This window comes from Amphiprion ocellaris, chromosome 5 (assembly GCF_022539595.1).
Source record: "Amphiprion ocellaris isolate individual 3 ecotype Okinawa chromosome 5, ASM2253959v1, whole genome shotgun sequence".
Classification (NCBI taxonomy): domain Eukaryota; kingdom Metazoa; phylum Chordata; class Actinopteri; family Pomacentridae; genus Amphiprion; species Amphiprion ocellaris.
Window position 1 is genome coordinate 21,680,168 of NC_072770.1, and position 576,716 is coordinate 22,256,883.

Here is a 576,716-nt window from a genome sequence, read left to right on the forward strand (position 1 = left end):
AACTGAACCTAATTAGTGACAAACAGCCTCTTTGTGTCGTCTCTCTGCCGCCGTGAAACTCTTAATGTGACTGGCTTCTGATGTGTGTGCCTTCAGGGTGCACAAGGCAGGAAGACCACCAAACACCACCCTTTTGATTAAACATTCCATTATGATCAAAAATTACAGGAACTTGTGTCGTGACTTTCTTTTGATATTTTTTTCCCTTTTCACTTCACAGTCAGTGAGATCTGGGGGACAGTGAAGGAGAGCAGGAGGAAGAGAAATGAGGAAAAGGAGGAGGCTTTGATCTTTCTAGTTGTGCAGGTTTGTCTCACTTTAAACTGCAGTCACACTCTTCTGCTCAGTGTGTGGGCTTGAAATAATATTAGGACAAATGGCTTAAGAAGTATCACAAAGCTACGCTCCTCCATTGTGTCAGAAAATATTTCTACCTCATGCTGCAGCTGTGTGATTAAAGTGAGTTCCTATGAGATCCTCAGATGAGGTGTTTTGGATGAACTTGCAAAATGGCAGCAAGCATTTATGACTCTTCAGGGTGTTTTTATGATATTTTACGACATATCCCAGTATTGGATGGATTTTCGTGGAATTTTGCACAGATATTCAAGATCCCCAGAGGATGAAGCCTAAGAACTCTGGCTAACCTCTGAACTGTGCTCTACTGCCACCAGCAGGCAGACATTTTTGTTATCTATTGAAATGTGGCTTAGTATTACCAATAATTCTGATAGCTACAAAGCTATTGACACGCCCATCATCCCTATCTGTGTTTTTGCTCTATACACAGAATTTATAATGGGAAATTTGCAAGCTGGAAAATCTGAATTTCAAGTTAATTTAAACATGTCTAAAATCGAGAAATTCCTCTCCTTATAGCAACAGAAAAGGAGGAGGGTAAAAACTGAGTATGAGGCTTCACACATAACGCTCAACATTGATTTGATCAGAATAGTGCACACAATGGCCTCCCAAGTACCATTTACATTATGTGTTTCCAATAGCCTCTGTTATTTTCATTTATTCTTAAATGCCTAGTAGCCCAGGGTTCACTTTATACTGAGTGAGCAATTTTTGAGACATATTTGAGTTCTGAGTTGTCTTGAAAGCATCACAAGGTAGTAAATATGGTAAAGGTCATACTTGTTAAACATTAGCATGACAGTCCTTTCATTGTGCACATGTTAGCATAGCATGTGCCAAACTATACCCTCAAAAAGCTGCTGGAATGGCTGTAGACTCCTGTTTCATGACTTATAGTGAGATGCTATAGAGTACAATTGAAAAAGATTCAAGCTTTATGGCAGAGGCTGAATATGAGGAATATTTGAGGTCCAAAATATTTCTCAAATGTTGTGACAAATACTATATATAAGATGTTTTAATGAAATCCTCGAGTTGCCCTTGAATGCTTAGAACATTCTGTATACTTTCAGATATGTGAGAAGAGTTTCATCATCAGTGCAGTCTTGGATCAGCCCGGCTTTTTACATTAGGACAAATGAGACAGTTAGGGGGCCTTCTCAGTGGTTCCAAATCAGCACTCTCACTCTGGGAGCCTTGATACATTCTGGTCCAGACATTTTCCTGGGTACCCATGGGAGACAGTATGTCAAAACGTCTACTTCTAATGACTGCCTACTTTGTCTAGCTCATTTAAAACCGAGGGCCTTATGCCAAGCCTTTGCCTATGCCAGGTTTTAGGTCTCAGTGACAGTAACAGTTTTAGTCATATCTTGGCAGGTATGCTTATGCTGAGGGTTTTCTCTGAGCAGGAAGTTTGGGGTTTGCCTGGTGTTATATTTAACAGAGTCTGTCATCTCAGCTGGGCCCACAGCTGAAATCAGATCTCACATACTGTACCTCTCTGCCTAACAGTGATGGATCACGTTGCCTCTCTACCGCTGAGAACGCACAGAACAAACCCAAAACCCGCAACGCACATTAATGTGTTCATAAATGAAACGTTGCACCTGTGTCTAATGATTCCTATTTTTTTTAGGAGTAAAGTTAAGAATGTTGCCCTGCTGGAGCTGCTTTGCAATGATTTCTCACCGTGTTGAGTTCTTACTGACAAACACAGTGCATTTTGTCGCAGTGTTTTCCACACAAATTACCTGCAGTTTCATCATCTTATCGTAGCTGAAGCTTTTGTCATCGACAGTATCAGAGGCACATACAGTTACTGTGCCTTTTAGCTCTCTGCATCGCTGCATAAAGCTCGGTCCTGTCTTGCCCTTGACAGAGGAGCTTGTCACCCTCACACAGTAATTATACAGGAGCTGACGTCTCCTCTTTCCATTGAATTATTGAGAAGGTGGCGTGGATACAAGATCCCATGTAGAGAGAGACATCACTGTTGTTCACAACCCAGAGGCCTCAGGGTGAAAACCCAAAATGGACACTGTTGTACAGAAGCAGACCACCTGCACATGATACTGTTAAGTCTTTGTCCTGCAGCCAGCTTCAGTCAGGTTTTATCACCGACACACAGCTTTAGTTTGAATCACTACGGAGGCTAAAAACTGAAAGTACACTTGAAAAATGCTTTACTGCACATGAGTGCAAGACTTCCAGTGCAGAGTACCTGCTCATGCAGGATGTGTTTTAAACACTTCTGGCAACTTTAAACTAAAGGACTGAGATGCACCAGATATTCACAATTCCTTCGTGAGTTTGAACACAAACTCCTAAGTTATTCTCCTAAGTTAGTGAGTGTTATCTACTCTTAGACAAGTGATTTAATACAGCAGGTTGTACAACAGAGTCAAAATACCAAAATTACAGTTTTAGAAGTGTATACTTTGTTTCATTTATATCAGTATACACTGATGATTCCTGTATGTGTGTTGAAGACTAAGTAGTTTGGAATTAGAGAGAAATATTACATTGTGTGAACGTAACTGAACATTCATTTAGTCAAATGTGATGGCTTCAAGTTTCATCATGTTAGTTATGCTTTGTAATTTTTGTGAAATGTAATTTATAGAACCTACAAGATTAACATCATTAAAGAGCATTTATCAAGTTACATCAGAAAATTGTCTATCATATTCTATGTTGTCTATTTCACTTTGAAAAAGTCATATATCCCCACACTAACTTACTTTTGTCATTTGATTCTATGAGCTACACAGCAGTTGAAGCTGTCAGTTGGTGGGTGTAAATAATTTGTTGCAACTAATCTTTACATGAGAACTACATCATGTGGTCCAACCGCTTATGATTTATCATGCAGGAAATTCCATTTAGTAAACACTTCTGCTAAATATTTACTAAGTTTTACCTTATGAATAGCTGGTACAACCGCCTCCAGACGCAAAAATTATTTTTAATCTGTGGTGAAACATGACAGCAGCTCGAAAACACACAACATATATGAACTTTGGTGATCTTTCTCTAAAACATGAGATGGAAATATCTGTCCTTTCAAGACAGAAAAGCAAATGTCAGTAGAACAGTGGGACGCTGCTTAGACAAGTGTTATTACACAGGAAATCCTGCCTCGCTTTTCTCAAAGCATAGCCTGTGCAGACTCTGCTCCTGGTGGCATCTACAGTAGATATATATATATATATATTTAATGAAATGCACAGCACCCAGCATGGGCCGCCACAGTCTGCACACACAGCCTCTCTAAATTGCTTTATTGCAGGAGAAGTCGGCACACTTGTTTGCAAAGCTGTCCGATTCACTGCCAGCATTTTTGCATTGTTCTACCTGCAGCATTTGGCTCATGACTGCACAAATGAGAGTCTTTTTGTTTTAATTCTCCAGTGAGCAGCCCAAGGTCATTATACTTCTGTAAAATATGCCATCTCGCCAAGAGTGGATTTTCCCCTCAGGTAACCGACAGTAGCTTGCAGTTAATAAACCTGTGGGATAGAATTAAAAGAATAACTCTGATGTGAATAAACACCCTTGCCAATAAGTGTTCTAAGAAAGACGTTTCAGTACCAGCAGTTTGCACCTTGCTGCTGTTCACAGCTCACCTCTAGACTGCTTCGTTACCATGGCATCCTGGGCATGTGTTGCGATTTTTACTCAAAGACTCTCTGGACAAATCAACATGTGCGGATGCGTTTTACAGTGAGAGACTCGGTGAACTTTGACACAGTGGCTCAAGAGAAAGTGACATTTGAACAAATAAATATGAAACTCCATATGGCTTTTGTGCTATGATCTGTTGCTATATGAACTAAAATGCCTGGAAAAAGTCAATAATTTCTGATGATTTCTCACACGTAGCTGCTCCAGCTTTAAATGACACTTTTTTATGAACACTAAAGCGGGTCACACGATGTCACACTCTATGTTTCTTATGTAATCCACACAAGGGAGCTTATATAATCTGTTCTATGGTTAGACCTTGAGGTTTCTGTAGGATTGTGCTCGAAGGCGTTATGTGGTTCGTTTACTGCAGAATTCTTTGGTATTTCTATTGACACACAAAGACAGATAAGCGCACACGCACGAAAAAACAATTTTTTCCTTTTCTCCTTTTCACTCCAAGCTGTCTCCCATACAGGAACATATTACAGAGAGAAAAGGTGACATGTAGGAGTAGCACAGGATAGCTGGCCTCAGTTCAATGCCTCCATCTCCAGCCCTGACAGAGCAGTAAATGGCCCTCACTCAGAGCTGTCCTGGACTCAGCCAAGCACACCTCAACCCTGGAAAACAACACAATATGCCAGGATGCTAAGGCACACTTGCAATTGCATTTCTCTTCATAGAGGAGATAGAGTGAACAGGAGTTTTTTAAATGCTACAGAATGCAACCTGTCGCTGGTTGGATCAGTCATACAGGATGCAACATGTGAGGCCAACGAAGATAAAAAAAAAAAGAATAAATGACCTAAGGTTAGAGGGCAGATTGTTTCTATACAATATAATTAACTGCCTTTGTGCATGTAACCATAACATTACAGTATGACAATAGCTATGATGTAAATATTTTTTTAATTAATTAATAAAAACATAATAATTTTATGCAGTTTTTCCTTTACATTTTTTCCTGTTTTCAAAATATGCAAAAAATGTCAGTAAAATGTTTACAAATGTGTTGTCATTTCCAAGTGTAACTTTGAATAACCATAAAATGTCAACTTTTTGAAAGAAATTTGAAATTTATCATGACATGAGCATACAATTCCAAATGTATTATAATTTCCCAAATATTTCCATTTCCAGTAAAAAAAATGAAATACAATTAGTTAAAATTAACAGAAAAAAAGTGCTAGTACTTGTGAAATTTTACATAGATTTGTTTACTAATTGCTGTGACAGGTTGCTGTTTTCACCCGCTGTAAGCTGGCTGTTGAGCACAAAAGGAGAGACCTCAACGTTTTCCTCAGGAGTTCATGGAGAGCAAAACAGAGCCAGATGGAGAATGAACGTTGGATGTACTTTGATAAGGCAGCAAGAAACCTGCCTCCAAATAAATCTGAATGTTGAGGTTAAATCGGCAGCATTTACTTTCCTGATCAACAGTGTCGTGTAAAGCTTTCTTCAGTTTATGGGATTCATTTTGAGTCAGTTTAATAAAGCAAAACTTAATATAAAAACAAGAATTTGAGAAAGAATAAAAGTCACCAAAGCAAAAAGTAAAGCTTCTTACTTGAACACAAATTACTTGTAGGCCTGTTGCGTTTTATTTTATAATAGTGTAAACTACTGGCCTTTTACTTTTTGGTAATACATCCTTTTGTTCATAATTCTGTTCCATTTTTACTGTTTAGATTTTTGGCCTTGCTATCAGCTGCCAGTTCTCTCATTTATTGTCACTTTTTTTGACACAAAACTGATCCCATACTCTGCCCCAACTGACCACATTTAGCAAACTCAAATAAAAATAAATATACATTACAAATGTAACAGTGATAAATGTGAGGTAGATGCTGCTTTTGACAATCATGATGCTAGTAATAATAAAAAGAATATGATTGTCTTTTACACTTATATTTTATACTTTATTGATCTTGGAGGAGAAAAATCTCTTTCTGCATGTTGAATTTTGTTGTCTGCTGAGTCAATGCGACACCTTTTTAGCATCAGTTTGATTCTATTTTGTTTTTCCTCAACTTTTTTTCTATTGTGTATTGTCATCTTTGGATCAAAAGTGCTGTGTTTAAATCATGTATATATGAAGAAAGTTGAGTGAGACCCTCTTCTTCAGCTGCCACTAACCCCCTACCTTTGGAAGAACACTGCTGATTATAAAAATTAACAAAAATCAACTCCATATTTCCTTTTGAATTTTATTCTTCTCCACAAGTCTCACCATCTTCTTCCTACCAGAGGCTCCCAATTACAGGGGATTCCCTTTAAGACATTTGACCTGGCACCGAAATGTGTTTCATTTACATGATGAGATGCTTGAGTTCATATCAGCAATGATCCCAAACAGAATTTCAATAAAGAAAACATGCCTTATATCTCTAACTAAGCCGCATCTTTCCCCTCCAAGAGCACACAGAACAGACAATAGTTCCATTCAGAAATTCGGTTTGCTAATGTCTGGTGTTTTTAAGTGCAGAGAAGAAAAATCCCATCAAGAACACATCAATCATTTTCTTCAGAAGGTGTCCAGTGATAGCTGAAAGAAGAAGAATGAAAAGCAGTGGACATGTTTAGAGGTGTGCATAAAGTACAACACAGCTTTCTGCATTTACTAACTATGGAAGAGAAATGACGGGAAAAAATTACTTGTTCATTCCTTCCTCTAGACTGAATGCAACTGCAATGATTGTGACAAGGTGCAAGCTGTGCAATCCCAAATGCTATTAAGCAATGCGGACAGGTAATCAAAACCAAGGAGCTATGCTATGCTCTGTTGTTGTTTCCACTGCAAATCCTCCTCTGTCTTCACACACACACATGAACAAAAGTGCAGAAAGCTCCACTGCTACGGACGTACTTATCTAATGACCTTGTACACATAGTAAAGATATCCCCATTTGACAGAGCTAATTGGTCGACGTGTCAGAGGATGTTTAGCAGCTTAGTAAATCACATCTGCCCATTGATTTCTCCCCACTACACCCCCTCCATCAGACATTGTATTGCTTAATCCAGTCTACAACTCCATTGTTGCGAATCCTCAATGGATTCTCAGGCAGAGGAGGAGGCAAGCAGAGAGAGATAGAGAGAGAGAGACTGAGTGAGAAGGAGGGAGAGGAAGGAGAACAAGTGATTAAGAGGCACTTGGGACGGGGAAGGTAAATCAGGGACTGTGGGTTAGTGTGTGAGAACAACAATCAGACAACAGCGGAGATGCAATCAGAGAGATCGGGATGCAGAACAGAAGGCAGGGTGGAGTTTACAGTCATGCTCCTCCTTTGTGCTGAAGCATATTTAATGGCTGGAGGTTGTCATGAGTTTGCCGTTTGCCTTCACATGCTACTGTGTCGTGCTGCTTGTGCTGTTGCTGAGCTGCTGTGCCAGCCGAAGCATGCGAGGTTGAGGCATGGCATCTGCTCTCAGCTCTAAGCCAGGCTTCCTTCGGGTCAATCAGGAGAGTTTCTCTGTCTTGTCTCTGCAGAGGCTGTTCGGAGGCTTTTAAACCTACTTTCGGGGCTGCAGCACACGCATGCACACAGATACACAAGAGACAAGGCTGAGCTTCCTTTAGACACAGTTCCAGTGCACCTTAAATCCTGCAGAGGATACAACCAGGACATTGTTTTGGGTGATTTGGAGGAGCTGACCCTTAAAGGTGATTTTTGTGTGCTTACATTGTGTAGAAGCAAGCCAGACTCTATGACGCATGCACATATACAGACTCTTTAAGCTGTCAGAGCAGTTGCTATGGAAACAGTGTTTGTCCAGTTATACAAATAAAGCCTTACCTTTTTGGTGACCTTGGCGTGCTGGCCAAATTTTCTAGTCTCCACACTCCAGCCCACCTGCATCATGGTCTATAGTTAGTCAAAAAACACATAAAAGATGTTGTTGTATCATGGAATCAAGTTAGGTACACCAATGCTTTGAGGTATTTTAAAACTGATGCACGCAAACACAGCATAAATTAACTTCAGACGTCAGCTACTTGGGGCAAATACAGTACACATACATGCACACACTGACACAAATCCATATTTTGACATTTAATCCCCACCAATGCTGGTTTCAGAGTCTGTTCTTACATGACGTGACCGTATCCGATACATCGGACCTGTTATTTCACCTCACCACAGGTGGCAAAATCCCTGGAAGGAAAAAAAGCGCTAAACTGCAAAAGAAATCCAGCACATAAAAAAGAGTGTTGTGATTTTTTTTGCACACACTGTCTAAATGTTGTACACTGAAACTGATCTTGCAGCTGAATGACTGTTTACCCCCTCGGCTGAACCGCTGACATGTTCAGCGTCACAGGAATAACTTCAAAGGAAAGCACAATATTTTATATCAAATGGCATATTTTTGTCTATTATACACTAAATGTCGATGCACTAAAATAGACAGAGGCCAAAGGTAGGGAAAGTTGTGTCGATGTACCAAAGCCTCTGAGCATTTGTGGTCTTTGTATGGGAATGTTGTTGTTTTTGTTTTTACTGGATCAGTGGCGAAATGTTTCTGAAATATCACCAGATATCAAATACTCAACCTCTGAAAGCTTGAAAAGTGGTCCTGAAATGTTTAGTGCTTTGCAAAGATTCTTGATAGTTTGAATTCATGACAGTCAAAATCATCTTAAATGACCCAATTTCATGTCAGAAATAAAGCATCACATTCTTTGAAGCTTTCTAAACCACTTGTGCAGCGTAATCCACTTTTCATGTGTCAATTACTGTCCTCGATATGTATCAACAAAGGTGCTGGAAAACTGACAAGAGAACTTTAATCATTTATTTACTCCATATTACTCATTAAAATAGTAATCACATTACTAACTACTCAGCTATATATCTACAGTCTAAGATATTTATTTATAGTCACCAGCCATCTTCTAAAACTGTTATTACTTTTTATTTTCTGTTTTGCTTCCTTGTTTTTCTTCTGTACTTTTATTCAAATAGCTGCAGTCATTGTTATACTTGTATCTGATTCATACAATGGAATTACACTGTGAATCACAGGCTGTTTTAGAAAGTGTTACTCTGAAGTCTTCATGATGACGCCACACATGGTTCACACATGGTTGATATCACATTCCAAGTCTCTGGAGGAGATTCTGAGAGAAGTGAAGTCAGTTTCCCTCGCTGAAATGTGTTTCCTCTCATTTAAATCATTTCTCCATGTATGATTCTTTTAGGGCATGAGCCTTATTTTTTAATTTGTCAGAAAGTTTGGCATAGTATAGTATTGTAGGTTCCCAACGTTAATTGTTAGTTTGGTAAATTTGTGTTTTATATATATATTACCAGCACTGCTCCCAGTAGACGGCACACAGAAAAACTGTCAAATTTCACTTTGGTACAATATCAACACATTCTGTCAGTTATGAATATTTTGTAGTTTAAAACCCCTGTGCAATATCTTCTTTTTATTTTTTTACATATACTAGTTTGAATGCAATGTTGCTACTTTTCTACTGATGTACAGTCTTTGCAATATAGATAATTTGTGCAACATGAATACTCTCTGTATTTTTATTTATTAGAAATCTGTGCTATGCCACTGATATGTGCAATATTTTTATTTCTTTAATGAGTACATATTTATGTTTTGGTTTATTTTCATTTTTGTACTACATTCATTAAATGTTTAAATTATCTTTGCTACTGTAACGCTGCAAATTTCTCAACTGTGGGATTAATACAGTCTTACTTTATTTTATATTGTAAGATGTTAACCTTAATATTTAAGTTAATCAGATAAATTTGTATTGTATATATAAAATTGGAAGGTGTTAACATTAAGTTAATCAGGTAAACTTGCATTATATTTGATACTTTAAGTTCTTACCATAGTATTTAAATTAGTCAGGTAGATTTCTCCTATATATACATATAATAATGCAGAGTTTTAATTATAAAATTTTAGGTTAGTCGGGGAAATTTGTATTATATTTGATACTGTAAATTCTTACCATATATTTAGGTTAGTCAGGTAGATTTCTATGATACCCATACAATGCTATAAGTTTCTAACCTTCATATCTAAAATTTCAGGTAAATTTGCATTACATATATGCAATATAATATCATAGGGTCTTAACCTTAATATTTCAATTAATCTGATTAATTTATATTATACATAACATTGTGCTGTCCTAAACATAATATTTAAACTTGTTAGGTAAATTTGTGATGGTATTCTTAAAGAGCTCTGTCTGTTGATCTAAATGCATCATATAAATAACAGTGACGTGACTTGATCTGACGAAGCCCAAACCTAACTTTATCAAGGTATTTCTGCCTACCTCTGAAACTTAAAATCTAATATTCACTGTTCAGACATCATCTCAGCACAACTAAATAAATAAATAAAACAATAGTGGTAGCTACACATCACCAGCCACTTCACCAAGGTCTGCTTCACTGAATTCACAAAGACCAAACTCTTAACAACGTTTTTTGTCCAAAACCTGCCCCTCAAAATGTCAAAGTAATGGGGTGATGGGAGTTAGTAACTGTGTTATATTTCATACTGCAATCCACCACACTATTTGGTACTAAAATTATTACATCATTGTAATGCATTACTGCTCAGCATTTGCTAAAATATGGCTTCAAACACAGGTTCCATTTGCTGTAGTTTGTAGTTTCACTTGTTTACACTGCCAGGAGCTTTTCATACCTGATGCAGAGATAAAATTACCACAACATTCTCAAGGTGCATAAGGGAAAGGACGTTCGTGTTACCTCAGCTCTGCCACCGGCGTGAACTCTCGATGCTCTGGAGAATAACCGCATGAGGTGTGAGTGTGAATGCTGCTGTATGTGGGGGCGGCAGGGAGAAAGCTAGGAAGACAAACGGTGGACATGCATCTGGGTCATGTGCAGTGTGTGTCAAGGTTAAAGACGCTGCCAATGGAGAGGCTGCCCTCGCAGGTACTCTGCCTAGAAACACAGCGTCCGTGGTTGTTTGTGTGAGTCTGCTGCAGAGCCGCTTAGACAGATTCCCGAGCTGCCTGTCGGTGTGAGAGGCATGAAGTCATGGTGCATCAATCAGCAAACCTGCCGTCTGAGGTGCCAGAACTTCCATTGTACCTGGAGCACTGGAAACAGCTGACACGGCACTTCACCGCCGGTAAAACACTTCTTCATCAACCTCAGAAAAACTCACTTTACAGATGTCATCTAAAAACAAGCCTGGCTCAGTTGCTTACATTGAGTTTACTTAGTGCAGAGATCCCTGCTGCTCCCATTCAGTTGCTCTGTTTTCTTTCTTTTTTCTAATAAAAGTGGAAATAGTTCAGAGCGAGAGGCGAATCATTTGACTCTGCGTGTGTCCTTTGAGATAAGGCACCATGCTCATACCAGAAATTTCTTTCTTTAGAAGAGAGAAAATGAATGAAGAGAAACAAACACTCTCTAAAGTATACAGCACCAAGTAACATGTGTCTAATTTGAGGTCAGAGGACGAAGCGCATAAAATGTTTTGTGCTCACACTTATTTTCTTTGTTAGGCAGATACACACCTGACCTACACAACAGCGCACGCAGCTAAAATGTTGTGGATTTGCTTGCACCCTGTCCTATATGTTCACCGCTACCCCCTGCATCTAGAAAATGATTTTTTTTTGCCTTTGATGACCCTTTCCTTTTGATCTCTGCAATGCATTTTCCTGTACAACAAAAAGCCACAGACATGACTGATAATGCATGCATGCTCAGCTGGCTGCTGGCATATTGCTTTGATCTCCATCAAAACTGAATGAGAGGAACTGATAAAATGTAGGACAACCCTTGTTCTGCTGGGTTAAAAGAGGCTCCAAAAAACAGCTGTATTACTAACACACAAACTCTGTTTAAGATGAAATCAAAGCTCTGCAAAAACCTGATGAAAATGATGTTCTCGATCATCTCCTGACGGTCTGCACTGGCCTCTCTTTGGGATTTGCATCTGCAACCGCAAATTAAAGAAAAAAGAAGAAGCACCTGACACAAGACTGTCGAATGCAGACATATCTTCTAGTACATGCTGCATATAGACTGGATCTAAAGTTCTGTGACAGAGTTGGCCTTTCCATATGGGGCTTCAACACCAAACAGACAAGAACACACACAGCATCTCCCACACTCTCCCTTTGTCTCTCCCTCTTCCTCTCTCTCTCTTTCTGTCTAACAGCGCTGCTAGAACATGCATGTATTATTCATTTAGCAACTAGCTGGATGTGGGGCCTTGTCAAGAAGTGAACCCACCACAGCGCCGAGCAGAGGAAGGCAGAGAGCAGCGGAGGGGGAAGGGAAGGAAGAAGAGAGTGACAGAAAGATGGAGAGAAGTATCATATGACAATCCTGTACAAACAACTGATGCACAAACACAGGATAAACCTCATATATCTTCTTTTAAGGAGTCACTTTTCTTCCCAGCAGGGAGTTGAACCGACGACGTCTCGATGCCTCTCACCAGAACCATGTCTGCGGTACGAGATTGTTGTTGAGGGGAGCCCCCTGGTCTGTCACCAAAGCTGAATCTAGGTGGAATATTTAAACTCTCAGCTGGCAGAGATTGGCTGCCTGTCTCTCCCCACTGGCTTATCCTAAACAGCAATCTGACTGGCATTTTCTCCTCTCTCAGGCTGTCACTCAAGAGACATTTGTGGCTGAAAGAGTCGTAACACTCGGTCAGAATGAGCCATTACTCTGGAGATGGGCTCCCCGAAGCAGAGGGGAGAGGAGGGAAAGTGAAGACAAGGAAGGGGAAAGATGGAGAAGAGTGGGAAAACAGGTAAAGTGTCAGGTGGAGGATGGCGAAGAGGGAAAAGAAACATCAACTACCACATATGGATGGCAGTGATGAAAAACTGAGAGGGAGGAGAGGGGAAAGTTTAAATCAGACTGCACACATGGTCAGGCTAAATAAGGCTCTGAGGATGAATTATGCCGTGAGCTGTCTGGTATGTGGTTGGAGGTCTTGAGAGAGGAAACATTCTGCTAAGTTTAGGGTTTAAGGTTGACAAGGTTCACTTATTCTGTTTATTGCTGTTGAGATGCGTAGGTGTAGTGCATTATTTCTCTTCTCTGATATATTTTTATATACTTGATTATGCTAATTAAAGCTGCCATTATCAATAGTTTCTGATGGGGTCAGTTATATTGATAAACCCACAGAGAATTATCACCAGACTCTACAGCTCAGCTCTCAGTTTGTCTTCAAGATTTTGCTTCAGGGTCACTGCTGTATTCAGTTTCTGTTTTTTTTCCCAGTGAAAAAGCTGTTAAAAGTATGCTACCTGCCTGACACCAAACAGCAGACAGACTAAATCAGTGATTAACTGGTGAAAACAGTGGAGCATTTAGCTGCTAACAACACAGGTAATTCCCGCAGGAGTTCATGGATACCACCTCAGAGCTATAAAGAGTCCAGAGCATGTAGTAATAACAATAACACTACTCTGTAATGTGTAAATAAAATATTAAGCATTTTAGCCATATCAGCTTTATATGGTGATATCAAAGCTGTTCCTCAGGCCTGAAGAGGCTGAAAAAAAAAATCAAACAATACAGCTTTAACTTCATTTTTGCAACTTTGCTATAAGCTAAAAAGCAGAATTCAAATACTTTTTGAAGGGACCATAAGGTTGGAAAATCTCTGACTTTGATGCCTCCCAGTAGCAGTATCAAAAAAAAGACACTGTGCCAGACAATCCCACGGATTAAATTTCAGAGGCGCTGCGTGGTCTGCACACAGGGTGACTTCAGGACGACAGTGCAGATGATTTCAATTGTTTTTCTGATACAGTGCAGTTGGCAATATAGAGACAAAAAACAAACATTAAACAAGAAAAAGCAGCGCTTAAATTGGGAGTTTTCACTTTGAATCAGCCCGGCTCCCCTGATGGACGACATCCAAACAGAAACCCGGCACTGCTGTGAGTAGAAACAGGGGCCCAGAGGGAGGAGCCGACCCCAAACCATGTGGTCCATCCTGACCCATCAGCACAATCACATTATGTTAGATAAATGCCCTGCCTGAGCCAAAATATGTGTGGCTTCTTTATAACAGAAGGCTGCCACATGGACCAGTCCAGAAAAAAACAGTAGCTTGTGAAGCTGAAGATAACAGTATGTGTGCATGTGTGTGTGTGTGTGTGTGTGTGTGTGTGCGTGCGTGTGTGTGTGTATGGCACCAACACATGGTTATTATGCCCCTGAGCAAGGCTGAAGACAGCTGCACAGTTGTGAAGACAGTAGAGAACAGAAAAGGCCCACTGAGCATGATTTCTCTATATCTCATGCTCATAAAATGGGGCCTGGTGGCCTGAGAAATCCTTGAAGCGATTTCATCAATAGACACATTATGTGACACAACAAATTAATAATTTTTAGTGCCTGTTTGGCTCTTTTTTTGAGGCCAGATCATAAAAAGCGAGCATATAATGTCACATTTATCACCGTGCAGCACATAGCAGAAGTGTATGTGCGGTTTCCAGAGCAGTGTGAGGTCTGGGAGGCCTTGCATGAGCATTTGTTGGATGATAAACTGTTGGTAAGTTGAGGTGAGGAGCATTACAAACCCTCCAAAGCCTGTTTAACCTGCTTCTCCCTTCAGAACAAACTGTTTTGCTTTCAACTGTTAATCTTGCCCTGAGAGTAAGTGAGAGTCGTTGGCATGTTGGCAGGTGTCATTACCCAGCAGCCCGCGGGGGCGAGGGATTCACAAACAGGAAGTGATGATATTACACTTCTTCCCCGAGGCTGCGGATTCCTTGTCAGGTCTGCGGGAGCACTCTTATTATCATTACAAAAGCACTCGTTTGTTAGTCAGCTCCAGCTGCCGCGGCTATTACTTTACACGGCGCAGATTAAAACAAGAATCGCCAACAATTTTTCATCACCCTCCTTCTAGTGTAATAACCCATCTCCTGAATAAAAGGGGATTTTATGTATTTAATTCTGTGTTTTTGAGTAGATTTTGGGAAGATTAATATTTTGGATGAAGTGAGGAGAAGCGAGAAATGATTTCCCCTGAGGTGGCGCTCCAGGCTGCAGGAAGGAGTGCTGCTGGTTGATTACCCCAGCTACGGTGCACCGAGTGTGGGGAGGGCGAAGAACGGGAGTCCCCCTTCATGGGCTCCGAGGAAGAGATCCATACTCTGGGAATAAGTTAATCCTATAATGACTTCCGAAGATGGCAGAGTCGGATCGGCTTTCTTAGCTTGGATAAGAAAGAGAAGGTAAGGGAAAAGGGAGTGTGAAGGAGAAGGATAGAGGAGATTGAGAAGGAGGAGGAAGGGCTGGATAACTGCCCTCTACCTGGGGCACTGTAATTATATCTGAGGATGAGATAAATGTCCTTTTAAAAACACTCCATTGCATACACATACACACACATGCACATACGGATCCCAGGTAGTGTATAGATCTTCCAGACCTTGGGCATTTCTCCACAAGTCTCCAACTGTGTGAGTGATTTCTCTAAACTGCACCCTTGGGCCAGTGCATGAGCATAACCCAGCCTGTCAGGAAAGCTGGATGCACATTTGGTTAACTTCCCAGTACAGAAACACACACACACACGCACACACACACACACACACACACGCACACACACAAGCAATCTGGGGAGCGTGGGCCGGCAACGGTGTGAGAGGGAAATGGGTGATAAAATCCTCATTTTCCTTCATTGCCGGGTTGTTTGTCTTCGTCGTGCAGGCGGCTCGCCAGTCATGGAAATGCTGGCCGGCAACTGAGAGCTGAGTCACGTCAGTCCTTCATCGATCATTCGACTGTTTACTGTTACTTTCACTCCCTCTTTCGTTATTTCGTTTCCTCTGCGCTGTCCGGCTACCCCTCGCTCTGCCACTATTTCTCATGTACATGAACTCTGCAGACATGCAGTCTGACCCCGCACCGCTTTGTTTCCGTCTCTCGCCTCCAAACTTTGTCGTTCATTTTGGTAAATATTCATGCTGTGACAGAGGATATTGAAGCAAGTACTTCAGATAAGTTCATGGACTGAACCCAGTGTGCACAACCCAAGACTAACACTTTAAAGTAAGTGTTTTGTCAGCTGAGGAAACAGGTTTTTTTCTCAGTATAAAGGGAGAATTGGCAGCATTTGTCAAAGCGAAAGCAGAGAACATAGGAAATAAACTCCCTCCGAGAAATACAGTAGCAGCATGGACTCAGTGGAGCAAGCAGCATTGAGAACATTAAAAAAGACAGAAGTAACTGTCTCTTGTACCTATTATGTATTTACTACACTCAAAAAACACATTTACTCCATCTGACCATATCTTAATGCTCTTTCCCAAGAAGTTTATCAAGTCGTAGCTCAGTAACTGCAGCCTGTTCAGCTTTGGTTTTCTCCGTATGGTAAAGCATTTATTAAACTAAATTGCTGGACATCTAGATGTTAGAAGTCTGTTTGTTACATGAATTAACTATGAATGTGTTACTGGAACAGCGTACGCACCATGTGACAGTAAACTATCAAACAATCTGCAGGCTTTGGATTGTTGTAACAGATTTCATTCAAATCTGTCTTTTTCTGACATGCTATCTTCTCTCAAAGAGTCTAGTGTGGGTGAAATGCTAGTAGAAACAAGGTTCTCCACACATCTTCCAGCTAATTACAACTGAAACAGTTGTTTCTCAGCTCAAGGACAGCAAATTTCCAGGGTACAAACAGGGGGCTGGAGAACACTGCTTAATTCACAGCCTTTCAGTGTGCAGACAAATATTTTCGACTCTCCTTCGGAGTAAAAGTGGTCAAACACATGAGATAAACAGATGAATTCAGCTGAAACCAGGTGTACAACTGTCACTGAATAAATGTTAAACAGGATTTCAAATAAATCTAAGGAGTTTCTGTAGCCAGTGTCCAAGTGCCACACATCCCTGCACCAGGAACAAAGACCTGTTTTAGTGCGACAGAGAGACAAGTTCACAGTGTGTCAGAACAAACATCTGTCAAAGGTGACAACCAGAGAAAACATAACAAATCAAGCAGTTAATTGTGTCAGAGGTCTAACACCTTGTCAGGAAAAAAACACACCTCTTACAGTTACAGGGATAAAATACACAAACGTACAGTTATGAATATCAGTTAAACTTGACAGCTGAGAGGAAACATGACAAATTTAGTTCTTTGTTATTGCCAAACAGCTCCACAGTGTTTAAAGTGTGGATCCAAAATGTCACTCTGCAGAGCAGTGAGTTTATGATGTCACCACATTATAGAATAGAGCATGTTTTTCCAAACCCCAGAGCTTCAGTGATGCTGCAGAGCTGGTGCTGGTGAGCTTAGAGATAATGTCAGGCAACAGCAGAAACCATGTCTTGTCTGGTCCTAAATCGCATTACTCAGAGTTCTACATCTGATTTTTGTTAAAGGTCCGAGGTCTAGAACACTTAACAATGACAAAATAATATTACAATATAACTTACTTATAACTTTAAAGCAGCAAACATTCAAGCTCAAGAAAGTCAAGAGAGTCAAAATACATTTAAGCCTAATCGGGGAAACACTCTTTGTATTTGCACTTCAGGAGCTGATTAAAGATTCTTAGCTGTAACATCAACACGTGAACTCGGGACTGGAGACACACAACACTTTCATGCAGTTAACGTTGCCATGACAACGGTGTCAACAACAGGGAAATAAGTCACATTAAAATCACCATCTGAGGACGAGATCACCGTGAGTAATAATCAGCTGCACTGTATATCTAACGCCAATAATGATATATTCGTAACGAGGTTGTTTATTCTAAAACAGAAAATGTGTCAGGTTGTAACATACTGTATTCATAGCATGAGGTATGGGTTGGGTCTGGATTGACTTTCCATTAGGTCTGGACGTGGACTATGGTCTGATTTAGGTCTGAAGTGGAAATAGATACTGACAAAGTAATCAAAACACATCAATTTCTAGCTACTTAGTAGATAAGAAGTGAACCCTTATTTATATTGCGCTAATTCACAACATATGTCACCTCATAGCATGTAACATAGTAGGGTTAAGACCTTATGAATTTTAAACAGAGAGCATTGAATCCAACAATCCAAAGCCTCTTTTGGGTTCCCTATGAGGAAGCAGTCGGCAACGGTGGGAAAGAACCCAAAAAAATCGTACAGAACCAGGCTCAAGGAAGGCGGCCATCTGCCTCGACGGGTTGGGGTGAGTTTGGGGATGAGGGTGAGGGGGATAGCAGGAAGGGGTCATTTTCCCATCTATAGTAGTAAATTCACCAACCTACATTGATGGTCCAGACTGAGGGAATCTTCCCAATGGGTTGAGTTTTATAGTTTTCAAGCAAATGTCAGTGACAAAAAACTGCTGATTTTGCTCCTCCTACAGCAAGAAGTCAAATATGCAAATGTCTAACCTGCAAAAAAAACATGATGTCCTGTCATAAAAAAAACAAACAATTTGTAAAACGTTACGGATGCAGAGATTGTAATTGATGACAACGGCGCTGCACGGGGACCGATCTATTTAATGTACGCCGTGTTTCAAACTCACTGTTAGTGCAATCAGGTAACGTAGACCAAAGACAAGGACTGATAGGGCGAAGAGAGGCCCTGTCAACAATTCTGGTTTCATGCTGCTGCTTCAACAAGCTGCTCAGGTGAAGAGCAGAAGGAAAAAAACCTTCCCCTCCCTTCCCCCCCAACACACACACATAGTGAACCCGATACACCTACACTGTAAAACTCCCATCGGAATCGAGCAAATCAGAAGTTCTTGTGAATGTGCAGGTGAGTGTATTTGGCATCCAGCTGCCTGTGTGTGTGTGTGTGTGTGTGTGTGTGTGTGTGTGTGTGTGTGTGTGTGTGTGTGTGTGTGTGTGTGTGTGTGTGTGTGTGTGTGTGTGTGTGTGTGTAGAAGACTGAAGACTCGTACTGTTCTGCTTGTACAGGATGACTCAGCAGCATTCAGCCCCCACGGGAACACAGACTGCCTGTTAGCGCTGGGCTAATAAGATGCCTGCTTGAGCTGATGCATCACCATCCCACCTGAACACTGCAGAGGAAGAGAGGGAGAGAGAGAGAGAAGAAGAAGGAGGAGGAGGGGATGGAAGAGATGCAGATGTAGATATTAGACGGAGCGGTATGGTGTCTTTAATATGAGTGCACCTGTCTCCAAGCACAAGCTGCTTCTCGCACTCACTCTGTCTTCTGAGTGTTTAAGATGAAAAGAAGATATTTTCACAACCGCTCATATACTACACATTACTATACATTATGTGGTTCTAAGTGATTTTACACAAGCGAAGATGTGTGTAGATACCCAGATAAAGACATGCTTTAATATATGGGGATATTAAAGGGAAGATTGTGGGTTTAAATCATCATATCTATCAGCTATTACAATATTTTTTCTCTGACAAACATTTTAGTGAGACTTCTTTCAGAGTTGGAGTGGTCTGACATGCAACAAATCAAACCAGGAACATTGTGGTCGTAGTGTGTGTTGTAATGACTACGGCAGTAAAAACGTAAATGGTATTATTGGACAAAATTGAGGATTACAGTCACTGACAATGCATTTGAATGTTCAGTAACTGTGTTTCTATTGTTCGTATACATCAGTACATGGCAACTAGAGTACAGTTTAGGAATGATTAATTTTGGAGGAAGATTGTGGTTGATTGCAGGATGTCAGGACGCAGGCATTAAAGTCAGACACACTAAATGTTCCTCGACCACAATAGTAGCCACTTCCACGATCTGGGAACAGACTGTATCTGTTAAAACACAACTGCTGCCATTTTCCAAAGTTGTAAAAAAATTGCTTGGCAAATTCACTGAAAGAGCCTGCAGAGAACTACGATGGCTAAAAAGGATGGAGCATTGTTGTGCTTCACTTCTGTGGTAGAGCTGCAGAGTTTTAGCAACATCGAATGCTTAAGGAATCATTGCCGCATTTGTTTATTTGGATCCCCATTCTTTGCTAGTAGGGTAGTAAATATTCTTCCTCATGTCTGTTATGAAGCAAGTTTAACATAACCAGGATATCGACAGAAGAGCAGTCTTGGCCATTCACAAACATGGACAGGTATAGAGTCACATATTTCTCACAAGAACAAATTACAAACCTAAATCAATATGAGGGGTTTAAAACTACAGGACAGACAAACAGCAACACAGCTGCTACAGACAAAGTCAGGAAGGAAGCTGGCAAAAACTGTTTGAACATTTAAGTTAATAGACTTATCAATATCACCGCCCCACCATTAAGGCTCAAGTATGTGTGACTGTAATTACCATTGTGTATCACATCTAATTAAAGTGCTGTTTAGATGTAGCCTATGTTTACAGCTTTAGCCTCATTCTAACCCTGGCAGTGTTAAACAGTTTTTGGAGCAAGCAAAGAACAAATATGAAACATGATTCAAACTGCTGAGAAGGCTTATGGCAAATTTTAAGAGGTCTGATTGGTCTGTAGGTGTTGATCTGTTATCTTGAACGTAACCTGTTAGAACCATCGTCACAGCCCTGAAAATACAGTGTAAAATCTAAATTTGTCTTGCTCATGCTAAATCCTCCTTTGTAGTAGAGGCCTTTGGGATCCACAAATTTAAATACATCAATATATAATGTACATAGACAAATGTTTTTGTTTATTGGACATGGTAGTTCTGTACAAAACTGTTTGCTCTCAGAAGTTCTAGGAGCAGGAACAACTAAATGTTACCTGTCTAGCAGTATGACCATGTCTGCCCCTGATGCAGCCTATAAAATGTCCAGGTGTAACTTTTTAGATTTGGCCAAAGTGCAGATGTAATGAAATAGAACTTTTAGCCAGCAGAGAGGGTCCTGCTTGCCTCCTACGTTCACTCTGCATACACAGTGAAGATCTACACATGCAGCTTTGCTCTGCACAGGCTGACGCCACTGCAAATCCTTTTTGGTCGTGCTTGACCAAACATATTGAGTCATAGTCAAGGCCGTTGTTTACTTTCTCATTTACACTTTTGATGTGACAAAAGCAAAAATGTCATTTTTGTTGGGGTTTTTCTCGTCTCTCTCTGGCGTTGTGATGAGGATGAGAAGACTTTTTGTATTTCAAAATTCTCCCAAGTGTTCCTCATTCATCGCGCCTGAGGTCATTCATTTGGCCTCACAGTTTTGCAGCTGTTACTGACTAAATGTGAGAGTTGCTTTTTTCAAGTGGAAATTTACAAAAATAGCCTAAGGCTTAAGGGGTTGAATACTCTATTTACACCAAGTATTATCATGCAGTCTATATTAGGAAAGATGCTGGAATTTATCTGCTGATAAATTACACGGGACTATGTTCTGAAACAGTGTCGCCACTCAGACGTTCATCTACAGAGAGCAGTGAGAAGTTTATTTCTCAGCTGCATCATGTTATGTCCAGTACACTTGTTGGTCACAATAGTTAAATTTGGGAGTTTTATCCAAGAGGTTTATTCAATTCAATTCAATTTTATTTATATAGCGCCAATTACAGTCAAATTGTCTCGAGACGCTTTACAGAACCCATATGCCTGACCCCCAGAGCAAGCCAAAAGGCGACAGTGGCAAGGAAAACACCCTTTTAACAGGGAAAAAAACCTCGAGCAGAACCCGGCTCTAATGTGGGGGGACCCATCTGCCTGCTGGCCGGGCGGGTTGAGAGGGACAGAAGAGGTAGAAAGGTAGAGATAGAGGGATAGAAGTAGAGGGGTATAGGTAGAGAGGTAGAGATAGAGGGATACAGATAGAGGGGTAGAGATAGAGAGGTGGGGGGGTGGGACACAAGGACCATAAAACACAGCCACACATCTGAAGCATCCAGCATCCAGCTCTGGGACCAGGGACACTCGGAGAAAGGACACAGAAAGAAACAGAGTGAATGTAATGCAATAATGGTATATATAGTAAATACATAGGTAGTTAGAGAAGGGCTCAGTGCATCAAGAGAGGTTCCCCAGCAGCCTAGGCCTATAGCAGCATAACTAGGGGCAAACTAAAGGGACGTCAAGAGGGGAAGTCAGTTGTGCAAATGAAAACACCAGCATACCCCGTCAGGGTCCCCCAGTCAGCCCTAACTATAAGCTTTGTCGAAAAGGAAGGTTTTAAGCCTGGTCTTAAAAATAGAGAGGGTGTCCGCCTCCCGAACCCAAACTGGGAGCTGGTTCCACAGGAGAGGTGCCTGATAACTGAAGGCTCTGCCTCCCATTCTACTTTTAGAGATTCTAGGAACAACAAGTAAGCCTGCAGTTTGAGAGCGAAGAGTTCTGCTAGGATAATATGGTACTATCAGGTCTTTAAGATATGATGGAGATTGGTTGTTAAGAGCTTTATATGTCAGAAGAAGGATTTTGAATTCTATTCTAGATTTAACAGGAAGCCAATGAAGAGAATCCAATATAGGAGAAATATGATCTCTCTTGCTAACTCCCGTCAGTACTCTGGCTGCAGCGTTTTGGATCAGCTGTAGATATTTCAGAGAGCTATTGGGACAACGTGATAATAAGGAATTACAGTAGTCAAGCCTAGAAGTAACAAATGCATGGACTAGTTTTTCTGCATCACTCTGAGACAGGATGTTCCTGATTTTCACAATATTTCTCAGGTGGAAAAAGGAAGTCCTACAGATTTGTTTTATGTGCGAGTTAAAGGACATGTCCTGGTCAAAGATAACGCCGAGGTTCCTCACAGTAGTACTGGAGGCCAATGTAATGTCATCCAGAGTAACTATATGCTTTGAAAGCAATTCTCTAAGATGTTTGGGGCCAAATACAATGACTTCAGTCTTGTCTGAATTTAGTAGTAAGAAATTATAGGTCATCCAGGTCTTTATGTCCTTAAGACAATCTTGCAGTCTAGCTAGCTGATTAGTTTCATTTGGCTTCATAGATAAATACAATTGAGTGTCGTCAGCATAACAATGGAAATTAATACAGTGCTTCCTAATAATGTTGCCTAAGGGAAGCATGTATAGTGTGAACAGTATTGGTCCTAAGACAGAACCCTGAGGAACTCCATGATTAACCCTAGTATGCTCAGAAGAGTCATTGTTGACATGCACAAACTGGAACCTGTCTGATAAGTAGGATTTAAACCAGTCCAGTGCTGTCCCTTTAATGCCAATAGAATGTTCTAGTCGCTGTAATAAAAGTTTGTGGTCGATTGTATCGAATGCTGCACTAAGGTCCAATAAAATAAGTATAGAGACCAGTCCATTATCTGACGCTATGAGAAGGTCATTAGTAACTTTCACCAGAGCTGTTTCTGTGCTATGATGCACTCTGAAGCCTGACTGAAACTCTTCAAACAAGCTATTCCTTTGTAAATGTTCACATAATTGATTTGCAACTGTTCTTTCCAGAATTTTGGAGAGAAATGGGAGGTTGGAAATTGGTCTATAGTTGGCTAAAACATCTGGATCTAGAGTGGGCTTTTTAAGTAAAGGTTTGATTACAGCAACCTTAAAAGCCTGTGGTACATAACCTGTTACTAGAGAGAGATTAATCAGATCTAACATTGAGGAATTAATTAAAGGTAAAGCCTCCTTGAACAGTCTAGTTGGGATAGGATCTAAAAGACATGTTGATGGTTTGGATGTAGAAACTATTGAAATGAGTCCAGAGAGATGTATGGGGGTGAAAAATTCTAAATATCCATCTGGTCTTACAGCCAATTCTAAAGTATCTGTACTCGATGATACATCTGTGACATTTGCAGGAAGGGCCAGATTAATTTTTTCTCTAATCGTAATAATTTTATTTGTAAAGAAGCTCATGAAGTTGTTACTGCTCAAAGCTAAAGGAATACAAGGTTCAACAGAGCTCTGACTCTTTGTCAGCCTGGCTACAGTGCTGAAAAGAAACCTGGGGTTGTTCTTGTTTTCCTCTATTAAAGATGAATAATATGTTGTCCTGGCATTACGAAGAGCTTTTTTATAAATTACTAGACTATTTTTCCAAGCTACATAAACTTCCTCTAAATTAGTGGAATACCACTTCCTTTCCAGCTTTCGGGATGCCTGCTTTAAAGTCCGCAGCTGGGAATTATACCAAGGAGCAGGTCCTCTCTGAGATAGAACTTTCTTTTTTACAGGTGCAACACTATCAAGTGTTGTACGCAGTGAGGCTGCAGCATTATTAACAATATAATCCACTTCTGTGGGGGTAAAATTATAATATTTCCCTTCCATTATATCAGAAAGTGGTGCTGGACTAAATAGAGAGGGTATTATTTCCTTAAATTTAGTCACCGAATTGTGAGACAGACATCTACTGTAATGACATTTATTCTTAACTCCTATACAATCTATTGTTGTAAATTGAAATGTTATCATAAAATGGTCAGAAAGAAGAGGGTTCCGGGGAAATACTGTTAACTGTTTGATTTCTATGCCATAAGTCAGAACGAGGTCAAGGGTATGATTAAAACTATGAGTTGGTTTATTTACATGTTGAGAAAACCCAATTGAGTCTAATATTGAATTAAAAGCAGTCGTAAGGCTGTCACTGTCCACGTCAACATGAATGTTGAAGTCACCCACAATAATGACTTTATCTGAGCTGAGCACTAAATCAGATAAAAAGTCTGAGAATTGAGATAAAAACTCAGAGTAAGGAGCAGGAGGACGATATACAACAACAAATAAAACTGGTTTCTGAGCTTTTAAATCTGGATGAGAGAGACTGAGAGTAAGATTTTCAAATGAACTGTAACTAGGTTTAGGTCTCTGGTTCATTTTTAAGCTAGAGAGGTAAATTGCTGCCACTCCTCCTCCTCTGCCTGTGATTCGAGGAACATGACAGTTAGTATGACTAGTAGGAGTTGATTCATTTAGACTAACATATTCTTCCTGCTGCAACCAGGTTTCAGTCAAACAGAACAAATCAATCTGGTTATCAGTTATCAAATCATTTACTAACAGAGATTTAGACGAGAGAGATCTAATATTTAACAGACCACATTTAATTGTCCTGTTTCTTCGCTCAGTTGAAATAGTGGTATTAATTTTAATTAGATTTTTATGGTTACTATGTCTTTTGTTTATTTTTGATTTGCTTAATTTATTGAATTTTGGTGGTCGGGGGACAGACACAGTCTCAATAAAGCTAACTGAATTACTGGAGGGTGACAGCTGAGAGGAAACTGCAGAGAGGTGTGGAAGACTACAACTCTGCATCCTGGTCTGAACTCTGGGTTGTCATGCTTTAGGAGTTCTAATAAAATCAGCCATATTTCTAGAAATGAGAGCTGCACCAGCCAAAGTGGGATGGATGCCGTCTCTCCTAATCAGACCAGGTTTTCCCCAGAAAGAGCTCCAATTGTCTATAAAGCCAACGTCGTTTGCAGTACACCACGTAGACGACCAGCGGCGAAACGATGCCATACGGCTAAACATGTCATCGCTTGTCAGATCAGGCAGGGGTCCAGAGAAAACTACGGAGTCCGACATGGTTTTGGCAAAGTTACACACCGATGCCACACTAACTTTGGTGACCTCCGATTGGCGTAACCGGGTGTCATTACCGCCGACATGAATAACAATCTTACTGTATTTACGATTATCTTTAGCCAGCAGTTTCAAATTTGCTTCTATGTCGCCCGCTCTGGCTCCTGGGAGGCATTTTACTACGGTCGCTGGTGTCGCTAGCTTCACGTTTCTGACTACGGAGCTGCCAATGATCAGAGTTGGTTTCTCAGCGGGTGTGTCATTGAGTGGGGAAAAACGATTAGAAACGTGAAGCGGTTTGTGGTGTGCCGGGACAGCGGGCTTGAACTTAGGACTACGTTTCCTACGAACTGTCACCCAGCTACCCTGACTTCCCGGCTGCTCGGGAGCTGCTAGGGGACGGCTAGCAGAAGCTACACTAGCAGCTATGCTATTGCGGTCCGCACCGGCTAAGGGAGCCTGGCTAACAGCTAGCGGGGTGTTTTCCATGGTGCGGAGCCGCGCTTCCAATTCAGAGAGCCTCGCCTCCAAAGCTACAAACAGACTGCATTTATTACAGGTATCGTTATCACTAAAGGAGGCAGAGGAGTAACTAAACATGTGACACACTGAGCAGGAAAGAGAAGGAGAGGAAGAGGGAGAAGCCATGCTAACTGCTAAGTGCAAGGCTAGCGGACAGAGATAACAGATTAACTTAGAATTAAGTACTGAGAGGGTGCGTGAAGAAAACGAGTGTATGTTACGATTCAAATATTACCGCTACACACAGATTTAATGAATATCAAATTAGATGGAGTGGATAAGCTACAACAGTCACAGAACACAACACAGCGCTACAACAGGAAGTGACGCAATACGCTCACCGTAACGTCAGACGTCAGCAGATCAGATCAGCCCAAAACAGAGGGAACAGCTCGGAAAACTGCCTTATGTCATGGATTAGGTGACGAAATTCATATCTGTGCCAGTATTGGCCTGAAAAATCTTGTAACCTAGACGACCTGGTAGCAGAGTGGATAGGATACCTGGACTTTTCATCCATGTCATTCCCCTGCTCTGCTTCTCAATATTTCCTGTCTTCATTTGCTATGATCTAATAAAAGGCAAAAATGTAAAAATCTGCATCCAGTGCAAATGCAAGCAGAATGTATTGCAATCAGAATGACTGGCCAGACCACATCTGGCTCAAATCACAGACTTTAGACGAGTGTAAATGCAGTCTGTGTTCCTTTAACAGATTGTATGTAATAATGGACAAAACCCTCTGTAACGTCACCCATAGGATTCATGTTTTAAGGTTCAGTGTGGTGGCTCTGGCCATTCCAATAAAGGCAGTACCTCACTCCTACTACCTCCCTGCTAATTCAAAATTTAGCAAAAAGGTGGAGTGTGAGTGGAGCTGAACCATGCAAACAGCTCTAGGTCATTGCCACTGCTTAGGGACGGTACCAACCTGTCACTCAAAAAGGCCACATCTTTAATTATTCATAATTTTAAGCATTAACACAATTTAAACAAGTGAGTTATATATAAAAATCTTTCTCTGTACAGTTGACATAAATGGATCAAATAGCTATAGAGATCAAAAGGTTTTTTGTACGAGGCTGCAAACATGTTCATATCTGCTGTACAGTTGGCCATTTTAACATGGAGGTCTATGGAGATTGACTCGCTTTTTAGAGCTAGCCTCAAGTGGCTATTTGAGGAACTGCAGTTTTTGGCACTTCTGCGTTGGCTTAATTTTTCAGCTCCTGATGTTGCCGTTGAGTTTCTTTACTATCTGGACAACACATGATGATACGGGGAGCTTTCATGTGTGAATGAGCTCATCTGGACCCTACTCTATCCAGCGAGCAATCCTTTGAGTCTTGTTTTGAGTTGTGAGGAGGAAAGATAGACAGAAGTTTGTGTTTATTTCTATGCTGCCATTTATCGTCAGGATATGAAAAAGAATGCATATACTGATCAGTCATGTACAGCCGGTTTGATGTCGGAACCACCATACTTGGGCGTATGGCTTGCACAAACTGGCAAACTTTCACTGCCACCAGCCAGAGAGAGAGCACATAGCAACCCTTCACTACTGAATATATAGCAAATAAAATTACTTACTGTCCAAACTTTGTTACACTTGACAAAGTAAAAATATGCACTACACAGCAGCATCAGTTGCATACTTGCATATCAAAATCAGGTCACAATACAAGTGGAATCAAGACAGTTTATAAATAAATCTGTAACTACAAATGCTTAGATATGGCATTAACCAAATTCAACAGCGTGCTTATTGTGTGTAAATGGAGTTTTAGTTTTCCCACGTAAATTATTATTTATTAGCACTGAATGTTAGCTTTGAACTTGCAGTAAATCATACCTTGCTGAATTATCCAACATGAACATAATGTTTAGATAGTGGCAGTGAACTCTTGCGGTTAGACACTGAATCAGTCACACATTCTAATTGAAAAGCCTTTTTGAACATTCGGTAAAACTAGTTTAAAGCCCATTTGACCAGCTTAGTTTCTCTGTCCGGCTGGACTCCATCCTCGCACTTTCCAACATGTTCCACGAAGCTGGTGAATAAAGTGTGACTGTAACTGGCCAGATGTGTGAGTGAAAATAAGCCAAAGGTTGAATAACAGAAAAAAAAAAAAACAGAATTTTCACTTAAACATACTTCTGTGCTTACATTCTTGCTCACAGTACATATTCCAGTCATGTGTGGCTCCTACGAAAACACCCCCACACACAAATGGACTGACACACAACCACAAACACCGCTGTTTTCTCGAGCCCATTGGTGATGTCTAACACTTCTTCTGTCTAACTGGACCATGTTTTCTGAATGTTTTCAGGTCAGCTTTGCGTGTATGTGAGCGTGTGTGAACTCACCATGATATGCTGGGTTGTTTGAGGTCAGTTTGAAGATGGCTATTCATAGTGCAGATGTTATCGAGTTATCCAAGCATCTCGTTCAGCAAGGCACAAACCCAAGGAATTTGCTCACACTGGCCTCATTCTCACTGAAAAAAGGGGGAAAAAAACTACAGCAGTAGAGCAATTACACTGTTTTGGACATGATTTTGCAAATTAAAACCTTAGAGGGAAGACAGACACTGATGCAAACAACTTTTTATAACCCTAAAGGAAAAACAGAGGGAATCTGTGTGAATCTGACCTGGACTTTCCCCAGACAGATGCGTAAGAGGCTTGTGACCCAAAGTGAATTTTCCTATTTCAAACACATACCCTGAGGAGACGCTCCACTCACACGTCCAGCACATCCCTCTGAAACACAGGCTTCTTCTTTTGGATTGCAACATTCCAATTTTTCATACAGTGTCAGTAAAAGAAACACAGATGGTGAAAGGGAAAGAAAACGAAGCACAGGACCAAACGAGCAGAAATGTTCTAAGATTTTTTCTTCCTGTTGGTTTTTTCTTATCACTGATGACGTGCCGTGTTCTAGTACTGCTGAAACCTCTACATCTGATGATCCATTTATACTGACAGCATTTTTGATTATTTTTGTACCTTTTTGGCACATATCTGATGTTTTCAAAAAGCGACAACATGGTGTCTAACTTTTCTGTCTTCTCAGAGTGACGAAAACATCCGGCCGCTAACAAAGGTGCAAAAAAACCCACAAAACTCTGTTCTTGGTTCTTTGTGTAACAACAGCTTTAGTTTGTATTTGCCGTATATAAAATCAATGCAATTTTCAACTTATTTTCAGCTTATTAAACAGAATTATAATGTTTGGTATGACTTGAAACCTTTTCTGGTCTATTTGGACAACTGAAAATTTCACAAAAAGGTACTAGTAGCCCACATCAAATGAAACACAAGTTAGCGTTCTGGGCTAAAAAGAGCTACACATTTGTATTTGTGTCATGCCTATAGTCACTTCACAGTAAAATGCCTCCACACTTCTGTTAGACTGACTGCAACTAAAGGACTTTTTCTGCAAAGTAAACATAAAACTTTTCATGTGAGAAGTAGCAATAAAGATGCAGTTCAATATGTAGCCGTTAGACAACAATGATAGATATCTCAGTAAAACTAATGGGCAAAAATCAGTACACTCAAGAAAACCAACAAATATCACAAATAAGGCAATGTCAGCGACTTATGTACAATTGTGCAAAACAGTTGCAAGAACTAATGTCTGCTTAAGGGGCAATGCTTGCTGCTGATGCCAAGGGTTTACTTACTTTTTACCTATTTCAAATTGACTGCCATCCACATTGAAGAATCCTCCTTGTGCAGCGATACAACGCTTCCATCATTTGTGCAGTGTTTTTAGCAACTTTCAGAAGTCCCATTCTGTAAGCAAGTCAAACACCAAATATGATGTGGGAATCTCTTATACTGTGTCAAAATGGCCACTCTTCACCTTGAATTTTGTTGTGGGGAGAAGGAGGAAGATGTTGGGAGCTAAATCTGGTCCGTGGGGTGTGATGATTGTTTTGTTATGGCCAAAAAAACTGTGACTGGCACACAAAGGATTGGAACATTCACATGGTATCTCATCACAGTTGACCCTGGGGGCCAATTCCTGGCGCGAGCATCCCTTTGGTCCACTTCTCTGGTTGCAGAAACAACAGGTTCTTACATTCTGAAGACTGATGTTTCTTCTCTTGGTGGTAGGTGCAGACTCATGACAGTCATTGGATGCACATACATGACTATGATGCGCTTTGTGCATGTGCACCACAAATAGTCTCAAGTTTTTAGTCCACCCTCATACATGATGACAACGTATGAAAAGCTAAGGGAAAACCAAAGGCATCCTGAATGTCCACACTCTTCTTACACCATCAAGTAGTTTTACTTAAGCCATGAACTGCAACCTTATGGTGTCACTAGAAAATACACTGTTCAGAACCATGAATGAGTAAACAAAATTGAATGGAATTTCATTTAATAGTCTTTGGGATATTTCAGTTTGGACCAAAGTGGTGAACTGATACAGAAGTCCACACAACGATACCTAAATGAATTCTTTGTGGATGAAAATGCTACATTTAAAAGTAGGTCGGTGTTGGTTGTTGGGGAAAGTAGCGCTGCAGCAGTGAATAATTCACAACTTACCCGGTCAAATCTTGCTGGACTACTGCAGATATACACCTGGAGTCTCTCACATCACTAGCATCAACTGATTATGTTGCTTGTCTGGTGAAGAAAACAATCTGCAAGAGTAAAACAGGAAGGCTGCGAGGCTGTCTTTGTAGCTGAAGCTATACGCTGTCAGATAAAGGGAGTAAAAATCTCTGTTCGGCTGTGTCGATGAACACCAAAAGGTTAAATATGGTGTGTGTGTGTGTGTGTGTGTGTGTGTGTGTGTGTGTGTGTGTGTGTGAGGAGGAGACTCACATCCACCTCATTAATTATAATATAGGCTGTCAGAGTGAACCTGTCTCCAGGATGGTAAGTGACCAGTTCATGTTGGGACAACTAGGGGCTTGATTCACCCCTCTCTGCAGACACACACACACACACACACACACACACACACACACACACACACACACACACACACACACACACACACACACACACACACACACACACACACACACACACACACACACACACACACACACACACAATGACTATGACCACCTACTTTAAAGCAGGGTGCAGCAGGTCCTGCAGTATTTCCAACTCATGTTGTTGATTTACATCACAGTGGTGACAGTGCATTTTAAGAGAATAGATAATCACAAAACAAAAATGAGTCACAACGATTTCAAAATTCTGCAGCACTTTGAACCACACTGTATCCTTCAGTGACTCACATTTTTCAAACACCAATAAACTTATAACACATTCGTCTACACCCTCCTCCAACCCTTCTGTCCTAGATATTCCCTCTGTAAACCTGGGTTGTCCCTGTTTGTCATGTGTGCGCCTGCCTCAGTGTGTATATATGAGTTTGTGTGTGTCTTAATCATGCTCGGCTGCACCTGTGTGTCGGTCGCTGTGCCTATGTGTTGTCTGCGAATAGCAAGTGACAGTAGGTACCCGACCAGGGCAGGGAGAGCCCTGAACAGGCGGCATGGTGGGGGGAGGTGAGGGAGACAGACAGGGGGGGAGAGAGGGCACCCGAGGGGCTTTCCATGGTGCTGGACAAGACGTGAAGGTCATGTCGCTAAGCATCAGATCAGCTGGGCTGCTGGCCTGGGTGGGGTGCGTTCATGTGCTTCTCAAAGAAAGGTTTCATGAGATGCTCTCGAGGCATCTCAGTCTTTCTTTGTTTGTTCAGTTCAGTTGGGCTGCTTGAGCAAGGATCAAGAAACAAGTTCTCAAGGCTTGCCAACCTGACACATCTCTTTTTATGTGATTAGTGAAATATATCAAAAACACAACTGGAATGCTCATCAGTCTTTAGCACCAATTCATATTTTTCACTCAAATGACTATGTACTCATAGAGACTAACCCACGGAGAAATATTCTACCTGGTCACTCCCAACGTGTCACATACTGCTGCTTTGAACCCTTTGGCCTCACATTTAATTGCACTGGGTATCCTTTAGAGTCACTTTTCAACACATAAGGTAAGCAGATAGACCTATATAATCCACAAATGTCATAAATAGATGCCATGAGGCCATATCCAAATGTTTTCTGCTAATATTGTCACTGTCCCTGTTTTTCAGACAATGAAAAGTTTGCCCTGGAACATAAATTTAATGCTGTGAAAGTAAGCATTTTAACCCAAATCGAGATCTTTTCCGCAACGTGGCAATGATGTCAAACAGCGTCTTATGTGTACCTCTCAGACATCAGCAGCTTTGACCAAACAGCAGCATTTGACACCTTGAGAATGAGCATGAATTGAAATATCACCTGACTCTGCAGGTCCCGGAGCTCTGCAGAGTGTCTTAGTCTTTATTTACTTCAGCGTTTTGGTTTTATGGCTGTAGGTCTAATGCTTTTGTTCACTTTCACTGTTTTCATCAGTGTTGTTTTTGGTCACAACACCAAACGGCACCATGGAGCAAATGTTAGTAACTAGTTGGTAATGTCATGTTTTGCACAACAAGAGCAGGAAGGAGGGTCCAAGCACAGACATGATGAGGCTCAGAGTAACAGTTTTAGTGTTTTTTTAAAGAGCAATTTGGAGCTTACAAGCAGGTTGGCAGAAACAGGAACAGAATCTGCCGACAAGACTAGAACAGCAACAGCGACCAAAAGATGGCAGGTATAAATACACCAGGGCTGACTGGGGAATTGGTTGTCTGACTCACTGGATGAAAGCTGCGGGTGTAAGGCTGCAATTGGCTGCTCACGTCAGCCGGTTTTCTCCTCTCTGTGTGCTATCTGCATGTTACCATTTTCAAAATCCACTTCACCACGTGAAACAACAGCAACAACCTCGAGGCAGGAACACACCACACTACAAATTGAAACTTTTTGATTGGATCGCGCAGTAAGACATGCTTGGTATTTTTTTTTTTTTTTTTTTTGCAGTGGATTTTCCATTTTTATGACAGTTGATCTCCTTACATGCAAATGTTTCACCACAACAATTCTATTCATCGCTATTTTCAAAGCTGATTCCTTTGCAGGGCTCCAACCACAACAACTGTGATTGATTCAAAGAAATACGAACAAGCCACAAGATTTTTTTTTCCTTATATCAGAATGATACTGAGGTGTAGTCAGAGGGAGATGAGGGAAGTGGGCGTGAGAGTCAGGAAGAAAGTATGAAGATGTGAGTCGGGTGGATGGGGTGTGAAAGGATGTGGGGGTTAAAAAGTGGAAACAAAACAAGGCTCACACAGAAGCTGTGACAAGTGAACACACTGCATCTTCAGCAACTCTTAGAGATGGATATTTCACTCTAAAAACAGAGCTGAATGGAGATTGAGCTAGCATAAACATGGCTCCAATGTTAATGTTGAACTACGACATAATTTATCCTGACTCTACTCTGAACATTTGTTTTCATGTCTGTTGAAAGATCAGTATTTCAGCATGACAATCAGGTTGTATCACAATTTAATTTTTACTTCACTAATCCCTGAAAATGAAAAAATAAGGCCAGCAATTTGAAATTTCAGTATGAAACTAAAATACTTGGTTTCGTCTTGCTTAGAAACAGTTTTCATCCCTTTCAAAGCTTCCAAATCCCACGAGATAACCTCAAATAATATTTCTTAGCTCCCGAAAGGGCGATACACTGTTCATCTGACAACAACAAAATTAAGTTAAATCAAGGAAGGGGTGATAAAATCGTATCACACCGACTTGAGAAACATTTCTACTGACTAAACCCGATCATATTGTCTCTACAGAAAGCTCTATTGTGAGTCAGAGAAAAAGAGTGGGATGAAAGGGGGGAAAATCAAAAATGCTCCTGACTGCAGAGCGAAAAGGATCCCTGCTAGATCTGGTTGCTTGATACTTTTCAAAACAGTTCCCTCAAAGTGCAACGAAAACATTTGTGTTTGTGTGTCTGCGTCTGTGGGTGTGTGCGCGAACCTGTCAGTGAATCATCAAGTCTCCTCTCCACCAGTTCAATAAATAACTATTCCCCAAAATGCTCGCTTTACTCACAGGTCAATTTCCCCAGCAGTCTGACAGAGAGGACTCCCCGGGGAGAAGGGAATGAGTCAAGGCACACAGGCTGCTTTCTGATGTACAGAGAGGAGCTGCAGCAGAACCAGTGCCTTATGACTCACTAAGTCACTGAAATGTTTCTCCACCTCACCTCAGACCTGCCTGCTGCCATAACCCTCCATTTGAAATTTGTTTTATCTCCCAAAATGCCCATTTCTGATTGAGGTCGGCTCCTACATAATTTAACTATTACACAGCAGCGCATAAAATTTGATATGTGCATCAGTAATTTGTGCTGCATCTGCAACCACGAGTCACTTCATCAGTTAATCTAATAGCTGAAAAAGGAACTGCGACGAATTCTGATAATGTTATGTAATATTTTGTACTGTTACCACAATACTCATGGTTTTGTTCCACCAGCAGTCCCTTTTACTGTCTGCTGCCATGCCACATATAAGACAAAAAGCAAAGAAAAAACATAATTGGTGTTGCAGAATTAATTTAACAAATTAAAATATTGGGGTTATGACACTATAGATTTATTTATAGTGTCATTTTATCTGAGTAATTAACATATTCTGATTAAAACCCTACCAAAATGATAGAAAATACTACTTTAAATTCCTACAATCCATATCTAGACAACAAGCAAGAAAAATAAACAGTTAGACCCAGAAGTACAACAAACGGGGGGAAAGAAAACAGCGAGGACAAAGTAAAAGCTACAAGAGAGAGAAGACACAGTGTTAGTAACATGCAATAATTAATTAAGAAAAATGGTATTAAAGCTAGAGGATGGAGAGAGATTGTCCATATTGAACTAGTTAGCATATTTCATTAGCTTGTGCTACATTTACTGGCCCAGTAATTCCCTCCATCCTTCTTAACCGTCCCTTTCCTCCCATCCTGTGAACAGCATTGTGTGGATCAGTCTGAGCCACTTTGTTGGTTCCCCATTTACAGTCGGAGTGATTTTTTTTCAGCATATAAAAAGAACAGACAGCCAGCAGACAACTTGACAAAACGTATATTAGATTAGAAAACACACTCCCCCTTTTAATCATTCAATCAAAGAGGATATCAGATATTATATCGGTTATGTTTCCAAAATGATGACCTTGTTTTCTTCCATTGTGTCTACATTTAAGAACCAGGAACCGGCCAATGATTCATTGGTTCCTGATTCATGCAATAAATTTAGACTGCAAATCCAAGTAAAAACCTTCAGGGCGGAAAAATTAACACTCAAGTGCCAAAAACTGCAGTTCCTTGAATGACCACTTGCAATTGGCTCCAAAACTGAGTCAGTCCCAATAGTCCATGGTATTAAAATTTCTACATTTACAGAAGAAATAAACATATTTATAGCCAGCTGTAATAGACAGCCTCGGTCTCTAAAGCTACTTTCCCAAATCTTGACACTTGTTTGGGGGGCTGAATTTTTATGTAAGTCACCCATTTGATCTATTCAGGCTCAAAGTTATGCAAATTTAAGGGTGTTGCTGCTTTGAGTGATAGGTGGGTGTCATCACAGAGGAGTTCATGGCCAAGAGATGTTTGCATGTTCTGCTTCAGCTCCATCTCTGGCTCATTTTTGGATTAGTCAGGAGTTAGGAGGAGTCAGATAATGGCTAAGACCACAGTGAGCTTCAGAATTGCTCTGTTCAGGAACCCTATGGATAACATCCCGGAGGGTTTGACCACCTATATGTGTAAATCTGGCGCTGTAATATGAAGTGCGACAGTTCCAGCTTTTTTTCTTTTTTCTATATCAATGTACTTTGTTTGGAATCCAATAGAATGGATATTCTGAAGACGTCATTCTGAGATGTAAGATTTAAAAAAACTGTCTGATCGATGCAGCTGCTTATCAAAACCAGAAGACATCCAGGGTGAGAGGTTTCCTGATTGTCCTGCGTCATGCGTATATGTTGGTGAGAGAAAGGTCAAAGAGTGAACGAGAATACGTCCTGTGGTGCTGTGTGCCATAATATCTAATAGGTGATGACAGGTGTAGGTTGAAGCAGGCCGGGGGCTGTAAAACAGAGCTGGGTTCATGTGAAGGTGGAGGTTGGGGTCCTAACACTCCCAAGGGGATCAGTTCCTGATCACAACCACGATGTGTTCGCCACAATATGTTCTTATTTCAATTCTGCAAAGAGAAACAGAAAAATAATCTTCAACCAAATCAAAATGGTGATTAATTTGAAAGAAATGCAGTCATTTTATCAATAGTGTTCCATGAAACTCATTCATGAGCAAAAAAGCTTCCAATATGTTCAACATTATAGACTGGGCTCTACAATCTGTAGGCACTATCGATACACAAGCCAACACTTTGCTGGATTAGGTGTGTGTTTTCCATCAGTTCTCCACCAGCTGCCTTTTCTTAACCATCTAAACCTCAGCACAACATGTACCATGGACCACAACATCTCCATCCTACTTGATTTACAGCTGCATGTGGCTGCATCTTTTCTGAGTCCATCCCTGTCAATAGAGACACGACTAGCAGCGCTGTCAGCCAGATCCTGTAAACAACAAAAAAAATGTAAAAAAAAAAAAAAAAAACAACAACAGCTTTGTGGCCTTGTCCAAGCAAAAAATTTCATCTGCCTTTCAGGGCCGGGCAGCGGGGCCGATGTTCGCACATTAGTGTGTGACCTCCACTGGTTGACAATGTGAGATCGAGCCACAGGCTGCAGGGGAAAAGTGTCGCGTTTGAATTCGCACTCTGGAGCCGGCTCTGACACAAAGTCACGCACGCACAGTTGTCGAATCCATACACTTGCAAATGCCCAAACACTCACAAGCACCTGCTTTCAAAGCCCCTAAAAAATCACACGAATGCACGAACACACAAGCGCACACCGACACCGACACACACACACACGAACACACACACACGAACACACACACACACACACACACACACACACACACACACACGAACACACACACACACACACACACACACACACACACACACACACACACACACAGATAATGTGTCTTGATAACATTATGAATGGATGAGTGAGCAGCACCATAGAACAGTGATTACTGGCTGCAGTGTGTGAAAGGAAATAGATTAGTCACTGTCTGAGCTCTCTCCCTTTTAATAACACAACATATAAACACTCCTTCATGCTGTCTGAGTGGAAAAAATAAACCCAAAATTCAATGTTAGGCTCCAAGGAAACTGCTTTTTAATAGAGAGTGCAGCACGAAGTCAAAATAATATGAATTACTGTGATATCTGCTTCATCCTCATGAATGTGTCTGCTTTCGTTTATTAAACAAATGTGAAAAAGATTTTAATAAACACCTACATTAGTCTGAAAATCCCGAAGGCTACTATTATAGTCAACTGTTCCTTTGTGCATCTTTCTCAAAGTGGAGTATGAATGTGTCATAAAAGAGATGAATTTAAAGTGTTTTTTTTAAATGCAGAGAAAGAGACCGAGTTTCCTTGAAAGATGTAAAACGCTTGAAGAGGACAGGGTGAATGGATGGATGAAAAAGATGGACCTTCCTTTGTGGCAGAGCAGCTCTTCTCCATCACAGGTGCATTCTGGGCAAATGGGAGATGATCTCTAGCCTTGAGTTTATGTAACGCTTTTCTTTCTTCAGATAGATGGACACATGGAAAGACAGATAACAAGCTGGAAAATAATAGTACTTGAGCAGCTTCCCTTGATTACAGTCAAATAAAATCCACCATTTCTCAGCTCAAAAATCTATTGTCACACAGTACAATCAGACTCAGTGATTTATTGATGGAAGCAGTTGTAATCCCTAAATGGCTGATGGTGAAGTTGGTAATGAGTTTGACATTATTTTCCCTCGCAGAAGACACAAAGGCACGATGCTGACGAGCATGACGCCTCACCTAATCCTGCACGAGCACTGATGACAAGCCGTCTGACAGCCCACACACACACACACACACACACACACACACACACACACACACACACACACACACACACACACACACGGTGTCAGAGAAACAGCAGTAACAAAGGGTCTTGTTTATTAAAGGAGCTTGTGAAGTGACAAACGAAGCATGAAATGAGTATCTTGCACACGACGCAGACATACCAGGTACTATATGGCGAGAGCATGGAGGCAAAGAGGGGAGCAACCTGTGTCACACTGCGAAAATGCTCACAAACATACAGATAAAAAGAATCAATTTCATGGGCCGTGATAGTAAACAGAATGTAGAGGCATCTGTACAACAGACTGCGTGACCCAGTTTATGTGGGCTGTGGGCTGCTGTGTGCACCATTCAGTCGGTCCTCTGGGTTTTTTAAATGTAGGGACCAGCAGGCAGGCAAAGGAAGGTCCTGCAGACCTGCTGGTGGGGGGTCTGCTTTAGAAAATACCCGGTGGATATGTTGCAAACCCTAAAAATAATATTTTGAATAATTATTTCAATAATAATTTATCTGCTTTGGATTTCTACATTTTCCTCCCACACTGCAAACCACAGATTTTATGAATTTGCTGATGTGTTGGACAAAGGATGTGTCTAACTTCACTGATGAGTCTATTCTTAATGTCAGCTATATTTCCTGGAGGCTTCAAGTTTGCACTTTTGACTGATTCACAACTTATTTTCGATAAGCTAGTCTGTTGAATAAAGTTAAAAATAGGCTCATTTATTAACTTCTACTTTAAAAAGCTCATTTCTTCTTTGTTAGCTTTGTGGTGTTACAGCTGCTGCCACGGTGAATGTGTCAGGACCGCTGTGGGAGCATCTGGAGGAAACAGGCAGAAACCACACTGGTGTGAATCAGGGAGACAGAGGATGTGTGCACATATTTGGAAATAAGGAGAAAAGTGTGAAAGTGAAACTCACTTTCAATGAGATTTCATGTGAAATTAAATTCACCGCACAGTGACACATCTGGGGATATTCACAACTAACCTGTCAATGTGTGAATGATGGAGATCTGCCGGAGTTTTTTTGTGCGCCAACAGCAGAAAAATGCTTCATGGAGGTTTGTAGCCGGGAGGGACAGAAAGTTTTCAGCACTGGCAGAGTTTGATGCTCATTCGAGACTGAATGCATTAACGAGCACGTGTAAATTAGTGATTCAGAAAAGGGCTTTAGATCACACTTTAATAAAGGCTGATGGAGAGGATTTTAATGAAAGCAAGTCAAAATACGACCTAGTGTCCTAATCAGAACCATGACAGCACACTGTAAGAAATGTACATTTTATAACAGTTTTTAATTTAAGTTCTTGACTTAATTTTTGCAACAATTTACTGTTATTTTACAGGTTTTCCCTGTTTTTTTCAATACAGGTGATCACTTGTAGTTTTGCAAAAAAAAGTTTTAAGTTACACATTAACCCTAAAAAAAAACCCAGACAAAACTATAAACAATGTCCACATCAAAAATTTGCATTTTTATAAATGGTAATTCAAATTAGATAAAAAACAAACAAACAAAAAATGCTGTTTAGCTATAATAATAAACTTTATTGAAACAACTATATTTAATTCAGCAAAATATATCGCTATTTTTTCAAAAAGATATTTGCCCTTTGGATGCAAGAAAAATTATGTATTTTTAGGTTTGAAAAATTAACCATCATTTGACTAATTGTCCCTCTTTTGTTAAATTACAGATAACATGTAGTAATTTACATGCTGGGAGAGAAAAAAAACTGTAACTAATGTCCACATCAAAAATGTATATTTTTGCATTTGTTCTTTTGCAATGTGTGACCATAAAAGTATTTTTTCTTTAAGTCTTTCTGAATGCAAATCAGCTAAAAACATTATTATTTTACAGATATTCACTGTCATATTCACAGTTTTTGAACATTGCAGCATTTCACCATTTTTAACATATTCTTCTGGCACCTTTGCTGCCAGGTTATCTTTTTTTGTTTGCTTTTTTTCTTGTTTTTTTTTTTTTTTTTTGCCGTGCAGGCATTTAAAATGTTCTCGAGCATGAAGCTTGGATTCCAACAGTTCCAGGAGTGTGCGCCCTGTGGTTATGTCCTAAAGATGTGAAAAGAGATTCTCCCTCGAAGAATCAAGAGTGTGAGAGTGATTTCTGTGCTGAAAGGAAGCGGGTGTGACACACACACGGACAGACGAGGACTCTGAGTGTAATGCTGCCATCTATAGGTAGGACTCAGCTTCTATCGACGTCTCAGCAGACGACACACAAACTTTCCCCTTCCTCTAATACCTGAGCATGTGTCACAATCACTCTCCTGCTGACACCACAACCCTGTCAGCCGGGCCCCATATGAGTTTAATATGCAGTTACACACAGACACACACATACACACACGGCTCATTAAAACATTACAAAGTCTCCAGTGCAGCTTATCGCCCCCCTCTTCTAACAAAAGTTGACCACACATGACCTCCAGACCGCTGCTGATTGGCATTCAGTTGCCCTGTTGGCACTGGCCAGCTTCTCACCTGGCAGACTCCCTGCCAGGAGGTAAAGCAGCAGAGGGCTTCACTGAGAGGTCCCTCACCCTGTCACTTATCTGCTTCTGCACACGCTCACTTTCTGTTTTCAGGGTGTGTGCGCTCACACCGCATCCACAAACTCATGTGCACTCTCAGACATCACGTCTCATCCGGCTCCGTACATGAAAGTGGCTAAATATTAATTTCCCTTTGCTGTCATAACTAGGCGGGTTTGATGGATACAGCCTACATGCCTATCATCAGAGTTACATTGATCACAGTGTGGCTGATGTACATTATGTGGTAGGCAGAGAAAGCCTTTCTGGAGAGTGACTGATAACTGAAGTGAAGGCATCTAATTGGAAGTTTAAGGTAAAATCACACTGTCAGTGGGAAAGGAAATTGGCTGTGTTTAATTTATGCTCCAGACGATTTCTGGCTGAAGTTACAAGATGAGAGTCGGCACATATAGGATTTTTATTTTTCTATGCGTCTTGTCTCTTTTGGAGTATTAATCATAAACAAGGAGCGGAAAAACAAAGCAGCGGGGTTGAAAGGAAAATTGAAAATGATTTGATGTATTAAAATCAAATATCCTTGTTAGAGCTTTCATACTGTGCCAGACTGCAAAACATAATTTCACTGCTGCAACTTGCAGCGTGGCGTCTGCAATAGATATTCACCATGTAACTCTGCTTTTGTCCAACTGATACAAAGGCTCGTGCCTGTCCCCAGTTAATCAAAGCTTCTGTTGACACAGGAAGTCTATTGGAGGGAAGCGTGATAGAGGGGTTCGGCCTGTGTGTGTGTGTGTGTGTGTGTGTGTGTGTGTGTGTGTGTGTGTGTGTGTGTGTCGAGGGGTGATCCACTTGTACTCACACTGCCTCTATTCTCTTTGTGTGACAGACAAAGCCGATAGCACCCCGTCTGTCTGGAAGATAGGATCATTATACAAACAGCACCCTGCCATTATTGACACTACGTTTGTGCGAGTGCACGGATGACAGAGATAGCATGAAGAAGGAAGAGCGACTGTGTGTTACAAGCACAGAAAGTAGCACAGTTGGCATAACTGTCTGACCAGGAAGCTCTTAAGGTGATGGTATGCTTCAAAAGGAGCACTTGGCCTGCCACTTCTATCACTTTTTGGGAATCTATGTGGAGAGACTGTGCAGAAGGATGCGCTTTTATCCACATTTGCATTATTCATCACAGCTTGACTCTTTCTGTGAGAACAGGCTCCTCATCCAGGGTTCAAGTGAGGTCATTAGCAACCGTTATAAACAGATTATCTTTACATGTGGTTGGATGACACCTAATTTGTTGGGTTTAACCACTGCTCTGAAAAAAGTAACTGCCCATCCATAATATGCCGTGTTTCCTGGACGTTTGTTAAGATATAAACAATCAGTCCTGCTTTTAGGATGGCAGTCATCTTTTAGAGAAGTGTATCACAAAACCTTTTCACCCTCTAACTGGAATTGTTCACTTAATAATGGCGTTGTCTCTCCACTACTTCCATACTCTGGAACTTTACTGAATCACAGGAGTTTTTAAAAGACCTGATTTGCAGCTTAAATCCTAAAAGACATGACACCGCTCATGTTGTCATGCTAGAAGTCTCTAAAACATCCAAACATCTCCATAAGAAACGCTAACTGCACAACTTGCACACATTGGAACAAAATTAAAGAACGTTCATTTGAGCAGCCAGTGATTAAATGTTAATAAGAAAATGGCACATGGGCCCATCAATAATAAATGCGTTAACTATTACAGTCATTCTCCTCCTCTCGTTGATTTTTGGGTTCTTGTAAGATCACGTAAAGGTAAATCTGAAAATCAAAATGACAATCAACAGTGGGCAAAAGGGATAACTAAAGAAAGTTCAAGAATAATATTAAAAAAGAACCAGCAGTCTGTTTTAATACAATTTGGATAAAATTTAATAAGGTATATGTGTTGTCTGCAGTGGATCCACACATGGGTATGTGTTGCTTAATAATTACTCATTAGGCAAGACTGCAAGAATGTGTTTGCTCTCATCGTACCAAGTTTCATATTCAGATATATTTTAAGCAAGACTGCAAGCAAAGTTAATTAGATTTCAACTCAAGGGGTATTTTTCCTGCTAAATTTGAAGACAGTCTGACACAAAGCTGACCTTAAAGGAATGAGGCTGGCAGCATTCTTTGTTTTTCTTACTGTCAACAAAACCCAGAAATAGACCAAAACCAACAATGCATCAGTCCATCTCTGAATACTTTCCAACCTCCCACTGTCAGCTCATTAGCTACTGCTGAAGGCAGAAATCTTGGGCCACACACCACATTTTAAAATGCTAAAAAAAAATTTAAAAAAAAAAATCCTAAAATAGTTGGAAACTAGTTTTTAGCAAATGCTTCCCAAACAGAAGCATGTAGTGTTCTATTTTATTTATTAATATTTTTGAGGGAGGATACTATTTTCAACTGTTAATTTGGTGCATTGATATTTACACCAGCAAGGAAATGTAAATGGGAGTGACTCAAAATAAAATCAGTTGCAATATGCAATGTGACAATAGTAAATGGAGCTGTGCCGTTCTCCTATATGTGTTGTCTTTGATGAAATAAAGATATAAATAAGACATCAGACTCTGGCTATATAGACAAAACTTGTTAGGATTAACTTTCTGCTTTAATCCCTGAAATTGCAAGTTCCCATGTACACAAACCTACTGAACTGAAGGAATTCAGAAGTTCAGGAAGCCACATGTGCATTAAACTTGGCCAATTCTTACAATCTGGCTGAAACTTTGAAAACAAGCGACACATTTATAGCACCTGCATCCCAACATAACCTCAGATGCTCTTAGACCCGCTGCTCCATTCTGGAGGGAAGCTGTAGTGACACTTTCTGCCACAATATCACACCTTGCCAGGAGCTGGTGGCATGATTATCGATGGCGTCAAAATCCTTCCTCTCAGAAAGCTGCTCTCAAATCTCGTGCACAGCTTGGCAATAAAAGAAGCAAAGAAATGTTGAATCCATGTTAGCCCCTGCTGCTGGCGCAAGAGAAGATTCCAGGCCCTAAATACAGAATAATGAGGCATTAAACTCTGGGGCTGAGGAGGGTAATAATAAGATTGAAAGGGGGAGTGGGAGTGTGGAGGGCATGATGGGAAAAGGGACAATAGTTTCCAGAGGAAAGACAGAGTGAGGGAACGTAGGAGAGGGGAGAAGGAAAGATAAGGCTGCTGGCTTATCCTAGTTACTGGGGAAGGATTAAGTGATGTGCCACTTTGGTTTGGTGAATGTGTGTGCACGCAAACACACACAAACAGGCCTGATCAGTCTTTCCTTCCATTCAATCACCCTCCGAGAGAGACACACACACATCCAGGCATGCGCTGAGAGGGGTTAAGGAGCTGTGCTGCCCTCTGAGCCAGTCTTACTGGGCTGTAATGACTTTAGAGGATGTCGGATTCTTTTTATCCACCAGTGTAATATAATAATGCAGAAAGGAGGGAGCTATCTTCTCCAAGCTGTCTCCACTGGCTTCACCAGACTATCTTACCCACTCCCGCTCTTTCCTCCACTGTTAGAACTTCTGCCATCCTCACCTCTCTCTCTTTCTGCCCTCTGCTCCCACATAAATACGTCGTCCTTTATAACCTTGACCTCCTTCCCTTGTTCCCTTTCCTTACGCTTTGTCTTCATTCATGCATTAGATTTGTTCAGCCTTCTGTTTTTCTTTGTGTTCCCTTTCTTCTTTCAGTATCACGTATGAGGTTCCTGAGCTGCTCCACCCTCAGTCACGTGCTGCTTCACTCCAGACACTTGGGTCAGGCCTCCTGCTGCTTCAGGACCCTCTGGTTATCTCCACACTGTCTAAATAGCCATACTGTCCTTTGTATTCTTCCTCGCTGTCTGTGAGTGCTGGATGAAACAGAAAGTGGTTCTCCCCAGGGGCCAACGAGACACAGGATTCTCAGCACAGCCAACATCAAGTATTAACTGACTAGGACTTCTTTTACTACATATAATCAAAAGAAAGCACAACAGCAATTTAAGACTTAAAGTTACTGCATTTCCATGTTTATTTAGTTGTTTCTTCTTAGTCTTACTGTTGAATAAATGGCCAAACATATATCATAAGATGTGACATGCAGTTATATTCAGGAACATATATTGCTTTGTTATTGTTGTTCTTTGTTCTTCCAGGCCACATGCATGAGAATAGGCACTTTGCCCCATCCCACCTCTAGGATAGCTGTTTTTTTTTTGTTCAGGTTTAATAAACAGCATGATGACATAATTGACTCACCACTAAATAATCAATTCAGTTGCCTGGAATTTCATTGGCTGGTCATTATGTTTTGGGTTGGCCTGTAACACCTTATTATTGAGGCATAACAATATAAAGAATTAAGATTTGAAATCTAGTAATTATAATAGTATTACAAGAAATCTGATAGGAAGATTTGGTGTCTGTGTAGTTGGGAGACAAACTGGTCTAGGATATGTTGGTGTGGTGCAGGTTCTGGAGGTGTGGAAAAGCAGCTGGTCTCTACCTGCATCTACATCTTGGCCTTTCACGTCTTCTTCAGAGCTGTAGGTTGAAACTTGCAGCTTCACTGTGAGGACTGGACTTGTGGAGTGATGATCGTAAATACCAAAACACCAAGCACCAAACCACAGGGTGCTCATTAAATCTCAGTTTCTCATTTTGCACACTGACACCTGTTAAATAGACAGAAGATATGACATGAACACGGGGCAGCTTAGGTTTTTTTGTTGTTTTCTTTTAGTAAGTTTGCAGCACTAGATTTTGGTGACGTACATATTTCCAAACTGGCTAACTTATCTGTGACATAATTTCCTTGTGATGAAGCAAATTATAGCAATATTCTGTATAGAAAAAATGGAAATGGTTTATGGGCCTGAAAAGGGAAGCCAATGTGGCAGTGGTCTCCCATAGTCAGACCATTCTGCAGCACTGAATAGTCCGGCTGCAATTCATTATCATTTTGCTAAAGAAAAAAAAAACAAAAACAAAAACAAAAAACAAAACGCTTTGGCTTGTCCGTATTTCTTTAAACTAATCACAACTGGGCGGTAAAAAGCCCTGGATGCAGCAATAGTGTCCCTTCAAAGTCAAAATGGGGAATGTTTAGGTGGACACAGGAGCAATCTCATTAATATGGCTAATTGACTGAAAAAAAACTAGCAAGGCCGCCTTGCTGCACAATCAAACTCCTAGGCAAAACTCTAAATTTTCCGTTTGAAGGTTGTTCTATGCTGTTTCCTGTAGTGAAGGGGATTCTGTAGCTTATGGACAGCAAAAGGCGAGGAGAAAGTCCACTGAAATAAACTCCAGATGCAGGTTTCCACCTGCAGCCTACGTCCAGTAAATCAGACGTATGGTCAATCCATGCTTTCCATATGTGTGTGCAGGCTAATATGCAGATGTGGAGCTTTCTTCGGACTACAGTAGGGCAGCGTCGGTCACCTTCCTCGCATATCAAACACAGAAAAACACACAAGGGAACGACAGCTGCTTACTGGTGAAACAGTAGCACCATGTCAGTGATTATTCCTGAGGTGTGTGAACATAGCTTGGGATTTCTGGAGAAAAGTGGACTTCCTACTGCGTTTGGGCTCCGTTGATGGAAAGCATGGAAAAACAAAATTCCTCCCAAGTCTGCCAGCGACCACTTCAATTACATTTGAAGAACCACTTGTTTTCCTGGCCCATGTACTTGTAGCATACTTGGAGGACCCTTGTGGACTTGGCTGGATGACAAAATTTACACGTACCCTTTCAGAAAGCACAAATTAGAATTAATGCAAAAGTCATTCTTTGCAGTTGCTAGCAGATGACGACTCCTCTGGTTCCAAAAAGAAGGCAGATTGTATAGAAGTCTATGAAAAAATGACCGTACTTCTCAGTTGATTTGTTCCTTATTAAACATTTTTCAAATGAGTTTCTGGCCCAGACCTTTAAATTTAAGTCTCCTTAAATACAGAATGGTGTTCATTTAGTAAATTATGAACATAGATAATAGAATAATAAAGCAGGGTGTCATTTAGAGTTCTCAGTTAGATCCACCTCTTTCACCTCACATTCAAAAGACCAAGACGGTCAAATTCCAAACTCGCCCTGAAACCTGTGGATGATGTCACTGTGGCTACATCCGTCTATTTTATGCTATTAATGACTTTCACACATTAAACACAGTCTTCATTACCATAAATGTGATAAAAACGCCTCTCACTTCCTTCCCATCTTGCTCCCTCCACGCTAAGGTTGCATGCGTCCTACTGCTTCACCGAGCTGCAAATGTTTATGCACATGGTTGTTGTTGGGGATGGGGGGTCCAATTTAATTCACCAGCAGCCAGTTTCAGTTCACATTAACACAGTTTAATAAAAGACTATTCAATTAGCTAAAGGACTCCATGAGAGTGTTGCTGCGTGCAGAAACAGAATGGTGACTGTCATTGATGGAGCCACACGTTCCAATTAGGCTCACTGTCGACTTCTCACATATACAATGCCAAGTTGGCTGAGGGAAGAGAGAAGAAAAGAGAGGAGGGGAAACAGTGAGGGAGAGAGAAAAGTGGAGGGCAAATAACTCCAGCGCTGGGTGAACTCCAGGAAGAAGTAGGTACATGTGTGTGGATGTGTGTGCGAGTGCGAGGGTTTTTATCTCGACTGCATGTGAATTCTAAGCGTCTAACTTTACTTGAATTGATCCCCATTAAGTCTTTACAAAGGGCAGCAGTTTGCCAAGGTCTGACACCGTCTCTCATTTGCTGACACCCCTTCAGCTCTATGAGAAAGAACAGCCGACAAACAGCATTTCAAGAACGGAACAAAGGAGAGTGCAGAGCTGCTAAAACATATATTAGACAATGCAGCTGACTGTCAAACTTGTCTCCAACCCGAACTACAGGATGTCTGAGAGGTTAAAGCTACGGTAACAGCTCAAAGTATTGCTTTACAGACAAACACATGCACTTACGTAGGTGGAAAAAGCAAGACAATTACTGCTCATGCAACTCATCCTACCCAACTGGTTCCAGTAATTGTCAAAGACTGGAAATCAATAGTGGCGCATTGTGAGGCATGAGCAGCCATCTTCTAACCTTGCACCATGCAGCTGTCTACCCCAATCAAAGCTGGCCTGGTTTCCACGGCAACCTCAATCCCACATCCTTCCACAGTTATAGGGCGGGAAAAGAAAAGGCATGGCTCCGAAGGTGTGGGGTTGAAATAGAGCTGGAGGAGAATGAAGGAGTGAAAAATAAATCGAGTCTCTAAGGCAAATCGGTAAAAAAAAAAGAGTTTCAGCGGTGACGTATATTTGATAATGAGACTCATTCAGATGGAACAAACCTCACTTCCTTAAAAAAAAACAAACATCACCCGGCTATCGAGATTGTGTTTATCTCATTTCACTGCCAAACCACATTCAAAACATCTGATAAAACCCATTCTTCCATTTTTTTCACCCTTTGTGCTCTCTTATCCAATATATTGCCAAAATATCCCTGATATTTCTGTAATTCAACCAATTTAATTAAAGGGGGTGGGTTTTCTAATAAAAGCCAAATGGCAGATAGCAGTGCCCAGGCTTTTCAGGAGCTTGTTTAATCAGAGAATTGTTGAATGGGAGAAGGCAATAACAGAGTGAATAGAGGCTGGTATTTGTAAAGAAATGTCAGGGAGAGAGAAGGGATATGAGAGTCACTGGCTGAAACCTCTAATATGGTGCTGACTTTAATATAGGTAATATGCGTTTCATGTCTGTTGGGTTAGAGCTGCCTAATCCCTGGTGACGAAGTGCAGCTGGAGTCGGAGGCTTTCCACTGACTCACAGACAAAACGGGACCGACAGACGTCACACAAACCAGGATCCATTTCTTTATCATTTCGCTGATCGCACCGTTTCACTTTACTAGATTTCTATAACGGAGCACATATCGTATGGATTGGTCAGCGGCACAGCGCCTGTTATGTCACGATCGATGCCATGGTGGCAAATAGGAGTCAAACTGTGATCAATAGATCACTCCTCACAGCTATCATTAACAAAAACACTCCGCTACATTGACCGCAACTATCCAGAAACAAGCATACGGGTACATTATAAGTCTATTAATATTCTGTATATGTCCGCTATGTGGGTCTGTGTGTGTTTGTGTGTGCACGATAACAAGCCTCTGTCATTCTGAGGGTGGCCAACCATGTCCACATATAAGTGGAAATGCATCTTGACTGAGTTCCTCACTTTCACACACACACACACACACACACACACAGGTGCAGGGTAGTGCTGTGAGCTGTAGCTCAGTGTGCTGACCTTCAGGGTTATCTGGAAGGTTCCTCCACACCTTGCTGCTAGCACAAACCCCTGCTGTCACCATGGAAACACAGCTAGCAGGGACAATATGTGCCCTGTCCGGTGTGTTGCGTTCACACAAGCACCTATATATGACGACACGCACGGGTTCAGTATACGAGAAAGAAAAAAAAAAAAGACACACATACATGCACATATTAATAATGCACAATTCACTATTCATCTGTCCTCCACTTCATTTATCCCTCATTTCCTTCACTCTCCTCTTCCTTCTCTCTCTTAATGAAACCATGAGCACGGCACACAATCAAGCCCCTGGGCCTGCACAGCATTGTCAGAAGGGTGCACACGACCCCATTTTCAGTAGTGGAAGCATTATTAGCGTGCCGTGACAAGAGACAGCCATCCGCCACCACGCTACGCACACACACACATAAACACACAAAGACACACAACCCGCAGTCTCATCACCACTGGATCACTGGGATTTATTTCAGCGACGGCAGGGGTGTGCTGGCACAACTTGACAATAAATCAACACATTGTACACTCTAGAGTGACGAGTCAAGATAATACACTCAAAAACCAAGAAGGATGGCGAATGGAAAAGAGGAGGGGGTTATTCAGTGGCTAAATAAATGGATGGATGGATAAGAGAAGGACAGAGAGGGCGAAAAAATGGACGGCTTTGACATGCTCTCTGTTTCTTCACTTCTTCTCCTCTTCTCCACTCACTCCTGCTTTCTGTGGGTTTCTCAGCCGTGATTCGTCAGAGCGCTCTATAACAGGAGACAGATAAGGAAGGGGGAGGGGAGAGAAGAAGAGAAACTGTCAAATTGTAAATTTAAATTACAAGAACCCAAGGGGAAACTCAGAGAAACCAGGATGTACCATGGCTAATCCAGGCACTCATATGTAAACACAGCAGCCAAACAGTGACACTGCACATCGCCACAGAACCAAGAAAGTATGACACCTAAATACCTAAATGTCACCACTGGGAGGCTGAGTATTCCTCCTATTTTCCTGAAACTTTGAAACTTAACTTCGAGCTTTTCTCTGCCAGTTAGAAACTCACTAGTGTGGTATGAGCTTACATAGCTGTCTTTTATGTTCTTGCAGCTTTCTCTGACTGCTGGATATTATCCTCCTAACCTGGAGACAAAGCTCATTTGTCAGGAACTTACTATACATAAAGAAGAATCAAATATAATTTAAAATGGCAAGGTTTCTGACATCGACTGGCACAACAGTTTTAATCATTCAAGCATTCAGTCAACAAACTGGTTCACATCTTTGACTGAAAGAGACGGAAATACGCATGAAACATACACACTGAGGTACACAGAGGAACTATAGTGTATTAAATGTGTTTGTGGTGGCTCTAATAGAAAGGCTCAACTCTGTGTGGAGGCTTTTCAGCTGTAGCTGATGCAATCGTTGAACTACATGGAAAGAAAAACAACCGCTAAGGAACTGGACAAGACACACACATGCAACACTGGCAAAAAATGTCCTTACTTTCTGAAAATATCCTCTCTCCCAAGGTCTAAAACTCAAAGTGTTCCTCACAAAGATGGCCATGCAAGTGCACACACACACATAGTTACACATACATAGACACACGTAGACAGACACTTACACACACTACAGTTCTAATCCAGTGAATCCTAGTAACTGCAGGGAAGGTCTGAAGTGGTTTATTGGTATGATAGACCTACACTTGACATATTTTGGCCACTCTTATAAACTGACCAGAGAGAGGTTTTCTTTTTTTCTTTTTGTGGAATAGCTGTGCAACTGCAACAGACTAAGTAACAATTCTAACAAACATGTCTGCCTGAAAAAATAACCCTTGACTTTTGAGACGAAGCACTTCAGCTGCAGGTACTGCAGAGGCTGCAGTGTGGAGAAGAAAAGCTGAGGGGGTGTGTGTTGGTGTGTATCTGTGTTTTATGCAACGGCTGGAGGAATCAGTATACTACACAATTGAGATTTTTTACAGTTGAAATTTTTTGCACATTTAATGCAGGTATTATATACTTACTTAAATTAGATTTATGACATCAATGGACTGCTGACAATAAATCAGGACTAATTTTAAGATTTCCTTTCACTAAGCTTCATCTCCGACTAGACTATTATCTACATTCTTTGTAGTTCTCACTTTGCTCTGTTCAACATTTTGATGACGTCAGCTTTGCTCTGCTTGTTTGTTCATCTTCGAGTATCTGCTGCATATCAACTGCTTCTGGATGAAAGTATTAATACGATCAATCTGACCTTTGCAAAGAATTTAAAAGTCAAACTGAAGCACTTAAATCACCAAACAGTTGCATTGCAGTCTCTGTGTGACACACGGCTGTTGTCACCAAAGTGAAAACAGAAAACACGCAAAAAAAAATTGCATTCAAATGTGATGAAAGCAGATTGTTCTGATGGCTCAGTAGACACCTTGGATTGGTTTCTTATTGGATTCTTACTTTTAGTACCAGATGGTGAAGTTTATTTCCAAACACACACACAAAAAATCCACATAGAAGCAGAAAAATATTCTCGAGCTACTGCACTCAGTAGTTGCCAAATAAATTAAAGAGCATAAGGTCCCCTTGCACACTATCCCTAATTATTTAAGGATACCTCATTTTGGAACAAAACTGCACAGATTAAAAGGAGATAAAACAATAGCTCCTTTAGAGCATCCTTGCAGATTTTTTTGTATCAAAATACTTCCCAAGTGACTTGGCAGGGTTATAAAATGAGATAAGACTATTAAGTTTTGCCTTTTTATGTCGATGTAGTGTCACACTTCGAGCTGATTATGTTTTAGAAAGCCAGCTGACTATAGGGTACAACTAAACCCCTCTTGTGTCAATACACATAACACAAACACACAGCCTCAGGAGGAGCACAGGGCAACACAGGGTTAGTGAAGCATTAGCTTGTGGTTGCTGGGTGGGCTAGTTGGCATGCTAACTACCTCTGTGCTCGCCTGGCAGGCAGATATGCTGGCGGGCAGGTTAGCTGTTCACTTGCCAAGTGCATCCCAGGGCATCGCAGCCTGTGCCTTTGAATTGGAGATGAGCGGCAAATGTGACAAGGGGATTTAGTTTTACTGTTCCACTCACGTCCTGAGATATAAAGGGGGACAGTGTGTGTCTGCATGAGTGCATGAAAACTCACTGTGCGTGTGACAGTGGTTGTTTATGTCTGCAGGAGTTTAAGCATGTGTTGTGTGTCTATATGTGCGTGTGTGTGTACGTGTGTGTGTGTGTGTATGTGTGTGTGTGTGTGTGTGTGTGTGTGTGTACGTGTGTGTGTGTGCGTGCGTGCGTGTGGGAGTGTGAGGCAACAGGGGTGTTGGTATTGCCACGCTCATACACGGCAGCGCGATGGAACATTATGCCTAATGCATAGTGCATGAAGTAGTTCCTGAATTTCAAACTGACCCCTGGCACCTCCCACAGTACGCACAGTTCAATTTGGTGCCCCAGGTCCAAATTTGGACTGCTGCCATCCACACTTGGATAATTTAAAGACAGGAAAAGCTTCTTATGCACAACACCTTGGACAGGGAGGGCAGCCAAATATTCTAGCTCAAGGTCTGCTCTGAATTTTAGAAATACTCTCAGCTGCCAATTTATTTAGATACACCAAGCAGGAACTAATACTCCAATACAACTGCTCTGCAAGAATCCTACCCTCATGAAAGACAGAATGCTGTTTTATGTATGCATATCTAAGGCTATTGAACAGATTCACTCACTACTATGTCAAATCTAAACCTTAGAAGTTGGTGAGATCAAACCATAATGTGTTATTTTTGCGTTTTCAATATATTTATGAGCTGGAAGAAATTTTTACACTATGTTGGTGCAAAAGTGCAAAGTTGCCAACAAATTTATTTCATTATCACTGGAAAAAGGTCTGGTCAGATTAGATTTATTACACAAAAAAACACTGCCTCACGCGAGACACACAAACATGTTTTCTTCCACCTGCCAGTCTCCATCCAATTAGTGAGCAGTGTGAGCGGTGGGTAGATTGTTGTGTTCGTTGGCTGGGAATCAACTCTGGACGGCTACAGCAGAGAAGCAACAGTGTGCACAAGCTGGGCATGTTCACACTTCTACAGTTATGAGCTAATGGGCGACACACACACACAGCAGACACATGCAAATACAGCTGCAGCAAATGTAAAGAGACACACACATGCAAGCACACAGGCGTCTCGCTCACTTGTCTTTTCTCTGCGAAAAACAAAAATAATAGACAAGTAGAAAATCAATAACTGTCTTCTCTGCTCAGTGCTAACAGCACTCAGTTCTCTGCGGCTCTCTGGAGGGACGGACACAGTTGCCAGGCAGGACTGTCAATCAGACAGTCACCGTGGCTATGACTGCTTTATAAACACACAGTCATTCACTGATTACACAGTCAGCATGACAGCCAGGCAGTCAATTAGTCAGTCGAGGAAGCCTCTTAGTCAGTTAGTCAGCTGGTTGGTTACATGAACAGAACCACTGAAACACGCAAACACTGAGTTTCTGAGGTAGCAGCACAAACACAAGTTGAGATCCTGAAACTGATACGGCAGTTAAAGAGCAACGTTATCATTCATTTGGAGTTGCGTTTAAGGCCACCTGACAAATCTAAGACCAATATTCCCTCTCTTTTAGCTCCATTGTTGGTCTCCACTAACTCCTCAGGGAAATGGCTCTGTAGGTGCAAAGTGCTTCACCATTCTCACCAGCTACATGTTAACTGTGTCAGTCTGTCATTTGGGGCTGGGAAGGTTGTGTACGGTGGCTTATAGAGGGTTTTTTTTCTGAAAGCAGCAAACAATTTTGTTATGACAGCAGTGAGAGTGAACTAAAACAACAAATTTACAGACCAGACAGCTTTACAATGAGCTGAAACTTCATAAAGTTGAGTAGAGCTCCAGATTCAACTGATAATTTTGGTAGCTTCCTCACAATCAGAGACGTCATTAGTCAGCTGTCGGTTAGTTACGTTGAGTTACAAGCAGATGACAACATGTTGTCTGCAAATCATTAGCCATCAAACATGAAGATACAGTTATGAGGCGCCATCAAAAAGTCCAGTCTATTCCTTTCGAGCAAGGTGCTGCCATGGGCGTGTCACAGGTTTTAGTAGCAGCTCTCATGAGTCAAGATTCCACTCAATGTTGAGCGCTCAATATCTGGGCCTGCAAGTCTGCAAGGATCTCCACCAACAGGCTCAGGTGGACCAAACCTTCATATTGAGTATCATCACCGGTGAGAAGAATTCGGGTCTACAGATACGACACAGAGACTAAACAGCCGTCCTCGCAGTGGAGCAGCCTGCAGTCTCCAAGACCTAAGAACCATCAGGTAAGGATTACATCAAGAACACGCTTGTCCTTTTTATCAGCATCTACAGGGTTGTTCACCATGAATTCATCCTCAAGAGTCAGACTGTCAATGGCGGGTTCTACTGTAACTTCGTAGGGTGCCTCTCGGAAAACACTTGGCTCAAACGACCTGAACTGTGTGAAGGAAACTGAGTGTCATCATACCAACGGGGCTGCCCACAGAATGTTGAAAACATGCAAGTTTGTTGGCTGCACCAACACCATCATCTGCCCGACGCACCAGATTTGGCTCTCTGTGTCTTCTTCCTGCTCCCTAAAATGAAAATTACGTTGAAGAGCTCTGACGCAGTGGACGAGATCCAGCATGTGTTGCAGATGGTGGTTGATACAGTGTTCCAAGCATTGCAGTAGCGCTGGTTGCGACGTATAGCTGCACAAGGAGATTCTTCGATGGGGATGGTCACCAAATCTGAATCAGGTACAGTTTCTGCTTCTCATAGGTGCAAACTCAGAACTTATTGATCCCATCTTGCACAAACTAAATGTAGCAGATTCAGTCACCTCTACAATTTAGCAAAAAGTCATGATAGTATGAATATATATAATGCAAAAGTAACAACAATTTTGGACATTTCAAATGGTTTTCATAAAATGCAATATAATTTTATTTTTCAAAAAGTAAGTGGCATGTTAAATACCACTAAAAAAATATTCATATAGTTTTTTGTTTTTTGTTTTTTTGAATATGGAACAAAAAGAATTAATCAATACGTGAAGATAGGAGTCAGGCTTTATTTTTATTGACCATTTACTAAACAAGCCTCAAAAGCCCACAACAGTATAATCATTGTGATATTCTCAGTAAATATAACAGCTGAACAAAGACAATTTATTTTTTGTATTGTGACTCACAATTGCACACAATGACCCTGAAGACAACTTTGCTCAGAGCAAATAATCAGAGCTTCAAGGTCAATTGCTGGGGGCATCCCTACAAGAGTCTTTTCATTAAAAACCATTAAGAAAAGAAACAAGCTCCTTGATAAAAAAAAAAATTAATAAATAAAATATTCAAAATTGGTCACACCAACAATCATTTCACACAGTATTTGAATTTCTGTGACATCTTGATGATGTCTTGTGTCTTCAATGATTTCCTAAATGAGGTAGGAAATGATAACGACAGTTCCATTCACAGAGTAAAAGAACAACCCAGTCTTCATGCACCAACTCTCCTTTGTCACAATTTACCCCCCCTCCTTATCTTAACCCAAATGAAGTAAGACACATGGCAGCTCAGACCTGACTAGAGGGAATCCATCACATGTTGGTGATGGCAGCCAGTGGAGTGTAGCAGCATGGATGAGCTATTTAGCTGGATGCTGATGGAGGGGTATATAGATTGGGGAGAGAGAGATGGCAGGTGGAGGGACATAAGAGAGAACAGCTAATCTTCATGGTGGCCTGTGCCTGCACTAGGTGGCCGCCTTTAGAAGATGGATGTGAAGGAGAGGTAGAATGAAGGGAGGGAAAGAGAGAAATATGTGCACTAGCATGCGTTTATGACCGTACAATGTTCACACACACACACACACACACACATGCACACACACACACACACACCACACACCACACACACACACACAACACACACACAGATGCATGTAAACGCAGCAATCACACAAGAGATAAGATAAGATAAGATAAGATAAAGTTCTTTATTTCTCCCCACTCCAGGGGAAATTTACATTGTTACAGCAGCTTTATTTACAATATATACAAGGGTGGCAAAATTTTTTAACAGAAAAAATAAAAATAAAAATAAAGTTTAAAAGTGCAGAGATGTGCAGTGCAAGAATGTCAGTGCAAAAAAGAGCTGTAATTAACGTGTGGTAGTATTCCATAAAAGGATATTAATACCGGGGATATTACAGTGTATAAAACTGATGGGGTTTGTGTATGTGCACGGTTGCATGTGTGTGAATATCTGTGCAGGAGCAGACTGCTGCTGAATAGAGTGGTTGTGTTATCAGATTAGAGTTAGCAGGCAGGCCAAGGCTCACAGTGGGGCTCACCACCTGCTACTACTGATAGCCATGCACACAAACACACACATTTTTATTATTTCCTTATTTGCGTTTTATTTTACATTCCTAAAACATTGTCTTAGTCCCTTCTCTCTCACTACAGTGACTGACAGAGCTCTGTCCTCTCTCCCCTCTTCCTTTCTTCCCATTTCAACACTCTCTGCCATCCCCACCGACAGAACCTCTCTTCTTTATTCACCCTCTCAACATTCCTTCCATCATCCACTCATTCCTTGTGTATCTCTCTTACAGTTTTCTATTAACCCTTCCTCACTGACAGCCACTCCTAAGCCTCTTTCTACCTAGTTTTCTTCTCTTTCATCAGTCTCCATCCACTCTCCTATTGACGGGCACCTTCCTCTTTCATCTCAGCTACAAAGACCCATCTCTCTTTTTTTTTTTAGCTAGAGATGGCAGAATTTCTTCACTTCCTATCAATCAACTTCTTCACCTGGACAAACTGAATGGGCCTGAATGAGACGTCTTGATTTTTTTGTTGCTGGAATTTGCTGTAGCAGAAAGACGGAAAAATAGGAGAGCAAAACAGTCTGCCATTACTAAAGCCATTCAGTTCTTTTTATGGCCAATGGAGGTCTAAACATTTTGTTAGGACTGAATGTTGTCTGAGAGGTGCTTAAGATGCTGCTGACACTACATTTAGAAATGGACAGCTCCTTGGAAAATAAGTGAATTCGTAGTTAAAAGTGGCTGATGTGGAAAATGTCAACTGAAATGTTTGGAGGAGGAGGGGAACAGCTCTGCAGACAGTAACGCACATACAGAGGGATGCAGCACATAAACACTCACGTGGCATAACTTATGGAGAGAAAAATAATAGAAAAAATAAAAGACAATGCAGCGTGAACACAGCAAGATCCATCTGAAAGCCCACGCACTCCAAACTCCTGGTTATTTTCTATCATGTTCACAGATACACGTATACAGTCAACATTGTTCTCCTTGAAATCCTATTTTCTTGATCCTCTATAAATACAGCTCCATGAGGATCTAAAGTTGAGAAGATGTGATCTCAGACACATTTAATACTTGACTGATATTAAAGACCAACTGAGTAGCCATGTTTCCCTAATCTTTTTTATGAACATTTTGAATAGAAAAAGTTATGGAAATGGAAAAAAAAGAAGAAAAAAAAACACTCACACATACACACACAAAATTGCTACTTTTTTCTTCTTCTTGAAGGTTTTTTAACACTTAGCAAACAACTTGCTTCGTACTGGGCTTCTTTTTCTCTGTTCACTGCATCCATTCAGGATGTAGGTTTTAATGCGATCTTCTTACGGCAATACACAGATGTGTTTCTATTAACTTCTTTGGAGCGAATTAACTGGTGTATTTTGATGTATTCTGGCATTCAATCATTAGCTCATTAGCTCATTAACTCAACAGCAAACCTAACTGGAAAGATTTTTTGATTGATTAAACCAATACATTTCTCTTTTGATTATTTTTTGTTTTTAATCTATAAATGTAGAAAAATAATAAATTAAAATCAATTTTAAAAATTCACTCTGAGTTACAGTAAATATTCCAACACTTTAGTCACCACCTTTTTTTTTCCTGTAACTCCTAAATCAAGCCTTTGAACAAATCCTTAAAGGAGTGAACATCAGTCAAAATATTCACACTTTGACAGTGTGAAATTTTCCAACTCAAACACATGACCTCTAGTGTCCCCTCAGTAAACCATCTCCTACTCAGTCATAACCCATTCTACTGTTACTATGGTATGAACTACATGTTGAAGCCAAATGGAAGCACACATAGCACTGCAAATAGCTTAAGATTATTCTTCTCTCCAAGTCTATTTTCATTAAAACCTTTCTCAGTAATTGCCCACATCAGCTCCAGCTGCAAACACAGTGTCAGAGCAGTGCTGATTTGATCTATTTATATTTCAGTAAGTGATGGTTGACTGGGCTGTAACACATTAAAAGGTATTTCGATTTTTCCATTGCTCTGGCACATCCCCCATGTTTATTTTTTACCTCTTAGAAATGCTGACGCAAAATTCAAATGCTTTTTAAAAGCAATAAAAAGACAGCTTTTGGGATTACCTTAGAAAATAGTCTCCATACACAAAAGCATCTGTTGCGCATAATTTTTTGTTAAAGCAATGCTCCATAAGCCTCAATCAAGGCAGAAACAGAGTGGCACTTCAGCAGGCATCTCAGGGACCAGCACAGACTCACACATCAGAGTAGACAAATACCACTGTCAGGACACCGACGGGTTCAAGTGGGTTAAGTATGTGGGATGCAGTGGAAAGTATGGCGCTCTGATACTGTTAGCCCCTGCTGACGATATTAAATAGTACAGCAATAGCATTAGCATTCTGCACATGGTCGGCACTGGAGACTTGGAGTATTGTGGAGGAGGACGGGCGACACTTACTGTAAGTGCCGGTTTGAAAAACGTTTGCTCTTGAATATGACTTTGAGGACGGCTGTGTTTTGTTTCACTGAGAAGGATGTTGAAAGAGAGAATAGATGATGAAAAGGTAAAAGGTACACTCACAGACTGTCACAGGATTACATTCACACACACAGACACACACATTTGAGCCCATGGATGCCCAGAGTATAAAAACTTCCAATGAAAATGATCTTATACAGTAGTGACAAAATAAGAGATAGTGTCTAATGTCACACCGAAAAGACACAAAACCTATTGAGCGTCATGATAACGTAGGGCCTTGGTGAGCTGACATTTACCCTGAATTCCTCACACATACACACAGATACACACAAGCTACCATATGCATGACAATGGCCCAAGCAGAGACACTGACGGGAGAGGAGACAGGGGAGTGATAGCCAAGAGGAGGTGAAAGGCCATATCTTGAACCAACTGTCTTTAACGGATGGCAGAGGGCAGAATGTGTGAAAAAATGTGTATGTGTGTGCATGCATGAATCATAAAACATAAAAGAACCTCTGAGTGACATATAAGGAAGGCTGTGCCACTGCAGATAGTGAGTTGGGTGGACTTCAAGCAGGAGACGGAAAAAGTGAGATAGATATTCTAGTGATGTTCAGATCAAGACTCTGGCAGAAAAACAGACAGATAAGCAGGCTGCTGTCATTGGCAGATTGATTGACAAACATAGGCAGTCTTCTCGGAGAGGAGCAGATATATGGCAGAGCCTACATGAATGCTCTTGGAATGTCATATGAGTCAGTCCTCACTGTGATGAACTGACAGAAGTACAGAAAATACCACCAAACTATGAGGGAAAGAGTTTAAGCCAGAGACATGGTATTCAATAGGCATCGAGCTGCAAGTACAAAAAGAGACCCAAGAGAAAAAGATAACTATGTTCAAGAAAAGTCTGAACCATAAAGTATCAACTGCAGACTAAGATTAATTTGTCAGAAAAATACAGCATTCTTGCTTTAATCACAGGGAAGAATACATCTGCTTTAGAAAATCCTTACAAGCACAAACAGATAACAAAAGAGCAGAGCTTTTAAGCTGTCGGGAGGTTTTCACCAGGCTAAAAGCTTTGCTGTCTATTGAGTAGTCATGTTATTGTTGTACAAAGCTGAAAAATTATTGCATCCAAAATGTTGTATGCCTTTTCTAGCTATTTTATCTGCTCATGAACAGCCAGTTTATTTTGCTGTTAGTTTAAACAGAAATGACCTCTTTCTGTCTGTTAAGTGCATCTTAAAAGTATGCTGGTGTATTACTGCGGTGGAGGGCAGAAATGGTCTTTTAAAAACTACTAAACTATGAAGAGCATGTATGTCTGCCCAAACTTTCCAAAATACGTCACATTTACTTTGTTAATTTTCATACCGTGTATGAGCAAATGCCTAGTGAATTAAATTACCTACTTGACAAAAAAGATCAAACCTTCTGCTCCACTTCTGGAACAAGCACGCAGGCACCTCATTATTAACAGTCTCAACCGTAACAAAATATTTCCTCTGGGATCTATAGAGCATTATATTTCATAATGAAATATGATCTAGCGTTCTCTCTCAAGACTAAACCTGCAGTGCATACTGCTCCCTGTTGACCCTGAAACCACCTGCAGCAAATACCAAAACTTTTCAGAGTGAAACTCGAGTCCAAGCGCTCTGTTCTGCAAAGCTATGAAGCTGCCAAGCAAATAAGGCAGTGATAACGATAAATATGTATCTTACCTGTACAGATTTTGCTGATTTATGACCCTGAGAAGTAGGAACAAAGTTGGACCATCAGCGATGTTTCACCGCTGACATTGGTGATAAACAGATAAATTAGTGAACTTAAGTAAATTATTATCATTCTAATATTTTATAAAACTGGGATGGACCTGCAGGCTGCACAGTGACTTGGTGGTTAGCACTGTTGCCTTGCATTTAGAAGATCCCCGGTTCGCATCCCAGCCTTGCCCTGGGATCTTTCTGTTTGCAAGTTCTCCCTGTGCATGTGTGGGTTTTCTCCTCGTACTCCGGCTTCCTCCCACCGTCCAAAAACATGCAAAAATATGTGCTTGTTTGTCTCTCTATGTGTGGTCTGTAATAGACTGGCGACCTGTCCAGAGGGTCCTCTGCCTTCACCCTGAGTCAGCTGGGATAGACTCCAGCCTCCCCGTGACCCTAATGAGAATTAAGCAGTGTATAGATAATGGATGGATGGGATGCACCTGTTCCTTTATCTTTATCGTATGCCTCTCTGTTCACAACCCCTCTTCATGTGCACCCTTGGGGAAAACTAGATCAAAACTCTTTTGATTTGACTTTCATTTCCTTATTGCATTCTACTTCACTGACACCATCCGTCTACTCTCATTACGTTATACATGATCCTGCTCAATCCATGCCAGCGGTACTAAAGATACTCTAAAGACGAGATAGTTATATAATATGGATGCAATTAAATTACAGCAGCAAGAAGTTTTAAAGTACCCTTGGAGAAGAACTACAGAAGAATACTAGAATTGCTTGTCAGAGTTCACTTACTTAATTGGAAAAATTGGTGATTTGTTGCCTGTATAAAATATGCAGTACTTATGTCTTGAGAAAGTATCTTTCTAGGAACTTATGTGTTCGACAAACACAGCAGTAGGTCTGAGATGAAGAAAACATACACAGCCAAACTTAGATAAAATGTGAGTGAGCTCCACGGTCAGCAGTGCAGAGCAAATGCACTGGTTAATGTGACAAAGTGTTCAGTGAAAGATGTTTTAATGTGAGAAGCGTGGAGGGAAGGAATGGATCAATAGTGACAGCTGCATAAAAGATCTAAGGATGAGCAGCTAATACACGAGATTGGTGGATAAGAGAGGAATAAAGCAGGAAAGGATATGACATAGGATATTATATTAAATGGAGATAGTTTGCCGCCACTTAAATATGGGATCTTTCACATTTACACATTTATAACCTAAATCTAGAAATATTTATACGTTTTTTAACGTCTGAGATTGGGACAGAGCCCTTCAGAAGTCTTAAAGGTCAATGTGAAAACCAACCATCGTCAAAAGACTGGTGCAGGCCACTCTTAAAAAGAAAGATTTTATCTCTGCTAGATTATCCCCATAAAGAAAGGTTAGACAGAGAAGATGTCAGTGATAAAATGTCCTGGATCAAAATTGTTTTTTCCCAAAGAGCAATAGCTGCCATGTGAAATTTGAAAAAGTCAACAGCTTAGTATCACGCGACTTTAAAGTAGACAGACTCTGGGATTTTTAACATGTGAAGTTAGTTTCAAGAGAGTCAAAATTTTGGCCTGCCCAGAAAGAAGTCTACAAAAATTATTCTTCCATCTACCACAGAGCACAGTAGGTGTTACAATAACAACAATTTGGTAGTTGGTACAAAAACAACTGAAATTGTGCGATTTCTAATACCAAATTCAATACCACAGCAAGTATTTCAACATTAAGTCTTTAATTTGAAACAACTGGGATGAAGCCTTAAAGCAATAAAAGACATTACTGTTTTTTTTTTTTTTTTAAATTGCACTAAGAAAATAAAACAATCATCTCTTTTGTGGTTGCTTTTACATTTCTACTGCAGTGCCCACCTGCTGGATTTATGAAAAAAGGATGCAAATAATAAATAGCCAACATGTAATAAATACATGAGAACATTTTAGCATTGCAAAAAATTATGGACTGTAGACTTCAAGTCTTAAAACAATACTGTTTTATGAAACTCATTCATCCAGTTTTCTTGTGAGGACTGTGGTGAGTTTTTGACAGTAACACTTCAGGATGTGACTGTGACAGCATGGCATAAGTATAAACTAACATTTGAAATTCTCTCACCTTGAATTCTCTAGATGTCTCTGAGACATTTAGATAAGTTTAAGGTGTTTCCTCTGGTTGTTGTACATATGAAACCATTTTCATTCTGACTTTTAGTTGTTTCTACCTGGTCCCTGATCATCGAGTCAAACATGAAATATCTCCACACATGACTATTGAGGTGCATTTTTTTTCTTACCCCCCACAAATCGCAGTGGACGTGTAGCTTCACCTCCACCTACCAACAACATACTGAAAAAAATCATAATCTCCGGTAAACTACCTTTGACAACTGCATTTTGTTTAGTACCTTCAATACCACTGAAAATAAATAAAATAACATTTTCTCATTTCTCTTATCAAAATGGTCCTGAAGTTTTGGTTCTCGTAAGGCCGGACAATATAGCTGAGAATTAAATCACAATAAAACATTGTAGTCTTTTTTTGCCGGAATATAATCAACAAATCATATAAAGACAGTAAGTAAAAGCCGGGCGCACATGAAAACGACTACAGCGATGCTAGCGCATTATGAGAAGGTGAAGGTTCAGAGTGGTTAGCCAGGATTGGATATCGCTGAAAGGAGACCTTGACCCGGCTCCATGCAACTCCCAAAATAAAATCTGTCAGAACTCAGGGAATCACTGCGAGTTGGCACTTTGTTTTTGTTTGTTATGGCTTACATTCAGCGCAATAAAGGAAAAAACTATCTAACAATTGTGTCTATCACTGCTATGACCGTTTTATCACGCAGGCCAAGGTTCTTATGACATTCCAAGGGCACCGTAACATTTGGCTACCATTGTAAAAGAACCTCGATTGCATTTATCAACATCAGTCAAATTCACTTTTTTTCTACCAGGGCAAAAATTCTGATTTTTTTTCTTTAGAAGACTGGAGGTTCTCATCCCCACTACCCACAATACTCTCACCTGCAGAGGGATGAGTATATTGTTGATGTGTTTCATACAAGCGGAAGGTTTCTTTTTCATTCATTTCACCTTTTACTCACTCCTTCTGCCACTTCAGTGTTTTCTCCCACTTTTTTATTCTTTGACTCTCATTCACACTCACTCTGTCAAAGATATGCCTGATTGAATCTGAATGAAACACGTGCTTTAAAGCAGTGAAAAACAGCTTGCCTTTACTCCACCATACTGTCTATTCTTTAAAACACAAACGCTTCCAGTCTGAATTTATATAACACATGCTTACAAAAAAATGGACTCATGTACAAACACATATCACACTGTTTTCCCCAAAGAGCCCCATCCCACTGGCAAATGGTTCTTTTGAACCGGTTTAAAAAGACTGATTGCTTTTATTGTGAGCCTTTGCCTTGCTTTTATCGACATTTTAAACTGCCAAAATCACCAATTGTTGTTTTCTGCCTTTTATCTACTTTGGAGCCCTATCAGTGCATTTTTGTCATGATAACAATGTGCAAATTGCCCCATTCATTATTGTTTTTTGATGGAGAAATTGGGTAAAATAAGCACTTTGTAGATAAGCGTAGCGTCTCACTACTATTTGCAAAAGCATCAGCAGAAAGGAGAATGCATTTCAAAGCGCTGAATGCCTAAACTGATTTTAATTCACTAATAATGGTGTAATCTTCCTATCAGAAAGTTCCAAAACACAGCGCGCTCCTGGTGACTTATAAATCCGCTCAATAAGCATGTCTCATTGATTTAACTTCCCATTTGAAGTGTCAAAGTAACCAACATGTAGATTACAATTCTCTGAAGTGAACTGATTTGATATGGGGATTGAAAGGTTTCTTTGTCTCTAAACTCCTTTGTTCCATTGTCAGTGTCACTGTCAGGCTTCTTCCAGGTCTGTCTAATTCACTGCTATTCTTATGGCTTGCCTTCTTAAAAAAAAAAAAAAAGAGAATACATTTAAAAGAAAATTTTGAAAAATCTTTAAAAGAAAGGGAGGCACTGCATTTTTTTTTGGCCGAGTGTGTAACTCAAAGGGAATATGAAGTGAAGAATAAACTACAGCAGAGGAAAATTAATTGAAAGTAGCATTATGTCATCTGTCACACACATTCACACATATAACCATTCAATACACCCACATAAACGATTTAACATTCAAAAAGATACTCAGGCTGATAAGCTGATGATCTTTATTTTCTCATGCTCCCACACCCACACACAGTATGTAACCCTCTCTTACCTTCTTTGCTTGCTGGACACAGGTCATGTACTGTTTGGCCAGACTGGAGCACTGCAGAGTCTGCTGTGGATTTTCTCTGTAGCACTGAAGCACCTTGGCCTGCAGCTCAGTGCACAAAGATGCCGTCTGCCGGGGCCTAGAAACAGAGGATTGGAAGAAGGCTCAGTCGGTGCGATGGGAATGTCTTCAGATACTGTATTGGCTACCATCACCATGTTGTACATTTCTGCCTCATTTTGTATTTCAAAGGCGCTTCTCTTGTATATCTTGTTCCAGGTGTTACCACCAGTAGGCCTGTATCAGTCATTCTGCATTGACATACATGCTGACAAAAAAAAGCTCAATATTACTCCCTACTGTTCATTTGTTGTCACATGCAGAGATCTGTTTGTTCTCTAACTTTGTGTTTGTCTTTCAAAAATGCATTTCACAAAACAGATTGTTACGACCCAGCTCGCTAAGGGAAAAGGAGGTAACAAATAAACAACCAGATGGTTGCAGTTGAACCCAAGTTGATTGTGATTTTAATGAGAAGTAAGTTTTTGTGACAAACAAAAAGAATATAAACAGGCCAAACAAAAGGAATGATAGGCGGGCGGTGGATGCAATTCAAATGAAAGAAATTAATAATAACAAAAGGTGGACTTCTGACTCATTCACCTTATAAAAGAACTCAAAATGAAAATCCTGCACTCACTAATCAACGATCAAAAGTACAGGTGAGAGTAGCACTCCTAAACCCTATTTCTGAACAGCTACATAAACTGCCAGTTGTGCTGAACAAAACTCCTTGTGCCGAGTCACAAGTGACAAAACTAGTGTCTCATGTGTAACTGACAACTTTCAGATCTGCAATGAACAAGTTACCAGAATTACAAAATTAAGAGGCACAGGGCGACCTCAGCTGCCGATGGCGACAGCCTTCCTGAACTTTTAAACAGGCGCAGGTATGATTTTTGCAGCTTGATAGGAAAGCAGCGCTAGAGTGGTTCAATAAATGTAAGAAGCAGGACGGAGAAGCAGGGAGACACAGCGAAGGATTTTATGGATCTCAACAACAAAATCATTATATATGAATATTTAATGATCTGCCTTCCTATTTTTTAAAACAGAATTTCAGTAGCATGTTCATGATCCCATTTCTTATCAAACAGTTACAAATTTAACCTTTTTAAAAAAAAAAAAAAAAAAACTGGTGCTGTCAAACGATTAAACTTTTTAATCAGATTAATCACATGGTTGCTGTGGATTCATTTTTGATTATTCATGATTACATATCATTCATTTTTAATCTATATTAGTCGCATTTCCTTTTGCGTGAGCAAACAGATTCAAGAAAGAAGGGAATATATATACATTTAACATGTTTATTAAACACGTGCTTCAGTGGAAAAGAAAACTCTTTCTTGCAGAGTGTGCCTATTATTGTAAGCTGGTGGACTGTTCTGTCTTTGGGGGTTTTTTTGTGTTCAAAAAGAGGGCCAACATACTGTTTAGCACAGGGGTATTCAACTAAAATTCAAAGAGGTTCAATCAGAGAAAATGTATTAAAGCAAAGGTCCAGAAAATCTTAATATCTAACTTAAATTAGTGTAATATATGTTGATGTAACCTGGTAGTTTTATTAGTGTCTGCATGTAATCAATAACTGACCATCAAATCAAATAGATTCAGTACGGTTCAAAAACATTTTGACAACATTTATTAATAAATAACTTTCGATATAACTGTACATCTAAAAATAATGACTGAACAACCTGAACCAACTTATATATATCTTTAACCATACCTAAATCTCAAAAAAATTTAAACAGTTGAACACTTTTACATTTTTTTCTGTCTTATATCACTCCCCTTATACCCCTGCTGCTTAATGGGAGAACTGAGCTGCCAGTATTCTGAATTGTGGTCTGAATGGTGTCAGGGTTGTTCTCAAACACATTTGGAGCTCATTGGTGAGTCTGGAACCATATTTAGTTTGGATTATATTCATAGTTGAGAAGCTGGCTTACAGCTGTATGTTGTATAGTCAGCATGTGCAGGGCGACTTTCCTCTCGGTGTCAATTTGTTTATTACTCCGCCAAGGAACTGTGGAGTTATGTGACGATCGGTGTACGTTTGTCTGTGAATCTATCTGTCCGTCTGCAACAGCACTCAAAAACAGACAAATGGATTTGGATGAAATTTTCAGGGAAGGTCAGAAATGACACAAGGACCGCCTCATTAGATTTTGGGACTGATGCGGTTTATAGTCTGGATCCACGGATTTGTTAAGGATTTTGCATTGCGAGATACAGCGGCCGGCACTTCGTCGCCGTAACCATGACAACAAGTGAACGCTGTTTTAGTTCTCTGCATCAATTCACTCGACCCGTTACATATTTCTGTCACGCAATTTGGTATCTGTACTACATAACATACGCATGTATAACATACGCCTGTGTTCACGCAAGGTAATTTAGTATTTATTTAGTTAGTTTGTGGGTTGATCTATATTAAAAGGCCAGATTCTATGTTGCCGTGATTTCTGAATACACAAATTGAGGAATGAACAGTCTTGGCGGAGCATTGCACTCTCTGAGTGCTTTTCTTGTTTATCTTTTTGTCCTTTCTCCTCTCGTCTCTCCCTCACCTGTTTTCTGAACTCAGCTGCGATGTTTAGCCGCTGGAATGAAGAGACCAATTCATTGGCTGAATAGAGCCACATGGGATGGCTGAACTTGTACCTAATTGGTCTATGTGTTTCCTGAGCTGATGAACTAATGCCGTAAACACTGGAAAAGCTGCGCCGGTAAAATAGAAGCCACCCATCAAATTTAAAATACCCGAAATGCGTTGTCAGAGACGCTTCAGGGATTTTGAGTCATTCTGCGCTGCAGATGCATTAATGGCGTTAAAATTTTTAATCTGATTAATTATGGCGCTGAATTAATCCACATTAATGCGCTAATTTTGACAGCCCTAAAAAAAACATGAGGAGAAAAGGAATCTTCAAAGGAAAGTCTAAAACTACCTAGTGCAGTGTGAGCTTCTAGTACTGTGCTGTACTGACATAAATGTAATTGTAAAGTTCTTTTTGGGGTTTCAATAAAATGTTGTTAAAAGAAATGTATTTCCATGTGTGTAGTGATAACGTGTCAGGGATTTTCCTGTCAGAATGGGCCTTTTGAGGGCGTGACTATCTGTGACAGTAAGCATGATAGGTCCAAATGCTGTAAAAGCAATGACTCTTTTTTGCTGCATTTGACAGAAATTTATGCATTTTCCTGTTGTTACCATTTGATAAACAAAACTGTCTTTTGCACTTGAGTAAACAAAACCACAATGTTAAAAAATGGTTGAAAAACAGTTTTTATCTCAAGTTGTTATCATCTTGGTACTGGTGATTTCCCTTTAGTGTGGACTTAAATCTTATTGGAGGGGCAAATAATTCCTTTATGCAGGAAAAACTGCTTTTTATTCACAGACTTCATGGTTAAGATCAAGGATTTAAGTGTAATGTTTGGACAAAGCAATGTAACTCTGTAAAATGTGTCGACTGCTACACAAATATGCAATCTCTACAATACTGTATAAATCTACACTTTCACTCTCTGTCGAAGATTGAAGAAACACAGTTGAAGTGTATGTTCCCTTCTGAGACACTGAATCATAAAAATATAAAATTAACTACCAAATTTCCAAATTCAAAGTACAACCACAGTCATGCAGAGAAGCTACAAGGGAGTAAGTTGTATGTGATTTCTTCAAGTTAGGCTTTGTTGAAACTCCAACAAGAGCAGCAAGAACAGCTTCTGGTTCATGTCAATAAATCTTACGATGAGCAAAATAAAAAAAATAATAATAAAAAAACACTTGAGATTGTGGTTTGATTTAGTTGCAGCTGAAGAAGCTAAGATAGTTTCAAAGGCTTCAAGGTGCAGCCAGTGGAGATGAATTATGCATCAACAAAGCAGCTTATGAGTCAAAGTCAAACTTTCCCTTTTCTTTTTATCTGACTCGCACAGTACAGTACATGTGTAGACAAAAACACACAATCACATCCACACCCCAAAAAAATAAAACACAAACAGGCAGAAACACACATGCAGAAACACACATGCAGGTAGTGAATGCTAATCCTGCAAGAGAGTAATCCTTGAGTGCTCTGTTGCTTGTGGTAATTTACCTGCTGTTGTGACAGAACTCATAACTGGAAGCACTGGGATATGGGTATGTACACACACATGCACACAAAGACACAACTTATCATTCTGAGACGTGCCTCCTGTTGTCTTGGAGGCCGTCGTTGCCAACCTCAACAGGCAACTGGCCGGTATCAGAGGGTTATCAGGTGATCTACTTCATCTGGACCTTCCAGAATATAAAACTAGATCTTGTGTCTCCCTTCCAACAACTGACATACACCGAGAATGATCTCCTATTGGTGCTCACCCACCACATCACACATGACACACATCTATTCACCGCTTGCATTTCTGTGCTGCTTACTTACCTATCCCTTCGTTTTATTTGAGACATTTGCATGGACTCTCTGCTTGTTGCATTATTTTAGACAGAAAGAAGCAAACATAGAATAGAACAGGGCAAAATGGAAAAGCACAGAGGACAGTGGAATAGAACTGAACTGAAACAAATATGAATAGAGCAAAAGAGACTGAAATAAAAAAAATAAAAAATAATACAATACAAGAATATAATAGAATATGACAAAATAATATCACTGTCACAAGTCCATTTAATAGTTATCTTGGGGCTTTCAATCACGTTAAATGGTGTTCATCTAGCAGTTTGGGATGACATGCCAGATATTTAAATATCCAAATCTCATTTATTATGACTTTTATTATGGCTTGAAGCAAAGTTGTTTGTTCAAGTACTTCCAATATTAAGAATAAACTAGAAAACAACACAAGGGAGCAAGACAGAGCTGCACTCCTCTGAGATTCTAAACAGGAAGACATCTAGTAGACATTTATTATCTAATGTTCTTTAACATGCACATCTTGGCAAAACATACAAGAGTTTGTCAGTTGTTGTCACAGCTTTATATTAATGTACAATGAACTTCATGATGGTATCTAATTCTTCAGGCTGCAGAAAAAGAGCAAGAGACGGAAGAAGGAAGAATTGGTGTTAAATTTGATAAGGAGACATAATTCCTCATGTCAAACTAAAATTTAGCATGATGGGACGTGCCTTTTTATTTTAGGAAGCTGACCACTTGACATTTGCATATGCTATCATGCATGTGCAAATAAACAGGCACGTACGCCCACGCACGCACCCACACGGACACGCACACGCACACGCACACACAAACACACACACACACACACACAAAGCTGCTCCAATGCCATCCCAGAAAGCAATTACAGAATCATGCATCCTTCACATATGAATGAGCTCAGTAGTCCCTGCCTTGACAAATACACATAATAAATGTGTGTGTATGGGTGTGTGTGTGTGGGATCTGTGCTTTGCAAATGCACTGCAAGTGTGTGTTTGTGTGCATGAGATAAACCACACGACTGTGGGAGAAATTTCTCTGCACTGGTATGTGTATTGTGCGGTCTCAGCGCGCGTGTGTGTGTGTGTGTGTGTGTGGCTGTGTGTGCAGTGGAGGGTAGAGCGACAGGATTAAATAAATCACTGGCGGAGAGAATATTCATGAAAAGAGAAGTGAATGCAACCTGGGAGAGAAAGACAGAGAATGTGACAGTGATGTATTAAATGACAAATAACCCTTGCAGCTTGCATGGACAAACAGTAGCCCATGGCAACCGTCACAATCTGCATTTTACCCCAGCCACTTCATGTGGTGCCATGCCACTTGGTGCACAGGAAGTTGACTGTTAGCAAAATGTCTGCATGATGTTTGGTCACCTGTCATTCAGTTGAGACACTGATAAAGGTCTATATAATTCACAAGTTGATGTTCATAGAAGTGGGCAAATATAGTACCAACCATGTTAAAGAAAGCTGTGTTGGCTTGAGACATAGTCAAAATACTTAACTGCCTTAAGACAGATGATATAGGATGTGTAGCTAAATGCCAGAGGACTTGTAAGCTCTTGAGAATTTACATTGTCGCACAGCAAATGAAGATGATGCTATTGTCTTAAAATCAGTTGCTAAGAGTTCTATTCACATGATTAAGATTATACGACTGGTTTGTATTTGGCTTTGCACCTTCACAGCTGGTTGGCATTCTGAATTACTCCCTAAGAATAGGAGATAACAACAACAATAGCCTCAAGGTATTAATCCAAACTCAAGAAAAAAAAAACAACTCGTTCTTTTTTCTATTCAACAAGAGAAACTTTCTGATAGCAGGAGTGTTTTAATAATGGAATCTGAAGCAGAAAATTGCCTCTGCTAATCTGCACTAACTGCCTCGTTTGACTGAAATTAAAGGTGAGCTCTTATTAGAAAAACATTAGCCGCCCCAGCTAGTTTGATAGCTAACTTTCACAGGGGGAAAGAAGCAAAACAACACTCCAATTGCTTTCTGCCTGTGACTTTTTGCATAAATATGTGCAGAGTTGAGGGAGAAAGATTAGGCACAAATCGTTAAAGTTTCTCATTATTTTTTGTCTCACCTTGGCAGTGTGTGGTTGTTATGAAGAGAGCTCAAGTTCTGCGCTGCTGCAAAGCATGACATTGGGGAATAAAGCAATAAGAAGAAAAAGAAAAGATCGGAAGGGCGTAGCATTTTATTATTCTCTATGTCTAAGACGGTGTTGTTTGTGTGTGTGTGTGTGTGTGTGTGTGTGTGTGTGTGTGTGTGTGTGTGTGTGTGTGTGTGTGTGTGTGTGTGTGTGTGTGTGTGTGTGTGTGTGTGGTGTGCGAATGGTTATTAATGTGTAATGACAAGGATTTGGGTTCCTTTAAAGTAACCAACCATGGCATTGTACTTTTGGTTTTTAATATGCTGTGTGGAAGGGAAGAGAAGAGAGGATCAAAGATGTCATGGCTGGGGTGAGATCAAAAGGAATGACAGAACATGCATCTAGCATTGTTAGAGGCTTTGTAAAGCTTTTATGAAACTGCCATGAGGATAAAATTCCCAACATTATAGACCAGTTCATAGAAATCTTTACAATCACATAAAATCAGAAGTGCAGATTCTGTACATAATCGCTGTAATGTGTCTGACCTAATTCAGTAGCTGTGATTATTCTGGCAGTCATACTAATCACTTATCCTACCTTTGCTAAGCGGTGCAGTATGATAAAATACTAAGCTTAAATCAAAATGTCACAAAGTTTAAGCTCAACTCCACCGAAACACTTACAAAGTCTCAATCTCAAATGGGAATAACAATCAAGAACAAGTTTAAGTCACAGGGTGAAGATAGATTCTGAACTCTGCCTGTATCTTCATGTGCTGACAGATGAAATGCTGAAGGGAGATGGGAATGTAGGATAAAACTTCGCACTCCGTTAGCTTGGCTGATTGATCCCCACCAACCTCACTTTGTGGGAATACAGACAGAGGGAGATGGGGTTGGGGGGTGTTCGGGGATAAGGACAGTGTTTCATTAAAACAGGAGACATGCCGGAACAAGATAAGAGCCATATGTGCACGTGTGTTTGTGTGTGACATCACAACACTGATAACTTTTCAATCAGGAAAACTTGCGCTTGGACGACTCACTCGAGTTGGGAATGATACTGGGTCGCTATCGCCTTCCATCGCCGGCATTTTTATCAACAGTTTCAATTCCAGTTTTGTGTCATCCCATTTGCCCTTTTCTTTATACAACTTCACTTTTCTTTATGAGAACAGTGTAGCTTCCACTATGTGGTATGATATCTGAGGAAACATTATTTTTGCACAATAAAATACACTTTTAATCTCATGCTTTGCCTCTTCTACAATTCTACAATTTCATTTAGCAGACGTTTTTATCCATACAAACGTACATCTGAGAGCAGAAGGAGGGTACTTTTATACAAAACTGAGTATTATGTCCCTTTGTTCCCTTTTTATCTGTGCCTATTAGCCAATATATCTGCGGATGCACTGATACTAATTTTAGTCACACCAAGTACAGGTATGTACATTTAGGTACTTGCCGATACTAAGTACTGATATGAGCATTTAATAATAGTATTACAGTTCTAACAGTGAGGTGTTATATTGCACACTAGTTCCCAAAGGTGCTCTGAAAATATAACAACTCTCTGCAGAAAATAGCCCTCTTCAGTCCAGTATGCAGCTAAACTGATTATAGACATTAAGCTAACACTGCTAGAGCAAATATATGTGGAGAAACTGAAGATGAAAATATCCTGCAACAGGCAGTTGATGGGTTTTTTCACAAGGTTGTGCAGCTTGGTAGTGCAGTGTCTGTGAGGTGGTGAAGACTGGAAATGTCATACAAAATCCCACATTATCTACAACTGGTCATCAAGAGGAATGTACAAGGTAAGAGTGTATTTTGCACAGACTGTGGGTGGTCTCTGGACATTTTCTCTGCTTCTCCAGTATTTGCTGCAAAATTGGTTGTTTCCGTCTCCCATTGCTCGCATTAGCAAACTTCTTGAACTCTGTGTTTTGTTGGTTCTTCAGATGTTTTATCAACCTGCGTTCACTAAGTTATTTCTCTACCCCGCTCTTGACACTTTAGCAGAGCACAGCTTGCAGTCTGCTTCATTTTTGTTACCCTAAAATATTTCCAAACTGCTGACATTGCACCTCCTCTGCCTACCTGCTCAACTAATGAGAAGTCAACATTATGTTGCCATAAAATAGTATTGGATGGGGCTGTGTAATAGTAGTTTCACAAAGAGGAATCTGACTACCAGAGAACATCTGGTATCAGTGCATCCTTATTTATGTCACTACATAATTTGCTGATGCTGTATGTTCTTGTTAGATGTCCCAATCAAGCTGGACACTGAGATACAATAACCTGATGAACAAAAACAAACAAAAAGAAAAAAAATCCCAAATGTACTTACGATTAGAAAACACAATTTTCTGAGCCTTTCACAGGTCATTGTTCCAATCTATAGAGATTTTTGTCTTGTGATAATTGTGATCTATCATGTGGTAAGAGCCGTGAATCTTCTAGACTGCACCAATTCACAATTAAATACTTCAATGTGGGAAAAGTAAGATGAGTGCATGTCTAGTGTTACACACAAACAGGTGTGACATCTACAACAAACAACAAGACCTTAAAGAACCTGATTAGACTGAATATAATTTTGATGCAACCTGACTTGGGTCCTGAGTTAAGCTTCTAGGACAAATGTGGACCCCTGAAGACCTTTACTTGATAGTTGGAACAATGAATGCTGTTAGATCGATTCGTCAAAACCCTTACTTAACTAAAAAGATCAGTAAATCTGGCCTGTAACCTTGAAGGGTGTGTGTGTGTGTGTGTGTGTGTGTGTGTGTGTGTGTGTTTCTCTACACTTTCAGAGGCAGTCAAAGGGGAAGAGTATGTAGGTGACTGAAGTCTTCTGTGTTCCTGGTAAATCTTTGTAAGTCCACAGTGCAGACAGGTTCCATCTCCAGTAATGACTAGCAGTCCACAGTCTCCCAACAGTAAGCTACCTGTCTGCTTCACTAATTGGACATGCAACCCACATACACACAAAACTAGACATAGCTACCAAATGTCAGCAGTTTTATTTTTTTACTTTATGTTGAATCCTCACACAGACATCCACCTGGGGTTCACTTAAGTCGTGTCTTTGGCAACACTTTGAGGGGAACACTTTTTTTTAAAAAAGAGGATTAATGGATTTTTAGATATTAACGTAAGCTCGGCTGCAATGTTGTTGCGGGTTTCAACAGTGAGGTATTTTTAGGGACTATAGGTAGTCAGATACCCTAAGGCAAGGCTAATGGACGAACTCTTCTAAAATGCCTCATGTCCAGGCAAGTAGAAAATGACACTAGATAACGTTTTAGCACTGACTATGTCTCCACACGAGGGCTAATATTTTAGAGAGTGTGACCCGTGTCCAGTGTTAGAAAAGAGAGGCAATATCCCAGGGCACTTCCATCTTGATGCCCTGCTTTTAACAAAGTACTCACCTCAAATATGAGAGGCAGCTTTTAGCTTAAATGTTTGCACTTAAACTATTTGGGGCCAGTCCTGGAATCAAGGATGGGAAATAGCTCAAATGGAACTACTGTAACTATCAATAAAAAGTAGGAAATGACTAAATGGGAGTTGTACCTGTGATGTCCTTAACTAATCTAGAGTCTTGTTCCTGACTTCAGCCTCCAAAAATGGAGTTAATTTGCTATATGTGTTTTCCTACACTTCTTCCTTCAGCTAGCCATGGTTGCTTTCAACAAAATGTAAACACTAGTGCTGGTAAATAACCTAAAAAGAGATACACAACTTTGTAATTACATGGCCTACTGCTGATGTTTTTGCTTTTTCGAATACTGCCACAGTCATTGTCAATTATTGGTTATTGATGTCCTTGATTATGAATATTCAATACTACTGTTGGCTCTGAAAGGATGTGCATCATGTCATCTTCGAAGCCACTAACTGAGATGCCCTAGCCTGCTGTTTGCAAATATAAATTCACTTCTGTCCTTTATCTGTATGTACTGCATTTCTTTATCCAGCAATTTACTCTAAAGGATCTCCCCACAGTCACAGGAGTAGTAAAGGAGGTCTTAGTCCAGACTCTTGCACTGCCTATTAATTGCTTATTATTTTCATGTCATTTAAGCCTATTAAGTGGCTTGTGGCTGTAATGTGTTGGCATGCATATCTGTCTATGAGCAGACGTTGAGGTCAGGTGCAACAGTAAAAACTGATACAACCAAAACCACACAGAGGAATAAGAAGAAAATACCCAAACAACACGAGTGGGAGTGCAGTTTGTTTTTTTTTACCTGACATTAAGCTCAGTCCATTTCCTTTACTATCTGACATCCACTAAGAACAAGAAGACATAGAGAGTAGCAGTTCCAAGAAAAAGAGTTTGAGGGCAATAAATAAAGGCAGAAAACATTACAGTAATGTGCAGAGGAATTACAAGTGACACTACAAAGTGATTTTAGAATTAGGAAAATGAGACAATGAGTTGGAGATTGAGATACTGAACTGGAGACAGAGGCAGATACAAAGACAGAAGAAAAAGACATATTGTATCTACATAACTTGTACCCCCCACTGCTGCCCCTCTTCCCTTTTCAGCAATGGGTAAATAGAATAATTACTGGGTGGTCAGTGTAGTGTGAAATGACAGCGTGACCACGGCACAATGAAACACTGCCCAAATGCTGACAGAACATGACGAGCGCATGGCTGCCTGAATACAAAATGGGCCTGTATGTGTGGCGGAGATAGAAAGGAGGAAAAAGGAGCGAAACTTTGTGTGAGCACTGAAAAAAATAATAGCAACATATTGTGGCGGGTCTGAATGCTATTTCTTCGGCAAACTTGTGCTGAAGTGATCTTCTAACCTCTTCCATGCAGCTGTGGACAATAGCAAATCTTTGTAAATGTAATCATTTGGGCAAGATTTTGGACTTGAATTGTATGCTGCTGAATTCAATGGACCAGGTGCGTGGAGATGGCTGTATTGTGGATGAGGTCACTGCCCTTCATACAGTACAAAAAAAACAAGCACCTATTTTATTCCTTTTGCTGTTTCCCAGAGTGTACTATACTGTGTGCTTCTATGCTATACTACTGACTTTACAATATAAACAACAACAATAATTAAAAACAAGAAGAAGAAAAAGAAGCATCATCATCATCCTTGAACAAATTGTAAGACTTTGAAGGTATTGAAGGTACAGCAAAACTGTAAACTGACACTGATAGTAACTGTATATTATAACGTATCAGATACAAATTATACTGTAGAGAGGTCTGTGTTACCTTATCAACCTAAGCATCAATCTATTAATGACTTAAGGCACAAATTTACACCACTTTCATTATCCAACAGAAAGGTCTCAAACAAATCAACTACATGGATAACATCTGTGTTTAAAGTACACAGCAAAGTGGAGCAAGAAAACAATAGGATTTTCATCAATCATAATTTTTTTATTTATGTATTGTTATTAAAACTGCAGCTTGGAATTCAATAATAAAACCAGTATTACAGTACATTGTTACTGTTCTGCAGGGAGAAAACTGTCATTTTTTTGTGTGTTTCACGTGGAACTGAAAAGATGTGCATTTAACACCGTTGGCAGCAGGTCTTTGCGATGTTTAATGTCAACTGAAGTTCAGTGAACGTTAAGACATTGGAGTAAGCATAAAAAAGCATGTGTTGATGGAAAAACCAAAAAGTATTTCAATAATCATTGCCCTATGTGTGAAAAAAAGGAAAATCAATGACTTTCTGATTATGTAGCAAAAAAGGGTGAGAAGGGAACATAAATTGGCAAAACTAACACTTTCTGGCAGCACGAGTGTGGCTGTAGGTCAGTGATTATCAAAAGTGTCATCATTTTTGATAACAGATGAGGTCTGAACTCTGCTTCTCACAAAGTTATAGTGTGTCTGTTTTCCTAGGAGCTACCTGGAACGCCAAGTCACTGATAACTTATTGACATGACTACCAAGTTGGTAATAGCAAAGAGACCACTGGAAATATTGAGTTGCATTGCTATGCAAAATACCAAGGAAAGGAAGTTGATGTCAAAATTAGCAAAGCTAAATCACAGGACTTACCGGATGTGAGCCTCAGCTTTAGTAGCTGCCTGGTTGTACTGTTCAGCTGTTTCCTTGTAGTTGTCAAGATTCTGCAGGCAAAGAGACAGAAAGAGAAAGAAATTGTGAGAATCAGTTCAGGGTGATTTTACAGCTCTGCAGAGGTTGTGCTTCACTATATTCTGAGTTTGAAGTGGACTGCTCAGGAGTTAATAAAACTAGACCATAGATAACAAAACATACAAAAACAATACAGACTCTGTGGAAGTCCTCGTATCAAGTCACATGAATTAGAACTTAACAACACGCATATCTACATAATCTTACAACAATTACAGATACTTTTTTAGATTTAATACAAGCTCTAATAAGCCAGCAATGACAAGCAAAATGCATAAAGCACAAATGGAAATGTCACATTCGTTAAATTAGTGACCTTTGAATTTTACAGCCTGCTTACAAATCTGAATGTTGATGGTCTGTTGGTACTCCATAATGTTTTATTTCATGCGAGAAACTGTGGCATTTAAATAGCAATTACAACACAGATGGAGCTTGTGCCTAGAGGGCAAGGTCATATACGGCACACCTTTACCGGAATAATCAGTGGTCACAGTGTTAACTATGTTGCATGGTGGTCTGAGCTGCTCACAATGTGATGTACTGATGAGGCAGGAGCCAAGGGTATAAATTGTTTTAGAAAATGTATGAGGGTGAACATTTTCAACCCCAGTACAAAAAGCATATTTGAAATCAGCAGCTCAGAGACATGAATGATCACCTTACAGGCCTTGTGTCAAAACATATGAAATACAGTTTGTCTAGAATACCCCAAACGCAAAGCAAATCTCTCTCGCCACCCTCTCATACACATTCACAGCGCAGTAATCACCATTTTAAACCAATAACCGCAGCGCTCAAGCTTTTACTTAATTATTCCCTATATTCCCAATAGATGGGGTGATAGGAGAGGAAGATAATTGAAGTGACTGAGTAGAGAAGAGATGGGATCAAACACAAACCTCCCCCACAATCCCTAGCCCTCCACTCCTCCAGTGCCCCCTAGTCATTTTCATATCTCATTATTTCAAGCTGATCTGCAGACATGCTATTTCTGATCTGAATGTCTGGCATTGGAGAAGACTCAAGTAATGTTATAGGCATCTTTTTCTTAATCCTATCTGCAAGTATTCCCTGCAACATAATAATCTGCCCCTCGACCATTATTGCTCTGGTTCTTTAAAGAAAAGACAGTAAAATTGAAGTCATAAGTCTAATGTGAAGGAGGTATTTCAAATTAATGTTTGAAGTATCTATCCGAACAATATTACTTTGATGAAGTGGTCAAGATGAATTGTGGGTAATGCAGGCAGCAGGTTTTGATGAGGAAAAATTTGCATGGACTAAAGAAAGATGATATCTCTGGTTCCGCTGCATCAATATTTATCTTTTTGTCTTCAACTGTCCATTGTAAGTCAAACAATGCTATGGAGTATACAATAGTAAATCGGATGACTATTTTAAATCTGCCCTTATATTTCTTTTTGACTTGTTGTCTTTTCTATGCAGGGAAACTAACAATTTCCACAACACCTCGATAAAAATCTCGACAGAAATGTGGACAGCAATTCAGACATCTATTGGCAATGTACATTAGAACAGAAACTAATAAATGTGTCCAGCTACAGTTTACCTTTCCTGTCTTATCTGAGTTTGTGTTCCGTTTTGGCAGTCACAGTAATTCACGTGTGGAAATGCCAAACATCCCTAGGTGTGAGACTTTATCCCTACCAGTTATGCTTCCTAGCTGTGTTATATTGGATTATCCAGGACAGGACTCAGGATTAGAGTTCTGTTGTCGCCAAGTCTCCCCATTGCCAATGTATGGACTAGGCTTAAATACCACATTTCGACAGGGGGGTAAAAACTGCAGCTCCAGGGATTAGAAGTCAAGTGTACTTCACCTCAGCACCATCTACCTTTGGAACAGAAAGACAGTTCAGCAACTCAGAACCTCTACTCAGATGATTCCTTAATCTACTAATGTCTTTATTTGACAGTTTCAGAAACCAAGCCCTAGATTCATGGACATTAAAGAGACAGCAAGTCTTATTTTTTGTTGGAGGGGAGCTGGTTAATACTTTCACTTGCTTCTTGGGAATATGTGGTGAGAAGTTAGCCACATGTTAGTGATTTAGTCTTTAGCCTCAGGTCAAAGGCTTAGTGGGTAGGCTCAACAGAGGAAAGCTGAGCTAAAACTTGAAAGTCTGTGGTTGCCTGGTGGGACATCCAGTGTTCCAACTAAGATTAAAAAAAAGGCTGCAGAGGGGCTTAAACCCAAGGGTGTCTCTGATTATGCAGGACATAGACAGTAGCGCACCAGCAAGGAGATGGTTTAAAGGTAAAGTGAACTTCTCACTGACATTAAACCTTTTTTCACAGCAGACATTTTGACTTGTACGGTTGGAGAAGCACAGTTGGAATCAATGATACTCAGTTTCATTAAGTGTCCCTGTAAGCCACAACGGTGAAACAGCATGCACAAAAGCAGAACCTCCTCAAGGTGGAATGCTGCCGCCATTAATAGACCAGTGCAATCCCTACTGTGATAAGTCAAAATGTCTGCAGCTGAGATAGTCTATTGGTGTATCCTACAGCTCTGTTTTAAAGCTTTTGGTGGGGTCAGTCAGTGGTTGATAAAGTGCTCAGACTTGGAAGAAGATAAATATCAGGCCAGGCCTACAGAAATCCCAAAACTCATATAATTTAATATCACATGACAGTTATGACAGTAATGCTGCCATTTCTTGACAATACTGCTTTGCAAACACACCATTGCAAATCATGTGCTGTTGAGAGATCCTCACAATTTGGAGCCACTTCTGTATGGCAACAAATTCATGTTTTTAACTGAAGCATGTTTATCTCTTACACAAATGTGCAAGTGTACAGTCAAACAACTCTCTGGTCAAGGAGATTTATGAAATAGTTATGGGAAGAAAATTAAACCTGGTCATGCATGTCTGTGGTCATGCAAATACAACAACAAATTAAGGGGAAAATGAGGAGTATGGAAGTTAGATACTAGTGTTTCGACTAGCAGGTTCATCTTATCAAGATGAAATATATAAGGACTGTTTTTTCTTTACCTGTATCCACAAGTTATTTTGTGCTTACTGACAGAGCAGGCCCCAAGCAACAGCCCGAGCTCAGGTCTCATAACACCAGAGAAGTGGGAGCACTATCACTGGCATACACACTAGAAGCTCTTCCCAGTCATTTCCACCCGTGGGGACAAAAGCCCAATGTGGAGAGACAGAAAGGGGGGATGATAACCCTCAGTGGGGGAAAGTGAGGTTTTGAGGTTGTTGGAAACGCTCATGGAGGGGATTAGTGTGGGCGCATGTGTGCCACGCTTGTGTATAAGCTTGCATACATGCAGGTGTGTGACTAAATCTATGTTTGTAGGTGAATCCCTGTGTTCAGATGATCCTTGTGTGCGCACTTGTCTGAACACCCTCCAGGAGCCGTGGACTGAGATGGGCTGATGTCAGGATTTTGGGGGAGGAGTTGTTTCACGCTCCACGCTTGGACGAAGGCGGATTAATTTTTTTTTTCTGAGGGAGCAGTCAACAAAGGGGGAAGAGGGGATTAAAATAGGTGAATTTTAAACTCAGACTTGTTTACAGAGTCATAGGGTATGTTGCAGGAAGACAGATACACTCCACCTGTACACTGCAGAGAGATTAGGGAGGCATCCAAAAATAAATGAGAGGGAGAGAGGAGAGGATTGGAAGAGGAGAATTAGAGGATGTATGTTTAGGGGGTGTTGCAGTTTTTATGTGTATCTTTGTATGTGTACATGTGCTGTATGTGTGTGTGGAAGAGTGGAAAATTCAAAGTTGTACAGGGTATTTGCCACTCTGTAAAAATTACTTTAGAAATGACAGCATGCACACAAACCTGTTAGAATAACCACATGCACGTGTGCACACCCACACACACACCCACACCCACAACCACCCACACCCACCCACACACACACACACACACACACACACACACACACACACACACACACACACACACACACACACACACACACACACACACACACACACACACACACACACACACACACACACACACACAGATGCACATAGTTTTCACATTTGTGTCAGTAGTGGACTCAAAAGGCATCCACAGCCTTTGGACAAACAAAATAGTCTGTTATCGTCATTCATCCTTTTGGCAAACTGGACACCAGAGTGTGTTTGTCTGTGTTTTCACACAACTAATCGACTATCATCACACAAACATACATACACACTTTTACACACACACTTGCACACACAGTTATTAGCTTATTAGAAAAGGCTGCTGCTAAGCCAAAGTAAAATGTTGATTCAAGGGAAGATCGCACACCAATTACCAGTGGATTCTCCTCCTAATCTGCCTGTTCTTAACTTTGGCTTAAATATTTGGCTCAGATCATCAAGACACCCAAACAGTAGAATTGCATGTGCATGCCTGTCTGCTTGTGCATGTGTTTTGACACTACAAAATTCAATACGGTTGTGTGGAAAAGCTCCAACCTCTGAGATTAACAGCATATAAAACAAGACTGATATTCAAACAGCAGCATTCAATACTTTAAAATCTCTGCTTTGCAGGCTACTAAGAGAATTTAATAGAGATGCTGAAGCAGGCTTTGACAATGTGTCAGTACTAAACTATATATGCTTTCTTAAAGACATGACTGAATCCTAATTTATATCACAAGCAGGACATATAACTGTTTCAGCTTGTGTTTTGTGTTTATGTATAAGACCTGGGTCAGTCACAATTCTACTTTTAAGTGGCCATTTATTTCAGCCCAACTGGAATTTGCAACAGGTATGGGAGAGTGAAAGGAATAAAGATAGGCAGGGAAATGGAGAGGGGGCATGAAAAGAGGGCTGGATGAATGCAGTGCTAGACTGGAAAATGAAGGAAGAGTAGGAAGGAGATGGACGCTGGCTGAGGATAGACGGTCTGTTTAATGCACAGTCCATATAGCCTCTTTATCTCTCCCTCTCAGTCCCCCCTCTTTCTCACTGCCTCATCCAAATGCAGGTCAGCTGCGAGCAAGTGAGGGGTGAAAAAAAAAGATAGAAAAAAGGACTGCGGTAAGCGGAGAAAGATAGAGCATCCTGCACTCTTCTGCCAATCAGTCTCTTCCGTCAAGCATTGCAGCATGTGCTGCTTGCTGCGCAGCGTGCAGAGGCCCTTCCATTTAACTTGGCTATGTAAAAGGTTTTCTCAGAGGCCTAAAGGAGGCGAGTGCCAGGGACTAGATAAGGTCCCCCATTCTGCCTGATGAGCCTGGCCGCAGGGAGGGAGAGATGGAGGGGAGGGGAGTCCCAAAGGGTGTCTACTGAAGACCTGAGGGAGAGCTGTGGGTCTGAGAAAGGAAACGGAGGATAGGCCAGAGCGTATATGTATATGCCTGGTACCTTTCCATTACTTCATTATGTATTCTGTTGTCAGTTAATGTCAGTGTGGGTTTAACAAAGAGAAAATATTTGTGCCCTCTTTCCTCTACATCTTGCCATCTTTGTTCATATTGTTTCAGTGTGCATGTCATCTACGTTATCGAGTTTGTTTCCTTTCTTTATTACATTTGCACTCTACAATTTAACTCTCCTGCTTCTGGTCTTTTCTTCCAGCATGTGCAAATCACTAAGAGCATAAAGCTGATATTTTCCAGTCCTAAAATCATATCCACTGTCAAACATGCTCATCACAAAGTCTTTTAACAAATCTGCCAAGTTTACTGTGTAAAATGCAAGGAAACTTTATCAAACCACTGTGCTTATGGCTTTTACTGCGAGCCCAATATCACCGATGCATTAGCGCTGAGGTTGAGGGAACACAGAACATAATTTCTTAAAAGCACCCACCATGCTGCTTTTATTTTTTTCTATTTTGTGAAGAGACCACAGGGTTGTTGGAAAAAGGACATAGTGATGAGAAAAGCACAGTACATTTTATTAGGCAACTGATTCTGTCTGAGAAATCCTCCCTTGAGTGCTGGTCCATCAACAGCAAGTCGTGACTCTAATCTGTCTGCTGAAACTTTCAATTCATTTCCATTTTGACACCGGTATGTGGGCTTGACATTTCCAAGATAGGGAAGATAGAAAGTATTTCAACAAGATTTTAATCTCCAAGGAGAGTGAGTAATATGTCAGTTTAAGATTTGTTTTGATATTTTTAATGTGTGAAGACATTCTTTAGGTGAAACGGTGAAAGCCTACAAGAGCGTTTTATCTTATTACTGAGGTCTCCTGTTATACATGTCAAAAATTTTAAATCCCAATTTCTTGCTCACTAAACACCCAGAAAAGAATCTCTGTAGAAAGACATGATGAATAAAGACTTGCATTCTTATTGCTTTAAATAAGATCATGTCAGCTCTTCAATAATCTTCAATAAAGGTTGAAAATTTGTAGACCATCAATTATATCAAAAGATTTGCTGATGAACAATTATTGCAGTGCAACTAATGGACTGAATTTAGCTAAACATGCTTTAAGAAAAGGACTTTCAGATGAGTTCTGTCAATTTCCTTATGATATGACATGTTTACAAAATAAGTAAATGGTTCTTACCTTTTTCTCCAGTGTTTCTAATTGCTCTTTATAGAAACTCGATATGCTTGCCAGCTCCTTTTCTTTTCTCTCCAGTTGTTTCGCCTGAGAAAAAGAGAGAGACAACAAAAACATAATTAATAAAAGCATTACATTTGCAAATATTCAAAAAAAAAAGCAGAATATTAACAATAGCTGTTGTATATATTGTTTACACTGACACATGTAAATTCTGTCTGGAAAAAAAGGAGAAGAAGGAAATAAGTTCAGCTACTGAAAAAACAAAATTTAATGCGACAGTTTTAAACAGAGTTATTAAGTGAATGAATCAATGCTAACCATGATTGGCTAAACAACATATTTGCTTCCTTCACTTATGAGCATGCCCACAAGTGAGATAGTAGCTAGCGGTGCGTTGTGAAAAAACAAAGTGCCTTAAGAAGGAAAAACCCCTGTTGTTCATTAACTTGAAAAATGTAGCCCATTAGACAAATCTGAATTCACATCTCACTTATGATATACAGTCAAATAGGACTGAAAGTACCTGTTAACTGTACTGCATGTTCAAACACAAGAGTAACCACTATTTCGGTTCAACTGATTACAGGCCTGACTGTTTAATGGATCTAACAGCCACTATTTTGCTGATTACCGGCATCACTATGTATTATTTTTTGAGATTTCTGATAAAATTAATTAATTTAAAACTGTAGTCACCTCTCTATCTGTAGATTGGTTACACATCACAAGCAATAGTTCGCAGACTTTGAAGGATAGATGGTGAAAAGTTTCTTTGAATTAAACATATGAAAAGCATTAAAAAAAACTATAGCATTTTTGTGTCGGCGTTTGTAGTTATTTTGTATTTTCACACATCAACACGTAACAGTACATGCATACTGTAAATAACATTACATTTGTTATTTTCTAAATGACATTACAAAACAATCATATCAAATCACTACACTTTACTACCTGGATATGACTATTTGTTCCAGTTGCTACCATATTATACTTAGAGGTACTTAATGAATCTACATTTCAGATGATGCTTGTTCTTCCCACTGCAGATACCGAACTGTAACTACTATACAATCATGAAGTAAGTGCACGTCTGAGGTACTGTATCCGCTAATGAACTGCTACCGATGCAAATTACAACATTCAATTTCCACATTTTTACCAAGACAGTTAAGCTACAGGATCAGCACCAGACAAATATTTCCACCAGCAGTGAGCAAACAAAACATAAAAAAGTTTCCTTCAACAACAGCTGCACACAACTGACATTTTGGGAGACCATGGTAAATATGGTTATATCCTCCCCAAGTGTGTGGTTATAGCATACAACTTCAACTTTTTCAAAGCTGTATTTTTTCCAGGAGCATGTGTGTTTTCATCCACCATTCTATGGATACAAGAGGATATCAAAAATATACTATGTTTGGGAATATATGATGATAAAAACGCATCACATCTACACCACATATTGACACACATCAGAACGGTGGTGGGTTCACGTAATGTAACAAAACTTACAAAACTATTCAGGTGGCATGAGACTGGCACAGCGGTGGCAGAGGCTGACATGGCGTCGCTGGCGTTAGGATGAGATGAAAGGCTTTAATAAGCCCGCTGAGCCAAGCTTTGACAGGCAGCAAGTTGGCGGATTGGCTGTAGGAAGACCCATAGTTTGGGCCATGGCGTAGCAGCATGCAAGCAGAGGAAGACAGGAAGCAGATGTCAAAAAGATACACTGTGAAAACAAGTTGCCACTTTAGCTTGAAGTCAGACATGTATATGCACTAGGAGTACAAAAAATAAAGTTTTGCTTTTCAGCAAAGATGTTAAGAAACTTTTGAGATAAAAGCACCTTGTTTAAACAGTAATGAGACTTTACAGTGTTTCAGTATCATTTTAGAATTTCAAAAATAGTATTCCTTTATGGTAAAAATTAAATATGATAACATCATGAACACAGAAAGAAGAAGAGTTATGAAGAACTGTAGCACAGGTGAAAAACAAATGCTAGAAAGCGAGAGTGAGAAGAGATGAGCATGAACCAAAGGAAGCACTGTCAAGGCAGGGGGCATAGCGTAGCTGACTGACCAGCACATGAATGTACAGCCATCCTTCACTGTGCCATGAGCTCAGGAACACTGTAAATTCCTAATTCAACTCATTTTAAATAATCCAATTACAACATTTAAACCTAAAATAATAGTAAATGGAATTGAATTAAAGTGAACAAGGTTACAACTGAAATATTTTCTCCTGAACCAAAAACTCTGACTTATGTGTTTAGCAATAAAAACAAGGTACTTGTAAGTCTTTATATGTAAAGCTGACATCAATTCTATTTTCAGAACACAGTACAATACGATACAGTACAAGAACTTTATTTAGTTTAATTTATGAATTTATTATTTTTAAGTTTATTTATTTATTTTATAACTTTAACTTTTTTTTACTTCCCATATACTGCATTAAGACTGACTGACTAGAACTAAGTGACTACAATTTGAATTTCAGTGATCTGAACTGCACTGTTACATGAAAAAGCTCAGCATTTACATTCATCTGTCAAAAGTTTGATAATATTGTGGAGATTATGCAGTGAATCAAAGAAGAACATCAACAGGTGCACAATCTGCATGGCATATAGCAGAAAATGTGCATCGTCTCAGTAAAGATACTTGTATGGCATGCACAGAATGACTGAACTGTTTCAGGCATTCACACACGTAATCTGTAAAGGTTGACATATGTGTGCCTGCATTTTTAAATGATTATCAATTACTGCTCACAAAGGGCACTCATGAACGCACATTATTTCTAACCAGTATGTGTAATGAGTGAAGCGGTACCACAGCAGTATGAACACGATATGGTGCATGAACACAATGAAACCGGCTGCGGGTGAAACAGCAAAATGCAGAAACAAGGTATGGACTTATGTAGCACTGAAATACACAGTGTGTATTACAAAAAACATATACTAGACACACAAACACACACACACACACACACACACTCATACCCGTGTCATGTTGTAATGTTGACTGATTACAGTAAACAAATTGTGCATTAGTGAGAGTGATATAGATCAGATGGAACAACATCTTCCATGACTGATCTACTGATCGTCTGTGCTCTTTGCTGATATGTTGGATGCAGGCGTGCAGACACACACACACACACACACACACACACACACACACACACACACACACACACACACACACACACACACACATACTTGTATTTCTTTCCCCGTGAGACCCCCTGACCAGGACCCTCCTCATGGGATCCACCCTTTCTGAATGGTCTAGAGACACCATTTTAACTCCTAAATTTTTTAAAAATTCCTGTGAAGTTGAAAATCACTTGAAACTTCAAACACTCTCACAAAAATTTTAGACCTGAAATTTTGTCCCCTCTGGGGTCCAGTCACCTCAGTCAGATTTGTAGCCCCCCATGGGGACTAGTAACTCCACCACCACCACTCAGTCATGTTACGTCTGTTAGCCTCACAGAAGCAGAGAGAAGCAGTTCTTCAGGTCTCCACTGATGGAACCAGAGAGAACAGCATCTCCTGTGACCATTAGAAGGATCATTCTTCTCTGTAAGGAAGTGTTACTGAACAAAAGACAGGCTTCTGAAATCAATCTGCTATGATTTTATTTTGTCCCCCATGTTACTCATAAGTAACCATGGTGATAAGTCAGCCATTTCACAACAACAGCTGAACTGAAAGGTACTTTAACAACACTAGATGGTTTAAGTACTATATATGTCCATACAGAGCTTTACAGTACTGTAACAACATCTCTTCAGTCCTCAACATGTCAACCAAACATGCACAATCAGTGCATACAGAGCTACACAGAACTGTAGAGAGGAGAGAGGACAGACAGTGGAGAGGTGAGACAGTGGAGAGGACAGACAGCAGAAACAGCAGGGAGGAGAGACAGAGAAGAGAGACAGGAGAGGAGAGACAGAGAAGAGAAACAGAGGAGAAGAGAGACAGAGAAAAGAGAGAGAGGAGAGACAGCAGAGAGGAGAGACAGCAGAGTAAAGACAGAGGAGAAGAGACAGCAGAGGAGAGACAGAGGAGGAGACAGCAGAGAGACAGAGGAGAAGAGGAGAGACAGCAGAGAGGAGAGACAGCGGAAAGGACAGACAGCAGAGAGGAGAGACAGCAGAGAGGAGAGAGGACAGACAGCGGAGAGGTGAGACAGCGGAGAGGACAGATAGCAGAGAGGACAGACAGTAGAAAGAGTAGAGAGGAGAGACAGCAGAGAGAAGAGACAGTAGAGAGGAGAGACAGCAGAAAGGAGAGACAGAGAAGAGACAGATGAGAGGAGAGACAACAGAGAGGAGAGACAGAGAAAAGGAGAGACAGCAGAGAGGTGAGACAACAGGGATATCGGAGAAGAGAGACAGCAGAGAGTAAAGACAGAGGAGAAGGAGAGAAAGAGGAGAGAGAGGAGAAGAGGAGAGACGTAGAGAGGAGAGACAGAGGAGAAGAGGAGAGACGGCAGAGAGGAGAGACAGCAGAGAGGAGAGACAGGAGGAGAGAGGGAGAGACAGGAGAAAAAAGGAGAGACAGTAGAGAGGAGAGACAGGAGAAAAAAGGAGAGACAGTAGAGAGGAGAGACAGGAGAAGAGGAGAGAAAGAGGAGAGACAGAGGAGAAGAGGAGAGACAGCAGAGAGGAGAGACAGCAGAGAGGAGAGACAGAGAAGAGAGACAGAGGAGAGGAAAGAACAGAAAGGAGAGAGAGGAGAGACAGCAGAGAGGACAGACAGCGGAGAGGAGAGACAGCGGAGAGGACAGACAGCAGAGAGAAGAGGCAGCAGAGAGGAGAGACAGCAGAGAGGAGAGACAGTGGAGAGGTGAGACAGTGGAGAGGACAGACAGCAGAAACAGCAGGGAGGAGAGACAGAGAAGAGAGACAGGAGAGGAGAGACAGAGAAGAGAAACAGGAGAGGAGAGACAGAAGAGAGAGAGAGGGGAGACAGCAGAGAGGAGAGACAGCAGAGACAGCAGAGAGGACAGAGAGGAGAGAGGATAGACAGTGGAGAGGTGAGACAGCGGAGAGGACAGACAGCAGAGAGGACAGACAGCAGAGAGAGTAGAGAGAAGAGACAGCAGAGACAGCAGAGAGGAGAGACAGTAGAGAGGAGAAACAGCAGAAAGTAGACAAAGAAGAGAGACAGATGAGAGGAGAGACAACAGAGAGGAGAGACAGAGAAAAGGAGAGAGAGCAGAGAGGAGAGACAGAGGAGAAGAGGAGAGACAGCAAAGAGGAGAGACAGCGGAGAGGACAGACAGCAGACAGAAGAGACAGCAGAGAGGAGAGACAGCAGAGAGGAGAGAGGACAGACAGCGGAGAGGACAGATAGCAGAGAGGACAGACAGCAGAGAGGACAGACAGTAGAGAGAGTAGAGAGGAGAGACAGCAGAGAGGAGAGACAGTAGAGAGGAGAGACAGCAGAAAGGAGAGACAGAGAAGAGCCAGATGAGAGGAGAGACAACAGAGAGGAGAGACAGAGAAGAGGAGAGACAGCAGAGAGGTGAGACAACAGGGACAGCGGAGAGGAGAGACAGCAGAGAGTAAAGACAGAGAAGAGACAGCAGAGAGGAGAGACAGGAGGAGACAGCAGTGAGGAGAGACAGAGGAGGAGGAGAGAAAGAGGAGAGAGAGGAGAAGAGGAGAGACCTAGAGCGGAGAGACAGAGGAGAAGAGGAGAGACAGCAGAGAGGAGAGACAGCAGAGAGGAGAGACAGAGGTTTAGAGGAGAGACAGCAAAGAGGAGAGACAGGAGAAGAGGAGAGACAGCAGAGAGGAGAGAGGGAGAGACAGGAGAAAAAAGGAGAGACAGTAGAGAGGAGAGACAGGAGAGAGGAGAGAGGACAGACAGCAGAGAGGAGAGAGGACAGACAGTGGAGAGGAGAGAGGCCAGACAGCGGAGAGGTGAGACAGTGGAGAGGACAGACAGCAGAGAGGACAGACAGCAGAGAGAGTAGAGAGGAGAGACAGCAGAGACAGCAGAGAGGAGAGACAGTAGAGAGGAGAGACAGGAGAGAGGAGAGAGGATAGACAGCAGAGAGGAGAGAGGACAGACAGTGGAGAGGTGAGACAGTGGAGAGGACAAACAGCAGAGAGTAGAGAGGAGAGACAGCAGAGAGGAGAGACAGTAGAGAGGAGAGACAGCAGAAAGTAGAGACAGAGAAGAGAGACAGATGAGAGGAGAGACAACAGAGAGGAGAGACAGAGAAAAGGAGAGACAGCAGAGAGGTGAGACAGCGGAAAGGACAGAGGAGAGACAGCAGAGAGAACAGACCGCAGAGAGGCGAGACAGTAGAGAGGAGAGACGACAGGGACAGTGGAGAGGAGAGACAGAGAAGAGGAGAGACAGCAGAGAGGAGAGACAGAGAAGAGAGACAGATGAGAGGAGAGACAGAGAAGAGGAGAGACAGCAGAGAGAAGAGACAACAGGGACAGCGGAGAGGAGAGACAGCAGAGAGGTGAGACAGCGGAAAGGACAGAGAGGAGAGACAGCAGAGAGAACAGACCGCAGAGAGGCGAGACAGTAGAGAGGAGAGATGACAGGGACAGTGGAGAGGAGAGACAGAGAAGAGGAGAGACAGCAGAGAGGAGAGACAGAGAAGAGAGACAGATGAGAGGAGAGACAGAGAAGAGGAGAGACAGCAGAGAGAAGAGACAACAGGGACAGCGGAGAGGAGAGACAGCAGAGAGGTGAGACAGCGGAAAGGACAGAGAGGAGAGACAGCAGAGAGAACAGACCGCAGAGAGGCGAGACAGTAGAGAGGAGAGACGACAGGGACAGTGGAGAGGAGAGACAGAGAAGAGGAGAGACAGCAGAGAGGAGAGACAGAGAAGAGAGACAGATGAGAGGAGAGACAGAGAAGAGGAGAGACAGCAGAGAGAAGAGACAACAGGGACAGCGGAGAGGAGAGACAGCAGAGAGGTGAGACAGCGGAAAGGACAGAGAGGAGAGACAGCAGAGAGGAGAGACAGCAGAGCGGAGTTGATGTCTGAGTGGATGCTGGTACACACTTCCTGACTTTTGCGGCACCGAGTCAGAGGTAAGGGAGAAACACACACCTATAGCGGGCCCCATGCCGACTATGGGGGATGGGCATGGTCGGCGTGGGGCCCGCTATAGGTGTGTGTTTCTCCCTTACCTCTGACTTGGTGCTGGTACACACCTTTACTGTCTAGTGGTCCCCATGGTGACTATATCATCCTCCACTCAGTAATGACATGGCAAAGCTGTGTTAAGTTGCTGTTAAGGAAAACTTAACATTTCCTGTTGGTATTCCTTCACAATAAAAGTGATCCATCAGGGAACAAGTGGGATACTTCAGTTATGAAGAAAGCAACAGGAAATGTGATGTTTATGACACTAACTTAGCAAAGCTTCATTACTGGTGCTTTACTTACGTTAAAATGGGTCTAGTTATGTAGTTTTTGGCCATTTTCTGTTGTTTAATCTGCAGATCAAGTTAAATATTGCAGGAGATCATAGTGCAGTGGGGATGAGCTGTTAGATGAAGAGATGCATTAAGCAGATTCACACAGAACGTGACCAGTATTTTCAACGCGTCAAACAGGACTTATTAAATGGCCATACATGGAGTGGAAAAACGAACAACTGGCCAAAAAGGCAGTACACAAAGCACCTCATTGTTTAAAACATTGCAAGAGGAAGGATTAATGCAAACATTTTCTGAAAATATGAGTGGAGATATACTTCAGCACAGAAGCTATACTTCTCCAGTTGTGCAAGACAGTCAAAGGTAAAAACCATAGCCATAACTTCAAAGTTAATGTGGCTTTTCATGTCAGTAAATGCATGATGTATGACTTGGTGTGGATGAAATTTATTAACCAGTCAATCTTTTTACCATGTCTGAATGCCCTTCTGCCAGTGGCATTCAGGACTCTCCTTGTTTACATGATATTCATCTTGACTTACAGTGTAAACTGTTAAAGCTGGCCTATTGAAAATATAAACCTCTTGTGGTTCTTCTTCACCACACCATCCACTTTGTTCATAATCCCCCAAATTAACAACAATACACTGCCATTCCCAGAATGATTGTTTCTGTTTGTCTTTTGATTGAAGACCTTGCTAACTATTGTGCAAACTAATTTTCTGGTTGCTTCATTTAAATCTCGCAATCAAATGGAGGTACACCTGTATCACTGCTTATTGTCTCCTTTGGTAAAGGACATGTTCTACTATTTGCCATTTTCAATATTTGTGGTTGGAGAAAGATTCTTACTTCTATAACCTTCATCAATATGCCCAGCTTGTGTGTCCATTTGTATTTTTAATAGACTAGTTGACTGCGTACTTGTTTTTAGTAAGTGTTTGATATGAAAGTGTCATTCCTCCATTAGCGTAACCATTTCAATTCACTTCAATTCAGTTTAATTCATATAGCGCAAATTACAGGTCAAATTGTATCAAGACGCTTTACAGAAACCATATGCCTGAACCCCCAGAGCAGTCCTAATGGGGCAGTGGCAAGAAAAAACTCCCTTTTAACAGGGAAAAAAACCTTGAGCAGAACCCGGCTCTTTATGTGGGGGGACCCATCTGCTGCTGGCCGGACGGGTTGAGGGGGACAGAAGAGGTAGAGGAAGCGAGGTAGAGGGGTAGAGGGAGAGAGGGAGAGGTAGATGTAGAGAGGTAGATGTAGAGAGGTAGAGAGGTAGAGGGGTAGAGGTAGAGAGGGAGAGGTAGAGGTAGAGAGAGAGAGGTAGAGGTGGAGAGGTAGAGGTAGAGGAAGAGAGGCAGAGAGGGAGAGGAAAGGGGAGAAGGGGGGAGGGGAACAAGGAACATATAACATACAGTTGGATACATGTATGAATAGCTAGATGATACATACAAGGTACAAGCTAGCATTGAAATTGATTCATAGTTTACTGTTATGATGTATGACTTTGGCATTAAATATACAACGTATATAGCTGGTAAATAAAATTCAAGCAGTGCATATGTGTGTGAGCATATAATTTCAACTTCCATAACAAACCCACATTTGTGTTTAAGGAGCCTTTTTGAGAGGTCTGTAGTTGGTCATGTACTCTAGCTGTAATCAAGGTTAATTTTTACCAGAGCATTGTATTCAAAATCTGAAATGCTCTTCTTCCTGGTTGTCCTAATTGTCTGACATGCTCATACCCATAACATTATGACCCACACTCCTGTTTGAACAGCTAGGCCCTGTCCTTGTGGAGTTTGCTTCTGCTCAAGCTAAAGTAGCACATCTTGCCATTTCAAATAGATTTCTTCAGTTTGGCTCAGCATCCCAATCTAATGGAGTGAGTAAGATGCAGAGGTCCCACCACTATGTTCCATAATTAGACAATATTTTATAGGAACCAAAGACTTCACACCAGATTTCGGTAAACATTAGCAAAGTTACCATTGCAACCACAGCTGGCAGATGAAGGCTATGCTAGGTTGGTAGCAAAATTCAGAAACAACTCAAAAAATGTTCATGCTTCAGGGTTCCTTGCATAACGCTTACTGCACAGGAAAGGACAGGTAAATGCTACATGCAATTGAGGTTGGTAGCTGACTTGAAGTGAGCCAGAAGACCCTCATGCTAATGGTTAGAAATGTGATGCCCTCAAGTCCCTCCACTGCTGAAACAGCACACTGAAACACTGTTAGTGACTGATATCCTGGCATGGTTAATCAGATGATGATCAGCTGTGATAGAAATGAAGGATGGGACTGAGTCTGAGTCAGTCTGCAAACATATAGGAAATATGTGGGAAACAGGGCATAACTATGGCCTCCAACATCACATCAGACTAAGAAATTGGTCAAAAGGCAACAGAATCATTGCTGTTGTTCAGACAGTTACAAGTGTGACTCAAGCAGAGCCCTGTTAAAGTGGTACAGTTAATGAATCAGTGTAAAAGTTTAAAAATAAGTAAAGGAAAAGGCCAGGATATATCCAATTGCTTTTTTAAATCTCCCAGCTTAGTTTTTTGAGTGATTCACCTTTTCCTTTGACGTACTTTGATATACACTGTAGGTGACTATTGTTGACAGACAAGCAGTGACATTGTACAAATACTGAATACTCAGTCAGGGAGGAGAAGGGCACAGAGGGCAGATTTTCTGTTTACTGCGAATTCAGTTTGTAGATATTGATATTATGTATTCCCAAAGGAGACACAGAGACGGATGCAGGTTTAGAGTTAATTACAAAAACCAAAAACTATAACTGAGGGAAAGCAGAGCTTAGTAGGAGATGGGGCAGTGGGCAAAATCCAGGGAGGAAAACTGGGTCTAATGAAGGTAGCTTCATTACCTATATGGAATTCACATTCAAGATACAATAAGACACAAAACAATGACTGTGTCTTATGGATTTAATGAGTGTGGGTTTGAGGCTGGCATGTGCTGCCATGTGCAGCCATGTGCTGTTTGGTGGCTTCTCCTTGCAACATTGGGTGAAAACCCTGCTGAGGCCTACAAGGCAGAAAGCAACAGTTTGAGTACAAGGATTAATTGATTGGACTTCATTTATAACTGAATGCCTGTAGAAGTGGGTGTGGGGCATTGTTTTGATAATGCATAAATTGAAAAGTGTGACATGACTCACCTGTCTTTTGTCACTGCAGGTGTTCCAGCCAAAGAGTCCCCATGGGCTGGAACATCTTTTTAAAGGTTCCGGGAGGAACCAAGTGTAGGTGAGGAGAGGGTGAGAAGAAATCTCTTCAGGTGATAAAATAAATGTATTGCTTGATGAGGATGTTGGTAGTCGTTTTTCGGAAATGGATATCCAGTTTTAATGTTTGTTATTATAGTTAAAATTAAAGACATTGCGTTTTTGGGAAATTCTTGTGTTTGATTATTTTGGTTAACCCTTATGTTGGTAGGCCTGAGGGGCTGATTAGGGGGATGCCTATAAAAGACTGGCAGTTGAGTGAGAGCGAGGAGAGAGGAAAGGAGCGACACAACACACCAGTTAACCACCTTTGCTATTTGTGTTCTTTTAATGTGAATGTTGGTGAACAAATGCCAGGTTGACCTGCATCTTATCTCGCCTCAAGCCTCCTGTTTTATCCAACTGTAAAACAGTCATCCTAACACTGGGTGTGATGGGGAAGCAGTCTGAGTGAGGATTTACAGAACTGGAGGTAATAGCAGGGCTACAAGCAGAAAGAAACACACGAGGAAAAGAAACTGAACAGATAGCATGAGTGGATTTACAATAAACTGGTGGAGAGCGGAGGGAGAGATTGGTCTTTAAACTGCAGGTGTTGGGAGTGGCAGTTAGTGAGGATGAGCTGCAGGTGTGTCAGGAGCATGTTAGCAGGCACTGTCAGCTGAAGATCAGGCATTAGACAGGACAACAGGCTTAGAAATAGACATCACTCATGTCAACTGATATAGGAACATGAGAGATGTTGGCCATAAACTGACATAAATAGCATTTTTGTGAGACAGTGTTCTGTTGTTGACCTTTAATCTTTCAGACATTTGTGTGTTTTGTCATCATTAACAAATTAATTTGACGTGATCTCATAAAACAAAGCCAAAAACATGTTTTGTTAGGTCACAGTGACCTTGACCTTTGACCATCAAAATCTACTCAGTTCATCCTTGAGTCTATGTCAACATTTATGCCAAATTTGAAAGAATTCTCTCAAGCCTTTCTTGAAATATCTGACTATTAGGAATGAGCCTGACCTTTGACCTTCAGTGTTATACCTTGGATACATGTCATCACTTAATAATTTTATCTCAGTTGGTTTTGTTTAACGCTTTGTCATAATTAATGTGAATTCTTGAGTCATAGACAAAAAACAATTGTTTATGCATCATTTGACCTGTTGACCTTCAAAATCGAATCAGTTAATGTCCAAGTCTAAGTGGATGTTTAAATTCTTGAGTGTGGCATAAATGTGAAGAAATTCCCTCAGGACTTTCTTGAGGTATGACATTCACAGTTTGCCTTTAACTAGTACATTATCATTATATTTGTAAAAAGGATTCATTGCAGTTCTTGTGAGCCAGGTTGCAATCCTCTCTTCCCATGTGAGTGACATGCTCACCCCTCATGTCACCTCAGCCAACAGCCAATAGGATGTTACGGCTATTGGTAGGCGTATACTGACTGTAGTGGAGAGGAGACTGAAGCTGTGGGAGATACAGAGCTGCACAGAATATTCATGGAATGTGTTATACTGTGAGGCAGTGCTCAATAAAGACGTCAAACTACAGTGGCATCTCCTCGTGTTTCTGCACCGAACACATTGCAGTGGAACAGCACAATAAACCATCCTAACATTGGATTAGTGAGAAGATCCTAAAACTCACTATGACAATATTTATATGAAAATATGTATTTATATTTACATATACATACTGCCAATAAAACGAATTGACTGCTATGACAGGATGCTATAGTGATTAAATTGATTCCTGAATTGATTTTAGCAAAGTAATTCAATAACATTCGAGTTTCTAATCACTTGAAAATGCAATAAATCTGTATGAAATATGAATTTTTTTTGTCACACACACTTACACCACACGTCTCCGTTAATGGACCCCACGGATGCAAATATACACACTGCAGTACCCACCAATGACCACTGGGGACGCTGTCCGACACACACTTTGTGTGAAGTCAGACTCCATGGGGTCCATTTTTTTTTTTCAAGAAAATTGCACCAGGCATGTCAGGAGGCCATTTTCTATTGATTGCAATGCTTGTGCCTGTGGGGCCCCGGTTTTGGGCCCCACGGGAAAAATTGGACCCCACGGCGTGAGTGATTTGTCAGGTTGTGGACCCCATCGAGATATAAATACAAACGCACACACACACACACACACACACACACACACACACACACACACACACACACACACACACACACACACACACACACACACACACACACACACACACACACACACTGATTGACATTACATTTATTGTAATCCAATCTAATCTCATCCGAACTTAACTGACACACGCACCCCCGAAACAGCACATCTGCAAATCCCTGTACTGTGCTCACTGCATTTTTTCTTTCTACAGCGGCTGTTTGATGCTTATGGGATGTGTGTGTATGTGTGTCTGTGTGTAAAATCACCTCTGCCAGCAGCACAGATGATGTGTAATTTTCTAGCTGAATACCTCCCAAAGTGTTGGTGTGTGGAATGGTGGTGGCAGCACACTCACAGCCTCGCTTTAATGCACAATGAAAACATGACATTTGAATAGAGAAGAGAGAGAGTGAGAGAGAGAAAGGAAGAGCAAGAAAAAGTTAAAAGAGGAGGCACTAGCAATGGTAGCGTTGCTTACCCAGGCATCCAAATCTGCTGGCTGGGAGAGGGAGAAGGAACAGAGGGTTAGCAAGACAGCAGAGTGTATAAGGAAAGCACACGGTTGGAGGAGATGGTTAGAGAGACAAAGAGGAAGAGCATAAAAGACAAGTATATTATAGAGTACATTATGGAAGGGAAGAGGTGAGGTAAAGACATACATGAGAAAAGGACAGCCGGAGATTATGTGGACAATGAGAGATTATACAGCAAAGAGAAAGACGTAACAGAAGAAGGAATAAGTGAAAAGCAGAACAAGGAGGGAACAAGGTTAGTACAGTTCCTTACAGAGTAATCAAGGTTGCACATGTTAGGCTGAGTACTTGGTAGTTATAGAACGCAATTTGCCAGATGTCTGATGCTGTGTGGGATGTAATTTTAACCTTTAACAGACTCATAATGTATCCAACGCCTCCCAACATGGCTTCTGGAACCAAGCAACTTACTAGTTCGAAATGAAACAACATATGATATTGCATTTGTTATTTTCTCTTAGGTCATCCTAAACCTTTTTTATAAACTAAAGATGTTGTGAATATGAATATGAGTGCATGAATATTTACACCCCCTGCCCTGACCACCCCTATATTCACCACATTTAGTTTATTCAAGTGTCTCGATTCTTGCTCAGAAAACAGAGAAGTGAAGTGGAAAAAGAGTAACTAAGTACCCATACTAAAGTACTGTTCTTAACTATGATTTGGACCTACTTCTACTTTACTTAAGTGTTTCCACTTTTTGCTACTTTATACTTCTACTCTACTGCAATCACTTTACAGGGATTTTACACAATGGATAAAAAGTTCTTGAACTAAAAGTCTGTGTTACAGAGGAAAACAGCGATTTCCACCCTTTTTGGCGTCTGGCCTGAAATTTACCATGCTGTTCCTATATGTGAAACTTTATATAATAAACTAGTTCAACCTGCAAAAGCTACAGCAGAAACATGCTTCTGACACATGGATGTTTCACTATAAATCAACTACATGGCTGCATAATAAGATATCAGTCAGAGTGACCAAGCCAGTACTTTTAGTTCATTTAGATTACTTTAGCTATAATGAAATATTTTACAATGCTGTGATAGTACTTTTAATTCAATTCAGTTCAGCTATACTTACACTACCAGCCAAAAGTTTGGACACATTTTCTCATTCAATGGTTTTTATTTAGTTATTTTATACATTGTAGATTAATACTGAAGACATCAAATCTATAATACATCTGGAACTATGTAGTAAACAAAAAATTGTTAATCTTCAGTATTAATCTACAATGTAGAAAATAACACAAATAAATAAAAAGCATTGAATGAGAAGGTGTGTCCAAACTTTTGACTGGTAGTGTATGTAGCATCAATTCATAACATATGTAATCTTATAACACTTACAATAGTAAGACCTTACAAATTGTTTTAATGAAATGAAAGATCTAAATACTTCTTTCACAACTGATTTTATCCACCATTTTCTGCCTTTACAGAGAAAATTCAAGTAATAAAATGTAAACAAGCCAAAATACAAATGAACATATAACTGAAGTCTGTGGTCTAATAAAGCTGGTGTTGGTTGCTGTATTAATTCATGCAATCACTACTAAAAGTAGTAAAGTTTCAGATGAAACATGACTGAACTAATACCATATGTGATGATACACAACTTCCTGACAGATGGTACTTGCAGGCCACAGACTGTTCCTTTGCATAAGACCTGTAAGTAACTTTGTTTTCCAATCATTAAGTATCCTGAAGTAAAAAATATTGCTTTCATAAAAACTATTTTGGAGTGTAGTTTTAATACAGGTGTACGTGTTTATTTTTAGCTTGCGCCATAATATTTAAATGGCAGCTATCTTATGTGCGTGTGTGTTTATTGCCTGTTTTACGACACCTCTTAAGTAGTCCAGCCAGAACTGAAGACTGGCTGCTTCCTAACTGTGTTTATATGATCATTTATAGACCTGCATATGTATGAGTCCTGACCGCAGCAATAAAATATTATATGACAGCAGCATATGTCAGACTATCAACAAATCAAATAATGTTCACTTTTAAGACAGACATACAGGACACTATATTGTGTCTTGCCTTTCTTACCAAGTGCTCCCAGTCTGGTATTAGACACAGAACAGAAATGGATAGATTAGAACGGTAGGTGGCTCTAATGTTGCCATGCCTCATAAAAACACCATTCAGTTAAATGAGGTGAACTCACAAAGCCAGTTGCTGTAGAAAGAGTGTGTGCGTATGTTGGGTAATCTGTGTAACAGATACAGCCGATGCCATCTGTTTAACCTCCCTACTCTTCAGTGGCTGGCCCTAAACTGAATGTGTCTGAGTGTGACTGTGTTTGTGTATGTGTGGACCCCAACAGAGAGCTCACGGGAGTGTGGAGGTCCCATTTCCATAGATGAAAGACTTTAGAGGAGAGGTGAAGGGGCTTTTTCTAATACAGATGCAGACAAACACACACCCAAGCAGTTTGGTGCAGTCCATGGACCACAGCAGACAATAGCACTTCAGGTACATCCGCTCTGAGCTCCCTGATGACCAGCAGTCAGCAGCCTCAAAGTGAACATTAAGAGTCTGGATCCACTGAGCTAGCAAAAGCACAGCCAGGAAAGTGTTACAATTAAACTAAGGGACAGTCCCAGGATGTTTACCTAGACTAAGCTATTACGTGTAATTTTAATGACTTACTAATCAAGTTCATTGTAACTCCACAAGTAAGGAGACCACCGGATGTTGGTTTGCAGGTGTCTATAAAGTATAAGATATAGTAGTTCAGGTCAACATTTTACCCATATTTCTAAAAAAATGACAGACAGATTAAACTGCAGGTAACCGTAGCAAGAACACTTGTGTTATGTCTAGTCTTTAAGATCGCTATTGAAACTGAATCTGAACCAGAAGAGTTTATGCTTACAATAGCAGTTACCAGCCGACCCACAACAGCCCTCTATTTCCTGCACTCCAAGGTCAAAGGCATATAGGCCCTGGACCTGTTCAATGAATGGTCAAACAGATAAAAATTTCTGTAACTTTCACAAATCTGAATCCAACGTTCACAACGGCTCCCTGCCAAGACCGGACAGCTGTATAAAGGTAAGAAAGGAGGCTCTCTAAATATCTTATTTTATTCTTGGCACAACTATTTCTATGCTTTTTTTCATGTACACAACTAAATGGAACACTATGACTACCTTCCAGGAGACACGGTCTGAAAATGTGTAGCACTTTCATAATTTTGCATTTAATCATACAAAGTGAATTGTGTTCATCAGTGGAGGTGGACTCCCTCCAAACAGAGTTTACATAAATGGCATTATTTCATGAGAAATGCAAACCGATGAATAACCATGAGATTCAATACATGTTATCACAACCAAGATGATCTACAAAGGTAAAAAGGTGTAAATAATTTACCAGGACAGTGAAGTTAATGACAACCACACCAACCTAATGAATATCAATACATTGTAATTATCTATGCTTAGCTGAATCATGTTTGTTGGGTGTACCACGAGGGTCACCAGATGCACCAGCTTGGCAACGCTTCACGGTTGATTTAGACTTGAAGTCTCAACCGTCCAGCAACACAGTGTGTGTGTGCGTCTGTGTCTCTGTGGGAGTAGAAAACAGAAAAACAGAGCCGGCGAATGTGACACTTCACTAAGACTGTGTACATGTGTGTGTGTACGTGCATGCATATGTGTGACAAGATGAGACCTTTTGGTCTCCAACAGCACCTCACATGGTGAGAAACGCTTCCTTGGAAATCAATTATGTAAATACTGAATTATGCAAATGCTGCATTTGAATAAATCTATGTGTTTGGGGAGAAAAGATTTTGGTGTGGGTTTTATACTTGGAGTCGGGAGAGGAGACAGAGAGAGAGAGATGAGGAAAGAGGGCTAAAATGAGGATTAGGCTGGAGAATGTCACTGGAAGACACAGTTTGTGCAGTTAAATTCCTGATTTGGCTTTTTAATTAGGGAGAAAGAAGTGGAGAGAAAGGGAGAAAGACACAAATAGAGGCAGAGAGGAGAAAATAAGAGCTAATTCACCGACAGCTTTCTTCCTGTCATATCTCAGTGGGAATGAGTACGGTAAGCACATTCATCATGTGTGCCAGTAATAAATACCACTGGTACAGCTGAGTGCTTTTACCCCAGCTCATATCTGGTCTACACTGATGCTTGAGTGTTTGTCTGGATTTGCCCTAAAAGGCACAATGAATGATGGACAGCCAAGTGTGTCCACGTACACATATGCATGAAATGACATTCAATAATTCCCACTCTGCGACTGTATCACTTCAATAAAAGTGACAAGTTATGATAATGTACTGAAAATCTTTGTTGTTTTTCAAGCTTTGACAAGCCTGAGCAGTGAGACACTTGATTTAAGTCCATTCCTGCTTTAGATGCAATTCTACACTGTTGCGTCATCTCAAAAGTACAGATTTATGACTCCCTGTCTCTGTTTGTACCCACTTACAGCTGAAGCACACCAGCTCACCTATCACTCTTCTCAAACACTGTAAAGCACAGGATGGCAAGCTGTAGGTTTGGAGAAATTCAGCTACAGAGTTTCAAATATAAAAGTAATTTTGAAGAAAAACAAATACACAAAAAGTCCCACCCTGCAAGTTGACGGGATTGGCTCCTTAAGTTTGTTACATATGAACGCCTGAAATCTGAATCTGTGTTTTCAGACATCTGTAAACTAAACCCTGAAGGTGGAAACGCTCTGACTGCTTATTTTGCTCATTAAGTATCTCTCAGCCTAAAAAAACACCATATGGATATGCTGATGTTAACATGGAAAAAAAACTTGATTTTCACCTGAGGGGGTGTTTAATTACAGTTGATGAAATAGCTGTGAGAAAAACTGTTAACCCCCTATAATTTCCCTTATCGAGAAAGAGTTGCTGATTACAACTTACAGCATATTTATACATTAGTCAACTCTCATTTTTATTCAAATAACCAAAGCATAAGTTGAATATTCAATCTGTAACAACTGGATCAAATTTCAAATTTATGGTCGGTATGTGTATATGTACACAATTGAAACAAATATTTAGAGTTAATTAGATACTTACTTCAGCAGGAGGCGCTACATTACATCACAAATGTCCCAAATAAATCTATGAATCATTTTGAACGCCACAGTGGCATTTTCTGTATTTTTTGGTACATGGGCAGCAATTCAGGATGCAAATAAAGTACATATGACAGTTGTCAGTCTAGCAAATTGTCTTGCATTTGGCAGTCTCCCTGAGTGCTGCTTACAATATTTTACAATATATTACAATACTCAAGTAAGTAAGCTTTCATTATATTTTATATACTTTTTTTTTGCCAACACCACATCAACAAGCGAAAAGATGTTTTTGTAGGTCGTGGCATCCATGGATCAAAAAGGCTTATTAACACATCCACTCTAAATGCACATCCCCTATCAGGAGAACAGGACAACTTTTCCAATACATATGCATGAGTCATCACACTAACACCTGTAGGTGATGTACACACCTGCATGCACCCACAAAAACACACATGAACCGACACACAAGCAGGCACACACAGTACAGTAGGAATACCAAAGGCATGAATTGGTTAATCTGGCTGTTTGCTCATTAAATGTGTGTTTTCGTCACATAGCCGGGGGAGGTTAAATGAATTAACACTTCATCATCAGCCTGCTTTGCCACCACAGACTGTCACAGAGACACATAGCAAAAAAGACACAAAGAGGAAGACAGTGAGAGAGAGGATGGAGAAAGAGAGAGAGAGTCATTTGAATAAGAGAAAGAGGTTTTGTTGGAGAGGAGAATGAGGGATTAGGGAGTAATGAGGGGAAAACAAAAAAATGTAGGATTCCTCTCTCTTTTAAACCACATTTAACCAAAACAGTGATGCTTATTTTCCAAAACACACAACATCCAGAATTTTAAAAAAAAATCAGCGACCATTTGTGAACACACTTCTTTAGAAAATTCTAACTTTCACTGACAAATAAATGTACCTCAGTGGAAAGATTCACTCCATCCATCAGCACTGAATGTAAGATGAAGTAATAAAATATATCCCAAACACAATAAAACTGGGAAACTATCAAAGTAAGCATTAAAACCAATTGTTATATATTTCAAATGCAAAATATCTAGTTTGCAAAAAATAATTTCCTTACATATACGTCATATCTTTGAGACACAATTACACATGATTATAAATGTTGGGAACTTACATTTGTGAAAATCAACTTACACGCAAATCAAATCCAGTGACATAACATCACTGGTTTATTTTGTGACTTTGATAAATGCAACTTGAACAGACTCAAAATTTCCTTAATGGACAAGAAATTTCAAAAGTTCAAAGCACTCATACTTTGATTCTTCAAACATGAGTCATTATGCCCTTCAATGACAATAATCATCTGGGAAATATGATTTTTCCTCTGGATAATAAGTCCTGTCCAGCTGTCACATTACATCACAACTGCTCTCTGATGGGAGAGGTGTTCCACTCTGACACATTGGTCCTTTGAACCGACAGGATTTGTGCGAAGCGCTCTCTCACCGCTCTGCACCGATCAAAATCTCCTCATCCGGTGAGCGCTCTGCTCGTCAGCAATTACCGTTGCTGAAGACGGTGGGGGAGCAGCGAAAGTGTGTGTGCGTCTGTGTGTGAACGAGTGCGAGCGTGCACAAAGGGCTTAGCTGCTTTAACATGCAGAAAAGATGTCAAGTCTGTGATTATGCTCGCTGATAACAAGTGGTTTAGCCATGTGTGAGTGTGTCTGAATCACTGCTGTATTATAGACTCAGTCAGTTTCCATAGAACACAAATGTAGGGTTTATGTGTGTGCAATGTGTACACGTGTGCACCTTCACAGTATGTCACCACACATCAGGCTTGGTACTTTGGTTGAAGGCTGATGTTCATCCACTTAATTTCATCGTATACCTCTCTCACTCTGCCGCCATATCTCAACTTGTTTTTCAATTAATCCTTTTTTTATTGATCCGTCTTCCTCCTCTCTCATACATTCTCATTCCTTTCTCTCTCTCAGTCTTTGGCTAACAAGCAGGGTTGGCGATCTAGCCGGCTGGCAGTCAGAGTCAGACATCTGAATCTATTACTATGCCAGTCTCCAAGACATTTCTCTCTGCCTTCCAGTTCCTAGCCCTTCTTGACCATGTTTCTCTTTCTCTGAGCTCTCTGGCACATCTCTGGCCTAATGCTTCATCATATATTGGTGGCTTCAGTCTTTTTTCACAGGTGGGTCAAGGTAGACAAAGAAAAAGCAGAAATCCATCTGTATACATTACATGTAAAGTGACAGGCTGACTTAAATGTAACTGCTTCCAAAAATGCAGATTTTTACTGTTTATATCTATAACCAAAATACAATCTGCAAAGATGAATATCCACCCTATGAATATCTAACCACCTTTTTCTTGTACTGCAAAAATCCCATTATTATTTCAAGGTAATCTGCTCAACAATGATGTGCCATCACCTGCTGAAAACCAATGGATTTGCAATTATTTTAAATATACATTGACATCTTGGTTCAAGTGAACAAAAAGCCCACCCCCAGATTATTGGAACACAGCTGAACCAACAGAGCTGGTGTTTAAGGGCAAACATTCAAAGGCTCTGAAGAGACTAAAACTGACACAATAATGTAACCACAGGCTAGTTCAGTGATGAGGGATGAAATTGTAGGCTAGCATAATAAAAAAAAAAATCCCATGTTAATAAATGACTCCTTGGAATTTCAACACTGTGTGCAATCATGGAGATAAAGAACATTAACATAACACTCAATTAAAACATAATTGTTAAAGAAATCAATGAGAGTGAGGAAATGTGCTGAAACGAGTACACAGATCCGCTGGAGAGAATTATATTCAGTGATCAGACAAATGTCTTTTAGGCTTAGACAGTAGGGGGGCTGCTAGTTAGCGAGAACATCTTGTAACTGAAAGGCTGCATATTCAGTGGAACACACAACATTTCCACCCTTGTCTGGTGTCATTTCCTCGTGTTTCTACACAGCAGCTGGGTAATAGTGTTAACGTGTGGCATCAACCACTGTGGTCTGACTGTTTGTCATCTCAGGTCAGACTTTAATGAATGTTGGGCTTTTCACCCTGGTTTTCATTGTCATTTTTTTTGGACAGTGTCAAATGCTTCAGTCAGAGTCATCAGTCACACGTGTACATACGCACATGCACGCGTACACGCACACATCACACACAAATACACGAGACAGATAAAAAGATGAGAGACAGCGGTGGAGGAATAAATGCTGGAAGAACATGTTGCCCAGGAGCACGTGTTGCTGTGCAGAGCAGCATCCATCCTGCTTTTAATGGCCAGGTTAACCAAACATGCTCCAACAGTGCCATCTAGTGACCGTTTCAGGGTATGTTTCTTTATTACACTAACAAAACAGCCTTATCTAAATACTACATATATCAACTAGTAACCAAAAATATGCAGCCACTGGTATTGAGAGGTCAAATGTGATATGGTTATAAAGGAACAGAGAGGGTCTAACCATGCAGCGAGTGAAATAAATCACCTCAGCAAATTAAAAGACTTCAATCTTCCAATTTCTCTAAGCACTAAATATCACAGCCAAGCAGTGATATTTAGAATATATGTGACATTAAAGAACTACCTGATTTGCTGTTGAAATGCATACCCAACAATCTGGTGAGAGTGTTAAAGGAAGGAGGAGGTGTGAGAGAACAGGAACATCAGGAGTGACCAAATGGGCGCATCACGTCTTATCACACATTTCAGCTCAAACTGCACAACCAACTAAATTTTCATATCAACATATCATTATTTTTTACAGATGAAGAAGGGATTTCTTTTAGCAGAAATATATCACAGCCTACTGTTCAATCAAATCTAAGCAAAACTGTTTGGGGGCTTTGTGTCATTTGCATTGTGTAAAACTTTGATCACAGGAGAATGTGGCAGACTTGAGGCCAGTGTCAACTTGATTTGCCTGTTACAAAATGTGCAACTTTTAATGTTAAGTTTGTGGGAGTCAAGGAAATGTTCCCCCTGGGTTTGAATAGACTATAAAGAACGAGTATCAAGGCAGTATGACGCATGAGGAGTAACCTATTTTCCACACTGAAATTGACATGAAAATTGCTTCCAGGGTTAATAAACTTCTGGATGGAGAAGACTAGTATTAAAGTGAGGGGAATTAAGGTGACTTGAACGGATTTAGAGACATTTCTAATACAAATAAGCACATAATATTACAACATGTATATTTTAAATAATACAATACAAACATTCAATAAATATTAAACCCTCTCAATGTCAGCTATATGAGAAATTCTTTACAACTGGACAGCTGTTACACAGGTAATTTGTCCTGCTTTTCTGATTTTATTTTCTGATATGTTTATATGCATCGTGTCTTTCCAGTGCTCACTGGTTCCTGCAATATCTTTCATTAAAATGTGTGCACCTGGATTTATTAAATTCTACTAAACAGATCTGAATTAAAATTGTACCCACTGATGTTGTTGCTTATCACTGTTTTTTCATTGGAGACAGCAGATAAAAGACAGATTTTAATATACAGGGCTGCAAACATTCCCCCATGACCCATACACAAGTAGTAAAGTCTATTCTTCTCACCCACCTAGGAGGTTTGTGAAATTCAATAGCTTAAAGCAGATGCTTGTTATTGTCTGCATATGTGTGTGAGTGTGTGCGTGTGTGTGTGAGAGAGAGAGAGATGCTCAGCACTGAATACCTGTGCATACTAATTGCATTTTACTTGTAGCAGGAATGACACCTCTGAGGTGGAGACAACAGGCAGGGGGAAAAACAAATACAGGAGGTGCTAATGAAAGAAAGGAGAGGAGAAGAGACTAGGTGTTAATGTAACTTGTCATCTCTTCCGTGTCTTCACTCAAGGTGCAACTGTGAAATATAGTCTCACAATATGATAGGACGGCACACTGAAAAAAAACTAGTACACACTTCTTAGGAGCACCTTTGTATGTGGGGTGTGAAAGTGGACGTCATGGGGGGGATGACTCAGAAGTAACAGCACAAAAAATAGCCTGTTATACATTTAAAATAACCAGAGATGCAAACTTAGAAATCCCCCCTCTACTTACAAATGTGTTTTTGTGGGAAATCCATATCAAACACATAGTACTATCCAAAAGCAGAGTGTCCTTATATCTACATAAACCATTATTTTCATCAAAATGTGGCGTGAATACATAGGGACATTCTGTTATTATTACTTCACATCAGCCACGGCCATTGTACCAACCCTGATTCCAGCCACATTACTGTAGCTTCTATAAAAACACAATTTCTTCTCCATCAATATTGGCGTGTTAGCACTGAAAACAATCAGTATTCAAAACGAAAGAAATGAGATGTACTTTAAGCTCCTCCCATTGAGATACTTGTCCATGCCTGGCCAATAATTGTGGAATATCAAACAAGTCGGCCTTAACGGCAGGCGTTAATGAGTTACAGCTTAACTTAAATATGCTATATGAATAATTTGGCCTGTGGTTTCCAGGTCGATTGGTTGGTTGAGATGCACTCAGCTGATCAAATTCTCATTGGTCGGACAATCGCTGGTGTTATTTTCACGAGGAAATAAGTGATACATTAAAAGCCTTTCAGGTTTAGTCCATTATTTTTTTTGGCAGCGAGAGGAACAGTCTACCTGTGAAAAATAGGTGTGTTTAACACAGCCAGCATGTTAAAATGTTGAACTTGCCCAACCTCATGGAAACTGCTAGGTGTAACTTTTGAAACAATTAGCTACATTTACTTAACGTTTCCTCCAAGTCAGTTACAAATTAATTGTCATGTAACAGAAGTTGTCAGTGTGGCTGCAGTTTATTACACAGACGGCCAATCAATAAAACGTAAAATACGCATCTTTTTGCATATCACAGCTCCACAACTAACATATCATCTAAAAACAGTATGTTAACTTGTCTACCAGCTAAGTATTCCACAAACTTTTGTGTTTCCCACTTTTCCACTTGAGACTTTGAGTGTAAATATATCAGAATCAGCATATCTCAAAATGTGTGTGTGTGTGTGTGTGTGTGTGTGTGTGTGTGTGTGTGTGTGTGTGTGTGTGTGTGTGTGTATAGAGAGAGATTAAGTGCAGATTTTTGATATATTGAGTGGTTGAAGAGCAGTTACGCTTTCTATCGACAAAGATTTTCTTTGGTTGAGTACAGCCTTGTCAGTCATGATGGATTAGATGGAAGAATATATATATATATATGTGTATATATATATATATATATATATATATGTGTATATATATATATATATATATATATACGTACACATACATATATACATATATATATATATATATATATATATATATATATATATATAATATATATATATATATATATATACACATATATACATATACATATATACATGATAGGCAAAAAAAAACCCAATAACGATATTGACCGATAATGTATTTTTATGCCATTATCGGACATCCCTAATACACATACGCACACACACGCGCACGCATGCGCGCACGCACGCACACACGCACGCACGCACACACACACACACTTTCTACCTGCAAATGTAGTATTGATTGAACTATGAATGAATCTTGTGAGCGGTTATCTCCCCACAACATACACACACTTTCTTCTGATGTACATTGACAGACAGGCAATTTAATGCACAAGTTGCACATGCAACAGCAGATACTGACACAGATATATAAATACAAAAATGAATAGTCCCAGCGGTGGCAGTTGGTGCTGAGGCAGGGGTAAACTGCTAAAGTGAGTGTTTGTGACAGGCAGCCTAAGGCAGTTTGGGGAGCAGCTCAGCTCTTCGACAGGTATTGCCTTCACACCTCCCTCACCCCCTCCTCACCCCAACAGCAACACACTGCCTGCATGCTGGGGAGGCAGGAGTGCACGTGGAGACACAGGCTGGGGGGTGTTTGCTATATATATGTCTGAGTATTGTGATAGTGACTGTATTTCTGTGCCTGTGTCTGTCTTTTCCTCAGAGAAATACTTCAGGCGGTTCCCAAACTACTTAAAGTGGAGCAATTTAAGGTGGAGTAGGGAAAAAGAGGGGGTGGGGAAACTTGTTCTTTGAGCCTCCAGCTTTGTTGCTGCTGGTGGATGCAAGGTCGATGGGAAATGCAAAGAAGAGGGGGAAGCCCACCTGCTAAGCGCACAGATTTGTTACCAGAGAAGCTTTTAAATCAGATTTATGAGTTGTCTGATTCTCCTCAAAAGGTGAAGCTAAACAACAAAAACACGAATATCTTTCTTCCTAATATAAGGAGTTAATTTGGTTAGGTTTCGGTGCTTTTTGTCTTCTAAGTATGCATTACATTTTAGGCAGTGGAGACATCAACTTGGGCAACAATGAATGTGTTAAGACAACTAAGCAGATATAAGTGAGAGTCAGAGGTGCGACTAAAGAAGGTAAAAAGGTGACAAAGAGTTAAAGGTTGGAATGGGGAGGCAAACAGGTGGTCACATAAACACTCAAAGTCATACGCTCTGTGGATTTTTCTCACGCTTTAAAAGCATCTTCATCAATTCTATCACCACCTACAAGCAACAAAAGCCTTCCTTATACTGTTATTTAAATTTACAAATAAAAGTTTTATTTGCACGCGAACCCAACTAAATTCCAAACTTCATTTGATTGCACATACACAAACACACAAGGGCAGGACGATTAGGGGAAAATATGTGATTGTGATTTTTCTGAAAAATGTTGTGATTATAGGTCAAAAACCACTGACACAACAGTTTAAACCCTGGGTCAAACGCAGTGCATTGCAGCCTTTGTCATTCGCTAACTGCATTGTTTCAAATAGAAATCCCAATTTAATTTATGAATTGTTCAGCCTTTGTACACACACACACACACACACACACACACACACACACACACACACACACACACACACACACACACACACACACACACACACACACACACACACACACACACACACACACACACACACACACACACACACACACACACACACACACAAAATATGGCTCAGCACGTATTTTCAATGTACAAAAAACAAACAGAATACACCTTTAGTAGCTCCCCACCTCTGCACACACACAAAAACACGACTGCGCACACACTGACAGCCTGTATTGACTTGTAATGACAGAGAAAGTAGAAAACAAGGCTTTGAGGGGAAAGTGTTCAGTTTCTCATTGCAATGCAACATTATTAAAGGTTTGGAGCCCATATCAGTGTAAGCTAAGCTGGCGGCTTCATTCAGTATTCATTACAGCTGGCAAGCACACCGAAAACACACTACAGGACAAATCAATTGGAGAGGAGAGAGAGAGAAAGACGGGGTAGTAGGAAATCCACAATGTGTAATTATAGCAAACCAAAGCAAGAGAGAAGTTTTAATTAATGATCAGCAATATATCATTACTCATCAATATACAGGTCATTAACAAAAGCAAAGAAACACTCCATCCAGGGTTAGCACACACACTTACACATGCAGCCCTTGAGTGACACTGTCATTTCTTCATTTTTATGACTTTTTAATTGTTTTATTTTCTACTTTATTGATCATACAATTTGGCAATCCAGTGACAAACAAGGGTCCTGGAACGTGGTTCAGGAAATGCAGCCTCCTCTGCTACAAACATTATATTGAAGCTTATGCAGAACTGCCTTACCCCTGCAATCTTTCTAATAGTCACTAGGGGGCGACACCTCTGGATGCAAATAACAAAAAAGGCCTTTTGTACAGAAGTTTATCAGAAAGTGACCCTACATCTCCCTTAATTTGTTTCCACAGTAAAGTTGTACTGTTCTCAAACACTAGCTTCAAGATTTAAAGCAGTATGATGTTCACTTTTTTTAAATTACAGTTTGAGTAACAAAGAGGTGAACATTTTAAGGAGGACTACCTTGCAATTGACACGTGACTACCATATCGTCACGTGTAGGGTCCTCAGTTCTCAGTCAGATCCACCCCAACTCACTTGTTGACAGTGAAATTCAAAATCTGAGGCTTTTAAATGTCGGTTCACAAACCTATGGTGACATGTATGTCCATATTTTACAAACTATGCTCTTCACACTTATCTTTGAGTCCAATTCAAATTGAAATTGTAAACTTAGTTGTACATAAAGTTGTAAAAATCAATGTGCTCTCCTGGTACAGACCGTCAAAGCATCACTCACCAGTATCTTGGCCTTCTCCTGCTCTTCATGGGCCTTTCCCCTCTCCAAGATGAGGGCAGGGTTCAGCTCATCCAGGCCTGTGGCGGCTGCAGCGTCTCTCTCCCTCTGGGCCAGTCTGGCCAACTCCTCCTGCACCAGGGCCTGTTGACGCTCAAAGCTAAAAAGTAGGGCAAGATAAGCGCTGTTAACCTTTGACATTATATTTATCCAGTGAAAGTCTGCTCAATATGCAACTTCTTGTTCACACAGAGAGTTTTCTACCAAGGTCAGACAGATATTGGTTTCTGTAAATCAGTGCTAAAACCTATATTTTGTGGATGAAGCCTCCAGAAATCATATACACTATCTTATGATTTGTTTTCTTCTGCTCCTGGTAGTGGCAGAGTGGAAAGTGGAATTGTGGAAGAATAATTTTGCCCAAAATGATTGAAGGATGAATATGGTCATTTTCACGGGTTAACTGTTTGTCATTAGAGCAATAAGAAGATCTTTCATTAATTAATTGCTTTATGGGAAAAAATTAAACATGAAATGCAGCGTAAAAGCGATCCAGTAACAGTTTACGTAGCTACGTAGTCTCAAAAATACTGCAAAAGTTTATCAGCTACAAAGACATTATCCATTGCCTATCATACTTCTACAACTGTATCTGACACAGCTCATATATTTGGCCTGCCTTTTTAACTTGTAAACTACGTAGATCTATAAGTAAGAACTAACTGCATTACAAACAGTTGGAAAAAATCACAATAATTTAAATATAATGATATACAACAATAGGAAATGGTATTGCAGTCAGAGTGAGTGCGAGCTGTTTGACTTGCCAACATGTAAACCTATAACGGCTCTGGACACTATATGTGCATTCCAACAGCATAGCAACATGCCTGTTATACAGAGTAAATCAGCACAGGCAGTGCTGACAGGTGGCTCAGCATGTGGATGTTCTCCATTAACATTGCACATTAGCACTGAATGTATGCTGTTTTATGTAACTGCCACTTCTACTAACCATAAGTTAAAGGTGACAACAGTTTAAATCCTTGAGAATTTAAGTTATTGTAGATGAAATTTTCTGCAAAATCTGTCATTTATAAAGTTGATGTTAAAATAATGTGTTCACATCTTCTCATTCAGGGAAGTGTTGAATTTTAAGTTAGCCAAGACCAGTGCGCATTAATAAAATATACATGTGAAGTTATAGCAGTTCCCTCACCAAATATGGCAGAATTATAGCTCAAGTTAAATTAAGATGACAAAATCATAGGTACGAGGGTACTTCAAAAAGTTCTCTGCCTCACCCGGAAACAAATGGTTTTACTCCTACTTTGGGGCATAGCTGTATATTTCAGAGCCTTATGTCACTGTCCACAAAAACTCAAATTTTGAAGCCAACAAAGAAAAATGGAAAAGAAAGCTTCAAGCTTGTTGGCTGTTGCTCCAGTACAATACGTTCATTCACACAGCACAGGTGGCAGAAGCAGCCATGCCAGTGATGATGAACTTTCGCCCCATTGCACCTTACTCACCTGCATCATCTGACTTCTGCCTGCTACCTAAATTGAAATTCCTCTTGTGTGGTGGTCATTGAAGCTGCTGGGGAGTATCTAGCGGCTCAAGATGTGACCTTCTTTCACAATACCAAAGCTTAAACATTAAACATTGGTGGACCAAGTGCATTTAAGTAGACAATGTTGAAAAATAACACAACAATCCTTCTACCGTGAGGCTGAGAAGTACACTCGTAGACTGTAAACATGCATGACAAAACAAAGAGGGACAGTGACCTTGGTATTATGATCACCTACTTTTTGCGCATTTCTTCCTGTATTTCTGAAGTGGAGGGTCCTGTTGGTTTTGGACCTGAAAATCAATGAGATAAATACCAATATTATTAACAATTACAAAATGAATCTTATTTGCAGTACATGCTACAGCAAGCATGTACATGAAACAGTACATGCTTGCTGTTGAAGGGTTATGGTCTGACCCAGAGGACTCCCTTTTGGCATTAGTCATAAACAAGTATCTATGGTAAGGTGACTAAAACAGGACCCTCATTCAAATCACTATCTCTAATGCTGAATAAATGATTAAGCAACAGCTACATGTCACTTTTATGACATGCAAATATATAAACAAGCATATATATATAATCAAATAACATACACTCTGTAATGTAATATTCTGATAAACATGTGCATATAAATGAAACAGTACATGCTTGCTGTTGTCCTTCCTATAATGAACAATCTGAAAATGTTACAAAGCAGCAGAATTGATATTTATTGGTATTGAGCTCTCTATGCTCACAGCCTGAGGACATAGTAGCTGACATACTGGGCTTACCAATGGAAAGTTTGTGAGAAAGGAAAGGTCTTTGACTGGGACGTACTTGGTGGTGATTTACGGCTGTCCGATGGAGACGGCGGTGTCTTGGTGCTGTCAGACCCCTGAGAGTCCCTCATCCGCCGGAGCACATCCTCTGAGAGCTGAGACAGAACGTGGGAACAAACACATCATGACTTTGACGTGAAAGCAGGATAGATGTGTGTATTAGTGAGCAGCATATTACAGGCTCACTGGTTAAGGAGTCCATCACACAGTCTACTGAAGTGTCCTTGAACAGGTCACTTACTTGTCCACCAGCTGCAGATCATGTGCTTCTCTGCAGCTGTGCCTGAGCTAACACTAATAGTGTGATAAAGACTGCAGTTATTAGCCTACATGGATCAACAATACATTACTGCTGTGAGATCTGCAGGTTAACAATGAAAAACTGTGTGTCTGCTCTTTAAATATCAAGTGGTATCATGAACGCATAGCATACTGGCTATCGAAATGTCACCAGCATGTAACTTAGAAACTGTGCAAACACACAGTTTGCTAGCGTTTATTAGCATTTCACTGCTAGCATCATAAGAGTAGCCTACAAACTTAAGACAGCTGCTAACGGGGCATAACGGACGGGGGTCTGACACGGGTTCATCTGAGGATATGGGACCTGTTCACACACTTTATTTGGACCTGTCATGCTTTTGGACTGAACCCCTGACAGAATTAAATTACTTATTAGCATCGCTCGCTAAACCTACTCACATAATTCACATCCCATCCCTCAATTTCACGCAGGACGATATATTATTTACCTTCACTCCTTCAATTACTGTGACCTTCTCGTCTTCGTCCAGTCCGAATGACACTTTCCTCGTCGTGCTTCCATTTCCTCCCATGTTGACGAGCTGTCGGTTCCCACACGATTAGAGTCACTAATAAAAGCCCGGTCGACTGTTGTGACAGGGAGACATATATAAGAAAGCGGCTGGAGTCGCCGCCACAGCGACTGCTGGTCAAAATACTCCAATAAAGGTCATTCTGACACCGCAGTATCCTCTAAGCTCATTGGCTGGATGAAATAATTCGGCTCCAATGACTCGTCTTACCTTATCATGGGACGACGGGTTGATGGGAGTTGTAGTTAAACTTTGTCCAACGAATGTAAAGCGTCACTTGTGACGTTTTTAATAACAAAAACAACATTGATAGGAATGACTCCTTAGTATTTAGGATAAACATGAGTTTCTTTGATATGTGAGGATATGTGGACGGGAGACAAATTAAAGGAAATACCTGAAAAAAGTACTGGAAAAATGCACACAGGATCTCTCCATGGTACTATTAAGCAATTGAACTGTTACTTGTATAAAAATGCTGAGGAGGCCTAGTTTTATTCTGATTTTGTCTTAGGTTTGGTAAGAGTAAATAATGTAATTGACTTTTAAAGTGGGTTTGTTGTTGGGGCACAGATAGCAGGAGCTTCAGTGACAACGTCTGCTCAAACTGGTTAGTGTTTCAACAGGAACTATTACTAAAGTGACATCTGCATTCAGACCTGTGGGAAATACAATTAGTAAACAGGCCCAGAATTGTAGTTGACAAGGCACATTTGATGGGGTCTCTCCTAGAATGGCAATGAACCCATCCATAAGGCATGAGAGGTCACTGAATATTTGTATGAGTATGAAAATGATGTGGCGTTTGCAGTCATCAGTTTTCAGCTAAGCTGAACTCCGATGGAGACTGTGGACCAGCATAATAATCCTTCATTATACCCACTTGTACATGCGCTCATGGACAGCTGTGGACACCACAGGCATGTAGCTGTTGCTATTAAACCAACGTTATATTACTGTTCAACTCCTTGAACATTTGACAGAAAACTTTAAAGCTTGGTGCAGCTGTGTCTGTTGATCAATTTTAATCCAATATCACAGGCTACACTGCTTCCAAATGTGTTTTTACCTGCGTTCCTTTCTTTGTCTCATTGATTGTTGCCTCCTCTACATTTAATCTGTTGACTGTACTCTCAGCATCATTGTAAATGAGGCCTTGCTCTCAATGATTCATGATTTAAATAACGGTTAAATGAATGAATCAATGAATTGTCTCTGCTTCCGCAAGTATGCAGCAGTCCATTGGAGTCTGCATGACTGAATTTCATCATTTACCCTCATCCGTGAGAGTCCACAGGGACTGCACACAGCCCAAAATTTGTGTGGGCCATCTATACAGCAGCGACAAGGACGTAGTGTGCATGTATAGAATACCTAGATGCCTTCCTTCTGCACATGTATGAAACAGAGAGCTCCCAGTGGACTCTATGTAAAATAAATTGTAGCAAAAGAACTCTGTGTCCTTGATGTCCACAAGCGAGTGTCACCATCATCAAAAGATAGAAATGATGCAACAAATGTGGGAATATCTGAAGGGAAAATGGTGATCATCTTCCAGTACAGTTAGAAAAACTTTTAGGGTGATTGCCAATTGAAGCTCTTCTGGTGTACACATGTAGGCCAAACATCTGATGAAGACACTTTTTTTTTCTTTTGCCACCTGTCTATATATAGATGAATACTTGCCAATAAATTAAAAAAATAAAACAAGTTAAAGAGTCCACTGTTTATTCTGTAGTTCATGGAATACTCAACATATTGCATTAATATGGACCGAATACTGTACAATCAATGCACTTAAATAAAAAGGCAATTCAACCATCATTTGCAAAATGACTTCACCATCAAATGTGGAATTCCACCGCAATACACTTTGTGAATTAACGCCATGACACAGCAAAATGATTTCCCAGTCTAAATCCAGAGTGATACAACAATGTTCACCAGCACTCAAATTTGAATATAAAATATTTCCAAGTGGGGCAAATGCTATAAATTCATGGAAACACATGACTTCTTCACCATGTGTTGGTGTGCTGTAAATATGTAAAAAAATTATTTCAACCCTAAATTTTCTGCATACAGGTCACTACCACCTATGAATACTGCTAGCTTAAATAGTCATCCATTCATTGTAATTCTAGGGGGAAACTAATACATGATATTTTCTTGGTCGGCATAAACAAATGTGGTATGAACAAGTTGAAATACTTATGTTGTGATGGTATCAAGAGGAACGATAAGTACATAAACATGATGCCCAACATCAATCACCAAAATTAAATTCACTCATCGTTGAGCTTCTCTTGCTCCGAAGAAATCCAAAGTTTAACTACATAATGGAACCTGTATCGATACCACCAGATACTAGAAAACTGTGACAATCCATTTCTGGTCTAATTTTACCACTTTTAACATCATCTGAATACAGGCTAAGCTCACTGAAATATGCCATTATGAAAGCTTGAATTGGAATGTGTGAATAGGTTTTTCCAAAGTTGTTGTTGGAATCACATATAACTTCCTTAACTACTATGATGCTAGCAAATGTGCTTACAGTGGCAGGAATGACTCACCTGGTATAAGGAATTAAAACAAAAGACGACAATAAATAAGAGGGAGAAACGAAATAGAGAGCTTACGGGTGAGATGCGTTTTCAATAGTTAAAGAACTGTTTTTGTCTTAGCTTAACCTAGTAGACACCCTTAGAGATGGTTTTTAACTTTTAATATTAATGCAATGCCTGTATTTACTGATTTCCTTATTATATTGCAGTGACACACATCACGCTAACACTGTTCACTTGTTAACAGCAGAGCACCTATTTCAAAGGACAAAGTACATGTAACAAAATTAAATCCTTGCTGTGTTCAGAGAAGCACAGTCACCAGTATAAACTGATTAGCCAGTTCAGTCACCAATCTAATACAAGGCAGCTAAACACAGAGCCAGTTGAGCTGCTGTCAATATAAGCCTTAAGTAGGAATGTACAGATGCCAAGTTGTCATCAAAACAATATTAGGTTTTGCAGACTCATGTACTTAAAATAGGGTTAAAACATCATCAATCAGGATTGAGCAGTTGATTTTTAATGCTGGAATGACAGAAAATGTGCTGAGACGAGTCATTAAGCCCCCACACCGAAGAGCCTGTGGAACTGAATCAATATCGAGTTTGTCGGGACCACAATAAGGGGCAGGACTCCTAATGTGGAGCTACAGCAGCAGTGCACTCTGGCAGCGGTGTTACAAAAGCAGTTGCTAAACACACAGTCCTCCAGAAATAGGCTAGCAAAGGTCTTCCTGAAGCGTTTGTTTTTACCTTATTTTGGCCTTAAAGACAGACCAAGATTACCATTCCTTGGTGTCCAGCTGCTTTGTTCTGCTTTTCTTTGGCCAACTTCTCTGACCGCCATCCTGCCTAACACACTGCACATGCACAACAATTTAAGTCCAGCCGTACAACCATCTAGCCTCCTCCATTCTCGCGTCATTCTTTCACACATTGATAGGTCTCCAGCGGTCAGCATCAATGCTATTAATGCTGCTGGACCCATAGGGTCCAGAGGCAACATCATCCAGGTAGGCTCCAACCATGCGAGAGCTGCTGGGACCAGAGCCATCGATCTGGGTGGAGGAGTAGTACAAGCCCTGGTCAGTCAGCTCCTTACGGTTCAGGGTTCCAGCGACTGTTGGGGGAAGGTGGACATCACTTTCATCTGGCTCATCCACCTGGGACTTGTAGGAGAACAGGATCTTGGGCTCTGAGCTGCAGAACAGAAAAAAAACAAAGTGATGTAGAAGAAAGAGGCATGGTCAGATGCTTAAAAATATCCCAGTTTCTGCAGTGTTGACCGAATAAAATTTTTATTTGATGTATTGTAACACCATTTTCCGGGTCATATAAACAGAAAACGAGGATAGACCTACAATTACTTATTAGGCAAATGAATATATATCAGATTTTCATCTGTATTTTTCAGCTGTATACCCAGAAACTATTAGTAATACAGTCAATTAACATCACACAGACTAAGATACACATCATATGAAGTTAATTTGTTTATTTTAAGTTTTTGCCAAAATTGACACTTGTCTATACTGAGTTGTAAGTATACTAACTCACGTTCATTTCTACAGCAGCAAAAAATATTCAGGATCTATGTCATTAAAATTCAAGACTCCTTCATACTTTCTGAGGTCTTTCTTGAGAGAACTGATTTCAGTGCTTTCTAAGACTTGTCATGACATACTATTATTCTGTATATTTTGTAAGACTACATACCCAAAGAAGCCTTTGAGGAATGTGACATAAATGAGTGGAGCAAAGGTGGAGAAATACAGGAAGGTGGTGACATCCACACAGCTGGTTCAGAGAGGAGAAAGAGTAAACAGTCTTAGTAACAGCTTCAGGGCATAAGAAGATTATTAGCTGCATAAAAAGCACAACAAGCTGATTTATGCTTCTTGTTTGTGTTACGATGACTGCATCTGTTCGTCTAAATGAAACTGAACTTTACAGGAGCCACAGAAAAGTAAATTACTAGGAAGCTTGAAAATAGCTATCTTGCTCCATATCCTGGGCATTATTCTAAAATGATTGGGAAGCATAAATAGCCACAGTTGCTTTCCAAATATCGTGTTCAACATTTATTTTTCTACCTACAAAAGCAGGTGCCATAAAAACAACAAATACATCTAAATATATCCCAAGCATGCTGCTAAAAATAGAATAATACTGACCAGAGTCCCTCTATGATTCCTGCACACAGCAGAGCACTGCCCAGGCCCTGGACGAGGTTCAGCAAAGACAGGATGGCAGCATACACATAGAAACTCCTCTTAGCTGCACAAAAAAAGCAGAACGAAGAATAATAGACCACTAAGAGCAAATGCTTTCAATTAAATGAAATTAGGTAATGGTCAATGGCCCATTAAATAATGTACCATTGTGAAAATAAAGCAACCAATCATCAAAATTTCATAAAATGTAAGTTTTACAGTTTGGTACTAGTTAGAAATTTTGTTAATTTTTGCAGTCAAAATAAGTAAACAACTCTAAAACAAACATGCACAAAAAAAATCTTCAAACGCTAGTGCACTCTTACATTCCTTTTCATTAAATTAGAAACATTATGTATCTCTCTACTCATTCAGTCTCACAACTTTATTTATTTATTTTTTTTTTTTTACAACTTTATTAACTTGATTGGCCTTAATTAGCTCATAAGGACTTCTCACTTATCATATCAAGTTACCAGCTGTCAAAGACAGGCAAAAGATCCTCCCTATCTAATGCTGACAAGGTAGGTAGGGATTTCTGAAATCAAGACAGTCCAAAATGGATCATAAATCTCACTTGCACATGCCACAGTTGTGATTAAAAAAATGTTCTTTTCTATTTAAGTGTTAGAAACTGTGAACTGAACAGTGCTTTAACATTTGAGGAATTTTTACTGTTACCTGCAGAATATGCATTTACTTCAAAAATCAACAATAGAAGAAATTTAACTGGGAGTGACAACTTTTGTAAAGGTATGTTTTAACTTTTCAAAACAAATCCTGTTCTTTGCTGTTTGCTGCAGTGAAATTTAAAACTTACATGGCAGAGATATCCTCTCTCTCACTGGAGTTTTAGGCAAGATCACAATCAAGGAGTACACCTATTAAAAAGAACCACATAATCAATAAACTGGTAGCGAACGGTTATCAATATAGTCAGATCTGACTAATCTTTTTGCTTATGTTGCTATTGCTGCAGAGCTACATGTTACTGACCAGGAAGAAGAAGCAGGAGCTGGCCAACCAGAAGTGCCGTCCTCCATGACCATAGATGTTGAAGTCCTCAGCGGACAGGTGACTGTCTGGGTACAATATCTCTAGCGTTCCCTGAAGAAATATATTATTTATTTCAACTGCATGGAGAATGATAATATTCCTGCCAAGTAGTGACTCTGTATAACATCCTTTTAACCATATAACCATTTTTAACAATATTTAACATTATCTGCCATTACCTGTGTGATGGAGTATCCCAGAGCCAACACAGCAGTAATAGCCAACACACGCTTTATGCTGGATTTGCTCTCCAGATGGCCTAATTAACAGACAAAAGAGATGACAGTTAATAGAAAAACAGACTCTTCTGTCATGTGAAAAAAAATATCATACTCTTTCACATATGCACTAAATGTGAACTGAAACCAAAAGAGAAAACTAACCAAAAGCCAGTCCCAAGATAACGACACTGAGCTCAATAGCCAGCAAGAAGAACCGGGTGATTTCCCACAGGACCTAAAAAGGCAACAAACATCATGAGAAAACGCAGTGGCAAAGTAGACCAGATGTGTTGTAACACATGTTGACACAGGGCATATGTGCAACTTCACAGCTCAGATCACACTCCAAAGAATTATATAATCTTTTTTTTTCTTCAACAGTGCAGCCATGACAATGTGCTATGGGAACAGTGGGTTCATCACCGTGAACTCCATAGGGATCTGTCTGGAATGTGTGGAATGTCAGCCATGCCTTTCCTTTTAGACATGAAAGTCCTAACTCTAGCCGCAGCTCATATCAGGCCCTCTGGTTATTTTATAAAAGGTATCTGTGGCTGGTAATTCAATATAAGGAAAGCATTTATGCACTTCAAAAAATGCTCCCCTCCTCAAAAACAACCCATCCACCTTTCTCAAATAAAAAAACAAACAAAAAATCTGTATACATTTAAAATCACTTTCACACCAACTGAATGTTCCTACAAAATAAAGAAATAGCTGTTTTCACCTCAAAAGAGACATCACTGCAGTTTACAGTAAACAAGGGTCTTATGATGAGGACAGAATATGTTTCCAATAACACAAAGTGAATAGTCTTTTTTTTCCAAAATACACATAGCTACTCAAAGTAATAATAATGAAGAGTAGGTAAATAATCTGTGAAGGTACGAAAGTTCTTTGGTGCAAATGGTAATGTGGAATATAGTGTGGATACTATAGGACTATATAACTAAAAGATATGTCCACTTTTCATCCCAATAAATAATCATCTAATGTCAATGAGAGGCTGTTCAAAGCACAGATGCTAATTTTTTTGTATAAGTGTGAGGTATACTTCTGTATAATCTAAAGATCTGATCTAAAATGAAAAATGATTTCCTGCTAAATATTGCCCCAGATAATAATAGAATGTTAAGTCGCTTAATTTAATATTACACATTAAACATTAGTAAAACAAATACACCTCTAACACCTGTAACAAACTTTATGTATAAAATTGGAAGCGACAGTAGGCTACACTTCTGGGAAATTTGGTAGTTGTATGGCTACTCAGTGGATGCAGATAAATCAATGTTCCATTAAAAAAGTTTAAAATGTATTAGTTATACTTCATGCAATTCCTTACTTTGTCTATGATGGTGGCAGCACTGGATGCACTGACAGTCATGGACACTATAGCCCTGGTGATTCCAACTGCTGCGACAACAAAAACCTAAAAAAAAAAAACAAAACAAAAAAAACACAACAGTTAGACCAAACAAAACAGTCTATCTCCAGAGTACAAGAGACTATTCCTTTGAGCAGATTTAGACCAAAGTATGACTGATAACAAAACTACATAGTTAACACTAGTGACAAACACCATGGACTCATTTATTGCCATGCCCAACACTGTATAGCTGGAATAACCTTTTCTCTGATTGCTATATTACTACAACAGGAATGATACTCAAGACAGAAATATACACTCAAGTTTGGAAAAAAAAAAAGCTATAAGAACCAGACATTCTGAAAAAAACAGACAATAACACAGAGCAGTAAAAGTGAACATGAAGGGCACAAATGGAAGCATTGTTTGAACAGCTATTTTGGGGATCAATACTGTCGTAAAATCTCTACACACTAAAAGTTTATTTTAAACTGGTTTACAAATTCTATCGTAGGTTACGGGCTGAAATATCTCAAGCAATAGGAGATGTATACTGTATTTTGGTTTTCAGTTTGTGTCCTACCAGCAAGTAAAAGGTGACGAAGATGGGGCTTGAGGTGAGTCGAATCTTTGCCCTTGCTGAAGGCAGCTTCCACATCAGGAATACAAAGAAGGCCACATTAGGCACGAGCAGTAAAATATCCCAGAACCGCACCCTAAGACAGAGATATGAACGTGAATGAATGCAGTGCTTTCTAAAAATAGGCATTTTATCTGCCAATGACAATGCACATTGACCAACATGTATCGGCAGTTTGTTGCAATTTCATTTTGAATCATTTCTGTTTTGTATTTCCAGCATAATCACGCATAGCTTTTACAACAAATGTGTTCTGATAACTGTACAATAGTTTTCAACTATTACCTGGAGTCTCCAATGTCCTCATATAGAACTTGCAGACATTTGTGAGGCTTGGTAATGTTGGCTTCTGTATCAGGTTGCCAAGTTGGGAATGCTGATGTGTTTCCCAACGGTGTAGGTGAAACACTGCCATTGTACGGAGTAAAACTAACCACAGCCGTCACTGTGGCTAGCATGGTGTCGCGACCTGAGGACCAAAAGTCCGTTTAAGTCAGATAACAACTGAAAATCCTACCTAGCAACAGGTGAGGCAAATATGAGCCTATGCATTCTGAAATATTACGGACTGCCTCATAGGGAAATCCTTCAGTTTCACACAAGACATCTCAATGGTAATTTAGAATAATTCACAAGTTTGATAGATCACACTAACACGTGAACTTGTTTTATGGCACGTATCCAGGTGGTTTTCTCCTGACTAGATTATTGCTTGTGTTATATGTACTCTCGGATGTAAGCCGCTTTGGACAAAAGCGTGTGCTAAATGAAATAGTATAACTGTAGTATTGTAGATCAAACTCAGGTCCTAATAGCTCAGCAATACTTAAGATTTAGGACTCTAGGGTGTACTACTATCGAAGCTGTGCCACAGGTTTACAGCTTTCTCCTCTTGGACTAACATTATGTAACAAGACCGGCTGCTATTTCGGCAGTGTAGTGGTGTTGAGTGCCAAACTGTAAAACTCAATTAATCCCGTTAACATTTACTTTCGTCTCCTGAACAGTTGGACAAGAGTCAACTTGCAGTAGCTTGTCTAAACTGAGCATAGTAAACAAATACGACAAGAGCTCAGACTGAAGTCAAGACTGTTGTTGCTGGAGATGGCCAAAGTTGACAACGGACAGCTAATCATAGAGCAGTTTATCTAACATTCCTGCGTGTGATCGATGACAACACTTCCAGTTAGCGTAAAGGGGAATTTTAGCTAACGCTGCTACAGATAGCTTGATAGCTGCCGTCGGAAGCCAGGCTGTTTGTGAATGAAAGTATGCTCCCTATAAATTCGTGTGAAACAAATACAGCAAAAACAGACAATGTCAACAGTAAGTATTGCTTACTAGCTAACATATAGTACCCCTGCTTGAAAGCCGACTGGCTCGCGTTAGCATCCAAACAAGCGTGATACTCGAGCCTGCGTACTGACGCTTCAAGAAGTAAACACTAACATCTTACCGTTTCAGGAGACTCAGATTCAAGCGTACAACTGCTGTAATAATATTTCAGTCAGTGTGACTTCGGCACAAATTAACGTGTTGTCATACACGCCGCAATCGCCCAGTATATTGATCACTCGTACGGGACATGGCTGTGCTGGATACTTTCGTTAACAAATTTCCCGTGAGGTCAGCTGACACTCTCACCGAGCAAGAGGAGCAAATCTCGCGAGATTTTATGGTGTGACGTTAGTGTCTTTTTTTCAGCAGGACTTAACTGGGTGTGTGTTTATTTTAAGATTTGAAATAAAAATTTGGAAATGAAATAGACACCACCGAAAACTTACCTCTCAGAAATGTATAATAATGTGGTTGTGACCAATCCTACAATGACAATATGTTACGCAGCTTGCAACACAAGGCATTTTGTAAGGTGTTTATTTGTCAGATGGAAGATGATAAACATTAGAGAAACATTTCAATATTTACTGCACTTTTCTTTTTAACCTCCTGAACCATAAGAGGCTTGGGGCATTTTCTGCTTTTTCCACTCATTTGTACCTCATTTTTAACTGCAATACAAAGTCCTGCTCCTCTATTTCTGACAACTTGCTCCATTGTTTAACTTATGAACCATGCTACATTTATTGTATTAATAGGTTTTACTTTCCTCTCAGTCTTCCTTGTCATCTCCTCCTCCAGTTCAGCCAAAAAGTGTTTGACTTTTTTTTGTCACGATTGTTGGTCACAGCAGTGTCAGTTATGATTTCTCAGTTTGTTTGTTTTTTAACACAATCAGGTGCAAACCTTTTAGTTTTTGTCAATTTTTGAATGACAATTTTAAATATAAAAAAATATAATTTTGTGTTATTTTTTTTTAACTGTATGTCAAACCTAATATGTTCAGGGACCATTAATGAAAGTCAAAAATCTGATCATTCTTTCTGTTTTAGAGGTTCTGGCTCTAATAAATGGTGTAATTTTGGCCACTTTTCTGATCTGCTGGTGGGTTTTGGGTTTCAGAGGGTTCAATTAGTTGATACTAATACAAAAAAAACCCCACTCCAACCATCATTTTGAACACTATTTGTGCACAGGTCTTCAGACATACTGCAGTGAGTGATTAAGTCAGTTTAGTCTCTATGCCTTCATAGACTTGAGAATCCAACCTAGTTAAACATAAGGTTTTGAGTACAAGGCAAAATTCTTTCATCATACAAATCATTGACATTTTAAATGTGATTATTAGCTCTTTCTCACATGCAGCCATTTCGATAAATTAATTATTTCTGATTATGAATAAATAGTGACACGGGCCTTGGGGTGCCCTGACATCATCCTGTAGGCCAGGTGCACCGGTTCAATCAGGTTAGCCTTAAACGTGTATATATGAGTCTTCCCACTGGTGGCACTGATGTTGTAGAAGCTCAGTCTGTGGGTCTTGAAGCTCAGCCTGATCTCTAGCCTGCGGGACACTGTGGTCTTCTTCAGCGGCACACTGTGACTCTGCTCAAAGGCTGTCAGCAGGTTGTTGAACCACATCAGACACCAGGAGCTCCGGCTGCTTTCCAGAGCGGATGGTAGGCCGATACGCTCAAGCTTCCCCGCGTAGCAAATACCAATGATCCACGGAGAGCCTTCAAGCTCCACCTCCCAGGTATGATCGCCTTCAGAGAAACTCTGGATGCTGAGGACCTGAAAGAAGCTCATGAACCTCTGAGGAGATGTTGGGTAGGGTTGTTTCACAGTGCTGAAAGTCACAGTCTTCAAGTCCTCTGAGAGAATGAGGTTAGGATGGGCTGTTTCTGGGTCAAACGTCACCTCTGAAGGGTTAAAGGTGTTCCGAAGAGAGCGCTGAATCTGTCCAAGTCTTTCCCTCAGCTCAGCATTCATGTTTTCCAGCTTGGGGCAAACTCTTGCAGGACTGACTTTCACTGCAACAAAGTCTTCCTCTTCTCCAACTGGTTTTGCCATTAATTCTTGAACGTGTGGCTGCAGATTTTGAAGCTCGTCTCTAAATGCAGTTTCATCTTCTTCAGTCAGCAAGGACTCAGCCCTCAGCATGGCCTGCCTCAGCTGCCTAGTCAGCTCAGAGGCCTGACTGACTCGACTGAAAACACTGGTCTCACCTGGTCCTAACTCTTCTTCAATCATCTGTGTCACCTGCTCACTGTAGCTCTGTGACAAATCCCTAATCTGCCCCAACAGTTTGGATGCTTTCTCTCTCAGCTGAGCATTAGCCGTTGTCACCTCCAGCTCCCATCCCTTTTCTTTCCTCAGGACACCCTCTGCCATCTCCAACTTGAGGTTCAATTCAGTGACTTGAGATGCCAGTTTAAACTTAGCTTCATCCATTTCCATTTTGCCTTTGCAACTGCCTTTTTCTTCATCCAAAGAAAATGGGTGCTGTGTGGATCCAGACCCAATCTGAAAGCCATCCTGTGCCTTGCATTCTGCACTCTCCTCTTGGCTCTTTTCAGTTGCCGCTAAGCTTTGGGGGTATTTTGCATCTGACTCTGCTGTTGGAGAGCTATCATTACTCTTCACTGTTACATGGCCGACATCAGACAGGCTTGGAGCGGAGAGGATTTTCTCAGCAGTGGCTTTGTAGGTCTCTACGATGCTGCGCATTTTGAAGTTTTTCACAAGGGCTTTGGTTCCCTGGTACTCAGCCTGGCACTCAGGGCAGCTGTGTTGATCAAGGCCTTCTCCCATGGTCTGAAGGCAGCCAAAGCAATAGATGTGACCGCAGGGGAGAGAAACTGGCTCGCAGAATAGTTGCAAGCAGATGGGGCATGTAAGCTCCAAAGCAAGAGCTTCTGGATGATTTGCGTTAAAAAGGCTGGCTTCATTCTCGCTCACAGACATGATGGCAGGAGCTGGAAAACAGAAAACTCAGTAAATCTTCAGAAACACACAACATAGACTTGGGTTAGTTATTTGCCACTGTTTGGAAAAAGAACCATCATGAGTTAATGAATATGTGCACACGAATTGCAGATAATGAAAAGAAATGCTGACTTGAATACTTGAAAGAAAAGTATGTATATTTAATAAATATGAAGAGTGTAGGACATAAGGAGAATTTAAAAAACGAACCTGTAAGAAATAAATACGATTTTGATTAGAGATAATAAATACAGCAGTATTTTTAAAATTTCATGCAATTTATTATTTGTGCTTTCTGAAAGCGGTCTGGTAACAATGGATCTTTTTGTTGTTGGTTTACAAGCACAGTTAAACATAGAGTCTACAAAAATATTGGTCAATGCGTAAAATATCCAAGTATTAGCGAATTTAAACTACTCCCCAATTAATAATAGTGTTCTGGATGGTAGGTGTGCCGTTGTGAAAGATATAAACGTCTTGTGAAATAAGTTTCCTCCATGACTAAATAAAAAAAAGTCAGGAAGTAACAACAACGCGCATGACTAAGCACAACACTAGGCATGTAAATATATGTAAAACTAATAAAATTACCCGCCAATATATACACATGGCTACATCTAGGTTTCAACATGTGAGGGCTACTGTAAATGGAAAGCTGTTATTGCAACATAAGTTGTTTAATAACCATTAATTGTGAAAAGCGATGGTTGGTTCTGCGTCAACGTCAGGGAGTCTCTTCACCTGTTGCCTAAGTTTCGATTTCGAGGAAACAGGAATTTCCATGTTGCCAGAGGTTCGTTTCCTTCAGTTTAATTAACCATATTTTCCTTGTCACACTGATTATCCTTGAGAGCATTTATCTAATCAAATTATTTAATAATAAAGCAAAGCCACATTATTTTTAATACGCAACATTTCTTACCGAGCGCGCAGAATGTTTACGCTTCCTTTTCTACTCTCCAACACAAATTTTCGTAATTTTTTAAAAGGACACAATCCAACTTTAAAGACTCACCTTCTGCTGTCGTTCTGTCTGTGTCGAGTCAAACAGTTCAGGTTGAGAGTCAATAAAACGCACTGACGCACAGATGAGCCAATACGCTTTCCGCCCTCACTACAGCCCAGAGGAGATAATCCATGTGGGGCAACATGTGCCAGTCTGACTATATTTAGGCTCTATTTGCTTACACCAAGTCTGCCCAGCTATTTAAGACAATTCATGTCCCCCAGAACACACCCCCACCCCATTATATTATGATTTTTTTTTACACATATTCTGTTAAGATCACAATTTTCAACTACCTCTTAAATTGCAAAAAATATCTTGTATTCTAAAGAAAAAAATGCACAAATGATCCACAGATCACACAGAACATTATTTCACATGAAAAAAAGGACACACAAAACAGACGAAGTAAGGAATTCATTTATATTTCTTTACATTTGGTTTAAAAAGTAACAGCAAATGTCCTCAGCTTTATTGCATCTCCACACAGCTGTATGATGAGAGGTAATAAATATAACAGTGTCAATATAATACAAAGGCAAAGCTAAAACACATTCGCAGTCTGTTTACACGCCTGGAATAAAAGCCATAGTCAGGCTGATGCACTTCCTCATTCATGTAATGCACAAACATTTTAAAAACTGGTAGTGCCGTACCTAAAAGGAAGACGTGAAACGCGCTCTACAATCATCATTTGCTCAAATTCATCAGTCCTCAAGTATTAAAACAAAAATAATTCTATTGAACTCACCAAACAACTAACTTTGTATTCAGTCATCCCTCAGGACGAAAATTTAGCATTTCCACCCAGAGCTCCAAAGGGTTTTCACTCACCTGAATCAAGTGTGGTTTGAAAACACCTCAGTGCTCGACAGAACCAACGATGCTCAAAACTGATGAGACTCTAAAACAATCCAAACCATTTTAAAAACATTCTAAAACCATGAATGATTTCTTGGCACCATCAACCCCCATTTCACACAACTCCAATCTTAAGTCATTATTTGTTACCAATAACAGAAAATCTCTCTGATCTCCACTGAGTAAAGGATAACAGATTTGTCTTATAGTTGTGTGTTACCTCATTTGTTTCAGTTGGTCACATCATTGCTTCAAACTGTGCTCTCAACATTCTGGCATTTTCAGGCTTTAGACACCACTTGCTACTTAACTAATAAAGTAAAAACAGCATTAAAAATCATATTTCGGATTGACTATTACATAGGTACATACAGTAACTAAACATTAAACAGTCCAAAGGCATATTTGTCCAGTTGTGCCATGTTCACTGTAGGATTTTTACACACAAACAGCAAAATATGGTGTTAACAGTCATAGCCAATATTGCATATTGATTTATACACTTATTTTTAAAATGTAGTGCATAGCATGAGATAATTTGATTCAACTTTTGAGTGCAGTTGCCTTGTTCTAGTTTATTTAGTGGCTCATAAAGAGGCACTGCAGTGCTTGCCTTAATTTGGGTGTATGTGGGTTTGGTGGATGTTTGTCTACAGCAGTGCATCCAGGTCCACTTCTGGCAAAGGCTCCTTCCAGTAGGAGAAACTGCTGTAGTCAGGACAGTCAAGAGCGAAGGATGCCCTGCCTTCAACAGCCAGCACAGGGAAGAAATGCTCCACCAACTCACCCAGGTGGCAGTATCTGGAAAGCATACACAAACACAGAATTGTACAAAAATGACTCAGAATTCCAGTAATATATGTCCAAAAAGTCATTTTTAAAAGATAAAAACTGTCCACAAATGTGCTCAGTATTCTTAAAGCTGTACTTCTGCATTAAGAGTTTTTATTTGTTCAAACTCTAATTATCTGCATACTGTAGGTTTTTGTTCATAGTAAAGTGGAAACTTTGCAGTCTATAGGTTGCTGTCAGCCCTTTCATTGTCACAGCAGTACTTTTTTTTTTTTTTTTACAGCCACCAGGAATCGCCAAACTCAAACATTTTTATACACAAAAGTGATTAAAATGTGGAAAAAAGCAAATATAGACTACCTGTCAAAATTTTGGACACACCTTCTCTTCCAATGCTTTTTAATTTATTTGAATTATTTTCTACATTGTAGATTAATACTGAAGATTAACACTTTTTTGTTTAGAACATAATTCCATGTGTACTCTTTTATAGTTTGATGTCTTCAGTATTAATCTACAATGTAGAAAATAATTAAATAAAAGCCACTGAATGAGAAGATGTGTCCAAACTTTTGACTGGTAGTTTATATTCAGTGTAACGTGCTCTCCTCCCAGAGTTCTGTTGTATACTTACGAGGACTTGTTGCCTTTTGTCTTCTCCTGGATGAGCTCTCCTTTCGGGTTGACAGTAAATATTTTGGTTTCAGATACTCCAACCTGCTTATAGGCATAAGCATCCTGAAAAAGTAAAGGCAACAATATAATACAGTAACAGTGAGCTGCTTCAGTGTTACTTAACCTCTGAAATATAAATGAACGCTAAAAAGACTGTCCATCAGGCTGCTAATATTTTCTTTCTATCCATGAGTGAGTTCCTAAATTTACTTTGACGTTTCTCACATTTCATTTGTATAAGTTGTAGTATATACCAGAATGTGTACAATAAAATGACATGAAGCAGTAATATTATATAAGTCCCTCTCCAGCCATTGATTTAAACACCAAAAACTCATCTCTGTGTATCAAAGTTGTAAATTTAGAAGTTATTTTCTCTACACTGCTGCTTCCTCTATAGGACACATATCTACAGACCATTCCCTGCGCTAAAGCACACCTCACCTACGACCTATGGAGCCATACATGTTTGGTCCAGAAATCAATTATGAAAAAAATGATATGGAAAGTTCCCCGCTGCAGATTTTCCAGTTTGGCTTAATTTGGGTTGTTACTTATGAAACCCAGGAAATCTAATTCCGTGTTTCTGAGACTGTCAATTTCATTCAATTGCAGTTTCATGGTGGATATGGTCTGCCATGGCATTGACTGCTTCTTCTGCTTAAAAACAACAATATGTGAATATATTAACATTTTTGCTTTTTTCCCCTAACTGGCATAATATGATGTCTTGTGATAATGTACAAATCCATGTTATGCCAGAGCTTAATATCACCACCACACATGCAATGTAGCACCTGGAAAACCTTGACTGAAGAAGCACTTGCTACTTAATGCTTTTGCTGTATTAAGCACCAGTCTGCAGCATTTCTTACGTTAGTCCTGTTGCCGAAGGCTGCATAGAAAGGCTGCCTCTGTGGGTTGAACAAGTCTCTGATGTCACTGAGACAGGCCACTTTAAACACCTCCGGCTTCTTCTCAATCACCTCTCTGCAGGTTAGGACAGGTTATGGTCAAAAGAAATATCTGTTCAAATGTTCGTCTGTTTGCATACATTTAAGAATTTAATACAGCTCACAGCAGTAGCTCACTGTTGGTGTTTGTTAGACTTGATGTGGCCACTAGGGGTCAGTGTTACATTATATTTATTTTTAAACTCCAACCACAGTTTCTCTCAAACACACAGTGGCACCGTTTTCATTTTACACAGGTTTATCCTACATTCTTTTACTTCAACTAATTTACATCAAAAGTAAATAGAATGAGTTTAGAAGTTCAATGTGTGTATTTGTTACCTGTGTAGAGCTGAAAAGAGGCTGCTGGGGGCCAGCAGGACAGGGCCTTTAGGGAGGACAGTGCCTTTGTCATTGACCCATTGCAGGTAGTCTTTAGTGATAGCAGCCATACCTATAGCCCGCGCTGAGCAATACAAGAACTTGTATCCATTTCTGCAAGGAAAGGGACAACCATTTTACTTTAAATAAGGGGATTAATGAAAAATGTGGAGCTTTCAAGTTCTTCCTGCAATTGCAATGCATTAAGTTCCTGAACACTTTTAACCTCACTGTCAACAGTGCACACAGTATGTGCTATAGTCTTTTCCTTTGTATTTGTACAATACCAGACATATGAAAACACTGAGAAACAGAAACACATCTGGCAGTGTAGATTAGACAGCTGCAGCCACAATGACATCAGAGTGAAATCATGAGCAGGAATTATTTTATCTGTTAGCTTGCCGTGGGTTGAGGAATGGCTTTGAAACCTCTGACGGAAGAAAAACAACTGGACAGGACAAGTTTCTGTCCTTTTAAAGTGATCATTTTCTATTTAAGTAATTTCACATACTGGTGTATTTTGTGGTAGAGTTTGGCGATGCCTTTGTGTGTCCAGTCTTTTCCAAACTGCGGTAAAATATGACCCAGAGCATCAGACCTGCAGGGGACAGAAAGTCAATACTTATTAAAATAATGTGGAAATATATGAAAAATTATTAGTTTGTATACAAAGCATAATAATAAAAACTGATGTATTCACTGAAATGTCTGTTAATTTGTATACAAAGTTAACCCAGACACCATAATTTTTATGAAACCTGGTTGTTTTTACTTTGTGATGGTGCCGTCGATGTCAGATATGATCACGCGATCGTCCCAGTTCCACAGGTAGATGGCAGCCTCACAGCGACAGGTGCCCTGGTATTGTGTGGTCACACTGAACACAACCTTGTTGGCACCTTCACGAAGGTTTAGATGTTCCTGGTTGTGGCAGAGGACAGTTGAACACATTAAACCACAGACTAGCTGTTGTATGTATGAGTTTGTATTTTAATTGATCTCTTACAATCTGTTCAGAAGTCAGACGCAGTGATTTGCGGTACATCTGGCTGATAGACTGAGCGGCATTAAGGGTTTCTGTTGATAGACCGGAAGGAATGATGGCTTTTCGGCCGAGCCCCGCTGCTTCGTCACTGTCGATGTCATCCAATGTGGCTCTGAAGAAGCAACACGCACAAATTATTACTTTGTGTTTGAGTTATGTCTCTCTGCAATAGTGTAATATTTATTAATGAATATCAGTAACTCAAAAATACAGATTATTGGGTGATTTGTGCATAAAATAAGAAACACTCTACATTCTTATTGTATTCATACCATTTTGTTCATACTGTATCACACTGTATGAATCCATACTGCAAATAATACACTTTTAACTCTCTTCTGCAATTGTCTTAGTACTTGAACACAAATATAATAAAGTTGAATCTAATTTACTCTGGTTCAATCTGAGGTCAAAAGAGAGAGGATATAGGTTCCAAAATGACAACAGGCTATTAAGTACACATTAGAGGATAATTTGAACTTCTGCACATCTAGTGAAATATGGTCTAAATGAGAACGTTTAATCAACATCTTCAAATAATCGGTGTCAGGTGTCATGCCAAGTTTTCTGGAAAATGTATTGACTGATTACTCTGCACATCGTACATAATAACATATGATATTCATACAACAGCATTCTGGTAACAACACTTGAAAAAAATAACAAAATCTGTCTCTTTGTCAGCAAAAATCTAGTAAAAATAATTATTCTGGAGATGATCAGTTCTCGTGTTGCAGTGCCTATGTATGCTTATGCTACACAGGTGCATAGAGGACCATCTAAAAATGATGTGCACCTCTTGAGAAAAATGTAAAACAATTGCAAGTTTAAGTTATAAGAGAGACACAGAGAGTGAAACAACAGTGGTTGGTCTACTAGGGCTACTTCGTGTTTGGTCGTGACTGTTGCCTCAGCTATTGTGTTTACCAATAAGGGATTCTCAGAATTCAAACAAATTCACAAGACTGTATAAAAATATAAATTTGTTCTATTTGATGGAACAAACAGAAGTGGATGAGGCCCATGATGGCATAGGCTAATTTCTAAATGCACAATTCTCTTCCGCTAATGCCTGTGGCTATATCTAATCCCTGCCAGTGAGCTGCAAACAAAAGCCAGCAGTTCTGGCCAAAATTTTGGTTTCCTTAATGGCAATTCCATACATACATTATTAAATAATTTTTCAGAGAATTGCCCATTTATGGTTATTACAACAACCACCTTAAGTTGTTCCACTAATCAGAGTACTCTGAAATATGCATGTTAAAACATTCTAAAGCTGGGGAGCAGCTGTGGACCAGCAAGACTGGCTGAAACAGGTAAAACTGAAACACAGCACGTGAGGTTTGTTAACTTGTGTTACGTCATTTCTTAATGAGGTGACTTACTTAACTGTCGAAGAAACATTTGTCAGTGGCTCCTCCTGCTCTTCCTTTGATTGTTTTTGCTGAAAAACAAGGAGTGAACATTTCTTTTAAAAAAAACATTGAAGTGACCATCAGATAAAGAGTTATGTTTCACCTAATCCTACCATCCTTATACCTCTTATGTCATCCATGAACTGAGTGTAGAACCAACCCTATACAACAAGGCCACACCTTTGAAAGTGACTGTTGTGAGTAAACATTACAGGTCCAAGCATGTAACATTTCTTTTCTTGCTGCTTCACTGAACATAACTGCTAGCCTATGTTCCTTAAGCGCCTACCTGGCTGTCCATGTCTCTCCGTCTCCAGGAGAACCACCAGCGTCCAGACTTTTTGGGCATCTTGTCCTTAACCAGCCGTTCTATGGTACTCTGACACACAAAAAGACAAGGCAACAAATATATAGTTTAGTATAGTATAGTAATATTAAATTATTGTCATCCTATTCATTGGATAAATAAGATCTTATCTGTCTTATACCATTACTTCTTTTTAGACAGGAGCAATATCAGTTACCAATTCTGTGATCTACTTTAAAAACAATGTAATACCTTGGGTAGGTTTTTCTGGAAAGTTGTCATTGACAAGACCATTGGAGCTGCCACGGCCCAGTTGTAATAGCTGTGAAAAATCAAACCAGTTTATGAACAATCAGGGACAAACCTTGTTGAAAATGGCAACATGAATAACTTCAAAGGTGTGATTTGTAATTGTAGAAATACATTCTTAAATAATTATTTTAAAATCCTACTTGGAGTTTATGCAGATGACAAGACTTGGATCCTCAATGATTCCTGGATTGTTGGTAAAATCCTGGTATGTCACAAGGTGCTCCATAAACTTTTCTGAAGTAAGAGAAAACGCTACATCAGGACCTATTTAGCTCAAAATAACACAGAAAACCCAGCACACATTCAGCCACACTTACCTTTGGTGATTTGGCTGGTGTCACCTTCTTGTCCACAAAGGGACATGCTGACATCCATGCTGTAGGAAGTGGAGTCTGACAGATACTCTGTACCACTATCCATTGCCCCGCTGCCCACTGACTGAGGTGACTGGCTTCCTGAGAAGGAGCCCTGCTCTGCCCCTTGCTGAAATGCTCCCTCTGCCTCACTGGAAATACACCAGACAGTCTAAATAACTGAATTTCAACAATTCTCAATAAAAGAAAAGAACAAATAGATACTACAAAATCACTGGCTTATCATTTTGATGTAAAACAATCAGTGGAAACTGTCGGAACTAGTGATGTCATAGGTGTTCAAAAACCACACATCATTTTCTGTGAAGCTTATCCACTGTGGTGGGGCATTTACCTTTTGGGGAAGTAAAGTGCAGCCACCTCAGGGTCCAGTGTGGTCAGATCATCCAAGTAAATGTCTGTCGGTCCTAGATGGTGATTACGTTTACCTGTGACATATTGATAGGTGAATACTGACTTAAAGTACACACACAGGAATTCATTTTAGTCTAAAATGAAGCACATTGATTCAATAATAATAATAATAATAAAAGCTTCACCTTTTTTCTTGTCCTGTTGTTCCACTTTGGAAGACACCTCTGAAGAGTTCGCTGACCCCTCTGCAGACATCACGCTTGCCCCAATGTCTCTCATTTCAGCTTTTGGCGTTTTATTTTCAGTAAGGGAGCCTCTTGCTGATCCATCCGTCACACCGGGTACATTGTCCTCTTCCCCTCCCTCACTGCAAGGATCTACTCCGCTGTCCCCTTCGCTGACTGGAGCACTACTGGTGGAGCCCTGTTGACTTTGCTCAGACAAGGCAGCCTGTTGTTGCAGATTTGACAAATCCGTCCTTTTTGGACTTGTTTGTGGGGCTGTGCAGTCTTTGCTCTCTTTATGTACACCGTTTGGTTTGGTCATACTGACCACACTATCTTTATTTCCAGGGTTGACTGTATCAGTCACAGTACTAACATGCTCAACACTTCCTGTGTTTTCTTTGTTACTATAGGAATCAGCACCATTGCTAACTGAATTAGATATCAAGTCCCTGTTCTCCTCGTTCTCCATTGTGGATTCGAGCGCCGGTGTTGAGTCTAGATTCATTGATGATGCACAAGACTTGAAGAGGTCACTGGGGGTAGAGTGGGCAATATGAGAGTTTTTCTCCTTGGATAAAGGAGGAGTTTGTATGGAGAGGCTTCCTAAATCAAGGGATTGGGTCCTCGGCTGTGGTTTGACCACGGTCACACTGCCCACTCTTCCACAACTGATCACAGGCTCATCGCCCATATCAAAGGAGTCCTGTCTCTCAATGGTGCGAAAATGAGAACTGCCCAAATGAGAGATGACCTGCAGCTCCACTGGTGTCTTCTCTGGTTGACACAGCTGTGAGAGGCAGAGTGAGAGGTTTGAGAGAGAGCATCATCATGAAAGCTCAAATCTACAGTTTTAACACAGCACAGATACACCTTAAAATCATCTCTGAGTGTGAGTGTATGTGTATGTTGCCATACCGTGGGAAAACCTCCCCAGTTCCACTGTATCTGAGGCTCAGATGACTCTTGGGATTTAACCAGAAGCTCAGAGTCGCTCTTAGGAGAAGATGGTCGGCTGTAGAAGACGCTGCTGGGAAAGAGAAAGTCAAATAGAGAGATAAACAGAAAATCATGAATTAATGGAATGACAAAAGACACTGCATCAACAAATATCCTCAAGTATGATTCCAAAGTTCTTGCCGGTGACATTGCTTTAAAAACAAATGAATAAGTCAATGAATTTATGGTAGAGATGAATTTCTCTCACTTTTCTGAAGCTGATGGCTCTCCGTCTGAGTGTGGATGAGTGTCTCTAGTTTGTGTGGTCCCCATCGCTTCACTTGGCTCCTCAGACAGCGAATAATACACCGATTTACTTCAACACACAGATGAGAAAATATTTTTAACTACTGTGTTAACCTCAAACTATTGTTAAAGCTCCAATATTTAATTTTCTAAAAACACTGAACCCCACGACTCCCTGTAACAGATTGCTTATATTGACAACACCATAGAGAAGCAACGTCACAGCCTTATGCAGTTTCCAGCTGCCTTCTGCCTGTTGGTTTGTTCTGACAGGGTCTGACTTGTGCAAAGAATTTAAGGATTGCAGACGTGGAAATTCCATACCACCTTTACCAAGACACGACCAGAAAGTGCACAGCTTTAAATGCATGACTACAACTTTGCATCTAAGAGCATTAAGTGAAAAGGAAAGACAGCAGAGTAGTATGTTTTCTAATTACTCCTGGCCAGTAAAAGCATTATTATGCTAATCTTTTTTTTTTTAAAAATGTGTTGTGAGAGAGAATATAGGGTAATCAATGCAGATGGAATAGACAGATGATGAAAAGAGTTCCAGTATTAACTGGTGATTTCAGCCCCAATAAGACCTTAAATACTGAGACAAAACAGGGTCTTTTTTACAAAAGCATCTTAAGGGTAATCAGTCATAAAATCCATCTCTTACTGAGGTCAAAAGAAATGATCATAGAGTAAGCAATTTCCAATTTGCAGTGTTGTAAATGTGTCTTAAACAGGCCCTTTGCCTAAAAAATTCACAGTCCTTACCTGACTTGCAGTGGTGTGGTAAGCTCCTCTAAAGCTGGACTCTCCAGTTGAGCCTGATCAGTTTCTCTCTCACACTCTCTCTCTCTTTCTCTCTCATCTGATGAAGAGTTGGCATCTTCTCTCAGGTGGTTATCAGAGCGAATGCGTTTGCGACGGCGTTTCTTCCTGCGGGCAATGATAGAGGATCCCTCAGTGGTCTCCTCTAAGTCCTCATGGCCCTCAAGAGGAATTGGGGAGGTGCACAGGTGGGCTGGGACCTGAGACAGAGAAGGATAATATGTATATAGATTATAAAAGTACAGAAGAATTGGAAAAAATATATAATTTTAAGAGTTCAAAGAATTGGCCATTAACGCTCGTCATCTCACCTCCATGTTTTCATTTTGTTCCACAAAAAAAGCTTCTCCATTGTCACCAAGCTTCATGTGTAGGTCAACTGATTCTCCATTTATTTCAATGTCCACCTACAATCACAACATAGAACATATGTGTTAAAGATTTCCCAGGAGAAGACAGACTGCTGTATGCAGCAACAATAAATAATCAAATACAACAAACAAAACACTGACAATTTTCTCCTTGGACCGCAACACTCCAAGCTTGCCAAAACGGACGTGAAAGGGGGAACACTGGAAAGATCCATCAGGCTGTCGCACCACGATGACATCGATTCCTCCTGTGAGAGTGGCGGGGTTAAGGCCACGGTACAGCTCCTTCACCGTCACAAACACCGTCTCTGCCAACTGGCCCACAATATTCATGGTTTGGGACTGGAAACAAAAAGCAGCAAGTGAGAACTGAGGAGGCCAAGCAGCATGATACAGGGTCTACTGTGGTTGAAGTATTACACTTTTGTAGTCAGCAGTTTGACTGCAGTTTCTTAATTCTTTTTTCACAGTTTCAGCAGTACTCTGCAAAACTGATATCCAGTTATCGTTGCAAAAGTCACTGTTGTAGAACCATACCTTCTGAAGGCCATCCAAGTACCCAAACAAAAAAAAGATAGCATTCAAGAAGCCATATTAAGCCTCTACTACATTAGGCATATTTGCACGTGCTTGAGTCCTTGGACTACATAACCAACTACATCGCTCACTGAAGAAAATATTCAAAAATCTCAAGAGTTTCAGGCAAAGGAACTTCAAACATTACTACTCAGCTTTGCTCCAAACAGGGGAGTGTCCCTTAAATAATTGCAAGAGAGGCATTTTCTGTTTTCAGTAAACCATACTGACCTTTGGAATAGGATCTTAAACGTGTCCAGTGGGCTAAAGTTCAACAGCTGAGAGTTAAGACGAGATCTACTGAACACTGATGTAAATGTCTGCCACAGACAAATACACACATTATTTCGGCCAGTCATGGCGTTTATATGAAAAAGTTCACAAGGTGGAGTTTCATCCCAGGTAGACACTGAGCAAACTATGACTTATTTGGCCACAGGTGTCTGCACTTACAGCAAGTGTGAGACCAAAGACATCACAAACAGTGAATTTTGTTGCTATTTTTGGTAAAAGGAAAGCTCAAAGACTATCTCCTATGTGCATCTTTTTTCTCTGCAGCAGGTCAGAACATGTCCAGCAAGTGGCTTCAGTGAGTCAAGAAGTCAAACTTTGCCAGGAGCTACTGCGACTATAACTTTTGACCTAGTTGCTACTGGCATCAGTTTTGCTGAACCGTGAAATTAGCTTCTGTGGGATTTAGAAACAAGCATTTTACCTCAAGTGGCCTTACAAGCCCCAGTCTTATCAAGACAATACTTCTTTAAAGAATAGCCTGTTACCTTGTGATTCTATTTTCTCATTCAAAAAGGAACCTCTGAAGTGAAAAATATGATTCTGCAACAAACTGAAGTCAGAAACCAGAGGCCAGAAGAGCAGCTTTCAACATCATTCTAGGACAGTAGCTAGAAAAAGCTAATAAAATACCCAGTGGTGAATAAATCAATACTGGAGCTCCACAATAAATGTTATTTTTGTGAAGTTTGGAATATTTAGTCTTACATGACACAAAATAATGGGAAAAATTGGTGACAGCGGACAATATGTGTTAGGATCCGGCAAACTCAACTAAGTCTTGACATTTCCAATAATTAATAATAGCCAATAAACTTTTTTTTAGATCATGGATTTAGTTATTGTATTTAACTCAAATTCCTTAGGAAAAAAAACAAACAAAACAAAACAAGGGACATTTCTTGGAACACATACATACACTTGTCTATAATATGCTCAAAGTCTGTACTAGTGGTCTCATGTCTTACCCACAGAGAAGGATGCAGATGTTCCTTCCCAACCAGGCTGTGCTCCCCTGACCTCCCCTCCGCCATACAGCACCACTTTAAAGGTTTGCCCAATTACAGGAACTGTGTCAAGGAACCTTACCACCATGTCCACCTGAGGAACCTGTCAACTCCATTCCTCATAATGCTCCCCTGGCTCTCCAGGCTGAAGCTCCCCCCCAATATCTGTCGGTGGATTTCCGGCTACATTTTGTTAGCTGTGATACATCTAAGACTAAGTTACATCTGACTTTCCACTTGATCAGCGGTCATCAGTGATGACAGCACTCTAGTGTTCTCTGTTCTGAGCTAGCAAACAAAATATAGCAATCTATGAGAGAGTCCTAGTATTTTCACTCACACACTCATGCTTCCTCTATCTCACGCAATTTGACAAGCACACACCACGTTTACACACCCTCCTGTCGCACTGAATTCATACTTCCCCACTTGTGCTGCACATGACAGCCAGACCAGCAGTTTCTAAAAGGCTTGGACAGGCTATTCATACACGCTTGGCATAAAAACGCACACACACAAACTGATCGACCACACCGTTTCTGGGAATGACCACAGCTCTCTGGGCCATCAAAGATGAGGGGACTCTCCAGCAGTCATGCTCTACCAACATTGGAAAATCCTTCATAATCCCTGCCAATTTTGGAGGAACTCAAGCAAATAATTAGCAAATTTGGATGGATATCACTGCCTGGGCAGCCTCTTGAGGAAAACACTACAAAAAGGTAGGCCTAAGTGGAAAACAATGTCTAAAAGGAGATTAGTCATTCGCGTTAATGATCATGTGGCTCATCCAGCAATACAAATGTGAAATGGGTGTGTAGCTCACGGGTTATGGACATGTACCGCAGACGTTACTACTGTCCCATTTATTTATTTATTTTTTAAAATTCTGTATGAATGTATGTATTTAGAGTAATACTTCATTAATACCACCCAATCAGCTGCACTGGGGAAAAAGGAAAGAACAAAATCCTGCAGTAAGAGTAGTAGAGGGATCACACAGGGGAAAGATGAAGGGTTAACAGTGATCTATTATTCATATTGTTTTCAGTTTATTTAGTAAGTTTCTATACTTATCCCTTAGATAAATATTTCTCTACTTCACTGTCTGTAACTCCTCCTTACTGAGGAACTCAAACTTAAAATTATTAATCAAAATCCTAATGTGAAACAATGCAATTAACAAATTGCAAAGGCTGCAGTTCAGAAAATATGCCATGCAACTCGTCTGATCCAGGGTTTGAAGAGTTGCGTCAATGGTCGTACAAATTCATGTTGTAATTTTTGTGTTACATTCATACTTTTGATGGTATTTTGCCATTGCAGTGAACACTAAACTTGATGCAGGACTTTATATTGCAGATCAAATCGCAATATCCATCAGAGTGATCATGATTAGATATGACCTACTGATCCTGGATTAGATCACTCCCATCAGAACAGGACGAAGGTGATCCATCACAACAACTTCGTATTGCAGTGATCCTTCCCTTCAAGGTGGACAAGCAGGCCCAGAACATGCCCCCAGAGTGGAACAGAGTCATTGGATCCCCTAATTGTGGCGATAAAGGGGTTCAGGTTTTCCTTATAGTTTTTCACTCGTGTGTGCACATCACTACCTCAGTGGATAGAGTCAGGCAAGAGTGTGGCAAGAGAGGTTGTGGCTTTTAGTGACCTTTGCCACCGAGGAGACAGCAGTTACCTCACTCTAATGCAGTGGGATTGAGCATATCTGCCCTCGTGTAAAAAAAAAAAAAAAAAAACAAGACAAAAAAAAACCCCAGTGAAATGTCTCTTACGTCAGATTTTCTGATTGCATAATACTTATCTCTCCCCATCACTGACTCAGACAGCAGTGACAAAATCACTCCCCTGGGGTGCAGGAGAGCTCGTGTGGTAAAGGTCTTATCAAAACTGAACAATCTAGACTTTTCTATGGGATTTTTAAAAAGTTAAACACGTTTTAAAGACGGGTGTAAGTGAAACACCCATTTAGACAGATACACCCCGAACTCAAACAACTTCCGCAACGGGTTTGTGTACACTGTTCATCCACTCTCGACACTAAAAACACAAACGGAGAAACACGTTCGTTCCACCGTGAATTCAAAAGCTATAGAACTACACAAAAAGCTATTTTTAACCAAAAGCTACACGTACATTTTAGAAATATCCATAAGAATGACTTTAGTTGTCATGGAATTCGGGGTTGAATCATCTTTACGACAACCTTGTAAAACGATGTGAGTAAGTTACAGCAAGAAAAACAAACTTGACAAACTGATGAAACTCTTCCATCTTTAACTACAGTTTATCTTTAATAATTGTTAAATAAATTACAGACAGTGTACTTTTCTTTGTCTAATGGAGATGACAGAGAGTAGTGCAGCTTACCTTGCGGATCGCTTTTCAGTTTGAGACGAGATCAGCTTCCTAGTATACTGCGCATGAGCATTAACACGTCAGTCAGGCCAGCAGCCAATGAGGAAACAAGAAATTAAAAATGACCCGTCTCCAACTGTAAATAGTAAACAAAGCGTTCAGCGATGCATATGAATATTCTTTCGGATTCTCATTTGTCAGAGTAATAACAAATGAATAGACATTAAATGTGTTTTATTTAGTTGGTGAAATCTGTAGATATTTCATTATTATCTTGGTGGTCTCGGACAAACATTGGTTTTGTCTGTCGATGGGTAAGATGTCTGAGGACAAGAAACTCTTGTTTTGAATATAAAGCTTTTAACCATATCCAGGTAAGCTGTTTTAAAATATTGATCCTGCTAACTGAATTAAGATTACATTAAATACTTCAGAGCAGTAGTACATGGGTACAGGTTTCATTTACTCATGTGGAGGGACAGATTATTTGGAGGATTTGGAGGTCTTGCATTCTCATTAATTTTTAGGCACTAATTTGTGCCATTTCTGCATCAATTTATGGTTGGAATGTCAGACACCAAGTGACAAATCCAAATATAGTAAAATGTAATGCAGTAACCAGCCCAGGCATTTTGTATGATTTTCAAATAATTATTCTTGTGTTGGTCAGCTTTTGTCAATATCATCCCTGCTGCTAAGTCAACACACATGTAGCCTTAGTTAAAAAAAAAAAAAAGAAGTCAGTCTGCTACTTTAATGTTTTTGTTGGGAGAGACAAGTGCTTTTGTTCTCATCATTAAAGGGGACGTATTTCCCGCCTTCCCCTAAAAATCTACACCTTTCAGCAGCATATTATTTGGGCAGTTTCATGCCACTGTCTGCTATATGCCACAAGATGAATGGGTCAATCCAACACTACAGAAAAATGTTTTTGACTCCAGTCCACCTCTGGTGTAATTCTAATTAGATGTTGTTGAGGTGAGGTCAGACTTTCCATCAAGGGAATCCACTAAGCTAACGCCCACAAATCTCCTTAAAAGATTACATCAAAGAAAAATTTATATTTCCCAAAATTTCAGAGATATGATAGTTGTATTCTGATTTCTATGACTGTGATAAGATAAAAACACTTGCTTAATCGTCACATCTTCCTCACAACTTCATATATACAACGAGAAGGAACTATTTCACACCCCTCAAACACATTTTCTGTTCTTTATCTAAAGATCGAATTTCACTATTTCAGAAATGATGACTTGTTTGGCCCAGCAGAGGGCACCACTGCACCGCACAGATCTTCATTAAAAAAGAGATGTCTCATTTCTTTGCCAAAGTATGGACCTTTAAAGCATCCATACTTGAGGGATATGAAACGAAACATTAATTAAACAAGTTAATTCCAATGAACAATACTCTCTTTTTGAATATTTACTCAAATATGAACTTGTTGCATCTCTATATATGATATTCCATATTTTATTATTAGATATTATTTTTGCTCTCTTTCTTTTACTCCCAAAGACATATTCAAAGGATGTGCAGTAATCAGTAATCTGTATTCCAAATTCAGGAAGCTGGGCAGTTGTATTAATTTTATTATGATCACTCCAACTAATTGAAAAAAAAATGAATTATGCTTTTAGATTTAGATCAGACACACTAACCTATTTGGTGCATCAAACCCATATAATGGACAAACCATAGAAAGAGCTTTGGTTTTATTATAAATAAAATAAAATAAAATAATAATAATAAAGATTTCTATTGCAAAAAACTGCAGTATGCACTGCCCAGTTGAGGAGATGAAGATGTTACACATGAATTCTTTTCGTCCAGACAGTATTTAATTTAATGCCTAAGAGAAAAAACAAGAAAAATATTACAGATAAGATTTAGAGCTTTGTTAGAGTAAATAGATGCTATCAAAGTAAATATTTTTCATTGAATTATTGTGTGACAGGTTTTTCCTGTATGCTTCTTTAATAAAACTTGATGGGAAGAAAGTGAACAACCATGAAAGAGATGTTGCCTCCATGACATAATTTTAGATGTTTCTTTTACATTCAGGCCTCAGTGATGGCCAGCCTCACTGCCTATTTAAGGAAGCCCATAGACTGACAACAGCAACACTGCCTTTCAAAACTGCTCTGCATCTGCTCAACTCTCCCTGATGTTTCCACACTCCACCATACAGAGCCTCTAAATGTTTAGGCCCTTTTCTCTAAATAAGGCAGCCTTATCGTAGTTCCTGTCATTTCTGTCTTTTCCCCAAACATCCCGAGCGGCGTCTGTGGCAGTAGCAAGCTGCAGCCTGTGCATTCTTTTGCCTTGTATGGAGAAATGGCCTGGCCTGGGATGTCTTTGTATGGGACAGACTGGTCTCTCCATTGGCCGGGGTAGAAATGGGAGGGACAAACTGGGAGTCTGATTCTTTGGGCAAACTTTTCAGTAGGACTGGCTGCTTCTCTTCCCACTGCTGCGTCGGAACCAGACAAAAGGAGTTTGAAGTACTCCAAAATATTTCTACCTGAAGCCAAGGTGAGAATGAAAGCCGCTTCTAACACTGGATTACACGATTAGAATACACATTTCTTCAAGCTAAAGCATTTATTTGATGTGTTTTAAGTGGATGGGGGGCGTTCATTCTCTGTGGTACAATACTGAACTGTCAGTGCTGAGAGAGAGAGAAGGGAAGGACAGAGTTGTAGAGAGCTTCTGAAGTGGATCTTTGATTAAAGGTGCCAGATGAGCTCTAATAGAGTTGTTCATCTGTTGATCAAGATAAAGAGAAACCTGGACCTGTGAGTGCTTGAGCAGAGCAAATGTACTGTATGCGTGTGTTTACTTCCATGTCATCACTACGGCACATTAAACACAGGAATTTCTGAATGCTGGTGACCCATTTAGACCTGTCTCGCTGACACTCTCTTAAACACACACACACACACACACACACACACACACACACACACACACACACACATACATAGACCTCTGATCCTGTCTTTTTATAGGTGATGAGAGCTTACATTCCTCTTGCTTCTGTTTGGTTTTGGAATACCTGACCGTTGGCCTCTCAGTCGTCACCACAGCAGCAGTGACCTGCATGACCTGCAGTAGGAGTGAGGGATGACAGCCTGACTGTTTGGTGATATCAAAGTGTGTGTTCTTGTTGCATAGAGGAACAGAGGAGCTTTTTCATCCCTCAGTGGATAAAAGGGTCCATAGAGGAGCTGTGGCAACCAGAGAACAAATGCAATTGTCAGTACAAGCCAAGCTGATACACGTCAGCCAAATGCTTACGTCTCTGAGGTCAAAAATAGCTGTTCTCATCCTTTTTGTGAATCATTGTTGATTCATTCTGTAGAGAATGCAGATTTTAGCTGTTGCTTCAGCATCAGACGAAATCAGATTTTTTTTTCTTGCACCCTGAAAGTGTAAATCTGAATTAATCTCACAACCAAAGACTCTTTCAGAACAGACATTTTGGGCTAAACACCAGTTAAACTCTTTCATTACAGAGCCAAACAAGAATGCACAATAACAGATAAGAAAATTCCAGTGTGTCAAATTGGATTATTTACATTGGAGCCACTTAATTTGGGCTCCAACAAATTCTCTTAATGTCACACAATTGTAAGCTGCTGCTAATGGCTGCGTAGAGAAACTGTGGTATATTGTGAGACGACTTTATCATGTAGGCGGGAGAGAGAGAAGCCCTAATCAGATTGAGGAATTCCTCAGTTCCTGAAATCTTAAAGTGGAGCGAGACGCTGTTTTGTTTCCAGCTTCCTCTGTGACTGTAAGAGAGAGAGGGAGAATGGAAAGGCTTTAGGCCAACAGAACACACCTTCCACAGTTCTTCATTTTTCTGGCACATGAAGGCACTGAGGCAGCAAAACAGTAGCCAAATGAAAGGGAAGGTTGAGCCAAAATGTGTCTGTGGTGACAGAAAGAATGAGAGAAACTGTGTTTGTTTCATGTGGCGCAAAGGTACATGAATTCCCTTCCTGTATGTTTTATACTGAGAACCCAAAGTATGTCTTTGAGTAAATGCCTCTGTGGACAGTCTAGCTATTCACTAAGATTAGAATCTTAGACTGAACCCAGACCAGCCTTACTGATTTGCATTAGCAATAAAAATTACATTTATATCATAGTGATACAACTGCATTCATTTGTATAGAACTCAATAGAGGAAGAAATTTTATATTCAGGAAAAAGATAAAAGACCATGAAGATAGTCAAACCTGCCTTCACTAGCTTTTCTGTGAAGCCTTTGTGAATCATACAGGCAACAGCAACAGCAGACACAGAAATTTAGGACTGCTCCAGCCCATTAAATATGATGACAGACACTGTTACACAGACAGTGCCCTTTGAGAAAGAGATTTGGAGAATATAGGACAGCAAAGAGCTATTTTTAAGTCATTGGGGTACATGTTTACATGGCTATTATCGTAGTGTGCAAGCAAATAATTATATATACTTTTCATTTTGTACTGCATTTGAAAAAATCTATGTACTTCTTTCAGTTGTTGTTATATTTTAAAGTTTTATATTACACAGATAAAAAATGCAGATGCTAAGCTGCATTTTATAGCAGTTCTAGTCATTTATTGACAGATACTTGTGAGGAGAAATGTAGAAAAATTAAAAAAAATATATATATTCAGACAGAAGTCTACTTGTGTTTGTCCCTTTGAAAGATTTTTTTTGACTGTCAATGAGAAAATTAAAGACTGGAAACTGATAAGAAAATAAAATTCCAAAAGCACATCGTATTTTAAGGGGTGCAGTCTTGCTACAGTAAATGAACTGTTAGTATCATGCAGTGTTCACATCACCTTAGTGCCTCCTCCTGGGGCATGATGTCATACTTCTGTGTGACTCATCGGCCACATTCACCTGTTCCCTCCTGAACAAACCAGAGTGCCTCTCTGTCCTCTGTCTGCTGTTGCTCTGTGGCCCTCAGGATAAAACACAATCACAGAAGAATGCCTAACTCTAATTCTAATCATAGCCCTAAAACCAAGTCTTTACCCTCAAATTGTCCATTAATGTTGTGAGAACCAGCATCACAAATTGTGACTTGTCCTCACGACAATGGCTCTGACTCAGAATTGGTCCTTACAAAGATAGCAAAGCAAGCCCACACACACACACATGCACACAAATGACAAATCCTTGCAGACCTGAACGTGAGTGACAGGTCTAATTTGGGAAAGATCTGAAGTTAGCTGCGGTGTGCACTGTGGAGACATGTCATTTTCACACCCATCACAGAACCCGACATTTAGGGAGAATGTGATTCTCTCTCTGGAGGAAGTGAGAGAAAAAATTCACCTGCAAGAGGCAAGCAAGAGAGAGAATGAGTGCTGAATGATCGCAGTGCTGCAGCTTTTAACACTGTAAGGCAAAATATAGATCAAATTCCATTCTTCTTTTTGAGATGAATGCTAAAAACAGTATTTGTGTCAAGCTGTGTTAAGAAATAAACACAAAGCAAGCCTTAATCACAGAGAAACTTCAGCACAGTTTAATTTAACATATAAAAATGTGCATAGGTCCACAACCAGCCGCCACCATGTCGAGCAAACGTGCCAAGGGAAAGACCACCAAGAAGCGCCCTCAGAGAGCAACTTCCAATGTCTTCGCCATGTTCGACCAGTCTCAGATCCAGGAGTTCAAGGAGGCGTTCAACATGATTGACCAGAACAGAGATGGGTTCATCGACAAGGAGGATCTCCATGACATGTTGGCCTCTCTGGGTAAACAGCTTTCTTCTCATTTTTGATGGCTAAAAGTGCAGATGTGAGGTTCAAATGCAGAAATGTGTCACCACTTAGAAAGAAGTAAGTTTTAGTTTATTGGACACAAAGAATATCATTCAGAGAAAGATGTTTTATACTATCTTCTGTATTGTTCAGCTTACAGAGCTCCCAGAGCTGCAGTTCTGATGAAGAATCACATTTATATTCGTTTTCTTACAATAGGCTTGGAGAACAAAAAGAAAAGTCTTGCCAACTAATGAAAAAAAGAGTTAGTCATTGAAAAGACATAGGAATTTATTAGGTGTGGAGATACAATAATGCAAAATGCTTCCTTTAACTTTATGAAAGTACAATGCAAAATCCCTGGATTGCCCCTTTTATGAATCTATTAAGATAGAATGCTGCTTTTTTGACAATGTTTGGCTTGAATAGTGTTTTTATGCAGACCCATAGTGAGTCCAAAGTCTCTTTTTACTTCAAAATGAAATTAAACAAGTGTGGTGCGTAAAGGTGCTGTTTATTGGTTGGACTGCATATTCGCTGATATGTTGAACATTGTTTATTGCACAAACAGAAGATGAAGCATATATAGCACTTCCTGTTATTATTCATGTCTCAGGAGAGGGAGATACTCCAAACATAAAATGATGTCATCCTTCCTCAGGTAAGAACCCCTCTGATGAATACCTGGAGGGGATGATGAGTGAGGCACCAGGGCCCATTAACTTCACCATGTTCCTCACCATGTTTGGAGAGAGGCTCAATGGAACAGACCCCGAGGACGTCATCCGCAACGCCTTCGCCTGTTTTGATGAGGAGGGATCTGGTGAGTCACTATGAGCAAAACACACAGATCATCACACAGTCAGTATTTGGATCGTCACCTCTGAGTACTTGTGTCCGAAGGTGTGATCCATGAGGACCATCTGAGGGAGCTGCTGACCACCATGGGCGATCGCTTCACAGACGAAGAAGTGGATGAGCTGTTCCGCGAGGCACCCATCGACAAGAAGGGCAACTTCAACTACGCAGAGTTCACCCGCATCCTCAAACATGGCGCCAAAGACAAGGATGATGAGTAGAGGGAGAAAGCGACTGCCTCTGGCCCCCCGCACACACACTGCACCACAGATCTAACCCCTAGCTCCTATCTTTGTGAACCTTGTAGATTTGAGAGAAAATAAATACGAATTCTTATAGGCATACTGCATCCTAAAGTTTTTTTTATATAAAAGAGCAGAAATGAATAGTTTTCCATTTATGATCTACATGTTTATCAAAGGTTGAGTCTCGGGATTCACAGAAATATTCTACAACACACTACTTTTCAGTTGTTGTCATTAAGTTTTATTCATACCACCTTAAGAGAGGTGTATCACAGTGTCTGCATCTCATGGCTACAAGCCGACTGCGTCTTCATCCACCTTGACTGCAGTTCTTCTGGTATTTGCAAGGAACCTGCACGGACTTTGGAGATGCATTAAGCATCAATGTGTGTGTCTGTGTGTATGCGGGGGCTGTTTGGACTTCCAGATTCAGTGCTACATGTTTACCTCCTCCTGCCAGTTAGCTACCACACCTGCACAAGCACTGCAACATGTCTCCTGCCCTGTAATATTTGTATCATTTTATGATGAAAACGGACAAAGTAATCGAGCAATGTCTGTGTTTTTTGACAATCAAAAGTGGCAAGCATTTTTACCCATGATGAAATGGTAACTAGAATTCGGTAGTCTAAAGTCATGTCTTCCTCCTGTCGAGTGTATTTGCTGAAGGTTCAGGTAAGTCTGTGTTGCTGAAGGAATCCAGTCTTGGAACTGCTCAGGCAAATAAAGTAAGAGTAGGTGTGTGTTTGGAGCGTTCAAAAGTCTTTGTACCATGTCTGCACCAGACCAATGAAATGTCCTTTTCTGTCAAACAAGTGTCTCCCATTTATTTTACATGCTCAAAGCACAATCACTACATTTGGATGCTTTAGCCATTTGTCCTACGAAGCAGTAAACTGAACTTCACATTAGTGCCAAACACCTGAACGCCTGAGGTTTAATGCAATCACCTGGAAAATGGTTCTAAATATTTCCTTTCAGCTACCTTCTAGTGATAACTGAATAGATAAATATTCACTACAACATAGAGATGCCACCATAGTCCAGTATTAATATGATATTAAAAAAAAAGTTAAACATGTTATCAATACACATATGATAAATATAGTAAATAATCCAGCATCAGTGACTATCTGGTGACCCTTTAAACAGTAATGGTTTGGTGACTCTCTAGCTAATTGAGTGAGAGAGAGTGTAAATCATTTACAAGAGACAAAACACACAACAATTTTAACTGAGCATTTTCCCCCATAATATTATATACATATCTTGGTAATACTGTAAATTCTTACTCACTGTACACAAGTACATATTAAAATTTCACTGACATGGGCACAGCTTTGTGTATGCTTTTGAAAAATTAATAAAAAGTAACATGCTTGGGAATAATGTGAACATAATTTGTAGTAGATAAGCACACAAACACAAATATCCCACCAAAACTTTTTCAAAAGTTTTATATACTGAAAGACATAAAAGCTCTGAGCTTTTCAAGGACATATCAGACTCATGCCACAATGAGATGTCATCACTGAAAGCAAAACGAATAATTCAGCAAATGGCACAAGTTTTCAAATTTTAGGCATTTATGTATTACATTTTCTCTCCGTGATTATTGTGGCCACAAGATTTCACAATAGCCATATTGTTGTGAGATCAGTTGAAAATTTAAAAAAATGTTTCAGTCAGCATCATCTTTGATAATTGTGTGCTTTGTCTACTTTTAGTCATTAAACTCAAAAGACAAGTATAGGAAGTGAAGAAACTCGGTAATGACAACTGAAGAAAAGCATACAAAAAGAGCAATTACACTTGATGGATGGATAATGGAGAGACAAACAGATGAAACTGATAAAAGATCCATAAGGCTGAACATCTGTCATTAATATCAGTTGAAACCACCTGCTATGTTGGAGCATGGAGCAGATAATTACTGGTATTGGTAATATTTATATTATCATGTTGGCAAAATATCATTTTAAATATTGCAATGCAGTACATCGCAAAAGCCTTACATTTAACATTATATATGCACAATTGTCCATCAACAGCAATCATGTTATGTTGAAGACATTCAAAAACTCTAATTTGCTTTACAGTAATTGTGCGTGTTTTGATCAGGTTTGATTGGAACTGAGGATACAATCAAATGCTTAGATTCAGAGTCAAGCTCATATATCATAAGGGAAATATCCAAAAGCTCCAACTTGGAAGACAACTGAATCCTGTTCAACTCCTTTACGCATACTAAAGGTGACAGCACAAGTGTTTTCTGGGCCTTCAACACCCTTTGAGGACTGTGTTTACTCCCACAAAACTTTTTTCCCTTTCATAGGCAACAAAGACAGAAGATACAGCATTTATAAAAACTGAACTTTTATTTCTTTGAAATGCTCATACAAAACACACATTAAAGTTTAAGGCATATATTGCACAGACTATTGAGAAGTTTTTATATAAAAAAGGGATGTCATCCCTCAGTCGTAGTTTTAAGGCACAGCAGCCAGTCATACTGCCAACAATCAGTGATGATTCACAACGTGAACTTGGAAAGAAAAAGACTTTTTGAACTCGTTTAGCTGCAACAAAACTACACAGAGATAAAGTCCATGCCAACACATACAAACAAAAGCAAAACTTGACCTTGAAAATATTTACAAGCGTCATCACATTGTCTTCTCTGACTTGAGTGTCAGTTTGCATCTAAAACCTAATATAAATCTTGCCATATAAAACCTCACCCTCGGCCAGTTATTTCCAGTATCACAACCAATAAGGTGTCGTCACAGTGGCACAATGTAGTATGAATAATAAAAATATTACTTTAATACTTAGTATTCTACATATGATCCAAGCCTGACATGACCTGTGTAAAATGAGGTATAAATGCACATCGGTCTACTGAGTACCTGTAACAAAAAATGTCCAAATCCTCTACTGGCATGCACAGAAAACAAATGGCAATGAGGAGGCACAAACAAAACAAAAATCAGAGGAATGTAAGAAGAGTGTTGGTGTTTTCACATCTGCCATAAACAAGAAAAGGAAAGAGTTTTTTTTGGGAATGATTGTGGTGGTTGGTGCTCAGCAGTATTAGGACCCAACATGAGACTCCTTCTGTCTCCTACAACAACTTGCACATGTAAATTATAACCGTTTAAACTAAACACAGCTCAGTGATACTGGTAAACATGAAGATTCATCTAACAGTTCTGCTACAGCATTATTCACATAGGAACCCAACTTTTCCCCATGCACTGCCACTGTTATTAGATATCCAGGTGGCATTCAGACATATATTGTGGTTTCATCCTAACACAGTTTCATGGAAACTAGACCTTTATGAATGATTAAAAAATCTATAGCAACCATTTCTAGACAAAAGTGAAAAGCACACATTAGAGAAAAACAGCTCTTAATGAAAAAAAAAAAGAATGAAAGTTAATGACATCAGCTGGTAAGTTTGCTACATTTGCTTTGCCAAGATGCATCTATCACCGTTTTCTACTATTAAGACATTCAGGTTTTGAAAAACAATGACCAACATCCCAAGGCCAGTGTTATTTTTTCCATGTCTGTGACGTAAATTTCATCATTCGCCCAACTCCATGCATTTACACTATGTTACGAGGTCAGCAATGCACCAGTTTGGCAGTAGTGTGAATGTTCATCTCCTGCATATTTGTGAAACATTTCCTCCAAGTGGACTAGAAAGTAGCAGAATTTAAAACCACTGTGCATCGTTGGTGTTCGCAGCTGTCTGTGTAAGCATCCACAACAGAGTTTAATCCTGGTTTAAGGCTCCAAATTTAAGGGTACTGAATGCCCCATATGAGATAGCATTGTTGGGAGGTGTTTGATATTGACAGATAACCAAGCTACTCATCTCTGTAACAGAATGCGATCATCGCCTCTTCATCCTATATGGGGGCTGAGCGAGGTCACACATAAAATACTTGTTTGTTCAAATGTGATTATAGAATTAATTGGCAAACAAAGAAACACGTGGTACTTAAGAGCACGTATAGAGCAGTTGAGATGACAGTTAATTAGGGCCGATGAATCCCCTTAGCTATAAAGAGACAGAAGGATAGGAGGAGAGCACTAGAGACACACACTGAAGTGTGTCATATAGACAGGATCACTGCAGTATAATCAATATCCTTCTGCTCAGCTCCGCTACATCAAGGGAAAGGGGAGGGAAATGTATCAGAGTAAAGGACAGACTAAATTATGTTAAAAAATTAATCTGAATTGCACAACTATAGAGGATTGAAGTTGTTGCTATACAGATAGAAAAAAAAACTCACGTCCTCCTTTTTGATCCTGGAGGGGAATGGATTACAGGCAGGCTAGCCAATGATATCAATGTCTTTTGTACATTCAATTAAGTTCAGTACTGCTACTGAAGAGGCCAACTTTGCTGGTGCTGATAATTACACCAATTGATATTTTGTACAATCATGGGATATATTCCTCCTCATTCAAAATTGAAATGTGGAAAGGGGTTTGAAAATGGCATCAAAAACTTCATACAAACATTTACTCTGCACCGAGGAATGTTCACTTTGACAAATGGCATCAAAGTGTTGTCAAAGCAACAGCTTCCATTGAAAACACGGTATTCAGCAATGTAAGTTTTCAAAATCTGTTCAAAGCAACATGTCTGTTACTTTATTTTGTCCCAGCTTGCACATCTAATTTGCTGCTGTAAATCCTGCAGGCTCAGGCTTCGTGTTAAAAGGGACTGGTGATGAAGATACACTCTTCTATATACAGTGTTGTCCAGCCTAAACGAGTGCCTGGTCTCACTCCCACCCAGATGTATAAAAACCAGCTGCAGCTCCTAGTTAACAGTTTCACTCACCGAGTGCAGATTGTGTTGAGGGCCCCACACTGTGGTAATGGGGGTCTTAACCACTTGAAGGGTGGGTTGCCTGGTGTCGGCATGGACCATGCTCCAAACACTGGGCACCACAGCTGAATTCCTCTGTGAACCGCTACTAATACTGCTACTACTGCTGCTGCTGCTGGAGCTGCTCATGGAGGAGGGCTGTAGAGGAGGTGTGAGGTGGGAAGTGAGGCCCAGACAGATGGCTGCTGTCGAATGGGCTGAAGCAACAGCTGAAGCCTGAGCAGGGGCAGAAACCGAGGCACTACCTGTGGCTGCAGATGACACTGAGGTTGAAGCAGGCAATGGGCTTGAAACTGTTACTGGGATCAGGGTGGGTTTGTGGAATGGTAGGGGAAGTGGGACTCCTCTAGAAGCTGAGAGAGAGGTGATGGTTGGAGAAGGCGCAGTTGCAACAAGCGCTACAGTAAGGGATGAATCCTGGCTTGCAGCTGGGACAGATATGGAACTTGAGGCTGGCAGTAGGACTGGTGATGGCACCGAGACTGGCCTTGCAGCTGGCACTGATGCACTTGCAGGACATGTCGTGGGCAGTGGAGATGGAACTGAACTTGAGGCTGAAGCTGATGATGGGGATGGGGAGATGGCTGGAGCAGCAGGTGGTTTCTGAGAATTTGGCTGTCCTAAGACTAAGGCAGAAACTGGCACTAAGGTTGGCAGATGGGCTGGGATGAGTTGAGGCTGGTTTGGGCTGGATGCTCTGACAGCGTCCTTCTCCAAGGGGCTCCAGATGACTTTATTCATGGGGAGAGGTGATATCCTCTGGGCTGCGAGCAAGACTGGAGCTGATACTGTGACCGAGGCTGCTGAAGACACAGACACAGGACCCTTAACTGAAGTTACAGCTGGCACTGGAACAGCCATAGCCTTCTCCATCAGACTCTGCACTCTTGAGGGATCCATGACTTGTTGGCTGTCCTCTGGAGGAGGGGTAGGGCCCATGTCACTGCTATAAGCACCACACTGTGCCTTGACTAGTTCAGTCTTTAGCATCTCTGTGGGTTTGTTCTGGCTCTCCTTGAGTCTTTTCAGGTTTTCCTGCTCTGCAGCCCTCTGCAGAGCTGCATCTACCAGGAGCCTCAAGTCACTGAAGTCCTGGCTGGGGAACAGCTCTGGAGGAGTCGGGGGAGGCGTGTTGAAGAGGCCACTGGTGGGGCTAGCTGCTATTGTTGTGCTGGTGAGAGAAGCCTTATGAGCCGCCTGTTCCTCTGCTTCTCTTAGGAGACTTTGTGTATCCAGCTTCATCAGCGCTTGGACTGACCCTTCTTTACCAGGGTAGCCTGCTCCCGTCAGAATAGCTGTCGCTGTGTTCCCAAGAAGACTGAGGTCCAGAGTAGGGCCAGAGCGAATGACAGATGGGCGCAGCTGACATGAGCTGTGAGCAGAGCTTCTCTCTGGAGAGCTGCCTCCACCTCCATTAGACGAGTGCCCTTCATTTCTACCACCAACCTTACGAGAGATGGTGAACTTGGTGGGATCTTTGCCATCCTTGCGAAGAAGGTCAGGGAGCAGGCGGCGACGTGCATTGATGAACCAGTTACATATCTGGAAAAAGAGAAGGAATTCTGGTGTGAACACAACCGATACTGTCTGCTTACATAGATGTTTACTGAAAACTAAAATTAAGTAACAGAAAAAAGTCATAACATAGAACGCCTTGGTTGCTAAATGGTCACAGCACATTCCACAATGACTGCAAAGGACCTGTACTGCATGTCAAACACGCTCCTTCACCCCACATTTCCTGCCTGCCTCTTCCATTTCAATTATCCAATAAAAAGGCAAAACATGTCCAAAAATAATCTCTAAAAAAAAAGGAAACCACTGAAGGTGCTCTGACATTTTCTAAGCCATTTATATTACTATAAGATGCTGCAAAGGTTCATTTTAGACCTGACAACATCAGGCACACTCGATTAGCTGGATGAATAACTCTTGCATCACATTTAAAGATATAAAATAGCCACCTTTCTTCATCTACATCTGCACCGGGGGCCTGACTAACCCCCTCTAGTGGTTCAGCCTCCCACACAAGAGTGAGACAGAGATGAGAGCCCTCAGACAGCTGGCAATAATGAAGGTCTGAGCTCAAATATGCTGAGCCACAGCGAAGCCAGCCAAAGGCATTCCAGTGAACTGACTACATAACAAGAAAGTCTGTTGCTGCCTCATGCTGATTTGTAATGCCTTATCTAATGCAGCCTGTCTGTGCGTGCCTGTGGGGTGAAGGAAAGAGGAAATGTCTACTACTGATGCAACAAAGTGAAAAGGGAAGGCTGGGAAAGTGTTATTCTCTGTTGTGCAATGTGGTGATACCATCTGATTAGTGTTTTGTTTTCACTTGTTCACAAAACTGATTGAAAGGCTAGTGACAGAGCATTAAAATGTTGTATTTGTATGTATAGTCCACCATACAAAATTTTACACATTTATCGTCATTTTAGGCACATTTCTACTTTCGAACAAAACAAAAATCCACCAATTTGCAGAAACAGGATGTACCATAAGTGTCATTTCACCTGGCAAGAACCAAGACGGCGTGAATAAACAAAATGACTTAATAAAAGCTCGTTCCTTACCTGCAGCACAGAGAGGTTGGTCTGGCCCGACAGGCTGAGTTTCTCCTGCTCTGACGGGTAAGCGTTGAAACGGTGTTCGTACAGCCAGCTCCGGAGAATCTGAACCGCCTCTTTGGGCAGGTTACCACGGCGACGGCGTTTCCCAAAGAGCCCTCTTCCTGACAGGTCGAGAGGGGAGCCGTCATCGCTGTCCGACACAGCCGAAGAGTGCTCCTGCTCCGGGCGCCGCTCTTCTTCCAGAGCTGGAAGAAGGAAGAGGAGGCAGGCTGTCAGGCATGTTTTCATGGTTACATATCTGACTCTGCTACTTCCCCAACATATCTGGCATTTGGTATGAGGTGGTGGCAAATTTATGTTGTCTTTTTTGCGTTACCATCTTGCCATGCATGGAGTACACTAAAAGAGTCAATCTCATATTATGGGTTAGACACTCTTCTTTCTGCAGATCCACTTTCAGGCACAAAATGAAATCTAAACTATTTCTCCACAATAGCAGACACTTTGTAAGCAGAGACGGTGGATTTGAAGCGATCCACCACTTTGCAGTGAGCAAGTGCACAAACCTTTCCAGTTACTTTTAACCTCTATTTATTTTTATCACATTTAAAGTGTGGTTTCAGACAAACATATTTAAACAATGGCTGTGCAATTTGAACTTTGTTGTGTGTGTTTTTTTTAAATCCATGGTTGGCCACTGGAGGGAATCTCCCCTCAAAATGGAGCATGCCTGATCCCAGGGGTGGGCCACAGAATGCAGTAAATGTCTTTCTCTGGGGCTGGGTGAAACCTGACCCCCGGGGCAGCGCCTGTCTTCACAAAGGAGATTGTGTGCATATCAACATCACAGTAGCCAGTGGCCCAGGAATCTATTGACCATGCAAAGGAGGCCGTTTTCACCTCATGCTAGTACGACTCAAGACTGCTGGAGCAGTTGACAAAATCTTTTCAAACCCGCATTCCTAGACAACGAGGGATGTGCTTGACCAAATGAGAAATGTGGAGGGGAGGTTAAAAACATACAAATGCAAATTAAACAATCTGTGTATTTTTCCCGAAAGCTTAGATGGGATTCCCTACCACCTAAATTCATTTTGCTACTGCAGGGCTGGACCTTACTGAAAATTAATATTTAAGCATACCATGATATTTATGACACAATCTGTAATTCCAGACCACTCTACAGTCACAATGTAATGACTGTAAAATGGAATAAAATGAGTTTTGCCTCTTGAGAAGAATCTCTTAAGTAAGAATTTGGTTCATTTCATGAGGATCACTTAGATTTTCAATGTAAATGTGCACACATTTGCCACCCCAAAATTCTTTTAAAATCACAGTGTTGACTTAACAACACCCAGCTCAACAACTTGAGGGTTAAAACCTTTAAATCACGCCTAATTTGGTCTGACAAAAACTGGAGTTCTTGCTTGACAGACATTTCAGGTTATCCCTCCAGTGATACCACAGCAAAACTGCATTCCCGCAACTCCACTACCCCGCTGCATTGACATTTAGGATTTGGCATAAAATAGATCTGTCCAATGAGTGAAATTCAATGTGAGATTGATTTAAGCAGATTTTAGTCAAATTGTAGAAAATACCATCAGCAACATCTCTCTGGCTGTCAAACTGACCAGCTCCTTGTTTACAAAATGTCTCCTCTGCCTATATATGTTGGCAAATCTGTAAATATTTATTAGAAAACCTTAATAAAAATAAAGCAACAGTTGGAGTAAAGTTTCAGAGAAATAGTCCACGTAACTTCTCAACTCTCTCAGGCAGCTTCAGAGGTGAAAAATTTGAATCTGGCCGTTAGTTACACCAGACCACGAAGTTACAAATCAAACATCAACTTTCCCAAACCAGCTCTTTTTCTCCGAGCGGAATAACACAGGCAGCGCTAAAAGAGCCACTCAAGCAACGCAGAATTTAACATTTAAATTGACAAACCGAGGAGCTACTCGGTAAATTAGCCATCTGGAGCGCACAAAGGAGGCAGGCAGGAACGCACAGCCTCCCGCATGTCGCTCCGCCAGATGGACACCATGCCTGCCTCCGGAGATAACTAGCTGGCTAGCTGTCCCTCCAAATTTAAACACACGCACACGCTGCATTTGCTCGCAACAAAAAGCCCGCATACCAGGCAGAACCAACAGCGAGGACGGGCAGGACTCGCAGACAGACACTTTGAGGCTGATAAACGTGCAGGGCAGCGATAAAAACACGACCTGAGCGGCGCTCACCTCGTTTGAATGCTTTCATTCTTTGTTGATGGCTCGCCTGAAAACACGCAGCTGTCCAACTTGCTCGCTGTACAAAGCGTGCCCGCGAGCCCAGCGATGGTTGACACAACGGCACTTTCTTCCGAGACGCCGAAGGTGTTGCGCTTTTTTCGCCGACTTAAATAGCTGGTTTTTGAGGTTGTGCCGCACAAAAAGGTTCCCACGTTTCCATCTCACTTCTCGCTCTCAGCCTGGATAAATGTTTTCTGTTTTTTTTTGTCGCTTGTTCCTTTTACCTGCACGCAGCAGCGCCAGCGCTTTGCCAATCTTGACAGTCGCAGCTGAAATGGTCCCGCCTTATCCACGGCTGTCAGCCAATCACAGCTTCGCGTCACGCCTCCTGCGCAGTCGTTCGCCAATCGGGGCGCTGCTTTGGACAGAAGACAGACTCCGTGTCACTGTGACTGACGGGAGAGCCATTTCATTCAAAACATAGCGCAGTCATTGAAACAATGTTATTTTCTCGACACGATTAAAACCCAGCGGTTACATAGACACAAGCCCGTTCAAATATAGCAACGTAGTAATCTTTTTGTCCATTGCGGCCAGTTTATTCCTGTCAGCAGGAGACAGCTCATATCATTGGGAGCCTTTACGTAACGTTGAGCAAAATGTTCTTGTTACATAAATCATAAACGACGAAAGCGTCGACTAGTGACCGTAACGGACTAGTTCGTGAGGTATTGGCCAAAATACTTAGACTGTCATTTTTGCAGTGATTTTTAGACACTGATTTCACAATTTGAATTTGACTCCATGCTTGAGATGCTGGTTTCAACAGAAATGTTTCTTTTAAAAAAAAAGAAAAAAAAGATGCTTTGAATCTTCAAAGTCTCACCCCTCCAAGCAAAATGAGCGGGAGTTCAGATTTGGTTATTTGTATATAGCACAACACAAAACTGTAATTTCCCCACTTGTAACCATTTAAATGCAGTCTTTGATGGCTATTTGTCCCAATTTACCTCCTGTCACTGCTCTGTGGCTCAAAAGCAAAAACTCACTTTCATATCTAGCAGGTTTTTTTGAACAATAAAAAACATATTGAGTGCTAGGATTCTTTTAAAATGGTCACTGAAAGAAAAGTCATTGACAAGCAGCAAACATCCAACAGTACAACAGTAATCAAATACAGCCATGATGAACTTTTTGAGAAAGTATTGTGTGCATTTTATTGAACGTTATGTCTCTGCATTATACATCTGAACAACCTTGAAATAGTATAAATAGGTCTACAGCATTGTAAAAGATGGAGATTTTAGTCGGGTTTAGAGGACGACTTTAAGAAGCACAGGGGGAGAAATGCAAGATTATTAGTTTCATCTTAATATCAAAGAACCCTTTTATTCAGTATTGCACATATAATTTAAATGTTACCAGAGTATAGCGACAAAGAATCTAGGTAAATCTCATTTTATGAACAGCACACCCACTCACAACTTTGTCTCAGACAGCACAACCCTGCTTTAAAAACTAAACCCCACAAAACCCTGAATTACACATAGCCTATAGAGTATTATAATGAACAGACTCTAGTCTTTAAAATATGTGCTTGTTTCATAAAATATTTGTTCTAATATTTGCACTGACACTTTTTGCTACATCATACCTCTTGTGGTAAGAAAATAGCCCCTGCCCCTCACCCCTTACCCAGTTTTATGCCCAGCTGAGTGGAACAAAGCAGAGATGCTAATGAGCTTGTTTTTCTTTTCTTTTCTTTTTTTTTTGCAAGCAGGCCTTCAGAGTACTGTATGGGAGAAGATTCACTGGTGTCCCAGCTGAGGTAAACTCTTTCTCTTGTCCAGAGTACAAATCAAACCTATTTTTCAGTCCAAGAATGCCCCTAAAAGTGGCAAATATACACGATAATCTTCAATGGTAGGTAAACTTTCTACAGAATTTAACCAACTTCTAAAGAAAGAAGTGAAAAACAAAAGGTGCAACCTATCACGTGGTATAATTTTGACCATTACTGTGTTGTAAATTTCTCTTCCTGCTTTTTCAAATTAATGTGTGCTTAAAAATATTTATTTTCAGGAGGCACAAGAAAGAGTATAACTGGATCAAAGGGCCAAAAAACAAATCTGAAATTTAAACTTTACCCAACCACAGACTGCTGTTCAAGCATACACTTTCAGTACGACACTTTAAAAGCTGAAAACCATCAGACCCATATGTATGGGAGCCATTATCACCCCCGAATCAATGGTTTTATGGCAGCACTCCCCCCTACTGTGCAGCTGTGTGGATCGTGGATAACCCTACCCAGGAAATAGACCTAGGTGTGTCCCAACGATATGTGTGTGTATTGGAGGAAACCCTTGTTTGAATGTATGAGACGAGCTTTCTTTTCTGACTCTTGAAGCATGTCACTGACATCTCCTGGCATTTTACACATCCAAAGCATCAGCAGGCTGGGAAAGTGTTGACTTTCAGTTCGTGATGGTTGGATCATAGAACAGCTTCCTCTGTGTTTTTGCTTTCCTTCCCTCAGCACATTTGAGATGCTGCATAGCTTTTGATCGGCATTCAAATCAGGCTTAGACTTATAGTTTTGTGTGAGGAATGTTGACAACACTATTTGAGTCTAAAAAAAATATTTAGGGAAAATAGAGAAAAGAAAACGACATGACATCAAACTGTGTAAAATATTAAAATATTCATAAAGATGGCAATGGAGGCATATGGGGGAGAAATTCAATTCTAGATGTTGATATATATCGACTAAGTGTTTCCAAGAGACGAACAGATATGCTTATTTCAGAAAAACAACTTGTCAGACAACTTTTTCCTGGCAGTCAGAAATTAAATCAAGCCAATGACCCAGTTTGAGTCACACAAAAGGCCTCCAGGTGGTAACTATGCTATCCACCCCAGTCAGATTGAAAGGGGGTATTGACAGCAGCCGGGGGGGAATGGGCTATTGACACCCCTGAGCCATTTTCCTTGCTGAGAGTCGTCCCCAGCAGGCAAACACAACAGGCAAACAATGGCCGGCCATCAAGGGAAAGCTCTCGCCAAGTCAGAGTAAGAATGGTGGTTATTGGGCTTTTCCAATTCAAAGCCTGAGGCTGCACTTTTGGGTCACAGTGGGTGAGAAATTGCAATGCAGCAGCCAAAGCAATGGAGTGACATTGCAACAATTTAACATAACTAATTACGTCAGGAAAGTCTGGGATTGTTTGCTTACCATTTGGAGGAAACCAAATGTGAGTGGAAGACAAACAGCAGTGGTCGATCTGAATTGTTGCCTTTACTGTTGGATATGTGTTTCTTGTGTAAAGTGAGTCTACGTGTACAACCAAGAGGCCTTGCTTCAGACTTCTTTGTTTTGTAAAATGGACTTAGATAAATATGAGCAATTAACACAACGTGACCCCATAATGAAAAGCAGAGCAGGGATGGATGTTCTCCTAGAATGAATGCCTTTTCTTTGTATGCATACAGTATAAACAAACTGATTGAAAATTAACCACTGTTGCCCTCCAGAGGTCAGAAATGAAACTTTTCAAGATGCAAGTTTCTAAGCCACAGGAGGAGGGTCCTGGTTCTGAACTCTCCAAAGCAATTACTCAGTGTTGTTGAGGTGACGGGAAGTTCTGCTTAAGCTTCCGGGCATGTGCACATCAAAATGCTAAATCTGTAATACATATGTTGCTGTGGCTACAGTCCACTTAATCTGTTTTTACAGTCGACTGTTGAGTTCCCTGCTACTGACATTTAAATCCATGAGATGAATTTTAAACTGTCAATTCATCTTTGGCTTATGCAGTCTTCAGTGAGGAAAAAAAAAGCAAGCAGGATTGAATAAATGATGAAAACACAACGACTAAAGTATGTAATGCTTTAATTAGAAAGTTTTGCTTTTAGTAAAAAAGTGCATTTACTTTATGTACTGTTCAGAGGGGGAAACAATGACAGTAACAAAGAACTCAGATCGATTTTGTTGAGTGATGGGAAGCAAAATAAATCAAAACGTTTTAGGAAACATTAACCTGCATACTCAGCCTGCTGCATGACTTTGATAAAAGCCCTAGATTCATTTGAGATGTACGAGTTGAATGCTAAGTGAGGCTAATAAAAGCACTTAAAGAAGTATTAAATAGATGGAACAAAAATCCTGACATATTTGCATGTCTGCAGTCATAGCACAAACATGAAAACCAATAGTTAATGGAAGAGAGAAAATAAAGAAGGAGTTAAGAGATGTTTCCCCAACAAAGAAAATAACATTGTGGTCATTATCATTCCTGAAATTAGAGATCCTCATGCTCGGTCTTGGCTAATATTGGGATGTGCTTTCATTCAAACCTTTAAGAAACTCAACTTACAGATTCTCATCAGCGTTTAAAACATTTGACACAAAACATTCTGAAAGACACACAGAGTTAATTGCTAGGAACTATATAATACCCCTTCAAACCTGACTTTCAGTTTCATCATACCAAAAATATTCAGAGTAATCTGTTCTAAATGGACTTTTATATAAATCAAAGGATGAATAAAGTAAACAAATACAAGGAAGACATACATAGGTGAGCTTGTAGTGTGTGTGATGGCCACAAGGTGGTGTTGTGCAAAGCTACAAGATGGCCAATGATCTGGGAAGAGAGCAGGACGATGGGAGACAGAAAAGCATTAATGCTTGCCTTCTGTCCACTTAATAGATCTTATAGCCAAGATACAATAATGTTTAAACCAGTCTTCATATAGATTCTTTAGGATATAATTGTCATAATAACAATACCTTCATTAACAATTTTTATGATATCAAGAATAGTAACAAGAAGTGACAACGTTCATCAGCTGAGGTTTTCAATGGCAGCCTCAAATGAGGAGTCTCCTGCTTCATAGTCTGTTGGGTCCACAAAAAAAAAAAAAAATCAGTGTTTCAGTTTCATTAAATAGTACTTGATGCCACCAGGACCAGCCTTTAATCATATGAATGTGTCAAAAAAAACCAAACCCCATTCTCTGGGAATCTCTCCTTCCCCCACCTCTATCCGTCTTTACTCAGATTAGCTCATTTGCATTCCAAAAAAAAAATCCTCTCCTTCATCCAGGTGTTTCAGTGACACTTATCTGTCCTTTGATCCGACCCTTACATCCTTGTCCCTCATCGTTTCTCTCAGAGGCGAGTCTGGGCCTCGGGGACATAAATTTCGATGCTGTCTGCGCTCTCTGTGGCGGAGTTCTGGCGAAACGAGGCAGCCTTCTTAGCAGCCAGCAGTCGCTTGCGAGCTTCTTGTCTCTGCTTCTCTGCCGAGGCCGAAGAAGAGGTGGAAGAAGAGTCGGCGCTCTTCTCACGGCCCAGCAACGGTCGTCCTTTACCAGGCTTCTTTGACGCTGGAGGGGCCGCTTTCTCCTCCTCCTGCTGTGTTGGAGTGATGACACATGACAGAGGGGGAGAGAGCAATGTGTGAATGGAGGAAAAAGGAGATAAAAGAGACACCGAACAGTGAGAGAATGTAATAAGAAAACTGTCCTCAGCTGGCTGTATCTGTTCACACAGGTTTGGCAGACAGGACTTTGACAGGACATTATGCCAAAGCTGATCATTTTCATTAAAAGCTTGATTTAGTGATTTCAGATGACAAACACAAAAACACTGAGTATAGACAACAGTTAAAAACAGGTAAACATTGAGAAAAACAGTCATTTGAATGACACTTTTCAAAGACATGAAATGGTAACATGAATTGATGGGCACATTGGTGTAAACTTAAATCACAATATAAGGATCGCAAGACACACAGTCAAGGTATTAATAATGAAAAGCAACACAAAGTAAAAGCATCTAAGCAACGGTTTAAAAGATCCATTAAGCTGAAAACACATGCACAGAAACACATACCACAGACTGGACAAAGGGTTACCAACTACCAATCAACGCAGGACACACAAACGTAGATATTTAAAGAGCAAAAGCAAGACTGCATTCTGTCACATAAGCCAGCGCATCTTCGCCATGCTCCACTGGAACACACACATCAGAAAATGGCACATGCATGCTCAAAGCAGGGCTTTGCACTTGAAGCAGACCAACGACAGCCCTCTTTGAGAGGATTTTTCCCATGCATGCCTAGAGGGATCTCTCTGGCCCCTTTACATTGGACAGGAGGGCCCTGTTAGAGCTCATCCCACGCAGGGACGGGGGTAAAAAATAGTGGGAGGAATGGTGGTGGTGGTGGGAGGAGAGAGGCCGGTTTCGGCGGCTTTCCTACCCCAGCCAGGGCACTGGGCAGCAGGGGTGGGAAGTACCTTCCGCTCAGGGGGCGACTGGGCAGCCGCAGATGGAACGGGCTGCCAGTCATTGGACTTGAGATGGTAGAGCTCATCAAACTTGAGGCTGATGTCCTCGATGGAGAGTTGCAACAGGTCCCAAAAGCCAGCCAGGTCCTGGGCTGTGGGCCGTGGGTTGGCATTCACATTCTGACCAGAGGAGGGACAAGGGGATGAAAATGAAAGAACAGCATATGAGGAGAATGACTGTAGTGAATGTTACTGCAAGGAATGCATTAAATATTTTTATAAAGTCAGCAGCATTGCCAGTTATAAAAGCAGACTTTATTTTCACACCTGAACTAAAGTGATTTCTAAAAGCCTTCACAGGTTGAAGACAGTTTACTCTGCCTTTACTCTATGTTGAGTTTGGTGTAGGTTGTCCTTTATGCACGGCATGTAAATCAACTTGTCAGAAATCATTATCCAAGTATACGTCTGTATCACTTCTTGTTATGGGCTGCCGTGTGTATTTAACCTGTTTTCAAGTGTACGTGCTGTCCTTGAGGGAGGAAGACTTTTAAAGCTCCACAAAATTGCCAATGGCTCTGAAAATTTAGCAATTAAACTGGTGATGGGCCTTAAAGTAGTCGAGACAATGACAGATTTAAAAGGCATATTTTTTAAAATTATCATGGTAATTTAAAAAAAAAAATATGTAAAAGTCAAACTTTACTTAATGATTTTGGTGAGTAAAACTAGGTTAATCTCTAAAAATACTTTAACCTAGATGTGTCCAGATGATATGTGACAATCAGGACAGTGGATGGGATATTTGTGGGTCAGTTGCTGGACATAGTGTAATTTCTTTTCTACATATTTATTATATCACTGCAACCTCGGCAGCTGAGGTTGCTGCATTGTAGTTTCACCTCTGCTGAAGCTGCCATAGGAAGAGAAGGAAAACTCAGGTTAGAAGTACCTGCGATCTGTAGGAGCTCCTGGATGCTTGACTAAAACGTAGACTCATCCTGGATTAGTTTGTTCGAGTGATCTTTTATTAAAAACAATCTGCCACAAAATTGTGTTTCTTGTTTACAGAAACTGTTTGCCTTGGCCTCCCCTGTGGTCACGGTAGGGAGGGTTATTTTAAACAAGTATTCCGATCCAATTACTAACGCCTGTAAAAATATAGTCACTAACCTCATCCCAGCATCACAGTAATGAAGTAATATAATTTGATTACTTTCTGTTATTTTTGGGTTACCTCAATAAGAAATATTTAAATGAAGACAAGAGAAAAGAAATATCAGTAAAACTACTTTTACTTAAGTTAATTTCTCGCATGTGCAAGTGCATGGCAGAGTTTCCAGCTTTTAGCAAACAGTTTGAGTGAGATTCTGAGAAGGTAACAGGAGGGGATTTACTGTGAGGATAATGCGATAAGTTATAGAATTATAGTTATTATTTAATTTTACCCGAAATTTGAACTGACCCTTTAAATAAGCCCACAGAGGAGATGCTGCTGTGTATCTGAAGGGCTAAAGTTCACCTGTGAAGCCCGAGAATACAATAATACCCATCATAATTCATTAACAATAATCAGCCCAAATCTGTTGTCTGTGTAGCTGACAACATCTTCTCATTAGCTTGTTTAGTTATTCAGACACAGTGGCAATTTATCTCACCACAGCAGCTTACAGCATTGACTTTAAAATATATGTTTTCACTGTTACTATGTAAGGCTACCTGCTGCTATTTGGTGGTTACTCTAATAATTAGAGAGGTCACATTCCATATCAGAGGTATCCATACACACATCAATCTCACGATTGCAAACATCCTGCAGTGTACCTGTAAAACTCTGCAACAAAACACTTGACATGACAGAAAAATGATCAACTACAGTCACTTTAACTGCATCTTTTGTGCACTCTGTGATGTTCATGTCCATTGCTGGTGTCGTTTGTTTGAGTTGTCAAAGACTGAAAAGCAGGTGTCTCTTGCCAAAAGCATGACAGTTGGTAATTTTATTTTCACTGTATATTGTTTATAGGCCTTTTTACAAATATATTCTGAAGTTGGAATCTTGCTAATAATCCCATTTTTGTTGTAAAATGTAATAGTAATTTCATTCATCAAGCGTGATGATGATTTTGGTGCATTATCACCTACTTACATATACAATTCTACATATACTAGGGGTTGTCATCTTATAGAAGTGCTGCTTTGTTGAATATTGAGCACTAGAGGGAGCTGTGTAACAGTGTGATTCTTCAGGTATGCTGAACATCACGCCAACAACAATAAAAAAAGATCCCAGCAGGGTTTGGTTATTTTCTGCTACATCGTAACAAATTCTTAAAAATGATGCCTTATCAACACTAAGGTGAAAAAGCCAGGACACTGATCCAGAGGACTACAAGTTTTGACAACAACATAATCATTCCCTCCCTCATTTACTCACCACACCTGCCTTTATGCTAGTTGTATTGGCAAAGCCTGCAAATATTGCCAGAGAGACATAAATTGAATCCTCCTCTGACATCTTTAATTCTGATACACCCTGCAGCTGCTCTAATTGCTGTGATCTGTGTCCAGATATTTTGGAGAAATCACACGTGTGCAATGTTTCTTACGTACAAAGCTACTTGTCATGTGCTGGTAGTTGGCTACAATTTTCTATAATTTTCACTGAAGTAAGTCACCCTAGGGGGAGGGGCTTACTGGCTTATGATAAGTCCCTTGTATTTTGTGCTGGTAGGTCCCCATGACTTATTCTGTGTAGGCCTAATATGCTGTGTATCACAGCTGTTCTCAGATTAGTTAGTTCTCATTTCTGTGAAAGCCTTCATGATCATTAAGGCAAGCAGTTCTTGCAGAGAATGGGATATCCAAAATGCAGCACTGGGTTTGGTTTGGCCATGGTTTTGAGACACCAGCTGTGACTTTTAGTTTCATGTCTGTGCAGGCTGTAGAGTGTCAGAATCACAGAGAGGAGATATACATACCAAGTTTTGTTCACACAGTCCACGGAACTGCTGGAACTTCTGAGACATGAGGAGCTGAGCGCTTCCAACTGCACTGCGGACTTTCCCCAGCACTACAGCGAGAGGGGAACAAAAATCAGCAACACAAACATTATTTTCACAGATGCCTCCTGTTATTCGAGGTAGATATTCCGTAGTGGCACCGTACACATTCACACTACAACCTGCCTGAATCACTGGCAGCAGCAAAGTCTCACTGGGTCAACAGTTAGTGTTCTCTGACTTGTAAATAACCACACAGAGCAAAACCTTAGGTGCTCCTTGCAGTGCATCACCCAAAAGACTCCACAGGGTGGCATGAAGGGGATTACAGTGTATTGGACAATGTGATCCTCTTTAAAGAATCTAAGCTTCTATAGATACTCCAGCCTCCTGTCTGTCACTTGTCTGTTGCTGTATCAAAATTAGGACAAACATCTGTCCTGAAAAAATTGGGACTCCTACCTGATCATTGGATTTTAGAGTTATGGGAATGTGATTATAGAGTGGTGAGACCCGGAACTGGCCTACAGATTTGATTCAGATTGACTTGGCTGACTACTTTACTGTTTAAGGTCACATCCATGACATAAACACACACTATATGTCTCTATATATTGATCAAGCATGCCTGATAAAAACTGAGCATCCAAAGCCTTCATACTGTGTGTACAGTGTGTGTTTGTGTGTGTGCTCACTGCTGAATGCCTCATGATGATGTTAAGGCACTAATCTAATCTGGAGGTTTAATCAGTTCCAGATTAGATTTGTGTAATTCTACAGATTACAGGCCTGCTTGTGTGTAGTAACCCCAGGTATTACTGCCTCATCCCCTCCATGCTGTGTATGTCTGACAGAGTGATTGTAGGGCCTGAGGCAGAGCCCTATAACTGAGCCACGTGCTGAAGTCAGGCACCAGCAGACATCTGAGAGAAGGTTCAAGATATTGGATAGAGGCCTTCAGCAACAGTAAATCTGGATTATTGTGTTCTTTGCAGGCCACATAAATAGTCTGTGGCTCGATTCTTTCTAAATTGCAGTTATGGGCAGCAGTTTTAATTAACTTAATTATGTCTTGTTGGTAATTTTTCCAGAATGGACAGGTCAAACTACTACAACACCCTTGAGCCTCGGCTGCCACAGAGGAGAAGCCAGTCAGAGCCCCACGAAGCAGAACACGGCAAATTTAACAAGTTTGTTCCAGCTGTTAACCCTCCAAACCCCAAAACCCACTAGTGGGTTTAAAAGGCATGCTGTGTAAATGCCAAACTGCCTCACAGAAACTGTTAAGACAGAAGGAATCATCAGATTTTCAAATTTCTGACAGTCCTTGAACTCCTCATCTGTGACTCATTGTTCCATCAGGATGCTCGTGAAATTTCATCAAAACCCTTTATTCTACATGTCTCATTACAAAAACACTCAGGCCTCAAAGGGTTGGTAGAACATGGCACCACACAAATGCTGTAATCTATCAAAACTGAGGCAGGATTTAAAAGCGAGCTGATTTATGTTGTGTTTTATAGCTCTCATCTAGCATTAGTCCCTCGTGACAAATTTTTAAGACCAGTAACCTGAATTTTATTACTGAAATACACACTGGAGTTGTAGTTTCCTTCCTCTCTTCAAAATTTTCTGTACACAAACCTTCGACATTATAAATCAAGAACCCTGACACTGTATGTTGCAATGCAATTGTTAAGAATTTAGACCAATGATTGAGGGCGGCTCAGTATTATTTCAAGTCATAATAGACCAACTCTGACTCATATAACATTTCCTATGGAAAAATTTACGAGGCCTGAAATAGCTTCTCCCACTTCACAACTCTACTGTAACTTGCAACCTCTTCCAGCTGGCAGAGAGACCATTTAACAAAGAGACATGGAGTTCTGTGAGTCTCCTGCCATCCTTACCCTCCTCTGAGAGCTGGTTGTCTTTGGTTTCCTGCTCCATCTGCTGGCACCAGCCTTCCATGCGTCCCGTCTCGGCCTGCAGCAGCTTGAGGAACCAGTGGCCGTCTCTCCGACACAGTGTACCCCCTCCTCCGCTATGGGGGACACTGCTGTTACTCCCATTCCCACTGTCCAGCCAGGGGTCTGGAGGTGGTAGAGACGAGGGGTCCAGGGCTGGATCCAGACTTTCTGAGAAAGAGGAGGAGCTGCTTCGTGTGGTGGAGCGGTTGAGGATCTGTCTGGGCGGAGGAGGTGACGAGGTGTCACCAGTGGGGTCTCCGTTGTCTAAAGAGTCTTGTCCTGGAGGGGAGCTCATGGACTGGCTGGCACTATTCACCATGACTTTCTTCTCAAAGGGTTTGGCATTATTGACATAGGATATGACAGGGATGTCTTGTGTGTCTGAGTCTGTTTCTTGTTTTGAAGCCATGCTACTGGAGCGACTGAGCCTGAAACAAAACAAGGTGACACGGTTACAAATGGGCCTTTTCAGTGGAACAAGAACTTTCAATTTTGGCCACACGCAACATGAAAAAAGAAAACAATAAATTATTCAAGAATCATGTCTCCCTTACTGGAACAAACAGGACGGCTTAATTTCAACACAGAGTCACTGTTGACTGCTGGTCAATACAGATATAAATAAACTGGATGTATCAGTGACTGGGCTTTGTATACATGATGATGGTGCACCCAGACTGGCACCAACTGATCTGTGAGTGCTGGGAGTCAAGCTTCTTGTTTTCACACAGCAAATGGAAGAACAGGGTAAACATGAATGTTATCTGACTGAACATCACTCAGGAACTGCTTACAAGTAGCAGTTCAGCCAGATAATGAAATATTAGGAGTGCATTATCAAAACTGGAGGATGAAAAGAATAGCAGAAGACTGCAAAGGGATGCGGTAAAACATATTTTGGTAATCTTTGAAACAGAACTGACACAGCTGAGAGATAGTCACATGGATCAAATGTGTGTACAGCATCACTAAAAGCTTGGACAGAGTTTCTGTGAGATATGTACACAGAATATCTCTTGTTCAGCTGGTTATGCAGAGGAAATATCTGCCAGGATTCAAAGCAGCAGCTGCTGAGTACAAAACTCAAAACGCAGCATGCGAAACTAAGAAAATACGGGAGGAAGGCGTGAGGTGCCCGAGAACTTCCTGGTATTCAAAACATCACAACACAGAATGTAAACTACACTGCAACAAACAAGAAATGGATCTCAAATACACTATAAGCAGAGACATATTTAAAGTCTCCCTCCAGTCAAAATTGTGTTTGCTTTAGTTTCCGATTCTTTTGTTCAGACATTAGGTGAATGGATAGATGTTAATTACCTTGCTTGACAGTTTCGGCAACCCTCTCGCCTTCCTCAGAAGCATCTCACTGACAGCGTGACGTGTCAGCCGGCAGATTTTGACAGTCGGCATTTGCGGCACACCCAATAGAGGGCGTGCCGCAAATGCCGCGGTCAGTGAGACACTTCTGAGGAAGGCGAGAGTGTTCGCAGAAGCTGTCAAGCAAGGTAATTAACATCTATCCATTCACCTAATGTCTGAACAAAAGAATCAGAAACTAAAGTATCAACAAGAAGACATGATGAACGTTTTTGAGCTAAAATTGTGTTTGGTCAGTGTTGCTTCTTTCTGAGGTTTGATGCTCACTCTACAGAATGATGTATGTTGGGGCAGAATTTGACAGTTTTCAAAAGCATCTGCGAGAAATGGAGTGTGGGACATGAATCTGTGTGTTAACTACTTTATCCTGGATTTATGCACAACTTAAACAAAAAATAAACTGAAGTCTACACTGCATATAACAATGAGACCAAAAAACATACACACTAACTATAATTTAAAACAGAGAATTTTTATGCCTTACAACCTGGAGGGAATCTTTAAATAGTAAATGCTCATGTCAGGAAAGTGCTTCAACATCACAATCACGACACACAAAGACACTGAGATGTTTTCACATCTACAAAGCTCCAGTAAAGGGAAAGAACAGTCAGAGCAGTGTGTGTGGCTATAATATAAATTCCTCACGTTGTTACAAGGACAGGAAGAGGACTTACTGCCACCCGTCCTCCACCTGTACTCCAATTGACTGAAATTTGGTCAGCGGTGGGGTCTCCTCTCGTGGAACTTCCTGAATACAGTCAACCTTACAAGGAATAAACAGTGATACAATAAAAAAAAGTCAGTAGCCTGGTCAAAACTGCATTTGTGAATTGTCTTCCAGACCCTCTAATCAATAGCTGCTAGCTAGCATAGGCACAGTTGTGCAGGGTTTTGAATTTCCAAGAAACAAACCAAAACATCTGCATGAAAATTCTGAAAATATCTCTATAATTTGGGCTGGGTTTTCAATCAAATGTCATGATTAATGCCCACTTGGATAGAGTTCTGTTAATGTGCAGGATCTGGAAAATGGATAAAAACTCTGCTATTTCAGTGGTTGTGGAGGGACCACAAATATGCATTTTTGTCTTCAATACTCCAGCATACATCCAGCTCTAATCACAGCCAGTCAGCTGTAATGACAGAGCAGCGTTCAAAGTAATGACACCTTTAGCTTGCAAGCACACTTTTGGACTTCAGCTTACACACTTTTGGATCATAGACAAAATGATATTTTCCTGGATTCAAGCTCAACAGGCAGGAGGAGTTACACTTCAAACAGCAATGTGACTAATGTGGCATGGCACTGGTTGTTTTACTATGCTTTCATGTGTAGTAACAACACTAGCTGAACTCTACAAACCATGGATAGTGCAACTGTGGTTTAACAGCCTTTGGCCTACCTGTATGCCAATGGAGGACAGTTTCCGCCTGGGTACCGGGGCTACTAGGGGCTCTTCTGCCACTAGATTCAATTTATTTAATCCTGATTTCACAGATTCATGCTGGGCTACTGAGTCACTTGTCTCAGTGGAAGCATTGGCGGTGGCGGGGGCGATAGGCTCTCTCAGGGGTAGCGATGGGAGTGGGGATGATGTGCGGAGGACGGGAAATACCCCGGGCCAGGCTGTTGGCACGGGTACTGTCGAGGCTGTCAGAAGAGTTGCTGTGAGCGTGGCTAGACTGGCTGTTGACTTCTGATCTCCTGTCCTGCTGGTCCAAGTAGTTGTCCTGGGCCGACTCTGTGCTGCTCTGTACTGTCACAGAGATGTAGGGCTTGGAGGTTGTACGGGGTGGCACTGGTGGAGGAGCAGTCTTCTTACAGGTGGTTATGCATGTAGAGACTGAAGAAGGGAAGAGAAGAAAGTACAGAAATGATTAGAAAAGAATACAAATTAGGGATAAACCGATTATGGACCTGGCCGATTGTTGTGGGCGATATTTGGAATTTTTCGATTATTGGTAACATTAAATTGTTGACAGATTATTGATGAATTAAATGCACTACTTCTGATCTGATGCTGCCTCTCCTCTCTGTCTGCTGTCACTCTGTGATCTCAGAAATGCCTCTCAAGCAGAGACTGTAAAAACTGAACAAGAAACAAAAGTCGCTGCCGCAAACCAGGAGATGAGCTTCTCTCACAGTGGCTAAGGCTATGCTAACAGCTAAGTTAGAAGCCAGTCACAGATTAACTTGAAATAGAGTATGAAAAACAGGAAATAATAATGCTTTAAGATATGGACTTTAGCGGACAATAAAAGTGGTAGAAGAGTGAAAGAATTAAGAAAATAGAGAACAGCAAACGTAACTGCAGGAGACAAACTGATCAATCTCAGCCACATAAACAGAAGAGAGCGTCGTAACTCCTCCTTTTTCTATTTTACATATTTAGTTATAGTCACCCTTATTAGTGAAAAGCCTATTCATGAACAACAGGTTCTCTGTTATCACTGCTGGTAAAGCATTACATGCAATGTATATCGGTTCCAAAAATTGGTCATCAGCCTTTCGTGATTACCAATAATCGGCATCAGCCCTGAAAACCCGACATTGATCGGTCCCTATTACAAATGACAGAGTTGTTTCACCACACCTTTGTGTGCCAGTTACATCAGGTGATTCTCTGCACAAAACAGTTGAACCATTGGCAGAAAATATAAAGGAAAACTCCTTAAATACCAGCACCATTCTAAGAACCGACAAACAGGGTTTACTCAGCAAGCCCACAGCCGAACTTTGCAACAGCACAGAAATACACACAGGGACACTGTTGTAGGAAAGCTGGGAACATCAGCAGCATCAGAACAGCCTCTGCTACAGCGGAAAATCAAATCAGGCAGAAACTGAACAACTAACCCTAACCCACACTTCAAAGCCTCGATCATAAGACAGGTGATGAAAACAGTAAAGCAATTTGCCAACCACCTGACTCTCAAGAACAAATATGGTTGAACAGTTAAAGAGGGACATTTATTTGCAGCACTCTCCACTGCCAAACCATATAAGACCTTCAGCTACAAAGGACATTACAGAGAGTTACATTAAACACAGACACAAAGGAGGAACCACTCAGACAAATCCCTCCAGTAAGTCATATGACATCAGAATCAGAATCAGCTTTAATGGCCAAGTACATACACAACATACAAGGAATTTGGTTTCGGCTGTTGGTGTCACCATAGGAATATGGGAAGAGAATAGTAAAAAATAAAAAAACTACAGAAAGAGGAACAGGGAGGAAAAAAATAGTAGTAATAAAATTAAATATAACTCAATATATACATAAATTTACAGTAGTGCAAAAATGATAATTGCGCTTAGCATTATCATAACACATATAAAAGCATGTGTTCTATGCTATTCTCTTCAACAGTGCTTAAAGATTGTTGTTAAAGTGCCCTATGAGATGAAAGCGGAAGAACTTGATACTAATGTCATTTTAATAAGCCACCAAAATATTGGGACAGTAGCAAAACTATCAAAGACCATGGGACAGTCAGGGGTTGATGTAAATTTTTTGCCATCCTCCTGTCTCGATGTCTGTTTTGATGTATCCACTTTTTAAGCTCAAACAAATACAGCCATAACAAAACCATGGCCCCTAAGTCCTAAGCTTAGTCGATGCTGGACTGTTTTTCACTGCTTAGTTTCACGGTCACACGGTAGAATATATGCAAGGTTAAATATCTAAGGCTGATCTCCTTACAGAGGGAACTTTCATGTAGGCTTACATCAAATCCACACAACATGGGCCCATCACGCAATATAAAAAGCAGATTTTATTGCCTAAAACAGGCTCGGTAAAACATCCTCACTCAATTGCACATCCCCTGATTGGTAGACTACAGTAGAGTCACTCGTCTTCTTATCCATCAACAAAAACCACTGTATGATGAGTTCATAGATAGTTTTCCTTACAGTCTTAACTATATTATGATAAACAGAAAGTAATGTGAAATGTCTGTGAAATCTGTGTAGATTCTCAGTCATCCACATCTTGTTGCATTCCTATGTCTCGAAGAGATATTCATGATGTAAACTGTATCAAACAAAATTAAGCTATAAAAAATGTCCAAAGTAGTGTCTCACACTGTAAAGATTTCTTTCACATAAAATGCAAGTAAAAACATTAAAATCAAAGATTTCCAAAAGACTCAAAAGTCCCTATTCTAGAGACTATAGAAATCCCCTCATGCTGTAAACACAGAAAAGGCAAAAAAGGAGTGAGAAGCCGTTTCACTAAATCTTAGAATCTAAACATGGAATTTTACTGTAACATTATGAACCCTGTGGCTGCTATATAATCCCTCAAACAGATGCTTTATTTGACACCAGACTTGGAAAAAAAAAAAAAAAAAAAACAGTGGAAATCTCATGGAAGAAGTACAACCAACCACACAGAGGAGAGTTAGTACAGAGAGAGGCACAGTGTTTTAAAACTGAGCAGAGAGAAATAGATTAGTATGTATAAAAGTAGGCTAAAAGAATTGACAGCTTTACGTATAAAAAGCTGTTGACAGTAACTGGATTTCTACTGAAAGATGTGTTATTAAAATGGCATTAATCCTTTGATTTGTAGATAAACAGTCTGGATTTGCTGCCTTGGACTTTTTGCTTGCAAACACTAGCTTTGGTGCAGACAACACCACCTTCAAAGGGACAGTTAATGCAGCAGCTTTACATCAGCTACGCTTCTGTCAGATGATGTCATATGATTTCAGACTTACATCAGTGCAGCACAACCAGTAACTGATCAAAGATTTTTTCAATAAAATGACATGGCATGTGCCTGAGCATGGTACATAAATACAGAGCTATAATCCTAAGTATGTGACATGAATGTGGATGGACAAATTCAAAATACATTTGAACGGCTCCTGACCTATCAATTGGACATTCCTTTGGCTGTGGTATATGGGTCTGTTTTATTTTTGTGACTACTAAATTCTTTGCCAGTGTAAAAACTTGCAAAGACACAGGAAATAATCCCCAGATATTCACTTTTTTTTTCATGTGATTCAGGCTCTTTGAAATACAGAGATTGTCATAAACAGTCACATGTCCTGAGGCGACATCCTACTAGTTTGAAGGTGAGAAAAGAGGAAACTGCAGGACAGCTACTGATGATCCCTTCAGGTGCTTCATGAAACAAACACATTGTAGCCTTGTGCTGCTGCACTGAATGCTGTGGTCAGAAATCTCAACAAATCATCAAGGATTATGAAAAAGGACTCGCAGCAAACGTGAGCTGCTGTGAAAACACTCCAACAAAAGGGTTGTTGTTTATTGTAATCCGCTTCTTGGCTTTGTGTCTATTGTGCATACAGTCTCACCTGACACAAGATTCATATGACCTCACACATATTTGTCAGATTAAACTCCTGACCTGTGAGTTATTGTCAAACTGCTGTCAGTGTATGATTTTTTTATTTTTAGGTGAAACTGCCACTTCTTTAAAATATGACTGCCCCTTATCTAGTTTTATCTCCCCTACACAGCCATTTCTGTTTCTGACATTGCTTCTGATTCAGCCTAGATATTTTCCATTGGCATTAGTTAAGTAGAATTGTTAAATCACTTAGCGCTGACAGATTCCTTTGTAATCTGGGCAGTGGTCTTTTCCTGAATTGCTCTCTTTAGTAGAATACACATGTTTACCTGGAATGATTGACTCTTTGCAAAAGGTCTGTAAAACACAATATTTTGCAAAAGATGTAAAAAAAACCATCAAGTGCGATTTGTAAGAGCTCGCCCTCATCCCGGCTGTGACACTAAATAGCAAACTGCTCTGATGAACTCAAGGTCACATTCCAGTGAAGCCAGAACACTGATATCATTTGCAAACATCAGAGATGACACCCAAACCACTCCTCAACTGGCCCATCTCCAAACCTGGGCTGTGCCTTTATTCTTACACATGAACAATCACAAAGAAGATAAATAATAAGTTGACAGTACGAACGTCATTACAGATGTATGACGATGCTTAGAAAAGGCTTTCCCAGGGAAAGTGTGATGCATTGATAGTTTTAACACAACCTCAGCTCTGCATTTTAAAGATGAGAACCGCCCACCCTGTCGTCCAGTCAAAAAGGTGTCCCTTACGTTGCCAAGATAATGAACTGATGCATCAATCATAGTTTCTAAAAGCTTAGATGTTGCTATTTTAGAACAGCTCAGGCAACTTGTCACAGAAATTCTGTCAAATATTGGGATTTTAATTAACCTACAGTTGAGCATCCGTCGAAGCTAAACACGCCACTAACCACGGATTAACCAGCATCACTGCCTCAGGAAATCCTGCACAGACAGCTAGTTCCACATTCCCTTTCATGACAGAGATGGATGCTGGGCAGAATGGGGTTATCGCTGCTGTAGCAGCTATGTGATGCACCGGCACCACTCCTCCATCCCAGTCTGCAGGATTACTGTCACAGTGAGTAGGTGTGAGATGACATGACTGTGTGCATGTCTGTGTTTGGACACCTGTCCTGCACGTCTCCAAGTGTCAAATCACGCTGTCGTCACTCTGCACAGAATTTACCCTTAAGTCTTAATGCTGCACAATCTGCTTTACCCGCAAAAAAAGCCTGAAAATCATATCTGACATCTGCCTCTGAGATTAGACAGGAGATAAAGTAGCAGAGCTGGACACAAATAAATAGGCCATGCAAATACAATCAACCAGCTTACTGCAAATATATCAACATGGATAAATATGTTGCCAAGGATAATGTAGTTTGGGGTAATTTGAAAATGGTGAATTAATTGCACAATTTTTCCACCACACAGCACTGAAAAGATCGAATTTTTTTTCCAAACTGGTGGCATCTCTGAGTATCTGTAGACACGACAATGTGGCTGACATACTGTATCCTTAGTGAGTGGATTGTCATGACATTTGGTACATACATGCACGTCCCTCTCAGGTTAATTTGCAAAAACATCTGAGATTCCAAGACATCCATGTGCAGTCATCATTAGATCACTATTTTATACTCTGGTGTACATATAAATATGACTACAACCGTATGCCACTTCCACCAGCCTCAGTTGTAATTTGTGCTAATTAGCAGAAGACAGCCAATTAAAACACCAAAAATAAAATGGTAAAGATGGGAAACTTCATACTTTAACATCAGCATGTTGGCATTGATATATAGATTTTTTTTTAAATTTTGAAGCTTCAATGGTCTTTGTCACCACAAACAAGGTAAGACAAGATGCTGATTTAGATACAGATTACATGCATAGAGTGGTCAAGCCGGTTTTAAACAAGTGCAAGTTAAATCCCCCAGCCTTCATAGGGAGTAATGACCAAACCTGAAAAATTACAGTTGTAACAGGGCATAAACGACAGAACTTCGGCGATTTGTAATGAATGCCTGTTAAAAGTCAGCAGATGCACCCATAGCAGAAACGTCCCACAGACAGATGAAGAGTAAGTGGCACATTCTCTCATCAGACCATTTCCTGTACTTGCTTACTTTACAGAACTCAGCTACACAAACACACGCAGCTGTGCAAGCATAAAAAACAAACCTGAGCACGTACTAGTTTCTGACAATAGTACTGACGCCAACAAAGGCTTTTCTAAATCGGAACACTCATCAGCACCACAGAAAAGAGCGATAAAAACCCGCATGAAGCCAAATGCTGATGCTTTTTAATTGAGCTCAATCTGTGTAAAAGAGCTGCTCAGTAAAAATAATGATTGCTCTTGAGAAAGTCATTTAACAAAAAAAACAACACGATGCTTTGTGGCAAAATGTTCGAGTGGAATCTGGAGTGGGCGCTGAGCGCTGCTGTTTTCATGCCATCTGGACAGTGGTTCTGTTGTCCACTGCGATTCCTGGTTCACACACACATACACATAGTTAGATGGCAAGAAAACAATTAGCTGCGAGAGCGTACAGGAGCTGGAAACAGTTTCCAACAACCCCATGACTGCACTCAAATGACCTCTTATCAGGGAAAGGATCAACTCTTAAAACCTGAGCAGCAATACGATACATACTAACAGATTGTATCTTATCTATATAGTGAACCTGAAAGAGAAAAACATGAAAATAGGGCACCTTAACTAAAGTCAATATTCTACAACCTACACAGTTTTGTCCTCATGGTTAACAGCATTTTTCGGTTTGGCACGGACAGATAATAAACCAGCCACAGTTCCCACAATGGAATCACATATATCTTTAGCTCCTGAACATCAGGTTTTGAACAGTTTGCTTGTTTATAATAGATTTTCTATGTGCATTTGTCCTATTTTGACAGTTTGACACTGTCAGCCACAAAGAGGTCATTGTTTCCTGCCAGTCCAAATATCACATCATCCAATTTGCATGAAAGTAAAATAAGGTCCCTGACATGGCGCCAAACGAACAACAAAACAGACATGGGTGTCAAATATTTGTTCATTTAAATTAATAATGGGATTAAGTACAGAAATACAGAATTGTGCTAATAAACCTTGATCCAACTGGCATCTGAAGTAGCCTATTCAGCCCACTGAGATGGAAAAAAACCAAAGGTAAGTGAAATAGCTGGCAAGTACAAGCAAACCATCTCAAAAGCCGTGGGAAAGATGAAACCGTGCGTGTGACGGTTTCAGGCCAGCTTAAGCTCATTAAACCAGTTACAATAAGAAAACATGAACCTGACTGGTTGAAGTGTTGCTGTGATGTGGTCAGTTGGAGCTGGATGGGATGCAGAAACAATAAAAGACAAAAGGTGGATTGTGACGCTCCATTTACCAGTCGAGTATCGCTTGCCAAGTTGCTGCCTGCCCATCTGTATTGTTTAATCCAATAACGGCCACAAGAAACAGACAACCTTGCCTGCAGCCATCACCGCTCCCCTGTCACCAGAATAATCACGTTACGTGTGTTCATCAAACTGCAGAGCCTCTTTTTTTGTTGATGTTTAATGTGACCTCAAAATGGGATGTAATCCATGTTGCTATACACCAGCCCCCACGTGGGATAAAAGTGGGGCAACTATCAAATAATCCCCTGTGAAGGCCAATAAAGAATCACCTTTAATGAAAGCATGTGATGAATCCATTAAGACAGATATTTAGAAGTTGGGTTAGTTAAGCAGCAGCTCACTTCTCCTGACTCCCATGTTGGAGCATCTCAGCCAGAAGAGCACATAAACAGTGGAAAAAATGATTTTATACTGTTAGTATTGAGCAAATGAATAGTAATACTCAATAATAAGGCCTATAGTGCATCACTGGAAGCATGTATAACGATAAAATAGCGGATGAAACAAAAAATACTAGAGCAAAGCAGCTTAGCTAACGTTTCCCAAGTTTCCAGTGCAACTAAATAAATGATGAGCAGCTATAGTAATATAAACCGCAGAGTTCAATTACTCACCATGTTCTCAGGGGAAAAAACACGCAGAAAAGCGGTGCGCTGGGTTGAGACTTGAACTATTTTAAAGGCAGCTGATACCTGAGTCTACATTCACCGCCTCTGTCACGGATGTGGAGCAGAGAAGCCGGGTCTGGTCGCCTTTTGTCTGGAGACTCTGAGCTCCAGGGAGGCGGGGTGGCAGGTCTGCTGCTGCCTTCAGGAACGCCTCGGAAAATGTAGCGCTACAGTTTACATTATAGCAAGTGTGATTTTGGTAAACATCAAGCTGCTTTTTACAGATAATATGAACAACAAGGCTGTTGTAGCAGAGTTTATTTTTGACATATAGCTCTACTAGTGTTGTAAAAAACACTGTGTGCTCCACTACATACAAGTTGTGACCGTTGTTACTCATTTGCACTGTGTTGAATATTCTGCACTATATCTGACATGCCACTTTATATCATGGTCATGTTTACATTTCACTCAGTTCTGCTTGTCTTACTTCTTAGCTGTACCTTAGTCATAGTTATGCTTCCTTTGTTTGTAGTTTACCCGATTTTTACTTTCTAGTTCTTAATTCTTTGTCATGTACATATTATATCATATTCTTGCATTATTGTAACTATAATTAGATTTTTGTAAGAACAACAACATTTTTGGCACATTTAATATATTTTGTGCTATTATTGAAGTATAATTTTAAAGGCAGGGTAGAGTACTTCTGAGCACTTCTTCCATCAATGGTCAGCACTGATACACAACTTGAAAAACACTGGATTATCTCATATATTTAAGGTACTATAACGTGCAAGTAAAAACATCAAAATGATCATAGAGATAAAATCTTATGGAGATTTTTGTAATGGTGGGATAACATTTATTTTCTCCCACCATGTGCTAACAGCTTGTCTACACTTTCTCTACAAACCAGCTATTACCAGTTGTCAAAATGTCAATTGAATTTATTTAATGTCATTTATGTCATTATTTGATGGGTGCAGTGCTCATTAATTATCAATAAAAATACTGTAATTGAGCAAGGGTTCTTAAAATTTTTATCTGTTGGCCAGCAACCTTAAAAAATAGAATAATAATGACTTATCACAATCAACACATCCAGATGATACACACAGACTAATACCCAAACACACCGCACATTGTACACCTCACGATGGTGCAATACAACGAGTTCAGGTAATTTAAGTGACTGTAGTATATAGGTAGAAATTTCCGACAATCCTGAAGGCAACATTTGCTGAGCGGTCTATTTTAAAGACTCTGGTGAAGCGCGCCACCATGTGGATGACCAGAGGTATTCACAACTGAAACACGCACATGACTACATGCTCTAATTCTGAACACAAGAACAGTCAAATGTCAACAAAAAGCACAAAACTTCTTTACCTGTTTTCACACATATTCACAGTTCCTCTGCTACTGAAAATTCAAGACAGTTTCAAAACAGCAAACAACTGCACTGCTGTGACCTGTGATTATGTCCTGCAATAATCTCGATGACAACCAAAGTTACACAGTAATGTCTACTTAGATTATCATCATGATCCGGTGTCTGTCACACAACAAAACGTCCGCCAGCAGTGACTGCAGACGTGTGTGCATTTCGGGCCAACAGACTTATTTTGCTTTGTCATTATAGTCATTTTTTAAAATCATTTATTGATTTATTTATTTTTTACTATCATTTCTTTTGTCTTTTGTTTGTTTAATCCACAAAGTGGTAAACTCATAGAATCTAGGGGGAAAAGAACTGATTTCAAACTGTTACCTGTGCGTGTGGGTAGGATGCGTGGTCTGTCTGTCCCGAAACGCTGAAGAAAAATTGCAAGTTGTTTCTCCTTTGGGGCTTTGTCCAAGCCTGAGGCTATCAGGTAAGAGCCAAACTGTTCTTTCCATGTCTTCCATTGTGCAGACAGGTCGTCTAGCATGGGCACAAGAGGCTGCATTTGAGCTAAATTTGCTACTGTGTGCACGCTGGGAGGACCAGTGCACCACAAGGAACAAGGCTATGAAAAGCATTCAAAGCAATTTTATGGAATATACAGAGCAAAGCAAGAATTTGACCCATTTGACTGCATCACTCTGGAAAAAGAGTTACAAATTTGAAAGAAATATCAAGATTTAGTGTCCAAAAAATAGATATCTAAAATCACCAAAACAGATGTGTAGTATATGCATGTGTATGCTATTAAAAAAGTACTGAGATCAGTTTGGCAATAAACAACAGTACCTCATGGCGGTTAGAACTCTTCCATCTTCACATATTATATGATTTATGCAGTAAAATACAGCCATTTCCAGCAAATGCATCATTTGTTTTCAGCTGGTGACTCACCAGTGCTGGTGCTGTAGGTGCGAACAGTGGTGTCAGTCGGAGGTGGAGAGCAGCCTGAGTCTATGGACGCTGTGTCGTCGTCTTGGGAACAGCCAGCCTGGATGGCTCTCAGGTAGCTGTGGCTGCGGGATCGGAAGCATGTTGGCATGGGCAGATCTGGCAGCTCTGGGGTGTCCTGAGAATGGGAGCGGGAATCTCTGAACGTAGACTCTGAGCTGCGGTCTTCGTAATGATGACTCCTTTCCAGGTCTCGTAGCTGCAGGGAGGAGAGGATAAGATTGGTACTGATGTAAAGTAGTGTAGTGAAGGAGAACAGTCCTGCCTCTGTAGGGTGATTTTACACACTGTGGCTGCTCCTGGCTCTGGAGGTGACAGCTAAGTGCCCAGCAGAGTCTGTCTCCAAAGGGCAGTCTCCTCCTGAGATACGCAGTTGATGGGATGTAATAAAATGGCACCAAAAGGTTGCAAAGTGAGACAATGTGAGAAGGTACAATTAAGGCTAAGTAGTTCAGAGCACAGAGCTGTGTAACCCAGGAAGCCTGTGCTGCTCCTCCTGCTTCCTCTGTGGATGAGCTCTCATTTAAATGTGAAGTACATATTCATTTTTGACAGTTCTCACATGGCCAATTGTAGAAAACCTGTCAACTTTCAGAAAATGAAAGAAATGCCAAGGCAAGAGATATCACTTCGTTATGTTTTAGAATGTTTTTTAGAGCAACTAGATGCTCATATAAAGCCAGTTTTTTCTGAGACTGCTTTTGGAAAGTAAGAGACAACACTGCATATGTCTGTTGGCTGACAGAAATTACTAAGAGTCAAAAATGTGGTTTCAACAAAGGAATTATAATGCTTTACTGACAATGCAAAAGTTTGGGATATGGACAATTTTTAATTTTCTCTTTTGAACTCGATTCTGTTTTGGAAGGAACAGCTTGAGCTCAACAAATCTGAAGTACAATACATTTGTGTGTCCGCTGTGCAAATTTTACCCCAATTTTTTTATAATGCAGTGACCTGTTAGAGATTGGGTGCAAATCCCCTACTAATAGCCTGCACCGCCTCATTTCATTGAGGAAGATCAGAGCCACTTGGCATGTTGTTCATCATCTCAGTGACCTTGTCAGTGGGAGGCTAATAGCTCTTATGTAAGTAGATGAATTAAGCTTTGAACTATCAGTGTCATTCATTTGGTTTTTAGGTTCACAATGTTGGTACAAAAGTACAGTTGGAAAATAAGGATTTTGTGTTGACAGGAAGCTCGTTTTATAGCAATCATTTGAGCTGTACCTGTGAAAATGCAAATTGTATTATGAAAATGAGCATAGCTCAAGGCAGACAAAGAGGTGTTTGAAATGACCGGTGATTTAGAAGTGGAGTGTTTGCTAGGAGCTATGTGATGTAAAATATGAGTAAGTGCAAATGTAGTCATAACTCATTAGAAAATTGTCTGCTTAGCTAATGAGAGAGAAAGAGATACAGACAGAAATAGAAAATCTGTTTTTTGGCCACATCGCATGCCTTCGCTGTCCATCCTCGAGGCAAACACTGACCTGTCCCATGACATTACGCCTGCCCAAAGTGCTGCAGACCTGGCTGAAGTCATCATCATCCCATGGTGGTAAAGATGAACCTGTACCCCCAATACAGTCCAGGTTGTCCAGGCTGCGATTGTTGGAGAGCTCTCTGAGAGATGGAAGACAGCTGGAAAGGAAAGCAAGACAAATGTAAAGTTAGATAAATGCGAAATGTTAAGGATATGAAATCTAAAGAGGAAAACTGATGAATAGTGATGAAAAAAGTTGATACTAATACAACATGATGGAGAGGAAGTAGTGAAACATGTATTGAGAGAGAATATGAGTTATCAGCAAAACCAGGGATTGAAAGAGAGATAAAAGGAGGACAAGTTTGTTATTCAAGTCATCCTTTTCATTTCCACTTTCATTTATGAGCCATCATGAGTCCAAATCTCATCTCTATTCCAATTTCATCTAATTTTAGCATCAGTCATTACAGCATCTGAGCATGCAAAGCCAGTGATGTCAGGCGAGGCATGTATACAGCTTTCTGCGCCATCATGGTGCCACAACCAAAGAACAGGTTTAGATCTAATCAGTCTACATGTGTTTTACACATTCTTTGCTGGCACACAGTGATAGTAACATGACATTAGTGTCATGCCATGCTCTATGGACACACATGTGCCCTCATTCCTTCATTTGAATAGTGCCACACTCAGCTACTTCTCACCTAAAAGCACTGGGCAGATGGTATTTACAAGCTTAAGGGGGGTGAGCAGTTGTTGTCGGCAGCAGGACATGAATTTAGCATTTGTAGTTTCCACTTTTCAGGCATCTGAGGGGGGCAGTGCAAAGCCATTGATGACAGATCATCCAATCAGAAGTGTTTTGCACCACACCCCTGAGAAGTGGCTTACAGACCTATCACTAACCTGCTCATTGACCTGCCCAGCTGGTGCAGAGAGGACACACTGTGGAGTGGAGACCACAGGGCATCCAGCTCCCCCTGCAACAAGGTGAAATCCAGGGTTCTGCTGCTCACGCCAATCAGGTAGGCGCAGACCGGAAGAGAGTAGGGTTGGATGATCAGGGGTTGGCAGGTGTATTAGCACTAGTCATTCAAGCACGCTTTAGGGAGGAATAAATCCTACATTTCATAAGATAGGATTTCAAAACTGGTGTAAATTGTGGGGTTGTGTGTAGCAGGTAGGCCAGTGTCCATGTTTCTCCAGATGATGCAATGTTTTTGCCTTTTCTCATGTGTCTTTGATCCAACCAGAGACACACCGATCAGCCACAACATCAAAATAAATAGGTGAATAACCTTGATCATCTTGTTACAGTGCAATATTCTGCTGCGAAACCTTTGGTCCTGACATTTCTGTGGATGTTACTTGGACAAGTACCACCAACCTAAACATTGTTTCAGACCGAACAGACTCCCACATGGCACCAGCACTTCCTGATAACAGCAACTGTCCCTAGCAGAACAATACAAAAATCGCTCAGTAACTGTATGAGGAAAACAACCACGAGTTCAAAGAGTCCAGATCCTAATCTGATTGAGCATTAGTGGGATGCAGCTGAAAAAGTCTGATCCATGGAGGCCCCATCCCAGAACCAACAGGACCAAAAGGATCCACTGTCAGCGCCCAGACACCCCCTGAGGTCCTGTGTTCATGCTCCAATGGATCAGAGCAGGTTTGGTGGCACAAGGGGAACCTAAACAATATTAGGCAGGTGGTATTAATGCTGTAGCTGTGTCTGTTATACTCTTTGTAAATGCATATTTATTGCACTGGCACTTCAAAACCTGAGGATAATTTTAATACAAAAGCAAAGGTGCCCTTAACGTCCATCATTATGTGCTACAAGTGACTGCTTCACCCTTTTTCTCTCAGACTGTGGTTTGTAAATGCAACCATCACTCACATGTATAAATGACAGTTAGTGTAGTCTAATTTACGCATGATGACTGTACTACATTCATATATCTGATTGCAATGACCGCTGTCAAACATACAAAAACATATAAATAAATGCAATAGAGAATGCCAAAGCATGGCAGTAGACAATAATTTGAATAATTACAAAATTATGCAGTCATTTCAAATAGAAACTTCTCTTAGACAGCAGATGTAACTGCTGTTGCCACTTCAAAGCTTTGAGCATATCCTTCTGCAAAGTTCTGAAATCTGAATAGACATTAAAATATGACAGTTCTAGCTTAAATTTGATTAACTTTGCCTTGGATACAAATGAAAGAAGGCAAATGTATTTCCTGCCATTTTATGAATAGGCACAGTCCACCAGCAATGCCCTGCTGCGCCCACATTACATATTGTGCAATAACTCTGCTTCAGAAAGCATGTAATTTCAAGATAACTGAGGCGCAATTCCAGTCAGTCAGTCTGATGTGGCTGATTTGTGGCAATATACTGGTTGAGCGCGAACAGAATTCTGTGTCATATTGTGTAAACTACCCTAATGTTGTGTGCATTATCTGAGCTCGACTGATGCTTTGTTGGCAGAGTCAGTAGGTAAATCACAGCTGAGGTACAGTAGTATGGCTGGCATGTGGACGACAACAGGGAGTCTGACACCACTTCTATGCGTGAGTAAGCGCAGCGTGGACTGTGTGTGTGCTTGTGTGTGTCTTCACTTTCCTACACACTGACATGGTGAGGCTGGGCACGACGATTTCCTTCCTTGTATGCACAGAAATGGGCGGCTTATTTTGCTTTCTTTTGATTGTTGAGAGGTTTTGCCAATCAGTATTTATAACTGCATGCTTATGTGAGTCTCTGGGTGTTCTCCCAAAATCAGCATGTTTATTTAGTCACACATTTTAAAGGACTAATCAGTAATTTTTGATCTATGTATGTACACATAAAAGCTACAACCAAGGCTTCTGTAGATAAATATTTTAGATAATTCCCAAGATGATTAGAAATAAAGGCCCATTCTATAGTTGTTCTTATGGACAATGCTGATATAATACAATTGGCTGAACTGACAGCCTGATGTTATACATTTGACTAAAGACCTGCCAATCATTTTACGATTTACAGGAGCATTTTAATCTTTGGACTGTAGGGTTTCTTTGTGTCCCTTACTGTTGAGTTCTAATGTGTAGTGCGTGATAAAAGGCCACTCTTGCTTCTTGCCCTTACTTGCGTGGGGGTAGCTGGTCGCTCAGAGACTGCTGGGTAGCCCTGAGGTAGCTCTGGCGGCGAGCAGCAGTTTTTGGTGAGGGTTTGGGGCTTCCCTCAGAGTCGTCACTGTCTTCCATGTCTCCCATGGCCTTCACATAGCTACCACTCCTCATCCGCCGGCATGGGATTTCATTGGCACCCCCGCTGCGGCCTAATGTGCTGCTCCAATCACCCTACAGGCGCCATTAAGTGGATATAATTAGTCTTTAGTTAGTCTGTTAACAAACCTCTAATGCTATTTTAGTTCCTTGATTGCTAAAGCTATACTTGCATTGATACACAGTAAACACGTGTGAATGTATATAATAATATTGCAGTCGAGTCTACTCACCCTTCTACCAACCTGCAGGTAGTTGCAGGTTAGCTCCTGTTGGCAAGACTTGGACTTGAGCATGGACCTGTCCAGAGTAGCTGAGCCCTTCTGGATCACCTGTCTTGGTTGGCCCATGGTCAATGTAGACCAAGACCCTCCTTTCATATACTCATTATCATTCATCAGCAAACCTCCAGTTCCACCTAGTCCACCACCACCTCCACCGCCAGGCCCAGTAAATGCCTGATATTTCATGTCATTGCTGCTTTTAGAGGAACTGATGGTGTTGTAGCCACTGTGGATGTATCTGTTCGGCGCCCCCTGACTGTCGTGGCCAGTTGGACGTCCCAGAGTCATCATGGCCATGGTGTTATGGTAGCTGCTCAAATCACTGCTGTCCAAATCATCTGAGCTCCAGTATCCTGACATGTTGGAGCGTGGCCGTCGCTTGGCAGTTGCCTCTGATTTTGTACCCCGATCCTTACTTTTGGATCTGCGATTCTGCTTTCCTCCATCCTCAGTGCTAGATGAGCCTCCACCGCTGCCAGTAGAACGTCCATTAACATTTCCTTTCATGTTGTGGCTCTCCAGTGATTGGGACTTTGCAAAGAGCTTCTGCACTGAGTGCAGCATGTAACGAATACGACCAGGACTGTCTGTACGCTGCTTGGCAGCTGCAACAGCAGAGCTTCTGTGAAACTGCAATGTGCTGAAACCGTCACGGCCTCCAGGGAGCTGTTTATCAAACTCCAGCAGACTGGGTGGGGCCTGGTTCTTGGTCATATGATGTGAAATAGTTGCTGAGCCGCTTGTAATCATAGGTGTTCGTGCGCTTAGCCCTGCCATGCCCATACCTGTTCCCATGCCCATGGACATGGAAGTCCCCAAGGTCCCTGTACTTATTCCACCAATGCTGTCCCCAGGAGGAGAGAAGTCAGACTGGTCATAGGAGTTGTAGTGAATCCGGGGAAAGGTGCTGCTGTTGGACAGTTGGTTGTTGAGGGGCAGCATGCAGTCTGGTGGAAGGGAACCTGGAACGGCTGAGGGGTAAAGATGAGGGTCCATGGTGCCATAGTGGTCCATTGTTGGGCTCAGCAGGTAAGGGCTGCGTGGCAGCGTGCTGGTCTTCTGAGGGTAGAGGGCCTCTGAATGGCCTGTGGAAGGGTCACAGGAATCAGACAGATGTCTGTTACGGTTCGTCCCCAAGCCTTTCATGGTGGCGAGGAGGTCCAACCCTCTAGAAGACCTCCAGGCCAAGTAGAGATGACAGATGACCCTGAAGATGATTCCTAGAAAAGAGAGACAAACAAAGCAGGAAGACACAACACAACAGAGAGGGAAGGAAGAGGTTTAGAACTGGGTAATATAGTACTGTACAAAACACACAAACAAAAACATTCAAACCATGCCTATTAGCTTAGCCACACAAACACAGCCAGACTACAAACGGAGTAGCTGTAGGGCAGTCAGGAAAATACTGCGTGGTGAATGAGCCAGCTTTCCACTGCCTCCCACAGTGAACATCTGCGTTAAAATGTTGGAAATGGATGGAAAACAATGTGTGAAACAAAGGCGTGCTGTAGCTAGTGGGTCGGGGCATATATTATGGGTAAGAGAACAATTGCTGACAGTCATTGGTAATTCGAAACACCTACGTATTTATGTGGGGCTTTGCAGCAGTCGGTAAACAAATATCTCTTTTTTTTCTGTCTAATCACATTCAAACAAGGTCAGAGAATATTAATCACTGCACAAACATTTCCATTGATTTGCACCAACGACCATATTAGACTTCAGGAGACTTAACAATCTGGCATTTCCTATAAAACAAACAAACTAAAGATTACAGCTTTAAGAAAGCTTTAAAATGAGGGCTGAGGGCTCTACTTGTGGCCTCTGGCTGCATATCCTACAGGTAAGTTGTCATACACAACAGCCAAATCTCTGGGAGAGCCCCTTCTTTCAGCCTGAAGCATTCTCTCTTATTCCATCTGCCTCAATTTCTCTCTTCCTGCTCTGTTGCTTCTCTCTTCTCTTCCCACCTCCAGTGGGTATCCCTGGCACTAGTGACCAAGCTCCTGTTCTATCTTTGCATGGAGAGCCAAGGATGGCAGGCAGACTGTCATAGTGAAACCAGTAAAGAGGATTTGACCAGTGGGTGGTGGGTGGCAGGAGCTGGCAGCTACACCTCCTTGTCTTCCTAGTCAAGCTGTGCCAATGCTCTGCTTGGCAAGGCAGCAAGGACGGTGCTTCTTGTCATGGAACATGAGAGATGATAATAGGGGATATCATGTAAAGGTAAAACAAAGGTGAAAGCATCTTCCTGTGTTTATGAATCGACAGGTATACTCACATGAGGCTCCTTATCGTGTGTGGATATGTAATAAATACAGAAAAATCTAATTTCTTTTCAGAAAATGTGGAAGTAGCCATTCAAACAGCATAAGTTGGTTTGCTTTTTTTTAACCAGAAAAGGAAAACACTTATCTTTCAAGCAAAAAGAATTTTTTTTCCTCAAATGCTGCGGTTTGTGAAGAGTATATGAATAAATTAAGCATAGCGAGTATCTACAATTTTTGTGATTTCATTTACCATTCCTGCTGAACTAAAAAAACTCTGCTCTTTAGGGCAGATACTATTATCGACAGTCTATTCAAAACTACAGAATGCCAGCCGCTTCCTTATCTCTGTTGGCGTAGTTAAGTGAATTCAGTTGTATGAACAACTGTCCTACTTTGGAATTACAGGTTATCTGAAATCCTACAAATGAATGTTTTCTTTACTGCAGCACTTGGATGTAACCATGAAGATTATTTTCTTTATTACTTGTCTCAGCTATCACAAACTTTTCTTGAACAGACTATTCCTTGAATATTTTGGTAGATCCTTAATATACTTATATTTCTATGAAATTCATGCAGCATATGGGGGTTAGAGTGGAAAAAAGATCTTATTATTAATGCCCCTGCAGAGTTTCAGCTGACATGAAGAAAACTACTCAAGTTGTTAAAAACTCATTCTCCTCTTCCACGCAGTGTTTGTCCAGGGAGAGTCAGCTGGACACGCCAAAAGCAATTTACTGAAAGTTCATGCAGTTGCTTTGCCAGACTGCAGACTGCAGTGTGCTACGGGGTATCTTGGGGTTACGAGGTGGGCTCGATAATAACCACCGCTACCCCACTCTAACTGCAAAATCCCTGAAAAATAAGCTACAAAACAACAGAAACTGCTCCTACTTTACATGTAATGAGTGGATCGGACATCATTCATTTTCCTCACTCATATTTTCCCTGCTGAGGGAGTTTATTTGAACTGTCATCCAGGTAGTCAAAAGCTTTTTAGACTCTTTCAGACCACTATGCCTTGGTTAAAGAAAGGGACCTTTGCCAGAAATCTCTACACTCATTTTTCGAGCGTAACAAACCTGAGGAAAATTAGATGATTGCACATTTCAGTGGACTGCCAGATGGACCATAAGTGATGATACAGCGGCTAATTTAAAAATTACACTTCATTCGCAGGCCAATTTGAACTGATTGTAATTCACTGTTTGAAGCAAAGCACTAGAACATTTTATGTTACCTTACCTTTACATAAAGTATAGACACAGACACATGCATTACTTTTGTACACTTCTCGCAATTAGCACCTTGCAAAAAATCTCCATATAAATTGCAAACTTGCTTTCATTCCTCCATTATTAGCATGCTGCAGACACAGACTCATTTAGCGTTATTAACAGAGCCTCTCTGAGTGCCATCTCTGCTGATAGGGTCAAATCCTCTAAATCCTTTTACACCACATTAGCTAACTGCCTCATATCCCGTCGTGACACGCCACTCAGCCATGCTTAGCATACCATCCTCAATGTGTCAACCAGTACGCCTCAAAATGACAGTGATAGCTGCGGTAAAAATGGAGGCAAGCTCATCTGACTGGCAGAATTCACTGCAGGTCAAAAGTCTTGAGCAGATTAGTAGATAAGTTCACCACAAAACAAGAAAACAAACGAAGGTAGAGGTATGTGATAAATAAGAAATGTGAGTGACCTTTTAACTGTATCAAACGTGACCTATGTGTTGGTATGACTGTCCAGGATCTCAAGCACTCAAATTAAGGATTTGTGTTGGAATACACACTAACTTTGTCTATTAATTGACGTCTTCCATGTGATATTAGTGGTTGATCATTCCACTGCATCTGTATTGAATAAAGCACTAACGAAGAGCTAATTAAGAGGCCCTGCTCGTAAATCCTTAAAGATACAGTCACTGACTCTGCAAAAGTGCCCAAATGTGGCCCCAAATACACACATTTCTTATATTTTGAAACTGAACATGCCTGAGTTTCTGAGGGTCAATTTCTAACCATCCACACTAACCTGGGAGGAAATCTGGAGGATATGATGAAGTGCGTCTTTAATTAACGATTAAAGATTTGGACTACATCTTTGAAGCACTCGTGCAACACACTGTGTGATTAATCTAAGCAATTAAGAGTAAAATAAAGAAATAATACATGTTTCAGGTTACTCCTAGAGTATATGCTTATCTTCTAAAATGTCTTTTGCAATGCAATTATAAAATAACATTTGAGATTTTACTGAAATGTTCAAAAAGGGGTGTTCAGAAGCAAGCCTGTACATTTTCATCTTGCTATCCATTCATGTAGAGTTCAAGCTATTGTTTACTTTGTCAGATACTGGAAAGGTAAAAAGGTCCAGTAAATCCAGCAAACAGGCAGACAGCAGGTCTTGCATTATATTTAGATTCCATAATTGTACTCTCACTGAAAATGGTGGGTAATATGGAGGCTTCCGTTCACCGCAATGACTCAAAATGCCTGCAAATCGTTGCATGTTAACATGATTTTAATGAAGCAAAATCATGCCTGGCAGCTGACATACAATAAATGCATCAACTATGAACACTGACATCAGTATGTATGATACAAGCCTGCAACATCATCAGCGTGATCTATGATAATATAGACGAAGAGGCATTTTGACCCCCAGACATGTGAAATTAAAGAATTTAGGTCAGGCTCCTGCTAGGTGAGTGTGTGCATCTCATTCTGGACTATTTGCACGCCCACAAATGCAGCAGAACGTTAACGTGTGTGTGTTTGTGTGTGTTTCGACACCCTGCTTGGAGCGTCTGGTGGCAGCATCTCCCTGCCTTGTGCACTGGGGAGCTGCCATCTGCTCCTCCAGTGGGAAAAGGGGTGTTTGGCATTGTGTCCAAACTCATGACCTTACTCAATTTCACAGCCACCACGCCAGAGCTACATGCAGTTCACCCTGTTAGCCAGAGGAGGGCGACATACTCATTACCAGCTGGACTCTGTCAAGCTCTGTTACTTTGTGATGTTTTCATACAGCATGTAGAAGTATTCATGGTGACAATTTAATAAGTGAAGTTAGAGTTACATGAATAATTTGTCGGTCACAGATTGCAAAATATGCAATGAAAAGGTCTGTGTAGATGTCAAATTATAATTAAAGGTAACGACCATAACTCTATTTTTTGATGACCTCATATTAGAAAGTTAGCTTAGAATTTTGTTGAGTTGCAGTGGTTCAGGATGTATTCACACATTTCCCCCAAATAGGGAAAAGTATAATTTCATTAATGCAAAAATATTCAATTACATAGACAAGTTTCACATTTTAAATTACCCTGAAGTAAAAATATGTAAGTGAATACTTAAAATAATGAAAGTAAAAACACCTAAGCTACAAAAATTACCCCAGCATTACATTTTTCATTACATCGTTGTGTTTAAGTAGCATTTTACTGCTGTAGCTGGTTATGGTGAAGCTAATTTTAACACTTTACATACATAGTTTGGCATTTAAATCAGCAGTTCCAAACACCAGAAACTGGGACCCCTCCTGAGATAAGTCCGAGTGATGCTGAGGTGAAAAATTAAAAAAAGAAAGAGAAAAAACACAGCCCTGCTTCACAGATTTGTTTTCATTTTGGGGGCTTTTTCATCTTTTTGGGAAATACTGAAGATTGGGTTTTAAATGTCTGCGCATTACACTGGTATTTAAAGGCTAGACAATGTTTTTTTGGTTTTCTTTTACAAAATTCAAAATGGGTTGGAAACCACATGGCCCACTAGTGTGAGATAATACCCAACAACGGTAAAGGTGCATATTACATATCCGCAAATGCCGTCTGCAGTGAGTCTCCGGTTTGATTCCCAGTGGATCAGACCTTTACTGCTTGTCATTGCCCTTCCCTTTTCCCCCCACAGCTCCTGTTTCTCTGCACTGCTCAGCAATACCAAAAAAAGGGAAAAAAGTTAGCACTTATCAATATCTTGTATTTTTAAGGCCTATCAAATGTGTTTTTTAGTGTAAAATCTTAATATGGAATTTAACCACCTACCATTGCTGTCAAATGAATCTAGAGAAGTAAAAACTACAATTCTGCCTCTGAAATACGGACTAGAAGTACAGTAGCGCCATAAATTATGAACATGCAATCAAAGTATGAGGTGTTAAATCAAGTACGCGAGTCAGTGTACTTGACTGCTAAATTACAGAAGGTACAGAGAGAAAACAACTTTTGGATGAAAATAAAAAGATGTTAAGCAGCAACACATTATAAAAACACTAAATCCTGAGATCAAAATGAGTCAAAATTCTAAATAGACAGATAGGGAATGTCCTGTCGAATATCTAATACTTCATCATTGCAGTATTATCAGTATTCAGTCAGTGTTTCCTAGTCATCCATCCCCCTACTGGCTTGTCTGTCAATACCGACAACGAAAAAGTACCACATGCAGACTTTGTCCATTCTTATTATTGTAATATTTTGTCAATTTTCATATTTTCTGGCACAAAATATTTCCACATTCAAACAAGGTCCCTGGTCCGAGACACTGAGAATTGTTATTCCTAGTATTTCCATTCACAAACCTAAGCTTCCTGGAAACATTAAACCTGATTGCTCGACTCTGTACATGTTGTCTCTGTTGTAGTCTGCGAGTGGCCAGATTTTCCGACCAGTTGCCAGTTTCTAGATTGGCAAGTCTGTGGGTGTCCAGATTTAGATGAGAGACCGTGCAAAGGACATCATCCCCTCATCAGAGCAACAATGTACAGAGAGGCAGTTTGTCAGAGCACAGCTCAGTCAGCCAGCCCTGAGCCCATCTGCTCCATAGGCTTACAGCACTGCCCTGGAAGACAGGGGGCAGCTCTGTGTGTCTGTTTGTGCGCCGTGTCTGAAGCCAGAGTGTGTTACATGTAACAAGACAGACGAATGCTTGCAGACTGCTGGTGAGGAGGAAGGGACAGAAGAAAGCGAGGGAAAAGCTGTGGGGAGAAAAGGTGTGGGTTTTGACGACAGTGAAAATGAAAGCAATCTAAAGGGAATGGGGAGGTGTGAAAATGAGTAAATGTGTTGTAAAGTGTGCACCGGGGAGAAGGTGAGCAAATACAGAGAAGAACAGAAAGCAGGGAGTGGGGAGGAAAAATAGCAAGCAAAGGGAAGAAAGAGAAAGGCTGCTGTGAGGAGAGATAGAGGTTCAATTTTTTTATGAAGAAAACTACACAAGTTATAGTAGAGGAGTGTGCCAGCGTAGTGTGTGATGCATGAGTTTATTCCAGAAAAAGGTGTGAGGTTGTAAATGAGTGAGAATATGTGAGGCATATGTGTGCAAGAGATAATAATTGCCAGCTTGAGAGATGTCTTAGTTTTGTTTTAAGGATTTGCAAGTTCAAGTGAAGAGTAATTGAATAATTTGTCAAGGACTTAATGCCTCTGAGTGCTGGGTGTCTGCAAGCAAACATGCACTTATTTGTATGCATGTGTGTCACAATTATTTATGATAAATAGTGCATAAGTGTGTGCATGTACGCGTGTATGCAAAGCAGGCTAACCTTGTCCTAATTACACTCTATCTATTCCATCAGTGTGCTGCTCTGGCCTATTTTCACAGCTATAAATTTACTGCTCTCTCCTCTGTTGTGATAGATGACCCACTCATTTTAACCCATCTCTGAAGACTGTGAGCCAGAAAGGAAGCCAGTGAAAGACAGTGGCACCACTTCACTGCTTATGATGGCGATGATGGAACTTTCCATGTCCTCAAAACTATTTCTGGTTTTTGAAGTTGATACATTAAAGGAACATGATGTGTTGCGGTTACTATGTTTGTTTTTTAGGATCAGGAAAGCCCTAACTTTACAAATGAAGCAAAATGTGCCACCTGGGGATTTCAAGAGTGCTGCAAGTGTTTTACATCTAATAAAGCATCTCCTTGCTTGTTGCTACAGTGTGATTATTTATGAATTTGTACTCCTGATTAGCATAAAACGTTAGCAGTGGTTACAGACCTCCAGGCTGTGCATTAACAAGCATTTGTCACAGAAATAAAAATGACCAAAACACCGTTTATACATTCACCAGTTTGTGATTCTGTCACTGTCTCTGACCTCCAAAAAGCCTGGAGGGAGCAAGTGGAAAGACAAGAGGTCAATAAAATGTCATATTGTTGTATGCCTCAGGTCCACAAATGCACCATTACAACGGAATATGAAAAAAATTGGGCCTTAAACATACAAATTTTCAACTATATCATTTTTCCACTAAACGCCACAATATTTACCAACAGTTTACCCATAATGCATCAGAAATCATTTATGAGCCTGATCAGTGTGTCAGCTTTGAGTTCATGTGTGGAAATAAAGAATTAAAAACATGCACGTGACAGCAGGGACAAATCTATTGTGTTCTGCTGTTTATTTTTTGAGAAGTGTTGATGTTCTGCTGAAGCTGCAGCTCTGTAAACCACAGACGCTGATTTTATTTTTAATATAAATAACAAGAGGAGGTGAAAACATTTAACTGTGAAGCCATATGGTGATAGACATTGGGTCCTTCTTTTGACCTTCACCTCTAATCTGTGCTGCAGCCGTTATCATGGCCATGGTCCAAAATAAAGCATCCACTGGCATTATTTTGAACTCATTGCTGGAACAGCCCACTCATAAGTGTCAAAAACAATTGTGTAAAAACTCCATTAACTAAAACAACTCGTATAGAAATAGTAGCAAATTTAAAACCCACGAACAACTTCATCCATAGTCATTCAATCATGAAATTACATTTCAAAGAAAAGCTCCTGATAAAACATCGGTGGTTGAGTTCGGCTCTAAATACGCTACTGACATGACACAGAAAGAGGAGTGGGTTTGCTATGGGAGGGTGGTTTCATCAGCGTGAACAGAAGCCATGATTACTATGATGAACATGGGCATGGAAATGCTGTGTTCAGACTGTCTTCGAAAGGATGTAAATCCAATGCTAACAAAGTCCTCGAAAAAGCAGCAATCACATGTGGTAGGTTGTTAGCGTCTTAGAATTAGATTTGGATATGTCCAATCTGAACCCACTTTTAAGCTGAGGACATGGCCTTGTACTTCTTCATTTTAGAGTGTACTTTTATATTTAGGAATAGCATAGAGATGGTCGTCTGTTGCTCTGTGTTTCACACAGTGAAGCACATAGAGAGGGTTGTGGGCTGCAGCTGTGGCTTCCATCTCTAGATTCAGGGCAAATTTGAAGAACTAATGCAAACAGACAGAGAGATGTGCATGCACACACACAGACACTAGCATATTTTGATGAATGCACATATATTAAGATATTTGAATGCAAAAACACCATTCAAACTCTCACACAGAGAACCATCCTCCCCACACAGTGAGGCTCCAATTCAAAGGCCAAAAGATCCTGGTATTCTTCTTTATACTGACAGTACTATGAAAACCTTAGCTGGTGTTCGATTTCAAACCATCACATCAAATTAGAGCTGTCAAGTCGGGTTCTAATTATACAGTATGACCGACAACACAGATATTATCAATCAGCATGAAAATCTAAAGCTCTGCTCAGCATTCAGACAATTTTTCATCTTTTTGAGTAAAAGTGGGATTGGCCCCCAGAGTGCAGACACAGTTTAACAAGCAAAAACTACAGAAAGCTTTATAAATGATCTCAGATCATATTCCTAACCTTCATCATAGTGAAGCTCTGTGCTGTCTGTGAGCTGCACATGAGCTATGAGCAGTCAACCACAGCCTGTTATGAACAACTACAGCACAGTGATAAATCCCACCAGGATAAGCTTTAAACCTCACCCACTCAAAATGCCCTTGGCCTGACACACAATAGCCATAGTTCAGTGTAACATATGCAGGCAGCCTTGACCCCCGCAGAGGAAGCAGCGGTGCACAGAGGTTCCTCCCTGTGAAGGGGAAGAGTGAAAAGTCACGCGAGGATGTGAGTGTTCGCCATGTGATTGGAGGAGAGAGGACCAGGGTCTTCTCTGGACGGCAAGTGGGTCAGACCTGCATTCCTGTCTCACAATCCCCATGTAACGTCACAATAATACCCTAATGGCCGTCTGTCAACCTATCAACCCGTCAATGGTGCAGGGATGAGCCATTGTCATGACAACAGTCATAAAGCCAGCCGGACAGGCAGAGATTAGTGTATATATATATATATATATATATATATATATATATATATATATATATATATATATATATATATATATATATGTATATATATATATATATATATATATATATATATATATATATATATATATATATATATATATATATATACATATATATATACATATATATATATACATATACATACACGCGGAGATCTGACATTTAGGAGGAATGAGATGTAGTCCTCACACTGGATACCTGTTGCCTAGGTCACATGGATGTGTTAAAAACCATGTGACTGTGTGCAACATGATTTACTTTAAAAGGCATATATGGCAGAGTTTATTACTGCAACATGAAAATACATTTCTTGCAGAAAAAATCTTCATTTACGCTTCATTAGGAGGAAGCTATGATAATACTGAATACACTCACTGTGTCCAAAGTCACCCACTGCTTCCTATGTAATAAACACTTCCTGAGCATTAAAGTGACATTTCAGACAATCACTAAACATCATCATTTTGCATTCAACTGACAGCCTGCAAACAGCACAACAGCAATTTCCAAACATAAAAAGTGCACTGCATTGACGAATTTCACAGGGCACTATATGGCACATACACACCCAGGAAGCTGACACTCAAATAAAATAGCTGTCAGTAAATAACAGGTACGAGATAATAAACATGGAGTGATAGCTGACACGGCCTGAATAAGTCTTGGGAGGAGTGGAATTTTCCTGTCCAGCACGAAGCAGACAGCATAAACAGACAGACAGCTGGTTATGAAATTATATAGAGAGCTTAGCTGAGATATTTTCTCTATTTGTTCTAAAGAAATATGACTCTTGAGGGTGATAATTGTGCTGTTTGTCTAAAAGATGTGTAAGTTGGCAGTTTTTGACAACAGGTTCTGGCGTAACAGCTCGATTGTGTTATAATATAGCGAGCTTCATGTCTGCAAGTTTGCACTGAAGAGTATTTTTGCTCCCTAGATGCAAACAATACTAAGGAGCCTTGAGTCATGCTAGCAGCTCACTGAGGCTGCAAGTTACTTTGTGGTGCGTTGATGTCAGGATGCTAACATGCTAACTGCTGATGAATAGGTGGTATAACATTACCATGTTCACCATTTTAATTTAGTGTGTTACCATGCTAGCATTTGACCATTAGACTAAGATGAGCCTCATGGGAATGTCATTAGTTTTGCAGATATTTTGTCATGAAATTTTGGTCTGATGATGGCGTTAGATGAGAAATTAAGGAATCACCACAGGGATTATAACTTATTTTGAGGGGGACACAAATCTCTGCAACACATCTCAAATTGCCATTGAGTTTAGTCTTATAAATCTTTTCATCAGCCAGCATGTTGAGTCTAAAAATGTACCTCACAATGTCACAAAGATCATTTTTAGTCTTCAGATGGCATTACTTGAGCTTAGGATCATTTGTAACTCACTCCATGGGGAGCCTTTCTAGCTGTTAAACTTGATTTATAGGATCATGAATTGTAGAGCTTCTTCTTCCTTGCTCATTTTTATCTTCACTGACAGATATATAGTTTAAAACCTCTGTTTACTTTCTTTGTTTGTGTAAACCGTCTACAATGTAGACTCTACATAAACTGGAACATTAAAAATGCAGCCATTTATTGCTTTGTAATTGTGTGCCTCCACCAACCAGTCAGGTTGCAGTTTACATACATGTCTGTCCAGACCTGTGATTTATGCAGCGAATCGGGCTGCACAATATATCAACATGTGCACAATAGTGACATTGCAGGAAGTGTAGGGTGGCAAAATAGGTCAAACATAACACATTACAACTTTTGTGTACTGCTAGAAACAGAACGAAAGTGTTTTTTATTTTCATTTATTGTGATTTTTAAAATAATTTTCATTTTTAGGGTTCTTTTTTAGGGATACACTATGGATTTTTCTTGCTGCACATGTGCACTGTGAAATTAGTGGAGAGCGGGAGTGAAATATTGAAAAGGAGATCTGATTGCAAAAGAAGATGCAACATCTGTTGTATGAAAACATTTCAGCTACAGAGAGAATGCTGTTCACCAAAACCAGCTACCCTGTCGGCAGGGTCCTGTGATTGTTGCCACCACATGAGGCAACATGACTAATTTGTTTGATCATGTAAATCAGCACCACAAAGCTTTGCATGGTGAGTGCAAGGCCAGATCAGAATGTCATCCAAAGCAAATACTATTGTGGATGCTTTTGCCAGTGTTACATCATATCACAAATGTTCCAGATGGTTCACACTCAAAAACATCTTCAAAGTAAAAAGTCATTTCTCTGCTTTTTCTAAAAGCTTTTTTTTGGTTAAATTTTCAATGCAGATAAGTTTCCTTCTAAAATCATGATTCGAGAGGGAGTAATTCTTTCCAGATAGTTATTCAAATCATCTGGTGAAAATTTCTGTATTTTTTCATATTGCAATAGAACTAAATATCACAGTATTGCATCATTCATCCACAGTCCAAAAATATGCAGAGGTTAATTGGTAATTCTAAATTTTCCATGGGAGTGAATGTGAGTGTGATTGTTTGTCTCTGTGTCGCCCTGTGATAGACTGGTGACCTGTCCAGAGTGTCCCCCACCTTCATCCTAAGTCAGCTGGGATAGACTCCAGCCTCCCCGCGACTCTAATGAGGATTAAGTGGGGTATAGATGATGGATGAATCATCCATTTGTTCCAATATCTTGCAGCCTTACAAGTGAAGACTCTGAAATAAACAAGTTCATTGAGAAAAACACAAATCACATTAAAATGTGCCATGACGGTAGGCAATGCTTCAAATATGAATGTTGCTACAAACAAGCTTTCACAAACATCATAGTTTCAAGGTGGGCACCAAAGATTAGTGCCACCAAATCAGAGCAGATTATCACTATCTCCCCTTCTTCACCAAATTACGGTGTTGAATGATGGTCAGAAAAATTATCTTGCTGAACATTATAATGCCACAGTGAAGTTAGCCTTTGACCTTTCAGATATGAAATGAGATCACTTCATTATTTTTGCCCTATTGGATGTTTGCATAAGAATTAATGCATGAATATTTGAGTTAGTTCATCAGTTCATCCTTCAGTCTAACTGAACAGTTGTGCCAAGTTTGAAGGAATTCCCTCAAGGTGTTCCTGAGATACTGCGTTCATAAGAATGGGATGGAGGAGCAGACGGCCATATGGACAACCTGAAAACAAAATGCCTCCAGAGATGTCGGTGCAGAGGTATAAAAACATAAATCCTGTTACTTCGTTTCGGGAAGGTGAAGTTGCTCTATTCATGTGTTAGTACCCATGGAATTGAGGATTTGAAACGCTTCCCTGGGGCTGAGATGTTACTGACTCAATACACAGAAGAAAAATAAAACAGGACAACAGTGTTTAACAAGAGACAGGTGAAAAATGTACTGCATTTTGTTTTCATATATTCTGTCATAACTTGTTTTATTTTCGTTCAGTTACCTACAGGTGTTTTGCAGTAGACAAAGAAAATGAATGAATGTTGTTTTAGGGGATGATTTGCAAATTGGTGGTGTTTTACTACATTATAAGCCTGCTTAATCAACAGTTTCCCATGAGATTTTTCTTCCCTATGTGGTTTGAATATCACCACTGAGGCTCATTACCTTGTTAAACTGCATTAAAGCAGGTAATGTGGATCTCTGCTGATAGGATTTCTGAGTCAGAGAGGATGTTGACCTTGACATAGTAACACAGAGTGACATTAATTAATTCTTTACATGTGCTGTTCACAGTGTGAGTGGGCTGTGTGTTAGTGAGCGAGCTCGTCCTGATATATTAGAACGTATCCATTTAAAAAATGTTTTCTCTGGAGTGACTCATCTAAAAATACACATATCTTGGAGGTAGCAGCACATCTCATCTCAGGGGGATAACAACATTTCATTTTTGCTTTTCAGGTATCACAAACAACAAAAGGCTGAAAAATGGGGTGGACCGTACCACATTTTTAAACCTGTCAGCAGTCAGCAGTAAATGGGACAAAACAGTACAATATTCTTTGGAAGTGATATGCAGTTTAGATTCAATATGTAGCTCAGCAAGCTCATTTTAACACTTACAAAGTGTTGCCACGCTTGCTTCTTACTGTCGTTACGCATAAGAGGCTTTTTAATGACACAGGATGAGCACTTTATGTTGCAAGCGTGCAGAGAAACACGAGTGAAGAGACAAAAGAAGAGCTGCTCATTCTCCTTCTCCTTGTGTGCAGACAGCTACGAGAGTAATGCATCAATCACGCCTGTCCAGAACAACCCTGCTGAGCTTCCTTCATCCTCATTCAGACAGAGCTCAGTTGTGATCACAGTGTTTCAGAACTGTGTACGCATCCTTTCTGCCTTTCCTCTGCAAAGCTATCATCGATCTGATTATCCCCCGGCAAATGCTGCTTGCCTCACTTTGACCTAAAAAGGAAAGTATGAATTAATCCGCCGCTGTGAATGTTGTATGATTAATGTGTCATCAAGCGACGGTGCACAAAAGGTGCCGGTGTCAAATGCAACCTCCCGAGCCAATTCTAACACCTCTAGCATGGCCTATTGTGAGTGTGATGTCTACTACACCCTCTCATCCTCAACCCCAGGGAGACTCCCATCAGGGGTGTTATGGGATGGATTGAGAGGAGACCCGTGATTGGAGCTTCCTGTTATCTCCTAACCGCAGCAACACAGCTGGCAGCACCCGCGTTTCTGCAGAAAAGTGGCAATATGTGCACACGTGTTGCCCTGTATGAGGCTTCAGCTGTATCTATTCATGTGCCCGTGTTTATGAATGTCAAGAACTATATTTGTATGCCACTGCATGTCTATCTGTGTGTACGTGTGATAAAGGGAGTGTGGGTGTAAATATTAGAGAAAAACTACAAAGACTGCATCTCGTATGTGTGTGTGAGTAGGTGTGTTTGCATGGGAATGAAGGACAGTGACAGTGAATATGTGCCACTATTTGAGAGCTTCTCATGGTAAATTGAATCTGGTGCAGCTTATGGGAAAAGTTTCACATTTCCATTCAAATGACAGAGGTGGTGAAGGATACGGGGATAAGACCCACAAGGGTATGGCAACAAATATGACAGAATCTTGCAGGGACAATGCTCAGTGGTCAAAGTATTAAGATCATGTTACCCCTGTTTTCACACTATGATTAATACATATCATTACTGTAGTGGAGTCCAACCAGACCTGGACTAAAAACCTCTATAAAAAGTCATTTCTGTTTTGACACTTCTTTTGGACTCATTGAGTTTTAGAAATGTGTAGAAAAAAACTGCAAGCTGTTTCCCTTTTTTTTTTCAATAATTTTGTAGAAATTAATGTCTGACTATGACAGATTAAATCACTAGAATCAAGACAAACCTACTTGCATTCTAATCCTGCACAGTCAAACTAGTCTCTGACGCTGACACAGTGCTGTGTAGAATGGTCTGGCTGCACCTCATTATCAATCTGCCAGAGCAGGTGACATGCTTGTAGTTTTTTTAAACCAATAACAAGTGTCTTGGTCAAGGCTAAGTGAGGGATGCTGTGACAATGTTCTCTCAAAATAGGGATGGGAAAATATTTAAACCTGCAATCTACATCCATTAACGTCAGCATATAGCTCTAAAGAGTAGGAATCAGGAGTTAGTGGTGACCAAAACAAATCTAGAAAGTGTGAATATTCATTTATTAGCTGGCCGGTAACACAAATCCAAATGATGCTGCTCAGTGTGTTTACAGTCAGTTCAGCTCAGTACAACTGAAAACTGAAAATCTGAAATTTTGTCAGTATTGTTTATCACAGCTGAGTTCACTAATGGCTTCATGGTGCAGAGTTTTTGCTTTTCATTCAATCAGATTACAGCAAGTCGTTTATTTCTGGCAAGGCTTTTAACAAACATGCAGAATAAAGTCATTTTAAGCTTAGATTTGGTTAAGCTTCCCCATGGAACTGCATGTTTAAACGTGATGAGTTCCTTGACTTTTCAAAAGTTGAAACTCCAATGATACTTTCTGTGTTTACTGTTTTTGGCTCAGATATATGGCCTAATTTTTTTAAAAACCTGCTGACAGGTTTGGGGGTTAGGAGGGTCAAGGAAAGAACATTATAAAAAGCTAATATTTTGGTCGTGTATGTTATTTGAACTGAAGTTTACTACAAACCTTAATCTACTTAGAAATGATTAAAAAAAAAAAAATCTGTAACCTTCTACCTCAAATCTCATGCTCACATCTGTAGTGCTTCTCCGAAAGTTGCAGCTTCTTATCTTTGCTGTAAGCAGCACTGGCTGACTACACTAGCTGAGGAACTGCTTCAAAGTTACAGCCCTATTTTCCAGGTGTACAGAGAGTCAGCCTTGCCAGGCTTTAAATGGAAGCACTGACACTTCTGGGAAAACCCACTGCAAAGTCTCACAGCCTCATCCATTATTGATAGTGCCTTAAGCCTTCCCTGTGCTTGAGATGACAACCTAAAACCAGAAGTGGCAAATCCATAGCATATCACAGAGGGTAGGGGTTTGAAATCGGAATTTCACTGGCTTCTCTGGCAGTGAGTCATCCTTTGATGTCCCATCAGTGTGTTTGCAGGGAATAGTAATCAGCTACTAATAAATGACGTCGATGGCAAATCCTGTCCCTGCTGGTTTGCTAACGTTAAAGGTTGGAGGTTCAAGGCCGTGGCTCGGAGCGTGCATCAGTGTTTGTGTACTCAATTATAACTTTCAGTCAGTTTAATTAATTTAAAAGCGACATTACCAGCTGAGTGCTGAGGTCAGCCAAGGGACTTACATTGGCAGTTCATTTCTCAGAAGCCTCGATCTGAGTAGGGGGAGGTTTCCTGGAAGTGATACAAGGAAAACTATGTCAGCGTTTATGCGTGTTATGAACCCACACAGCCACGTCATGCTTTACTTGATAACTGACAAGAAAACAGCAGTTATTTTGCGACAGAAACACAGTGACATGCACATGCAGACTTGCACAGAGCGGAAGATAAGGCTTCACCATGCAGCATTGCAAATCGGGATAAAATAATCTGATTGAGAAGCAGCGCCTTAGGGCAACTTGTATGCAGGCTCATGCCAGCAAAGAAGCAAGAATCTCCACCTTGTCGTCTACTTTCCTCTTGTGTGCCCTACTTTTTTTCTCTTCTTCCTCTCCCACGACTTGGAGGGTAGTACAAAGGCACTGACTCGATTTGGCACATTTCAGTCCCACTTATCTATATTCCAGTTGCTTTTAAAACACCTGCACTGTTACAGAAGGTATGACAATGTTGAATCAGGGTTCTTTTCACATTGTCCACTCACAATTTGTCCTGTGTGATATAAGAGAGTTCAGTACTTGGAAACAAGACTGCTTGCATGCACGAGAGTTCCATTTGACAGGTTTTTTTTCTCTTGTCTGTGTGAAGCATAGCAGAGAAGGAGTTCAAGCTTTTCAGCACCAACTACAAAAGGCTTTGACAAGTGCCATCTAAAATGTGACGGAGACTCTCTGAGGCCATGCATCAAACTGCATCCCAGAACTCTTATTTTGCATTATGGATCCATCTTTCCCTTAAAAATTCAGTTAGAAGATGCCTTTGTTTGTCAGTCCCACATGTATTAAAATATATAGCATGTAGAAAGACACAACCTTGACATTACTATTCAAACGCTGCAGTGTTCAGTATTTAAAACTAAGTTTTGGTCTGTTTAAATACATCTAATTCAAAGAATCACAACTAATGGATATTCTCTTTGATATTTTTAAGCATTCATGTGGTGGAAGTATTTTATGGTGCAAGTACACAAAAAAGAGTGGATTGCGCATAAATAACACAAGAATTCATGGCAAATGAACACAATGTGTCCACTCAAGAATTGTTTTTTGTTGTTGCATGTACATGAGACAGTAAAATAGGCTCGATGTAAAGTGTATTTCTCATTCTACACACATACATCTTTATCAGTTCATTTTGAACAAAAGACAGATTCTGTGCAGATGCACCAGGAGTTTAGTCGTTAGAATCAAAACATAAACACACAAACACTGCTGGCCCATTGTCTTAACCTGTGACAGTGCAGCTACCAGTATATTAAACAAACTTTGATTGTGCTATACGAAGTGATTTACAAGTCTCACTGTTTAATCATTTGAGATCACACTAAGAAAACTCACACCAGACCTTCAGACCCCCTGAACTGTATTTCACCAGAATGGCAAAAAAAATTTGTCAAAAAATAAGTTATAAAAATAATCAGTGAGACTTTTTTCTGATCTGCTTTGGTAATGTTCGGTTGGGAAAATAAAAACACATGGTGACGTTCAGATAAAGTTCAACAGTAATTACTATCTGCTAGGAACAGAGCTCCTCTTGCAAATTCACATTTAACATCTTTCCTTTATGTTTTGTGATACAGATGATTATTTAATTTCAATATTTGTTTCTGAGCCACAACACTCTTTAATCACAGAGACCTTGGCAACTAGATTATTTTCAATTGTTTTCCTCTGTAAGGACAAAATTTAAAAAAAAAAAATGTGTCTTGAAAAATCATGACACATTTTTTAAAGCATGTCCTGTTATTTTATTAACTGTGTCAGTTTGCACAAGTAAACTTTAATTTCTCCAGACGTTCGAATGCCCACTTTTGTAACCTTAAAGTGTTTGCCATTTTCATGGGCAGCAGGGAGTTAGTAGTGGCCTTTAACATCGCCTGCCACTTGTCATACCCAGAAATCCAAGTTACTATTCCAGGTTGCAAAAGGTTACAGAGGACAGCTCAGGCTCGTTTAAAATATTAATACCGAAAAAAAGCTAATTCTGGCCAGATGGACTGAAATGAGGAATTTAAAAACGAAACCAAGAGACAGTGATACCATGAAAATGTGAAGATGTCCCTCTGGTTAGCTGGTTGGTTGGATTAACCGACTGCCCTTCAGCCACATTCAGAGGTGGAGGAGCTACAAAATGTCATGTTCCTAAGCCACACAATTCAGAATGTGCTACAGACACACAGCTCGGCCCTGAACATCCACAACCATTGTAAAATTTATAAAAACAGCTACACCAGTGTGTTTAGCTTTGATTTTTGGGACAGAATCAACAAACACAAAACTCAAAAGTGCTATGACCTTTTGCAATAAAATGTCAAGAAAAATTGCAAAGACACACAAACACACATGCACACACTTCTTAGCAGTGTTAAAGGTCATCTCATATTGGCTGCAGAATGTTTTCCAAAAGAATCTAAATGACTGCTGTCTACAGCAACAGCAATTAGCAATATGGATCACATTGATTTGACAGAAAAAAAAGGGGATTTCAAAGTAAGTAAGACAAAGGAAGTGAATGATTAAGTTGATTCTCCCCCTTTTTCCATGTTCAGTTGAAGCTACATCAGGAAGCCATTAGGGTTCTGCAAGAACAGATACTCACACATGTTTGAGCGACGCTTCAAACAGGAGACAAATGAAAGACACTTTGTGGAGTTTTACAGACTGAATTGTGAATGGGATTCAGGCCAAACCACTCCTGTCTCGCTTCATTGCCCGCTGCACATTTGAAGGCTTAACGTCAAACTTTACTTCATGGCACCGGGTTTGTTAGTGCCGCTGTGAGATAAATTAGAAATGAGATTGGGAAACCGATTGAGGCATCGGGCTGACTGGGCTCTCCATTTTGAGAATGCATTATAAATGTCTGCTCACTGGCTGAGAGGAATCTCACTCATTGATGGAATGCATGGAACTGCACGTACGCATGCACTGCAAGTCCTACAGGAAATTGGACTCAATTGAGAAACGATTGCATGAGATTAGATGTTTCAGATTTTGCAGCTAAAGTGCATTGAAGACTGAAGATCATTTTTTATTTTCTTTACCACAGCAGATGCCTCGCAGCAAAATGTAGTTTAGACTCGGGGAAAACACTTGCTTGTCAAACATTCTTGCACACTGCACGCTGCAGTGAAGTGGTTTGGTCTTGAAAGTCATTATGCTGTGTCTGTCCAAGAATAGTGTGATGTTTGTTGAAGCAGAAGTTCTGTTTAATCTCTCTTACAAGGCAGCAAGACCGTTAAAGATTAAGAAGAAATGTTTCATCGTGATTATAACATTGCATCTCTTCCCATTTATACAGAAGCCACCTGTTTGTTTGTTTTGTTGCAGCAGGAATTTCAGATGAGCCAGCACATTCCTCACTTTTTTTTTCCTGCTGGAAAACCACAAGGAGCAGAAGCTCATGCAGTCAGAGTTAAATGTTGGCAGGAAAGTCAATTCATTTAGCAAAATCTCCATAAACAAACACAAATTGCCATAACTACTATTTCTTTCTAGAATTTTTTTGGTGTCTACAGGCACTGGTCCAAATCAAGTCAAGCTTAGATGGCTGCAGTGTGGAAAAGAACTTCAACACATTACTAATGGAAAAAACACAGAATCAATTTAGTTCAATATTTATATAATGCAGATTCACAACTTATATCATCTCGCAGCGCTTAGCATAGTGAGGTACAAGTTTTGAATTATAAACAGAGAACAGAAAAACCCAACAATCCAAAGTTGCCTTTGGATTTCCTATCAGTGGTGATGGGAAGGAACAAAAAAAAAAAACCCTAGAGCAGGAAGGGGGAAAATCAAAAAAGAAATTCAGACAGAGCCAGGAACCAGGCTCAGGGAGGGCAGGTCATCTGCAGGTCAGGTCATTATTATTATTATATTATTATTATTATTATTATTATTATCTGCTCGACCGGTTTGATTAAGTGCTTTAATACAGAAAAAGTCTGCAGTGATCTGAGACACAACATGTTAATCTACAACCCACATCATACATTTTTGCAAACCTTAACCAAAATGCTTTTGTTTTGTCAACAAAAAACCCACTGTTTTGACCTTTATACATCCAAAAAGTCCACTTCAACCACCTCTGCTGATTTTCATGGTGTTTATGAATGTGGCACATTATTCATCCAAATAAAATGCTGAGTCTAATGCTAATCTGGCCAGTGATTAAACAGTACCTAAATGTTACTGAGAAAACGATGTACTTGCACAGAAATTTAATTTCCTGGAGAAAAGACAGGGTTGTATATTAATGATTCAGGCCCTGAAATGATTTAGAGACAATTGGCGGGAAATGTGAGTTTGTGTTGCGTTTTACCAGTGTGGAGCAGGTACAGGATGGCTGAAACAAAACAGAAATTAACAAACAAAACAAAGTCACATGACTATGCTTAAACAGGATGGATAATTGTGTGGTCTTATTGATTAGACTGATACACTTCTATGCATGCAAGCTACAGATGCAAAAAAAACCATGATTGCAAGCAGAATGGCAGAAGACTCACTGTAAATAGTCGTCTTAATATGATGGAGAAAAATATTTTAGACTTTTGCTTTTGCTGAAAATCTCTGCAGATATTTGATTTAGGACTTATCCTGAGGTCAGTTCCAGATGATTTTACTGTTCAACTGAACATTCTGAAGATCCTGACCAATCATGTAGCCGTGTTGGTAGATTTAAATAACCGATTAAGTTTCTGCTGGTCAAAGATTATAGTTGCATAGCTGCAACTATAATAGCTGCATGTAAGAGATCTGAGATGCTCAAAGTTGTTGTAAGCTGTTTAAACACAACATCAGAACTGACATTTCTTCAAAACTCCAGGTCACTAAATGAGGTCTGTGTAATGTTCTATGTTAAATTATGAACCTTAAGAAGTTTCCTCAGTGAAATTAAACAATGTTTATTTACATATCAGTCTGCATGAATGAAAAAAATGTAAAGAAAAGAAAAAACACACTTTTTTTTGGAGTGGAGAGGTCTGTCTGTATGTGCCTCTGCCTGCTAAAGCCAACAAAATTACTCTGTGTCTGCGATAAGAGATGGTCTGAGAGGGTTTTAACGTCAATGCAATTTCATGCTAAAATGAGCACAAGATTGCACGAGACTGAGCCACCTAATCAGCACACACACACACACACACACACACACACACACACACACACACACACACACACACACACACACACACACACACACACACACACACACACACACACACACACACACACACACACACACACACACACACACACACACACACACACACACACACACACACACACACACACACACAAATACCAAACAGGTGCAAACACACAAAAAATAATGTGCCAAGAAAAGTTGCATAAAAATGAAAAAAGAACCATGCATTTCTGTTCAAAAGTTCAGCGACGCATAAATTGTGCATAAAGAGTTATTCATAAAGTTTGAAAGTCTTTTCACTACACACTTTTTAAATCTTACTGTAACTGCTACTATGATGGCCACCTATCATAGAGTACACAGATAAAGTAATAACACTTCCAAGCAGAGAAGACACATTTTTTGGTGGTTCTACATCAATACTACACCAAGCTGTCACTTGACAAGAAAGTGCTTTGTTCGACCTATTCGCTCAGGACCAGTTAAAATGCAGGAATGTGAGACAAAAAAAATGGAAGTAACCTGCTCTAAATCAAACAATCCATTGCCACAAGTTTTCAACCGTGAAATCCAATTACGAGACGCATAATTAGGCAAACACTATTATTCAAAGGCTCTGACCGCAGCAAGTCAATTGTCCACCTAGTTACATATTTGTTGCAGAAGCTGGTGAAAAGGCCAACAGATATGAGGGTCCTTTAGAAATGTGTTGGGCCATTCCATCAGGAAGAGGAGAACTTATACAGTTTGCAGTGTTCAGTGAGCAGATGGGAAGCAACTTAAGTGTGACTGAAGATGAATCCCACAAGTGAGGCAGTGCGACAACGCTTTTGGAAAGACTCACACACTCATTCCCAAAATCTCTGCATGTTCTAATTATGCTAATGACTCAGTAGCTGGCAGCAGATCTGGCAACTGGATTAAATGTGGTCACTGCAATAATGAAAGATGCGTGTGTGTGTGTGTGTGTGTGTCTATGTGAGGGAGGGACGTGTATGTGTGCATACGCCAACATATGCCAAAATTATCCTCATTTATTAATGTTAATTTGAAAATGATACTTTTGAATCGCTTTGGTCTTGAAATGAATATACTTTTAGTGATAATATCTTGCAGCAGTGTGCCGAGGCAGCTTTTCATACACTTGCCCCCTGATATCTTTTACTTCATGAAAAGCAATAATTTGGAGATTAACACACTGTTTATAGATGTAATCAGAATTTGCTGAAGAATGAGGAGCTGGTGTTTCCTAGAAAGTGAATCTCAGCAAACATTATGTTTCTGTATTTAGCATTTTGTGTCTTTGAGTGAACAGATGCTGCACTGCTGACAGTGATTTGACTGGGATTGTAATTGTTTTCTCTGGATCTTCGATCAGACTGTATTTTGAGCAATGCAGACGAGCTGTGCTCAAATTGTTAAACACACTTTTTGTCTCTTTTATTGCTCGTTACATGCCTGTTTTCATATCACTTTAAATTATGGCCTGCAAGCATAACTCATCCCATTAGCAGTGTTACTCTGTGTCATAGAAATTAACCAGTAGAGTATATATTGATATGTCTGTGGCAATATGAGGGTTATAATATGTGAAATTCAAAAGTAAGGAGGTTACAATAGAAACAATGTGGAATCTGAAAAGATTATACTGTAGGCACAAATTAAATAAAGTTACTGAGCAACAAAACTGCTGTACATGATCGATTTTAACAGGTAGCTATTGTGACTGGAAACAATATGATGTACTGTAGAACAAAGAGTTCCTCACATTTAAGCTCAACATTTTGAAATTTTCACATCTGAAGTTGCATAGAGACAAAACTAAATTATAAACATTGGAAAAATTAAGCCACAAATTACTTGCAAAAGATTAATTTTGCTTCTTTACTTGGATCAAATTAAAGTGTTCTTTCACTTGAACATTTCAGGGCTTCTTCTGGCTCCTAGATCTCAATGAAAGCGCAGAGTTCCATCACTCTGCAGCACATCACAATGTGTTTGAGGACGACCGTCTGTTTTCATATGCGTCCTTTGAACTTCCTCCATGCTCTGAGCAGGGGGATGAAGTACAGAGAGAAAGAGGGAAAGAAAGTGTTGGAAAAACAGCCAGCTCAGGCTGTCCTCAGGGCTAAAAAGTCACGCACAAGAATAAGTTGAAAATAAAGCTCTTTGAGTGAACGCCAAGTTTCTGCTCTTGCCCATCTTTAGAACTTTAATGAGTTTGCAATTTGGTTCCAAAACTTTCAAATAAATCATAAAGTCTACAGGGGATGTAGTATCAGTGCTAGTTAAAGATCAGTTGGTCTTTCCTTTGTTTCATTTCTTAGACCTTGAGCGAACACACAAAGAAAATAAATTATTTGACTTCAGCAGCACCAATATTCATTTCTCTGTACCTTTAAAGAAAATATTTCAATGGCAACAAACTCATACAATTTCAGTTATTAACAAATACCAGAACTCAATGGCAAAAAATAGTAACTGAAGACTCAATTCATGTTTTGGGGGAGCAGCGCTAACCTGATCAACCTGTACTGTCCTTAACCTCCAACCTGACACTCAATAGAATTCTTTTGCTTGTATTTCTGTGTTTTGGAGTTTTGTTTTCATTCCTGAATGCCTGCACATTCACATATTCTTCATTTACTGTTTCATCTGTACCAGAGCTGTGTTAAGTTACTACAGATACTGCAAATCTGTTGCTGCTTCACACTTAAAGTTTTCCTCAGGAAGCTTTAATGTGAAGAAGCTAATGGAAATTCAGCATGTTGATTAAGGAGTTAGCTGAGCTTCATTAGTGGACCAGATAAACAACTTAGCAGCGTAGCTCGACTGGCTGTTTGGCTCAGCTCGGCACAACTAAGCCCCCCACCACAGTAAGAAAAAAAATGTTGACTGTTAACAGTCAACATTTTTTTTTTAACAGTGTTAAGGCATTGAGCACTTGGGCTAGTGGTTTAACTATTTGAGAATGCAGGAAATTCAGAGTTCACAGCTTTTTTAAATACATCAGTAGAGGGTGAGACAGTGTCCAACAGTCTTATGGACCCCACACGATTTGTCTCTGACAAGCTATATTTTTGTTTTTATAATAGAGAAGTTAAGTTCTCGAGGAAACTAGGAAAACTGGTTACTAAAAAAACTGGAAGTAAGGTTTGTGTTGTCCCTAAAATCAAAAGGTTACAGTCGATTAGCCATCCAAAGCAATTAGAGAGACCATTTAATTAGAATAAATAAGTCTTGAAATGTCAGTCCCTTATCCGGCACACTCAGCTTAAGCTTGGCAAAGCTCATTCCCAGTCAATCAATATATCTTTTTCAACTCTTTTTAAGTTTTGTTGTTGCAGTATAGGAAAAGAGAGGAGCATTATGTGGTGTGATAAAAGACAAACTGGTTCTGTTTACTCAACATACACTACACTGCAAACACTCATTGACCAACCAGTCAATATTAGTCAAGGCTGCAGAATTGGACTGCCTGAGCTGTGAGTAACTGTACCTGTTGCACATTAAAGCCCCTAATGTTTTGTATTGTTAAGGTCAATTAACGTCTTTCTTTGTCTGCATGTCTCCCTGACATAAATTCTGTCATCCGTCCGAGTTGCTGAGGGTCTCCGCGGTCGTCTCCGCAGATGTGTGTCTGTAACACAAACCGATTACATGTACTGTGTGCATTGTGCGGCAGGTAAACAAAATGAATACTTGTTTTGAAGAGAGGCTGTGCGAGAACTGTTATCCACACCTTTATAATTTGAAGTTGTAATTGAAGTTATGAACTTTGGAGATACTTTATTTAGACATGTTTCCTATTCATTGGGTCCAAACAGTGAAAAGTTCAGAATTCTCCAGGAATCTGGTGGTATATCTGCCCACTGTGCTACTGCAGTAGCTTATTTCATAGCTCTTGGTTTACCTCATGAAAATCCCTATTTCCCACATGGGAAAACTGTAACTAGCTGCTACATCCTATACAAAGCATAAAATCACAGTCAGACTCTCAGCTCTTCTGTGCTTGACTGTTGGGCAATGCGACATGTCAATGTAGCAGATCGATGTGTACCTTTTTTAGTATGAGTGTGTGTCCTCATTCAAAGTCTGTACTGGTCACACAAATGTAGAAACCATGAATGTGTAAACATTAAATATGGCATACTATATGTCTCGTAATATTCTCCCTTTCACGAATCCTTATACCTTTCAGCTGTGGACAGTCGAGTGGCAGACGGTATAAATGGAGACTGCTGGTAAAATGCAGCCTGACTGTGAAAGCAGCATGCTAGCTCTGCAGGACCTGGCTCAGGAGAGAGATGCACTGCCTTCAGCTAACACACATGCACACACACGCACACACACACACATACACGCACACACACACACAAGCATACTGTACATGTGCAGGGATGTATGGAAAAACTGAAAATAAAATGCACAAAAACAACACACTGACACACATTCACAGTCACACAAAAACACAGAAACATGCATCCTGGGAGATGCGCTTGCACATTATCACACAAATACACAAGGGACAAAAGAGCAGGAACTGAAGGCAGACAACACACATCTCTATCTGCCTGTCCGTCAGGCTCTGGTTCTACAGCTGCAACAAAAAGGGTGAAAACTCAGAGAGAGAGAGAAAATGAGGTTTTGGATCACACAAACATACAGAACAACACACGCATGCCCACAGATGACCAGAGTCTTGGGCTCCATTGACAGATGGATAGATGGAGCACTGAGGGAGAGCCTAGAAATAGTGACCAGGGCTAAAAAGACATTTCTTCAGAGTTTTTCTTTCAGCACTGATTTTTATATTTGCTTCAGAGTGTAGAATAGTAAAGGGATGATTTAGTACCTACTCAGAATTATGCGAATGAAAGCAGCGAGATGAAATTAATGGTAATAAAAGCAACACTTTGTGACAGTAAAATACTGAGAGTCGATCTGTGTGTGTATGTGGGCAGCAAATAAAGCCTGCAGACATAATTTATTATCTTCTCAGATTCTGAAGCTTGTGTGTGTTTTGTGAATGGATTGTGCAGTTTGTGTGTTTGTTTCATAACCGTTTCATCAGAGATTAACTTAAACTGCTGCCAGTGTTTAATGAGGATGTCATCCAGTCTTTTATTGATTCATTATATTAGCAGTGCTCGCTATAGCCTGGATGTTCTGGCGAAATGGGCCAATAGTCTCACACATGAACAAATAGCAGGTTCCAGGCGGAGTCACATGAAGGACAGACATGCCAAGAATCAACAACTGATACTTATTTTTCTGCCAGAAATGTTGCAGGATCCTGAATGTTTAACATTTTTGCATATGGCTGAGGAACAAACCTCAGTGTTCTTTCCAGCAACAGCATTATTATGATGTTGTATTGCGACAGTTATAGATTTCACTCAGGCGCATAATTCAGTGCAACAGTCTCAATGAATGGCATGAGTTGGCACAAACATTTCCATTATTAGTTGGAACAAAACTAAGAAGCTGAACCAAAGAAGTGGGCTGGTTGACCAACATTATCATTCCTAGAGCTCTGCTGTCAGTGTGAGCAATAAAACGGCAGAGGCAGACTGCAAATTAATGTCCACCTGCTCTACTAAAGGTATGTCAATCTGCCCGTTCTGAGCTTATGCAACCTTGTCATTGACTACAGCAGTGTGACAACAGGTTACAGCTCCCAGCCAAGCTCTGAAACAACCAAGACAAATTCATGTCAGTGAAGCAACCAGGGAACAATGTGGCCATTCTGCCTCTCAGCAAGGTTGCTGAATGGCAATGTGGTTAACGGTTGGTGCGCCTCAGGTTAACAAGTGTCCACATCAGACCAACCACTGTAGGCGAATGTGTGGTTTCACCGGTAAAAAGATTATTTCCCATGCGGTGAGGGGAGTATGTAATAAAAACATCACCAGAGAGATGTGCAGTGATTTAGTTCTATTTTCAGCTATATACCAAGGTGTGAATACAATCACATCACTAAAAACAAAGATGCAATATGACGCAGAATATTTTCAATTATGCCAGTAGGTAGCAGCCATTAACCTGCTATTACTGGTATTAAACTCACTGCTGTCTTTATTGCAGGACGAGCCTCAGGAGACACTTTCCAAGCCCCGGTGGGAGACATAGATATATATGTGTAACAGAATAAGCCACATTCAATTACAGCCCCTTGATACCCATAGCATTACCAATGATGCTATTACCGCTGTCTGGAATATGGCCGTAGGTACTGCCAACAACCTGGCTATGGCTCTGACTCTCCATTTAACATCCTGTTTATTGGTTTAGAACAGATGCTGACGACAAAAAGTCGAACTTCATTCCCTCCCTGCCACTGTGATATTGTTAGGCTTGGACATAGTGTCACTGAGCCCTTTGTAAGTCACAGGCCAGCAACTTGAACATTTGAAAAGGGAGAACAGTGTGCAGAGGGTACAGATGAAAGAAGGCTGAGAGGGGAATAAAACCCTAACTGAAACAAATGACGTGACTGTAGCACCTGACCAAGCAGTGCAGATTTGCGAGAAGCAAAAGATAGATCAGTGTCAGTGGGGAATGCTTGCACGAGAGGAGGGAATTGAATTTCACAGAGGCAAACAAGATGGATGGATGCAGACCAAGCCACAGTATCTCCATGCCTCGTGGCTCTGCTGTGAGATACCTCAGAGAGGTCGGTGAAAGGAGAGCCGGCACGTCACATTTAACAGACAACAAGAAGGGAGGACAGGCACGCTGGAAAGTAGGACAAGAACAGGCTGGCCTACTGTAAAAGCCCATGGGATGCTCATAGATAAAGAAAGACCACTCAGACTGACAGCAGAGTGCTGCATTTACTGAGCTGCAACAATAGCCTGTTAAGACAGCTAGACAGCAGGAAGGCAGCATGTGTGATTATAAGCTTTTATTAAAGTTGTTTGTGCTATTTATATTGGCTGCAGCTGTGGATGAGTTACCTGCTATATTACAGGTTCCATCTTAAGTTAAGCATTATTGTAGCTGTAATGGCTACTGAGACCTTTGAGACAGTTTCAGAGAGTCTTAAAATATCTGAAATCAAATCCTGCATATATTCATGACTGTTTCAGAAACCTGACATGTGACACACTGACATGCAATTAATTTAACACCCTCAAGGTTGTTCCAGTTCGAGATCCCCGAAGACAGCATGTGTCAGAATTCTGATTTTATGCTTGTCTGACCTGGAAAAGACCAATATGCAGTCGCAGAAGAACTTTATTGGGTTAAAAAGTCACTTCTCTTCAAAATCCATAATTCAACAAACAATGCAATCCAATTAGATTAATCTCTCCATTTTCACAGAGATAATGCCAAAGAATAAGCAGCTTCAGTAAACCACTTTAAGTGAAGAAAGAGGGACAGAAGGGCACGGAGAGGAATCTAGGCTAAGTACAGAATAGTCTCAATGAGCTTTTCCTCAGAATAAAGGTCTGTAAATGGTCCATGTGTGCCCTGCAATCTGCTTTGTGTTTTGCCTCTCAATAAGGATGAGCATGAAGCAGACATCTGGACATTCTTTGAGCACTGGCACAAACATCTGCTGCAGATCAGCAGCAACAAGGCTGCGTGTGCACCACTGTGCAGGTGTTCCTCCAAGAACACAGAGATTTCTTCAAGCTGGAAATTGGCATAATCACTTCATTTGTGTCAGTTGTTCGTGGTGGGACCAGTAAATGATCCGTAGCTACTATTACTGAGAATTCATCTGTTACACACCAAACCCTAATGCTAAATAAATGCGAAAATTATATTTTGATAACAGAAAGCTGGTAGTGGTGATGTCTTAAAGCTTGTTGAAAGAAACACTGTGATTATAAAAAAAAATGTTTGGAATGCCAAATTGGAGTAAAATGTTGGAAAATAATCAGTAAAACTGCACTGTTTGCACTTAACTATTTAAAGAATTGCTTGATTGGTTTGCCAAATCCAGCAACTGTAAAGTTTTGGTAACATCTTTCACCAATCAATGCAAGACTGGTGGATGTAAAAAGAGAACTGTGCTGCATACAGATGTACAGATGTCCCTGTACTTTGTGTTTAATGACTAATGTAACTCTGAAAACAACACTTTGCCTCTCAATTGATTCACATTACTCGTGGCACATGCATGGTCTGTAATATCACACCTGGTCGTGCAGGTTCGCCTCAGCGTTTCATCTCTGTCATGTTGGAACCAGCTATTCATGCAAGATGTAAGGCCATGAAGAAAAATACAATCAAAAAGAATTTTTACCCTCTTGACACTGAAGCACAATTGTTTCACTTGAGCAGCAGCAGAGCTCGTGTCAAGTTACCTGACTGTAAGTTTCACGGCATTTCAAGCTTAAAAAGTCACTGAACCTGAGAAAGGCTTTGATCTGTGGTTTTGCTGTCTATAACAAAATGGGCAACGCATTCAGTGGCTTTGATGCCACGGAGGAGGTTACGGCTGAAGAACAGAAAAATGTGAAGGCGAGGAAAATGGTGATCAAGACTGAGCTATATAGTAAGCTACATTCCTTTGATGTGGAAAATTCTTTATATTGTTAATATTACATCGCTGCAATGTGACGTTTTTTGGAATTGTTTTTTTTATCATGTTGTTCCCTGAAAAGCATTTTATCATTTTAGTGGTTGTCTGTCAGTTCACTATTTTAATCTAGACTGAAATATCACAAAGTATTGGGTGTATTGTTACAAATTTTCTGCACAAGCAAGCAATCTACCCTAAGGTTGAACTGATTTGGTGATTCTTTAACTTTTCATCCAGCGCCACCATAGACAAACTAAATACTTCTCTACTACTTTGGTTTAGACTAAATACCTGCAAAACTAAGAATAAAATCTGTTTAGTGGTAAATGTTAACATACATGCTTACAAAAAGATGCAGACAGGGTACGTTACACATTCTAAACATGACTATGCTATATCACAAATGTGAACAGGTGTAATACAATGTCACCTAATGGCGACTCACTGTAGTTCTTTAAGCTATATGGATAGCCAAAGATCAAATGAAAACGTCCATCCTTCTATGTACTAAACATTTTTTTGTGCAAACCATCAGATATAAAAATCTGGAATCAGTGAGGTGATATGTTTCATTAGAGACTAATCAGTGCAGTTGCTATGATTTCTGTCAAGTCTCAGACGTCACTGTGATGATTTCTAATTTCAACACTATAAAGCTTCTGATCTCACGGTATGAAACTCCCAAAGCAACACAAAGCTTTGTCCAGCTATTATCACTCTACTCGCAATCCATAGAGTACAGCACAAACTCACTGTAATGCCAGAATTCTGAAATATATACCAGAGAAATGCTGGCTGCTACTTCCTCTGGGGACATAAGGAATAAAGGGCTCATTGCTATTTCATCATACTTAAAGCAACATTCTCTGTTTCTTATCTGATAGTGTGACAGTTCAACGCCAAGGTAAAAGATTCTTTTCTTTCAGCTCATTATGCCTTTCTAACACCTGAACCAAGGCCTAAAAAGTGGAGATAAAGTGTTACATGGATGACCTGCGTCAGCTGGTGCTGGATGGTACATGGAATTTGTGGAGCCTCAGATGTTTGACACAACATTGTGTCATGACATTTGTTACACACAAATGTGAATTCTAAACCTTCTTTTCCAAATAGATTAATTTGATTTTCCTTCACTTGACAACGAGACTTGCAAATAATAGCAAAAGTTAATGTAGTAGCTCATTTTCACCGATCACATTTAACTAAAGAGCAACTGACTGACTGTGCCAAATTTATTTTAATTAGCTATTCATCTCTCAGTGTCTGATAATGAACTTCGCTAATTTCCATTAGAAAAATGTAAAATCTGGTGTTCCAAAATAGTAACTTCTTATTAAAGAGTTTGCATCTCTCCTCCATGCCACTATAAATTGTGTCTTTCACACCATAAGAGCTACAAAACACTTCAAAGTTCTGTTTCCACATTTAGAAAGTGTCTTCTTTTTGGGTAAAGGCATTGTCGTTTCTCACTTCTTATGCCACGCTTGTTCCAGGACACTCTGAATACTGTAGGGCTGTGATTTGTCCAAGTAAAGGTGTGAGATACTGGCCACTCACCAGACCAAAAAAACTAAGTCAAACATTATCATCTCACACAATCAGCCAAGCATATGCTGACTTTTTCTGGAGACAGTTTAATCATTGTTTCTCTAGCTGAGAAACTCTAAGCTGAATGAGAAAGTGCCCCAGATCTGGGTTTCCACATCTGTGACACAGTCCCAGGGGACCCTCAAAACAGCGATGACGCTCTGTGGTGACGCCATCCGCCTTCACATTTCTAGTCATCACCTCTGACACACTTCCTCCTGATCTCTGCACCAGTGTGGAGGGTACTCCCAAACAAAAACACACCACAAAAAATGTTTTATGCTGTTTAATGTTTTCACAGTATACTTTTATCAACTGGAGGTCCATATTCTGCTAAGCTTAACCAATTATCGGCATGACAAGCTAAAGATACTGAAAGGAAGTCATACAATTGAACCAAGCATTAAAAATTAAATCATTTTTCATGTCATTTTTATCTCCATGCACATGCAGGTGTCTGCAGTACATGTATATACATTATATGCATACAGTGAACTGTTATTCAGCTGAGAAATTGTATATATACAAAATCACTAGCTTGAAATACTTGTTTTGGCAAATTATAAGATTTAAAGCTCAACTTATCAAGACCCCTCATTAGAGCTGTATATTGCTAAGCAGTCCTGCTCACCAAAAGGTCCCCCTTAACAAGCAATGTCTTTTACTAAAAGGGAACCACTTCTGTTTGTAGTCCATGAATAAATGATTTACAATCAGCTAAGCCAGAAGCCACTTTAACCTTTTATTCAGCATCACTTCGGCTGCTGCTGCAACAGTTAATGCAGCACATGAACACTGAAGCAGCATGAGGCTGCACAGAAGCCACACACTAAAGTGGAACAGCTCACACCGAGTCCTCGTTCTGCTCTGCCGAGGTTCTATCTTTGTACCGCAGAGACGATTCTGCACATTCTGGACTGAATTGTAAATTGGGACAAATTAGAAAATCAGAGAGCAAGAATCGGCTTATGTACACCGTGGTTTCATATTCCTATTAGACTCTGCTTTCCTAATTACATCCTGGATGGTGTAATGAGGTGGATTTTCACACAAGGGGAGAGGATTTAACAAACACATAAGAGGTCAGTGGTCAGTAGCTGACAGATGAAGTGACAAAAGTTTTGCTTAATTTTAATGTTATGTGTTACTGCAAAACAAAATCAGCAAATGTCCAGTTTGAACCGGCAAAATCACACTAAACCGAGGCACATGAACAACATAGTATGAACACTAAAGTTTTATCATCTTGGCTGTTATTTACATTAAAATGTCTGACAATGCTAAAATCTACAACATCACACTGGACATAACAGCGAAATCTGAGTTAATTATTTTTGATGCATGTTGATAGCTTATACTTAATAGCATCAGCTCACATTAAGAGTGAACAACAGTAAATATGCAAATACTGCAGCAGATCAACAGACACACACTGCAAATATTTAATTTTTGAAGCCACAACCTCAAACAAAATTGATCCTAACAATGGATTAGCATTTTTCACTTAAAAAAAAAAAACAAAAAAAAAACCTTGAGGCAGCTGCAGCCAGTTTTCTAATACAGATTTACCTCCCTGTGAAAAAAAATTATTTCTGTTCCTGAGATTTAAATAAATAGGACTGCTTCTGCTCGAGGCTGTCTTTTAATTTTCCACTTCACATCTTGAGTCAGGTTGTGTAACTATGGCAAACAACCGTGCCGGCCTGTCACAAAATAATCTGGTGTCCGATGTAGAAAAGGATGGATGGGGCAGGACATCTGGTGTTTCTACCTGTGTCCTGTGATTCACAAGTAGCTGAGACATGCTGGACCATATCCTTGTTTTGCTGCAGCAGTTTTTTAAGTGTCAGTTAGTCATCTGCAGGATGTCAAGAGTTGATTCACTGACAGTCAAATGTGTCTCTGGCTGCGCTCTCCTGCTGAAGTTATGGATGCTTTAACTGATTCAAGGAGAAGACAAGACGAGGGTGCATTGGTGTATTTCTCTGACCTTGCCGGCTGATTAATAAGCTGCTAAATCCATCTCCTGGGAGTTTGGCTGAGGCTGAAGATTCACAGGTGAGAAAAATGTAATTAGCTTGGATGGAAGTGGCATTCAAGAGGAAACGGCATGAGGATTGCTTTACTTTTATGTGACTGCTTTACTTTTACTGGAAAAAAATCAAAACTTGATGAGGGCCATTTTTAGCTGAACCACGAGGAGAGCTTTGCCGTCCCACTAGCCGTTGCCGTGGTCCAGGCTTTGTGTCAGAATGAAGCATTTTGACGTGTACTCCTCCACCAAACAGGCAGTGGCTTCAGGCTCGACAGGATCGCTTTCTTTCTTACCGCCCACCGAGACTTAGCGCATCACATTAAAAATGCTAAGCAGAATTGAATATGTCACCCATAACTACGCAGACTCTATTAGTCCTCTTTAATGTAAATCAGAGAGGCATTGGGAGACTCCTTTGAAGAGTGGGAACATTACTGTGTCACTGCCAGAGGCTTTAGAGGTGCTCAGGCATTGGCAAATCCACGGAAATAAAGCTTAGTCATCTTTGACTCCAAGCTATGTGTTTGCTGTTGTGAGATCACTGACTTCCTCTTCTTTCTCTATTTACCGTTTGCATTATCACTCTATCATCTGCTTAATTGCTACTGTATGTGACTTTAACCCTTTCCTTCCCCTGTTGGTGCTGAAAAGGCCTCTTCACTCTGCATGTTGTCTCTGTTTCTCTCTCTATTCGTCCCTCCTCCTCCTCCCTCTTGACTGTCTTTCTGCCTGCGTGGCTGCTGAAAGCTCTTTAAAGATGCCCGGGGGCTTAACTACTTTGACATTATTACATGAGCCTGTCTCACTCAAACCAATCCCAAGCTAATTGAGAAGCTTACGTCTTTGCCACAGCGGCTTTCAGAGGAAGAGGGGAAGCTCATAGGGCATTGACATGAGCAAACACTGACTGCAGATTCAATACACCTGGCTCATTTTTGCATTTCTGCTGTATTTTAAGCTGTTGAGTGGACAGACTTAAAAATAAGAGAGAGAGATTTAATCCGTTACTAGTGTTCATTTCTTCTGAAGAGCCGATCTGGCTTAAAGCTGGGGTGGGTAGAAATCTGGAAAAGGCTGGATTTTGAAAATACAGCCCTCCTCCTACTGCTCTGTCCTCTCAATCCTAAGCTCCTCCCACCAGATAAGCATGGACACGTGCTTCAAATGCACGAGAACAGTCAAATTAAAAGTTAACTCTTATTTGGCTGAGCGAATGTCCTCAGTTTCATGGCATGTGTCCACAGAGGTATTTCTATCTGCAAGGGCAGTGAGAAATATGCCATGCAGTTGCTGAGTCTGTCTTCATTTTAGCTTAGCATTGAGCGAAGGTCAGACCTCACTGATTTGCAAAGACCTCAACTTTATGCAAATGAGGAGCTGGCAACACCAGAGTGCATTGCACGGCTACTTACACTGACACTGAATGTGAAGCATTAAAGTAATGGATCCAGTGGATGCATACCAAAATCGACTGTGCTACCTCATGCTACTCTTTGTTGCTCTTTATACTATCTGACCTGCTCTGGGTGAAGAGACCTGTGATGGGATAAAGTCCCTTGCCTCAAACAAGTTTTTTCTAAAGTCTGAAAATTCAGCCAAGATGAGGTTCAGAAGTCCAGTGTCCTCTTAGATGACTAGAATTACAATATGTTGAAATTTTTGCTGTGACAAAAAAAATGCTGCCTACCCTAGCTTTAAGGATAATCTTAGAATATTCTGCTTGTGCTTTACGTCGTTCTGAAATGAGAATCCAAATCAGCTCATAGAAAAGGTAAATCTTTTGTGGTCAAGTCTGTGGCACAGTTGTACACTGTAGTTGTAACAGTGGTAACGGTTGCTACAGTTTCGCATTATAGCACATGTAGATTTTGATCAGCCATAACACACTGCTACAGATGCATTTTGGTGTTGACAACTGGAGCTTTTACACAGTTTAAAAACTTGTTTTAACCTCTGGCCTTGCAGCAGTTTCCGAGGCAAGTTATGTACCTGTCACATATTTACTCACCATGGGCTCATTTTACACTGCAATATAAAGTCCTGCACCTCTATGGCAACGGCACGACCAAGGCTAAAAGTAGAAAGAAGTCAGACATGTCTTTTGTGCACCCAAACTATAATGCAATAAATCATAAAGCATGTACAACATTTTCCAAGTGTCCACAGATGTTGTCAATACCAGAAACAATGGTGAGTATACACTATACAGATATTTTACTGTACTTTACAGTTTTAATTTGTTTCTATTCTTGTCTACTCTTTGCTCTGTGTATACCCAGCCTGCAGTTCAGCTTAGTTCAGTTGAAAAGTCACATTAATGTTGGTCATTGCTGAGCTGTTTCTTTTAACAGAATCTGACGACTGCAAAAAGAAAATTTTTAGGCGACACTTAAAATGACATGTGAAATGAAAAGATTCGAAGACAATATTGCGATTTAAAGCTTGGATTTGGGTTTGTGACAAAATGTCACGTTACAGATGAATAGTTCAAGGACTGTCAGAAAATTCATAATACTAAATTTCTGTTTTTACACTTTCTGGCTCTGATAAAATCTGTCATTTTATTAATATAAAAAAAATTACAACATGTCTCTCAAATCCATAGGCAGCTGTTAGCTTTTAGAGGGTTCATTTCAAGTCTTTAGGTTTATGTTCTTTGGGTGTAACTGCTTGAATCACGCATTCCCTATACTTGTATACAGTCAGTCAGTATTAATAGTGCAGTGATGTGTCATATTCTTGGTGAACATACATAATTTCACCAGCAACACCTTTCATGTTTTGACATATTCTCAAGGGAGGGTGGCATACAGACATCTGACATACTAAAGATGAAAACATGGAGAAACATGATGAATATAGATACTTTCATAGAAGGAACAAGAGGGTGGTGAATGGTTTGATCAGTCTGAGAATTATCTGAATCATTTGCTACAGTGTGGCCTTAACCCAATGCAAATGATCAGGTTGCCTTTCTACCTACTGATCTGTTGAAACTATCCCTTAAAATCAGAGCTTAAAAATCCACTTATATTGCCTGTCAGCTCCTTTCTGCCCCACTGCACTAGTCCCAAAGGTACATTACTCTATTCATTACACCAGTGCTTTTATCCATTTCATATTTTCGACATTAAGTGAATCAACTCAGCTATCATTCAAAGAGAGCACAGCAGCCTCAGTCACTGCAAAAGTTTTAGGATAGCACACTTTATGGGAAAAAAAAGCATTTCATTTTCCTGGGAGTGTCCATATATGCCAAAGTACACTGGGTTCAGTTGACCTGTCAGCTCGATTTGACTTTGCCCCTCGTTCAGCAGCTTCATGCACTGAAGCAAAATGGGTTTTGGAAGTGGAGGCAATGACACAGCAGAACATAAATGGCAGCAATGGAGGAAAATGAAAGAAGAATGAGGACAGATAGCTCTTTAGTGGCAAGAAAGAAGCATGTAAAGTGGTAGGAAATGTTTTTGTATAAGGCCAACAGCACCACACAACCACCAAGAACATTAAGGTAAACTCTGTGGTGTATTCCAACATCTTCCTTGTTTCTTTCTATTTTTATCTTAGAGGAAGATGGAGTCTCTAAAGCTCCTGCTCAACCTTGATGTGATGACTTTTGCAGAGTTTTTAAAACCCAAGCCTGACTCACATTTCCCAGACTGCTGGTCCTCCTTTCACATTTAATATGACTGCGTGGCTGGGACACAGAATGTGATAGCACCACTTCCTGTGCCAAGTACACAGTGTGTCTCTGGTGGGGGTGACTGTAGGATGCAGGAAACTGTCTCATCCTGGCACCCACGCTGACAAGGTCCATGTTCATCACTAATGATGGTTGCTGAATGAAACACAAAGCTTAACAGCAATTCAAAACAAAGTCCAAGTGAGCTCTCATCCCCTAAATATCTCTGACTGTGGACTGAAAATAGCACAGAGTCCGTGTTATCGTGTCAGCTCTTCTCTTTGTTAACATCATCATATCTGGACATCAGTGCAGTTGAGGATCAGTAAATCAGTGCGTGAATCAGTCAAAACAAAGGTTTGCTGTACAGATTTACACCAAAAGCAGCCATTTTTGAAGCGCATTTTGTCACATCTGTTATTCCTCCTCAGTGTTCTGCCCAGCAGGCAGTGACACTTATAATGAAATGAATAAGACCATGTGGTGCTCAATCTAAACAGGCCTATGACTCACACACTTCCAAGAAGGTAACCGTACTCTTTCTGCACCAAAAACCATTATGTAATTCAAAGGAAATGCATTTTCTTTTCTTGACATTGAGATTTGAAAAAAGTCAAAAGCTTTGCTTTGTCACTCGCCCTCATCCTCGTGTGCTAATTCAGCTTGCTATCATATTTAAGAGGCAAAATCAGGTTAAGCTGCGAAGACAGTCACATTTGTCAACACAGACCTTTCTAATCTCATCATTTTTATTTACAAACATGTCCAACGAAAGCTCTTTTACAAAGCAATTTCTTCGCCATGCTAAAGTAAAGCTATGCACAAACTCCCTCGTTACTGTTGCTAAGCCCATTAAGCCTTCCTGCACATATGACATTTCATATCTTGTTAAGCTTTTTAACAACCGTGTTGGTGATTGAGAGATTACTTTCTTAGGCTTTTTGGTCTTAATTGTATAGAGAGACAGATGAGAGGAGGAGTGACATGCAGCAAATCCATGTCATGGGCTGGAATTTCTAACTCCTAACTGATTTCTAGGTGATGACTGTCAATGTGAAGAACTGTTCCAATCAAGCTGCAATTTAGTTTGTTAGTTGGTCACCAAAGATACCTCCAGCTGACTTTTCAATGCTTATAGCTGACGAGGATCATGTAAAGGTTTCTTAAGTGTGCACATTTTGGTTTCACCCATGATAACATGATAAAAGAGAGTCTAAAGCAAACAATTCCCATACAACAAGCCACAATCCTCACCAGATATAGAAGTAGATAAACAGCTCTTAAATCGCAGTTAGTGGGGTCTCAGTAGTGTTAGTATGAGGTCAAAAAGACAATGAGGACTAACCAATGTGTTTGGCAAATCTATAACTAAATCAGATAGTAAGCTGGTTGGAGGAGTGTAAATTTCCCCAAATGTAGTAGAGCAGGACAGAGACATTTATGTATGTGAGCCAACACACAGAACAGAAAAGAACTTAGCAGTTTGGAAATGTTAGAGAGATGAGAGACAAGAAACAGTAAGTGTGCTAGTTTTGACTTAGGTACATGAGTGTAGCCTCACAAAATAAATGCAATTATTCTTGGAAGTAAAACTGAGTTCCATTATGACTGCAGGTAATAAACTGGTCAGCAGGACACGCTGTTAGTTTAGACCAGACAAAAGATTTGTTTAATCCATACCTGACTGTTTTGCTTCTGCTACAGTTTTTGTTTCAGTTCATTGTATTTTGGTTTCAGAGAGGGTAAAAATAAAACTCCTCCCAACCTTTACACATGCTGTACCTGTTCGTAAGCCTGCTGTGCCACAGTTGCTAACCAATGACTGGCCAGTCACTGCTCTGGGTGAGATTTATCAAATTATCAGTTGTGTTCTTAATTAAACACACTCCAATGAATCTGACATTATGACACTAACTTTGATCTAAACCCAATGTCTGTATCTCCTTTGTGATTTCAACCCTTTTACAAATAATCACACATTGACAGAGAACACTGCTGTACTCACATTTACAGACTGCTGTAATAGTGATGCATTTACACAAACCTAAAGTTCGAACGACTTCAGGAAATATGAACATTGGCCTTTTTAAAAATAAATTACACCATATAATATAGATGTTTAATGAAATCAAAACAACCATTGCTCAGTTAGTAACATTCAATAGTAGGACAAGAAGCAACAACACTGACAAGAAGAGAAAGAGCATTGATTTGTGAGATGCTGAGCCTCTCAGGCTGTAAGACACTGAGTCAGTTTGAGTGCAAGAGTGCATGTGTTTGTGTGTGAATGCTATTTTTGCTGTTCTTTTCCTCAGGGTTAGACACCTGCCTCAGGCAGTTATGGTGCATTCTGCAACATAAGATATGTACATGTCACAGGCTGCAACTGTGCTAACACACAGTAGAGAGATTTACTTTAAAAAAAATGGACTTCATAATATATGTAGCATATTTTATCCATTTCTCTAAAATTTGCATTTGTGTTGTTATTTACTTTCCTTGGTATGTGAGGAAGATAAACAGATGTAGGCATCTTTACAGACATGAGCGACAGCCCCCTCCAACTGCCTGCTCCAGGCTTCAGTCCCGTTTTTTTGCCGGCCAGATGGGATGCTCAACTTACACACAATTCGCAAACACACACAGAAGCAGACACACACACATCCAAACACCAGATGTGCTCTTCCACTCCCTTGCAACAGACCACTGGAGGTCATGGTCAACTGTGGCTCAGAGAGAAAAAAGAAAACAAACAAACAAAAAATGCCACACACATTCGGAATAAAACAACACATATCTCCCTCCCCATCATTCACCACATTATGTTATTATCATTTCCATCCATCCAACCATCTATCCTAGATTTGGAGCAGACAGCAGGTGGTTTAAAACCCTAAGCCAGACACAGTCACGCGTCACAGTTCCGGAAAAGCTCAAGCATGTCATGCTAATGGGTCCACAATGAGTACTGTAGCTTACTGCAGGGGGGACATTATGTTACAACAGAGGTCAATCACAGATGGAGGAGTGAGGTAAAAGGGGGACAGGTAGGAAGAGAAACAGGTGAGGGATTGAGATGATAAGAATACAAAGTGACCCAGTGACCTCTGTTTGGTTCAGCTGCCAGCATCTTTGTACATGTGTGAATCTGCGTGACACCAAGGGAAAAGAGGAGCTCTTAGTGGTCTGAGTGTTTAATAAAGCTTTGCACATGGCTGGACATGTTGACATCCTGTAGTGACGTGTTGATGATGCCAAAGCTCTCACTGCAGCCAGCTGACGTGGCCTTAATCCCATCTCCTCCCACCCCCTCAAGGTCTCTTTACCATTTAAGTGCGTTAGCCTTATTGCAAAAACAGCCTCAGAACAGAAATCGCAACACACAGTAGCACAGTGTTTTTGGCAAAATGCATCTGTTGATTATATTTGCAGAAAAGCTCAGCTGTATTTAGGGTTAATGCAATTCAATCTGGTGCAAAGTAACGTAATGTATTAGCTGTGTACTGTTTGATAAGTCTACATTACCAGCCAGTCATTCTTCATTTAAAAAAGCCCTGCAGAAGTGACATGTTGATAATGCTAAAGTTAGCATTGCATGGCAGCTGTGGTGCCTTGATCTAAATCCTTTATTCCTTCTGGAGGATTAATAGTGCATGGCATCTTAAAAAAGATTTGTGTGGTTAGTCATATTCTCAGACCAGAGGCCTCTTCCATGCTCATCCTTGGGAGAAATGACAGAGAAAAATTGTCATAGCCATGCATTGTCTGACACTAGACTAATGGGAATGCACGAGACACAATGAGGATATTTGTGTGCTGTTATATTAGACACCAAGGCTCCAGAGTGCAAACCCTTGGCCACATTTAGTGACCGATTTGATTTTTTTTCAATGCACTGCCACAGCAGATGGAGCTACTGAACAAACAGAATCAGAGAAACATTTAGGATGTGAACATAGTGACAACATGTTGTTAATATGAAATAACAACTGAAATTCTCATATTTTAAATTCTGTGTACAGATCTGTTTGTCTTTGAGCTGCTTAGATACATTTGAGGTGTTTTCCCTGTTCACTCTACATGTGACACTGTTTGCATTCTGATATTTCGTCGTTTATAACTGATTGCCGATCACTGACTCTAATGGTATATGTCCATCAGATCAATCATTCTCCACTCATGGTCAATGTAAGCTGACTGCAATGCGATGCATTTTAAGAAACTGTGCGTCCTGATGCCCACTCCTAATCTGCATAAAGTTGATGTCTCTGCTATTTCCTGCAAATCAAGAGCTTTCAGCTGCCACTTAACGCTTACAGAAATTTTTGAGAAATTTTCAAGCTAACCATTGAAGCCAGATCCAAAAATCACATGGTTTATTTCTCGCCTCAAATGTGTTTGATATATAAGTGAAAGTTTTCAAATGGGCCACCATGTTGGTCTGGTTTGAAATCCAGAAGTAGACAGCCCGTGAGTTAAGCGTTTGTCCAATCAGGTGCAGCCAATGTTTGTGTGGCTGTAGAAGGACGAAACCTGGACCTGTCAAATCATCTGCCATGACACTGCAGAGTGATACAGCCATTGTTCAACAGTAAAAGCAGCGCAATCCCTCGAGTGTAAAACACCCCAGCAGCTAGTACCACAGCATCCAAGCATCTTTATACACAACTTTTGAGGTGTTTTGTTTCTTAACAAGTTATAGTAGACCTGTTGCTCTATGTTCTCCTGCCAACGCCATTCTATTGAAATCACAATCTCCAATTAGCTTCCTATAACAACTGCAGCACCATTAAAAGTAGTGTCATGTTTTTAGAACTTTGGTATCGACTAGGTCCTGAGGTATCAGTTCTTGTAACATCCCTACTCCATATAAAATGCTCCAGAGGTTTGGAAACACACATTTTAAACTTCCGCAAACATTTTCTGAACACTGAGTTTAATGAGTTTACAGGAAAGTTATTGAAGTAAATCTACAGTTCTTCTGAAAGGGTTTGGTACTGCAACAATGACTGTGACAGATATACAATGCGAAAACAATTTTTAAAAAAACTTTTATTAGATTTCTGAAATGGGTTTGATTGAAAACAGATTTCCAACAAAGACATCTGTTAAGCTGTGCGCCTGTAGTTAGATCTAAGTCCGAGAAGCATTGTCTCTTCATGGCAAGATGTTTTCTCGGATCAATTATTTCTAGTTCCAGTTCCCTCCCACACTTGTCAATCAACATGAACGACAATGAAGGGACAAAACAAAATGAGAAGAAACAAGATAAAATGCATGTGGAATGGAAACATCAAATAAATGTTACAGTCCTGTCCAGTCGTGGTCAGAACAGGAGCGAGAGTCTTACAGATCAACAAAACTAAGCTGCCCAGTATGATCACTTCTTCCTCTGGTCACCAGGCAGCTCCACTGAGGCATTTACAACTGCAGTTATTTGCATATTTACAGTACTGCTGCTTAAGGAGGATGTAGTGTGAAACTGTCAACTTCTCTGTTGTGTAACCAAAGGGCTACTTCCTCACCATCTGATTTTCTACTGCCATAGCTTCATCTTGTGTTCTCCTGGGAGTGCTAATGAGCACTACACCTGCTGACATCTGGAGCCTGCCACTTCACAGTGCTAATTGTTGGTGAGTCCTTATATTCTATTCTTCAGGACCAGAGCATTAATGTTCCATACTACAGTCTCCATCTATCAATTACAGACACAGAACAAAGCCCATTACTTGCACAGTCCCCATCGCCTCATTAAAAAGAAGAAAAATCTGTAAAAAAAAAAAAAAAAGCTGCCTCCTTGAAGGGCTGCGGAGGTGAACAACCTGCTGTTACAGTTTTTTAGGGAGCTGCTGTCCAGCAGAGATGCAGACCTCTGTCATTGTAAATACCTCGCTGAGTTTCCACTCATACAGTTCCAGAGTGCAAAAGAATGTGAAATGATATTCATCGATCTGATGCGTTGCATTTATTTTCTTTCTCAGCATCTAGGTTCTACAGTAATATTGCAATCTGAAACACAGTGGCTATGCATTATTCTATGTTATGCACTTAGGCAACTGGAAATACAGGAAATTAACATATTAATGAAGTGGAAATACCAAGGAAAAGCCTTCATGGCCTCCAGGCTACAATAGACGTTTTCATCATTACTGTCTTCTGCCAGCATAACAATAGCAACAGTGCTCATGTTTATGAACTAGTGGAAATAACAGTACATCCTTACATAGATAAATAATACTCTTAACTGACGGATACTGCTATCCTGGACCTGTGGAAAACACAAAATACCACTTAAAGTATAGCTCAGCAATGAGATCTGCATTATATATTTTATTATAGTAAAAAGAGATAAAATGAATAATGTACTATTTGAAAAGGACACAATTTTCCATAAAGAAACATAAGACTCCTATTAGTGATAAAGATTTTCCAGCAGCAACATTTTTCTATCATTTTGAACTTTGGAAAAAAAATTCTGATCATCTACAGTCTTTATGAACACTGTTAAGGAGTATGGATGGTAATTTAAAAAGAAAAAACCTGGGCAAAACTTAGCTTTTAAGCCCCTTTTTGCTCATTGTTTTAGTTTTGCAGACTGCACATTGACATCTAGTGTACCACTAGTAATTTCAGCCAACAGTCTCCCAACTTTGGTCCAAAGTTACCTGCCTAGTGTCAAAAAGCAGATAAAGGAAACAGTGGGCGAGCGACCAAAAAATATTTTGCAAACTGAAGAGATGGGAGTTGATGTAGGAGTAAACACAAAGAATATTACTTACATTTATTAGACAGTAAAAAAGACAATTAGCACATGTTCACTCGATGAAAGCTAATGTTGCTTTATATCTATTGGATGTTGGAATATATAGCTTTAGCATTAATTTTATAAAGCAATAATGCATTAAGGCTTCGTGCAAGTCATTTTGTTTAGGAGCTTCTCTGCCCTCAAATGACAAAAAAAGAGGAAAAAATAGAAAATGGGAGGCTTGAAATCTATTGCTGTTTCAAAAGTTTGACCATGTATACTGCTACAGAAAGCTCCAACAAGCTAAAAGAAAGCAAAAGTATCACGCAACATTTCTACTGCAGAAAGTCATCTATCAAGTGACCAAATTAGCCCAAAAAGAACTGCTTTCAAGAGACTGTGAATGAAAAAAGAGATTGCTTTATAGTGCACTAGTCTAGGCATTGATCATTGATTTTATAAATTGCAAAATAATGTGTTTCTACCTAAGAGACAACAGGTAATAGTGTTATTCACATAAAAACAACAACAACAATAAAAATAGTACTTTAAGGGCTTTGACATTACGTATATAAATACATCCTCAGCCCAAACAAGATTATTTTTTTCTTCATCAAACAAATCCTGCAATAAATCCTGTGTAAATCATGACCAAAGCAAGCTCCTCTGCAAATGAGGTCTCCTCAGGAGGATAACAAAGAAATTGTTTGATGTGTCTCCGTTTGGTTTTTCCATACGGTCCAATTACAGTTTTAATTGAGGCCAGTCTTGTTAATTAGCAAGCAAGATAAATTAAATTGCTGTAAAAAAGGACACTTAAATGGAGGGTGAGAAAAGGTAGAGAGATGTGTGGTGGAAATTAAAGAACTCAATGTGTCTGGAGGGGTCGAAATTAGAATTGGGCGAGTAAACACAAAAAAAGCAGGTAAATGGTAACATCATGCTTGAATCATCACACATCGCTGCTGTGTGTAGTTTACCTGAGTGCCGGGTTCAGCCGGGGGGTGTGTGTTGTGTCTTTAATGAGAAGTGCCTCCACTGGGTTTGAATGCCAAATCTTTGTGTTCCCAGAGGAGAGGATGTGTTCCGAGTGTGATGTGATAAAACTTCTGGTGAGAGTTTTATGCTGTTTACTATACTGGAGAAAATAAAGGAATAAAAGGGCAGATAGAGGTTGGTGTGTGTCACAGGATCACGACTGGAATATAAAGCCATGAGTGTGGGTGGCAAGACAAACCCAAAGTGTCACAGGATAAAGCACAGATTAAAGGGTGCACAAATAAAACAAAGACAACAAAGCAGTCTTTGGTCAAAAGTGAAACAATTTTAATCAATCACAGGTCTCATTCGCTGATGTAAATCATAATCACAGTGGCACAATCAGTGTTTGTTATCACTGAATATGTCAGAAAGAAAAATAAAGGAGTGAAATTCAGGTCGGTCATCCATTATTTAGTAAAACACCTCATATTGAGTAGTGCTTATTCAATTAAGTGTATAACCTTTATAAATGGCAGCATCTGACAAAAAATGTCACTGTAATTTAGTAGGAACTAAATTAACAAAGTGATAAAAAATACAACAAATAGGCCTAGACTGTGTTGTGCTACTAAGACGGTGCCATTTCTTCTGGAGTGCCAATGTCATTGATAGTAGGAGTAGTGAGCGCGGCGTTGTGAAAGGTTAGCAGTCTCTGCATTATGTTTGTATTCAGCTCAGGCCAGGACGGGACTCAACTTGAATGCTAACGTCTTGTCCCAGAAACCTCAGTGGCAGAAATCGAAGGTCTTGCAGAGTCCATGAGTTGCTTTGGCAGCACACAAGTAACCTTCAGCACATTAGTGCGGGTGGTCAAAATGTCTTGAGTCTGTTGCTTTTTGCAGGATGTGTAAATAAACAAGTGTTTTCTAACCAGTTTGCCATACAAACTGATAATATTTTAATGTCGGAATCCAGCTTCGTCCTGCTTCCAAAAAAATTATTATCACTGGTTTGTCTTGTCAAGCTAAATTGGCCACCACTGCTTTTGTATTTGGTGGTTTAGGCCCAGTGCTATATTTCTATTACCTGGAAGTGCTTTTTCTCTAGTTCTGTGATTCTTTTTGTAATTGTTGTTTAACTGGGACTATTTTATTTACACTGATCAGCTGAAATAAACATTCAACATCTTGCTACAATGCAACACCATGCTCCTAAACCTTGAGTCCTTACAGTCATGTGGATCTTATTACAGTTCACATAAGTATTACTGCAAACCCAGCACCTGGCCCCTCCGATTGCATTGGCCTCCCTCAGCAGGACAATATTCACTGCCACACCACATAATCTGGCTCAAAGAACACGAGTTAAGGCCCAAGGCATTAACCTGGTCTCCAAACTCTCTAAAGTGAGTATTAATGGGATGTGCAGGAACAAGCCCAATCCATGGAGTCAACAACAGAACCCAAAGGATCCGCTGTCAACACTCCAGTGCCAGACACCATAGGAAAACCCCCATGGGTCCCATGTCCATATCCCTACAGACCAGAGCTATTTTTGTGGCACAAGGGGGAAGCCACAGGCAGGTATGACGCATTGTGGCTGATTGGTGTATCGTGGATATAGTTATATTTATGAATATGACAGTAGATTATAATGCTACTACATTGTTTTACCCTGTGTTTATCACATAACACTGTTGCATTCTTTTATTCTTTACAGACACACAGCACACCCTTATGAAAAAACATCAAAACCCATCATGTTTTACCCGAGACTAGTATTAAACCACTTTCAAACATGGCCTCCTTTAGTCTGACAGCATCTAAACGTGTTGGCTTGATGTCTAAATGTTCACTTTGCTCACGTTTTATGACATGATGGCGAGGTTGAATCTCATAAGAGTTACACACCGCTGTCAACACAGCGCAAGTCTGAACTGCATGCAATTGCATTAATGGTCCAGTATACCCAAGATTATGACGTACAGACTTAAAGCCTCACAATATATTCTAATGACGCCATGAGTAACCTTAAGTGACCTATGTCTGAATGACAGAATGCTGTTTATCATACTGCTGAAGCCAGCAATGTTACGTATCTAATGTCTGACAAGGGCTTTGTATGATAGTGATCTTTGACATTAATAATACTAGAATCAAGCAATTTCAGACAAGGTCCCATGTTCTAGACTCCTCCACAACCTCGAGCTGATGTCAAACCAATCAGCTTTTTCAGTGGAACTCCACCTGGCAGCATTTTAATCTGACTACAGTTGAGTTCAGTGAAGTTTATCCTTCCAGCTGGGTGGTTTCAGTGTGTCTGCGACCTAGTCTGACACTGGAAGATAAAAGAGGTCACATTTAAAGCATTACATCTACATGCAATCAGAGTGATTCAACATTTTCCTCTTAGAATAATATTTCACTTTAAATTTAAATTAAAAATTCCTTCTGATTGGTTATGTGAGTTTCCATTGTTGAGAGAAAAAACAAAAAAGCCTATTCCTCTGCTCATAACCACAGTTGAACTTATCTCCTCCCAACGATCCCTATCAAAATGAGCAGCTTATATCTGTTTGAGGTTCACTCTATTAATCTTGTCAAATGGATTCAGAGAGCAACGATACTGCAGACAGACATGAGGCTCAGGACAGACGACCAGATGGCCTTGCAGATTGGAGGGAGAAATACGAAACAGTCACTAGATACAAAGAGAGGAAAGAGAGGGGCAAGTGCTTATTATTATGGGTGAGGGAGAAGGAAGGAGAAAGTGCAGAGTAAGAAGGGAGGAGTGTTTGAAGGAGTGAGATGTCATGGAGGAAGAGAGAGAGGGACAGGAAGCAGGCAGAGAAAATGACAGGATTTGTTTCCTGCGGACGCTGCTTCTCAGATGTTAAGTCGTAGTGCTTTCCTCTAAAACTTACTGTCATCACATGCTGCAAAAGCTCGACTCCCTGTTGAATTATGCATGGTGGAGGTAAGGTGGAGTCGGGCATCAAGACTACAGCAGCAACACATGTATGTGAAAAAAACAGAGGCTTGCAGGATGACCTCAGCACTGTTCCTTTTTGATGAAGTGCTGAGCTCATCTTTTAGGCAAATGTATGTGGGAGGGCAGCTGAATGATTGATGTGACATTAGATGATGCACAGTCCGGGCTGGAATTTCAAAGTAAAATATAATTGGTCCTCCATGCTCCGTAGTGATAAAAATAACAGGCAGAGCAGCCATGTTGTGGGATTATCCATGACAGTCACCAAGTGTGGCAGATAAGATAGAGCTTATAAATAAATTACTGCAGTAAAAAAAAATGACCTTCACACGAGAACTTCATTAGGGCCCTTGAAATTATTTCCATGTGAAATCAGGGAGCAAGAATGTGCTCATGTCATTTGCAGGGTTGGGTGATACACCTGTATGCACAAAGACTTGAAAACACTAATGCACTGATGAGCATGGCGGCATTGATGAAAATTGGTATGGTGCACTACAGCTGCCATAAAATAAGTCCTCCGTGTGGACATCTAAGCATTTTTATGATCTTTTCTCGGCTCCCTTTTCTGCTACAGTAAATTCAACGAGATCATACACAAGAAACACAACTTTTTCACCCCTAAAAAATAAATCGGTACAGGTAAACAAGTCTAACTAAGATATATCTTTCCTCAAATATTATCTGGAAGGAGATCATATATCAGAAACTGAAGCATCCGTCTCTGCTCTGTCACATTAATTAGGTTAGATCATCTGATACTGAAATTTAAGCCCACCAGTAGTTGGTGCTGAGGCTGTTAAAAAAGAATCCACATGTTAATAAAAGGCACATTTACCCCAATATGCAATATGCTAACCCTAACCCTATGCAAGAGAAGAATGCCGGTAGAAAATTGTTTAAGTGTAAGATTTATTTTATCACTCAATGCACTGGCATTTTTTCTTCATTTTTTTAAATTTTATCACTCAATGCACTGCAACCACCATTTATTTCTAAGGTGATAGCTCCGCATTAGGGCTACTAAACTTAAAATGTCATACATTTAAATATGGTACTCAAGAAGTGTATTGAGATCTGACAATATCCTAAAATGAAGGATGCATTGAAATCAAATTGTTTTTTGTCCAAATAAAGTAAAATGAATATAACTGTTTGGATATACGAGTAGATTCATTAATTTACTAATCTGTGTTCCATTAGTTGCTGTACCAGCGGTGTAAAATTGACTTGGCAGGAAGTCTGGACCAAACATAAAAACATATTTATGCATTTTCTGCATCACAAATTGAATGCACTGGTTTGCAGATATAACTAGATTCTCTCAGGTGAGAATCTATATCACTCAAAGAGAAAACCATCAGAAAAAGAACAAGTGAAAGAGCTGTGCTTCTTACAGCTGATTTAATCCCCAAGCTCTGAACAGAACTTTCTCTGGAGCAGGTTTGCTGTGCAGCATAGGTTACCATGGTGATTTAGCAGGTTAAAAGAGAGCCGCCTTTGTGACATTGAACACTGAGGCTCCACATACCTCAGCAATGTATTACTCTTGCTTCATAGTGCATTCCTATGCATCCTTCTTAGCAATGTTCTATAATGTTCACCAAGGCTAAAATAAGCTTGCTATATAGTGTATAACTCAAAGCTGGGTGCTGCTGATTATGTTACTTGGTCACCATCATTACTATTCAGTCTGTTAGAATATCGTGGTCATGCCCTCGTATGTGTTAGCACAATTTGTTTTAAATAAGAATCTACTTGGAAATACATGCATCTGATTGATTCTATTACTTTGGTTTCAACCTTTGTAGCAAAAACCATGAAAATTCAATGGTATTGGTGCCAACTACCAAATTTCTGGTGTCACAACATATTGCAGATACAATCCAGCGTTATCTTTCTTCATCACATCGGTCATCCTTTGGTAGTGAGGGAGCCACACCATCACTACTTGAGGTAATCATAGTATTTTTGGTGTTTCAAACAACATCTCCGTGTACATCATGTTTTGAACTGCTTACCAAAATGGACAAAACTGAGTAAATGTTCGGTTGGAACTGGCCAATAGGTAAAATTACCCAATAAAACAGGCATTAGATGTGGTTTCAGCGAAAGGGCTAAGACACTGTGACGTCAAGAAGTGATTTGGAAAATAGTACAGTTTGTTTTACTGTCAGATGGATGGATGGATAGATAGGTAGATAGAGAGAGGGAGACACAAATGAAAAGGCAGAAGCTTTAAAAGCTTTGGGAGGGATTTGTATCCAATAAGCCATGCAGAGGATTAAACCATGTTAATGCAATGCCTACACAAACTGGACAAAGTACACACACACACACACACACACACACACACACACGGTCGGTAGCATGCGAGCAAAAGGACAGCAATAAGCCAATATCCATATGTTAATATAGTAACACAACACTTATTCTGAGGCAGCTTTAAGACAAACTGTCGTGTGTTTTTTCTACTCATGCATTCAGCCAGTCATAGCCAGATCACTTAAGTATCTGTGTCCTCTAAAGGCTGAAGTCAGCAAACAAATGTGCTGCTGTAAGTTAGTAGTACAAGAAAGAAATGATTTCTACTTTCCTCAGTGAAATTCCACAAATGAATCCAGAGAACGACCTTTACAGTACGATGTTAGTATCTGATGTCTCACTGTAACAGGCGACGCCCAATAACTACTAGAACTAGTGAAGCACTGCATTTTACGGCTAAAATACATTCTGTGCAGTAGTGTCAGCACTTTTGTTCTTTTCACCACAGTAGATTTTGCATTCTAGAAAGAAGTTTTAGAAAAGCTCCTTGCATGAGGAGTCACACTGCAACTTCATTAAAGTCAATCCGTTGCCTCTATGCAAATTAATAGAACAAAGTGTTCTCACGAGAGACTAAATCCCCTGCAGGACTGCAGCCTTGGCTCTCTGAGACACACAGTTTCTTCATCATAAGCTACTGTACATTGTCATCAACATTTCCCCTCCATCTTAACAAGACTGGAAATGTGGTTGGAAATCTTCTGGTAGGATGAAAGCATTTCTGACCATAAGGTAGACCACTAAGTGTTTTTTCCTGGACTCTCAAACCAAAAGTGTAATCATTGTGTCAGCTTGTTTTGACAGATGAGCACACATAATGCATTTGGAACAATTCATCACACAAACAATGCAACACTGCGACACCGAAGAGAGAAAAGTAAATTGATTGGGGACTGAATGAAGGATATGGGATTGTAGCTTTGGGGACAGCGTGCCTCTCTGGAATACTTTTCAAGCTGTAAACAAATTAACCACATGTGCAATAATCCTTATATCAGCATGGAAGCTCCCAGTGGTCACTCGTGTGTGATGGCCTTTTATAACAGAAGAAAAACTGCATTTTTACAGTAAACTCGGATCAATTCAACAGCATAAATATTTGATGCCCTTCGGTTCTGCCCATTCTGTTTTACTCACTGAAATGCTTTACATGAACAGTGCTGGATAAATACTGTTCACTTTATCTATGACAGTCAGGAACCCTATAATTAACATGTGTATTTCAAATGTAATGTTTCATACCTTAACGTTAAACAGTGAATTCAAATATCGTTAATGCAAATCACCAGTTAAACTCAGACATATGACATGCTGTGCATGATTTTATCTCTAATTACCACCTACATAACATATGATGCATGATGATCATCATATGACTCTTTACTTGTAGAAATATGACACTATGTAAACAGCAATTAGCACCACTGGAACATCTGGGTGATTAATTAAGTGAAATATTAGTTGAAATCCTTGGAGGATACTCAAGGGTGAGCGAAGAGGCATTTTAAATGTCAATGAAAAATGAGTGTGGCATGTAAATTCCTGCATCAAAGTGTGTTTGTTAACAAAGCAGAGGCAGATTTTACTGAGGACAAATATAACTCAGTATTTTTTCTGCTACTGTATATTGTTTGTGTGCTTTTAACTCATTATAAAATGCTTTTGAGGTGGAATACGTGGAAGGGATCATTTTAAATTGTAAAAGTATGTCAGCTATTGCAAAAAGTTGTACTATTGGTTGGGATTTGGGCTTCTATTCACAGATATAACATGAGGCATCTATTATCCACAGCTCCCAAGGAAGTAAATGGATATCTAGTCAACAGGGCCAGGGAGTGATTTTCTGTTTCATTAGGGGTTCATGTTCTCTGCAGCCTTTCCATGTATGATTCCTCCCCATAGTGTAGTTTTATTTTAAGTAATATTGATTGAATCAATATTTACAGGGATCAGCATTTGTTCAAACATTTATTAGAGGTGTTTTATTTGGTCTCCAAGACTGCAAGAGCTATGCTTTTAAGCTGTCCACCTTTCCTTTTTTTGGTATGCCCTGATGAATGGGTCACTGTTTTGTAAGTATGTGGAGCGAGAGAAAGAAAATCGCTAATGCAACAGCTGCAGAAAGGATATTGATTTGTTTCTTTGAGTACAAAAACCAAGGAGGTACCATTTATGTAACTGGAAATTTAACAAGGTACACAGTCAGAGATTCCTCCAGCACTTTTTCTTATTGCCTGTTTTTGTACTTTTGAAAGAGAAGAAAATGCAATTTGACTGTTGCCCTACACATTTAAATTTTCTCTGAAAAGCAACAACCATCACAGTCTCTGTAAGAAAAGATGTTAATGCATTCTTAGCCTGCATGTCTCCGTCTCTGAGGCTCTACTGTATGTAAGCAAGAGCAAGCTCCTCCACATGCCTTTCTGCTCTGCAGCATGAGGGCCAGTTTGCCGCTATGGACAGTATCGCAGAAGAGGCTTGTGCTCAGAATGAAATTAATCCAGTGTGAAATCATGAGTCCAGTGTTGTACCTCGGGGAAGCCCTGTGAGAGTGAGGACGCTCACGATGCTGAGCGTTGCAGCTATGTTCCATCAGTGCTTGCTGCTTGCAGGCAACATTGTGCAAGCGTCTGCATGACAAAACATGCCCTTTCATCCATGCAACCCAACACACAACGCTAGCACACTTACTGTACTCGTGTTACATTCAAACTATTTCACATCAAATACACTGACATTTCTATTCTGATCAGTTTTTGGCCTCAGCAAACTCAAGCCTGAAGAGATTTATTAGCCTGTACAAAGGACAACACGTTTTGCCTCCCACTGCTTCATACTTCTTTTTTCTGACAGCCGAGTTCAGTCTAAACGCCTTCAGGATCTATCCTAGTTCAATCTAGACAAGGTCAAGGCGTGCTGTCTTTCTGCTGCTTATGAGCTGATTCTCTTGGTGGTTTACTCGTTTCCATAGATCCAACAGCAGCATCAAGCAAGCCAGCATGACATTAACACTGGCTCTCTATTCCTGGCAGAAGATGTTAAAGAAGGAACGAAATGAAGACAGAAAATCAGTGTCCTGAGGGCTGGAAAAAAAAAAGAAGTACAAATGCACTGTACCTTATTTGAAGAGCTAGTTGTCGAGGTCAGAGAAGAGCAGATGCAGAGAGGAAGAAATCCTGCAAGACAAAGATGAAAAATCAGCTTCTGTAATCAGAACAAACTGTACATTTTTAACGTATATTGCAATGTTCATCCAACACTGAGGTGTTCATACTAAACTGCTGTAAAGGTTAATGCTTGCAAAAGCGCTGTCAGTAGATTTTCACCGCAGCATAGTTCTGACATTCAAAAGATAGACATGGTGGAAATCTTTTGCTAATCTGTTTCATTGTCTTCAAAACTGCTTATTGTCTTGACAACTTTTGCGTTTATTTGCAAAAATCAATTAGCTTTCAGAGATAGGAAAATGCCACATCTCAGGAGATAAAGTGTTTCAATTAAAAACCACAGATTAGATTAGGACAATGCTTCCTGAAGCAGTAAAACTCCAAGAAACCAAATCACAGATCTGCAGAAGCACTTTTCCACTTGCATCATATGACTCCCACATATTATCCACTAACATTATAGAGGCCTAATTTGAAGCCTTCTGAACTTTTAGAATATATTTTAAAACATGCTTCATAACCAAAGGTGACACACAAACAAAGCCTCACTAAGCGAATGTCTCCAACACCAAATACACTGTGATGAAGTGATTACTTTGTCTGAGACAACCATGCAGTGACTTAGAATAGCATTTTTAGGACAAACATCCTACAGAGCCTAATTTTAGAGTGTTATTTCACTCTGTCATTAAGTGTATTAGACTACATCCGCTGCAGTCTGGTGTGGTTTGAAACAGAAGACTCTCTCTAGTGACAAATGTCAGTGCAATACGTGTAGAAATATCAGAGTAATTATTTTATGAGGAGGACGTAGAGAAGGACAGCCTCAGTTGTTTAAGATCTATTACTAGTTTATTGTGTTGTCTTTTTTCTGATGTGATTTTCTGGATTTTCTGGATGGATCACGTTATGTCTGAACAAGTGATAATAGCAGCACAATCTCCAGAACCAGCTACAGAAGGTGAAAAGCTGCACAAACAACTCAAGTGTGATGCAATCGAGCCAATACTAGACAGTACGAAGCACTGAAAAACAAATGAGGTGAAACAGCTGTTTATGAATATTTAAGAACTATCTGAAAATGTAGGGAACTAATTTGGATGTTTCAATATGGCTACTTGTGTTGAAAAGAGAAATGGGTCTTACATAAGTCAAGACACTTGCTCTGAGACAGATCCATACGCTACATATATCTAAAAAAATATTCAAAATCATTGAAAATGTTCTTGCTTCATGCTTTTATAATAGATATCTGCTAAGTGAACAAAATAAATTACAAATAAACCTGAATATCACACTGATATTATTCTGGAAAAACTGAAAATGAAAAATACTTGCATAAGAATTCCTCTCCTTTATTACAGTACACCTAAATCATGACTCATGCAGCCATTAGGTTTCAGAAATGGAAAGAGTGAAGATCACACCTCTGTACTCAAAGGGTTTTAATAAATGCACCTGCAACTCTAAGTTCTTGTTGAGTCAGTGTCACTATAAAACCTACACAAAGAGCGTCCATATAACTGTAAAGTAAGATGTGTTACAGTGACAGAAGATTTTAATGAAAAAGCTGTTGATCATGTGATATTTGAAGAACTAGTCCTGAAGCTCTTTGTACTTAAACTAGAAAAACCACCTCGCATGTCAACCACTCAAGTCGTATAAAACGCTCTCACTTCATGATTACACTGTATTAAATAGTTCTTTGAATTTCTGCATTAATTTTTGAGTCATGGTGACAAACATGTTCTGTTTTTAATTGAAATTTGGTCTTCACACGTCACAGTGACCAAAACTGAGACCTTTGACCACCAAACTCTCCAATTTGAAGACACCCCCTCCAGGCAATCTACACAAATAGTGTTTGCAAGAACAGAATGCACAGATGAACAGATGAACAGATGGACGGCCTAAAAACATAATGCTCCCAGGGTCAGCTCTTCCCAGTGCAGAGGCAAAATAACTTGACTTCTCCAAGTTTTATTACACAATATGTTTGTTTGGACTCAAGTATTGTTTAAAGCTGAGCTTTCGCAATTGCAGTAATTAAAAAATTCAAATTACTGAAATAATTCTTGAAATTAATTTTCCTTGTTTTGTTTTTTTTTTTTTTTTTTTAGATAATAAAAGGTGATAATGACGAAGACTTAATATTGCAGCATTGGAAAAATTTATTTTGATTTCAGTTTGGGAAAGAGGAATATTACAAACGGCTGCTCCGCCGTCAATCACTGTTTTTCTTATCGTCCGTTACATGATGACAATGTGAGATGATATCTGGATGGATATTGGCTGTGTGCCACAGTGACAGCACTGATCAGTGACCTTGGCTGACCTTCACCTTTCCGCTGCTTGATTAAAGAAGCTGCAGCTGTCGAGCTTTTCCAGGCTCTGATGCAAACCAAATGTGCAACCTCATATACTCCGAGCATCGTTTTGGTTTTTTCCATCGGGTTCATCTTTCATTAGCTGCAGGTCATCAGTGTGACCCAAGTGTGCGTGTGTGTGTGTGCGTGTTAGTAAGTTAACTGTGGCAATATGAGCATAGGAGTGAACGAGTTCACATACGCTTATTATTACTGTGAACATTGTTTATATGTAGACTTTCATGCGTCTGTGCTCATGCAAATGTGATTCAGATTTCTTCAATCGATACTATTTCTAATAACAACTCCCTCTTTTTTATATGATGAGGGCTTCGAGGAATCAAACACAACAAACAATCCATTGGGACCCAAAGTGCTGCCTGAAGCAGAACTGACAGCCTGCAGCCATAATCGAAAGTGTCTGTAGCGTTCATTAGACTTTAGCCCTAATGAGCCTCTTTTTCCCAGAGTGATATTACAAACAGAATAAACAAGACTTAGAAGAATGCTTTCAAGGGCCAAGAATTTCTCTGCATCGGTTCTAACAGTTTTTGATGAGCAGATCACTGTATTGCTTATGTCTTGTACTACCAGCATGCAGATGCTGTTAGGATAAACATTTCAACTGAGTGCAAAGAGTGATAACAGCTGGTGGTGCAAACTCACCTCAGTGTAGTAATGGTGCAAATGAGGAGAATTTATTCATCCCCCCCCCCCAAAAAAAAACTAATCAGAAATCCTGGCGCTTATTAATAATGCACTGACAGGATTACTGATTAATTTTGTTGTGCAATGTACAATGACAATAAAAGGACTTGCATTCTATTGTGTTACAATAAAATAAAAGAGCAGCAAAGAGAGATTACGTTACTCCAACCATTTAAAAATCTGGTAATAAATTTGTGTGTTAAGCCAAGTTCTGTGCATTGACTACCTTGTCTCACAATAAAGATTTATAACATTTGAGTTGCACCATTAAAAATGACCCTATTATATTTTATAAAGACTCAAGTAATGTATAAATTGGCCAGACGAAAACATCTGTAGAGCCTCCAAACAAAAGCCATCAACTATGTATTTCTACAGCATCCAAAGATGTAGCGTTATTGCCAATAATAACAATTTTAGAAGTCCAATAGAGTAGTAAACATTTGCTGCAATCAATAACTCTGCCAATATATCGATCCTGAAAAATGCACATATCTTTGCTTTTTGTATTCTGCATTTTGTTTCTATGCCAACCTCTGGTGCTTTTAGGGTCATCTGGGGAGAAAGAACTTTTTTCTAGTGACTGAGCAGCGATTAGTGACGAGTGCAGAACCTCACAGCAGAGTTTTTGCCGCAGGCCTGGTTTCTCTAAGTACAAGCTAAACTCTCCATTGTGGCTCACGCTGTTCTGGTTTCTCAGGTCATGATTTGCAACAACAGTAAGTGCTAACTGGGAGGCCTGAGTATAGCAGGGACTTGACATTAGGCTAGTGCAGTGGTTCTGTTTTTTTCCTGTCAGGCCCCCCTTCGGTGGACAAAAAGCTTCCACGCCCCCCCAATAACTTTGTGTGTGTGTGTATATATATAAACTGTGAATATGCAGGGCTGTGTTATTTTAGCTGATTCCATTTTGTTGTTTTTCACAGTAAAGATCAGGGGTGTCAAACCACATAAAGCCCAATCTGATCTCCAGTGGGCCCCACCAGTAAAATCACAGCATAGTAACCAATAAATAACCACAACTCCAACTTTTCCAATTAGTTTTAGTTAAAAAAAAAGTACATTCTGAAAATGTTCACATTTAATGAACTCTTTTTTTTTTACAAAACATTACGAACCTGAAAATTCTTATGGAAAACGAGTTCAATTTCAACAATAGCCTATTATGCCTCAGTTCATCATTTACACATGCATTGTAGCTGCCAGATAACAGTTTATCTGCAAAAACACAAAACATTCAGTCACAGCTATCTGCAACTGAACAATCTAGTATTTTACTTTATGATCAAAACAACTTGTCAAGGTCTAGAAATTATTTTAAATTTACAGTTTTAAAAATGTACAATTTACAGTTAATGTCGTTGTAATTTTTATCCTTTGTAATGTCGTGCCGCAGGCTGAAATGGACCGTATGGTGGGCCGGTTTTGGCCAGTGGGCCATATGTTTGACATCGCTGGTAAAAATAATCAGAGCAGATGAGCCGAGTACGTGACGTAATCAAGTACGCTGGTGTTCCGACTGCACATTAACGATGTGTTCTCTCGTTCTCAGGAGTCTGTACTTCCGAGTCTGAACGGCCAGCGCATGTAAGTCTATGGGCCAGCGCAATTTCAGTATTGTGTGCTGCGAAAAACAGGCCGCCGTTAAAACAATAGTTCAGCTAATTAGTTCCGTGTAGACGGACCTTTTCCTCCCAGTCGCCCACGGCCCCCTTGACATGCTTCCCACTATTTGAGGAACACTGGGCTGGTGCATTAGCCTAGCTTTGCTGTAACACACTCTGAGCTGTCTGAGGCAGCCACTGTGAGCCAGATCTAAGCGTTTCACCACAAAGCCTCTCTGCTGCTCATCAGCCCCTGGTCTCTGTCATCTCCCATTCATCTCGTCTTTCTCTCTCTGTTAACCCGCCAAAGTTTTGTTCTGCCACTCTGTCTAAATGCTTTCTCATAAACCCTGTGCATCCGTCTCTTTTTATCCGTCTGATTTTCTTTCTGCTTCTATCTTTTTGCTAACATAAAGAGTTGATCACTCACAATCCTGCTTTGATCTGCCTGAAGGAGCTGTTTTGTAAATCAACAATCGACCCCCTCCCCTATTTAAGCCTGTACTTTTTGTGCCAACACTCATATCACAAAAGGCAAAAAGCCAACAGAGACTCCCTCCTGAGAGGCTGATTCAAAAATTCTATTTTTTAAATAAATCAAAAATGATACCACATTCTTGTCTCTCCTTTCGTTCTCTCCTGCAGTATGCAATCTTATACACAACTGCACACATTTTAGTATCAAATATCTGAGCATTGTCACCCTTTTCCATTTCCCAGCAGGGCTCTTTTATAGTCAGGCAGTAGCAGAGGAGTGCAGTTGTGTCCCTGTAGTGCACTTTGGATGTGTAGAGTTTACTCACTGTCCTCTGTAGCCACTGACAGGAGTAAAGCCTCAGCAAAGGTGCTCAAAGGTAACCAGTCGCCGAGAGCAACAATGGCGGGCCATGACCGGGTGAAGCCTGTGATAAAACCCCACAGGCACCCAACGTGACACTTTCTAAAGGTGGATATTTTATCAGCGTCTCTGATTACAGAAGCACTGACAGCCACTCAGCAACCTCCTATTTTCACACACACAGGACGCATTAAGATGATTGGGACGCAGTAACACAGGATGTTTCATATTCCCACTAGGTGACTAATACAAGCCATGTCAGCAAAATGTATTTCTTCCAAACAACAGCACTCACTTTGCTCCGTGCTGACCCAAACTACAGGTCAGGGTTCACTCAGCATTCGCTTGTTCTTTTCTTTCTTCAAATAGCCAATAATTAGCTCTTTCTATTGTGGTCAGATATCTCACTGGTCATTGTTACAGTGTAACTGAAGCTCTGCAGCTCCTGGGGGAATACTGCAAGAGACTCGCTTTAGTTTGGCTTTGCTCTGTGAGTGCTACTTTCTCGTTCTACTTCCTGCTCTACTTCTTGTGCCCTATAAGTTATCGCGCTCTGGCACACTTTACTTCTTTAACCAGTGCATCATCGCTGTCAAATTTTCATGCTGTAAAGACGGTAGCATGCAAAAAGTTATGTTCAGTCATTAAAAATGGTCCTAGCCCACATTTTAAATGACACAAGTAAAGGATTACATAATGAATGGCAGATGTATACAGTAGGGCTGCATAATATTGGAAAATACTCAGATTGCAATGTGTTTCTCCAGTATATGTTGCAATATGAAAAATATTTTTCACCAAATGATGTGAATCACTATGTTTGAAAGAATTAACGAGTCTAAAGTTACTGGAAGGATTTTGTGGGGGAGCGCATAAAAAATAAACAAATAAAAAAGCTGACAAACTGCTTTATACGGATTTTTTTTAGTTTGAACTCAGAAATGCATCCAAAATTGTATTTTGTTTTGCTCTGGAAGGCATTCAGATCTGGTGTTGCACTCATCACACAGACCTTTGTGGTGCTGATATTAACAGTCAAACAAATTAGTGTTTCGGTGGCAATGATTGCAAGACACTACCAATAGAATACCAGTTTTTGGTCAACATTATCATTTTTGTAGTCAAAATATTTCCATACAAGTGATGTATTTTGTTTTTGAAACCAAATCTTCCTTATCAGTGTTTCTCTTCTGTTCCTCACTCACTTTACTGTGCACATGTGGAGACTGCATGGCAACAAATTCTGTCCCTTGTTAAAAAGTAAAGAAAGAAAAAGCTCATTGTCTCCAAGCACCCTCAAAGTAACACTGCTCCTCTTGTAGATTAGTCACGGAAAATGAAAACCGTGCAAGTTCTATTTTTGACTCAAGCTACAAAGAAAGTTGCAGCATAATGCGTGTGAGTTAATTTGCCTCACTTCACATTGCATTTCCTGCGATGTGACAGCTGCACATGCACACATTTCAGTGTCAAAGCTGAAATGATCTATTGTGCAACCCTAGTATGCAGTACAGGATGCAACACCAGTCGCACTTCTTCCGTCTTGACTGAAATGTCTCTACAGCCTTTGCTTGGATTGCTGTGAAATTTGGTGCAGACAGTCATGGCTCCCACCCTACGAGTTCCCTTGCTCTTTCCTCTAAGGACTCCATGAAGACAGCATTTCTGGTTTTGAATGGTGTACATAATTAATTATGGATTGCCAGTGATAAATTGAATAGCAATAACTCATTAGTCCATGATGATTTAACCCTCCTGTTGTCCTCATTTACGGGCACCAAAAAATATTGTTTCCTTGTCTGAAAAAAATCCAAAAATTCAGCAAAAAAATTCCCCAAATTTCTGAAAATTTGCAAAACCTCCAGGAAGAAAATTCCAATAATTCCTTCAAAGTTTCTTTTAAAAGTTTCATTAAAAAAAAAAAAAAATCCCCCAAATTTGGCAAGAAAATCTTTCAATAAATATTTTCAAAAAAATTTGTAAAAATCTTCCAAGAAAATCCTAAAAGTATCTAAAGTGATTACATATATATCAGCAAAACTTGTAATATTTTCTTTAAGAACATTCACATAAAAATTTTTTCGTGAATGCTCTTAAGAAACATTTTTAACATTTTGATTTTTCCACCAAAAAATGTTCAAAGATTTCCCAAAAATGTTGAAAATGTACACATTAGAAGTTTCACTGTTAAAATATATATATTTTTCCACATTTTCAAACTTTAAACTGGGTCAATTTTGACCCGCAGGACAACACGAGGGTTAAGCACCTGCAAAACTAACAACATTATAATCAGACTCACCAGCTAACCAGCAAATCTCAATGGTAAACATTGCACCTGCTGAACATCAGCGTGTTAGCATGATCTCTTTGGAGGTTAGCACTTATCCTAAAGCTCTGCTGTGACCTTAAATATATTGGCATCATGTATTGTACTTTGACCTGTTGTACATGCAGGTGAATAATGGTTAAATCTATATTATACATTTTATGGTGTGGGTGTAGAATATAGAGTAGATATATTTCAGTTCCACTCGTAGGTCAGTAAAAGATCAAGCTTAATTTATGTCCAATGTAAACATTTTATTAGCTAGTTAACTATAACTCACTATGACGATTGCCCTGACATTACTCCCATAAACAACTTCAGCGTATATCGACAGTCATTGTGGGCGTGGAGTCTCTTCTCCTGATACCCCTGGGACCCTACTCACCATGGTAACGACCCCTAATGACCACGTTTGTGACAACAGCTGTAGTCGTAGCAACAGTTGGCCGGTGCAGCTCCTTCACACCAAGACAAAAGGACGAGTGGGTGAGGAGGAAGAGAGGGCAGGAGGCTCCCTGTCATCAGCAGTCAGACGGGGTCTACATCTGGTGAACCTCCTCTAAATTCATCCCTCCATCCTTTTCCACTCATTCGCAGGTTCATCCGTCTCTTAACCACTTTCCCCCCCTTTGCATTCTCATCCGTTCCTGTATGTTAATGCCTCGTTTTCAATGGGTAATTAACTGCTTAATGTTCTCCTCTAACAAATGGATTTTCAGAGTCATAAATACACAGATCGTTACCATCATCGCAATTATTTCTCTCGCTCTGTCTTTTTTTCCCCTAGACTCAGCTCATCACGCGCCACTGACACGGCTGCATTTACATTCCTGACAAATCCCATCCAAAAACAAAGCAGAAACAATATGTTTTCAGCAACTCTGCTCATCTGTCAACCACCCATGCTGGTACCTCCACTGTAATTCATTAAAAAAAGCACACAGTCATTTTCACATCATATGCATTCACTCCTCTCAATGCTTCTTATCCCACACACTGTAATTTATGGTCCCTTATCAGGCTCCAGCTTCAACCTTCCCCCTGCTTTTCTGTCCATCCATCAGCACCTCCCCCTGGGCTCTGAGTGGTCCATGTACCCCCATGAGCGAGAGTGCTGAGAGAGACTGAAATATTGATGTCCCCAGGCGAAGGCCACCTCCAGCACACTCTGCAGGGGGTACAGACCAGGGCCACACTCAGCCACAGTCGGAGTGAGGGAACTTTAGGGAGAGGAAAGCAACAGCAGATGGAGGTGAAAGTGGAGTGAAGCAAATGAAGAGAAAATGATGGAGTGTGTGTGTGTGTGTAAAGTCTGTGTATAAAAACCATGTTATCCCAACTGCCAGCTGGCTTCTTCACGTGCATCTGGTCATTTGCTTCCAGGTGATCTGGAGCTTCATCCAAGAAAGTATGTGTGTGGGGAGTGAATGGACTCCTGAGCTGGACTTTTCCCATGCATCGCCCACGAAACACAGTTTTCAACACAAGTCGGACGTTTGAGCTGTTTGTTTATGCACCCCCCCACCCCCTCCTGTTTTTCTTGTCTGTTGTTTTTCCACCATCTTCCCTCCATCTCACTTGATATCTCGCTCCCCCACAACCAAACCCTTTAATTTCCCCCCTTTCTCATTTTCTGCTCATTAGTCACAGTTCTCTTTGTCTTAAAGATTTCAGCATTTTTCTGTGTTTCCTAAAGATGCCTTCTTCCTCCTTATTTTCTGGGTGACTTTCTCTCTCGAGTGAAGGTGACCTTGCCAAAGAGGCCCATAAGAATTGCCATGGAGACAGCATCCAGCTAGGTGATGCTTAGTGTGAAGGCAGTTTTACAACAGAGCTTATTTTCTCCGGCTCCTGATTCATGGCTGCATCACTCTGGTTTAGATTACTATAATATTGCCTGGCTCCATATTTCTCTCTTTGTCAGGTTCTTTTTTGAATCCAGAGCAAATACAAAAATCTTTTCTGCTAAAATGTAATGAAATAAATCAGATGTTAGGCAATATGCTACACTTTTATTTTTAGAAATTTTTGTTTGTTTGTTTCAGAGGAAATGTAATTCTAATATGCACAACGAAATATAGTATTCCTTATCAACAGGAAGTAATGACTTCTCTGGTCTACGTGCATTTATTTTAAACTTTCTTCTTACATGGTTAATTAAGTATAAAAAGTATTAAATATATATATATACTAACAATTAAGTCACATGGTGGAGTATAACATCTGTTCATTTACAATACACATACAGTAAGTATTAGATATGACCAGAAATAATGCAAGAAACACGTTAAAACTCTTTCATGTCCATGCGGTAAACCCACTCAGATTACTTGCCCCTTTAAACTTTGTTCTTAGTGGTAGAAAAGTGGATTTCAGCCTTCTTAAGCACATGGAGATGCTGTTGCAAACTTAATCAAAAATTGATGAAATGAGAAAAACTGAAAGTGCAAATGCAGCTACAGCTCAGATACTGTAAGATACATATATTTTAAAACCTTCCTTAACCAGAACTTTTAGTGAAAGTTAGGCATAGAGATTCATCACAGATAAACTTTCTAAAAAAACAACATTTCTAACCACCTGTGATGATACAGGGTCAAAGGGTGTACAAGACTACCTACTTCCATATCAACATGAATATCATCCGTCATCCAGCACTGGATGTATAATCTGCACTTTACAATCATTTGTTGACATTAATTCTGTAGAACTGGTGAAGCTTCTCATCTTTGTCTGCACAGATCCGTATTATTTCAGAATTTGTACATGAAACCTACATACAACATTTTCCTGCATTTACTGTACATAAACAGGAGAAAACATTCAGTAGCATGGAGTCATTGGACTTAGGAGAAAAGGAAAACACGGCTTGTTCACTGGTAAATTTTCTGTCTCTGAGTTGTTGTGTATGTGAGATTCATTCATGCCTGCAATGCGTCACTCACAGCCGTAGGCAGACACACTCACAGCTGTCTGTCAAAATTAGGGCCATCCTACTTTCTCTCGGCCTTGATTCTAAATGTGAACATTGATGTGTAATTTTTCAGCATAAATACTTAAGGTGTTATTTGTAACATTTGCATTCAACAGAAACACAGACAGTTTGATATGTGTCAGAGCTGTCGGTGCAGCGAGTCTACAGTAGTGTATGAAGAGCATACATCTGGATGCTGTTTGAACCACCGCACTATATAATTTACCAAGACGGCACCACACTAACTACTCATCACCAGTCAGAGAAGTCAAAGAAAACAGATATATGAAAAAATCCACTGGTCAAAAGTATTTTTCATAAACTCTTTGATTAAAAAGCTGCTCTATCTGCCTCTTGTATTGACTCCCTCAGGATCAGAACAACTTGTAAGCAAGCTGCTCAGTTTGAGTTCAGACTCTGCACAAGTGTGTCTCAGGATCACATTGATTTAGTGTATTAGAATTTCAAACAAACCAAAAATACACCAAGAAATGCTTTCTCAGAAATTAGTCTGTTTAATCTACTAACAGTGTCTACAGCACATTATTACTGTTACTCTACGCATGCTATTGATTTATTTGTTCATTTGGTTGCTTAATGGGATTAGAAAGAGCTGTAAACACAACAGTATCTTATTATCATTTTATAAAGATATTAGGGCCAAACTGGGTGCAACATTAACATTCGTTGATTTTTTTTTCCCACCTGTAACTCCAGCATTCACTCACTTTGTAACTCTGAAGGAAACATCTGGCTTCTTAAGCTGCTAAATGCTACACTATGTCCACCAGCTAGCTGCTAACTTTGAGAGCAGCTGTACAGTATCAGATCTGTTTGCCAAAAACAACTGCTTGCCTTCAATCTTCTGAAAGATGCTAAAATGCTGTGCAGGGCTGAGAGGAACTGTGCAGTTGGGTGATGAGTCTGTCAGTTTATCTCTGCTACATTACAAACAGTAATTCGATTCAAATTCAAAATAAAAATATCGATCTGTGCACTTTGCTTATACCATTTACAGTGGAATTCTCTGTTAAGTTAATTATGGGGGTTTACTGTTAATGAAGATGAATGTGCAGGGCAGAATAATAGAAAGCTTGGCACACAACAACAGCTTTATGATGCCAAGGATGACGTTTTGTGAGTCTGTGCACATGCAAGTGTATGAAGGCTTACTAGTGTGTGTATGTGTGTGTGTGTGTGTGTGTGTGTGTGTGTGTGTGTGTGTGTGTGTGTGTGTGTGTGTGTGTAAGCATGTGTAATTGGTGGCCTGTGTCAACACTGAATGAGAGCAGGGCAGCTGAAACAAGGACGAGATGGATGAGAGCAAGTCCATATCTCTGCCCCTTCACTGATAAAGAGCATTAGAGGGCAATGAACAGAGGCTGTGAAGAGGGGGGGAGAGAAATGGCAGTAAGGATGAGGTAAGTAGGGAGAGAGAGTAAGAGAGAGAGATAAGTTGATGTGGTTCATATTTGTGCAGCAGAAATGACTTTTCTTTCAAAATGTAACCGACACTGCAGTTTAGTTGTATATAAAGATAATTTCTGAATGACAGAGCTGACCAGAAATGGCCCGACGTATGGAGGAAAAACTAGTAATCAAGTTTGAACACAAGACATGGCAATTTGCAGCGGTTGTTGCCTCGTGACCTTCACTCAAAGAGAACTTGAAACAATCAAAACATACCCGTGGGCTGAGCTTTGCATGCCAACAGTGTAACAGACTATCAGTGTATACAGCTGTGCTCATACACATACATATGTCAATGCACGCACAAATTATTCTAAGCCCCTCAGTGTACAAGTAGCAATGAAATCTCTTCAGTCCAGTTAATGTAGTAAAATCCTTACAACAACATTAAATTCTTAAGGAGTCTAATTAAAATTCAGAACAGCAAAGTGTGATTAGTTGTATTGGGCTGAGTGGCTGCCCCTCCATCCATGTGTGTGCTGTGAGGACTTGGGTAGCATGAAGGATGTTTGAACAGCACAAAATAAGGATAAAACAAATACCAGTAAATATAACATAGTTGTTAGTAAAGGTAAGCAAGCCTCTTTTAAACATTTTAATTAGCAGTGTAATGAAGCCAGAAGCCTTCAATGCGTGTTTAATTAAAAACAAACAAAAAAAAAAACTGATTGCAAGCTGGTACTTTTGTATGCAAACCTCAAGCGTACTGTAAATTAATCTTTTATTACTGTGCATACAATACAGTCTTGTTGGTCACACTTAATATACAGACCATTCATAAAGACACAAGACATATATCGGAACTGTACGCTCAAATTTCTGCACACATAAAGTTGCCAAAGCTTGTTTGAAGCTGTTTTGACTTGAGGCAAATGAATATTTTGCCAGGTTTGTTGTGGAGGTGTAAACTATGCAAACACATAGCAAACTAAATAAGCGTGAAAAGCACAAAACTGGGCCTGAGGTGTACCAAATTATAATAACATGGATTTAGCTCTGCAGAATCTTATTGTTTCCAAAAGTGAACTGTGGCATTTTATTTAAGGATCAAAGTGCTTATTTGACACTTGTATTAATCTGGAACAGATTTAGTTAGAACCTTACTTTAAGAACTCTGTATGTACCTGCAAATGCATCAGCATGCAAAGTCTCAACTCAGAAATCCACCTCAGCCTCCTGCTGCTTCACATTTCTGCTTTGTAAAGTTGTGCTGCGTGATTACAGCTAACATCGTGACATACAGCTGCTGTAAAAACAGACAGAAACACTTCAGATCATTAGTAACGCATTAGCACATTAAAAATTAACGCTTTAAAAATCCACAAGAAAATCGCCGCATTTAAACCTCAGCAACTTTGGATAAACAAATAACACATTGTGCATCAGCAAATGAGGTCAGTGTTAGACGAAGTGAATGAAGTTGACTCACAGGCTTAGAGCAAAATTCCTGCTGCAGTAGTGACACAGTACTCGAATGAGCTGAATGTATGTCTCTGTGACTTCTTTGTGACCTCTCTGTGCTCAAACTTCTGGTTCTTAGTACATGCATGACAAGACAAAAGAGTGTGAATGAGGTCAGGCTAATCAAAAACGGGGATTTTTATCATGAAAATTATCTTTGCTATTTTTAGCAACTTCAAAATTTTTGACATCCTTGACATTTCAAGTGTCTCCGGGCAAAAGAATAAATAGCTTCAAAATAGCTTCATATTCATGCAGGAAAGGACAGAGCCCCATGGAATACAACAATCACAGGCTTTAATCTGCCAAGCTCAGACCTCCAGATTCATGGTTTTCGGACTTCTTTTGTGGCGGACACAAACAGTCAACACTGAAGTCTCAAAGTCACTTTTGAAAGCTGGGAGATTTCCAGATCTGATATCTCATGATGGCTTTATTTGAACTGGATTAGACCTTGAGAATTGAACAACCTCTGTCTTTTGACATGTCAAGGAAACTGAAATAAAACCTTTACAGATCTTCACTTTCTGGTATTTTTCTGTCACACATAAGCGGCCAGTGACCAGGACAGATTTCAACTCCTTGTCTGTACTGTCAGTACTGCAGCTGAAGTGAGCTATTATCTCCCAGCATGGGCAACCCCCGAAGGATTAACCAGCAATCCTTCTTAAATCTGCTTTCATCATAAAAACCATGACACAAGCTCTTGCAGGGATACTGTCAGCGCACTACAAACATTTATAATAATACCAACAGGCACTGTCAGAGCCCAATCACTATCCACTATCAGCAGCCTAACTTCACCAGCTCGCTCTACCCAAGGGTTCAAATGTCAGACTGTCACAGCGATTTACTAATCCTGTTCCCGATGTCACGCTGAGAAGTTGAGAGCTTCCTGCTCTGTTGTTGTGTGGAGTTCGCTTTTAGTGTGTTACCTTCCTCCTCTAGATAATATTCTTCCTTTAATCATTTTTAGAAAAAATGAGAACAAAGTGATCTGCTGTAATATATCAACTACACAAGACCAAAAAAAGAAACTAAAAAGTAGTTGAGCTCTAGTCAAGAATCTCTCCGTGTTTTTCCTCTCCCTGCATATTTAACCAATGTCCCCAGGTATGGCACCGTATGCCAGTTGAGATTGTTCTGCGGTGTTCATGCAAACTAGTGCATGAAATTCTGCAGAAGAAAAACAGGTTTTTGTGGCATGAGGCACATCTGTGTTAACAGTTTATAGATTTTCTTAATAAAGTGTCACCGTCGTGATAATCCGCCTGTTGCTATTTTTAAATGTTGGAGCAATAAGCTGAAATAACTTAAAGCTGAGGAGTCAATCATTGCCAAACTTACATTTTGAGAAATTTTTTTGGAAGGAGTATTGACACAAATCAAGCCTATGTAAGAACCGAGACTTTGCTCACAAAACACATCAATGTTTCAGTCTCGCTATGAGTCAACAATGATGAAATACAGTCTTCTTAAACCGTACAACTCCCACATGCTCACTTGCCGACGGCTGAGAGGAGCTGGAGCTGGCGTCGGGACAAAATCTGATGGTTCCTTGTGTTGTCAGGACACTCTGCAGGTCATTATGTAGGTCAAAAACAAGGACAGTGGCAGTTTTAGGAGGAGAGACAGAAAAAAGGGTGAGGGGGCAGAGAAAGAGAGAGGGAAGGATAAGGAGCAGAAAGATTGCAGAGAGAACAAAGGAGGAATAATGCAGCAGCATTAAAAGAGACAGAAGCTGACCTTAGAGCGCTCAGGCATGAGCTGGCTCAGAACACAGCATGGATTTGAACAAATCAGAGCTTTCCACATCAAAATAATCCACATTTGATAGCCTCCTATCAGACAAATTGGTGCAGCCCAGTCAGATGCTCAACAGTCCGACACATATGCATATACTCTCTGCAAGCACATACATTTCTCTGTATCCCCACCTCACACAGGTACCACACTCAAGCTGTCCATCACCAGAATGGCACCAGTGCACCATCATGGTCTCACATCTTTTGTGATTTTCTCAGCCTAACAAAACCTGCCTTTCTGTCAGGGCTGCAGTCTCCTCCTCATGTTAGTGTTACAACTATAGTGTTGTACCTCTGCATGTGTGTGTATACACCTATAATACAGGGACTGTGTGTGGCCATTTCCACAGTCAGACCATCAGCTGCACACTCCACCTCCATCCCCATATCCCTCTTCTTTTGTGGAGGACATCATTTCTTGTTTTCATCGATTGCTTGTCTTCATCATTTTTAAGCATCATTTATATGTCCTCGTCTCCTCGCCTCATCGGCGCACCAGTCCCATTTCCACTGACAGCAGCGCAGGCAATCAGGTCAGCACTTGACCTATTTTAGGCATGAGGAGCTCAGGGCCTCCGCTTGCTCAGTCACTTAAGAACTGAGGCTGCAACAAACAACACATAGGCGACATGTACAAACAGGTTTAGACACAAAAGTCTCAACATGCGCCTCTTTGAGGAGGTGTGTCACAAGGCATGCTTTCCTTTTACTTTCAAAGAGGTCAAGTGAGGTTTTACATCAAATATGCATGAGATCATGTGGCCTGCTAACAGCTCCGGACAAGTGCAGAGCGTACCGTCTTTTGTGAAGGTCAACCTTCTCTTACAGCATCTTGGACACACACAGCGGTTGTCCAGATGGCTCAGCAGAGCACGGCGCATGTATTTAATTGCGATGTCACAAAGAGTGAATTCTGCTTCTGACCTTGGTCACATGACATGACCTGTGGGATGTTAAATAAGTCAGTGGACCGACTGAAGCAATAAGCTTCATGGCCTGGAAGAGCTGATTACCAGGGTCATTGATCTTAAAACAGCAGACTGACTTAATGTTTGCAGACTGTCCTAAACATCACCACTTCAGCCCTGCAAAATTCCACAAACTGCTGCTTTTGGCTAAAAGTGTCTGTGTAAATAAGATTTTGCTGCTGATTAAAGATGATGTATCATTCAGTTTAACCACCTACACAAAGTCTTTGATGAGTTACTAATTAAAATGATGTCCAGTACAATTTGTTACACTTTAAAATGAGAGGGCATCACATTGTGACCAAACAGCTCAGTAACTGAATCACTTTAAGGCCACAAAGTGATGGACTTCTCATTGCTATTGGTCAAAGTTACATTTTACTCCTACGCTATTAATCACATTACAGTATTACAAACTTGTATACAGCATCCAAGAATTTGAGCCAGTGCAGCGAGAGTGTGGGTCAAGATTACAAGGAAATCACTGCAGGGAATCCACTTAAAGATAAGCACTTGTCACCACAGGAGGAAGAAAACACACACCTGTCAATATGAAGCAGCCCTGACAGTGCTACAGCACAGGTATTTTGAGTGGAGAAAAAAAAGTTTCTCTGTGCCACTTTCTCTGCCAACGTATCTATCTACAGATCTTTTTCTTATTTATTCAAATGCTATTCATTTATGTCAGCGTTCTAACTTCACAGTAACAATTCTCAAGGGGGCTGCTTGATCTGCACAAACGAAAAGCCTGTGATCTCTGTCTTTGTGTGCAGCTCTCATGGGGCTCTACAGACCAACACAGCACAAGCGTCTCTTCAGCCCTTGTAGGTCACTGACAGTCAGTCCTGATCAGTTGGACATCAAACTGAAATATCTCAACTAGTACTGGACGAATTGTCTTAAAATTTGGTGCAAACATTTGTAGTTCCCAAAAGATGGATGCCTTTGATGATCTCTTCACTTTTCATCTAATGCCACCATCCACCATTTACATTGGTAGATTTGGATGAAGAGTCTTGACTAATGAATGAACGACCAGGAAATCTGGTATAGATAAAACGTAGAAACTTTGGTTTCCCCCTGCTATCTCAGATAGTGCCAAAATCAGGTCATAGTTTTAATTTGTATTTCTGTTTTTGATGAGATAAATGGAAAATGAATCACATTCCCATCATCCTCTGTTTTAACTTCATGCCTATTGCTAAGTAGCCATTGTGAGCACATCGGAGGTGAGCATGGTAGGCATTATTGATGTTAAACATCAACGTATTAGCATTGCCACTCTGAGCGTGTTAGCATACAGACATTAGCATTAAGCTCAAAGCAAAGCTGTGTCTAAATGTAGTCTCGCAGAGCTGCTAGTGTGGCTTTGGATTTGTTGAAAGGAAAGAGATGCAACAACATAAAAAAATGAAAAGATAAAAGTGGCACAAAATTTAAATCATGGTACACACACAGATACATGCACAGATGACCCCACCAAAGCAAGGAGCTTAGGCAATTTAAGCTGTTAATCACACTAAGTGCTGTAGTGCATTTAACGTTGCTCTTCTTTGGAAATCAGCTGATTTGTCTTGCTTGTGATTTAGCATCATTTCACCAACCAGTCTCTCTCTCTCTTTCTTTGTTAGCCTGTGACAGTCAAATAGCAGTGTTAGGTGGCACTGATGAGACACAGGGCACAACTGGAGGCTACACAGACGGAGACCAGTCTTGCAGCAAAGCGCTTGCATGTACTAATGTGGGTCTTACATTATTCTAGTTATATGATGTGATTTCAGCAAAGTGGCAGTGACGAGTGAAATGCAGAATGATTCAGCATAATCACACAGACTTATAAGGACTGAAGTCCTTTGCCCTGGAATCCATTTGTCTTTTTACATTATACAAACAAATGCCCATGACGGATATGATTCCATTATAATCTGCTCAGTAATGGCATTAACTTATATGGGTCGGATTCAAGCTGTCTGTATGCAGCTGGTATGCCTGCAAGGTCTACACAGACAATTACAACATAACAAAACAAACAAAAAAAACAGGTCATTCATTCACTTCATATGGACCTCTGTATCACAGAGGCCAGTGGATGCTGTTTGAAATGACTGCATCCAACATGCATTGTTATTGCAAGGCATAAAGCATGTATCAAGTAGCACTTAAAATGTTAATGACATGGTCAGCAGTGATATTATCGTCTGTGTTCTTCAGTATATAGAATTTTCTGGTTAAGAAGAAGAGTAGTAGACATAGTGACACGTGTATCTAATGTAACCTGCTTGATACATGCATATATGTACATACAAATAAGAAATCACACATCAGAAACAAAAACGTCTAAAAGTCAATATGGAACAAGTGGCATTAATTATTATGTTTTCGATTTTTCTGGCATTTATTTACCGTTGGTGCCGTTAGGGGGAACATAAACTAGGTGCTACTGTATCTGGACAGTTGGACAAAATGTTCGATTCTTTCACTTGCACTGAATGCAAACATGCCATGATGTAACATAACGACAATGCAAAGTTCAGTTGCATGAAGAAGTCCCAAGCAGAATCATAATTAGGTCATTAAAATGATCAATAATTATCATCATCAGTTGAAATCAAACACTTTATCACCTTAGGTGTTGCATTCTCGAAAATAGGGGAAATTGAATGTATTTCACCCAGCCATAAAATTAAGTCTTCAGGAAACAACTCATTTGCAGCTTAAAAAAAGAATGCATGTTCAAAGACAGAACTTCAAACAGAGACGTAGATGAATCCCCCAGTTGTTAGAAAACTCAGATCAGTCCTCATTGTATGATGTTTACTGGAGGAACCGAGGAGATCATCTATCAGCTGTACTTGTCTATAAAAGCATTTTTCTGTCTATTGTGTGGTACTGCTTTTCATTACCTGCTTGTACTTCCTATGATTCGCTTATAAAAGCATAATAACCTCCACCACAGGTGCATCAGTTGGAACATCAACTCTAATAAAGTCATCCAGAGAATATAGCACAAGATGCTCGCTTTTGCAGTATCATGGACTAGAGGAAAATAAACTAGCAAGCAAAGGGCATGACTTTTTAAACCTTTTCAGCTGGAGGGGCGGTCATGCGCTCATTATAGTGGAGAATGTTGTTAAATGAATCAATTCATCTCCTGCCACAGTGCAGAATGCAGGGTTGTTATGGCAGTAACTCCAGCATCCTTTCACTAGTAATCCAGTTTCAGAATTCATTGTAAGGTTTGGCTTATATAAATGTGGTATTTTACTTACAGACGGCTCACAAATTAACAGAAAAACCTGTCTCTTGCACCTTACACTGAGGCATAGTTTGGGTTCACTTGTCCAATTAGAGGGAAGGTTCACTCAAAATCTAATTTTGCAAATCCGTGCAAAGTTGCTCTGAGTGGAAACCGTTATCATTTGATGAAACATTTCCACCAGGATAGAAGAGGTCCCTAGGATGACAATCCAAACAGCACTAGGGGGTCACTGAATGGTTGATGAGTTTGAAAATTACATGAATCGTTTGCTATGACCTTCACAGTCACCGGATCTCAACCCAACAGAACACCTGCTTTGGACCAACCATCATCAAAACTCCAAAAAATAGATTACCTTTTGGTAGCTGAGCTAAATACACAGCATCATCTTAGCAACATATTTGCCTTTACGCAGCCAGTTTTAATGAAGTGATTATTAAAAATCAATGATATTTTTTATAGTATGTGTATTTTCCCACAACAAATTGCATCTATGGTTGGTTTACTGATTCACAACAGAAATCTGAAAATATTCTTTTGTGATCTTTTACTTTTTTATTGTCATTGACAAAGTAAAAAGCTGGTGGAACATGATTAGTGCTCTCGTGCCAAAAGGCAATGGAGGAAGGTTAGCATGAATTAGTTCACCTTTGGTAAGCTACTGTGATGCTGCAAAAAAAGACAACATAATTTGCTTAGCTGTCCTCAGATAAGCTAAGGTCATGTCAGGCCATTCAATCAAGACTAGCACATGATTTGACTGACATAGATGACCTTGTTAATCTTCTATGAGTGGATAAGCACTCGGTGATGCACGGCTAAGGTTACAAACTAAGGGTAGAGCTTATAATGGATGGCTGATAGTTGTTAGGGTTACTAAGAAGGCTGCAGTCTTCATGTTATCTCTTTCTATCTAATGAAATGATGTGTTTCTGTATGTTACAGTTTATAGAGCCCCAGAAAGCTTTAAATACACAAATGTAAAGAATCGGTAATCCAGCCAGTACATCAGCCAGGCTAATATACTGGTGTCTCTTGATTTATCACAAATGCAGTTATAAGAAGGCATTTAAAGGACTAAATTTAACTCTTACCATCATATAAAGTACATAATATGGGGATATACAGCCACACTAGAAGATATGTGAGCCTATACTTAGGGTATGTCTACTAGTGTAAGTAGTGTTTCAAAATAAAATTGGATCTCTGTAATTTTCGTGAACACTAATGCATATCACATGACTATTTACATACATTTAGCATACAGATGTTAGTGTGAACAAGAAGCAGAGGGTTGGTTGCTTAGATATAGAAAAAGTGAAGATTACTGAAAGGAGTAAAGTGAGACGAGACATTTCTTGACGTGAACCGAGGTGGGAATGCTACTGAACTTAAGCAACACATGCTGATGCCTGGTGTCTTCTGGAAAAGGGTCACATGATCGGGGCATGACCAATCAGGGAAGAACACATAGTAACTGATAAGACCGAATTAGGAAGCAAACGTGGGTGGCTGTGTCATGTTTTCCCAAAAGTCTCCAACCCGTACCATCCAGACTAAAATGGCTCAGTGTAAATGTAGCAACAGTTATTTCAAAGTGAATTTATATCAGTGTGGATGCTTTGGACACAGCAGTGACTTGGGATAGGGATTGATTGATTGATTGATTATCGAATTATCATATTAAAACACATGAAAAATCCGATAATTTAAATATGTGCTGCTTTGACTCTCTCTGTAATCACCACACTGGGATGATACTGATTGGTATCAGTATTGGCTCAGAATAACAAGTATTGGTCGATCTCTACTTTGAGTTAAAAGCCAACGGCAGCATGCCAGCATACTGACAATACTAATATTTTGATATTCTGAAGGTATAATGTTAATCACGTTTACCATCTTTAAAATGCTAATCAGCATTACTACAGTCCCACAAATGACAGTTTGTCATTAGGATTCATCCTTTGCAAGTCTGTTCAAAATTTTCTGCCAATCTATCAGTTGAGTAGGTGTTCAGACATTTCACAGGACAAATGAAAAATCTGATCCTCTGGTAGAGTCAAATGAAATATCAAATCATCACCACAAATTTAATGGCTGCTGATTAAATAGTTTAGATATTTCAGATAGATAAGGCTGACAAACACTGCTTTCCAAAGAGACAATTCTCTACCATGGCTAAAAACGCACAGTTCATGTAAACATATCGTGTTGTATGTAAATGCACAAATTAATTAATACAACACAGAAAGGCTGCTTGTCATTTTCCAGACAACTCCTGGCGCAATCTTTTCACATTGTGCCTTTCTTTTCATTGTCAGCAAAATAACACATGCAGGATGCAATTATTTAGCAAATGTATTCTGCACTTACACATGCTGATATACACCCTGACATGGAATTTACTCCGCTTTGAATCTTATGAAAATGGTGGTTTGGAAGGTGAACACACAAAATAGAAAAAAGCCAACAAAGATTTGATTGACACTGACAGACAACAATGCACGGTTGAATGAGAACCTGACATCAGTTGTGTTGCTTGACAAGCAGTCTTTGTATTTACCGAATGAAGACATGGCTGTAATACACAGGTTTATTAATACACCACATTAGGTTTATGCTTGTGTCTGCTGGCCTTCAGAATTCATCTTTTTTAATTTGTTTTTGTGGAACTCGCATCTGAAGCTGGCAGTTTCACTGTCTGTCTATTTATCTCCACGACCCTCACTTTCCCCCTGTCCTGCTTTTCCTCTCACTCAGTGATCTCCTTTATGAGTCACCTGCAGGTCTGTGCTGTGGAGGACTCCAGGCACGGCAGGTTTATTTATATTTCAAACACAGGGCATATCAAAGTGCTTCACGAATGCAAAAAAGGATTCAAAAATCAATGCAGACTCAGAAGAACGCAGATAGGTAAATTAGCATGAAAAGAATGAATAAAGAATAAAAGCAAGAGGGAAAATTATAAAAATGGATCAGTGAACATAAGACTGGGCTTAAATGTATTTATAGACTGGGAAAGTCTCTCATGTTGCACAAACTATGTTTAGCAATGATACAAAGCAGCCCAACCAGGATTTACACAATGGGTGCATACGTGCATGCAGCTGAGCATATTGATTGGACTGAATACACTCTTGCATGTTTAAAGAAACATTAAAGAAAGCTTTATCAAGCTGACCATCCCCATCTCTCATTACAGAGACGAGCACTTTGGCTCAAATCACTAATGAGACAATACATCAACCTCAAGACCTGCAAAAAATAATCAAACCCCTCTTAAAACATAAACACAGTCATGTGGCAGCTTAGAATTTATGTCTTGTGGAAAAGCAAACAGCAGCAGAGTGCCAGCGCAGCATCATGTCAGGCAATTATTGAAGGAAACCAAACTTTCTCTGTGTTCTTTTGCAGCTTGGTTCATGAGTCTTTTCAGCATCATTAATTTGTGCCATGCTGTGTTATTTCTTCTGTGGTGAATGCTATATTAGCTAATTTACAATTAGTGACAAAAGGTCTGCCCACTGTAATAATCAAATCATTCACCATGGCATGCATGCACTGTTTTTCTGTAATCATCTGTGACATCTTCATACCAACATGCTACTGTTTTCCCACTAGGTAATGCCAACGGTTTACACAATAATGATTCAGCTGATGTCTGGCTGATTTGATATCATTAACTGTTCCAAACACCAGTCAGAGTGCATTGAGTGCTCTCTTAATTTGTGGGACAGTAAAAGCCACCACAACAGCGGTCACCAACTCAAACTGCATCGACAGAAGAGAAAAGAAAGACAAATGAAGTGCTCCGAAGAAGGAAAATCTAAAACAGGAAAGGAATCATCCATTGCCTTGTACAGATTGTCAGACAGGACAAAGCAGCTGAAGGAGGAGACAGACGTGCTTCTTGGATTGGAGCTCAGAGACTCTGCAACCGCTTAAGAGCAGTAGTGTACTTACTAATACAACACCTTAATTAAGCTGTAGACTTGGACAGCTAGTGAATGGTAAGATAAGATATGATAGTCCTTTATTTCTCCCCACGCCAGGGGAAATTCACATTGTTACAGCAGCTTATGTAGCAATAAACATAGTAATAGTAATAAAATTATAATAAAATAGTAGTAATAATATTTACAATATGTACAGGGATGAGAAATGAGAATAGTACAGACACACTGTAAACAACACAATATAAAGTGGCTTGAAAAAATAAGTTTAAAAAGTGCAAAGATGTAGCAGTGCAAGTGTGTGTAATATGTTTCTACTGAAAGCATATTTTGGCTGAGTATAGCTATGGACGTTAGTTCCCTTAATTCTACAGTAATATGCAGTAACACTGTAACTAGACACTTTTTTCATTCTCTTTTTTCTTTTTCACACATGCAAAGTGTGGAAAAGAGAGACTGCTTCTTTCTGAGGGCACAAGAGAGCAATATGGAGAGCTATAAAAGTGTTTAAAAGCACATTACTGATCACTGGAGGATGCTGAGGGCAGGCCCTGCTTAGTTCAAGCACAGACCAGAATGGTTTTTGTAGTGTATATAAAGGCCAGGGGCAGTGTGTGTGTCATTTAAAGGTCAGAGCAGCACATTTCCATAGAATAGTAATCATCAAAAATACAGTGCTGTGCAAAAGTATTTCTGTAGGGGGGCAAATACTTTTGCACAGCACAATATAGGATTGGGTACTTTAAATTTGTGTAAGTATGTAGGGAAGAATATAAAATAGTGCATTCTAAATCTGTATGAGCAGCTTCTTGTAATTTAGTGAGGAGAAGTTCATCTTGATTATAGTCTATGTGTGCATGTGAAGCCATTTCTGATTTTTTTTTTCTCAATTACTGTAATAAACTGTAAAAAGTGAAACTAAATGTTCAAAGCTGACAATGTATAATTTGTCAGTGAGACAAGTTCTCCACCTGCATCGCACAGGAAACATGGATGGCATTATTATGCAGCATTCACAGACAGTATCTAAGAGAATCCATTCATCTCTATACAATGCATGAGTGTGTGTGTGTGTGAGAAAGACAGAGGGAGAGATGATTACTGAGGCAATGTGAGTAGATTTAACAAGTAAATTGAACACAGAGGTGGGCCTCCTCTCTGCTTGTTCTCGTGTCCTCTAATTTCATTTTTTCCCTCTGTTCTCCAGCGGAGGTCTTGCATTTCAATGAGTCTCCGTCCGACCGGGAAGTGGTCTCGCTTCTATTAAAGAACAATTCTCTCATGCTATTAGGAAACTGGAAGGAGAGGACAGAGGCCGCGATGGCAAATGTTATCAGGGAGAGTGTCTGTGGGGGGATTCTCTAAGTATAAAGGAGTGTTGTGGTTCCTGAAAAAAGCCACATTCTGCCAACATTGGGAAACACGTTGAAAGTGGTGAAATACATAATAAACACACTGACACAACATTACATCCACTGTATTGTACTCTCGGTGTAAATTTTGACCAGGGTTCTTTTATTCTGACAAATGATTATATCTGTCTTGCTGAGTTAAAAACTGTTCAGTTGCTGTATGACTTCAGTTGTAATTTAAATAAATTGTCTGCTTTTTAAAAATGATTTCTGTCAAAGAAACAGCCGACATTATCTGTATGTAAAGGTGAGATATACAGGCCAGAGATAGTTAGCTTAGCTGATTGCTCATAATACTTACCTCAAAACCACAACTAATTAATTCTCAGTGACTCAGAGCAGCTGCAGATATAGTACATCTACTTTATTTAGTTTTGTTGCAAATTCGTCACAGAAAATGTAATTATCAGGTGACAATAGCACAGAAACAAATGATACCAAAAAATGCTAATGTTCATACAGCAACAGAACCAAATGAACACATATTTTGTTCTTGCTGTAGACATTCACTAACCTGATCCAACACCAAGGATAGATCTGTATTCATGCACCCTAAACAAAACTAACAGATTATAGGATTTACCTGGATGTCTGCAATTCTTTATCAGCCTTAAAGAAACTCTGACCTCTATTTCTAGTAATCTTGCCTTACAGAGTCTAAACCGAGCACAAAGATTTGTATCTACCCTCCAACACTCTCTTGGTACTCCTTCTCTCTGCCAGGGTGCCAGGTCTCCATTCCGACCTTTATGACCGAGCAGCTGACAGCATGACCTCCTCTCACCAACACACATCTTTTGACTGCAGCCATTTTCTCACCATTATGTTTAGCAATGGGCCTGTGCCTGCCAGAGACAGGAGACTAGTTGCTGAGGCTATCATTCATAGCAGGGAGGAGGAAAGGATTAAGGCCATTGAGAAAGAGCAGGAGAGAGAGGGGTCTGCATCTTAATGCAGGCCAGTGTGTGGAACAGCCTTGTTGTTATTAGGTGGCTCTCTGCAAGGCTTAGAAAAGATGCAGCGGCTGGGTGGGAAGCTGCAGGTGGGGGGCAGGATTAAGGTGAGGAGTGAAAGAGGCACATGCAGAAAAGGCTGATGGAAAAATGTTGATAGGAAGAGTGGAAGATACAAATAAATAGTTCATATGAAGAGCAAAAAACATATCATGTACAACACCAAATAACCGTTTTCAGTCATTTCACTGCTGCAAGCAGAACATATGTTATTTTAATGCTACCACTGCTGTTTTATTAACAGCAAGAAAGAATTATTTTGTTCAATTATTACGGATTTTATTACACTGTCTTCTCCTATCTATTTCTTTAGATTCAAAATATTTCCAAATGTAAGAGCCTTTTTTTCTAGCACAAATTCGCCATGTTTGTACAAAATCCTCACTCGGTCACTTTTTTTTAGTTTCCCCTTACATCTACTTTTGAAAACATTTGCTCTCTAAAACTCAGCTGCCACTACTTTTCAAGTTTTTTTTTCCCTTGAAAAGTTGATTGCTGATTAAATAAAAACTAAACTTTTACCCCAGCATTCTTAATGTTTTTACTGTTTTACTTATAATGGATTTCTTTTACAAAGTTCCTCGGGTTTTCCCACTGAGTACGGCTAAGAAATTTATCTGAATTGATGAGTATGTTTTATTTTTTTTCTCTCTGTTCTGCATTTGGGTGAGAGCGTTGGGAAATCATTTCAGTCAGACAGATAAAAACATTTTTTTTGCAACCCTTCAAAGGAATGCATTACAAACAGACACAACCAGCAGCTCATAGAGACACACACAAAGTAGCATTCTGTCAGATGCACAAACACATACAGATTCAGACACAGAGACACAAAACCAACATGGATCCATCATAACAGCATTACCCACTCCACTGGCCTCCCCCAGTCATGGCTGTTTGCTCTCTATTACAATCTATTAGGTTACAGTCACTTAATCACCTCAAAGAAAACAGAGCAAAATAATTGCTGCTGCACAGGAGAATTGAATCCAGGTAGCCAAAAAAGAACTTGTTAGATTCTTTTGTCCATTCGGTCTGTCGATCATTTTCAATCTGACATTTTCAAATGCAATTCAAAGCATAATTTAAGTGTATCAAACTTCACCTCTCTTTGGCCAATTCAAGCAAGCCAGACAAAAGCTACATGCAGTGCAAGAAACAGAGCCAGTACAGCAGCACTGCTTCCCCGGCCCATACGTATGACACCGTATTTGTTGAAAAGGCGAGTAAAGTGGAGTAGAGTAAAGCTTTGAGGATCCCGAAGAGGCAATTTGGTTTGTGAGCAGCAGTTGAGCCAGCTATGCCTAACTAATTTTCATTCTGAGAATGGATCCTGGTATGATCGAGAAAATGAGAGCCTACTTTAATGCCAGGTGTAAATGCAAGGACCCATATATTGGATGTTATTAACCAGATGGTGTCTCATCTACATACTGCACAGTAATACCAGGTGTGAATGGGGCTGCAGGCTTTGACTTAAAAACCTGAGAATTTATCCCACGCATTCCTTAGCTGACCTCAAGAGGGTGTTTTCAACAACTTTAAACAGTCATTAGCTTTGGAAAATCAACTAAACATCCTTGGGGTCACACAGAGTTTTCTCTCCTCAGTGGATACTGATTGAAATGCATGACATTCACATTCTAACAGGCAACAGATAAACATTTTCACAAGTCGGTATGCAAAGTATGCAGAGCACTTATCTGTTCTGTTTGTCTCATATTACACGGCATGTACTGATCAGACTCGGGTTATCCAACACAGCTGCACGTGTTAGGTATCAATGCAGTCTCAGTTTCACAGAGTAAAAAGGTACAAATGTCAAATTTGACACTGGAGGTTCAGGTTAGCACATAGTCTCGTACCAGCAGTTGTTCAAAAGTGCAAGCGTATTAGTTGCCTAAATACTGTATTTGCCACATTTGCCATGTGCAAACTGTAGTAGAGTAATCAATGGAATGACACTGACAGGAAAGCATCAAAAATACCGCTAATGAGCCACAATTCTGCAAAGCCTTTCAGTCTGTCAAGTGGTTCGTAACTCTAGACTAACTCTTTTTATGCTGTTCATGAGTGTTTCCTGGAGTCACACCAGCGATAGTAGCACATCATGTCGTGTGCGGAATTACTCCAGCCTGGGCCGTAAAGCTCCCCTTGGTCAACCTGAACCTGCGCCAACCCCTCTATCCCAGCGCAGCACAGCTAGCGTGGCTCGTAGCTGCAGGGCAGGTGAAAACAGGGTTTGGCACCCACTCCTGAACCCGCTGCCTCTTGGGAAGTGAGACATAAGCTTTAATTAGAGTGGATAGCATGGTGTTTGGGACAAGCAGAGGAGGCTTTAACTGATGTCAAAAGAGTCGTACTTCATGTTATATATACCCACAACGCATGTGAGGTGTTTGGAGAGGGAATTGCGAACGGCCTCGTTCTGAGTGTTTGGTTTAAAGCTGACAGTTTGTGCTAATGACAGCTGAAATGCGAGTGTCTGACAGATAAGAGAAAGAAGAAAAAGGTAAAAAAAAAACAAAAAAAAACAAGGAACTGTTGCACTGACACTAACATGAACATTTTCTAAGATTACACTGTTTTGGTTTTGTCACTGTTATATTCAGTAATCAGCAGACGGGTGTGAATTGTGCCAGGACTGCGTTTGAATGACAAACGCTGCTTCCGTTCACTTCCATCCTTTGTGACAATCAATGTGGTTTCCTAAACAAATTAACTGACAGGGCCGTTGCTTAGCATAATCCAGTTTTCTGACAGTATTCTTGCTTGCAGTTCTTGCATTTCAACAAGATAATAACACAGTTTGCTTGTTGTCCAACATCCCAGAGGCATGTTTTGTGCATGACAACAACTCCTTAACAAACAAAAGAGCAAATTTTGACATTGCTGCACATACCTACCAACTGCCATGAAAGGTAAACAATGTCTTTTTTTCCCTTATAAGACTAAACAGACATTCATCCAAAACATCCTGAAACAGTTTTGTAAATAGATGCAAAGCTGTGATCTATTTCTGAACAGCTTTATTGAGAGCAAGTAGAGAAGGAAGACAGAGATATGAAAGATCTGGTTTCTTCTGCAGACTCAGTTTCCAACAGGGAGGAATGACGACATCTTATCTCTCCAGTGATGCCGTTTAAATATAGACTTGTGCTTTTTTATCGGTTTCTACAGCTTCTGTTGAGTCTGTTGATATGTGATCAGACTTCTTTTTTTTGCATTTTCATCCTTGAACTTAAGTGACATCAACTTAATGCTCTTTCCATAAGGCCGCGGCATAATAACTCATATTCACTGCAGCAACATCCACTTACACCATTAATTATTACTGAACCCACACAGTCCAAAAAGTCACAGCAGCCTAGAAAACTCTCTGAAGAAACACTAGAAGGGAAGGGATTTTTTTGCGCTTCTCTATACCACCTTCGTCTCTACATTGATGCAATATGGTGTAACGTAGCCCCCCTGACTGAGCAGATATTTAATACAGGACGGCCCTATACATTATAAATGGCTCCCCACAATATGCCATCCTTCTAAAACAAAGCCACTGGGCAAACAGAGAAAATAGAAATGACCTGCCCTTGAAATACCGCCGAGGTTTGGAAGTTCTATTCTGGTGCTCGTTCTTTCTGTCCATACAATATGTGACACAAAAATGCCAGCATTTGTGACCTTGTTCTGAGGTAAAAGATGCTCTCATGAAGAGCGGGGCAACAACTCCAGAAAAACTGTTGGGCAGGGCCAGAAAATAAACACAGGCGATCAAATTGTGATGCACAAAATTCACAGATTTCATCAAATAATATCTAACATGGCTGTGGGCTGGTATGCTTTTTTTTTCTTTGTGCATGTCTGCATATGTGTGTTCATGTGCATGTGTGATGGAGGCAAGCAGAGGGGACAGAGTGCTGCTGAGAGTGATGAGATGCGATGAGACACAGTTTGAGTGAGTGCATACTAGCAGGGGGGGAGAGAGAGAGGTAGAGTGTGTGAAAGTGGATGAGAAAGAGCGAGAGAACAAGAGAGGGAAGATGGACATAAATGGCTATGAGTTAGCATGGCCTACTACTTTTTTTCTGCCCTTTTTTTTTTTTTTTTTGCAGTTGAAGCAAATTGAGGCCACTAACGCAGCAGTTAGGCTGCTTTTCAGGTCACTCCAAAAGCTGTGCTAAAAGGGTAGCTAGACCTAAATCCATTGTTAATTTGATGGAATGAAAGACACTGCAACCTACTAAAGGATCAAAGCGGGCTGCAGCACATCATGTCATTACAAGTTGTCTCATGTACAGCAGAGCCACACTGGAGTTAATTTGATTAAAGTGTTGGGAGAAATACTATTGATTTATCTTGCTTAGCAACCCTGGCTGGACATGGTTCAGTCAATGCTTCTACCAAGCAGAGATATTGTCCCTATGATTATTCATGTTTACACTTTACCAAACTCAACATTACTGACTCTTTTTGCTGTAAACATGGTCTCCATCCTCTGTCTGCTGAGCTGGCGCCACTCAGGCATGCTGTGGGAAAACAACAGCTCAGTGGACAGCGCCGGATGGGTGATTCATTTGAGTTTGTGGAGTAATTGACCTTGTAAATATGGGGCTGGGAGATGGAGCTAAATCACCGTCTCTGGATTGGCCATCTCTCATTTTTAACGCTCAGAAATGTATCGGAAAGTCATATTTCACTAAATATATGTTGGTCGTGTGTCATAAAAATAGATCTGATTGTCTCAATTTTCAGAGAAGGAAAAAACCCACTTGATTCACGACTATGGTGGCAGCCCAAGCCGGGGCATTTATAACCAACAACATTGTGTTTCTTGATGTGTAAGTCTTTCCTTGGAGTTATCTGATGTTGCTCCTATTTCTTGAGTTGACTTTGACAGGCCGTGCATGACAGAAAGCTTTGAAATGCATTCAGTTTTGAGGATGTTATATATTATATGGACAGATTACAGCAGAAATATGCCAAAATCGTAAATGTACGCTGTGTAATGAGAACCTCTAAACATAAACTAGAGCTGGATGGCAAATTAAAAGGCACCATATCAGCTCTGAGTGCAGATAGGATTGTAATGATTTAAATGATACTTTATGTCTTGCATTTGCATGTCAGTGATCCATTTACAAATAAAGCATCCTGACAAATCACAAATCTCCAGCTCCATCACACACTTCTTTACCTGTCAAAGATAATACTGGGAGAACCGAGGAGAGGGCGCAGCATCTTTTCAGACACACATCAGAATATCACACTGATACATTGCCTATATTGCCTTCATAAACCACACACACGTACACACACACACACACACACACACACACACAAAGAGACGCTGGCAAGTCCTAAGAGAGTCCTTGTGAATTTTCCAAGCAATAGTCTATAGCCAGTATGTGTTTTAAACCCCTCAAAGGCGCTGCGTAAATACTGGCTCCAAAACAAGGCTTTGAATCAGCATGAGTCACCTTTTCCCACCCACTTTGGACGAAATGTTCACTCCTGTCTAACAGATCTGACTTCATATGCAAAGCACACATACATTCAACGCATCCAGATGAACACAAACAACCAAATAATAATAATAATAATAATAAAATAAAAAGCAGGAATTCAACAGTTTAGTGTTGTTTTTTTTTTTGCGCTCCGTGGAGCTGTTTTTACCTTCGGGTATGTGCGCGCTTCTGGGAAATTTGGAGACGACTTGGAGGATTTATCCGTGTTTTAACTTCCCCAAGCACAGCATCTGTTTTTGAAGACGGAGGAGGAGGAAGAGGAGGAAGAGGAGGAGGAAGACGGGAGCAGCAAGCGTTACTGTGATCAGCAGCAGCGGCGGCGGGTCGCTTTTTTTCCGCGTAGGAAACCGGTGTTTGGTCCTTTTGACGCCTTTATTCGTCCGGTGAGTTTGTGTGTCTCCTGTGGCGGTAAAAGCTCCGGTCCCCTGCAGCCTCCATCATCACCGCTCACCTCTGTGAGGACGACAGACGGACACGGAAAAGGGGGAGGCAGACAGACAGAAGGACGGACGGAGAGGCGGACAGACCGATAGGTGGGCAGAGGAGAGAGGAGCGCTGCCTCTCTCTGTCAGGAGAGCCGGGAAAGAGACTGAGACAGTGCTGCAAGCCACCAACAAACTCCAGAGAGAGAGAGAGAGAGAGATGGGGGGAGGAAGTGGTGGTGTGGGGGGGGACCACAATGAAAGGCTTCAGTGTGTTTATTCTCATGCATTAGTAGCTGCTTACATTCACTTTGATTCTGATTATTCTATTGTAAGGAGTGTTTGGTTGGAAAATACAGCACAGCCACCCACAACCACATTTTTTTCCAAGGTAACCATTGACTTCCATTTGCAAAAAATCATCCTTGCGTTGTGCAGTCCGTCCCAATAAACATCACTTATACTTTATACAAGTGCTCCTCCATAATGCTGATGGATTCCCAAGATGCTGACTTATATCCCACTCATGAGTCAAGCTACATAAACGCTCGATTCACCCCATAATGCAGCCACTTGCACCACTTTGTTGGAAGATCTCAGGAAGTCTGTGCTCACCATTTGTAAAGGAGGCTTTCAGTGCAAATGAAAAATGCAGCAGTGGTGTTGGAGAAATCGGAGTACCCCATTAACTTTGATCAAAGCCGTGTTATCATCGTGAGACTTTCAGAATCAGCCTGCACATGCTGTAAAAATGAATCACCACAATGATAATGTGACTTGTGATGAGAATGAATGCAGACACATTTAAAATTCTGGCAAAAAGAGTTTCAAATCACATATAAATGAGATACCAATGGTGGAAAAAATGGTGCAGCTGTCATAAAATATAGACTAAAAACAGCAAACACGTGAGCAAAAATGCAAAAAAAAAAAATCATGATTTTCATGCGCCTTTTAAAAATGCAAAAACACACTGAGATAGTCTTAAATTATTATGTAAAGACCTCTGAGCCAAACTGAACTCGGAAAGAGAGAGAGAATACAAAATACGGCCCATTCTTTTCTGCAAGATAGTTGCCTACCATTAAGGGAAAAAAAAAAAAATTGATCTGTCCATCTGTTTTTGTCAGACTGCTCTTTCTGTGCAGGGAACATAATTCCTTTGGTCACCCTTTTCTTTAACACTGTAAGTGTGCATGTCATGCCAATAAAACACAGAGTGAAATGAACAGACAGAGTAAAAGACGGAGATATGAAATGGATTCAGGACCACGGACAGCTCATAGTCTGCAGCCTGTTAACTAGGCCAAGCACTCGGCTCTTGTTCTTGCTGTCACCTCTGTTATTATGTCAGACAATCTAAATTCAGCTTGCACCAGACTGAGGATATTCTGAGATTAGTGTCATTGTACTATGACAAAAACTGTACCGTCCACAAACAGCTAAGACAGAACTCGAGATGCGTAGACCCTCAAATGCAGACTGAGAAAGACAGAAACACATGAAGACAAGACATGAAACAGGATTTAGTGGAGTTAATGCAGCTGGAGGACGGCAGGGTTGCTGCTTTATTACAGTCTTGTTTCTACCTGTCACATTTGATTGCTCTTGTCCCCGGGAGGTGAAGGCTAGAAAAGGTCAACATTTAGCTTGATAATGCTGGGCCACACACCAGAATGCTTTCTACTGCACACACTCCTACAGCGAAGCTAGCCCCATTTATAATGACCTCATTAGCTTCGTTATTAGTGCTGTGATTACACAACGCTGCTCATGTGTCTTCCACGTTTTTGTCAGTTTCAGTGATTTTTGATGGAAGTACAAGTACAAAAATCACTGCTTTGAGCTTAAACTACTATCCGTTAGAAGGTTGCTAGTACAGTAGCACAATGTGGATCAGTTCCAAAGCATCACTCTATCTCCCTCTCAAACAATATCTGCAGGCAACTTTTGGCAAAAAACACTTTTCACCAAAGCAGGACAGTGTTGTTGCCTATTGATCGCTCCTCTATTAGATCTCCCTTCAGGTTCTCTGAGGCAACATGTTTGAACTGATCTGATAATGAGGTGACTCCTCTGCAACCGTTCACTTGACACTGTCTCCAGGAGAGACAAGAGTGTACACACTAAGGAGCAACAAAATGGCATCTTTATTTTTATTTGCTGGCATCTCTGCTGTCTTAAACAATGCAGAGGAGTAGCTGAAATGAAACTGTCTGAACGGTAAAGCCCTCAAGGTCCTGACCTGCACCCACAAGGCATAGCGGGCACTTCTGCATGCATTCTGAACATGTTTGCAGCAACATGAAGCCTGCAGATAATCCCAGCTCACGTGCATTTGCATCAAAGCAGGTCTCCGCTGTTCTCTTCATCTTGAAGTGTGTCTTCGAGCGCCGTGCTGTGTGAGAAGGGAATGTGAGGGAGAATCACCTTCTTAATTACTGGAGGTGAGTTTGGTGTGTGAGAACGAGGGCACTATGTGTACAGCACACAAGAGAGGTTGTAAGTAATCAAATACCTTAATGAGCATCTATTTGAGCTTTCCCACTGCATTTGCTTTACAAGATAGTGAGTAATTGTGGTGTCTATTACACCATATAAGCACATATATTTTGAAATTATCTTTAGCTAATTTAGACTGAATGCCACAGCAGCTCAAGCAGGATTTAAATTTCAAATCATTGCTCGAGGTAAATATGCATTTGTTTGCAATTCATTAATGGATTAAAACGAGGTACAGATAATAACTGTGTCAGAGCAGTTTTGTCATGTGATGGTCCAGCTGATAAACAGATGGTCTCTCTAACATGCACACACACACACGCACACACACACACACAGCCTGTTCAATGCTTCCTCCTGAAAGAAAACCATAACGTTTGACAAAGTCCGCAAAAAAATAAGGTGCCTGCTAGTTAAAGCTGCATGTCGGAATCAGCGGTGGCATTTCACAGAAAGGACAGGACCTTTCACTCCGTTCCATGAACACTGGTGTGACTGTGGCCTGGACTAATTAAGGAAATAGTTCTGTTTATGCATGATGTCTGCACCTGCTCATCAACGTCCCTGACAACATCGATTAAGCGCATGTGGTATAAGAACAGGCCTGGCAGCTCATTAACAATTGGAAACAAAAGTTGAAGGGCAGTCATTAGTGCTACATTTCTGAGCTCTGTGTCACTGTATGTTGAGCTTTGACTGCTTAGGACAAAAAACGGGGCTCTAATTTTCACCACACCTTTTCTTAGCAACCTAGAACTGATTCACTTGCTTTGTGGATAATTTCTTGGACACAGAGAAAAGGGAAAGTCCAAGGAGGAGAGTTTGCCATCAACTATACTATCAGAACTGCCACATGAAAACCTTTTGGCTGTGATTTTAAATGTCTGAGGGGAACTCGTCAAAAGTTACCACTGACATGTCTGAAAATGTCTCTTAAAAAAAAAAAAAACCAGAAAGCTTCGTATAATTAAATGCGTCACGTAGCATTTTTTTCTGATTTGTCTGTCAGCTGTAGACAAATGTGACAAATTTTGCAAAATGTTTGTACCTATACAACAATTCTCAACTGAGTTTTTGAAGAAACTTTGATTCTGTGACTTAGGAAATGTTTGCACAAAGTCCACATTAGAAGGTCAGAGAGGACTTTCACCTAGAAAACTTTATTCATGTCTCATGTGGCACTTTTCTTTCATTTTTACTCACTGTTTTGATCAGGTTTAGGCACCAAAACTACTTGCTTAGGTTTACAACGGTGTCATCTATCGGGTTCAAATTGATCCAAACAACATTTAGTTGCTTGGTTAGATGTAATTGCTAAAATTATTTTCTCAGATTTAGGAAAATATCATGTGCTATGTTAAAATAAGCATCTCCTCCCTTTTTTGGGTTACCAGGGTGATGAACCCTTTCTCATCTAATATATATGATTTGTTGGATAAAAATGAGCAACAGTTGGAAAGCAATTCACTAAACGCCAAAGTCAAGTAGATAATATTTATGACAATGCAGTTTAGCTGTATAGAAGTACATTGTTTTGAGACAGGTGTCTAAATAAAGAGACCTTCAGCTGCACTTCATTTATGTCCCCATGGCTGCAAAAGCCATTTAATTATAGAACATTTTCTCTGGAATGCTATCACTCGAATTAAACACAAAAGCTTGCATATACTGAGAACATAAGAAATGGCACCTGTCTCTGTTTTTCAACTCACCCTGCTGTCTTACTGTCTGCTACTGTTATGGCCAACCACTTGTGAGCATCTATCCATGCCAAGCACCTGTCCTTCAGTGTGATGGTTCATTTTGATGCCCACACTGCTGAAAGCTCAATATAAACCAACAGGAAGAGAGCACTGTCAATTTACGAGGCAAACACACACATACACACCAGCCACAGAGATGCACCTGTCCACCTCTGCTAAATGTTACCATCTGAACAGGCAGCTGGTGTCACTTGCACAGATTTTTGCTCCGTGGGTAATTGGGTTTCAAATGTAGAGCTTCCTGCACTGTGGCGAGGACACGGTCAGGTAATCAACAAACACTCAGGCCGGCTGAGTTGGTGGGAATAAAACAAGCTTTGATTTGTTTTTGTTATAGCAGAGAACCTCAATGGTGATTCTATGAAAGTCACAGAATGCGGCACAATTTATCATAAGTGCAACAAATATGATTTCCGCATCGTTCATTTCCAAGAGTGAGCCTTGTGCTGTTGCCTTGTGCAGTTTGTTCATCTACTGCAAAAACAAGCAGCTCCTCTTCATCCCGTAGTGCCTCCACATGGAACCCAGACTAGAAGCGCAAAGCACAAAGACAAACAGCGAAAGAGCTATCTCGCAACGCATGCAGACAAAATAGTGGCATTAGAGTATTTCTCAGCGCATAAAATAAACCCTCACTACCTGTAATGAGGGTATTATACAATTTTCCAACATGTGTAGGGTACAACTCGCGCTGTATAGTGGATGTGAGATTTCAGCCGACTGGGATTTCAGTGCTATATATTACCCTGTCAACACCTCTCAAATGTGATACAAACCAGTGCTAAAAATTTCTCTCTGCTCACTTGATTCATTATCACCTCAGGTGCTGCACTTTAAAAAGATGGTAAATGAGTGTATTGCGTGTGTGTGCATGTGTAACTTTGCTGAATTCAGACTAAACAATGCTTAGCAGAACACTGGCAACAAATACATGTTCAGCAGGTAAAGTTTATGATTTAATAACAATGAATAATAACAGTAGTAGCGTGTTTGTTTTTTGAGATAGCAGACAGGCAACTTCTCTCAGTTAAAGTTATTTATTTTGCAATGCCAAGTAGCTTGATATCAAGGACCATTACTGTTCAGAGGACTATCGTTAACAAAGGTGTTAATCTGAAGGCATCTACCCAGTAATGGATCGAGTTCACAGTATACTGAGTCTTTTTATGGAATGTGCTACAGTCTCATTGGTCAAAAACTGTTGGAGAGGAACTGTGTTTAACTCAGCCCTCTTGTTGGTGTGCAGGCATGTCCTTAGCCTCTTGGCACATGATCCGTCCAATCAGAAGATCAAGGATACTGTAAACTAGACTTTCCCCATTGTGATTCATATGTATCTTTCTGTACTGTTCCTATCTCCATTAACTGCTGGCTTCTGTCTCAGTCATATATTATCACAGCTTCTAGTTGACGTACCGACTCCAGTCGTCAGTATTTTATCAGTTCTTAAACACAGCAGCTTTTGTTCTAGCAAGAAGTCTTCAGGACATGGAGTGGCCTTCAGTGCTAGGTGAGTGTGTGAGAAGGTGCGGTGTATGTGCATGTATGTATGTGTGTCCGCTATGAGTTGGTATGTAGTGAGTGTAAGCTGCTGCAGTCTGTCCTCAGTTGACCTGGTTCTTTTCATCTTTGGTTTATCTCAATTCACACAGTGTGAGATAATGTTCAAGATCCTCCCGTCTTACACAGGCTGACACAACTCTTTTTATTAGCACTTAAGCAATGTGTAAATCAGTATTAAGCCAGCAGCATGTTTAACAGAAATAATAAAAATAATAAATCCTAACAATAACAATACAGTGCTTTTTTTAAGACATTCAAAGATGCTTTACAAAGTAGGCAAGAATGCAAAAAATAAACTTAAGTGGAAAAAGGACCTCAATAGAAAAAGGCATTATGAGTTGTAGTCAGTGTTAAAAAAAGACATGTCTATTTGTTTTTGTTTTTTTTTTTTTAAATATGGAGAGTGAAGAAGATTTTCGGATGTTTGTGGGGAGCAAGTTAAGTGGGAGTGATGATGGAGAAAGCCCCGTCTCCCCAGGTCTGGAGCCGGTGGAGGTTCTTACGTAGATGTCATGCTAATATTTGCTAAATTACTGCAAAATACAGCAGAGATTTTACAGTGTTATATGTTTGGTCATACACTGACGTACACAACAAATTAAAGTTATTGCAATAGGAAAGTTTAAAGAGAGTGACCGTAATCCACCGAACACAACTGTATATGCAAACTTTGGTGGCACTGAAATCCAATCAATAACCGTTTAATGGAATGCATCCAATACTTATTGATATATTTCAGGCTGGACTGCAGCTGTAGACTGAGGGACCCAGTGACAGATCATCAGTTTGGTACTGCAGTTCAAACAGACCATCCTTCCCAAGAGCATAAGTCTGCTCTTGGCTTCCTACAAACCTCACTGCGATCACTCAGGTGATGAGTGCAAAGCTTCTGTAGATGTAACTATGCAATCTCCTGTGCCAGAAATCAGGACTGTTCAAACTGTGCTGTTCGAATCCAGTCAGTCACATGAAGGTCAATTTCCACTGCAAATATGTGAAATCCAACAGACTAGTTCATTCAGCATTACACAGATAATTATACATTCAACATTTTCCACAGCTCTCTGATAATACAAGCTTTAAGGCTCACAATTTGACAGGCTGTGCAGAGCAGAGCAGTTTCTGGTTTTAGCCAGGTTTCCTTCCATGACTCTGGTCCCTGGAGTGAATGCTGAAAAAAGGAGATTTGAGGCCAGTGACAGGAGCACAGGGGAGTTAATGCACCACTGAGAGAAGCTGCTGGTTGATTATACCCAGTGGAAGTTAGAACACCAGACAAAACCAGGCCTCGGCTTTTAGCAATCAAAATCACAATATCGTACAGAATCGTTACCTTTTTACAGGAAGGAGAGCTTTCTTTGTGCAATCAGATGGAAGTATTCTGGGAACCACCACAGTACTGTCTCAAAAATAGCCTGTGCCGTGTAAAATTACAGTGAAAACATTAAAATAAATAAGATCAGCATACTTTATCCCATTTAGAGTGAAATTTAAATGAATCTCTGAGCCTCTATCTGAGCATTCAGAGTAAACTATTTGCTTTTTGAATCAGAATAAATGGAGACAAACAGCAGATCAGTTGGTAAATCTGTTTTTATTACATTACTCTCCAGACCAGTTCTATTCCAGCCAGCATATAATTGAACATCTTTAATGTTGCCCTTTCTGCTTGTCTCTTCAAAGTCCCTGTTGTATTTTTCACTGGAGCATAGTGAACAATTCATCTTCCTACAGAATCTGCACATCTGTAAATTTTCATGCCGCCACAATCAGCAGAGTTCTTTTGAAATGAAACCAAAGATGTGCTGTGAATATAGAAACAGTGCTATAGTCCAAATCTGGGCAAACAACTGATAATGCTGTAACTCCCCTGTTTGATTTCACCTACTGCTCAAACAACCACCTTGCCAACAACACCATCTCCCGTTAGCTGCCTCTCTGACCTTTCCCTCTGTCAGCCTGTAACAAGACGGCTCTGACACGAAAACACATATAATTGATCTGCGTTAGACTCCCAAGAGGTCCCACCAATTATTTCCTGTGTGAAAGCCAAGCAAAAGGAAATCCAACTGCCTCGGTCTATCATGAGACGAGGAGCAAAACTGCTTCACTGTTTTCACATTTCTTTCCGTCTTTTTTTCCCTCTCTCAGGCAGACTGTAAATGTCACAGGAAGAAATGTCAGAGAAATGCGCCGCCTCTCACTCACCACACCAAAACTGGTTTATTCCTCTTTATGGACTTCGAGCTTGCGTCTCTGTTTCTATTCTCATCGGCAGATGAACGATGCCAACATCTGCCCAGTCACATGATCTGTGACCAAAACCGACGCAGACACGAACAAGTCTTGGCACGTACTTGTTGTCTACACATCAGCATAGACGCACACTGCCAAAACACACATTTACACACGCAAGAACTCACAAACCCATGGGGATGTATATGTGTGAGACGAGCCAATGAGAAGTTGACCAGCGGCAGTATAGCTTATATTTAAATGGAGATATACAGATGAGTTATGAGTTATTTTATGACCTCGGTTTCTTTCTCGCTCCTCTCTGTCCTTGATTTCTTCCTCCTCCACTTCATCCTTCATACATCTTCAGCTCCTTCAATCACACACACACACACACCTCTTACAGGTCACATTATGAAAGCTTTTACATTTTCTGTTTTAAACATCAATCAGTACATTTCTCTATCCTAAACTCCTCCAATGCCAAGGAAGATTAGAATATTTAGAAAAGATCTGATGACAATAAAAACAAGATTTATGTATTCTGAGCAGGGTTTACAGCATATCATGTTTCGTCTGTCTGTTTGTGTGGCCTGCAGCACAGGCGTGACACCTTCTTCCTGCTCCACAGTGGTTGCCCTGCAGCGTATCCACTCCAGTTTTCTATCCAGTCTCTGCCAGATCATTCAATCCACCTTAGTGGTATCTAACGCTCACAGCCGATGTTGTAATTCTAGCCTGTTTGTTCCTTGTGAAAGAGGATTTTGTCTGTCTCTTGCCTCCTTGTGCCTTAGGTGATCTACCTGCCAGTGCCAACTACTCTGCCTCCTCACTCAGCCTTATGTTACTGCTACCGGCTTGCCCACTCTCCACCAGCTCCTGCCTATGAGCCTGGCTCACTCCATCTCACCCTCCTCTGCCATCGCCAGCCTTCCTAAACATCATCCTTCTAACTGTTTAACGAACCTTCACTAAACTGTCATTCCAGAGTCCTGTACTGGAGCGAATTTCTTTTAATTCATGGCACATTTTCTCCATATTGTTGTATGGGCTTATCCCAGAAACTTGCCCCTCAAAGTACAAAGACAAATTGCCAGGAAATAGACAACAAAGCCCTTTTCAGACAGGTGATACATAACAGTACTGGCTTCATCAATCCTGTTAAAGAGGCGAGATTCTGTCATTCAGATATCGGTGACCTTTACACTAACGTGCTTTATTCAGATACACCCACAACAGCTACAATATGTGTGTGATTTTTGTCATGCACATTAGATTAGACAGTGCATTCAGTAACATATATTGCATAATAGCACACTGATAAAGTTAAAAGTATCACGACAGCAGTGATGCAGCTCAGCCCTCAATCTGAGAGGGGCTGCTTTGTAACATATAATGTAACTGCATTTTATGAACTGTGACTCACCTGTCTGAGGTAAAGAGAAGTACACGGTGTCATTTACCATAAGATCCTGGTCGACCTCGCCTCCATGTTGGGGAATATTTAGCAATTATTGAAGTTGCTGCTGTTGTTTTACACACCTAAATGTATGCAACTGCACACATGAATCCCGCTGCTGTTTGATACTACAGGTGTTTGTGTGGATGACACCAGTAACAAAGTAACATTATGCAATGTATTATTTTACATTATAGAGGAAAAGTGGAGCACTATTTATCGATATAGTTACAATATTTCACCACATGTCAATATACAGTTGACATATTTACATTTTTTTAATCACTGAGTTAAGGTACTTCTATGTAAATCTGCAAACACAGTTACTGTATTGGGCTTGTACAGTTAAAACATGTCATGACCTGAGCTGGTGTTTAAGAAGCTCTCATTGTAGACTTTATCCTCTTTACTCTTTGCTCTTGTTTAGTGTGTGCTCATTTAAACATGTCTGCTCTGTAATATACTATATGCACAGACATTTCCAAAGCCAGGCCATGCTCCATTTGGGGCTAAGTCTTCCATTGCTTCTATTTAAAAACCAGAGCCTTGAGCCAGTGACCAATGAAACACAGCCACAGATGGTTCCTTAATGCTAGCATGGACATTTAGTGATGGGGGGAAAAAAGAATGAAATCAGCCAAATGGGAGCAGAAGCAGCTTTTCAACAAAGGTAGAGACTGAGGGATTAGCATGAGTGTTAAAGTGCAAAACTAACAAAGCCTGAATGCTTTTTTGACCTCAAAATGAAAATGACAAGAAATTTCTGTTCTTTGACACTGTTGTTATGCTCGTTTGTTGATGTTAGCCAGGCATGTGTAGGATTATCTATGGTTTAAGGAAAGATTACTGGAGGGATTTCTGACCAGATGAGGACAATTCTGTCTGGCATGGTGGCCATTAACTAATTGTGGAAATGGCATATCACAAACTGTAGATTATATGGCAAGAACTTAATATCCTATTTATGGACGTGAGTTTGTGTTCTGCCATTAAAATTCTGCACCAAACAGTGAAAACCTATTATATTCTTCAGATCCGGCTTGCAGCTAGATTTAGAAAACTATCAAACCTCACAAAATCAAACTCTTAAGTAAGCTTTGCAGCAAATATGGAATTAAACACGAGACAATTCAGAATATGTAACACTACTGTCTTTGGGTACAAAGTGCAGAAAATCCACATGAATGTGAGCTTGTCTGTCGTGATTTTGGAGGGATAATCAACTCCAGCTGCCAGCTCATTCTCTGAATGGTCTGTTATGCATTATAAATACATAGGCTACTATGCATCTGTTCTGCACCAGTGCACTGATATATTATTCAGGCCTACAAGTCATTGAAAACACTTGGTGCATTCATGCAAAGTGTTTCTATGCCTTTGTTGAATACTACATGAAACACATTTGACGCACATGCTGGTGTACTAGAAAGCCGCAGTACATCGAGGTGAATTCTCTAATGTCTTTGCTGCCTCTTTGCACTTTAATGCTTCAGCTTAGCTTAAGTATTTGCAATTTATCCCTGAACCACTCTCATTAAATACAGTACAACACCTGGACAAAAAGTAATTCTAAATATAGCATTGCTGAAGGTCCAGCAAAGCAGCATCAATTACAAACTGAAGCAAATCTGCAGCTGGAGTATATAATAATGTCCAACAACAGCACTGTGTCTTTTCCAGCGTTATGTATGACTTGAGATACTTATCATGCTGCTGACAACATGCATGACCTTGTATGTGTTAATAAGCTCAGACATATGCTATGTTCAGCAATGCTCAATCACCGCACTACCACACACACACACACTTCTTATTGCACTACTGTACTTCCAAGGACATCATTTTGACTTACAGTTAATTACTGCAGGTTGTAACTCAAGTAGGCATGAGTTGCAGGGTTGGCAAGTTGCGGCACAATCTCTGTATCCTCCTCTCCACATGTTGGAGCAGCCTTGAGCAAGACACAAAAAGCACCACAAAAAGAATTTGAAGTTAAAAATGGAAGTCAGTTCAATTTACTTAAATTTTATTTATATAACACAGCTTCACAATTTATGTCATCTCAGAGGCAAAGAGAATAATTTTTGGCAACAGTCTAACAGCTGGTAAATGACATCTTTAATGCCTAACCTCAGCATGTTTCTTACTCTAAGTTGTATAGAGCTGTCAAGCATATGGCTCTGGCTGCAAAAAGAGTTGTCACTTAAATGAAAGGCTGTTTTCACTGAGGAAAGTCACCATGTATTGTAGCATATGGGCAAGCTGTGAACATAGAATTGCTATGATGTGCATTAGCCTCAAAAGGAAAAGGAAACATAAAACACAAGGCCTCATGCTTCCTACTGACACCAAACTACACAGCCATCAAGCTCTAGAACAGATGTATATTTAAAGGTGAATGCATTTATTAGTTATATTTATGTTGGTGAGTTTGCTTTTTGAGCCAGTATTGTTAGAGAAGTTTTACACATACACATTATAAAACATGGCTGTTCTGCCTGAGAGGTTTAAGCTTTCCATATTTGTGTTGATTAAGTGTCCTTTAATGTTACAACAAAGCCATTTGTGATAATGTGTTTGTGTGTGTTTACTGTATGAAAGTGTGTGTATGTACTTAAAGCTTGAGTAGCTGCCTGTGCCTGCAATCTTTACATCTTCCTTTAGGCATCCTTTCCTTTGTTTTTACAGGATGTTGAAAACTGCTGCCTCCCTGAGGGATTCCTGACTGTGCAGCTGATGCAACTGAGCCAAATCCAGTTAAAGTGAGATAATAGCATTAACAGTAAAAAATCGAAAGTCTAAAGACATAATAACTTCTGTTACTTTATGCGGTAACAACTATTAGATTTAATATTGTAAAGCTCTTATAATGCTAAAATCTTTGCAGTATTATGGATTTTTCTGCTCTGATGGAACATTGTTACTGGTTGGGTTATAAGCTGAAAACAAGAATGTTCAATGATATGATGCACATTTTACCATTATATTGTCATTGTTAATTCCTGTCAATATGTACATTTTCTCCAGGCTCTGATGGATTGATAACCTCTCCAAGGGGGAACCTGCCTTTTCTCCCACATTCATTTTTGTAATTGCTATTTCAACTTTGTAAAGATTTGGTCACTTGTCAAGACATTTTCATGGCAGACATTCTCAGCTGTTGATATTGTCAGTACTAAAGGTGGAGTCTGTGATTCTGCAGAAAGGCTGTGGATATTCAGCTAAAAAAAAATACAGAAAAATAAGCACATGTTCCCCTTGTCATCTGCACAAGCTCAAACCTGCACACTAGAACAGTGTGGGTTGGTCAAAAACATTTTGTTTCCCATTTTCACAACCCAGACTGTAGACTGTATTTTTGAGTTAGAATGGCTACTCATATAGGGAAAATATAAATGATATATTATATTATTTTTAATTATATACTATTGAGTTTTTACAAATAATTTAGAAGAATTATCACAAATCAAACATTGTTTTAGGCTCTTGATGAACACATGCCTTTTTCCATTTTCTGATCATATTAAAACAACTCAACGTCAAGACACTGTCAGGATTAGTGGGGCAAGAACCAAGTGCAGACACAATAAGCAGGTAGATGAAAGCAACAAATAAATTTTACTCAAAGAAACACTTAGCAGGGCGAACAGAAAGTGGCTGGAAAAGCTTGGAGAAAGACTAAACTAAAGGTCCAGATGCGTATAAAAAAAAAACCCAATCATTCCCAAGGCAAAAAACACAAAAATGAAAGCACAAACCTGGTTAACACGAGGACCATACATGGAATATATAGCAGATTCAGATATTACACAGGGGTCAAACAGGAGAGCAAAAAGGCAAATATCCTGCAGAGTCGCAGGAGGGAGGGCAAACAGAACAAAGGAAAACGAAGGACTATATAAAATATAGTTAATTATACAAACAGGGAACCAATTAGGAGACAAGACACAGGTGAGTCACAAGACACAGGTGAAACCAATCACAGTGATCAAAAGGGAGAGAAAAGAGGAACAAAGAAGAGAAGTAAAAAACACAAGCAACGCATGAAGAGAGGTATTTTCAAAATAAAACTAGAAGTAACTGAAAAGGTTACATTTGAACCTACACATGGACAAACAGAAACACAGGAAGCACAGAAAAGGACAAGGAAAAGGCAAAAACAAAACCAGAAAACAAAACCCAGGAACAATGACGGATATTGCCACAGGAATTTCTGTGTTTTCTATGTTCTTTACTATGATGTCCAGCCCGGAGACATTCATGGACCGACTCAGTTCAAAGCATAAATTGTGTATAAAGATTACATAGTCTATGGTATAGAGTGATAACTCATGACTCTGACGTGTGCAGTCAAGGTTTTACTCTGTCACAGAGCGTCAGCCGAAGGACAGAAAATGAATAAGCTTGTAAGCATATCTCTGTGTGTGTTTGGGGGGGGGCACAGCACCTTGAGAAGCAGGTAGGTGGCCCTCTCTGCCCTGTCTGTGAAGACCAGTCCCGACAATTAGCTTCTGAACATCTCTGCTTTTGTTTAATTAAGAAGCTCAGATATTGATGACTCGGTGCCTGTATTTAGCCCCCTGCTACCGCGGATTCAATTATTCATGCCATTCTATCTGTTTTTTCTTCTCATTAGGCCGTCCACAGTTCTTCATTTTAAAATGACATATGATGATTATATCCAAATGAAGGAGAAATTACGTACTCCATCATCAATCAGAGTGATTTGATCATAGGTCATTTATCTAGCTTGACAGCAGGTGTGGTTTTACAAAATTATCTGTCTTTTTTGTCTTGTTTTAATATAATCAGAGGTCAGGAACTAAGAATTACGTCTCTTTGCTGAAAACCCATTCACTATATGATTCTGTGCTTGGGTTTTAAATGATGACATCTTGACCCCATTCAACAACGTCACAGCTGTGTGATTAAGCATTAAGCTGAAAGTTGCGTTTTCCAATTTTACACTAGACACGGTAACAACATTCATCTGTGGAGAATTCATTGTGTCATTGTCTTTGTACTTGTTTGATCCTCAACCCAGAACTTGTGTCAGCATATGGTGAACTGATAACCTCAATCATATTTTAGACTTCTGCTATTAAATAATATATAATAGCAATATCTTGAAGGATTTTTCTTAGTTCATTTTCTTGCAGTCCTCAGGAGGTAAATGTGTTCAGGACTTCATCAGCAAGTAAGTCAGTTGGCCCCACAATGAGAATTTAAGATTAGTCACTGACTGTATGAATGTGTCTGTATATATTTGTGCACGTCTGCAGGGTCAGTGTGGAGTGATGCATTGTGGTAGGAGAATTTGTCCTTTTCTTTGGTTAAAGCTGCATTTTCTTGTCAATACTGTCTTCTTTATGTGTTAATTGTTGCTATATGAATTGAAATGTACACACCTTTGGATTTTCCTATACTGAAACATGCCACATATATAAAACTGCCTTGCCGTGCCGCACCTCACACCTGCCTGTCCTTTTCATCTTCCTCCCTGCCTTCAGGAGAAAGATTAAATAAAAGATGAAAAAGGAAAGCAGACATCTGATGGAGGTAAAATCTCAGGGTGTCATTCATCCCTCCACATAGCATCACAGCTGGCTGTCTCTGCAGATGAGATCATTCAATGCTGAGCCGTCTCTGCTGCAGAGGTGTAATGATCAAACAGACACGTGATGAAAAGTACATTTACACGTTGGAGGGTATTAACATGTTCAAAACTGCCTCCTACTGAAAGTCCTGACATCTGCACATGTGTAAATTCCAGAAACAGCGACACTGCACGTCTCAAAGAAGCTAAATCCCGTCTCTTGCATGTGAAGATACGTTGTGAATTCTTGTGAATGCCAACAGGCCTGCGTCTCTGTGTGACTACATCATGCTGCCGTATGCTGCATCATGCAAGAACATCATCCTCTTTTTTGATGACAGCAACTAGAAATCAAACACATTTAAATTTTATTCAGTCACACAGCATGCCAAGCTCAATATCCCCACTTTGAGCCCACACACACACACACACACAAACACACACACATACAGTGTTTTTTGCTTGCAGCTACATTCTGTGTTTAACAGCTTTCTGAGCTCTGCAGGCACACACCCACACTTGTACAGTATGTGCAGACTTCACAATATTGATGTCTGAACACCCCCATATTCACTTTCTCTCTATTTCCCCTCTCTCACTCACACACACACACACGCACAGAGTTTTCAACCATCTACCCATCACTGTTTCCACCGAGCAGCTACCCACCCACCCAGACCATGTGATCCACTAGAGGCTGCTGTTGCTCATGTATTATACAGCTTTGCAGTATCCTAAATTTCACTTGCTTTCGCACTAGCATGTGCATTTCTTTTAGCCAGTGCAGTTTTAAAAGCCCACTTCTCCCTTTGGCACTGTGCATGAGATGATATCATTGTGAAAATGGTCGACATTTTTAATCATAGTAGCCTTTTTAAGACCATAACTGACAGCTAGTTTGGGTCATAGTCCTGCAGTGATGCACAGACAGGCAGACCAACAGACAGGGTCATCAAGGTTTGCATCAGAGTGTGTGTGTGGGAAGAATATTATGCATGTTATGTAAGTGTGTAGATGTGTGTGTTTGTATTTGTTCATGTTTCAGAAGCTGGGAATCAACCGTTTCAATCTGCAGTAAGAGCACTTATGTGCCACTGAGAATTAAATTTTGCTCAATTCACACAGCAACGTCCATATCAGCTTTTCCATTTGCGAAGTTGCATGTTCGGAAAATTATGCCTGCTGTAAAATAATTAGTAGCTCAATAATTACAACAACATGGTCTTCAAAGTTGGCTGCTTTTCAGGCCAGTGGCACTAGAATATAATTGCTATTTCAATTTAACCTTTTCATTTCTCAAAATTCTCTGCTTCACTACACTCATATTAACTTCTCTTCTTTCATGCACATGTATTTTAGAACATTGTTTGATTCTGAGTGTTGACAGGGGCCTCATGTGAGTCTTACTCATAGCTGGGGGTCTTAAATTAGGTATTAAATTGTAACATTTTAAGATGATGCCCATATCAAGGTGAGCGTGCTGTTATTGGAAAGCTTGTTTTCACTTGGATAATTTGTATTTGTATGTGTTTGGCATCAAGAGATCAGCGCTGATTGATAACTCAGCTCTCCATATGCAGCACAGCAGGACTGTCTCTATTGATTGGGGCTGTGGGGAGGCTTTTAATAACATCCAAGTCTGAGGTGAAGTCAGCCTCTATGAAAACACTAATATGTCTCATGAGACGCTGTTCAAAGGTCAGACTGAGGCTTTAGAGGCTACTTCTAACACCCTATTGATTTTTTATTTTTTGTTACTATCATCAACTGTTTTATGTTTTATATATAATGCAGCAGATTGTTAGGTTATGTAAAACAATATGCCCCTAATATGGATTTGCTGTATCCAGATCAATGACTAATAATTGGTTTTCCTTTGCGAGGTAAAGCCCAGGACTCATTTTTCATTCATACAGCAGATAAAAGTATTCCTGCTTCAAACAACATGCCCGTTTGAACGTATGCCTCAGTGTGACAGGAGGAAATGAGTCATATTTGCCAAAAATACACATCTTTGAAGTCAGAGTTAGCCTCAGGACTTGTAGTATTCCTACGGAGGAGTGCAGTCATGTGTGGGTAAGTAACCATCACATATCCCATTGATGAGATCTGAAAGGCAACACACAAATGCTGAATTCCCGATATTTCACTTTGGTCTCAGACCTGCAGCTCCTACTGCAGATCAAAACCCGATTCATTAGTGTTTCTGCTTGTGCTACATGCAGTTTTGAAGCAGCATGCTCACTTTCAGCATCGCATATCAAGTGCTTTCATTAGTAGTTTTGTTGCAAATGTCTGGATTGCCTGGAGCAAGTTCTTCCATATCTGGGAGCAAAACTTAACAGGAGTAAATTTAGCTATGAATCCTGAATTGTCAGCTTAATTGCGATAACAACCAGCTATTTGCTGCTACATTTTAAACTGTGAAACCTGCTATCGTTAAACTAAAACACAGAAAAAACACCTTAGTATTTAGAATTCATTAAAATCTGTGAGCGATTACAAATATCTGAGTTCAGCAAATAAAGTCTTTACAAGAAAAAAACATACATATAGTTAGAATGGGTTTATTCTGGCACTATTGCATGTCAGTGTGTAAGAGGCATCACTAATCTGTTGCTCTTCCTCATTCAGTATGAAAGATTGAGGGTGTTAAAGCCCTTTGGAACAAATTTGTGATTTACGGCTACATAAAACAAATAACGCAGTTTTATCAACTGGGCTTTCTAGTCACAGGTCAACAAGCAAACTCTCACTTTGGTAACATAAAAGATGTTTTTACTGATTGTGCTGGCTCAGTGTGTCTGTAGTTGTCCATTGGCATCATCAAAGTGAAGGTGTGGCCTGCACTGTAAAAAAAGACGTCAGGTCTGTGGCCTGTCTCTGAACTACTGTCAATAATTAAAGACTTACAGAGGGAAGGATTAGTGCTCAGTTAAACTGGCCTACATCTCTGCATGAAGAACGCAGCAGGGAGCAGCAGATAACATCATTTCTATAGGAGGAGGCATCGTCATGCTGAGACAGTCTTGGAAGTGGAAGGCTTTATGTGCAGTGTACAGCATGCTGCATAGCGTCTGCAGTATACTGTGGAGTCGAGCACATGAAGCAGCAGTTAATAAATCCACATTTCATTGTCTAAAAGCGTGCCATCTGTCTCTGAGGTCGCAGCATTTCCTCTGGATGAAGATTATAAATGTATGGAGGCCTGTTTCTGCCAGAAATGGCAAAAATAGAAAAACTCACAATAGGGCAAAATTGTGACAAGCTTAAACTTGTGAGATACTGAGTCAGAATTTTGGCTTACAAAAGGCAAAATTATGAGATTTTCAACATAATGATATATTAAAGTACTAGCATTATTGAAGTATGAAGCTACTACTTCAAAATTGTGTGTGTGAAGCTTTTACTTTCATGTGAAAATAATGACATTTTACCAAAATGTTCTTACTTTAGACTTAATAAGCCAAAAGTATTAGCTTATTAGTCTCTGTTTGAATCACTTGTTAAATTATGCGGCTGGTGATTTAGAGGTCTGACATGCGCTTTGACTGTTTTGACCTGATCAGACAACAGAAGAACATAAAATGTGGCAAACTAAGATCTGTGGAAAAAAAAGTCTTGCAAATAATGTTAAGATGTTACTTTTGGAGGCAAACAAATTCTTTCTGACTCTTCAAGAACCAAAAAACATCACTATGGATGAGCAAAACATTTAGGATCGTTGTGCTTTGTACAAAAATGAGATTGGTGTTTCTTTTCTAGGCATTTTAGATACATCTGGAGTGTTCATCACGACTGAAATGCACTGTGTATTCAGTTTTATGAGTCCATGACTGGTGCGTGTCACGTTTGTATCTTTCAGCAGTTCCAACCCGTTAATCCACTGTCGTCCACACTCATTGCAGTCTGAATGAATTTGCACAATCGTAAAGGTAAAAACAAAGCTTGCGACTATGATGAATGTTGCAGACACACATACTATAATCCAGGCAATGATGCTGAAGTCTGAAGAAGACAGCCTCGTAACTCCTGGGGCTGCTTGACCCAAATTCTGAGCTCCATTTTCTGTGACGGGTGGAAGGCAGGCACACTGGGCGCAGCGAGAACAGGGTCGGCCTGTGCATGAGATAGTACACAGCTATATTTATTCAAAAGAGGTTACCTCCAGCAACCTCTACCACCAACTGATCACTTATGAAGGCCAGTGTGTTCTCTGTGGAGTCTGTAACGAGGTCAGAAACACTTTGTTCCTGGTGTTACACAGATTCAAGTTTGTGTTTGTATTTTTCACCAAATTAGTCTTTTTATTGTACAGATGCAATCCTAGCTCACGGCAATTCATGAAATTAGTACAAATATAATTAGCTGCAAAGTTGTTTGCACCAATGTCAATTTAAAATCTTTGCATTGTTGGCCACCAATTTGTTGACCAACACAAAACATGACTTTCAAATCATAGCACGTCACTTTAAGGGGCATTTTGGGTGTCATTTTAACACATTTTAAGGTTTTCTTGTGTCACTCTATGCTATTTATAAGAGATAGCCCTTAGTATCAGGACTGACATGATTAACATCTTGGCCATGTGCCTCAAATCTTCCTTACCTGGCCTTAACCATGCAGCAGCCACTTTTCAACAACACATTCTACTTGAAAAGTTATGGTATTTAGCTTTTAATTTACATTTAGCCAACAATTAAGTGAGGTATAATGGCTGGGATTAATAGAACAGTAATTTGGCAGTTTAAGCAGCCAAACAGTGCTCTGACAGGAACTGCTCTACCACTTTATATTTCCTATCTGTGGGAGAAAATTAAACACATGCCATTTTATCACCAGCTAATGATACACTGATTGAAAATTCGTGTTGTTGCAAACGACTTTCTGGTTCATTACGTTTACACCAACGCAAGAAATCGATTCATATTACCAAACTGTTTCACATATTGCAGTGGGACAGTCTGCATGCCAACGTTGGCTTCCGACTGTAAATCTATGCTTTAAGATGGATTTTTCTTAGACAAACATTAAATGTAGTGTAACAGTAGACAACTGTGGTTTTTATTTAGACAGAATGAAAGAGAGGAAACAAAAGGATCAGGAAAAGCGGGCTTGTTGTATCATGACCAGAGCTTCTTTTCTTTTTCATCTACCTCAAATAAACCCCCCCCCCCTTTCTATGGCTTAAGCCCTCCTTCTTACTTTTCCTCCACCCTTCCTCCGAGGATACACCTGTTGCTGGGTCATGGCTCTTGTTCCAGCTTGCTCATCAAGGTTTCAAACCTGCAGTGATTCCCAGCAACACAACATGAGGATGATTCTCTTTGGGTAGTTTGAGAAGCAACATTTCAAGGTATGTTCAAACAACTTTTGTCTTTCTTCATTTTCGTCTTCTTCTTCGTTGCCTCTTCTAATTTTTGGATCAAATATTATAATCGAGCCTTAATGATGCTCAAATTAGGGAAGAACTGAGAATGAGTGTAATTTGTGTTTCCACGCACCGGTTTAAGATCAACTTTAAGAAGTTTATTTTGGCCTCCAGGTGTGTAAAGCAACAATGTGTGAATGTACAAAACATTCTGCCTCGGGGCCTGTCTGCACTGATGAAGCTCACCCTCCCTGTGTTTTAAGTCCACAGGGGAGAGTTAATATTTGATACACATCTCAGCAGTGAGGTGTTGTTGGGGTCACATTAAATATGCAGCTTTGCTATCAGGAAACGTATAAGCAGTTTCCACTAGCACAAACCTTTCATGGTGAAATTTAAATGCAATAAATAGTAGCATCTCGATATAAAATAACTTAAAGCTATTTTACCTCAGAGGGAACAAGGGAATGAGACATGAATAAAATCTGGTGCTGCTACATTGCTAACATTCTACAAACAAACATGATAACTAATGATTTGCTTTTAAATAAAATAGTTAAACATACATTATTAAAAGTGCCATTGAAAACATGTGTTGTCCTCTAAGAATTCAGCTAATGTGTTTAAATGCAACAGTGAAGTTACTGATTTTGTTGAAACATCTAAATGTACAGATTATCATCAACTACAACAATGTAGCATTCCAGGTTAAAGTCTATGTAACTCCAATGACCAGATCTTAATGTCAGATTTGTACTTTTTATATTTAGCTACAGTTAAAACATGTTGTGTGTGAGAAGTTCTCTTACTCGGGCTTTGCTTTGAAATCTGTTTTCGACTCAGCTGTCTGTGCAGGTTTCAGATTTTGTCAAAGTTACAGCAAGGAAGTTTTTCTTACATTTATTTTTTCTCCCTCTTGTTTCATGTGCCTGGATCTTTGGAAGTTTCACATGCTCTTCAAAAAATAGATTAGTTATTTAAAGCTTCAAAATATTGTGTCAGAAATAATGTGGTAGAAAGGTGATACAGGCCCAGCAGTGAGAGACGACAGAGCTGTTTGTTGGATTAGTAGACAAAGGCCAGTTGGACTAAGTAGGTCAATGTATTTTCTATGTCCGTAAAATCCATTCACATGATCCTGGAGGTTACATTTCTTACCTCTAGGCCTGTCAACCTACACAAAAAACACAATAGTTTCACTGACTATAATGTTCAGGAATCTGTCTCCCATCAACAAATCCCACCTGTTGGTCAAAATGTGTGAGTGTTAGCGTGAGTGTGTGTATCTGTTGTTTTCTTTCTCGACTTGTGGGAAATGTTGAGTCATGGAGACTAAAGGTCGTGACCTTGCAGCTTCCGGCGGCCTGTTTTAGGGTCAGCTGCTTCTGTTCATTGTAAAGATGCCAGGATCTTTATTTGAGTGCTTTTGTAACGAATTGAGTTCTCATTAAGCATTAACAACGTGAGCAGTACAACTTTTAACAGAGATAGACAGATCCTTGTAATCTCCCTAAAAATATATATATTTTTAAAATTTCTGTACACATAAATGAAATATTTTTGTTTTGATAATGTTTCAAAGTACTTTAAGAAGCAATAAAATATACAGATCTAGATCCCCTATTTCAACCATTGTAACAAAAGTCAGCAAGTATAAAATCAGACCTTTGCCTGTACTTGGATGAATACAAACAACTGCAGTGAGCAGATTTTTTTTGAGGCAGCTACTATATTAATCCAGTCTTTTCTATTATTAGTTGTCTTTTTTTAATTTGCAACAGATGCACAAGACCTCCTCCTGCTCTGAAAAAAAAAGCTTTTAACATTTCCTAGAATGGAAAGCCTTAAAATCCTTGGCAAACACAGGCACAGACAGACAGGTGTGTCAGTAAACCCACTGAAAAACACGAACACACACAAGCAGCTGCTGGAAGTGAGATGTGTGTGTTCCTTTAAAAAAAACATATTTCAGACTTTATTGTAAAGTCATTGTGTGTGAACTTTAATTTGAGTCTACTTCCAGCAGTTACAATGTTTGCATAAGATTTGTTTAATTTTGTCCATTTTCTTCTCTTTATTTGACCTTCGCCGCTCGTCAGCCGGTAGGTTTGTTGTTCTTGGCAGTTTGTGAATCGAGTTTAATTATGTTATAATAGGTTTACATAAACTATCCTGCATGTCTTGACTGCAGTCTTCAATCTGCTCTGCAAGCACAACATAGATCTTATGTGCCCTGTTAAGCACACAGCCTTTGTGTGTCAGTGTGTGTTTGCGCACTTAGGTGGACATGTGCTCAAAGCTCATTGCTACTAATGTGAATGTCAGGTCGACTGCTTGCACAGCTGCAGATTTGTTTATTCACACGCACAAACACACTCAAAACCTTAGACACAGAGACAAATGTGCACACTTTTTCTGAACAGTGCTTTAAACACACCTTATGTTGGATAGCATGTGTGATGTTGGGCGAAAACTCTGTGGAGTATTGTATCATTTAACTGGCCTATATTTTTAACTTAACTTCACAACAAGCTTTGTGAAGCTTTCTTTAGACATAGGTGATTACATTTAAAAGCTTCATTTTTGTTCACTCCCACCACTGAAGTTTAGCTAAACCTGTACTTAAGGTCAAACTGCTTCTTATCAAATCTTTCTGTAGAGACAGATGTGCAAGCCTTGAACTAGGCAGATGTTTTCTGGTCTGCGGGTAATAATACCTTACAAGGAGGTAGGTGAGAAGGTCAGAATGCAGTCAAAGTGGACTCCCTTTGCCATCTGGATCAATTTATCCTGTCAGTGGAAATGACTACCTTCACCTGAGCACCAAAGAGGAAATGCTTATCATTAGTCCATGTTTGGTTTCAGTGGATCATCTTGTCCTTTTTAGGAGAAGCTGCTGCTGCGCTCTGAGAGCACGGTCAAGCCTGGCTCATTTCACATGCTTTGAAGTCAACAGATGATATGTGGAAGGCAAACAGAGTGCTGGGAGCTTACACAGCTTTCTTTCTTGTGGTCTTCTCAAGAGGCAAGAGACTTTTCATCTGTGCTTCTCAAAGTACAATCACAACAGAAATGTGACAGTTGATGAAACATGACACCTAGTGGTGAAACATTTACACTGCAGGCTCCAGATACTCAGGAAAACCCATATAAGGCAGGGACACAGCAAGAATGTACACGATACATATGCAGATTATATGCTCCAAGAAAAGTACTTTTAATTTGGCTATGGTATCAAACAAAATATTTTTGTCTGCCTCAGTAAAGAAACTGTGCAAAAATTGTCGAGCCTTTGATTTTTTTTTTTTTTTTTAAAGGAAAAAAAAAATTTGAAGTGAATTTTTGAAATTTTGCAAGAAAGTTGATAAAAGAAAATCTGCATTAGGCTTGCTTTCACAAACCGCCTTAGAGCAAATAAACTAGGCTGGTGGTGTTGTCAGAAGGTGGCGCTATACGCAGTGTCACTCATGACTGTAATAAACAGAGTAGAAGAAATGAAACCAGGGCTGCATTACAAATGGCAGTTTGTCTCTTTACTTAAAGTATCTACAGCTGCCCTTAACTGTGCTATATGCAGTATGCATACAGCTGGGACACACTATTGCTTCATAATACTGGGCCTTTAACTTCTTATCAACAAAAAGTAATTGTTTTAAACTTGGAAAGTTGTAATTACTCTTGTATGTCAGCTGGTGTTGGAGGCCTTTCATGTTGTCCAGAGAGGCAGACTACACAAGTGGAAACAGCTGATCAGTCATGTGAGTTAAATGTTCGCGACATCAGAAATTATTTGGAAAAAAATGTGTTTCCAACTCCTATTATGTGCATGTGATTTGAATCGGTGATTCTCAGTCATCCAGGTCATGGTATATCTAAGTGCTACAATAAAAGCAGCTGGACTTGCTTGAACCTCTTCAGTTTTAAGTGACTCCCAGTGATTTAAGCCCCTGTGGGTCATTACCACCTCGAGAGTCGATGAGGACGCATGAATCACTGACCCACTAAAGCACTGCAGAACCCCAAGCAAGTTGCCTTCCTTTTTATATTTAGATATGTTTATTGAGGAACCCCTATATTTAGCCACAATATCTTCAAGGAAGTTGTAATGTAAGTGAAGAAGAAGTTACACATTGACCCAATCACTAGAAAAATATTGATTTTCGTACAGTCCCTTGGCTTTTGTCCACTGATTTCTATCAAAGGGCCAGTAAATCTTCCTCCTGTTGTGCTTTGGGCTGCTCCTTTAGACTGTCAACCCACCACTGTGTGGCGTGGCTTTATGGTTAGCCAAAACATCTGCTGCACCCACAACCACAGCCCAAGGAAAACAGGCACAACTGAACCGAAACTGCTGTAAACACAGTTTTACGTAAGCAGATATGCCTCAATAAAGTTGAAATGGAATCAAAGAGTACAAAAGAAGGAAAAATTGTAAGAATGTAATTGTTAGTCGAAATTATTTGAGGCATGGACTGAAGTAGAAATAAGTGGTTTGGCAGTGCAGATTGAGCAGGAATGGCAAGAAAGAGAATAGAAAACAGAGAAATGGGTGAGGTAATGATGCACATATTGAAATTCTTCATGCACAGTGGAGGATTATCAACTTTGTCCAGTTCAAGTTCCAATTATTGAGTGATAAATCAGACACATTAGCTCCACTCAGAGGCAGCTACCACCCAACAGCTGCTTCTGGAGGGGAAACAATGCAAGAGGGGGAAGAACAGGAACAACAGAGCTGAAACAGTGAGTTCAGCTGGGATGAGAAAAAAGCAGAGGGTGAGGGGAAGAGAGAGGAGAGTGGCAGGAGGAATTAATGAAAGAGGACACAAGACGTTTAGAGAAAAAACGACGGAAATAGCTGACGGAGGAGTGCTGAGAGATCAGAGAAGGTAAAGCAGTTAGAGGCGGTCAGTGAGAAATGATCCCAGGAGACAATGAGGAGACAGTTGATGAGACAGATACTGGGAAAGACCGAGGGGAAAAAAGGGGGCGGGAGGAGCTGACAGATCAGATTTACACAGACTTGTGGTGACTCAGTGGTATTTTAATAAAGCTCACATATTGTGTTATTGTCTCTGTCTTTCCCAACAAAATTAACACTCCTGTTTACTCACATGTCAAGCTCCGCAGATCCCACTGTAAATCTTTTGTTGAAGTAGGTCACTGTGCCCTCCACTTCAAATAAAGCTTTTAGCTGTCTCACACTAGTCAGTTCTCTGTCTTTTTGGTTCTAATATATCATATATGCACTCTTGGCTGGTCATGTGTGAGGAGGGAGGTAGGAGAAGCATGAATATATCTCCTCCAAGCTCCTCTTTTCTCTCTCACACACACACCTCGGCCTCTTCACCTGAAACAACATTGTCTGTGTGTGTCTGAGTCAGCTGCATGTTTAGGTCCCTGACTTTCCCATGGCCCGGCAGCAGGCACTGTTTTCATATACCGCTTTCCCAAAACACCATTGTGTCAACAGCTTTGCTTACACAAGCAAGTAGAGTTGAAAAATCCACCATTAAATACTGTCTTGGTGTAATCCTCCTGGGCATCCTAATGACTACTTCAGTCCAGTGGCTTCCTCAAGAAGCTTTACTGTGTATTAGTATGAAAGACTTGAAAGCTTATAGGACTATAACGGCGAAATGAGCCACGGCTTAGTAGAGGCTGGACTATAGGTGTTGTGTTCACATGAAATTCATCTTGACCATTAATGCTCCCAACCCTCATGTTCTTGAAAAATTTGAGGTCATCACAGTTTTATGATGTCAAGGCTGGTAGTTTCTTAGTCTGACACATTGGTTCAACTTGAAAATCTTTGACAAGTAACTTGTCTTGAATGTAGTCTTGCTTAACTGGCCACAAAACACTGAGGCTTCTTTGTAATTCTACAGACCAATCAGAATCCTATTGGATGGAGCTAAGTGGAGGATGCAACTTTGGTGTTCCCTCAAACTAGTGATTGGTGGAATTGCTTGAGTGGCACATTTGCAAAAGAAAGAGGCTAGAACTGTGACTAATGGCTAACTAACTGAAAAAAAAGCAGGGATGCCTTTCTGCATCCTCCTAATCTACAGTAAAATCTAGCTAGCTTGGGGGTTGTTGTTTCACATAGTGGAACACATTTCGAAAACCGTAACATGCAGCAGAGAGTGAGGAGAAAACAGCATAAAATGTGCAGCCGCTGACAGGCTTATCCCTGCAGCCTACATCTGGTGAGTCAGACTACCTTGAAAGTAGTGCATTAGTTTGTAGAGAATTCATTTGGTGGTTTCAATGAATGGTCTTAATGTCCAACTGTCCATGAGCAGATAAAAGCAAAATAAAACAGTAAAAAGTCGAGACTCCTGGTATTTATTTATATTGGCTCAATGTTTCCCAGTTTGGCTGTTACAAAGCAGATAATTGACTTTTTGGGGAAAGTGCAGTCTGCAGTGCAGTCTCACCAGATTCAGACTTCTGGTATAAATCTGCCATTTCTACTGATTTGCAGGGAGTTCAACTCCCCTTCTGCTATCTGCATGTTACCATTTTTGAAATCCCCTTCATTAGCAACTTACATGGTGAAAATTTAAGCGTTGCTGAAGATTTGGATGTAGCTCTGCTTACTTTTTTGGGGGGGAATTATCCATATTAATGACCCCACCTGAAAGCAGATGTTCTATCAAAATAATTGCCTTGTCGCTATTTTTCAGAGACACCATCCCTACATCCTGGGCTTGGTACAAGAACTTAGCAATTGGTCTAAAGTACAATACAATACAAACACAACAGGGCATCATTTTCCTCTTGGTGCAGCCAGATCATTCTCCAGTGCAGACACAGCACTGTGGAGATAGGTCTGGCTGTGTGAGACTATGGGGAAAGATGGAATTAAATGACAAACAACCGTCATCTATGGTGTTATTCTCCCATAGATTCCTTTCCTGCCAAGTGACAAGTCTCCTCTCCTTTATAACAGCTCTGATGTTACCAGAGGTTCAAGTCAAGAGCACTCAGGTGAAAATGCTACTCTATAATAGCAAATACTTACTCAAGGGTAAGTAGGGATTCAAACAATTACTTATATAAGACCACATGAGTGAAAAGCAAAGTTGGCATGGTAACATAACATATAAACTTTTTGTGCTAATTGTAGCATGCTAATATGCAGTTTGCATGCATTTACTATGGCAACAACAGCCACAAGAAAATACTTAGAGCATCTTGGTTTTCAACACCTGTTATCATGCTAACTAAATGTGGGTTAGCGTGGTTCTGTATATCAGCTCAAAGAAAAGATAAAAACACCTGAGGCTCACAAAATACAGTATTCTGTCTTTTATCCTATTATTCAAACTGTAATTATGAGCAGCTGAGTCTGAAAGTGCTTACTCAGCAGCTTCTTAATTATAGTCCAAGTCTGAGATATTGGAACTTCGAATTTGGTTCACTTTTCAATGAACACACATAACATAGCAAATGTACTGTTTGTCAGCAAGGCAGTTCAGAATACAATCTGGGAACAGGCTTTCTGTTCTCCCCTTGAGCCAACATTGTGTAGGCTGAAGCACAACGACGTACAATAATTTACAATAATTTTCTGTCACAAAATTTAGTTTTCTGCTGTGCAATGAGCATTATACCCTCATGGTGTCACTAGCATGACTGTTGGTATGATTTTATTCTGAATAGAAGAGGAAAAAACGTCTTGAGCCAAACTCTCAAGCTTCCCACATTCTTGTCCCTCAGCTTGCCGTCAGTTTTTTTTTTCTCTGGGTGCTGTTGTGAATTTAACACCTGCTTCCTACACTGGAATAGCACCCAGCAGTGGCCAGCTGAGGTTAAAGCCTCTCAGCACTGTGGCTCTCAGAAAAATACACCAGGACATAAAGGGACCAATCAAAACATGCGAAATTGCTCCGTGGGTCCACCATAAGTCTTTCACATATGATAATAATCAATATTGCCTCTAAAGCTTTAGTTCTCTCTGTGAACCAAATGCTTGCACATATTCCACAGACATGGAAAGTTATTCATTTGAATTCACAAAGGCATCTCTGGAGAAACAATTACTGTAAAGACGCTCACTGTACGGTCATCAATTACTGTGCTATAAATTGATGTGATATCACTAAACCACAAACACTTCAGATAAAATGACCCACTTGATTGTCTGGTTAAAGCCTACAGAAAGAATATGGAGCAAATGCTCCTTCGTTTTCAAGATGTTTCCAGTTTAAGAGGTCTTTAATGCATCACTCCTCTCCTGCTGAGCATGCCTGCTCCATTATTCTCAGTATTTGTTCTCCTAAGCTCTCACACAGATAGATTCAGGCTACATCCTCGATTGCAGCTGTGTGGTATTCATTGGCAAAGCGCATTGTTTTCCCAAAGGGTTTGAAGTTCATATTGTGGATTTGGTATAAACAGGATTTTGTGATATAAAAACATGAGGACAATATTATCTGGTTTGCGGAGAGCATGACCAAGAGGATATCAGAACTGCTGCACTATAAAGGGCATCTATACAGGATTATAATGAGTCGTACTATGAAGTAGTGCCAGTTTGCTGTATTGTTTGCATAATGTTTAAAATTTCACCAGGCAGTATTTCCCTGTAATAAATGATAAGCTGTTTTTAAATGGGTTTTCTTCATTACACACTATTTAGTCTTTTGTCTTAACAGTACTGCCATTACATAGTGTTTCTGGAAGAACCACAGCATCATTATAGAAGTACAATTGGTTTCAAGAAGGATGTATTTGTATCCCAGTGAGGCCTCCTCGCAGTATTAAAATGTGATGTCTCATTATAAAATCTCTGTGGGAACAAATCTATTAAAGTGGGACAGATGGAAAGCAATTTAGAGTGCTGGAGGCACCTCTGTCCTGTCTTTTATTAGCCATAAAAAATGGAGCGTGTTATGTAGAACTCGATAGACTGATGGATTTACAATTACACGGGAAAATGAACCTTTGGGAATGTCAAAGTGTATCATTCAACAGCACCTGAATGAACAATGAAAGACAAACACAAGCATGCATAAAGTCCCATCCACTGACACCTGGAATGTCCTTGAATGAACATCTTTTCTTCACAAGACACTTATTTTGTCTTTAGTGCCACACAAACTGACACACTACTCAAAACATGCCCTAAATCCACTCTTAGAAGACCCAGAAATACCTCACACAAAAACACATCTGTGGTGAAGACAGATATTGATGAACAAGAAGCCACGACTTCTATTTCTTCTGCTTGTTGAATGAGCACAAATGTCTAAATCACAAGCCGTTGGGCCCCCGCTAATCTTGACAGGCTGAGGTCGGGCAGGAAATTATGTCACAGTCACAGCAGCAGATCTCTAGACGCTGATAAGGTCGCTCACTCTGGGAAAGTGAAACAAGGGAGAGACAGATCACCCCTTTGTCTTCTCCTTCCTGCTTTCATCTCGTCCCATCAAGACGGGAGTGATTACAACGGAAAGCTATTCAGACATTTGTCACTGAGACAGAACACTTCATATTTTTGTCAGCGAGACGCTGTAAAAATTTGGGCCTGTTCCAAGAGCATTTTGTGAATTATCAGTGCTGAGATAGCTTTTTCCACTGTGTTAAAATGAAAACAACCTGCGACACTTAAAGTTAATGAATATGGGCTTGGAGAGTAAATGGAGTCAGGTAATTGATCCAAGAAGTGATGCGTGGGGTAGATGGCCCAGAGGAGAGTTGGTGCTTTCCCATTCTTTAACGGCGGTATTTGTGTGCACACTCACTGTGAGTCACGCTTTATAGACTGTCAAGGCTGTATTCTGCTGTGTCTAAGTCTGCAAACGAGGTTATGTGGGCATTTGCTGGTCTGAAGTAAATCACTGAAGGGGTCCTGCTCGGTTGCCTCACGGGTCTCCAGCTCACTGGGAAGGAATTAGACACAGAGGGAGGAAGGAACATGGAGCACCCAGGGGCTCATCCTGCTGTGTTTGTGTTTGTAAGTGTGTGCAAATGTGTTTGTTTATGTCTGTATTTAAGAAATCGCAATACATGTGCATGTTTATGTAGTTGCCTAATGACGTGGGTGTGTGCTCCAGACTTCCCGGCTGAGGCATTATCTCCGGAACTCTCCATCTCTGCGTATCTCTGTGTACATTTCTCTGTCGAGTTTTGTCTGGTACGCTGTGTGTATACGTACGTGCGTTATGTATATCAAATGTCAGCCTTTACTGACTCATGAAACAGCACAGAGCAGCCCCTCCTCACCTCAAACCCCCCACCACCACCGGTTTAGATGGACAGCCCATCTGGTTTTCATGAAGCAGGGTTAGTGTTAGTGTGGCCTGCTTTCATCCTGCCTGCTCCCAGCTCCACTGTCACATTTCTGCTGGGAAGGCAGCCAGGATTGGTCTGGACCTTGACAATGAGGCCATTTTTTGCTCATCACAGATGTACCGTATTGCCTACTATATTAAGCTAAAAATAAATCAAACAAATGTGTCTGAGCTCATTTGGAAACAGTGATGCCATGAGTATTTATATTTTTTAACTTAAACTGCAATAACCAGTACTTTTTTGTCAGTAATAGATCCTATTATTGAATAAAATGTGAAATGTGTTGCTCATAGGGACAATATACAGCAATCACATTGGCTGTTAGGTTCATTTTCAATGATGCTCATTTGCATCGTATCTAGACTAAGACAGAAGGCAGAAAGTGAAAAAAAACTCTGATAAACCACTTCTACCCCCCTGCCTTGCACCAAACGATTTACAAAGTTATTAAGTTAGCAGATAAACAAATGAGTGTTAATGTTGCTACACATCTCCTCGGTGTGTCAATACACAACTTTTGGTCATATTACAATAAAATGTCACTGATTCTTGCCAAGCACACAAACACACACACGCACAAAGAAGCAAACAAAAACACAAAAAGATAGCAAAATAATGTAATGTATAATGTATATATGTCATGTTTCAAGTCATAGCTTCACTTGATCATTTATTTGAAAGAAATACATACTACCTCTTCTCATGACGATGAAGATATTCATGGACTTTTGTGTAATTTCTAGAATTTTAATGAACAAACATGGGATGAGGCACTTGTCTAAACAACCACTCTCACACCTGCTTAGCACCAAACAATATACAAAGTTAGAAAGATACAAGATGAACAAATGAATGTTCATGTTGAAACATATCTCCTGAGCATTGGACGCACGACTTTCGGTAATGTCACAATAAAGTACTGCTCATTCTTAACACCAAATTGGATTGCATAAATGCAAAAGGAAAAGCTAGCACATTAATTTATTTCAACATTATTTAACGTAGCTATTTTTCTAGCTTTAGCATACAAGTGAAAAGTTTATACATCCAGCTCACGTTGCATTCACCTAAAAAAGTAGTCCTGGTCTTCATGAATGTTGTGTATTGAACATTCTACACTGTTGTCCTGCAGATGCGTCTTTTACTATTTGCAAACCAACCATTTTAGATATAGAATCTGAACATTGTGATGAAATGGACTCTGAATTCTTTGTATGTGTCCTTAAGGTGTTTCGATAAGTATAAGGGTAATTCACAAGTTCAAAATACATCTGGTCACAACTCTTGGTGTGTGTTTTTTCACAACTTCAATTTATTACTAAAGTATCAGATCTTGTGACATCCCTATTGTGAACACATTTGCAATATCTGCTTTATAAAATGAGAACATGTCAGTGTATTGTTCACACCTGTCCCCCCAAAATCTGTCAGATTTAGGATTCAAAATCATCCTCGGCATTAAAATCTGGTTTTATGCACCTCTAATTACAAATATCAACATTAGGTACACTGAACCTAGTTGAATTTGGTTATCCCTCCTCACGTTTAGTCTCTTGCTTGAGAAGGTGTTTTGGATGCACATCACAATAAACAGGCAATAAAAATTCAGAAACTCTAAGCTACAGCTATTTTTCTTTTTCATAAAACAAATGTTCACATGAAAAACACAAGTTGTGGTCCATAAAGAAAGTCATAAAGAGGAGAGAATGAAGCAGAAAGGAAAGCCAGAGAGTGGAATTGTATACCACATTTGAAGAACGTCACCTACATAGTTTTGTGGTTAGGGTGAAAGACAAATTAGCATTGCTTTCTTTCTGTGAAAGAAAAACATGCAAGGAATGTTCAAGAGACTGCAATTTCTGCAGTGGGAGACCACAGATACTGAGAAAGTTGGAGCGAGGGTTTCTTTTCATATTTCTACACCGCAGCTTCACCTGAACGTTTAATTAAAAGAAATATATACTGCCTCTTCTCATTATGATGAGAAATTCATGTCCTTTCATGTAATTTCTGGAATTTGAATGAACAAACAGACAGAGGTTAAGGCCAGCTGTGAGGTGCTTGTCTAAACCACCACTCTCACATTCACTCTCTGGCCTTCAGCCCACAGAAATAAACTGTGGCCTGTCAATCTTCTTCCTCAAGGAATGTCTCGGTGATGAATCACTTCTAGACGCAGCAGGTCCAGGGGCTTCATACTCGATACATCTTCCATTTCCAGATGTAAAATGTAGTCCAAAGGGCGTAGCCTTACATTCCTCAGACTGAAAGTGGAGGTATAGCAGATCTCCTCACATGCTGCTGCTGCTTGGCTGGGACTCTGCAGGGAAGCCCTTCTGCTGTCTCTCTCTTTGATATGAGTTAAACACTGGGCAGTCTGCCGGAAGACAATTGTCGAAGAGAGGAAATGAGAAAGCCAGGAACAGACAGTGGAAGCCTATGAGGTGCAGGAGAGAGAAGAAAGGCCGACTTAGCCCTCTAAAAGCTCCCAGTGATTAAAATAGAAAGAAAGGGGCCACAAACGAGGGTCTGGATTTCTGCAACTCTCTGATTCTGGGCCAAGGGAGTATGCTTGCATCTGCGTGTGCTCATGCATGTGTATGTTTACATGCATGACAGAGTGGGACAGACTGAGAAGTTTAAATTCTTACACTGCAGACAGTAACAGACCCTGTACATTCAGTTGAGTGTTTCTGTGAAGCCTTTGTGTTTCCAATTGTGGCATATTGTGTCTGTGGGTGTGCTTGGGTGTGTGATAAAGCCTGTGTGTTAGAGAGAGTGCAAAGAAACTCTGAAAAGCCTCGAGGGGGATTTCCTCTGAAAGGGAACGCTTTTCTCCTCCCCCTCTCAGACACTCTCCCCTTCCCTCCTTCCTTTCCTCCCTCCCTCTCTCTCTCTCTGTCTCTCCCCCAAACACTCCGGAGTAACCAGAGAAGCGAAAGAGAAGTGAAAGAAGAGCTAAAGGATCAACAGGCAGCTTGACAATCTTCCTGTGCAACACATTCAGACTTGTGGAAAGTCTGTGAAGAATGGAATTGACTTTAATTTCTTTTCAATCAAGACAACTGACTGTCATGTGGATGTACTTCAGCCAACTCCTGTTGTTGATGTACTGAACATGACAAGTCTCTTAGCTCATAGCCAAGAGAGGCTGTCTGAAGAGGATTCAGGAGCAAAAAATGAAAAAACTTTCTGACTGACAGAGGAGAAACTCCTGCAAACATGGTAAAGTAACATCTGAGTTTCCTTTCTGTGTTTCCTCCTTGTCCGTTGTTACTTTCTGGTTTCAAAGTTAAAGTGCTCCACTGACCCACTAACTGAGAACGTGAGCTGTAGGTCTGCACAAGTGACTTTGCTTTTGCCTGTAGCTTTGCTGATCATGTGTGAGTGAAGTTCTGGAGCCTGATGATGTTGTAAGCCCAGTTTACACACATTTTGCTCTTTTCTTTCAGTTGCACAATACTGTGCACAGTACTGATCCCTATTCGTTGTTCTGTTTTTTTATGAAACCTTATCTTTATGACATACAAAGGCAGCACAAAGGTAATGTAACTGCACTCTCCAAAGCTTTTTGTTATCCTGAGCACAGTTGGTGGGACTGTTTCACATCGACAGCCCACAGCATCTCAGGCTTTTTGAGTGAATGCACACTGACAAAGACAGAGTGACAAAGACAAGCACATTGTCTTTCACTTTGCATTTTTAAGTCCTTTGATTGGGACTTAATTGATGCCGATGGCCCATACTTCAGCGAGTGGAGAGTGTTTTGGCATATAAATTATCCAACTGCTTTGCATGTGCATATAATGGAATTCTGCAGGCTCGGTGTTGGGCTCTTTAAAAAGTTCAAACCACTGAGCTTTTTACGACTGGAGAGGACCAGTCTAATCCCAGTCACAACAGAATCTAATTAATGAGGATGAGTGAGCCACAAGATGGGAACATGTTTGACTCTCGATGGGTTTGTAGGAGGATGTGGTTTCTTTGAACTTTTATTTACTTGTTGTCTCTGCTGTGAAATTTGTTAAAATTTGCAAGATCATAATAATGTATACTTATAGTTCTAAAGGCTGACTAGAGTGACAGCTTTTTGGGAAACTAAAGCGTATTGATTCAGTCTCCACTGTTTTCAGCTTTCCATATCCTAAATGTATCTTTCTCCTTTATATGGGAACCAGTCAGACCTTCAACATCTGTTCAAGCATGCCAGATAAGTGATAGTTTTACAGAGAGCAGGAATGAAGGATGTTTAAAGAAGTCCAGACTTGGCTGCTCATCGTGGCCACTACTGTACTTTGCTCCCTCCTTCACATCCACTGCAGAACTTGTTTCAGCAGCTTTTACAGCCCAAGCTGTTTGTTTTACTTATTGCATGAGTGATGATTTCCTCAGTGACCACCCCAACCTACAGCCATGATTCTGCAGAGTCTAAATTATTAGATTACTGCAGTGTGCATGACCAGGAGTTTCTATCTTAAATAAACATTCAACAACAATACAAAACCCAGATCCTTGGCTTGCTGGTGTGTATTGTATTTACATTTAGTTACTGTGTTACAAGGACAACCAGGAGTCACTCATTCACTAGCAAGGTCAAGTATTTTCTTCTAAAGACCTTCCAGCGGCATGTGTTTTTTGTCCTTTCCGTCTACAGTAAACATGGTGATCTAGTGCAGCACAGATAGTATTTCTTAGTGTCTGCTGCAGTATGCAAAGTTTATTCAAAGTCAATGCAAATCATTGAAGTACGCAGGAGAGCTGCTCTTGGGTTTTGGATTTGCTCTCATCTTGCCACAACATGCAGTTCATCTGAAATGTTAACAATACCAACTGTAATTGTTTGACAAGTGAATGGTTGCAGATTTAGTGTTTACAGGACCCTCTTGTCTTTCCAGGTAAACAGGAATATCCAACACCAGCTCTCTGTTATGCTCTTTATTTATTTATCAGCCCTAGGAGGGAAAAAAAAACAAAAAGCTGCTAAATAATCACAAACAAGTAGCTTTAGCTGTTTGGTGCTGTGCAGGCATTGTAAAGTAGGTTTAGTGGAGATTGTGGGTCAAAAACTACCTAATGCTCACGAGAGCAGTGAGACTGAACAAGTTGAAAGTTACAAAAATGTTCCATAGAGCAGAGGGAAACTGCAGAATCAGGTGATCAGTTTCTGTGGGTTATTTATGGGTTTATTTGATCAGTTGTTAATAAAAGAAAGTATTGATTACAGCAGCTTTAAGTCACAGCAACAGCCACATACTCTAACACACTAACTCTATATGACCATTCAGCTTTTCCAAGTCACTTAGATATGCTGATTAGTCACAGTGTGCAGTTTGCATGAATGTATCTTCATGTGTTAAATGTCTGAAACACTGTGTGAGACAGTATCCACATTTCGATTGGCTTACAATATACATACTGACCGGGCTTCACTGGGTCAGAGCTGTGTCTCTCCTCCTGACAGCCATGAGACAGTCATCAGCAGCCGTCTCCCTTGACTCTAACAACACATCACATATGCCCACTGCTCCACTGAGGCAGGCAGGGAAAATCTAAATAAGAAACTCTTTTTGATTCATCTTGAAAATGTGAGTAATTATAGACATCTGCTTTTTGGAGCTGCGTGATCCAAATGAGCTTCATTTTTGCTTCAGTCAGCAAGTCAAGACTCTGAGAGTCGTCATGGAGCTGTGAGCTGTATTCTCGACGTGTTTATTATCTCTGTATCACAAAAGTGGGTCAAACTCAGCAGAGACTTTGCAGTGTATTTTCAAAGCAGAGCTATAGCCAAGTGTTTGGGTGGAAAATGTCTGTGCATAGGCTGTCTGCAAGTCACTTTTCAGCATGCATTGTCTTGAAAAGCTTAGGAGTTAAGACAACGTTGCCATTTCCTTCCCAGACTGTCTGTCCAGTTTCATGTTTTTAAGCTTAGTTCATTAATGCTCAAGGGGAAAAACTCACCGGTATAGATCTTCCAGAATAATACTTTTTATAACTATATAGCCCACTCTCGCCCTGTTTAGAGTTGTGCGTTTATTTGAAGTTAAACTTGGCATTAATGAAGAGAAGCAGATGTCTGTTTTTAGAACACTCCCTATAAACGTGTACATGCTGACAAATGAAGTTAACAAATCCTTTGTGTCACAGCTTAATGGATTTCATTAAGCTTAAGGCTTGCATTATTCTTTTTTTTGTTGGTTATTTAAACAGTATGAGTCGAACTGTGGGAGATATTATAATGTGTTGCGGCTTCTAGCAACAAAGCATTTTGAATTTTATTCCTGATATTTTGCCAAAATGCAAGGTTTGGAAAACAAGTTTAGATCCAGGAGGTTTTGTTTAGTCATGTTAAGATGGGAGTGGTGCATGAATGAATCAGCTGTGGTGACATTCCAGTCCCCGTGTGAACTTCTTAAAATTTACATGCATGCTTTGGTTTCAGTGTGCATTAGAACATTTCTTTATCAGTGTTCTGCAGCATGACTGGAGAAACACTGCTGTAAGTCTTTTCCAATCACCTCATCAGGTGTTGGGCAACATCTTCTTTTCACCCGTGTGATTCTGTGGTTTCATGACAGAGAAGAAGGAAAGGAGTGTTTAAAAGCATCCAAACAGACAGATTCTCCGATCAGATAAAGATGTAGACATTATTTCAGAGCCCTGTTATTTAAATATTACTGTTGCTATGAAGAGCAGCCGTGAGTCAGAGTTTGTGATTTCACTGAGATGACAGAAGAGATCTACGTTAGATTGAGAAACACTTGGTTCATTGTCCTACGAGATTATATGAGATGTTTTCAGCATGACTGTCGACAAAAGTGTTGTTTTGAGACTTCCAAGTTATAAGCTACAGGTTCATTAAATGACTCATTTCTGAAATTGAACCTAAGCTCATCCACTTACTGTAGAAACTGGCCTGTTTTAAATTCTTGGATGTCATAAAATACAAAGAAAAAGGCCTAACCCTGAAATCTGACACACTATTTATGTGCCCTCTTCCCTTAACAAACATATCCTCTCAACAAAATGAATGAATGAATAAAACCATGTTTACTCCTTGCAGAAAGGTCTTGAACAAATTATGTAGTAGTTTTGTTCCGTATGAGCCTTTTTATTGGTTAAAAGCATTAAAGATGGGTTTTCTGAATGAGCACTTCTGCAGACTTTAATAGGACAGAATCACTCACAAAGACAGTATTGTCTCATTACCAGACAAGAGATACTGAATGTTTAAGGAGGAAATAGTAGAGAAGGAAAGGGACTTGACACCTCTTTTGGGTCTGGACAGGTCTTAGTCACTAACCACAGCAGGCATGCTATTCATACAATCAGTTCTCAGTAGCCTGCTGTTTTAATCTCTCAGGTCCACAAAGGACTCTGTTTTTAGCCCCGTCCTTGTTTAGCTTGATGCCCCAACCAAGAGCAGGCCGGTCCAGCGTAAACACAAGTGCAGCAGCTTCAAAGACCTCACACTGGTTAACACTGGGACCATTTGGCAGATGTGGAGGCTTGAGAGCACCTTAGCCATGACACTTTGGGAACAAGTGTCATAAAGTCACAGCTGTTGTTCATATTATTTCTGTAAATCTTTCCACTATGTTTAGCCTTTGCATTGTATTGCAGTTAGATACAAGGAGATTTTGCCCAAGATGTCTGAAAATATCTAGGAAATGAGTTAAAGCTGGTCAACAGCAGAGAGTGTAGGATGTTGGATGTAAATCAATATCAATATCTGACCACTAACAGTCTTTGTACCCCTTGTAGCCGCTGCATGTCCTCAGTAGAAAAGAATGCTTCCTTTTTCTGATTGTGCACATCTGTCACAATAGATCATAAAATGGAGAACAGAATACCTTTGAGGCTGGCTCTTGAATGATAATGCATCACAGCTGTTATAGACTGACTGCAGCCATTCAGCCCAATCTTCTACTGTAGTTCTCAAAATTAACAGCAAGTCTGAGGTCATATCTAATAAAATACAGCTCTGTGAAGTTAATATACAGAGCTGAGTAAGTTAGTTTCCAAGCAAGTAAGTTTTATTTGAATCAGTGCAGTTTGGCAGTTATCAGACTGTGACCACCATCCTGTACTGTGACTTTGAATCAGTTCTTCGCTGCAATTCAAGCCAAACTGAAATTTTTAGAAACGGTTGCCACAACATTAATCCAAGCTCATTTATACTGTCAAGTTGATATATAAACATATTGTTTTTAATCACACTTGCTACAATGGTAATGTTTCTCCCTGGTTGGGAGTCATTCTTGTGGGTGGTTTGGCTAGTGATATTTATACCAGCGAGACTCTTGAGATTTACTAACCAAAGCTGGACCCAGTTCAGACAGGCTGGCCAGCCAAATGAACTGAGGGAGCCAGAATGCTGGTGTTGTGAGTTCTTACGTATCTCAATACATCAGACACTGCCAGACAACATGACAAACAGGTCTGAACTGTGCAAATTTCAGCATTAATGCTTCTGAAAGAAAGAAGAATGTGTGTTGAATAGATGCTGTTAGTATGGTACATGAAAACATTATCTTAAATCAGAGTCATAATTATAATAATAGTCATAATCAGAGTCATAAATGCAATCAGTGTTGATCATTAGAGCAGTTATTTTGACCTATGACCATAAGCACTTAAGTACAATGCAGTAAGCAGTCTGTTTTGGATCTGTATGGGCGATTGAACACAACCTCAGACAGATCATGCATGTAACACCCTGGCAACAGTACATAATAACTACCATCATACTAAAATACAGTTGCTGCAAAAAAACAACAGAGAATCCAAAGCAAATGTCTGGTAACCTATGAAAAGAGCATCATTACTTACGGGTCCTTGCAAGACCATTAATTTGCTGCCGTCTTAACTAATAAGTGCTTCTAAATGGCATATTTTTGCATGTGACTGCAGAAATGTTGCTTACGGTTGTAAGAAACTAGGTTTTCTATTGTTTTTAATTGGCATTCTACAGGATTATCTGCTGTTTTGTCTGCCATGCACTGTGAAAGTTTCCTCCCTCTACAATAAACTCCAAGCTATTTATTCAGTCCATATAAACTCCCAGACACAATCTCTTCCTCACTTAATCATGATAATGCTATTTTAACTGTACTGCATATCAGCGTCCAGTAACGAGCTCATATTAAAGGATAGAGGTACGGCTTTTTTTCCCCCCCAAGATATTTTACTCCCTTGATCGGCCAGTGAGGAGCATTCAGTCAAGCTTAAATCCTGAACCTTTATCTTGGTCTGTAGAGAGTGTTGCTTTTGATCCATGTCCTGACCACATTCCACCACTGCCTCCTCTACACATTCAAGACAAGGGGATTCCCTCTCTTCCCTCCATTGTCCAGTGCAGCCTGCGATTTAACTCTAGAAAGAGCCTCAGTCTCCAACAAAGATCATTGTTTGACCTGAATTTGCATGCGAGCACGGACAAGAGGCATTTGTTATCAAGGTTCACCCTCTTTCTTTGTCTCGTCCACCATTTAGGCCCCCTGGGAGTTTTTGCAAGGTTTGCTATTAAGCAGATAATTACAGGTTGCACTATGTTGCCTCAGGCTGTGGCTAAAGAAAGTCTTACCCCAGATGTGAGCCACAGTATAAACAAACTGTCAGTGTGTGCATTGCACAATGTGCATCTGTGTCATCAACCGCAACGGGTCAAAAGATTAGTGAAGGTAAGCTGGTCACAATGTCATTGTAAAGGGGATTAACTTTAACTAAATGGACACAACTATTGATGTGACACGCTGAGAGGATTTGTTGATGCTCCTTTCCTGACTGGTCATCACATTTTTTTGAAATCCTCACAAGAAATGGACTGTCACTCTGCCTCCAGGCTAAAACCAAAACATAAGCAGAAGTGACAGTTAAGTGAGGGCCTGTCAGTAAATCCTCAAGACTGCCTGGGTTTTGCATGCATGAACTTGTAAATATATCCAAGTGCCTCAGACGACACACCACCAACTCAGCCATACCGGAATTCAGTTCACTTCAGCAATATTTATACACCACCAAATTCACAACATATGCTATCTCAAGGCACTACACATAGTAAGGTGAAGGCCTAACAAAACTACAGACAAAAATCCAACAAATCCAAAGATTGCCATAAACCAAATTCTTTTGCAACAGTGGGAAGTAAAAATTCCCCTTTAACAAGAAGAAACCTTCTCCAGAACCGGACTCAGGAAGGACATATATCTGCCCTGACCAACTGAGGTGAAGTTAAGGGGAGAGAGAAGAGGATAGCAGATTGAAAACAGACAAACAGCACACGAGACAGCGATAAACAATGGGAGGATTAGTTAGTAGTTCTGCATACAGAAATATCTGCAGAGAACAATACACAAACTACAGGAGAGAGAAAACACACATTTGGTGACATGCAATGGTTGCAAATAAATGTATACATAGAGAAAGAGAGGATAATAGTGGAGAGGTGCTCAGTGTATCATGGGAGGTCCCTCGGCAGTTTAGGCATAAAGCAGCATAACTACAATGGTTAAGGGTCACCTGAGCAAGGACTAACAATAAAGCTTTCTTATAAAAGAAAGCTTTAAGTCAAATCTTAAAAGTAGTGAGGATGTCTGCTTCTGACTTTCCACTGGGAGCTAATTTGACAGGAGAGGAGCCTGATAACCGAAGGCTCTTATCCCATTCTGCTTTTCGAAAATCTAGGAACCACAAGCAAGCCTGCAGTCTGAGAGTGACGTTTTCTATTGGGATAATATGGTGCAATAACATACGATGGAGTTTGGTCATTAAGGGCTTTACATGTTGGGAGAAGGATTTTAAATTATATTCTGGATTTTACAGGGAGTCGATGAAGAGAAGCTAATAAGAACATGATCTCTCTTGCTGGTTCCTGTCAGAAGTCTGACTGTAGCATTTTAGATCAAGTGAAGTTTCTCAGAAAGTTATCAGGACATCCTGATAATAAGTTTCAATAGTACAGCCTAGAAGTAAGAAATGCATGGACTACTTTCTCAGCATCACTCTGAGACAGACCATTCCTAATTTTGACAATACTGGACAGGTGAAAGAAGGCCTTCCTCAAGACTTCTTTTATGTGTAAGTTAACTGACATATATTGGTCAGAAATAACTGCAAAGTTTCTCACAGTCATGCTTGAGGCCAAGACAATGCCATGCAGAGCAACTATCTGGTTAGACAGTGTGTTTCTGAGGTGTTTTACTCCAATATAGACAAAGAAAATAACAGTGCTTTATGTCCTTAAGACATGCTTGAGGTTTGAACAAATCATTTATTTCATCTGGCTACAAAGATAAATATAGCTGGGTGTAATAATGTTGCGAGAGGAGAGCATGTGCAAGGTGAAAAGTACCATTCCTACTAAAGAATCCAGTGGGACTCCATAACCAACCCTTGTGTGCATGGAAGAATCGGCGCTGAATGATCTGGAATCCATCTGATAAATATGACTTAAACCTAATAACATGTTCCAACTTCTGCAACAAAATGCTGTGTGTGTTTTAATCTTACTGGCTTCACACAAAACCCATAATTGGAAAGATGGTGTGTCTTGAAGCAATCATAATCTTAATCAAAATAAGAGTATTAGTCATCATCTTAGTCCTATTATGATCAAAAGCATATGACTAGTGTGTTTTCTTTTTATTTGACTGACATCTTGTTTGATTCTAATCTATGTGAATGAAAGAGCAATTGTACAATTTTAATACCCTCTATTGGTGGCAACTGAGAAAAATTAAAGCATAAGATATATCGCAGCCTGACTCAGCGGATGGCAATGACAGTGACTTTGACAGACACCTTGAGGATGACATTTTTATTTATTTGTAAGCTGTTTGTGTTGTTGAATGTACCTATGATGATCAGTACAGGGTTCTTTGAGGTTTTAGTGATCTAATAAAATTTCTTCTTACTCTACACTTAGGTTCATAGTTTTGGTTTACAGTAAAATGTCTGAATGACTGACATAAATGTGTCCAACTCAGGCTAAGCTGAAATAACTTTAAGAATCTCTTAACTTTTCATCTAGTGCCACTAAAATTTCAGTTTGTCCAGTAATCTTGTTTATGACCAAATAGATGTAATATTAATGTAAGTTGCTGCAAATTTGATTCTAATTAATAAAAATGTTAGCTTGCTGAGATGGCAAAACCGAGTAACATTATACTTGCTACACATTATCACTGTATTCATGTAAGCATGATAACCATATTAACATTTAGCACACAAAGCCCAGCTGATGCTGCATTTTTGACATTTTTGTATTTCACAAACTACATAGCCACTTAGTGTAAACCATCTGCTCAGCAGTAACGCACGCTCTGCTACATGTGCTGCGGACAGCACCAAGAGTACTGGAAACAGCAGAATCAGTGCATGTTGATGTTGTGCTAGACAAACTACATGAAGACACCATTTCTAAATTATCCCAAGCATCTCTTTCTTCATTATGTATTGCAAAAAAGTTTAGTTTTCATATTAATGCATATCATTTATATGCCGATATCAATATAATGTATCTGTGACAAGGAAATATCTGAAGCATGACTTCTGCTTGCTACCTAACAGCACGCGTTTCTACATATAAATTAAAATTTTTGTGGGCAGAGCACTTGATTTGCATGACATCTTAAAACCATCTGACAGGCATTTTCCCAGATTCACTTTGACTTTAGCTCCTATATTACCACAATCAAATCACAAGTAGAGTATATGCAGTACTCAGCACTGTGGTAAAATGCTGGGCTGTTCTACTAATGTATGTTGACAGTCCTCACATCTCAATACATCACTACCTCAAAGCCATGCATAGAGTTGGACTGGTTCACAAAAAAAAAAAAATGCTTTAAAGATGCTCTTGTTTCATCTGAATAGTTTCCATGTGTTTAGCTGGACTTCACCCATCGCACAGCTGGTGCTAGTAGCTTATTCATGCAGGCATTCAGAAGATTACCAAAAGCAGACTTGTGCATACAGTAAACACCAGCACCAACTGTGACTCTCAACAGAAAGTGGTGTCATACAGAGTTGTGTCTTTATGGGCAAATGTAGTGAAACCATATGTTTCTTTGTCATTTTAAATTAGATCAGATGCTGACCCTGGTCTGCTGCATACGTACTGGCTCAAATGAAGTGTATCCTGGCGTGACATGAAAGGAAATGCACATACTTATGCTGGACAGACTAAATTATCTCCATAATGAAGTTGAGAGAAAGCCTTTGAACAGACGTTCAATTTTTTTTTTTTTTTTTTTTTTTAATTTTGCCAATAGTGCCCTTTAGTGACACAGGTAAGAGTTCACGAATCCAACATGAAGAAAGATATTTTATTTTTTATATATATATATATATATATATATATATATATATATATATATATATATATATATATATATATATATATAAAAATAAAAATAAAAACCTTTGTTTTTGTTGCTTACTCAAAAATAAAAAAGGGGGATTGCAAACGAGCAGAGCAAAAAGTAGAAGGTTGCAAAAGAATATCTGACTTGCATTTGCAGAATGTTTATTTCTTAGACTTTCTATTTTCAGACAAGTCATAGTCATAACAAATCATCTGCAAATAGACCTTTACGTTTGTAATTTATGGTTCCCTTTAAACAGAAACTGAGTATCCATTTTCACACATGCAACTGGAAATAACACAATCCATGTAAAGCCATAGCTGAAAATAACTGAAACCCAAGCTCAAACCCATTGTATTTTATCTAAAACGTACAAAACAAAAGGTGATGATAAGTGGGCTGGGGGAGGACCTCTTTAAGGGCACAAACCTCTTCTTTAAACTACTTCTTTCAACATTAGGTTGATCTAACTTTACATGTGCAATACGTATTTCTAGTCAAAGCAAAACAAATGTGCCTGGTATGTGCACTTTCTTTGTTCATATGGTTGTGTTTTTGCACATATTTGTTGTAAAATGTTTTTAAGACTGCAGCAGATATATGAAAAAAGCCACAAACACCTGAAGCATGCACTTGCCATTTGCAAAGACAGTCAAGCTAAAAGCTCTTCTTAGTGAAAGTCCTCCATCTAAATTATGACACCACCACATCTTACATCCACCATTGACTTAAAAAACAGCTTCTTTCCAAGAGTCATCACCACCCTGAACTCTCACATGAAACAACCCAGCCAACAATATAAAATGCGCAATATACATCACTGTCTCTGCTGCTGCTCTATACTACCTCAATATTCATTCTTTGTTTGTGACATTTATATTTTATATTTATAAATAGACTGTTTGCACTACGTTTAAGATTTTTAGGACTTTTATCTTGCACCTTCTGCTATGTTCGCACTGAAAAGAAGCAGCTCCAATCATGTTGTACACTGCATAATGACAATAAAGCACATTCTATTGTATTCTATTCTACTTTGTTGCTGTTTATACGATTTCACCTGCTCTGGGGAAAAGACTTGTGATTGGCTGAAATCTCCTGCCATGGGATAGACTGTCTACAGCCTGAAAATGGAGCACTGAGCAGAAGCAGAAGTCTAGTTTCCTCTCAGACCTTACAAATTATAATATGCTCAATGACTAGTATTGAATTTTGACCCAATTATACCTAAAATATACTTTGTACCACCACTTTGAATTCAATCTCTGCACTTTTAGGAAAATCACAAAAACAATTCTGCAAAAAAAAAAAAAAAAACAAGCATTTTTATTCCAAGACAGGGACAGCTTGTAGTTAGGTGTAGCATTAACATCTACATGTGTACTTTCTTTTGTACATGTAGATGTTTGGTTGCTGCTGCTGTTCTTGAGATGGGTTCTGCACAGTAACCTAACCAAGAGTCTGACAGGAAGAGTAATGTCCTCTAATGATTAAGCTAGCATAATCTTCATCTCATTGACCTTCATCTCTTGTTGTCCTCCAGAATCCAGAATCTCTGGACTTGTCCATCCAGAGTGCTCTGTCGGCTCTCTTCCCACCTTTTGAGGCCACGGCACCCATCGTCCTCAGCCAGCTGTTTCGCACTATTGATGAACGTTACCACGGCGATGCTCTGCAGTGCCTGTTGGACTTCCTGATTCCCTCCAAACACCTGCTAGAGAGTGTCCAACAAGCAGCATGTGTGAGTGTGAAGTCATTTAAACACACACTTCTGCACTTACACACTTATTATTCCTCTGCTTTACTGTGAAATGCACATGTACACATCTTTTAGCATTCTGTAAGAAGAACTGCCATAAATATAAGCTCATCCACAGGCACTTAATGCATGTCATAAAATTTATTGCAGTTACTCAGATTTGGCTCCGTTCATTGAGAGAGCTCTCAAAGATTATGAGCAGCAACACGATTTATCTTTGGCAAGCTGTCTTCACACATTAAACACATCAATTATAGAGTAGAGAATCTATAGACAGATTTAATTAAATATACATGAACATTAGGTCTTTGCATGTTAAGAATACTAAAAGTTTTCATATGTGTGAAGAAGAAGCTTGGGGACGTAAAAATCCTCAGATTAATTAACCCTTTTAGCACTATAATATCATTCCACTCATTTCCTCCTCTTCCCACACGGCACTGTCATTACCGTAATGCATGTAATAGCACCAGAAAGCCCAGTTTCACAGGTTTCAGGGGCAGTTTGAATGATTAAAATTGCACGAAGTAGCGAGGAGTTACAGTAATTTGAAATACACATGCTCCGAGGTGTCACCGGTGATCCTTGTGGTTTTAAAAGGGTTAAGGCCACTCTGCACAATTGTAAGAATGTGATTTCGACAGCAAATACATTTATCCTTTGCTTTGTATGGATGATATTTGTAAAAAATACAACCTGGCTCATAGATAGTTTTGTACAACATACTGTATAGACAGGCCAGTGAGATAATGGAACCCTTTGTGTAAAAATTATACCAGTAATAATTCTGCAGTATATTCAGACAGAAAGTATTTTCTGTAATTGTCTAAAATTAAACAGGAAAGAGAGAAACATAGAACCACAGAAACAGGCAAAAAATACAACTGTTAAATTAAATGAAACAGTGAAGAAACTGTCTTAAGTAGAGGGTCAATTTAGACAAAATTACACGGTGACAGTGTTCATTGTATTTTTTCCCCCAGGCTGGATACTCTGATGTGGTTTTCCGCTGTGAGGGCTGGCCTCTGTGTCTCCATGACAAAACTGTCATCCAGTTAGCCCCTGTGAATCCTCTGCTGCTGCGTCCTGGAGACTTCTATCTGCAGGTGGAACCTTTTGGGGACCAAGCGGCACGCATTGTCCTCAAAAGTCTTCTGGAGGAAGGATGTCGAGAAGTAGAGGAGACCCCCATCCCTGAAACTTCTTATCCTTGCATGTTCACTGAAGAGTGGCTGCAGGACATCAATGAAGGACGTCACGGGACTCCTCTGTCACGCTGTTTGCTTTGCACAGACCAAGGAGTAATCAAGTTGCCTTGGGCTAATATCGCCATCCCAGAGTTTTTAGACAAGCCCAAAATCATGGCTACCTGTCGGGAAGCTCCTCCTGAGCCAAAGCAGATCTCACTTCCCTTCCATTTCAACTCCTCCACCCTTCCAGTGGAAGCTATGATTTTTCCAGCAAAGGACAGGATGTCTGCTTCTTTAAGACCCGCAGACTGTTCATCCAAACTTATCAAAATGGAACATGGAAGACGAACGCCCAAATCTTGCTCCAAACCATTAATCAAACCTGTTGGTTGGGTTTCACCTAATACATGTGACAGTCATAATTATCAAGAGATTGAAGGGGATTATGTAGACCTGGTGGATATCGCCAAAGGGAAGGAGTTTGTGGGCACAGAGAGGAACAGCCATCCAAATCCACCTAATTCAGTTTTGTTCAAACCTGTCAGACCGCCTCCACCGGTTCCACTTGGGAATAATGTTCCCTGTGGACGCACCCTTCAGTTCAGAGACGACCCTTGTACACCGTGCAGCCAGAGAAAGCTGAGGCAGGAGCTCACTGATCAAGACTTGAAGTGTAGATACAGAGATTCCTACCTGGCAGCACTGAGGAACCCAGTGGCATTTGAGAGGGGGAGCGCTGACGTCCTGGCTGCCTTGGAGGAGGTCGGCCTGTGTGAGGAGGGAGAGTTAAAATCTAAGAGTAAATTTGAAGCTCAAAGAGACCAACTTGGTAACTTTTGTCACCACTGTAAAGAACCTATGATAGGCAATGAACCATCCCAATACAAACATTGCTGTGAACCGACACCAGAAAACCTTGTGTCTCACCTTCCTACAAGTTCTGAAGAAAACCTCATGAAGGAATCACCCGTGATTTTGAAATCAACCCCCGGTCTGAGCCATAGTCACAGAGTCCAGACAAAAGTTCTCTCCCAAAAATTAGGGCATACAGCTTGTGTGCATCCGGTAGCAGATGCGTCCTTGGCAACTTGTGGTGACACAAAATCACAACAGAAGGGGGAGGATTTGAAGCCATCAGGCAAACACAAAATTAAAGTGAGGTCGCTGTCCACTGTGTCTGAGACTCCTACAGGGAGCCCACTTCTCTATAAACTTAACAACAGGAGCCACAGTGATATTTGTCCTGGAACAGTTGCAAGTATAATCCAGTGTAAGAAAGGTGAACTATTCAATCAGGAGACTCTCAAGCTGGAAACAGAGAAGTGCACTAAAAAAGGTAAGCAGAGTCTGCAAGTTCAGGCTAAACATTCAAGCGCAACACTCAAGTTTTTCATTCAGTTTCCCTGCCCACACACACAAATCTCTACATTGTTATTATTGTGCGCACAAAACCATTTATAATAATCTGTTACTCAATGCCTAGAAGGGGCTCTGAACATTTAAACTAAACAGAGTGAGTGAAACTCGACCGTGACCTCGCGTGTTTGAGGGAATGTGCTCCATCAAGGGTCGCAGTCAATAAAGGCTCTTTAGAAGGAAGGTTCGAAGGTCAAAGATGAGGCTGGAGTATGATCTTCCTCCAGGGATTCTCCCACTGCTGTCTGAGTTCTCCAGCAGAGCGGCCACATTCACGTCATTCCCATTATCAAGGGAGTGAACGGAAATAGCATGCTGCACCCCAGAGAAAGAGAGGGCATGAACCCACTGGGTAAAAAGAAAAAGCAGAGCATTCCTCTAATGTAGAGAGACAGCATAAGATGCAAGAAGGAGGCTCCTCCGTCCTCTGCACCCGCTGCTTTTCTCCCACATGCCCTCAGAGGGGCAAGTTGAGATCTTGACTGGAGACATGCTTGTCGTGGACTATTAAAGTGGCAAAGAGAGAGAGGACAGAAGGGGCCTTGTTGGCTTTGAGGGAGGCCAATTAGAATGGTTGAAATCAAAGCCAGGCTTAGTAGCCAGGCTGCTGCTGTGTTTAGCTACACAGACCATGTCCAATGTTTGGAGGCTGTCTGTACACAGCTGTGCAGGGTAGCTCCATGTTAATGGAGAGCTGTTCAAAGTTGAGCCTGAAGAAATGAATAACTGCTGTTAGTATTAAAGGGCAGAGGTCACTGGAGATAACATAAAGCTGGTGGTTTACCAAAATGAAAACAGTCTGATGGATTAAAAAATGTAATAAACATCCTGATCTTGCTTCCTGCTTAAAGCTATATTTTAATTTATTGACTTTTTGCTTTTGGTGATAAAACCTTTGTACTTATTGACAGAGTCCCAGTCAAGCAGAGGTGAAACTTCGTCCACCACAGACGGCTCAGGCTCCAAACTCCACCACTTAAAGACAGAAAAGCCATCTGCTCCACAAGTTCAACTTTCTTCAGCATGTTGTGACACTCAGCTGCCCCCGCAAACTGAAGAATCTAGTTTCAGAAGGATCAGTGGCCTTCTAGAGCTGGGAATTATTTGTTTACCAGGTAATTTGCTTCAAATGAGTCTGGCGGTTATCAAGAGATTAGTGCCAATATAATTCTGTACTGTAAAAAAAAAAAAAAAAATCCTGTGTATTCATTAAAGTTGTTTTTCTGTATTTCAAAATTTTACATTGAACAAAAACAAAAGACATAATGATAAAGCATTTTACATGATAAATTGCTTTGATGCAAATGAGCCACAAGATGTGAATGACCAGATGTTAATGATGACTTGAAGCCCCAAAAAATCTGGAAATACTGAATCTCTCTTGCCAGTGTCAGAGACCAAATGAGAAATACTCTGCTTTCTGCAAAACTTTCACTGTGTCATTCTGAAAACAAATACATATTACTAACTTCTTCTGTACTAACTCCAGGCAGCAGGGACAGGACTGGCAGGGCAGTGGTGGAGGTCCATGGTGACAGGAAGGAGTGGATGTCCCCTCTTGTGTCAGCTCAGAATCTTTGTGAATTACTCCTCTACCTACACTCCATACCAAGGTAGAGCAAACAATTATTTAAATACTTGTGGTTTAAAAAAAAAAATAAATAAAATAAGCTCTGTAACAGAGAGTCATTTTTATATTAGAGAGTTTGATCCTTGCAGAATATGAGATTGTGATGCCCTCTGTGGTCCAGCAGAGGAAATCAGTTGTTGGCTTATGTACAGCTCCCATGTGCACTAGTGTGCAATAAGAGATCAAACCACAAGAGGGCAGCAGAATATCATTTTAAAATGTCCAGTGACCAGAGCACGCTTTGAATAATATGATGCATGGTCTTAAATCTATATTAAGTGTTCCTTTAGGGGTTGTTATTTGTACTGATACTGTTTGACACCTAATAAAACAATAATTCTTTCTCCCCACAAAGTGCCTGAACGTTGACCTTTACTAACCCCCTACCAAAGAACCGTCAATACTTACCCTCAAAGGTCTACTAATGAGCACTTTAACTGTGTTATTTGTTTACAGTGAGTTTAATGGAGACTTTGAAGTTACAAAAGATATGCAACCAGATAGCTTCAAGTTCCTTCTGTCACCATTAAAGAGCCATACCACAACAGTGTGCAGCCAGGCTGGCTGCCAACTGTCTGGTATGCAGCCCCTTGCCAGAATTAGCAGCCACATCTGATGTAGGCTCACACAAAGTTAACTCACAAGGAGACTATTAGGAGAGGAATGTGAAGGCACCAAAGACGTACAATAGGATGTGTGAATAAGAGTGTGTGTGGATGACAGATAGGGATTAAAAGAGAGACACAGGTTTGAGAGGTGGAACAGGTGAAGCCTAAAAGTTCTTAAATCTGGAGAATTGTGATGAAGTCATCATGTTCAAACGTGCCCTGACATGCTGCTATGTTTTGGTAGGAAAGATGTGCGAGAGCTGGGAATGACTTTGGTAATCAATGCCAGGAAGAAGCCTCCTCCACTTCACCTCTACAAAGCACTGCTAATGGCTCAGGTTAAAACAACAAACCCGCATGCACATGCCAGAGAAGTCCTTTGATTCATAGATAAGGGAAACGAGTAGATGCCACGATGACTGAAATGTCTGTGTTACTAAGTAAAGGCACTAGGGCTGTAATTCTTGTTTTGTCAGGAGCAAACAATGGCTTCAACCACTGTACAAAATACACTGTAAGTCTATTATGGTTAGGATTTCTTTATACCTGAGAGAGAAGATAAGATTATGTAAAGGTGTATATAATGACATAATACATCATCTATGTTCAGAATATTCTCTGAATAATTAATTCAAATATTTATAATAATACTATGACTGCCTGCTACAGGAGCAAGCTCTCCATGCTGTCCACAGTATCGTCATGCTGATGGATAAGGACACTTGTCCTCGGCCTGAAAGGCAGCCTGGTCTGCAGGTCAGAAAACAAATTTCCTGTCCTTGTTAAGTCTATTTTGACAAGATTTAGCACTAGAAATGAGTGTACTTTTCCTTCCTTACTGAGTCTTTGTCCATCAGATGGACATGGTGACTTCCACAAAGGCCCTAAACAAGACAATGGAAGCTTCCCAGCTGACCTCTGACCTGGGAGGGACCTTCACATACAGCCACACTGACTGGCTGCAGTTCCATCAGGTACTAAATATTCACTCTGAATCTGCACAAATACTTGTGGTGGTATTATTATATCCCACAGTTGCTCAAATAAACTGGAGTTTCTTGCTGTGAAGGAGAAAGTTGTTGAACCACAGTTCACCACAGTGGAGATGGCCCGTTACCCACACACCCACACAAACATGCATGGTCTCTGTTTTTCTTGGGCTCTGCAGCTTTGATCTCTGAGTGGAGGGTGGATGTGGTCACAAGGGGGGAGGCTTATCTGGGGGAAAGTGCAAAGTCTTATCTGACTAATGAATTAGCTTATTTAATTAAATTACTGACTGCTAAGTGGGAGCAAATATTTCACACTGGTCATGCAACATTTACCAGGACTGACTCACTGGCCAAGTTCCTCCACCAAGGGCTCCACCTCATTTATATACTATACACTATGAAGAGTGACAAGCTGTTAGTGTTTTATGTACAGTATATAGCAGACAATACTAAGTATTTAATACATTTAAAATGCTGTATGTGTGGGAATGAGTGTGGTGAGTAGTTGCCAAGACTGAGAGAAGAAAAAAAAAAAAACAGCTAAGTGTTTGAAAGCCAAATTCCCGTTCATGCTTTTCCAAAATTATCTGGCTACTGTCGACAGACTGTAGACAGATTTTCAGATGAGGTATAAAGCAAATATTTTAACTATTTATACTAGTACTAGAATATTACTAAACCAAACTCCACTAGCAAATGGGTCTTAAGTTAGTATTTCAGGTGACTCCAGCATCAAACCATAACTACGCCACATCTGAAAATCAAGTTTGAACATACAATGCTGGATATGTTTTAGAGCAAAAACAGACAGAAAACATTTGAAATTTGTCATGTTAAACAGCTACATTTGGGATACTATTTCTTTTTTTTAATGGGCTACTATTTATATATTTGTGACAAGAGTAGCTGAAAAGTTTGATAAGTGAGAAGTTTAATATATATAAAAGATGGAAAGTCTAAAGGAACATTGGGAAATTATGCAACCTACAGTAAGTTTGTTTGTTCCTGTGTTTGTTGTTTGTTAGCTAAGAAACACAATTCAGTATGTCATGTTTTACCTCAGGATTCTGCACCCCACAAAGCTTCTGGTTTATGATAGAGTTTCATGTTTCTGTTTTGAATTTAATTCATTTCAGAAACTGGTTTCTTTCATGACTGACCTGCAAGGGGCAGACAGTTTACTGCAAAAGGCCATCAAGAAAATTGATGGCAGGAAACACCTGGACACTGCCGAGGTAACACATGCTCACACTGTGACGTTATGTAACTGCACCATTTTTGGTGAAGGTCTCACATGTTGTCTTTGCTTGCCGTTACAGGATGTGCAACAATGCATTCAGGAACAGAGGGTTTCAATGAAAGAGGTGCTGGAAGATACCAGACTGGTAACTCTGCAAAGGGAAGGAGGAGCTCTACTGGCCAGGATGAAGCGAGAGGAGTTCAGATTTCCACAGTCTGAGGACTACAGGTATCAGATATGATAAACTGAGCAGGAATTTTGGCTCCAGAGTCTGGTATTATGTCGGGAATGTGAATTCAGTGATTAAGATAAGTAAGACCAGGTTAAATTCAAATCCACACAGTCTTAGGGATTGAGTTTCCTTGTCAAAGCAAATAAGGCTTCATCAGAAAAAACTCCAACGTGTATCACCTGGACTTACTGCCAGCTTCAATAATAAATGTTCAGAGAGTTCAAATCATTTTTCATGTACATTGTCTGACATCCAAACTTAACTTGACTCTGGTGTCCAGAGTAAAATTTTGAACCTAAACGTCCAGTGTTTAAGATTTAGGGGGATCTATTAGCAGAAATTACTATATTTAATATTCGTATTTAGATTTAAATAAGCTTCAGAAGGGTATAGTCACCTGGAAAGATGTGTTTTTGTTACCTTTAAAACTACAGAGGGAGCATTCAATTGATTGAAATCTGCAACTTTTCCACTAGATGCCACTAAATCCAACACACTGCACATTCAAGAACAATTTTATATTTGCATGTGCCACGCTACGGAACTTTGTACTTACACTCCCCTAAATCTGATAGGTAATCCTGTGCATTTACTGAAAGCTATAGTTAGTAGTTACCTTGCAGATGAAAAGATCTGAACGCCCTCACACTGTTCTTACCCTGGATAATCAGACCTCATGCCAGGTGTAAGCTGAGTGTAACTGGAAACTTACCAATCTCACTAAATCTTATATGTGGTATGATAAAGAGTTCAAGAATTTCACCTCCCTAACATAGCAAACAGACAGTTGAGGGTGATGTAAATCAAATCATTTTGCACACACCTACACAACCCTGAGAAGATTTACTGTAATCATTCCACCGAAGTGAAAACACCTGTGTGCGTGCACTATGGGAACACAAAGTACAGTATAGTATTTCTTTGGTATTTGTAGTGTTCATGATTTAAATACCAAACCTTGAAACAGATTGATACAATTTAATCTGCCTCAATCCAAATTATTAAAATGCTACTTCGGTAGTAACAAATCATTATTTTAAAAATAACACTGTCAGGAAACATCCTGCATAGTGTGTACTTATATATTTCTAATAATACTTGAATGGACTTTAAGTTATATTCACAAAGTAGGATTTCTACTGCTATGTATACATTCATATTTTTGCTCTAGGGTATTGCAACACCGTCAAAACCAGGCACAGAGCAAATATAGATCATTTTCTATTAAATCAAATTTGGGCAGCAAATAAATGTTTTACCCTTGACTTACTCTACCAAAAAAAAATTACATCGAACTGATACTCTAACTACATGGTTGGAGGAGGGGGAAAAAGTAAAACTGAGTGAATTATCTGTATCTTAAAAACACTTGCGAGTTTCATTATTCATGTATATTATAATATACATATGTCATTCATACTGCACCTTTTTTGCAATTCTAAAAAATATGATATCAACATTAATCAAGGCAATAAGCAGTCAAAGAGGATGTGTAAAGAAATTTGGTAATCTATACTTACTGAATCTATCGCAGGTACAGCTACAGCTCAGTAACTACACCGGTCCGATGAAATTAAGGCCACGTATCATATAGATGCCATTTTAACATCCATTTCCGCTTCAGTCAGCAAACACCGTTAAATCTACAAAACGAAGAATATACAACAAACAGTTCAAATACACATAAAGTTTCCCCAAAGCGTGTCTCTAATTAGACGGACTCAAACAATACGTCTTTCAAGCTAGTTTCAGGCGACAGACGGGTCCAAATAATGCTCGCTTGCAACTGCAATGCATTAAACCGTCCTTACAACGGCACTTTGACTAATATTACAAACAAATGTGAAACAAATGAAAGTTAAAGGTCACAATTTACCGTGTGAGCCTCTCAGGCCGGGCAGAATAGTTACTTTGAGCCGTTTAGTTTTCCTCTGTGGCCATAGTGCACCTGATCCATAATCCCACAGGTGTGCCAATTAACTAAACTGTGGTCATGTGACCTGGTACAGTCTCCATCAAATAAACGCTGTAATGCCCGGTATTACATTTTTAAACCAAACATCAAGTTTACACTTTCAAAGCTACCATTTTTAGCATCGTATTTAATGTATTTTAATGAGCATATGAATTCAAACATCTATGAAATTGTGACAAAATATAAAAACACACTTGTAACTAGACATCTCTAATCTAGATAGATAGATAGAGAGATAGATAGATAGATAGATAGATAGATAGATAGATAGATAGATAGATAGAGAGATAGATAGATAGATAGATAGATAGATAGATAGATAGATAGATAGATAGATAGATAGATAGAAATTCTAGATGGACTACACTATGCTGCATAAAAGCATGGCTTCCTCAGTAAACAAGGTTTGTAATAGGGCTGAAGAAGGTCTCCTTAATGTCTGCATACAGCAGATCAAGGTCTCACAAAACATGAAATCATAATGTCATATAACGGCTATAATTTTGCAATGAGATCGTACATTTATTCCCATTATACACTGCATTCTAAATGCCGCCTCACAAAGCACTTCTAGGTGAGTGTTAATGGCCTCAGTGTTTCCTAATGTCTCTTTTCTTTCCAGAGATTCTTTGGAGTCAGTTACAAGTCTGTATAACCAAGTTGAGGAGAAGCTTCACACGTTGGTGATGAGATCAAACGAGTCACTGCAGCATCTGGAGTTCCTCTTCAGGCTCAGAGAGATGGAGGCCAAAATCACCTCGGTACTTCCAGTTCTTTTAGTCTGATAGTGTGCTATCACAACATGAAATATGTGCTGAAACATCTAAAATCCATTCACGTGGGTTTGTAGGTATAAAATGCTGATCGCCTTTTGTCCATATATGAACCTTTATGTAATACTACGCTCACAGTTAGCCAAGTTATACGGCCACAATTGCTTAATTACCACATTACGTCTTGCAGGCTGGGATGTGGTTCAGTTCGGAGGGTGAGCAGAGACTGAAGGACTCTTACACAACAGATGATAGCCTGGTGTGCACTGAGAAGACCTTGCAGCGCTTTCATCTGTTTCTCACTCAGTCTAAGGTACTACCTCAAGATAACAAAAATAATCATTTAAAAATGAGAACCCATATCCTTATTTGGCTGTTTCTGTTAGTAATTGCGTTCTGCTTGACACCTTATCATTTATCACAGGAGAAACAACAGCATGCCATGACACTAGTGGCGGAGGCAGAGGGGATTGTCAGCTCCAGTGACTTCAGTCCTGCAACAAATATTTTTCAGACTCTTGTCAGCACTTTCAAATCTAATGTAGAAGACTTCAAGTTGCAGGTAGAACAGAGGTACAAAGAACTGGACACACTGGTGCATGTGTACAGCTTCTGTGAGCAGGTTTGTGTTTTGCAATGGCTCCATGTGTGTTTTCACTCCTCTGGCATTTCTAATTTAAGACTGATTTGGGCTATCTTTTAAACCACTAAAGTGAAATTCATTTTTCTTTCACCCACTCTGTCTAGGTGTCTGCCCTGGCTGAAGAATGGAGTCATTTTTTGGAGCAGGTAGAGCCAGGGTGTTACTCGGCTCAGACCCTAAGCACACTTCAAATGTATGAGGAGAGATTAGGTGGAGAATTCTCCACCCCACACTTGCAGGCCGTGAAAGCCAAAGCCTGCGCCGTGGGATCAGGGGCCTCGGGGGTGATGAGAGTGTGGAATGCAGCCTGGGTCCAGTGCCAACAAATCAGGCAGCGTCTTGAGGAGATGCGGAAGGGAAAAAAAGGTGCCGATAAGAACCAGATCATGCAGTCCACATCTGCAAAACCTCAAGGGGAGCATGGAGGAGTGGAGATGGAAGAGAACAAGAGTGAGGTGGGGGAGGCCGAGAGCTCCGTGACCCCGCAGCCAACCTCTGATTATGACGTAGCCAAAATAGCGGAAAGTGCTGGAGAAAGCCCCACCGATGCATGCCTTAACCACCATTTGAAATCTGAGTTCAAAGGAAGCAAAAGCAAAGAAGTGCTGCAGTTACCTGGAAATGGGAAAATGACAAATTTTTTCCCACAAAACGGTAACTGCCAGTCAGACAGCAAATGGGGCCCGAGAGAGCACCACAGCGAAGCAGATCTGAGAAGTGTAAGCTCTACAAAACAAGGCCAGGATTTGCCATTACACCAACCTCTGGGTCGGTCCCTAAGCGAGGGCTCATATGCAAGCTCTCATTTGACAATCATCTCTGGCTTTTTACCTTTAAACTTAAGTCATAAACACTGTCACAGTAGGACACAGTCACTGGAACAGAATCTGTTGCCCATCCAGAGTCTTCCCATTTCCCATAACGAGAGTCTATGGCCGGGAAACCTGAGCTGCAAGTCAAAAAGAAACTGTAATGAAGGGGAGGCTGATGGATGCACAGTCTCCACCCAGAACCCTGCAGATGTAAGGACTCCAGAGACATTACTCACAGCAACAGAAAACAATGGCAGCAATGTGTTGTAAGTAATTTCGCCTCCTTCTACCGTAATCTAAAGCTCAGTGAAATGTTGTCTTGTGTACTGTAACCAAATATGTCAGTAAATGTCCACCAGTTACATAATAATTCCAAATCAAGAAATGCTACCCACAGATAAATAACTGATCTTGATTCTGACCTCCCCTGCATTTAGTTATTAGCGTTAAAGGAATCAATGATTTGACATTTTCTCATTTCAAACATGTGGAACAGGAAACTACAGAAGATCATGGAGGAGCTTCTGTCCACAGAGAGGGAGTACGTGAAGGCTCTGGGTTACGTCCGAGAGCACTACTTCCCTGAGCTGGAGAGGAACGACGTCCCCCAGGACCTCAGGGGCCAGAGGGGGAGCATCTTCGGTAACTTAGAAAAACTCCACGACTTCCACCGACATCATTTCCTGAACGAGTTGGAGGGTTGCGTGAATGAGCCTTTCAGAGTGGGCCGCTGCTTTCTACGTCATGTAGGTGCCAAGTGTGTTTTTTGGTTGAAAGTATTGGTGATGACTAGTTTGTCCCTAGTGTGAGGGGGAAACAAATGTTTTAATTATTTTGCAAAATCAGCAGGAACATTTTAGAAATGCCACACTGTTCCTCCCACTGAGTCACATTACACAGCCAAGTTCTGATGGATTGGAGTTTGTGTAATGTCAGGTAATAATAATATAGCTTCACATAACAAGCAAAGATCACACAAACCATAAAATTAAAAACACAGAAAAAATACATGCAAGTACGAAATGGTGATATTTTAAATGATCAGTGACAAGAGCCATGGACAGATTAATCACCAGAATCAGATAAAATCAGCTGGTCATGCAAAAAAAGTATGTGTTAAACTTAGATTTTAAAGAAATCACTGACTCAGCCTGATATATTTCTGTTTCTTTGTCCCCCTTAGTCTTCAGCTCAGGGTCTGGAACAAACAGAATGCCCCTGCATGAGGAGCTCTAAGTGCAAACAGGGTTGTGGGGAGAAAAGATCTGATATACTGTGTAGTCTGACCATGCCGTGCCTTGTAAAGTACTCAAACCTATTTACTCTGGTTGAGGTCCTTTTAGCTGAGTTGTAGCTTGGTGGCTTCCTGTTTGGAGCCAAAACCGAGATAATTCTGCATTATCAGTTTCTAACGAAAGACCTTCCAGATGTGTTCAGACTAACCACTGATGCTATGTCTCCATTTCCCAGGAAATCCTTTCTTACAACAGTGCTGATATCATTAGACAGATGGAAATAAACATGTTCATACAGTTAAACTCTGATGTCTGCATAGTCAGCATTTTACAGTGTGACATTTGTATCTTTCTTGGCAGTTATAATGATGTTGACTAATGGTCTTTATTTCTTAATTTTAGAGGGAGAGCTTTGCTTTGTATGCCCTTTACAGCAAGAACAAACCGCAGTCTGACAGTCTCCTCATCAATCATGGACAGGCTTTTTTCAAGGTGGGAATCACCGCAGGCCTCCTTTTTTCTTTTCTTTCATTTCTATACATGTTCTTGGAAAAATTTTTAAAATTCAAAACAACATAGAGCCTACAACCCTGTTAGAACTTTTAGGGGTTACAGGTAGAGCGGTGCTTTGAACCAAATTGAATTCAATTCATTTATATAGTGCAAATTCACAACCTGTGTCATCTCACAGTGCTTAGCATCGTAAGGTACAGACCTTACAATTTAGAAACAGAGAGTTGCCTTTGCATTCCCTATGTGCAATGGTGGGAATTAATGGGGAAAAAAACGAGAAGGGGGGGGGGGGCTGACTCTGACAGAACCAGGCTAAGAGAAAGTGGCCATCTGCCTCAACCGTTAGGGTGAGACTGGGGCTGAGGTGGGTGGGCATAGCAGGAGGTGTTGGGGTGGAAATAGCAGGATAGCAATGCAAATGACAACATAGCAACATGCTCACAGTGATGATGACAACATGCTGATGCTGATCAGATCTAATGTTAGCCATCTTAGTTTAGTGTGTTGCCAACATTCGCCAATCAGCAGTTGACACAAAGAACCCTGAAGCTAAATGGGAATGTCAGTCATTTTGGAGTTATTTATTCATGAAAAAACATTTGTGGACAGATGAAGATGGCATCATATGACAAGTTTGGAGATCACTGGAGTTATTCAATTTCATTGCAATGTATCCAACACTTGCCACCTGTTATCACACCAACAGATATTGTCATTATTTAAAAAATATAGAGATTTAGTCAAATCACTTTCTCGAAACCGTACACCTTCAAAACATGTGCAGCACATTCCACTGCTTCATACACCATTTGAGTGCTGACAGATACATGCCCGTCCTCGTATCTTTACTGTTTGGTCTCTTCTTTTGTCAAACCAGCAAAAGCAGCTGAAGCTGGGGGATAAAATGGACTTGTGGTCGTACCTGCTGAAGCCGGTGCAGCGCATCAGTAAGTACAGCTTGCTGCTGCAGGACATGATGAGGGAGTGTGGTCCGGGACAAATCAGAGAGATCACTGAGGTCAAGGCAGCCCTGGAGGTCATCCACTTCCAGCTTCGCCATGGCAACAACCTGCTGGCCATGGACGCCATCCACCACTGTGATGTAAGGAAGGCCTCAATATATGTTTAAGTTTTGTTCCATTTTGTAAAGCCAATATGTCAGGGAAGACTAGCAGAAAGGAAGATTTCATGTTCTTTACACAGGATATTCTTCAAATACATTGTTTTTCTATTACACGTGCATATACACACTGTATATGTGTAATAGGTAAACAGTGACCGATCATTCTCATCTAGTGTTGAGTAACTTTGGAATCTCACCAGAAGCAGGTACAGGCAGGACTATGACATCCTTCAATATGAAATAACATGTATTGAGTAATGCTTTTAGAAAGATCTGTCATTTAAGCCTTTGTGTGATACTATTGGTTAATCATGATTAATACAGGATGGAATGGGATTAGAAGGAATAATATATTATCATCTTTTCCATGGAATGTAAGGGAGGCGCTGTAAGGGAGTTGGATTTATTTGAATTTTGTTGGTTAGTTTATAAACTCTGTTATATTGTCAAAAATAATCAGAAAGTTCAGATTTTTGTTGTGATCCTAATGTTTGCTTGATGTTTAGTATATTTTTAGGAGAATTTTGGAACTAATTATTTCATAAGAAAAGGCTGGTATTGCTAAAGAAATGTATGAATTCAGTTGGTAAATTCTTTCTTTCTTTCTTTCTTTCTTTCTTTCTTTGCTGCATCATTTCATCAGCATCAGTGAAAGTTTCTTTTATGTTCCGCAGGTGAACCTGAAGGAACAGGGGCAGCTGATTCGTCAGGATGAGTTCCTGGTAACGCTGAGGAAGAAAAAGTGTTTCCGTCACATTTTCCTCTTCCAAGAACTCATCCTGTTTAGCAAGACCAAAAAGACTGATGTAGGAAATGACACGTATATCTACAAGCAGTCATTCAAGGTACAGTCACTGTACGGTATTTACACATACGCACACACAATGCTTCAAATGAGCCCAATGTCCCAGTAAATATAACAATCACAGCAATGAAAGGCCTCACTTCCTCTTTACGAGCTACTACAAGATTACTTAATATAAACTTGCACTTCAGCTGACATTTCCAGAGAAAAAATTTGCATCACAATTTTAGTGAATTTCCAGATCTTTCACATGCAGGGGAGGACAGGATATAACAATGTGTCCTTGGACTTTTGATGTCATTGGACAGATAATAGAAAAATATTTAAGTAATATTATTTTAATTGGTAGGAAAAAGTTGCCTTCGATTAGAACAAAAAAAAGTACAATTCCAATTTTCTACATAACTGAATCAAATTTAAGTACTTTTACTGAATTTTGTATTAAAAAACAAGTATGGTTAAAATAAACTAGCCCCTGCTTGAACTTAAAATGTATTAACGGCATGAAAAAGCTTTTAAAAGCAGCTCACTCAAAACAGGGAAAGTAATGCACCATAAAGCCAGTAGCACTGTTTCATCAGTCTGATCTCTGAAAATGCACAATTCACATCCTCCAGATGCACCCTACTTGTAAAGTTTAGAATTTTAACACAACTCAGACATTTCTTTTTCTGTCCACCAGTAGATTAGTATCCTCGGTGACACAGTGCAAACCAACACTCTTCAAAACCCCATTTACAGCAGTCTTGGATTCTCATCTTAACTTATCAATCTGCTTGCTGTATTTGAAACTACCATCATATGTGATCACATTATCCTTCATTGTGTTTAGACATCCGATGTAGGTCTGACCCAAAACAGTGGCGACAGTGGATTGTGTTTTGAGATCTGGTTCAGAAAGAGGAAAAGCCAAGACACATACACACTGCAAGCAGTGAGCCGGGAGGTGAAAGAGGCCTGGACCAAAGATCTCGAGCGAATCCTGTGGGAGCAGGCGATACACAACCGAGGTGCAGCACCGAACACAAAGCAGTTACACTCTGAATAAAGACACACTGGTTACAAGCTGTATCCTCAATAAACAGCACACATTTGATCATTTTAAGGAAATCACATGGCAATAAAGATTGCATTTCTGGTTTATTTAATAAAGGCTCTTTGGTGGATGCAGCTGTGGCCTTAATTAATTTCTCTGCACTTCTCTGCATGCAGCTGTGAATATATTTGGCTGAATCTTGGTGTTGGTTAATAGATCACAGACACAGACAGAAACCAAAAAGTGCAGATCTAATTTCAGAATAAAGACAACAATATGTTCAACAGTAAAATCTTTTAATGACTTTTCAGAGTCAATGAATGTAACATTTCAGTTGCAATACATATTGAACCTATATGCGCATTAATGTCAGGATCCATATTTAAAAATTACGTGTGTTTTTCAGAGGTCCGCATGCAGGAGAGAGTGTTCCTGGGAATTGGAAATAAGCCATTCATGGACATCCAACCCAGTGAGGCAGCTATCAACGACAGAGCCATCAACTATGTACTGATAGGGAGAGGTAAGTTTTTTACTCTTTAACAATACTATGATTACTTTGAATACCTCTTTCCTTACACCTCCTCTTCCAAAACTTACTCTCACCTGCAGAAAACAAGGTGCTATCCTCTGTGGGATCATGTGGGTCACATGCTGAGCTTCTAGGAGGGCGACCAAAATCTGTTGGCTCAGGGAGCACCTCATCTTCATCCTCCTCCTCTGGAAGGGGTTCCCTGTCCCCTGTGGGATACCTGTGTGGGCCAAAAAGAAGGGTGTCTGCAGGGGTTCTTGGAGGATACGTATCACCATCTGGAGCTCTGGAGGAGGACGACCTGGACCACGAGAGCGGAAGTCAGAACTTACTCTGTAAGTGAAAATTTGGACAAAATACAACTATGCAGTAAAGTTTTAAAGTCATGGATTAGATGATTCAGTTAAAGAGAAAGTATAATTTTCCACACACCGGAAATCTAGTTTTTCACACTAATACAGAATGTGAGGGGGTTAAAATCAAATGGTAGCTACTGAAATAAAATAAATGAACATAACCAAAAGAGAACTTCACTCTGAAGTTGATGTTACAAAACTGGAAAGAAAATAAAAGATAATCAAGACCCTTACCACTCATCCCTCAAAACCAAAGTACAGCCACAGTAGCACCCCTAAACTAATGAGTACTCTATTTTCAGTTTAATAGTTCAGCCCCTTGTTATTATTTTAACCCCTCACATACACCATTAGCTTAATGCTATACGCTCTATATGTAATACATCAGATGTGTTCTATGTTAATTGCATGGTCCCTGATCAAATAAATGAATAAACAAATAATAAAAATCAATAAAAAAAAGAGTGCAAAGGCCCTGTGCTGTAACATTCACACGTTACATTCAGCTTAGATAAGGAAAAACAACATAGAAAAGAACATGCAATTAAAGTGCAAATTGTGCTGGTCAAAGAAATAAGGTGTCAAAATTTCTGGTATTTTTAACAAAGGTGCAAAAATTGTTCTAACTGACAAGAAGGTGCAAAATTGCACAATAAAATAGAGTATTTGAAAAGTTCACTACCATTCAAAAGTTTGAGGTCATCCAGACAATTTCATGTTTTCCATGAAAACTCACACTTTTATTCATGTGCTAACATAACTGCACAAGGGTTTTCTAATCATCAACTAGCCTTTCAACATCATTAGCTAACACAATGTAGCATTAGAACACAGGAGTGATGGTTGCTGGAAATGTTCCTCTGTACCTCTATGGAGATATTCCATTAAAAATCAGTCATTTCCAGCTAGAATAGTCATTTACCACATTAACAATGTCTAGACTGCATTTCTGATTCATTTAATGTTATCTTCATTGAAAAAAATCAGAAATAAGCACATTTCTAAGTGAACCCAAACTTTTGAACTATAGTTGACATATATACTCATATGTATTTGCAGCGATATGCAAAGTGATTGTTTATCAAGGCTGTGCAATAGCATTAAGACATAATAATAATAATAATAATAACAACAACAACAACAACAACAACAACAACAACAACAACAACAATAATAATAATAATAATAATAATAATAATAATAATAATAATAATAATAATAATAACATTCTTTAGGAACAACAGAAAAATAGAAAAAAGTTACATGATAAATATTAGGGTGGTACTTCTTCTTCAACCCCTGAGAAGCTTCACTGGTGTTTGGCTGTCATGTGTCCAGCAGCTTCTTCTACAAGGTCGGGGCTAAAGGTCAGAGGTCAGAGGAGTAAATTCTGTAAAGGGAGTCAAGGGCATTTTAATAGCAAGGCTGCCTGATGACATAATATTTGGGCTTCAGCTGTCATGTAAAAGAACATTTCTCTCAACACTAAGTGATCCGGGCTGGTTGGTTGATAGATTCAGATAATTTTCTCGATCTATTCATTTATAGTATTTTCATTTCTTTGATCCAGTGGACAGCTCGGAGTCGTCAGGTGAGAGTGTAAGTGGATTCAGCACTTCCAGCCACAGCTACCAGTCTGCCGTTGGAGGAGAGGTGGAGGAGTCTTCCTCAGTCTGCGCCTCCATTATCACCGTTAAGGAGGCAGCGGTTGCTCATTCAACTGAAGCTTCTGCAGTCTTACAGAAGCCAAAAGTACTGACAGGACCCACAGAAAAAACCCAACCACCTGTTGCACCGAGGCCCAAACCACAATACCAGGCCCAGGATCAGCCCTGCAGCAAGGTGCAGTACAGAGCTTTTTCAATGATTGTTCATATGGCTGGAAAGTTAAGAAATCCACAGTTCAACATGCAATATTATAAATTAATTAATTACTCACCAAGTAAGCTGGAGCCATTCTCTGTATACTAAAAGTCCCTTCATTTTTTGCTTGTAACATGTCCTTTCTCATGTAAGTGATAAATCTTGTGATGTTGTGTTGATTAATATTACCTTATTAATTTTTTCATGAATCTCTCAGGTTCAGAGCACTAATGTTGGAAAGTCCACTGAGGTTTGACCTGTCAGATATCTCAAAAGGTAAACATAATGCAATTTTTCTTTACCTTTCCTTCTTAAATTATATTACTTATAATGCAACAAGACTTGAACAATTGCATGAATAAAACTGTTCTGTTGCGAAAAGGGAAAATTAATTGAAATACTTCTTATTTTTCTACAGATCTGGAGGCAAGAGAAGCAGAAAGAAGTCCATTTGTGTCAACGCTGAAAATGAAACTATTTAAAGAGATCGGCCTTGATTCCAGCTGTTACTGTAATCTGTTACCACTCTGTAAATAAAGCTTCTTTTTTATATCACCACTAAAGCAATAGGTCAGAAATTTGTAAACAATGTTGTGTTAGTGGCATGTTGTTAAATGTCAGTTAATTGACAATGCATCAGATGATGTTGCCGAGCTGCTCAAAAGTAAAATAACTATGGTTGCAGCTTGTGATATTTTTCTGTTGTTGATTATTTGTTGGTTTAGACAGTTGTTTGGAGGATAAAATGTCAGAAAACGGTGAGAGATGCTGATCAACATTTCTCAAAGCCCACGATGACGTCCTCAAATGTCTTTGTTTTGTCCAAGGAGGGGAAAAAATTAAAATATCTTGTATAAATAGCAAAAATGAATGGCTGCAACACTGTCTGTGATACAGAAAACTGTCTCTTTGTTTAAATGCACAGGTAACATTTGCTAGTACATTTTTAAACATTTTTTTCTTTGTCTTTTTAGACACGTATCAGTACAACTCTTTGAACCCAACAGTAACACCTGCATGCCAGTCACTTGTTTTTGTTTTGCAATAAGACTAGAGCTGCAATGTTTCATTGCTTAAACGATTACTTGTCAACATTTGAATTAATGGAATACTATTATGATAATCAAGTAATAGGTTTGAATATTTTTTTAACTCAGAAAAAATCTAAATTCTCTGATTCCAGCTTCTTAAATTTGAATATCTATGAAATCTGGCTTGTTTTCTCAGAATATTTTTGGGTTATGGGCAAAACAAAACATTCAGTGACATACTTTGCCTTTGTGATATGCAGAATATTTTTTATTTTTTTTAACATTTTTTGTCATTTTATTGACCAAACAACTAACTGATTAATTGAGAAAATAATCAACCATTAAAATAATCACTTGTTTCAGCCCTTATTAAATCTGTGCTACCATACTCACAAGTGTTCCTTATTAAAACAAAACAGCTCCTGTATGCAGAAATGACGGCACTCCATGCTTTCGCAACACTGTTTAGATTCAGCTGCACAGCAGATGCTTCTTATTCCTTGGTAATGTACACAGTAACACTTCTCATATCTGAGTGATGATGTGTAATGAATCACTGGAGGATGTACAGAAGCTACAGCACCGTGTGTGTCCATGGTAATGGGAGTATTTGAGCACGACCACCAATAAGAACATTATCTATAATTGTTGTGTATTCTGAACAAAAGTGGTGATCAATTTGATTTTGAAATGCAAACCTGACATGGCTTCACTTAGTGCACTGTAAATCAGCATAGTTCTAGAGCTCAAGAAAGGGATGAGAGAGTTGCTACAATCTTTGTGTCTGTGCTTATTTGTTTTTCATAACACAATGCTAAATTATATTGTAGTTTGAAAATGTGGCTAAATCACTGTGGTGAAATAATTATTAAAGCGTAATTCCATTCATTATGTCGTAACTTCACTGCCTGTTTGTACAAATCAGCCAAATGTAATTACAACACATATTTTACTTCTTTCGTCTGTCTTTTCTTTAACAGTTTTATATAAACAGTGTTACTGACTTATATGCCAGTTGCATGGCTTTCTATTTGAAATACAAAATATAATGGTGACGATGTATATTTCATTTAATGCATTCTGATTTGCACCTCAATACTTTTTTTTGGAAAGAACCCTAAACAGCAGCACTGACCTACATTATTAGCACAGTTTTCAGTTTGGCTCACATGAAACAATCATATAATTCAGATGTATTTCTGTGATTGAAGGAAAGTAAACAATGACAACATGATGAGTATTTCATTTAAGAAATTGCAACACAGTGACCATCAAGTTACAATGTTCCTTTTCATGTGAATAACAGGTTTTTAAAGGAAGTCTTATTCTGACACACAAAATCACACTTCCCTAAAAAGACTTTCTTTTTTACCTTGCTCTGGAATGAATTGGCCATGTAATTCAGTTACTAGTTGCTCACCAAAGCAAAACTAATTTAGAGCCCTTAATTCAGGTTGTAATTGCCTTAGAAGTTACCTGTTGTTCTATATAGAATGTACGGTTATATTACTCACAGATAACAGTGCTGTCCATTGTTTCCTTTATTTTTGTGAGGCTGATTCAACATAAATACTCTTACGTTTCCATGTTTTCCATTCCCCACCACTTCTCTTTACACACATGCATCTATTATTCAGTCTGCTGATAGATGCTGCAGTCTCTCTAAAGTACTCGCATCTGGTTTGTTAAAAGGCATTCAGTCACCAGCGCTGCGTGGATTTCAGCTGAACTCTGACTTTGGTTTTAATCACCGCGTCCACATTCCTGGCATAATTCCCAACTCTGGAGCCAAGACTCATGCCCAGAGAGCACAAGAGAAGCAGGCATTTTATACCTCATATGCCAAAGAAGAAACCGCAGATGTTTAGCAGTGACGCTTTGTACGAGTCCTTTCGTGCATTTCATTACCTCATCATAATGGAAATTTTTCCTTTGTGATGCAAAGACATTTTGTTGACATTGCATGCAGTTACAGGACACACTAGATGATGGTAACACACTCTGGTGCACCTGTGATTGTCAGATTTGGACTTCTTAAAAGATAAGGCTCATTCTAAATGGACAAATATTAGGTTTTATTTTTACAAGCCTCAGTATTTCCCGATGACAACTTTGAATTTTAGGTTGAAGTGGAATTATACAGTACTAAACAGTGTCTTTGCAGGGGGACTATTTTCAGCGGTGGATTAATAAATGCTAGGGAGTGTAGCTAGATGGTGTGTGTGGAATTGATTCAGAATAACCTACAGTGAATATAACAGTCAAAGAACAAACAACAACTGCGATAATGACTTGAACTTGAAAAAACATCCTTCAGTTTAAAATATTGACATCAATGCAGTTCAGCATAGTTTCTATTGCTTACGCTGACTAATGGCACTAATCCCAATACTTTTACTTCGAGGCTGTATGGCTTATTGCCAGTTTCACCTTGAGTCTCTCTGACATGCAATAGCTCTTACCTTTATATTTGACTGTGAAGGTGTATTTGACCTGATTTACAGCAATATTTTTTTTTTTATCACTCAAACTCTCTCTCCCTCTCCTATCAGACCTGCTCTGACTGCAACCCGCTGATTGCTGGGATTGGAGACAGCTGCAGGGATCAGCTCACCTGCCTGTAATCACCTCAGTCAATAAAAGCCTAGTTCAGTCATCCACTAGATCAGTGGTTCCCAGGGGGGCGCTAGAGATCTGAGGGGAGGCGTGAAGCTTTGTCTGCTCTGAGGCTGTGATGTTATAAAAAATAGATATTTACATTTTGGATAAAATCAGAGTAACAGACTCACTGTGTCATCACAAGTCTACCTATAAAACATTTTTAAAACACATTTATTTGGTCTTTCCTTAAAAATCCTTTGCTGCTTCGATGGCCACACCTCCTTGATCTTTCAACTTTTCTCCACGCTTTCTCCAGGTTGGCTTCTAGTTCATCCCGATTCATTAGTTTGTGTGCAGTGAGAAAATTACTGACGGAAACGGTGTCTGGAAAACGCAAAACGAGTGAAGATTCATCAGTACCTAAAAACTCTGGCTATACCTCAAGAGTTACCTTAAAATTGGTTTTATTAAAGGACAAGGCAGAATTATGTTATTTGTGGTGAAATGCTGGCAAATGACAGCATGAAGCCAGCGAATTACGGCGACGTCAGGAAACAAAACACAGTTCGGTGAAGTCGGAAAGATATTCACAAATTCGGACTTCCGGCATCAATAACTCATTAAATATACATTTTCTAAACATAAACGATACTTCTTTTCCATCGTTGTAAGGTAGACAATGTGCTACAAGCCCAGTTTAATCAAAAGTAGCTGTCTTTCGAGCTGCAGAAATAACATGGCGCCGAGCTGGGGGGGGGGGGGGGGGCCTCTGCCTCTGCTTCTTGGTGGACCTGCATCTGCAAAACGCTCGCCGTTCTGACTCTGCCCTGCTGCTGTTGGTCCCGCTCCGGCTTTTCTCCGGCCCTGCTTTGGCGATGCGCTCACCGGCCAGAACCTGCCTTGCCTGATGCTAGCTCCACTCTGGCTCTCACCGGATCCCAGATTTCCCGAGCCTGTCTGTCCCTTTTAGTTCAAATTTTCTCTTTCATGAGTACGCCGTTTTGTTTGTTTGTTTGTTTAGTTAGGTTAAATTAGATATCCCTTAAGGTCTTAGTTTTGAGTATATGTAGGGTTTTGTAGTTTCGTCTGTTTTTTGTATGAGGTTTGGTTTAGCTTTCTTTAGAGCTTTGTTCCCCCCTGTATTGGTTAGTATTCGTTCTGTAAAAATAAATCCTTTTTTGAATCCTCAGTCTGTCTCTGCCTGATCTGTGACTGCACCTGAGTTCTCTGACCCTTCTGTGACACAGTGGATATTTTTCATCATTTTCTGATGAAAAATATTGGATGAGGAAAAGGATCAACAGTGAAAGTTAGTGCTGCTCTGCACACTTATAGGTGCCATTTGTTCTTTGTCATTTAAACAATACAGTTTCTGTACACAGAACTGAACGTTCTACAAACTTTTGGATGCTCAACAAACTTTTGCAATGATCTTACGTCTGAACTGCTCCAAATCATTTCCAAAAGAGTGGACTTCTTCTTCTTTGGTAACCTACACATAAACACTTACGGCATCTGAGTGAGTGTGTAATGAATCACTGGAGGATATGTGAGGCTGCATATGTGTGCGTGTGTGTACTCGTGCCAAGACTTTTTTTCTGTCCAGGGGAGGGTCTCGTCACACCCACCAGACTGACGGACACCAGCAGGACTACAAATAAGACAGATACCAGCAGAGACACACTCTTCCCTTCTCAACTGGAGACTGAAAACACGCTTTGGTTAAAGATCACAGCAGCAATCATGGCTCAAGGTGAGTTTAATTCTGCTTTAACTTCTATCAATATTTATTTATTAGCAGATCTGTCATGAAGTTGTCTTTGCATCGACTCTCATAGTAGAGACAAATGTTGATTGTAACATAATCTCATTTGGTTTGATTAAGTCAATTTGTCCTTTTTCTGCAATTTATTTCCAATGAAGAGGAGTTCAACTTTGAATGCAACTCTGTGCATTTTGATGTCACTATCTGGGGCTGTGCGTGTCCAGGAGGGTCAAACTTTCACTTTATTCTATTGTTGTCACCAAGCATGCAGCATGCATGGTGTCTAAAGTTATCACAGCCTTCAGGTATCATCGCCATTCAATCCAGCCACACAGAGCTGCAGGATTTCAGTCAGGCTTTCATCAGACATCTGAGGACCTAAAAATGTTTCAGCCTCATGTTTGAAGGGATAATTGTTATCCTGGGACCTTAGCAATTATGACAGCTGCTCTAACTTCCACTAGTTAACTGCTGCTATCTTTATAGGCACACATAGCACCCTGCAAATATTTTGCCTGGGAAGACATTCAGAACTCTGAAAACAGCACCATAAACACTTTATTAGCTTTGGTCCGGATCGCAGTAAATGGTTGAAACTGTTGTTCATTTGAGTGTGAAGTCAAAAAGTGTAAAATACCAAAAATATGTGAGAGAGGCTGGTGGACACTCCAGTAGTGTGTATCAAACAGAGAACCTTTGAAACCCAAATTACACAATCAGAATAAATGCTTAGGTTGTTCTAAATATATATGTGTATATATATATATATTCTCCATATTTCCAGGACTTAAAAGCCAGCCGCAGGAACAACTAAATATAAACTTGAATGAATCCTTGTTGGACATCCTCACACCACCACCATGCAGAATAAATAACATTCTGATAAATCCATGACACCTGTTTTCCGTCTGTTAAACCTGCACAGAGCGTTCATTTGAACCTGGAAGTGCTTGTGATGGAGACCTGAAGTCAGCATGGGTGTTACCTCCAGCGCTGAAAAGTTCTTTTAATTCAGGCTGTTTGCATATTTATTTTTCAAGGATTTAAACAGTATTTACTGTACCAGCTACTACCCAGTTGTGACCGGCTGGATTTTGTTTAAATTTCCTTATAAGGTTCATAGTGTCCTCAGCGCTGCTAACAGTCCGTCTGTGGTGTGGGTCAGCGCTGGTGGAGTGGGAGTGAAGTGTGGGCGTGTACAGTATGTAAGGGTTAGTGAAGGAATCAGGGTCAAGGCTCAGGAATTTCTGCCCATGCATTTTGCGTTGGAGCACTGTGTTGGCTTCAAATTGCCCTACAGACTGAATAGCAACCCAGTAACATGTATTCAGCGTCTGGGCTTCACTCCACACATGCAAACCATCTGGCTCAGATGCTTCACTTTACATGATACACTCTGTTGCACTGCAGGTTGGGAGCAATTCAAAATTCATTTTCTTTTATATCAGTTATGGCTTTAAATCACTACATAAGGGATGATGTCAGTTTCTCGTTGCACCATTAGCCTGTTTCTGATGGCTTTGGGTCGTAGACTTTCATGTGTTATTCATCTATCCATTATCTGTACACCGCTTAATCCTCACTAGGGTCGCGGGGGGGGGCTGGAGCCTATCCCAGCTGACTCAGGCGAAGGCAGGGGACACCCTGGACAGGTCACCAGTCTGTCGCAGGGCCACATACAAAGACAAACAATCACTCTCACATTCACACCTACGGGCAATTTAGAATGATCAATTAACCTCAGCATATTTTTGGACTGTGGGAGGAAGCCGGAGTACCCGGAGAAAACCCACGCATGCACAGGGAGAACATGCAAACTCCATGCAGAAAAATCCCGGGAAAGCCGGGACGCGAACCAGGGACCTTCTTGCTGCAAGGCGAAAGTGCTAACCACTACGCCACCGTGCAGCCCCTTTCATGTGTTATTAATCTATATAATTGTTTTCACATTCTATCAGCTGGGGATCCGTTTTATTGGATTTTCTTGCGTTTACAGTAAAACTTTTTTTTCTCCAGATGGCTGCTCAACTCCCTGTTAAATAATAACTGTGCTCTAACTTATATTTTGTCAGACTTCAAATGTGAGTGAAATGGCTTTAGAGTATGCACAGACTCCTCTGACTACAGTCTCCAGCTGTTCCAGAATGAGTTCCCACTACGCTACACTAACACGTCTTCAGCTGAGACGTGGCCCGAGGTCAAGATCAGTAAAACATCAGAGCCTCCACGTACACTGAGGAACGATTCCCCGTGAACTTCAAGTAAAACAGCGTGACGTCTTTCCAGCTTGTTTACTCAAGTCTAGCCCAGCCTTGACACCTCCTGACAGCCACTTGTTGCTTGTTTCCAAGGTGTAACACATGGGGCGAGGCTAACCTTAGATGCCACAGAGCAGCCCAACCAGCGGTTAGGCAGCAGCAGGAGGACCGTAGAGGCATTGTATAGGAGGACCCTAAGTTTTCCTAAAAACAGGAAATCCGAGGGTGGGATTCTCTTAGTCACAACAGGCCCTGGAGAGAAGGAGGGACTGGGCAGGGAGTGACTGTCTGCGTTTACCTTCTGCTAAAGCAGTGCAGAAAGACCTGTCAAACAAAATTATCTCACTGCACAGTAAACAATTGAGAATCCACAGTTTTACTCCCAAGTCAAGTGTATCTGTGGTGGCTTTGAGCTTCACAAATTTCTCTTTTTAGAAAAAATAAGGGGGGTCATTATGAAGTGGGAGTAGCAAAGAAAACAGTTACATTTCAGAAAATATAAGCAACACTCACAGCTGCAACATGTACACATCCAGACACCAGTCAACCACAGCTTTCTGGTTAATCCCCCATAAAAAACATATATGTAGTTGTTGGACCTTGTAAATTTTGTTTATTGTTCCTTGTCCTAGACACAGTAGCCAAATTTTACAACTTATACTTTATTGTGGCTTTTTAAATGCTCAATAAATATACATATATTATCCTGTGTAAACAAGAATATGACTGATGGGCTAAATAAACTGGATTTTCATGACTCTGCTAAAAAAACAAAAAAAACAAACCTCTTTTATTGCTACAGCATGTAGTATTTTTATACAACAAATGTAAACAACTGAAAAATTCTGTGAAACATTAATTATTCAACTAAATTTTCTTTTGTATTCTCCCATTTTTTTGCAGAAGAGTAACTCCCTTTAAGATGATTGTTAGCCTTAATCTTTTTTGCATATCTTTTATTAAGTTTTGTGCGTCTGTTTTGTCATCTTTTCAGCTCTGGACATTGATCGCTGGAACCTGGAGTGTGAGTTTAACAACAGGGACCATCGTACTGATCTGAATGGTGTAGATCGTCTCATCGTGAGGAGAGGTCAACCGTTTACTGTCAGCCTGTACCTTCGCTCTGGACTTTACCAACCAGGAGTCAATGCTCTTGATTGCATTGCAGAAACAGGTGCTGCTCCTTTCACTCACATTTTGCTGGGGGTGTTCATGCATTGCATGAAAAGATTTGGAAAGTAAATGAAGAAAACTTTCATGAAATAGCAAGTTATTGTGTGTCAGAATGATGAATAGCAAGCGCTGTGGTCACGGCCTTTCATTCAGGAAGTTTGAGGCACAATGGATGGACGTACTACTGTGTGTTTCTTTATTCTCATTGTTACCTATATGAAGGGAAAAGGAGCAGCGATGTTGATGAAAAGGGAAGGGAGGTTTCCCTTGTTCTGTCATCAGGAACGCTGCACTGTTACTGGCTTTTATGTTGAGCACAGCAACAATAGCAGTAAGATGTGATGCTGTTGTTTTCATTGTTAACCTCAAGTCCTCCCTCATAGTTCTGCGGGTGTTAATAGATGTTGCTTTTAGTTTTGGAGCCCCAGATACTAAATACTCATATACTTGTCTTCATAATGCAAACACTGAAGAGAATGATAAGACAACTGCTGCAGCCTATGAAATACAACTCTTTAAACAGGAAGCGTTGCTTGCCAAGAGGAAAGCATGTGTATAATCACAGATAACATTATCAACCTTAAAAAGTCAAGCGTTTTTTAATGGATGGAACCCTTCATCCCATCCAGTGAAATGGAAGTGATCAAAAAGCTTGCTTTAGCTGGCTGCATTCAGTGGAAAATGTCAAGGAATCCACAGGCACAAATGATTTATGTAATTTACCAGAACTCAGCGACAAACAGTTCAAGTAAATACTTTGCAGTTACACAGTTACACTGGCCGTGCATGAGAAGAGATTCCAGAGATGTTTGAAGCAAAATTAGCAAGTTTTGGGAAAACAGTAACTTTCCATCCCCAGAGAATTCACTAAGACCTCTTGTCCTTTTCTTTCAGACTCAGGCCTCTAACTAATCTTGCTGTTACATGCAGGTCCTCAGCCGTCTGAGCAGTACGGCACCAGGGCCTCCTTTGGTCTGTCTGCCAACATCGACACTTCCCGCTGGAGCGCCGCTGTCACCAGTCCCCCCGGCAACATGGTGGCCCTGTCCATCTGTTCTGCCCCTGACGCCCCTATAGGCCGCTATACCCTGACCCTGGGGCAGTCAGCCAGGATTGAGTTTATTCTGCTCTTTAACCCTTGGTGCCCAGGTGAGTAAGCAGACCATATGTCAAGCTGTCGTGCAGAGGATCTTGTGTTGATAGAAACTGCTGTGATGATCATGTTTCACACCAGAATGGGCTTCAGGAGAGGAGCTAATAAGATGATGAAGAGATCATACAGGGGGACGGTTGTAGTTTAGTTCAGTAATTATTGTGTGATTTGTTTTTTATAATAATAATGGTTAAACATTTTGAGAGAAATTATTTGAGATTTTTGCAACAACAAGCAGGCAGTGAGCTTAGACTGGCATAGAAAAATGGAAATGGGGTGAAAAAATAAGCCTGGCTTTGTTTAAAGGTAGTTCCGCCTATTAGTGTCTCTAAAAGTCATTAATTAAATATTATATGGGGTTTATTTAATCAACAACAAAAACATAAGTGTAAAACATTAAGTAATTTCATCAGTGTTATTTCTTTCCTATTCTTTTTTTTTTGTCTTTATGCTATGCTATGCTAACGGGTTTGTTACTGTTTCCTCATTCTCTCTGCAAGAAAACAACTAAGCGTGAAACTTAAGAGAAAGTTTTTGATTTTTTTTTTTTTTTTTAAAAAGCCTCATCTGGTGAATTTGTGTTTTTAATTTCCAGTCAATGAAGACCAGACTAAAATCAGTCATGCTCCAGTTAGGACATGTATTGGGACTAATTGTATTGTTTGGGATGTCTCTTGGCAACAGGGGATGCAGTGTATATGGACAATGAGCAGAGTCTGGCAGAGTATGTCTTGTCTCAGGATGGAATCATCTTTCGGGGCAGCTACAAATATCCCATACCTACTCCCTGGAACTTTGGCCAGGTACCAACACCAACACCGACAATCACTTCATCATAAACCCAAGTCAGTCTGGTGAGCCTGTATTATGCCAGAGAGTTGAAGGAGTTTATGTCATGCTTCTTTCGATAACAGGAAAGTATCCACTTATCAAGGGATTTATGACGCGTTACATAATTAAAAAAACAAAATCATTTCTGAACATTAAGAGAGATATTACTGTATATTTGACAGTGGAAAATGTGGGTCTGATAAGGAGAGAAGTTTTAAACATCCTATCATCTCATGTGTTCTGTATTTCAGTCTGTTTTTTTTGTTGTTTTTTTAAAGATATGCTTTCAGTGTGTATACTTTTATCAGCAGCAATATATCTTTTTTTGTGGTGCAGTTCGAAAATGGAATCTTGGATATCTGTCTGAGGATTCTGGATATGAATCCTAAATGTTTGAAAAATCCTGGCAAAGACTGCTCAGGGAGAAGAAATCCCATTTACGTGTCCCGAGTGCTGAGTGCCATGGTATGTCCTGCTCATTTCTGATATGTTTTTCTCTGTTTAGATACTCTTGTTTCTGTTTATTTGTTGTCATAGATAGAAAATAAAAACCTTGTATTTGACATGTAGAAATATGTTTTACATTTCCTTCCTTTGCCTGGCAGGTGAATTGTAATGATGACAAAGGAGTGTTGCTGGGGAGATGGACGGATGACTATGACGGAGGTGTGAGCCCCATGTTCTGGAGGGGCAGTGTGGAGATTCTGCGCAACTGGGAAACACAAGCCTGTCAGCCTGTTCGCTATGGACAGTGCTGGGTGTTTGCTGCAGTGGCCTGCTCGGGTAAGATAGGGAAGAGCCCGGCTTGGAGGCATATCTCCAGAAAAGACACTCCGGCAGACACAACATATTTCCATATATGTAAACCCACAGTTATGATATACATTTAGCTCCTCCTTTGAGTGTCCTGAGACTCAACAAAGTGCCTTTATACCCCGTCAGTTTCCAGAGCCCTGGGCATCCCCTGCCGAGTCGTCACCAACTACCTGTCAGCCCACGACACCAACAGCAACCTGACGATTGAACGCTACATTGATGAAAACGGAGACCTGATTAAGTCCAGAGAAATGATCTGGTTAGAAGTGAATTAAGTTGTTTGCACACTGATGGGGAAAACATTATGACTTCACAGATAAAGCCAACAACGTTGATTACCTGAGCATATGCCTGGGTTGAAGGAGACATTAAATGAATGATCAGTTCTCATAGTAGGGGTAGGTGCATATGTAAAGACCAGAGTGACTTAGACAGTGGCCATGCAGTTGGTTTACAGTTTTGGGTACCGAGACTGACCTGCATCTACTCCAACTAGCAACATACAAGACCTAAAAGATCAAATTGTCAAACACTACAGTAAATGTTTAGGAATCTTGTAGAGTCCATTCCTCTGCTCGTTGGAGCCGTTTTGGCAGCACACATGGTGTCTGAACATCCCCTGGATTATAGAAATTTACACACAGATTGTAGAGATTTACTCTGATGAAGACACAGTAATGTGGAAACGTTAGTCTGTTTGCACAGTAAAAGGGGATAAAGCCTCATGCTTTAGCCCGCTTTTGTAGTCTTTTGTAAATATGCTGTTGAGTTGAGAAACACCCGTCTCAGTTGCATTTTACTGGAAACTGCATGGAGAACCCTCTTTCTAGTAGAGATTTATTAAGCAGTCTCGTTTAGCTGTGACATCTATTGTGTAAAGTCAGCTGGTTAACTGCAGTTTTGGTGTAATAATGACATCGGAAGTGTAGTTATCGGTGGTCTTTATTAAATAGCATTCCAGCTGATGGCTGGTAGTGTATCTTGCAGGAACTATCACTGCTGGGTAGAGAGCTGGATGACCAGGCCTGACCTGAAACCTGACTTTAATGGATGGCAGGCCAGTGACCCCACGCCTCAAGAGAAAAGTGAAGGTAACAAACACAGTGCATTAGTGAACCTATGAAAGATACCAAGGTGGATCTACCAGTTTTTGTTCCTACAATCTGTTTCCTCGTCCCTCAGGAGTGTACTGCTGTGGTCCCATTCCTCTCAGGGCCATCAAGGAGGGTGAGCTTATATTCAAGTATGACGCCCCCTTTGTCTTTGCTGAAGTCAATGCTGATATCATCACGTTCATGAAGAAAAAGGATGGCAGCACATCAACTGTCACTAACAACACAATAGTGGGCCAGAAGATCAGTACCAAGAGTGTTGGCAGTGATGCCAGAGAGGACATCACTCATCTGTACAAGTTCCCTGAAGGTAACAAGTGCTGCTGGATACACATGTAGTCAAACCTGTCGAATAATTTAGTAGCATTAAAAATACATATTTTAATATTTTGTTGACTAGGAACACCAAGAGGGTCAGAGAAGTTTTTAATGTTTTAGAATGGTGTTGGAAGAAACAAAGAGTAGAGTTTATATGTACATATGTTATATATGATATATAATATACATATATGTTAATATGCTCGAGTGTTTAAACACACAAAGTTTTATAAAACTAATTAGCCAACATGTTCAATTAGTTCAACAGATAACACTGAAATTAATGTTTATACTCTATTCATTGCATTGTCAATTTCTGAAATCTGGTCCTTCACTTGGTTCCATTGCTCAGGACTCAGGATGGACGCTTCCTGTTGAGAAATAGTTTTCTTTTCGATTATGTTTGTGTGTGCATTTGAAAAGAGAATGAGGGGCCATAGGAAGGACACCAGCACCCAGTTGTACGTCGGCCAAACCAATGTCAAATGTAAATGAGAATCGCTCCCCTGAACTCCCTAAACTCTGTTGCGGATTCTTTTTTTTTCTCCCCCTACAAATGTATTATATACAACTTTTGTAAATATTTCTACATACCAGAAAGTCAAACCATGTTCACTTGCTTTGTAAATTCCTACATTCCATATCAACATTTTTGTTGATCCTAATGTTCCTAAAGTCAATTTTTAACCCATTCATTAACACAAAGATTCCACAAAGCTTTAAGTGTGGTGCTTTTGCTTCCGTATTTCCAGGATCTGATGAAGAGCGGGAGGCGTTCAAGAGGGCCAACCACCAAAACAAGCTGCTCAAGCAGCAGCAGAATCAAGGCCTACACCTCACTATCAAGGTGACAGCAGACATGAGGAAAGGCTGCGACTTCGACGTGTTTGCTGTGGTTACCAACAACACGCAAAGTGAGAAAAAGTGTCGCCTGGTGTTTGGATCCTGCGCTTTGTCCTACAATGGGTTTATGGGAGCGAACTGCGGCTTTAAAGATCTGCTCAATGTTGAGCTCCAACCAGGAGGAGGTGAGTGAGGTCACCATATAGAAGTTACATGTGAATGCTATTTATATGTTTGAGTTTGAAATATGTTGCATATGTTCTTCTAGAGAGGCGAGTCCCACTCAGGTTAAACTATTCCAAATACGGTGACAATCTCACTGAGGACAACTTGATCCGTCTGGCAGCTCTGCTGTTGGACTACAGCACCGGAGAGGCAACGCTGGCAGTAAGAAACATAGTGCTGGAAAATCCTGAAATTAAAATCCGAGTGAGTACCATCATATGCAACAAAAAACAAACTTAAAAAATGAGACAACAGTATTTATACTGATATGTCCTTGAAGCGTTTACACCTGCCATTTGTCCTGCATATAACTGAGTGTTTACTTATTGTTTGATATGTCCCAGACCTTGTCATGGACCATTGTTATAAAATAATCAGCATTATTTAGTAGAGTCCAACTGCAGCACCTCAGTCCTTCTGCTCATACAGGCATTTCTGCCACCTGCTGGTTGGAAGATATGTATTAGTGATGAAAATGATTCTTGATCAAATTAATACGCATGTATTTCTATCATTAACTCTCCAACATCGAAAACTGAAGGCAGGTTGGAAAGGCAAAAAGCAAAAAATAATCTTTTAAATCACACCATTTATCAGAGCCACAAACAATAAAAACAGAAAGGATCATCAGATTTTTAACTTTCAGTCTTTGAATGTATCATATGTAACGTCCGCTTCCATCAGAAAAATTAACTAAATCTAAGCTTAGAAAATTGTAGTATTTGATCAAAACTACTGTATTCTACATGTGTCATATAAAAAAAAAACAGCATTTCCCAAGACAGATCCTGTAAAAAGCAAACAACTCTGTGCCACTGATCATCTATGATTCATGCAGCTGTGACCAACAGTCACATTACAACAGTTCAGGAACTTTTCAGCTGAACTGTGTTGAACTTCTGGCTGTGCTGACATAGAAGCAAATGTAGTTCAGAGGGTCAACATATGAATATGTACAAATCACTTTTCAATCATTCCAAACTACAGGGGATGGGTTTGAGCTCTGAAGCTCCTTCCTTTACTCTGATAGTTGTCGCTGCAGTTTTCTAAAAACCTATTAGAGAAGAAAAATACAAATTGCAGTGCACCTAAGTACACCAGTCTAATATGAACAGTACTATTAGACTGATGTTACTTACATGACTAGTTGTTTGGGGCTTTTCTGCTTCACTTGTGTAGTAGTGTCCTTGCTTCATGAAAGTCAGAGGTTTTGTAGATCAATATGAGTGACGCTTTAGCAACTGGACTGAATATTTCAGACACATCTTGGTGGATTGCTAAGGTAACAAGTGGAAGTTAGCCTACATAATACAACAGAAGAAAACTCATCAAGATCAAAACCCATTGACTGTCACAGATGGGGTCTCGGGAGGGAGGTCAGGACCCATCATATGAGTTGTCCTAATTTTGGGGAATATTGGTGTAAAATCCAGTCAGGGCATCCTTTGTCAAACATTATATCGAGCATTTACAATTCAATGCAAATTTCAAAACCAGAGCACACCATCTGAGAAAGGTTCGAATATAAAAGACTTCAATGAAGCTAGTGAGTCACTAAAACCATGATATTGTCCAAGTTTTCTTGAAGTCTGAGTGTGTCAGCATGGGTTTACTGAAATACCACACTCTGTATTTCTAAAGAGTTTGGCCTAAGCAAAACTCTGGTGTACTTAATGTAAGACTTTGATTAACTAACATCCAGACGTGGCTGTGCTCTACAGATCCTGGGTGAACCGAAGGAGAATCGGAAGCTGGCTGCAGAGCTCACCCTAAAAAACCCTCTGCCAGAGCCGCTGGAGAACTGCTGCTTCAGCATCGAGGGGGCCAATCTGACCGGGGGACACGTCATCTCCGAGAGGTTGTGTTAGTTCCCTCTTATCCAACTACAAGTCATTCTAGTTCTATGATTTGTCTTGGACTGGGTCGTGGTTCAGTGTCCTGATGTCTGACTCCGTGTGCTGCTGTTTAGTCAGGACAGCAGCCCGCTACTGAAGACATGTGCAGGAGACTACTAGAGTAGACAGGAGAAACCCCAGTGGGGTTATTGTTTAGCAGTATTCTCTCCATGAATCTGATTGCATGTGTTAAAACATGTTTTAACCTTTTTCAGAGAGTAAAGTAAGAAGCATCCAATCAAACAGTGCAGCTTTGGGTTTCTGGCTGCACGATAGATGCATGATCCATTTTCCTGGTCCCTGCTACAGTTTGGCCAAACTCTTGTTCTGAGCAACTCCATCTGCATCATCTCCATAAATAGTCAGAAGCATCAAGAGTTTAGTAGTAACATATCGAGTAAATATTTATGCTATCAGAGGACTGTGATAAAGTCAGAAGAGTTTTTTAATTTAAATATTTGCCTTACAGGCTGGGCTCCTCAGTGGGACCTGGGGAAGATGCCAAGGTGAAAGTCTACTTCACTCCCACCCACTCTGGACTGAGAAAACTGGTGGTCGACTTTGACAGCACCAAGTTGTGCCATGTCAAAGGCTACAGAAATGTCATTATTGGAAAATAAGGCCTTTCAACGTTCTTACTCTGTTTGTCAGAACTGTTCAGCAATGCAAAGATTAGCAAAGGCACCCTCTTTTGCAGAATTTAATACATACTATACTTTCCTGCTCAAATACCTTCTCATTTCCTCTTCTTGTTGTTTAGTGATGATTGCTACATTCATACTTGTTTGACTCAGAGCCATAAATATTTCAATGTGACTTGAGAACGCTTTGTATTCATTAAGACTAATCAAATATGTACATGCAAAACCTTAAAAGCGAATATGTAGTTTCTACTCACAATCTGAAGTGATTCGTATTTTAAGTACTATGTACTATTCCATACAAGTGCAACAATTAAAAGTGATATTCTCATTGTTTTGTGATTGTGTTACAACCAGTCAGAAACTTTGTCTTTGTGTTTACACAAATAAGAGCATAAATGCAGTGGCTAGATTAGTATCTTGCACTTAATCTTACAATCTGTACATTTGCACATTCTACCCACAGCAAAGGCGTCGTAGCACCTGCTGTCGTGTTCATGAAGCTGTGTCACTTGTTGATGCTGTACAGTAAATGATACTGATCATGACTAATCATTTATATTTTATTTCCTGATGGGATCATATTAGACAGCACTGATAGCTGTAAGTCTGCAAATATTCCTCAGCAGCAAAATGTGGACCACCCACAGTAAAAATGCTGGTCTTAGTGCTTCCTCACATTCTACCATGCACATGGATATAACAGACATACTGTATTCACTTCAATCAAATTTACACCTCATGAACTGCTGTTTCTCTTCCAGCACCTGAGATACACGTTGCATCTTTTAATGAGTCTGCAAAGCCTCTGCAGTGCACTGTGCTTGTTTAAAAAGAGCTTAATAAACTCCTCTTACTTATAAATCCTTCACCACTGATTATACACAGAGGAAAAATCTATCCAAGTTATGAGATAATCTGATAAACTCCATAAACCTCTCACTAATGTTTTTTCTTTTCTAAAAAACACAGCTTGTAGTTCTTATCCAAAGGGTCGAAAAATTTCACTGCTTTCCAACGAACCCCTTTTTCTGAATTTCTCTGTATAAGAAATCACTTTTATGGGGACCCTTATGATCCCACTACCTGAGTTGTGAATCCTCCACATGACCAGAGAAGCACTGCTGACTGGCAGTGACAAACTCATATTAAAATGCAAGCAGCATTGTATTAAGTAACCACACAAATCTTATAAGAAAGACTCCAATTTTTTTGAAAACGTCAGAAAATGCAGGTTGAGTGCCCGATGCTGCCACTCTCCTCTGTGTTGCACAGAACCAACATTACCTACAGCTGGGATGAACCCTCAATACTGCAGCAGATATTGACCAATGGCAGGAAAACTGCTGGTACTGTGATCTCACGCATCCTATATTGCACTTGTCATATAGCAGTCATTTTAGTTTGTGCTGCTTCTATGGCCTCAACAAATCTTTCCATAAAAACACATTTTCCATTACTAGAGGCATCTACATTGTGTCTATGAGCATTTGTGCATGTGTGGTGTACTTCTAAGGTTTGAGGAAGTGCTGCTCTCTGCTGGTCAGAAAAATCAAGTGTTGACTGATGAAACAAGCCTGAGAGGCTTTTGCAGGTTGCACTTTAGCACAGTAGCTGGCAGCAACAACCAGCCCATAAAAGCCGCTTTTTTTTTTTTTTGCAAACATTGAATTTGTGGCAGGACAAAATGTTAATAAATGTGCACATTTGTGAAATTGTGTGGAGAAGGTCAAAACTGAATTACCTACCCTTATCATAGAGTAGAGAAAAGACTGTTTAAACCACTTTTGGCAGATATGCAGAAAATATCTATGGAGGCGCATCTGCTCCAGCACTGTAAAATGTTATCACATGGTTTGATTTAAGGACACACAGAGATCTCCAAATCAACTAGTCTGTTCTGCCAAACCACAGTTTCCCTCAGTTCAGTGCTTCACTTATCCATGCTCTCACTAAGAGGAAACGTAATCCACTTGCAAAATTTAGTTAAGATAAATAAGAAATTAAAGAACCACAGAGACCAAACTAAGAGTCTGTCATGTTAGATTAAAACTTTGTTTCCCTGAGATACACTTTTAACATGTTCATGTGATAAAAGTTTAAGTGTTTGCTTACAGTTGAAATTATGTACAGCGACGGTGTTTGTCGTTGACCCAGACATAAAAGACCCTCCGAGTCACAGAGCTGGAATCACATGATGTTTCATTAAAAGGCTGGTTGCACACCTTTAAATGCATGCAACTTCAACGAAACCTTGTTTCAATTCAGCAGAACAACAGAAAAAAGATCAAAAACGTCATTTCAAATGAATGTATTTAACAGAACAAATATTGAACAGCAGCACTAAGAACAAATACAGTCAATAAATAAGAACGTTTAGACCAAAAGTGAAACTGTGGGTGACAAAATGAATATATGAATGAAAAGTTTGGAGTGATCAACATACTACTGGTGGTTGTATCATTTGGTTGAGTAGCACTGACAACCTTTACTTTAGTGATGACATGTAAAAGTCTGCAGTGCAAACTGCAAGTGAATATACAGAAGAATTTATATATTATAGGGATGTGATGAAGGCATACATTATGACAGACATTCTGGTCGTGGTTTAGAAAGCTAAATACAGACTGTTTTAAAGTTTTAAATGAAGATTACAGGACTGAAATTGATATTCTTCAAAAGGTTTTCAGATAGTAAATTAAAAACCTAACTAATCCTTTATTTCTTGGAAATTTACACTGAAATACTGCAGCTTTTGACTTAGATGTTGGCAAAAGACAAAACAACTCACACACTGCAAAAAAATAGTCTGTCTTGTATGTGAACCTCCACTTTGCTCTAATTACTATTTATAATACACATGATAAAATAACAAATTAAAAGGTCTTCTTTGTTGCTACAGCCTTACTGTCACATTAACATAAACCTAAAGCATTAGGAAAAAGCACAAAGAACAAAGCAACAAAAAGAACACAATCAGATATATTGTCAGTAAAACCGTCCCCTCCGTTGGCATTTAACAGCATTGGCATCCAAACGAGAATAATAAAGATAGACAAACAAACCATGGCACACAAAAGGCTCTGGTTAGGATCCAGCTGTGTGGTGATTAGTGCGCCGATGACCGTCTCTCTCTACAGAGATAAGTCATGAACATGCAGATTTAGGGCAGATTGCCCGCTCTAAAGCACACAGCTCTCATTACAGTCAATGGTGCTGCCAGCTGATCTCTTCTTCAGTTCCCTGCCCTCTGTCTGGTGGGGGGAGTGTGGCTGACTCCCCACTGACCGCTGCCCTGGTTCCTGCAGCTCATCAGACCCCCGACTCCTCTCAGGCTCCACCTGCAGGTAGGCCCAAACACGGTGGCGCTGCACCACAGTACCGCTGTAGTCGATGACGTGACACTCGTACGTGCCCTCGTCTGACGGTTTGACGCTGGAGAGACGGAGTTTGTGGGAGATGTTGCTGCCGGCCACTTTTACCACCTAACGATTAGAAACGATAATATGTTCTTATTTAAAGCAAATTACACATCAGTCAATCAGTCCGACTACGTATACTGCACATTTTATACTAACAGAAATGCAATACAAAGTGCTTTACACAAAACAAATAAAAATGCAATAAAAGAATACTAACAACCCCCACTCCCACCCCTACATTCACATTATCAATAAAGGGCTCTAAAACACTGGGATGGAAGAACTGAGGAAAGACTATCCTACATAACACATGCAATGAGGAAACACCAGATGGGATAAAATTAAATAAAACAAGCTTGATAAATAAATAAATAAATAGATAGATAGATAGATAGATAGATAGATAGATAGATAGATAGATAGATAGATAGATAGATAGATAGATAGATAGATAAAATATCTATTTTTAAAATAGAGATAGGTGGAGATAGTAATAAGTATTGATAAAAAGATAAAATAATAAACTTTACATTAAAAAGACTAAAATATGTGAATAGGTGAATAAACAGAGAAGTCATTAAATAAAATTAATTGTAAGAAACAAAATAAATAAATAAAATCTATCAAATCAATCAAAAGCCTGATTAAGAAGGTGGGTCATAACATACATTAAAACATATCCAATATCATCAAGCTTCATTGTGGCTCAGCATCCATCCAGAAATGCAAGTAAATGTTACAAAAGCTTGTATTTCTTCTGTGTTCATGATAACAAGAAATAACACAATCAAATCAAAGTCAGCTACTTTCACTGATCACGACTCTGCTTCGTGCTAGACGACAGCTGACGCCACATCAAACTCACACTAATTTTGGTGGCATCTTTGGACGTCTCCTCCTGGGCTACAACCTGCACAGAAACATGGATGAAGCATTAGCAGCAGAAACCTGATTGAGGTGGCCTTTTTCATAAAAATGTTTTCTAGCAGCATCTCTGTGCAGCCAAAAAAAGCTTTCTCTTTTTTTTTCTTTTTAACAAAGGATTTCTTATTTGGATGTTTCATGTCTCACAGTTACCACGTTCTCTTGAAGCTTTGTGTCAGTATACATGCTTACATCTGCATGTTTAACTGTGTGTACAAGCACCAAGCATGTAAGCTGCAGACATAGAGAGTGTGCGTGTGATTGGGTATGCAGAGGCACAGAGGTATTCTTTTGGGCATAGGTATGAATTATGCATGGAGCAGAGAGAGATTTTGAAAATCTATTTCTTTCTCAGTGCCAATTATAGTGTCTAGAGGCACAACAGGGGAGTCTGAGTCCCCCCCATGATGGGAGAGAGTCAACCTGTTCCCCCAGTGCTGGCAAATGCTAATCAGCAATTATACCTTCGCTTCCGTGCCAGAGGGTTTCTGCCATGGCTAATATTGCATATTTGCCTTTGACTGAATTACAGTAATCTTTAGGTTCAGTCTTCCTAAACAACTGTAAAAACTGAGAAAGTGAAAGTTAAAATGGACTTTGTAATTTTAGTTGTCTATGTTCCGCATCGAGTAAAATAAAAGCTGACACAGATATCATGTATGAGCAAAAAACATTTGTCATGTGTTTTGTTATGATAGGCTGGTTTCAGGAAATAACCATATACTTCTCGATGATATATTAAATTCAGTTTACTTTGCAGTGTCCTTTTGGAACTTGTAAGTCAGACAGTTACTTGGAAAAAAAACCTGTGAGATGTTTTTGTTTCTGCTAAGTGAACAGAGCATTTAAGATTTTTGATTTTAAAAGCTTCAGACACCTGCACACTGTCTTACTTGCAATTATTCCTGCATGTATTCACGACATTTCGGTGCCAGACCTGCATCAGGCAAATGGTGTGTGATGAAGTGTGACTTTTATTTTTCAAATTAAGTACGTGGTATTTGTGAAGATGTTTTTGCATTTATTGTGAAGGATTGTATTTATTTACTGATGCTAATTTTCACTTGTCATGCAAATGTGTCCCTGCAGGTTCATCTACAAATGTAACCTGCAAAACTTTAAATATTTTTGGCCCTTGGGTGCTTTAACTCTTCTTTTTTAGTAATTTAGCCCGTGAATGTAAACAATTTTGAGGTACACCAGTCATAGTTCTAATGTAGTGTTTAAATTTTCAGAGTTTCTGTGCATTATTGTAAGTTGTCATGCAGTAAAATGAATGTGGGACATGTCATTTGGCTGCAGAGTTACAGCAACTTCTTATCTAAGATGGTTTCTCATTGTCACAAACCATTTGCCTGATGAAGGCTTAGCCCCAAGATGTTGCTAAGTATTTTTATTTTGCTACAGTGTTTGAAACCCACTCAGAGTCTCATGAGATCGCTGTGCCGAGTTTCTTTGTCAAGATTTTGTACATCAACATAAGTTATCAGAAATCCTGTAATTTTTAGTAGTCTGCACAAATGTAGTAGTTCCCAAACTGCTTTTTATCAGACAATCCCTAGAATCCTCAGATGAGCAAAAGTACTCCTCCAACAACATCACCTAAATATGCTGTTATGAATACATTTTTAAACTGGCTGTTAACTCTATTGATTGTGTGAAAAGCTGATGCCGCTACAATATTTTTAATGCAGTTTCTATAGTTGCACACGGTGCTGCAGATGTCCCGTCCGTGCAGCCAAGCTCAACAGAAAACTGTGCACATCACCACAAAGCAATAAACACAAGCATAGGACTGTGATTAGTTATTATTGTGCTGAATAATTTGGATTTCACAGCTGTCATTTTAGGAGAAATTATTGCAGGCTGTGTGCAAAATAACACAGTATTAACAAAAAAATATCACTCTCCACTGGGACAAAATAATCAGTCTTAGAAAAAAAAACATGATTGTGAAAATGTTATTAATGACAAAGCATATTTTTGTGCATTTTTTTTTTTAAAATTAAAAACTATACTCTGAGAAGCTCACAAGATGATTTTAAGATAGGCAAGAAGTAGTTCATATATGGCCGGTTATGCAACAGTGTTTGACAGTGAATGCCTTTAAGGGTTAAAATGCCGACGCTCAAGTTGATTTGGTTGAATTTATGCTCATATTACATGACTTTAAGTGGTAAAAGCTGGATATTTCAACCACTGCTGTCAGATAAGCATTTCAATTTTTTCACTATAGCAACAGATTATTAACTTGCTCTTTGCAAACTATGTTAACTATGTGTTACTTTTAGCCATTTCAACTCTTTAGTCATCACTTCTACCTAACTAGCAATTGAAGCATCTGTTTGCAATATTTCAGTTGAGTTTAGCTTAGTTTAGCCATTATAAGTAGGCTTTCATCACATCCTGGAAACTGCAAAGGCTTTCCATTGGAACACACATACCAGTGGGTGTGAATCACTGCACTAATACATTTAAGACAAAAAGAAGCTGTTTTGCCTTTCAGCTTACATTATTGGTAATGTGGCCGGGCTTCTCTTGCCAGTCTTGGTGGTCCTTGATGTACCACCACTGGATCTCCAGGGAGTAGGAGGGAGAACCGGCGCCACGGAAGGAACAGGCCATCTCTACATCCTCACCGCTGTGTGTCCTGATGTCGTGTGGGACCTCCGTAAAGAGAGCTGCTAGAGACAGAGCGAGAGAAATGACAAAAAAGCTGAAGGAAAAGTGAAGGGCATAAGACATCTAAACTGTCAGGAGCAAAACTCCACAAGATTTCTGTTTCTCAGATTGTTCGGTAACAACATTTCACCGATGGCAATGCTACATCACACTTCAGCAGGAGGAACACTGAGGTACGTGAGGAAAAAGGTGCTCGAACCGAAGTAAATATAGGAGTGAGGAATTCAGTGAAAAGGTTCGGAGTCACGTTACCAGTCAGTGTTTTTCTGTGTTTATTTGAAAGAGTGTCTTAGTTCAAATGTTCATGTACTATATGTTGCCTTTATTTCAAGAGAACTTTAAAGTAATCAGATTATGAACAGGGGAAAGTCTCAACAACAGTGTACAGTCCTTCTGTTCAGGTGCAGCACACTGAGCTGAACATTGTATGGACACGATAATTTCTAAGTGTCATCGCATTACAGTCCCACACACTTCAGATGAACCACCTACACAAAGACTATCATGTCTGGAACATGACAAATTAAACCTGACTACTGCAAGGAAGAATATTTTAGGAGCTCAGACTTCATTATCGATGAGTGATAGCTTCAAACTACATGAAAATAACCACATTAAATTCTTGCAGTTTTTATAAATCACTACCATACATAAATTAGTACAACACCGTATATACTGTTTGAGAAGACACAAATATACAGAGCCGAGAAATTAAATAACATGAAACTGACACTGATGGCAGCTTCACATATGAGATCAACACCAACACCATGCTGAGGTTTCATGAAATGATGAAAGGAAGTCTCATTACAGTCAGCTTAATGTTGCTATGGCAGCATTCATACAGTGCTGGCCATTTTAATTACAATATAATTAATATACAGAAGAGTGAAAGTATATTGCACATATACCATCAGAGGTGATGTGTATTGATTAAATATGAATTTACAATTTAACACACATAATACAACCACATCAGCTCTCTGAGTCTTGCTGATCAGATTGATTTTGTACAAGTAGTTTTCAAGAAATATTACAGGAATAAGAGTACTGACCAAAAATCTCCTGTTTGTACTGTGATGGTTGTTTTCACTTGTATACCAAACTGATCTTTGTTGATTTTGTCAGTTTAGATTTTTTTTACTTCAAATTTCTAGATTTTTAAACAAGTACCCCAAATTTTACATCTCTTTCTATCTTTGTCGTAATAACTACATTTAGCTACACAAAATTTACACTAAAACTTATGTGCCTAAACCAACCGGATATTTCCAATCAGCTATAACAGTTGATAGCAATAATCCTGCAACTCAATCAAACCTGCAAACCCATCAACACCTGAGGAAACAATCTGACTCTTGAGCTGCTAAACGCTTTGCTATAATCACCAGCTAATTGCTAACTTTATCTCTCTGCTGTCTGGTGCTGAACAGGTAATGTTTCATGCGTTTATCAGAGATGATGCTGCTGCTGCTGCTAGAAACAGGTTTGATGAGAGCAAAGAGACTGGAAAAGTGAATTGAGACACAAACTCTTCAGTAAAACAGTGGAAAGTCCCAGAAAGCTCACTGTCATACTTGGAGCGTGATAAGAACAGAATAACCTGTCTGTTCCGTCAGCTAATGTTTTATATCTCATCAACAGAATAATCCTCTTTCAGAAAAACCCTGCAGAAGACAGAATAGTTGAGCAAAGAGAGATGTCAGTCACTGTGTTTGAAATTGACATTCACTCTGTCTTGTTTGAAGATGATCCCGGGATGAACAGGAAGCTGGAAGGACAAAGTCAGAGAAGAGAGAAACGGCGGAGGGCTTTGGTGTCGTCGGACTGACTGGGCCCTCAGGAGTCGTGCCCTTGATGCGCTGCTGCTTGCGACCAGGCTCTGGCCTCATTTGTCAGCAGGAGACGTACTGTAGGAAGGAGCCTTTCAGGGGCCAAGAGGGTTAGAGGAAGAAGGAAGGGAGGAAGAGAAAGAAAAGACATACAAGGGCAAAGGTGAACTGAGGCAAGAGTGTTGAGAAGAAAAAGCTGAGAATGATAGATGGAAATGTGAGGAAACTCATAGGAAAGGCAGAGAGAAGAGCTCCACGCACACACAGTAATAGGAAGAATATAAGACCTTTAGAAGTACTGTTAATAGACAAACAATACATGGAAAAGTACATAGAACTGGCAGGCAGCAGTCCACTGTAGCCTGACAACTTGTGCAGCAGCAAGGCATTCTTTATTTGCAATCAAGCAATCAATCAGTAAAGCATAGGCAAGCTCAACCTCTAGAACATCGGTTATCAAAATAGGTTTGTCCTTTCAGTATATCAATAGTAGACATGCATCTGTCACTGGGTTTTTTTTGGCGTTTTCTTGTGGAATTACCCATTGTAATGACAGTTCTTGTCTCCACAAGCTCTTCCCAAACAGTGTTTTTGTAGAGATTTTTGGTTCATATGAATACAAAAAAACAAAGAGTGTTTTTCCCTAAATAGGAGAATGATAATGGGTGCAGTCAGACCATTCTCCTGTGTTAACACAATACTTTGAAGATACTGTAGGTCTGGATATGCAAGACAATCTAGAATGCAGAACATTTAGGCACAACAGTGACACGTGTGAAAAGGGGGACACAATATTTTAAACAAATTCCAATGTAATGCACTGACTATGGTGTCACAAATCATTAATGATATAATGTTACATGTTAAACACACTGTCAACTACAATAGTAAGAGTCTACATTCATGGAAGCGGCTTTCTGAGGCTGTACTGAGGCACAGTGGAGCTTTCCGATACCTTTAGAAGGTATTATGCTTAAAAACATTCAACACGTTTGCTGTTGAGTTTTGCTCAACATTATATTTCTCAAGAGAGAGATGAACGTCTGAACCAAATTTCATGGCAAACCCGTATTTTAAGATATTTCATTCTGGTGTCTGGACTGAAGAGTTAGACCAAACTACTGACATTTCCATCTCCCATGAGCGGCTAAAAATATGAGCATTGCAAGCTTTACAGAGACAGGCTCTCTCATAGGACTCACATATTAAGAGTGTGCAGGTGCACCTCATAGCCTCATATATCGTGTCTGAACATATTGCAAAAACAAACGACAGTAATGTGGTTTTACGTCTCACACAGCTGCAGACAATATGATATTGCAGGGCCCCTGGTGGATCCCTCTTTATTGTATTCTCCTTTAAGCACAGCAGTGAATATGACACACTGAAAACTCTTCCACACGGTGTTAATGTCGTTTCAGTATTTGCTCTGATGAAAACTGCAATAGCACTGACAGACCAAAAACCTACATTTTAACACATTCATGTCAAATCCCTGACAAGCTTCTGAGGCATCTATTGTGCGTATAACGTAGATGCGTTTAATTCTTCAAGCTGAGAGATAAACAAGTTGGTTAAATTATAGACCCTAAGAAAATGCCTTTATATTTTAGATTTTAAGGCTGAAAATGTTTTCTGATTAAGTAACCTGGTACGAGCAGGCAGCACTTAATGGTGGAGGAAAAAAACAGCTCATTCCTTTAGTTTTTCTGTCTTGCTCTATTCTGTTATGCAAATTCTCCTCAGACTGAAAAACTGGTGAGATGAGGATACATCTCTGTCAAACTCAAGGCTACCTCTCCACTTTTGTTCCAGCTCCATCTTGCAATATGAATCCTTAAGATGCTGACAGATGAAAGGGTAGAAAGCGTACCTCTCTTCTGATTTCTCACATTATGAAGTAGCTCAGGCATAACAGAAAAGTATGAAATTCTCACACACCTGAAAGTAACAACACAAAACATGGTGCTGTGAGGAAAGGAAAATCTATGAACATAAAACACAATGGCGTAATCGCGGTTTAAATGACATTTTTGGCATTGGTAACCCCAGTTTTATTGCAGGATCCACAGAACAACAGCAAACTGGCTGCTGATGAAGACTGAGATGAGGCTGAAAGCTCAATTACTGCATTCAATCAAACTGAATAACCGACACGTGTTAAACAGTAAAGACATTTTTAAGCACTTCTCACTGTTTTATGGCAGCGTGAAAGAAAATGAAACAGAGGATTTTATAGAAATGACTGATTTTTCATTTTAAATTGTCAGACTTTCTAGGTCGTTTTTTTAGGGTACACAAAATTGTGAGACAGAAATAAAGAAAGAAAACCAGGACAAGCAGAGAGAAAGATATCAAAGCAGACAAAGCTGTTTTTCTCATCTCTCTGCAGCTCAGTGTAAAGCAGGAGACAGAAACTCTAAATGCATCTGCGCTGATTTCTTCTGTCTTTGCTGCACAGTGGGATGCATCTTCTATGACAATTTCCTGTAGTGTTAACTATCCCTTCGTTGCCACTGTAGGCTGTAATCACAGCTGCCATAACGATTCACTTTCATCTGATGATGCACGTCCTTTTTAATGGCATCTTCAGGATAACAAAGCAGTATAATTTGAATGCAGCAAGTTTAAAAGATACCGAAATAGCATCTGAGGCAAAGTTCTGATGATTATTATAAAGCGAAAAGACCCAAAAAACTGTAATGTTATCAGACCTGTAATCTTTGTAGGAACACGCCAGAGCAGCTCCCAGTAGCAGCTATTTTAGAATTGTCTACACAGTGTAAGTCTGCAGCAGTCAATTACTTCTTGAATATTACAATAACACTAAATTAATACCAAATGACAGAAAAGATAGTTTTCTCACTCTATTGATTGAAGTTCCTTTCACTCTGAAAGTACAAAGAATTAAAATTGAGAAACCTCTCCTGGAAGGAGAAAAATTAAGTAAAATGGGGATTTGATGTTATTGCATCTCACAATGTATTTCAGAGAAAAGACATTTTCTTTATGGTTTCACGCTGAGGATTCCTCCTTCTGTAACAGCATTAACTTTATGTTAGGAAGAGCACTCTGTAAGACATCTCATTATTCAAAAGTGGCACTTTTCCTCTCAGATGACTGATGAAGAGCACAGAGGGTCTGACTAAACTTACAACAAAGTCTCAGAAAGATGTGCTTTAAACATACAGTGCCAGAGTTGAAGCTTGGAAAGGCAGAAAACTTCACTGTGCATAAAATATAGGAACAAAACAAGAGAGGGTGGCATTTCAATCTTCAGAGTTTTGTTAGTACTCAGTGCAGGTTCTCACACCCCTTTTTTTTTTGTCCTCAAGACACAGTATCAACAGCTCGAGGCAGAGCACTGCAGCATCTGTCACCTTAACAGGCTGCAACCCTGCAGACAAAGAAGATGTTTGTGTGACACACAAAGAAACAGACAAAACAGGAGTGCACATGAAAGCATAATATGGAAAATGTAAAGCAAAAATGAATAGCTTATTACTAATTTAGCAGATCAATACAAAAATCATGAGTAGTTCAGCAATCTTCAGATTCCTCTACATGTAAATAGTGTGCACTGGGTTATGCTAAAGCCCTGTGAAACTCGTGATTTACATTGTACACGTCTGTGTTTCACTTGAATTCACTGACATTACTTGTGAATCTGGTATTATTAACTATTGAGCCTCTTAAAACTCAGCAAAATGTTCCTAATTGCATGCTGCCATATGTCATCCATCTAAACCTCCTTTAATATTTTGTTCTTCTGAAGGATTTGAGCTTCTCTGAATAGGCCTCCACACTTTGTAGCCACATGAGCTTATGGTGCAAAGAAAACACACACAAAAAAAGGAAAGATTAATGGTACTTTCCAAATTACAGACATGGCAGATTTGCAAAAGATTATGATCACACAAGGTCTCCAAAATTATCGCCAATTGCTTGAGGTCCACAGGTAACACCAGACAAATCAGGCTTCAGAGTGACACTGTTCATAAAGGGCATATTTAGAACCACTTTTACAATGTTGCACAAAATTGTAAAATGAGTCAGAGTCATAAAAAAAAGTCAGCTGGAGTCAGTTTTCAACCAGCATCATTGAGCTGATGTTAGTTTAATTACCTAGTTAGCTACAACTGATAATATCTGATGGCTGCACTCGTAAATTCAGCCGGCTACGTGGAAGGTTGACAGGTGGAAACGAGCAGCATGCCTATTGTGTAGCTCTGTGTGAAATCAAAAACCCACTGTTTAAAATAATTACCATATTCTAAATGGTATCTTTGCCACTGTCATAACTGTAAACTGCAGACAGCATGTGCTGTGTGACAACAGAAAACTTACACTTAGGCTTAGTTAATATGGGGATCAGGACTCAATGAATACCTAAGTGTCTGCTGTAGTTAATTTTAATATTCATACATTTGTGGATTACAATTTTATAGTGAAGATCAGGGTGGACTGATCATCAGCTTTTCCAATTAACTGAGAAAAATCAGCAGCATTTTTCTAATTATAATTATTTCTTTAACATTTTCTCACTAAAATAAATTAATTTCAAAATATGCCATTTTGGCTGTGCTGCAGTCGTCCTTTCTCTAGCAATAATCTCTGTTCTATGTCTCTAGTAACCCACAGCCCTATCTGAGGGTTTATCAGTTTCCCTGATTACCAATAATCAGTATTGCTATCTGCCCTAAAATAATCCTATCAGTCGATCTCTAATAAAGCTGGTGCTTGTCTTTGATCTGTATCATTAAGGGAACATAACTTTAGCTGCTGCTGCCAATATCAGAATAATAGCTTTGATTTCACACATAGCCTTCACCTAAAAATCAACCCTTCATGACTGTAAATATACAAACAATCCTTTAACTAAACTTACAATCAAATGTAGAGAATGAAGGCTAACTGGTGGAGAATTAATGATGCTCGCTGAGTCTCCACAGCCATTTGAAACCACAGCGTGTGAAGTCAAAGTCAAGTCAAGGAGAGAGCTGCACAGGGAGTCCTCACATACACTCGGGAGTCCGGAGCTACAGTAGGACAGGCTTATAGCTGCAAGGTAATTCCTGCACTTTCCCGTCTCCCCAGCCAGCCAATAACACCCTGATTCTGCAAACGCAAGATTTTTCTCAATTTTCCACCTCTTTCTTTCGCTTGTTTAAATCCCTTTTAGCTCTTTCTCTCTCGCCAGCTCACTAACATCTCCCACAAATCTCTCCCTATTGTTGTTGAAAACATTGTGTTTTTACTCGACTCGCTCCCTTTTCTATTGCGCTTTCATTCTTACTTTCTGCCTATTAGAGGATCCTTCTACCTTTTTCCACTCAAGTCTCCTCTATGCTCTCCCTTTAATTCAGTTTCCTTCCCTACTTTCCCTCTCGCTGAGTGGGCAGTATGTGTCTGTTGGCTCTCTGGAGTCTGGCATAAAGAGATGCTTCCAACGCTCTCAGGGTAGCTCACTACATCTCCTGGAGTCTTGCCCACTGGCTCTGGCAGGTGTTCAGCATCCTGGGTGAATTACCCCGAGTGCGTCTCACTGTGTGTGGTGCCCTGTGGCTTGAATTCAGCACTCTGTGTGTGTCTGCAAGTGTAGCTATGCAGTACTTGAAATGTTAAAAGGGTTTAACACATTATTTTCCTGTTGCAAATGGACCATAATGGTGCTGCGGCATGTCTGTCGCATGTTTGACGTCCGCTGTAATGCACAAGTTGTTCCATTAGAAGCAAATAATGTACAAGGTGGAGGTGGAAAATAGCAGGCAGGAGGACGCTCTTTGCAAATATCATTGTGCAAAACTTAACACGCATATGTTTTTTTCTCTATAACAAACACGCCCAGAATTACACACATGAATTGGCTCAGGAATCAGAGCAATTCAAAAAAGATCAAAGGACAAAGTAAGAACTTCTGTATTAGATGGAGGAGGAGGAAAGAAAAATGACAAATGATAATAAATTGTGACTCCCCACCTTATGTGCTGGAAGCCTCTAAAAAAATATGCAGTTTTGCAAATTGTGCCTGCTACTTTCCTTCCTTCATGTCTCAGATGAAATATAACTTTTATTATGCCCTTTGAATCCGTCTTTTTCAGAACTTTGGTCACTGATTTGTTTTTTGCCCCGAAAGGCAAACAATCTCATTACCAGTGTTCGGAATAAAAGACAAAATCTACAAGGAAAGACACACGCCAGAGATACATACAATGCAAAAAAAGCTGCAGATGTATGCAAATAACTGTCCGTCTCTAGTACAGCCCACTTTTGTACAACAACGCTAAAAATGATTAGTGTTGCTCCACAGCAAATGTGCATCTTTTACTGTTCAAACATGCTGTGTTTTTAGAAATCATATTAACACATGCAAAATATCCTCATAGATATGGTCGAGCAGATATATTCGTCTATATTCGCTGTGATTTTACACAAGTGGTTTCATTTTCATTCATTTTTTGGTGCTCGCGGTGACAGAATCTAGAAAATGAAAATATGTAAGATGGCTAAAGTAGTGTGCACTTCCACAAAGTCTTGGTAATCAATTGCAAAAAAAAAAAACCCATCTGAGCTTCCTTGTACAATAGTTGCACTTTAGTTGCAATATTTTAATCAAACTGATTAAGCCAAAGGTCCACATGAGGCAAATTAGATGTATAATTGAAATCATAAGCCACGTTGTCATCAGCAAGGAAAACACCTTTACTTAAAGTTAAATGTGGAACATCACACTGACTACTAATTTACATGACGTTTTAAACGTGACAGAAAGTGCAATCAAACCCCGTAACATCGACTGTGCTGTATTACACTCTACATTAACTACGCCTGTGCTTGTGCATTATAATTATGCTTCCTCCAATTTCTCCTCTTACTAATGGATACTGCTTCTTCACTTATCTGTCAAACAGCTCCATTAAAGCTTTTTTTATGGAACTTTGACACACGGAAACTTTCCGTCAGAATTTGTCTCTGTAATGTGTGGCGGACCTTTTAAAGACAGAAAAACTTTTCACAGCCTTACTCATTCTGCAGGCCCTGAGATACAGGCAATAAAAATAACTTTATTTTATAGAGCTCACACCAAAATCAAGGAAATGTACTTTTACTGGTTTCATTTTAAACTCTATTTCAAGAATCTATTACTTTATTTCTATTTTACTACTAACCTCTGTGTAATTGTGTATATTCCACTAACCTTTGTTTAATGTTTATTGTACTCTGGCAAAATAATTTCCTCTGGGTTGAATAAAGTAGATCTTATCTTATGACTTGTTATCATTAATTTAACTCTGCATGTGGAGGGGGAAATTCAGGAAGTTATCTTTCTTGATTTTATGATAACTAGTTCAATGGAAAAATCAAAGGAAAGAAAATAGAATGTGGGTGAAAATCAACGTTTGGTTGCAAGTTTAACTGTTTGCTTTGCACTATTTAATTACTCTTTTTGACCAAAATGATGAGCCTTGCTATCCCAAATGTTCCTCCAAATTGATCGACAAACCAGAACTCTACTGAAGGCATGAACACCATCCTTTCAAAACATATTCCCTCATTTGGTGTTTTGATGATCGAGATTGCTGTCTAACACAAAATCTCCAAGAGGTTTTTAGCTTGGTTGAAATCTGGTGACTGTGAAAGCCATTTTCACTCATCAAACCATTCAGTTACCCCTCGTGTTCTGGGCATGGGGGCATTGTCATCCTGAAGGAGACCACTCCTATCAGGATGGAAATGTTTCATCACAGGATAAAGGTGATCACTGAGAACTTTAGATTGATTTGCAGGGACACTTTAAGGAGTCAAGTTGACCCAAACCACACGATGAAATCGCCCAACACAGTATAACAGAGTAGCCGGATCCCCTTACTGAGGAGTAAAGCATTCGGGCTTCCTGTACCATTATCTTGGTCTATGACACACATGCATTAACCCATTTGTTGAGAATGATATCATTTTCTACATCACTTTCTTCCACACCTCTATAGATCAGTGGTGGTATTTTTTCACCATTAACACAGTGTGTTCATATCCTGCATTGACATTCTCAGCCACCTGAGGAAGAGCTGCTATTCTGTGTTCCATGTCAGACTAATTCACAAGAATTACAGTCATCAAATGTGTTCTGCTAACAACAATAACACAATCATATTTACAGTGTTTTCCACATATTTAACTACAATGGTCACTTAAGTCACTGTTTCAACTGTGAATGAAGCTCCTGCCATCCGTGGCCCAAAAATTAACCATTTTTCAAAGTCACTGAAGTCTGTTCTGTCGACCTAAGTGACTTTGAAAGAAGGTTTTTCTCAGAACCAACCTTGCTCAGCATTTTCATACATGCCAAGAGCATGATCCATACGCGTGTAATTTTCTCTCACCTCTAAATAGGGTGTGTTGGTGTGTGTCCTTTCTTAACCTTAGCCCCCTTCACAAGGTTTGATTATCCATCTGACAGTTGTCAAATTGCCTTTCAGTTTGCTATGCAGGTGCCCTCCTTAAGCTGCCTGTGGAAAAACAACTTGTCTGTCTGCTGCTGTGTGTGCCGATGTCAGGCCCTAACAAGCCTCCTCAGCAGACACCCAACTGTTTCCTGACTTTAATCACAGTAGCGTCACCAAAAATCAATTCTATAACCTCGGTAGAATGCTAAATCAACACAAAAGCTGACTCCATCGGTGAATTTTCAGGGCCCCAAACTGGCTGAGAAAAGAATAAAACCATGTACCTCTGAAGTGAATATTGACTTCCAGGGAAATCTTAAGCACACTGGGTTGTCTCATTTATAATGCTATACACAGTAGCTGGCAAAGAATGAGTTTGCTTGGCTTGGCCTTGTCCAAGTATAGATTTTCATAAAAGCAGTACTGTCAGAACCATCCTCAAGCAGAGGCAGGGGGCCCTTATTTGAAGATGCAAGTACAGTACATGCATTTTTAAAATGGTCCTCCCTGGCATTTTTCATTATATTGCTCAGAGAGCAATGATAGAAGTGAGGCCATGAGAACACAGAGGCGGCTGCTCGCTATCCACCAAAGACTCATTAAAAATGAAAAGCTGAGAAAATAATGAAAGAAAACAATGTGGAAGAGGACAAAAAAATATAAACAAATGCAAATACGTTGCTTAAGCCCAGAAGAGACCACTCTTTTCTGTTAATAGTAAATATTTTTTTTACTTCAGGTCCCAGGCAAAATGATAAATCCAGCCCGAGTGCCAGTGTGAGGTCAATCCATCGATCCTCTCTCTCCTTTCCATCTCTGCTGTGTGGGGAGCTTGAGCTGTTTGAGGATGACTAAATTACAGAGGGCTCATTAGCATGGATGAGAAGCAAGTGTGACACCCGTATCTTTCCTTGTCCATGCGTCTGTGCTTGTGTAAGCAAGAGGGAGAGAAGCTCGCAGTGTAAGTCTGTCACCACCTCTGGAGGCTTCTGCTTTCTTTGCCAAACCACTAAAGGATGAGGCTTATGTTATTCTATATTCATCTTACTGACAACGCATCACATGAAAACACCAAAACCAGCAGTGTTACTCCATCTCTCAACACTTTCCAAGAAGAAATGACACATTACAAACAAACCAATTTACAAAGCAGTTTCAGTCAAAAAAAAAGGCTAAATAATTACCTAAAACAGGTGGACAGTTATCAGCAAATGTTGCTCAAAAACAACAACATGGAGCCTTTACATCTTAACTCACAGATTTACACACATTTACTGTGCCTAAGTAATTCAGTATACAACACCAGAGCACCTGGAAAGACCAACATATCTACTATTACCTGTGCTGCCATGTTGTTAATCATATTGAACCTCGTTTGCACAACAGCAAACGTGCAAAATTTTAACATAGGTACAAACTGTCAAGTCAAACTTTTGAGGGATTATAAATACTGTAAGCTGAGGAGTGAAAGTCAGAAAGTATTAAAAAAGGACATTTTGCAATCCGGAACATGGTGAGGGGGAAAAAAGACGGTGGTCAGGAGAGACTTTGGGAGAAAAAAACTGTTGAAAGTACTACAGAGTTGATTGATGGCAGTCACGCCAGCAGCAGAAGACGGGATCAGAGGATTATTACTCTAAGTATGGAAAGCAATAGCTAGGCTGGTATGAAATTCAAATTCAGGAGACTAGAGTTGTAGGTTTCCATGCACTGGCTGGCTGGCGAAGGGGGAAACTGTACAAACTAGAAATAAATAGGGTAATATTATCTTCAGACTAAATGGAAATATAGTTATAGTCTTACTGAAACTGAAAGTAAATCCTGTGTTTTAACAGTTTCATCCATTGTACTGTATTATTTGTTTATTCAGGAGAGACAGAGAGCCGACTGTGTTGCCCACAGTTGAAAAAAAAAAAAGCAGTAAAAACGGGAAGTCATGCAACTAGCTTGACTTCCCTTGGGTTCTGTGTTCAGGTTGGTCCATTTATCACTCTCCATCGTTATGAAATTCTAAACTTAACAAACTTAGTTATATATAGATGCCCTGCAGGCTATGTCTGAGACAACTCGACTCGGCTGCTTTGAGTCAAATTCCAGGCCTGCTTTTATATCGAAGCCCGTTCCCGCAGAGGGGTATTTGAAACGATGCCCCGGTAGCTGGATGAATTGTAGAAATCCTCCTCTAAGTTAAGTGCAAACATTTTTCACTTGAAAAGGTGCTGCCTATCGGGGACAGCTAGTAAAATCGGGTTCATTAAGTCAATGCCTCCATTTGAGTCACATCCGTAGGGCACCGAGGAGAAGAAATGATTCATTGAGAAGAAAAAAACTGTAAATACCAAGACATAAAAATCCAGCTTAACATCATAACTTCCACCAAGGTGAATGTAAATAGCCTGCGAACGGAATCCTTCTGAGAGAAGGTATTTCACTAATTTGATGAATGGGTTTAATAATCAGGGAAGCCCCAAGGGAACAGTGAAAGAAACAACAAGAAGCCGCTGCAATAAAGAGACCTGCATGCTGCAGATATTTATCTTGATCTTAAAAACCTTTAATCCTGCATGCAAGGAATCTAACTAGTGAGAGTTCTATTGTGGAAAAACCATTATGGATTACAACATTTTGGTTTAGAAACATGTTTTAAGTACTTAAGGGTTGTTGTTTTTTTCAATGCCAATAAAAAGAATATATTATTTAGCAGGCAGATTAAGTCACAGTCACAGTTTAATCAAACACTCTGATACTACTATCAGCTTGAATTACTGTGTCAAAAGATTTCTGTACAGATCAGTTGCTGTACAGGTGGCAGCTAGTAATCAAATGCGGAAAAAATGCTGATAAACAAAAATAAGCAGTCTGGGAGTTTGCCAGAAAGTCAATAATACTGCATTTGGTTCAGAATCAGCGGCAGGGCAAACAGACAGAAGTCTCCTTGGGGAAATAATCGTTTGCAGCGAGACCTTCAGCCTGAATTCAAGGTGGAAGGTAAAAATAATGAAATAAGAATGGAGACGGTAATCAAGCAAGCAGCTGTCTGCCTGTTGCCACCGAGACTTTGGGCCTGCGGAGTGAATTTTTCATAGCCCTTGGGACATAAGACTCAGAGGCTATTTCTGTGTTTTCTCCCAGTATGTGGCGGCATGAAGTCGCACGTGTTGTTGACAACACATACCAGGCCTTGAGGCACTTACGAGATTGCACACTGTACTCCATCTGGACTCTCCAGTGATGAAAGACAACATTATGTTCTGTTCGACTATGCTGCCCTTGAGAACATTTAAGTGATGGTGTTTGTGTTTTCCTTGAAATGGAACAGATGAGTGCAGGAACTCCCTGCTTGGTGCGATGTGTCCAGTCTTAGTTTCAAAGAACTAAGCTACAAACTGAATTTAAAATTATGCATTTTCATTTCAGCTGGAGTGACATTCAAGGATGATATATGGCATGTATTGTTAACATAGAGTATTTCAATTCACCTTATACAATTACCACAAATGTACAATATGTTGCCAATCCTCTCAATTAAAAAATGTTTTGTTTTTCGTACCTTAAATGTCGAAGGTCTCTCAGTCCACAGTGTGCCATATTAGTATAGAGATAGGGCCCACACACTGACAAATCTCTCAGGCTTACTGCTACATGTGACAGTTTAAGAAGAGTTTTCTCCCAAGTAGCAACCTTAGGGGTTGAAATATGACATCAAAACAGAAATGTCAAAAATTGCAGTTCCTTAACTGTCCATTTGAGGCTACCTTCAAAAACGAGTGAATCCCCATAGACCCCCATGTTATAATGCTCAACTTTACACCAGAAATAAGCACATTTCCAACCTAATACAGAAAGTGTTTTGGTCTCTATAGCTAATTTACCCATTTAGGACATCTCAATGAGTGCTGTTATTCCGTCAAGGAATGCAGCGGAGTTATGTGACAATCGGTGCACGTGAATCCATCTGTCCGTGCACAACATTACTCACAAATGGACCAACGACTTTGGATGAAATTTTCAGGGAAGGTCAGAAATGACACAAGGACCACCTCATTAGATTTTGGCTGTGATGCTGCTTATAGTCTGGATGAATGGATTTGTTAAGGATTTCCCACTGCAAGATAGAGGCACAGCATCACTGTAACTATGACAACAAGTGAACATTGCGTCAGCTGCCTGCTGACAATCACATGAATGCAATCCTACTACAAATCCACCAGGACTAATCCATCGGAAATCATACAAGAAACTGTGGAGGTGTTTCAGAGTCCCATCAATTCCTGCCGCCTGCTACATATTTAGGTCACGCAAGATTCGGTATCTGTACATAACGTACACATATATAACACACGCCTGTGCTCAGCACAAGGTAATTTTTTATTAAAGATTTCACCTCTTAGAAATGATACAAAGACTGAGCAGCCGTGGCGGAGTACTGCGTTCTCTGAGTGCTTTCTTGTTTTATCTATGTCATTTATTTAAATGTATTAAGGCTTAAAGTTATGCATAACTAAGGAAGTGGCCGATTTAAATGATGCCTTTAAAAGCCAGTCTATGGCCTTTAAAGCTGAGCTCCATCCATACTCTATCTCTTTACTCATTTTTGGAATTAGGAAGAGTCAGGCACTGGCAAGAAGAGGGAAGCCCAATCCACCACACTGAGCTTTAAAATCGCTGTTCGGGAAAACTATGGATAAACTCATCTTTCTGTCCATCTGTCCATCTTTATGTAAAGTCGATGTTCTCAGCTTTCCAAGCGCTGGTGACTTTAGTTTTCAAAAAACATTCTCCTTTAACAAAAACATGCTTTTTTTCCTTCTCTCTGGTGATTCAGAACAAATTTCAAGAGCTCATCCTGTTGTAAACAAATCTGCAACAACTTTACCAATCAATTCATCTTTTAATTTTTTAGCCAAAAAACACCCAAAAAAGCATCAGCTTCTAATATGTGAGTATTGGACAATCTTTGTTGTCTAGCTGATCATCAGTTATTGGGGAAAATAATCAGTGGATTCATCAACAGTGAAAAATTCACTATACCTGCAGTAGTTGTGGTCATGTTGCTTTTTAAAGAGTCAAACGAGATGAAATCCTTTTTATAGTACATCACACTACAGAATCTCTGGAGATTTCTGTTTTACTGGAAAGCAGTCATCCCTTCAAGTCGTGACATGATAACCTTAGTCCTATATTGTGCATCCTCTCAAGAAATGCTTTGTTTTAACCGTTCTTCGCTGTTCTTCTCTTTCCTACCGAGCTTCCGCCAGCACCCTCTGCTGTGACAGCATGACTGTACAATCTGTTGCCCCCCTCCACACTTTTACACTGTCAGAGCTCCATTAAATTGAAAGCCAATGCAAACTGCCTGGGCTGGCCGTCCTCATTAAGAGGACACCAAGCAGAGGCCTGGCAGAGGATCCCAGACACTTTGGAAGCCTAATGAATTGGTACACGCCCCCACACTGTGAAAGTGCTACGCTCACAATGGATAACAGGATGAACGCTGCCAAAGAGCACTAACATTGCAAGGTCTTACGCTGGAATTGTAGGGTTCCCTACAGATGATGAAACCATCATCATCACTTTGCGTTTTCTGTTCCTCCAAGGATGAAAGCTCACACGTGCACAAACAACACTTAGTCTTAGCGTCCTTTTCTGTCTTCAACGCTGAGACTTGACCTCCATGCACTTGTGGCAGGTAAGAGTCATACTCTGATGCATGTGGCAAACAATGAGGTGAAGCTGCTGATCCATCTAACAGGGCCGTCTGTCTTCATATAATTTTGTGTCGCAGGTGATTCGATCTACACTTCAGCTCAAGTGGAAACTGTGGTGAAGGGGCCAGATGCACTTATCTGAAACAAATGAGTCAGGGCTGAATCTAACAAGCACTCTCCAGAACAGTGCATCCAGCCTCTCTGCTCTGCATGAAGGCTCAGCTCCCCTCTGCTTGGGCAATTTATCAAAGAGCATGATTTTTAAAAAAAAATCTCCTGAGAATTGCTTAACCACAAAGGATGCCACAACTCTCTTTTCTGGTGCCAGAGTGAAAATACAACGTTTTTAGTTTGCTTTCTGAGACTAGTTTTTCATTCTTGCTAAGCACCCTAAGGCATTTCTTCTTCATGGCCATCCTGACACACAGAGTGGGAAAGAGAACACAACAATTACAGCCAATTTTAATTAACTCCCTGTGGAAGAAATGTTACTAATTGATTTTCTAACCTGTCCAAGACAGTCAATCCATTCGGAGCCACTGCACACCGCACTCATTTAGAATGATCGAACTAAAGCTAACTTGCTAAGCAGAGCCAGCTCAAGGGACAGCTGGTGAGACAATGCAGTGGTTATCACAGTTTAATTAGATAACGTTAAATCTATGTTTGGAGCTGCAGGAGAAAAGCGGCAAAATTGCTGGTGGGTAAAAATGCCAATTATGTTTAGAAAACTGATACTGATAGAAATAACAGAATTTCAAAAAGAGGAATTCCACATTTAAATAATTTAACAGCATATGAAGTTAATCCTAGATGAAAATAAAAGCTGTTTAGGAAGACAAATCTAGTTATTATAAAGTTTCCAAATGTATTTATTGAAGGATGGAATCACCCAGAAACATGAAACTGTGTGGTGAAAATATAAGATTTATACTGCAAAATTCTCTGCAGTCTAGAAAAGAGATTTTCTACATTTGAATTCAAAGCAGGCTTTACTCTTGTGTAACTGGATCTGAATCATCCTGGTGTTAGTCATTCATTTTTAAAGCTATTACTACTGCCTATCATTGTTCTATATGTGGGAGTCAATTAATTAAAAGAAAATGCAATTTTACTGCAGATTTCACACACTATTTTTATGATCAAATTCTTCTTCAGAGGGAGGTAAATCAGTGGTGAATGACACTAAGCAACCCATATAATACAAGGCAATTTAGCATCAGCTACTAATAAATCTACCTAATAATAGCAAACACACTTGGATCTCTAGAAAATTCAACAGCAGAAGTGGTGCAGTCTGAAGCACCGAGCCCTGAGGAACACTGAACTCTTGCAAACTCAAGCTCTGTTTTTCTATTTTGTTTCAACAGGAGGCACCCGGCTGTAAATATGAAATATGGAGAAGGTGCTTCAGAACAGTAACACCGCATCTCAAGCTTCTACCCACCTCCATTAAAAAACACATAGAACAGCACAAGTCCCCCTTTCTCCTTTGGGTGCCTACATGAGCAGTAATTTGTCTCCAGAACATGCCTGTCCTTGTGCTTTTTTTTTGTTCTTATGGTTCACTTCCGCTAACAATAATGCAGCAGTTTCCATTTTCTTATACATCAGACTAAATAACAGTTAATTACTCTGGTTGTGAATTTGATAGTTGAAATACTGCACTGTTGGGCTTGTGCACATTTGGGTAAACCTTCACATAACTGAACTGAACCCATGTTCAGCGTCAAACACACTATTTTACCGAGATGCCATACTAAGTATAGTTTAATTTAATGCAGAGTTCTCAGAGACTAGATTTCTGCTTCCTTAATTCTGTAGAACGTGTCTTAAAATTAAACACATTTTGCACATTTCTACAGTCCTGTAGTGTGTCTCAGACACATACTGTACCATCTACTGCAACTGTCCCAGTCTGACATTGAATATTATCCCCTTTCCTCTTCCCTCTGGTTTGTATAGATCACTCTCTGCCATCAACATCCAAATTAATGCAGAATTAAACAAACAAATAAATATATATAGATTATTAGGATTCTGGGAGCCTCATATCAGACTGGAGTAATGTCTCAAAGGTTGGAGGTTTAAATCCATGGCTTGATGAGGAGATTTCTGTAAGTAATGCATTAAACTGAAAAAAACCCTATAAAACCAGCAATTCAATGCCTGAAAAAAATGGTTTTCAGGGGTGATTTTTTTGTTGTACTGTATGCAAAGCTAAGCCTTGGGGAAAGACTTATGTCAGGTTTGTGTAAAGTAAGATTAGACAAAAGATTTGTTTGTAAGTTGCTGAATGGATCCAATGTTATGACTCTTAAGGTTGCATACAATGCAATTACATTCAAATTCCTCATCCCATATAGGTGCATCAATTGACTATTTTTTATAAAAAGACCATGCAGATTATTGGGTGGCCCTTAATGCATAAACTCTTGTGTTTAGTTGATGTTATTGTAAGGCTAGTCTCACTTCTTCCAATATTTCCAAGGAAACCTGCATGTTTTATACTGTCATTAAAATCACATACTCCAGAGGTATTTTCCATGCAGAAATAATTAGACACACAACAATTTTTAGGACACGTTGGTCTGCAGTTGATGAAATAGCTCAATAGGCACAAAAGCCTTTTATGCTGCACCTGCTTTTGTCAGCCCAAATAGGTTGTGATGAATTTGAATGCACGCTTTGAAAGTGGGATGTGGAGCCTCTTAATGAGTTATAAAAGTGGTCTTTAGTATTCAGTGATTTGATGTTTCACCCTATTCAACCAGTTTGGCGCAGATACAGTAAAACATTAATAAAGTGTGATAATTAAGTTGGATTTAATAATCAAACGTGTTTCAACTCGTCAGTAAAAACAAATAGGGCTGCAAAATTAGTCAACATGTCCACGTTCAGAACAAAAAAAAAATGCAGAAAAAATTAAACCAGGAACAATCCCTGTTCACTGAACCCCACCCAGACACTTCATCGCAACACTCAGTGCAATAATATTAAGCTCTCCACCTTCCAGTCGAGCTTCCTCCGACAGACATAAAACAACTTACCATTTCCAGAGATGTGATTATCCACCTCTCCGTGTCCGTCGTTGAGAGCCGCGTTAAGTTGAATGTAAAGTCCCGCGTACTGTAAAATCCCTATTATCACTCCAAACGGCCCCATGGCTTCGGCAGGTATTTCAAGCAACTGTATGAAAATTTGTCACGTTAGGTGGAGGGCATCGATAATCGATATGTTTCCCCACCGGCGCTGAGCAGCCCTCGCAGACATGCAGCTGGAGCTGGAGGGGGAGAAGCGCTGACGCTCCGCGCGGCGGTGCGTGAGGAGGTGATGCGGCGCAGGCGGAGGGAGAAGCAGGTGCAGCGGCTCACACCGGGAGTTAATTAGGCGGAGGGATCTCACGAGGTTGTTGTGATTTTGTTTTCCGGCTTCTAATTTGAAACCTGTTCAGAATATCCCAACAGCAGCCTGTATCCTCAACTGTTTTACACTGTGGAGATACATTGCTGCGTCTTTGTGGAGCTTCAGTGGCAGGTTTGGGAACGTGTTTTTATGTTTCATGTATCTGTTAAATGTTCAACGTTTCACATATTGTAGGCCCGTTGTGTTTGTGTATGTATGTGTAATGGCTGCCAGACAAATTTTCCCCTCATAAATAAAGTCAAAGGAGTAGGACCGAAACAGCTCAAGCGTATTTGAGTTCCGTCCCACTAAATGGTGTGACGACAGACGCTTACCTTCAGTTTTGTACAGGTGTCGGACCAGCAAGGCAGCTCACTAACACACTTTTTCTTTTATTACCAAAACGTGTGTCTCTGAAAACATTTAAGGTGATAAATAAGCTATGTAGCTGCTGAATGTGTCCATTTTAGTTTAACAACGAGTAGTTTAGAGGTTTTCTGAAAGTTTCGCAAGGTGTCCGCTCGGTAAAGTCGATGACGCCTCAAATTTATGCAAATGAGCTGCGGGCAGCTCGCGGCCGACGTGACGTTCCTTCGCTTGTAATGCAAAACAACATTACCAGAATGCGTTGTGGGGCATTTCACATAGACAGTCAATGAAAAGCATTAAAGTGGTGGAGCCTGTGGACACATACTGTAACATTTGTTAAACTAAAACAAAAATAGACCCATTAACCCATTACCCATTAATGATGATTTTGAAGGTGCTTTGGTGTCAGCACTTTTTTGTAGAGGCTTTGGAGTTTGATCTTATGAATTATTTGTGTTTAATGTTTGAAATGTTTAATCTTGTGTCTTTTTTCTTTTAACATTGATGTAACCCAACACATCTTTGGCCTGCTCTGGGACTACAGGTGGAAATTAGCACTTGTGCTATAACCTGGCATAATGCATCTCTCCCCACGGGGTTAATGTTGTTTGTGCGCTGTCCCATGGATCAAATAAATAAAATTTAAAAAAAAAAAAAAAAAAAATAGATTCAGCAACTTAAAAGCTTATTTCTTGCCTCAGCTATTTCTAGAAACACATTTTGTAGAACTGTTTTAAAAGACAAAGTTCGCCAGTGAGTCACCATGTTGGCCTGACATTTAAAGCCGACTGGTTTCTGGTGAAGGTAAGCACCTGTCATCACACCACCCAGTGGCCCGCTAGTGACACACCTATCAAGTATGTGATGTTGAGAAAATGTATAAAAATGTCCCTCTGGACATGGACCATTGCTCAGAGTATTCTCTGATGCTGACCCAGTGCTGTGCAGAATGGTCTGACTACAAGTCATTATTATTCTGCTATGTAGGGGGAAAATGTTCTGGCTTGTTTATATTTCGCAACACTGATTGTACTGATAGTGAAATTGTTTTGGTGGGACATTTTTATGCAGTCACACAAGCATTGTGGTTAAAAATAAATAATTCACTGAAAAATATAGCAAGGTTATCTTACCAAACTGTCGCTTTTAGTTATTGTTTTATTTATTTCCTGTTTTATTTTTGGCATTTTCTGTTGTGTGTTTGTACTTACCCTCTGTCTCAGATGTCTTTACATTTCCTAGTCATTTTCTGCTTTCCTGTCTGTGTGATTACCTGCCACATTCTAATGCACTCCACCTGTGTGTGATTGTCTTTCTTGCCCTAGTGTGTATACATACACCTCGTGAGTCTTTTGTGTTTCATTGTTTCTTGCTTTTGTTCATTCCATGTTTTTGTTCATTTTAGATCTTTGGTTTATGCTTGCCTGCACCCTGTGCTTTTGTTTAATCTGGGCTGTTGTATTTTATCAGCTAAAGATTAAAGCTTGCTCCATGTCTGCATTTTGGGTTCTTCAGTCTTTGTTTTTCCATGATACTGAACAATCCAAGTCTTCGTTAAAACTTGACACTTTCTGTAATAGTAGATTACAAGCGTGGAGGTTGTTCTTGTTTCCCATAGTTCAGGAAATGGTAGTACGCAGATAGTGGAAGGAAAGGTCAATTCATCATTTTATACTTCTCCATACTATGAGATACAATTACACAGCACTGACAGTCTTAATCAGTATTGTGTGAACCTGTTTAGTCCGAACTTGAAAATAAAGGCTGTTTATTTATATGTAAAAGTCCAACACTCCAGCTTTAAACTAAATAAGAAAAACAATGCTACTCTCAGAATTGTATGCTAAAAATGATCCCCACTATCACTATGTGATACTCAGGAAATCGCTGGGTTTATCTTTGTAGTATTGTACAATCTTGGCCTCACTATGTGAAGTTCCCTGAGATGACTTGCATTGTGATTTGGTGCTGGATAGGGTTCGATTTAAACAGATTAGATTAAACTGAAGAAAGGGTTAGGAGTTTCCTTTTTGCAGTGGTTTTCCACATTTGTTTCATTTTTGTTTCCCATAATGTTGCTTTCACTCTCTTTGTGCTTTGCCTTTAGGGGCCAGCATAAAAATAGGAAAAAAAAAACTCTGTCATTTTTTGCACTCCAGTTTTTCCACTGACTGAACAAAGGAGACGTGCTAATTACAAAGGCTTTGGGAGTGCTCATATGGAGATTTTGTAACTTGCTGATTTCAGCTACAGGTTAGGATCTGTTCAGCTTCTCATGAAACTGAGCAAAAAGGAAAAGAAGTTATTTTCTATAATGATAGATAGATAGATAGATAGATAGATAGATAGATAGATAGATAGATAGATAGATGTGCATAGACACACACAGCAGTTGTTGTGGAATTACACAGTTAAACCTTCCTTTATAGTTCTAGACTTAACTGTGTTAACTGTGTCTATCTGTCTATCTATAGATATAGATATCTATATCTATCTATAGATATCTATATCTATCTATAGCTATAGATATCTATATCTATAGATAGATATCTATATTTATGTAGATATAGATATCTATCTATAGATATATAAATATCTATCTATAGCTATATATCTATAGATAGATATTTATATATCTATAGATAGCTGCTGCTGCTGAATGAATGTAAACCGTGTGTGTGTGTGTGTGTGTGTGTGTGTGTGTGTGTGTGTGTGTGTGTGTATACATACGTGTATATATATATGTGTGTATGTGTATGTATGCAAGTCTAGAACTGTAAAGGAAAGTTAAACCGTAATCCCAAAACAACTACTGTATAAGGGGAAAATCTGCTGCTTCAATTAAACTGCCACCTTACTTACAGTAGCAGTAGATATGGCAGTATTATTACTGTCTCAATTGTTTATTCATGGGGTCTAATGGTCACCGAGATAGAAATTCTGTTTTTGCATTTTAATTGTAATTGTTTTTGCACTACAGCAAAGCTTGATTTTTGCAGTTGTCATCTTATAACCGAGAGTAAAGCTACAGTGATCAAAATTTAAACTCTGTGTTATCAGTATTTCTGAACATATATGTATTTTTAGATTCACCTTCTCATGATACAGAGGTGGCATGTGAGTCTGTTGAGCTGTCCAAAGCTGACAGTACAAACACGGTCTGGGCTCAGTAAAAAGACAATTGGCCTTTTGCCAGTGTTCTTTCTTTTTCCAGTTTGGCAGCCAGATGAGTCACATTATAGCTGAAGGACATTGGTCTCATATTGAAGACAAGAAGAATATTCTCTGCTGTTTCCTTGTCTCTGCAAATAAATGCGTACATTTTCAACAAATGCACAATGAGCATACGTAGCATGTCCTTTATATAATTCATATTCAGTTTTTCTCTTTAAGATGGACTAAGACTTTATATCCGATCTTTAAAGACATTTCTTTGTTCTTTTTACATTAACAAGCAAACAGTGTTAGAAAAATAATGATATGATGTTAAAAGTGCACTGTATATCTCTGGGTGTTAGTGGGAGAGATACAATCCCTTCACATTTAGTCTGGCACCTGCATATGCATTTGTTTTTGCTTGAGTGTGTAATTAATTATTATCAAAGGCAAGGGGAGCCGTTTATCCTGCTAACTTTGATCCATCTGTGCAAGAGCCTGACATGTGGAGCTCACAGCATGCATTTTAGATTTTCTGTGGGGGGAAAAAAAAAAGATGAATTTTTTTCAAATTAAAGTCTGAGCACATTTAAACAGTTATTTTCGATCATTTGGGCTTATAAGAGTTCTATTGGAGTCATTTGGGGACATAAAATCAATTTGTTTGCTTTGAATTTAATGAGGTATTTAATACCAGGGCACCTTCTGTCTTCTGTTGTTGTCAGCAGAAATGGAAAATAAATTGAGGTTCAGACATTTGGGACATTTACAGCTAAAAGCTCTCTCCAACCACATATGAGCATCAACAGACAGCACCATTTGAGGAGCTCAGAGATCCCTTCACTTCGGCAAAAGAAAACCGGTTAACCTCTGAGGTTTTAGAGAAACCCTACAATTTTCATTGTGCACTTGGTCCAAGAGAGGTTCATACAGCTGCTTATTTTTCCTTTTAGCTGATGCTGTTTTCTACTCTCTTACTGTGTGTATCAAGCAGGCTCTCAAGCCCCAAGAACTGAGGGTGAAATTGAAGCTGATGTATGCAGACAGGAGCCCCTAAGATGGACACAACACCTGCCTGGTAGCTTTGAGCTCAGCACCTCCCCAGCACTAACTGCCTCAGACAGCCCCAGCCAGAGATGAGGTACGTGTGTGTGTGTTTGGGATGATTGTTATACAGCAGAGGGCCCGTTAAATGTAAAATGAAGGGAGCGAACTGGGAGTGTGACTCAACCAGGGAGTGGATTTCAAAGCCGACAGCTTCCATAGAAGCTTCATGACATCCATTATTTATTGAGTTCTCTTTGACACATTCAGCTGCTCCTTTTACCTGCTGCTTTTAGATAGCAGAGGAGTGCGTTTCCGTCTCTGAGCAAATTGATGCAATCAGCAGAGAATGTAGTGCACAATAGATGCTCTCAATATGACAAATTATGTGATTGTATCATTTTGTTACATTTAAATGCATGTTTTTAAATGCAATTATTCTGTGCATCTCGCTCTAGTGTGATGTGACTAGTGGTATGTAAAGACAAAACTCAAGCACTTTTCACTTGAATTACTAAAACAAACATCACTGTTTAATATTCTGGGGTACAAAGGAATTGGCAGTTTGTTTTTTTTATAAAATCTGTTTTCCTAAAACTATCCATTTACTTAGGTAGACTTGTCAAGTCTCCTTTTTTTAATAGTACTTATTCAATGATACAGCTTCAGCAATATCATATACATTAAATGAATAATTGCAGCTTGTGTATTGTATGACAACTGATTGCTGATCCGCTAAGCTACCAATCAATTCTGCTGGTCTTTGGTTGCTAGAGTGTAACCTGTGAAGGGCTAAGAACTGTGCCAACGTGTAAAATATATACCAGTGGACCACAACATTAAAACCACCTGCCCAATACTGTGTAGGTCCACCTGTTCCTGCCAAAACCTGTCTGACCCATTTACGCATCAATGCCACAGACCTTTAAAGGTGTTCTGTGGTATCAGGCACCACAATGTTTGTAGTAGGTCCTTTAAGTCCTGTAAGTTGGGAGGTGGATGTTCTATAGATCAAACTTATTTTTCAAGTACTTCTCACAGATGCTCCATCAGATTGAGATCTGATAAATTTGAAGGCCAAGTCAAGACTTGTTCATGCTCCTCAAATCATTCCTGAACAATGTTTGCAGTAGGGCTGGACCCGAATATCCGATTATTCGGTCCCGACGGTGGTATCCGGATATTAATTTTGAGATCCAAATATTCTCCTCCCCTCCCCCGTCGGACAATGTCGCATGATCGGATTTCGTCTCGTGAATTCGCCCAGCGTGTCCCCCCTGTCAGACGTTACTATACGAACCGATCCTAATATTCGCCTCCCAGCCAGCGCTGTCTTCCCATGGTGCATCCTGTTGCCATCTTCTTCCAAAGTAAAGTTTTCTTACATTGTGAAGGTTTAGTCCATTGAGTCGATTGATGGTATTCTCATTGGTAGACAACAGGGATACTCTGACTGGTCTGCAGCCATACAACCCTATACACAGCAACTGGCGATGCACCGGGTATTCTGAAATCTTTCTATGATAGCCAGCATGAAGGAATTCATCAGTTTGTGCAACAGTAACTCTACTGTGGGCTCAAACTACACAGGCTAGCCTTCGCTCTCCCAGCGAGGCCTCTGTGACTATGACCCTGTCGTTGCTTCACCGGATCACTTTTGCAAGATTCTAACTACTGCATGCTAGAGTCATCCCACAAGACCTGCCCTTTTAGAGATGCTATCACAATTGGCCCGTCTCAGAGTTGCTCAGATCCTTCCACTTGATCGGTTTTTCCTGCTTTCTACACATCAACTTTTAGAACGGACCATTCACTTACTGTCTACTACACCCCACTGCCTGACAGCTGCCATTGTCACAAGACAATCAATTCTAATCATCTTTAGTAGTTTTAACAACATGGTTGATCCATGTATCTTACACCTTTTATCCATTGTTGGACCTTATTTTTCACATCAGAATCATTGTATTTGTTTCTTAGCACCGTTTGTGGTCACCTCATCTGCTCTGCTGCTTCTTCAACTAAATATATTCTAACTTGTATTGCTATTCTAGAGAGTTTGAGAGAATGACAGCATGTGTATAACACGGGGTGTGTTTTGTCAGTGCTCTGTTTACCAGGCCTAATAACAGTTTCAGCTCTTGAGAGTTTAGGGATCTGTTCAGCAGTTCATGCATATTAAACCAAGCTCCAAGCTTTGGGAGCTATATAACAGGAGCATTAATACACAAGGTGAGGTTTCCAACTGTAGGTGCAACCGCTAACATGCTCAGTCATTTTTGTTTGCTCATACAGTTTCTCGTTCCTTTACACAATACCTTAACTACAAGGCTCTGTAAGTTCGAAGATGTCTCCTCCTCTGTCACTCTGTTGGCAATGGGCAGGCTTTTTAGCATGTACTGTAGATGGTTCTGCTTTCAAAAGCAAAGCTATTTTGTGAGTCAAATGTTTCCATACCCTGATGAAGACGTGCTGAGCTTACACTCAGAGAAAACTGTCCCTCTTGGGAGTCAAATGAAGGAGAAAACTGCAGAATGTTCAGCAGCGAAAAGAATTGTACAACATTTTTTTTAAATTAAATGAAACACAGAGGTTGTTATGTAGTTAAAGCATCCCACAGCACAGCTACCAAACCACCAGACCAGAAAGTGTCAAACCCGACTTTTGTAGCACTTAACCTATGCAACGTTATTTGCCCAGACAAGACCCTTCACAAACATTACACCATGACACTAGTTCTCAAAAGAAGGAAAGTGTTTTCACAGTCCACAGAATTCATCACCAGTCAGGCAGATTGTTGGCCAGCCTCTCTCCTCTGTCTCTACCTGTCATCTCGCTGACTGTTCAGGAAAAATTACATGATGGCAACAACCTCGCCACCATTTCCTGGTTCACTGCATACGTCTCCGCGCTTCAGTAAATCTTTGCTGTTCATTTTTGGTACAATTTTAACTGGCTGCTGCTGAGAGGCGAAGATGTCAACTGGCATCCCGGCAGCAGCTGCAGGTGCGGCACATTAACCACCTTTCCGTCTGCGGCCTGCCGCCTGAGGCTAATGTGGCTTGACAGAAACATGCAACACATAAAGATAAATCAGGGCACAGTGGTGATGAATGTTTTCTGCATCATATGTAAATGCAATGATGCTGAAATATTTTTGCTACAGAGAGTGTGAAGCAGTTAAATGAGTTGTGATTAGTAAAAACTCCATTGTGTGATTACATAAAAATAATGTACAACATTATCATAAGGTTCCTTCTAGATAGTAAATGCACTTAGTAAGGAAATGACTCAGCAGCTAATAGCTTTGTGATCACTTATTATAAATGCCATCACAGTGGACTCACAATGCCTGCTAGTCTGTTGGGAGCTGGACAAGCAAGATCTATTCTATTAAACTGTGCAATGTTAATACACCCTCATTAGAGCAAGCTTTTTGCACAGGAGGTGATGCAATCGTCTGTGCTCCCACTCTCAGCAGCCCTTGGCATTTCAGCACAGTGGGCACAGATTGCAGTCAACTGCTTTTTAATCTTCTACCAATTTTCATCAGTACTACAGGGTCTGGTTTTCTAGAGTTCACTCCAGCTTGCTACCAGCCAGCTAAGTGACCAGCGTTTTGATCAGCCAAGGAAAAAGAAACCGTAAAGAGACATGCCACCCCATTTGTGAAACATTTTAGGGCCTCTGCATTATCCTGTCTTATGCAGTATCAAATTCTGTGTCAAAACAAGCTCTCCTATGAAAAACGTATAATGTACATTGGAGAATTTATTGTATGTTGCCCGTGATTTAAATTTTTTTAAAAAATGTAATTTACTGTGGCAAATTCCTTATCAGTCTGCCTTTTGTGTAAATATAATAAAGCCAGGTGTCCAGAGATTTTTTTTTTATGAGAGATTATTTGTTTTGACTACAGTGGCCTGCAAGTTATAGGACTGTCCGTCTTTGTACATTTTTGATGGAGCATGTCGCTATTTGAAACAATTTTGGGAGCTCTCTTGTCACTTTTACTTATTTTGTCCTTTCATATTTCAAGAAAAATGGAACGATAGATTTCTAAAACCAAGGTTGTACTTGAAAATTTCCCCAGGGAATGATGTTTCTTGTCCTACACAGCTGGCAACCATAAAGCAAGCCCTTCTGCAGCACTGATATGTGAGAATTTGGATAACATTTTACCACACTGACATGCTGAACTGCCTCACTGTCTCCATGTATTTGCTGTATATGGAGGTCATTACAGCCCACTCCACATCTCACAGTCACTTGGTGTAAATCTTGTGAATATATGCTGCTGCAGATCACCCATATCCAATATCTCTCACCTTGCATCCATCCCCAACAGACGTCACCGTCAGAATATTCAGAAAATCAGTCCAGGTAGTGTGGAAACGCCTTTTGTTACTGTCACACATTATCACAAGATTAGTAAATATATTAAATCCAAAGGTGTACTGTGTGATATGGAGTATATAAAGAACGATAGAGCTCCGCCTGCCCTGAGCCAGCTAAAGAAAAAAATCATTTTTTAATGTGTCAAACAGTGGGTTTTCCAGAGTGTGTAGGATCCTGCAGTATGTTGTTCTCTGATGAGACTCATCCCATGTTCATCAGCATTCCCAAAGACAGGGCACAGCATCAGGGTGCATTATGCAGAGTCAATCAATTTTGCATTTGCTTGTGTGTGCAGCTTCTTCGTTCCATCACTATTCCCTGTTGTCATGACAACATTATTATACATTGCCGTCCCCCTCAAAAGGAAACGAGAGGAGGTTCATCGTTGAGCTTTAACACTTGCTAAATTGTCGTAGGTGTGTAACTTGACACCCTGTGAGTGCAACATGGACCACCACCGTGTGTTCGGTGTGTTGTATGTTTTGTCCTGCGTGGAGTTTTCCTCAGAACATTCTCTTGTATTTTCATCACCAGCATTGGTATCATTAGCATTGGCATCTTAACACAAGCACAAGCTCTAATCCAGAGGCCAAGCTTCAGCTCCGGTGCACTGGCTTAGCGTCAGTCTTATAACAGATGGGTTTTTATTACTGTTTCATGTGCTGAGACGCCAAGCTCACCCAATAAACTGGCATGTGCTCCAAACTGTCCCTCTGGTGAATTCATGTGTCTTATGAACAACAAGGGGTCTGCTGCACTGTGCCAAGTTGTAAAAAATCTGCTTAATAGCAGGACAGAGAGGCGATCGGGATGATTCCAACTTTATAGTGATGATAAAAGGCTGTACAGACAGAGGCTGTTTTGTTCCAAGCCTAAAAGTTGATGATGTAGAATTTTCTCTCAGAAACTTTAGTATCTGAAATGCAAAACTACACTTTTTTTACCGTGTCCTGGCCAGAAAGAGATGTGTCCTATCCACATTTTGTTAGAATACGTGATACTGTTGGGGACAGTACTATCACAAATTCATAGCTCTCAGAAGTTTATTGGCAAATACTGGGGCCATGGGCAGAGAGGGATTTTGAACAGAGATAAGAACAGATTAGCTCACTGAGTTTTCACTGCTGTCCATAATCACTCCATAATCACAACCCCAGACAACAGACAAATACTCCTTTATCTGCTGACTGTTCTTCCCCATTTGTGCAAATATAAGCTTAAAGCAAGTTAAATGAACTGAAATGGAAACTCTCTATAAGATGGTGTATAGCAATGAGAGGACTATCAATTTTTCTTTGGCTCTAAATTTGTAGTTTTTTTTGTTGTTTGGAAACTAAAAACTTGTAAAATATTGTGATATTCTAATAGTTTAAGTTTTAGTTTATTTATATAGCACATTTCAACAACAAGGCGATTCAAAGTGCTTCACAAGGACATTAAAACAGCAGATGAAAACACAATTATAAAAAGAAAGAAAATACATTTATAAAATCATTAAAAAGGTCATTAAAATTTAAGGATGCAGAAGAGTAAAAGGATCAAGAACAGAAGTTAGGAAACAAGGACATTTTAAAAGTTACACTGCGGAGTTTGTCATAAAATAAGATTAAAGTAACTGTTAAAAGAATTTATATAAATAAAGGAACTTACTGTAGATTTCAATCAAAAAAATAGGGTTAGGGGGTTAGTCATAACCTGGTTACTCAAATCCATGTAAACATAGTCACTGTTTATGGGAGAGGTTTACTGAAGAGTCCATCCTTACTTGAGATTCTACTGTGCATAGTAACACCACAGCAGGACCACATTCAGGATGTTATTTATTGTTTGTGTTGATGTTCTTGTGTTTGTGCGAGTGATTGTATGCTGTCGTTCTTGAATCCCAGTTCATGGTTGTTGGCTGTCGGCAGGTTGGCACAAACAAGGGGCACTTGGTCCACATCTGCCAACCGTCCCCAATACAAAGCCTGACAGTTGGCATTTCAGTGGTCCTCTAACTACTCCATTTCTCTGGATTTGGCTCTGCTCTCCAGGACGAAAGCAGAAGACTGGAAAAGCTTAATCTTCATTCAAACTGTGCATGGAGTCATTCGCATGCAGGATTACATATACGCCTCGGGGAGATATGAATTATTTATTGTGAGATGCAAGATTTGTTGGTCGTTCAGCTCGTTTCATGCATGCACTGATCATAAAAGACCAAATGTATAAACTTTCACTAATATTTGGCTGAACAACAATTCAAGGACAAAGACTGTCTTGTTCATTGTTTCCCTCTGCTCCAAGCAACTGCAAAAGTAATAAAGCTTTCTGCAATCAAAGATTTGACAGTTTTTTTTTCCTTTGGCATTCCAAAGGTGCTGTTTCTTAGATGACTTCAACATCACATAAAATCCTATGCTGTAAATATTAAAATTAAACCTTCAGAAAGAAAATGTTTTGGTACCATAAGTTGAGAATGGAATAAAATTACCAATGTTTTGTGGGCTTTAGAGGGCAAAACAAAGAAAGAAGATATGATGAGATGCTGGTTTTAGGCAGTAGTCTCAGTGTCCAAGTATAATGAAAATAAATGGTGCAATATGTGCTAGACAGCTACACACTGGGACCGGCTAGCAGGAGAACAGTGAGCAAGAATCCAGGCAGTAAAACCTATTTTTAATACGTAGTTAAAATGTTTTGTTGTGAACTCGGGGGACTCGCTTAACACTAGAGTGGGGAAACATAAATCAAGCTTCACTGTGTATACTGTAAGAGCTCATTGATTTCTTTCGGAAGTATGAAATTTGATACCATGGAGTGATGGCAAAATATGAATAATGTATCAGGATTTGAAAGAATTGTTAATTAAGAGAAGTTTAAAAAGAGTATCTAGATGTCAAGAAAACTTTGCTCAGGGGAACTTATTAGGCTTACAGTGAAAGTATTTGTGACCTCATTTCTTTTTCTTCTTCTTCTATCATACTAATAGATTCCACCCAAAATCTTGTTAATTTTGTCCCAAACAACCTATTTGTACTACTGTATAAAGAAGTGATGAGTAACAATAATCGTAAAAGTGTACTTGTGGATTTATTGAAAATATACACGTCTTGTTAGTGAGCTTGTTTTAAAGGTGAAAAGGAATTTAGGGATTGATGCATGCCAAAACAGCAGCAGCAGAATCTCAAAAGGTGTAGATTTACAACTGTGTTATATGTTTGATTGAGATCTTATTGTTTGCATTCAATGTAGGCAAATTATAATGCTACAAAAATGTTCTAATAGAGATGTTAACAGGATGCTGTGTTTGCAGTTGTATCTGTCCTCTACATGTGGACTGTACACACTTCGACAGGACGCCAAGAAGCATTAAATTCTGTGCATTTTAATCCCATCATAATGCTATGTGGCTCAGCAATATACCCCTCAGGTTTCTAGCTGAAGCAAAATCCCTGTTACTTGAAAGATACGCTCCTGCTTTTCCTTTACTCGTGCTTAATTTTACCCTTTTCATGCAAGAATCTTACAAGTCCCGAGTTGTTGATGCCTTCTTGTAGTGTCTGCATTGGAAATATGCTATAGATAGCTGTAAAAATGCCAGCACTGTGACAACACCATTAGTACAGATGAGGAGCATTGAATGGTAAAACAGAGGCGATCATTTCAGAAGGCCTGCTGCTCTGCTGACAGTCTGATTAGCCTTCACTTCCAGGTATGTAATGGCCTGTCACTGCTACTAATTCATTGCACAGTAGAAGCAGGGCAAACCCTCCTAACTCCTTCTTCACCCTTACAAGACATGTTTGGATTAAACATGGTCCTTTGAAGTAAGGAATGATTTGACGTATAGCTACAGTATGTATGGTCATTCGCATATATTTATTTATGTGCAGCGTTTATTGTCTGGACTGAATTTAATACCTTTTTGTTAAAGCTGGTTTGATGATTTTATTATTGGGAACGTGCAAACAGGCAGCTAAATATGTGTTTTGGATTTAGATGTCTATGATTGAATTTAGTATTTCTCTTCAATGTTATGTTTATCTTGTTTAACTTCTTGTGACACTTCATGCTAACTGTGAGTAATGTAATAATAACTTTGGCACTTTACTATAAAAAACATGAAATTAGGTACGAATCAGGCTAAAGTTATGTGACATTATGTGACATAGTTTATTTTGGTTAGATTTCCAGAAAAGAAAATCCTGATAATTGCTCTACTTAAACTACCCAGAAAAATATTAATTGACTGAAGCTTCGGTTGGTCCACTTTGCAACCACAGTGGGTAAGCACTGTTAACTTCTTGAGCCCCTCACCCTCCTAAACTTCCATGTATGTGACTGTGCATTATTTTGCAGCTTTGGCCAAAGGTATTATGTTTTTTGGTTGTCCCCCTGTTCCTCCACCTCATTGTTGTCAGCGTTCAATATCTCGTGAACACCTCCAAGGAATTATTGTTTGCAAATTTAGTACAAACATTTACTTAAACTCACTGATGACTTTGATGAGATTTTGGTGCTCAAAGGGTCAGTACGACTTCACACAGCAAGATTTAGTACACTAAGACACAATTTGACAAAAATATCTAATAGTAATAGTAATGATAAAGTTAATATATTTAATATGCAAAAGGTCAAAGATCCATTTCACTGTGTTCTCACTGCTAAAACCACATTTATGTTCAATGCCATAATTCAGGAACAGAATGTCAGATTTTGACCATATTCTGCTTGGCGGATACTAAATTGGTGACACTAATCTTTCTACATGTTAAATTCTTCAAAGTCTTAACCACATACAGTTTACTTTATGAGTCTGAACAGACATGAATGTAAACTGTAGCTTGACTGATTACCACATGTAGTTCTTTAATGAATTTACAGTTTAAATTAAAATAGTTATGTTGAATTGTGCTATATTGTGGCCTGTGGACACATTTTAGACTTGCTTTTGTCTTGTACACAAACAAATGCATAGTTTAGCTTCCTCAAGCCACCATAACTTATGCATAAATTATTCAAAATCTGTGAAAATAATTCCTAAATTGAGCTGCTTATTGTCTTATACATAGACATTGTGTAAGGAAATGTCATATATAAATTGTTTCGAATTAGGAGCTCACAAACAGAAATGGTGGCGCTCTAAATGGCAACCATCAATGAAATGTTTTATAATGTAAGTGAGTATTGGGAAGGTTATGAATCTGTCAGTCTGCCAGTTGTGATCCTCTCAGCCCTGGAGGCTGTTTTCAGTCACTGTTAAGTCTAAGGAAAAATGCAAACAGCAAAACAACAGACTTTGCTTTACAAACAGATATTTGTTTCAGTATGTTGCAATGTAAGTCTAATTTTAAGCAACAGTAAAGAATTGTCATATGGATGCTAAGATAAAAGCACACCAGCGTAAAGCAAATGTATTTTGGAAAGAGGGTGTAAAATGTATTTGTGAGATGCTGGTCTGTTTGAAAGTTGTGATAAAACATCACGTTTAGTGTTTTCCTCTGGAGCAACACCAGAGAACTGTGGTGAAAGGGAGGAAAGGGGTCAGAAGAAGAGATGCAGAGCGCAGTAAAAGATTTTGAGATGATCCCAGTAAATGGAGGTTGATGAAATGATGGAGAAGCATAAAGAGGAGAAGGTTGAGAGAAAGCAGTTGCAAAGATGATGTTAACAAATAGGGCAGGAGTGAAAAAAGGAAATTGATCAAATGCTGGGCTCATGGGGGCAAACGTAAAAACTATGGAAAGTTGTTCTTTTGATTAGTCTATAAGCCACAGAGTAATTGGTATATGCTGAGATACTACCATTTATTTGTACATTACATGTGTTTACCAAACAGATAAACACTTTTGCCCAAGCTAAAGTTTTGAGGGGGAACCTTAATTTGCATATAACATCATCACTGAGCACCTTAGATATTCTGCTAAGTAGGCCTCTGAGGATGAGTTTGATATTAGAAAATGTAATCAAAAACTCATCATATCCAAATGAAAAAGCAAACAGATTTGGACAGATTTTTGATTTAGCACATGGATCTGTTGCTTTGCTTTCAAGCTTTGAAATCTCTGATCAAACATCCTGGAAATAAAGTTAAATTAAAGCTCATTTCTCCTCATAACCTCCCTCAATGTGCTGCTGTAGTTTGTGTGTGATGCATTATATAGACCTTTCTGTTTCTGTTTTGGAGCAATAACATGCAAGTGTCCTTCATATTCATCTAGTCTATGTGGACGTACGTATTTTGTTTTTGAACTGCTGCATGTCGAATCAGATGTGAATGGTGGATGGAAGCGCAGCTCATAACAATAATAGTCGCTCATCTTGTATATAATTCACATGATTTCCTTAAAAAACATCCTGTGTTCACTCTATTGTTGAGAGAGCACACGCAGCCATGGCACAATGTACAGTATGAGGTAAAGCCCAGATCCACCCTGAGCACATGAACAGAGTATAACGTTTCTTAAACCCCAGAGGGCGACTCTGCAGTGAGGTCAGGGAGGGTTGAGCTTCACCAGCCTTCAGCCACTGTGACATTTCATGGGTTTAAAAGTGTAAAGTGTGTGTACGTCCCTGTACAGCTGAGTTTACTCTCACTTTCTGCCTCACAATGGTGCTTTTACAACTTTCTAAATAACACTCAAATTATGCATCTAGCAGAAACCTCTCAGTCATAGAAGAAAGGAGGGAAAATTTACTGACAAATCATAAACCATGACTCACTTTCTGTTTTCAAGTCTCACCTGCTGATTGAACCCTTTATGTACAGAACCAATGGCATGTCAGTTAGTTTTATGTCTAGAAATGACAATAGATCCTTTGCAGTGTCATTTATAATGTTTTGTAGTTGAGTTGATCCGATTATGCCAACCCCAGGAGCTCAAATGTAACAGCCTAGATGGCACAGCCACAGAATAGGCTGAGGGCTTACAGGGAGAGACACGATGTCCCATAGGAGGACGCTGAGCATCTGTTTGTGATGCCATTACAAAATGGATTGCACAATCTTTGCCTTTTCTGTTGTCAAAGAAACAACAGAAGTGGCTCGATAAGAAATGAATCAAATGGACCTGCACAGTGATGTTTTTAGGTGGGGAAAAATGGCAGGACAGCAATGAACAAATGCAAAACAAGAAAATGACACAATGTGACAGTGTGCTTTTTTAGAAACATTTTCCATGCAGCATATTTCCAATAATAAACACATTCTCTAGATTATTCCAGCTGCTGTGATGTTCAGTAATTCTCTCAGACATACCACGCACCATCCCCTCCACATAACACAAACAGGAATAATCAAAGCAGCTTTCTTGACAAGCATTTAGTCATTTATTCAGGAAAAGGACTTGATGTTAAATTCAGTTGTTTTTTACTAGTTTGGTTTGGTGTTTGGTGTAAGACAGTTATTGGGCACCAAATTGTTTTCTGTTACGCATTGACCCACATTTTTCCACTGCCAGCAGGTGGGGCTGTACTTCATTTGCCCCAACTGACCTGTTTCCTCCTGATACACTATAACAACTGAGGTAGCAGTGAAGCATAGTGATACCATACCAGAAATTCACAAGTGATAAAAACTGGAATGAGTCAGACTGTGATTAAAATGGAGAGTTTGCCTGTCCGTGACACAGAATACAATTCTGAGATGTTTCAAAACCCCTAATCATGTGGTTGCTATGAGAAGCACATTCCTGCACAGTCGTGACCATGAACAACACGGATTAGGGGCTGAGGATCACTGTGTGATGCCTCAATTGGAATACAGTCTGTCTGTCTGCATACCAAACAGCTAATTCTGTGGCCTGCGCTCCAGTGAATTCTCTCACATAAAGACTTCCGTCACAGTTTGACCTGTAGTCATTGTAGCAGCTGCTAATGTCAGAGTGTGACTGTTAACAGGAGAAACCAACTGGATATTATGATGCCTTTCAGGGACTTAACTGTAAGCAGTAGAGAGAGGAAAATCTGTTTTCATAAGAAGCGTTATTATATTGTGTATTAATAAGGCTCATCAAAACATTGCCTTCAGTGTTTCCTTTGACTTTCAGTTACGTAGCACAGCTATCTACGCTGTAATCAGTTTCAGCTAACTGGATTTTGTTTGTTGTCTTGATATTTCAGTGTTCGTTTTGCTTTTCTGCTGCAGTGCTTCACTAAATGCTGTTTATACTGCAGAGAGTCATGCTAATCTCCTGAACACTGGCCAATGTCATGTCAATTAATAATATAGTACAGGAAAGATCTGTACAAATAAGGGCAAAAGAAATAGACATGATTACAGACTGGTGTGTGGCAAATGTAGTCAGCGCAAGTGTGCCGTGTGATGGGTCCACCTCACTGGATTCAGACTTTTACATTGAAATATTCCTGCCCACTTAATGCTCTTAAAACATTTCTCTCACAGCATATTTGTGGCCCAGTCTTGACACATTTAAGCGTACAGCCTATACTTAAAATTCACCCATGTTTATATGTGTGTGCACATGCTCAAACATAAACTATCAGGCCTACATCCAGCAGAGCTGAAAATCTCACACACACAGTCAGCAATCCATCAGCAGGCCTCTGATCTGCTCATTTGAGATAAAAGGAGTCAGGCCAGCTCTCCAGGGCATTAAAGAGCACTAACACCTTCCACCTCTCAATTCCCCAGCATGTAATTCCTGTTAGTGCATCTCAGAAAATACAGCAGAAGAGTCTCAGATGTATTAAAGCAGCAGCGTATGAGCATAACTTGTGTGACTCTTTTTGAATAATGTAAAGCTTAAATTTGAAAATGGCCTTTAAAAATGGAATACCATAAAAAGGCAGTGAGAGAGAAGCAGTAATCAAAGGCTCCTTTACTGCAGAAATAATAATTTCAGCAAGTAGTTTATAGTTATCATTACAAAACACTATTCTTTTTATATTAAATATTTTTATTTTCTCTCAGGTTGAAAGCTTAAGCGCAAACATGAACTGTCTTAAGCTGTTTACTATGCAGTAATGAATTACATTTTTTGTACATATCACTAGTCACACAGTGCATGCAAACCTTTATTTTGATATCAGTGCAGCATCATTAGAACAGTACAGCACACATAATTACTACTAAGTTATATAGCACCAACTTTAACTTTCAAACATTTCAACCAGCATATTGATTCACTTTAGACCAGAAAAACATAATTTAATGGTCGTGCGTTTCCGTCTCTGACATGCATGTATGAGTCCACTACATGCCCTCCTGGATTTCTGTTTCCCAAATACAATTTTCAGTATATTTGCCGGTGCTGCTTGCTCTACCATTTCTTTTCTACAAAAACTGTGCCATGCTGCCCAAAGCTGAAATTTTCAGTTACAAGCACTGACAAGATAGCAGTCGGTAAACATCAAACCTAAACTTGAGGCTTGAAGAAGTCTCAGACCTGAGGAAGGTCAGTCACTGACCACTACCTGCACTGTTATATGAACTTATCAGGGTGGTGACAGGGTCTCTTCAATTGCAGGTGTAGGCAACAAGCGCTGTCAGACAGGCACATCGTTGCTTTTCTCAAGCATCTCTAATGGTTATGAGTCTGGGCCGACGGTAACTGCTGTGAGCCTGAGATTTCTGGTGCACTTAACCTTGAACGGAAACAAAGACACAATGAGTACAAATGATAATAACAGATATTCTTTCTCTTGATTCATCAAATTGGAAAACAGCTAAGTGTGACTTATTGTCTTCTTCAGTGAAACATCACATCCTTTGCCATTTGTTGCCATGGCTCACCTCCGGCAGGTTCATGGACACCTCAGCAACGGTGGCGTCATTCACTGATCTCGCCACAGTGGACAGACACTGCGGTTGTTGTAACACTCAATCGATTAGGATACTTAAAGCATATTTTCTTTTTCATGCGCGAGAGTAAAATAAACCTCAACTGGAAGGGAACGGGTTAACAACAAGATCAGGGATACAAAATAAAGATGTGTCCAATCTGGAATGTTTACATCAAGAGCAGAGTCAATGAACCATGTGACATGGAGAGCTAAATATACACCAGCTCACTTCTAACCAGACTACATCACATAATATCAACGATATAGTAGGAATGAGGAATGAGGGAATGAGGGAAAGAAGGAGGACGAATCTTAGGATTGAAGAAAAGCGTTTGCAGGTGTCAAAGCAACTTTCCACTCGCTAACTGTGACTCTAAAAACTAAAGTGATGTGTGAAAATGAAGCTGTTTCAGTGTGACGGTTCATTGCACATTCGGCAGGTGCCAGGTGCACTTTAAGCACGTCAAACTGTAATAGTGTTATACAACATGCGGGGTTATTTTACTGATAATTTTAGCTCAGCAAGCTGCTCACATTACTGCATGGATTGTGCACTGCTTTTATCAAACTGATAATATCATTTGAATCATGCAATTATTCCACCTGCAAATTCTGGCAAATTTCCACAGAACTGTGTAATAAGTAGACCTCAACTAATTAATCAGTGATCATCTCCACAGCTCCCTAACCTTTGCTTAAATCAATAGCTGATGTTATTTCCTTCTGCTAATTTTTCCATGTCCTTCTTTCTCCTTGTTTGTGCGAATCATTACATCTCTTATACGAACCTCTTCCACACACTGCAAAGAAAGATATCATTATTTTCACATATTTAATACTTGCAATCTATCTTTGAAAGCTGATGCTGCTGTTACCTTTTACCTGCTGGTTTGCTGTTTTTAATTCATCCTGATACCCTTCACTAATCCTCCTTGTTTCTCAAATGTCATGATTCAGGAAAGTGCAACTCAGCACTTCTGAGAGTAAATAGAAGGACAATTGGAGCAAACTTTTGTGTAATCCTGCTTCTCTATTCATCTTATTTCTTATCAAAATAAATCTTCCTACATAACCTTATGTATGCCCTTGAAATGTGTGTCAGTCATTCAGTATAGGCTTTTATCAATTAGTTGTGGTCTTTCTTTGATTTTAAGCAGTTATTTTGTAAACAAACCTAATGCCTAATTCTAGGCAGGACTATGTAGCAAATCTATATCCAGTACGTCCCGTGGCATCGTAAGTATTTAGCTGCCAACTCCTATGTTTTACATTAACAGTATATCACACACAGTGTCTTCAGTTCCTTCATTTTAGAATCTTATTTGAAATGAAAGATAAGACAGTAAAGAAGAGTTTGATCCTAGCCTGATTTTTCCCCTGCGTAAACTGATACGCTTAAGTACCTTAAAGTGGTCATTGGTGAAATGCTGCTGGAGCGCACCACAATGATGCTGTCACTTCTTTTTTCAAAGTGAAGTAATAGAATATTCATAATTTGCATAATCCAATTAAAAAATAAGATGTATTATTTAAATCACAGTTTCACTTTATGCATTAGAACATTCTATTTTAAACCTTGCAGTTGGCTGCTAGTAGCCTTTGAGCAGCACAGTGAGTTAATTTTTGTTGTACCTGGCTTTAACGACTAAAGATGAAAAGGCAGCACAACATCCTTTGATCCATCATTCGCTCTTCTGATATTTTTCTTATTTGTGATGCATTTACAAAGACAGATTATGAAGCCAGCCTGTTAACTTGGACAGCTTGTACTGCAGTCACAGTTGACCTCTGTCTGCACTTGAGTTTTTCCTCAGAATGGATGCTTTAAATGCAGCTTAATTTGCTCAGCACAGTAAGCTAATTTAATCTTTCAAACCTGAAGTGCTTGTGTTCATTGGCCTGTAGTGTTTAGTACCACACTAATTACGACCTAATACATCAATCATCCGATACTATTTAGGTAGATTTTGGCTAGTAATATTCTCAACATGATTGAACTGTTCATGAAGTCAGTATAGCATTTGATTGGGTGGTTTGATAAAGTTGGCTATTATATACAAAATCTACACTACTCCCCCCTTTTAGAGCTTCAGAAGCATGTAGGTACTCTGTTATAATGTACATTTATTAGATGATAGTACATCATGAATGTTCTCTTAGTGAAATCCAAGATCTGATTCCATTTCCCTCTCAGCACAAAGTATCTACTTTGTGTTTTCAGATGAGTTTGAGACTCCTTTCAGCTGCAGAGGGAACAAATTAGAGGCGCACCATTCAAATTATATCTAATTGGCAGCCCGGTCAACTCCTGTGTGAAAATCCAATACCAGATCTAATTCAGCCGCATTCTTGTACATCTCTCTTTCATCCCGCAAATAAAGTGGCCTCGAATAAGACGTGATAAAACTCATACATTTTAACAAGTCCACTCAGGCAGCCTTTCTCCTCAACAGGCCTGTTCACAGATCCATCGCCTGTCCTGCCCCATCAAGCGGAGCACAACCAGACATCGCAGGGTTAATCAGTGTCACTAATGGAGGGCTGAGCTGCCTGGAGACATGGCCATTACAAGTGGAAGAAGGGATCATGGGGTATAGGATTGTAGAGTCAGGAGGAATTTAAATCAGGCATCCTTCATGGTCAGAGGAAAGGAGAAAGTAACTGAAATCACAATGAACAGCTTTCACTGGAGAGGCTGATCTGAGAAAGGTGATTGCAAATTTAACTTATGTTGATTTGAAAATAACTTGATGTACTGTATATCTGCCATCAAGCACTGTAATGGGAATTTCCATTTCTTTAGTTAGAGCGTAGTTGTGGAAAAGATGGAAAAAAAATTGACCATTAAATACACGAATCAGTTTTTCATTTCCAAAACCTTTTGTTGACTTGGCAGCCTTAGTAAATCCAAGGTAATAATCACAATCAGAATCACCTTTATTGTCAAGGTAAGCTGGCACACACAAGGAATTGGCCTTGATGCTGTTGTGCATTACCGTCAATGTGTAGCAACACACAGAGGCAGCCTTCTGCTCTGTTATCCTACGGTTGGTTTCTTTTCTTTAAAAGTGATATATGTAGCAAATACACAAGCCATGCAATTCTAAAATACAACTAGCAACACTTCAGATTCTCACCTGTTAACAAGTTGTTGTTTTTAATTAGTTCCATTTGTAAATGAAGAGAAATGCAAAAAGGAGACTTTTGTCAACCTTCCCATCCAACTCCCAGTAGGATAGGGAATATTCATGTTTTCCAAAATGTCAAATTATTATTTTAAACCAAAGAGGCACTTTTTATTCACCCATGTTAAATAGTTTTTCAATAACAGAACGTTTCTTCTGATACAACTGTGGTTTGAGAGCAAAAGCTTAAGAATCACAGCAGCAAGCCAATGATGGCGTGAAGCACAAAATTACATTTGTATTCAAGTACAGGCCTGTCAGCAAGGACAGCCATCCTATAGCAATTAAAATGATGTCTTTCTCAGTTAAAGGTTATTTATAAGACATACTGTATGCTTTGTGTGCTCTGTGTTGCTCTTATTAATAAGCCAAGGAGATGAACCTTCTATGACGGTGCTGGTTGTTGAGTATTGAAGGGGTGTCACTACGATGCAAAGTGGCAGCAAAGAACCAGTAAAGCAGTAAGTCCACTGTGTGCAGGTGGTGTGCTAGGAGAGCAGCATTAATCTAAATCAGTCAGACCAAATTACCTTTACCCTGACTTGCTGTGATAATTAGTTTAGACAGCAGACAATGATTTGGAGCAAAAACCTTACCTACACTGGCTTTTTTTGGCCTAGCAAGGAGCTCAAAGCACGCACTGAGCAGACATATCCTTTAATATCACCTTCTCTAAAAGATGTTTCATTTTTGTCAGTGTGTATAGTTTATATTCACTCAGCTCCAACCTGATGTGAGTCTCTTGTGTTCAACTTGAGCGACTGTGAATGAGAGTTCAATAAAGATTCCTCCAACCTGTCAGATGCACCTCCTCTGGACTGTGATATTGGCATGACGGCTAATTAAAATGACTTGACCCATGAAAAGGACATGTCCGGCATCAATCAGTGGGAAGAAAGATTGTGTAGAGACTAGTCTACTGACAGGGTGGATCAAATGATTTTTCTCCATAAATCAGGAGGATAGTGACTGATGAATATGTGAGACTATCCTGTGTATGAGTGCATGGAGATGTGCGGGATGTGAATTTTGAAATGATAAATGCATTAAGAAGACCAAGCCAAACACTCCATGTGTCCTGCTAATAAGCATTATACATTCTGAAACACTGAAACTAACATCCATACTGTTAGTTTCAGTGTAGCAGAGGTTTTGCAATTGCATTTTTCATTTGATCTCTAGAGAGAAGGCCTTCGCTGAGAAAGCTTCTTGTAAGTGGAAAAGCTGCACAGGTTTGTGCTCATTAGAAACAAGAATATGTTGCCCAAATGCAGCAGTGATTTAGTTCTTTTCAACAAAGAGCAGAGTGCTATGGAGTAAAAAAAACATTTCATAATGAGACAAATTTTTATTGATTTTATTCTTTATAGGAATTGGTGATGAGATTAAATTGTTTAAATCCAGAGTAGACTGGTTGGTGATTCATATAGCATCTATGTCTTAGCTGGCTATGTAGTTTTCTCTTGTAATACACAATATTACATATTTTACCAAAAGGTTTCCAGACATTTCAATGATCGGAGGGCACTTGTTGATGCAGGAAAAATCTGCTGAGCGTTTCATGCTCCTGCTGTTGTTTCACCTGTGCTGCTGATGCCCACAACATGTCTCTTCAACACAAATCTTGAAATACTCCAGAACTTATCGGGCATCACTGATACAGTATTTTCCGTCATATCAAACTGTGCCACTCCTCCTTCCTCCCACTTTGCATTTTTATTTTACATTCTGGCTATATGAGGTGAGATAAATGGTACTTCATTTCTATGACATATCACTGTGGTATAGATTGAACTGGTAGTGAATCTTGTTGAAGTAGGGGGAATGTTGAGGCCACCAAGGTGCATGATTCCACCTCGCCTGTCACAGCTCTGTATGCTGGAGTCAAATATAACTTTCTTTATTCTGTCCTTTTTCTTTCTTTTTTTTTTTTTTCTTTTGCTGGTCAGATATCCCCTGATGGGTTGTCTTCTGTCAGACGATGGGAGCAGGCGGTGGGGTCCTGAATGGTGGTGGCTGGAGTAGCTCTGCATGTGCTCACCTCTTCTGACTAAAAACATGCAAACTGAGATTTTTGTGCTGACTGGAAGGATTACAAACTTGCTGAGATTGTTCCATAGACACTTATACTGAAGGCTAATTTTAATTGCTGGCTTGTTGCTCATAATGTTGTATTTGGGGATAACTCACTGTCCCAGGAACAAGGGCCTAGACTCCCTACATTTATGGGTAAGGAGGACAGCTGGCATAGTGAAGACAAGACGAGACACTTTATTTATCCCAAGGGAAATTTAAGAGGTAAATTTGATGGGAAACTTGCCAATTTGCTGAAGGATTTGGTCGCTGAAGAAAACATATGAACAGTTACCTGTACTCACTATAAAGGAATGCTGTGTAAGCTTCAGGATGCTGTAAACAGGAAAAAGTTGACATTGTATAACTTGAACAAACCCAGACAAACACATGCTGTCAGCTAGAAATGATTCCAATATGCTCCCTCGGTATTCAAAAGTCCATTGTCACGCATCCACGAAAGTTCATTATTTTTGCTGTCAAGAGACCCAGTCACTGTCACGGCGGTTCAAATACCTTGTTTGTCAAAATGCTGCTGAGTGATGATTCACCAATTAAGCCACTAAAAGATCAAATGAATGTCCTTTCCAGTTTATAGACCTGAATGAAGTCAAGAAATTTTGTGTCATAAGATGGAACCTGCCTCAGTGTTCATAAATAAAACACTGTTGACTGCTCCTTTAGTGTTAGAATGTCAGTTTTTGACCATGGGATGTCCTTTACTTGAGTCATGATGGCAGCAGCAACTGAGACATACAACCAGCAGAGTATAACACAGCATCTAAATGTTGGCAGAACTGTCTTTTGCTGAATTATCATATTTAAAACAAGTACACCTGCATAGCACCAAATGACAACGGACAAAAAATAAACTGATATTCACAGGTATATAAATGCACCAGCCTCTACCATAATCTGTACAGAAAAGTGGTGTCTGTAGTAAGGGCTACAGTTAATATCAACATTATGTCAAAAGGTTAAAATAACACAGAAAAACTCGTTCCCAACCCTCCCTTCCTCCTCAGTCCACTTGGCTTTGCTCCAATGAGGCTGATTGAAACCACCAGATCCATGTCAAGACTATCATGGGCGCCTCCATGACAATACCGATCCCAGGAAATAAGCTCAGAAAGACATCAGAAACAAGAAGCAAACATGGCCAATAAAACAACTAATGAAAATAAATTCAACTGAGGTGTCAATCAACTAAATAGGATTTAGCAGATCAGCACACTAAAAACAAACATTAAATAGACGATTCAGCTCAGTTAGTGTCTGACTGCATGTGGGTTTATTCCATTTTAAATCGGGCTTTCTGCTCAACCATTTCTAATTTCCATGAAAGTTTTTAATCATAAACTATGAATATTTTTTCAATTCTGTGAAACTTTGGATTGATATACAAAGTTATTTCCAAGATACTTTGAAAATAATTATTTGTCAAACCACTTATAGCGTGTTTCTATGCAAAAAATTGTAAATTTTAAGGCTATTTTAAGATAAAAATATCTCATGAACTGTTAGAAACCTCTCATTTTAGACAATTTTTTGGTATTGTTCCATTGATTCAAAATCTGTAATACTTGACAAGTACAGATCAAATAATCTGTGGGTGAGTTTAAATATGAGAAATATTTGAAGTTGCAATGAAAAGTCACATCTTTGCACACATTTTACCCAAAAAAGATAATGCAAAAGTCAACTAGGAATTTTTCTCTCACATAGAAATGTTGATTTCTTCTGGAAAAACTCAAGTCAACGCTAGTATTTAATCAAATTAAACTTGAAAATCAACAACAGTTGTTGTGTTTCAACAACAAACTGCTGCTGTCTGTGTAATGTGTCACTTAAACAGAGATTTCCTAAAAACAAGAGTTAGGTGACATCTGTGAGCCTCTCTCTCTCTCTCTCTCGCTGTATTGCACTGGGAAGGCTACAGTTCACCCAGCTGCTACCTTTCAGGTGACATTATTTTGTTGCTGAACATCTATTTCTGTTTTTGATTTTCTAAAACAACTCACGGCGAAAGTCAAGTGTACTCACACACCCACCAACACACACACACATGTACACACATCACAGAGCAAGTGGGGAGAAAGGGCAATTATTTTTACACCTTTCATGGAGTAGAGACCTCTGTGAAAGTTGGCCAGAGGCTGGTGAACTCCTGGTGGACTGGGACTGTCTGTATGACTGATGTTCTGTGGTTGGAGGAGAACAAATGGATTTTCTATATTTGTAGCTGATCACAAAGCAGCATTCTGTTCTCTGAGACGCAGCAGTTCACTGCAGCTCAGTGGATCCGATGGGATTGTGGAGAACAGCGAGTTGACACTGAAGCTGTAGCTGCTTTTTCTTATCGTCTGTGCTTTTTATACCATGAGCACCAAACAATGAGCTTTTAATGAGGGTATTTGTGGCTGCTTATGCTCAGGGCTTGTTACAGAGCAAGATTCAGTTTCACTTTCACAGCTTGAATTGTGCCCTTATTGCTTAAACATTACATTATCTGTGTCTCCAGAGCAGTCAAAACCCACACTGATGGATGATTCAGCTGTGCAGCCATCATAAGTTACTGATGTCATTTTAAAGGATCAGAGAAATGTGTCCACATGCTTCTTAGCTCTTTCAAACTCCTCCGTGTGTTTAAAAGTCGAGGACCTAAGGTGTGATAAAATGATGAAGTGAATGAAAGGACATCTTTAGAAAGTGACAAGTGACCATTTGTTTTCTAAATTCCATGTAATTCTGAACATTCTTTGACTGATTAAAAAATTCTATATGCAGAGACAGTGGAGTAGTTAAATAGCTTCAATGCTTTATAAGTTGAATCAGCTTAAATCTTAACTTTTTCTGCTGCCAGAAACATTTATAAATATATGTTGGTTCAATCATTTTGAGGCTCTGTAGTCTCTCAGTTTTGAAATATAAAACTAATGCTGTTAATATAGAATATATGATGTAGAAATATAACCTTGAGCTGCTAGCCTCAAGTAGGGACAAGTAGCAGCCTCCAGAGGTCTAGTAAAGCCTTCATTTCTATCTACAATCCCTCAGGTTTTCTCATTTTCTTGACGTCTTCAACGGATGCTTTCTCAAGAGATATCTCTTGAGGCATTTTAGTAGATGGTTTTTATCTCCATCTGTTGCTAAAAATAAAACTTTCCACATAAACAGCAATTCCTGCTTAAACCTGTGACCATACTTTGATGGTTCAGACTGGAGGTTCCCTTTAAAAAAAAGTCTTTTGAAAGCAACCCAGTCATCAAAAAATGAAGTTCTTATACAGCTCAACAGCATTCTTACTTATTTATGTTTTGACAGAAATGTATTTGTCCCCTAAAGGTAACAGCATGAATTAGCAAGAAATGTGTTTGAAAGAGTTTGTCAAAGAGTATGTTTGACAGGAGGTGGTTTGCAGTGCCATTTGAGCTCAATAATTTTCCACTGAAGTTTTATTTTTTATATATATATATATATGTGTGTGTGTGTGTGTGTGTGTGTGTGTGTGTGTGTATATATATATATATACACACACACACACACACACACACACACACACGAACATGTGACATATGAAGCTTCCCCTCACCCCCTTACTTCTGGGTAACAAGGATAATGAGACCCACATCATCTATTATATGACTGGGAAAGCAATGACAGTAAAGCTGTGAAACAAATGGCAATGATATTCATCCATCCATCATCTACACACCACTTAATCCTCATTAGGGTCACGGGAGGGGCTGGAGCCTATCCCAACTGACTTAGGGCAGGGGACACCCTGGACAGGTCTCCAGTCTATGTCAGAGCTACATATACAGACGATCAATCACTCTCACATTCACACCTACGGACAGTTTAGAGTTACAAATCAACCTCAGCACTTTTTTGGACTGTGGGAGGAAACCGGAGTACCTGGAGAAAACCCACTCATGCACAGGGAGAACATGCAAACTCCATGCAGAAAGATCTGGGAAGGCAATGATATGTTGATGTGAAATATACCTGTGATACGAGACAAACATAATTTGAAAGAAAACACCCTCAAAACTTTATTGAGAATGCAGTTTAGTCATATTGGATATCCATTTTTAGGAGACAGGGCGACATAAGAGACATCACTTATGTTTTTTGTTTAATTGCAGTGGTATCCTAAAGACCCCTTTTACTATATTTAATGTGACTATGTGGTTTAATGGAACTTTACCACACCTGGCCACTAGGTGTCACTGGTGACTTCTCTGACTCTGTGGATCACCTGGCTGTCCTTGTGATACTGCCTCAGAGTTTAAACTATATCTTTCTGCCTACATGTTAATGTATTTGCCCTTTTAGTGATATTCCTTTCTCCTAGTGGTTTTGTTCCTGCTTCATACTGACAACCATATGGACCAGTAACCACTAAATAACAGTCAAAGCCTCTTGGATGAGAGATGAAATGTCTTCAAGAACGTACAAGAGAAGTGTGGTTGAGTTCTACTGAAGCTCTTATGATTACCATGACCTGGATAAATAACCTTTTAACCCATCTGCAGTGTCTATTTTTTTCATTGTAACTCTTTATTGTGATTCATCCACTCATTGTATCACAGGACTATTGTGTAAAAATTGCCGGACTTAATTTTAACCTTTGAAACTACGCCTGTACTTTTCATAAAGTACATCAACATGAATAGTCGGGTTTAAACCTGTATGTTTCCCCTCCCCTCTCTTCTGTTCTCTCCTTACGGAGGTAATCATTTCTTCCTGATGGGTGCCAACACATCGGCCTGTCACTGCCTCTTTACGGTCCCCTCCACCGCTGGCACTTCCCTGCCTGTGACACACTATCATTTTACCCTCCAGCAGTTTTCAATTTAGATTGTTAAAACCAGCATGTTCTTTATAGACAGCAGGGAAGTAAATCTTGAAAGCTGCTGTGAAAGCATAGTGACAGTGTTTTCTGTAAAGCTTTTCGGCTTGACCCAGGGTCACGAACAAGGCTGATCTGATAGAGGCTGACATCCCATTAGTCTTGCATAACCCCACTAACACCATACAATGTGATCTGGTTTTCTCGTTTTCTCTTGCTGGATTTGTCCTCAGCTATGAAAGTAGTTTTTTTGAAAGAGGACAGTGTGATTGGTCCCAAAGAGTTTTTGTGGCTGTGTTTTTTTTCTGTGCAGTTAAATGGTTCATATATGTTGATGCCATCCACCCATTGCCAAGACAGTAGTCAAGTTTTCACTGATATTCTTTATGACACTTTCCAAAGTAACTAGGTGGTTGGCAATGAGCATACTGCTTACTTAATTACTTAAAATAGTAGGAATGCGTGTTCTGGAAGCCTTCATCCATACTAAAATCTTCAAAACACTTCAGAATCTGAAAATGTGTATCCAGTCACTATTGGTGTGCGTTGGGCATGCGGGTACCAGTGTAAGCATGAAGCAGAGAGTTGGTTGGTTAGTTGTAGAAAATACTGTAGAGAAGAACAGCAATGACATAAAGTAAGACTAGAGATTTCAAAGTCACAGAGACCTTTTTTGTCAGTATCTCTCAATACGTGTGGTCCATACAGAGAAAGTGAAATGCCATTTCTCAGAGCTCTGAAGTGTACAAAAAAGAATATATATATATATATATATATATATATATTACTGTGGTATTGGTGTCTCAAAATGGTTTACACTGATATTTTATGCCTTCCAACAACACAGTTTGTGATATTTAAATTCAGATTGAGCAGATGCCACTCAAAATACAACAGCAGAATTTTTATTCAGTCAGTATTCAGGTAGATAAGTGTTTAAGCAGTGTTGGTGGGAAGCTGTGGAGGGATTCTGTCTTGATAGCAACTGATACATCCATTTTGGGAGAAAAAATACTTTAAAGCTACTTTTAATTTACTTTGTTTACTTGATAGCGCATTTGTAAAACTATGAACAGACTTGAGACTTTAATGTTGGTCCAGAAGAATAGATTTTTGGTGTAGATGCCTCATCAGTACTATTACACATACGATCTGTAAGGCAGAAATTTGTCTTCTACACATGAAATAGAAGTGAAATTTCCTCCCCTGTGTTTTCTGGTGGTGTGTATGAAGTGATGACCAGGGGAGTTTTTCGTCTCAGCTGCCATATATTTAAAAAAAAGAGAAGCTCTCTGGGAAGGAGGGAAAAATGAAAACCCAAAATAATTACCTAACTTCCATTATGGGATATCTATTACCTGATAAGGTCAGTGCTCATTTGTCTCCCTTAAACACGCCGTCAGCTGTTGGCAGGCAGGCGAGCAGGGAGGTTGTGCTGTGATGATCCAACATGGGGAGTGCGATCACCGGGGTTCCTTAATGAACAGTGGGACTGTTTTTTATCCACACACGCCAGAGAAATCCTCCATCACCACGACAGACTGGACTCACCTGGGGCTCAGCTTTGAAACGGTTTCTTCCAATTTAGCCGGCAAGTGCACCGAGCAGATCCTGTTTTGTTGTTCAGTGGTGGTTGTGGTTCAATATATCCAGGAGGAGGATTTATTATTTGAATTTAGGTCAGGACAGATCTTTACTGATAGATCTGTGTGTCATATAAAGAAATCTGTCAGGACAACATGACTGCAGAATGTATCCGTCTGTATTTGATCTGTTTGCAGGTTTTAGAAATTGTACAATCAAATCTAGAATTATTGCCATGTTTATTTTTACACTGTTCATTGTAAAACTAAAGTAAGGTTCTATTAAAATTTAACAGTGCAGAATTTCCTTAACTATCGCTGTGTCTTGACTCAGATTCCAAGGCACAGTCTGTTACCACTATTGCTTTAGGTCCTTATAGAGATTTTCATGCAATAGATTGCAGAGCCAGAGACCAATCAACATCAGCAAGCACATTGATCTGTCTGATAATGACTCCATATGGCCACTTTCCAGAAGGCCCTAAGGCCCATCGCATCAATACTGCATTTAAAAACTTTTTGTTACACAAACTTGTATTAGGGAAATCCTTGATAGGAGTCAGATCTAATACTGATAACAATACTCACAACTTAATAGCTCAGACTTCCATAGTCTCTAACACTCCAAGTGAAAGTACAGAATCTGCTGTAGATATGTGGCCTAAAAGGATTTTTGATCGTTTCAGTACTTTTACATTGTTATTATTTTATCATTTTGGTCTTTAATGAAAGCTTTGCTGATGCTGCTCACATGACCATCTAAGTGTTTTACTGTTGCTATAACTTCTCATGATCAAGACCAATGATGTTTTTTTTTTTTTTTTAGATATGCTGTGAGATAATGAACCTAGTTATGATCAAATGAATGTACCATTGTTTGACAGAGCTGGAAGAATCAAGCTGAGTAACATCACACTTTAAAGAGAAAGTGAGAGAAATAAAGCATATTTATTAAAGGTAATTATTTCCACAATTAAAAGTTCTACTCAGCTGTTGGGTCATGATACTCTGCAGCATCACTGATGAAATGATGTGGTGCAATCTATAGACAATTTCAGTGTCAGCACTACAAAACGCCGTTGGCTGATTGATCCCTTCCAAACACCTTTGTTTGTGTGATCTAATTAAATGAATTTGTCACTGTAGCAGATCATTGAGCACAAAAGACTGTTACAACACAGAGATTTGACACAAGAGAGTCCCTGAAAACCTGGTGCCAAAATCTAGTTTAAAGAGGTTTGTTATTTTATTTTAAATGATAATAAAATTGTGCTTAATCAAACTACCTCAAACAAACATATATCAAAGGTATTGTGTATTTTAAGTATGTGAAAAATGTACATGTAGTAATTTATTTATTTATTTTGCCAGTATGTGGAAAGATTGTAATATAATTTAAACATTTAGATTTCCCCAAATATCTCAGTTGCCTTTAGCAGGGTTTAGACATATTTCTATGTAAAGGACAAATTCTAAAAAATTGAAGAAAAAAACCAAGGGATGTGACATCAATATTTCTATTCCGTTCCCCTAAAGCACCAACAGTGTGCAACACTAACGTTAGCTTAGAAATGGAGTCAACTCATATCAATAAACAGCTGGCAACACAACACAGACTCGAACATGAACTCCACATAAGCCCCCCCCCCAAAAAAAATTCCCATTCCCATCTGCCTGTCCAGCCAGATGGGAATGTGACTGACGTTGGGAGGAAACTGGGGTTCCCATCACAGTCAACTGTCTAAACAGGTGAGCCATGAATTAGGATTTAGTGTCCCCATCACAGTGGCAATTGTGAGCCTGGGGAAGATTTGCTGCATGTCATTCTCCCCAACCTTTCCTGTCACTCTTCAACAGCTCCATAATAAAGGTTCAAAATACCCAAAAACTAAATTATAGTCTAAGGTAGTCTTTATCACAAAGTTTTACAAGGAGAGTCGTGTAGTCTATAGTCCCAAATATAGTTTATAGTGAAACTGTAATAAAAATTAAACCTCATCTAGCAACATGATCATGTATTGCTCTGTCTGATGCTCACTGATGTGAGCAATGGTTGCCTGTGTCATTAAACACAAGGGTTTTCTCAGTGTTATACAGAGAAGTGTAATGTTTCTAAGCATTGTTTCAGCAGAGAAGGTGTGCAGATGTACTGGGGTGAATGTAGAGGAAATAAAGACTCACTCCAACTTATCATGAAGTACAAGCTATCTATTGTGCAGTTGCTTACATGTTCAAACCTGGAAGGCGACATGCTCCAGTGCATGTGATCTTCAGGTAAACAGACTTAAATGAGGGTGCTCCTGAATTCTATTCAAGTTAGGACATTTTCATGCTTTTTACTGTAACCTGGGAAACAGTACCACTGGATTTAATTCTTATTGAATGAGAGAGCAGCATTAAAGGTGTTTAAGATTCACAGAACAACTGTTAATCTGGTCGAAACTCTGGGCTTCAAGCAAACCTGAGTACAATTTCTCTTTGTTAAGGAGACGAGAGAAGCCAAGAGTAGTTGTTCTGAGTATTATTTGACTTCAACCTACTTACAGCAAAATTCAGGATTAACTACTTATAAACAGCAACCTCTCAACAGACAGTAAACATTAAGGAGGTGATGGAGATTGAGTCTCAACTTATTTTACCTGCATGTGACAGAGCCTAACAGACACATTTCTTGTGTGATTAACAAAAGTGTGTGAGGCAAAAAGGTCTGAACAAAGAATACATCTATTAACAACACTAACATTGTAAAAGCACCTAACAAGTTGTACATAAAATCCTTCTACCCTCTACCCTTTGTGGACTACTGCATCAGCTAAATGCTAAACTCGGCATTTTCACATGCTCATAGTGAGTATTAGCAAGTACAACGTTAGCCATTTACACAGTCTTATTTTAGGATGTTAACACACTAATACTGCTTGATTAGCACTGCACTTCAAGTAAAACTGAGTCTGATGGAAATGTCCTTTGCCTTGCAAGTATTTGGTCAAAAACCACAGTATTGGAAAGATTAACATTTTTGAACTGATGGTGGGTCTTATATGAAAACTAGATGGGAACCTACCAAATGTAATGACAGTCAACTGAACATAAATATTACCTTCATGTTGGGTCTAAGGAAAAGTCAAAGCATCACCAAATTCAGTACGATGCTGTTCTGTATATCCTCATCCATCCTGGTAACCAGATAGAAAATTTTGTGCTGATTTGTGTAGAAGATGTTGAGCTTAATAGATACGCAAAAACTTTGAGCTTGTAGTGCTGGATTAAAGGCAATCAGCAGGATTTATCCTCTGGGAACCAGAATTTTATGAAAATTCCCTTGACACCAATAAAATAAAATAATTTTAAAAATAGTTAGCTTCTTGATGGAAGTAGATGAAAAGTTAAATCATGAGATTTATCCTCTGGGGATCAGGTGTCTATAAAATTTCCATGCAGTTCATTCCATAGTTCGTAGGGCACTTCATTGTGGGTCAACCAAGACTGAAATCCTTAGATCCATGTTTTTACGATGGTTAAACAAAGGCCAATGTCTGGAAAAAGTGGACACCTTTTTAGCCTCTTTTGTTGTCTCTGGGTCTCTTTAGTAGAAGCAACACTGTTAGATTGTTAAACAAATCAGTGAAGCCACCATAAAAGATTTCTTGCATCATGTGAAGTTGCTCAGTGTTGCTTTTGCTTAGTATTACTTGTTCTACTCGTTTTGAACATGACACCTGGACAATCTCAGGTGACATGTGGTGCACCACCCAACATCACAAGAACCTGCCCTCGAAAAATCTGCACATAGTTCAGTCAGTCATTAACACCCTGTCGTTATTAAACATTCAGGCAGTTGAAAGGGCTCCGAAGCCGTGGAGCCACAGGTGAGTGCAGGTCTTATCTTGACCCTCCAGCTGTGCCCCAGTTACCCATCACTGCCTCTGGTAACAGGAATTTAGTTCACAGAGTTTAAAATTAGTCCGGGCATCTATCATTTCCCACAGGCTGAATAGGTTGGTGTAGGCGCCCTGGCACAGGCAATCTGTCTCCACACATCAGTCCGTCCCGCCTCACAGCACCATCACTCAAACACGCCGCCTTTTCACCGGGGACAGAGGCAGTGCCTGCGGAGAAGAGAAATATTGCTGTAGGACACACAAGCAAACACTCAGGAGATACTTTAATACATGCTCTGTGCTGAGCATCAATAATGGAAAGAGGATGTATCGCTCTGCATGCAAACAGAAATGGGAGAGTGAGCTAATTGTCACAGTTTAAGACATCTACAGACTCAAAAATATCTGTAGACTGACTTTATGGCTTAAAACGCAAATGTGAAAATTCACATTCCACTGAACATTGAAATGGGAACAGGAACACTTACAAAAATGAATTCCTTCTTTTTACTCAGGCCAAAGCTGCAAGAGCACAGCTGACATTACTATAAATCTACCCCTATTTAAGAGCTGTGGTGTCTGAACACTGGACAAGAGCTACAACACATCAGCTGGAGGGCACGAAGCAGCAGAGCTAACACAAGGCAGCATATCTCTCAGCTGCTGTCGACTATGCGGGTTAATATACTGTGACATTACACACGGACTTCATTTTGTTGTACCGATGGACAATGGAATAACACACCTGAGGCACAAAATCTGTAAAAGCAGCCTAAAAGCAATTTCCCTTGAAACATGTTAAAGTGGCATTTGTTATGTTGGAGCTTTACTGCATTTGCATATTTCAAGCGACTTTACAGCCTGTTTCCTTTCGTGGGTATGAAACATTTTAATATTTTAGTTCCTTTGATTAACTCGGTTCTTAACATATATGCTTCAGCGTGTAAAAATATTGCACTAAACATGTCTACTTTTGACTGACTGTATACACCCTCAAATATTTTCTATTTATCTGTTAATGCTGTTGGAACAAATATTTGACCTTTAGCTATCTTTAGTGAAAAGCACTACACAGTGTAATGCAAAACAATCTCTTTACATATTTTAGGACTGATTAGATGCAGGGACTGAGGACTGACAGACAAGCAAATTTCAGATTTACATCTCCATTATTATTTGCATTGCAGGGTCGTTGTGGATGCTGTGCAGGATGCATTCACAGTGCACTGCAGCCTTCTGTACTTACGCACATGAACACACAAAACCAACACAACATGAACAGTTACTGTAACAAAACTCAATTTTTTTTATATGATTTTGATGTCCCGATAAGGCTATAAGAAACATAAAAAAGGGAAATGGACACTGAAATATGGCAAAAGGAGGAAATAAGTGTGCCATTCTCTATATTTTGTAAAAATAAATAAATAAATAAATTGTACATCCATAAATACACCTTCATTTATTGTGGATGATTGGACCTGCTCACATTGAAGTTGGTTTGAGCAGTGAAGGGGATTACCATATTTTACTGCTGCAGTAAGAATGTGGGAGCAGCATGGCCATAGAAATTACAAACACAAAATACTCCACTGAATTTCATTTATTTCAAAGGAATTAGTGCAACTTTGCTGAATTTTCACAAATGAAAGAGAACCCATGAATCCCAAGTAGTGGAAGACATCATAGACTGCATTCACACTGCAATCCTTAATGCTCACTTTTGTTTTCTGTTAGGTGTTGTGATTTTTTTTAATGCAGTAAATGTCAGGTTCCAGTCTTAAACTCACCCACATGCGTAAAAGGTTCACACACAGCCTGCTGTTGGACAGAAGTAGACATGAAGCAGTTGAAAGCAGCGTTTGACAGTTTCATTCATAAGTTGATGTGCGACGGAAGCCAGTGAATTTGTGAGCAGATAATAATGAGGACAAAGATGAGGAGGAAGAAAGATGCAATGGCACAATGCAGCATACCTGCTGCTTCCGCACAGAGGTGTGGATGAGGAGTGGCATCCAGGAGTGGTGAGATCATGATGTAATGGCTTAAAAATCCATAAACAGCTCCCAGGGTAGCATTTAACTCCATTTTTCCAGTGCGTCTTCACAAGACTCTTCCAACAATGTACACCGGATAAATTCTAACATGACTGTTCAGACTTAAGATAACGCTGTACAAAAATCTGACTAGTATCTGATTTAGAAATACACATGAAACCGGTCCAAATCCGAAGATCTGACTCCATGTGATTTGTGCAGGTTACACTGTTCTATTAAAACTGATCTGTCACACATTAGCAAAAAAAGACAGAGAAGAAAAACAGACTTAAGCCACTTTTGCCTGCAGTCTGAGCATATCCTAAAAGAAGAGAGACAGATGATAATAATCAAGATGCACAGACCTGCAGAGGAGAGGTGTATGGATTTTGCAGGTATAGCAACTTCTGTTGGTAGGGTTTATCAACACACAGTAGATTAAAATGATAAGTAAATATCTTGTGGGGAATTTGTTGATCTTATTTTAAACTATTTGCATTTAAGGCCACAGTAGTTGCATTTGCAGTTTATTTTTAATCAGAAAATAAGCTCCGCCAAACTGAGAATGTCTCATCTTTGCATGAGTTTGAAGCAAGAATCTGGAAAAAAAGAAATTTAAGTGAATTTTAAATTGCTTGACATCCCTACCAAGCAGTGATTTTTTGTTTAGATTATTTATTTTCTTTCTCAAATGCTAACCAGTGTAAGAATTCCAAGAAATTCCTAATAGTAGCTGATGCTGTATGTCTAACTTAATAGCTGTTGAAGCAATAAAACTGTCACCAGTAGAGAGTATAACAGAAGTCAGTTTTTAAAATTAAATCAAAACCGAGTAGTCATACAAAAATATAATAAATTGTATTGTCTGGGCTTGCTTTTTGTTCCAAAAGGGAGGCTGGTACCCACAAAGTGACTGTGCAGACAGTCCCCACAACATTAGTAAAAGCAGTGCGCACACACACACACGCACGCACACACACCCTCATTACCACCTGACAAAGACACTAAGTGATTTGACCCGTACTCACTCCACATGCAGCACACTGCTCATCAGTGTTTTTCAATGGTGGCTGCTTATATTAACCAGTATCGATTGAGGTGTTGGGGTTTGTGGAAGGTGTAATGTTTATTGATTGTGGTGCCGGGCTCAGGTTAAGGGTAAGGTCAATCTTCTCAATCACTCCTGAGATTTTCTACCAGTGCTGTGGAAGAGCCCCACCCCTCCACCTCAATCAATAGCTCATTAATGTGTGTCCTCACAAGGCAGTGAGGGCAAACAAAACAAAGGTCATTTTCTGCTGGAGGATCTGCCTCCTAATGAACTTTGCTCCTCAGTGACAGAGATCACATGCTCACACGTGTGCTGTCTGAAAATCTGATTCACAAGAATATACAGTAAAAGCTGACAAACACTCACAGTGTTTGAATAATTAGTCTTTACATGTATTTAGTATGAAAAGGTATAAACTTCAAGCAAGTCATCTTCACTTTTGAGTACGTTATATGTACGTCCTTTAATAGGTTTGCATATATACGCATAGATAGAAACAACACAATGAAAGAATTATTGTGAATATTTATTCCTTTTTTACATTTATCTGAAACTGACCACATTCTTCTAAGTAGTTAGAGAGTATGTAGTGTTGTTTTTCAAACTGAAAATCGCCATCGTCAAATCAATTAGATGATATAATTATTCAAGTACCTCTGCTTGTGTGTTTTGTGTGTTTAGTGACGGCATGAGAGCAGAAAGGAGTTGATTTTTGTCCTCAGGCAAAGTGATTCTGACTAATTTGTACATAATCATAAGTACATGATTAGATATAATTAGACAAATGACACATAATTGTCCTGCATTTTCTAAATGCTGTCAGTTGTATTATATACAGATGGGTGGCAAATGAGAGGAAAAACTAACAATAAGTGTTTTAGGAGGTGTTGGGCCACCATGTGCCAAACCAGGTCCAAACCATTATGGCAAGGATTCTACAAGTGTCCGAACTTTACTGCATCTATAGAATCAGTCAGACTGATATTCCTGTTTTTATGGTTTAATTATTTTGCACTTGGCACTTAACACTTATCTAAACGTTGTTTATTAGGGGTCATATAATTTGATCTTGGTTTTTTTGCTGCACCTATGGAATTGTTGGCACATTTCCTTCACCATTATGTCTTTAAGATTATCCTCTCAATACCATCCCGAGCTTGTAAAATGTCAACAAAAAAAGCATGTAGGCATCTTTTTCTTCTGTCTTTGTTTGAGACCAGACTTGGTCTTCTTGAACATTTGCGTAAGACTGCATGGACAGCAGAAAGAAGCAGAGGAATCCACTTTATTAGCCTGATTGCAAACTCAGGCTTCAGCTGTACATCTTATTCATTTATACTCTCCTGTAGGGTTGTAGCTGCATTCAAAGGCAACAAGTTACCTGTTTCATGTCAAGTGCTGCTGACACAGAGAAGTTGTTAGAACAATAAGACCAGTGATCCTCTTCAAGGACAAACAGCTCGTAGACTAAACTATTTCTCTGGGGGATGTAATGACTAGTGCTATTCCATTCTTTGTGCCCCTGTAGTACTGTCAAGATAAACATTGCAGATGTAATCACATTTAGGTACGTGCTCATCGCTTCCTTTTTTTCTGAATCAAAGGTGTCTTAATTGTCCAGATTGACATTTGCTGATAGTTACATCAACGCACAGCTGGAAGTATTGTGTCTCCTTAGAGAGACGATCACTGAACAAACAGATATGCCACCTGTATGAAGGATGAAAGGTTTGATTTATAACAGGTGGGATTTCCCTGTTTCCTTCAGGGTGAAAAACTGTATCCCTTCTAATTGTTTTAGCAGTGTTGAAACTGGTCCGGTGGAAACATGAATGTTATAGCCTCAGGATTTGGCATCATTATGATGGTTTAACTTTAATTCATCTGGGACTGGTGTCAACTCTTAAATGCACCATCTCTGCCAGCTCTCTGAGCCCCAGGTGAAGTTCAACAAAAGAATTTCCTTGTTAACCTACTAATACAGAATTTGACTGCAGGATGCACTTTTAAAAATACACCATTCTGTGTGTGCACACAATAGTGCAGTGCAATGAATTCAGCATTTTTTTACCCAACAGGCTCAGAAATAACAGAGGTCAAAGCACAAACCTTGCCAGTAATTTTGGTGCAACATGTGAAAGTATGTTAGCACAGTGTTTAGTCTGAATTATGAACAGAGGGTAGATTGGTGCTGTATGTGTTAGTAAACTTACATAAATAATTTGCAATCTCAGCAAACACACTCTTCCTGCTTTCTGTGAATGTGTCATGAGATTACAAACCCAGCTATACCTCACCTGACCACCAGGAGTTCTCTTCTGAGGAACCTCTTACCGAAGACAGCTCTCATTTTACTAACAGTCCACACTTTCAATCAACTAATGCATGAAAAGCAGTCATCAGGTTATTGAAGCATCCCTCACTACGTTTCTACTGTCGTGCTTGCTTTTCTATCACCGATCTTACATTGGTGTTCTCCTTTGCTGCTATGTAAGGAAATTCTACTGGAGTCCAGAGCGCTGGCTGATAAAGGAGTTTAAATGAAGTCAGAAGTTGCGAAACACACCGGAGCCACTATGACAAAGAGCAGATGAGAATGTGATGAAATAAAACCCATGTAATGCCCTTTCACCTGTGTCTGTGTGCTCACCTCCTCTGTATAGTACAAAAGAGATAGAAATGTGCTCTGTATCCTGATATTTGAAATGATTAAAGTAATAATTTGTCGGATTAATTAGTAATTTTTTTGTGTATTTTTTCAGTCTTTATCAAATCAATAAGTCTTTAATGAATTATGACTTTGGTATTCGCTAGAAATGCCAATGTGGACTCCACATATATTACTCTAGCTGACTGCAAGCACTAACAGTAAAAATGGCACAGCACTGCCCCCAAGTGAAATCTCATCTTGCTGTTTCAGTAAAACTTTCCTAAGCTGAAAGTAGTCAAGGATTCTCAACAGTGACAGACAGAGGCAATCATTTTTGTTCCAGGATTCATTTTATTCAGATTTATTTTATGTCATTTACTGCAACAGTCATCAGTTATGTTGCTAGAAAGACTTTTACAAAATAATTCTGGTCTCAACATGAGTTTGAAGGCAATGAGAGGCAAAACTAAGCAGGGAAAGTTTGGACAGAACAGTAAAAAAAAGGAGCAAACCAGTAACCAATCGGTTCAAAGTTTAACTGTAAACATGTAAAGTCACACAAATGTCTTCCATTCCTCTGATGACCAGAGTTGGTCAGTGACTTGCTCCTATTCATTATATCAGTTCTCAAATGTAGGAGACTTTCTGCCCATGTGAGCTACAGGATCTTTCAGAGCAAACTACAGTGCACAACTCAGTACAGATTTTCAAATGGTTGCCTTGTTTAGTTTTAACACTCCAACTTTTCTTTTTTTCTTTTTTTTCCTATTTATTGGAAATCAGTGCAGGAAGAAAAAAAAATTGCCTTGCGAAGTAACCGGGCCATTGTGTGTTTAAGGCCACGATTACCTTCAGAAACTCCTGTTAAATGTTGTTGAACAGAACAGAATAAAGTTGCCAGTTGGGATATTCAGCTCTGTTGCTCAACGTGTTTAACAGTACTGCATAGCACCATAAAAGAGATTTAGACCAAATTCAAGAGTTTCTGAAGGGAAAGAGGGACGGCTCTCCTTTTAAAAGACTTCTTAGTATCTCCTGGAACTGACTGACTGAACTGTCGACTTGCTGATTGTAGTGCCGCCATAACCAGCCCCGCCAGACATGCTGGAAGAAAAGCTGCTGCCACCAAATCCGAATCCTCCACCCAGTCCACTGGAAGATACTGGAGCAGAAAACAAATATGGAGAGTTACTATTTATGCATTGTCTCTAGTTGTCTGTCGGTTCATGTACCATGTATGATGACCATGCATCAAATTAGAAATTAAGTAGTACCTGAACCTCCGCTGCTGCTCTGCACGTGGATGGTTGCGTTGCTACCCGTGGCCAGTCTAATAGTGGAATAATAGTGAGTTAATGCTTTCAGGCTGAAGCTTATACTGTAGCTGTGAAACTATAAATACTTGAGTTTATCCCACCTGGTCTCTTCTCCTTCCAACAGTTTCCTGTAGGTGGCGATCTCAATGTCCAGGGCCAGCTTGACGTTCATCAGCTCCTGGTACTCACGCACCTGGCGGGCCATGTCCTGCTTGGCTCTCTGCAGAGCCTCCTCCAGGTCCCGGATGCGGAGTTTGGCATCCTTCACTGCCAGCTCACCACGCTCCTCAGCCTCTGCAATCTGAGCCTCCAGGCTGGCCCTCTGTGGAAAATGAAGCCACAGATTATTTGATAAATGCACATCTTCATAAACAGAGAGGTGTCATTCATGAGAAGTTCTTGAAACATACCTGTCCCTTGACAGCCTCAATCTCATTCTGTAGACGGGCAATCATGCGGTTCAGCTCAGCGATCTCACTCTTGGTTGTGCGCAGGTCATCCCCATACTGTCCGGCAGAGGACTGCATCTCCTCATACTTTTAATAAAAATGTAACATGTTAACAAGAGAATCCAGGTGGTTGGGAAAGGTGCTGCTGGTGTCTATATAGTGCGACTGTTTTGCTTTTGCTCACCTTCGCTTTGTACCAGGTCTCTGCTTCTTGCTTGCTTCTGTTGGCGATGTCCTCATACTGGGCACGCACTTCAGCCACAATGGCATCCATGTCGAGGACACGGCTGTTGTCCATCTCCACAATGACAGAGGTGTCCTTGATCTGGCCCTGCAGCTCACGAAGCTCCTACAAACCAGTAATTGATGTAAAACAGTTAAAGCTTTTTCTTGATGATCACCAGCTTCAACTTAAGTGGTATTATGGAAGGCGTAAGTTGTATTTGACATTAGACATAGTACATACAGCCTCATAGACAGCCCTGAGGAAGTTGATCTCATCCTGAAGAGCATCAACCTTGGCCTCCAGCTCCACCTTGTTCATGTAGGCTGCATCAACATCCTGGAAACAAAATTATGTCGAGAAAGTGTGTTATAACTTGCCAAATTATACCCATGATTTAAAAAATTTTTAAGGTCTATATTGGTATTTTCTCACCTTCTTCAGGAGCACAAACTCATTCTCAGCAGCTGCACGTTTGTTGATTTCATCCTCATACCTGATGGAAAACAAAGCAACACATTAACACATTGCTATTTTATACATCTGCTCACAGTATGAAATGCACCATATATGTTTTAATTATGAAGTTTGCATCTATAAACACTGACTTCCTCTTGAAGTCCTCAACCAGGCCCTGCATGTTCTTGAGCTCTCCCTCCAGCTTGACCTTCTCGTTGCCCAGCCCATCGAGCTGTCTGCGCAGGTTGGCAATGTAGGCCTCAAACATGCCATCGATGTTGGAGCGGGTGGTGGTCTGTTCCTGCAGGAGGCTCCATTTGGTCTCCAGCATCTTGTTCTGCTGCTCCAGAAAACGAACCTGTGGAGACACAAAACAAAAGAAAATTGCTAGATATCACTCTTAAAGCATGTCAAAAAAGGATTTAAAGAGTGTGTTTTTTCACATTCCTCACCTCGGCGTCATGACCGAGTATACTGCTTCATATCTCTCTAAAGTGCCACACCCAAGTCACAACAATTGTTGCTCATGAAAGCATTTTTTGAGTGCCTACTGTTCGAGCCGTTGTAATACTAAAACGTATAAAATTTAGAATACACATCTTTAAATGTTTCATCGAATAATATTAAATATTCTTCCTAGAAGTTTCATCAACATGATTATGTGTCCTTAAGTATTTCAACTATTGTGTCTCCTGTTTGACTATGACTCATCCTATGTGCTCTGTTGAGCTATGAAAGCCACACAGTCTCTCCAGCCATAAAAAAAACTAGGTGTGGCAGATAAACCGCAGAAGACAAAGCAGCGCAGTATTATGAGATGAGTACTTTGTTTTGTGTGTCTTCGTACCAGTTTATAGTATTAAGCCTCACTATACATAAAGAAACCCATCTAGTAGCTGGCATTAATGCAGATTGTGTAATTGCTTCATCAGAATCAAGTAAAATCCAATTTACAGCTCTGTACTTGGCATTCATGTTACCCGTAACAACCAGGTGATAGGTGCGATGTGCAAATGGCAGACTTTGAACTCTGTGGGCATAGTGCAGACAGATCTCTATTCTCCCCAGCAGTCTAGCAAGCGAGGAATGGGAGAGTCACTGCAGTATAGTTGCCACCCATATTTAGATAGTGGGCAGAGAGGCCTCCACAGGCTCAGACAGGTCTATAAACCCACTGTTATTTAGATTGTGGATGGAGTTGCCAGTGTAAGATCAAGTCTATCACGATCCCTGACAGACTTGAGATTTTTATAAGCGCTCCTAATCCCAGAGGCTGTAACTCAATGGTGAATATACCAAGAGATAAGAGTCACAACTCCCTTGCTTTGTCAGCTTTGTCAATAAAAAGAATATGTTTGCATGTGGTGAGAAGTGCTCAGCAGTTTCTATAAGCAGCTAGAAGCACATTGCTGTTCCTGGGCAATACACTAAACTTGCTACTTGCTGATAGTTTCTGGTTATTTCTTTTAAACTTTTTCAACTTTTCAAAATAGACAATTATTTTGTGATATCTGCAAGAGATAAATGTAGCTGCAGCTGTATAAGACAGTGAGGCCTACAGTAAATTGGCCAAGACACAGGAAGTAACACAAAGCTCCCAGGAACCAACCTTGTCAATGAAGGAGGCAAAGCGGTTGTTGAGGGTCTTGATCTGCTCCTTCTCCTGGGTGCGGACGGCCTGGATGGTGGGGTCAATCTCCAGGCTCAGGGGGGCCAGCAGGCTCTGGTTGACCTGGACCGCTGTGATGGGTGGTGGTGTGGCGAAACTCATTCCGCCTCTTGAGCTCATCACCAAGCTGCTAGAGCTGTTACCAATACCTTGACCCATACCATAAGTGGTACTGTAACCACCAACACCCAAACCACCAAAGCTACCCCCGTAGCTACCACCAGAGCTACGCCCGAAGCTACCAGCAAAGCTTTGGCCGACTGTTCTCACAGAGGCACTCCTGACTGGAAAGGCGCTGCTGCTTGAAACAGATCTTGATGTGAAAGAGGTCTTCATTTTGTTGTTTGCAGTAGTAAGATTGCCAACTGGCTGAGCAGAAGAGATGTGAAGATGAGCAGTCTTCAAAAGGAGAGCCAAGTCCCTCTGAGCGTCTGACTACAGATCAGCCTGCTTTTATGGCTGTACAGAGCCAGGGGGAGGATCCTCCTCAGCCACTCTAACCTGTCCTCTCACTTTTGCTGCCTAACCTCCCCTGTGCTTTGGCCTACACGCCTCTGGCTCTGAATGACAGGAGTGGCCAGTCCTGTAAAACAGGTAGGGAGGGATTGCCAGGAGATAAGCCGTGACACACCCTGCAACAGGACGGGCTCAAGGGAAAGGGAGAGAAAAGAAAAGAAGTGGAGAGAAAATACAGCCTTACGTGAAAATACCCCTCTATCTGTTCTTCAGTTTATTTGAATTCATTTTACATACTTTCACACATCCATTGGGGTAAGATATGAAATACACATAAAAAGCTTAAATATGTATAATATTTCATATAAACTAAAACTAATCATCTATTCTCAAGATGCACAAATCAATTCCTGCACAAAATAAACACATCTCAAAAGTATAAGTTGTGCGACTTCTCATAGAATTAAGTGACGCATCAATTTTCTACTTTGTTTAATCTGCGCAAACATTTAATAAGATTACTTTAGAAAGTCTGACATAGGCACATGCATGCTGAAAAAAAAATGGAAAGTAAATTTTTTCGACTTCAGTTTTATGTGGGTTTCCTTATTCTGAAGGAAATAAGCTATTACTTACCGTTTTATTTAACATGATGGCAGCTGGTTACTTTTCAGACTAAAATTTAAACCAATTCATATATTACAAAGTTTTGTTCTGCTATTACCCATGAAGTAGTGAAAGTTGTCTCTAACCTGAATACTGCTTATGTTGGAGGACTTGTCTCATATACATTACACAAAAAATCTAAGTAGATATTTAGCCACCTGCAATCCCACTTGCTTTTGGCCTTTCTGGTGAGAAGATGGTGTGAAAATCATAAAGTCAAAGCACTTCACCTGATTTTTTGCAAGGCGGAGATGTTAGTAAGACTATAGGTGCTCATTCATCTCAACTATCCATGTAATGTTTTATCTTTAATGACATATTATACGGTCACATTAAGCACTGTGAACTCTAAATCTGGCTAAAGAGCCAAGAAAGAGAAAGTTTTCTTGATAAACTTTAAAATACTTTTAGTTGCAATGTGATCAGTTCCAAGTGTAATTCTAACAATCCTCACAACACTCCCTCTCTTAGCAGTGACCACTCACACGCTACTAGTCTAGGTGTACAATAGAGAATAACCTGCAAAAGCGGGAAACAATATGACACTGAGATGCATCTGGTTCAAGTATTTTCATGAAAAGTGTCAAAGAGGCATCATTGCCAGACATTTCAGTATGCACCTGTTAATACAGCCATATTCAAATCCTCCTACTAAATGTTCATGATTATGCTAACCTGACCCCCTTTTTATACCTTTTCCTGGGGTATCTGGACATCACATCATATCTTGTTTTGGTACTGACAAGATTTGTTAAAGGGGAGATAGTGTTAGAGAAGTAATACTGCATTCTCGTATTCAACAGTCAACAGTTAAACTCATAACCAAAGAAAACCCAAACACAGTAGCTCATTCTCTACAGCCTGGCCTGGTTAAATAGGCTCAGGTGAATTTATCTACTTTGCATTCAGAACCCTGCAGCTACTGTGGACCAACCACAAATGGTAAGCTTAGATTGTAGCCCCAGAATTCTGGTTTAAATGGTTACTTGCCTTTTGTTAATAAGCAAATTTGTCACTATTTGAATTATTTTTAACTAGATACAAGGCACATGTCCACATATAACCTGCTTTCACATTAATTAGGTTCAACAAGATTGCTTGTAATGTACCTTTTGATATTATTTCAAGATTTTATTTCCTGCTGATTTGCTGCTGATTGTTTCCCAACAGTTGCATAGCTTAATTTATTATATTTAAGGTTTGCTTGTTTAAAGTGCAAGCACACTAATCCATAATTTTTCGCTTTAAATTTGGCAGGTGAATTTTGTAGTTGGTGATCCCATAGCCATTTGCAGCTGCAGTGGTCACCGCCTTACATTAAGCTCCGACTAATGATTCTCCTGATGACAACAGTTCATTTTTTTATTTATCTTGTTTTTTTTTTCATTCTGCCTCATCTCTACAGATTTGGTTGTTTCTAGCAGGAGGAATTCATCCTGACTACATGTCCAGTAAAGTCTTCCACAATCATCTCTTCCTCTGCTGTTCTGTGAACTTTTGGCCTGGTCCGATCTAGTTCCTGTCACTTTTTGGACTGTTAACACGATGTGGCCCCGAGCCAGATGCAGCTCGCTGCTCCGTCTGCTAACTGACCCCACAGCACAGTCGACAAAATATAGGTCCAGACTTGAAAGTGTGCTGAGAGCAGTGTTGTATTGGTCCAAATCTATACTTGATGAAATACTACAAAACAGATCCAGTGGGGTTGCCTCATGCTGTGATCTCATAAACTTTAACTCACCCCAATCCTATAGGCATTTATGCACGATCTCTCCAAATAAAAGTGAATAATAAACTGTTTTTACAACAGAATTTTTAAATATGGACTTGTTTGTAGTTAAATATACATTCACCTTCGAACATTCGACTGTACCGGCTGCCCTGTTTTGCATATTGAATTGTTGAAAAGTAGACATTTTAAGCCATCAGCATTAATAGTATTAAACTCAACTTAAGAGAGTCAAGCAGGGATTCATTCAAACAAAGCACTAAACTAGGATAGTAAGGTATTATTAAAGGATATCAAAATGCCCTAGGCAGAGTCGTCTCATTAAAAACTTGTTACACTGGAGTGCAGAAAAAAAAAACTTCAATGCTGCCAACTAGTTGCCCCAAAAAATAATATGCTTCAGGCTTCCAGTATTAGGCATTTTATAATCAAGGAGTTCAAAGGAAAATAATCTTGTGCGTCTCTCAGCGAAATGCATTCCAGGTTTAGTTGTTGTTTTTCTTACTTGATACACTTCACCACACCCATTTCTGCTCCACTCAAACACTAGTGTGTTTGTTTCTCCCCTCTGCACCTTTGCTGTAGGTGAGGCCTGCATTCTTTTTCATTCTTCCCCAACTTTTCACATGCGCATGCCTTTAATTTCTACCATGGTGTGGAACTTTACCCTAAAGCTCAAATCTCTGCTGTCCAGCAGCTATCCGCAGAAAATTTATGTCGAGGCCTTTTTTTTTTTTTTTTTTTAAACAATTTTGAAAGATCCACTAAGATAAATGTGAAACTCTGAATTGCATGACCAATGTGTGCATGCAGATATCTGCTTCTCTTGCAGCCTTTTCTCACATTATACCATGTTTTAACGGGAACACTCAATGAGCATACTTGAACGCCACAAGAAACCAATAAATCAGACCACACAGTAAGCATGGACAAGCAGGGTGAGGCAGTGGCACCTGGTTTGAGCAGTTCTTTTTTTTTTTTTTATTGAGAAGTTTCATTAAGATAGTATTCAAATAGTAAGTTTACAGTCAAGCAGCAAAGACGAGAATCCGAAGAAAATCTCACTGCTGATTTAACAAGAAGAAAAGATAACAATCATGAGCTTTGTCTGTGCTTGTCTGTGGAAATGTCATCAGCCGTGGCTGTCATAATTTAGGAACTCAAGCCTGGTCAAGTCTAAGTAATATGCAGCGACTCAACATACCTCCAGCACCAAGTCGAGGTTCCTCTTACAAAGATGTGTAACGGGGGATGTGCGTGTATTTGCGGAGGGTTTATAAATCCTGAGCAATAATTTAAAATGTGACCGTGTGTGTGTCAGTTGGTGGGGCGAGGTGAGGGGTTGTAAGTTCATGCAGTGTGTAACAATGCTGCATCCATCTGTTAATGTGTCCTGTGGGAATGTGAATTGTCCTAAAGCAGCTGTCAGGAGTGCAAAAACAAGAAAAAGAAACACAGAAATGAAAAATATTTGCCTCATAATGATCTTAGTTGATGATCACAAGCAGCTTCCAAAAATACACATAAGCGAAGAAAAACACAATATTTCTGCAACAACTGTTTCTAAATTACTTATGATACAATCACTGAACACAGCCTGGTTTTTTCTCTCTTCTTTCATGTACTTTAGTTAGCTGATAATTTTCTCGTTTGTTCACTGATTTTATGTGTATGGCTTAAATAGCAATAAATAAATGCACAATTATATTTTTACACAACTTTCCTCAAGCACACACACTGAAAGAATGCTTTTAAAAGGTCATAAATGAAAGTGTTACAGCCTATGGCTCTGACATTCCCTAGTCTTTACTTCTCCGCCCACTCCAGCTGGCTTCTTTATACCTGTGTCTCTTTGAAGTAGCTAATCAAATCAGAACATAGCTTCAGTAGTTATTTTTAATGCAAACTCATTAACGGCAGCATTAGTCGCAAACCTGACAGTTAGACCAAGTGTTAGAATGCAGGTTGTGGTTGAATGTAGGTGCCAAAACTGAACTGTTCCACAGAAATGGTAGCTTGTTTCATGAACAAGTTTCACAGGAATGGATAACATTTTATAAAATCTCCTAACAGATGATTTAACTAAACTAAATCGCAGAGTGCAACGAGCTTTGTAGACTTTTCTATTGTACGTCTGCAGCATGTGTAAACTGGGCGTGGGCACTTTGCAATGTCTGAGGTGTGGTTTGACTGGCTTTCTCTCTTCAAACTAAAAATCTGAATGAGAAGCCACGCAGAAAGCTGAAATTAAAAAACGAAAAGAATGATTTGTTAATGCAAAAAGGCAGAGTTTGTGGTGTGAATAAAAGCCATGTTCAATCTGTGAATGGATCTACAATGTCTGGTCATCATATATATGGATAAGATGGTCAGTGCTTAAGCTGTACTGCTGTGACAATGTAGTATGTTCCAATGATTACATACTGGATTCAATGATACTTTTGTGCAAAAACAGCTGTAGGACTTAAGGTAAAGAGATTGTGAGTGCAGCCCATTTCTTTTTATGTGACATTAAGTGATTCCTATTAGTTTAATGTTGCTACAGTTTTGTACATGCACACAAATCTTTCACCATCTAACTTTTTCCATCCTTGCACACCTGTTCAGAGAACATATTGCAACAGTTACAATCCTCTTCTTTAGACTGCACATCATGCACATCACTAAAAACCCAGTGGATTACAGGGTACTGGAAATGCAAAGTTTATTCAGTTTCTTTTAAAATGTTGCTAATAAGCAGTAGGTTGTTTTTTGAAATGCAATTGTTTGTATCAGCACCAGAAAAATAGTGCACAAACAGATAAATTAAAGCTGCTCTCCTGATTTGTTTCATAACTGCTTGCTAGCTACCTTCCTGGAAAGTGACATTCATGCTCCTCCCTGGTGTTTAAAAAAAACTGAGTAAAAGTGAAGATTGAAGGTCTTTTCTTTTTGACAGTATCTTCACACCCAAAGACCACTAGACAAGAATTCACTTAAAGCAAGAATTCCTCCTGTCAAGTCTTAAATGGACTCCTTTCTCAGTTTTTTTACTGTTTTTACAGCTTTGCCTGTGGACACACAAACCTGTCGAACAGCTCCAACCAGGGCTAGTTTACGTTTGCTCGTTTGTTTAAATTGACTTGTTTAGTTAACATACATAAAATAAAGCATCCCGTTTAGTTGTTATCGCAGCATGCTGGCAATGCAATAGTGTGATCATTATCAAGCAGTGTCTATTACTAATAAAAATGAGGTTACTTGTAGTGCTACATATTCTAATCACAAGCAGCATATCTTCCTGTTGTTGATCCAGTCACCATATGTCTGGTGGACATTTTCTCAGGGTGGGGCACAGCCTTGTTAAAATAAGTAGATGTGAAAGTGTGATAGTCATGAAGCTTTACAAACATTATGAGTAAGTGACTCTCACCTGTAAACCAGATGAAGGTTTTAACCAGGTTTTAAGGTTTTAAAAGCATAATTCTGGTGTTGCACATTAAGTTTGCAATGGCTTTCACCATCAAATTAAATTCCAATTGTGCATTTAGTGCTCTGTTCCAGACATTATTTCCCATCTATAGGCATCAAAACATACTGTACATGTATGTATGTATTTTTGAGCTGCTATGTGCAGAAACTTTCACAAGCAACAACATGCTTGAATTTAAATAAGCAATCAATACAGAATGAACCAGAGCTACAGCCCCTTAACTGGACAGATACATGTCATGTGACGTAAAACAAAATCACTATTTTTAATTGTTTGTTGAAAATTCTTTGTAGAGCTATGAGAGCAACATCTTGGAAGATTTTTGTTTTACGCAGGAACAAACATGGAAATGACAAAGAGCTGCCTAAGAAATGTTTTGTAGCCACGTTTCCAATTAGATTTAAACCTTTGCAGTTTGTGTTAAAATGGCACAGAGTTCTTTCAGTTGATGTAAACTTCCTCAGACTAATGTCGTTTGTGTGTGTGTGTGTGTGTGTGTGTATTCAAATTCAATATACAGAAGCACAGAGTTTTAAGATAAAAAAATGTGTCCATATCTAAACACTTACACACTGGATCATATACATAGTATGTATAGTAGTATGATGACTATGAATGTTCATTTTAAGGTGTGACTAATCAGCCACCACCTGCCATTGTAAGAAAACTGTATGTATGAGAATATTAATTCTAGACTATTAATGGAATGTGAATTGAACCAGCACATAGTGGCGGGTTAGACTGACATCTGCAGTGCTTTGCCTGCACCCTTTACTTCAGAAATGTCATAAAATAGTCCTAAATCCTTACATTTGCGCATGTTTTATATTCTTTACTCTTCATGTGACAGAAAACGATGAAGGTCTATGTCACACACACTTAGGTCACTTTTACTCAGCAGTGACAGCGAGATCTGAAAGAGGATCAGCTTTCTTCTTGTTTGCCTCTCACACCTTTGTTGAGTATCACAACCCAGTGTATATTAAGGATACTCTTTTCTGTGGCATAGAATTGCACACAATGTCTATCATGTATCGCGCTGAACTCATTTGCATTTCGACTGTAGTATCACAGAAGACTACTGCGTTCATTGGAGCTTCTTGACAGCACAGTTCAGAGAAGTAGAAAGTCCTATCCAGTCTAGATGTCTACAGTCAAACTGTTCAGTGACCATAAGTGGAATAACAAATACCAAAAGAGAAACTCCAAAACCTTTGGACACATTAACACACCCCTCTGTGCTTGTTTTGGCTTCTACACAAGGCTGTGGGTGTGTCCATCATGAGGGAGCGATGTCGCGCTGGATTTTAATCTGGGCCTCACAAGTTCACCACCTGCAAAAGGTACACACCCTTAAAAACACAGCAAGCGCAAGTCATGCATGGAAAAATCTGGTGGAGTGAAAAGAATGCGGTTAACCTGCAACGAATGTGTTAAAGTTAGTTAACACAACAAAGAGCATCTGATGAAACTCTCGGAGACCAACAAGCTCAGCTGCATTGCAGAGTTGCTACTACTGATTCCACACGGCTGCGGGCGGTTGACAGCTTGTTGGCATGCTGAGGCATTTCCACACACATCCTCTCTGCTGGCTAAAACATCACCCAGAGATACTACTTTACAGCTCTGGACTTTAACATCTTGGTTGAAGTCCCCCCCCCCCCACACACACACAGCCTTACGTGAGTTGCGGACAGGCATGGGAAGGCTGATACAAACTGCAGTCTGACTCGATGACTCACTCTATGCCAGACAGGGCAGGTCATGAAGGGTGTCTGGGCATATTAAACCCTAGCAACCGACTCATTTGCTTGTGTGAGTGGGGATTTAAAAACACCTTCTGTTGCATGATGTCATGTACGATGCTTGTATTGTACACTGTTTTCCAGGTGTTTTAAACGGTTGTGCCAAATGACATCACCAGTTCTGTCTGTGGTGACAAATAATGAGCTAATACACTTAAGTGTGTGTGTTTGTAAGAAACTATCGGATGGATGGCCGTGACATTTTGGAGAGACATTAATGTTTCCAAAAGAAAAATCCTACTGATTATGGTGTCTACTTGGCTTTTCATCCAGCCACACTGCCAGGTCCAATTCTCTCTTTGTCTAAAGCCTGCTAAGCTAATGACATTTCCATCAGCCTCAGCTGCACTTCACATTAAGTGCAATTATGAAATTTTAGCACGCTAAGGCATTCCTGGATGCAAAATATCAGCACTTTAATATGCAAATATTATCATTGGGCTCACACCACTGCTGCAGTGTCACTGCAGCCTCACAGATCAGCTGATGTGACTGCAGTTCTCATTGAGCATGAAAAAAAGCATCTTTCACATTCATTCAAGTGCTGTCAGTCCACAATGGGGGTGTGACTGGCTCTGAACAAAACACATGGTTTTCCAGCAAGAAAAAGTTCAGACTCAGCCTTTGCTCCAATGTCAAACATCAAACAGCAAACAAAGTGCTGTTCTGTTTAATCGTATATGTAAGCTTTCGTTGCAGTGTTTTATAACAAGAACCAACTGTTTCTACTGTTTTGGATTGTTACCACAGTGATAGTAGCGTTTTAAATCCTATCTGTGAGCTGAACTTCCCAGATCATATTTCATGGTCACTAGTGCGTAAAAAGAACACCTTCACACGATCACAGGCTGCCGTGCACTTTAAAACAGGCCTGCTTTGGACCTTAACTCCTTCTAAATTCTATATTCTTTTTTAATATGATTGATTTCCACTATGCTTAATAAACAGCAGACTTATTTAACTTCTCACACTGGAGTGGACACTACTGCAGTAGTGCCGGACAGTCACAAGGATAACTTGTCTAAGCAGGTCCGTCTTTTCGGCCCGCAGTGAACACATTCCTTTGAAACGACTCCACCCAGTCAGTCAGAGGTTCAGCACTATCACTGCCCACACCGTGACTCAGGGCAGCACACTGTAAAAGTTATGCCTTGAACCCAGCCTAGTCATCACTCACAACTTTCTATAGAGATTATCAGAATTTACAGCTACACGCTCTTTGTGAGACTAGAGATTCTGTCAGATTGGGTCAGAAAGGGTGTGACTACGCAGCTGCTGCACAGTTAACACTGACACCGCTTAAAGGATCCAGTAAGACGTGAAACCTGTTTGATGTTGCAACAAGGTTTCTCATTCATAAGATCTCAGAAGAGTTTCAGTGATGACATGATGATTAGTGGCTGGAGTCACAGTGACATGTCTTAGAAAGAATTAAAACTTTAGATGCTGTGTGAGTGTTGAATGCATGACAAGGACTTGGATTTTCCTCATTCAAGCAGACATTTTTACAGCCAAGCAGGTGAACTGATGAACTATCTGAATATGCTATAATGAGAGTATACTAAAAATAATCAAAGGTTTCTTTTTATGAAACAGACTGCACTCATTTTTTCCCACTGTTCATTCTGACTGATGCGTAGCCATGTCCTGTTATTGTTGCTGCAGTGCCTAGCAACCACTATCTTGTCATTTCCTGTTTGTGTGTGTGTGTGTGTGTGTGTGTGTGTGTGTGTGTGTGTGTGTGTGTGTGTGTGTGTGTGTGTGTGTGTGTGTGTGTGTGTGTGTGTGTGTGTGTGTGTGTGTGTGTGTGTGTGTGTGTGTGTGTGTGTGTGTGTGTGTGAGAGAGGGAGAGAGAGAGAAGTGTGAGTAGACTTACATGGCATCTGGTGCAAATGCTATAATAAAAAAAAACGGGGGCGGATAAAAAAGACAATGGAAGATTATAGCATCTAAAAGCAGACTACTTGGCACATACCTGCATACTTGCGTGTTGGAGCAGGTGAAAGAAAAATGAGGACATGTAATCAAACCACCACACCCTTCTGCCTTTACTTCTCCAGAATGCCACATCTGATAGTAGGAAATGATTAACTTGCACTCAAACACTCACACTCTCTGCCAACAGGATGCCAGAAATTTGCATAATAGCAGCACACAAGTGGTAAACTTGTGGGCTCGATTCACATGTTGTCACGTAAATCAAATTAATCAAGCTGGAAAACAGTTGGATCAAACTGTTAGGACAAAATAACGCTGTTGTTATGAAGTTGGAAAGAAGAGGTGCAAGTACGCCGCTCTTGTTAAAACGGATGTATGTTAAACTCTAATAGACCTCTGAAACCTAAGTTAAGGGTTCACTCAAAATAAGAAATGAACTAATTGCTGACATCAACACTGACCATTTTAATCTTTGAGTTTAAGAAGACGTTAAAAAAATTACTGGCCCAGTTTAAGGAGAAGAAATTGTTGGATCAATCATTCATTGAGTCCTCATAGTGGCACCAGATGAAAAGCCATTGGGTCATTCAAATCTACAGTTTAAACAACAGTCCCAGACATATAATTTTATAGAATTACAATTAAAATATACTGGATAATACATTTTTAGTCGAGTATTTTCTGCTTTGTGGATACAAAGTAAGTGTACAAATGATTTGGAACACAATTCTTTTAAACATAATATGAATTATACCTTAATATCAATCAAAAAGCTCACGTGTCAGTGGAAAATCTTGCAAGGAAAAACAAAAATAATCTTTAATCTAACTAAATCTACTGTAAAGGTTTACACTCAAACGTTCATGCAGCATCCGAAGAATTTATTTTGACACACCCGTGCATTCTTCAGAGTGAAAGTTACATGTGACAGACAACAGCGAGAGTACTTGTGCACCCACAAGCATTTCTGTCAGAGATGGATCTCAGTGGTTGAATCTGCAGTGAAGCCACACACCTCAAATATCTCACTATGAGCTATGTACAGATAGATCACAAACAGCGGCAAACCCTAAGAGTTCTGCAAACTTGATCTGTCATCTTCTGCTAAGTATCTTGTTTTACTTCACAGCCAATTTTGAAAGATGCCCACGAAAAGGGCAACCCAACAAAAGAAAACTGCATCTCTGTGCAAATGGTGATGAAGAAATGTTTAATGTTAATTAAAAAAGACCATGAAGGATTAAGAAACTGTGCTGCTGTCATCTTTAAAGTCTGGAAACATCTCCTGAGCATTGATCATCAATTGTCTAACCAGATGTCTCCTTTAGGCAGGGCATCTTAGTTCTGTCAGATCATAGATCAGATGAATGACTGGAACCAGACTGGTGCAACGGACTGGTTGGTCCAGCTGTCGAGTTCCCCGGAGTTATGCAGCAATTTAACCAGTGTGGGCTGCACAACTTGTCAAGCAGCGTCACTGGATAAATGATAGATGGAAGCTTTGTTAAACCAGCGACACCGTCAAGTGTCAGAGTTTTAAAGCATTTCACACTGGTGAGAAACCAAACATGAAATGCTTAGAATGGTTGAGAAGGGAGCAACAGGGAAAGCGTGACTGTGGCATTTTGACCTTTCGACCTTCAATTATTTCAATCACTTTTACTGATCATTGTGCACCATAGCTGTCATTGTCTGATCAAGGTAGTGAAAAAATCCTGTTGTTGTGAGATTCTTCCTCTCGGTCTTTTATGACAAAATGCAACCTGTTAAACTTAGTAATAACTCACTGGTTATTAGTGCACCTGTACAATCAGTGCAATTCAATGCAAGAGTTCTGCCATGATTTCTGATTTTTTTTAATCTGCTTTTTGTTGACATTGTGGGAGTGGTGCTATTTCCACTTCATATTTGTTGCTGACATTGTGGGTGGTTTTTAGTGTTTTACTCATGTGCATTATTGTATATTTAGAAGTGTTTTGATGTTTAACTTCATACCCTCATGAATGTACAGTAGGCAAGCAGGATAAAGATTCGCTACCAAGCACATCATTCTAAAACAACAGACCCCACATGCAGTCAACTTTTGCATTGCAACTTCACAGTGTTTCTGTAAATTGACCTCATGACTGTAAATTTGCAAAAGCATTATGTATCTGTACATTCATGCAACATATTGCAATATTTTTTCTTTTGTTCTTGTCCATAAAAACATTTCTTTGTAGTTGTATGGCAGTATTTTGGCTGGCTTCATATGTTGAACTCTGAAATGCTAATTGTGCCTTTGATTAGATTTCTAATCAGTGCTATGTGCTATTTTTGAGAAAAACATTTTAAATTACACTAAAATGTAATTTCAGTTCCTAAATTATATTTCAAATGCAGTGTGATTGTTTGGCAGTGAAGCCTACAAAGAGTCTGCCTTCTCCAGATAAAATGGCTTCTATCAGAGATGGATATAAGTGATTGAGTTTGCAGGAAGACCACACACCTCTAATATCTCACTCTGTGTGATTTGCAGATAGATCTCAAACAGCAACAAACCGCAAGAGTGCTGTAATCATGATCTGTCGGTAGTTATCAGTGACCTTGAATTACCCAGTGACGAGGACTGAGCTGCATCTCCAGTGACGACTTATTATTGTCACTTTTGGTCATTTTTGCACATTTTCTTGATAGTGTTTAAAATTGAACTGCAATTTTTTCTGACGCTGTTAAGCATCTTTTTTTTTATTACTTGATTGAAAAAGAGCAGCACAACAAAAGGAATTGCATCTTCATGCAAATGGTAACACATTTTTGACCTTTTTGTTGTTGAACAAAAGATTTTCATTACTGATTAAGGTAGACCATGAAGAATTATAAGGCTGTGGTGCTGTCATCTTTATACTCTGGAAACATCTCCTGAACGTTGATCATCGATTATCTAACCAGATGTCTCCTTTAGGCAGGGCAGCTTAGTTCTGTCAGATCATAGTTCAGACACATGGTTGGAACCAGACTGGTGCAGCAGAGTGCCCCAGAGTTATGCAGCAATTTAACCAGCGTGTTTTTCCTTCTACCTTTAACAGATGCACTGCAGAGGCTGAACAACTTGTCAAGCAGCGTCACTGGAAAAATGATAGACGGAAGCTTTGTTAAACCAGCGACACTGTCAAGTGTCAGAGTTTTAAATCAGAAACCAAACATAAAATGCTTAGAATGGTTGAGAGGGGAGCAGCAGGGAAGGTGTGTTTGTGGCATTCTGACTTTTTGACCTTCAATTATTTCAATTATTTCTCCCTCTCAGCCTTGATATGATAATAGGCAACCTGTTGAACTTAGTAATAACTCACTGGTCATTAGTTGCATAATTTCTGCTTTCATCAGGCTTTCATCAAACTTTTGTTGACACTGAGAAAGATGATGTTTCCGCTTCATACTTATTGCTGACATTGTAGTGGGTGGGCTGCACAGTGTCTCTGTGGTTACCATTGTCGCTTCACAGCTCAAAGATCCCCGGTTCGCATCCCAGCCTGGTCATGGGATCTTTCTGCATGGAGTTTGCATGTTCTCCCTGTGCATGCGTGGGTTCTCTCCGGGTACTCCGACTTCCTCCCACAGTCCAAAAACATGCTGAGGTGAATTGGTGACTCTAAATTGTCCATTGGTGTGAACATGAGTGTGATTGTTTGTGTCTATGGGTAGCCCTGTGATAGACTGGTGACCTGTCCAGCATGTCCCTGCCTTCACCCCAAGTCAGATGGGATAGATTCCAGCCTCCCCTAATGAGGATTTAGCGGTTTAAAGGATGGATGGATTGATTATAGTGGGTGATTGTGTTTTAATCGGATGCGTTTCTATATATTGAAGGATGCTTCTGTTGTTTTCCTTCATGCCCTTATGTGTGTAAGTAGAGAGGATAAAGCTTCACGATCATGCACATGATTCTAAAAAAACTGACTCCAAATGCAATCAGCTTTTGAATTGCAACTTTACACACTATCTTTATAAAAACGATTTTTTTGTAGTTATATGACAGTCTTTTGGCTTACTTTATAATCAGTGGCTTACTTTATAATAAGTTTATCTCTATTTGTTTGCTAATCTGCACTGTTTGTTATTTTTTAGGTGCAACTGGACATATTTTCAACACAGGAAAGCATGCACTTTATTTAAAACTACATTTCAAATGCAATGTGATTGTCCTGCAGCAAAAACCCACGGAGAGTCTGCCTCCTCCTCCAGGTATAACAGCTTCAGGTATAACAGATGAATAACAGAAACTGAGTTTGCAGGGAAGCCACACACCCCTAATATATCACTCTGTATGAGTTACAGATAGATCTCAAACAGCAACAAACTCCAAGAGTCATGATCAGCTTTTAATCATCAGTAAATGAGCATGTACTTTTTTAAAATTACATCTCAAATGAAATATGATTGTCCTGCCACGAAACCTACAAAAACCTTTCTTTAGGAAAAATAGCTCTTGCAGTTTCGTGCTTTGGTTTCAAACAAAAGAAAGAGGTCACACCTCTTTTTGGCATCCAAAAAGTTAAATACCCTTACTTTTTTGCTGATTTTGATCTGCCCCAAGCTTGCAGAGGAATTCAGACCTGTTGTTGTGACAGAGTCAGTTTTAAATGTTGTAAAAGCACCTGTCAGTCTTACAATTATTATATATCAAGTCATGTACAGACAAATTCTGAATGAGACAAATTGATGTGATTAACTGTATTGCCTCTGGTGCTGTTGGTGTGCATTTAAGCTATTAATTCTGACAGTTTACATGAGTAAATCGTAAAACGCTGGAGGACCAACATAAAAGTCATCATGTTTCTCTATTAGAATTTGTTACAAGTTGGTTAATCACCACTTGAGGATTCCACATTTGTTGTTATTGTCCATAATAGACAGATTAAGTTAAATCATCCGTTAGCAATGCCAAAGCTTATTTAGCCGAAAGTCTCTCTTTCATGAGCTGACGGCCTGACTCATTGCTACCTCAGAGGCTCTGTACTCACCTCGTTCGTTTTTCTGCATACCTGCACAGAATGTACAGTACGTTGCTGGCCCGGTGCCTTATTACAGATGTAACATAAGGTGCCATGCAAACTTGACATGTTGAAAGACCACTCACAAGCGACCTCGAAATAATGACACCACAACTATAATTACATTAAAGAAGTAATAAAGTCCCAGACAAAAGACATACAGTGTGAAGGTAATTCTTTCAGTGCACTGTTACAACATTTACCCACAGGCAGTTGGATGACAGAGAGAGAGAAAGGCACTCACTTTTATCTCATTCAGGTGTGAACATATTTACTCTGCATGGAGTTCCAGCATAAATGGATCGCCAGAGAAATAGTATTTAAATTACATAATAAAAGGGTTGAACAAGTCTGTGAAAACACGACACACTGTTAACACTGGGCTATCAATCAGTCACAGTAAGGCAGCCAGGTTTGTTTTATTTTGCTCCTTTCACTGTTGTCATAAGAGCCTCGCCCCATACCTCGTACTTAGATCTCCGGAAAGTGTATTATATTCTGCTACAACGGTCATTTGTTAGGATTTTTTTTTCAAGTCTGTGTTTGTGACTCTGACAAAGGTTTCATTCACAGATGTGGATCTGGAAAAGGTGGTTCACCTTCAGGTGGACCAGTGTCAGCCTCAGTTTAAAACAGCGGCCTGCAGCATGGGCAGTGCTTCCTGTTTCTACAAGAACGGTGCATTCAGCAGGACGGCAGCAAGGGGGAGGCTGCACGATTGTACTAGTGATTTAGTATATCTGCTAGGGGCAGATCACAGAGATGTTTGTGAATGTATGAATGCTGTAGCAGGGCTGCACAGTGGATTGGTGGTTACCATTGTTTCCTTGCAGCTAGAAGATTCCCGGTTCATGTCCCGGCCTGGGCCTGGGATCTTTCTGTGGGGAGTTTGCAAGTTCTTCCTGTGCATGCGTGGATTCTCTCTGGGTACTTCAGCTTCCTCTCACAGATGGAATATGTGCAGAGGTTAATTGGTGATTCTAAATTGTCTGTAGAAGTGAACGCGAGTGGGATTGTTTGTCTATGTGTAGCCTTCTGATCGACTGGTGACCTGTCTAGGGTGTCCCCTGCCTTCGCCTTAAGTCCACTGGGATAGGCTCCAGCACCCCGGTGACCCTAATGAAGATTTAGCCGTGTATAGGTAATGGATGGATGGATGAATGCTGCAGTACGACGGTGAATTATTGCATAAGCAATGAACCAAGACTGTGAATCCTGCAGCTGCTTTGTGTTTACTGTAGTAAAGTAGTACCAGAGTTGATACCTACACAGGGCAAACATTTAATCATCTCCCAAAGGTTCAGGCTTAAATAGCTAAAAGAGTAAGATAAGACCAAAGAAAAGGCTCTTAGATAAGGGTTAGATTATGAGTTCAAACTGAACATGAAAGAAACTTCTTTTTTTTTTGCCACAGAGCAAACAATGAACACAGAGCAGAATGATACATATGTGTATTTAAACTGAGCACCATTAATTGTAATAAGATTCTGTGTACATTTATTGCAACCATGCATGTATAACCTTTGATCAGAAAAATATTAGAAATATCTCCAGGATTCGTCAGCCGACAGTGTGGAGAGGAGCACATTGAACTATGCATTATTACTATTGAATTATGCAAGTTAAGTCAACTACACTGCACTGAGCTACATTGGTAGGCAGTTGTATTTTACTATTTAAGATTTGTCCTGCTACTGTCTAATAGGTTTATTTAACTGTTGAAGGCAACTAAACCCACAGAAACCATAATAAAAATATGATGCTTCATATTGTAATTACCCAGCATTATGTGACATAACACAACTTAGAGGCAGTAGATAATAATGCTAATTAAAGAGCTAAAAATGCTAGCTAGCCTAGCTTAGCACGCTGAGAAGTTGCCAGGTGACTAGCTAACCGACTAGCTGGCTATTCGAGGTCAAGATAAAGTCCTGCTCAAAGCCCCCTTAAAAAGACAAGTTGTCATTTTTACACTTGAATTATATATATAAAACAAAGCCACATGTAAATGACTGATTTTTAGGTGGGCATAACGTTAAGGTTTGGACAGAAACAGCTTGCTGTTAGTCCATGTGTCCAGTTTTTCTGCTCAGCTAATTGTCAGTTGGCTATATTTTTTACAGACAGGTATCTAACGCTCACGAAACTAAAAGTCTCAAATGCCTGACTAGGTGAATATAAATTAGTTTTATTTTTTTGGAAGGTGTTGCATTTAGCTGAATAAATGCATTGATACAAATACTCAAAGTAAAACCGGGTCAACCAGAGGAAACCTAGACAGCTTTTCAACAACTCAAGATGTACCTGCACAGTTTGAGTTCTGAGAAGATATTTAAAGCCTGAAAAGCCTTTCCACTATTTCTGTCATCTCAGGTCGACTGTCGCTGTTACCATGTTGTGAACATTTGTGTACAGACTGTTGTATGTGCTCTCTCCGTAATTTTTCTTTCTGAGCGGAGTTGAACTTTCAAACCTGAACATGTTTGTCGTCGCCACTGCGTGATGAACAGTGGGTGGGATTGTGGTATTTGTGCAGTTTTCTGTTTTTGCCTTCATGAGAAGTTGTATGGCCTTGGGCGCGCCACCACCACCCAGAAATCATGTTCAAACCTGTCCCTCGATGGGCTCAAAAGGCCTCTTAAGTAATCATTTACTGTAACAGAACAACTTCATTTTCCTCAGATAAATCACATAATGGTACTTCAGTGCACTCACAGAGTCTCAAGTATATTGAATTTCTTTGCTGTGTGACTCCATACAACTCTTTCTAAATTAGACTGTATGATGGATAATGTTGTTTTGTGTATGAACTTTAAAAACCCACTTTTGTAACCTTAAGGGATTTAAGGTGTGAAGCAGGAATGTGATGTGACATTTGCTGACATTTTGTAGGAATGGATGACCTTCAGTTCCTTTTGTCAAGTAGAAACTGAGTTCTTATGTATCTCGAGTCAGGCAGGCGAGGACTTGCTTCAGAGATGAGATTGATTGTATGGATAATCATTCCCTCAATCATATAGGTGTTCCTTGTTGATCTCTGTAAAAAGTACAATATGTTTGTGTGTGGTTTTAAACCATAATAGCTAGATAGAAACTCCCCTCAGGCTGATTAGAAATTTCTTCCAGTTGCCATTTACTTTCATGTTTGTTTCAGTATTTTTTTTAACATAAGGTGTTAATTTTCCTTTTAAATGCTTAAAAAGTATTAAAAAGTTAAATTTTCCAGTGAAGTGCAACTAAATAACTTTACAATGCAGCATCTCATAACAAAATACAACAGATCGCCATGTAGATTTTTGTTTGAAAGTTTATTGCTGTGCAAACAAGACTCTAGGTGTTGCCAACAAGGTTTTTCTAAAGCAGAAGTCACGAGGGCTTTTGTGACTTAATCACTACTGAATTGTCTAAGTACTGCAGGTTTGGTGTAATAGGTTCAGCACGGCAGTAGTTTATTTCTCTCCAAACTCAAACATTTTTTATTACTTGTTTTATTACATTGTGAATTACTTCGTGGTGGGTTGCTGTGAGAGCAGTGCTTGGTGTTGGATAGGTGTAGATCAGATGCAACAGGTGAAAACAGGTGTAACACCGCCACCTGCTGGCTGAATACATGTGAAAAGACACAGGTGAACAACTGGCAGTGAGTCAGACTGAAGGGTTTGCTAACCTACAAATTTTTCAAAACATCCATTAGCAGCACTTCCTTAAAGATGGAAATGTGTTTACACCTCTTACAGCTGAAACACGCCTGTTATATGGTAACTTTTAAAGATCTGGATAACAGGCAGAGAGGGTGTGCTTTTTGTTTATCTCCAAAATCATAATTCCGTCAGAAGATGTTAAAAATTTCACTCTTCAGCCACAGCTTCAGCCTCCACCTGCTCCTGCTCCTTCTTCTCCTCAGCAGCCACCTCCTCAGCTACTTCCTGCTGCTCCTCCTCCTTCTTCTCTTCCTCCTCCACCTTCTTCTCCTCCTCTTTCTTCTCCTCGGTCTTGATCACTGTAGTTTCGGTCTTGGTGACTGTGGTGCTCTTCACCGCTGCTCCCTCGAAGGCAGACGCAGAACCGCTGCCAGCCCTGAGTCCATCAAAAGAACTGCTGACGTAGGACGGAGTGCGGGAACTTTCCAGGCCGTAGGCATTGTAGTTCAAAGCTGCACATCAAGAAGAAGAAGTCAATGACTAGCTTATACACACTGTAGTGAGGGAAGAAAATAAAAAGCGTATAACTGGAGACAATGTCAGCAGTCTCTCCTTTTCAGTGAAGTTGAGATTGTTCCAAATGATTTTTCCAAATGTCCAGGTCATCGCTCCAGTTATGCCAAGGTTGAATTTGTCACGTCAGCAATTTTCATGATGGTGCAGATGTGATTTGACTGAAAATCTTGATGTAGATGAAGAGCAAGATGTGAAGCAGTCAACATTATGCCTAATGATTATGTCTAAGATATTTGCTTTGATTATCACAAACTATGTGTGCACCTATGTGATAAACTGTGTATACTGAATATGAAGGCTGTCTTTATTTGCAGGAGTTTTAGTTACATTTTTATTTGTAGGTGTCTGTATGTACTTCTGTGTTTTTGCATCACAGAAACTCAAAACCAGATTTTAGTTGCGAACACTGCATTTAAAAAAAACTGAGAAAAACTCACTCTGTGTTTGTCAGCAGGAAGACACTGCATTAAGTTTACTAATTCCTTGCCCTAAGACTCTGAACAGGAATTATCCAGATAGTCTAAAATATGATTTTCTGATTATGTAGTTGTTTGTGGGTTTTTACTGTGATGTGGACAAAAATTATCATCAATAAAACACTTAAATTTGCACAAAGGTATAAGATAAACTTACAAGTCTGCTTAGACACGTTGGTCTTGATTCCAGTTGCTAGTCTGTAGAGAGACAAAGAAGAAGACAAAAACAACCAGAATTACATAAGGTGAACAAAATGTCCCTGATGGAGGATGCAGGAACATTTTGTCTCATTCAGAATTTGAACATGCAGTTATCATTGCTGCCACAGGAAGGTGCACAAGTGCTCTCACACAAAACAGTTTACCTGCTCTCCTCTCCTTCCAGCAGTTTCCTGTATGTTGCAATCTCAATGTCCAGGCCCAGCTTCACATTCATCAGTTCCTGGTATTGGCGGACTTGCAGTGCCATGTCCTGCTTGGCTCTCTGAAGAGCTTCCTCCAAGTCTCTGATGCGGAGTTTAGCATCCTTCACTGCCAGTTCACCGCGTTCCTCAGCCTCTGCAATCTGAGCTTCCAAACTGTTTCGCTGAGAGTGGAGGAAGACAAGCAGAGTGAGGTGCAACACAAAATTTAAAAAAAAAAAAAAAAAACCTTATGAGAATGTTTGAAACGATTGATTCAAGTCAAAATAAAACGAAAAACAAAATCCTATTAATGTAAAATATTTGCAGGTATATAAAACTGTAATCTTGAGTCCTCACCTGAGCTTTAACCATTTCGATTTCAGACTGGAGCCTCATTATTCTGCGGTTCATGTCAGCGATCTCAGCCTTGGTTGATTTCAGGTCGTCACCATATTTACCTGCTGACTGCTGCATCTCTGCGTACTGTTACAGACAGAAACAGGTCACCGTGATACTTCAAATAGAAGATCCAGGTAAGACTGAGTTGTCTGTCTTTTACAACAGGTATTGTTTGCCCTTTTGCTACATTTTCCCCACATGTTTAATTTGACATGGACATCACAAAAACACTTAAACTGTAACATCCTGTAGTGTGCATCATCAAATGCACTGTCTTTGATCTCAGAAATTAAATCTGTGCATATGGGGCTTTAGAGGAAATGGCAACAGAAGTAAAGTAAATTAAAGAATGTTGAGGAGAAAATATAAAAGAATGCATCTTACACTATCTGCTACATTCATTAAGTGAAAATCATGTACTGTTCAGCTAAGAACAAGAGTACTCGTATTCATGCTTTTCAGATTTATGTTTTAACCTCTACATGGTTGTAGGCTTTAATTTAAATGACACCAAGTGCGGTCCCACCTTGTTCTGGTACCATGATTCTGCCTCTGCTCTGCTTCTGTTGGCAATGTCCTCATACTGGGCACGCACTTCAGCAACAATGGCATCCATGTCGAGATTACGGCTGTTGTCCATCTCCACCACAACAGATATGTCCTTGATCTGGCTCTGCAGCTCACTGATTTCCTACACAGGAAAATAATCGAATATGACCAGAAGAAGACGACAAGGAGAAACATAACTTTGCTAAACCTCTGTGTGTGAACATTATTTATTATTGTGGAACTGTGGGGTAAAATAAGATAATTACTGCATCATAGATCTGCCTCAGGAACTCTATCTCATCAGAGAGGCCGTCTACTTTGGCCTCCAGCTCCACTTTGGTCATGTAGGCTGCGTCTGTGTCCTTCATCAGAAAAGATAACAATGAGAACATTGAATATAACCTCAACCCAAGGGTAAAAACATGCCATTGTGTCATTGTGCTTGAAGGTTAATTTTAGTTTGAATATCAAGTTTGTTTGTTTGTTTTTTTATCTGCACAGACCTTCTTTATGAGGACAAAGTTGTTCTCACACTCATTGCGCTTGTTGATCTCATCCTCATATCTGGAAAAACAGAATTTTAAGTTGTCATAATGCACTTTAAATTCATTCTGTGAACTCTGTCTAAATGTTTGATTATAGCACTAGGTAAAATCAGATTAAAAAAAATATACAGTATGTGGAGCTATAGTCAGTATCTGATCATCATATACTCAGTATTTTTTGAAGACATTCAATGTGGAACAAGTGAATAGCTTCATTAGCCAATACGGTAACTTTTTGAAATCTTAATTTTCCCCTCTTTCCACACTGTGTAACAATATCATGTATGTTCTGTGTTCTCTCCTTGTTTATTCCAGCACTTCCCTGAATGGATTTGGTGTTTATAATGACACAAATATCCCAACTTGAGATGGGATTGTTTTTATTCTGGCTACACCACTACATAGAACGGATGATGTGAGCATTTTTTGTACAGTTTTCCCACATTCATTATCTTTGTTGAAAGTTTGTGTTCCCAACTGAAGGTTAAAATACATTTCTGTGGCTTTAGAGAAGGCCATGTTGTACAGAATGTTTGTAAAAATGGGGCCATTGGCAGATATTATAGCGGTTAAGAGATTACAGTTAAAAAAAATTTCAACTCCACTCACCTCGTTTTAAAGTCTTCAACCAGGCCTGTCATGTGATTCAGGTCAGATTCCAGTTTGACTTTTTCATGGCCCAAGTTGTCCAGCTGCTTACGTAGGTTGGCAATGTAGGCTTCGAACATGGCATCAATGTTGGAGCGAGACGTGGTCTGTTCCTGCACAAGTTTCCACTTGGTCTCAAGCATTTTGTTTTGCTGTTCCAGGAAGCGTACCTGGAGACCAAAAAGATGATGAGTGATCGGTTTAAAAAATAGAGGGAAGTGTACAGTGCTGTTGTACTAGTAGACACTAATAGACAGTGATGTATGGTAATGTATGGAGAGGGGGTGTCACTGAGACGTGGTGGATGGAGAAAGAATGCATGTAAATAGTGGATGGGAGTGACTCAGCAAGCATGAACGACTGTGCTAGCTGTGGCGGACAACAAAACACATGAACATCAGCTAGAAGAAAAATGACTAGTTGAACTTCTCCCACCTCCAGTGACTTCTGTCACATTCATTACCCATCTCTCAAGTTCAACACACAGTGCCGCAGTTCAACACAATGTGGCACTGTTTCCCAATTGTGACACAGTTGGCCCCTTTACAACTTTTCTATTCAGCGTCCTGACCCTGGGTGGGGTCCTGCTGCCACTCAGCAAACGTGGCGAGAGACACACAGCTCACACTCACTTTGTGCATGTGCCAGTATCACTATGGTATGCAGAGGAGGGGGAGAGCGAGCTTTGTTTTATGATCTCAAGAATCTGCCTGAGCGTGACTGATTTATGAGTTAACTTCTAGCCTATATTACCTCTGGGTGCCTCATTAAACAGGAGATCCCATTTATGAGTTACAATGAAAGATAACAAAAGAATGTATTCAGTCTCCGCTAGAAAACAGTGCAAACTTCTGCCAGCTGATTGATAAGATGCTCTTACTTCTTTGTCTCGCTGACATTTCAGTAATCTATGTTTGATAGAGGCTGTATATCAATGATTCATAATACTGTCAGGGAAATGGCTTTGTTGACCATTTTATAGACTCGTAAAATGGGCATTCTGCACATTACTGATAGTCTCGTATACTTTTTGCGAGTGATCTACTCCACTTTTTTCCAACTACTCCCTTTATTTTTTTTAAATTTGATTTTATCACCTGTTAATACTTTAAACTTTGAAAATAGCACATTAAATAAGAAGTAGCCAGGATAGATATTTAACACAAATCCAAGAAGACACTTTGTCTGCTTTCATAACCATTCATTTTAGCAGGATATTGCTCATATGGTGGGTACACGCCTTCAAGCAAAATTGTTCTCCTCCTCTGTACTCTGTATCCAGGTTGATCCTCTCATCTGAGCTCTATGATCTCATCTGGGAGTGAAAGCATTTCAGAAAGCTAAGCCAATGCGAAAAACAGACAGTTATCCCCCTTAGATTCACTGTACAGATGGCATATTGTTGTATACACAGTTTGGATTGTCTCATGGGTAAGCTTCATTGTAAAGCTTCAAATTAGACCTCCGTCTCCTTCACCTGTTTTGGCTTGCAATACACCAATTTCCTCTGCAGTCCCTGTGCTCTTTTTGTACTCTGTGTGGTGTTTAGTTTCATCCCAGCTGTCATGCCAACAGAATGATAATCTGTTGTTTGAACTATAAAGTTATAGAAGTATACATAGCTTTCTTTCAGTTTTTATGTTCACATACAAAATTTTCTGAATATCTTTAATGTCTCATCTTAAATGTGAGTGGACTGACCTTGTCAATGAAGGAGGCAAAGCGGTTGTTCAGGGTCTTGATCTGCTCCTTTTCCTGGGTGCGGACGGCCTGGATGGTGGGGTCAATCTCCAGGTTCAAGGGGGCCAGCAGGCTCTTGTTCACGGTCACTGCTGTGATGGGGGCATGAGCCACTTCATTGGCCATGCCACCTCCCATCCCTCCACCATAGCCTACATAGCCAAACTCCAGTCCACCTCCTCTTTGTCCAGATCCCCCAGCAACAAAACCACCGGCTACCTTAAAACCGCCTGCACCCACAGCAGCACCACTGCTGCCCACACCTCCATAGGAGCTGCGGACAGCGTAGCTCTGCCTGCCACTCCCTACACCTCGGCCTCCATAGCCAGAGAAGGAGCGGCTGCTGAAGCCCTGGTTTGGGCCCCTGGAGGTCGACATAGTGGAGTAGGTGGTGGTCTTCAAGGCTCGGACAGACATGGTCACAGAGGGGGTCTGTAGCACTGAGGTGGTGCGAGAGGAGAGACTCTGCGGAGGGAAGGAGAGTCAGGCAGATAGACCCTCCCTGGTCCTCGGTGGTATTTATCAGAGCAGGGGAGGGATCCTGCTGAGGTGCGATTGGCTGGTGTCCTCAGTAGGGGAGTGAAGGATGAGGAGGGAGAAAGAGCGAGAGGGGGAGAGATGAGGGAATGTCAGGGAGGAAAATTGCATCATGTTACACATTTACAGCTCAGTAAAAGCACAGGACCTGCATAAAAATCCATTTGGTAGTCTCTGTAAAACTACTGCAAAAACATGGGAAAGCTCAAGACTTTATCTACCTTCAGACATGTATGAACTTGCATTTTTCACATTTCCCGGGAACAAATACGTTCTGCTTATATTATCACCATTAGACTATAATGTGCTTTAAAGCTATGGTTGCACACGCCTCTTTGCATTGTCTAAAAACATGCACACACAGCACCAGAACGTAGAGTCAAACCTTGGGTATAATGAACAATCATATCATTTTATGAGCTTCTCTTATGCTTTACAACACTTCTCATAGACGTGACATATTGCAGATGAAATTGTGGTTGGCCAGTGAGTGTGATGTCCTTAACTGTTGCTGGGCTGTGACTCTGTATGTCTCATAGTTGTGGGAGTGACAGAGTTACCCAATTAGTATGTTCCACTCAGATTGAAGTTTCCAAGAATCTTTGCACACAATATATATCAACAAAAATTACTGAAAAACAAAAAGTGGGGTAGATTTCCATCCATAACTTAAGCCTATATTTAAAATGAGCAGATTACACAATTATATGATGCATTGTGCAGATTTCCATTATCAGCAAGATCGATGGACCACACTGTCCTATTCACACACAATGGCTGTTGATATGCATTCCTTTCATATCAGTGAGGTGAAAAGCAAATAGAGTTTGTCTCTTTGTTTTACTACAGACCCCACCTCAGTCTAGAACAGCTTTCCGCACCTGCAGAAATACTGATAAAAACCTCATGAAATACTGAGACTGCAGATGGATGGATGGATGGATGGATGGATGGATGGATGGATGGATGGTGGATAGATAGATAGATAGATAGATAGATAGATAGATAGATAGATAGATAGATAGATAGATAGATAGATAGATAGATAGATAGATAGATAGATAGATAGATAGATAGATAGATAGATAGATAAGCTAAATATGTCTGTGGATTTGTGTTTTCATGGTTTCACATGGGTTTAGGATCAGAGCACACTTTTATTTAGGCCTCATCATTTTGTCTTATTTTAAACATGGACTTTGTCCATCATCTCACTGTGGAAATCATGATTCACTTGTTAGATTTGACAGATTTATGACTGATAATGTTTTGTGAGCTTTTAATTGACTGTTCCCAAATTTAACCAGAGTACACCCTCCTTCAACTTACATTTTCAGGACTCCTCTGTTCTCTTTATTTCCAGGTTTTATGAGTTCATGGAAAAAAAATAAAACTTAATTTATTTACCAGCTTGTGAAAAGATACAAAGCCCTTGGTACACTGCTATGTGCAAACTAAATGTGAACAAGCAGATGAGGCACATGTTGTGGAAAGTCCAACAGGCTTTGGACCGATCAAAAAATGCATGTATTACTTGGCTAGTCTCAAACAGTGACGTGATTCTCCACAATGGAACTCTTGTGCTAAACTTGGAGGCAACCATATATGTACAAGGAAACCAAGTTTTGCTGTTTCATTAACTCCAGTTCTCTGACAAACAACTGCTGATAAGCAGGGCACTTTTGAGTGCTTAAACATGATTAAAGTTGAAGATTTGTCTGCATGAGGAAAGTAAGAGGGTAATTTAACAATCTAGCCCTCTGACCTTAAGTCTCCCAAGAGGCCAGTGATGCTTTGGTTTGAGTGAAGCTGCTATATGACACATCAAGACAGGAATGTGCTAAGACAGACACATACATGCGACAAGGCAGAGAGGAGGGGCGGTGAGAAGATGAGCTGGTGGGGTATATGAGAAGACAATTAGCAAAGATAAGAAACAAACCTATTTCACAACCACTGACAGACTCTGGGATGTTCAGAAAGGACAGGGTGGGATGCATGACACTGCACAGTAATTCAAGAGTGAATAAGTTTTAACTGATGTCAGGATACATTTCATTTAATAATTTGCTCATGATAAACTTTGCCATCTAGTACTTAATGCAGTACACAAACCGTTCAAAACAAAAGCATAAGTTGAGAAAAATTACTACATATAGAACAAAACATAGAAACGCATAAAATTCTAAATGCCCTAAAAGCCTCTCTGCAAAAACACATTTTAGTCAGTGATGTTGTTGGTTTCATCTTTGATCTTCAAGTTGGACTTTGTGTTCACAAGGGTCCTGCCAAGCCCACAAAACAATCAGACACATCTGTCATAAAAGTCACTTCCTGCTTCACCGTCTGTTGCCTGTTCAAACAAAGAACCTCCACAACAGACATGAATTAAATCCTCACAGAGAGCTCAGTAAAGTCAATGCACATAAACTCACTGTAACAATACAAAGCCTGCAGAAAGCCACCTCTTAGTGGGTTTGTTTGCTTTGAGACTCATGCCCCCTACTGACTGGATTATGGAGGTGTATGTTTTTTAGGAACGCAAACTGCACAGGAGGAATGGAATGATGTGTTGATATCATAGACACAGCTTCACAGAGAGAATACTTAATGAAACTTGACCCATAAAAAAAGATGTTATTGATTTTGTAGCCACATTACATTCTACAGGTGAAAATGTTGGTCTTTTGGTGTGCCAGTCTGGGCCTGACTGACACATCTTGACAAATTTATAGATTCTTCTTAACTTATAGATGCTTATAGATAAGCTTATGGACTCTTGGTGTTTTGGAAACACTGATTGATATTTTTCACAATTTTCTGACACTTTATAGACTAAACAAATAATCAATTAATCGAGAAAACAGTAATTCACAGATTAATTGACAGTGATAATAACCATTCGTTGTAGCTCAGATGGATTGCCATGACATTTGGTGTGGACATCAATGACTACCAGAGGATGATATTCAGTGAGTTTGGTGATTCACAGATTTTTCCTCTAGTGTTACCGTGTAGTTGCCAGTTTGGGCTTTGAGTAAAATACCGTCACAACTGTTGGGTAATCCAAGAGGATACATTTTTATAAATAAGAAAATAATTTGACATTTCATGTTTAGACACTAAATCACAATGTCAGTTTTTCCAACATTGCATTTTACTGTATGAAGAACTCTCTGCTAAGCTACAGTGTCGGCTTTACTTTGTATATAGAGCTAAATAGTAAATATTAGCATGCACACATAGCTGCTGTGGCTTAGTGGTCTGCTTGTTATGTGCTTCTGTAACACTTGATGCATTTTTTTTCCTCTAAAATTTCTGGTTAAAAAAAGTGGTATGTTAAGATTCATCTTACTTTTCCTCAGAATTGTGTGCATGTGCCTTTACAAGTTCTTAAACAAGGAACTGACATTTACATCATACAGTTATTTAAAAGTCTATTTGTGTGCTCACGTTTCTCTTTTAATAGGCACTTTTTCTTCTTTAAACAAAGCTAATTATTTGTCTCCCTGTGAGAAATGGTCGTATAGATGACTCTCCAGAGTCCCACTTGTAACTTCTAGCTCTTGCTCCTTTTATGTCTTCCTGTGAAATGTCTTTGCACTAGAAATGGACATGACATCCCACAGAGAAAATGTCTCTCAGTCGACACATTTCACTGACCTCTGATGTGTGACCCTCCCATTCTGCTAATGGTTTGGACCATAAAATTAGAATATAAATGCATATAAACAAGGAACAAATTGAGATCTTTGGTGCTTATGAGCATCTTGGGTGAGTCATTGAGGGCGTGATAAAGAGTGGAAGGGAGGATGCAAATAAATGAGTAAGAGAGGATCAAACTCACATATGTGCTAGCATTCCTTCATGCATATGTTATAGAGGGCATGCCATGTGTTTCAAAATGCATATGCATCTATGCAAATGCATATTTGTGACTTTGTATATAAGTGCATGAGAACACTCATTCTGCAGTGCAGCTGGATGAAAGGAAACCACAGAGACAGAGGGAGGGAAGTAAAGTTTATTCAAGGCCACACCAGGCTGAGAACAGTAATAATCTGACAGCTGTCCAAGATTTGTGAAGCACATAAACTCTTGTAGTAGTTTCCAGATTTGTGTTACTATGACTCACAGACTCCAGTTTGTCCAGTTTTCCCTTCTTTTTTTTCCTGTCTTATCTTTGGGGGGAGGTGCAATTCAGATCCACATTATTGCATGTGGAAAAAAGATGAGGAGGAATCAAAAATCTCTTAATTTAAAGGCAGAAGTAGCTTTTATGCCCTAAAAATGCAATTTAGATATGTAGTATAAAATGAGTGGGTAAGGTTGTGTTTCTACTTTTCAGTTCCTATTTTGGATGTCAAAGGGCGAGGCAAAATGTTGCCAACACACATTCAAACAAAGAAGACAGTGGTGATACTGTCATGAGGTATGAGTCATGTTAACTCAATTCATCCTTCCTCTTATCTGTACAACTCACCAGAGGTTTCTTTGCTTTTTTGCTACTCTCGGCAGTGTTTTTGTTCTTATTCGGAATTGCTTAAAAAAATTTGCAAATAAATACACAGTGAGGGTTGCTGGGAGGATGTTGTATGATGCGTGAGAAACGGTGAAATCTGATCAGCTATGAAGGTGAGATAGGATCAGAAAAGAAAAGAGCTGGGTTGTATGGGAGTTCAGGAGATTGTTGGAGTCTTTGGAATTCCCCCCTGTGGGTTGTTCAGTTGGTTTTATTATCCAGTTCTCTGAGGCTCAGTGTGAAAATCCTCTCTGGCCACAACTTTAGGTTCAGTTAAACCTTTCCAACATCATGCTAGAACATTGGATATTGCAGGCCAGTTTTTGGAAAATGACTGGATTTCTTTCTCATTTCTTTATAGTGTGTTGCCACATGTGTGTCTGGTCACTTAACATTTTGACAACAAACATGTTTTCTGGAGGACAATCACAAGTAGCCGTGTGATGTAATCAAGACCAGACTAGTGATTAGATCAGGGAAAATGATCACTTTTCATGCTTGGATATTGAAGTTCACAGGTACCACAGTTAAAGCTTCAAAGATAATGGTTCAAAATCCTTATTTGAACTGATTTGAACAGATTATTGCCTATAGTATGACTGGTGAATGAGGGCAGCTGTTATTTCCTTTTGATTGTGTTCTGAGATAGGTATCGGTTAACATTTGTTTTTTGTGCCCTTTCAGAGCCTTTGGATATCTCTGGAGCTTAGGTGTCCTTTTAAACTAATCAGGTCTCATTGTTAGTACTGTTCTCTGCACTGATTGTGTTGAAATTTGATCAGGACTGTGACTGTGTTTGTGAGTAACTCAGTTTGGTTTTACTTTTTCTACGTTTTCTATTGCAGATACTCTGATCAAATCATTTCTTAATACCCTGTTTTAGCTGTAACTGCTATATCTCGTGTTCAGTTTAGTCTAGATAGGAAGGTTGGTAAAATGTGTTTATTTTGGAGGCTGGCTGACCACAAACTTAGAAACTATGCAGCAATTGGACATTAAGCCTTTTATGGGCAAACCAAAAGAATTTCTTGCATTCTCACAAAGTGAAGCTTGTTTTTGCCAATAATAGTCTACCCTTTAACTTGTAGTTTGAATTCTGCTTTACCTCCCTCAGTTGAAGTCTGTACTTTTTGCTTAACAGCATATCCATTACTGCTCTCTTGTATTTGTGGTGAGTTTTAGTTTATGTGATCTCTGTAGTTCAGTCAGTTATTTGCTCTGAATGTTTTTGCGTGTTTACTCAACAACATATGTTTGATGTGTTTCCTTGGAGACGGAAAATACGTTGTGGGCTGAAAAGGGGAACATGTGAGCAACTGAGAGAATGCAGTGAGAGGGAGCAGGAAACAAAGACTGGGGCGCTGCTGAAGTGGGCAGGGTCTGAGAGAGCAGCTGCCATTGAGGCAGAGAGGCAGGAGTATAAGTTCCCCCCCTTCCTGCTTCCAGCGTCACTTTCTAACCCAGCCAGCAGCGAGTCTCCACATCTCATTTTTGACTTCATACTCTGCCGTGCCAAAACTTCTCCAAAATGAGCTCCAGGTACAGCAGCATCCAGTCCTCCAAGATGTCCATAGCCCGCTCTACACCTCCATACCGTGCTATGAGCGTTCATGGTGGTGCTATTCCATCCAGCAGCCGCATCTCCTCTGTCTCCACGTCCTTCCTGCGTTCTGGTGCTCCAATGGCATCATCTTCATCTGGGTTCAAGCTCAGCAGTGCACTGGATGGCAGCATGGGCGCTGGTTTTGGTGGTGCTCGTGCATCTGTGGCAGCTGGTGGTGGTTCTGGTGCTGGGATCCTGGGCAATGAGAAGGGAGCCATGCAGAACCTGAATGACCGTCTGGCCAATTACCTGGAGACAGTGAGGAACCTGGAAAAGGCCAACGGGGAGCTGGAGAGGAAAATCAGGGAGGCTCTGGAGAAGGGGGGGCCCGACATGAGAGACTACAGCAAGTATGAGCCCATCATTGAAGACCTACGCAAACAGGTAAGAATTTATAGAAATGTTGGTACTTAACATGAATATTGAATATGAAAAGGAAACGGGAAACTGTGGTTCTTAGTTGATACAACTTGAGGAGACAAGCAAAGAGAAAGGTAAAGGATGTAAGTGTTAGAATGCTTTATTTAGTCTAATATGAAAATCAGCGAGTGTGTGTGATGGCGCTCATCACATGCTTCCAATACAGACCAATATAAGGAGGAAGTCCTGTCATTGTATTCATTATCTGGATAAGCTTAAAAACTGAGACTGAGAATGCTGATTTCCTTTGTAAGTTATCAGATTTCTTACAAGAGAACGAAGGGTGTGGTTGCTAAGCTCGAGTCCTCCCCCTGTAAAACTCTTTAGTGCCACAAAGTGGCCACAACTTCCTCTGATGAATCACCAACACGAGGGCATCATCATGAGAGAGAGACTGAAGAGCTCTCAGACTAGCAACCAGCAAACAAAAGCATTTCCAAATGGTTCAGCTTAAATGATTCTCCAAGCATGCACTGGTGTAGGAGGGCCTCAATGTGAAACAGATGTGTGGTAATTACAGACACATACACACACGCACACACACACACACACACACGCACACACACACACACATATATATACACACACTGTGCACACACAGATGCATGTGAGGGCGATAGTTGTATAACAATCAGTTCTGGTCGGCAGAGTCAAATGTCACATTCTTCTCCAGGCCAGTCCAGTTTTTCAGTATCACATAATGACACATTGATGGTGCCCCCGTGCTGTTCTCACCACATAAATGCACAAGTATTTCCCCTTTCTTCTGTGACAGGATACCATTGATACATAGGAAAGCATAAACACACAAACACACACAGTGATATATACAGAGAAACTGACAGTGAGAGACGGTGCAGATGGCTGAAAACTGGAGAGAAGAAAAACTTGTCTGTATGACTGATTCAGGCAGGAAACCCATTTCTCCAACAACGCTAAAACAAACCAGATTCTGTTTTGGCAGAGGAACATCCTTCTTTTCCTGTTCTTCTCTTTGTGGTTCCTTTTTTATGACTGTTTTTTTTTTTTTTTTTTTTTTTATGAATTCAACCATGTTGTAGCCCCATTGTGCAAACTGACTTTTAGGTTTCTGTTGTTACATAAGGGAAACATTCAGTACAAACATATGTTTAAGTTTAACTCAGTGAAAGAAGGCTGTCTTAAAGCACATCCTTATTTGAGCAGAACACTAACTTGTGCATTGTGTTTTTTTTAACTAACTTTTTCATTTTTTGACACCCACTGTTCAAATAATGAGTTTTCTCATCAATTCTTTTGTCTGTGTAGATCTTTGATAAGATAGTGGAGAACGCTAGTTTTGTGCTCCAGATTGACAATGCCCGTCTGGCCGCTGACGACTTCAAAGTCAAGTAAGTGATTTTACTTTTCTTCTTTTATATGTTTCTATCCGGAACCTTAGCAGAGCCATTTTGTAATTTTAATCTACACACCACTGTGTGACTAAATCATAGAAAAGGAGTAGGTCCACATACTCTTCCTTCACATTTTCATCTAAGCATGGGGATTTATTTTATTTATTTATGGAGAATTTGCTGCACGTGATTTGTGTTCATATTTTTCTTGCTTTATTTTCCAAGTTTGCATTTGTTACACATTTATAATAAATTATTCCTATTGTATGCTATTTTGAATACAGCCTGCTAGTTAAATTTTTGTCTGTGTGCTCCTATAGGTATGACAATGAGATGGCCATTCGCCAGTCTGTGGAGGCCGACATTGCTGGTCTGAAGAAAGTCATCGATGACACCAACATGACCAGGATGAACATCGAGAGTGAGATTGAAGCTGTGAAGGAGGAGCTCCTCTTCCTGAAGAAAAATCATGAAAATGTGAGTTTAGTGCACATCTGGGTTAATAATCTTCCTGTGCTACAAGCAGTGTGTGCTTTTGTTCATTACTCTCTTTCTGTGGATTCAACAGGAGGTGATGGAACTGAGGAATCAGATCTCCCAATCAGGCGTCCAAGTGGACGTAGACGCTCCCAAAGGTCAGGACCTGTCCCAGATCATGGAGGACATGAGAGCCAACTATGAGAAGATGGCTGTGAAGAACGCAGAAGACCTCAAACGGTGGCATGAAAATCAGGTAATGCTTGAAAAGGTGTTATCATGAAAAAAATATACTTTTAAGGTGTCTTGTTTGGTTGAACATGTTTGTCCTTTCTTGCTGTCAGATTGCAGATGTGCAGGTTCAGGTATCACAGAACACAGAAGCTCTCCAGGGAGCTCAGATGGAGATGAGTGACCTATCGAGACAGATACAGACCCTGGAAATCGAACTCGCATCTCAACAGAGTTTGGTAAGCATTATTTTAAAAAATCCTGTGATATAATTTTACTTCTTTGATACCAATGGTACAGGCCATTCTATATTGGGATACTTAACTACCTTGACCATTGCATAATAGCTAAAATAAAACCAAAATTACGATTGATTATTTTTTGATAAATTTCTCATTCCTTTTCTTAAATCCATTATCAGAAAGCGTCTTTAGAGGACACACTACGCAACACAGAGCTACGCAACAACATGGAAATGGAGAAGTACAACAACATCATTGTCCGTCTGGAGGAGGAGCTGACCAACCTGCGTGCAAACATACAGCAACAGACCCAAGATTACGAAGCGCTGCTCAACATGAAGATGAAACTCGAGGCCGAGATCAGCACTTACAAGACTCTGCTGGATGGTGGAGACTTCAAGTAAGAGTTAAAAAGATGTGGAGAAGAAAAAAACAAGTCAAGGCGAGATGATGGTGGTGGTGGAGGTGAATACTGAAATTACTTGTTCTCATGGTTTGCATGGTCAGGTACAACTACATTATGAACTGAGGCAATAGCTTCAGTCGGAAGTAGTCGGGTGACCAGTTTAACAGGAATATGTTGCAAGTGAAAATGATTGATTTGTGCTTTTTACAGGCTCCAGGATGCTGTGGATGAGCTGGCGGCCACAATCTAATTTGGAAACAAGAATCCTCACAACAATGAAAGTAAAGCTGCCCGTGACTATCAGTTATGAAAGAAGAAAAAAAAAAGTTCCGCTGGTCCAATCAGCAAACACTATTTTTGCACCACTTGCTATGTAAACCAGAAGTGATTGAAGCTATTCTGAATAAAGGCATTCCTCCACACCGCAATGGAACACAGGGCAGTTTCAAAAGCAACCATCGCCTGGCACCAAAACAGAAATGAATAAAACCACTTGTTTTTCCACAGTCATGGCTTTTGTGCATTTGTTAATGCTGGGTAATGCATCTTCTGTTTTGTAACAACACTGACTGACTAAAGAACAAACTGTAAAGGAGGTACAGAATTTTGACAATAAATTATTTGATCATCTCTGTTGGCAAAAAAAACCCTCATACCCCATTAGAAATGACTGACAGATTAAATTATTGCATAGTTGCCTTGATTTTGAAATGTACTGTTAGTATTATTGGTTGCAGTTTTCAAAAAGTTTTGAAAAATTGAATGAAGTCCTCTATGCACATTCTCAGTTTAAAGCTTAAATGGTTATTGTTTGGCCACTAGAGGGAAGAAAACCTCCAAAATAAGCCAGAAGACAAAGTGTCCTCACATGGTGTTGAGATGACACACTCTGAAAGGGTGTTTAAGATGATTTGCATACAAACATGCCTCAGTACTAATCTACTAACATCTACGTATAGCTTTACATTGTATAGTCAACATAAAATTGACAACAGACACCCCTAAAGCAGGTTCCGTCAGTGAGAGTTGCATTTAAACTACTCTTGAACATGGAATAATTACACTGGATAGCTTTGAATTCAACTGTCTCTACAAAATTATGTTCCTACACAACTAAACTGTATTACATTTTAAAAGAAACATAATTTGGTTTCCAACAAAAGTCAGCAATCATATTTTCAACCAGGATACCAGGGTCCATGTCTCATGCGGGACCATTATTCTTAACTTCCATCTTCACATGTTTACTTTGGATTTTCAAACACGGTTTCGTTAGGTTTAGTGATGAAAACTACCTGGTAAGTTTCAGAAAATGTCATGCTTTTGCAGCACTTTCACAACGATTACTTGTTAAAAATTTGGTTAAGTTTAGGCACCAAAACTACCTGACTAGGTTTGGGAAATTTTCAAGACCTTAATCAGGCAAACAGTTTGTATAAAGAGAGTCTATCTTTAAAAGGGAGAGACCGTAACTCTTTCAATAACATGCAGAAAGTAAGACTCATAAATAGATCCAAAACATTGTTTACATACAATGGTGTAAAGTCCTGAAGTAGTATCGCTTAATTAGGGCCAAAACTGCATTCTCAAAAAAAAAGACCTACAGTTTGCATATGTAGATTGATCTGCAATTACACTGAAGAAATTCTGCAAAATACACAAATTATGCAGAAAACATCAAACATAGAAAACTTTACACATCAGTAATAAATCATCTCAATACAAATATATTTAAAATCCACCCCAGTAAAATACATAAATAAAGTCGCTATCAATGTAGCATTATTGTATGACAATCTTCAGGTCACACTAGTAAATGAACCCGGTAATGTGTGTGCATACTATCACAGACTGTCTGTAGTCCGACAAGAAACTTTTGCGGATTATTGTTTAGTAAAAATGGGTGACATGTAGATAACAATCTAATAAATGTATGTACAATGTAAGAAACCACAGGAAATGTGAGGAAAATGTTAGTTTAATCATTCTTTTAGTAGCCAGTGTGGGAAGAGTTCTAACATCACTAGGTTTTGGGGAAATACCATGATTTGGGTTAAAATAGAAACCTTTTTCAACGTGTTTGAAGGTCCTTTTTCACCTTCTGGGTTGCCGTGGTGACGAGTCCTGCTCCATCTAATGTAGAACTGGTTCGCTTAAAAGTAACGGCAGTAGAACAATAAAATAAATGGCAAAGACATGTTGATTTGAAATGTATTTGGGATATGTCACAAACAAATGTAATCAAGCAGAATGCAGTTTAGCTGTATAGGAACTTAATTTTGGGGAGACGTGGTTGTGGGATGCTGTGAGGTTAAAAACAAGCCACTGCCACAAAGCCAGAAAGTTCACTAAAAATTAATTACTCATATATTTGTACAATAAAGCTCTAGCATTTGAACCAGTGGTTTTTGCTGGGACTCATTTCCATTCCAGGTATTTCTGAGAAAATCACAATTTCACCACTCAATTCTGTGGTTAGCTTAGATTTTAAAGCAAAAAAAAAAAAAAAAAATGGTGCAGGGCTTCTTGAAAAATCCCCCAAAAACTTTTGGAAATTGCTAAAAAGAAAAATAAAAAATCAACAGTAGAAAAAGTTGCACTTACTTCAGTGACACAAGATCAACCTTGATGAACTTTGAAGGAAGCATCAGTCATTACAGTGAGCAGATGTGGGTCAATAAGTAAACAAGGGAGGAGACACAAGGTTCGTGAACGGCGATGCGCGCTCCCGATGATAAACCGTTGACGCCTTCATCCGGGAACTACTACGAACTTGCTCTCCAACATGTCGGCGGCAGGTAAGGTTTATGTGGGTGAACGACCCGGGTCGATTGGGGGGAATTTCAGAGGGTTATACCGCAAAACGATTCAACACATGAAGTTTGAGGATTGCTATTTGTTCGGTTTAACAACCTGCGACGTTGTCTCGTGTGTATAAATACATTACTCGGTTGTTTTGGCCCGGCAAAGACGTGACTGCTACAGAAAGGCGAATGAACGAAGCTACGGCTGGCACAAATCGGAACATATTAACCTACCGATTACATGCGAGTTTTACCAGTAAAATCGTTAATACAACGTTTGGTGAACCTGCTCTTGAGTTTATATAGTATTACGTGTTTTGGACCGTTGGTGACACACTATGTACTGTTGCTAACTGCGCGCAGTGCTGCCACATTGTATGTCCGTAGCGGAGCTCGCCGTGGCGCTCAGAGCAGATAAGCGCCGGGCGCAAGCGCGATTTGTGAAGGAGGGGTTGGGCCGAGGAGTCCGGGCTGCCCGAGGAGGCTCCCCACGTGTGCAGCGTGGCTCCCTGGTATCGGTGTTTGATGAAACGGGGCCGCTCTGCCCGTCAGGTCGCATCCTGAACACTTCGCTGGCAGCTTCACAACTTTGAGCTGTCTTTTCCAGCCGGCTGTCTTCCTCCGTTGATGGCGCACTTGGATCCTGGCGCTGCGACGTGCACTAGGCCCTAAAACCTAGCCAGCTAAGCAGGGATACTTCCCCCGTCAGCAGTCCTTTGCTGACTAAGCCCGCATAGGCACAAAGACAAAAGCGATCAGCGTAGATGGCAAACCAACAACCTGTTCGGTTAGCCTAACTGTTGGCTCTCGCTGCTGTTGTGCCATGGTAGCTTTAGCAGAAGTCAGCTCTGCCGAAACTTGATGTTACGCAGCTCTTAGCTGGCTAATGTCACATAAGTGCGGAGCGCAGAGAAAGCTAACACAGTCCGTATATTGGTGGCTGCATTTGCTGAGGAGTAGCAGTCAGGGCCAGTTAGTTAGGCCTGTTAATTGTAAACAATGACTTAGCATTATGTTCTGGGACAGAGCTGTAAACAGTCTCTGTTGCTCTCTGTATGTATGCACGTTTTGTAACGATGTGTGTAAAGAATGCCCTGACAGCTGGGATTCTCACAATAAAGCTCACAGCCAGCTTTGTCGTTCCCCCTTTTCTGCCTCAGACCAAAACAACTCAGACCTGCTCTGTGAGCTGTGTGAAGCCCCCTGGGCAAGCTGGTGGTAACTGTTGGCAAACAGACACTATGAGGAATATTGTGCAGTGGATATATTCATTCAAACTCCTCAAAGCATAGCTTGAATATGTCACACTTCTAACCAGACTCTAAGACCTGAAAACATGAAGGCAGGCCTTTTCTGACATATTCCACAGTTGCACAGGCAAACCACTCCCTGCGTGTCTACTTTCCAGTAGGAAAATAAGTCAGGGTTTTTGCTACCACACACACTTTGTGGCACCTTATCTGTCTTGGCTGGACAACATCTTACTACTCAACTTTGCAAGTAGTGCAGTGGACTTTCAAAACTGTTTTCAAAGTCCAATTTGTTGTTTTGTTTGTGTTTTTAAGAATGACTCTGTCACTAGTGCAACAGTCTTAATATTTGTATTTTGTAACATTTCATTGTAACCTTTTCAAAATAGAAATCAGTTTGTACAGTACAAGGTAGTGAAGCCATAGCAGTGTTTGACAGTCCAATTATCGTACGCCTTTCGTAACATCGGCAGCTAACCCCTAACCCACTGTGTGTGTTTAAAAGGACTTCTTAGACAGACATCCATATAGGCAAAGAACACATGGCCTAGCATGTTCCTTCCATGGCTCACTATGTTGCATGTTTATCTTCCCTCTAGCTAGGAAGAAGAATAAGAAGGGCAAGACCCTCACTCTGACTGACTTCCTAGCAGAGGACAGTGGAGGCAGCAGCGTGCCCCCTAGCTACCCGGCCAAGTCCACAAGCTGGGCTGATGAGACCGACGACCTGGATGGAGATGGTGAGCACACACTGAAATCCACACACCTTACCGCTGTTTAAAATCCACTTCCGGATCCAGCACAGTCAAGTCAAATAAAGGTTTCCTAAATCTGAAATTGGGTTTTAAACAGCACTAAGAAATATGCATATCTAACACCCTTTCAAAACAAGTGGCTCAAAAAGCAGTCTCTGTAATATATTGGGGTCTAGTTCTACCCTAACATTCCAGCTTAACTGCAACATTGAAAGCGCCAATTTGGAAGTCATCCCAAGTGTTGTTTGTCTGCATTATTTGCATTTTAAAGACCAGGCAATCAGTGTGATTCCAAAGAAAGGGGATTCAGGTTTGCCCAGTAGATGCGGTTCTTTTCATTACAGAGCTGTTGATCTACACACATGTAAATCACAAAGGAGACCTCCACAGGGAAGAACTTGTTAGGTGGGGGTATGATCCCCGTCTCACACACCAATATTAGGTCACTGAAAAATTCCTTTAGATGTTCTGAAAAATTATTTTATGAGTTTGAGCCCTGTAGTAACATCTATACAATTCCTCTATTTCTCAGGCTATCTTTTAGATAAGTGGCCAGAAATGAAAATACATAGAAAAATGCAGCCAGACTGGTGTTGGTATCAGAATATGCAGTCTTAACACATGACTAAATGTAAAATAGGCCCCTGGATTTCTATTTGTAGTGTAAGTGGTATTTCCTTTTTTTTTTTTTTTTTTTTAAATAAAATGTGTCTTATTAAGGTTATTTTTAAAAAAAACAACGGTAAGTAAAGGTTAATTAACCATAAAGTAGTAGCATTTTTTTCAGTTAAAATGTGTCTGGCGCCTAATGTGAGGGTGATGTGTTTTCACTGCAGTTCATGAATATGATGCATACACGATATGGGTGATGTGAAAATGGATCTGCTCCACCACATGAAACAAAAGCAGGCAGTGTAATGGAAGCAAAGTGTTTCTCCTCAAGATACAGATACCAAGTGCCATCCTAGTTCCAAAAGCACAGCTAAAAAGCAGCTAATGTTAGCTGAGGCATTTACAGTGTCACCTGTATGACAAGACAGTCTACCTGCAGGTGGAAATTATAGAAATGTGTGCGTTTTATATTGGAAAGACACTTACACACTTAAAAAGCCTGGTTTTACTCAGATACCATAAACAATCAGTCCCTTATTAAGAACAGAAGCTCTATGTTTTATTTTTACATTTCTTACAGTTTGTGAAATGATGAGAGCTACTTCTTACTGGGGGTATGTTTTTATAAAATACCTGTTCAATTAAAGTTTGTCTTGAGTTTATGCAAACAGAAAACAGTTACTAAAATCATACCGCCCAAAGAGACATATTACTGACCATGGAAAAGGGTAGAGTTTCTTATGCACTCTGTTTTCCTTTTGGTCCTTATACAACTTTGTAATATTTGTATGTCTGCTCGGTATACACGTGTTGGTTCCATTTTTACGTTTTATTTGCACATTTGGTAGTCATATTTTTTTTTTATTGCTTCTCACCAGAGCTGTTTATGTTGTTTGTGCGATGCTAAGCTATTTGTTTTTACAGTAGCTTTTACAACATCGTGCCTCACAAGTACTTATATGCTTCCAAGTTGGTTTTGTTCTGATATGTATTGTTATACTTTTATTTTAAACCAATGTGTGTTGACCTTTGTGAGGTTTAGATAGAAAAAGGTTTCTTTTAGTTAGAACTATCTGTCCCACTAAGACATGTTACCAAAACAAAAGATTGACATCCTTATTGTTTTTTTTTTTGCTTTGCTTTGCTCTTTTAAAAATATCAGTACAAAGAATTTATGGCTCCAGTATCAGAGTTAAGTAACTTGAAGGAAGTTTGGTGTTAGTTTTTTTTAAAATTTCTCCTCTTCTCATGTCTTTAGTCTCGACTTCGTGGCACACGGAGGAGGATACGTACAGGGCGCCACCCATTGACCGCTCCATCCTGCCAACAGCCCCTCGATCAGCCCGTGAGCCCAACATTGACCGGTCCAAACTGCCCCGCAGCCCGCCTTACACGGCCTTCCTGGGCAACCTGCCCTACGATGTCACTGAGGACTCTATCAAAGACTTCTTTCGCGGCTTGGCAGTAGGTGTAGCAAGCACGCACACAGTGTAGGGCATGTAACAGTTAGCATACAGTTTCTGCACCTGTGTTTTGCAAAATAACACAAACGGTGAAACTCAGGTGACAGTTGCAGTTCAAATTCTCAGTCTTGTCAATATCCAGTTACATGCGTAATACAAATTTTGCATCTTTAGTTTTTCAGTCACAGTGACACTGCTGTTTGCATTGCTGTTTACACAGCAGGAGTGAAATGAATTATTCAGTAATATAAAAACAGGACACAAAGTCAGCTTTGTTTTATCTCCCTTTGCTTCTTTTGACATATCTCTAAGTAGCGTCCTAGTGTTGCTCAGCCTGTTTGCTAAATTGCAAGGTGATAAAAGGAATCATCCAGGAGAGTTTTAAGAGTGTAATTCATCGGAATCCTGTTTTTGCAACAGGTAAACAGTTTCAAGCTCATGAAATCTAGTGAAAACATATCTAACTACTTATTCTGCATCCTCGATATATCCGAGACCTATACATACGATTTTTAACACAAAATAGCTAAAGAAATCACATCTATATAGCTCTCGCGTGTACTGCTGATTTCTTCAGTCATAGCTGTGGAGGAGCAATTGTGTCAAATAGTTACAACAATGAAAGGCAACTAAAGATAGTAAAGTAGCCACACACACTGATGATTTCAGGCTAAGGTTACCTACCGCAGTGCCAGTCACAGTCCTGACCTGGACATTTTTACATGGTGGCAATTAGTGAGCAGAAATTTTTGCTATTTATATATTTGGCAAGGTCATGGTAGATAACTTATCTGACGCTTCCTCCATTCCAACGTCTATTGTTTCTTGAATATCATTTACATACTATGCTTTGCTGAATGTAAGTCGGGTGTTTTTGTGGTCTTGGCTTTAATTACAGCATTATCTATTTCAAATGTTCCTCTGTCACCATCTTTTGTTTCCAGATCAGTGCAGTGCGTCTGCCTCGTGAGCCCAGTAACCCAGAGAGGCTGAAGGGCTTTGGCTATGCTGAATTTGACGATGTCGAATCCCTCCTGAGGGCTCTCAGTCTCAATGAGGAGGTGAGCGGAACAAAACTTAGACTTGGAAGTGAACTAAAACAAGAGTTTGGCTTTTATCGTAATTGTACTGCACAATAGTATATCGGGTAAAGATGTCTCTGTGATGTGATTTGGAAATGACAAACTGTTTGAACCCTTAGTAAAAATGTGTAACATGGATAAATTACATTAGAGTCAATAAATATTTGTCCATTTTTCGTGCTAACAGAACCTGGGGAATCGAAGGATTCGTGTGGATATTGCAGACCAGTCTAATGATAAAGGTACATGCTAACTTTTGTTTTGCTTTTACCACACATTTCGAAAGACTCCTCTCTGCTGCTCTTGTTACTTACCGTTTAGGTAATGCATTCTGTAACTATAGCATCTCCTCTGCTTCTTCATACGTCAGAGAGAGACAGTGGACCTATGGGAGGCAGAGACAGGGGTGGACGGATGGCAGACATGGGTCCTGACAAGACAGATAGTGACTGGAGAGCTCGGCCAAGTGCAGACGCTGATGATGGACCTCCCAGGAGAGATGATGCCTTTGGAGAAAGTGAGTCAAAAATGGCAATATTGATGCTTTATCATCCATACTCAAAGATGACATGTTGGAAAGCTTTGTAAAAGACTTGTCATTTGTGTCTGATATGACTTTTCAATAAAAAGAGTTCAGTTACATAGAAAGTCTTTATACAACATCTTTGATCGATGTTAGTCCCAATCTAACTAGGATAAAAGTAATGTTTCTTTCACATCCTCACGTCAAAAAATTTAGTTGAAAGAATTCATTAACGGGAACTGACTGTTTACAATCCAGTCCAGGTCCAGAGTTGCTGCCTTTGTAAAATTAAGATTCTCCAGAGTTTTAGCTCCAAGGTTGTGCGAAGATTCAGCTCTTCACCTGTAAATCATGCTGAGATATAATGAATATGTATTTTATAGAAAACGTGGACTTGAATTCTTCAGACTAGCAGTGTTTACGCAGAGGATCTACTTGCGTCAGTTGGCATCATTGTCGTCCCATTGCAGGATCACGTGACCGTTATGAGTCAGATCGCGGGCCACGGCGGGACAATGATCGTTATGACGGAGGAAGAGACCGCTACCGGGATCGCTATGATGACAGGGACCGCAGGGATCGCTATGACGACAGGGACCGCAGGGATCGCTATGACGACAGGGACCGCAGAGACTATGATAGAGGAGGTGAGTAGCTGTACTTGTTTAGAGTCTGTGTTCTCAAAACTATTATCACATTTATTTCTTTTTTTTAAAATTTCCATTCCTATCAAAGTTTTGGTTTTCTTGACCTCCTGATTGCCTCACTGCAACTTTGCTTGTGCTTGCTTTTCCTGTTTACAGCATCACCTCTTCAGGTTTCTTTTATCCTCCTGTCTGTCTAGGTTATGACTCTCGTGGTGGAGGAGGTCGCCGTGCCTTTGGCAGTGGCTTCCGCCGTGATTATGACGACAGTCGGGGTAGCAGTGATCGTTATGGGGACCGGGATCGTTACGGCGACCGTGATGACCGGTACGATAGGCGGGATGACAGGCGTGAGGACAGAGGTAAGATTTCAGTATTTAAGTACTATACTTAGTTGTCATTATTTATTAACAGATCATCTCAAGCAAATCAAACCTATATTTACACTAATTTTATTACTAGAATGTACATGAAAAGTCATGAAGTTCAAATCTTGACATCTTTTTACACTCTTCTCAGAATCTATAGTTAAGCTTTTAAAATCAAAGAACAGAGTTTGATTCCATCTCGTGACCTACACAGCTAGACCACTTCATAATAATGTTGTCCTTTCACCCACCCCAGCTCCTCAGCAAAGACCCAAGTTGAACCTCAAGCCCCGTAGCGTACCTAAGGAGGAGGAAGGTACAGGAGGAGGCGGTGGAACTTCCCCAGCCGCCGCTCCAAGCTCCAGCAGCAGGGCTTCCGCCATCTTTGGCGCAGCAAAACCAGTTGACACAGCAGCAAAGGAGAGGGAAGTAGAGGAGAGGCTGAAGAAAGAAGAAGAGAGACTGCAGAGGCAACTGGAGGAGGACAAAGGCCGGGGACCTGAAAGAAAGATGAGAGACAGGTCAGTGGGAGACTATTTACTTTACTATGTAAACTCAACTCATGCAGAAAGCAGTCAGTTAAAACGAAGCTGCTATCAAATGTTAAAGCGCTGTTACTTTTTTACATGAACTAAAAAGAACAGAGTCAACAGTAATTTGGCATGCATGAAGGTTTAGGCATCTTACAAAGCCAGCACTTGAGTAACCTTTAAATCCCTTTGGCTGATACACAGCTCGCACAACATTTGTCTTGATTTAGGAATTGTGTTCCCTTCTTCTTTGCAGCTCTCTTCAAGTTCTGAGATGTTTGTAGCATGTTTAAATTGTACCTTCAGTTGTTTTTTTTATTTTGTTGAAGTCAATACTTTAATATGTTAAGCAGGGCTCCAGACTAACTTTTCACTGGTAACACCAGTGCGACCAAGTTTGTCATTTGGATGCATCTCCCATCTTGTCACAACAGTAAAACACATCACTTGCTGAACATTATCTTATTGATAGACGCTACAATTTACTAATGTTTCCTTAACGCCTCACATTGCAGACTCCTTGGTAGCTGCAGTGCTTAGACAGGTGTGCGACCAAAAATTATTTTGGAAAAGAGTTAAACTAGGGTGTTCTAATGTAAGGTTTGTCCGAGATGAAACCAAGTGATTTTTGTCCACATGTTGTCTTTTCCATGAGTGGAAAAAAGAGCGCATGTGGGTGCGCATTGCATTTCATGAGAAGACCGCGTTTTTAAAATGTAAATAGCGTAGTACACCAAAGTTATAAAAGTACTGCTTTCCACCACTGTGGTAAAAACAGTAGCTGTCTGTGCCAGTTAGAGGGACACAAATACACTTTAATGATCATCATGCAGTAGCACAATGCAACCACTTGAAATTTTAACTCACACACTCTCAAAAAAAGGTCACAAATGCCACCATTTTGGTCACTGTCTGGAGCCCTGCCAACCACGTATTCGAAAGCATGACATTTCCACAATAGGTAATAATTGTGAAGCTACAGTACAGTTTTTAGATTAATCCGAATGGTTTTGCGAGTTATATGTAGGAGTTTGTTCAATTTTTCTGTTGTCTGCAGGGACCCAAGCTGGCGCAATGAGGAACCTCATGCTGAGCGATCCCGTACGGGAAGTGAGTCTTCACAGCAAGGAAGCACTTCTGGGAGAGGTACAGTACTTGTGCATTTTATTCTGATAGAGCCAGAAATCTAGTTTTACCTTGTAAGCCTAAATGCACAAGTTTAATTTCCACTCATTTGTGTATATTTTTTGTATATGTTTTTCATTCTACATGAAGCTTTAAATGAATCCTCAGTTTTACCTCAGGACATCTGTTCTTCATGTCCGTGACGCCCTTCCCCTCTGAAATGCTGCCGTGTTGTGCACTCAGAGCAACTTAAAATATTTTCAGCATTTATTGAAACTTGATTTTCGTCCACCAGGATCACGGTGTCAAGATAACGAGCGCTCTGGGGAGAATGAGGTCTTCAGTGGGAGAGAGGGTAGCTCCACTTCCCCTGGGCCTTCACCACGGCCCCCCTCCACCAGCTCCTCCAAAGAGCCACTGAAGGTGATGCCTGCACCTCCTCCCAAGGAGAATGCATGGGCCAAGAGAAGTGCAGCCAGCACAGGCTCTACTGAGGGTGATGGAAGACCTCCAGTGTCACCAGTCTCTCCAAGTGGTTCAGGTCCCCCCAAGTTCAGGTGAGAATCACAATTGAGACATAATGAATGTTAGGAAGCCTTTCAGGAATATCATACTCAGAAAAAGTAATTGCTAACAAAGAAAATGCTCTTCAAGTGAAAATGAATAGTGAAAACTTTCATACTGGCTGTCACAGACTTGTAGAAAATGTAAACATCGGTGTTCTTATTCTTTTCTCTAATTTTTTTTCTTTACTTTCTCTTTAGCTCCTCAAGTTCTGCAGATGAAACAGGATCTGGAAAGGGTAAAACCTGCCTGCCTGGGTGCTAGAGACAATGGGGATTTTACCTAAACCTTTACTGTAGACGACAAACAAAACTAAACTTGCCAGTGTGACTTTTGCACACAATTACAAAACGACCTAATTAAAATAAATGAAACTCATCAATGAAGATGTTTTATAGAAACAAAAATGCATACAGGCTCAACAGACTTCAGTAATGGAGTCTTTGAATGTGCAAAAATGGTTTGTTAGTGAATAGCAACAATGAATGATCTGTTCATAGGATCATGACGTTACCCTAATCATGTTCCATGTGCTGGATGTTATAAGGCATGTTGGGTAATGCCGTATTTAATCAGCCTCAACTGCACTTTCTCATATGTGCTTTGAGCTGAAAACCAACATCAGTTGACATGCATGTCCACAACTATTGGAGTCAAGATGCTAACAGTGTGTAGTGTGTTGACATTGTATTTTGAGCATGTTAAACATCAGCATTAATTTCAAATGAATAGACAATGCTGATGGGGGGAAGTTTGATACTCAACCTATGTAGATCGTTCCTGAAAGTGCTTTTTTGAACACCTGACTGCCTTATAAAGTTGGGCATCACAGTTCAAAATACGATCAACAGTGTCTTTGTGTTCCCAGAAACTTGTTTCTTAGCTGAGGTCACGTGTGGCTGTACCTGCTTAAAGCTACTGAGGGCATTTGCACACTTCATTCCATCTTGTGGAGGTCTCCTTGCACGGGTGTATTTACAGTGGTCATTTAGAATATATATACCCATGTGAAATAAAACTCATTAAATTTTAGCACAAACTGTGCAGTGTGCCTCGTATCGCTTTTGTAGGAGACATGCATTTTAACTTTTTTTTTTTATTGAGACTATATTTCACCCATGCGAGGAACTCTACATAACACTGAATATACACAGCACCCCTGAAATATCCAAAGAGCACCTGTGTGTAATCACTGCTGAGCCTCAGCAGCACATCTGCACCATTGTCTTGACATTTGCACATTCTTTTTGAAGATTTGGTCTTGAAACTTTAGACACTGAATAGTAGTTATCAGTGATCTTTACACTCATGAGTGGTCTAGAAAAGGTGAGGCCAGCGCAAGAAGATCTGGGTTGTTCAAGTCATGAAGTATAGTCCAGAAAGGGATTAGAAACATGAAAAAATTGAAATCCTAGTATTCAAAGATCTCATTTATTATTGTATATGTGCAGTGTTATTGCATTTAGAGGTTGTGTTAGGGAATTCCAGTTCTTTTCATTTAGACTTGCTCAATACATGATGGGATGGAAGAGCAGCTACTATCTACTTTTTCACACTACTTGTTAATTGTATCGAAAGATAAAGAAGATATTTGGCAAAGAGAGAACATCTGTCTGGCAGGAGTTTATTAGCACATCGTCCTGCTCAAAGCATATATGCAAATATGCCACAAGACATCTCAGATTCAGACTCATGTAATCTGTCTAAATATGAGAACTATTTATCTCCATTATTGTCAGTGGTGTGCCAGGCTACCCTTTATGTTTCTAATTGCTTTGGAACCCTTTGGCATGTTTTGCAAGCCAATGTCAAATTTACTAGAGACTGATTCTGTTGTACAAGCTGAGCTTGCAATCAAGTGGTTGTGCACCTCTCATTTGGCCCTACATCAGTGACTAACACATTTTGAATCCAACCCAGTGGCTTTATTTGCTGCAGTGTGTTGTGAGTGTAGTCTACTGTACAAAGTCCAACAACCTCCCTTCACCCAACTGTCTGGCTTCTCCTTTAAGATGAGAACAAGGCTGACGGTGTGCGTCGGGACCGGGGGCCCCCACGGGCACGAGGGGGGCCTGCAGGGCCTGGAGCTGGGCGGGGCCGAGGAGAGGGGCCCAACAGAGACCGAAGAAAGGAGGCAGACAGGTCAGCCACCCAAAGCTAGCAACTCCAAAGGCCTTAATGAGACAGGGAGGTCATTTCCTGGGCATCTGTAAAGAGTGGCCTGTGCTCAGTTACACAATTCATTGTTACTAGCATTGTGGACACTGAACACTCCAGGATTTCTGGTGTACACATCAATGCTTTTCCTTCTCCACAGAAAATTGTCACAACCCCCATGGCATAGCCTAGTACACCTTAGAATTTACATTTCAGAATTGAATTTGGTTTGTCTCCTAACAATGAGGACTATACAGTTGTGAAATGGGTGCCAACCAGCTTGTAGATGTAAATTTTCAGTTGATCAAAATCTGCAGTATTTGTGGGATTTTGGCGTCTTTCCTTTTGATGTGTGTGTGTTTGAGGATTCACAGCAAGGGTTAGCTTTCCAGTGTCGATAAATTTTAACCTCAGTATCCACTTTGATTGTAGAAAAGATAACAGAAGAGACCGAGACTCCAGACCACCTCCAGAGCCAAAGAAATACGAAGAAACCCCAACCCCCGTAAGTCCTTCACTGGGTGACTTCAAAACCTGCATAAACTAGTGGAAAGTTTTTTTTCTTATGTATAAGGTATCCTGGTCATTTAACTAATGCAAACACTGTACATTTTTGTTTCTTTAAAACATCTCTATTTTACATTCATCAGTCAAAGTCTTTGAGAAATGTTATTTTTTTTCAACCTTGTGTGGGTTTTTTTTTTTATCCATCCAAAGCTATTCCTGATTATTTTGCTGTTTTTTTTCCCCTGCCATTTTCAGAAGTTCAGCTCAGCCAGTAAGTACGCCGCTTTGCTAATGGATGGAGACCAAGGAGACGACGCAGAGGACGTCGAATAGAGAGAAAACAACGAGACAAGGCCTGAGAGCGCAAGGAGAGGAGAATGACGACCGCAGAAAAAAAAATAATCTCACATAGCATATGAAAAATCTCCTCACATGGGAAGTGGCTCCTGGGAGGACATCGTTCCCTCCCTCCCTCCTTTCCTCCTACAAACCTGTCCTTTACTTTCAAACCACCCACCCATCCCTACTCCCCTGTCCCACCTTCAGGACTTTTCAGGTTCTAAAGAATAGTCACATACTGGACTTGTTTTAAATGGAAAAGAGGAATAGCTGACACATGGAAAAAAGTGATGGATAACATTGAATTAATTGTAATAAATAAATGGAAAAAGTGGGGAAAAAATGTTTGTATATTTGTGGGTCACAGGTGTGGTAAGGTGGGATCTAATGACAGATGATGTAGTTTAGTAAGCGGAACCTTTTTTATTTTTATTCCTTGTTTGACTAATTATTCTTAGACAAATGCATAACTTCATTACAAGCCCTTTGTATTCATTAGTAAATAATTTGGTAATATAAAATCGATCTCTTAGCAAACTTATTGGGGAAATATAGTCATGAAAATCCTGTCTTCCAATACGAACATTCATGAATGTTGAGACTTGGCTAATTTTAAAACATTTTCCAATAATGTATTCACCTTCAATTTGTGATTGAATTTGTTCTTGCAGTATTATAAGAAAACACTGTCTAATACACAAACTTCAGTATTGCAGAACTGATTTGTATGTTGAAAGAAAAGCAGCCGCTGCACGATTCTCATTGAGAATCAATCAAGTGCCATTATTATTATTATCCCCATCATTGTACAGATGTCCCTCTTTCTTCTGATGAAGTAATCACGTCAATGAAAGCCTCATGATGGTCTTGTTTCCAGCTGTGTTTCAGATTCTCCGCAGCTGTTTAAATCATTCTCTCCTGAAGTAAGAAATCCAAATATATGGAGAAAATATAGACCTGTCTGCAGTAGGTTGTGAGGACATCTGTGAGATTACATGAACTTGTCTTCCAATTTGCAATAAATTGGGGTCATTATGTGCATTCAAATAGTATGTGGTCATTGTTTATGTAGGTGTTAGTGGTGTAATTCAGGCCAAAAATGTACTTCAAGTTCAGGAAATACTCATTTAAAGCACATGCTTGCTTGTTAATAGTGTTACCAACAGGCTGAACAGCTTCTTGCTGCCTGTACAAACCCGTGTCGGTCAGATACATTTCTGTGGCATTTTAGAGTAACCATGAAACCTGTCATTCACAGGGTCATCAGACTTTCATGTGCAACAACAAAGTATTTTTCTCCGTTAACTGTTCTCTCAGTGTGGTCTGTGAGGCAGAAAATGTTCGTAGTGTTTCTTCAGTCTTGGTCCCCTGCTGAGAGCCGGTCTCCTGGTGGCAGCTGGTTAGGATCCTGCTGAGCTTTACATCCCCCCTGCGCCCCCAACACACACAGAGAGAGAGGGTATGTATTCTGATGCAAGATTGGATTTCTCTGACCCCCAAAAGCGAGACATTTATTCATCGGCCATCAGTACGCTAACACTGAGAAAGTGTTGATCAAAAGCAATTGTTTGTGTTTATAACCTCATATATTAATGAGTTTTTAATGTATCATTTAGCAATTAGCTGTGGTGAAGCTGGGAAACAGCTATGTGTTTTTACTAAATATTACTGACCACTCAGGGAGCATAAACTGCGTCAATGAGTGAAACTGATGCTGACTATTAATGTATAATAAGTACAGCATGGTGGCAGTTACACATAGAGCTCCTCCAATGTTTACACATTTAATCTTTATATTAATAAAGTCTTGTGTAAGTCCACCTTTCTGATCAGCACAGTTAGCTGCAGGGCTGTGACTGGGGACATTGTGAAAATAAGCTAAATAAAAAGCATAGATGACCATTTAATCTGCTCATCTAGCATAAAGAAAAGGTCTGGGTTAAAAACTAGATCAACAAGTGCTGTAAACAACAATGTGTACTTGCATATTTTAATTTACTTTCACTTCACTGTATTTCAACATGAAATATTGTATTTACTTGTCTACATTCATTGGACAACCGTAGTTGCTATTTACTGTATAGATTCAGATTTTACATACAAAAGGTGTTCTATTCATAAAATATAAAACAAGTAAAAATGTTAGTTTTTCCAACAACTTACAAAGCTGTTAATAGTTCCACATTTCACAGATGCAAAATGGCAACAGTGCCGACACATTTGCTGCATAATGAGCATTTTAGAAGGTACGTCTGTACTCTTTGGTACACAGTAATAAATTACTGTGAAAATACAACTAAATACAAACAGGTTTTTCAAAAAGACAGTTAAATCCCATGAACGCTGAGGTGTTTTTGAAGCTAAAAACTGTTAACACCAGGCTACTGTAAATAATGAATAAAGAATGATATTGGGAAGTTTACATTGACGCGTTGAGATAGGCTGTTATTTTTTCCCCATTAAATAAAATTACTTTTTCTTGGTTTGGAAAATAAACATAATAGATAACAATTATGCATACAATCATACATCACTGCCTTTGAATAAATGTTCCAGATCCATAAAAATGTACCTTGCCAGTAGATAGTAATTCTGGATCCTAAAAATGAAGACTCAGTGTTATTTATGGAATATGTCTTCAATTCACAGTAGTGTTTATAGTTTTCTGAAAGGAAAAAATTGGAATTTAGAGGTCACTACAGTTAAAGATTATGTAAAGTTACATTAAGATAAAGTCTAGTCACACCATTAAACAGCGTAAGTAAATTCTAACTAGTGAAACACTAGCGACCACAAATGCCAGTGTGTCATTTTACAGGAATATTTGGTTTAGCACTCATAAATGTCATGACTTTATCCCAATAATGGAGCATTTCCTCGTAGATCAGAAAACTTCTTCACAGCTTTACTGTGTGTTTCAGTAACCAGAGTTCTGCACCTTGAAGTTTTAACCCCCCACCCCTGTTGCCATGTGAATCAGCAGCTGGTCCACACAGGAGGATCTCTTGAAACAACATGACTGAGGTTGATGCCATTTGTGTCCCCAGGTGATGTATGAAGTGAAATTTCCCATAATCATGTACTAATTTTGTAATATAAACATACACTATCAGTCTAAAGTTTGGACACAGCTTCTCATTTCATGTTTTTTCTTTATTTTTACTACTTTTTACATTGTAGATACATATTGAGGACATCAAAACTATGAAGCAAGATATATGAAATTATGTAGCAAACAAGCAATTGTAAAATAACTCAATGTGTTTTATATGTTAGATTCCTCAAAGTAGCAACCCTTTGCTTTGATGACAGCTTTGCAAACTCTTGGCATTCTCTCCATGAGCTTCATGAGGTAGTCATCTGAAATGGTTTTCACTTCACAGGTGTGCCTTGTCAAGGTTAATTTGTGGAACTTCTTGCCTTATTTACCAATCAGCTAAGTAAAGAGAAACGACGGTCCATTGTTACTTTAAGTACTGAAAGTCAGTCAGTCCAGAAAATTGCAAAAACTTTGAATGTATCCCCAAGTGCAGTTGCAAAAAACCCTCAAGCGCTACGACGAAACTGGCTCACATGAGGACCGCCTCAGGAAAGGAAGACCAAGAGTCACTTCTGCTGCTGAGGACAAGTTCATCCAAGTCACCAGCCTCAGAAATTACAAGTTAACAGCACCTCACATTAGAGCCCAGATAAATGTAAATGCCACACGGAGTTCTAGTAGCAGACATATTTCTACATCAACTGTTCAGAGGAGACTGAACCAATCAGGCCTTTATGGTCGAATAGCTGCTAAGAAGCCACTAATAAGGAAAAGCAACAAGTAGAAGAGATTTATTTGGGCCAAGAAACACAAGGAATGGACATTAGACCAGTGGAAATCTGAGCTTTATTCTGAAGACTCCAGATTTAAGATCTTTGGTTCCACACAACGTGTCTTTGTACGACGCAGAAAAGGTGAATGGATGGTCTCGGCATGCATGGTTCCCACTGTGAAGCATGGAGGAGGAGGTGTGATGGTGTGGGGGTCCTTTGCTGGTGACACTGTTGGGGATTTATTGAAAACTGAAGGCACACTGAACCAGCATGGTTCTACCACAGCATCCTGCAACGACATGCCATCCCATCCAGTTTGCGTTTAGTTGGACCATCATTTATTTTTCAACAGTACAATGAGCCTAAACACACCTCCAGGCTGTGTAAGGGTTATTTGACCAATGAGGAGAGTGATGGAGTGTTGCATCAGATGACCTGGCCTCCACAGTCACCTGACCTAAACCCAATCCAGATGGTTTGGGATCAGATGGACTGCAGAGTGAAGGCAAAAGGGCCAACAAGTAGCTCAGCATCTCTGGAAATTCCTTCAAGACTGCTGGAAAACCATTTCAGGTGACTACCTCATGAGAGGATGTCAAGAGTGTGCAAAGCAAAGGTTGGCTATTTAGAAGAAGCTAAAATATAAAACGTGTTTTGACTTATTTCACACTTTTTTGTTTACTTCATAATTCCATAAGTGTTCATTCATAGTTTTGATGCATTCAGTGAGAATCTGCAATGTAAATAGTCATGAAAATGTAGAAAAAAAGTGTGTCCAAACCTTTGACTGCTAGTGTATATAACATGTCACGGTCATTTGCATGTGATGTCTTCACTCGAGCTTCAATTCAGATTCATCTCACTGCTGAAAAATCCCCATTCAAACCCATGTTGATGGTTTGCCGCCTAAATTAGCTCCCAGACATGGATTTGTGTCGCATTTAAACCAAAGACTGCTTTGTATAGTTTAACCAGGAGCTAAAAACATGGTGTTAGAAAGAGCTTATTGTTGGAGATTTTCCCCTCACAACCCTAAAACCTCCAGCTTAAAGAAGCATTTTGTCTGGGGGGGGGGGGGGCAGTTTGAGGAAATACAGTTCTGTGTGTGTTACATAGAGAGAGAGAGAGAGAGAGAGAGCTGTGGTCTGAAGGAATTTAATGGGTAGGGGAGTGCAGATTTAAGATTTTAAGTACAGAGCATATCATTGTTGAAATTTCAGTGGCGGGAGAGCAGCTTGAATCTGAGAGAATAAAGGGAGGATGTGAAAGATGGCATGCATCCTATCAAACAGGGCAGTGGAGTTTATTACATTTCGCACCAGTGAGACTTGCAGAGATGTCAAAAATAAAAGATAAACAACGAGGCAGAGATTTTAATTGGAAAAAAAGTTGAGGTTTAACCCTGAGTTGAAACAACCAGGCGAGCAGATAGCTAAAAGTCTCTTCCTCCCAACCAGCACAGAGGAGGCAGAAGTGGGATCACTGCTATCAAGCCTACAGTGTGCTCTCATGTGCAAAGTTACAGGGACTGGAGGGATGATGTGTGTGAAAGAAGTTCTATCTAATCACTCCCCCATGAGGAGGAAGAACTTGAGAGGGGCTGAAATGAAGCCAAAGGAACAGGGGAAGGGCCTGACATCAACAAGCCAAAACAGCTGCCCCCTTTTCTCCCCCGTAGAGAGACGGCGAGAGGAGCCTGATGGAGCAGGAGAGGAGGGGAAGACTGGAGGGTCTGTAAGTGCAGAGCAGAGAGTACGAGACATCTGAGGGTCTGTAGAGGCTGCAGAGAAGAGAAGGAGGTATTGGCAAGTGGAAAGGGGGAAGTGGGGGAGAGAGAGGTGGTGAGTGTATGCTTGCATGCTTTCAGAGTGAGGATAGCCAGAGTGTAAGGGACAGGGTAGGAGTGCAGGAGGAGGGAGCGCAGGGTCGGCTCTTGGTGACACCTTGGAGGGGTTGTAAGAGGAGAGGGCGGGGGGGAAAGTCATCTGGGGTGGATTTCAGGGCAGGACGAGCTGTCAGAGCGCAGGGCAGAAGTGTGAGGAGTCACTGTGAGGGAAGAAGGGGAAAATGTTGAGGGAGAAGAAGACATAAGATAGAAAATATGAAGCGCTGAGAGGTGGAAAAGAAGAGGGAAGCACTTGACTGGAAGGAGCGGCTGAGTGTTGAGGAAATTAGGGGTGTTTGCTTGGAAGTATGGGGTGCATTCACAGCACGAGCACCGGCAGGATAAAGAAGCCCGATACAGGCACTGGAGGAATCCCCATAAAGGCAGACCCTGAGCTACATCCTGAAATCCTTCAACTTGCAGAGGTAGGAGAGTAACTGCTCTTTAGGGGATTGTAAATATGCTGGTTGCGCATAAAAGACGTGATCATAAAGTATGTTGCTTTCATTAGTAGCTGAAGCAAAACAGCATTTAGAATGTTAGGATAAACAGAAAGTCATTAAAGATCACCTGTTAAAATGAGTTTGAAATAGTTTGACTGTCCCTTTAACAGTGTCCCTACAGCTGGCATGGTGTGCATGATCATCTCAATGTTTTTCATGTGACTCAGGAGAACTTTAATTGCTTTACATTACACTCTTCACATTACTAGTCGTGGAGAGCAACCAAAGGAATCCAAAGAATTACCACAGTGTTTCCAAATTAGATGAAGCCTGGACTCCAAAGCAGTTCTAGCTCTCTTATGAAATATTCCTCCTCTCTGTGTTTTTGTCAACAGTAACACGTCACGGCCAGCGTCCATGCGTGCATACCGAAAGGTGTTTTGCAGTCGTCCCCTTTTTAGATTGGAAGCATGAGTGCATGTGCTGTCAATTTTTAATTTGAGCCACACTCAAAAGCTTTTCATTTTGGTGGCCTTATTTGCACTATTAGTCTTTTTTTCCAATGCACATGGAGGAGTTAGAAGCGTGATACTGTTGATCACTGTTAATGATGTCCCTCTGGTGTCAAGGTTCAAGGGGAAGTGGTATAAGTTACCGTCAGGTTGCGACCCACCGCCAGCCTGTCTGCTGCCTCTATTTAGGAACATGTATGGATTTAGGAGCACTTCCACATGCACAAAGCCTCTGGAGGACTTTTATAGAATCTAAAATGAAAGGTGCCTGTTGATTTAAGTCCACGCCAGAACGTGTGTGTTCTCACATGTCACAGTAAATCACACCGTGGCATGCTGCATGTCAGTGCAACAGAACAAAGAGAGAGGAGATTTAAGGCGGTCGTGACTTTATTTTATGAAGTAATCGGAACATTTGTCTGGAGTTTTGTGCAAAGTGTGTGAAGTTTCACATTGAACTCCTGGAGCAAAAAAAACATCAGTCAGATCACATGTGGCTTCAAATCCCCTAAAGCCCTGGTTGTGTGCGTCTGAGTTTCTATGTGTGTGTGTGTGTGTGTGTCTGACCATGCCAAATTATGATAGCATTGTCCCAACTGAATGGGTGGACTCGAATGCAGTGTGGAGGAATGAAATGTGTCATACATGCGAACAGTCCAGGAGTTTCTTTATGTTGTTTGTAGTGTCAGTTTTTCTCTCCGTTTCTTTCCTTGTCTCTTTCTCACACACACACACAACCACACACTCATTCCCACACCTATTTTTAAGCGTTTTCATGGCTGTTTGGAGGTGACAGCGCCTACTCATGCAGGTTATAAATACCCAGCCAGAACTGGAGCACACCCCTGGCTCGCCACCTGCTCCTGTCCCTTCCTGAGTGTGGATTGTGTGTGTGTGTGTGTGTGTGTGTGTGTGTGTGTGTGTGTGTGTGTGTGTGTGTGTGTGTGTGTGTGTGTGTGTGTGTGTGTGTGTGTGTGTGTGTGTGTGTGTGTGTGTGTGTGTGTTTGTGTGCGCGCTAGATGTTGTGACTCCTGCTCTCCAGCATGTCATCACTTCTGAGGTGCCACTGAAAAAGGCAGTGAGGCATTTAGTGCCAAGGGGGTGTGTGTTACTGTACTCTGTATTCGTTTACAGTACGTGTGTGTGTTTTTAGATGTATAGCAGAAAAACACCACCGGATGTTTTAGTGTTAACTGACTGACACACACAGCTTTAGATAGCTTCTCTACATTTTCCATTTTAAAATAGATGAACTATTTTGAAATAAGCCCCTTAAACTGCGACTGCCGTTTTCCCTCCACTAATAAAAAGCCCATGCAGCCGCAGTCATAAAGAAATCCATTATGCTTCTGTTGGTGCCTGACCCGCTCGCTCTTCATCCGCATGTTAGATGTAGAAGTGCTTCAGGCCCTCTGCAGTCGCCATGGATGCTTGGAGAATGACATAGACTTTGGCTGCAAAAACACTAAACGGGGTGGGGTTCTAATACTGCACTGCAATACTGCAACGCTGCTGATAGTCATGGGAGCCTCTGGAGACTGAAGATCCTTTATACTGCTATCAAAGCACATAAAAGGGGGTCGGATGTAATCTAACAAACACCTGTGCGGTAAATGCAGTTCATGTTCGGTTCGTCTGCAGAAAAACATCAGTAAAGATTCTCGGAAAGCTTAAAATGATGAAACTTAAAGTACGTTAACGAATGGTGTCAGTGTGAGCAGTTTAGTCTGACAATGACAGCATTTGTTCGCAGCTGTTTAATTGGATTGCATCATATGGCATCCGTTCTGTTGTAGTTGCTCTCTGTTTTCTACTCAAAAAATGAAGCAATAGCAGGGGAAAAGTGTAAATGGAGCACCGCTGTGTAAAAAGACAACCCTGCACTGTGAACTTCATGAGTCATTTCATTCGTATCAGTTTTAAATTAAGCGACTGTTCTTTAGCTCATGTCTTTTATTGACAGAACATGACTCCAGAATCTGCTTCAGCTAGTTTTATCCAACCAGTCTAAAGCTCAGGTCACATGCTGTATTCAGGTTCATGCTGCCTTAAATTATTTTTTTTTGCCAAAAGCCAACATTTATTTTCAGCCTCACAGAGGACTTTAACTCCACTGTCCTGAATCAAAGTCCTCTGTTTAACCCACTCAGCCACCACATTCTCCACCCAATGACAACTTTATACAATCTCACCTACTCTGCTCTGTTCAGACCTGTGATTGGCCAAAGTCCACATTTTCTAAATCCTGAAAACAGGGCCAAGAGGAGGCAAAGAAATCTAGTTTACACTCAGACTACTTGAATTACAATATGCTGAAAGGTAATTATAGAATGTTTGCCTGATGACATCTAAAAATAATAATCTATTCAAGCTTTAAAATCTCTTTAAACCCCTTCTTCATATTAAATTCAAAATGTAATGTAAATAGATTGAGGAATTGCTGATTTCCACAAAGCCAAAATCCTAAATACCCTTCATTGCATTAGCCAGGATTTTAACCACCTAGTAGTATTTAAGCACCCAGTCCTCTAAGCTTCCAGTGTAAAGGATATTAAATTAAGGGATTTAAATATGTGTCTGTCGGCTAAGGGATGATTCCTTCACTGTCATTGTGCATTTTAAGAGATATTCGGCCACCCTTGAGACAGCAACACCTTAACACTAGATTAATTACAGCCTTAAAACGTATGATGAGTCTTGAAAAGTACGTTTCTAGTTTTTTAAACACAATATTTTACAGCAGAAATGTCTTTGTGACATTTGAAGCTGAACTGCATTACTACAGTTTGTCCACTGGGCAGCACCCTCGACTCATCCTCACTTCTCATTTTGAACCGACTTGGTGACTTTTGACTGACTTACTTGCATCAAAAGATGAGTAATTGCAGCAGAGTTCAGCATGGAACTGATGGAATGGTGTTTTCTTCACATGAAATGATAAAACTGTGATTTAAGATGTTTGTCTCTTGAAATAATTCAGACTTTTAAGGTGAACAAGATAGTGTAGTCCAACAGATTAACCTGCTGGTGCTCCTCATTTCACTCATTCTGCACCGATGCACTGATGTCAGTTTGTTTTGTCTTAAATATATAAATGGATGTTATTTAATGAATTAAATCTTTTTAAAAGACATATTTTTATTGATTTGTATTCAGCTGTATTACAACTTGGCAAAAATGTGCAATAGCAAAAACCCAAATGCACATATAAACACCAAAAACATTTGTTATTTAGGTGATCCAAGCAAATGGCAAAAATCTGTGCAATGTCTATTAATCAAATGACTGTGACTTTATAGCAAATTATGTTTTGGGGGGTATTGTTAGCTCATGTGATGTCACCACATTTCTCATATAAGAGTAGTGACATTTTTTGCTTTGTAGATATATTTTCCAATTATTCTACTTTTTATTTTGGCACAGAATTCAGTGTCCACAGTAAGTGTCTTCAGCTTATTGTGGAATTTTAGAATATTTCCTCTTTGTTTCACATGGAACAAATGTGAGTCCATAAAAGTTGCAGCTTTTCATTTCTGTGAGAGCAATCCAGCTAACTCCTTGGTTCCTCCACTGTCACAGGCGAGTTCACTTTTCATACTGCAGGTCAGATTGGTGAAGGGGCACACACACAGTTACGTATACGGCAACTCAGTGGGCCATTACATAATTCCAGTTGATTCAACCCCCAAAATTCCCGGGTTATGTAATAACATTTAAAATGTAAATGGCTGCACAGGATGATGATGATCCACCTCCCCCCACATATGCCCTGTTTTTGCCAGGTTCATTGTTTCTCTTTCTAAATCCCCCCCATGCACACTCTGTCATAAACACACACACACACACACACACACACACACAGATTCTTCACATTTAGTGGATGCCACAGTTTATAGCAACAACCGTTTATCATACCAGCAGAGGACATACGTCAATAGTCCAATGGCTTGTTACTGTTCTGCTTTGGTTATGAGATCAATACATACAGCATAGTGGTAATAGGTTCCCTCAATGCCTGCAAGCACTGAAGCAGTCCAGGTCAGTGGCCTAAATAAATAGTGATAGTAAATACAGACTGTTTTTGTTGTTAGAACAATTTTAAACACCTGAAACCCCTGACATTTGGGAACATCTTTGCTAAATATGATGCTACTAACAGCAGACAGTTAGCGTGGAAACAGGATGAAAGCAGCTTTCCTGGCTCTGTTCAACGGGAACAAATTGCGTCTGTCAACACCTACTGCATGAACTGGTCAACTACAACATTAAAACCACCTGCATAGTATTTTGTAGGTCCCCGCTGTGCTGCCAAACCAAGCCTGACCTATCAAGGTATGTGCTCAGGACATCTGCCACTGTGACCTTGGCAGCGTAGAATCCTGTTGCAGTGTGAAGCTTATGTGAATCATGTGGACACATTACTGTATTTGGATCTAGGGAGTTTGATGCCAGGCCAATGCTTTGAGTTGTTAGTTGTGTTCCTTGAGCCATTTCTGAGCAGTTTATCGATCGTGGCGGCACATTGTACTGCTGGTCCAGGCAGTGGGACACATGATTGCGATGAGGAGTGCGCCTGGTCTGCAACAATGTTGAGGTGGATGGTGCATGTCAAAGTAACAGCCACTTGAATACCATAATCTAAAGTTTTTCCAGCAAAACATTGCATTGCAAGCAGATGATCAACGCCTTTAATGTCACCTGATACTGTTGTGACTGATCCATGTAAATTAGGTATAACTGATGTTTTTATTATACCAATGCAACGAATGACAATGTGAAACTGGTCACTGCTCGTGTTGATCTTACACAGAATTATAACCTGAATCTACTGCTGTACAGAGATTAATTGCAAGTTGTTGCAATTTAGTGGTTTGAACTATTTCTCTTGGCAGAAAGAGAAATTTAGCAATGAGCGAAGTAGCCAAGTATTATCAGCTAAAGAACCAGATATTTACCGTAAGAAGCTGGTGGAGAACAAAAACAGAGCTATAAGAGGGTGAACGTTAGACTTATGTTCACCAGGTGGACTGAAACACAACTCCCTATGAATGATAACATTGCTCTGGAGCTGCTGGATGTGTGAAGAGGCAACTATAACTTCACCTTGTTAATGCAGGTGTAACACATTGTACTGCATTTGTATATTTTCCACAGAGCCAACTGTTTCCCTCTGCTTGCATCCATACTATGAATTTTATTTTACTCTAGCCACTTTTGGCCAGTATCTTCATATTTAACACACAAGCATGAGAGTCATATTAAGCCTCTTATCCAGCTCTTGGCAAGAGATTCAATGACTCTGTTTCCCAGAATGTAAAACTCTTCCTTTAAAGCTCTGACTTGTTAACTGAATGGCCACTATGGTTGTGATTAGAATGTATCAAAGTTCTTTAGTAGTTCATTGAAAGGTTGCTGCTTGATAAACCTTCTAGCACCACCTGCATTCACAAAGGCAATTTCACAACAACCAAATGGTACAGAAATACATTCACAGTTTTTTAATGAAGCAAGCTGCAAATTATGTAGAGCAACTTTACTGAGGCTTGTGAGGTGTTTGTCTGAGCGAATCAGCTGCATTTATGGCCTCATTATGTAACCAAACAAAGCTCAAGGTAGGGCTACATAAAACATTAATAATACATTTCTACTCATAAAGGATTTAAACAGTGTGCGCTCCACGTGAGAGACACAGCTGTTTCATAATACATTGCGGTCAAGTGAATGAGTCGGCCTCTGCTCACAGTTTAAGATGGACGGAGACTCAATGACTGCTTGTGAGGGCGTCCAAACTGGTGTCTGTGTGTGTGTGTGTGTGTGTGTGCACGTCACCTTCCAGAGTTAAAGTCAATGCCACTCTTGTTAGGAAAACCCGAGCATCAGAAAAAGTTTGAAAAAAAAAGTGCTTTAGCTGAGAAATGTGTATTTTTTAAGGTCAGAGAAATGCATTGAGCCATTGAATGGAAAAACAAACAGTGGTGTGTGCAGGTTCTGTACGCTGTTTGTTGCCCTCCAATGCTCCCATTGCATCACACACACCACCAGCTCCTTCCTGATGTTTCCAGGCCCCTCCTGCTTCTCAGCCAGGGGAAAAATTTAATGGTTTAATGTGCTTCACATGCTGTCAGAAGGCTTTCGGAGGGTGTTACCATAACTTTATATAAACAATGTCCCACTTTTTCTCGCTGGGACGGTTGACTGTTGCTTTATAAAAAGAAAAATCCAGGTTTTATGACTCAGGGCAGTACAGTTATGTGCCTTTAGAGCACATGTCCAAAACAGGACAGCATGTCGATGTGTGCAAAAACATGTATGATTTCTTCATATCTCCTTTGTCTTTTAAATTTAAATTTACATGAAGTATCATCCAGTTCATTTAGGGTATTCCCAGTATTTTTAAACCTTCAGTCCACAATACTATTACTTTGGTATTTTGAGAAAGAGATTCAACTGTTGTGTCAGATTTACCTTTTGCTTTGCCCAGAGAAGCTCCTGTCTCATGTTGACACAGCTGCCCAGTGTGGTACCACCTTAGTCTTGAAGGGAAACTCAGTCTGAGGAGAAACCACTGCTACTTTACTTTAGTCACGCTTTACACTGTTGATTAACCCTCGTGTCATCCTGCAGGTCAAAATTGACCCGTTTTAAAGTGTGAAAATGTGGGGGAAAAAATTTTTCACAGTGAAACTTCTGATGTTCATATTTTAAACATTTTTGGGAGATTTTTTTTAACATTTTTTGGTGGGGAAAAAAAAGAAATGTTAAAAATGTTTCTTAAGAACATTCACAAAAAAGTCAACCAAAATCCAGTGAATTTCGCTGGATTTTGGTTGATTTTTTGTGAATGTTCCTAAGAAAATATTAGAAGTAGGGCTGGGACTTTAACGCGTTAATTTCGCTTAATTACAGCGGCAAAATAACGCGTTAAACATTTATAACGCTATTAGTTGCAGCCTCCTCAGTTCCCTCATTCCTGGCACACCGGTAACTCTGATGAACACTCCACCCCAGTAGGTGGCGGTAATGAACCTAAAGTCTGTTTGTAGCCATGAAGAATAAGCACAGGAAGTACTGAGTGAAGTCAGGCACTGGTGAACAGTGAAGGAAGACGAGATTGAGCTTGTTGGGCAGAAAGTTTTCTTTTAAAAATCTTCCCGATGGCAGCTTGGATAAAAGCCTGGTTGTGTGCAAATTGTACAACAAAGAGTTTTCTGATCACTGCGTCACTTCAAGCCGACGGTATCTCCTCAATGTAAAACATGTTGCTGTTAGCACCAGAGCTAACGTTAGCTACGAGTCATGCTAACGGCTAACGGTGTAGCCATCCCATAATAGACCACTTTTCTAGACAGTGCTTGAGTTTACAGAAAGTCTTAAAATGTTGATAAAATCGCTATAATTGCACTTAGATTTGCAGTAATCTGTGAATGTATCAGACAGATGAAAAATGCAGATAAATAGAAATGAAACATTTTTGTGGTTTAAGTTTTTACTCCGTCAAGGCTCTGCCTCCTTGGAGGAGGAATAACCTAAACAACAAAAATATCTCTTTTAATAACTTCATTATAAACTTTTTGTTTATAAAAAATTACATAAATAAAAATTGATATTCCTATAAAAAAAGAACCATCAAAATTACTCCATTTATCAGACCCAGAAAAGATGAAAACAGAACGAATCTCTGCATTTTCAACTTTCTGAAGCTCCTTGAACAACTTATGCTGATTGGAAAAAACAACTAAATTCAGGCTTTAAGTCATCAAAATCACTTTTTTCTATATGTCCCATTTTCCTTCCTTTTTCTCAATATGCAGTAAAGGTTTCTGTTTAAAGGGCATCTTGATGTTGAGCAGCAGCGTTGCCACTGTAGCTTTGAAGCATCACAGATCTCAACTCATGGTGCACTATTGACCTTCACAGACATTTTTTTTTAAGAGGAGCGTGTTCACCTATTGAACTAACTCATTCATGATGTCTTTCAAAGCAACATATACATCACTTTTCTTGACATGTGTCCGGTCACTAACATCGAATTTTCTGTAAGATCTCGGGGCTTAAACATTTTGGTCTTTTGTCTTAAAGCAATCAAGTTATGGTCACTACATCCTATTGACACTGATGCACCCTGTGAACACAGTTCACGAAAGTATGTATAAATGTGATCAATGCAAGTTGTAGTGTTCACAGCATCAATAACCAACATAACCATGCTTTGAGTCATTCATGCATCTAATGTGGAAGCAACATACACAACTAGAATAATGTAGAAAACCAATAGCGACTGAAGGACATGACTAAAATAACATGTGCAGGAAAAACCACACTCATGCACTCAGGCCTTACAGTTACATTCAGTTTGCTTGTGACCACACAACACAGCGACATCTGAACCAGCAGCACATAAACCTCCTTTTTTTATTTATCTTCTTATTCTGCCTCAGTCTTCTAGGGCAGACTGAGACAGAATAAGGACAAGTTAAAAGACAACAGGAAGCCTTAAAACATGACATGACAGGTATTTTTAGTGGAGGAGGCTGAACGTACAGCAGGTAGGGAGTCAGTGTGCTCATGCTGGTGTGTCACTGAACCAGCACACATCTGTACTGACAGCAGCTACGCAGGGGACAGTGGACATCCAGCACTTTAGATGGAACAATGCTGAGCTCAAATGCCTCAGGAAATACTGAGTAACCTGCTAAACCTAAACACGTCACAACCACCACCACAGTGGATATCATCACAAAGGCACACAGTGGCTGCACGATTAAATAGTTTCCTTTGCTTTCACTTAAATCTTTGTATGCACCATGTGGTTGATCAGTTTTTTCTGTCCTGTATATCTGCAGCTCGCCAAATCAGGGAGCCACTCCTTCACAGTGAAGAGCTTCAAGAGGAAGCGAATATGCGACGTGTGCAAGCAGAACATTGACAACCCTGCGGCTTTCTGCAAGGGTGAGTCCACATCTCAGTCAGGTCAGGTAGCAGCTCCAGAGACAAGCTGACCAGCATGAACACACACAGACAAGCTCAACCTGACCGACCTCGTTCTCTCTCTGTCTGTCTGCCTGTCTGAAAGCTGAATTTCGAAGTTAAAGATCTTCTTCTTCTGCCTGATGTTTACAGAGTGCAAAGTTGCAGTTCACAAGGCATGTGAAGCCAAGGTAAGCCACACTTTCCTTCTATAATTCACCACAAACTACACACCTTACCCTTCCCCTGTTCGCAGCAAAATGTGCTCGTGTGTCAAAGGTTCTTTGGGTAGCGATGTTAATATGATGTGAGCCGTAAGTGGAGTAATCCATGTGCACTGACCTAGATGTCTGGCTAAGGAAGGCCTGCCCCCCTGAACTGCAACCAGCCAGGTTGCTATGAGCAATCATGTGATAAGAGGAGCTCCTGAGCGTTCTCAAACCTCTGGGGGAAATCTCATTCAAAAGCGACTCTTTAATGCAGTTTGATAGGAGGAATTAGGGATAATGACAAAATATATAACACATCATTAATCATTAGCATTGTGAGAAGTGCTGGGAAGATAATCAGTGGGGGGCAGCAGTGAGCCGTCAGTGGTCTGTATGCACAGCGGGGTATCAGAGGACGAAGAAGGCACAAGAAGCTGCACAGCTCAGGGATAATGCTTTTTGCAAATAAACACTGTATGTGTGTGTCTATCTGTAGATCTGCTTCTGTGTGGCAGAAGAAAGCCGAATACAGAAGGTGAAAAAGAGGCTACCGGAGAATTGGCTTTTTGCTTTCTAGTGCATTTACCTGAACACAAGCAGTACTGTGGGTACTCTGATGTGAAACAATGTAAAAATAAGAGCAAAAATAGCCCAGTAAACACTTCAAATCACTGTGTTGTCTGATTAAAGTCCACTGAATTTCATCAGAACATCCCAGACAGCCCTAATAAATGCTATCAGCTGCCAGTGAGGATGATGTATGTGTAAACAGTCTGCAAGTGCAGGCTTAACTGAGTACGGTGCCTGACCTTTGCAGGCTTTGGAGCAGGAGAAGACTGTTTCATTTTAAGATGACACGTTTCCACTGTGTGAGAGAGGCACTCTCTCTGTCCACAGCTTATGTCCGACCATTGGCAGTAGCTCTGCCTCTGCTCTCATGTGACCCTGCTCACTGCAGCTCAGTATCACACGCTACTGAGTGAGTTCACGACCTTGCTGTAACTGGGCTGGCGAGCCTCACTGTCCAGCAGCACAAACCACAAATACACACAAAAAATGTACTTTTTCACCTTAACTTCTGTTTTTGAATTCATCAAGGTGTGTAGTTGCATGCCTTCCTGTCCTCTACTTCCTCACGTACACGTTTGTATTGCTCTCTTTTCATTTGCATGCTTTCCCCAACCCTTTACCCTTAACCTAATTCTAACATTAACACTCAAACCAAGTCTTAACCCTTAAACAGCCCTTTAAATGGCTCCTCTTTCTGATTCTCAAAAATACAGTTGTACTCCCACCCATGTAATGTTGCATGACTGGACACTACCAGCTGTTGTGCCTTAGCAGCATGCATTAAAAGAGGATTATTATTTTTGTCATACTCATCCCCCTGGTCACCACGGCAATAGCTAAAAACAATTCTCCGAGGCTGCAGGAAAGTGGTTGCCGTGGACGTGAGGGGACGTCATCACACAGGATGATGATCAGTCTGGATAGGAGAAGTCTGAGCGGGTAAATATAGAAAATAACAAGAGTGCCATAGATGCCTGGCAGTGAGTGATCATGGGGATACACAAATAAGTGAGAGGCAGCTGGGGAGGCAGACTATGTGTGTGTGTGAGTGTATATATATGTAATCAGTCCCATTTGGGGGTATTCATAAATAAAGAGTCAAGGCTGATGTCTGCTTCATGCCTCGCTATCCTCTCCTATATGTCTTTCTCATAACATATTACTTCCTTTCTTTTTTTATCTCTTTCATCTCTTGCATTCCACTGTCATCATCTTCTTCTGATACCTCTAATCGCTCAGATTTCTGCCTTTTCTGATGTTTTACAGTCACAATTAAAGCTTCTCCCATTTTCTCTGTGGCCTTCTTTTCCCTATTTCAAGTGTTTAAGGCTTTTTTTAAAGGCTTATCAGTGTGATATCCAGTCACAGTTAAAGTTTTTTTTGTTCTCCTCCATCCTTTGAGCATCTGCTTGTCTTTGCCTGTCTCATCATCTTCATCCAGTTCAGCCTTTTTTTTTTTTGCCCCCCACTGCCACTTTTATTCCGTCTCTCTCCCTCAGCCTCAGGCCACTGCTGAGGTCGCTGGACATCAGCATCCTGTGACTTTACAGGGCTGCCTGCAGTCTGAATGTGGCATATTGATGTATGTGTGAGTGCATGTGCAGGGGAAAGCACTCGCAGAGTTGTCGTGCTTCGCTGTCTGAGTGCGTATGACAGAGGCGGAGGGAGAGGGGAAACGTTATATTGCATGTGCTGCTGGCAGAGCGAGTGTGTGTGTGTGTTTGTGTGTGTGTTATCGTGGAGGAGGAGGGAGGCAAAGTGAGTTGGTGAGAGGGAGTGAGCAGAGAGTTTGTGTGTTTGAGGGAGCGAGAGGGAGGTGGTGTATCACACTCCACACAGGACTGCTCAGAGGCAGAGGGAAAGACTGAAGCTGCTTGTTGAGAGGTAAAAAAACAAAAAACATGCTCTGTGCTCTATTTAATGCTCTGGGTTTAGTTTAGCCTGTTTATACTCTGCATGTCACTTTCAACTTTTTCTTGCAGCTTGTTGTGAATGTATCTGCCTCGGAGTAACAATCTAACATCTTTAAACCTTTTCCACGGTGCTGATAATGCAGCATGTGATTGTGCATATTATTCCATTAAAGCCGCAGCCAGAGTGCTCTTGCTTTGCCCAGAAAGAGGATTTCGTTTTCTGTGATTAAGGCAAGTGCAGAAATTGAAGTGGAGACTCCTGCTGTGACCTACAAAAAATACACAGATTTTATTTATTTATACTTGAGGATGAATTCATAAGATTTACTTTTTAATGAGTTTGTTATTAAGAAGTGCAGGTTAGCAGATGATGGACACTGTACCTAAACCCTCTTCTATATGCTACTATACATGCCTGTAAATGACCTCCTTTTTTGCATAGATTAGATGTGTTTTTGGGGTGTTTGCCAGCTTCTGTGTCTGTCTGCTTTTGTCTGTATACTTGTGTGCATCTGTCTCTGCATACATCTGCATCTGTATGTACTTCCATGCATTACTTATAGACTGATGCTATAAATTCTGTATAACTTCTTCATGTACAACTTCAAGCTGTTACGGTGCTTTCTCCGGTTACCTTTTTATTATATCTGTCTGTTTTGTGCTGTGTCCAAGGAGCTTTTATGCATATTTATGCTTAAGAAACATGTCTGACCAAAGGACCGCTGACAGAGGCAAACTGCTCTATATCAGACCCAGTCAGCTGTCCTGACATCATCTGACGGCTCTTAATGTTGCGTAGTGAAATACAGATGGTTACAGTGTCTGCTCCTACACACCAGCTGCTCTCCTAACATTTCCCGCTGATTTATGAATTGATATAGCGGTCGTGATGCCCTGTGTGTGTGCATAATATGCTAGTGTTGTACATAATCATGCTCATTTGTACTAATTAGAGCCAGTGGGGCTAGAACAGATCCCTGCAAAGTTGTAAGATTTTTCTCAAATTCCCCTCAGTTTTTTTAAGGCAAAATACCAATAATCCATCCAGCTACAGTCCAGATGTGTTGAGTCTCTGTGGCTCTTGTCCTTTGAGGCATATTCAGCCACAATTTCCAACCGTTGCTGTTGTTCATGTCTCACCAGCAGGCAGACGTGCTGTCCTGTGCTAAGGCAAAGTAACATTACACATCAGTCTAAAGGTGGAAATGGCTAAGTTAATAGAGATGGAAATTTGAGAAGGATGTTAGATGTTAACAGAGTATGAAAAACAATCAGATGAACATCTTTGTGGAGGCTTATCATTTTCACTTTGTTGTCGCTATAAGCATTGCTGCCACGATGTACTGTGTGCAAATAATTATCATGGTTAATTTAATTTTACTGCTTTACTCGATTTACCACACACACACACACACACACACACACACACACACACACACACACACACACAGATGCATGAGTGTTTATATTTACCCTTTGCTTTTAATTTCCTGAGAGCCCGAGCCAAGCGATAGCTGCACAGCAAACTTTGTTTAATATTCCAGGAATTATATAATTTTTTTTTTTTTTTTAAAACTATAATTTTATAATTGTTTTAGCTCAAAGATTGTAATTTGTAGTATATCTCTTTTGATATCAGTTGGATATAGACAGGGAATTTCTATTAATCTATGTGATGCTTTAAATTATCGAGTGTTAAATGTAGCTGGGCAAAACGCCAGCTACAAATGTATGTTAGTCTGCTGTAGCCATCAGGCTCATGATACGAATCAAATGTCAGATCTCCTGCAGATAAAAGCAAGTGGATTGGTGAGATGACTGACAGACAAATAGACAAAATGAGCCTTTAAGTGTTCTGAGGGACATGTGGTCTAAAATAAGGAGCTCTATCAAAATAGCTCTGTGAAATCTCTGCTCTGTGTCAGTGGTCAGGAGGCATGTTCAGCTGTTGACATCTCTCTCCTGCTCAGCGCTCGCTCTCGTTTTCTGTCTCCGTTTGCCTCTCCTCTTTCCACTTCCAGTCTTCCTGTGTCTTTTTTTTTGTTCTCTCTTCTAAGCTCTGCCTATTTTTCTACTCCCTAGACGGTTTTGCTTTGAGCCCTTGTTGCCTTCTCCTGCAGGCCAGTTTGTTAGTGGCGTGCCCCGGCTGTACGTGATGCTTATCGAGGTGCTCTTTGTCGTCTGATGTTGTTTATTCAGGGGGAGCGCATACTTGTATCTCATGGCAGCGATGATTGTTGTCATCCTGCCCCCCAGGCTTTGTAAGCACAGAGACAGGGAGTAATGTTGTAGTAGAAATAGAAGAGAGTGACAGACGGCAGGAGGGAAGGAAATAGAGACACAAGAGTTCAAAGATGAGAGAAGGCAGCGAGCCATAATGAGACGAAAAAGAGTGGGGATGCCACACTTTCAAGTGAAGCCTTCCTGAATCACTCCTGTAAATCACTCCAACCACTCCTGTATTTGCCCTCAGGTGCCCTGGGAGAAATGTTAACAGTCTGCGTAAAAATAAAAACCCTCCGATTTTTTATTTTAGCTTCCAGTCGACTTTGCGGATTAGTGCTTTTGTGAGACTATGGAACTTGGAATAAACTGTGGTTGTTTGGCTTTTTCCACTTTCGGATAGGAAGGCTTACTCACTTCTTCCCTCTCCAGAGAGTGATGTCAGCTCGGAGCTGACTGTCAGAGTGAAACTCGCTCCTCCTGGATGGCAAACTGATGCCTGCGTCTCAAACACACACTTATCTCCTGCTTCCCCTGCTTTGGCAGATCTGTGTGTTGGATTTCCTCTCACTGGAATAGCAGAGATGATTCAAGAAGTGGCAGTTATCAGATCACATTCAGATCCCTGCTACAGTCACTCTGTTGTGGAGGGGATTAGCTGCCAGGAAACTCTGAAAGTTTAATGTAGGACTGTAATTAATATTAATTAGTCAGTCAGTCATGTTTTGTTGATCAGATAGACTGTGAATTTGAGAAAATACTGAAAAATGTCCTTCATAGTTTCCTGAAGGTCAAGGTACTCTTAAAGAAATAGCTCAACATTCTGGGAAATGATGTATTTTTATTAGATATCACTGACATGTGTGTCAATTGAAGCCAGAGCCAGCAGTTGATCTTGGCTTATCTTAGTATAAAGGCTGCAAACAAAGAGAAACATCTACCTTGGATTTGTCTGAAACTAAGAAAATAGCTGCACCCATCTCTGCTGGAGTGTTAGCTGTTTCCCCATTTACCGTCTTTATGCCAAGCAGATCACTGGCTGTAGCTCTGTGTTCATCCCAAAGACATGAGTCTCAGCAAGAAAGTAAACTTCTCAAAACAGTCCAAAACGTTGAGCCGAAGATAACGGAGAAAAGCTGTAAATTACAGAACGATTACTATTTGAACCCCCACTAAACAGATCAGACATCCAGTCCGCTACCAGTCAACCGGTCCCTGAGGGTGGGATCGGGTGCTGTCACTGGCACCTCACTAAATACTAACTGATGAACAAGACAAACTGAACCAGATGGCTTCATTCCCAGTGGCTCCAGCTAACAGTCCGCATGCATTAATGAAGACCCTGAGGCTGGTAGAGCTACCAAAGACACGTGTATGCTCTGCGTGTATTTGTGTGTGTGTGTGTGTCTATGTGTGTGTGTCTATGTATGTGTGAACCCAGCACTGACATCCTGTTGCAAATTGCTTCCTGTTGACTCTGGTATCTTCTGCCTTGATGCTGCGTTCCTATACTTTCTGCCTTCAGGTTTCACCTCGGGCTCCTTGGGTCTGCATGTGTGTGTGTGTGTGTGTGTGTGTGTGTGTGCCTGTGTGCGTGTGTGTTGTGTCTGTCTCCTACTGTTCCTTCCTGGAAGCGACCACTTTATCCAGTTAACTACCATTATTAAACCTGTTAAGGGTTCTTCCCTATGGCGGAATCTCCATGTTCTTTCATTTCCTATTGTATAGGCTTTATGTGAGCTGTCCCTTTACAGCGACACTCTAAAGTACATAATGTCAGTGGTGAACATTAGAGTTCAGAGTCTAAAAAAAAATGCAGTGAATAGGAATAGAGTGACAAATGAGGAGTGTTGGTATGTTGGTTGTGTGTCTGTGTGAACCCTGCATGACAGTAATCACAGAATGACATCATCTTGTCAGTTCGGCAGGAGCATATTTTGACTTTTCTCTGTAACCAATTACTGCATGCCCTTTTCCCCTTCACTCCCCCCTTCTACTCATTCCTCCCTGGATCACATGCCTGTTTATGTTTCCTTCCATTTCTCTGTCACAGTCTCCTACACTTTCTGACAGCTTCACTCTGAGCTCCCCACTGCAGCATTGTTTGCCATCTCCAGTTTGTGTATCACAGAGACTATGAGTGTGTGTGTCATGAAATGAGAAAAATACTATTTGTGATTGTGTAATAGAATAGGAAAGTAGATTTCCGTACTTGACAAATCTGTTGGAGTTGAAAAATAAATAAATAAATCATATGTAATGTCCCTCTTATGATATGATTATGATAGTAAACTCACTGACAGTAATGTAACAGCACATAAATGATCATGATTTGGGAGCATCTGCAAAATGTCCAGGCTTGTGAGGCATTCAGCAGTGATGAATGCCGTCCAAAAAACGAAGGCAGGGTGTTGGGGAATGTGCTGGAACCAGTCTCCAACTTGCAGCTTGCAGAAGTTCAAGGATCTGCTTTTAGTATCAGGCACCACATATCACAGGGTGGCTTCAGAGGTGTTTTAAGACAGCTTTCTGCTGCAGGAGGTGGAGGTGGCATGAACATTCACAGCAACGGCTTCATAATCGGCCCTTTCAGGTTCTCCATTTCCATTCCGGTGTAGAGCCGAACAGCCTGCCAAAACAGCAACAAATATTAGTTACTGGACTCTGGTTCTAGGGGCATGTTGGAAATAGAACAATGGATGGTTTGTTGTGTTAGTCAAGATGATGCATTTTACATTGATGTTTGGGTGGAAAAAGCTGCTGCTCAGTGATGACTCAGAGAAGGTAGAAAAAACTGTTTGTTGTACCCTTGTTTAGGTACATAGCATTTGTCCTAATCAATCAGCAGTGAGACCCATAAAGCAGTTTTTCAGGTCTGACAGTGGAGCAGGTACTTTTTTTTTGTCTCACAAATAGGCCTGAAACAGGTTCTGCAAGGTTCATTTGGTCAGAACAGGCTCAAAGACCCTAAAACAACCTGTAAGTTCATGCAGAGGAAAAATGGCCTCTAGAATCCGTTCTATGAACTCTTCCTACAGTTACGTTCTTTTACAACTTAACTGCATCCTCAGTTATGTAAAACATAAATATTATATTCCAGAAACATCTCTCCGCCTGATTACATTTGCTTGTGCTGGATCAAACATGTGTTTATATCAACATATTGTTGTTTATTTTATTGTTTTATTGTCACTCCTTTTTGGCAAAACGGTCATATATTAGATGGGCTGGGTCTCATCACACTGTTGACCCAAAAAATGGAGGAGAAGCCTCAGAAATGTTGTGAATGTGTCATATTTTAACCCAAATCATGCTATTTCCCTAAACCTAACCAAGTAATTTTGGTGCCTAACCTTAACCAAGCTTCTAACACATAGTTATCGTTGTGAAGATGTTAACCAAAGAGTAATCATTTCTGAAACCGAACCACACAGTTTGGGTTCTTAAACCTAACCAAACCAAATGTAAGAATAATGGTCCCGCACTAGACGCAAACCCTCTTCTTGTGGGTGAAAGAACTGTTACTTATGCCTCCATCCCCCTCACATTGTCTTTGGAGGCCTTTCCTAAAGACTGATAATGAAGAAAATGCATTTGTTTCAGAAATAAATTATAAAAGTTTCTTTCAAAACCTAAATGAGATTGCACTTTAGCTGCATAGTAATATATCTTTGTGGAGATAGGGATATCCTGTTTTGGCAGTATGCAAAACACCAACAACATATTCAGCAGGGGTGATCATAATGTTGTGGCTCATCAGCTTATATTATTAATGTCTCTCTCTGAGGTGCTGAATGGGGACGTTGATGCGGCAGCCCCTGACGGTGGTGGAATTAATTCAGATTCAACTGTTCATCATCAGAACATCTTGCTGATACTTCTGACTTGATGAGGCACGATGCCAACAAAACATGAACATTATCTGCACCTAGCGTGTCAGTGAAAACAAATGCCCTTACAAGTGAATTTCTCAAGAGCTGGAACCCAGCAAACACTTGTAGTGACTGTAAGGGGGTATATATTTGTCAGGGATAAAATCGATCTTGCATTTAGTCACAAAAACGTCCTACATCACTGATCGCACCTCGACTTGTTCTGTCGACATAAAACTGGAGAACGTATTGCTGCATCATTGCTGCTGTTTTCCTGGGATACGTCCAGTTGTAGCTCTTCATGACTGTCAGGTATTTCACTTGTTAACCTGTTGCCTGCCTCCTGTCAGCACTTACCAGCAGCTGGTCACAGAGGGCGACTCGGCTGCCAATCAATCTCACGGGAAAGTTGAAAGGTCAAGAGCTGACATGGTGTCACCTGTCGAGGTTCACTGTCGGTGCTCGTAGCTGTACTGGAACACTAAATGTTTGATTAGATTTCTTGGCTGGCTTCCTCCATTGTCCATTTAAGTGGTGTGATTTGTACATTTTCTTGCATGTGTTAATCTTTATCGTGTTTGATCATTTGATATGACTTAGAAATTATTCAATCTCATTTCAGCAAACCACTAATCAGTTTCTACTACCATGTCACTTGAGTGTCTAGACTCAGATAAACAATCCAGAACAGAAGAAGCTACAGAAACCTGTTAAAGTTTATTTGTATAGTTGTGGCTGTACCCTGTTTAAATGACCTCAGCTTCTCTCTCTCTCTCTCTCTCTCTGTATACGTGTGTTTGTGGTTTTGGCAAGTTGCTGTTGGCTCACCGGCAGAGTACAAGGACTGCAAGCCACATGTAGAGGCTTCCTCCAGTAAACTTTATCCTTCTCTATCCTCTCTTTCTTTTTAAAGAGACCAAAAAACAACATCAATCATTTTTATTGAGGGCCTCTTAATATGCTGAGCAGCACTTCTGTTTATTCAAATGTCTGGTCAGCACATTAAACGCCAGGCAGCGGTTCTACAGAGTGAAAAAGAACTAAAAGAAGTCAGAGATTTGAGGACACATACTGTATATGTTGCGGTGCTTGTTTCTATACATATATGAGTGTGTGTGTGTGTGTGTGTTTTGTCTGACGTCATGAGTCACTAGCCCATCATCTGTAACGGCCAAATCTGTGCTGGCAGCCTCTTCTTGAACCAGCTGCTGCAGATGACAGAAGTAGAGTGAGAATGAATTTTACTATCTTCTCCATCAGCTCCTCATCCTTCTTCCTCATCCCCCAGCCTTCCATCCCTTCATCTGCACTGCTGGAGCGCGACCAAGAGCATTAAACCAAACAGATGACTTGGCATGTGCTGGTTCATTTCCAGTGTATGCATGTGTGTGACTGCTGCAAAAACTAAACATATGCTTCTTTCCTTTCAGGTGACTCCAACTTGCACCTCAACACCAGACCTGGTAAGTTTGTACATATGCCTGTTACAAAGAAGTTTTAAATTAGTAATGCAATGTGTCGTTTTGCAGCACCGTAACTCTTGTTTGTTTGTGTTCTCAGCAGAGTTCCACTAAATCACAGAAGAAGAGAGGCTCCTTACCAAGGTACTACAAAACCTGAATGAAACTCATCCAGACAATGACATTTTTATATGTGTAACAGATAGAGAAAACAAAAATACAGTAAAATCACCATTAAAGACTATAACTTTGACAGTTCTAATGGTTGTTTTGGCTGCACTAAAAGATTGGATTTTCATAACATTCAGGAGTAAAAGCGTGGAACAAGTGATGGAGCATGTGATGGAGCACCATTACAACTTTGACCTCACCTACATCACAGAGAGGATCATCTCTGTCTTCTTCCTGCCAGACCTGGACGAGCAGCGATACCGCAGAAACCTGCAGGAGGTGGCCTCCATGCTAAAATCCAAGCACCAGGATAAGTTTTTGGTTAGTTAAAACAGACATAATTAGATGTTAAATGAATTACTGGCTGAATACTGTTGGAGTACACTTAAACATTGCTACTGGCTGCTATTACATTTTTTTTAAGTGTTAAATAAGTTTTATTTCTGTGACTAAATATTAATATCATCCTCTGTGTCTCTGTCTTTTCCAGCTCCTGAATTTATCAGAGAAGAGACATGACATCACCAGACTAAACCCAAAGGTACCAGTATAAACACATGAAAAGATAGCAGGTGACACAGCCTAGAGTAGGCATGACTTAAATGCATAAATCATGAATGTGACAAACACTGATCCACCACAACATTAAGACCACCTGCCATATTCCGAAGGTTTCCGTCATATCGTCAAAACAGCTCTGACCCATCATTGCATAGACATCGGACTCTGTTGGTGTCCTGTGGTGTCACTATGACGTTGGCAGCGGACCCTTTGAGGCCTGTGGGCTGCAGGGTGTGGCCTTCCTGGATCAGGCTTGATCAAACAGATGTTCAGTTGGATTGGGATTTGGGGAGTTTGGAGGCCTGGTCAGTGTCCTGGGCTGTTCCTTGAGACTCCCCCAGGCAGTTTTTGCAGGGTGCATAGTGCTGCTTGGAGAGGCCACATTAGAACCATAGGAAAGGTTGTTTCTATGGCGGCTATGTCTGGTGTGCAACAGTGTTTAGATGAGTGGTGTATGTCAAAGTGGCTTCCACATGACATCCAGGATCCAAGGTTTCCAAGCAGAACATAACTTTGTAATGAAATCCATCCATGCTTTTTCTGCGGTCACGGAGGCAGCAGGTGACTAGGCACCAGACACCAGATGAGAGATGTAATCCTTCCAGCAAGTTCTGGGTCTATCTCTGAGCTTGACATGCCTAGAGAACCTCTAAAGAAAGTCGATTAGGGGACATCCTAATCAGATGACATTTATTTAATTATTTATTTTATTTTATTCACTTCACCTGTCAGGGATTTCATTGTTGTGGCTGATCAGTGTATGTCACTGTATGTTTGAGGTCAGTGGAATGGTTTGACATCATCAAAAACCACCAGAATCTGAAACAGAAATCCTCAACTGTGATTCAGGTGCAGGACTACGGTTGGCCTGATCTTCATGCCCCGCCTCTGGACAGGATTTGTGCTGTTTGTAAGGCCATGGAGACCTGGCTGACCTCCGACCCCAACAATGTGGTGGTCCTGCACTGCAAAGTGAGTGCAGCCTGGACACACATCTGACTGCTTTGCTGTGAAAAAAAATTTTAAAAATGGAAAAAAAACTCATTCATAACCACTTTGTTCTGTGTTCTGACAGGGAAACAAAGGAAAGACTGGGGTCATTGTGGCAGCTTACATGCACTACAGCAAGATATCAGCTGGGTAATCTGGATTTTTACCACTGTCTATGCCAACATGTTGAAGGATCTGCTATTCACATAAATGGATGTAAAACATGTGCACCTGACAACTGCATATGTCCATAAAACACCCTTGTGTCTCAGTTCTTTAATAGATTTCTGAATTATCTAGTATACTAAAAATAATGAAAATTGAAACATTTTTCACAGCCAAAGTTGGCATAAATTGCTTGTTTTCTCCAACACAACAGTCCAAAACCCAGATGTAGTTAGTTTTTTTTTTTATCATAAAAGACAGAGAAAATTCATTCAGAATCATGCATTCATGATTTACTCTGCTCATCCACCTCATTACCTTCAAATGATACACTAGAAAACTAGAACACGCTACATTTTGCTTGCACACATCTGCACTAAAATATTAATTAAAGCACTCCTGGTTGTGTCCACAGAGCGGATCAGGCTCTTACCACATTGGCAATGAGGAAGTTCTGTGAAGATAAAGTCTCGTCTTCCCTGCAGCCCTCTCAGAACAGGTCTGACACACTCATTTTTGTACTATGTATTTCCTCCTTTGCCATATATGATTATTATTTCTGCTATTATTGTCTTACTTATCTCGTCCCATCATTTCTCTGCCTCTCTCGGACAGGTACATCTACTACTTTGGTGGTTTGTTATCAGGTACCATCAAAATGAACAGCAGTCCTCTGTTCCTTCACCAGATCCTCATTCCCTCTTTACCAAACTTCCAGGCAGGAGGAGGTCAGTTTTACGCAAACTAATGTTGCTATAATAGCTTGCAGTGTTGTAATGGTAATTCTGAATGTTGAACTGGGAACAAAAATTGTTTTACAACGTTAAGGGAAAAAAATAACAACAATAAGGCCTTTGTCTGCAAACTCTCACATTTTTAAAATTGTTCTCAACTTCTCTCTGCATTTGCAGGTTATTATCCTTTCTTGAAAATCTACCAATCTCTACAACTGGTCTACACCTCAGGCGTCTAGTAAGTGTTTGGTCAGTTGTCCAGTTGGATCACTGTCTGTGTGGTTCCAGTCCACCTCCAGCGGGCAAACGCCTTTCCTTCACTCAGTCATTTTGACAGTTGTTGATTCTATAGGCCACTGACTGTGTTTAGGTGTAGTCTGGTCTGTGCTTATGTTAAGGTAAATGTTGTTTACCGTTGTTTTACCAAACTGAGACATGTTTTGACTTGTTTTATGGGCGTTTTAAGCAGTTTTTATTGTGTGTGTGTGTGTGTGTGTGTGTGTGTGTCCAGTGATCCTCAGAGCTCCAGAGCAAGAAAGCTGTGTGTGACTATGGAGCCGGCGCTACTGTTAAAGGGTGACATTATGGTGAGAAATAGTGTATCATGAGTCCTATATCAATACCTCAAAATCCACACATATACACAGTACATCACTGCATTAACTGCAATTACCACTGCGGCAGTCTGCGGCTTCCATTATCCCTTATTAAACTGCTGCATAAAACACTTTTTTTCTCCTAATTTTTCTTGCTGAAGCTTTAAATCCTCTGCAGACTTGGCATACCTAAGTATTTCCTGCCACTATTTAGCATGTCTCTTTAAGAGTGTGCACACATCCATACAACAAGCTCTTAGCCATCCAGATATATATGCAGGTATTTCATTTACCTCAGTGTAGTTGGTTGCCACAGCAGCAACAACTCCTACACGCAAATGAAAATGAGATTTACTGGTTTATCACGCTTGGTTATTTGTCGATCAATATTTCGAGACATTCCATTTGAAGTGAGGCTTAGTATTGTACATTTTTCTCTTTTCTCCATCTTGTCTCTAGGTGAAGTGCTACCACCGACGGAGCCGAGCGGCAGAGAGGGAGGTGGTCTTCAGAGTCCAGTTCCACACCTGCACTGTTCATGGAGCCCAGCTGTGGTTTGGCAAGACTGAACTGGACTTGGCCGGCACAGGTACAAAAATACAGGCTCAGTAGTTTGGAAGTGCATGGACAGGAAAGTGATAGAAATTTTCAATTTTTCAACCATCATAGAGGCGTTGCTCTAAGGTGGGCCTATTCAATTGGCGGCCCGCGGGCCCTTCACAACTGGCCCACCCCCCAATGACCCCTTTCCAACCATCTAAAGCAACCCTATTCAACTAGCGGCTCGCGGGCCACATGCGGCCCGAAAGCAACCCTCGAGACGACAAGTTCTTACAAAAATTCCAACATTATTGCGAACATTGAATGCAACACTTGCCGTAACTTAGCAACTAACCCACAATGCATTGTGTTGAGGTGTACTACATCACTGTGGCCTGCTTCTTTTCTCTTGAATATAGAGTAAACATATGAAAAAATAAATAGGACATCTCCTGCTCCATATTCTTGTTTTTCTCTTGAAATCGTTTAAATGACTGTGCAAATCAAGACCCCTTTATTCTTCAGACCATTGCGGAGTATGTGTGTATTTTGAGCCAAACAGCTAATGACAGTGTCACTTCCAATGAAACTGAAATGTTTGCACATGGTCCACTAAGCAGCAGCCTCATCACAGCTGCATGTAAGTGTTACGTGCTGAAGCATAGATATAATGTATAAATAATAATATCCACACTCAGGCAAGAAAGTAAAAAGAAAGCTCATTTCAGATAAAAGATTTGCTGCTCTGTTTACTTAGGCCATTTTCTGTCTTCTAAAAATCTTCTTTCTGTCTTTTTGGCCTATTTATTTCCATTATGAAAGGAGTAAAAGCAAGTATCTTTTTTTTAACTTCTGTTTTTCTACTTCACAGATCACACCATGTTGTGGATGTTTTTATCGCTCTCTGCTGTTACAGTCTGGATATTTTAGTCCCTGCCTTTTTTCTTGTCTTTCTGTAGATGACAGGTTCCCTCCAGATGCTACAGTGGAGTTTATCTTCTCCACTGGCCCAGAAAAAATGAAAGGTGAATATTATCATCAGTCTGCCTGTCATTGCGTTCCTAGATGCATGCATCCTAATCTCATCTTTAACATTTCTTTTGTGTTTCATATCAATACGTCTGCTTTCCAAGGTCGAGAATACCGCAAGAATGATGCCTCCATCAAAGTGGACTACAACACCTCGGATCCTGTGGTCAGATGGGACTCCTATGAGAACTTCAATCTGCACCATCAAGACAGCATGGAAAGTAAGAAACATACACACAGGTGTAAAACACAAGCTTTGCATAAGAGGGTGAAATCAACCATGGCATCACATTTTCTTCTTCTTTCTATCAGATATCTCTCATACGAGGGGGCCTCTGGACGGCAGCTTGTACGCTCAAGTGAAAAAGCGCCGTGGACCAGGTGCAACTGCCTCAGCAGCATCACCCAATGGATGCCTCACTAGCAGCCCAACGGTGAAGCCCCAAGCTCCCACCCAGCCCCAGCCTCTTACCTACAGCCCCAACTCCAGCTGCTCCTCGGTCCCCTCTGATCGCCCCGGAGACACCTCTCCATCCATGGACTGTCCTGAAAAAGACAACATTGACTCTCCATTGAGGAGAGGAGATGGGGAAGATAGAGCAAAGGAGAAGGCAAGAGGAAAAGAAAGGGATAGAGAAACAGCAATTTTAGATGATGGAGACCCTTCGAGTCCTGGGGGTTTGAGGCGAGAACAATCATGCTGCAGTCGAGCAAGTATGAAGTGTGTTGATGTGGGATGGGAGCGGGACAGAGAGCTCTGTCTCTCCAATGGTCACTGTCTCGGACGATGCAACAGCATTAAAAACCACCCAAAAAGCCAAACTCTGCCAGCGTTACCATCCAAATCGGTGTCTCCTCCTCCCCTTTCAGCTCATATGGAACTCTGCCATCGTCATAGTGCCCATCCTTTACCAGAGTTACCATGGGAACGTTCACCTCCCCCTCCTCCATCCCTGCCTTGTCTCCACAGGCCATGCTACCCTTATCCCACTCATGAACACCCACACAGTCACACCCTGCCAGCCTCAAACAGACTCTACACTGGGGAGGAGTGTCATCTTTTCCATTATTCCAGCCACGGCCCAGGCTCTCACCTCTCCCCACACCAGTCGCAGCCATCGAGCCCTTACAGAGAAATGTTCTTCGGCTCTCCCAAACCTTCGTCTGGTTGCCACTGTCAGGACTGCTCCAGCAGGCGAGAGCTCCAGTCAGTCAGAACATTCCACCCACTGCACCCAGACCAGGCTGAAAACCCACACTGGTCCCAAGGAGCAGGGGTACAACGAACAAGAGAGGCACCTCCGCTATGGGAAACTGAAAATCCATGGGAGATGACAAGAGAGGCAGAGTTCTGGCAGTGCAAACCAGCCATGCCAGCATTTCGCCTCTGTCACTCCACTTTGGACCAGGTTCCAAACCCGGAGCAACCTAGACTTGCCCTCGCACCTCACCAGAACTACCCCATTCCCCATTCACTCTTAGATGTTCGGGATGGAGCCAGCAGTGGATATCACACCCCTCCACAGCCCCGCCACTCCTGCCCCTGTTCTCCTTACCAGTCGTCCCCAGCTGAGAGCCATGAGAGTCGGGGTTATGCCTCGGGGTACTCTGGATCAGCTTCGCCTCTGCCAGCTAGCAGCCCATCTCCTGGGAGAGGAAGGCTGCCTGAGACGCCCTCAGGACCCAGAGACCAGGCGCACACTGAGCATCTCAAAGGTGAATGAGGACAGATCCAGTAGGATGGATTAAGCTTTCTTGCTTTTTGTATCACTCATCGGTCATTTCTTTGTCATACCTTCATCTCATGTCTTTTAATCTTTCCTATCGAAGTGGAAAAGGCCAAGACTGACACAGAGGATGACAAGGTCTCTCAAGGTTCAGAGAGTAAATCTGACTCTAACTGTCAGTCAAGCACCCCTGGATTGGACTCCGACCATGACTATACACTTATTGGTAGCAGCAGCCCAACACACACAGAAGACAGGTGGGTAAAATGTTCTTTTTTGGCTTTTGTAAATGCTGGAAATACTCATTTTCTTAAATTTTTCTAAACTTTGCCTTTTCATTAGTGTAACTGCTGATAGCCGTCCTCAAAGCCAAGAAACTTCGACACAACTGGAGTCCAACAGCAAAACTATCACACCAGTACCAACAGAAGCACAAACCCAAACTCCAACCGTATCTATAAACCTCACACAGCCATCAAGTGAGTCCTCTCAGAGCTGGAGTCCGGATCCTAAGGTTGGAGCAGCCAAAGTCACAGGAAGTGCAGATGGTTCTAACCAATCACGTGCTTCAAATTATGCTACTGTCATCATCACTCCAGTCCAAGTGCAGCTCAATGGGTCCGCCCTTCCTACTGATTCCCCATCTGACTGCAGCAGAAGTGTATCAGTGAATCCTTCTACCTCCCTAACGTCTAGTCCTTCCACCACTTCCCCAAACTCTCCTGTTGGCTCCCCAGAGCTGCAGGCATCTCCTCAGCGTTCCGCATCTGCTACAGATGTAGCAGGACAAAGACTGACTCCAGACAGAGACAGCTCAGCCGACACCAAACCTCCATCACCTGTACCTGATGGATATCACACACCAAACTTCCCTTTAGCATCCTATTACTACTCATTATTAAATGTCCCCCATGTCCCATACACCGGGTACACTGCAGTCACTATCCCTGCCATCCAGCCACCACTTCCGGAGAAGAAACGCTTTTCCTCCACAGCTGGATCCCTGAATGGACACAACTCACTCCTCCGGGCCTCCTCGGCTCCGTCCCCCACGCACCACGTTAGTTTCTCCCCTGCTGTGGGGGAGCAGAGACGGGGATCTGCACAACAGAGCAGTAGGGAGGAGGAAAACATCAGGGTGAATGCTAAGTTTGTCCAGGACAGCTCCAAGTACTGGTACAAACCAGGCATCTCTAGAGACCAAGGTGAGGGGGATAACAAAGGGTGATGAGGGATGGTTGTAGTTAGCATTTTGCAATATATACATTGTCACTGTTTCTTATTTTATGCTACAACACCTTAGCTCTAATGTGTCTTCTCCATCGTAGCCATAGCTGTGTTGAAGGATAAGGAACCAGGAACTTTCCTCATCAGAGACAGTAATTCCTTCCAAGGTGCCTATGGTCTGGCCCTCAAAGTGGCCACTCCTCCTCCTAATGCCAACATTGCTGGGAGCAAAGGTATCCATTGCACTTTTTCACACAAAACATTTAGCTTTTTGTCATGGTTAACACTTCTTAGCCATATAAAAGTAGAAAAAAAGAACAAAATCAGTAAGTGTATATCTACTGATTTTTCTATGAGGGTTATCTTGACGTGGAATAGGACACTACACATTTTTAGCCTGAATTACACACTAAACCCTTGAAAACGAGGGCATTTACCAGAAAGAGAAGGTCTGAAGTACGACCCAGTTGTGCTGCTTGACGTATACTAGAGACGAAAAGTCAGGATTTTGTACCTGTCATGCCTTCTGTTCATGCATGGAATGGAAAACACAAATGAGGTACAGTCATGATGGAAAAAACTCCTAGGGTGCATATTATATACAGCACTACATTGTGCTATATTTTTATGTGTTTTTGCTCACGCATCTTTATAAAATGTGTTCTGCATTGCCTTGGTTTTCATCCTCACTTCCTCCCTCCACTCCTCTCCTCTTTCCCAGGGGATCCTCTGGAACAGCTGGTGAGACACTTCCTCATCGAGACTGGGCCACGGGGAGTGAAGATCAAGGGCTGTCAGAACGAGTCCTACTTCGGTCAGTTATGTGTCACAATATGTTTCACTTATTTATCTATGTATGAGGCACGGAAAATGATAATTTAAGCAAAATTTTTAAATTTACTTTCTTCTAAGTCTCCTTTTCTGTTTCTTTTGATCCCTTCAAATCTATACCAGTTGTAACGTTTCACCTCTTTTCTATTTATCACAGGAAGCTTATCTGCCTTAGTGTACCAGCATTCAATTACTCCCATCTCTCTGCCATGTGCCCTTCGCATCCCAGAAAAAGGTAATATTAGTATCATTAGTTAAGCAAATCTGAAGATATCCCATATATTGATATTTAATTGAGTCCATGATGTTTCAGATCTGGTTGGGGAGCTTCAGGAGATGCAGAGTGCAACAAATACCAGCACAGCAGCTGACCTCCTCAAACAAGGAGCAGGTACAACACAAGTTTATTCCACCTTGACTGACAGAAGATTGATCACACATGGTGTAGAAGTTGCAGTTCTTACCTTCAACCAGTTGAGGCTGCTCAAGTCTCACATTTTCACATCGCTGACCTAAAAGAACACGTATTAATATTAATCCACATCTTTTTCATCTTGCTAATGAAACAGCTTGCAACGTGCTCTACCTGAACTCTGTAGAAACGGAGTCGCTAACGGGGCCGGAAGCGGTCTCCAAGGCAACCAAGTGTACTTTGGCTCTGAATCCACGTCCAGTGGCAACGGTGGTCCACTTCAAAGTGTCCTCTCAGGGCATCACGCTAACCGACAGCAAAAGAAGGTACGTCTTAGGAGCTACAATCTTACTTGGCATTTAAAGTACCATGTTTTAATTCAGTGAGTTTCACTGGTTAATTTTAGAAGCGTGTGTTATTGTATTAACTTTTTCATGCAGATGATGATGCAGTTTGTACATGGGGTTTGACACACAGCCTTTCATGTGACATACTCAAACCTGACGCTAATGTTAGACAAAAGAGTCATAAGGTTGTTTATTTTCACACAGGCTATTTTTTAGGAGACACTATCCAATCAACAGTGTCACTTTCAGCAGTCTTGACCCCCAAGATCAGAGGTAGGTCACTGAGACAATAAGCACAGTGCAATTTTTACACTGTTTAAAAAAGAAAAAAAAAAAAAAACGACGTGCTTACACATGCAACTGCTGATTATCACTACATTGTGATATTAAGTGTGCTTTCTGTTGCTGTAAGAGATATGTGCTATATAGACTTATATTTTTTAATAATATAAGTTCTCTTTATGGGTTGCTTGTCTGCTTTTTTTTCACTCTAAGAGGTGAATAAAAGTTTCTACTCAGTGCAAACGCTTACAAAACAATGTCCATGTCCTTGTAATTCATGTGATCCTTCGCTTTGTCTCTGTGTCTCTATTTGTGTGCCCGTGCTTCAGGTGGACTAATTCTGATAGCACGACAAGCAAGTAAGTGCTTGTGTCACTGTGTGTTTCTCTTTTTGAGCATTATTACCGCCTGGTGCAACGTGCTCCTTTGCATGGCTATCGATCACCATCACATATCACTGACTTCTACAGGCAAAATGTGTTTACTGTTAGTATTAAATATTGTTTGCTCTACAGTCTTTTGACCTCTCATGTCTCTTTTGCGGTGCAGGATGTTTGGCTTTGTGGCCAGACGGACAGGTGCTGCCACAGAGAACGTGTGTCACCTGTTTGCAGAGATGGACCCCGAACAGCCAGCTGTGGCAATTGTCAACTTTATCAACAAAGTCATGCTTGGACCACAGCTATGCAGATGAGAAAGCAGGAGCATTTCAAAATTTGGACTCTTAGGGGATCCGGGGGAGATGTTAATATGATTTTAACATATTTTCCAATCAAGTGTGTATGCAGTGACATTTTTATTTGCATTTGTGCAGGTGGCACCGCCGTGCTCGGCTGTATGACTGTATTTTAAAGAGAATCCAGTTCAAATCACTGCTCTGTAAGATGAAGACTTATTTAGATGTCAGTTTACTAAAAAAGTTACAAAGGAGTGGTCTGAAAAGCCAAAAAGCAACCCAGCTTTGGCGATCCTTGCCAAAAGAGATCGAAATAATAGTTTAATTTGTTTTGTGTTGGTTTTTTTTCTGCTATTTATAAAGAAAATCCATTTATCAAATGTATTAAAGATTCTCTACATCCGTATTCAAAGCAAAGAGGGCTCAGAAGGTCAAAACAATGTGGCAGAATGTAAGTGGCATGTTTAAGGTGTAAACTGGCATGATTTCAATTGTGATCCTAATGCAAAGTGGGAGAGAGTAAAGTAAGCGATTTAATGGAAGCAGTCGTGTATTATGATTATCTAAGGAGAAAGTGTCTTTAGATACATTTTAACTCCATCTTTACCTACATAGATGCAGCAATCAGTATTGGGTTTCCACAGTATCTTTACTAATAAAATGATTGTTCCAGTGTTAACCACAGATGTAAATGAGTATTAAAGTGAAAATAACAAGGCTTTAAAACACATAAAGGTACATGACTACATTGCAAGGATATTTGCAGCTTCTCTACTGCTACAAGTAATAGAAAGCTTTATTTTGTGAAGCTAAAAAATGCAAGGAATTGAAATATATTGCCCTCAGATGAAATGTACAATGTCCAGAATGTTGGTAATGTCATTATAAAAAGGGCCAGTGTAGAAAAGTCTCTCCACATCACAGGTGAGCCTTGTTCCTGTTTTAGATTTTAACAAATATCCATGGAAACATATGATTCATTTGTGTCGGAGTTTCACTTTAAGCCAAAGATTTGTTGTGTAAAGATATTTTGTTGTTTGTTTTGTTTTTATCTTCTTTTTGTTTGGTATTTGTGTGTTTTCTATAAACTGAGACAGTATTTAGATGACTTAAGCACAATCATTATTTTTCATATTGGATTTTTATGTAAAAGAAGTAATATATTTTAGGCCTCTGAGGTGGTGAAAAGAACGGTGTATGTCATATTTGACAAGAAGATTAAACTCAGAAATTCAAACTATATGCGGGTATGTGTTTCATTACTTTGGGGCTTCATGTGAAATGTAACTTTACATTTTTTGATAGACACACGTAGCTCCATTTTTGTCATTGGGAAAGAATGGGTGAAGGTAGAGAAGTACGAGACATTGCAAGCGAACATTTCCCAGCTTGTTTGACTTTGTCTCACATTCTCAGCCTTTATACCTTCACCCCGAAGACACATAATCAAAGACACACCTGACATTCGGATTAAAAGGATGAGGTCCCACCGAGATTTGAACTCGGATCGCTGGATTCAAAGTCCAGAGTGCTAACCATTACACCATGGGACCTAATATGCCTGCTCGTACCAAAGATATGTACTTGTAGCTAAATGCACCAATTTTCATGACCTTGTACTAATTCTCCTGTTTATAGTCGTTTATAGTTACATACAGAATTTCTACGATCATATGTCTCACCAGACGATTTATTACTGACTTACAGAACTCGTCCGTGTTTCGGTAATGCTACTTAGCTAACTAAAGCTAACCTAGCTAACTATGATAGCTAAGATAGCTCGCTAGCGACGGATTGTGAAACCAGGAGTTGTGAGCTCGTTGTTAACATATGCGTCCTTGTAAAGGTTCACGCAATCTACCACGTTTGTCTAACAAACACATAATCAACACAAAACTAGAGAGACATGTCAATTACTTTCAACCATGTAGCCTGCTAGCTACACTTCCTTCTCGTTACCCGATTCGACTTTGCAAAATAAAAGCGCTGTTTTCAAAACAAAAGTTTTTCAATTTAATAAGCAGCAGGGTCGCCTTCAGATTTTTTTTCCCATTGGGGTGGCCAGATAGAGCCACTGCAAACATTGGATTGGCACACAAAAACTATAATTACTACAGTTCAGGAAATCTGTTATACTACTGCAACATATAGGGTAGAAGTGTGTGTTAATATGAACTAAGACATCACATGCTGATTTTGTTAACTACAACTGAAGTTACTGATTATCTGCTGTGCACAGCAGGTAGAGTTACAGGTACAGGTAATATTTTGGTGGTTTTAGTGACTGCCATTCAAAATAGCTCAAGAAAAGAGATACTGGTGAGTTTAAGGGCACTGTTAAGCTAGACATCCAAAGTTAATTTATGATTTTGATCATTTAATTTCTGTCCAATGAGATCATTTATCTAGCTACAGCCACCTGTGTTGTAATAAATTGTGTTTCCATTGTTACCAGACTACCTGTTAAAGTTATTTTGGTACTGACTTTAACGATTAGCAAGATCACATTCTGTAATGCATCATTCGCATGGTGCATAATTTGCATGATACAAATTCCCTGCTGTGAAATGGCAAAATCTCCCGAGTTGGAAAAAAAATTGACAAAAAACTTCAGACAAAAAAATAATGTTCTGACTTTGCAGCTTATACAGCAAAAAGTAAGGACAAGTGTACATTGTGACTTGGCTGATACTGTCTCCAAATTGGGCATAATGTATAACTAGAAGTAATTAATGAAGTTGCTGCTGTTGTGCCTAAATGTGCTCATGCTTTTTCTGTTTTTCAGACAGTCATTTGGATCCTGCAGCTGTCTAGTCCTGCAGGAATTTAATGAACTCCGAGGAAAGGCTCCAACAAACAGCTGGAAGCAACAAACTAAACTTTGGCTCCTGTTAATGCTTTGAGGAGCCAAAGTTTAGTTTGTCAACTACAGGCACAAACTGTAATGTCTATAGATGAGCACACAGCTAACTGGCTGCTGCTATGCATTTCTGTTACAGTCATCTGATGCTGCTTTCACTTTTGATTTAGTATTTGTTGTCCTATTTAAGTGTATTTACTAAATTATTACACAGCTACATTGGCACAACCTTAATATTACTTCTTTACCAACATCCTACATTGACTGCTGAAGCTGGATCACAACATTTTGACTTGTTTTTGCTGATTGCATTATGAGCAGGAAACAAGACAATCCTTTAGAACGTATACTCTCCTAAAAGCAACAAGGAGAGTCCCTATAAATGCTTGGTAAAGTCATTTGAACAAGAAATCAAAATTTCAAAGGCCTCAGCAGCCACTTACTAGGTGCATTTGAGCAATCACAGCTGCCTCAGAGAAGCTTGTGATGGTGTGAATGGGGCTGCTGGTTTTGTACACGACATACAGCCAAGACACAGAAATTACTATTAGGTGTCCCAAAGCACCTGATAATTAAACATTTATTAGAGTATTATCAAAACCCAGTTGCTTACCACGTTTTCAACCAAACTCCACCCTCGAAATCTGATCCAACTATGTTGAGAGGTATGAGTTGGAGTTAATTTCCTTGCGTAATATACTTTGATATTGTAAGACGTTAATGTTTTTTCATTATTCCTTTGTTGCTTAGAAACATCAAAGGCTCCGCTTTGGTGTAATTGCTTGGAACCAGCTCAACTGGCTGCACAGAAGTACATTTTATTGGAAGGCTCTGTGGGATTTATTGCTGGCTATAGTGCTGGGTAACTTTGAAACAATCCAACACTGTATGATTTACCACAGTTATACCACAGGGGCCCACGTGTGAACATACAGTAATGTGTGATGAGTGGCCATGCCCTCCCTCATCCTCCCAGAAGAGGGAACTAGAGGAACTTTAATAGACTGCGCCCGTCCTCTAAAGCAGTGTTTCTCAACTGGTGGGTCGCGAGCCTTTTTCTAAAAAGAGAGAAAAATAAAGATAATCCAATTTAGTGGCGAGTCATTGTAGTTCCCCTCCGCACCCGCAGGGGGTCGTCGTGTCAGCAGCGACCGGTGAGGACACTCGTATTACTGTAGAAGAAACTGCATGTTTTCATAGCAACAGCAGCATGGCTAAACGCAAGTACGACAGCGAGTACATTAAATATGGATTTTCCTACATCGAAGACAAAGGAGTCCAAAAGCACGCATCTGAATAAACTTTTCGAGCGGTTTAGCGACTACTTTCCCGATAAACAACCCGAGGACGACTGGGTGCGCGACCCGTTTGGAATAAACATGGAAAGCATCACGTTGCCTAGCAGCGATGAATGTCAGCTGGTGGAGCTATCATGTGACCGCACTCTCAGAAAGAAATTCACAGAGGTAAGCCTTTCCCAGTTCTGGTGCAACGATGTGATGAGAGAGTATCCCTCCATTGCTAGTCGAGCTGTAAAAATCCTCCTACCATTCAGCACCACATACCTCTGTGAATGTGGCTTCTCAGCTCTTGTTCAGCTGAAAACAAAATACCGAAATAAACTGAACATTGAGCATGACCTCAGAGTTGCTTTATCATGCATACAGCCAGATTTTGAGACTCTTGTAAAGGCCAAAAAGCATCCTCAGCTAAGCCGTTAGAACTTCATGTAGTTCTGCAGTACTTTTATTGTGACTTGTGACTTTTGTTTATTTGTAAGTGCTTAAAAACACACTTTTCTTTCAATATTGCACACTATTTTTTCCCCAAATATTGGCTTTCAAATATAGTTAAGCCCTTTGAAAAATGTTTTATTGTGTTTACATTTTGAGATTGATCAGAACATTAAGCATTTCTTCACTTTAATAATTTGTTGAATGCACTTCATCAGTTTTCATGTTTTGGACTCTTTTGCACATATTTCTATACATAGTTTCTCCAGCTACAACAGCAATGTTGCAGACTTGTGCAGTATTATGAGAAGCTACTGGTTTTGTTGACTTGCACTTTTTTTGTAGAAAAAAAAATGCACTTTTATATATCCTGAGAACTACTTGAGGCTATTGTTCTACTTGTTTCAAAGTCCTCAGTACTTGAATTAGTATTGCTGCTTGATTTTTTTAAAGATAAAGATAAAGTTCTTTATTTCTCCCCACTCCAGGGGAAATTTACATTGTTACAGCAGCTTTATTTACAATATATACAAGGGTGGATTTTGAGTTGTTGTGAAGTACTTGAGTTCAGGTTTAAAAGTTTTGTCTTCGAACGCTCAATCAATAAATTGTTGATTTTTGGAGAAATATTGTTTGGGTCACGACTTGTCATTTCAGTTTTATGGTGGGTCCCAGGCCCAGACCAGTTGAGAACCACTGCTCTAAAGCAGTCAGATTTCCCTATTGTAGCTCCTGGCGAGCATCTGGAGGAGAACAGTAGAGCCATGGTGTGAGGTTTTAGATTTCTCTGTCTGTGAATAAAAGCCTCACAGTGTCGTTACATCTGAGAAACTGGATCGTGTAACAACTGAAATACCTGTTTTCAATAAGTCGTGTTATTTTTGTGCTTTCTAAAGTCTAAGATCTGTAGGGGTCCAGGAACAGATTCCACCCCCTCTTGGTTACTTCTGAGGAATTAAAAAAAGAAAAATAACCTTTGGTTTTTTAAGTAAATATTTTGAAGAAGACAAAGGAATCCCAACAATGCTCAAGACTTGGTGCAACACAGAACTTTGAAGACAAGAAAGAGATGTCTGTTTGTCTGCGTAAATCTCACAGCCTGTGCATGTATGTGTTTTGTTTATCGTACCCGTACATACAAAAAAATATGTGAGAAATTGTCCAAAAAAAAATCTCAATGCAGGCAGTGAAGGGAGGATGGAAGCAAGTTATGTTTGGTTATGAATTTAACAGTCTGATGGCAGCGAGGACGGCGCTGCCCTGAGCCTGACAGCCCTGGAAATGCTATTCTGGTAATGTTTTCCAGAAGTCAAAAGACTGCAAAGTTTGCGGTGGGGATGAGCATGGTCCTGCATAATTTCATGGGTCTCCTTCAAGCATCTCCAGTGGTGAATGTCCTGGAGAGCTGGTCTTTTTATTGCCTGTGAGAAATTATGCTGTTTACATCACCTGCTGTATAGCTTTACAGTCCCGGGCAGCGCAGCTTGGACGCCACACAGTGATGCAGCTGCTGCGGTTACTCTCAGTCCATGTAAACTCGGCACATGTTAATGGAGGATGTTTGGAGCCATGTTGAATTCCCATCAGCAATACTGACCCAAAGGAGCTAAAAACCGCTGACTCTCTCCACTTTAGGCATATTGATCAGAGTGTTTCCTCCTTCTCCTTGTTACTTCCTGAAGCTCACCATCATCCTATTTATGTGGTCTGGTCACTGCGTTAAAGGATTCTGCTTTCTGTGGAGACTTAACACTGGCCATGGTTATATTTATACACACACGAAACCAGGTTTATGAAAGGCATGGAAAGAAATCATCTTAAAAAAAAAAAAAAAGCCTACATACTTGTAGCTGGCAAAAAAATGGATTTTCCCATAAAACTGACATTTTTTTTAACCAAGACTTTTTTGCGCATTTTTAACATTTAATGCTTTGTAGGAAAACCTGTCATTCTTTACTTTGCACATGTGCCAGAATTTTACAAACATCCTGCTAGATGGTATTTAAGAAATCAGGCCACTTCTAAAATGCAGAAATAATCAGACAATCTTTCTTTTACCTCCATGAAAACACTGTAAGTGACTATGCTGATAGCTGTGGTGTTGCTCCAAAGTGATAAAAGTGAGGCCCTGCTGCGCCACTCAGTTAAGTGTGATCAGCTTTTAACATGCAGTGTTGGATGTTTGGAGTGCTGAGAATAAGAGTGGAGGAAGTGCCCATCTTCACCACCAGTGGCCTGCCTGTCAGCAAGTCCAGGATTCAGTTGCTCGCAGTGGTGCTTGGACGTGCTCCCCGAGGGTGAATGGAATTATAATGAATGGTGCGTCGTAATCAACAACATTCTCAAACACTTCATATTCCTCTTGTCCAAGTGAGACTGAGTAGTGTGGGGTTAAGATGAGGCATCCTCAGTTGATCTAATGCTAAATGCAAAGTGCAGACTGTCTTGCCTGGGGGAAGCGGCTCTGTGAGGGTTTTGAGAGGCTGCCTGAGGCATCTCATGATGACAGATGTAAGTGGAACAGGGAGGCAGTCCCTCAGGCAGGATATCCTGAGTTTCATAGACATAGCATAGATGCAGGTTGCATTGCACTAAAGCATTACAAAAAAAGGAGTAGTCAAAGATTCAGTGTATCCACCAGGACATCTGCCAGCTGATCAGTACATGTGCATGCTTTCAGACTCTAACTAGAGTATACTGTCAGGTACTTTAAGTGGGCTGGTGCACCTGACAGGTCTGGGCACTGCGAGTGCTCGGAGACATTCTAGCTCTTACTGTAATTCCAAAAACATGTGTAAGACAGCTTCAGTTTGTTTAGGAGAGAGGCAGGTACATGTGACACACAGCTGGGCTTCTCTCGGTGGCTCTGCAGTTGTCCTCAGACCACCAAAGCTGTCCTTGAATTTCAGTTTATTACTTACCGTTAAGTGCTACAATGCAACAACAGTGTTTCTAAACAGTACTTAAATCTGAAGCTCTTCGCTCTGCAAGGTGTGTCAATTCAGTAAGTTATCTTTTTTTGTTTTACTGCATCTTATTGCACAGCTTGACTAACAACATCATAACATGTTATAATGAACCAATGTTCCAGTACACCAAAAATGCACATCCTGTAAATATGCATGCAAATTATAGCTCAGTGAGCATACTAAAGTGTGTGTTAAGCTCATGCTTACATGTCCTCTACTGCCATTTTCCGCAACGGAATAACCTAAAGTCAGCTCTGGTTGTCCTCAAGGCATATTTCACTATGAGCTCCATTACTACAAGTTATTTATGTCTCTGCACCAGTGCCACGAATGCTAATTCCCATAGTTTTAGTGGGTCAAGTGTTTCTGATTTATGATTTCCACTCTCGTCGTTTCCAAACAGCGAGCCAGCTCACAGCGCAGGGCTGGAGCATCTGAGGACACAAAATGGCTGGGCGGGGATACATGTCTGACATGGGTGTCGTGAGGCCAAATAAATCCCTGTTAATAGAACGGCTTGATCCAGTGCTGGTGCCAGACTTGGAAAGGGCCCAAGCCACAGTACAAGGATCGACTCTGCAAGCGTGAACCTAACACCCACACACTTTACTACCAGTTACTGCACATGAATCAACACTTAATAAGCTTATGACACGTCTTAGGTGTTGGCGGCGCTCAGGATATGCAAGTTCTGAGGTGCAAGATAGAATGCAAAGCTGGCATAAACAAGTCGAGCTGACAGTGAACTTTGCTCGCGTCCTTGGGGTTTATGGTGCGAGCCTAATTGTTGAGTGGCCTGTGCTCTTTAGCCAAACAGTGGGCACACAGGGTATAAAAGTGCAATGTGGAGTGGAGTAGACTATTTGGAGAATGTTTGCTGTAAAAAAAAAAAAAAAATCCTTGGTATTTTGGAGGCAAGGCAGTGCTGGAAGGGGATTTAGAGAGCAGGACAACAGTGCAGGTCATACGGCATACAGGATCAATGTGGGGATAAATAGAAGGTTTGTGAGGTGGCAAATACCAGACACAAATTTTATAAACAGAGGTAACTGTGTAGCTTGTTGCTACAATTTGTAAATTCTACGACACTGCCTATGTATTTTTAATTGCTATGATAATCCCATTTGACATTGACTCAGCTGTTTAAACACGTTGCTGTTCCTAGTTTTTCATTTTAAAAAAAAATTTAACATTTAAAAAATATATAGGAGATGAGGCAGAAATAGTACAAAGTTTAAACTCTGTGCTTGAAGATGTAAAATGAGAAGAAAACATTGGCTCTCACTGCTTGAAAGGCAGCTTCTGTTGTAGCCCAAGAAATTCACAATAATTGTATTGTCTTTGCAATCTGCACAGATCTGCTGCTTGTTTTCATGATTACTTGGAAGAGGATGTATGGGACCGGATGGGGCCCTCCTCTTTCTTTCCCTCTCCCCTTCTTATCTGAGGCCTTTACAGTGTTTACATTATAGACACACCTCTGACCTTCACCCAGGGCCCCTCAGCCAGCTCTTATACCTCACACTCCATGTCCATTCCAGCCACATACCAGAGATCCTATATGCTCAGGACAAATGTCATCTAGATTAATAAGCATGCAAAGACAAATATGTGTTTTTTTTAAAAGGACATGAGTGCAACATACCGACAGGATCTGACCGCAGCCTAGTTGTTTACTCGTCTATTTTTAGCATACTCTGCCATCTCTCATGCATTGCGAATGTATGGCAACATCGCCATGCAGCGGCATTGCTCTCCAGCCTACCACCGTACTGCAGAGTAGACACACCCCTCCAATACGCACGCCTCACTGCACACATTTGCAAAGTGTCAAAGAAACCGTGGAGCAAAAGGCACGAACACGCAGATCCCCGCGTAACTCGTGGTCACCGTGTCAGCGGCGTGTTATCAATCGAGGACGGTGAGGTGTCTCGTTATAATTTGCTTTTATTTGATCCACCTCGAGCTCATGCACGGAGCTGCGAACAAAAGACGCAAAATCGAGACGCTTCCCCCTCCTCTCCCAGACCCCCCATCCCCACCCTGCTGGGGACACTGTAAACCGTGCGCGGTGTCGGCACGGTAATCCCACCCCTCCTCCTCACCGCGCACACACCGGCTCTCCGTTGATTCAGAGATCAGAGGCGACTCGGTGTTGCTTTAAACCTCACGCGGTCAAAGTTGTTTACCTCTTCGTTACCTCTGACGTCACGACACACCCCTGTTTGAGGGGGCAGCGCCTCCGCCTAACGAGCACCGCCGCCGACCAAGCAGACCGGGGCTGGACCGCGACGTTACCAACCACAACACGGGAGCCGCGCCGAGCCCACCTGTGATTGGTTACCGTAGGGGCTGGGGGGGAAATCCCTCTTTCCCGTAGAGGTACTAGGGAGGGGGCGGTGCATAACAAAAAGTAATGGCCATCTATTTGGGTCCTGAAGAAGGAGGAATAGCCTGTTTCTTGTCGGACTACCGAAGGTGTGTTTGACTTTTCTCCATGTTAGCGCGTACGTGTAGCCGTTAGTGACACCGGGCGGCGTTTCGACCGTGTCGCCGCCGTCGTATTTCGGTTGCCCTGCGGTAGCAGAACGGTTAATAAGCTGGCTGAACTTGGCGCCGCGTTTTAGGGTTAAAGCAGTCAGCTAGCCACGCTAACGCTAGCTACTACCACCAACCAACCAACCGCCGCTGCTGCCGTGCGAGCCAGCGTCTGGAAGGGCGGACGAGTTTGACGTTTTCTCCCCCCCCTCCTCAGAAGTCTCCTCACATTTCTTGAGTTTTCTGGTCTCTGCGCGGTCGTCTCTCCTTCCGAGCTAAACCTACCAGAGTCAACATGGAGGAGACACTTTGCGAGAGCATGAAGACGACGGCGACTGACGACGACTAAAGAGGATTAAAAGCAACTCGGTCTTGATGGGGGAAAGTTGAGGTGAGGTATGAAACTCGCATGCACAGGAGGAATGCTAAAGTCGAGAGTTGAGTTGTTGTCATTTCTGTTGCTTAACACCTCCGAAGAAGCAGATCAGCACAGTTTAACTCTGCCGTTTTATCAGGGTGTTTGCCTACGTAGTTGCTCAACTGCTATATGATTACCACTGAGTGTATATATTGCTGTTGAAAATAGTTCAGCGTTACATAAACAGAGCAACTGCAGGTCAGGTACTAGGGTAAAGGCCCACTCACTGACTTGCGACATGCCATTTTGCTTTTGTATTGAACAGGATTAACAACTTGGGATAAACTGAAGAAAGGTTTCAAGTCTCACCTATTGTGCAAGGGCATGCTAAAACCACAGGTGAGTCTTTTCTTTTTGCTTTTAAGTCCTACCTGGATTTGTGCGCTCTTGTTGATTGACAGTGAAGTTGTCTAATCACACGTGATTAAAGTGTAACTTTTGCTGCATTAAAGTTCAGCATTATGCACAGATTTTCTGGGATTGTTCTCATGACTTCACAGCTGTACTTTGGTTGTTATGAATTCATCCACTCATACCATTTGAAAATAAATCCCAGAGGAATAAGCCAGTACTTGGTTAATTGAGTGTGACCTGTAGAGACATGACCTAAATCAGTGACACTCCAAACACCAAAGGACTGAGGCTTGACTTTAGATGTTGTGTAATAAAATCTGCAGAAGGGAACAGAAAGTTTGCCAATGTTATCCAATTACCTATAAACCGATTTTATCTGAAATGAAAAATATAAAAGCATTCAAAGCTGTTAATATTTAATTTTAAAAGTTACAGAATTTTTAAACAGACTGCTACCTGTCTAGACACATTTAATTGAACACACTGAATTTTTAATTTGCAGAATAAGATATTGATAAGCTGCAAAATTCCGCTCTTTTGTCTTTGCCTGTATGAGTCCGTGTATTACAGTTATTTTGTCACTCCCAAAAACACCATATACACAGTTGCTTTGTAGAATTATTTATGTCTCTTAAAAGTACTTATGTTTTTACACCATAGGCCCTACTTACCTAGTCATGGTGAACGGAGCCATTGGATGATAATGACATCATTAATTACTACAAGTCTCTTGTCTCATTTAAGTGTGAAATTTCAGCAATCTCCAGCTCTTCCCTGCCTCCACTGTTCATCTCTGAGAAGTAAATTTAAAAGGAACAAGTACAACTAACAACATGTTGTATTATATATTTGCCCCCCCCTTCCATTTATGCTGAAAAATAGCAGGCATATAGAGTATACATTTATAAAGAAAGGTGACAAATTAATGGAAAAACCAGAATAAATAAGTGGAGATACACAACAAAGGCAAATGCTTCCACACAGGTGAACTGCACGGTACAATTAGGCAGTTAACATTCAGTCATGCTCTGTGGCGTGTGTAAAAAATGCAAACCCAGCTGATTCAGATTTTGCATCAAGAGGAAAGAAAAGTGACTTTGGAAGAGGGTTAATTGTTGGGGCACAGTTAGCAGGAGCTTTTGTTAAAAAGTGACTAAAATGCCATCTGTATTTAGATCTGTGGGAAAGACGTCAGTAAATAGGATACACAGTTGTGGTCAACAGCACACGTTTGATGATCGAGATTTTCCTGCCATGGTTTTGATCCACTTGCCCTTTTTAGAAGGAGAGGTTTGTGCAGTTTGATACAAAGTTGTTCTTAGTGATCTCTATATCCTGTCCTATCTGTCCTTATGGGAGTGGTGATCTCCACAGGGCACGAGAAGTCACTGAAGGGTTTGCTTAGTATAAAAATCAAGTGAATCACATGTTGTGGCCTTCATAGTCACCAGCCTGCAACTCAAGGGAACGCTTATTGGAGATTTTAGAACATGTTAGACAGCCCTCTCCACCAGAATCATCGTAACACCAAATGAGTGAAAACTTTTTGCAGGAATGGTGTTTATCCATTCGGTAGAGTTATAGAAACTTGGAGAGTCAATGCCAAGTTGCCTTAAAGCTTTTCATCAACTTACTAGAACGTTTTTTTGATGTGTTTTCCTCTCATTTGTTCCCTCTGTATGTTGTGTTTTTTAGCTGCTTTACTGATTTCGGAAAATTAATTGTATTTCCTATCCCAGCATTTTGCTGACATGAGGTCAATGGTCATATGTGTTTTAAATTTTTAATGATATGTACGTTTTAATGATATGGAAATTTACTGAGTAGTGAATAGTATTTGGGAACTCAACCCAAATGAGGATCAAGTTGTTGGACTGAGTGCAGACCTGCAGTAGGAAGCTTCAAAATGGGCTTGGTTTGTGTCTTTATTGACTGTAACTATAGCAGGTTGTTTATGGAGCGATGTGCCGTGGTGATGGTACAGTCCATTAGGTCTCCTATACACTGAAATACCCCACCCCCTCCACCCTTTCGTGACTACAGTAATTGGTTGCTTCCTCTTACATATGACCCTATAGAAAGAAAGAGGCTGCTGTACTTAACTGTAAAGACCCACTTGTATGTACCTCTGTGCATACGTGCTGTTTTCCCACATACGTTCAGTTGCCTTTGAGACTAATGAAGTGTTAACTTTTCCCTAATGTCTTCGGGTCCTCAATTACCTCCTGTGGTTGATGGTTTCTAGGCCAAACACATCACACAGGTAATATTTGTTGTATATTAAGAGCAAGTCAGGCAGAAAAAATCTTCTAGGAAATCAAAATATATGTCACCGTTTAGTATCTAGGGAATTTGATGTATATCCTAATTTCTTTTTAATTCTGCATTGTGTATAAATAGATTACGAATGAAATTTTGGTGTGATTGTATAGTTTTTCACCTAGCATGAGCAGACTTTTTATTGTAAATACAATTGACAGGCATTTCTTATAGTTTATGTTTTTAATAGAAGTATTGCCTGAAAGAGAGACAGTATTTTATGGAGGTTATATAACTTGACTTTTGAGCTAAGTGCTTTTGCACCCACCTCACCCACATGTCTGTAGTCTGTCCGGTTCTGTCCAGTTGGCTTTCTGCGTACACGATCTGTGCTAGAGAATGTGCATTTTCTGTCAAATTCAGCATAGGCATAAACAGGACTTTTGGTGTGTGTTTGAGTGGGCCTCTCCCTGCCTCGTCTCTTTCCCCTCTCCAGAGTCCAGCAAGGGGCCCAGCAGAAGGGGGCAGGCTGCCGTCACTGCCTCTCTCTCCCCTTGCTGGCCAGCAGCGGGGCCTGGGTGTTAGTGGGGGGAGCGAGGCGGGTACAGAGACCATAGGGTTGGACACGGGACATGGGACCCCCCCGCCCCTTCCACCCCAGTTTAGCCCATCCTGTGTGGGGCACAGGTCACCTTGTCATGTGCTATTACTGCTGCTGTAACATGCTCCCTGTGATCGTAGGAAAAGAGCATGAGATAGACTTGTGGAGGCTGCAGGAGGGAGAATGAGAGAGAGGGAAGCGAAGAGACAGGACTGGACTAGTCTGCTCAGCCAGTTGTTTAGCTGCATTACAGACTCAGTTTGTCTACTTTGTTGTTGTTAGGTCCACATTGTCTCTTTTTGTCCATTGTATTCTTTCCTCTATCTGTTCTGCCTGTTTATTGTAGTTTTTTTTCCTACAGAAATTTCTAAACACCAAACAGATTTAAATGAAACTTCTTCTATCACTAATCCCACATCCCTACCTGCCCGCTCTTTTAAATTTTCCCTTTCTTCCACTTTTTGCTGGCATTGTGGGCTCTTATGTGCTTCTCTGTGTGAATCACAAGGCCATGTATTTCCATTGTTGCCCTGTTCTCTCTGCAGCCCGGGTCATTCCAGATCTGATTTGTTTTATGTCTTTTCTGTACTCGTAGTGACCCAGCCCGAGGTATGCAGTAAAACACGTTGCCTTATGTTTTCTCCCTTCTCCTTCCAACTCTCATCAACTTCTCTCTGTATTTTCTCTGCCTCTCTCTTCCATTATATCTTTCTCCTACTGTATTGCTGTCTTTTTTTCTCCTTTAGAGAAACTTTTGGCAGCATGGAACAATTTCAGAACCATTTGTGGGATTGCGTCATGTGATGTAGATGGAGGATGCTCACTGGACTGTCATACAGGGCCTCCTTCTCTCACTTTGGCGTTCCACAGCAATCCCTCTCTTTCTTCCACTGCTGTTATAGGTCTGGATGTGATTCTGACTCTGACTCTTATGTGTTGGGATGTGGTCTGTAAGCTCATTGCTGACATTCTTGGGACATGATGCCAGAGGTTTTTTATTTCCCGCTTTCCCTTCTCTCTTCTGCACGTCTGTGTGCACTTAAAATGATCCCTCCTTGAAATGCTGTCTAGATCCTCCCCTTTACTCACTTTGTTATATCTTGCCCTGTCTTCAATCACATTTCATCTCAACACCCAGGCCCTAATGGCCCCACTTAATTAGGTTTGTTAGGTGGTGGGTGTAGGTTGATGGTGGGTTTTATAATCACTTGATATTGACTTTGATGAAACTTAATCTAACATCTGGGCTGCGCTCCAAATCTTTTGCACAGCTGAGGTCTCATTTATGTTTCTTCTCTAACAGGGCACCTGACAACGAAAACCAATGACCACTTTCCTGTTTGGTAATCACATACTTGTGATGCAGCTGGAAATCAAATGCCGAGTTCAACAGAGAGAAATAAGTTACCTTATGAGTGCTATTGGACTCCTGCCATAGTCCACATTGGCACTTATCCCTGTATGAATATCTCACAGCAGTTCAAACTCCCTGGAGGTAGAGTAACTGGCAGAATACACACGTTCATGCAGTACTATATTGAAAAGGCAGCATTATTAGTGCAAAAGTGTCATCATTAAAGGAAGACGCTTCACATATTAGCTGGAAACAAGTCTCACTCTCTGTTCCTCAGATTCACACCATCTGTAGTGGAGACCTAATATTGCACTGATTGACAACAAATGTCAACTAATTACAAAGTGCACATTGTTACAGGGATGCAGATGGTGAAAACAGTTTACGCTGATAAATGAGATAAGGGTTTTTGTCATTTTCTGAGATATTATGCAAACTTTGATGGGATATTCTTTCAACTCCACTGAGTTACAACCCTGTCAGGTGTTCATTAATACATATTTAATCACTGGAATTTTAATGTAGTAAACGTTATAAGGATATTCTGTTTTCTGACAAGATGAGTGGTTTTTAAGACATGTTGATCTTAATTCAGTCCAGGCCGCTAAGACCAAAAGACCATTTATTTTTAGAATTGATGACCCCTTCAACTGTTGAGCATTAAGTCTTCTGCAGACAGTGTCACATCTTTAAATCTAACCTGGGCCTGGTTATAACATCAGTCCCTGGATTATGAGAAACATGCGTGTCATTTTAGCCATAATGTGAATAAATCAAAGGTGGAAAAGATGAGTCACTGCCTCACTGCATGCTAAGTAGCACTTGTTCTCCCTCAGTTAGTCCTTTGGGTAAAAAGAAGGGGGAAACTCCCTGGCCTCTCCTTTGACTCTGCCACCAAAATTGGGGTAATGTCTTTATTTTGCAGCTTTCACCACCCAGTTGAAATGACATGCTAGAGTCAGTTTGTGGTACCATGCATAATTACAGCAAGCCTCATCCCTTGCTCATCGACCACTGCTGCTGTCTCACTCAGACCTCCTAACTCCAGTCTTTCAGTGAACTTTGCTTTGCCTTCTTTTAATGATTTGATTTCTCAGATGGACAGAGTCCCTAAATTATTTCTAAAGTGAAGGTATTCAGTTGTGGAGAGAAATATGTAGTCTGTACAAAATATGCTTCTTTACTGCTTTCATCTCCATAGTACTGAAAAACTGGTTGGGTCAAATTGAATTTTTTTCTTTTGTATTTCTGACATTGAATATATATGGCTGTTGAACAGTTGGTGCAACATTCAAAGTTCAGGAAACATTATTTTTCCACAACTTAATGTTATTTTAAATACTTTTGACGATCAACCATCTGGTAATCAGATTAATCAACTGAAAAAGTCGCAATTGAAATTAATTGCAGCCCTAGTTTTTAGGTGGTCCTTTTTTGGTCCAACCACCTTCACAAGCCCATAAAACTGAGTTACCTAGCATGGTTGAACCTGATTTATGGTCTGTCCAAATGTCAGATGGTTTGATAACCCTCTTGCCTCACACTTTTTAGGGGTCTAGTTAGGGTGCGTGTGTGCCAACCATTTGCTGTAACTTTGTGAAACTGACAAAATTACTTTCATACCCATGACACAATTAACCAGCTGTATATAGGAGAAAGGAGTGAGGGTCATTGTGCTTTTTTCATTTGTTCCTCAACAGATTTTGACAGTTATCATGTGTATTAGTGCAACACTGTCAGTGCCTCCCTGTAGAGATTGTAGAAAATGTGTGCCATCATCCCTCTGTCCACCCCCTCTCTATAACCAACTTTTCACTCCACCTTGTAGTGTGGCCACTTGGAACCACTGTAAACACACTTGTTTTCATTCTGAGTGACTCCAACCCAGCCCATATCTCTGACTGGGTGAGTAGGAGGGTGTGATGGTTGTCACATGTGGCAAAACCCAGCCTACCACCTCCAACACATCAGTGCCTTGAACCTTCAGCCTGGATGAGACTTGCATCGGGTTAGAAATATCAATTCTCACACATACAATACAGTTGCCCAGCCGACAGATTTCACACTGATCAGTGTAAAAACACGCAAACAACACACAAAAAACAGCTCAGTGATTTCAAAATGGGACTGAAGCAGGACCAGCAGAAATTAATCATACTATAAATGCGATTCCAACATGAATAGAATATTGCTTTTCCCCTGATCCTTCTCAAGATGAAGGGCTGTCAGAGATGAAACGTGCATTTATATTTAGCCAGTAGTTGAAGTGGCTTATGACTGTGTATTTTTAGCCAGCTTTTTAAATAACAAAAACAGCTTGTTTGTATTGAGGGCTTTCTTTGGGTCACTGTTTTGCGTCTGCTCCTCATACTATTTGTCCCTCCTTTCCACAACTGCCAGCAGGGTACAGTGAGCCGTTGTGACACAGAAAGTCACGGTGACAAAGAGGTCACCCCTCCCCTACTTGCTGTATCCAAGTATATATGTTTTTACTCATAGCTCCTAATGTCCCCCTCATGACACTCCTCCCTGGCCTGCTTCTATCGTGCATCTCTCTCTCCTCCTACACTACTCTCACTGCTCACTTCTGTGGGCTGGCATTTCCTCTCTCTGAATGCATGAGCAGCATTCACAGGGCAGTAGACGGGAACTCGTCTGAAGTATCCATGTAGCGGGGGATAATGGCCACATAAGCAGAGTGAAAACATTCCTACCCTGTGATGTTCTCAATGGTGACATGGTGAGAAGATTACAGAAGCGAGAGGAAATTGTGCTGCCGCAAAAGCATTCAGTGTTACACCGTTAAACCTGTATTTTTGTACTTACGACTGAGTAAGTAGTGGTTCAGTCACTCTTGTATACTGTATTCACTGCTTCAAAAGACAACACATTCAATAAACAAGTCAGCAACATAAGAGATTCAAAGTGTTTTATGTAAACCAGAAGAGCTGACTTAATGATCAGGTAGAAGTTGTCAGGAGATTTGTCTCCTACAGCTGGTGTAAGCTTATTCTTACTCTAGTCATGTGGTTCAGACAAGCTGCCTTAATTACCCAGAATGCCTCTACACTCCACATGGAATATGTGCAACTTTCAGTGTCATTCATTATTTGTCTGTCCCTCTTTCATCTAATTTGACCATTTCATTTATTTATAGCTTTTGACCACTGATCTGTAGCAATTCCTGGTATGTGATACTTTGTTAGAGTTCATTTGATGCCCAAGGTGACAGCTGTGATGAGAATCATAACTTCAAACAACATCTCTTGTCTTGGAATAAACCAGTTACACCTTTGCTGAGCACTTTTCATTTAAGAGACTTAAACATATCTAGATTATCAGGAAGATAGAAGTAGTCAGAAATCAATTTCTTTACATTCCTGTTGAATGTCAACTGTGTCTAAAGAAGTGTGAATATCTACCACGTTCAGTCGAGTGATGGTTAAAAAGGATGGCTTTGTGAGGGACACATGTTGCAACTACAAAGCCATCGTGATATTGTTGTTTGTAAGCAACTTATACAAATATGTCATGCGTGATTGCATGAAAGGACGGATGTAAAGATGTAGAAAATGAGTTTGAAAACAATGGTCTAGTCACAGATTTAGTCCCTGTGCTCCAGAAGTGCTCAAGGAAGTATGATAGGAATCAAGCAGTCAAATAAAAAATCGACACGTAAGTAATAGCTCGAGTATGATAGTTGGACTTCTGCTGAAAATAAAAATGTAGGGACAGCTTTGATAGTGCTTGACAGCCCATTTGTTTTTTATTTCACTGTGTAAACATAGAATCAGCTCACTTGTTGGCATTTAGGTTAGTACTGTAACATCACAATGCCATATCAGACAATTTAAATAATTAAGGAAGTTGCACACAGCACCTCGCCAATTCGGAGACACAGATGTTGCTGTGGGATGGCCTGTTTAATGAAAAAGAAAGAAATGACCTGATATTTTACATTTGTTTGTTCTGTATGTGTCTGAAGGATTTCAAGGGTTGTGTGAGAGTTAGCAATGATGTGTTACAGTTGAAGCAGGAGCTGGACGCTGGCAAAATGTGATTGTAGATGGCAGAACAGAGCTTAACCCCAGTGACCTGCAGCCCATTTTAACCCCTACTTTTTAATTTTATCACCATAGTCGATGGAAAATTCTGGCTTTGGTTAAGAAGTTGGCTGGAATGGAGTTAAAGGAAGAGAAGAACTTTCTAATCAGTGATTACACATGTCAGCAGTAGAAAAGGTAAATGTGGAAAAAGTAAATCCGATCATATCGAATTATATGTCCGCAGAAACATTGCAGATCCCTTCTGCAGCAAAGACCATTTGTTGCTGTCCACCTATATCCTCAGTGTGCTCTAAAGATCTTATTTCTGTTATAAAATAAACTGCTTCTGTTTGCAGGGAGCAACAAATCTGTTCAACGCCTGAGAGGCTTATAGGTTCAACACATAGGAATTCAACATTTGTTAGCTCCAAAAGTTGCTAGACTCCCAAGTTTTTAAGCTGATACAATCTGTAGCATAATACGCAATTTCCCTACGGCTTCAGTAACAGTCAAAACACAGCTGATTCTCTTGGGGGAAAAATAGTTTAGGTGCAATCATACAATCTACGATTACACTCCTTTTGCAAATTTCAAGTCAAATGTTGTAATATTTGTCGTGTCCTCTATTAGTCAGCCTTCAGAAAAAAAAATAAAATAAAAAAAAATCCATACCTTTTTGTCCTTAATGGAACTTCACTCAACCATGTAAACTAATAAAAAAGCACAGTAATACTGTTTTGTCCGTAGACTTTATGCCACTGTAACACAGGAGAGTAATATTATGCATAATTATCACAATGACAGATTTGATTGATGCTGCCAAAAAGTGTACCCACAATATGTATATCATTCAAGACTGAGACAATCAGGAGAAGCCTAGAGCTAAAAACCTGTTTCCTGGCTTTGCATGCCCGAGACTGGAATGAGTACAGATCTGGTCTAATAACCTGATGCATTATTTAGAGCTCTCTCAATTCTACCGTGCATTTAGTCTAATGGCCTGTCAAGGCTGAATGCAATCACAGAGGACTGACTTCAATGATCATTCGCTGATATAGTAAGGTAAATGGGTGTTTTGGTTCACTGTGAGTGATGAGTGTAAAGGTCCGCTGGGAGTAGTTGGCCTACGTACAATGGGGCTGATTTTATGCTTTATTATAAGGCTGTGAACCCTTTCTACTGGTCAGGATTGTATAACGTTACATTATATCACAGCAATTAGGGGTTTGTGTTTTTGTGTTTTGCTGGATCATCGAGTACTTTGTGTGCTGATAATGTGCCACCTCTCTAAATACCAGCAGGGCTTTGTTTAAAGACTGTATCTGAGAAAGATCAACACCAGGCTTCTCACATTGCCTGGCATGATTTCTTTGTTTAGTGTGTAACTGCTCTACTACAGTTTCACCAAAACAGTAATTTTAGATAAAGGATGTCCCAAACAAACTTGCAACAACATAGTGTTGTAGCCGATTCTAAAAGCTATCTCAGAATCGAAAAAGTGGTCCACAAAATACATTTTTACTTAAGAATTATGACCATTAAGAAGCTACAACTTCTAGGATTGAACCTGAAAGTTTGGTAAACCCTTATAATACAAAGGATTAAATCCAATAGACTCTTTGGTTCCTCAGAGTCCTGGCTAGTATGGAAAATTCTTATTATTTAGGATACATTGAGTGTGAATTCTTCAAGCGTATGCCCATTCATATTTTCGTCCCCTTGTTATCAAGTGTAGTTGTATAGTAAATAGCCTCGGCACCTTATCTTGTTGTGTCCATGAATTAATGTTAATACAACGCTGTCCGATAGACATGAAATTTGTTTTAATATGATTGGTGTTTAGTGTCGCCTGGTATAACACTCTGAAGGACCTCTGCATCAACATTTGTGATGTGAGAAAGGCTGAGTGGAAGAAAGAAACATAAATTGTGCAATGAGACGGTTAGGAACAACAAGAATTTAGCACACACCGTTACCTGTTCTTTCACTTGATGGTAGTTAGTAATCATAATAAAACAAAGCAAAATAGATTGGTCAGCGTCACTACATAAATAGTAAAATGACTTATTTGTAAGACCCGTCTTGCTACATTTCTGTTTGGATGTCATTTTTTGCTTGTCTGTAATGGGAAAAAAATGACTGCTGTACTTTTGGTTTTCTTTACATCACCTGGCCAGAGCCCTCAGCTTCAGTAGCAAGGCCAAACAGTCTAAAGAGTTTCTCTGTGGTTTTTTGTTTGTGAGTTCTGCTCGACTCATCTGCTGAATTCCCTTGAGAATTATTTGCCGACATGTTTTACTGTACTGTAACAGATGTATCAGATATTCCTGGTTGAAGCATGTGGTGCCTATTGTAGCTACTGTAGAGGTTTGAGGCACAGCTATCTATGATGCCTGTAGCAGTAAAGGAATGACTGGATGACTGGATCCTCTGTTTTCTCTCTTCTTTTTACCCTCTGTTTTAATAAATGCTACATGCTCTATTAGTAAAATTAGTTTAAAGACATGCTGTTATTCATATTCACTGTTGAACTACACAGAAAAACAGCAACAAAAGTTGAGACTTTTACCGAGAACAGTGTTTTTTTTACTTTTAATTAGATGTGAATGATGAACAGCCCTGTCAATTTAGTTTAAATTATTCAGTCAGGCCCCTACCTTTAATGGCTGTTGATTTGTGCATTTTGTTGGGGTTTGTATTGGTTTAGTTAGGTTCCCCTCCCACCACTTCCTTCCATCATTTGCTTCGCTTTCTCTCTGCAGTGGAAGCAAAGAAAAAAATAAGAAAGGATCTTTGTGAAAAGGACAGTGATTGTTTGTTTATGAGGATGCTAGCCTTGCGGTGGCGTGCTTTTTTTTTTCTCCTTCTCACGAGGCTGTTAAGTGAAAAAGATACTTGAAGGACAATGTAATCAAAGCATTTTGGCATGTAATAAGGGTTTTTCCACTCGATCCATATGGCTACAGTTCCTCGCCTCAGGATAAAAACACTGGAGCTAAGTTCATCTCCAAGGGGTAGACTTGTTGAATCTGTCCCAGATCAGTTTGGTTGAAATGGAGACCACTGAAATATAAAAGATAGCTATTATTGAACACAATTACAAAAAAAAACATGAATAGCCTTTGACTCTTACTATTCCCATTTTTTATATATCAAGTGAAGTTGAAGACTGAACAGATAAAATTACAATAATACATTTACTTTACACATTAAAAGTTGGAAGGCTATTCCTTGATTTTCTTTTTTTTAGATTACGTGTATAATATTGAGTAAGAATAAATTTGTATAAGCCTGTTTCTACTCTGTCTTTATATCCTTCGATTTTCTTTCTCCACTTCTCTCTCTGTTTAGTGATGGAGCCTACAGTTGTCAGTACGTCCACTTTGGCCCCTGATGAGTTTGATAGGAATGTGCCACGGATCTGCGGTGTGTGTGGTGATAAAGCCACTGGCTTCCACTTCAACGCCATGACCTGTGAAGGCTGCAAGGGCTTTTTCAGGTACACAGATGTTCGCACCAGTATGTGAAGTCAAAACAGACGTAAATTCTTGTGTGTGCAGATATAAACACACACAGCGAGTATGATTTGTGGAGCTGCACAAAAGCTTAACCCCCCCCCCCCCCCCCCCCCGATGGAAAAAGTGTATATTGACCAAGCTATTGACACATGTACACATTGGTATACAAACACAGATCTAAAATTGCATATATACCGGCCACCCACATGCTTACACATATGAAACTAAATTGCCGCCCACAGCTACATAGAAACACACACTAAACTACTGACAACATTCATGTTTGCACTAACGCTCAGCAGCAGGGAAAAATAAAAATGATTTTGATCCAGCGGCTGCTCCCTGCTCGTTGATGCTGACATGAGTTTCTAATTAACCAAACTCAAAACTAGAACAAAAATGATTTTGTGAGTTTGTGTGCGTTTGATGTATTCATCCATTTGGATGTGTTCCTCTTAGCAGCGCTGATATTGAAAGGGAGTGTAGGAAAAAAGACGGATGTTTAACAGTCTCCTTCCTCATCTCTCAGATGGCCCTAGTTTGAACTCTTACGAAGCATGTGTGTGTCTGTGTATTTTTGCTCACATCTGTGTATAAATGTGCATACATACATATCTACCGCTGACTAAATCATTATGCTTTGCGTCAGCATTTGGTAACACTCATCTTTTACCCTCGGATTCCTTGGCACTCATCCATATTTATCCTGTTTCGCTCAGTCCCAAACTTGCTGGGCAAAAATATTTATCCAGTTCTGCCATAATTATTATTTGTGCAAAACACTGTCAAAGGAGCCACTTTTTTTCTTTATTTTACTGAATTCTGATTCTTTACACATACCTTATTTATAAACATAATTACGCTAATGCTCAGCCAAACACATAGAGCCTAAAGTAAAATTTCTCAGTCATACTGACTTCTACAATTTCTTAGAATTTTATTTTTGTGTGCCTACATATTGCAATAGATTTGTATTTTAATAAATGTTAATATACTATTTATTTAGGCGCAGTATGAAGCGCAAGGCCACCTTTACTTGCCCCTTTAATGGCAGTTGCACCATCACGAAGGACAACAGGCGCCACTGCCAGGCATGCCGGCTCAAACGCTGTGTGGACATTGGCATGATGAAAGAGTGTAAGTATGACAGGTGACCTATATGTCTTCAGGGCAATACTCTAACCTGCATGTTTAGGTGTTGTAGGTGGATCCTAGTTTAGCCCTTTGGGTGTACTGCATGTTTTTTTTTTGTTTTTTTTTTTAATCAAAGATCACATTATTAATATTAAATGCATGGATGGGATAATTTAGCCAGCAGTTTATGTGATTTAAAATGCTGAATATGAATATCCTGGGTAGATCCAAGACCACTATAACACACACAGAATCTGTACAAGTGTTCCCTCCCGTATGATAAATACATTAAATTTTTATGTAAAAAAATAGCCTAACATTTAAAATGTCTCGCAGGTTAACGGTGACATGCCTGTGCTGAGTGTGGTTGCGCATTGCTTTCGTCAAGTGGTTATGCCAGTTTACTCTGACACAGCCTACATACAACCTTGTTTTCATTTTCAAAATCCAAATACAGCCAAACCGCACTGGTTTTGTGAGATGTCAGGGTACCAGCTTCCACCTTGCTGTTTTGCAATGTATGGACATGAGCACAATAAGAGGCAGTCTGTGGTTTGGTGTTGAGTGTAGTATGAATAGTAATACTGGTGCTAGCAAGTGAGGGTAGCAACATTTGTTCCTTTAGTCGACTAATCGCACACATCCCTAATATGCACAGCTGATGTTTGCTGGCCTGGGGGCCAACTGTCCCTCATGTAAATATTATGTAATATTTGGACTGAGGTCAAGTGTTTCTGGGTCTTTGCCCCATTAGAGTGTTTACATGTTCAGTTTGAACTACTGGAGCCTCCCCACATTGTGTACACTAAGTATACTCCATGTGAAGTTAAACACTTTATGTACAATCTAACTAGGCCCCTTCTTTCCACAGAATCGTGTTTGTTTTTATAGCCTGTAAATAGCAGGTACGTCTTTTCTTGTTTTCTTGTAATATCCGTATATTGTCCACAGGCCCTTTTTAAGCAAAGGTCTTTCCCTGTCATCTGAATGTTTTCCAAAGAGTGTTTCTGGGAATACCACAAGTGGTAGCGACAACATTGCAATTTACAGTACGTGAACAGAAGCCATTGGCATTGCCGTTGCAAAAACAGCAGCATGTTGTTGAGACCCCGCCCTCTCTCTCTGTCTCTCTCTTCGTCTCTCTCTCTCTGTGTCTCTGTGAGCTAATTCAGTGGCGAAAACAACAAGGAGCGAACAGAACAAAGACAATGCGCTCAGTTGTTCTGTGCAGCAGGGGTGTCCATATGGACCCATCCCCTCCTGATCTCTTCCTCCAGAGAATAACAACACCCCCCCCTCACCCAACACGACTTTGACTTAGCTGTCATCACAATGTACAACACAAATATATAATGAAAGTCTTTGAAAGCGGTATACCACTGATCAGTTTTAGTGTTGTAAATATTCTCTGTCAGTGTGGCTCTTTATATTATATTTTTAAGGTGCTTCCTGTGTCAGCCAAGTGCTTTCTGTTCTCATTTGATAATGTTGTTCTTACACAAAGAAAATCGCCATACATGTTTTTTTTCCTGAAAGTTTATTTTTCCTGTGTGCATATATTTCTAACACTCATTCTACATCTTGCCCCTTTAGTCATTCTGACAGACGAGGAAGTGCAGAGGAAGAAAGACCTTATTCAGCGGCGGAAGGATGAGGAGGCACAGCGAGAAGCAGAGAGGGAAGCGCGGCGGCCCCGACTCACTGATGAACAGAGTCAGGTCATCGCCACACTGGTGGAGGCGCATCACAAAACATATGACGACTCTTACTCTGATTTCTGCCGTTTCAGGGTTTGTGCCTCAATACTTATTCTTCTTATCAAATCAACATAATGCTGTTAGACTCTTCAGAACATTGAAATAAAAACTGAACTAAATACAGGGGGTCCTCGACCTACATCGGAGTTCCGTTCCTATGGAGCGATGCAAGTTGATTTTCTCTGTAAACCAGACCTCGGGTGGAAATGTAAACAAAGCGGCTACTTACATCACGTTATTGATCAGTTCTTTGGAAAAGTCATGAATACCAATGACTTTCATGCATATAGGAGTTGTTTTACAAGACGATATCAGAATATTGCAACTGACTGATTTTGTTGAGGTTTCAATGTTTATTGTTCAGTTTGAGATTTACCTAATGTCAGTGAACGTCCCATGATTAGTTAGCGCACCTCTGATTGGTTGAAAGTCAGCAGTAGTGTGTGTGTGTGTGTGTGTGTGTGTTGCACCGTGCTGTGCCCGTGTGTGTGTCAAGCGAGAGAGAGCTGGGAACGGCAGCTAATTCTGGAGCTAAGTTAAAGGGTTTTTGTAGTTATTTGGGCGTTGGCTACGGCCCACAGTAGCCTGTGTGAAGGTTATATGTTGCACTGTTTTTGCAACTTGACTGATGTTTGTCGGTGTTTCGCCCTGTTCTGGTCATTTTATTATATCTAATTTCACTTACATGGAGATGGCTTTCCTTTTCTTCGAAGCACTGCCAACAGAAGAGTCTGACTTACGCTTGGGAGCCATAAAGAAGGGCCAAAAGTTAGTGAATATAGTACAGTCCAAGGTGGCATACAACTGGCAAACGTAAACAAAGCTGTCTTATAGTTCCCATAGTCAGCTACTTTCACATAACCAGTTCCAACGTAATGACAAAACGCTGTAGGTCGATGACGTCGTAAACCGAGGACCCCCTGTATTACCTTAGTATTAACAAAAATGGTGGTCAGTGCCACTTTCACAGCCCCACAAAATGACAATATTGATATCATTTTCGAAGGAGAGCTTGGATTTTGTTATTCTTTAGTGCATTTCAATGTTGAATTTCGTCCTCTTCCTAAAATGCCAACAATCATGTTTTGTACCGTTAACACACACAGTGGTCCCTCAAATCATTTCTCCTGAGGAATCTCATTCCCACAAAACGCACACGTGGCCCTACACAAATCCATTAATTTAATGCAATTTTTTTTTTAGCAGCAAAATATCATGTTGTATTTTCTAAAATTAAAATTGATACTTTTTACTGCATGAATGTATAAAAGTCTTTCTAGGATCAAATGACTCATCACTTTGGTTTTTCTTTGTAGCGACTGAACAAACATCCTCCTTTCTCCTGTCTAGCCTCCTGTGCGTGAGGGCCCAGTGACACGAAGTGCCAGCAGAGCTGCCTCTCTCCACTCTCTGTCTGATGCCTCCTCTGACTCCTTCAGTCACTCTCCAGGTAAAAGATACACTTTATAAAGACTTCTCTTAGGATCTAGTGTGAACAGTGACTGCTTGGTAATAAAAAAGCAAGAAATGCAACAATCATAACTAATGAAAACTACTTGACTTGGATTAAAAAATAGACTGTTTTAATTGACAAACATTTTTTTGAGAAAAGACTTTTTTTTTTTTTTTTTTTTAACAGATTATTCTTAACTTAAAATGGTTCTAGTTTCCAGTTCAGTTGTTTGCATGTGGGCTTATGTAATCTGTTAGGCTGCTTTACTGAGAATCCAGTGGAAATCCTGTGAATAACCTGTACCCTGCAGACACCTAACCCCCACTAGTAAACACCAGGTCATTAATGCATCTGTCACTAATGGAGTGAACACAGCAAGCAGCATGGTCACGTGGGCTACCACCAACACTCAGCAGGGGCAAATAACAAACCCACCTAGCTCGGCATGCTTCGCATATTGTCTTAGATGTCATTTCACTTCTACTGACCTGACATTGGTGCATTGTCAAATGATTCTTTCTGTCAACAGGTCTTCTTTCTTCCATGATTGTTGTCTTTTGTTACAGCACATTGTGTATGTTCTTAGAGAAACAGTGTGAAATTCACAAGCTGTCCTAAACACTTTTTTCTTCTTCCTTGTGTACTCTTCTCACCTTTGTCCTCTTTTGTTTTCTCATCTGCTTTCTTTTATCTGGTCACTACAGAGTCAGTAGACACGAAAATGAACTTCAACAACCTGCTGATGATGTACCAGGAGCAGGGCAGCAGCCCCGACTCCAGTGAAGAGGAGGGCTCCAGCTTCTCCATGCTGCCCCACCTGGCTGACCTGGTCTCCTATAGTATCCAGAAGGTCATTGGCTTTGCTAAGATGATACCTGGGTTCAGGTATGCGTGTGTTGTGTGTGCATGTTAAGAGTGTCTTTCTGTCTGTCACAGTCCTGCTGCCTCTTTGCTTTAGTTGTTAATAACTGATGTTATTTAAAAGAAGCCATCTTTTCTGGCGAGTTTGACTTCAGGCCCTCTAGACTGACCAAAAAGTGCTCTGACTAAATATGTGATGACTATTATGAAATGGCAATAAAATTGTAATTAAATTTGAAAGATTCATTTCCGACCTATAATAATAGTAATAATAATGTTAGAGAAGAGGAGAGGGGGCAATTTTTTTGAGCTTCACTGAATTTTTGTGTCTACCAAGAAATTTCTAATTACAGAATATTCTTTAATTTCTTGTTTGTTTTTTATTTGTTTTTGTTTGCTATCAAATAGTCTTGCCTTTGTAACCAAATGGTGAAGCCTGCCAGTGCTGGTGTCAATGTACTTGTGGAACTCCTCATGTATTTTTTATTTGCTTGTCTCATGGTGACTCTTTACCTTAATGTGTGTTGAAGACTTTGTACACATACTTGTTTTTTTCTCTTCTATTGACGTTGTGTCATAGCGATGGTTGTAGTCTAAAGGCCATAGCGTACTGATAAAGTGCATATTACAGATGGCTGACACATTTTAGAATATATTGTAAACTGTGGTGTTCCTTAACTGGCTGAGGTTATTCATTAGCCCTGGTCATTAATTTGAGATTCAGTCCAGGCTATTAGTAGGTTATTGCCTGGCTTTAGAGGAAGATACTCCTCCAGTGCTCAGCAGTCAGCTTTCTGTCTTACACATACACCCACGAGTTGTGTATATGATGATCACACATTTTTTTTATGAGCATGAGATATATCTGATACAAGAAAAACTGTGTTGCATATATACAGCTTTTAATGATACAATATTCATTCTTAAACTATATGGAGGAGAATTTTTTTATAATAGCCTTTATAAAAGGAACTGAGTTTAGAGAACAATAGGCCTTCTGATTTGAAAGGCAAAATTACGGCTGACCAAGGTCTTATCATTGTTTCTGTCTTACCTTCCTCACATGGAAATCGTCGTCTTCCAGAGTGTTTGTTTCTCAGTGTGCTGACAGAGACTAACTCACCAGGTCTCGGGGGGTCACCTACAGTCAAAGCTAAAACGAGTCAGGGCCTGTATTTCCTGAAAGTTGTCATTCCCACTGGCAACAAATGATGGACATGACAGAATTAACTTTGGAATGTTTATCCACTTATGATCTGCTCTCTTCCTTGAAAAATACCTCGACCTCCCCTAAAGATCTGCAGCTTTCAGCTGTTGTCTCCTGTACAGTTCACTAGTGTCATTTTGCAACATTTACAGACATGTAACATTTCGGTAACTGTGACAGTGGCGACAACTGGAACAGTCTCAGTTTGACTTTGTAACATGTGTGTCCCACACACAATAGGCCACCACAGCAAGAGGAAGCTAACAGAAAGTAATGCTTGGATGTGTTTTTTTTCCCCTGCATACCCTATGATCTGATAAACTTTGAAGACTGTGATTGTCCTTGAACACATAGCCATTAAACTGATGATAACGGATGAACTCACATAAACACACAATATGGACACGTACATACTTGGCACGTTTTAACTTGATTAACTTGTTTTTAAGACCTCTTTATTTAATAGTTTGCTATTTGCAGAACGTAATGGCTGGTTTTTCCCCCGTAGAGAGTTGACTGCAGAGGACCAGATTGCTCTGCTCAAGTCCAGTGCCATTGAGGTGATCATGCTGCGCTCAAATCAGAGCTTCAACCTGGAAGACATGTCCTGGAGCTGTGGTGGGCCTGACTTTAAATACCAGATCAGTGATGTCACCAAAGGTCAGTCTGAACACTGTCATGTGTGCAGTTTGACTGCTGTGAAGACACGGCAGTTTTCGGGACTATATTTGTGCATGCCTGTCAACTCTTTTTGCTCAGCTGATTGTTAAAGAAAAGATGTGCGTGTTATACATTAACACGTTTACTTAGTGGCAGGAGGAAACGGCCTGCTCTTAAGGAGGTGACCCTATCATTAGTGTGGGAGTACAGATAATGTTACTGGCAGTGGCCTGTGCACACACCCATAGGCAAAAGATGCTAATGCAAGTGTTTCTGCAAAACCAGTCTTACATATCCAAAGAAGCCCCTGTGGGCACGGCTTTCATTTGCCTTTCAAACAAGACCCCCTCTTTCTTGGACTATGGAAAGAATATCACTCCTGACCTGCTCAACACACAAAACAACCACTGACTGAACCAGGAGAAGAAGCTCTGTTGTACTCCTCTGAAAATAGCCCTGAATAGTTGACACGTACATGACTGGAATGTGGATGTGCTTTTTTAATGCAGTGATCAATAGTGCATAAGTTTTGAACTCTCTTCCATGTGGGATCTAGTCCCTGAAAGCTTCTGCATAGCAGCCTCTTAGAAAAAATTGTATATGTCAAGGTAGTTAAAATTAAAATGTTTTTTTTTTTTTTTAAAAAACAGATCTCAAAGATACAGCAAACAACAAAAAACTGTGTGACAATTACCCCAAAAAAGCACAGTAAAGAATAAGAAAAATGTTTCGTTATAGATGACATTTTTCTACAGGCACAGTTCAGCATGTGCTCAGAAAGAAATGAGTTTTAATACACAATGCAGCCGTAGAATTACAGAAAGGAGGCACATTCACAATAATCATTAAAAACCTTTGATCGATATTGCGTTTCTTCTCATTTACAAATATGCATTAACAAATCCCTTAAGAAATGGCATATGCACCGATCTTCAACTTTTCTTCTCAAATGAATCTGCAAGCCAGTAGTTCAGTCAAAACAAACTTGGGAATACATAGCATGCAATTAAAGAATCTTCACCAGAGATCATTCCAACAGGCAAAATGAAATATTAATGAGTTACAGGGATGGTAACATTCCCTTGAGGGCGTTTCTTATGTGATATAATTTGGAGCTGCACTGATTGTAATGATTTGTTGATATTTTTTTTTAGCGGGCCACACTCTGGAGCTGCTGGAGCCACTGGTAAAGTTCCAGGTGGGCCTGAAGAAGCTCAACCTGCACGAGGAGGAACATGTGCTGCTCATGGCCATCTGTTTGCTTTCTCCAGGTACTGGTGGTCTGACTGTGTGGAGGAGGGAAAATGTAGAGGGTCGTCATGAATTGTTGATGATTGATCTCATTTGCTTACTTTCCAGTAGGGAAAATATTCTATATGGTTTGAATTGTGGCAAAGTATCAAGTTAAACATTTTAATCAGACAATATTTAAAGCATTGTGTCTACATACATCACATTGAGGTGCAGGTCTATGCTATTTGAACAGTTTTGTGTGGAGCAGCCTTTATGTGATCATATATTCGTGTGTAAGGTATGCCTTTACGGAAGATACAGTGCATATATTATACATGTACATAGCAAGCATGTGTAACTAAGTGGATATTTGCATCCCTTTGTGTGTATGAGGTACCTCATTAACAATGCATATGCGCTCTGCCAGATCTAAAATTAGCAAGCCACCTAACCAGAATGCTGGAAATAGCTTAAAAATTTCACTTCTTGTTGTTTTTCAGGATACGGTTTATTTGACAATAAACCCAAACACTGTAATCTGCACTTTCCTGCCATTTTTACATCTGATTTCTGTTGCTGTTCTGTTGCTTGTGTACACAACCATAAATATATCTCCCCTCCCCTGCTGCAGACCGCCCAGGTGTGCAGGATCACGCACGGATCGAAGCCCTTCAAGACCGGCTGTCAGAGACCCTGCAGGCCTACATCCAGCTTCACCACCCAGGAGGACGGCTGCTGTACGCCAAGATGATCCAGAAGCTGGCGGACCTGCGCAGCCTCAATGAGGAGCACTCCAAACAGTACCGCTCACTGTCCTTCCAGCCGGAGCACAGCATGCAGCTCACCCCGCTGGTGTTGGAGGTGTTCGGCAGCGAAGTCTCCTAGAAGCCACCTCCGAGCCCCAGTGGTGGAGAGGAAGCCGGAGATGAGACCCCGGAGGCGGAAAATGGAGGAAGGGAGCTGAGGATGTGGTGAATGAACTAAATGCAGGTGTGGAGTATGAAACAAGTGAAGAGAGAAAGAAGTGTGTGTGTGCGTGCATGTGTTTATCTGTGTGTGGCTTCATCTATGTGTCACATCTAAAGAAGTCTATCTTGGTGTAAAGGCCAAGGTTGTATGGGGAGCAAGCAGATGTTAAGAGACACAGTAAACAAGGGAAATTCATAGAGTACAAATTGAACTATACATACAACTTCTGCCTATATACAGTGTTTTTGTCTGTATTTAAATCAACAAACAGCTGCTTCAAATGCCTGGACATTTTATGTGTGTACATGTTGTGCACACACCAACACAACAAACATACTCAGTTATTCATTTAGCCATTCAGTTGAGCTACCTCTTGGTTTTACTGGGGTTGTTTTATATTTACATCACCTATGTGAAACAGTAACTTTTACAAAGAACAGTTTAGATACAGTACAGACTACATTTCAGTTTACCGGTGCAAAAGCAGTGCCTGCACATCATTTTGAATTTTTGATGATTCATGTACTTTGTTTATTTTGTTTTTAATCTACTTCTCTCCAAGGCAGCATTTGTATATGACTGTGTATACAATTGAAACACATGCCTTTCACCTTTCACCAAAGGTATGGTCAAGTACTTTCTGAAAAAGCTTCCAGTACCTAAAAATAACCTTGCTGCTCCATGGCTCGCTTCACCCATGCAGCCACTCGGCAAGTTTTCTGACTAGCCTCACAACCTATGAAGGAAAATATCATTATGTAGGTTTATACTGCAGAGTACAGAGCATAGTCTGTAATTTAGTGAGGTTTTCATAGGACTTTAGGGTGCCTGGTTTGAGGTGAGAATTAGCCACTAAATGTGTTAGCTACTTTTACACTGCTAACTGTCAATCAAACCAAGCCAGCACTGTGGTTTGTTACTCTCTTTTGAAATTGTTTTTCATTACTCTTCTCTTTTGTTTAATTGTTTATTTTCATGTAAATAGTTAAATGCTATCACATGTATCCTAAGCACTGTTATACCACCTTTTACTTAAGCCTATGTATTGATATACAGTATCTATATTATCACAGATTTTTAAAGGGCTAAAATGCCAAATCTAACTGGAATAGTCATTCGAGGCCAAAGCAAGGGGCCTGTCTTCTTAATATATAGCTGCATACCATACTTGGAATTGGCATAGATATGGACATAATTGCAATAGATGCTTTTTGTTTTATACGTCACTACACTTTTAAAACAATTCCATGAATTGTTCCTCTTCAGTATACGGTGAGCTCGGTGGGCGGAGAGCTTGGGAAGCTGCTTCAGACCTCCACAGATATCACACCCCTTTCGTTTCTGACTGGGAAGTGGATTTTCTAGAATGTCTGAGGGCCTGGATGTGGTGGCAGCGATGCCCCACGCCTCCACACCCTGGCCCTCCTGTTTGATGATGTATGCTGCGCAGCCCTCTAGTGGCTGCATCATGTAAATACCAGGTATATAAATATATATATATATATATATATATATATATATATATATATATATATATATATATATATATATATATATATATATATATATATATATATTTATATATTTATAAATATATATATAAATATAATATGTCTGCCGCTGTATATAGGGCTACATAGATTTTCAAAGTTATTTTGTTTTCAAATATATATATATATGCAAATACAATTGACCCTTTTTTGTTTATGATCAATTATTACCATGTTCTGAAACACTATGCTCTTTGTCTTTATTTTTATTGTTATTTTTTTGGATGGAAAGATTTAGGAATGGCTTAAACAGCGGTTGCTCGTGCTTTTGACACAGTTAGATCTGTTAAGTGGAGGGCTGATGTTAATTTCAATGGTTCATTTTCAGAAAGAGGACAAGCTAATCATACTGTGCTGCTCTCAAATATAAGCCATATAGATCACCAAGCTAGTTATACACGTGATACATTACAGTATATCAAAATGATGACTCCAGGGCCTTGGACAGTCTCATAATATAGTCAAGTAAATGTATATATGCTATTAATCTATGGCTTTTGGAACGTGAGCTTGTATGCCTTCTCTCTGCTGTCAGTCATCTTTGGCTTATGCTTCATCAGACAGCATCTAATTGCTTATAAACCAAACTGCCAAGAGACTTCAAATGCTTATGTTTACGGGCCAGTAATGTGTGGCTTGCTGCATGTGGGATTATAGTAAAATTACACAACGTGACATGTCAATATCGAGACAATTCCCCAAAGAAATGTTAAGTCCATTTCCTGCCAAGTGCAAATGATTCCACTGGAGACAACTTTGCTCAAAGGTTCTCATTTGCCGAGATGACACAAACGTTGCTTTTTGTCTTCCCTTTGCTGTGCGACACAAGGCATCTGATAAAACGGTTCGTGTGATTGGCCCTCCAGTCCTTCTATGTCAGGCGAAGAGTTTTCTTCATCTCAGTAGACCAGAGTTACTCTTTGAGGAGGATGGTGAGAGAGAGCACGTTTGTTGTTGAGCTGAACGTCTTCTCACTACTGCTTTGTGACAAGTTGTTGCTTTGATTTGTTCAGCCCACATGGATTTTATTAAACCTATCATAGGAATTGTACGTCCGTTCTACGTCACTGTGGCTTTATTCCAACTCTTTGCAGTCACTGTGACAGTCGGGGCTTGATGCTTAGATAATCTGCATAGCACAAATAGTTAATAATTTTTGATAGTTCCCCTGTTCACATAATCATAATAAATTAGATTTTCTTTCTGAAAGTCGTTGAGATTATATAGTGTGTGCGTGTATATATAATTCCCTGGGCCCCACAAATGACCCTGCTGTGATTGAACTTTAAGGAGTCGAAGCCCGAGTGTCTTTAGGCAGTACCACTCGTATGTATAGTATGTCAGTTTGATGAGGGGTATGATGTGCTTGGTTACTGAACACTGACTTTTGAAGTTTTGAAAAGTCTCCATGTTGATTTTTTTCCCCTCTGAATACATACTTCTGTATGTAGATATGGGTTTGATTTTGTTCTATTTTGTTTTTGAGATAGAGGTGCAGTGTTGATTTGTGTATGTTAAATACAGCAGGAGGTTTGGTGAATATGTAAGTGCCACAGGGAGAGTTCCCTCCACACAAGAACAGGGTAAAAGAGGAGTTGCGCTTGAGAATTTACAAACCCAACAGGAAATCTCTCGAGGATGTATTATATCACCACGAATAGAGTAAGTAGATTTTGTTCAGTAACACATGGCATCAGGGGACTACATAGATCTTTATCATATCTGATTAAATGTTGATTTTGGGATCCTTTTTAAAAAAAAAATTCCGAGCATACTGTAAGCAAAATACAGTTAAACCTGCATATGGTGCATCCCCGGAGATTTCTGTTTGGTTTTTCCATGGTAGGCTGCTCAGAAACTGTAAGTTTTTAACTCTGCATTGTGGTTGTTAAAATACTGGAACTTGAAAACCATGCATCAGTGGAAGTCCACCACAAATTATATGACTCATCTTGGTTGAGATTTCTTTAAAATTGGCAACATAACACAGTAACAATGCCTGCAATATACAACTCATGGTACACTATCACCAGCAAGCTTTACAGTTTATCATGTTAGTAGTAATTTTTGAAGTTTTTTGTATAACTGTTGCCATTACAAATCCTGTCTGACAACAGAAAACTGTCGGCCATCTCCCATGCAAAGGATTTCAACTCCGTTTTATTCTTTGTTTTTTTTTTTGTTTTTTTTTTTGCTTCTCCCTTTAGGACAGGGGTTGTAATGGAATCAACTTAATGTAGTTCTTACAAAAAGGAGTGTCCACAATGGATGTACACCATAATCTACCTAAAAAACCTACCTCTTTTAGCTCAGATTTTGCTTTAGCATTAAGCATTTGCCTCTGTTTTTACTTTTATAATATTTGTATTCATGTTGGTATTTATTGCTGTCTAATGAGTCATACTTCAATGATTACCTCAGAGATATCTCACAGATTTGGGAGAGTCCAGCTAATGAAGTCATTCATAGTTTGTTTTTTGTTTTGTTTTTTTGTACAGCTTTTTCTTCTCAGACTTGGCAATAGTTTTTTTTTTTAACGCACAAAATACCAGGAGTGTTTTTAATCTAGTGCCTGCACTCTGACCATCAGAGCTCTGGCTAGAATGAGGCTGCATTTACTCCAAATCTTTCTCTGCTTCTTTTGCCTCCGTACTTACAATATATTCATGTAGTTTCCAGCAAAAGACGCAGCTAATCTTGCTGCCATATTGCTGATATCAGTGGTATCTTTGTAGTTTTTAAAAGGCAAAGTGAAGAGGAGGACTTTTCAGAGTGAATGCAGCCTTACAGCAGTAACAACCTGAAAGACTTTGTGGCAGTAGGAGAAGCGAGAGGTGTGTTTGTGCTCCACTTGGTACCGTCAGCGTGTTCTATGCTCTGTAGTACGTCATCCTTACTTTGTCCTTCTGATTTGTCTTCTCATTTCCTCCATACCCTCTTCGTGTCTTCACCTCTCCTTCTGTCGTAAAGTCTGTTCCTGCACCTTCATCATTCCCTACCAGTCTTTGGTCAAATGAGGGGAATTAGGAGGGGTGAAATCCTCACTATCCATGCAATGCTGCTTTTACCTTGAGCATCACCAAGTTGTGTTGTATAACTGACACTACATAAGCAGGCATCGTCCAAAGTGTCGGCCCACAGCAGCGCGACAAGCCTCATCAGAAGATTGTGTCCTTTGAAACGTACGCAACTTAGTGGTGCTTATTGGGGAAAAAAAAATTCCATTGAGACCTTGTATCATTAACAGAGCAACTACTCACTTTAGTGAATTCAAACCAAGTTTTCTTTTTTTTCTTTTTTTGTAATCATGTCAAACTGCTTCAGGTAAACACTGAATGAAATTTGAGAGTTTTTATTGATCAGTGAATACTGAGGAACAGTGTCGCCATGGTCACATGTACCCTGAGCTGTGTGCCATAACGTGACCCTTTTAATGCAGGGAAGGGTGTCAGCAAAGCTGGCTTCAGATGTTCCCCAGCCTAATATGAGTGAGAAGGTTGTCTGAGTGGGAGATTGGCTTCTTACTCTGTCAGCCATGTATGTTGATCTTTTATAAGGAGTACTTTTGAATTTGGCATTGAATTCTTACCCTGCATTGTGAACCCAAATTATGCCACATTCTATTTAAATACCTGAACCAACGAAAGCACTTAATATAATGTTTGTAAAACATGTATACTGATCAAGCTACTAGCCATAAACTGCCTTTGTAGGTCAGCATGATATGGCTCCAGTTATCAAGAAATTTAAGTAACCTAAATTCTAATGTAATTGCAATTTATCTTTTGTCTCATTTTGTTTTTCAAAGATCTTCTTTTTTCTATTATAAATTGGTGTTTATGTAATGTTATTTTTGTCAGATGTTTTGCAAATCAAAAATAAACAGTTGTACATAGCAGTGGGCTTCTGTGTGATCTGTTTTTAAGTGTTAGTTTATTATTTAATAAACAGTCTGTTGGGTCAATACAGTGTATGTTCGTTGTTGATGAACGTACACTGACATTGTCATCAAATTGCCTTCTCAAAGGAATCATTGAAATTACTGGGTGTATCTGTATAATATTGTCAGGTCTTAACCTTAATTTTTAAATTAGGTAATTTTGTGAGCGATATGATATTTACCTCAGTATTTAAATTAGACGAATAGACCTGAAAATATTGTAGGGTCTCTATTGCTCTTTGAGTTAACATCTGTTGTTTGAAATTAGCTATACAAATAACAGCGACCTGACTTCAGTTACTATTAAAAATAAACTACATTATTAAAAGAAATTTACTAGGTTACAAAGAAACCATTTTACATTTGCCCACAATGATAACTTAAATGATTCATTATGAAGTGTGCTGCTGACTGAATGCTTTGTTTTAAACTGAGAAGAACCATGATGCCACTCCAGAAACCACTTTACGTTATCACAATGAGTAGGACAAAGGACTGCCACTCAAACTTTAGTACTCATGTTTTCCAAGTAAAACGTTTGCATCCCGTAGATATTTGTCTGCACGATACTGTTTGTAGGAGCCTAAATGCATTTAAGCTTAAGATGTAGTAACTTCAGTTATGGGAAAAGTGGGTGTGGTTAGGAAGTCAGCTGTCAGGCACAGAGAGGAGAGCCACACAGTTTTTTGACTTCTGTATTGACCTCTGTTTTCTTATTTCTTGGATTGCCTTCGAATAGTTTTTGGATTTTAGAGAAAGAATTATTGTGTACGCTGTATTTTTGTTGTTTGAAGATTTCAGTAAACTGTAACTTTTACGAGTGACCCAGTGGATTTTTTCTGGAATGTGGAATGTGGAGAGAGTAATGTCCAGAGCGTCAAGCTGTCGGCTTCTTTAATTGGAACCTACACCATTTAAAGTACTATAGTATGGATACTGCCAAATTAAACACAAAAAACACACTGATAGTTTCATATATAAGAAATCAAATAGGTCAGCTCACAGGATAGAGTTTTTTTGTATCACTATTCATCTTCAAAATCGGTTTCTAATTCGAACATGTATGGCTTCATTATTCCAGTATTACAATTTACCACTGTGTAGAGCAAAGAAGTTTGACTGTCGAAGCAGAAGTTCGATGAGCAAGTGGAGTTATATCTAACATATTTTCAGGCAAAAAGGGATTACATTCATGCAAAAATGTAAATGTGTAACTTTGAGATGAGTTTTTAGGGGTTTAATCAATGACAGAGTGTGTCGTTTACGTGCTATTCCAAAATAAAACCAAAGTCAAAACTGTACACAAAGACACATCTAAAACTATATGAATATGTAATATATTATTTTGATACCCTGTCATATTTTGATACATATACTGACACAATATGGTTCTAACAACATGTCATTTTTCTGCTGATTATGGAGGGATCGATATGTTAAATATGCATGATGCTGCTTTGTTGACCTCCAGTGTTACTCTTTGGCAGATTTTCTGTTCACTCATTGAATCACACATCAGAGTTACTCAGGCAGAAGAAAAAAAATCCTCAGTTTGTCTTCTGTCTCTACTCTTCTTCCTTAGACTGTTCATGTTGTTTTAATGCATGCTATCACTTTGCCACCGGAGGGCACTGTCTCATTTCATACGCTTGCATATGCTCTTTGGCCTGTTGACCTCTGAACACTCAGGTCAGCCAGAAACAGTTAAGATCATCTAGGTCCTACTGGACAACCTCACAGCAGAACTGTTGCATGTTTAGGGAAACACGCCGGTGCAGATAAACATACGGAGCAAACATTTATCAAGCTGTATCTGACATATGTACAATATGTCGGAAGAGATTTGAGCTCACCTCAGCTCATATCTCGCCGGCTGGACGTGCGTGGAGCGAGATTGCACAAGTGCTGATGTGCAAGGAGGAACAAATAAAAGGTTATCAGAGAAATCCAGTCATTGCGCGACAGTTAATTGTCAGCTCTGGTACGGAGCAGAGGCACTTGTTTTGCCTGCTGATAAGGTTGCGCTCGTGCGGTCTGCTGAGCCGTTGCATCTGGGCACGAGGTTAGACGAAGGAAAAAGGGGCTTTGGTTGCAGCAACATCCCTTAGGTGAGGGCTGTCTGACAGCACCGTGTGACAGAGCGACAAAAACACGTACGTCCTGCTGTGTTTCACGTGTACGTATCCAAAAAGCATGACTGAACGGCAGCAGCTTCATGCATCATTCACAAAGTGAGCCTCTGACAGTTAAAGGACACCCTCACAGGACATAAAATTACGAGACGCTGGTTAAACTGGTTTTATATTATTCAAAATTCCCAATCAGTTGGTACCGATTTGCACTTGCTCAGATTCTGGACTGCTGCTGAGGAACTCACTAGACTAATGTTTTTTTTATATTTATTTTTTCTTGTAACAATGGCAAACATGTATTTGTGTAATCTAAAAAGGTTTTGCTAAAATTAATGATCCCACAGAGGACTATTGACAGTTCTGCAGATCTCTCTCTTTCGTTTACTGTTGCTTCAGGCACACTGTTCTCATCAGCACGGTTTCAAGCCTCAGAGGGCCATTGTTTTCAGCTAAAAAACCTCTCAAAACCCACTTTACACCGCTGATCCAGCACCAAACAAACGACAGGAACAGTTAAGAGTTCAGCTGGTGTACCCTTTGCAGCTAAAAAAGCAGCTAATTTTGCCAAAACAGGGCCCAAATATGCATGAATGTCATTCATGGTAGGGATAGAAACAACTCAAAATGAATGATAATGATGCTCTGGTCTGCAAAATGTATCTATAATCAACTGTTTGCTAACACAGTTTACATAGCAAGTGATAATATGACAGTGAAGTTTACAATTTGTTTGATTTTTTCTTCCCACGTTGCCAAAAACATCAACTAATGCAGCTTTAATATTGTTATTCACTTAAGAATCTGTGGCGAGGTTTTATACTGCAGTCACACATGATGTGACAAAGACGTGACTAGAATTAATAGGCAAAGAAAATAACGCACCCATTCATAAAGCACCTTCTTGGTGTGACTGTGACCGAGGTCACACCAGGACAGTTTCTTAGAATGGCACTGCGTGACTTCGTTAGGGTTTTGGGTGAGGCAGACACTAGCCATGGCTGCCAGATAAAGAGGTTCGCGCGCAGATTCACTGTTGAGTGGCGTCACAATGGACACGTGTAATAAGGTGGTCCTCAAAGGCATTTATTTCTGTCTGTTGGGGTATTAATACTGCCGGGCGGTGCCCTCCTCACAGCCTGATACTGCAGCTCCAAGCAGCACATGTGCACACTGATAGAGCGAGTGTTGTGTTTTTGTGGCCCAGCTTGGGGCATGACTGTTCAGTTGCCACATAGCCGCCTGCAGGGGGATGTCAGTTGTGACTTTCCAGTAATAACAAGGGCGTGTTGTTTTCTGTGTGCATATCTTGTGTGTGTGAGACAGAGAGACACAGAGAGTTTTATTTCAAACTAAACAGCCAGTCACGATGAGAGGACGAAGCGAAGAAAAAAAACGACAAGAAAACGATACAGTCGGATCAGTAATGTGAAGCTCATGCTACGCACTGACTGTCTGCGTGTGACCCTATGTGGCAAAAGAGAGAAAGTCCTTTTTTCCCCCCTCTTTTCTACAGATTATGTGCCCACTGATCTAGAGTGGATGTTGGATGCTCTTTATGCAAGTCATCCAAATATCATTAGGGCTAAACCCACCATGTGGTTTTGGTTCAGAATGTGAGGAACGCATGCACGGCCCGTGAACGCTGCTCTGCTCTCAGGCCCTCCATGGGGCCAAGCAACGTTCTCAATGGAGACGCAGAGAAAATACATCCAGAACATTAATAAAGTTGCATTTCATGAAAGATCCTTACATGTAGCACCCTACAGTAGCAGTGTGAATCATGGTATTGTTTGTTATTACAAGCTGGGCGATCTTAATTTGCATTGTTGTAAAGAGTGAGACAGAAAAAAACATGTAAATTACCTCAAGAGAAAAAAACAACGCTGGAAAGAGGAATATTTTCTTTTTCTCAACATATTTCTCATTTTTTCATCCTCTCTTCCCCCTGAGCTGTGTTCCAAAGAGAAACAAAAAAAAAAACACCTTGGCTCTTTTTCTTCTCTTTTAATTTTTGTTGTTCTTCTGGCCTCCTTACTTTCCAGGCAAAAGGAAGTGGGAAGAGTGGAAAGAAGCAGTGTGTGAGTAAGGAAGTGTTCTCCTTGGAAAATAATGGCTGCAAAGTCACATTAATGGCCAAACATTTCCTCCATGTTTTCCCGTTTGCCCTATATTTATACTCCCACCGCACACACACACACACACACAGCATACCATTGTGTTTATTCAGTTTTTAGCCACTTCAGTCATGTGGTTTCTATAATGGCTCTGATTTTATTATACATGGAGTTTAGCTGGAAAGTTGGACGATTCATGCTGATTCATCTCTAAGGTGCTGTCAATAAACTGAGATAATTGTGGTTTCGAATGATTTAGGTATTTACTATTAACAACGAACTGTCAGAACAAACACACACTTTTCACTCTTGCATTGTCAATTTGCTTTAACTCTATATTTGCTCTCTAATTGTTAATTTTAATCATTCACTGCCTTGTCTTCTGCTGCAAATGTGAAACCCAATTTATACAAATTGATTCAATTCATCTAATTTGATTAGAAGCTATGTAATATTTATTTTTATTCTGTTATGCAGACTCCAAGGAGCCCAACAAGCAATGTGAGCATCAATCTAACGACTGTGAGACTTTGCTGTTTTCTCAGTAAAGGAGTCACATGCAAATGTTCTGGTTAGGCTTCAAAGTCAAGTTGTTGTGTTTTTCAGTTCATGTCCTAAAACTGCATAGCTGCATACAAATGAAAGGTCACTGGTTTCATTCTCCAGAAGAACTGAAGATATTTAACAGAGAAAGTGAACAAACCTCCACTGCAGCAGTCAGCCGGGCTGTAACAGAGTTCAGACTTTAATATGGGGTATTTCTTAGAAAAAATAAATAAATCACTCACACACTGCAGAGCTTTTCAGGAAATAATATTCAGAAAAAGGATCGACTCTCATTAGACCAACATCAGCAACCTGATTAACATCTCTGAAGAAAATCCTTCAAGAAAGAAAAACTAACCGTGCTTTTAGTGACGCACTGAGAGGTTTCAGTTGATTCTTCTCACGAGCAGAAGTGTGCAAAAGGATGAGCAGAATTACGTTATTTTTGACGGTTTTCTCAGCATTGCTTTTTGCTGTTTGTTGTTCTTCGTCACTTCATGGAAGCTGACAGTTGAAAATAGTCCCTGCAGTGACAAGATGAGTACTTTGGTCTGAAAACCAGAACGGGTCTAGCACCTATTTGATGTTCAGAAGAGAGTGAAAGTTTTCAGTGTTGAATTGTGAAACTGAAAATAAGTTTCTTATTTAAGTCTATAAGAATTGCACAGTTTCTACCACAGATGTCTTTCTAGACTCTAAGTGTCTTGAACTTGTACTTTGTCATACTGTGAATACCTTTCATCCCCTGCATCCAAACGTCATTCTAACTGTACCAACACTAATAGTTTACCTTTGTTTTTTTCAGTTTTAAACCTCACTTAAACCACAATTTTAAGGATAAAAGTTGTTATATTCTATAAATATTGCCAACTAGTCCTTGAAGACAAATCAGTTAGTACTTAAAACAGATTCTACTCATTCTCTGTGTACACTGATTATATGTCATGTAGATCTTTAATCACAATAGCAGCACGGCTCCAGAGATGGAAATATTTGTGAGACCACCACTTTGGTCCAGTTTCTGTATAGACATGAATGCTCCCCAGAGGATGAATCCTATAAACTTTGGTGAACCACTCATTTTTTCCACTAATCCCACCAGCAGATTTTAACATTTCTGTATAGAATGGGACAAAATTTTGTGCAGATAATCATGTTTAACTCAAGCTAAATTGTAATAACTTTGATCTTGTGACATTTCATCAATACTTCGGCTTATCAACAAATCCTGCCATCACAGAGTTCCATTTAGAGTAAAATAGGCAGTAAAGCAGGGTGTGCTGCAGGGCATGGCTACCTTGTGTTTGAGAGGTTGCTACCATATCACCATACGTTCTGTCCTTAATCACTTCCACCCCCGATTGTCATGTCAGGTTTAAAAAACCAAGATGGTGACAATCAACTGTCAAATTCAAGGCTTCAAAACGGTAGTCCAGAAACTAATGGGTTGCTTCCAGCAGCTACATCCTTCCAGTAACGCAGTTTGCCATCGGCCTCGGCAGTACTTTGCTTTCAGTGCGAATTAGAATATGCTACCATCCCAACATGTTAAAGTAAGATGATGAACATGGTAATAAATGTAGCATTAAAACATCAGCATGTTCAAATTGTCACTGTGAGTATGTTAGCACTTAGCTCAAGGCATCATTAAGACTCATAATGCCCATAATTGGCTGGATACATGGTTTAGTTTAGTTTACACAACACCAAATACTTTGTAGAAAAGAAAAATTCCCTTCTGGGATCTTGGCTGCTTTCATTTTACTGGTACCTTGCATCTCTTTGCTTATATGAAAACCTGCATAAATTCAGCAGCTTTGACTGCAACATTAACTCAGAACACGTCAAATCAACGACAAGAAGTAGTGAGTGGACTTCAGTTCTATGAGCATGTAGAAAATGGACTGAACAATGGACTGTTTGTCAACATATTTAGTATATTTCACTTTGTTGATGGAGATTTTACAAAGGAGAGACTCACTTGGTGAGAAAATCAGTAAGGCAGAGAAAGTGGTGCTCATTGTTCTCCTTAAGTTTAAACAATCACCGTTGTCTTCTCCGAGTTTGACTAATTAGTATCAAGGCTCACGCAGCACATTTTCAGGGCTGCAGCCTTATGTAAGCTGTTTATTTAAAGACAAAGAATCTGGTAACAAAAACATCAACTGTATGGTTTTATGTTGTTTACAGGTAGATTCATTTAAAGAAGCAGCAATCAATTAGTCTTTTCATGTGTTTAAAAAAAAAAAAGAGCAAACTTCAGAGCCTTCAGATAAACACACTTGTTAATGCAGCGCACCTGTGTAGGCTGCATAAAAATACTGTTTAAACTCTGACTACTGCTCATTACACTGTGTGTGTACATACGAATATGATCTTAAATGTCATTGTGTGGTGCTCCAGCTGAATGTCTCTGTGGTTTCCTGAACATTTCACATCTCAGACTCTGCTGAGATCACACAGACACATGGGGAGCACAAAAAACCTTACACTGAGATGTCAGTCAGATGAGCAGTTTTGTGGATAAACCAGAATACAAGTTTCGTATTAAAGTGTGCTACTAGATGTGCAAGAGCGTCTGTGTGGGGTTTTCTGCAGTGGTTCTGCAAACCATGTCACTTCTGTGAACATGATGGCGAGGTTGTGTATCATGTGATGTTGCCGTGTGAGCCTTTACATTACATTGTGTAATATAGGCCGTGCTAATTGTTAGTCAGACATGGTTTGTGTGTCTTGTGTGCAGCTCGTTCATGCCTCTGCAGCGGGGCATTTTCTCAGTAAAAACCACAAAGAGTTTCTAGTCACAGCTGGAGGCAAGGGGACACCTGTCGACCTCCTCCTCAGCCCTGTGGTCACCCTGGCCTACATACAGCACAGAAACAGACAGAAAACACATCGAACTCTGCAGAGCCTGAAGGAAAATTATGGCCGTAAAAAGTTTGTGTTAGAGCCAAAATCAGAGTGAATCGCTTTACAGAAAAGTCCAAACAGATGAGAGGAGCTGCACTGCAGAAGCAAGCAAATGCTGAGAAATTACTGCCCTGATGTATTCCAGAAAATTACTACCCCATATCTAAAACTAAAGCTGCACAGCACTGCACAGTCATCCTCAAATTCTCTCATAATTCTCATCCTCCCTCTCAATCTTTCCTTCAAAGTCATTTACAGTTTCTAATTTCTCACACATACATGCAGGTGATAGTTTCATTTTAACTTTTGATTGGTAGGATGAAGAAATGAATGTGGCGTTCCTGTCTGAAAAGATGAAGTAATCTCACTTAAGCATTGATTTGAAACATATATGTTCAGGTGTGCATTTTAAGAACAAACTCAACTATTCATGTATCTTCACAAAAAAGATTTTTTGACCATCTATAGGCAGCAAAAATACTTTGACAATATATCACTTGCATATTATTATACTACGATGTATGATCTTTTGGCATAGAGTTTCCAATTGAGAACCTGAGAATACACGTGGAGCACATAAAGAGTGTAAATCCAGTATTTATTCTCCTTTCAGTTTTGCTTTATGGTCTCTATTTATTCCCGAGGTAAATATATGATTCTTCAGCTGCTATAATGTTCCACTATAATAAGCAGTCTTGTGCTTGGTGCTTTATATGTAGTGCATATTGAGCTGTTCAATATTTTTCCCTGAAACTGGCTGAAAAATGGGACTGGTGAGATCAGTGAGAATAAATGTTGCCATAAAACCAAAACAAAGTGGTAAAATGATGTTAATAAGCCCAGTAGAGCGCAAACTACTGAGCTCTCAAATTGTCGTTAAGCTTATCATTTGCTTCTTTCAACATACAGCTCATCATTTGGTCTAATGTTGATTAAAAATGTTGATTTTAACAACTTTGATGAAGAATTACTATTTATTTGTTTTGTGAAAATGTGCACAAAACATTGAAGTACTCCCTGATAGTATTGTGTTGCACTTAAAATCAAACATTGAACATTTATGCAACTTCGTTATATGAGGCACAAACTGCATTTATACTAAAACAACTATTGCAGAAATAGTTTTTATCAAGGTGTGCACTTGTTTTTTGTATATCTGCACTTCAAGGCCCTGTACTCATGTTTCATCATGGCAACAAACAAACATTTTCTTAAAATTATTAAGTTCATTCTTAAATAAAACCACCTTAAGGTATGCTATTCATTTAGAGATTTTAGAGTTAATGCAATTTAACTCACACTGCAACACAGTAGCAATAAAAATGTGTTCACAATACAAGTATTAGGGTTACAAGACACGCAAGAGACAGTACAGGTGGCCAGTGTGTAATCGTGTATATTTGTGTATGTGTGTATACTGTGGTAATGAGGGGGAGCTGCATTTCCGCTGGCGTGCAGGTGCATTGTGACATGTAGCTCCTGCTTGATCTCACACACTCGCAGACACACACCAACAAACACACCCAAGATGCTGCGATTGGTGTCATCTCCAACCACGGCGACGGCGGTATTTTCAGAAGAGCTACAAGGAGGGGATTTCACAAGAAGTCAGGCTTCAGAGGTAAAAACGCTCTGAGCAAAAGTGTGCACATGTGATCCAGGTGTGCGTTGACAGTAGGTGTCAAATTTTCTAGAACAACGCAAAGAGGAGAAACGGAGCTTGAAAACAGAGTGAAATACTTGAATGCTTGTCTGAGTGCATGACTGTTTGCATCTACATGTGCGGTGTTGCGGTCTTCTGGCTGTATCTCATGATGTCTGTGGTTTTGCCGCGCTGTTTTTATTGCTATTTTCTCTCCCTTCATTGTGTGTACGCTGAACAAAAATGTAGCTCGTCTTCTGAAAAAATGGGAGTGCCACACTGAACCACATGCAGATGCTTTCTAGCATAAAAATACAGACACTGACAGCACTGAGACATAACGTACAGATGTGTATCTTGGTCACATCTCCCTCCAAAATAGATGGTAAACAGCTCCAATGAAGAGGCGGATGCCAAGCTGTAGTCTGGAGACTAAATTAAATAGCCAGCACCCTTTTATTTAGAGTGACTTCATGGTTTTTTTTTCCACTACCTCCCACCTCCTCCCACATACACCCACATACACAGGGGATCTGTAGTTTATTGTCCTTATAGTGGACTTCTTCATCCAGCCTCTTTTATCCATTCGAGTTCCCAAAGGCTGCTTCATCACAAAGAGCTCACTTAACAGGAGGCACACCAACCCGATTGCGAATCGGTTCTACAGCAGCTGAGCAAAACATCTGCCGGGCTTCCAGTTCCAGCCAGGACACTCTGGAGTTGATTTAGACCAATGTTTGACATAAACCAATAAATCTGTTGATTCCACTTCCAGAAACGTCCACCCTTTCCACATATTATTGCTCTCAGAAAGCTTTTTTCCCCTCCCCACTGTTTTTTCATCATCCCTTCTACCTCGCCCCTACTTCTGTGAATCGACTGAACCCCCCACCCTCGTGTTTCGCCCCCCTCCTCTATACAGCTGTTCCTTTGCCTCATGTTGCACATTCTTTCATTCTTTAGGGCTCTGGCTGTCAGGGACCCATTACACTCCTTCCTGCTGTGTGTGTGCGAAAGAGAAAGAAGCAATGTAACAATTTGAGAGGAATCTAAAGCCTGAAAGACAGAGTACAGCTGCATGCAGTGGAGCCCCATAACACTCAAACAGTCCCCCAGCTGTTTGTCTCTCACCAATTACAGCAGCCCTGTTCGTCCCGTCCCCTCCAGGCCTCCCCCCAGGTCCCATAAGCACCTTCCTACTCCTGCTATTTTTAGCTTGGGAGATGAAGGGAGACAGGGGCCCCTTCATGGCCCTAATCACAGCATCCATCGTGCACACGCTACCTTCATATTTTCAGTGCTTGACCCCCCCCCCTCCTTTGTCTCCCATTCTTCAAACTTCCCCTCGCCGTCCTCCCCATCTTTTCAGCGCAGGCTCAGGTAATATACTTGGGAATGCTAAACAAAGGAAAATCGCAACAAAAAACAGGCAACGACCCGACAAACAACAGCGCAATTAGCCAGTGTTTGGTCTGGCTGGAACAACCATGACCTTTCAGGAAACTCCCCCTTCCTGCGAGAGACGGGTCGGCTCACCACTCGGCTTCATTGAAAGCTGAGAAGCACAACAGCCAGCATTCTTGGAAGGATGTGACCACGTTCGGCACAGTGGGTAAACCTGTTTCTCCATGAGGACATCCTGACCTACACATGAGATGTCCACCTTTGTGGTCTAGACAGCAACAGTGGTATTGTATAGTACAGCTGTTGAACCTCAAGTTTTTTCAAAAACAGCAAGTACTGAAAAATGTTGCATTTGCGCCCTTGTTTAATTACTGGTTGCATCCTTTATTTTCTTACTGTTAACAAATCTGATAAAAGACTAAAATTACTTTTATCGTGTTGACAGATACATCCTCTTAGCCACAGACCTCCACTGCTGTTCAAAAAGGACTAAAAACACCGGGTGACGTGTGTTTTCATACAGTTACCATGAGAAGTGTGTTTAATTTTGTGTTAGCCTCACATAAACAATCTTGATGCCATAAAGACCAACAAATGTGTATCCGTCCGCAGCTGAAAATAGTTCCCAACATCTGCATTATTTACTGCCACAACCGTTTTTTAACTGCAGAAGGGTTTTATTTGTGAATGTCATAATGAATGAGTTTAGTGGTGACAGTTGGTAGGGAAGTCAGAAACTATTGACAGATGGAGTGGTGCACTGTGTTGGTTTTGGTATGATATGAAATTTGATGACAGTCTCAAAAAATACAAAAATGTGAGTTTTTAGGCTGCTTGTACAGCTGCTTTTACAAAAGAAATATTTAAAATAGTAAAAGTTCTCTCCAATTGTTGGTTTAACACAACTCTTTATCAAAGTTACATATTTAAATGTTGTTTTTTCTCCATAAAAATGATCCCTTATTGTCTTAAAAGGGCTTCGATCAAACTGTTACTTCTTTCAGAATGTACAGATCATTGAACTTTCAGTCTCTCTCTCCATCCACTGCTCTCCACTCGCTGCAGCTAAAGCACACCAGCTCATCTATGCCTCGTCTTAAACACTGTAAATGTACTCTACACTTGAATATTAAAGTTATTCAGCCATACACATTTAAAATTAATGTTCTGAAACTGATTCTGTAGAGGAATAAAGATACAGAAAGCCTCAGCCTATAAGTTTAGGGGATTGGCTCCTTAGATTTGTTTCATATTAAAGCCTGAATCTGTGTTTTTGAGACTGTCAAAAGTTTCAAGGTGGTGCCGACTGGTTATTTCATTCAGGATGTGTCTTCCGGCATATTGAAAAAGAACATATGAATGTGTAAAAAAAATCTTCACTGGAGGGCCTCTTTAAAGAAAAACGTTTGGGGAGAAAATAATGTTTCTGGGTCTCTAAGGAACTGACAAAAGGAAAGTATTGGTTTTGGTCCCTGAAACTATCCTATGAATGCTGCTATTAACACATTTGAGATAACACCTAGAGGTACGGAGAGAGAACAAACTTTCTGAGGCTAATCTGATGCTCAGCCAACTGGGGAAGTTTCTAAATCCTGTTGTCACAGCAGAAATTTTTTTTGCAAATGCAATGAGGGGCAATCATAAAGCACATAAAGTTTAAATGAATTGGGAAAAAAGCTGGTTGGTCACAGGCTGAGACATATCCAGTATTTTTCCCTTTTGTGATCTGTCTCGACTGCTCTGGCAGATAAAGACGCCCCCCTCCTTTCCTACTGCTCTTCCACACACTGATCTTTAGGGACTTTTAACAGGCTGTGTGCACCTCATGTTTCCACATGATGCAGATCCCATTGTGTTCCTCAAGGACTTCTAACCTGCTTCTTATCAGCCTTGGCGTCTTTTTGCTCCTCCTTTTCCTCTTTGCCGTCTAAAAGGAACAGGTTTGCTATTTGTGTCACCTCGAATAAAGTGCCCTACTTCCACTAATTGCACCAGACTGTGAGAAATCTTTTTGTTCAGAGGGCTGGGAAAGTGAGTTCATCTAATGCAGATTGTTTGTTTTTTGCACATTAAAACCCACACACGCTTTAATGGAATGATAATCCTGGTTAACTGCCTCTAGAGAGGTTAAAACAAAAATGTTGAAACAGACAAAAGCATTTGTATAAATTGCTGAAATTTGTGTTCTATTGAGGCACAATATGCATCCACTATTTTTTTTTTCACAAAAAATGCAATATAGCAACTAAGAACTTGTTGCTTTTTTGTTTGCTTTTTGGCATAAACTTTCCACATTGCATTCTCTTTGCAAAGTTTGTTTGAGGAGAAACTGAAACCAGGGAAATCCAGCCTCAGAATCGCTCTCACTTGCCATGGAGACAAAGGGTCACAACCCCCAAACATGACTTCCCTTTGGTCAGTATGTTTTCCCAAAGGATGAAGTTACATTTGAACCAGAAAGCTCATCCATAGCTGCTAGTGCAGTAGCGGAGGGAGCCAGACCACACAACAGCTGAGGTCAGAAGAGCTGTCGACCTTTTAGCTGCCTTTCTCTTCCTCAGACAGAAGGCATCATGGAGCATGCACTCCCTAAAATCAACACAGGTTAATTCAGCCTAACAGGACTAACGTGTGCTGGCTTAGCTGCAGTACACGCTGTCTGCTACTGACTTATTATGTCTGTCTGTGGCATTGTTATGTCTGCAGAAAGGTTTGTGGCAAGTCACAGGAAAAATGCTTTGCTTCCATAAGAGCAGAATAAAACATATTATTGATCAAGAGATAATGAAAGTAAACTGAGTATTAGTCGCAGTCTGCCTTTCAAGAATCTTTAAAATTTAATGAGATTATGATATTGGCTGTGCGGCATCCCTCACTGCAGAATACTGTTCACAGTTTGTCATCATGGAGTCGTGTTGTACAAGACTGTGTTTATTCTAAATATGCTGTAAAAGCTTTAGTATCTGATGTAACACTATGATACAAAATCAGGTGGGAATGTTATGGCCATACCACACCAATCGGCCACAACATTAACACCAGTGACAGTGGTGTACAACACTGATCATTTTGTTACAGTGCAATTTTATGCAGAAAAACCTTGGGTTCTGGCATTCATGTGGATACTGACACCCGACACTCACTATAACATTGTAGCAGACAAAACGCCACAGCAACACCCACTTCATAGCAATAGCACTCTCAGATGGCTGCAGCCTCCCACAGCAGGATGATGCACCCTGCTACACCTCAAAAACTGCTCAGGAATAGCTGGAGGAACATGACAAAGAGCCCAAAGTGTTGCCGCCAAACTTATCAGATTCAAAACATCTGCGGGACTCACCAGAACAAGCCTGATCCACTGAGGCCCTAACCCACATCCCACAAGGACCCATAGGAGCTGCTGTCATCATGCCAGATGCCAGAGGACACACGAAGAGGTCCTGAGTCCTCACAAGTCAAAGCTGTTTTGGTGGCACAAGTGCTGTTCCACTGCAGGAAATCAAAGCAGGTGCAAGGTGTTGCAAATGCTTACAGGAATGTCCCTGTTCTGTTCTTGGTCCTTTTGAGTGGTTTCTATTGTAGTGTAGGATCCCACAGGGTGGGCCAAATTACTTCAGAGTTTTCCAAAACAAGGACAAATAGCAATTACTGAGCATAACTCTGGTTCTATGAGCATGAACGAATTAGAATAATTTTAAATTGTAGATGGTGATGTTAAAGAGGAGGAGACTGTTACTTGACATGGACATCAAGAGAACAGAAAAAATAGTACTCACCATCCTTGCCGAGTTTAACCAATCACTACTGAGCCCTGGATAGTGGTTTTACTTCACTGCCGCTCACACATTCCATAGTCCGGGTTATGATTTTCTCTCCCAAAAATGGCCTTGAGAGAAGTTTTACAGGTGCAGTTCCAAGTACATAGCTAAAGAACGCTCAGAGGAGTGGTCATCCAATAGTGAAGCCTATTAGAGGGCTAAGCCAGTACTCAGAAAACTAAAGTTACATCCAGTAACTACCATTTTTTTGGCAATACTTTATGCAGAACCATTTCTGTTGTTGTTCCCACACAGATGTATTTTAGCAAATCAACCACCCTCCATTTAAACACACACAACCAAGTAGATCTAACTAATCAGAAAATGTAAAATTTTGTAGCAATTCAGAGATTTGTATTATTGTAATTGAAAAATGAATGTATATTCATTCTTTATATGTATATTGAGTTTATGTAGCATAAGCATTTAGGTTTAGCTTTTAATTTATTTCAAAGCTCTTTTATAGATTCTTGTACAACTAGTTAGGTGTTTATGTAGTTCTCTGAAATTACATTCATCTTGTGAGCCTTATCAACAATGTAATGCAGCATGACTAGCGATTAAGAGTTACATGATAACGCTTGTTGTAAAAATGCATCATCATGGTGTCTTTTTTCATGTCAGTCTTGCTTGCATAAACAAACAATAAGAGTGAGTCACAACAGAAATGACTATTTTGCCAACAGGAAATTCAAGGTAGGCCACCTCCAGGTAGGTGGGTCTCAGTTTGACAACCCATATAAAAATAGTCTGGTTCCACCACTCGGTTGGAACAAGCACAAAGAGTTAGGCCGCCCTAAAATGAACTGCGTGTTCCTGCAGTGGAAAACAGCTTAATCCCAAGCAAGTGGTTTTACTGTTGTGGCTAATCTGAGTATATTGAATGCATATGCACCATCTTTGTCCAATGACTTCTTGTTATGTTGTATTAAAATCTACTGAACACTGCTTTGGCTTTTTCTCATGCTGCAGAGTTTTATATGAATGAATTTCGTGCTGCTCACATCACGGTGGTGACAATCTGACAAAACCACATGCAGTAACTTGTCTCTTCCGCTTGTATTTCCGGGGAAATGTACGTTTACCCAAATTACAGTATATGAAAAAAAGAATACATTTACAGTAACTTTTCTGGTAATACCCTGTGTTTGCTATGAATTCAGCTACTAAAATTAATCGGAAAAACATGAATAATTCAGAAAAAACACATTGAAATAAAATTTGTAAAAAATTTAGAACACTGTGGAACTATTTTTTATTCAATCCACCAACTTCCTGCCTGTTTTCTCCCTTCTTTAGTGTACTCAGTCTGAAATGGACTTGCTGATGTAAAATATGTCACCTAATGTATAAGTAATCCCACTCAGTTTGTGTGTTTACACTGGAGTAAAAACTCGACTGGGTCAAATAAAAGATCACTGCAAAATGCTATCATCTGCCTTTGATATGCCCTACAAGTTGATTACTGCATTTTAAAAAATGACAAAAATGTGTTGCCATGGTCTTGTATATTTTTGAAGCTGTTGAAAATCTGAATATTTTACGAATAGAACATGTAATCATGTGGGTCCGTGTACGGATCTGGTAATTGGATTTTCCGTTCTGAAACGGGTATTGAAAAACAAAAAACGAGTGGTTATTTGTTTTTCGTTTTAAAATACAAAAATTAAAATTGAAATACAAGGCGTTTTTCCTTTTCATGATCAAAAAGGGATATACGATTTTTTTTTAAATGCTTTGATTTTCGTTTTATATTTAGAATGACAAGAAAGTAAAATCAGTAAGAGCCAGAAACGAAAAAGGGTCCGTTTTTTTCATTTTCTGAGACCGGAAGTGGTCATCAGCAAGTGTGGAGCCAAACGACAACAAGATTCTCAGAGGGCGGAGCAAGAGAGCAGTGATTGGTCAGACTGACTGAGAGCCAGACAGCAGTGATTGGTCAGACCATAGATAATATAGAAGACAGCGCGCTAGCGTATCTAGTCTATGTATATCTGTGGTCGGCACGTCTGGTACCATCTCTGGCTGCTGTTGATCTTGTTTTTGGAGTAAAACACGGTAAGAAGATAAATACTTCTAACCAGTAGCGTTGTTTTGTTGTATGTTAAGTCAGCGACTTGTGAAGAGTTGTGTTTTGTCGTGTTTGAGCAGTTGGTCCGGACGCGTTAGCTAGCTAAGCGGCTAAGTTAGCTAGCGGGCTAATTAACACAGGTGGCTAACTTACCTCTGAACACCTGTGTTAGTTGCTGCCGCAGCTGTCCTCATTATTAGAATGACCTTCTCAACCTGTATTGTTCTGCTGTGTATTTTATTTTTTAAAAAGTTATTTTACTTTAAGGTTAACTGAAACCCGTTGAGCTGCACTGAAGTTTAACATTCAGATGGTTTGAATTAAACCGCGCTTAACTTAACATTGCACAACATTACCTCTCTGAATCTCCATAATTTCATTAAATTCCTTCTCTCTTCCACTGCTCAAGTTCAATCCAGTATATAAAGTGACATTAATAATGAATAAACTAACAATCAGCCATTGTATTTATTTATTATTGCATGTATCTGTAGTAAAACATGAGTTGAAACATCCTCCTTTTGGATCTAGAACTGCACAAGCCGTTCATTTTCAGTCACCTGATGAATTAAACTCCCCTTTTTATGTGAGGTTGAAGCAGAAAGGCTGAGTTAACAAAGAAAGTTGTGTATAATTTGCGATACCTGTTATCTCTGACTGAGGCTTTAGTTTTTGTTGAGCTGATTTACACGTAGAAACTTTGTTCAGGAAAATTGCTCAGTCGCTCAGAGGACAGGCTGCTTTTTACACAACCTTGTAAGAGAATGTCTGTCAATGCTTTCAGCAGAATTTAGAAACACAACACTTCTTAAACAGATATTTTGAGGCTGTGAGGTTGAACGTTTGAGAGTATATCAGTGTGTTTGTTTGTGGTCTTTCTGTTTTCTAGGTGGAGGCTGAATTAGTGAGGATGACTCCTGCTACTGTCATCTCTAAGCTCCTCACACATCTTTACCTGCACATGAGGAAGATCACTCCTGTAGAATGCAGGTATGTTTGTCATTATTATAAAAAGGTGTTGCCTGGTGACCTGTCAGAAACCCATTATACAGAGTCAGCCAAAATAATGTTTACACACATCAGGAAAAGAAAAACTTGCATAAATATTTCAATACCAAATTTATTCAGACATCACGAGATTAATAAAAGTTATCTTTGGCCTCTACAATTACAAGAGGTGCTCAAAGTGGTGGCCACTGGCTTCCAGACATTTCTGTTGTGTTGTAGATGTCACTTGTTGATGCTCCATTCATGAGGGTAGCACCATCTGTTAGGAAAACGTCGTACAACAGGACACAGAGTTATCGTGATTTGACCAAACTTAGAAAGGATTCTGTATGTATAGAAGTACTTATACAAATGAAATATTTATAAAAGTTTTTTCTTTTCCTGATGTGTGTACATTATTTTGGCTGACTCTGAACTTAATGAGAACAAAACTGTCATTTAATTGTTGCTCTGAAAGCTTCTTTAGTGAAAACCAGCTGGTGTTCTGCTTTGAAACAAACTGCTGTTGAGGTCTGTGTTTTTAGGTTTAACCCCACAGTTTCTGAATGAACTGATAGTTTGTTTTTTTTCCTGATCAATGTGGATGTTATAATTGATGGTAACATTTACTGATCATATAATCAGCATGACAATATAACAGTATAACATTCTGACCACCTGACTAATACTGTGTTGGTCCCTTTATGCTGCTAAAACTCCTCTGACCCAGTGGTTCATCAGAACCTCTGGAGATGTCCTGTGGATTCTGTGGATCCTGTGGGTTGCAGGGTGGGTCCTACCTAGACCAGGCTGATCCTGGACCATCCCACAGATGCTCAATCAGATCTGGATGTGGGGAGTGTGGAACCCAGGTGAACAGCTTAGCTCTGTCGTGTTCCTCAGACCACTCCTGAGCAGTTTTAATTTGTCCTGCTGAGGGAGGCAGCTGGCATCAAGGACTGCTGTTGCCATGGAGACTAGGGGGTTGTTTGTCCTGCAGTGTTTAGGTGGTGGTACATGTCAAACATCCACATGAACGTCAAGGTTTCCCAGCAGAACGTTGCATTAGAACAAGATGATGGATGTTGTTCTCTTCAGCTGTCAGTGGTCAGAATGTTGTGGCTGATTGGTGGATCTGTCTGTCTTTACTCTGAAATCCAGAGTTATACAAAAGTGTAGTATGTGTGCAGTGCAGAAGAGATTTACTTTATTGTATGCATTTTTAATTTTTTTTAAGGGAGAGCATTTTTTTTAATCCACCTGATGAAGACCTAATCTTTCCCTTCAAAGGATAGTTAATAATTACCATGGCTTCCATAATGGTCCCATCAGAGAAAATCATATCCATATACAGAATTTTATTAATTCCAGGGCTGGTTCAGTAAAGATTATAATAATAACTACATCAGATAATTCTTTGTCGCAGTTGGAATTTTGCAGCCTGAGAGATGGTTGAGAAGGTTTGCAGTTCTTGTTTTAGCAATATGTTATAATAGAAGATCTTTATTGTCATTGTACATGAAATTATCTGCAAACCAGCAAAGTGCATCAGTCTGAGGTATCTAAAAATATGTAAGTAAAGAAAAATGCTTCTAAAACCAGTAATAAACAGAATATTTTGAGGGAATATTCTAAAAAGGAAAGAAAAGCTCCATTCTCACTCCTCTCAGGATAAACTGTCATTAAAATTGACTTTAAATTTAGCTTCAACATGAGATAAAAACATTTACTTTCATTACTGATATTGTCAAGTTTTAATAAAGTTCATGCTACTTTTATAAAATGATGAAAGTGAATAAATTGTATTTCTGTGATCTGTGTTTGATTTCTGTCTTTTCTCCTGTCATCCAGATGTTCAGAGGGAGATGATGCCACATCTGGTCCAGCCGATGGAAGGTCTTGAAGTTCTCTGACTGGCCTCGACTGAAGATGGTCGTCTCACTGGATTTAAGGTTCAGATGCTCAGTAACAAACTCCACCAATGTGGCAACAGGGAAGCTTTAGGTTAATTAAATGTTGCTATGAAGGTTTCGCTGTTTTTCTTTGTGAATGCAATGTGCTCCAACTGAAACTTGAATTAGAACTTCGAAGTAAATCCTTCCATCTGAAAGGATTTAGTTGCATTAATAACCTCATAACATTCTAATTTTTATTCCAGTGTTGGTTGGAAATAGAATCTCTGTATTGATTCAGATAAAAACTGAACTTCACAGCATGTTGAAGCAAAACGACTAGATGAAAACTGTGATGGTGTTGGATTGTCAGACTGTAATGTTGCAGCTCAAAGCAGCTTTTCTAGCTCAGTTCATTCTGACATTCAGCTATGAATCAACACAGCAGATGGTGATCCATGCTGTGGAAGTCTCACATCTCCTGATTTAATGGAGCTGCTTTGCACTTTTTACACTGTTTATTCACCAACACTTTATTTAATAAAAGTCCCATCTAGTTTTTATGAGGAATGTGATGTTTTAATTTCTCTGTGAATAACTGCAGTCTAATGCAACAGCTGGAGTTGTAACATCTGTCCTGATATTGATCATGAAGTATTGATCAGAATACTTATGGTCAGCAGTCATCCCTGAAGTTTTACATTAAAATCTTTACTTGTGTTGTGAACTTTGGTAAGAAGCAGAAATGTTAGCGTTGCCATGGATACATGAGTGTTAAATTCTGTCCATGTTTCCATTTTGGGAAATTCAGTCCAGTTCCAGAATGTGGAGGAATTTAGTCTCACAATCACAGACAACAAATATTCGGGTTATTGTTGTTTATCAGCACAATACAAAAAGATTAATGTTAGAAATATTCCAGTTAAGACTCTAGAATATCATGATTTATATAAATTCACCTCAATAATATGAATGTTCAGGTTAAGATTGTACAGTGATATTTATTATGTAAGTTTAGCTGATTAAAGTTTATGACTGCACTAAAATATTATTTAAATTGACATCATTATTATAATATTTAGGGTCAGACCCTACAGTATTGAGATTAAGAAATCAAATATTCTATAAAATGTAAATACACTGAACTCATTTGGATCTATTTAAGTGAGACTCTACAATATTATTTGACACAAATCTATCTAAATCAAAATTTTAATAATTTTCATGCCAAACATTTACTGGACTGATTTAAATATTAAAATCACTCCTTTCTAATCCTCTGCTGTACGTTCAAACCTGAGGCCTTAAATAGAAACACACAAGTATCTGTTTGAAGGAACTTCTGCAGAGTCCTGGTTCCAGAACATGATGATAGAATTATAGACAAACTTTAACAAAAGCTGCCTGAGAGTTTACAGGTTTTTATGTTGGATTTCTTCAATAATTTAATGAGTTATCAGCAATAATCAAGTGTTCATTTGATGAACTTCATTTCCTAAAACATCCAGAATTGGAGCTCATATCTTTGGCAGCTGTAAAGTTTCTGCTCCTTCAAAGTTCACAACACAATGAATTAATTCCTAAAACGCTCTCAATGCTGGAGAGCGTTTGTGATGCTGAAGCAGTGATCAGTTTTTCTGTTTCTTCTCTGGAGATGCACAATGAGGGACGTCTGCAGAGACTGAGAAAGAGTCTCACCACATCCTGACATGAGGAAAAAGACTTTATTGAAGACTACAATGAGAAAAACTATCAGACAGCAGACGGCTGCATTCAAGGTGGACTCTGAACATTTGATCTGGAACAGGAATTCAATAACGGCAGCATGAGCTTCATTTCAGTCTGTAGCTGCTGAATTCATGGATGAATCATCTGGCACGAGAGAGGAAGACCATCAAACATCCACGTCAGCTGATGGAGGTCCAAGAGTCTCACCGAACAACCAACCTACAGAGTGAAGACCTCAAATCTGATTGGACGGCCTCCTATTCAGCCACATGTGTCAACAAATGCCTCTAAGTTGATTTGTTTTCTAAAATAAATCTAGTTTGAGTCCTAATCAATGCCTGTGTGTTTGCTTCTTTACACCGCTGTTAACAGTTTAGGCTGTTAGATTGTTCCAGATAAGACAAGTATAAGATTCTTCAGAGCCGTTCTACCACGAGCCTGACAGGAAGAACTCCAACAGCTACTGAATGTTCCTGTGGTCCCCTCAAGGCTACAAGAGGAGCCCTACGAGGACGAGCCGGTCCACCTGATGGCGGCCAGTCACTGCGGTTCAAAGCCAACACCGACTACGTGGACTTCTACTGGACCACACGGAGGCCTTCAAACAGGACCAACAAGTTCAGCGACTCCCCGACTCGTGGGTCTGAGGACGCCGCCAAGCCTCGGCCCAGCTGGCCTCCTGTCTGTGGGTGTTTGAGTGCTGAGAGGTTTGTGGATGTAAGTGAACGTGTCTGTGTTGAAACAGCAGCTTTGGACTCAGTAACGCTGGGAAAAACCAAGAGCTCCTTTATTTGTGACTTCCACTAAAAAAAACTGCTGAAAATAAGTTTGCCAGGGTTCTGACCAATGTTCCCTGTAATTTTTCATGAGTCTGAGCAAACACACAAACTCCCTGAGCGTCCCTTGAACCACTGTGAGCAACATCAGACGTGTGCACTGTGGTCACACCAGCATCACATCCATTCAAGTTACATGGTTCATTAAAAGAATCAAATTACAGCATTTACATTTCTGTTAAAACACTCTGTCAACAGGAGCCAGTTGAAGGCTGCAGTGATTTTAGTGACACTACAATGTATAAGAGTGAAGTTATTGAATATTTGTCTCTCTTTACTGTTGCAGTGGTTTTGCAAATTGCAGATGGACCCTGTTCACTCCATAGACACCAATGTTATTCCTGTAGCTTGAAAGACAGCTACTTTTGATAAAACTGGGCTTGTAGCACATTGTCTGCCTTGCAACAATGGGAAAGAGGCACCGTTTATGTTTTGACAACCTGTATCTAATGAGTTATTGATGCTGGAAGTCCGAATCTGTGAATATCTTTCCAACTTTACTGAACTTGGGGCCACTACCACCTAAGGAGTGATATATTTAATTTTGAAAAAAGCATTTAGCCATACTTAAAGCTTTAAGTGCTTTATTAAGACGGAACTAAAAATTTTGTATTGTTTTATTATCACAGGTTCTGTCTGAAAAGAGGTGGCATCATTTTAAACAGTGAAATCAAACTAACAAAATGTAATGACCAACCAGTGAGCAATACTGGATTCTGCAAAAACATAACAACTTTTTAAAAAAAATCTAAATCTTATCGTTACACAGTTAATGTATTAACTTATTTATGTGTGTATGCATGTATTTATTGATTTATTTAGTACTGTTAACATATCAGAGTTCTGAGTGAGTTTTTCTTAAGATAGGCAAAGGCCATTTATTGATTACATATAGGCTCTTAAATGTTTATTAAAAACTAAAAAGCATTTAAAAAAAAAAACAACTTAGGCATTTATTGAGTCACTAAAATACTGTAGAGTACAGACCACATCAGCATGATTATAAGCATCCTCTGGTAAATTAACAACCAGATACTGATGTCTCTCACCATATGGACTTCAGGAGATGACTGGGGGATGATAAACTGTGACCTACTGGTTGGGTTCTCTCTGTTCTCATGTTTCTTACATGTTTGTCCCCTGACAGCCGGGTCCTAATGTTTTTTGAGCAACACACCATACTATGACGTTTTTACAATGATGGTTCTACTATGGAACCAGTTTGACATGTTCAGGTGTTCTTTGTGTGAAAACTCAGAGATTTCAGGTATCAGAAGGTGGTTTTCAACTTTATTAACTTTCTGCTTCAACTTTAAATTAAATTTCCTTCACTAAGCCAGCCCTCTGGACTTCCAGTAAGCTGTGTTCCTATTGGCTGTCCAGGTGGCTGCTTGGTGTTATCAGGAACACCTGAGCAGCTCAGTGTCTTCCTGCTTTATTTAGCTGCAGACAAACATTTCCTCTGCTTCTCTTCACCACAGAACTGGGTTTAGCTCCATTGCTTTAGTTTGTTCTTTAGGCATTGGCTTGCAGCTTCCAGCAGTAAAATAGGCTTTAATGTGTTTCTTGGTTTGTTTTAGGGCTTTGTACCGGATAGTTGTCTTGGTAAATGTGGTTCTTTAGCCACAGTTAGGACATGGTGCTAATGTGTGCAGTGATTAGTGGATTTGGTGCAGCTGAGTTGTGTCTTTATCTTGGCTATAGTGAGTCTTTAGAGGTTTTTGGTCAGACACATTCTGTGTTCTTGTTTGAGAACCGATGTTGATTGTCCAGAAGGTAAGAGTTCCTGTCCTGATTCTCTGTTCTCAGAGGTTCTCTGGTAGGTTGCAGGAGACTTTAACATTTGGGTTGTACTAGTTTGGTTTTTGTATGGTTTCATTTGGACGACTATCTTGAGGCCCCTCCATGTGGTTTAGTGAGGTTTTCTGGAACAGTTCTACAAAGCAACCTGCAGCAGAAGAGACTTTGAGAGTTTTTAGGAAGTTCTGGAGACCAGACTTTAGAGCAGCAGAAACATTTATCAGCAGTTTGAGCAGGAGAAGGTGATCTTCAGAGTAGAAATGAGACAGAAACCTTCTTGACCCGTGTGGTGAGGTCCTGTACCAAGAGTTTGAGCAGGTTGTGAAGAGTCTGTACTTCTTTGGTCTGAAAGCACAAGAAGAATCAACTCATTAAAGGAGAAAACAGGAGATATTGTTGGTTCTTCTGTCACTCTGCAGTTTCCTTAGACTGAATATCAAGTTTATGTTTTAAATGATTTCCCATGTGAGCCCAAGAAGACTTCAATAAACTCCCTCCATCCCCTGGACACAACATATTTTATTACCATGTTAAATCTTTTTTTTTTTTTTTTTTTTTTTTTAATGTTTTTGAGTTTTAATCATAGTTTTAGCATAGTTTTTTTTTCTCTTTGCTTGTTTAGTTTTGTCATCTGTGTAAAAGGTGCTAAACAAATAAAGTTGAATTGATAAACTGAATAATTGACTAACTAATGATTGTGACAACAGAAGTATTTTCATTGTGATTTAAGAGTTTATTTAATTTTTAAGGTTGGGGTTAAAATCTTGACAGAAAAAGAAGATTAAAGAAATAAACTACATTTAAAAAAGCAAATCAAAGGGGAAAAAATTTAATACCATAAAACTTTTAAAAAGGTTTATTATTAAAAAGCATTTTTTGGATGATTTTAAACAATTTTGTTTAATTTCATAATTACATGTAATGTATCTTGTTTAATTATCTAATTCAATATTTTGTCTGTTTAATATAGTTAAACATTAAATACAATTAAATTCTATTAAACAGACAAAATATTGAATTAGATAATTAAACAAGATACAATACATGTAATTATGAAATTAAACAAAATTTAATGTTTTTTTTCTTTCCCAAAATTTAATTTTTTGATTAAATCTTGAAGTTTTTTCTTTTTAAATATTTCACCACTTTTTAATGTTTAATTTTCTTTTTAAATGCTTCATTGTATTTTCTGTTTAATTCCTATTTGAAGTTTTATTGTCTTTAAGATGTAATTTTCTAATTAAACATTTATTTTTTTAATTAAATATTTTGTATTTTTTTAAATGTTTAATATTCTTCTTGTTTAATTGTATTTTTTGAATGTTTAATTATCGAAAATATTTTATCTGTAATTTTGAACATTTGTATTTGAAAAATTCTGTTTAATTTCATAGCTACATGTATTGTATCTTGTTGAATTATCTAATTCAATATTTCGTCTGATTAATATAGTTAAACATTAAATACAATTAAATTCTATTAAACAGACAAAATATTGAGTTAGATAATTCAACAAGATACAATACATGTAACTATTAAATTAAACAGAATTTTTCAAATACAAATATTCAAAATCGTCACAAGTTTTAAGGCTTCTGTTAACCAGAAAGTTCAAACTAACAGAGAAGTACTGAGAAACTTTTAAAATTTCAGTCCTCAGACTGTCTGAAGGTTCAAATGAACAGAGAAGTACTGAGAAACTTTTAAAACTTCAGTCCTCAGACTGTCTGATGGTTCAAACTAACAGAGAACTACTCAAGAACTTCTAAGATTTCAGTCCTCAGACTGTCTAAAGGTTCAAACTAACAGAGAAGTACTGAGAAACTTTTAAGATTTCAGTCCTCAGAGTGTCTGAAGGTTCAAACTAACAGAGAACAACTCAAGAACTTCTAGAATTTCAGTCCTCCGACTGTCTGAAGGTTCAAACTAACAGAGAACTACTCAAGAACTTCTAAGATTTCAGTCCTTGGACTGTCTGAAGGTTCAATCTAACAGAGAACTACTGTGGGACTTAGAAAATTTCAGCCCTCAGACTGTGTGAAAGCTCAGGTCCTGAGGACTCGGGAGGTGTGGAGGCTTTGGAAAGTCTTGGAAGTGAGGGTTCCACCCTCCAGTACAAAGGCTGAAGCCCAACCTCCTGAGAAAAACGGTCTCGCCGAGACCCGAGTTAAAAAAAAACTCGAAAACGACAAAAAATAGATGATAAATGCGCAAAAAAAAGAAGAATTAGTATCTGAGCGAATAGCTCAGGGGGATAAGAGGATAGACTACCAAGCGGAGGGTCGCAGGTTCAAGACCCACCACCGGCAGTTTTCTTTCTTTGTCTTTGTCAGGATTTTGAGAAAATTTAAGAAGTGTCTGGTCTTGAACCAGCGACCTGCAGCTCCATAGGCAAATCCTTAACTCACTGAGCTACAGATCAGATGAAAAGAAATAAATTCGTCGTCCCTTTGACATCGTAGTTCGTGAAGTGACCACATGGGCAGGGCCAAGGCGGAGTCTGGGTGGAGTCAGGGCGGAGAGTAGGCGGGGAGGTGGGTGGCGGCCTCCCCCCTCTACTCCCCCACCACCCACCACACCTTCCCCCACCCGACGAGTTCTTCGAGTCTCCACGAGTTCTTCGAGTCTCCACAGATTTTCCCGAGTTTCTGGAGTTTCCAGGTCGGAGGCAGAACAAGTTGTCATGAAGAGGTGTTGAAGTCGGCCAGGATGGACTGACTTTTTACAGCAACTAGAAGGACGACGACTAGAAGAGCAGGTCTTTAACCACCATCCATAAAATCCATGGAGTCGCTCCAGAGAAATGAAGGAGGGTCAACTTTTATCAACCTCCATCCAGATGTTCAACTTCATATCTTTACTTGGAGATTTTTAGCACCACAAACCTTTAGTATCACACTTTATTATCATTTATTAGGACTTTAATGGAATCCACCAGCAGATTTAGTTTTTGTTGAGAAACTTTATTCTTGTCGTCGTGGGACTGCAGTATTTAAAACTGTTCCTTCTATTTGACCTCATGTTTATTAGTTTTAGTGGAGAAAGTTATTTTAGTTGTCGATTAGTCTCTTAAAAAACAAATAATAAATTGGATTA

The 576,716-nt window shown here is 40.0% G+C and overlaps 16 protein-coding genes, 4 long non-coding RNA genes and 1 other non-coding gene across 40 annotated transcripts in view; 9 read left to right on the forward strand and 12 right to left on the reverse strand.

Annotated features, from left to right (window-relative positions):
- Nucleotides 1-49,320: 49,320 nt before the first annotated feature.
- On the reverse strand, nucleotides 49,321-115,087 carry LOC111565892 (MICOS complex subunit mic25a-like). Of its 2 annotated transcripts, XM_035946414.2 has the most exons (9): nucleotides 114,852-115,087; nucleotides 114,098-114,194; nucleotides 113,511-113,565; nucleotides 111,703-111,859; nucleotides 97,412-97,432; nucleotides 84,057-84,140; nucleotides 77,425-77,495; nucleotides 64,748-64,883; nucleotides 49,321-49,637 (listed from the first exon to the last, which is right to left on the reverse strand). In XM_035946414.2, the coding sequence occupies exons 1-9, from the start codon at nucleotides 114,933-114,935 to the stop codon at nucleotides 49,614-49,616; spliced, it is 729 nt and encodes a 242-aa protein (XP_035802307.1). In that variant the 5' UTR covers nucleotides 114,936-115,087; the 3' UTR covers nucleotides 49,321-49,613. The 2 variants fall into 2 exon arrangements, with proteins under 2 accessions (XP_035802307.1, XP_023121966.1); XM_023266198.3 differs by lacking the exon at nucleotides 97,412-97,432 and having other exon boundaries at nucleotides 114,852-115,084.
- Nucleotides 115,088-116,646: 1,559 nt separating this feature from the next.
- Nucleotides 116,647-124,633, reverse strand: tpra1 (transmembrane protein, adipocyte asscociated 1). Its single transcript, XM_023266188.3, has 11 exons — nucleotides 124,460-124,633; nucleotides 123,289-123,472; nucleotides 122,947-123,079; nucleotides 122,340-122,426; nucleotides 121,157-121,229; nucleotides 120,953-121,032; nucleotides 120,714-120,824; nucleotides 120,538-120,598; nucleotides 119,679-119,781; nucleotides 119,221-119,301; nucleotides 116,647-118,704 (listed from the first exon to the last, which is right to left on the reverse strand). The coding sequence occupies exons 2-11, from the start codon at nucleotides 123,459-123,461 to the stop codon at nucleotides 118,434-118,436; spliced, it is 1,173 nt and encodes a 390-aa protein (XP_023121956.1). The 5' UTR covers nucleotides 123,462-123,472; nucleotides 124,460-124,633; the 3' UTR covers nucleotides 116,647-118,433.
- A 229-nt stretch (nucleotides 124,634-124,862) lies between these two features.
- On the reverse strand, nucleotides 124,863-128,481 carry trim107 (tripartite motif containing 107). The gene is made up of 2 exons (XM_023266186.3): nucleotides 128,345-128,481; nucleotides 124,863-127,319 (listed from the first exon to the last, which is right to left on the reverse strand). Exon 2 carries the CDS (start codon nucleotides 127,306-127,308, stop codon nucleotides 125,734-125,736), a length of 1,575 nt encoding a protein of 524 aa, XP_023121954.2. The 5' UTR covers nucleotides 127,309-127,319; nucleotides 128,345-128,481; the 3' UTR covers nucleotides 124,863-125,733.
- Nucleotides 128,482-128,741: 260 nt separating this feature from the next.
- Nucleotides 128,742-142,793, reverse strand: LOC111565884 (phosphatidate phosphatase LPIN2-like). Of its 3 annotated transcripts, none has more exons than XM_023266184.3 (20): nucleotides 142,741-142,793; nucleotides 138,614-138,814; nucleotides 138,413-138,508; nucleotides 138,045-138,301; nucleotides 137,242-137,349; nucleotides 136,953-137,064; nucleotides 135,996-136,824; nucleotides 135,791-135,884; nucleotides 135,400-135,587; nucleotides 135,223-135,316; nucleotides 135,023-135,092; nucleotides 134,753-134,842; nucleotides 134,434-134,492; nucleotides 133,007-133,157; nucleotides 132,773-132,921; nucleotides 132,512-132,598; nucleotides 131,959-132,111; nucleotides 131,539-131,653; nucleotides 130,623-130,726; nucleotides 128,742-129,997 (listed from the first exon to the last, which is right to left on the reverse strand). In XM_023266184.3, exons 2-20 carry the CDS (start codon nucleotides 138,803-138,805, stop codon nucleotides 129,847-129,849), a joined length of 3,099 nt encoding a protein of 1,032 aa, XP_023121952.1. In that variant the 5' UTR covers nucleotides 138,806-138,814; nucleotides 142,741-142,793; the 3' UTR covers nucleotides 128,742-129,846. The 3 variants fall into 3 exon arrangements, with proteins under 3 accessions (XP_023121952.1, XP_035802295.1, XP_035802294.1); XM_035946402.2 differs by lacking the exon at nucleotides 142,741-142,793 and adding an exon at nucleotides 140,308-140,686 and having other exon boundaries at nucleotides 136,953-137,061; XM_035946401.2 differs by lacking the exon at nucleotides 142,741-142,793 and adding an exon at nucleotides 140,308-140,685.
- myl9b (myosin, light chain 9b, regulatory) lies at nucleotides 140,928-150,423 on the forward strand. Of its 2 annotated transcripts, none has more exons than XM_035946403.2 (4): nucleotides 140,928-141,068; nucleotides 148,296-148,499; nucleotides 149,167-149,328; nucleotides 149,409-150,423. In XM_035946403.2, exons 2-4 carry the CDS (start codon nucleotides 148,316-148,318, stop codon nucleotides 149,582-149,584), a joined length of 522 nt encoding a protein of 173 aa, XP_035802296.1. In that variant the 5' UTR covers nucleotides 140,928-141,068; nucleotides 148,296-148,315; the 3' UTR covers nucleotides 149,585-150,423. The 2 variants fall into 2 exon arrangements, with proteins under 2 accessions (XP_035802296.1, XP_023121951.1); XM_023266183.3 differs by lacking the exon at nucleotides 140,928-141,068 and adding an exon at nucleotides 145,115-145,266.
- LOC111565900 (helicase SRCAP-like) lies at nucleotides 149,582-159,671 on the reverse strand. The gene is made up of 3 exons (XM_023266204.3): nucleotides 159,343-159,671; nucleotides 157,100-157,341; nucleotides 149,582-156,065 (listed from the first exon to the last, which is right to left on the reverse strand). Exons 1-3 carry the CDS (start codon nucleotides 159,359-159,361, stop codon nucleotides 154,455-154,457), a joined length of 1,872 nt encoding a protein of 623 aa, XP_023121972.1. The 5' UTR covers nucleotides 159,362-159,671; the 3' UTR covers nucleotides 149,582-154,454.
- A 3,537-nt stretch (nucleotides 159,672-163,208) lies between these two features.
- dlgap4b (discs, large (Drosophila) homolog-associated protein 4b) lies at nucleotides 163,209-275,570 on the reverse strand. The gene is given in 16 exon segments (XM_035946404.2): nucleotides 163,209-164,752; nucleotides 165,640-165,810; nucleotides 168,612-168,703; nucleotides 170,546-171,033; nucleotides 172,666-172,754; nucleotides 173,395-173,559; nucleotides 173,561-173,835; nucleotides 183,147-183,299; nucleotides 183,714-183,969; nucleotides 185,264-185,414; nucleotides 186,166-186,267; nucleotides 188,407-188,621; nucleotides 188,780-190,050; nucleotides 206,061-206,109; nucleotides 243,248-243,306; nucleotides 275,134-275,570. Coding segments are annotated over 13 exon segments (3,600 nt in total). The 5' UTR covers nucleotides 189,977-190,050; nucleotides 206,061-206,109; nucleotides 243,248-243,306; nucleotides 275,134-275,570; the 3' UTR covers nucleotides 163,209-164,506.
- Nucleotides 275,571-309,028: 33,458 nt separating this feature from the next.
- On the forward strand, nucleotides 309,029-342,285 carry LOC111565897 (uncharacterized). The gene is made up of 24 exons (XM_023266202.3): nucleotides 309,029-309,423; nucleotides 321,106-321,303; nucleotides 322,305-323,847; nucleotides 324,839-325,042; nucleotides 325,417-325,540; nucleotides 326,410-326,503; nucleotides 326,835-326,921; nucleotides 327,023-327,139; nucleotides 328,294-328,392; nucleotides 328,477-328,625; nucleotides 331,227-331,365; nucleotides 331,568-331,690; nucleotides 331,802-331,999; nucleotides 332,125-333,098; nucleotides 333,329-333,578; nucleotides 334,470-334,559; nucleotides 335,458-335,682; nucleotides 336,378-336,548; nucleotides 337,341-337,518; nucleotides 337,951-338,067; nucleotides 338,157-338,411; nucleotides 340,003-340,274; nucleotides 340,513-340,571; nucleotides 340,714-342,285. The coding sequence occupies exons 1-23, from the start codon at nucleotides 309,421-309,423 to the stop codon at nucleotides 340,549-340,551; spliced, it is 5,649 nt and encodes a 1,882-aa protein (XP_023121970.2). The 5' UTR covers nucleotides 309,029-309,420; the 3' UTR covers nucleotides 340,552-340,571; nucleotides 340,714-342,285.
- LOC129348976 (uncharacterized) lies at nucleotides 322,994-330,610 on the reverse strand. The gene is made up of 3 exons (XR_008601747.1): nucleotides 330,506-330,610; nucleotides 330,150-330,272; nucleotides 322,994-323,279 (listed from the first exon to the last, which is right to left on the reverse strand). It is a non-coding gene; the product is annotated as an uncharacterized LOC129348976 (long non-coding RNA).
- Nucleotides 342,286-345,543: 3,258 nt separating the features above from the next.
- tgm2b (transglutaminase 2b) lies at nucleotides 345,544-357,288 on the forward strand. The gene is made up of 13 exons (XM_023266199.3): nucleotides 345,544-345,680; nucleotides 348,945-349,124; nucleotides 350,054-350,272; nucleotides 350,961-351,079; nucleotides 351,444-351,572; nucleotides 351,713-351,890; nucleotides 352,050-352,182; nucleotides 352,911-353,014; nucleotides 353,106-353,345; nucleotides 354,106-354,381; nucleotides 354,465-354,625; nucleotides 356,143-356,279; nucleotides 356,786-357,288. Exons 1-13 carry the CDS (start codon nucleotides 345,671-345,673, stop codon nucleotides 356,934-356,936), a joined length of 2,037 nt encoding a protein of 678 aa, XP_023121967.2. The 5' UTR covers nucleotides 345,544-345,670; the 3' UTR covers nucleotides 356,937-357,288.
- A 1,965-nt stretch (nucleotides 357,289-359,253) lies between these two features.
- On the reverse strand, nucleotides 359,254-383,288 carry vstm2l (V-set and transmembrane domain containing 2 like). Of its 2 annotated transcripts, none has more exons than XM_023266201.3 (4): nucleotides 383,020-383,288; nucleotides 363,815-363,984; nucleotides 361,245-361,289; nucleotides 359,254-360,442 (listed from the first exon to the last, which is right to left on the reverse strand). In XM_023266201.3, the coding sequence occupies exons 1-4, from the start codon at nucleotides 383,132-383,134 to the stop codon at nucleotides 360,140-360,142; spliced, it is 633 nt and encodes a 210-aa protein (XP_023121969.1). In that variant the 5' UTR covers nucleotides 383,135-383,288; the 3' UTR covers nucleotides 359,254-360,139. The 2 variants fall into 2 exon arrangements, with proteins under 2 accessions (XP_023121969.1, XP_023121968.1); XM_023266200.3 differs by having other exon boundaries at nucleotides 363,815-363,987.
- Nucleotides 383,289-383,348: 60 nt separating this feature from the next.
- LOC111565896 (uncharacterized) lies at nucleotides 383,349-423,489 on the forward strand. 3 transcript variants are annotated; one of them, XR_008601688.1, is made up of 3 exons: nucleotides 383,349-383,506; nucleotides 387,894-388,040; nucleotides 423,287-423,489. It is a non-coding gene; the product is annotated as an uncharacterized LOC111565896 (long non-coding RNA). The 3 variants fall into 3 exon arrangements; XR_008601686.1 differs by lacking the exon at nucleotides 423,287-423,489 and adding an exon at nucleotides 394,252-394,615; XR_008601687.1 differs by lacking the exon at nucleotides 423,287-423,489 and adding an exon at nucleotides 394,375-394,615.
- Nucleotides 423,490-423,772: 283 nt separating this feature from the next.
- On the reverse strand, nucleotides 423,773-427,982 carry LOC129347238 (keratin, type II cytoskeletal 8-like). Its single transcript, XM_023266180.3, has 9 exons — nucleotides 427,498-427,982; nucleotides 426,038-426,246; nucleotides 425,865-425,925; nucleotides 425,673-425,768; nucleotides 425,391-425,555; nucleotides 425,168-425,293; nucleotides 424,859-425,079; nucleotides 424,716-424,771; nucleotides 423,773-424,603 (listed from the first exon to the last, which is right to left on the reverse strand). Exons 1-9 carry the CDS (start codon nucleotides 427,891-427,893, stop codon nucleotides 424,467-424,469), a joined length of 1,467 nt encoding a protein of 488 aa, XP_023121948.2. The 5' UTR covers nucleotides 427,894-427,982; the 3' UTR covers nucleotides 423,773-424,466.
- A 17,963-nt stretch (nucleotides 427,983-445,945) lies between these two features.
- LOC111565881 (keratin, type II cytoskeletal 8-like) lies at nucleotides 445,946-452,130 on the reverse strand. The gene is made up of 9 exons (XM_023266178.3): nucleotides 451,596-452,130; nucleotides 449,856-450,064; nucleotides 449,205-449,265; nucleotides 448,968-449,063; nucleotides 448,679-448,843; nucleotides 448,111-448,236; nucleotides 447,715-447,935; nucleotides 447,507-447,547; nucleotides 445,946-446,809 (listed from the first exon to the last, which is right to left on the reverse strand). Exons 1-9 carry the CDS (start codon nucleotides 452,049-452,051, stop codon nucleotides 446,505-446,507), a joined length of 1,680 nt encoding a protein of 559 aa, XP_023121946.2. The 5' UTR covers nucleotides 452,052-452,130; the 3' UTR covers nucleotides 445,946-446,504.
- A 5,998-nt stretch (nucleotides 452,131-458,128) lies between these two features.
- Nucleotides 458,129-461,951, forward strand: LOC111565882 (keratin, type I cytoskeletal 18-like). Of its 2 annotated transcripts, none has more exons than XR_002745948.3 (7): nucleotides 458,129-458,680; nucleotides 460,004-460,086; nucleotides 460,410-460,566; nucleotides 460,658-460,822; nucleotides 460,911-461,036; nucleotides 461,219-461,504; nucleotides 461,656-461,951. XR_002745948.3 is itself a non-coding variant. In XM_023266181.3 (7 exons), exons 1-7 carry the CDS (start codon nucleotides 458,222-458,224, stop codon nucleotides 461,693-461,695), a joined length of 1,251 nt encoding a protein of 416 aa, XP_023121949.2. In that variant the 5' UTR covers nucleotides 458,129-458,221; the 3' UTR covers nucleotides 461,696-461,951. The 2 variants fall into 2 exon arrangements, 1 of the variants encoding a protein (XP_023121949.2); XM_023266181.3 differs by having other exon boundaries at nucleotides 461,219-461,439.
- Nucleotides 461,952-464,143: 2,192 nt separating this feature from the next.
- eif4ba (eukaryotic translation initiation factor 4Ba) lies at nucleotides 464,144-477,209 on the forward strand. 4 transcript variants are annotated; one of them, XM_023266176.3, is made up of 15 exons: nucleotides 464,144-464,243; nucleotides 466,099-466,239; nucleotides 468,125-468,330; nucleotides 469,274-469,390; nucleotides 469,599-469,653; nucleotides 469,782-469,928; nucleotides 470,405-470,581; nucleotides 470,779-470,940; nucleotides 471,203-471,467; nucleotides 472,534-472,622; nucleotides 472,897-473,158; nucleotides 473,366-473,403; nucleotides 475,178-475,307; nucleotides 475,755-475,827; nucleotides 476,085-477,209. In XM_023266176.3, the coding sequence occupies exons 1-15, from the start codon at nucleotides 464,231-464,233 to the stop codon at nucleotides 476,160-476,162; spliced, it is 1,953 nt and encodes a 650-aa protein (XP_023121944.1). In that variant the 5' UTR covers nucleotides 464,144-464,230; the 3' UTR covers nucleotides 476,163-477,209. The 4 variants fall into 4 exon arrangements, with proteins under 4 accessions (XP_023121944.1, XP_023121943.1, XP_023121945.1 ...); XM_023266175.3 differs by lacking the exon at nucleotides 464,144-464,243 and having other exon boundaries at nucleotides 466,065-466,239; XM_023266177.3 differs by lacking the exons at nucleotides 464,144-464,243; nucleotides 475,178-475,307 and having other exon boundaries at nucleotides 466,065-466,239.
- Nucleotides 477,210-481,672: 4,463 nt separating this feature from the next.
- Nucleotides 481,673-513,563, forward strand: LOC111565890 (tensin-2). Of its 5 annotated transcripts, none has more exons than XM_023266194.3 (27): nucleotides 481,673-482,291; nucleotides 491,665-491,770; nucleotides 491,942-491,979; nucleotides 502,006-502,038; nucleotides 502,136-502,179; nucleotides 502,344-502,527; nucleotides 502,697-502,747; nucleotides 503,617-503,739; nucleotides 503,843-503,907; nucleotides 504,338-504,421; nucleotides 504,538-504,650; nucleotides 504,834-504,894; nucleotides 505,168-505,243; nucleotides 505,712-505,841; nucleotides 506,752-506,817; nucleotides 506,926-507,042; nucleotides 507,134-508,537; nucleotides 508,652-508,805; nucleotides 508,891-509,753; nucleotides 509,877-510,008; nucleotides 510,497-510,589; nucleotides 510,764-510,841; nucleotides 510,920-510,997; nucleotides 511,176-511,344; nucleotides 511,570-511,638; nucleotides 511,977-512,006; nucleotides 512,197-513,563. In XM_023266194.3, the coding sequence occupies exons 1-27, from the start codon at nucleotides 482,175-482,177 to the stop codon at nucleotides 512,339-512,341; spliced, it is 4,623 nt and encodes a 1,540-aa protein (XP_023121962.2). In that variant the 5' UTR covers nucleotides 481,673-482,174; the 3' UTR covers nucleotides 512,342-513,563. The 5 variants fall into 5 exon arrangements, with proteins under 5 accessions (XP_023121962.2, XP_023121963.2, XP_023121964.2 ...); XM_023266195.3 differs by having other exon boundaries at nucleotides 502,139-502,179; XM_023266196.3 differs by lacking the exon at nucleotides 511,977-512,006 and having other exon boundaries at nucleotides 481,675-482,291.
- A 241-nt stretch (nucleotides 513,564-513,804) lies between these two features.
- trnaq-uug (transfer RNA glutamine (anticodon UUG)) lies at nucleotides 513,805-513,876 on the reverse strand. Its single transcript has one exon. It is a non-coding gene; the product is annotated as a tRNA-Gln (tRNA).
- Nucleotides 513,877-522,128: 8,252 nt separating this feature from the next.
- Nucleotides 522,129-545,733, forward strand: LOC111565886 (vitamin D3 receptor B). 2 transcript variants are annotated; one of them, XM_035946413.2, is made up of 10 exons: nucleotides 522,129-522,819; nucleotides 523,107-523,180; nucleotides 534,807-534,954; nucleotides 535,980-536,110; nucleotides 537,701-537,897; nucleotides 539,215-539,314; nucleotides 540,022-540,202; nucleotides 541,894-542,045; nucleotides 543,200-543,316; nucleotides 543,910-545,733. In XM_035946413.2, exons 3-10 carry the CDS (start codon nucleotides 534,809-534,811, stop codon nucleotides 544,161-544,163), a joined length of 1,278 nt encoding a protein of 425 aa, XP_035802306.1. In that variant the 5' UTR covers nucleotides 522,129-522,819; nucleotides 523,107-523,180; nucleotides 534,807-534,808; the 3' UTR covers nucleotides 544,164-545,733. The 2 variants fall into 2 exon arrangements, with proteins under 2 accessions (XP_035802306.1, XP_023121955.1); XM_023266187.3 differs by having other exon boundaries at nucleotides 522,129-522,814.
- Nucleotides 545,734-567,264: 21,531 nt separating this feature from the next.
- Nucleotides 567,265-571,484, forward strand: LOC129348933 (uncharacterized). Of its 4 annotated transcripts, XR_008601702.1 has the most exons (4): nucleotides 567,720-568,236; nucleotides 569,216-569,316; nucleotides 570,911-571,034; nucleotides 571,139-571,274. It is a non-coding gene; the product is annotated as an uncharacterized LOC129348933 (long non-coding RNA). The 4 variants fall into 4 exon arrangements; XR_008601701.1 differs by lacking the exon at nucleotides 567,720-568,236 and adding an exon at nucleotides 567,265-567,367 and having other exon boundaries at nucleotides 569,216-571,034; nucleotides 571,139-571,273; XR_008601699.1 differs by having other exon boundaries at nucleotides 569,216-571,034; nucleotides 571,139-571,273.
- LOC118469743 (uncharacterized) overlaps nucleotides 570,959-576,716 on the reverse strand; it is a 21,507-nt gene continuing 15,749 nt past the window's right edge. Inside the window, exon 5 of the long non-coding RNA XR_008601703.1 lies at nucleotides 570,959-573,965. This is a non-coding gene — a long non-coding RNA (uncharacterized LOC118469743). The remainder of the gene's footprint in view (nucleotides 573,966-576,716) is intronic.

Coding starts and splice junctions, on each gene's coding strand:
- LOC111565892 (XM_035946414.2), bottom strand. CDS start 114,935: ATGGGAGGAAATGGAAGCACGACGAGGAAAGTGTCATTCGGACTGGAC. Junction 114,195..114,851: donor CAGTAATTGAAGGAGTGAAG/GTAAATAATATA, acceptor GTTCTGTCTCAG/CTCTCAGAGGATGTGCTCCG. Junction 64,884..77,424: donor AAAGCTGAGGCTCACATCCG/GTAAGTCCTGTG, acceptor CTCTGTTTCTAG/GCCCCGGCAGACGGCATCTT.
- tpra1 (XM_023266188.3), bottom strand. CDS start 123,461: ATGCTAGCCACAGTGACGGCTGTGGTTAGTTTTACTCCGTACAATGGC. Junction 122,427..122,946: donor TCGTCACCTTTTACTTGCTG/GTAGGACACAAA, acceptor TTTTTTTTTTAG/GTTTTTGTTGTCGCAGCAGT. Junction 120,599..120,713: donor GCTCCTGCTTCTTCTTCCTG/GTCAGTAACATG, acceptor TCTTTTTAATAG/GTGTACTCCTTGATTGTGAT.
- trim107 (XM_023266186.3), bottom strand. CDS start 127,308: ATGTCTGTGAGCGAGAATGAAGCCAGCCTTTTTAACGCAAATCATCCA.
- LOC111565884 (XM_035946401.2), bottom strand. CDS start 140,373: ATGGCGGAGGGGAGGTCAGGGGAGCACAGCCTGGTTGGGAAGGAACAT. Junction 138,302..138,412: donor AACAAAATGAAAACATGGAG/GTGAGATGACGA, acceptor TCTCTGTCTCAG/GTCCCAGCCCACCTGTGCAC. Junction 136,825..136,952: donor ACTGGGGAGGTTTTCCCACG/GTATGGCAACAT, acceptor TGCCTCTCACAG/CTGTGTCAACCAGAGAAGAC.
- myl9b (XM_035946403.2), top strand. CDS start 148,316: ATGTCGAGCAAACGTGCCAAGGGAAAGACCACCAAGAAGCGCCCTCAG. Junction 148,500..149,166: donor TGACATGTTGGCCTCTCTGG/GTAAACAGCTTT, acceptor ATCCTTCCTCAG/GTAAGAACCCCTCTGATGAA. Junction 149,329..149,408: donor TTTTGATGAGGAGGGATCTG/GTGAGTCACTAT, acceptor TTGTGTCCGAAG/GTGTGATCCATGAGGACCAT.
- LOC111565900 (XM_023266204.3), bottom strand. Junction 156,066..157,099: donor CCAACCTCTCTGTGCTGCAG/GTAAGGAACGAG, acceptor CTCTTTTTCCAG/ATATGTAACTGGTTCATCAA.
- LOC111565897 (XM_023266202.3), top strand. Junction 325,541..326,409: donor TACCTACACTCCATACCAAG/GTAGAGCAAACA, acceptor ATGTTTTGGTAG/GAAAGATGTGCGAGAGCTGG. Junction 338,412..340,002: donor CGGAAGTCAGAACTTACTCT/GTAAGTGAAAAT, acceptor TCTTTGATCCAG/TGGACAGCTCGGAGTCGTCA.
- tgm2b (XM_023266199.3), top strand. Junction 351,891..352,049: donor TGCTGCAGTGGCCTGCTCGG/GTAAGATAGGGA, acceptor ATACCCCGTCAG/TTTCCAGAGCCCTGGGCATC. Junction 354,626..356,142: donor ATCCTGAAATTAAAATCCGA/GTGAGTACCATC, acceptor TGTGCTCTACAG/ATCCTGGGTGAACCGAAGGA.
- vstm2l (XM_023266200.3), bottom strand. CDS start 383,134: ATGGGGCCGTTTGGAGTGATAATAGGGATTTTACAGTACGCGGGACTT. Junction 363,988..383,019: donor TAATCACATCTCTGGAAATG/GTAAGTTGTTTT, acceptor CTCTGTCTCTAG/CAGCTCTCTTTACGGAGGTC. Junction 360,443..361,244: donor AAGATGCCACCAAAATTAGT/GTGAGTTTGATG, acceptor TCTAATCGTTAG/GTGGTAAAAGTGGCCGGCAG.
- LOC129347238 (XM_023266180.3), bottom strand. CDS start 427,893: ATGAAGACCTCTTTCACATCAAGATCTGTTTCAAGCAGCAGCGCCTTT. Junction 425,556..425,672: donor TCAGGGCTGTCTATGAGGCT/GTATGTACTATG, acceptor ACTGGTTTGTAG/GAGCTTCGTGAGCTGCAGGG. Junction 425,080..425,167: donor TTGAGGCTGTCAAGGGACAG/GTATGTTTCAAG, acceptor CATTTTCCACAG/AGGGCCAGCCTGGAGGCTCA.
- LOC111565881 (XM_023266178.3), bottom strand. CDS start 452,051: ATGTCTGTCCGAGCCTTGAAGACCACCACCTACTCCACTATGTCGACC. Junction 448,844..448,967: donor TGAGGCAGATCTATGATGCA/GTAATTATCTTA, acceptor TTTCCTGTGTAG/GAAATCAGTGAGCTGCAGAG. Junction 447,548..447,714: donor CTGGAAGGAGAGGAGAGCAG/GTAAACTGTTTT, acceptor GTCTCTCTACAG/ACTAGCAACTGGAATCAAGA.
- LOC111565882 (XM_023266181.3), top strand. CDS start 458,222: ATGAGCTCCAGGTACAGCAGCATCCAGTCCTCCAAGATGTCCATAGCC. Junction 460,823..460,910: donor AACGGTGGCATGAAAATCAG/GTAATGCTTGAA, acceptor TCTTGCTGTCAG/ATTGCAGATGTGCAGGTTCA. Junction 461,440..461,655: donor CTGGATGGTGGAGACTTCAA/GTAAGAGTTAAA, acceptor TGCTTTTTACAG/GCTCCAGGATGCTGTGGATG.
- eif4ba (XM_023266175.3), top strand. CDS start 466,080: ATGTTTATCTTCCCTCTAGCTAGGAAGAAGAATAAGAAGGGCAAGACC. Junction 469,391..469,598: donor CTCTCAGTCTCAATGAGGAG/GTGAGCGGAACA, acceptor TCGTGCTAACAG/AACCTGGGGAATCGAAGGAT. Junction 472,623..472,896: donor AGGAAGCACTTCTGGGAGAG/GTACAGTACTTG, acceptor TTCGTCCACCAG/GATCACGGTGTCAAGATAAC.
- LOC111565890 (XM_023266194.3), top strand. CDS start 482,175: ATGGGGTGCATTCACAGCACGAGCACCGGCAGGATAAAGAAGCCCGAT. Junction 491,771..491,941: donor CCCTGCGGCTTTCTGCAAGG/GTGAGTCCACAT, acceptor TGATGTTTACAG/AGTGCAAAGTTGCAGTTCAC. Junction 502,528..502,696: donor AGCACCAGGATAAGTTTTTG/GTTAGTTAAAAC, acceptor TGTCTTTTCCAG/CTCCTGAATTTATCAGAGAA.
- LOC111565886 (XM_035946413.2), top strand. CDS start 534,809: ATGGAGCCTACAGTTGTCAGTACGTCCACTTTGGCCCCTGATGAGTTT. Junction 536,111..537,700: donor CATTGGCATGATGAAAGAGT/GTAAGTATGACA, acceptor TTGCCCCTTTAG/TCATTCTGACAGACGAGGAA. Junction 540,203..541,893: donor AAGATGATACCTGGGTTCAG/GTATGCGTGTGT, acceptor TTTCCCCCGTAG/AGAGTTGACTGCAGAGGACC.